This window comes from Aptenodytes patagonicus, chromosome 12 (genome assembly GCF_965638725.1).
Source record: "Aptenodytes patagonicus chromosome 12, bAptPat1.pri.cur, whole genome shotgun sequence".
Lineage (NCBI taxonomy): Eukaryota > Metazoa > Chordata > Aves > Sphenisciformes > Spheniscidae > Aptenodytes > Aptenodytes patagonicus.
In genome coordinates, this window is record NC_134960.1 from 9,680,448 (window position 1) to 10,216,671 (window position 536,224).

Genomic DNA, 536,224 nt, shown 5'->3' on the forward strand with positions numbered 1-536,224 from the left:
TTCCCTGGATTTCAAGGACTCCAGCTGGAGCTGAGAGGAAATTGGCCTGGGAGAGGATGAAATAGTAACTCTAGAATTTGAACCTCCATCTCTTGCAGTTCACCTATCACAGCAACAAAAGCCTAATCCTTTGCTTGAGTGATGCAGAATATTAGGAAACAACTATGAGCAGCCAAAAGCAGCTAAAACTGCTTTGCTTTGCTCTTTGTGCACCGTGAACTCTGCGTCTTGTGAGGAACCTGCAGAAAGGACAATGATCTCTGTCTCCTGGCCGTGCATTCCTCACAAAGAGAAGGAAAAAAAGGAAAGTCATCTTGCAAAGAATTTATCTAAGCTTTTTACATTCTTCTAGTGCTGCTCTGGAACAAGTTCCACTTTGGTTCATTCAGAGGTGAAATAAATAATTATCTTTGGGGGAAAAAATTCACATGGTTAAAAGTATTATATTCAGAGAGCAACAGTTTGTTGGCTGTGAGTGTGATCCAGGGGGATAAGCATCAGCTGCAGCCCGTGTTCTGAGTCAGAGCAGAGTCCCATGGGAATCACAGCTGCTTCAGGGCCCTGGTGTTGGTGGATTGTCTTTAGGATGATGATGGTTGGCCTCTTCTTTTATCTTTCTCATCGGTTGTTGGGAGGTGGCTTTCTTTATCATCAGATTCCTTCCAAAAGCAGTAATACTGTGATTCAGTATAATGGAAACTGAGAAACAAATGGGATTGACACATTAATAATGTAATTCTAACTCATAATCTGGTTTTTCCTTGCTAAGGTTGGGTCATGGTATGAGACTTTTCTCTTTCCTGAGATTAGGGAAGAAAACCCAGTAGTAATAGCTAATTTCTTAGCCCTTTTTGGGATAAAATACCTCTGGAAAAGCACCGGGAGAAGCCCTAGCTTTCCCTCCCATTTGGGAGGAACCTGCCTTGTTCAGACAGTTCATCTGCGATGCAGAACCCTCCTGCCTGCTAATATTGCTCCCAGGACCAGGCTGCTGGCAAACACACTGCTAAAAGCTAGGGTGGGTTTGAAATTTTCAAACATTATTTCTCTTATGAGGAAGAGTTGCCATGCCCCAGCTACCCAGATTAGGTGCCACAAATTGCTGTTGCTTCTGCCTGGGGGTCTTCTCCCCAACCCATGCTGCAAGGGGAGACTGTACAGCCCTGTAGACAGGACAGGGGCTGGCAGTCAGGATCAGGACCCACGTTTGCACACCCACCGTCACCTACTGCTGCTTAACTAGAGAAGATTCCCCAACAGCCACATCCTAAATTTAATTACACTCCTGATTTGCAAGCGTGTTATTTGAATCAAACTTTCCAGGCCCAATCTGGTGTAAAACTGAGGTTAATTATATCGCATAATGGTCCAATCTGCAACAGTGAGATGAAGAGAAGGAAAGTGAGCTTTCTTTAGCTGTGCAATTGTCTTCCCCAGGAGCTTGGAGTAGCTGGCAGATGTCCGCTGTGCTTGCATCTTTCATATCAGCTTGGGAAATACCAGAGAAGTTGATAGGCATCCTCCTGCTTTCATGTTGAGTTTATCTATGGTCTTTACTTTATGGTTCATGTATGGTCTGTACTGCTAGAAACTTACCTGCGCTGGTGGAAGGATGCAGGAACCTTATGGCCTTTTTCACATGTAATTTCAGTAGTCCAGTGATGATGTGAGAGCTACTGACCTTACAGAAGGTTGCAAAATCACTTTGAGATCGGTAGGTGAAGGTCAAAAACTGATGGTGCAACGTGCTCCTTAAAAGCCTATGTAAAGGAAGTAAATATTTCCCATGAAAATTTTTGAAAAAAAGATTTTGTTTTTAAAATTTTTCAATTTGCTTTTGTCAAATGACAAATGGAAACTTCAAAATCAATTCTGCGTCAATGCATTTATTTTTTTAAACTCTTTTTTTTTTATTCTAAATTTTTGCATTCAGCTCTCCAGTAGAGGGAAACAAGGACCTTTACAAGAAGAACCAATATTTGACTGAAGACAGGGGGACAAACATTGTGAAGACAACCCTACTCTGATTGTAATTTCTCCATTGAGCAATGGAAGACACTTTATCTTAAATTCACAAACTCCTTATTATCTGTCTTCTAGTGAATGTTAATAAGCATGTATTTATGTATTCCTATTCCTGTATTTATCTAGTGTCCTATAATCAAGTAATTACCAAAATTATGAGGGACAATCATAGAATCATAATGCCTAAGTGCAGGAGGAATAACATAATTGATTTTAAGCATATGAATATTACAGATTTCATATGCCTGGCGAAGTGGGGCGAGGCAGTGCCCGACTTGGTGAGATACCTCAGGTGCTTAAGAGTAAGCATGTGCTTAACCATGTTCCTGGATGGGGAGTCTAAAATCTCTGTTACTCCTGTCTGTGAATGTGTTGTCTTGAAATGTACAAGCTGCAATTAAGAGCTATTGGATAATAACTATGCCATGAAAATGTCCTAAACTATTAAAGAGCTGAAGATGATAGTGTGCTTTTAATGTTTCACATAAACCATTTGGGATTTGAAGAACTTTCAGCGCTCATGAGGAAGTCAGAATGTATGCTTGCTTGGGTTAAAGGGAAGGAAGAGAAAAAGCCCTGAATTAAATTTTTGAGCTTGACACCCTCCACTTTTCTACATGTTGCTCAATTCTAAACAGGGAAAATAAAATCAGCTTTGTTCGTGAGCATATGCTTTTGACATTTTTTCTTCTTGGAGCCTGTGAATTATTAATAAACTAATTTCTCTTTATAGTTCAATCTTTGGAGACTTAAAGTGCTCACTCAAATGCACTGAACAAGAGGAATGCTTCAGCTCCAATCAGCTCCTGTCTTCTTTGGAAATGCTGGCCTTGAGGTATCTTTGAGTCTTTGAAATCAATCTTTTATTCAACCGGGAATTTTTGATGGCTTGGAGGTCTAGTCTGTTAATTCTGCCTAATGCCCTGTTTAAGTTCAGGGCGTTTCAATCGGCTGATTTTCTGCTTTTACTTTGCTAAGGGACTAAGAGCATCCGTCTCCCCCTTCACCACACCCCCTGTTTCTTTGTCACCAAGTGGAAACAAAAATGTTTGTTGGGCTCAACAAGTAAGTGGGGGGTGGGATGATCTAGAAAATACCCAGGGTGGCACCTAGGTGAGATGTTGCTGAGGTTTTCAAAGCCAATTTAATACAGCTTGATCTCTAGGATCAGGAGTGGTGGTGTCGAAGGGATCCCTGTGCTCTGTCTTGCAGCCTTTCATCACTATTGCCTCAACCCAGGGTTTCTCATGCTGCTGGCATCAGCGGCACTACCACAATTAAGCCAGGGGAGAGGGGGGAATCAGGGAAAAGAAGGGGGTCAGGGCGAGGCCCTGAAATCCTGTGCATGCCAGCAGGATTGTGAACAGCCTGCAGTAAGTGGGCTGTCCAATTTTGTCTGCTGTCCTCTGGATAATTTGGACCAAGATGTGAACCATAGGATAAGCATGCAACATCTTCCATAGAGTGCTAACATGAACCAGAAATTACAAGATTAGGAGCCTTCGCTAATAAATTGTGATTTCCCCTTCACCAGAGCCTGGGCTGAGAGCCGAACAAACTCATTTTACTTGTGATCCTGTGTGCGTGTGAAACAAAAGCTCTCAATGATAAAGCAACATTGTGTGATCCTTCCATTCTCATGCTTCTAAAAAAAACCCAACAAATGACTGAAAAAGATCCGCATGAAATTTAAAAATAGGCTGAGGGACTGGGTTACAAGTCACTGAGCTCCGTGTGGTCAAATAAAAACAACAACAACAAAAAAATAACAGTGCTAAATTAAGCTGTACCACAGAATTTCATTTACCAGAAATATTTAACTGGGGAAAACCACATTAAGGCAGCGGCCTCATTAACAAAAATGTCCTATGCAGAGGTGGCTTCCCAGTTAATATTTTTTGGGAAAAAAATCTGACTCCTGAAAGAAACTGAAAAAATGGTGAAAGAAAAAAATCTGGGTTTCTCTCACGTCTGATGTATTTCTCTTCCTTAGTCCTCATTACTGAGGCTATTTGCATGAAAACTGTGGGCCAGACTCTTGCTCTCCTTTATGCTGGGGTAAATCTGGAGTAGCTCTGCCGGGTGATGCAGAGCTTGGTGCCGGCTCTGAGCTCTGGTCGTGCAAACCCATAGCATGAGCAGTGATGGTGGTAGCGCAGAGGGACACAGCAGTGTTTTCTGTGCGTGATTTATTTTCCAGGTCTCTCTGAGGCCTTGGCAGCTCTGCGAGTCCAGGAAAACACATCCAAATCTGGGAAAGGGCAATGTTTTACTTTGCTGGTGTGCAGGGGGTTTCCCAGTAAGGGACAAAAGCGATTTGGTTCCAGCCTCCCATTCAAGTCGATGGGATTTGTGCACCTCAGCCCATGAAGGTCTTTGGGAAATTCCAGCCATGAAGGTTAATTATAAGCCTTTAATTAATCAGATGTTCATTGTGGGCTGAAGTGGTCTGGCTGTCTGAGCACCAGCCCGGGAGCCGGGAGGTCCTTAATTAGCGCTGCCGGCTCCCGGCAGCAGGGGAGCGGAGTGAATTTGAGGCAGCTGCAGGTCTCCTGTGAAGGGTGGGTTGTGTGGGATGGGTGCTGGAGGTCCTGCAGGGCCAGGGTTGAGTGTCAGGCTGGGGAGAGTGTTTTGTGCCGTTGGTGCCGAGTCTGGTGCAGTCTGCGAGTGGGCTCCATCGGGCTTCCCAGAGGTGAACAGGAGATAACATTTAGCGGGAGAACAGGTTGTAAAACAGGGGTACAAAATAGAGGTTTTATTATACCTTATGCACTGAAAAACTAGAATAAATTGACAGCTGGAATTAAACCCCAAACTGGCTAGCTTACTTTGTGAAGCTTTTTAAAAGAGGCTTCTTAATTTGAAATTGCCTAAAAATTGAGGTAGCAATAAATGACATCTCTGAACTTCCTTTTTTCATAAGTATAAAGAATAATTACTGAACGACACAAGCGTATATCATCTGTTGGTTTTCCCTGGCCAGGTAAACTAACTAACGTGTGGCTGGTGCTCCAGAGGTACCTGCAGCAAGGAGGGACTTGGCTCTCTGTCTGCAGAATACGGCCTGAGAGAGAACTTCTGGCCTCCCTCAAACTGATGGCAAAGTAGAATTGACTTCAGGGGATCTGGGATTTCTCTCAAATAATATTATTAGCAATGTTTCAATACTCTTTAACTTAATAAAAACAAAATGGCAGCACTAGAGAGAGATGCTGACGAAGGAAGAAAAAAGCCACTTCACTTCTCCCAAAATTACAGGAACTCTATTCTTTTTTTTTCTTTAAACATACACTGCATTTCTTAGTAAGAGGGAAAAATATGATGTGGGAGAAAATAACTTTCAGTTGATGCACTGAAGCATTTTTAACTATCAAAATGACGGAAGCTGCATCCATGAGAAAATCAGCGAAGACTCCTAAAACAATATGAGGCCAACAGAAAAAAAGAAAATAAATATCCCCATTCCTGGAGGATGCCTGTCTCTTTAAGCAGCTGTTTCTTGTCTCTGAGGTAACAAAGTTGTCATGTGATGCATCTGTTACCATGGCAATAATCTGTAATTGTGCAGAAAATCCACCAAAGTAGCGTGCAACTCCGTAGTGAATTGGACGGAGAGAAAAATCACCCCTGTGCAAACCTTGAATTGATGATGATGTGAAACTGCATTGGCCAAGTCAGCCCAGTTTCACCTCCAATGAATGTCCTGTATTTATTCACTCCAGTTCTGGTATCTAGCATTTGCTCAGTCTTTAAATATGCTCCTTGCTCGTGCACTCACAGCTGGTAAATGGTGTGCATCTTTGTGTGCGCTTCCACCCTCCCCTGTCACATTCAGGGCGTTTTATATAAAGTAAAGGATCTGGGCACTCCTACTGTTTTGGCCAAAGGTGCAAGAACCGTAACTATTGAGCCATTCTTTTCAAGCACAGGTGATAAAATGGCATTAAATATCGTGCCCTGCTACAATTGCAATGGGAATGGGGTTCCTATATTTATTTTATCTTACTGTCCCAAAGGGGCAGCCCCCAACATCTGCATTGCCTCTGTCTCTCCGTCAGGACGAGTCGTTCCACCAGTACCTTGGGAACAGCTCCCACATGCACTCATGTGCATGCAATATTTTTATTTATATATTATATATAAATTTAAATAAATCCTCTGCTAGCAGGCCAAGTTCAGTATCCTTTAAAACTAACTGAAAATAGAAACACAGAAGGATGAGAAGATGAAATCTGCAAAACTTTCTTCCCTGCATTAGTCATAAAATAAACTGCTGGAACTTACAAGAAAATCCTTGAGCATTTTGAGTCATCTGCTCATGATATCATTGGGCTAAAAGTGCTTGCTACTATCCAAATCAAAACGCCAGAGAAATCTCATGAGAATATGCCTTGTGGGCAAATCCCAAAAGGAGAACATCTGGATTTAAGATGCCATTGCCCTGTACTTAACCCTAAGCCACTGAGAAAAATGGCTATTCTCCTGCTCTCACTCTCTCTATGTTATTAGTAAATATTTATACTATACAAGCACCCAAAGGGCTCAAATGAGAGTAGACCTCCATCTTGAGGCTTGTGCAGGCCTAACAGAGAGAGGAACCCCCTCTGCTCCGAAAAGCTTGCTCGTTATTTATTTTTCCTTTCAGCTGCGGTGTGATAAGCTGCCCCATGCCCAGCAACTGACTGTGATTTCATGTTGTTGGCCATTAGATGAGAGCCTCAGTTCTTCTATAGGAAAAAAAAAGGTGTTTTGTTCAGTGGTGTTAGTTCAACTGAGGTAGCTTAGAATCAGTGAAAACTCTTTTAAATTGTGCCCATACCAGCAGTGCCACCCTTAGCTTTGTCTACCCAGGCTCTAATGTAACCCATTTAGCCTGAGTTAATAACATAAAACTGCTTTGTCTTCCCTTGTAGTGTAGAAGGTGTTAATTAGACTGATGTGGATGATTTAATACCGTATCACACTGAAATTCAAGCCTAAAACCAGACCTTCTCACAGCCCAGCACTTGCAGTGAGAAGATTGGAGCTTCCCCCACCCATGCAAGTCCCTGCCTGCTTTTTAAGGCCAATGCAAGTGCCTCATCTGCAGAAGTGGGGCTGTACCTGAGGTCGGAAAGACCTTACAGAAAGTCATTTGCTCTCTGGTATGTGTCCTGCCAGCTGAACCCAACCCCACTGAGTGGGCGACCTGACATCTGCCTTTTTCCAGACAATTTTGGAAGAGGGATTCTGACATCTCAGTTGCGGGAGCCTCATCAGATCATAACCTGAGCCTCCTGCAACCATTTCTGAAGGGGAGAGGTATGTCCCCACTGTAAAACAGAAGGAGCTTCCAAACAGCCATGGGACCTTTGTTTCATATAGACAGTTTGCCTCCAGACTCCTTTGCTTGGTGGTTTCTGATGAGACGGAAACAACCCAGTAACACCCTGGATGAACCTCCCCGTTGCTGAAGATGTCCCACATCTATGCGTTCCTCAACACATCTGTCAAAGGGAAAACACAATTAACATAATTAATTGAAGTAGGGCATGGGCTGGGCTTCCTCACTTTTTTTAACAAGGACCCAATCAGACTGAGAGCTGTGCACCTGAGAGCCCTGAGCTTATAAAGGTTTTGGGCGGAGCAGAAGGGAGGTGGTAGTTGAAATGTGCTGCTTGGAGGTGGTTTTCTTGGTTGTGAAGCTTTGCTTCTGCCTAAATGTAGCATGAGCGTTGAGAGGTGCCTGAGAATTTTCCATCCCTGCTGTCACTAGATTCCTCTTTCCCTGGGGAAGCTGCAGAAGAGGTAAGGGGGTGGTGTGCCTACGTGCTGGATTTGGGAGGTCTCCAAGGGAAAGGGTTGGCTTGGAGCAACACAGGGCTGGGTCTTCCTGGGCTTCTGAGCTCAGCCCCGTAACGGTTAGCTCTACCACAAGGGTCTGCTGCTCCTCTTCCATCAATTTGCAACTTTCCTGCTGGACGTGCTGAGACTTTTCATCTCTGGAAAGAGCCCCCTTGAGATGACTCACCTCGCTCCCCCTGCCCTGTGAGATAGGAAAGCTGGTGTGGCCACTGTGGGAAGCCAGGAAGCAGCAGCCGAAGCAGAGCTATTCTGAAGTAAGTGCTTAGGAATGTTCTGACCTCTTGCCTCACTGAAGCACCATTTTTTTTTTTTTCTTCTTCTGTTTTTCAGAGAGCACATTAAAAGAGCTGTTTGTACATAGCTTTAATCTGTGTGCACACATACACAGATTCAGCCTGGGTGGGGGAGAGGAAAAGGGATCACGGCTCTGCCAGTTGTAGGCGTTCGGGGCTCTAGACAGCTGTGACAAACGGCAGCCTTTTTACTACCTTAAAAAACATAATGGACCACTTTTGTAATTTTAGCTGTAAATGCACTTCTGTATCGCAGGACAGTGCTTGAGTATGAGAAAAGAGAGAGAAATACAAGAACTGCAGAAATAATGTGGTGACAGGCCAAAGAACAGAGCTTATAACACACCCACAGAGCGTTTCCTGTGAAAACAATATTCTCCCGGTTCTGTCTGAGATGCTCTTGCTTGCCTGCTTTAAGGAGTAATTTCTCAGAGCTATGTTTTAGATGTTCAGCTCTTGCAAACTCTTCACAGTTTAATACATTGCAACTTTTCTGCTTGCTGAGTTTGAGTCACTGGATTAAAATTGCACCCACCACCACAGTCATCAATATTACTGTTAACTTCCCATCTTCTCTCATCCCAGGCTTTACCTAATGACCGCAACCTGTGACCGCAGTTCATGCTGCACAGATGAAAAGAAGCTCGTAGATCTCAGTCTTTCCATGACTTGGACAAAGCAGATAAATAAGGTGAGTGGTATGTGTGTAAAAGTGAACTTAGGTGAAGTCTCATGAAGTAGCAGAAGTCCTTGTGGCATGTGGTCGTGGCCTGAAAAGAAAGATGAAGACTGTGATGGTGTCCTGAGTATGGACCGGAGGGAGGGAGGGATGGCACTCGGGAAGGGTGTCTGCTGGTGTGCTACTACTACTGGAGCAGAAATGCTGAGGTTCTGCACAGACTGCAGTGATTGCTGGATCTAGCTGGGAAGGAATTGTCTCCTGGACGAAGTTACCAGGCTTGATGTCATTAGGGATGTAGCATGCAGTATGGGGTAGGATCTCCTAAGGAGGTCTCACCCACTGAATCCCTGCCCTGACTGGGGCTTAAGGTGTTGCTGGCACTCAATCTCCTGTTGCAAACACAACCCACCAGTGGTGGACATTGCACTGCTTGTGGCATACCATGGGGTGGGGTGCAGGCCCTGTGGGCTGCAAAAGCTTGAGTGAGGGATGCAATGGCTCCTTCTAGTCTCAAAGTCTATGAAATGAAAATCAAAGGAAAAAATGATTCAACCAAGAAGCTGAGTTGTGCCTGTGTTGGGTTTTATGTTGTTGCTTGATGGTCAGTAGAGACGCTGGCAGTGAGGCAGGCTGCGTGGTGGAAAAAGGCTCGGGAAGGGCTTCATTAGCACCAACACAGTATGGGGCCCTGCTGGTAGTTAAATGCTCTGGAAATTTGTGCAGCAAGGAAGGTGGTGGTGCTAGGGGGAACCTGAAAGGCTAAAACTGAGCTTTGGGAGGTCTTGGTGTTTGAGTAAAGCCAACTGGGGATGCATCGAATGGAGCTGGGGATGTGGGATCAGAGGAGGAGACTTTAAGGTTGTTTAAATCTTTTAACAGAAATCTCAAGGAGAAACAGCTATAAATGGAAACATTTCACTCTAAGTCAATAAGATCCAGTTTTTGTTAAAAAAAAAAAAAACCCTTCAAGCCATTAAAACTAACAGCTCAAATTCCTTAAGGGAATCAGCTACACAGGCTTGCCTTTCCATAGGGCTTACTGGCAGATTGCACCAGTTACCTTCTGTGCCTTGAAAGGGATGTTGGCTCTTCAGGCACATATTTCTGGTATAAGTCCTCCTAAAAGTGTTTGGATCTGTGTGCAATCTCAATGGTGGTGGCTAAAGTAGTCCATATGGCTTCACATCAGGAGAATGTGGGGCTGGATGTCCTGGGAGGTCATGTTGTCCCCCACACTGGGACACTTGTTATCCTCCAAAGGCTGAGCAACTTGCTTGGTTACAGATGTAACTGAGCATTACATCTGTCCCTGCTGGGCTCACCATGCACTGCTGGTTGGGACAGCAGGGAAGGACAGAGCTGCAAAGGATGGGGGAGAGGGAATATATTTCTTCTCTCCCAGTCTGTAGATGTGGACACCTACGGACATCTCTACCTCCCCCCCCTTCCCTTTCTTCTTAAGTCCTGAGGTTTGGGCATAATGTTTTTATATTGCCTCAGAAATCAATCTGTTCAGTAACCTGACTGAGAATAAGTAATGCAGCTACATACTTCTGAATAGTTATATGTGCACGATCTGTTTGTACGATATGCTCCAGTCTTCCTAACATCTGGTTCTAGCTAGTTGCTATCAGCCCCTTGGTTTTATAAGCACTAAATTCACTCAGTTTTTAATGCAGGGGAAAAAAAATTCAGCCCAAAGAGCATAACATTTACAAGCATTTTTTGTGGAAGTGGAGACAGGAGGCCAAGTTCTGCTCCGAAAGTCCAGCTTTTGCATTTTTGGGTGGGCCTCTGAAACCATATTTTTTCCTTAAGATGCCTCCTTTTCAGCCAAACTAAACTGATTCCTGTCAACTATTATCACTCCAGTATGAATGGGTTTGGCATAGAGACTCGAGGGAGGGTCGGCAAGATGGCTTTTTGGGATGCTCTTCAAATACTCACTGAACTGTTATACATGCAGTGTGCACGTGTGCCTTGGCTTCTGGGAAAGGGGAGGCAGGGATAGGGTGGTTTCGTGTTTGTGGTGGCCTAGCCTGCCTGTTTTCTCACCTGGTGTCCATCGAGCACTCTGTTCAGTGGAGCTAAGGGGAGATAACTTGTGACTACCCCAGCAGGCTGCAGCATCCCAGGGCCCCTCCCCAGGTGGCTTTTTCAGTGCAGCCCTGAACATGCAAGAGAAGAACTTTATGCTCCAAAGCCACCTGCTCAGGATCAACTGTCAGAGACAACTAAGGGTGGATTTTTACTGAACACATATGACAGTGGATGATACAAAAGCACAAGGCAGCCTGACAGACTCATTGAAATCTCTCCACAAGAAAACCAAGCATCTACAAAACCACTGCCCCTGAGCCGGTTACTGACACAAGCAGCAAACCTACCAATAATGAGATACGCAAAAGTGCTCAAACCCTTGGAAAACCCAAACCCACGTTATCCACATGCAGTTTACAAGAGGGCTGACCAGCTGCTGGCTTGCTGTTGTAGCCAAATTACCTTTTTACTATCATGTTATCCTTTGTCTTCTCATCGCAGTTTAGTGTTCACTCTCTCCTCCTGTGCTAGGACTCTAAGGTGAGTGTGAGGATCTGAGGGATGAGAACTGTCCTGAATAATTTGAATCAGATCATTAAGGCCACTGAAAACTTTAGCAATGCTAATTCTAATATAAATACCACATACCAGTGGTCCTGTTTGCTCTGCGAGGGGAACAGAAGTGCATTTGGGGGAGAAAGGGAGATAACAAACCAGAAATTGCTCATACTTTAAGTCACTGAAGGGTTGCAATTCACATATGGATGAAATTTGGCTCTGGAATAACATAATGTAGTTATAAGTGGAATAAATCTGGTCCACTAATTCTTTTTCTGCCTGTTTTGTTTTAAAAGACAAACTATCTTCACTTTACAAATGCACATAAAATATGGATAGTTGAAACAGGTACCTGTGTAAGCCTCCGAGTAGGACTTGCTGGGTTCTTTTGGCCAAGCCTCACTTTCTGGAAAGGATCAGAGTGAATAGGTGCGTCCCCCTGTAGAGGTCCTGCCTGCCTGCTCCCAAACTGTGACTGGTAATGGTGTGGCACTAATTCAGATCCTGCAGAATCGCATATAGGTTTCCACAGTTATTTTTCTGTTGTTACCAAACACTCAAAGTAAGGCTATGCTGTGGTCATATAGGCAGGAAAATGACATCATGCTTAAAACCACTAATCCAAAAGCTTTGGAATCTGAAAGACAAACTATTCTAATTAGGAACAAAAAACAATGACATTTGAAATGGAGAAATTTCTTGGATTATTATTATTTTTAAATCCTCCCCTGGCTTCTCTTCCAGCCAAAGCTGTGACAAGTGAATTGGAGCTGATAATAAACATACACCTCTGAGGACGGCTAGGATTTTTAATTTAAATAAATAAATAAGGATGAATTTTCCAGTCTCCAGGGATCCAGCACTCAGGAATGTGCAGCACAGAGTCTGCTCTGCAGGGTCAGTGTGGAAGATGGGGTTTTTTTTGCTATTTAGCATAGCTGGTTTTTTCCATTATTTGAAAATACAAAACAGCTTTATTCTATACTTCTCATCCCTCCAAGGTTGGTAGGTGGTAACGACAGGCTTTGGGATGGTGACGCTTTGTAGGGATTATTCACTGCGTGGGAAAAACCAGAATTACTCACAGCAGCCACACTGTTTTAGGAGGTCAGCAGATGTGACCAACTCATCCTGCTATGGATGACGAGAGCTGGCTAGAGAAATGTTGAAGAAACCATATTCCACCAGCTGTTGGATTCTGCATGTCTCAGTGCTACTGCATCTTCTGGAAATGAGTCAACTTTGTTTTTTGGGGAAAACAGGGTGGAGGAATTCCAATAATGTTAAAATTGACTTATTGACACAAAAAAAGAAAAACCTATTTCTTAATCTGAAACAAATTTTCTCTTACATTTCTTAGCATTTTGTGGGAGCTAACTGGAAATTGATTGAAACAGAAATGAAATATATTAATTAATCCAAAAAAGCTGCTTTTGTTTTTTCCTTAGAAACTTCTTTTGCAGAAAAAAGAATTTTGGGGGAAGAGAGGGTATAGTTATTTAGAAGACAGCAACACTTTGAACTCCTAATCATAAATTCTTTGAGAAATGCACCTTCCATCCTTAAGCCAGGTCACCTCATTTCCTACTTGAGTCAAAGTCATTGCTCAAATGCAACAAAGCCTACCATCATCTTCTCCCCTCCCCAAAGTGAGGTACCCGTAATTCCCAAAGATGCATTGCAGAAGCTGGTGTCTACAAAGACACTTGAACCAATGCTGTAAGTCATCCCCACTCAAGAAATTCTGTCTGAGTGGCCCAAGCCCCCCCATTTGTTTTTGCATGATCAGTTGCATTGCAAGCTAGGCAAATGGGCTCTCCATCTCTATCCTCTGCCCCTGCTCTATCCCCGTCTGGAGAATAATATAATGAGAATAGTTACAGAGGTTGTTGCAAGGAATCACCTACTATGATGCACTTGCCAACAGGGTGGATTAACTGTCTGGTTCTTTTAGGAAAAGACAAAATCCTGACATATTTTGAAAATGCATCCTCACTTGCTTCTGAATTTCTGTTCTGCTCGGTTTCACCTCAGTCATAGCTGGTTTTCTAAAAGTGCCACTACTCATATTGAATTTGCACCTTGCAAGCACCTGCAGGCTTATTGTTTGGCATGGACTGTTCTTTATTGATTTGATTTTTATTCTTTCTTTTGTGTTCTGTTTTGTTTTATAACATCTCATGGTGTAGACAGCAACTTTATGGGTACTGGGCTAGCCTACTAATTGTTTTCACATCTCTCTTTGAGCAGGGTCTTTGCTGGTTCTTGCTTATTTCTTTTTCCAACAGAAATGAAAGCAAGAAGCAGCTCGATAATGTTATAGTACCATTCATTACTTCCTATGACTGCTTCTGTGCAGACCACCAAAATTATTTAGTCGCTGAGAGAGGGCAGATCGCATGAGGTCCTCTAGACTAAATATTCCATGTGGCAGAGGAGGTCTCTTCCAGCGTCAGTGGGGAGAGAGCGGGAGCAAGGCTGGGCCCAGTACTGTGTATTAAGTGCACAGATATCTTTGAAGGCCAGTGCAGGAACTTCAGCTGTGCCACTATGATACAGCAGATCCTCAGTGCCAGCTGAAGTTTATGGGAATCTTTCAGTGGGTGTTAATCCACTTTGAATCAAAATGCTCGACTTATTATTTCTTCTGTGCTTTCGCAGTATGTGAGGTGAATTTTCGGAGGCCCTTTGCTATGATGTGGGAAGGGGCTATAACAGGACCGCCCAGACTCAGGGCAGACTCATGCCTGTTACAGGCAGCCCTTCAACAATGAGCTGAGTTCAGTCTTGTTACTTCCAGATAAACAAGCTGTCATTCCCCAGTGATCGCTGCTCCAGTTCTGACATCAGTCTTAACTTTTTTTTCCTAACCTTGTCTAGAGCAGACTTTTTAAAAAGTGAAAAACAGATTTCTGCATTTATAAATTACAATTAAGTGATGAAATTATTTATACCTGTGTATTCATTTGCTACAGTTACTGTTTTGGAAACTAAACATGTCCTGACAATATTATGTCTCCAGCTTTGACTTATGTGGCAAGTAGGCTTTTCTAGTGACTATTTAAGAAAATGAATGCTAGGATTTTATCGCTAGTTTACTTTTGCCATCTGATAATGACAATGATGCTTGGTTATGGGGAACAAAAGTCAGATGAAATAAGACATCCTTGTAATAGCATATGCTGTTCTTCATGGCACTTAAGACACACACGAACAACAATAAAACAACTTTAGGTGAAGGGCCAGTGAATGAGAACACTAGGCTTCATTCTTTTTCCTTCAGAATAAATTCCCTTCTGTCTGCAAGCATCTCATTTGCTGTTTGTACAGAAAGTCCTTTGTTAGTCATTTCTCATTACAGCTATTGATAAGGCTTGTCCAAAAACATGCCAAAGTGCTTTTGTAAGTTAGATATTTTACATCAAGTACCAACAGCTAGTAATCATACAGTGGGTCTCTCTTAAAAACTTTTTCACTGTTGCCTTTTTATTTAGATAACATTGCCGTGATACTTACAGCAAGGGAATAGAATGAATACTTCAGTATGGTGTTTCGTTGGAAAAGCAACTGAGAATGCTTTAACTGTTAGGAAGGAGACCGCTTTAATTAACATGATTTCAAATATTACTACTTGTATGATATGAATGTCTTGTATTATAAGGATGTTTGTTTCAATGAAAATAGTATTGAAGACGGGAGCAACTTTTTTCTGTGTTCCTAAGATACGGTCACAGCAAAAAATGAGTGAATAGTATTTTCTCACATTTATACAGCTTTAAGAAATATGCATGAAAATATTAATAGTTCATTTATATATTTATCATATATATACAAAATAACTCGCCTTCCCCTCCAAGTCTGATCTTTCTTGCAAACCTTTGCACATTTGTTTGCAATTTGCAATTTCAGTACTTTCCAGTATTGTCTACCCATTGCCAGCCTAAAATAAGCAGTGATATGGAGAAATGATTGTTGGGAATGGTTATTAGCTATTTCTCATAACACTAAACAGTACCAAATGAAATGATTGCGCAACAGGCTGTAAACAAACAAAATCTACTTTTTCGCACAATGCATAATTAAATCGTGGAACTCATTGCCACAGGATGTTTTAGATAGCTAAAGTTCAAGAAGCAGCTAAGCAAGTGAATGGAAGCAAAGGTCTCTAAAGGGCTATTAAATGAGATGACGCAGATGTAGGCTACAGCTCAGGAAGTCCTTAAACCACAAATTGTTTGAAATGGAGAAGATATGGAGAATTTCATACTTGCATCGCTTCTTATATGCTTTCTCCTAAATGTCCATTACTAGCCATTTCCGAAAACAGGATATTGTGTTGGATGGGCCTTTGGCATGACCTGGTCCAACCTTTCTTGCATGTGCCTCTGTCCCCTGGGGAGCACAAGAAGGCACATCCTCGAGCACAGAGAGAGGAGCAGGGGTTTTCATTCAGGTTAGACACAAAGATAATTTTTTCAGGTGTGGATAGTCTAAAAAAAAATAATCTCCTTTTAAGCATATAAGAAATCTGTGAGTCTCCAACTGCCAAGTACCTTGGGCTCTGCTAGTTTCTTTAAGCTCAACTTTTGGGAAGAGAAAACTGAAGAAAAATGGCTTTTCCCAAGAAGGTAGACTCCAACAGTAGTGTGTGTGAACCACAAGTGGAAAATTGTGGTGAGCTGTGCTAAGAACAGGAGGAGATGGTGACAGCCTGGCTACATTACTCATTATCTGTGCTCCAGTGGCTATGCTGTGGCATGGAGTCCTTCAGGTCCCAACTAAAGTCAGGTCCCATTTACTTCAATAGCACATCTGTCTCCCAAGGGTTTCTTAGAAAAGCTAACCATAGGCTGAAGAAAGAGATGAGGAAATATGTATTCCTTTCCCTTGCTTTAGAAATTTCAGTCTAAGGCCCAGAGTAATGAAGTGACTTTAAGGAGTATTGGATTTTTTTGATTTTTCTTAGTTTTTAGGGAACGTGAGACATTTTCTTTGGCGGTAGTTGTGATGTAGAGTAATGAAGATGGTATTTGCTTTTAATTTAAAGTAAGAACACATATCTCACTTGAAGAACCAAGATAGGTGTATCAGCCTCCATCCACTCTATCTCCTATTGACTTTAAAGAGACCGATTATGGGAAGCAAAAGACTTTCGCTCCTGGAAATAAATGTTAAGCTTCCCACATTGGATACAAAGCAAACCAGTTACATTTTCAGCCTCCAGCTGCCAAGGACACCTATGAACATTTTCCTACCACAGACATTTTGCAGGCCATGTGGAAAACATGTCACATGCCAAAGGCATTAAAAGGAGCCAATCATGAATAATTCATTTGGAATTCACTATAATGACATCAGTCATAATGAAACCTAAGCTGGTATTAACATGTGGGTAATAGGTACAGCACTTCCTGAGGAATCACTCTTTATTAGGAGGGAGTATTAAGGGGAGTTTGGAAAAGGGATGCTGTTTCTACCATCATGATGCCCTTGTCTAGGGATAGTGGTGTCTCATTGTCTCCAGGAAAATATACAAGCTCTGTTGCCTATGATCAGTTATGAGGTCTTCAGCCTCCTAGTTTAAAAAGAAATTGCTTACAAAATGACTATATGGCAGCTGCTTAGAGCAGCAGTAGATGTGCCAGTAGAAGCATTGGTTCAAAAGAATAAGTGATCTGATCATATATCTGTTCCTTTCTTGTCTTCTTCCAATGAGCGTCCGTGCAAATGAGGTGGTTTTGTGTTTGCTTCACAGCTGCTGGGGGAACAGAAAAGCCTGTTGTTGTGTGAGGAGAGAAGAGGGTTGGTGTTTTGGGCTGGTCTTTGCCCCAGCCAGTCTGCAGGAGGGTAGAGCCTGGGGTCCCCAAAGGGAGGTGAGATGCTCTGGCACGTTGGGTGCTCGCATGCAGTCATTCACAGTGTGAGTAATTCACCAGGGAAGGAGAAACCTGTACTGTATAACTTCAGTAATGAGGTGATCCAGAATCAGTCAAGCCTTTAAGGATGTGCTTATGCTCTGTTGAAAGCCTGTGATGACCAGGTTTGGGTTTTTCCCTAGACTTTGAAATAACTGAGCAGTAGGTGTGTGTTTGGAGTTGAGTGCTCTTGAACTGGGACAGTGTAAGGGGTAATCAAAGGCAGAGTCAAAGTAAATGGTTCACAGGCCACTCTAGTTGAAATATGTTTGCATAAAGTTATCAGAGTCAATCCGCAGAACAAGTTGTGAATGATTCAGAAACAGGCATAAGGGTTAAACCATTCATGCTAAATAATTTGCTGTGCTTTAGCCAAGACTGTTCTAAATCTCAGCTTTGTCCAGGCATGTTAGACCAGTGCGAGCTCTTAGTTCACTGAGAGGGCAGGCTTACAGTACAATTTTCATCATCCCTTCCATTGCCGTAATCCTTATGCAGTGACCACAGAGCCCTTGCTCGAGATGCCCTGAACTGAGAAAGCAATCTGCTCAGCTAATGAATATCCTGCGAAGTGTAATTATGAGACCTTTGCCTCATGAGGTGGAACTAATTAACCAAAACACTAAAATCACAGTAAAAGTTAGCAATAGTTACCTGATACCATCAAGCCCCGCAAGGTGTGCGGTTACAATATCACACATGTAATTGCCAGGTGCACCAATGCACACAGCTCAGTGGGCAAGGCCAGGAGGATGCCACAACGATATGTTGGAGTCTTCCTTGCTGCATATTATTATTTGTGCTTACTGTACACCAAGCAATACAGCTCTATTTCTTCAGTGTAAGAACTTGTAAAATAAAGGATGGAGGAAAGAAGAGTATTGTTCATCTTTCCTTTATTTTCTGATACCAGAGCTACAGATCTGAAAAAACCAAAGGGCTTGCCATTTGCCATTTATAAATTCTGCAGAAACAGGGATCCAGGCTCTGAAGCTGCAGGAGTGAAAGAATACAAAGTTCATCACCTGCTGACACTTGTCTTGAGAGTGTCGGAGACAAATCCTGCCGGTTAGGACTGAGTGCCCAAGAGAAGTGTCAGGTTCCAGATCTTTTGCAGCATGAATAAGATAGGTCTTCTATTGTGAGCCTGCAGAGATCCAGGACCTGCAAATGTCTGGACACAAAAGGGAAAAAGCCTTTTTTTCCTCCTTGAAGATTATGACTCAGCTGGGCTTGGTAAGGACCCTGCAGTCATCACAAGGCTGCCCCTGAACCCACACATACCCAAGGGCCATCAGCATGAAAATTAAGCAGGTTTGGGTTTGTTTTATTTTTTTTTTTCTGAAGAGGATCCCAGGTGTTATGGTACCTGTCAGGAGACTGCTCTCCTTACAAATGGGGAAGGAAGAGCTCTTCAAGAAGATAATTCAGAGCACTTCAGTGAGATGCCTGCTCTAAATTGCCCACCAATGAGTTTATCCCTATTTGTTAATCATAGTGGCAACCTAGAGAGACAAATCTCTTTGAGATAAGTTATATGTTTTAGGTCTCTCATGACTTCTCCTGATTGACTTTCTGTTCACATCAGGAAACTGAATTTGCTTGGAGGTAACAGATTCTGGGTGGATTTCCCACTGCTGATGAGGCTGACTGTGTGTGCAAGGGACACCCTGACTTCATGCTTGAGGGCTCTCTGCATCAGCAGTACTGATGCTCAGTGGTAGCCAGTGACTGCTTCCTTCCACGCATCTGCAGGAATGCAGAATTTTCCAAGGAGAGCAGAAGAAAATGTGTGTATCTTTTTCTCCCAAGCGTTGGCCTATGGTTTATGTCAGGCAAACACAGGTGCTTCAGGGAATTCTAGTTCAGGTTATTGTGAAGTACTGAGTAATTGCCCCTGTTTTACCTTTCTCACCTTTTCTGTTAATGAAACAACCTATCCCCAGGGATTTTAAACCTATCAGTGTCAGTAAATCTGGGTAATTCCAATAATAATTTTAAACTTTTGTCTTTCTTTGCATTGTCAGAGTTATGGTATAATCTCTTACTAGATGGTTGTATGATACAGGCAGGGGTGCGCTTTGGAAGATGTAGAACCTGGGTGGGGTTTGTTATGGAGTAAGGGCAAATGAGGGTTTGGATTTCCTTTCTTCTGAATGCAAAATCTTCTTTCCGTTCCCATGGGAATCTGCTAGAACTTTCTCTCTGCTACATTCACTTTGCTTAGCTCAGATTGGACTAAAATGCTTATGCTTATCCCTGTAGCTGAGACCCACTACTGATTACAAAAATCATGTGTAGCTGTAAACATCTTTAATTCCAATAACTTTAAACAAAATAATTAGTGGTTTAACTAACTGAGCTTCACAACAACTTTTTAAAATAGGAATGACTTTCCCAATTTTACAGATGTTAATTTGTGGTGTACAGATTATGTGATTTACTGATGATGACACAGTGAATGTGTAGTAAAGCCAGAAAATGGTTCCAATACTCCGATGAGGACATGAGCAAGCTGTCTCAACAGAGAAATATTTGCACCAAAAATAGAGCTCAGCCAAATGTTATTTTGGTGTGGGTAGGAGATTGTGTTTTATTACATTTGTCATTTTATGGGGAAAACTGTAAGAAAAAGCAACCAAGAACATTATTTTAAAGTCAAATTTTCATTTTGACTTTTGAGAATGCTTATGTTAATATTTTCCCATTTATCCCAGTGATTTTCACCAGTGATTGTGTTAGAATGAATTTTACTTTGTAAGTTGGAATCTTTTCTTTCTTTCATGCCTGTAATTTCCAGAGACTACATTATTTGTATTTGTTTCTTGTTCTAAATTGCTGTATGCTTTCCTCTGTGTGCTTCAAGAGCTACTGTAAGTCTCCCTATGATGGATGTTAAGAAAAGGTGGGTTTTTTTAATGTTCTATTAAAATTCCTTGAACGGAATATGATGTCTGAAGATAGCGTGATATACAATTAAGACTAGATAATGTTGAATACTTTTGAGTTTGTGAAATTGGCAGTACAGGCTAGTGTTCTATGTAGAGTATTTCCTTTACATTGGTAGTACTCGGGCTTTCTCCTGCTCCCTTCCTATGCTGTGCTAAGCTTCTCGTCCTTTTGGTCCAGGAGATCTGAATTTTGTGATGAGGCAATAATTATGGGTTGGCTATTTGATGGATTCATTAGGCGCTTCTGAGATGGGCTTCCTTGCTGTCCCGAGGAACTGCATTAGATGACCCAACTGTTTGTTTTCATTGCCATCTTTCAAGACACTGTCCCTCTATGCTGTGCAGTACATCAGGCAGGTAAAAATTCTGAACTTTCGTGCAAATGCATGCAAAGTAACTCTTTTTAAGAAAAGTTACTTTGCTAATAAAGACTGTGGCAAATCCATGAGGCAATATCTAGGTCAGCTTGGGAAGAAAAATTCAGGAGACTCACTCCACTAAATGGAGGTACTTCTATTTGTGGAGTGTTACTGTTATTTTTTTTGCATATCTCTTAAAAGGTGTTTTTTATATTAAGTTGTATACATTGCAGTTGATGCCCTGTAGAATTTTTTTTTTGGTACAATGGTGTATGCTAAGGAGCTGTGCCTTGTAATGCAGCATGGAGTACGAGAATGTATATATCACTTTATACATGTGTTTTGGACATCCTCATTTTATTTATACATATCCTTAGAAATGACACTTTTGGTGCTGCCAGCTAAGAACTGTTGGATTCCCATACTGAGATTTGAAGAAAAGTATTAAATTATGTAGACATTGTGCTGAGTTCTAATAGAACTAGTAGTGCAAATTCACATGATTTGCATAAGCATGATTAATTTTTCAGTTAATGATCCTGTTTGTTATGCTTACAGATTCCACATGTGCTTTGTATACAGCACACAAGCAAACAAAATATACATATGGGAGTGCTGCAAAAGCATACATATATGCAGTATGTTTGAGGCCTTTGAGTGGAATTCCTGGGAAATTTGCTTTAACGATAATATCATGGGCAAATACAAAATATCTGCAGGGGCCGGCTCTAATCTAATGTAGTCCCAGGTAACTTGTCAACTGCAAGGCAGAACAGTAAAATTACAAACTTCAGAAGCCATCTTAGGAACTGATAACCACGTGGCAAAGCTGCATTCATTTGGAATATTACCAGAAACAGAGAAAAGTGTGTAAGCATAATCAAGTATTTCCTCTGCTGTGTATTGTATGTTTAATGGACCACACAAGATTTTACCAGAAAATCCTATTTCACAAATGTTTTAAATCCACAAATGCCTGGTGATGACATAGCCATAAAATACAGCTTTTAAAAATCCTCCATCAAGGGGATAGGTTCTCTGATGCATTATATCAGCAACATTGATTTAAACAATGAAGAATTGATTGTAAAATTGGATTCCAAATTGAACTCTGTGAGTAAACCCAGATCTGTGCTCAAACCTCCATTTGAGCTGAAAGATCTGGACTGTGTTTGGTTTGGGAAACAGAACCTCTGGTTCTTTGGTGAGGTCCTGCTGCCACTGTTAGAGATGCTGTTTGCATAAAATTAAATGAAAATGAATCTAGGCAGGGTTTATGAGAAATCAAGTTTGCGTGGCGTGTACAGGATATAGGTATCCTGCCAACACTTAACAATCGTTTGTAACACAAGTAAGTGTTTGTAACACCTTGGTATGTATTTAACTGTTAAATGTACAAAAATACATTTCTGCATCAGTGTAGAATGACAGCTCTGAAAACTTTACATCTCCACTGTTGCAGATACCTTCCTTCTCAGCGTTAGCCCTGGCAGACCACAGAAAGGGAAGACATGAAAAGGTCAGAGATGAAAAGACAAAACTACGATGTGCTGATAGCATGTTGCCTCCCAGAGCCGTGGGCTGTCTTGCAGGTGGTGAAATTCCACTAAAACCACCAGAGCTTCCCAGCTTCCACTCCTTAAGACCATGGCACGTGTGTTTATTGCACAAATAGTAGCCTGACTTTAGCTCTGGTTCTTGCACTGTTTCTGAAGAAGATCCTCTCAAAGGTAAAGTCATCAATGTGATTCCCAGGTTCCTCCCGAGCCATGAGCTCCTCCTGTAACCTGTCATCTTTAGATGCAGAGTGCTTTGCCTGTGACAGCTGGCTGCATCAAAAGCGCCTGGTGTGACATTTTGCTGCATGAATCAAGTCTCTTAACACTTGGCAGGTGGTGTTTGGTCGCAGTTATGTTTGTTGCACAACTTTTAGTTCACTACATTTAAAATGCCTTCCCTCTCTTCTTTGGGCCAGTGTATTCCCAGCTTCTCTGTGCATACTCCTGTTCAGAGAGGAAAGGTAGAAAGTCCTTTAGCTAACATGGTTTGTAGGCATCACCATGATCTCACACTTTGGGTGGGAAACAGTTGTTTTGTAACACCAATAAGGCACAAGTCGCCTTTCTTGGTATCTCAGGGAAGACCAGAGGTTGCAGAAATCTGCTTGCCCCATTAGAAAGGGTGGCCCCACTCCTGTGGCGACATGTAGGAGGGAGTCTGATCCTGCCAGTCCCTCACTTCAGTGCATCTCCAACAGGTACAAGTGACCTTGGCAACCCAGATGAAAATATGGTAATAAAAAAGTTTATTTGCCTCTGCTGGGCTCTGGATCAGTTGGCATGAAGCACCCCAGAGACCTGCTGTGGTGTGGTATAACCTGTCTCGTGGCAGCTTAGGGAAATCTACACTTCTCCCTGGGAAGCAGACAAACCCAGTGGACGTTTTGGACTTCTGTGCATCTCCAGGTGTGTGTTGTCACTGCTTCACCATTGCTTTGGTAGCAATACAAGGCTCTGCCAGTGGTGAAAGGCAGGAATTCATTCCCGACCCCATGAGTCACCCTCCTATGTCATGGAGCGTGCGGTTTCATCACCCTTGCCATTATTTTACCTTTCAGCTGAGTACTTACAGGTACCATTAATCTATAAAATAGATGTAGGCAGACAGGAGGACGTCATGTAAAGTCTGCAGAGACACAGAACCAACAGACACAAAAAAAAAAAGAAAAAAGAAAAGCCAGCTTGAAAACATGACCCCAACTTTTTACTGTCGTGTGTTCCAGGAAAATGATTTATTGTTGGCATGTACCCATGTCATACTGATACTCAGGACAAAGTAAAAGTCACGGTAGTCACTCAGGCCCTTGCTTCTGTCATTGTATTTTCAGATATTTCAAGGAATGAGGTAATGACTTTAAGATCAAGGTCATTTTCAGCTGCATCAATTATTTCACTTTCTCCTGGCAAAAGCATCTGCATACCTCTGCACAATGCTAACTACCAGGCGAGCATTTCACTGGAAAACCTGACTGTTCTTAGCCATACGGAGTGCCTGGTTCATACATTAAATTGGTTTAATCATTTAAACTTTTACTATGTAACTTAGAAACTGGTATGCAGCAACACTGCATGTTACCAATTTAATGCATTTAAAACAAATTTAAGTGGGTTCCAATGTACTTAGTCACTGCTATACAAAGGAGAGACCCCATATTTCAAATAACAAGGCTTCAGCAGAGAGATGACGTTAGTGGTGGGTAATAAGCTGAACTATCTATCAAGATATCAAGTATGAAACAGATGGTGAGAAAAAAAAGGTCCAGATACATTTACAAGCCTTTTAACATGCTCAGCCATTTAATTCGCCGCAAGGTCACAACTTGATGTCTTAGACATGCAATCTCCTCTTCAGCTAGAAATGAAAGCAGGGTTTAAAAAAAAAAAAGGACTGTTACAGAAGACTTTGTGGTGTTTAGCCAGTGTTTCTGGGAAGGGAAAATGGCCCATCGTCAAACCTTACAGATCTTTGCTTGCCAGCAGTGAGTCTTGAATACATGATTTGTAGACCTGCATCCATTGATTCCTCCAGTGGTTCAGTACATTAGGAGTGATTTGCTGTAATGATTCAGCTCTGAAAAATTCATTCCGTTCCTTTAGGACAATAATTTTTGGGGTTGGGAATGTTCTTGGTTGTACCTCTTGTGTTTTTGTGTTCATAAAGATTTGGGGTTAATCAGCCAAATATTCCTATCTCCTAATCTGTTAAACCACTAATTCAGTCATGTATCTGCATGCTTATCAGCTGGCCATGAAGGCCATCCCTCTCTGATTTGTGGGGTTCTTTCTCTTACGCCCCATTCTTAAATTCTGACACAATATAACCTGAATATGTACATACTTTCGCATAGCATAGATTAAAATGTTAAAGAACCTCTAGTAAAAGTTATACTTTTAGTTAAAGCCTTCATTCTAGTAGCTGGGGAATTGATGTCAGATGGAAAATGATTTCCCAATGGTTTGGTTTTGTAGCAAAAGTCTTCAACTTTTATGTAGATAGTCTTTGAAGTTAGAAATTGTTGTTAGACTATCAAATATTGTTTGAGGTGTCACTCATTTTTTTTTTTCTTCTTTCTATTATGGGAATGGGATCTTAGCAAAGAATTATTGTGGTAGAAAATGAATGTATGACTGACACTGGAAAGAAAGGTGTTTATGGGACATATACAAGGGGAATTGTTGTGGAACCTAGACCTGTCAATATAATCTCGGTTAATTCTCCAAGTGTCTGGTTTCTCACTCAAAGAAGGCAGGGTTAAATCTCCAAAGGCATAATACTTGAATATGTCATCCACGGTGTGGAATATTTTTTAAAATATCTTTGTGCTGGTGTAATTTCATGTTGCTGCTTTATCTGAGTCACACCCGTAGTTTGAAATAGGGGGTGTGACTGCCTTTTGGGCTGCAGTTGGCTCGACCTGCCTAGAAAAATACACTTCCTTTCCCTGTTTTCTGGACAGCTTTGCCGTACATGATCTCTGGCCTCCCACCTCCTGTTCTCTGGCCCTGCACAACTCTTCCACCACTGTTTTTGTCTGAAGAACAACTGAGCATGGGTTGGACCGATAGGTGGCATACAGGGAGCTCTTAAGTAGGCTGAAAAAAGTTATACAAAGAGAAAATGAAAATAATAATACTCCAAATACCGCAGAAAAAAATCCAGTTCTGGGTTAGTTGTTTTTTTCCCCATCCTCTGGCTTTTTATTTTTCCTTTGCTTTTGAAATTCCAACCAGGTTTGGCTATCCAAATGAGTCATTAACACTATACTGCCTGTCCAAAAGTGAACGTGGTACTTCTGTGCAAATATCTACGTGACACAGCTAGTGCCTTAAGTACTTCTGTTACGTGCATTGCTTTAGCATCTCAAGCCAGATACTGAAATCCCACTCTGCTAGCAAAATCCTCCTGTCCTGAAGAGTTCACCAGCAAAGTATGACATGAGAAATCCGATGGTACAGGCAAGCAGAAGAGTATAAGGAAAAACTGGGACAGCAGTAATCAGCACGATAGGCCTTAACAGTATTTGGTTTAAACAACAACAACAAAAAACCCTCAAAAATGAGTTTTAGGGGGTTATAAGTTACCCTATTGCAGCAAACATTTGAAGATTTGCAAGGTTTAGGGAATGTCTAGTTGCCCTGAAGTCCTACAGAGAACAGTGGTTTGGATTTTTACCAGTGTTTCAAAATATCTTCAACATCTTCAGCCTTCCTAAATAGAATGGAGCTTAAAGCAGTACCTCCAGGAACAGAGGGTTTGATGACCTTTCCTTTGACTCCTGTTGGACTCGGATGGCCAGTAAAAAATGCACAAGCCACTCAGCCATGTAAAGGAGATGCGAGAGCCTAAATTCAGACACGCCAAGTCACAACTGGTGAGACGTATAGAGGCTAGATTAAATATGAAAGAAAATCTGGGTCCAGATAATACCATCCCCATAGAACCTGAATCACAAATCTTCAAGAGGCTGCTGGAGTTTTCATGCCATCCTCCGTGAGCCTCCTTGGGAATGAGTGCAGTCAGGCTCTGTGTATTTTCATATCTCTAAAAGCACAGGAGACAGTCAATAAAAAAGGGATGGCTGTCTTGAGATTACCCCCCCTCCTCTATGTTCTGAAGGCGACAGAATGGAGTGGATAGCGAGCAACCTGCTTGCCTTGGGTGCAGATGGCTTTAATTGTCATTCCCAGATGTTCTGCCTCTTGAAGGTCAAATTCACCTTGTATAAATCGGGCTGGAACCATCCAGAGAAAGCACAGACATTTTATTTGAAAAAATGTAATAAAAGAATGTCCTTCTTTCTTGTTATTTCCTTCCTTGTAAATTTAAAGGGAACAGATTGAGAGGGAGGCCTGGCTGGCACAGGTCATGGTAATGGGATATAGAAGCTTTTGTCTGGAAGATGCGTGTTCAAATCCAGCTCTATATCACTGTGGTTAAAATACTGTTATATTTTGGCTGGCGTAGCTCAGCTGTAGGTATTAGTCCAGGATTCTTGTTGCTGCATTTGACAGCGTCACTTTTTAAACATGGCAATACAAAAGCCACGCTCAAAAAAGAATTGCTAGATGAAGCATCCATTGTATCAGGAAAGAACATGTGTCATTAAGGCCAGATGTGCAAGGAAACCGATGATGCTTTTGCCTAGTCTCTCCTTGTTTTGTAGCGGTGTAGGTCACTTTGGTCTCCAAACTGGCATGTTGTGCATCTCTCACAAATGTACCAATCTCCATCCTAAAACTACTTCGGCTGTTCATTTCTCCTCTCTCTCCTACTCCTGTAGGAAGTCTGGTTCATCAACTCACTCCACTGGGGTTGGAAACGTTTTTCTTCTGTCCAGCATAATTTATTAGCAGACAGACATATATCCACTTGGTTTTGTGTCAATAATGCACAGTGTATTTTTTAAGTGTACTGTAATTAGGCGGAAACATACTGTTATGTCAGGCATCACCAGATGGGGCTTTTACACATAGTCTGCAAAGCTTTTTTTTTTTAAAGCACATGTGCAAAGCTTTGACTCTGGGGAGGACGTACTGCAGAGTTGTTTTCAGTTATTTAGGCGTCTGTAGAGGCAGCTTCGGAAGCAAGACTGTTGAGCGAGCATTAAGATGTTATTTTTCTTGAGCTTGGATTAGAATCAGTTATTGAGACAGGAACCAAACTTCAGATTTAAATGTCCTCAGATGTCTCAAACAGCACCAAGAAGGGAGAGGTAGCCAGAATTAATAGGTATCTTTTAAAATATCAGACAAAACCTATATTTTTCCAAGATGACTGTGTATTCCCATATCATCTTACTGCAGATACAAAAGAAATGAATTTTTAGGATTGCAGCCTTATCCATTGATGGCTTCTTTGGGCAATTTTGGAAGAAAGGAATGAAGATTATACATGTGATAAATGCAGATTTTAATGGAAAAACAGTTAGAAATTCTAAAGGTGATTAATTAAAGGAAAATTAAGATGCCATTAAGCAACTGTTCAGGGCAATTTCACACTGGAAAATTTACAGATTCAAACACAGCACTTCGTAAATATAAGCCATGAGATGAATAGCAGTTTTTTATACGTGACATTTATTCCCTTACTTTTTTTGTGGACTGAAATATTTTGCCTCCATGATCTCAGAAGTTCTGAAATCCCAAATATCTTTGATTCATATTCCTATACTTTATGCTGCAAGCAGGGTGCACTGGAATGAGACATTTGGTGGATAATTCAAGATACTGAGAAAATATATCAAAGATCTGTTGTGCATACGAGGTCCTGTACCGTAAGTTTTGTTCAGGGCCAGAATAGTCATTATTTGCTGCATACACAGATCCTAATTTGCTACCTGAACCCAGGACTGGGAGAGTAGCATGAAAAGCAATGCAAGTAAATGTTGAAAATCTGGAGGAGACACCAATCCGCAGAAAAAGGGGTTTTGTGCAATTTAATGAGCATGGAGGTATCTGTATGGGCGTGTAACTGAAACTGGGACTAAGGTGAGAGTTTAAAGAGACACCTTTGTATGTCTAGCAACTACAAAAATTGGGGTTTGTTGTTCAAGTACTTACCCATGTTCCACCCTTGGTCTATTGATTGTGTTGGTGAATGAATATTTGTACACATTATTTGTTGGGATGGGATGGTTTAGCTACTATTGAAGGTCTAAGTCATGGGTCTGTGCAGTACAGTGGCTACTTGTGAGTGGGGTCACTGTAGATGAGATTTGGATTAGAGGTTTGGGAAGAAAAAAAGGGAAGAAACCCAACTGCTGTCTTACTGCTCTTTTATGCATTCATGAAGTGAAATCTAATGCTTGGGGTGGAAGTTCTTGTTCGTGCCAGTTTGCCCTCAGAGCAGAGCATTCACCGTGGACCTTAGGTTCCTTTTCTTCCTGATCCTTAAATCATATCAGGCAGCCTACAGTCCCCCAGCCTTTATCTGGAGAGATGTCGTGAGTACAAATGTCAGCACGTATGGTAATATAGGAGTGCTGGGGACTGCCTAAATCTGCGTCAAGCGGTCAGCGAGCGGCCACTGTGCACACGCTGCACATCACAGCTCTTATGTTCACTAACATTTTGCAGAGTTGTGCAGGGGACAGGTTTATTCTTAACGCTGCTTGGGTATGTTAATGTCTTTGCTAAGCTCTCATTAATTTTATGTGTGTTTTAAAACTGCACTGGAAATGAACTTGCAACTTTGAAAATTTTTAAACCACAACCAAACAGACTAGCACAGTAGTCATGAACACCAACAGATTGGAGTTCAACTTTTTTGCATGGTTCCCATACCAGGTTAACACTAGTCCCTAAAGTTCCCCAATATCTTGGCACAATAATGGTGAAGCCACCATGTGGATACTTTAAACAAGTAAGGAGGAAAAGCCGGGATAGAAGGAACTAATAAGTACACAACAAAACTGTTCTGCTCTGCAGTGTGTTTGAGGGGGAGAAAAAAAAAAAAGATATAAAAAATAAAAAACGCAGAAGAAACAGATGTATCTGCCAGAAGTTAAATACACATCTGTTAAGGATGCTCTTCTCATATTTGGGGTCAGAAAAATATGTACAAATGTAGCACCTTGCTGATTGACAGAAAATCCTCAGTTCTGGCACTGAGAATCTTGTTTTCTTGACAGCACTTTGTTTTAAGGCTAGAGGCAGAAAAATGTCTTATGCTTGTCCTTAAACTGGAAGGCCCTTTGTTCAGGATACTTATACCATTTGCAGATAATGATGTGCATTGCAGTTTCAGCTGTCTGCATATGCATTTTTATGTTTTTTTATGACAGCTCTGCGTACTGAACTAAAAGGCCATTTAGAGCTGTCAGGAAGTGACAAGCATTACCCTTTACATTTACAATTCTGTTAGCATGCGTTGTCAGGTGGGCTCACCATTCCACCGACATACGATTTTCTTTGAAACCTATGTATGACTTTAATACAGCAGTCTCCAAAAAAATAAGAAAAGAAAAAAGAACCTCATTAAGATTTCCTTTTCCATTTATCTACTTTTTTCTTTCGTGTAGTTCTTTTTTCCACTCTTCCTTTCTCTTTACTCTTTTCTTAAGCAAGAAACAGGGAAAGAGACAAAAGTAGCTGTCTAGCCTGCAATACTGCAGCAAGCTCCTCCATTCCAGCCTGTGATGTTACATAGAAGAGAGTTGATTTTTAGTCCATTGACTTAAGGAAAAAAATGCTACCAGCATATGCTAAATATTGAACCAACTTATGAAAGTAGAAGGATCAGAACACCTGTAACTTACGACATGAACTACAATAAATGTATATGATTTTTTTTTCTTAGCTAGCAATTTAACAATCCAGCTGAGACCAGTTTCCATCCCTATGGTTCAATTTTGAATGCACTCAAAATGAGTTGTCCCCCAGCCTATTTTCTGTTGGTTCACATTGCTTTCTGTAGCTGCACTGTAGCTAACCTTCAAAGGTCCTCTTTAGCTTCCAAAAAGTCACTGTCCCCCAACTGTGTTTTGAACAGGAACTGGTTTATTAATGGATTTAACAAGATTCCACCTGAGAAAGGCCCACTCTTGGGAGAACCAACCATCAGAGCCAGTCTCTCCTCTGCTGAGCATGCAGTCCAAGTAGATGCACACTCAAAGTAAGGGAGGGAAATGGAGGCACAGAGCTGTGACGAAGGTTCAGCTTTATTCTCAGCTGGAGAGAAAGTGGTTAGGAGCATCCAAGTGACAATTAAAGCAACAATCTCTGTGTGAACAGATTTTTGGCTGTATTTTTTATATGGTGATGATACAGATATATTATTTAACTGCTGACAGTATGTTCAGTCTCTCACAAGCCCCAGCAGAAGATGCATCCCCAAAGAGTTTGTAGTCCGGGCAGTGGCAACTGTCTAAATCACGCTCCCTGGATTGCACAGATTGGTGTGATGGTTATTGAGGGTTGTGTTTGACTGACTCATACCACTTCAGATAGTCATCAGTATTGTGTGGCTGGAAGGACTAGGTAATATTAAAAATAACATAAGTATTTTTCATGCCTGTTTCAGTTTGCCTGTTGGATTTGTCCTGAGGTTTTTTTTGGATGTTATATGCAGGCCAGCCCAAATGGCAGGGTCATTAGCTCAGCAAATCCATTTATTATTGGTAGGTAGCGTGAACAGATCTGTATGGATGGTTTTGTAGTTCAAGAAGGCATCATAAGAATTAAGGATGGTACGCTTTGGAGTAAAATAACACATGGCTAAATGATCAGGCAACTTTGACACTGAATTCCTTTCCTGTCATTGCATAAAGCCAAACCCTAAACATTATTTTTAAGCAGCTGTTTTTATGCATACTAGCTGACACATCTGAATCCATGTTTCTATACTTCCTAAGCTCTTCATCTGTCTTGAATATTTGCTACTGATGTGTTGCATACCCGGGCAGACACAGACTCACTGAGGTCACCTCTGAATGTAAGCCATCCTCCATTTCTTCTGAGGACCTTCACTTACAATCCCCTAAGGTATTTTTTCCTCTTGCAGTTTGTGAGCATGCACATTTATTTGGGAAGTTTAGGTAGGCAACTTGATTCTGATTCACCTGAAGTCAGTGACAGTATCTAAACTTCAGTGGAAGAAAGCTGGATCCTTCAGGCTTGAAGAAGGAAAATGGCAATAAATATCCAACAGCCTAATTAAGGTAGAGATTGGCGATGTAACATACTGAAAGAAATGCTCTGAAGGGGCTGGCACAGAGAGTGAGAACTGTTCTTTTACAGTCCATCCTCAAAGACACAGGGTCACAATCTGAGCTTCTGCAACACCCCTGGAGCCACTGTGCAATTCCCATTGACCTGTAATGAGATCCCCACATGCTCTCCTTTGAATGCAGGAGGAAAGTAAGTAGTCCTTTAAAATTTCTCACTCTTAGTTTGGTCCCTGCTTGCAAGAACTGGCAAGAACTCCTTGCACCAGCCTCCCCTGCTCCTGCTTGGGCTGAGACTTGCTGTTCTTAAGAAAAAGGGAAAAATTCCCATGTATTCGTTCCTTCTCCTCCTTTGTCAAACATTTTGCCCTAACCTGTAATACTCTGCAGGGACCAATTACATTATTCCAACATAGACATTTTCCATTAACTGCCTTTACAAGGTTTTCTTATTCTCTTCATCGACATTCTGACTTCATATCAAATTTCAGCTCCTTGCAAGTAAAGAAATAGAGTCTGTATGTGCACATAATCCTGTGTCTGCATATAAATGTGTACATTGTAGGCAAATATTTGTCTTTACAAGGTATCCTTGAATATGGACCAGATTCCTTCTTTGCAGGTGTCCATTCCTCAAGGCCATGAAGCACTTCATGTTTTTCTTCCTCCTATATTTTCCTGTGCATTTTCCTACAGCTAATTCTTATACTTTATTTATTGCTTTTCAAGAGGTACTTAGCCTGGTCCTTACCAAAGTCCTGAAGTCATTAAATCTTGACTGTATTCACTACTTCTTACTTTGGAGACTGGAAATTCCCTATTGGACCTTCCTCTACACACAGTTCTCCAAAACTAGCTCAGAAGTGTGACCTCGAGACATATTTTCAGAATGCTCCAGTGTCGTTCTTCCCTTTTAGTAGAAGCTCCAAACTTCAGAATAACTTTTTAAATTGTCTCAAGCTTTTATTTCTCAGAAACAGTTTGGAGTTAAAACATTTCCCCAATACTTTGGTGGATATTTTAATAAGAACTTGAAGATGTGAGCAACTATCATGCAACAGGTCACAGAGGAGCGTGAGAGGCACCGAGCAGCTCCATCTCTCTCTCTCTACATGAATATGTATGTGGGGAAGGAAAGGGAAGAAGGGACTGCAAGAATAGCTCTGACATGAGAAGATTCATAAAACCATTATCAGGTTAAGCCGATTACAAACTCCAAGTGGTTCAGCTCCTTAGGAGTACTGAAGTGCTTAGGCATAACTCTAAGTTGTCATATTCTCTTTTCTGTACTTGCATGGTCTAGAGCTGAGAACACTGTAGGAGACCCATGGTACTTGGACTATAGTAAAGACTCCCTTCACAGAAATGAGGGGAACAAAAATCTGGTTCACTGTTGAACTTCACTGCAGCCTCTCTGAAGGTATGACAGGCCCAGGGTGATGTCTACAGATATTTGAACAGTTTCTGATCAGTTGTTTGGATTGCAACAGAGAACACCTGAGAATAAGGCAGTATTCGTCCCGCTTTTGTATGAACCTGCAGAAGCAGGAGGTCCATGTTGTCAGAGGCTTCACGGACTAACAGAGGATGGGGAGAGTGGAAACCCAGGCACAGAGAGCAGATGTGACTTGTCCATAGCTATGCTAGTAGTCAGTAGTAAGGCTAGAAGCAGAGCCTACATCTTGGAACTCCAAGAGCCAAGCCATTACTCCTTCTTGTCACTCTGGTATATCGATACCCTCTTGGGAGACAGACCAGTGGTGTGTATTCATATATTTGCCCCCAAAATAGGTGTGATCATATAGCAGAGGTCCCAGAGCAGGTTACATGAGAGCCATCCTGGGGCTGGAAGCAGAGTAACTCCATTCAAAGTGTACCTTAGCCCAGCAGGAGAGCTTGCTCACTTAGATACAGTCCCACGTGAGCCTGGTTGTGCCACTTGTGCAGCAGTGGGCTATGTCAGAAGGTGCCCCGGGATACCTAACACTTATGGGGCTCCAGCGACATGGGGGTCTCCATTGCCCAGTGTGGACAGGCCACCAGTCACCTGAGAGCCAGCCGTTTCTTAGATAAGGTTCAGGAATGAGAGATGCTCCTAGAAGGCTTCACTCGGGCCAAACAGAAGTCCCAGAGAGAAAGCCCAAATTGAAGAGCATGCCCCCAATGCTTCCCTTCTTGATTCTTCCTGTTGATGCTGCAGCCTGGTATAGTCCTGTGGTGGGTTGACCCTGGCTGGACGCCAGGTGCCCACCAAAGCTGCTTTATCACTCCCCTTCCTCAGCTAGACAGGGGAGAGAAAATATAACAAAAGGCTCGTGGGTCAAGATAAGGACAGGGAGAGATCACTCACCAATTACCGTCACAGGCAAAACAAACTCAACTTGGGGAAAAATTAATTTAATTTATTACCAATCAAATCAGAGTAGGATAATGAGAAATAAAAACTAAATCTTAAAACACCTTCCCCCCACCCCTCCCTTCTTCCCAGGCTTAACTTTACTCCCAAATTCTCTACCTCCTCCCCCTGAGCGGTGCAGGGGGACGGGGAATGGGGGTTGCGGTCAGTTCATCACACGTTGTCTGTGCCGCTCCTTCCTGCTCAGGGGGAGGACTCCTCACACTCTTCCCCTGCTCCAGCGTGGGGTCCCTCCCACGGGAGACAGTTCTCCATGAACTTCCCCAATGTGAGTCCTTCCCACAGGCTGCGGTTCTTCACGAACTGCTCCAGCGTGGGTCCCTTCCACGGGTCTGTTCCTTCAGGAACAGACAGCTCCAGCCTGGGTCCCCCACGGGGTCACAAGTCCTGCCAGCAAACCTGCTCCAACGTGGGCTCCTCTCTCCACGGGTCCACAGGTCCTGCCAGGAGCCTGCTCCAGTGCGGGATTCCCACAGGGTCACAGCCTCCTTTGGGTGCATCCACCTGCTTTGGCATGGGGTCTTCCACAGGCTGCAGGTGGATATCTGCTCCACCGTGGACCTCCATGGGCTGCAGGGGGATAGCCTGCCTCACCATGGTCTTCACCACGGGCTGCAGGGGAATCTCTGCTCTGGCGCCTGGAGCACCTCCTGCCCCTCCTTCTTCGCTGACCTTGGTGTCTGCAGAGTTGTTTCTCTCACATATTCTCACTCCTCTCTCTGGCTGCAATTGCTGTTGAGCAGTAACTTTTTTCCCTTCTTAAATATGTTATCCCAGAGGCGCTACCACTGTCGCTGCTTGCCTCGACCTTGGCCAGCAGCGGGTCCATCTATGGAGCCAGCTGGCCTTGGCTCTATTGGACATAGGGGAAGCTTCTAGAAGCTTCTCACAGAAGCCACCCCTGTAGCCCCCTGTCTACCCCCTGCTACCAAAAACCTTGCCATGCAAACCCAATACAAGCCCTAAGTGTGTGTTTTGCAAGGATGAAGACATCTTCCAAGTAGGAACAAGACTGAAATAATTAACATTTCATGCAAGTTCACTAAAAGTCAGGGTTCTCTTTTATTGCTGACCCACCAAAGAGTCTGGTTAAGGCTTTCTGTGACTGGGCCCTCTGTGACATCTAAACCTATTAAAGATAAGTTGTAATTTTAATTATGTCTCATTTTAACAGCCTGTGCAGGGAGGCACCCATAAACTGTCAAATACACACACAAATAGTGATGATGACACAGTTATAAAGAGTTTATATGATCTTTTCTCTTGGAGACACCAGTTAACTTGCATGAAGTGTGGGGGATTTTTTGCAGCAAATCTGAATTATTCATAGCATCTCTATGGGATCATAGGAATTGCCATGGTGGATCAGATTGCTTGTCCATCTAGTTCAGTATCCTGTCTCTCACAGTGAAGAGTACAAGACAAGATATTTCAGAGAAGGATCCAAGAAACTTGCCTATGGGGAAAATTTCTTCCTCCCTACCTTCCCCTCAGGCAGCTGGTGGGTTGGATATGCCCTGAGGCATGATGGCTTATATCACGTATTCAGATTTAATCCTATTATTTTTATTTGTTATTTGGATTGCAGTAGTTTCTAGAGGAAGCCAGCTGGGTCAGGTCCCCTGGTTGTAGGCACTGAACAAACACAGGGAAAATGACAGTCCTTGCATAATGCCATTGTAGATGCTCTCATTACCCATATTGTCATATCTACATATTCATCATCTAAGCTTCCTCTGGAGTTGCTTCAGCATTTCAGAGAAATTCATCTTGCTATTTCTCTAGGAGTCCTTAAATCCTGAAGTAGTTTGTTAGTTAACCACTCTGATTACAGATTTCCTTACAGAAGTTTGAACAGAAGAAGCAGAGCACCAGTGGTGGAAGTGCATCAGTGTGTCTGAAAGTTTATTAGTCCGAATTAAAGAAGAAGGAAAACACCCAACCCCAAAACCTGTGATGACATTCATTCTGTCTGGGAGCCTCTCTTCTTCTCTGTAATGTGTGCTGAATTCAAAAGCTGAAGTGATATTTGCTACAATACCGCTCCTCCCTCGACGTGGCGGGATTGCATTAAGGCATTAAGCTTTGCACTCAATCTTGTTGTTTTGTTTCTGCAACTCCTTTTGCACAAAACTTATAACCTTGTTGTAGAACTACTATTTGACATTTTAATGCCACCATCTAGGAAAAGATACTTCAGCTTCAGTTTAGCTACAGGTGTTGTCCAAGTACTCTGGAAAAGAATCCTAATTGGGGGCTCTGAAAATCTGTTAGTAAATTGTCTATGGGTAAAGCTTTCTGAGAAGGCAGCAGCTATACTGCACTGCCAGTTTCTTGAAAGGAAATCACAGTGCAGCACCTTTCCTAAGGGTATGTGCATCTACTTCCAGAATAGGGACTAAAGTGGACTTTGATCAGATTAATTTTTCTAGTTGGGTTTGGGGGATTTTTTTTTTTTTTTTTTTTTTTACAATTTAACCAAATATTTCATTTTAATGTAAGACCAAACTACAGAAGCTGAAATAAAACTGGCAAACAAAACCCAAAGGACTTTCCCCACTTGGGTTTTTAGCTTTTCAATTAGCTGAAATGCAACTTTTTTTAAAAAGGAGGAAGCAAACCCTTCATGTTTGAGAAATCTCTTTTTCAAAACCACTGAAAGTTTTTTTTAGCAGCTTTCAACCACTTCTACTATCTATAGGTATTTTGCTGAGATTTCTTTTGCAGGGAACTTATTTCTCAGGTGTTTCATCCTGTAGCTTTTGGCATTACAGATTTCTGTTGGCCTCCTGTGCCTCCATTCAAGGTTATGCAACTATAAGAGGATGGGATTTTTAAGTTCTGTTGCTTAAATAATACTAGTGCACTGAGCTGGTGAAGCAATCTCCAGCCTCCTGCCTTCTCGCTGTCATTACCTGTCTTGTAAATGGTGGGCATTTGCAACCCTTTATTCCATATCTGAATTTCAACTCAGCTATCAAAAGAAAAATTAAACTCGAAACTTCAAATCATAAGTACAAACAAGACCCAAAATATTTTAGATACAATGTGTACAGGGAGGGTCAGAGATAGAAAATAGCAATGGACACTTGAAGTCCAAGAGATATGAACTCCTACAGTAGCTGTAAAATTCCCTTTCAGAGAAAAAGGGGGAAATGAAAAAGTAATTCCTTCAAGCCCAGTGGAGCTTTTTCCCACATGAAATTTCAGCAGATTCTGAGCATGAAGCGCACAGACAGCAAATTATTATTTTATAGGTTTACACATTAAATGATGTGTATTTCCACAGCTTGTCAGAGCAATTAGAGCAACAGATAAGATGGCTGAAGACCCCTTGATGTTAAAACAAAAGGTTGGCATGATGCTCAGGGAGCAACTTTGGAGTCTCCTGAGGGACTCTCTTCAGGAGTGTACATGGATGCTCAGGATTGCAGTGGTGGGGCACGGCTTCCCGGGGATAATGTGGTCATGGGAGCATGCACTTCTGCTCAACTACTACTCTTTAGGTCAACCTGAACTTAGTGCAGAATAATGGCTCAACCTTACTGCACAAAGTGATTGTGTCCAGCCTCACTTACATGTCATGGGAGCTGGGGCAGCGGGGTATAGAAAGAATTTGCATTGCCTGATGGGTCTGGTACACTCCGTTTGGGGACAAATATAGAAAAACCTTTATTTGCTTTAGAAGACTTGCTCTCTGTTTGCGTTTGTATTTCATTTCTGCCTGCTCATTTTCAGGCACTGTTCTATTTATATCCACATCTTTTGGGAAGCAGAAAATTGCTTTACTTGGACCTTTCAATCATGATCTTTTCCATATGGGTTGATCTTTGCAATTTTCCAAGTGCAGGTAACAACTCCTGCAACAGCCAGAACTTCTGTCTGATGGCATTTTTTTGTAAGGAGAGATCTGAAGGTCTGCTGCAAACAGTGGCCAAGCACAGGCTTCAGTAGTCTCTCTTCTTGTCCTCTGGAAAAACTGATTGGCACACTAAATTTATTATATGGGGTGTTCATAATGAGTCCCATGCTCACAGATTGCCTGGCTGATGTAGAACAGAAATTTCTAAACCGTGATCTAAGAATTAGCACTGTTTATTTGTACACTGCAGCAGCCTCAGCCCTGGGCTAAATTCAAGGTCCCACTGTGATAAGGGCCAGGCAAACATACTCTGTCAGCCTGATTTGCACCAAGGATCTGCAGCCTAACAGGAGAAGATGGAGCCAGGGCTGGAGGAAGGCTTGCTGGTGGTCTCGAGAGCACTTGCTGGAGTTCCTCAAAGCTGATTGATCACTCGGTGCTGGCAGGCCTCCTCCTTTCCAGCTGGTAAATGTCATTAAAAGACAGCTATAAATACATTAAATACTTTCCTAATATTACTTTTCCATGTGATCCGCTGCTGCTGTTGCCACAGGGAAGATGATCAAGAATGTGAGAGGAGGTGATCTCTGCAGCTCTGGAAATGAGAGGAGGGCCGCGCAGCCCAGCCTCTCCATTAAGATGTGATCCATGCAGCGCAATAACCTGCGAAGGCAGAAGAGAATTAGTGAAGGAACATTTGTCTGTTGGTTACTACTCATTGATTACTTAAGGCAAAAAAGCTTGGCTCTGGGTCTTTGCTCAGCAAATTATGTCATTCTTGTTCACAAAAGGGAGAGCTTACAGTACGGTTTCTAAATTAAAGCTGGTGTTTCAAAATTAAAAGCAGACAGGGCAGATGTGCCTAGGAGAAATTTATATCCATATCTTTTGGGAATCAGTTAATCGCTCTGCCAGGACTTCAAATCAGCCTTTCCTGTATAGGACTCGGTTGCACCACACCTATACAAGCCACATTGAATAACGTGGAATTAAAATGTTACCAGATATTTCCTTAACTTTGCCATGTGAAAAATGAGGGCAAATGTTGATGAAACCCAGAAATTCCAGGGCTCCAACAACATGATTTAATATTACTCAAGATGATTTTACAAAGAAAGAGAGAGTTCAGAGTCCAAGTGATCATCTCTAGCTTAATAGGCAGACATGTAAGATACTAAAAGATTGATTAGAACCATCTGAAACTGGAACATATAGTATTACTGATAATTCCTGCAGAGATATTGCAAGACAGACACATTTATTTTGGATCCCAGGTACACTATAGTGATGCTATATTGTTTTACAGTAAAACTTGGCCAGAGCAGGTCAAAGAAAAATCATTCTTCTCCTCTCTTCCCCCAAAACAGCCATTTTATGGAAGATGTTAAAAATGAGAATCTGCTATCAATTTGCAGAGTTCAGAATGGACTCATTTGCTGTTATATTTTTCCCATATTTTCCCCTTTAAGAATAGCCTAATCAGATTCAGGGTTCATTAGTGAATTGGGACATAAGCATGATAAAAATATTAATAAAAAATCTGAAACATTCACTAAAATAGGATTTTTTAATAAGGTCAAATATACTTGGAAAATGTTTCACTTTCTAGAAATGACATGTTATATTCTAAGAAAAAACTGATTTTCTCAAAATTTTACAAAGATCCTTGCCTGAAGATGTGTAATATATCAATGTATAAGTATATAAATAAATATACAGTAAATATCATGTAGGTATGCATCTGTTGTCTTCTGATGTTAGACGACTCTGATCACTTGGTCGCTGAAGCCGCCTGCCGGACTCTTTCAAGAGGGGAGTGCAGTAGGAGTTTTATACCGGCCTCCAGAGTGCATTGGTGGGGAAGAAGTGATTTATCAGCGATAAACCTCCCTTCTACCACAGATCTGTGCCTTCAGGCCCTTCAACTCCTCCTTGCTGCAGGTGGCTGCTGGTGGGAAATGGTGGGGGTCTGGACTACCTCGTTAGCAGCCTTCATTACAGACCCCCAGCATATCTGATCTGCAACCCCCTGGCAAAGGATGAGGCTTTGCCCCTCTTTTTGAGCATGTACTGCATATACATCCTATGCTAGATTGAAGCGTACCCTTCAGAAATGTTTTGATTTCAAAAAGTATTTTTAAGGTTTTTTTTAATATTTTAATAATTATTCAGACTGTTTTTAAAATCCCTTCTTAAAAGTTGTGGGGTCTTAGTTCTCTGTTAGGGTGCAAATGATGGAGAAAAGCACTAATGCATTTTAAACGCATCTGAAAGCATAAAGTAGCTTCCTTATACAGTAAAGATATCACAGCTTTAAAGGAAGTTAGCTCAGATCCTTTCTGGGAATCTCTTCTTTCCAATAATATAACGTTTGATAAAGTTTCTAGCCCTGCTGTTTCATGAGAATTTGAATTGTAAATCTGTTCCTGCTTCAGGAGTCAGACTAAATAATCCAGTCATGGGCCCCCGGCCAGTGTGAATGTTGGGAGGGGAAATGTTACTGTTAAAGGATGAAAAAAAGGAAATATTTCTCCTGTGGGTTTTTTTTATTATTTTTATTTTATTTTATTTTTAAATAGCAGCTGTGTGAATCTGCTGATGGGTTTGGAAAGTTGGAAGTGGCCCTTGGGGAATGGGTTTTGTGGGCAGTGTGCAGGTGGAGGGGGGGGGCTGTGGAGCCATGTGCGCTCCCAGCACCCAAAATCACAGCCTGCTATGCAGATGCCATGCAGCTACGCATGCCTCTCCCTGCCACCTCCACCCCTAGATCTGCACCGAGGTCTTTGGTGCACATGCTCTTTCCTCAAACCCCTGCGCTGCTGCATAGCAAGCAGCTGTAATCGAGCTGCCTGTGCCTGGTTATAGCTTCTGGCAGCGTGTGGTGCCCCATATGGGGCTTTTCTTGGCAGGATGGGGTCTGGTCCTGCTCCTATTTTTTCTGGGCTGTGCAGCTCCCCATGAACAGCCCAGGCTGTATGGGAGCTTCTGCCATCTTCTCCAGGGCTTTGAAAGCATGGGGCCCTGGACCATGCCAGCGATGATGTGTGTTCAGAGTGGGGACACCAGCCCAGCACAGTTTGTGCTCATTGGGATGATGCCCACCAGCAGTTCCAGCATGAGAAATGTCCATGCTCCCTTGCAATAGGTGTCAGAGTACTGCAGGCAGTGGACAAGTGGGCTCCCTGCTTGCTGTGGCTCCAGTGGAGACAGCACGCGGATGTGCTTATGGCATGGATCCTGGGCAGCCTGACCCCACTAATGGGTGGACCTGCACTTCATTGGCAGCATAGGGAGGTCCATAGTGGTGAAGATGCCCAAAAGTCCAGGAGCTAAGAGGGCCTTCAAGCCCAGGCAGCAACAGCTCCTCCATAGGATCAATCTGCTGATGTTCCTGAAGTACGTCCACAGAGCCGCAGCTGGTTTTTGTTTGGTTTTGGTTTGTTTTTAAGGGCTTTTCATCACCAGGAGAACTGTCAGTAAGGCTGCTGTGAACGCAGAAGTGCAGTCACCCAGCTCTACAGCGCGAGCACTGACTGCTCGTGCTGGCAGCAAGACAGACTTCAGAAACCACAGCATGCAAACCCCCGGGCACTGCGCCTCCTGTTTCATCCTTCAGTCTAGGAGAGTAGAAATGTCCGACTGAAGTCTGATGGGAAGAATGCACATGCCCTTTGAGCGGGCAACAAAACCCTGCCAAGCCTTGCAGACTCGAGAGGAAGCGGGTACAACACAGACAGTGGAGGGGAAAAAAAACAACCTTCCCAAGCCTAGTGTGTCTGGAGCACACGAAGCTGAGGCCAAAATGAAACTGTCAGGCCAAACTCAACGGGCAGTTTATGTACTGGTGAGCGTGATGGTGCAAGTTACTCTATGGCCCCTCTGCTCCTCCAGCAGTGTAGCGTGCTGTTCAGGCAAGGCTGGTTGGGGTACCCAGGGCAGAGCAAACGCCCCTGCCTGAGGATGCTAGCCTGCTCTCAACCTCCACCTTCCAAGAAGATCAGGTGTGACAAAGTGGTTGATCACAGCCTGCTCATTCATTACCTGGGAGACCTGAGGCACGACATAAATCAAAGCAGCCCTGAGGGACCCCTAACTTACACTGGGACTACAGCTGTCCCTTGCATCGGCCAAGAAGTAAGGACTTTAAAGGCAGTTCAGAGTTTTGTAATCATGCCCTTCATCTCCCAGGGGTTGTCTCCAGAAAGTAAGGTTTGGACAGCAGAAGGGTGATTTTAGACAAGAAAGAGTTCTCCAAACTCATAGGACTCTCCTGTTTTCCTAGTCATGTTAGCTGTTTTCTGATAACAATATTATTTGCCATTGGTCTTCTGGGAGTGCCACTGACATCATTAATCAAAAGCCCATGCTGCTTACCGGTACCGAAGTATCTGTACTGCATCATCAATCATAAATGCAACGAAGGGTGCGCTCTGGATATCTAAAGAGAGCGAGCAATAACATGGTGGGGTGAGGGGAAGGAAAAGGAAAGAAGCTTAATTATCCAGTGGTCTTTGGTCCATCGCTCACATTGAAAACATCTCTACAGATCTATTTTGGTTGTATCTCCCTTTTAAATCCTTGTAAACAGCAGTTAAGATAGAAAGCTTCATTCCGCCTTGCAGGGTACCCCACTGCTTCTCGAGCTATTATTTTAATAAGGCCTATTTTACAATTAAGGCACCATGGGCTTTAAATTACATATAAAATAAAATGTGGAAATTGAAGCATTAAGCACGCGGCTGCCATCGGAGGCTCGGCAGCCTCACATTAAGCGGCTGCCTGTTCTTAAACAGAGCGACAGAAGGTAGAGGGTTTGTGCTACAGAGGGAGATGAACAATAACAGCCCCTTCCCTCCAGGGAAGGCACCGCCTTGGGTTTCACTCAGGGCCATGCTTCCCTCCGGACTGGGCTGGGTGGGGTGACTGCAGCGGTGGGTGCTGGCAGGGGACCCCGCAGAGGTGGTTTTTCCCTTCGCCCTCCTCCTCCAGCTCTAGACGAGGTGCCTGGCACAGCCTCGTAAAGCCCGGCGGTTTTGGTTACGCTTGTTGCCATTGCTGCGGTCCGCTGTGATATGAGGAGCGACTCTCGCTCCAGATGGTTGTAAAGGTTAACGAGGAATTTATGCAGAGCTATATACAAATCAGACTGAATCTTCTGGCTGGGAACAACGAGCTGCCGACATAAATTCAGTTTTCTGAACATATGTAGCTTGGTCACTAAGGGAAACTGGAGAATGGCAAGCTGCTCTGTAGAACATCACCTCTCGCTGCCGCTGGCGGCAGGGAGGGGACGGCACCGCCCATGGCACAGGAGGGGTCCTGGGGCTTCGGGGCTGCTGCAAAACAGTCGCCTCACCTGGAGTCCCGGGACTCAGCCTCAGGTGTGAGATGGACAGGGGCCAGGAGAGGCTGGTGTTTCATGTGTATCCCTCCATGTGGCACTGCTCTTGAATCGAGGCAGTCCAAAGGAGCCTCTTTCCTCAGGGCAGGATGCGGCCCTTACATGAAGGGGGAAGGAGCTGGCTCTTTGGTTCAGAGCATGAGCTACAGCCTTGCACGCCCTCACTGATAAAAGGCTCTGGCATCTCCTGTGAGGGAAAGGGAACGCAGGAGCCACTTTCTCTTACTGTGTGTGCACAGATCCATTAGAAAGGTAACAGCTGGTTGTGCAAAGATAAAATTTTAAGACTTAAAGAATTTAAATTTCCAGTGAGCACCCGGGAAATGCTGTGTTAATGTTCAGATCTGTGGCAAGCGGGCACAACCTTTCACAACAATATCCCCCTGCCAGTCCTTACAAACTGCATCTGCCTCTCTGTATACACAGTGCACGGATGTCCCTGTGCCAGAGGCTCAGGGAACCTCCCTCTGCCACCACTGTAAGGTGGCCCAGGTCCCACACAACTCTTCTGACCATTTTTTACCTTCTCTTCACTAAGTACATTAGCTCGGGGCATTTGTCTGCTACTCCACTGTGCCAAAAGCTCTCTCGCTCCTCCCAGAAACAGTGGTCATGGTGGCATGGGACTTATGTTTTCATTTATTTGTCTATTTTTGAAGTTATAAACAGATCAAAGCAGGATGCAGGAGAGGCAGCTAAAGAGTTTCCCTGTTGGCTTGTTGCGTTCAGGAGCTGATGAGTTCCTCTGATGAGTTGGTTGCATCGGGGACAGGGAAGCCGGCTGGAATTTAACCTCAAGATTGTGTCTCCTCTGCAAGAGCAGGGAAAGGAGAGAGAAAGCTCCTGCTTTGCCTCCTTAGGATTCACCCAGGTCATAGAGGTGTTGGCAAACAATCTTCCCACTGAAAAAGAAATGTATACATTGATGCACCTTGTGATATGCAACAGGAGATAAATAGTGATGCTTTTTTTGTGAATGTTTCTCAAATTTAGTAGAGTATAATTCTTAATTTTTCTGGGCATTTTAACTCCTTGTCTCAAGTGCTTTACTGAATTAATTTCTTTGCTTACTTAGGCTTAAGTATCTTCTATTTACAATTCTCCCCCTTGCCTTGCATGCAGCAAAATGGGGCTGTCAGTACTTTCTTGTGCGGGTCTTTCGGGGGGGCACAGGGTATTGACTTGCTGCTGGCTGGGCCTGCAGGAGAGACTGAAATGTGAATCATTCCTGCTCCGTGCCAGTGGGATGATGGCTGGTAGCTTTACTTATAACTCGGAACCAATGAAAATGTTCAGTGTAAGATTGTCCTCCCAATCTGTTTTACCTCATGCAATAATGTGTACAAACAGGAATACTCTGAGCCTGTTTTCAGGCTCAGAGTTCCTGATGTTCCTGATACACTGACCTGCTTCACTCATCTTTGGGCTTTTTCAACCCCTCTGCAGTTCCCTGCCAGCTCTCCCAGTGCAGCGTTTCTTCCTGCTGTGCAGTCCTACCTGCAGAGTCACCTTGGCATCAAGCATCACTGAAGTCTGTGGGCATAGATAGGACTGACATGATTATAGATCCAGCGCTGACCATCAGCACAGGAAATAATTTCAGTCCCTGTGTCTGAGAGTGGGAAAAGACTCCCACGACCACACAAGCTGCTTATTATTGTAAAATGCTCTGGGCCACAAACCAGATTCATAAAGAGCCCAACTCCACCCTGTCTAGGCTCACAAGGCTTTTTTGGCAGCATCTCTGTCATTTGAAGGTGGGTGAGGGTCAGCCTGGAGAAGACTTCCCGCTCTCAAAGAGGCACCTCCAGTGGGAGTCTCTTCCCGAGGAGCTGATGGCTGACCACAGGTAGCTCTGCTCCCGCTTTCTCTGCCACTTTTCCTCTTTTGCATCTGAAGGAAACAACAGACTCCATAAAATACTGGACAGCCCTGGCTCCCTCCCCTGGAGCATTAAGCCCAGGCGGATTTTCAGTGGCTAGCATTTCCAAGCATACTCCAATTTACCAGGCTTGAGGCTTGTCAACCCAAACAAGACTGAGGCGTTCCTTCTGCAATATTAAAAAGGCAAAAAAAAAAAATCATAAATCCTCCTGGCACTGCTGGCTCACACCACTAAGCTATTCCATGCCAGTCCTATTGTTAAACTGTAAGCATCAGTTTCAATACTGTAATAAAATACTGCATTTGAAATTTTACAGTTGCCCATTAACCTCCTTTCTCCCTCTCTCCCCCACCTATTACATCATCCCTCTCTCTTCTCCAGACTGACATTGCTCTGACATAAAACTTGAAGCTTCCCCACCTTTCACTTTTCCATTCTTCCCCTCTTTTTCAGAGTCTTTAGCTGTCACTTGTGCAATGGAACAGCTGAGCCAAAGCAATAAAGTGCTGCATACCGTCCCCGAACAGCCTGAGCAAATTTTTAGACATCCATGCCAAATACCACTGTTTCCCACACTCACGCACACACATACCCCATCTCGTCCCCAGCCTTGATTCTACCCAGTACATTTACTTGAAAACCGGATTTTTCTCTCTGTGCATGCACTGTCAGTCAGTCTGAAAACAACCCTGCTTTCACAACTTTTCCTGCCAGGGGAGTGTTTCGTTCTTCTTTCTATTTAGTTGTTCTTTCTGTATGAACTGCCAGGCTTTTACTTAGGAAGAGGCACCAGACTTTTTATTCCCAGGGACACCCTGTTTGAGGATGCCTTGTGGTCCCCCAGACCTGGGAAAACGGCAGCTTCATCAAGTACCATCCGAGTCCATCACCACGTCATGCGCTGGTTCTTTCCATCCTGCAGTCGTCTTCCTCAACAAAAAGGTAACCTCTCTGAAATCAGTGAAGCCACCATAGCAGAAGACCTAGGCCGGTATCTGATGGCTGTGGTCTCTGTGAATTATCTTGTTTCACATGTTCTCTCCTTCTCTCCACTCCTCTAATTTGTCTAATATGAGCCTGGTGTAGGGTGTAGGGTAGGCAGGGGATAACACTGCAGCACCGAGCCAAGAGAAGACTTTTCCAGTCCCAGCATAATGATCTAGTTGGCTAAATTGAGTGGAAATGTTGCCATTGACTTTGCTGGTTTTTGTGTGATGAGAGTCTCCTTTGCAGTTTCAGCAACTGAGAAATCTGGTGGAAATATGATGGAAAATGGTCTATGAAGAACAGAAAGTGGTTTTGACTGAATGACGGTCAAGTGGCGTTTTCATGTTCAAAGAACCATGTGGATGTTCAATGCTTGGAGCTAACAATACCATGGGGTGGCCCAGCCGCGTGGATCAGTTCCACCCTTTTCTTACAGACACAAGACCTGGGACAGGATGGGGAGCAGTCTGCCTTGGGTGCAGGAGTGTGTAACAGGGCGAGGGTGCTCGTGCTGAGGGTGCTGCTCCACCGCAGGCTGCTGCCAGCCTCCTGCCCTCCTCGGTCAGCCTGGCTGCCATTTCAATCTTATAAAAAAAGCTCAAACCCTAAAACCAACTTGGAGTATGCTCTGATACTAACAACAATGAAGAGTTTGCAAAAGTGCCAAAATGAGTCTTTTTCTATTTTGGGGGGAGTTGGGGTTTTTTGGTTTTTTTTGTTTTGGTTTATTTTTTAACTTTACCTCCTCTGTTTGGTTCTTTTCTACTTTCAGTATCAAATAAGAAGAAAGTTTTAAACTACTGCTATTTGCGTTTTGTTTGTCCTGCATAATAATGTGAATTTCTGATGTTTTTTCCTTGTGTAAGAACTGGGAATATCGAAGACTGGCTGTATTGTGAGCTCTCCCCATTCCTGCTTTTTATACACACACAGACAGAGTCTCACTGATCCGCCAGTGATCTCAAGCCTACCTAGACGGACCACTCTCTCTAGGGATGTGTCTGCTGCATCCGCCTCAGGCTTTTCCTGAAGAGCGACAACTAATTGGGAAAAATTATGTTGTATTACGTGTGGTGGCTCTGTGATGTGGACTCTTGTCTGAGGCCTCCCAAACTCACTGCAAGCTTACGACTCAGTCACGCTGCGAGGACTTGCAAAGCGTGGAGCATCGGGGCAGATGTTTGTGCTTTCCGTCCTGAGGTGGAGGATTTTAAAGATTTGGGCTGATGGTTCCAATTCTGCTTCATGATTAATTAATGAATGAGCCCAGTATGTGGGCTAAACTGTTAACATTAGGTCTGACAACAGACATCCAGGCTTTTCAAATGCTCTAATTGATAAGTTTACTTTTAGAGGCTCAAGGGTCTTATTTACCTTTCAGGGTTTCAGTCTACACACTGTTTTTATTTTGAGGGGAAAAAAGTGCTTTGACATATAGGGTGATCTTAGCTACCTGCATGCTTGTGTTTAGCTTGCTTTCCTTCCAAACCTCCCCAAGGGTGCACAAAAGAGAGGGGGAGAAGATGGAGGAGGCAGTGACTATCAGATTAATTACAGATGCTGGGTTAACTGCAAAAAATAGCAGAGAAGGAGGAAGCGGGTGAATAAAGTCTGACCTCATCCACTCTTTCCTCTAAAAGAAATTAGCAGGTAGACTGTCACAGAGAGGCTGTGAGCGAGACCCCAGCACTGCTCTGCTGATTTCAGCGGAGGATGCCAATTCACACGAGCTGAGATTTAGCCCACAAAGGTTTCATAGCCTGTAAATATAATTTAAGACGACGGGAGAAGAACCATATGTTTGGAAAAGGGGAGAACTTCCCCCAAACAAACAAATACTGCGACTAATCTAAAAATAGCAAAACAGATTACGTGACTTCCCAGTTGCTTTGAATTATGTGGCAGGATGATATTTGTCCTCATGTGGAGCTTGTCCCATGTCTCTGACCGGTTGTGGCTGAATGAGGGGACATTTCAGTATTTATTTTCTTTCTGTTGATTTCAACCAGATTGCCTGTGCTCTGCTTAATGTAGTGCCTGCTGTAGAAGTGGGACGAATATTCAGTCACATTAAAAATAAATCCAGAAATAGCACCTTATAAATTTGGATTTTTCTCCTATTATTATTTATGGGTGAATCCTGTCAGATGCATAAATGCAATATCTTTGTAGGCCGATGCTGGGATTTATATCAAAGGGGTTCTAACATATACTTCATGTACTCAGCTGCAACTATTATAAGCTATTTCATGTACAGCTAGAGACAAATGATCTCTCCCATGTTTGTCTTAACTTAAAATGCAGTTGGGTTGCTTGAATTCACTTCCAAACCTCCTGCATGGGGAGGGGGGCAGGAGATTTACGCCCCTGTAATATAATCAATTCTAAGCATATCTTTAGACAAATAATTTAGAAATCTATGCATCAAGAAACACCTCTATTAATTTCAGGATACACTGTTTTATGCATTTTTATGTGCATTAAAAAAGGGATTAAATTTTAAAAAATAAAAGCCCTTACTCCATTAAGAAAGCAAATTCTAACAAGAACATTTTGAAATAAAATCCCAGAAGGCAACAATCCCTCCAACAATTAAACTGGGAGAAGGTCCCCTGAGGGCAGACCAACAAAATTTAGTAAAAATAATTGCCATGCTGGGTCCTTGCTCTATTTTAGCTGAGTATAAGCAGACACACAAAAAATAACCTACTGAGAGCAAGAACATTCCTACATGAAACAGGCTAACAACAGAGCCATGTAACTACCTGGCCACACCACTCGGCTTTTGCTGGCACGCAACACAGATTTTTATACTTCAGCCAATATAAAATAACAATCAGGCTATTTACAAGGCTCTGCCAAATATTAACCTTATATCCAATTCTCTTCAAACCTTTCAAAGTCTCTAATGTGAACCATGCAAGTTCCTCATTACTTGATAATATTCTGTAACTATGATGTTATGGGCTAGTTATATTTTTTAAAAGATGGTGTGTTTATGCAAAGATAATGATGTGGTGCGTTTTATGCTGAAAAACTCAACAATTAATTAATTTATAACCCCCCTTACTCTTCACCCCCCTCCCTCGAAAAAGAATAAAATAAAAGATTAATTTGCTGGAGAAAACAGGTTCATGTTTGCCCTTAAGACAGAGGACAAAATTACTTTAGCATGTGTACCGTGGTTAAAACAAGTTAGATGCACGCACGTTCGCAGCCAGGTGAGAGTTATTGTAAAAGGAACTTGAGAATGAAGAAAGCACAGAGCTAGCTCTTAAAAACTGAAGGTTACCTCCAAAAAGCAACATCGGGCATGCAAGGAGCTATCAGGGTTACTAATTGTGAGACAAAGGCTTTGTCTCTGGCTGTGGGTAGCATTGCGCAGAAAAGAGAGCACTAGCAGAAGGGTGGTGGGAAGGAGGAGGAGGCATGGAGCGATCCTTTAGACCTGCCTTCTGTGTCAGACACACGTCCCTGGATTTTTTTTTAATTTTTTTCCTTGCTAAATTTTCCGACATGGTCCCTCAGCGCTCTTTAATTATTTAAGGTGACTGTTTGTGGGTAGAGGAGAGACAACGGGGCCACAGGAGACACTTGCCCATCCACAGCAGCGCTGGGCACTCAAAGGTGACCGGGACGGTGCACGGCCTCAGCTGGCCGCACACTGCCCCAGCAGCCGAAACGTCAGTGCTGGAGCCACGCAGGTGCCCACGCAGCCACCCTGGCCCACCGCGGCCACTCGTGGGCTGATCCTGTGCCCTCCTGGCCCTGTCCAAAACTGGGACCTGTCACCCTGCGGAGGAAGTGCTTCTTCCCACAGCTTAGTGAGATCTTCATAATTGGGCTCCTCTTTTCTCTCTAAACATCTGTGAATATCATTTTGGAAATAGGCTGCATCAAATATTGGGTTTCTTATTTGAAAGGGAGCCTTTAAATCTATTTTTTTAGACATGTCTTTACCAGCAGTACTTTTAACAATAGGTTACCAGATCCATCACACAATCTGACTAAAAGCCAATATTTATTTCCCTAATTTTATAAACATTTAATAGGTCCTTATTAAACACATCAGCCAGCATGATTTAATAACACAATCAGTCTAGAAGTTTAAGAAAATTGAAAACAGGATTTGAATGTAATACAGCCACAATTACCGGAGATTATAGGCAATCATTTCCATATGTCTGCAATGGGGAGCTGCTAATCTCTGTTTGCGTGGAGGTGATTTCCTCTGGAACACTTCCCAGCCTTCAACAGCGCTAGTGCTGAACAAATTAGATTTGAAAGTCCCCAATTTTATGACTAAGGTAATATACTCTGTGTATTTAGAGAAACACTGATTTCCTATTTTAACTGGCTTCCAAATGCTGGACAGAGACCTCAGCTTCATTTAGTTTGGCTCTGCTAGGTATATGGTAAAAGATTTTTTTTTTAAAGGGTCAGCACATGTATTTTTGGGTGTCTCAAAGATACACCGCAAGTTCCCTCCAACCATAGGAGGGAAAGAGTTAGCATCATGATCCAGTGACATCATGGCTGAGGAATGCGCAGCAATTAGCCCTGCAGTACTGCAGGCAGCCTATGGCCAGGGGACAAGCAGCTCCCTCCTGCTAAACTTTAGGAGTCCTAACACCTTATTCCCTGACCTACCGCTTATGAGATCCTGAATAGCGTCACTTGTGTTTTGTGGGAATTCATCTGGTAAACTAGGCTTTTTGTGCATGGCCTTGGCTCGGCTTTGGCAGTTACTGTTGAAAATAGGACTGCTGTTGGGAAAGATTTCCTGTGCGGAGCAGCCAGGAGCTGGGCTGGTTTCAATAGGAGCCAGTGACTAGTGGGGATGGGAGAGCTGCAGGGAACTTCACAGCAGCGAACGTGCCAGCCCCTTTGGGGGATGTTGGGGGGCCGCCTGGCCTGGTGGTGTCCAAGGCATTTTTAGAATTTATTTTGTCACATGATTCACATTTATGAAATGTTTATTGCAGATTCATAGCAGAGAACCCAAATAAGAGAGTAAGACAGAAGGGAAATCTGTGCCTACCCGGTAATGAGAGAAGAGCAAAGGAACGAGTGGATTCCCTGTGTGCGTGCCACATTTGCAAATGGCGTCACTCATTTCACCTCCCCGTTGCTGGACCACGGTGTTGGTGAGCTCCTTGAACAAGCCTCAAAAGAGAGACAGAGGTAGGCTGTGCTGGGGAGGGAAGGAAGGGTGAACAGGCAGCTGAATATCCGGTGCTCTTATCTTTTGAGTGCTTATATTTGTGAAGCTTGTAGCATTCTTGTGCTATTACAAAGAGCCTTTCTTCATGGGATCTGGCCCTGCAGACTGAGAATGACCCTCCACTATTTCACGAAATCAGAAAGCTGATACTTGCGCACTGGACTAGGAAATGATAAAGCAGATGCCTCCGCTGGAAAGACTCGTTTGTGGCTAGATGGTCTCCTTTCTCAGCTGAAGGAGGGAAAAGTGGCCCTTAACAGCCCCAAGTCAGGACTTCAGCACATGCTTAACTCTATCATTGTTCAAGAAAGTGCTTAAGCACATACCTGATTTAAAACACGTGCTTAATTCACCCTGACTTCAATTCATTGAAGGTGCAGAACAACACATGATGTCTGGACACTGACTTTGCTAAAAATGACATGTGGTCTTTCAATCGAGCACGTGATTAAGGACTTTCCTGAATCAGAGCCCTAATCTGAAACTTGGGATTTTATTTTACTGTTTTTGGTCTTAGCAAGTTAGTACACTTGGGCTGAAAAATCTGAAAAAGTTAAAGAAAGAAGGTGTATCTCACACTATTCTCGGTAAAAAGCAACAAACCAAAATACCCCCAAAAACACCCCACCCAGAATAAAACAACACATAGTATGGAAATGCACTTTGATTAGGAGTCATCTTGTGGCAATCGTAAGCAAACTCTTAAGGTGACCAGAGACAGCCCTTTTCAACTGCAATGACACTAGGGAAGTCACCAAAGTGAATTTTGCTACCTGTTGTCCCAATATAACTGTAATGGAAGTTACGGATGCTGAGGTGTCACGGTAACACATTGCATAAAACCTGCCATAGACCTACCTTGGACATAACAGCTGACCCAGACTGAATTTCTATATAATGAATTAAACAAACAGTGACAGGATTAAGTAGATAAAGATATTAGTTGTGTCCTTTTTATTTCCAGATAACACAGAACAAATCTGAACATATACCATAGTATTCATTTGCAAAGCTTGTTTCTATGATCTGTCTTCAGCTTGGTTAGACCAAAAGGAAAAGAACACATTGGTTCTTGTAATAAAATAAATGTACAATCCCTGCACATTACTGCCTTTGTAGTTGCTTTTACCCTAAAAAAGCCCAGCTCTGGTGCACAGTATATTTTTCATCATAAACTTGCTCGTGTATGCATTCCAGATGGCGTGAAGAAGGGGTTCAGGAATTCTAGTGGCAACCGCTAGTATTATGAAAATAAAGGTAGGACCCAGTTTTATGATGAACCTTGATCTTAAGGAGTTTATAACTAGACTGGCTCCAAGTTATACTTGGAATACATGGATAAATTTATTACATCAGTGGATTCCTTCACCCACTTAAAAAAAAAATCTGCCTTGTTCTTTTGAGTGAAGAGGTTGCTTGCAGTTTTAAGATGTTTCATGGCCTTTATTCCATATGAAAAAAGAGTTGATTAAAAGGAAGTTGGCAAGACAACAACACCCAGTATATTGTAATTATTATCCATTTGGAAACAAAACATTCTCCCACATTCTAACTATCTAGGTCGATTAACTTTGCAAAACACTGTGTTGTACAACTGTGCAACCTCATTTTGCTATGTATTTTTGATATGAAATATAACCTTTTCCTTAAAAAGGTCCATTAATAAGTATTTGCATCAATACACAAAAATATGGCAATTAAGGATGCTAGAGTGGTCTATTAAGTTCAACTTTTATTTTCCTTCTTTTCGTTTTTAAGTTCTTGCCAACAAGAAATATGAGCTCAACCGAAATAGGTTTTAGGAAGAGGGAGGCAATAGGTCCCTGTGCAGGAAAGGCTTTCAGCACATGCTTATGTTCCATTGCTTTCACTGCGATTTAAGCACATTCTTAATTTATTTGTGAACAGAGTTGGTTTTTTTATGAGGAAATCTTTACAGTGGACACTTTTTTATGATAACGTGTTTGAGGCTACAGCCTTGTAAACTGGAATAAGGGTGGCACGGTGTGAGGCAGGAACCTAACCTGGGAGACAGAAACGGGGACACGAGGCTGGGCATGCCGGGAAATAATGCGGGGACGGACTGTCTGTCTGGAGTGAAATCAGGGATACAGCCAGGAGCAAGGACTGCCATGGGCGCAAATGAGCTATGTTACAGAGGCACCGAATTTATCGTAGTTTTTGCTAAAGAAAGTCTACTGCAGTTGTCTAGACTGTACAATCCAGAGGGAACTCACCTCACCTGAAGGTCATCATGTCACCCTTCTGAGATGTACTTTTGGTTACAACAGGTTGCTTCAGGAGATGCTGTTCTCTTTTTCATGATGAAGGGGGAGCCCAGGTGATGGCTTCAGCTGGATGAATCCCATCCCAGCGCTCCGACTTCATAGCTTTTCTTTTCTGTTTTCATGAAAAAAAGGAATCCATCAAAAATGTTTGTTTACCTCTCCAGCAGTAACTGGAGCAGGGTAAGGAATGGCCTTATTTAGTAAATTATTTTTTGTTAAATAATTAACCGCATTACCTTGAAACAAGCTCCTAACATACCCATGCTACTGAGCATGAAGGAACTAGAAGCTGGTCTGTCTGTCTGCAATGCTTCCTTGATTTCTGATTTGTCTTCTGGGCTGTGGCTTAAAGATTCAAGCACATCTTGGAGTAAGACACAAGCAAGTGAACTAAACATGAGGCAGAAGCCTTTGCAGTAAATATCCTGGCTTGTGTTATTTTTTTGCTCTTTGAACTCTAAAAGCAGTTATTTGTCATTTGTTTGATATCCCTTGACAATAAACATGATGTCTGTGAAGAACTAGTTACTGATAAGCTATCCAATAAGGTCAAAATATGCAAACAAATGACAGCAACAATAATACAGATGTTAACCACTGCATCCTCCTTTTTTTTCATAACTTCGTAGATTGTGCACTACTGTATTTTTGTTGCAAGCATGTGGTACTATTGCTTCTGCAATAATTCGCCTTCATGCACAGCAAACAGAAAGGATTTCAGGCATTTTATTTCCTTGTCAGCTTCAATAAATGCAAAACGATTTACCTAAAAGAGCAAAATATCAGGACCAAATTTTTCAAAGCTTTTTTTTTTTTTTTTGTCATTCAGAAAGCAAACTGTAACTTTATAAGCAGACAAACAAAAAAAGGGTTTTTATGCAAAACTTACAAGCTCATTTCCTTTGATTCCTGCAAGTGATGTCATGGAGCCCAGCTGTTGTGTTTCTGCGATGATTTCCCTTACTCATGTTTCACCCAGTCATTTCAGGCCCTAATGGAATTACTTTGAGCGAAACCGTTTTTTTTCATGGTTCACCTCCCACATCAGCTGATACCAGGAACTCTTCTCTGGGATGCATGGAGAGTAGGTACAGGCAATTAAATAGATTTTAAAGAATGTTTTTCTCTTTTGTTTATAATCAACTCCTCACCCTAATGCAGATCAGCACACCGTTGGCATGAGGGCCGATAAGGGATGCAGACATTAAATTCTTGTCGTCTAGTTTTTATATGCTTGGTTTCTGCGGTGGTGTCCAGCAGCCCGGCCGTGCGTGTCGGCTCCCCAGCTGATGCTGGGGAGAGTTAGGTCCCTCCTGTTGATATTTGGTGTGAGGGAGGGAATTTTAATAACTAGTTTTGACCAGTTTTATTGGCTATCCTTTGCTAATGAAAACCACTACGCACAGGGCTGATTCTTGATTCCCACCACCCAAGCACCTCTCCGGACTTTGGTATAGCACCTTTGCCTACTCGTGCAGAGATTTCTCATTGGCCAAAAGTTTTCTTTTTAAAAAAACAGGTTGATGGAGCTACTATCCTTCCATACCACCACCTAAAGGTGACAGCACTCGCTGGGTTAGGGGGAATAACAGTTTAGTGCCCTTTTTGAGTGGTTCAAATCCACATGTCCCCTCTCCCAGGAGACTGTCCAATGCACTCGGGTGCAGATTCATCTGACCCAGGGTGTAGCAGATAGGTAGCAAATAACAGGATTATCTGCCAGGTAGCAGATAACAGGATTAGGGACCTGCAGAGCTGTTTTAGACTCAGTGTTTTTGGAGCTTGAGGCATCACTCATGGAAATACCAGGCTTCTCTGAAACATATGAGCTACATGTGCTTTCTCATGGAGTAACTGCATGAACAATACCTAGATTAAATGCTTGCATCCTTTACATTCCTCATGTCCATCTTTGGCTGATCTGGAGTGTGAATTGTGTGGACTTCTAAGAGCTTAAATTTGTGACACCCTTAGTGTTTTCATGGAGCCATTTTAGATGGAATATTCGATCTTGTATGCGTGCACATATCTGTATAAATATATATGGGAAAGTATCTTGTTTTCTTTGCAGTTGGGTTTTTTTTAGGCTTTTTCATATTGCTGTTATTCTTTACCTGCTGCTGAGATGTTTTTATTTTGTCATTATTTGTATTCCCATATTGATTGGAGGCATCAGTGAAGACTGAGCTAACATGCAGAAGTGAAGAGACAAAGCTCAGGAAGGGGACCACTGGCACAGGAGGTGCAGTGATAAGCCAGCAAGTACAGAAAACCACTCATCACACCTTAAGTGCTTTACCTGAGGTACCTGTATTAAGGACACAGTTATGCTGTGGTTTCTGCAAAGTCAGGAGGGAGATTAGCAGCTCCAGAGTGACTTAGCCCCATCGAAGACATGAGTTGGAGATGCTTCTCTTTCACCCCATTAGTAGCTATAGAGATTGAGTCTGACCTATGGAGCCCAACCTGCTCTAACATGCTCTTCCACCAACCCTTATTCAGTGTGGACCCTTTCAGCCTGCCTCCTTCCCCATTTACTGTGGGGCCTCTGCCCTGCTGCCCTGCTTTGCAAAAATAAAATTTAAAAAAAAAAAAAAAATTACTATTAGAAAAAGATGGAGCATGAGGAATTCCAGCCTGAGAGGGGAATGTAAGTGAATTAATCTCTCCTGGTGAGGAGGAAATTATTTTTGTTACTAGTAAAGGTTGTTTTTTCATTGGAATTTTCTCCCAAAGCTTTCAGGCATCCATCAAAAACCCAACAGCTTAATTTCTGTAGATAAAATGTTTCACTTTTTAGTTGCCAAATAACCTCATATATTTAATTTTTCAGATTTTTTAGATGCTTTCAGGAAGTTGTCACAAGAGATGCTCCTTGGATAAATTTCCTCTCCCAAGAACGCGACTTTAAAAAAAAAATCGGAACAAAGATGATTCAAGCAGTTTTGTCCTACCCAGAAACAATGCTGCAGCTAAGCTTTGACGGCCTTTTATTAAACTCAGTCAGAATCTTTCTGACCCTTTTCATGTGCCAAGGGTGGGGGCCATTGATTTGCTCTGCTTCTGCTACAGCCTGGCAGCCTGGCCTGGCCCGAGCAGGGACCCAAACTCGCTGCTTTTCAGCTGTGCCTGTCCTCTTCTCCCCCTTTCTTTTTTGTTAAATGGAAGTTGACGTAACAGAAGAGAGGAGCCTGCCAGGAGGGTGTCAGAGTCAGCAATGATCACAATCAGACATTGCAATCAGATTGCTCTACCAACTCCTAGGAAGAAATAACCATCTGTTTCGATGGTTACGGGGGGGGAAGAGAAAAAAAAAAAGATGGAGCCATATCCAGGATTTTGCATTGCAAACAGTGCCTCATTGCCTGTCAGGAAGCATTGAAATAGGGTTTGATAGTAATGCAAGTTCAGGACCTTTTGCACCAGAGGCAAACATCCAGCACTCAGCTGATGTGCAGTAAAATCGGGTACGGTGCGTATGGCAGTTTAAGTATTTCCATTTTCCTTCTGGGACCCGAGTTGGACAGTAGCCTGGGGCATCTATGGAGTGGCCTTAGCCCATCTGGCCAATGGATTTCCACCCCTTTTTCTTCTCCAGAATACACTGAAAAGCCCGTTGCCATAATTGGAAGCGGCTTGGTCTGCGGGGGTAAGTGGGGGTCTGCGGTCCTCCTGCTCGCTTGTACCCCATCCTGCACAGGTGGCTGCCCAGTGGTGGCTGCACATTGGCCTCGCTGTGTGATGCCCTCCAAACCCAGCAAATATTCCAGGCCACAGAGTGCTACCGTGCATGCAACGGCAGAATTCATTTATTCACTCAGGCAGGTGATGGATAGTCTGTCAATGTTTATACAGTAGACACAAGCCTAATTTTCAGGTATTAGTTGATTAACACTTGAGTCATAGTGTGTGTCCTGTGTCCAGTAATGTGGAACATCAAATGTGTGAAAAAGATTAATAGTGTGCACTGATGTTACTCAGAGGATCAATTTGTCTGGGGTTTGAAGAGGTGGTACCCTGCAGATCAATAGGAAAGGAGAAAATTAGAGTAATATGTTGAAAGAAATCACAGCCGAGTCTATGCATGGCTGGGTTACCTGCTCCAAATACTCAGCTTCTTGTAAAGACTTTCAAAGACTGCAACAAAATGTTGAGCACGTTCTCCTGTAATTTTATTTGTTTGTTTCTTACAGACCTACAGCTTCCCCAAACGGCAAGCCCTTAGCAAGGGACACAAAGCAGCCCTTGTGCGATGGGCTGAGCAGCCCAGGAAAACTTTTCCCTGGCATTTTGTATGTAAAATGCTTCCCTATATTATAAATAGCAACAGGCAGGAGGGCAGTAGAAATAAATGTTGCTCTGTAAATAAGGGAGCCAAAGTTGGGCAGCAGAAGGGCTCTTTCTGGAGAAGCTCAACTTTTCCTAAGTTTTAAAGGAGAAATGTTATGGTACCTCTTTTCCCTGCTGTCTCCAAGCGGTGCCTGACAGGAGCTGCATCGCAGCAGAGTATTGGGAAGGCTGGAGCAGGTTTAGGCACACACATCCCTACAGCAGCTACTGTGCTGCAACACCCCCTGGGCTCCCCACCCCCTGACCTGCCTGTGCAGGCAGGGTATAAGCATCAAATGTGCTCAGACCAACCTACTTGCGCTTTCCATAGCAAAGTGCTCCCACCCCTTCACTCCACGCAACAGGGGGTTACAAAGCTGCCCAAGTGTGTTACAGCCCCGTTTCCCATCACTGTGTTACACAGCCTCTTGCAGGAGAGCGCTTTAAGGTCTAGGAGTTTGTGGAAAGTTTCCCCACAGGAGAGGGACAGATCACTGTTATCTTAAATATCTAAATCATGGCTGGGCAAAGCTCTGGAGGGAACAGCCCTCCATCTGCAGTCAGAAGGACACAGTGGCCTCCCTTGTTCTCTCCTCTGTCTTCCTCGCTGTGGTTGCAAGTGATGCGGGGCTGTAAAGTTCTGAAAGGAGGGAGAAATTGTTTGGGGTCAGTTATCCTGTGGGCAATGCCAGCCCCAGCCCCTGCCCAGCCCATGCGAGGCGCAGAGGCTGCACCTCCCTCCCGTGGCTTCGGGACAGCTGCCGAGCGAAGAGCAGCCAGCTCGCGGCTGACTCGCACATACTGCCAAATAACAGCGCAGAGGTTCTACATATCTGTTTATCTCTGTTATTCAGAAATGGTTCCTTGCCACTGAGATAGAAAGCAGCTTTGGACAGAAATTTCAGCATATGATGGGAATGTCAGCAGTGTTATGCTCTTTCATATTTTTTTTAAAGCCTGGCTTTCTGCAAACTGACATATTTACATGCTTGCTTTATAACATTGGCATGGGATTTATGAAACCTCCTTAAAATTAATGTCTATTTCTAACAAATTTAAATTAAAAATGACCATACCCACATGAGGAATAGGATAGGAAATTTAATTTAAGGGAAAGCTGGGAATGTGTATATTTCTGTTGCATATATTTCAGACTATTTCTGTTGCAACCTAATAGCATGTGTGAATGAGTGCCTGATCCTTCAAACAAAACCTATGGAGGATTGTACTTATACAAGAAGCTGTTTTGTGAAATTAGCAGAAAAACTCAGAAAGTAAGAATTACATTTAGTAGCAGATTTTTGCAAGAATCCAAAGTCATCTGTCTGGGGGCCCACTCACCCAAAACAGGAGTAAGGAGGGAGGAAAGGAGGGTGAAGAGAGGGGCCGAGGGAGGGGGCAGGTGCTGGGCTGCAAACACCAGAACGAAGTGGCAGGGTTAACAACGAGCTGGACAGAAATGCCTTTTCCTTCCCTGCATCAGGTCCAGGCCAGCCACTCCACATAATTAGGAGTCCTTCGTATATACCCCTGCTTCGAGCAACAACCATAGCTTCCTTGCTGAGGATTGGCATAAACTGCTCTGAACCATCATAAAAATCGTATATTCTCATTTTCTCAGCACAGGCAGTAGCAGCTGAGCTGACATGCCCCAGACCAAAGTCCAGAAGCCAGGCTTGGCGATATGTTTCCTGCACAATATATTTATATAGACAGCTAACCCGTCGCTAGTCTGCTGGCAGTTTTGCATTTTCCTTGTAAACTGTTCTTATGCGCTACAACACATCTGGGCATTCTTAATTCTGCCTCTCACTTCATTACCTTTCATAGGAGACTCTGGGTTTACAGCAAAAGAATCAATAGTTTGAAAGTTTTAAAAAGTGCAATATTAAAAATTTAAAAGAAACCAGGAAATCATAGTCTCCATTCAGAGGAGAAAAAAAAAAATCAACACAAAAATGGTTTCTTTGGGTAAGGATTGGGGCTCACAATTAATTATCTTTATACATAGCAGTTTGGGATTTCTTCAGATATTTTACTAAATCTATGTGTAAGCATGCTTGTCTTCTGGAATCCACATTAAATATATTAAAAGGGTTTAGACACGGCATGGTTTGTTGGCAGTGTTCATGCGAAGTGGACTCCAGCAAACAATCTGTTGCTATTTACAAGATTGGAAAGAAGGGGTTTGGGGCAGGGGGAAGCAGGGGGTCTGCAGGGCACGTCCCGCTGCCCAGCCTCTGCCTGCGCAGGCAGGAGCCCCAGCCCGATGAGGCTGACTTCAGCGGAGGATCAATTCCCCGCTGCAGTATTTCTTTCCCTTGAGCAGATCTAATTGAAATCAGATCTTTGTGCTGCGTTAGGATTCCTCTGGCAGAGCCGGTCTTGGCATTGTTTTCTTTACCATTTTTCCTATTACTGTTAGTACCAATCACCAGAACAAGGCAGCAAGGAGCAGAAGAGAAAAGCAACATGCTGTGAAATTGTTGAAATAATTCAAAGGTTTCCACAGGAAACATCATCTCCAAATGCTTGAACGCAACCTCCCAGATATAAATATAGTGCAGGGAAAGAGAGGGAGGGGGTGAAAAGGGAAGGGAGAAAGAGATTTAGTGATATTAAGAGGCTAAAGCAGTCGGAGTGATTTGTAAATTATACAGGCGGTCGTGTTCCCCATGTAACGCACTTCGTGTAGCGCTGGAGAAAGCAGCAGATGTCTCGACAGTGCTTAACAGCCTGTTTTAACCTGGATCTGTGGTCTGCAGCACCCTCCTTGCTTTGTTTTAAGGGGTGTCATTAGACTCTTTCTGTTTTTTTCTTGCAAAGATGAAAGTTTGAAAAATAAAAGTTGATTACAGAATAAAAACATGCTTGGTTCAAAGAGGATCCTTCACCACGTGCTGAGAACAGCATCAATAACAGCCATGTATCTATTGATCGATATCTTTCAGTCATTCATGGAAACATTTTGGTTTTAGCAGATGGCATTCTTTCAGTATAATCCATTCAAGCTGATAGTAGCTGTATCATTTTACTATCTATAACACTAAAATATGCTATATTTTAATATTTTAAAATGAAAAGTCAATTCAGTTTTTTAAGACACAAAACCAGCTTATTTTCTAAGCCTGAATAGGTAGGTTAGATTTCCAAATTAATATTTTGGTTCCTAGATGTAATGTATTTTATTTGTAGAAGTGTACATTTTAGGAATGGTTAAATAATTCTACATTAAAACTGTTTTTTAATGGAAAAATAACTATTCAGTTAATCAGAATTTCCCAGAAGCAATGGTTATGCTTTTGGGAGAAAATTTTGTTTTGTTAGAAGAAATGGAACAGCTTTCTGTTTTTGAAACCATCATTTTGGAGTTTTTGTAGTTTGGTTGAGCAAGAAAGATAAATTCTACACAGGAACATTTTAATGAAAATCATTTTTATTTCATTTTGGCTGCAATTTTGTAATGAGAGGGAGGGGACCTTTCTGCAGCTAGTTCTTCTGAGTAGCCAAAAATCCCCATGCCATCGTGGGAGTAGCTTACATTTTGGAAATTAGTATTTAGGTCTTTGATGGTAGGCAGCCAGGTTTGAAGCATTCCCCTTAGGAAGTTGCCATCTCTCCTATTGTCTCCAGGAGCTCAGCAATTCCTGGGAGCTCCCAGCACCCCCCTACCACAGGCTCTCTTTGTCTGTAAACAAACTTCAGCTCGGCTCCCCCCCTCCAGCTCTCTAACCCTTTGCATGAAATCATTACCAGCTACTTGCAATGAACATGCCATTCTTCAGCTCACAATTATTGTTGTCAGCTTCACATAACAGTTCATCCCTTTTCTGCTTAATCAGAGGCATTAGATTTCAGGTATTCATGGAAATGGAGAAGAGTTTTGAGGTTTCCAAATACTTCTTTTAATGAATCTTGTGATATTTTTAACAAAGAGGTCAGAAATACATATTTTCTTTTTTTCTAAATGTTAACAAAGTACAGAAAAAGAAAGAAAGAAGGGGTGGGGGAAGTAAGTTTCCAATGATTTTAGTCTGGTGACTGCATGTCCTTTGTGCATCTGTTCAAGTATTTTGTGGTTTGCATTTACGTCTGTATTTGCCCAATTTACAGCTTAAAAAAAATCAATAGTAATGTTATATTTTCATGAAACCAGCATTTTTTAACTGAGATCTCATGAGTAAATTAAATTTCATCCAAGCTGGATTACATCCAAGTTGGATTACAGTTGCAGGCCCTGATCCTGCAAATGCTTATGCACATGAATATTCCCAGTTAGTTTATGCCTTGGGCTGGGACTTGAGAGACCTGGAACCTAGTTCTAGGTTTGCTATAGTCTCCCTCTTCCCCAAGTCCCTTATTTGCTCTGAATCTCAGTTTCTACTATTTACTAAAAAAAAGAAACAAAGAGAAAAGATGTGCTAATGTTGACAGTTGACTTGATGTTGCATATATTTTTCATATATATTTATGAGATATCACTTGCTGTGGTCATATATGAGCTATGAAATCATAAAATATATCAAATATTACGGTAAAGCAGGCCTAATTAGCTATGCTCATCCCAGAGTCTCCTGAAAACTAAAGTCAGTCTGTGACAGAAAAGCTCCTATTGAGGATTCACTGCTTTTCCTCTTGCTTTTCAATATCCTTTTTTTTCTACATCCTCCTGCTCCTGGCATAGGCAGAAAATTAAAGTAAACAAGAGCATGGCTAAATCCTTCCATGCAGGGACCCTCTTTTTAGTCTGCACTGCTTTAGGGCTGACAAAATGGAGCTACCATATTAGAAACAAATACTGATATGAATAAATTCCAATACAAAGTTTCAGAGAAGCAAATGTTATGTCAAAAAAAGCGAACCACTGGAGCAGGTGGACACAAATGCTATAGTGCAACGCACAGAACAAAATTGCCCATGTGGTTGAAAGATGATCCTTGCTGTAAGCAGTTCTCTAGGCTACAACATAAAGTAGTACATGAATTAAAACAGGATCCTAAGCCTTGGAGATATTAAATGTGACTTAATATATTATTGCATGTCAGCTGAGCTACTGTAACTGCCTGGGTACCAACTCTGCCTCAACACCATTCATGCCAGGCTCGGGGAAGTCGTACCACCCTGTAACTGCCATAAGGGCTAAGAGCTTATATATTGACTGTTGCCATAGCTCAGCTGAGGTTCCGCAATTTGTTCTGCCACAGGAATTTGGGCTTGTTCCTGAACCCCTTGTGATCTGTGAAGGTCTCAGAAGTAGCTTGAGGGAAAATGGGGAGAAGGAGGAGATTTACCCATTTGTTCATTTGCAGCAAAATAAAATAGCAGCCTGCCAAGCCATCCTTAAAAAAAAAAGTTGGTGAAAAGATTGCCTACTGAAAGATGGAAATATCTTAAGAATGATGCTTTTACTATTCACCATAGTGTAGGTGATAGCACTTATGGAGCAAGTGAGAAGGGGTCCCACTGCAATAGACCCTGTGCATACAGGGTAGTAAAAATCCAAATCCCTGAAGAGTTCACAGTCAGCAATGATTAACCAGCCCAAGGGCCTGGAAAATAGGAATGAAACACACTGCTTAACCCTTCACTGGTCTGGAAACCAGTGTAGTGCGTGGCATGCACCAAATTTCTTTTGAATGTTCATTAAAGTTAGCATGTTCCTTTGCAGTTTGTAATTTTTATTGTGGGTGTTCTGTGATGCGGCAAACCCTGATCCCTTTGCCCCAAAGTGGAACTGAAGTTCATCTTATCAAGCCCAAGCTCTAGGAAGTGAATATAGCAAATAAATAAATAAATGCAAAACAGAGACGATGAAATTAATTTCTCTATTCTCCCCAAATGTCTTATAATATTGCTGTCTTTATGAGACTCAGCTTTGTGAGGTAATACAGCTTATCAGATATTGGACATTAGGTATACCAAATTATATGCATATATTCCTCACTATAACACCAGAAATACAGATATGCATATAAAATAACTTCTTTTCTATATAAAGCCTAGGCATCTGGCGCATCTTTTCCAGTGCATTACATTACTCTTCCTCCTCACCAAACACTAATGACTGCAGGACACAGACTTCCCTTCCAATCAATGTATGCGCATCCCCTCCTTGAAAGAAGACCATTATCCTATGGTATTTAGGTGAAAAAGCACCCGATAAGATCTTAGAGTGGCTGTGGCAAAAAAGATCCACCGTGATTTATGCGAGGTGCATTGGGAGCTGTCTGATGTGAAGTCAGCAGCTGAAGGGCAATGAATAATTCAGCACTAGGATCCGTCACATCATCTCTCTTCCCGTGTTATTGCTGTTTTTACGTAATTGCAAAGTGAAAAATAAATTGATGTCATAAAGAAAGCGGCATCATTTGTCTGGAAATACACATAAGAGTTATAGGTACATTTCTGCTGCTTTGTGAGCCCTGTATGATCTTACTGTGTGCAAAATTAAAAATGTGTCTTTATTAACACCTTCTCTAGGGTTAGATGGGTGATCCATGCAGCATGACATCTTTTACATTGGTGTTAGTAGCCTGCATTGATAGAGAATGATGTCTTTGAATTGCTTCCTTTGAGCACTCCAGTGCCATTGCCCTTGCTCTGTGCTTCCCTAGCAAAGCTTTAATGCAGACCTGGAACTGAGGCGTCTGCCTGTATCGTAAGGGAAATTTTGTTTGTTGAACTGAGGACAAAAGTAAAGCTGGGTGGAAGGGGTCACCTGCCTCAGGGCAGATTTGGAAAGAGAAGTTGTGTACAATGTTGCATTTTCTTACTCTGTGCATCCAACTTGAAGAACCCCCCAAAAAATAGGATTTGGTTAGTGGGCTTGCTGATTCTGTACAACGTAAAAAGCTCAGCTGGCTGGCTAGATATATACACGCAGAGATAGACATATACACATACATCTCGTGCTTTCATAATGTTCTTAGTGTTCATAGGAATTGGTGAGCAGAGGAGCCAGTTCAAGGGATGCTTTCCTTGCCTGTAGGCTGACATTTTGTACTGACTCACAAGATTTAGGTTGTATGAGAACCTGGAATGCCCCAAAATTCTTGCATTTGGGGCTGGAATTTTGGGTTTGGCCCCTTTCAGAGATAGGTCTGAAAAGTAGAGTTCAGACCAGGACCAAAGAGATTGGGACATGATCTGGGAAAAGATCTGACTTACTTGTTCTCGTTTTATGGTGAGGAGTGCGTTATCCATCATTGTGTCTAAGTGTGACTTGTGCTTTATGCCTTTCTTGCTGTTATTATTTCATGACTGGAAGAAAAAAAACAATTTTGGTGTATTTCTGCCTTTTAATCTGAATTGTTCCAAAAGATGTCATAACCAGCTCCAGCCTCTGACTTTCCTGTCTTCCTTATAAAGCACAATCCCTCCTCTGTTCTTGACTTTGTCCTTGCCTCACTAACGCGAGGCTGATGCGAGCAAATGCTATTTCTTAGGAAAGTTCTGACTCAACAATGTAAGCTTTTCAAAGGAGAATGAATGCAATCTGTGAACTGAATTGGCAATGCAGGCAGATTAGAGGAAATGCTATGCAATACCCAGATCATGCCATTTTAATATCTAAAGATGATTGCTTTTAGGAAGGAGACAATAGGTTTAGCATAGAGGTGACAAAACATATTCTTTTTGCCTTTCCTCTTGGTAAACAAACTTCTTTCAGAAATGGAATGAATCTGTATTATGCAACACTGATGGAAAGGGGAAGACGTGGCATGGGGGCTGTCCTCCAGCTGGTAAGATAATAGGTATTTACCAATGGGAACCAGTGGGCTGCGGAGACCTTCTGGTACCTTTTGTCTTGCAGGGCTTCGCATTCTTTAAGTTAGGTTGTCAAAACTGAAGGGCTCTGTGGGTTTTTTTTCCATTTGTATTAGTTGCTTTTCTCAAAGGCCAGGTCAGCTGGAAAAGTCTTCAGTTTTAGTGTCAAGCATCCCTCAGAAGCAGGTTTTAAAGGAGGGCTGGTGAGCGGGAAGAGTAGCAGAGGGATGCTGAAAGAAGGGACGACACCTAGAGTAAAGGGGTGTGAGGGGTAATGAAGGTTGGAAGAAAATTATTCAGTTAACAGACAAGATCTGCAATTCTTAGCAGTTAGGCAAAACACCTCTGCAAAAGACTCATTTTGAGTTCTCAGTATTTCCAGCTGATTCTGTGAGATCAGTCTTTTCCCCAGTCCTTCCTTAATTTGTCTCTGTTGTTCTCTTCCAGCCCTGCTTTGGAAGGTGGAGGCTGGTATATCAGACTTGGCTTTCTTACCCTTCGTACTGACGTTTCTCCAACACCAGGGAAAGAAATTACTCTATTGTATACCCTGTTTTCCATCATCTGAAGTAATGGAGGGCTGGGATAGGCTGATAGTGGGAATAATATAGTTATTATTGCTTCTGTATGCTAGGGAAAAAGTCTTGACAGAAGAATAAAAAAAAGCGAGTGTAAAGACCACCAGCTGGACAGTGTAGTAGAGTTTTCTTGTTTATCAAATCCTCAACATCATATGTGACTACCCTGTGATGATCTGTAGTATCACCAACCTACATAAACTGGTTGTAACCCAGTCTAAAAAACGATGAGGCTTGATTAATGCTCACAGGTTTATTATTTCTAAAAAACATTCCAATTTTTTGGTTTTGCTTATGGGTTCCAGGCCTTTAGCACATGCATTATTAAACCCTTCTCAAGCACAGTGACACTGTGAAACATCCTGCACTTCCTTTTTAAAAAAAACAAAGGAAAAAAGAAAAAAAAAGAAAAAAAAGAATGAAACCTAAATCATTGCAAAGTTACTTAAGTCAAAGAACTGGAGCTCTCTTAGGAAACAAAAGTTTGCCAGGCTCTCAGTAACATGGTGAATTTTGACAGCACTGCAGGAATTTTGGACTTAGCAATTTCTTACTGAGTTAAAATAGGACAGAAAAAGAAAAAGTAGAATTTTAGAAGTTCCTTTTTCTCTTATTGCTACTACATTTGTTGTCTGGGGTTTTTTTCCTTGGGTTTTTTTCTAGTTTTTTTTCTGCTGAGCCTATTAGTTTAATGCTGCAGGTGTGGCCCTCCCCACCAGGTGATCCTCGATCTCCTTGGCCCTTAGCCCATATTCTCCTGATTCATTCAGTGCTCTCAGGTCTCTCGTGTTTTTGTTGTCTCTGTGGTCCTTCTGACAGTGTTGGCTGGTGAGCTGCTTCTAGGTCTTGCACCAACATCCTTCTCTTCTGATTGCAAAGGCAGCTCTGTCCCATCTTCCCTTGTCATCTCCTCCTTCCAGGCAGTATATCTCCCACTGAAGGACAAAAGGTAAGTGACCACCTTTATTTTCACTGGCTTAAATGACCCTGCACCAAAGAAGTTTTGTTTCTTAACTCCCCTTATGATGTAACAAATTGCAGGTTCAAGGCAGAGGTTACTACAGTGGTAAATAACAGGTATTACTTACTTCTCTAGCTCAAGCAAAAGATTATTTTTGTCCAGGATTCCTGGCAACTTAATGGTAATTGAAGCAAAAACTTGCCCATATGAGCAGCCCTACAATATTTTTCTATGGAAATAAAGAAGTGACAAAGCTACAAAGTAAGAAAAGTTTGTAGCTAGCTTCCGAAGATACTTTTAAAAAAATGTAATGCTAAAAAAAAAAAAGTAGCCAAAAAACCCACCTACTGGAAAGTGCCCTTTATAATCTCTTTTTAGAAAAAGTGCTTTGCCTTTTGAAAATAAAATCTCAAGCAAATAACAACCTCCTCCTGCTCGCCCCCACACCAGCAATCTTGAATATTTCAGGGATTGTAAATAATGAGGACTTGATTATTTTCATGGAGACAATGATGTTGTTCTTGAAAACACTTAACTGGGGTCTTGGTTTTAAGGAGAAATATTCCTCAGTGCATTATTGCTGTGAATTGTAAGTGCTGAGTTTCCAAGTATTTCCAAGCACGTGCTTCACATTAAAACGTAGGGTTTTCTTCTAATTTTTCATCCGTTAATGGATAAACTCTACTGGGGTTTTGAATGCAAAGACATCAGAAAAACACATGGATAATTTATTTTGGTTTATAAGCAAAGTTTATCTAAACTCACTTGCATGTGTTGTCTTGTAGCTGGTCATACAAAAAGTAAACCAGAACTGTCACCTGAATTCTATTTTATTACATGTACCTTTAACACTAAGGAACTGTATAATCCAATATAGGATGTAGGTGAGAAGAGTCTAATCCAAACCAGTAGTTGATGTTGTATTCCTTTTTCTGATGCTTAATTTCTAGCAGTTCCATGAAAAGTTAGGTAGATGCTTTCCTGATGTGGATAGTAAGGTCATTTCAAGTGCATGTTACCTGGACTGTGCTCTCTTGGATCTGTTTGGGATAGTGAAAAAAATTTACTTCTATCTGATACCAGAATTGTTTTGCACAAAATATATAGGGGGGAAACCCCCCAACAATTCAGCAGTTGTGTTCTTGCAAGTTTAATTTGGAAAGTAATCATATGTTTCCTATAAAGCCTGTTATAGCTGTTTGGGGAGGGGACTGGGGAAGGGATCTTGTTTGTTTTATGCCCGGTTTAGTTTCTGAGAAATGCTTTCCTTTCCATTTGAACAAGTAACTGCAGCACAGTATTGCTGAAACCAGAACACTAGTGAGCTTACCTGGCCTACTGGTTCCAGTTTGGTGTGAGTCTCACTCACTTCATGCAATTGCTGAAGTTCAGTATGACAAGAAAAATCTGCCAGGACCAACCATCACTGAATTAGAGCTGCAGGAATGTAGCCTTTCTGCTTCAATGGCATCTGACTGAAGCAGGAACAACAGGAGGTTGGAGCAGAGGCTTTAAGCTGTGACTTTATTGCTTTTGTTGCTGTTAAAATATAGTATTACCACAAATTGTGCAGCCCAGGTTGCTAGCTTTGAGGCTCCAGTCTCAGTCTCCATGTACAGCATTTTCATTGATCCTTATCTAGACAAGCAACTTGTTTTGCTGTTAGGATTATAATCTTTAAGAGAGTGATCAGCGTAACCCATGTTCTTTCCTCCAGCACAAAAATATACACTAATTAAAAATGTTTCTAGGCAGCTGGCACTGGTGTGCGAGACTAAAAGAAGTTCAGCACTTCTGTGGAGAGGAAAGGGAATCCCAGTAACAGAAGAGTTTATAGTCAATCATTTGAGGTCAACATGAATGCTGCAAGGTTTGGGTCATTTTGTTCATGTTGCTAATAAGAACCATTTAGAATATGACTCTTTTAAGCAAATTGTCTTCCCAGAAAACACAAACCAAATGAAACTGGAGCATTTAGTTCAAGCCTGTAATGTGGCATACTAATTAGTCTGTAAAAATTCATTAGCGTAAGGAAGAGTAACATACTGTGGGCCAAAATCTATGGTGACTTCAATGGGAGAAGTGCCTGTATACCTGAGGGTAGTGTTTAGATGGCCCTTTGATCTTAAATTCTGGAGCTCAAGTGCCAAACTTTATTAAAGATTAATTTTTAGAGCCCATTTTTAAAATACGGACAGCCATTCCCAGAGGCAGATGCATCCAGCCTGTGGCTGGGGGAAAGGTGACACTACAGACCTTGCAGAAAGCAGCTTCATAAGGCTGGGAACATTGGCAGTTTTAAAATGTAGCTTCAGACCCCGTAACCCCGCTTCTTCCAGCAAACAGGCACCTGATTTCTGTTCTCACGAGATGACTAAATGGTGCTGCCCCTTTGTACAGTGAGGGAAAAAAGGCAAGTCCTGCGAAGAGTTGCCCTGTCTTATGTCAGTCATCTGTGGACGTTTATAGTTAAAGAAAATAGGAGAACATCCCACTGCATACGGGCATCTCGGATATGGCTCTTCAATGGGGCTTTGTTAATGGATTTTTTTTTTTTTTTACTCTCTGTAATTGTTTTACTTTTTTTCTATTGTTCTAAGATATTATTTTTTTAATCTCCTCCAGTCCCTAGATCTCACACCCATCCCTACCCCAGGGGTTGCTGACACCCAAGTGTGACAAATGCAGAATCAGCAGTTTGCATGGCAGTGCCCTCATGGGGGCAGGAGGCTCTGGTATGGCAGAGTAACGATAATAATTTTTTAACCCAGTTTCCTTTCAGACTAATTCTCAGTTGGGTTGTAGGATTTAAATCTCTGATATCAGGCAACTGCCTCCTCTCCCTCGAATGCTGCAATAGACTATTCTTTTTTGCAGAATATCAGGAAGAATGATAAATTTGGATATTTATGTAGTGGTAAAGATATTTCATTGTATCATTGGCAAAGTATTAAATATAGCCTGGCAATATTTGATGCACGTGCTGTCGTCACTTTTCTGGGTAGTGTTGTTATTCCTATTTTTCAGATGACAGGTCAGGGAAACCTACAAAGCTCTCACAGAAATCAAGGGTCAGGTGCCTAAGTATTTTTCTGGCTCTCAGTCTATATCACTTGTCCACAGTGATGTGGGAAATGGAGGACTGGTTCCATGCTGAGCAGCTCTCGCAGCACGTGCCTTGGTGTCTGCTCCCTTGTGCTGGGAGCTCGGTCCCAAGGAAAGCTCTGTCTCATAATCTCAGAGATCTGTGGTCAAGCAGCTCTGCTACAGATGGAGGGCAAATTTCTCCTACAGCAGGTAGAAAATGATCCATTACCATTTTGTGTGCCCAGCATGGAGAGGTCAGATGGCTGAGGCATATGTGAAAATAAATATCTTTAGAAATCAAAATAGAGTTTCCTAAGGATTGTATCTGACTGAGTAATGACATTAGTGTTGTCTGTAAATGAACATTTCACTAATGTAAAAGAATTCCTTTTTTGGCCATATGGTTTTCTGGTATATGTATTTTATTTATTTAATAAAGGGAGCTTTATTTTCTCACTTTGTGGATAACGTAATTTGAGCTCATGACTCTTCCCTCTCCAAATGGTGTCAGAGCAGCTCTGGTGGGTATGTCAGGTTGGAGTGGTTTGGGTGATGCTCCCCGAGTCCCAGCAGAGTCATAGTTCACGGGCTTCCCTCTTCTTTTTTGGCAGATAGAGTGTTGGATGCTGATCCAACATCCTAGGAGAATGATCCTTTTCTTTTTTCACATATCTCAGCTGAGCAGCTGAAGAGCTGACAGAATTAAATTACATTGCTGCTGCTGCTATTAACAAAGAGTAAAGAGAAACTGTTACATCTGGCTCCACTTCTTTGCCAGAGTCTTCGTTTAATTGTTTTCTAATTTGAAGAAAACCACAAATGACAAGATGAAACTGCTAGAAATGTAAATACAAGAGTCAAATTGCTCTTGTCAGATTTCTAGTTCACAAACCACGGTAATGTGATTCTGCATATCTGACCAATAAATAAGGGTTGCAGCGAGTGGATGCTGTTGATTTTTCTCTCCATGTTCGCAGGCCCCTCACTTATGGTCACAAAAATGCTTTTATTTGAAAGAACGTTGAACGTGCTGAATTTAAGGATCCATCCTGACAGCTGCAGACTTCTTCAGTGCATGCTCCAGAACAGCTTTCCTCCTTGGCAGTAAATGGGGAATCCAGTTTGAGCTGGCTGGAAAAGGTTTCGTTATTTATTCTCTGCCACTTTTACAATGATTTCTTTTTTTCCCCTCCTCATTTTAGTCAGGAAATGGTGAAATATATTTGAAGAACACAGAAAGTTTCACAGACTGTGGTATGAAGGGTCATCCAATTTCTAAATGCATGATCAAAAGTCAGTAGTTATGATCTTTCCTGAAAAATACAAACAAAATAATACCACTAGTCAAAGATTTTTCTCTAATAATTTTGCAAAAAGTTTCATCCTCAGATAAGAAATTTAGAGCAGAGTATTCCTGAACAGATTGTTGGTGAAGAATAAGGTTTATCCTTTGGAAAGTCCTCATGAACAGCAAAGTTAACTAACGTTAGTTTACAAATTGTTTGGTAGTCAAAAATAAGAACTTGACAGTTAAAATACAGAAATGCAAACACAACCTGCAACCTAGTGTCTCTTTTCAAATTGATGTCTGACACTTAGAAACTTACAGTCATGGTCCTGAGCTCCACTGGGCGCATTTACACAGTCAAATAACAAAATCAGTCACCACTAAGGGATTCCCTGGCCGAAAGAAATTCCCAGGTAATATAAGGACCCTTTATTCCTTTACGAATACATTGCAGCCTATCAGTGCTGGCAGTGTATCGCAGATAGTTGACCCTTTTGTGAGATGTCCCCACTGCAGCTTTGAATGACACAGTTGGCCAAGGTGCTGAAACTCACATATTTCCTTTGAAGCTGCCCCATTGTGGAGGCTAACAACCTTACTGGATTGATCCTTATCTGCTGCATGGGTCAGCTAGCAGTTCGGTTTGAAGGACAGCTCGTTGGGGCTGCAGTGTCATGTGTGGAGTGTTATAAAAATGCTGCTTTTCCAATCTGTTTGAGTTTGGTTTGTTTGCCATGGAGTTCTTGCAGTGAAGCTAAACATTGCTCGTGACGTGACTTAAACACAGAGCTGCAAGAGAGGAGCGGAGCCCTGGGGGGGCAGAGAGGAGCACAGCCAACAAGCACCAGTAGAAAGTGCAGCTGTCACAGAAGAGAGAGAAGTTAAAAAGGGAAGCGGAAAAAAAGCCTTGACTGTCCCTCAGGGGCAGGGGCTGCTGTCATTCCAAGTGCCGACAGCTTTCCAAACCTAAACCAAAGCTATAAAATATGAAATATAATGAATAAAAGTTGGCACCCACCCATGTGTAGCTGTCAACCTAATAAAAACAAAACTATCTGGCAGCTGGCACTTAGGTGCTGTGAGATGCCAGTTCTGGACTCCTGCAGAACAGGTCTTGCCTTTGTCTTCTACTTCTGGGTGTTTGCTAGATTTTAAAATGTGCACCAAAGGGTGAGAAAAGAGGCACCTCCATGCCTAGGCAGACCTTGGTCATCAAAATAAGCATCTCCAAAGTATGTGTCCCTTCACACTTTCCCGCTTAGAGAGGAAAAACAGAAAGGGAGTGGTGGAGGCTGGATGTTACAACATTTTGGCTCCACTTCCATTGCCCACATTCTAGACAGTTAGAGAGATGAGTAGGTCAAAGCAGTTGATGATGACATCCCTACATCTTCACTCTGTGAGAGTCGGGTTTTACTCTGGATTAGATTTAGACTGGATTGGGTGTCCTCACGTCACATGTGGTTTGAAGAGCTCTGAAGGACCAGGTGCAGATTTGGCCTTCATGTTCCACAAGAAGTTGGGGCACATTTGGCATTCACCTGGACTGGAGCATCTCATGTAGTTTCCTCCAAAAGGGATCCCATTCATGTGTGGAGGAACCACTGTGATTGAAAGCAATGTATGGTAGATGGGGATGAGCAAAAGATTCACTTCAGAGCTGCACCAAGCTGAAACACTAGCATAGACACAATCGGGGTGCTGCATAATGCTTTAAGCAAAGAACATTCTTAAGAGCAGAATGTGTCATTTGGGAAGCAATCAGGTTGCGATGCTCTGGTTTTTTGGCCTGTGCTCACTAGGGAGTCTGGTTCCCCAGCTCTGGCTGAGAGGCAGACTGCTTTCCAAGTCGACACTAGCAGAGTAAGGTACCATGTGTGGGAGGAATCGTGGCAAACTCAGACCTTTAATTCCAATGTAATCCTAAGATATTATACCTGCCTTGTGCCCCCACGCTCCAGGAATAATTGCATTGCAGGCATTTTTTTTTTTTTTTACATTTTCTCTGAAAACCGCTCCTCATTATAAAAGAATCTACCCTGAGTGTGTCTCACTCCTCACAGAAAAATTGCTCAGTGGAATCTCCTGTGAATCTCCCCCTCTATAGGTTAGAAAGTATTTGTTCATTTTTATGAAGGGCAGCCTCTCGATATTTAGTGCAAACAGACCATCCCTAAGGCACCTGACACTCATGGCAAACAGACAAGTCTTTCGGTAAATGACAGTGCCCCTGTAGAGTGGAGAAAGCAGTTGGTTACAGACATTCAAGGGCACAGAGTGAAGGTTTCCATTGCAGGGACAACACGTTCGTGGCTGGGTGCAGCCTCCTTTGCTTGTCTGCCAGCAGACTTGATCATGCTTTAAGGGTCTGGGACTTGCTCCTGTTTTTAACAAAATAGGTTCCTTCTTAGCTGCTGTGAATTTGTCAACCATCCCCTCCCAACTTTCACTGGCACTGAACCAATCTATACCACTCATCCCACTGGCTCATGGGCTCTGATGGTGATAGAGGGAACCTGCTTCCCATCGGAAAGGTTGACTTAATACTGTGCACTTCAGTTGTATAGATCATCACAGAAAAAATAAAACCAAGTCTCTATTGAGAGAATTTGAGAGGATCTCCTGTTGTCATTGTGTACTACAATATTTGCATTAAAGGCTTCCCAGTTAAGGGAATTTTGCAAACAGGCACTTACAAATCTGAAGTAAATATGGCACCCAAAGAATGGCCATGAGTAACTGGTCCTCCCTCCTCTGAAACACATCCACCATGTGCACATACATACAAGCATATGTAAGCATATGCATACATGTAATCCTATATAGCTGTTTAGGAGCATTTGCATGGGCTCAGAGGTTTTCATGGCTGAAACGAAATTTTCATTAAAAATAACCTATGTGAAGATGTGATCTGTCATAGCCAACCTACTAATGGTTTTGCAATATAGGTAAATAGGTGTGCTATGTATTGTTTATCTGGCTCTTACGTGTAATTAAGGTTGTTGTAGAAAGATTTGCTTCCAATTCACTCTGCCTGTGGGTCTGCCTAATGTCTGCTGAGATCCCTGTTTTATGTCACTCATTGCAATGGGGAGGCTATTGGAGTTTGCTCTTATATATCAATATGCTCTTGTGTCAAGATAATAAAAGAGCAAAAATGGAAGTGTTTGTATAGCAAACATGAAGATCCAAGTGAAGCTATAAGGCCAGCTAATCTGGGCTTAAACCATGGATCCTTTTCACTTACTGGAGTTTTAAATGGTAGCCATGTAATTACTTTTTTCTGACACCTGAGATTACCTTGATTACCTTAATTTTTCACGTAAGCTACACTGCAAACCCCAGCAAAGGGAATTTCAGCATGGATATCAGATATGAAATGTTGTCGGTGAGGGTGACCCACTGCTGGAACCTGCTCCCATGAGATGTGGAAGACTCTGGTCTCATTTTAGCCATTTAAAAATGTGTTCATACTAGGATAGTTGTCCGGTATCCCACAAAGTTTAACACTGAGAAAGACACCTTCAGAGTCAGTCCAGCCAATCTGTCCTGAGATATGTTGAAATCCTTGCAGAGGTACCTGCTTTTCTCCACAGACTGCTGAAGGAGACTTAATGAGTAATTTAGACTACATAGTTAATTTCTAGAGAGCTAAATTTAGATTATGTCAGGTTAGTCCTGCCCATAGAGGCTTTCCAAGACATGCTTTCACTGAACCCCTGGCTTCCTCCTTTAGATGCCTGGATCGCTGACTGCAAACCATGGGATATGCGATACAGGACATCAGGCTAGATAACAGCTTGGATAATCACAATGGTCCCTTCCTCCCTTAAAAATCTCAGATTTGAAGATAGGGCCAGGACTGCAGTATGCAGTTCGCATGTTCCATTGAAAAAGTCAGAACTGAGAGGGAAGAAGTATAATCCGCGGAGGTGCTGTCTGAAGCTGCAGATGCTTTTCCAGATAGGAGATCTGCATATGGGGAGAGCTTGAACAATGGACCATTCAGGATGGTCTCTCCGGGACAGTACGTGGGTTGTTTTGGCTGCAGAAAGAATCTCCTTTGGAGAAGATATTCTTTCCTCGCTCTTGAGAGAGGGAGACAGAGTAATGTCACTAAAACAATGCCTCAGAAAGACCTTCTAGGGAGGTTTTTCTTTAGTCTCATTTGAAATGCTAGAAGCCCAAATTTTTTTGTGTTTTTGTTTTAATGATACATTCTTGCAAGGATTCAATCTGTCATCAGAGGGTGTATGAAATTCCCTCTGACAATTATGGGGGTTCCACCCATAGATCAAAAAAAAAAAAAGAAAGAAAGAAATAAAAGAGGAAGAAAGAAAGAAAGAATAGCTCCCTGCCTATCAGCAGCCCAAGCCCCACAACTGCACTGTGCCAAAGGCTGCACAGCATGTAAGTTGTTGTGATCATTCCCATCAGAAAGCAAAATTGTTAGCTAGGAACAGCTCAGAAGATTTCACATGGGTAGCGCTTGCACGCACCCAAATTAGTAGCAGGTGTTCTAGCCTATTGTATGTTAGTTTTGCAGTGGAAAGTACTGCCAGGTCAACGATAGAAGGGGTTCATGCCTCCTTCTCAACCCCCCTCCATTCTTCAGCTTCCAATCCATGCGGATCCCTGGCTTGGCCATCCTGCATGCTTTCTTGTCATCAGTACCATCAGTAATGGTTTCCTCGCTTCGGGTATGAGTCGGGTTGTGCTCCGTGCCAGAATGCTTTGGAAGGAAATCATTCTGAGTCAGCCTAATGCCATAACAAGCTCTGCAACAGCTGCAGCAGTGATATGCTGGCAAGCTGTGTTGACCTTTTAAAATGAATAAAGAATTACTATTTCCACAGTACATATAACTCTTGTCCCAACCCCTATCTGTGTGCCCAGACAGCACAGGCATGCTGCTGAATTTGCAAGGAAGCATTTTTTATTTTTGCTTTTTTTTATGTTACATTTTATCAAAACCTGTAAAACTATTTTACAAAGGTTAATCCTCCGAAGTTTAAAGTCAAAATATCCCATTCTAGAGGATGGCAAACAGGCTCTGAGAGGTTAAAGAATTTTGTAATGATCATACAGTGCACTTGTATGAAGCATGAGAATAAAACCTGGAACTTTCCGGTCTCAGTTCCCTGTTAATCCAAGCTCCATCCTTTAAAGAAATGTGTAACTGAAGAAACAGGGTGTGTATACAGTGATCTTTTCCAGCAGTCTGCAGTCTAGAGATTTCCCAAGCCAGAGAATCTGAAACCCAAATCTTGTTTACTAGCCACTTAACAATCTCCTCCACAGATTTGCCTTTCATCTGATACCTATTGCTGTCCTGTAAGCCAGGATGGTGGTCAAATGTTTGGAGATCTTCACTCTACATCTGGTAATCTGGCACTGTTCCTTGGAGAAGAAAGGCTGTACTGACAAACTCCAATTTAAAAAGGTTGTATCATAATTTAGTGGAGACTGACTGGTTTCACCAAGTTCCTGGTTACCTGTCTGCTCACCTAGAGAAATTTCCAAGGTCTTCAACCCTACAGCACCCCACCAGGGAGACTGCCCTAGTGTTCGGGCCCATGGGGTTTCATTGCCCTGCAGCAGTCCTTCAGGCTGGGATGCTCTATGTCCTTCCACATTCTCAATTTTGAAACTCTGGGAGCTTCCTGTCAAATTAAAAAAAAAAAAAAAGCCAAATACCAAGCTAGCCTTTTCATGAGTGAGCTCTCATCGGTGACTGCAACCTCACAGCCTTACTTTCTACACCACCAGCACTGGTCCAGAAATCTGGAAACCCAGCCGCTATTTTCTGCTCAGTCAGAAGCTTCCTGTATGACCCAAAATAAAACATGTATTTGTGTGCCTCAGTTACCCTTGATGAAAAAGGAGACAACAGCACTTAAGCTCACCAAATCATGGCAATGAAGATAGTGGGACACTCAAATTCTAGAGCTGTGTAGAGTTGTACAAATGGCCTGGGTATGTATTGAATTTTGTCCATTTCAGTGATGCAGTAGGAAAAATCCATCTATTGACCCAAAGTATAAGAGACACCAAGCTTATGGGAAATAAATATATTTCCATTAGTGTGCTTTCATATTACATTTGCATTCAAAAATGTTGATAAAATTGTTACAACTTCATTGTCAGGAATGTGGACTTACTGAAACTGCTATTTTCTTGCTGAAAGAGGGTTAGTTTAACAAAGTTTTCATCACTAGATAGTTTTTTAAATGTTCTAAAATGCTTTCTTCCAATATTTTCCAAATTAAAAAATATTTTTTTTCTGACTTTTTGAAACAAAAAGATCACTCAATGCCTACAAAAATAGTAATAATTAAATTAAACATTTTAAAACTATTTGAGACAAAATGTTTCACTTGGCCTGAACTGTGTCTCCCACTCGCAGCAATTGTCATATTAGACTTTCATCTCAATTCAGGATACAACTTTTTTCTAAAACTGTGACTATCTTCATGGATGAAAAAAATTTTCCCACCCAATGTTAATGTCCACGTAAGAGCACAAAAGCTATTTTTTATGAAGATGCACTAAAATCAAGGCTGTTGTCAATGAATCATGAAAGTGGGCTTGCTTGTTGAGGTTTCCATAATTCTCTAGGAAAACTCTTATTTTCTACCTCACTCTGTACAGGCAAACAATGTACGCTGGAGACATTGTGGTCCATATGGAGAGGGATGTTGAACCCAAGCCAGATGTTTGTAAACCTTAACTTTGAAATGTGGCACAATACCACAAGCTGTCAAGTTGTGTAAAAGCTGAAGCAAAGACAAAAACAGAACGTAATATTTACCAGATGAGATTTCTCTGTAATCTTGTTGGAATTTTGGGAGTATCCAACTTTCATGGATTTCGAAATGAGCCCTGTATAATTTTTTTCTTCTCTCTCTCTTTCTCATGAAGAGGGATAAGGAAAAAGCCCATGCTAATAAAAAGGAAACATTTTACATGGGCAAACAATGGACTTAGAATGTCCTTGGGCAATTTCATATGGGTATATATTTCCTTGAAGACTGAATCCCATGGAAGATGCACATTTTTGGCATCATATTTAAAGACTTTTCCTGAAAAAAAAAAATCTATTTCTGGAACAATTTACTAAATTGGTAGTAAGTAGGACAATACCATAGTATTAGCAACATTTTTTATAATGCCTGAATTATTGCAGTAACATATGTTAAAAGAGTGCAAAGATATCCAACATATTTTACATCTTTTGCCAAAAATAATTTAATTCATCCATATAAAAAGATGAGTGAAATATTTCATTACTTGAATTAAAGACATAGGACTCAATCCAGAAATAAAATACTAACTCGAGGAGTCGAAGGTGACATTTTTTGCTCTCTGCTGAGAAACTTCTTATCCTTGTTGGTTTCCTGCTTTTAATTTTTGCGAGCCCCCAATATTTCCGAGGTGCTGTTCTCTACAGCACCAGGCTGGTACCCTATTAGACCTCTTCCCCTGCTAATTAAAAACTAAAGGCCTGCCTGTAGATGTGATCCCAGGGCTTTTTACACTGCTCACCTAGCCCAAGAGGAGTTGGAGTCTGGCTAATGAGAAGTTGCTGAGACCTCACCTGGGAGCAGGGAATGGGTATATGACAGCATTCCCCACCCTACGGAGACATTATTGCCTCTGAGCCTCAAATTAATAGTGTCTGTGGGGGGGAGCAACCAGTTTCTGCCATGTCTCAGCTGGCAGAAGACCAAGAAGGGATTCTGTCCAGCTGGCATAATTTATTGCAACCACTGGGCTGCTCAATATCACCCTGGATGGGATTGGCAGGGATTGTGCTGTAGAATCTGGGATTTCTCCAGTGCTTTGACACACCTCCCCGGTACTTACGTTTGCAGTAAGAGATACACATAGCATATATGTTGTGGTGGTGAAGAAAACATTTGTTGAAGGAGTGACTGAATTGGCGCCAGCAGTTCTGTCTTTTTCAAAATATCCTTGAGATCCAAAAATAGCAAATGCACAAATCTGCAAAGAATGATGGGCTATTTTGAGGGTAGTGTTGGATCTGGTTCCCAGCATCAAGGAAACAAGAGCAGTGCATTCTGTTGAATCTTTGCTAAAACATAACTAAGAACAGTGATTTGTATCACTTTATACTCACCAGGGTCATAGAGACTGTTGTTTGTGTTGCTTTGTTTTGCTGTTTGTGCCAACAGCAATTGAATTTAAGGACTTCATTTTCCAGGAAGTCTCCATCCAGCTACTGAATCAGTGTGCACATCATTTGCATGTTTGTGCTGGTTTTGGCTGGGATAGAGTTAATTTTCCTCATAGTATCTAGTATGAGGCTGTTTTAGATTTGTGCTGGAAACAGTATTGATAACACAGGGATTTCTTCGTTACTGCTGAGCAGTGCTGACACAGAGTCAAGGCCTTTTCTGCTTCTCACCCCACCCCACCAGCGAGCAGGCTGGGGGTGCACAAGGAGCTGGGAGGGGACACAGCCGGGACAGCTGACCCCAACGGACCAAAGGGATATTCCACACCATACGACGTCATGCTCAGCACATAAAGCTGGGGGGAGAAGGAGGGGGGGACGACGACGTTCGGAGCGATGGCGTTTGTCTTCCCAAGTAACTGTTACATGTGATGGAGCCCTGCTTTCCTGGAGATGGCTGAACACCTGTCTGCCGATGGGAAGAAGTGAATGAATGCCTTGTTTTGCTTTGGTTGCGTGTGCAGCTTTTGCTTTACCTGTCAAACTGTCTTTATCTCAACCCATGAGTTTTCTCATTTTTACTCTTCCAATTCTCTCCCCCATCCCACCAGGGGGGAGTGAGCGAGCGGTTGCGTGGGCTTAGTTGCCGGCTGGGGTTAAACCACGACAATGCTCAAACAATAGAATGTGAACATACAAATGGTATTTGTGTGCACAAATCAAGTCATTACCATGTTAGTTAATTTGCATTGCAAATTGAGTGCCAGACTTTCAATATTTGGCTCTCATTAAGGTTATAAGATAGACGAAAAGAAAGAAATACAGAAATCTTGAGACTTTCTTTTTTGAACATTGTAAAACACAATTATTGACATCTATCCAAGTGTATTTAGTTGCATGGAAAATACAGTCTATGTGCATATATTCATACTAATCTACTTCAGGCAGGCAGAGACCAAAGTTAGATGGCAAAGTTACTTATGAAGTAAATATAGGAACAAATTTGTCTCCAGGTTGTTTATTCAAAGTACATAAATTAGATATCTGAAATAGCCAGAAATATATGGTATGATGACTTCTTTGCTTACCACTGTGTTGAACCAATACTGAACTACAAAAAGCTTGCCAGCTCCCTCCCCCTGCCCCCATCTTCTAGAGCATCAGGATGCTGTAAGATCAACTAACAGCTAAGTAGTTTTTTCAGTACACGACTTGGGCACAAAGATCTCCCTCATTCTGAGTAAACAGTAGCTTCGATTTTCCCCAGTAGTTGCTGGTTTGAGGTTGTAATGAGAGTTCCCACACAGCAGCCCCCCAAGCTCCTGGGTAAGATTTCAGCTGGAATAGTTTCCTCCTAATGGAGCACGGTCCTTTATTTGAATGTTATTCACTGGATTCCTTTCCTAAAGATCTGCCGAGTATGACTTCCACAAGCAAAATTCTTGCAGGACCACAGCTTGTATTTTGCCTGGAAAAATGAGTATTTGCTAAATGATTAGTAAGTCATATGTGATCAACAGGCAGCTCACTTCCCTTATTTTCAGTAAAAACAACTCCTGGAAACTCTCTAATTCTAGGAAAGGATTAGGATTGTCTTTTCTGGTTGTGCTCAATGAACAGATAGGACTTGTCAGATTGGATCAAGGTCACATATCACCCACTTCAATACCCAGAATCCCAGATATTTTCACAGGGAAGTGAGGAATCCCAAGAACACCTGGGGACATCTAAGTCCCCAGTAGGTAGAAATGGGCATAAAACTCAAACCAAGAAGTTCAGCATCCCTTCTGAAAGCTGTATATTTTTAAAGTACTTCGTTAGCACTCGTTATGCATTCTTGCTGAGGTATGGGTGGAAGCGTCTTTCTTATTAATGAGGAGCCAGAAATAAAGGTCCAAAATTTCTGTGTTTTGAAAGTGGGCATGCTGGTTTGTATCACTACTATAGATATGAAGGTGGAAGATAAATGTTTGAGATCAGTGAAGATTTGGGTGTGATTTGCCTTTGAATAAAGGGTTTCATTCCTCTCAAGGTGAGCTAATACGGCTTGCGCTAAAAGGATATATAGAAGGACACTGCGGATGGAGAGTGAGGTGGAAGGAGTGCTGTACTAATGCCTTTAAAATCACTTTCTACGAAGTAGATTGTTAATTTAGACTTGTTTTCTTAGCTGCTATTTTTTAATAGAAGACTGAGACAGAAGATGCATGAGATGTAATAATTACCCATCAAGACTTGACTTTTTTAAAAAAAAGGAAAAACAACAACCTGAAAACAGAAATAGAAGTTGTGAGGAAAGGGGGGGGAAATAGGAAATGTAATTCATTTATTCAATGCTGGTATTAAGGGAAAACCAAGGTTAAAAAGAAAAAAAAAAAAAGTACATCTTTGCAAAGCTCTAATAGATATGCCAGATCCTCTCTTTCACTTTCAGCAATTGTGGTGCATACTGTTGGCAGTGGTTCAAAGAAATGAAGTGTTCGTTCCCTGGGAATTGTCTTTCACACAAAAAAAGTAATTAGCGGAATAAAAGAATATGATGTATTAGAAAATGGGAGCCATAACAAACTACCAAGTAAGCTGCCATGGCTAATTCTTCTTAACATTCTTTTAACCGCTCTCAAACTTGTAACCGCATCCCAAACATTTCACTTTTTCTATCTCATCAAAAAATTCTGTATGGCCCATCTGATGAGGGCAGAGATGTCAAACATCTAAGTGCATATTGTGTGTCCTAGTGACAAATACGTTCCCTTGGTGTAGGAAAAGGGCCAGAAGGTACAAAGGGAGAGAGAGTAATCTATTTATAACTTGTACAATGCCTTGTAAGAGGAGATCTTGGGAACTCTTCTCCTGGGGTGGCTGATTGTGCTCTCTCTGATGTGGACTCTGCTAAGTACGGGTAGGAATCCTATTACTGACCACTACAAAGGACTGTGTGGTTTAGTTCAGAATATAAAATTCATATCATGAATGCTGTATGGGGGCGGGGGGGGGGAGGGAAGTAATATTAGCTTTCTGAAGAAGAGGAGACTGTCATGAATAATGCAACAGTGGCTCTCCGGGAGTCACACAAATGGATTGGATTTAAGATTCCTTTCCCAGTGATAAGGTCATCCATAGGGATGCTTTACGTTTCTGCAGCACTTCTCAGGTACAGGTCTCAAAGCATTACGAAACCCGTAAAGGACTGCGATTTCACAGAACCTGAGAGGCTGGCAAGTATTAATATACCCCAGGTCCAGATGTGAGGAAAGGGCAGAAGGACAGAAAAGCAGAGCTGACCACTAAGTTGGCACAGACGGAGCCAGCCCAGCCCAGCTCTGACCCCTGGTTTGTGTTGTGTTTGGTCGGAGGTTGCTTGCCCAGCCCTTGTCTCAGTGCCAACACAATAGGGGTCTATGAAGGTCGGATGGAAGTCCATGTCAGTGACTGTCCCAAAATACGGGTTTTGAAAAACTCCAGTTTTTGCAATTTGGTATCTAAAATCAGCCAGTGGGACCTCTGGGCTATCAGTGCCATTACTGCATGGCACTGTACAAAGGAGAGCAAAGCTGGATCCTGATGGCAGCATCCCAGCCATTTTCAGCATGGACCTGACAGCCCATAGCACCCCTTCCCACAGCCTGCTTTGTACCTAGACAGCCAAAGGCCTCCCGGGAGAGCTGAGATGCGTCAGCTGAAGCACGCGGGCATGTCGGGCTCAGCCCTGGCTGTGGCCCCAGGCCGTGCTGCTGGGGTCACCCCTCCTGAGGGATGAGTGCGCTTGGGTGAAGCTGCCCATTGACCATCGAGCCAGCTTTGGGCACACCTCCTAGTGATGTTACCCTGTCTGTTCAGGATGGATAAAGTAGAAATATCAGACAGAGCCTGTGCACTGCTTCACTGCTATGTGACTTCCACTGCTACCAGCACCTTAGAAGTCAATACTGGATACAGAAATGACAACTGCCTGGGAGAAACATGTAACCCCACGGCTCAGAGTCCCATCAGCTGTGTGCTAGGACTGGGCAGTTGCATGCTGACATGATATTTCTGTGTGTTTTGGGTAGAGAATAAAAATTTTTTGCTGCTTTTTTTTTTAAACTTGAATTAACGGCAGCAATAACGAAGTGGGAACACATCTTTAGATTAAAAAATATCCCTGATAGTCTCTGCTAATGCCATCTGCAACAGTTCATAACTTAATGTGAAGAAATGGAAGGATATCATCTTCAGACAAGGTTATAACTTGCTTTCTCCTGTGGAGCTGAGTCTATAAGAAGCAAGACCATTTTACTAAGAATAAGCATTTGACCCAGGAGAGAACTGTAAGTAAACACTGGTAATACAATGTGCTTTAGAAAAAACAGTATTTTTCTGCCCCTTGATCTCGCTCAGTCTTAAGCCAATTTTGGCAGGTACTGCTGTATTAAGTGGTCAGTACCCCGTAGTGGTCACACACTGTTTTACTGGAGGTCTGACAGCAGCTATAGGAGAGATAAAATTAACCCTTTGGCTCCAATGGCTACAATGGATCTTATTGCCCACAACAGGGAATGCATCAAGAATTTCTAGCTCTCGGCCTCATGGGGTTAATGGCAATCTGTTGCTGATTTCCCTGGACAATCAGAGTAGCAAACACTGGGCTTTTTAATGAGCCCCAGAGGACAATGCTGGCACACAAGGCTGTGAAGATCTGGACAAACCAAGGAAAAGTAAAATGAAAACAAACATGGACGTTTATTTTCCTAACTCACCAGTTGCAAACAAAATTTCATTTAATAAACCATGAAATGATTCACAGAGTTTCTGTATATTATTGTAAGAGCAGCTGGGTAATGTAAAAGTTACTTTCCCTCCTCTTTGTTATGCCATCCCGTATCCAGTTCTCATCCAAACAAAGCTGTATTTATTTATGTGTTAATATATTTATCATCTTACTCCTTACCATGCTTTTCTGAAATGAGTTTAGTTGTGACTTAAGTCGTCATCATGTGTAAGGTATCCAACACAGAGCAAAATCAGGGAATTGCTGAGGTTGGAAGGGACATCTGGAGGTCTCTGATCCAGCCCCCCTCTCCCCCTGCTCAAAGCAGAGCCAACTTGGAAATTGCATTAGGTTGCTCATAATAGAACATGAAGGAAAAACTTTTTCTGGTCATGGAATGGGGCAAATTTTCTGGTGAACTGGTGAGAGAAAACAGTTAGCTGAGTTCCAGTTTGCTTTTTTCCCCCATATCTGAAACAAACTGGAATTTACATAAATGTTTTTCAATTATCCTAAGGGAGAAAAATCAGCGTGTATTTCCTATATCAGGAAATTATCCCTACTCAGGGGAACACATAAAAAAGTGCTGAATTTGAGCACGTACTTGAGTCCCACTGTGGTAAACGAGCACATGCTTTGAGTTAATCTCCTACTGAAGTACTTTCCTGATTCAGGATGACATACTGCTTGTGAACAATTTTTCTTGTACACATCCTTGATGCATACATAATGCTTGGTATCTGATTTTTTACTGATGCCCCCTGTTTTGTTTTTGTTCCTTGATTGGATGAATGTAAACTAGTGGAAAGGGCAATAAATCAAGAGAGATTCCAAGATGGCAGAGAAAACTGTCACTGTAAATCTATGAACTAACAGGAGATATCTGCAAGACTTTTTTGTCTTTCAGTGAACCAAAAATTCTGTCATGTGAATTCAGGGGTTTCACTTGTTCATATGTTCACAGAAGTCATAGCATTTGGTTAAAGCTAGTTTGTAGCAAGCTGCTGTCCAGAACGAGTGAATGTCAGCTTTGTCTCACAAGTTTTATAAGGTTGCATTGAATTATGGTAGAACAATTAGTTGCATTCCAATACGATGAGGTTCTTATTTCTTTCAAAACTTCCCTCACTGCCAAATATGCAAGCACATCCTCTTAAAACAATACAATTATTATTGCAATTACTATTAGATTTTAAAAAAAAAAAATATTTCTAGACTCTTCCAGCCAGCATCTCCAAAACTTCAGTGTAGGAGATCAATGGATGCATTTGTAACAGCTCTGTGTGCTTGAGAATATGATACCGATCTAATTGCGTGGTGTTACTGAAACCCATTTCCACACATCTGGGCATATGAGATAGAACATGAGATAGTCCTGTCCTCCCCTTTTAAACACACACTGATCCCACTGGACTGAGAAATGAAGCAGAAGGGAATTGGTGCTATGTGGCAAATTCAGATAAGCATCATGAAGGAAATAACACCTGCGATTTCATGCACAATGGCAAATGAATGACCAATTAGCAAGAGGAACAGTGTAATATGGCACTATAATTATGCTCATTAATGGCACTGCAGGATTATATCTCCACTCAGTGGTTTCTATCTTTTGGAAGGGAGTAGAGCACAGCTGAAATGCAGCAATTGAAGAGGATTTTAGTAGGGATAAAGATAAAAGCAAAGTCGGTAGTGGTTTTCAACTTGTAATCAGTAAACTGATGGAACTTCATGGACTAAAGACTGGTGAAAGGCAACTGATGTCAGTAAATATGAGCTGCTAGTGGTCTGCAACTCAGAAGAAGGTAGAAGAGTCCTGGCTACTCCCTGGATATGGGCAAAAGCCGCAGGAAAGGACTTGGCTCCTGTTTGCCAAGTGCTGGATGTGGCGATGGCAGAGCTGGCTTGGCGTGGGCCCAGCCACAGCTCTGGCAGCAGAAATAGATTTCTTTTTAACCACACAGTTAACAGTCGCTTTTGCTACCTCCCTCTGAAACACCTGAGCAAACTCAACAGGCAGGCAAGGCAAGATGGACTGGTAGTTTAATCCAGTTTTATACACCCTCAGGAGCTGACTCACAAAAGGCTTGTACCTAATCTTTCTATTTGGCATCGCAGCTCACATTGCTGTTTCGGTGGGAAATTGTGCTGTTCGGCAATGAGAGACCTAATCTGTCTGATGGACAGGGATCAAATGATGGGCTGGTGACTCCGGAGACTCTCAAACTCTGTGAAGGAGCAGTGGTAACCTTCACAATTCTCAGTCAGCCCAAATGACATCAAGAAAACTTTTCTGGCTCTCCATGTTCACCTTTAATTTAATTTTTAAACATTTAGTAAACACAATTGTCGGGCTTCTCATTAACTTTGGAATCTTATAGTCATAATTTCTGATACACAACATTACTTACCAATTAGCTTGTCTTGTTCGTTTAAATTTCTTCGCTCATATTTTAATGGGAGCTAATGATGCCTTTGTTGACTTATTTAATGTTATGTAAATGTGGCTATAAACTGTGAAGGGTTTAAAGAGCAGCTCTTTTTTTGCTTACTCGTCAGTTTTTGGAGAATGTTTGGCATTCTCACAGTCTGCACACATCACCCTGATGAATAGGAGTAACTAAGAAGGCAAATAGTAATAATTTTGTAAGATAAGCAGCGAAAAGTATTCAGTGTAAAATCTGATTTCTTCTCTTTACTGATGATTACTCTTTCTTTTTTCTTTTTTCCTTTTTTTTTTTTTTTAATGGAGCCTAAGGGAACTTTGTGGCAGCTAGTCTAGTTTATCATGATGCTAAGAAACTGTTAAACATAGGTGGATGTTTAGATTCTGCCACGCTCAGGTTGCCAGCTCATGAGGACACCTTGTTTAATTTTGCTTCACAGAACAGAGCCTCTCGTGTGCGGTTATACAGGACTTTGAACTCAATGTACACTTCCTGTTAAACCGAGATACGAACACATACCTATAGGTGTATATAGAAATACTCGCACACAAACATATATGTATATATGACACACACACACACATTTAGATAGATAAATTTAGCTACCTCTACAAAAAATATATCCTTATTAAAGAAAGCATTGACTCTTGCACATATCTCTGACATTTAGCCCTCTGGAGAAAGCAATGCAGCTTATTCAATATCCCCTTTCTTCTCTACAACTCAGGACTGCTTCCCTTTGTCTCCTTTCCACTGTGCTTTACTGGCTACCAAAGGTCAGCCAAAGGGGATTCTTAGAAACTTAGAGAGAAGCAGCCAGTGCAGCCTGTATTTGGTTACAATTACACTATTGCATGTAAAAGCTATTCTGATTGCTAATGAGTAGAAGGTGGGGAGAAGAGAGGCTTGTGAAACTCTTCAGCAAGGAGTTTGTAACCAATTGAGTACTGGTTTCTCAAATCTGATGATAACGCTTTGAAAATGCACTTCAAACATATCATGGAAAATTTAAATATTTAAATATTCATTTATTCTAATTTTCCTTTTGATAGGTACCAACCACTAGGCATACATTTCAGCAACTATGAAGATCTACAGCACACTGTCTATCAATGTGGATTTTAGCACAATTCACTGTAAATTAGGGAATGATTTTCAGCTTCTTATCAATGTTTCAGGAACTCCTTTAGTTTGATATTTAACAATCGGGGGCTGAGAAGGAATGCTTCAAACAATGAATGAACAAGTTTTACCTCCTATTACTATATAGATCTGTTCTAAAGGTTGGTGAGCATGTGGTTGTCTTTCTCTAGAACAGATGCTATTTTTACCAGTGTGGATTTACACAGACAACAGGTATAAAACTACATTCATCATAAACTCTTAAAAATTCTTCAGGGATTTGACTTAAAAAAAAAAAAAGTCAAGCAGATGTGACATTCAAATGATCTCTACGTTTTATATGATACATATAATATTAAAACGCAATAGTTTGTCGTTGAGGTGTGTCCCGCACTATGTTGTCAAGACTTTAATGTTTCCTACCCTAGTAGTCATCTAATAATGAAAGTAATATTAACATATTAAATTTGGCATGCCATAACTGCTAGAGAAAAGTTTAGTGCAGGAGATGTCAGTGATATTATGATAATGCTGTCTTTGATTCCCAGTAAATTGTTTCTTGGATTTTTGCTTTCTTATGACAACTGTCAACTTTTTTATATGCATTTTCAAACTTCCACACTGCTTTTTGCTATGGATGTTGTTCTGCTGAGCATTGAAAACATACTCCACTTTTTGACTTAGTATGGCAAACAACAAATACGTCTGCATATTTTATTAGCAGAAGTGTAGAAATATGTATGTATTCTTCTCCTTGATTAATCGTTTGGTGTTGGATGAGTTCAAAAGCTCAGGTCAAATGCACAATGGTGCTATTAGTTTCACTGGTATGAAGTTTACTTTAACAGCATCCGTTTGCAGAAGACACAGTACTCATCACTGGTAGCTTTGCAGCTCATTCCAAATGAGTGATGCTGAATCCTTTATACCGTACCCAGTGCTATCCGTACCAGACATGTTGCAAATTCTTAAATCCTCTCTGGCATAATGAAACTTTCTAAGATGTGTTGTTCTATTTAAGTTTCCCAAGAATGCAGTAGGAGCTATGCTGGTATGAAGTTCAGTTCTGCAGTTACTGGGAACTGTTATCTTGTACCGTTCATTGTCTTGTATTTGTGTAACACAGACACAGTGCCAATTGTGTATATCATGTATCTTTGGCATAATTCCACTTTCACTTCCTTACAAGCCCATTGCTTTCTGGGGTGTTTCACTGTTGAAAGGTGGCTTTTTGTGACTACATCATCACTGTAAAGTTCTTCAAGGAGTGCAAAAATATCTGAGCAGACTAATGCAGACTGCAAAACGTGAGTGCCTTCTAAAAGGAATGCTATTACAATGAACCATCTATAAGTGACATTTCAAACATATTTCCCTTCCTCCTCTTTTGTTTTATAATCCAGAAGTTGTTGAGTGTGTGAAAAGAGTTTTTTTCATAAAACACCTTTCTCTCATAATAAGCACATAATAAATTCTATGGAGGTTACTATTATGATTTCTTCGTCTGAAATCTCATTGATAAAGGTGAAAGAAGGATGCTTAGATATTAGTTCTTGAAGGATATTTATTAATCTCTGTGTTTACTGGAAGCAGATGTTAGAATTACCGTTTCTTGCTCTCAGATTAAATTCATTCTGCCAGCCTCAGCTGCCCACCGGTCCTTTGCAGAACATCATATAGTTTTGGAAAAAAATGGAGTCCCAGTGCATGGTGAGGGGAAGTCAAGTTTATTTAGCCCACAGTTAAAATGAAAATTATCGGGGCTGTGACTGAACATGCAGATTTCACAAGGTCCCAGAAGTTCACATAAATTCAGATCAGTCCCCAGGCTTTTGCTTCTTCTTCAAGCTTGATCTAGTGTGTCTTATTCTCAGGGGTTTTCAAAGTAGAGCAGAAAATCCTCATGAAAACAGGTTCTGTTATCAGACTACTTCTAGCTGCTCCTGCTGAGGTTGAAAGTTGGGAAATAACAAATTCATCTGGAAGCTTGGTTGGGAGACTAGTATCGCTGTATCACGCTTCAAAGAGAGGGGTGAAAGAGTGTGCAGACAAGGAGTCTGATGACCAAGAAGGTGCACCACAGATCATAACAAATACAGACATTGCAGCCTATTTAGGTTACTCGCTGGGACTAACCATGCCTTTTGTTCTGAGATGACCTTGTGTGTGCTGTGTAGGTACACTAGCAGTCAGGGAGAGGGAGGGAGAAGGTTGTATTTTCTTGCAGACAGGTAGAGGTGAGGGTATTTTGTAATCACACACTCAAAGGACAGAGACAGATGAAAAGACTAAAAAAAAAATAATCCACAACTTCTGCTGTCGGTACTGAACAAAGCCCTCTTACCATAGCCTCCTCCTTTACTTTTTCCTTCTTTTGTTTATTATACTTCATCACAGAATTCACTTGTGTAACAATTTACATTAATTAAATTGTGCAAGGATTAGGCACTTGTGCCTTACCAGAGCTAGAAAGACCTTGTGATTTTAAAATGAGTTGTGTTCAGAATATACTAAAAAGCGACTATTCAATCTTACTTCTAATATAGCAAAATGCAGCTGAGATCTGCAACAGGCCAGTACGCTTCAGACCCAGCCCTGCTTAGCCCAATGCATCTGCAGTTGCTGGCAAGCAAAACCAGAGGCCATTAAGAAAGCTAATGCTTAGCCATTTTTGTTGATGGATTCAGCACTAGAACAATATTTTGCAGGGAAGCTAGACAAAAATGCTGTTAGTTCTCATTAGAGATGGAAGAACTTTGTGAAGCTAGAGGTTTTTGCAAATCAATCATATCGCTTTTTAGGTACGCAAACTGAGTCTGACTTCACAAACCATTTTTTTCCCCTGTCATTGAATTCTCAGGGGGTTTCCCCCTCCCCACACCACCGATGATTAATAAAAAGGAAAAAAAAAAATCCAAATGTTTTTCTAGCTCAGGGGAAACCTATTCCTCGTGTTAGCAACAGTAATGCCCACCCTTTAAAAAAGTAGACCTTGCAGAAAATAGGATAGGCTCTCTCACTGGTTTTTTTAACTTCTGTTTTTCTCAATTATGTTTTTAATTCTCTCTTTCTTTTCCTTTGTGATCACTCTCTGTTCCCAGTTGTATGCTAGCCCAGTTCCTCTCCTTTGCACCCATGCTTTCCTCACTCATAAATAAATTTCCCATTGAGGTTTCCATTTGAGTCCAATTTCCAGTTCCATTTTTTCATACAAAATGAGTTTGTGTGTTTACTAAATCTTATGGGTCGTTAAGTGCCATTGTAATAAGACCTCCGTGGATAATGTACATATTTTCTAGAAGCCCATCATGCTGTTATTATAGCTGAGTACCCAAGCCTCCAGTAAGAGGAAACTCAAGATGCAGGAGAGGGAAGGGGTAAACACCAGACAGATTTACTGAGGGGCTAACGGGCCTTTGGAGCCCATAATACTCCTCATCTTTGCAGTGCTGGCAGCCCCATACTCCCAGCAGCTTCTCTCTGGCTGCTCGGTCCCATCAGCTAAATGCAGCTGACTGGCCCGTGACCAATACATCTGGCACAGAAGTTGCTGGAGCAGAGAAAGTGCAGCAAATGCCTCTTTTTCTCCTCTCTCTGGACCCTCCCCTCCAACTTGGCTGAGCATTTCTCCCAGGAGGGAAGCATGCCTGCCCCTAGCATATCATAGGCTGGCTTCATGCCATCCTCTTGGCATGAGCTTTGCATACCTGACCCAAAAGGTGAACATGTGGGCAGGCTGGAGAGGTGGAGAGGGGTGGACATGCTCTTTCATGATGTGTCAGGATCGTGACCATGCAGACGAACAGCCCCTTGTCTTCTTCCATCAGGGAATAACTCTGCCCACCTTATTGCACGAATCTCTCATATTCTGCAGTAACCCTTACGCATGGTCACTCCTGGCATACTGATGCAATACACATCCTGTGCCGTGATGGCACTGAGCACAAATCATTGGACGGGGGGGTTAGAACATGCTTCAGCTTTGCAAAACATGCCGTTAAATATTTATTCTAAGTGTATCTCTAGCATTGTGTGATTAAACCTTCTCCATTATTCACAGCAATAGATCCGCTTATCATAATGACGTGCTGTCTTTTGAGTATTAAATACCATCTCCAAGTTGCTGTTTGAGATTTTTTTTCTCCCTCTTTTAAAAAATACTGAGCTATAACAGTCTGTTTCTTACTGAATTAGTTGCTGCTCATAAGTGAGCAATCAGCATTATCTAAATAAATGAAATATTCTTTGGGGCTCAACAAAACGCTTGTTAGGTTGAAACTAATCTGTAGGAAATGAATGGTGTTTGTTAGTCTTTGAGAACACAGAAGAAATTCAGTTTGCGTTAGTATTTCCAATAGTGCCAACATAAATGTGCAAGTCTCTAAGATACAGAGCTTGTTATTGTTATCAGATGAGGGGTGGAAAGGAATGTGGCGTTATATGATTCAGAATTATTATTTAACATGGAAACAGACAGGCTGCAGAACGCACTCAGAAAATCTAGTTAAAATGTACAGTGGATGCTCTTTAGTGACAGAAGAAACAGCCCTGTATGTTGGGGACTCCCAGGATGCTGCAAACCCAGATTGCTCCACTGAAGTTCGTGGAAGCCACTTGGACTCAGCACCCTTGAAAAATCAGTCCAAAATGTGGTTTACTGGGTGGCTGTTCTGTTTCATGTTGTGTGTTTTTCATTATTGTTTTTGCAAGCGAAGGCAGGCTGATAGGAGTCGCTCTCTTGAGAACCATGAAAAGAGAGTGTTCTTTGATAGCAAAGCTGGCCTGCACTGCCACGGCCCCAAAACTTTGAGAAAGCTGCACCACTTTCAAACCTTATAATTTCCCAGAGACCACCGTGCAGCTTTATCATAAAATTTTTGATTGAAAACATGCAACATCTTTCACACTGCTCCACAGCCCATCTTTGGCCCTTTAAACATAGCTTGGACCACCACTCACCCACAAAATGCTGTTCAGAAACAGGCAGTGAACCTGCTGTCTTCACTCTGACCTTCCTTCCACCAGCGTGGTGGTTTCTACATTGCTTCATATTTCATGTTCTATGTTTCTTTTTATAACCAAAACACCTTCTTAAGAGTAACAGGCAACTTTGTATTTTTGGCCATTCAGAGACCAGATTCCCCACTAGACTTTTCAAGCAGTAGTGAGACGAGAGATGGTCCAGTGCTATGAGTCAGGGGGTAGTCCTGCTTGACAAGAGCCTCCTGTGGGACCTGGGCAAGTCATTTAGGCTGAAATAAAGGTATTGGGCAATGTGAGCCAGGTGACCTGCCCTTTGGAGCTGCCGCTTGCAAAGTGGCTAGCAAGGAAGCCGCTTAAATCAGATGTTTAAAGTTAGACTTCTGGAGATGAACCCCACCTTCGGTATTTAGGAGATGGCAGTTGGAGACCTGGACTGGTTTCTGACCGTCTGCTGGGGTGAAAGGATGGCAGTTGGAGACCTGGACTGGTTTCTGACCGTCTGCTGGGGTGAAAGGATCCATTTTCCATCATCAGCCCCTACGCAGCTCTGAGCTAAGATATTTTCAGTTATAAACTTTTAGGTACAAAAGCAATTTGCAACTTAAAGGGGAAAGACCTGACATTTTAAAGGCAAACTATCAACTAAAATAAAGTGAAAGGATTATTATGTGCATACGAAGGATGGGGAATAAATGAGATATTTGTAAGTGACATATACAGATTGTTCATGGAAAAATGATTGCTATGAGTAACATGAAAATTAGCACCGTACTGCACTTTGGCATGCTCATGCTTTTGCTTCTATCTTTAGAGCTTGCTTTTATAGTATGGCCATCTCAGCAGTGCCTGAAGTTTCTCTTACTCTCTGTTTTTGAGGATACTTCTTTTGGACTTGCAAAGTCATTAGGTTATGCTAGGTAGCACAATTCCTGATACAGAAGTCTCAGAACTGACCCGAAACCTTAAAAAGGTTTCTGTCATTGTGAAAAGCCTGAAAATTCAGTTGGCAGAATTTCCTGATGACCAAGCAGGTCGTGGACCAAGGCTCCCTTCTTTGGCCCCAGATCTATAATGCTTTAAAATGAACACCTATGTCCAACTCTGTGCCTTCAAAGCTCTGCGGTATGTGCTCAACTTTTAGCAAGGTCTTATCTACCATCAAGGCCAAACTGAAGCATGTCCCTGCACGCTTTGTTGGGCAAAGAGCCTTCAGAGGTGTCACTACAGCCCCAGACTAACAGCCCTCTCTTTCCCAGATGTGCTAGTTTCCACCATCAGTCTGTCCCTCAAAATAAACATGTAGCGCGTTTCTTAAACAGAAGGACCACACTGGAAAGAGGATGAAAACCCTCAGAGGAGGGAGGCGTGAAAAAGTACGGTTATTAGGAGGTCGAAGTCAAAGAAAAATAGAGCTGCATCATCTCTGAACAGCGTGTTTGTGCTAAGAACTTCTAGCACTGTTTAGTTTTGTTTTGCTATCTGCCATTGACTGTCACATTTCACAAGTTAAGAAACATGTTATTTCTTTGTTTATTTTGTCAGTCTTAGATAGTCTCTGGAGGGAAATTATACCACTGTTTCAGTGGAATAGATTTAATTTGTTTGTGTCTTGTTGTCTATAGCATCTATCTAACTACTTATCTCTGAAGTTACCTCTCAGTCAAAGGTTTTCTGTTTTGTTCATATTTTAACAGGAGGGAATTTGCACTTGATTGCTTTGAACACTTCCTAAGTTTGGTCAGCTATCTATGTATTTATTTTTCTGTTCTAGTGAGAGAAAATGGGAATTTAAAATGTATGGAGCCAGCAGAGGTTTAGCTGCGATTTGTTTCTAATGTGGAGGAAAATTGCCCAAGTAATCTTATCCCATTCATACAACTAATATGGCTCTGAGGCTCTGATGTGTTGAACACCATGCAACATGCCCTTAAGAACTGTGGCTTAAAAGATTTCTTATTTTCCATCACGCTGTTCTAGCTTTCGATGAATAAATATCAGGTCCTGCTTGCATTAACGTCCATGGGAGTTTTCATGGGTTTAAACAGGAGTAATATAAGTTCCTAGCTTATAAGCGTATTTTATAAAAAATATAGTTATAATGAGTTAAGTGGTACCACTGGGTAGCTACGTGAGGAAAAATATGTCTGATGCAAGCAGGTTACAACACCCGATTCAGACTGAGAATATATAAACCCACTATCAACATTTGGGCAAGGGATGTCATGCATTCTCCAACAGATGAGGGCTTGAAATACGGAATAAATTTTTATTATATTCTCAAAAAACCAAAAATTGAGATATCTGTGCAGGGAAATGCTCTGACCTGTGTGATACAGAAGACATTTTAGATGAATACGGCAATTTGTTTGGGCTTAATATCTATGGGTCAGCTCACTTACACCCTCACCAAGCAACATGATCTTTGAGCAAATTTTTATGTATGTGCATACATATATGCACGCATCAAAATCCCAGGACTAAGATTGGAGAAGATATAGGAAAACATGGGGGGGGGGGAAAGCATTACATGTATCACCTTCCATACCAAACCATAGGAAGTCAAATCTTGTCCCATTACCATAATTAGTGCAGTTTTCATCTGCCACACACTTAAATATTTTAATCTCTTTAACCAAAGTCAGTGTGAAGCACATAGGCTAGGTTTGAATCCAGTCTTTGCAGAATTTTAGTGATTCTCTCCTAATCTTTCTTAATCAAAATATCTTGCGACATTTGGCTATCGTATTTCACACCTGACACCAAGCACGTTAAATGGCAAGTTAACACGTTGTCTTGCAGGACTTTTAATGGATCAAAACTCTGTATGATCCATCTGCCTCATTCTTTTGCAGTGGTGCAAGAAATTAGCAGTTGGCTAACCTGGGGCTTTTTAGAAGGGGTGGTTTTAGGCACTATCCCTACCGTATTTTATATTTATCTTCTGTAAAATTCTTCCCTGAATATACAAAATACTCAACACATCGTTAGACTACAATTCTATTTCTTATATGCCACCTACCTCCTTTGCCACATTCCCACCATTCCTTTGAATCTTCTCCAGATCCAGTGGTTGTTGAATTTACATTCTTCTCTGGGCTGTTAATGAGTATATCGATTAATACTGGCTCCAGTATCAATCCCTGTGGGAGACCAATTGATACTTCTCTCTCTTTTGACATAAAACCATTGATGATAACTCATTGGTTCCTAGCTGTTGGATAGATTTTTGTCTACCTTATTGTATTATTATGCAGGCTATGCAAGTCCAGCTTTCCTATTGAGTTTGTGTGTAACACTAAACTAACAATTTACTAAAAATCCAACTATGTTATGTCTGCCTTAATTAATTAAATTCTCAGTATAATTGGGCTTGAGCTTCCTTTCACAGACCTGTACCAGCTATTACATGGTTCCACATAATCTTCACCATTTCTGTCAGGTTTCCTTTCCATAGAATTGTGGGATAATTTAGGTTGGAAGGGACTACAGAGGTCATCTGGTCCAAGCCCCTGCTCAGAGCAGGTTCTATTAGATCAGGTTGCTCAGGGCTGTGTCCAGTCAAGTCTTGAGCACCTCCAGTGGTGGGGATTACACAAGCTCTCTGGGCATCCTGCTCCCGTATTTGATGACTTTCATGGTTAAAAATACCACCCTTCTTTGTATTTGATATTCCTTCTGTAGTTCCAACTTATGTCCATTGCCTCCTGTCTTATTGCTGCGCACCTCCAAGAGTCATCTGACTCCATCTTCTCTGTATCAGGCAGTTGCAGGCAGTAATACAGTCTCCCCTTCAACTTCTCTTCTCCAGGCTGAGCAAGTCCAGCTCCTCAGTTTCTCAGCTCCAGCACCCAACCAAACTTGTGGCCTCTCTGTGATTTGCACCAGTATGTCCATACCTCTATTGTAGCTGGGAACCCCAAACTGGACGCAGCACTACAGATGTGGTCTCACAAGTGCCAAACGGAGGGGAGCACATCCCTAGACCTGCTGGCTGCTCTCTTGCTAATACAGCCCAGGATGTGGTTGGCTTTCTTTGCTGCTTCCCAGAGAGTCAGCCTGCAGTCTGTATTGTTGCATAAAGCTATTTCATCCCAGATATCAAGACTTTGCATTTGGTTTTGCTGAACTTCATGAGATTTCTGCCAGCCCATTTTCCCAGCCTGTCCAGGTCCCTCTGAAGGGTAGCCCTGCCATCTGGCATATCGACTGCTCCCTCCACTATTTGGTGTCATCTACAAACTTGCTGAGAGTGCAATCCATCCCATCATCAGGTCGTTAATGAAGGCATTAAGCAGTATTGGTCCCAGTACTGATCCCTGAGGGATGCCACTACTTACTGGCCATTTTGAGTAGAAGCATGCTAGTTAATTTACCTCTCATGGTGGTAAGAACTAAGGGTACGAGCCAGGCACAGTGGAGGGTGATCCTGCCTCACTGGCACCGGCATGTGAATGAGAAATTGTAACACTTCTTAGCTGAAAGCACTCGGGGTCTGCCTGGAGAGCTGGGATGAGGCTGCTAGCTGACAGCTGAATCTCAGAACAGCCAGGTATTCCAGGAGAGACAAAACTAATGCTGCCTTGAAGGACAGAGTCAATACTCAAACAGTTTAGTGAATCTGTGATTCTTTAGGTTTGGCATTTCATGGTGTTATCACATACCAGTTCCAGATCCCAAACTGATGGGCAACAGATACAGCAGAGGGTGTTGCCATTTGTCAAAGGCAGTGTGGACGTAGCCCAGTGCTGTCAGTGCTAGAGACAAAGTTCATATTTCAAGTTTTATGTGGACCTACACACATTGGGACAGTGGAATGGACCCACCAGATCAAAGGACTACCCAAGACATCCCTACTTTCCACTGCGAGTGCAAGCTTGCCTCCTGGACCTGTTGCCTTATCAAGCACACTCGGCACAGCTTACGTAAATATTTGCTCACTTTGGAGGCTGCAATGTTACTCCTTATCCAACTATCTTTCTAAGCAATGAGGATGTGGGAAAAGAGCCCCTTCTTAATAACTCTGACACAATAAACATTCAGCTCCGGTAAATGAGGCCCTGATTCAGGAACCCTTACTGGGGAGGAGTGCTTAAGCAAATTATATCTCAACAGAATCAATAGGACTTTGGCACATGCTGAATGTTTAAGCACATGCTGAAGTGTTTACTATTCAGCCCCTCATTTAGTTCCCATTTAATTACACAGGATCGGATTCTCAACAGAAGTAAATCACTGGAGTTTCTCCCAAAGGAGTTTTCCCAGTTTGCAAGAATTGAAGAGTTGATCTAATGTCCCAACTCTACTTCTTTTTTCAAACATCTAGGTATCTATCTGTCTGTCTGTCTATCTACCTAACGTATGTTATTTTTACCTCCTAAGTGATAAACTATTCAAAGGAGAGATGCTGTCAGAAGCAGCCCAGAGGGACACAGGTCTCATCAGTTACAAACGAAGTTCTGAGCTTCTGGTAAATGAAATGAAACTTTTCTGATATTATTGTTGTTCAAGTCTAAGCTGATATAAGTATCTCTGCTTCTCCTAATACAGGCAAGGATTTCTTTGGAAGTTTAGTGCTTCCACTCCAGATAAAAGCAAGTCATTTGCTTCTTTCATCATGTCACTACTAATTTCCAAGCAGTCAAAGCTGCTGCTAATTTATTTACTGAACACTGAAGCCCTGTTAGCAGGGGCTGCTACTGAAACTGCTTTCTGGCCTTCGGCTTTTGTTTGTTGACAGCCTGATTTCCCAGTAGGCCATTTCCACCTGTGTTTCTGTTGTTTTTAGTGCATGTCTTTCTTTCTTCTTCCCAGTGACTGTCTCCCAAATGGCTCCTGAAGGCTTTTCTCATCTTCCCTCGCTCTCTCATCCCCTTCTCCCTCCCAGCTGCAAGGACTCTCAGCTCTGCTTTCAGTCATTCTGCAGTTAGTGGTTGTCTACACTGCTGAGCTCCCATGGGGCACTAATTTTTGTTTCAAGGACAAGATTCAAAAGAGTTTGCTACACACAGGTTGCAGGGTGCACCTTCAGATGTGCCTTCAAATAGACTTTGGAGATTTGAATATATGAGCTCCTGAAAATCAGTTTTTAAATTGCAAGGGAGGCCTATTAAGTGCTGTAAAAAAAAAATTTTTTTTTGCTTTTCTATTTTAAAAGCTGCATTAAAAAAGTATTTTTTTTTCCTTCCTCTCTCCCATGACATTGGGTGGAAATAGAAATTAGGAGACTGCCATTTCCCTTTAACTTCATGCATATCAAAGGAAGACAGATGACAGGATAAAATGATTCAGAGAGTGGCCAGCATACTCTGTATCTGGAGGAGCTAGTGAAGAAAGATATTGAGATGTTGCAATGGTTCCTTTGCAACAACTCAGTGTGCCAGGAGCTTTAAGTGTGCAGGAAAGGTTCTAAAACTATTTCCATTAATTGAAAAATTCGGAGCCTGCACAGCTTTAAGGATTTATTTATTAAGATATTCTTTTAAATTTGCTACTTAAAATTACCTAACCTCCTTGCATGTGAGTGTGTGTGCATTTCTTGATACGCACTTCACTTCATAGGTAACTTCTGGTTTACACTTACTTTATCTCAACCCCAGCAATGGGTGTAAATCTTTCTGAGGTCCATTATGAGAGGACTCACAACTAATGTCTGGTATACTGGGCTTCAAAAAAATCTCCTTTGCTTACATGTTAAGTTCAAGTGGGATTTTACGACTTCAGTTTTGCTTGAAGACTTGGTTTCTAATGAGTCCATAAAGCTCAAGACACAACTGCTTATCTTCTGGCTTAAACTAGGAACTGCAGCTTGGGGGGGGTCTTCTGGTTAAAACTGCTGGTCCCTTGATTTCTCAAACTGGATGTTCACATCTAGTGGGTACTTTGGATTTTTTTTTCCTTTTTGCGTCAGTTTTCCATTTGTAAAACAGAGGTGGCAAGACTATCCGACCCCAAACAGGCACTGTGAAATTGTTCAGAAATAAACATCAATGGGAAATTTTTCAAAACAGTACTCAAAGCGAAGTTTGAGGAGTGCATAGTAAACCTCCAACGTCCAGAGACATGTGCTTTGCCAGGAGGCCATGCCTGCACACAGAACTAGAAGCTAGGCATTCGAGCTATAATCTACTGACCTTGAGTAAGTCTCTTAGCTGCTGTGTCTCTCCATTTCCCAATAATATTGCAATAAGACTAATATTTACTTACCTCACAGTCACATAGTCAGAATGAATTAATGTTTATAAAGTACTCGGAATTCTTTGGATGAATGGTCTCACAGAAGTGCTAAGCAGAGCATGCATTGTCATTTCCTTGTAGATAAACACATATCATTTACATGGCTGTACAGAGCTGTTCACGCAAGCATATGCAATGTTTCATCTCAGTGCACTCAGGTTAGCACAGGATATAAGAACAAACCCAACAGTCCTTGACAATTCATGTCATTTTGCTTTGAAATGAGTATATTTTCTTTGAGAACAGAGCTTATCATGCAATCTCCAATGAAAGTTATGTTCTGCCTTTTTACAGTTGCCAGGATGCAAATGTCATTTGTACTCTCCTTCTTTAAGAAAGTTAACAGTTATTTAAGAGATCAAAGTTAATTATCACTAAGGAGATCATTTTTACCTATCAACCCACTTTTGTAACCCCACTATCACAAGTAGAAGCTTTATGTTAATCAGTTTTCTAATTTCCATAAATTACTGATAGAATTACTTTTTTTTTCAGCATGAAAGTAGATCTGTTGGTGAAAGCTCTTGAGAGGTAAAGAGACAGAGAGAAAACGAGGTAAGGTGTATTTTCAAGAGTTCACCAGCTGAATGTGGTACCAAGAAAATAAAATCCAAATCATTAGTTTCATTGCATCACAAAACTTGTAGATGTTACAGCTTTCCTGCACTGCAGAAATCTGATGCACACACATTGTTTCAATTTAGCATGGTGATAGGAATGGAATCGAACGTGAGGATCACCGTGTGACCCTATTACATGTGAAGTGTCTCTATTAGAGCTGCAAAGACAGCATGCCAGAGGAGCTGAAATGTGTTGATAGAAACAAACAGATATACCTTTTTAAAAGCAGCAGTCAGAAACTCTGCAGTGTGATCTAAGCGTGTTCTGCCGGAGAGGGCAAGATAGTCTGTCCTAGAGGAAGATGATATTAAGAAAGAGAAAGAAACCCCTTCCATTCCATCACAGCACTTTCTGTATAGTGAGCTTGTCAAATGGAAGCTGCTACTGTGGAAATTGTTACTGCTATGACTGACAGCTGCTGTAAAATAACCTCAGCTACAGCATGGAAGGAATAATAAGAAATCAAAATGAAACAGATGCGGATATTTTGGGTATCCCCTTGGTCTAAAAGTTGAGTAAAATAATTGCTTAGTAATTAACAAGCTTGTTGCTATGTTGCTCCAGCCTTTTAGACTGATGCTGATGAATTCCAGCATAGATTAAATCATCTCGAACACAGACTCTACAACCTAGAGCTAAAGTTGTATCCATGCATCCCTTGAACCACACCATGCTTTTGGGGCTTCATTCTGAGTTGGTAACAGAGCAGTTCATCTTCCAGCGGGCATCAGTAGATTTCTGCTTGACCACTGCTCTCTAGAATAAGGAGGGACCTGGGCTGTCATTTTGGTCATATTAAAGTCCTTTGAAGTGTCTTTGCCACTGTATCTGTGGCATTTTCTACGGCATCCCTCTTCAGCCAACTGAAGAGCTCAGCTGTTGGTCTGTCAAGTGACTGAAGCACTTTCCTTTTCCCCAGCTCCAGGAAGAGACCAGCAACAAGGCAAAGTCCAGAGAGACTACGATCAGTGCCACATCCCCTCTCTGTCATAGGCATCCCATATCCCCCAGAGCACTGTCTGAGCAGCCCTGCAACCCAGATGGGCCTCCAGAGCTAAATGTAAGAGGCACCTGAAAGCACCCCATGAACAGACAGGCACAAATGAAACTAAAAGGACCTTAGCTCCCCTCTGGCTGTGAGTTTTTGGGTCACTGCTTAAAGAAAAGCAACACAAAATTATACTCTCTCCTGTTTTTTTTTATTCTTCGACCTTCACCTCCTGCACGCATGCACCTATTTCTCTTCAAACGCGTGAGCCATCCCATTGAAGTCAGCAGGACTCTTCCGGTGCTTCAAGCAAAGCATGCATATGCCTGGATCAAGTTGATATTTACAGAAGGCTCCTTTTGAATTGGCTTTTGATTATACACCTGTGTCAGAGGGTTGTTCCTTATTGCATCTGTGGACAGTGAGGATCAGTGAGACTTGTTTCCATGTGAGAAAGATGGCAAAAGACTGCAGCTATAACCTTTAACATTACAGACCGTTTTTAACTGTCATGTACTGCACTGAACTGTGTATTTGTGGTTGAAAGGGAACATAAACTATGATGCAGAACACTAAAGGATTTAGAAAATGTAACCTTTGAGCGTATGGTTTGGGTTTTATTATCCCATTTATTTATTCTGCGGGATATCTGTAGGATAATATGATCAATGAGTTGGAATCCGTCTTGTTTCTACCAACAACAAATCAAACCATTAATAGGCCAATAAAACCCCGGGATTTGGAGAGAGGGGAGGAGGGGAAGTAATTGCATTGTTCTGATGCTAACGAGGCACATCTATCTTGAAATAACTGATTAAAGCTGGTGTAGACACAAGCCCTTTGCACAAAAAAGCATGTTGCTAACGTACAAGGTGTGTAGTACTGGGGTATGGGAACATGAAGTCACAGTGGCAGCTCTGCGTTTTCTGCACGCACTATGCAAGTCGGATGTGGGAAGCACCTCTGTCGGGGGGGGGGGGATTTCATCCTGCTTAACCCTTTCTGTACACCGCGGTGACAGGCTCGTAGTACGGTGGGTCAGGAGCATGCAGGGTTCATGGAGCACGTTGTGCGGCTGATAAATAGTTCCAGAGCTGCGTGATTGCATAATGATAGCCACATTCATTCACCTGCCTATCAAAAGCGATGCATTAAAGTTTGAGCTCTCTTCCCCTGGGTCCACGAAGAGACATGTGAGTGTTGGCTTATAGTCTTTAACATTCCTCCTAACAGTGGGCTAAGTGCAGCGGGGTTAAACAGAGTCCCTTTTGCTTAGTAATCCATTAGCTAATGGGTGTGTAAGCCCATCAATTTTCTGTTTATTCCCTAACCCCATTAGGGTACACCTGCTGTGCATAAAAAATACACCTGACAAATCAGAGTGATAGTTGAAATAAAATAAATATCAAGTGTTGTTATAGCTGATCCACAGTGTTTAAAGCAGAAAGGGCATAACAGTGATTTGTGAGGGTGGAACAAAATAACGTGTGCTGGTTCATGGTAGCTCAAGCAGGTTGATATAACGCCCCCTGCGATCTAGCCGGTTCACCTGTAGATTCCAGCACTCGACTGCCTTTTTCCCCAGCCCCACGGGCCCCTCTGGAGAGCTGGAGTTCACCTTCAAACACTGTCTCCAAGCACCTTCCAGAGAGCCATAGCACTGCTAAGTGATAAATTAATTATTTGGGGGAGGGAGGGTGAGAGCTTGCAGGCTGCTCTCCCATGAAGGCAGCCAGAAGCTTCAAATCTGTCTCCGATACCAGGCCATTTGTTTTGTCACTTCATAGGCTTTATTTATTTATTTATCTTACAGCTCGCCTTGTGATTAAAACTGTTGAAACAGCTGTTAGCTGGTAGCAACTTTCGTTGTGCTATTTCCTGATGTCAATCAGGCAACCGTGGGGCTGCAGCAGCAACGGGAGCTGCCCCGTGCCGCTCTGCTGGGGCTGGGCGAGAGGCAGCAGCGTCCCTGGCTGTCCCCGGCCCCTCGAGGGCCCGCGGGGGCTGCTTGCATCGGGCAATAAGGGTTGCAGCAGCCACACACCCCATTGCACAAGGAGCAAATAAGGGAATAACAGCAATGAACCTGTGGAACTCATTGTCAAAAGCTGTTACTGAAATTAAGAGATGATCAGAAAATTGAGTAAAATGGGGCTTTTATGTTTAAAAAAAGAAAAAGAGCACCATCATCACCGACTGGGGAGGCTGATGACAATAAGATGGGCAAGGTGCTTGGTTCAAGGTGGTCGGTCCAGTGTGGAAAACTCCTTGGGACAAATGACTGGGCTTTGAACAAGCCAGTCCTAGGCTTTATGGAGAGGAGCTGGATGCCCTCTGCCACAAGGTGCTGAGCAGCGGGGTGAGGGTGCTGAGCAGCTGGGCCAGGGAGGGCAGATAGAGAACAACATGGGCAGAGGGTCACTAGCATCTGGGATAGCTGAGAATGAAGAAGCCTTGCAGTCTCTGTGGTTGGGGAAACGTGCATAGAAAACCTCTCAGGCTGGGGAAAGCTTGGGACCAGGTTTCTTGTGTCGGGGGCACAGAGTCTAACCTCAGGTGTGAGGGAGACCGTGACCACAAACATTGCTACTCCTTCTGCTGTCGAAGAAAACAAACGTTGTGCAGGCTTTCTGCAATCACATCAGGCACCTCAGGGCTGGGCGTGCTGGCTGTCACAGGCCTGCTCACGGCCGCTGAATCCACATTTGAGCAAGCTGAAGAGCTCAGCTTGCATTTAAAAAACAAAAGAAAAAGAGCGAGCGAGAAAGAGAGACCAGGTCAACCCAGTCCTGCAATGGAGCCAGCGAATTGCCAAAACCCTCAGTTTGGGTAAGGCGGTGGAGGGTGGGTTTGGGAATCTGGCCTGGGTTGCCGGAACTCCACAGATTGCAAGTGCCGCTGATGGGCTAAGGAGCAGTGATAAAATGAACAAAGCAGGTCATTGCTGTTGAGTTGTATTATCCACAGGCTTTGGCATTTTCTAGCTGAATGCTTGCCTCTCCTTCCTTCCTGGCCCACTGCTGCTATTATTTTTACGTCATGACTGTTGAGGAGTGTATCATTCATAACATACCTATCACAGAGAGATTCCTTTTTAAATGCTTAGGGAGATAGAGGGCTACAAACCCTGGGAAATCAGCTATGCCTAATATATTATGTAGAAGTTCTGTAATCATTATTGAACTAAAGTGCATTGAGTAAGTGGATAAAATCAGTCCCACTGTAGCATAAGTCTCCAGAGACTACAGATAAAAATGCCTCGCACTTAAGTAGAAAAAGGTAACAAAATATTTCCAGTCCCAGAAACTGCATTTTCCCCTCTATATAAATAGGGAACCCTCAGGAGAAGGCAATGATGCAGCAGAGGTTGAAGGCAAAGTTAATGGTGGCGAGGTGGGGGAGCAAGGCAGTGCCTGGGGCAGGCTGACGGTGAGCAATGTGAGCAATGCTCTGTCGAAATGAGGCTGAAGGCAGAGCCCTTCGTGGCAAGGGCAGTGGGCAAGGAGGCAGTGGGGCAGCGGGCAGGACCTGTGCAAAGCTGGGGGGGATGGTGTGGGTGTGGGAGGGAGTGGAGATGAAAGCTGCAGCACCACAACCTTCCAGATGAGCCTCTGTGCAATGTTTGTGCTCCCCTTTCCTCTAAACGCTGCAGAAAAGAGATCTTTTATGACAGGGTTCATCTTGGGGTTTGCTTCCCAGAGCTTGTCATGGCTCTCACACAGTTTCCCACCTCAAAACACACACACACAGGTGCACACATACAGGTCTGCATTTTTGTGCCTCCTGAGCTAAGTTTTGAGCTGAGCTGTCACCTTCTTACAGGGAGTCACTGAGGCATCCTCACTGGCAAATTTATCTTGAGGTTATTCTCAACCAGATCACCTGTGCCACTTCAGAGCACGCTTGTGCTAGCTATAGACATAACCGGTCCTTACCTCTCTCATATGCATGGTCAAGAGCTGCCAGACTGCAGTGAATCACCACAACATGGTGAGTCTCTCTTGTATACCAGCTGCAAACCTACTGAAACCCTTGCAAGGGCTTACAGTATAAGATACACTTTGGCATTAATAAATATTAGAAAATTAGGGATTCATATACTTCACTAACAAAAAAGGAAGTGAACAATTTCATCCCCCTTATACAAAACAGAGTTTGGCTGGACTGGGACATGTAGGACAGAGTTCGCTCTATGTTTCAGGAAAGGGTTAGGTGATCATCTAAATATTTTTTTTGCTGGCAATCTTCAAATGTGCATCCACATTAGTGATGAAGTTTGGGTCATTCATTGAAAATAAGGAGAAAAATGTATGTTAGAGCATTGTATTTGCTGCTCCTGTTGTAGGCCAAAAAAGCCACCTAGAATTGTAGTCCCTGCTGTTAGGCTGTGACCTGGGTAGTCACTGGCAATTGTGTCCTGGAATGACTATATTAAAGTTTTCTAAGATGTGTGCTCTTTCACATGACCTGCCAATCATGTTGGAGCAGTGCCATAAGCTCTGGTCGAGTTGTATCCTCAAGGGCACCAAGGAGAGGAAGAGAGAACAGGGTTGCGGAGTAGGAACTATTACTTATTTATCTGAAGTATTGACCTGACCTCCCCGACTGAAACATCAGCATTAGATGCTGGGGAAAAGGGATGCCAGAGCCAGCTCCTTCTGGGAAATAAAGGAAACAGAGATGTCAAGTGAGGCCCAAATCAGGCAGCATCCCATTGAGATAATGGGGGGGGGAAGCAGGGAGGTGGCAATGACATGAAAGAGTGCAACTGGTGGGTGGGCAAGGAGGCAGCAATCAAACTGACCAACTATCTTGCTGAAGCTCTATGTCAGGCTGCTTCACAGCATCTCCGAGATGTGGCCTTATTGTATGGAGTGGGCTTTGAATGTTCACTGGTAGGTTTTGCACATTTTTATTAGTACAATGGCAATGAAGTGTGTTTGTGAAGGGAGGAAGAAACAACTGAGTAGGAAGTGATGCTTCTGTAATGTTGCTGTGGATGGAGCAAAGCAAGTAAATGGTCACAGCTCTGAGATGATGAGATGGACGGTCCTCACGGACTACCCATCTCCCTGTCTGAGATATGCACCCAGGCCCAAGCAAGAGAAGTACAGAGTGAAACGGAATTGGAAAAAAAAGCCACTGGGATTCTCCATGAAAAGGAGGGCAACTCTCTTAAATATGACGCTAGAAGAGCTTGGCTTGCGTAGCACAGCAAAGCAAAGCCTGTAGCAGCAGCAGCATTTGTTTGCTGTATATTTAACAGGAGAGCTAACACAGGTAAGCACAGTGCTGGTGCAGGACAAAAGTGTATGTTTCCTATGCACTGGAGGAATGGGCTTCAATGACAGCCTCCATAAAAGGGCAAATAAACTAAGATGCAGTAGATGCGTTTCTGAAAAAGCTTGGGCAATGGGGCATTTGCTAAAGCTCTTCCAAACCTTCTGTCTCATGAAACTGGAGGAGTTGAGTTGAGTTGGGGGCCAGGGACTCTGTGGGAGGCCGCCAATCCATCTTCAGTACAGCAGCACAATGTGAAAATTTACAAGAGGACTGGAGAACAAGGGGCAGTAAACGGAAAGGAGCTGAGGAAATCAGATGTATAACATGAAATGCGTCTTCAGCTAACCCATGAAATGGCAGAAGATACATAGGCTGTGGTGCTAAGAGAGTCAATGACTACATGAAGCAGCTGTGGCAAGAGCCTGTAGAGACAGACTCTAAAGGGAATAAGCAGACACAGAGACAAGGCCAGGAAACTAGCAGTGAAGGTAGCTCATTTTGCTGAGGTTTCTTTAAACTAAATAAAAAATTAGAGGCATATCCATACAAAAATACAACAAATCCCACTGCCAGACACAAACTATTCAGTCAAAATGACTACTATGGTTGCTGAAAAATCAAAGAAGCCACCAGTTTAGAGGGCAGCAATAAGCCATGCCATTATACACCATACCATAAGCCCCCGTGCCTACATGTTCTCTGTGCAATGGCAGAAGACACTCCTCTCCCTTTTAGCACATGACCCATCATGGGATACGTGTCTCACTGCAGCCACACCCAAATGTGCACCCTGCGACTGGTCCTCACATGGTTTGGGCTTTGGAGGGTTTTTTTCTGGCATCAAAAAAGCAATTCATCACCTGTTACAGTACTGTCACCCAGGTGATCTCAGTTTGGATTGTCATGGGCTGGCACTGGGGCTGACCAGCAGACTCGTCTTCAGCATCCATCTGAACTAGAAGCCTGATGGTTCATGCTATCTTACCTCCCTCATCCCCCCCCCACCCCCCCCCTTTTTTTTTTGTGGCTGAAATTAAATTAAATTTCAGACAAAAACATTCTCATTGGATCCAAACAGCTGAACCAGAGCTCTGGTTCTGCTGCACCTAAAGCAGGTTGCCTAATATTACATCCTGAATTTAATCTTTAAGACTGCTGTTCAGCTACATGTGACCCAACATCTTTCTAGTGATCTGAGCACTCATAGAGCGCTCAGCTGCAGTGAGAGCTGCCAATATTCACACCATTTGAAAGAGAACCAGGAGAATTATCTCAGACAGAAGAAACAGATCTCTCGTGCTGACAGAGTAAACACATTTGGGGTCTGACTTTGCCAACAGCTCTCTTTTCTCTAACAACTACTGGAGTGGATCTGCTAACATGTAAGAGATATCCAACACTTTACATTGCAAGAAGCCATTTCCAGCTGCTTATGTTTTTAGCAAATTTAATTTTTTAAAGTAAATTTTAATTTAATTTAAACTGCAACCCCAAAATCCCTATTCCTACCTTGGAAATGCGTGGAGCCTTGCATCAGGCGTGGTGTTTAAGGGTTTTTGATTGTCCCCATACAGGCCTTCTGTATGACAGCCACTCTTCAGGCCCAGTTAAGCGCCATTATGTCAACCTTCCACATGCCAGAGGTAAAGATCTTTATGGTCCTCTCCTGCCAGAGGAGTACAGAATGAAATGAAATGCCTAGAACCAATTTAGCAGCTGATGGATTTGTCATTTAGGAAGGGTAGCAGAATGGAAACACTTTATAGAGGCCTCCTTCATGGTCAAGTCAAGGAGCTAGTTACAGCTCAACATACTTTGATGCAGTTCTTGGAGCTGGCCTTGGGCAGGTCACTTAAGACCTGGTCCTGGAGGTGTTGTCATTGAGTTAAATAATACCAAGATGAAAACTTAAATCTCTCTGGGTCTCTGGCACGGGGTCTAATATGCCTTTGTCTTGTACTTCATGATCACTGTGTTCAGAGAGACAGCTCTTTGCAACTGGGTACCTAAAGCTAGGTAAGCTCCTGAAATCCGCTAGAAAAATACATTGGCCCTTGAGGCAATCAATAGACTAAAACAATGGCAATAATAAGAATAACAACAACAGGATGAACATTCAGCATTATGAGTGAGGATCCTTTGAAATCCATTAGTGACACAGGAAGAGGAGTTTCAGTGCACCAGCATTCACCATGTTTCGCTGTGTAATACCATGAATTTCTGCTTCTCCTTAACTTCAGAAAGACAATTCAGTAGCTTCTGGCTTCTACATTTTATATTTTCTCATCTACTAGCCAGCAGAAGCAGAAAAATAAGCACACAACTAGGAGCTGTATTCACAGACAGGAAGTAACTTTAATTAAATATTGTGAAAGTTGAAAAGTTTTTACAGCTTGAATTTCTGCAAAAAAATTATAACAATCTCTACAGTAGTTAGTTTCTCTAACAATAGAACTGTACAGTGTGTGTGTCTATTCAAAAAGATTTAGATAAGAAGGTGAAAGGTTAGTAGTTTCAGAGATGACTTCATTTTAGCTGCATCCTAGTACAACTGTGAGGAAATAGGCATACTTTATGCAATCCAGTCATTGTGAAGCTTCACCTTGTTAAAACTGAAATCTGAATGTTTCCACTTAAAGCCATATTCTGTAAACAGCTGCATCTTTTACTTTGTAAAAGATAAGGGTGGTGCGGGGGAGATTTTTATAAATTCCCATTCATCAGATCACTATAAATAGCTGCAACAAAACAAAATTATGCACATTGTCAAAGGATCTTTGGACACTGGCGTAGAAGACTACAAACATCGATGGCTAACACTGGTGTCAAAATCGCTATGACTTTGAGTGGAGCTCTGCAAGAGTAATTGATGGTGTCACTGGACAAAATATGGCTTTAAATTTGATTACATTGTCGTGCTGTTGCTTACTATGTGAATTAGAATAATCGCTTGGAATACAGAGAAGCAATAAACTGATGTCTCTCACATTTTCCAGTTTTCTCTTCTTTTATTTTCTCACCACGAAAAAAAAAAATCCTGTTTTCTTCCCTTCCCCCCAAAGATCACACTGTGACATTCTAGTGAAAACCATTGCAAAATTCATACAGGAAGCATGCACAGTTGCAGCATCGTTGTAAATGATTTCTTGCTCGACTAGAAAAAAGTTATATTGTTTTAAGGTAACAAAACAGTTCTTTTGTGCTTTTCAATTCCTTTTTTTTTTTCTTAGAATGTTAGTGATGATTGACAGTTCTGGTGCACAGTACAATGTACAAGTGAAATGAATATGATTTGCATTGTTAAGGCATCCAATCTGCTGGTTTATATTTATGTGAAAGACAGAGAAATATACAAGCAGACTTAAGAAAGAAAGTATTTTCATTGAGTTCTATGAAGTTTCTCCCCATATTTAATGCACAAAAATGCGTCACTCCAAAGAGGAGAAATCCCATGCATATTAATAGAGTAAAACAGCATTAGTTTTTGTTAAGCCTCAAAAGCAAAGGATACATTTTTTTTAAAATCTACATAACTAAATGCTACAAGAATAATATGCTACTTTTTGCCATATATTGGAAAAAACTTCTTAACTTACAAATAATACAAAAATAGACAATGGCTTTTGGGTGGAAATTAAAAAAAATGGAAGCATGGTTTTAAACAATACTAAAAAAAACCCTATAAATGAAATGTTTTAAAATCACATTTAAACAGCTAATACAACGGTGAATGACCAAACAAATCAGCACTTTTCACATAGCAAACATACACAATAAAATAAAATTGGTAGGGGAAAAAAAAGCAATGTACAAATTCCAAAGATAAATACATTATTTATATGGATATTTTACAAAATCCCCTTTAAAACAAACAAACAAAAAACAGAAACAAAAAGCTTTTTTTTTCTTTAATTAATTTTGCAAGTATGTGCAAGCTAAAGGTAGTGAGCTCTTTTTGCAAAATATGCAGTAAAATTCTTTTTTTTGTGATATTGAAAAACTGTCTTAAGACATTAAAATGTATAAATAGAACAACAACTTTGGCAAAAAATCACAAAAAATCTACAGTATTTATAACTACATACAAAACACAACAGCAAAGAAAAAATATCAGGTAATGCATCTTCAGAGCTTTGCTGCCTCTTTGACTAATAGTTTTTAAGAACACTTCCCAGATAATGATAGCAAAACTTTTGTAAAACAGAAGCTATGGTTTTGATTTGAAACCTTCCTATCGGCCCCACCCCCCACCCCCCAAACTCATGTTTCCATTTACTATTCAAAAGCAGTTACCTGTTGCTTAATATATTATGATACAAACTGAGAGGGTCGACTGATACAGGAACAATCCTAGTGGGAGGCTGACGAAAACGTGTGCTTTTAGATTGTGAGGCTGCAGAACCGCAGACGAGTCTGTTCTCATTCTGCCCCACAAAAACAAATAGATCAAGGGGAGAGGGGCTACGCCGAAAACGCCCCACGTGTGACGGCCGCAGGCTGTGCCGTTAGACAGCTATGCAAAATCCAAACGGCATTTTATGCACAGCTCAGGTGACACTAAACTTCAGGAAGGCCACTCATTTGGAAAGAGTCTGATAGACAAGCTCATGAGAGGGCCATGCTCATCTCATGCTGCAGTTTTAGCGTTACATCTAGAGGCACTGGATTTTCAGTTCAAGAGGAAATGTGTTATTTGCATCCTTACCTTTGCTTTCACCAACTTTTCTCATTGTATTATTTACACAATTATTTAGCCTGATACTAAAGACAGAGGTTACTAATCCCACCCCTCATCCCGCCTTTGCCATCCAAAAATATCAGCTTTCTAGGGAGTGATATCTATTTAATTAGAACATTAAAAATGCACCATATTACCTAGTCACCACTGGATAAGCAACCTGTATGAGCCGACCCTTAATTAAATGGCCATAATTCTTCTACAAAAAACTAACTGGCACTTCTATTCTGTCCCATACAGACTTGTATGTAAATGACACCACTTCTTTTTTCTTTACACAGCTTTAAAAAAAAAAATCATAAATTAAAAATGTGGAGTTCCATCTCTAGTGTCCCTTGTGTAATTGTATGATTTATAAAAGACAAATGGTGTGGAGTTAAATCAAGCCTTAAAAAAACACAAAAAATAGAAGGAAAAAAAAGCAAGCCCCCACCCCCGCAAAAAAAAAAAAAAGTGGATTTTTTTTTACCAACATACAATAAATATATCTCCCAGGTATTTGGGATGGACAACTTGAATCAACACCTTGCAACTGTAGAGTGTTAATTTCAGTGTTTGCAAGGATGGTGATTTTTGTTTTGTTTAAAAATCCGCAGTTATTGTAAGATTCTTCTTTATTTCTTTTTTATTTTTAAAAAGGCCTGAGTAAAAAGTTCCACTCTGGGACTTGTATCAGATTCTCTCTGAAGCAGAATTCAACCTCTTCATTAATAAAATTCTTCAAGGCAATTCTTTCACATGGGGGGAACAATCATGCCAGATATAGCTGTCAGAAGGAAAGGATAGGGGAGGGGGAGAGAGAGATGGGGGGGAAGTTACTCTGGTGCATCAGCAAGCAACTTTTAAAATCTTCAGAGCTTTTAAACTAGCAACATACTCAGCCGTACTGTGAATTACATTTATATATAAGTATCATCCAGTAGAGACAACTATGTACACAGTAATCATAGGAAGCCTCATTCTGATCGGAAAGTGGTTTAAATTGCAAGTGACTCTGCTGAAATCAGTGATTTTCTTGCAGAAAAAGTGCGCTTCCCCTGATATCAGACTCAGACCCCAGCTTAATTTCCTGATTTTAGTTTCAAAATCTCAAAATGCTCAGGAGGCTTAAACCTGACCCAGCCATTGCCACACATTCTATTACTCTTAAAAGCAAAGCAGATACTTGCTCCACACATGAGACAATGGCTGGAGTCCCACAGGCCAGCAATATTACAGATCTGATAGGGTGCTAGTTGCATTAGGCACACTAACAGTGGTTCATTCTCCTATGCCAGTTTTCTCTTACAAGTTCGGTGTTCAGCCCTGGGACTTATGTATGCATTTCCTCAGAAAAGGACTTAAACTCTCAAATCCAATTTTCAAATTGAAATATGTCCTTAACTGGTGGTTTAGCAGACCGGCGTCTCATGGTTTTATTACACTTGTAGCAGACATCACAAACTACATTGAGTGAGTTGTATGTTAATGTTAATTTAGAATGTCTTCTCTTTTGTTGGCTAAGTTGAATCATCAGTATTTCTTTATTATGCTTCCTGACATCATTTTCTATGAAACCACCACGTCTCTTAAAGAGGAGACATCCATTAAAAGTCAACAGATACAGTCTTCCACCTAGCTTGACCTCCAGCTTGGTCTCCCTCTATTTACCAGGGACTCTGCAGATCAGACATACCAAGTGTCCAAGTGATATGCTGTGAGCAAGCACATCATTACAGGAGGTAGTCATGCAAGCTTATGATGAAAACTGTAACAACAATGCATCTTTAAAATACTAGTTGTACGGTTATTTGCCAAAAGGTAGAAAACAGATTCGCCTTCAGGTTGGCGGCACTTCATGGGCACATTATTTAAATGCTAGAACTGCCTGCCATCTCAGACATCTGGACATGTAATTTCTTAAGGAAGAACTCAACCCTGTGACTGGTGCTGATTCATTGTGCTTTAATTACAGCTGCAATTATTTGATAAGAACAGAGCCAAAGTAAAAGACTCACAGATTTGGGGTTGGAGGGGGAGAGGAGGGAAATGTTTTCTCCACAAACACCACCATATGTGCAAGAATTACAAGTCTAATCAGCAAGGGGAGAACAGCTCGAGTGAACTGCACTGATTAAATGAAATAAAATGAGAGGAGAAGGCAAGAATGCAAAACACATCCACATGTTTGCAACAGGCCATCCTCAGAGGTGACATGTTGCAACTATACAGCAGCATTTCGATTCTTGGAATTTATCATTCAGCAATGTTTTTATGTGGAATCACTGCACTGATTGTTTCCGCTCCATATAAGGGCTCTTCAAGGGGCTGAGAATGAGGGTAAAAGTGATAGAGAGGTGACCTGAGTTGCTTTAAGCCCTACATAAAGACACTCAAGTGAGTAGCATAGAGAACACCACCGTGTCTTAGATGTTCCTTGCTGAGGTATTTCCTGTCATGGGCTACTTTTGGCTCTACCATGGAGATAATCTGAGGATGCATTTTCATATTATCTCCATAGCTATGCTGTCTCCTTCATCTCAAATCACAGGATGAATTTGATAATGCTTTTTTTTAGAATCCTTGCTGATTTAATCAACACTGGGTGAAAGAACAGCAGCTTTGTTTAAAAGAATTCTCAAAGGGTTTTATTTCAGCAGGGTCTCAAATAACAAGTTCTGAATCCTCCCAATTGGGCTGTCCCTTTGGTTCATGTGACTAAAAGTGAAGGAAACCCAAGCCAAGCAATGCTCTCACTGTTGTGGTTCCTCCCTGCTCTGCTCTTGAGATCCTTAGAGTGTGGGCCAGGATATGGACCTTGAACCACGGACCTCTATTGCATCAATAGAATAGGTATTGACAGCAACGGATACAGTCAACCAGACTGTAATTCTGCTGTGGCAGCCCTGCAAGGCAGCCACCTACAGCTGAGGGTGAGAGTGTAATTTTCCCTATCTGAATATATGAAAGACTCACGAGGGCATGGACCTGAGACACAGGTTTTGTCCCAGTTCTCCTTCTAGCCCATTGTATTACGTCAAGCAATTTGACTTGTTTCTGTTTCTTACCTGAGGATAACAATTTTTATCCCTATTAGTAAAGCACTTGGAGATTTCTGGATGGCAGTTGTTTAGCAGATTATAGGGGTGGGACTGCAGTGCTTGGACGTCAGCGCCGTGTGTTACAGCGCAGAGAAAAGCAATACTGACAACAGTGCTCCCTCCTTTACTGCTCAGATAAGCAAGGAGTTGAGCAGATGGGAATGGGGAGAGTCTTCCTATATGTGATGAGTGCAACTGAGCAGAGTCAGATGGATAATTAAGCCTCTGTGCATTCTACTCTAACCTTTTTTGTCCTTTTCAGCCCTTTCTAAATTCTACATTTAGGGAAACTTTAAAAGAAGATGTTGTTTCGCTTTAGAGAAAATACCTACACTTCAGAAAATGTCAAAATATTATTCCAACAAAAAATTCTCAAGCTAAAAAATTCATCAAAACCAAATTGATTCCAACAAGAAATGGTCTAGAATTGTCTCTCTCTTGGGAAAGCACAGCTGTCTACCCTGGGTAAGAGCCCAAACAAAGGTGACATAATTGCAACTCCTCCCTTCATGGCTTAGACATTTCCCTGTAGTTACACACCAGCCATGCACCTTTTGCCATTGGAAACAAATGGCAACAGATGCAGATCTTTGCTCATTTTCTCAAAGCACTATTGTTTTTGAAGAGCGCTGAAATTCTGAATTAAATTACAAGGCAAATGGCAAAATGATGTCTTTTCTGCCTAAAAGCTTTGATATTTCCATTCTTTCCAAGTCTTCATTTATATCACTCTACTTTTATTCCGTAAGTGCTACATCTAGTCATGCAGATTCTCTCAGCTGTAGCATGTTATTGATCCTGAAAACAGAGATATCAGTGGGAAAGAGTGTAGGTATGAGATCACACCAGCTCCAAAAAGGGAGGGCAGAGAGTACAAAAACTCCCACCAATGGGCATTATTTCTTCTATCATATACTAATTTGTATTTGCTGCTAGCAAATTACAGAAATAATATATTTTGAGTTTTACAAAATTGCATGGCAAAGAGAACAACAGATAAGCCTAGCTGTTGTTTTAGTGAGTTCTGTTGATATCCAAGCTACACAAGGAAAGCTTGATTGCTTTCTGATGTATCCAGAAGCCCAAGAGAGATAAGACAGCCTCCTTATACATGGTTGTTTATTTAAGCAATAAGGCACAACAGGCAGTGCATTTCTGAGTGATTATTACAAGCCTCAGGTGGTGTCAGAAGGCATGGGACTAAAGGCTGTGGGTCTTTAACTCACCAAGTTGTTCAGCGATGACCTAGAAATGAACCATCTCTTGGTGTCTCATTCCTATTATGAAAACTGAATGGCTAAATAAAAATTAGGGGAAACATTCAGATCTGTGTGGTTTCTGGGCATTACGGATCTGGATGTGACATAATGAGGAGGCAAACAGCAAACCCCAGTTGCATCTGGTGCTAGCAGCTCATTCCATAATTGCTTTTCATAACCAAATACGTGGAATCTGGGAATTCTGTGTCTTGTGAAAAGAAAAACAGTGCCTGAAAAAGCTTTCTCCTGTTACTCGCTTTTTCTCTCCACCTGCAGCAGCAGGTTGGGACAAGGTGAAGAGAAGAAAAAAAACATTAACATGATCAAAAGCTTCTAGGAGTCAACTCTTAGCTCCTTTTTTATTTTTTTTAATACAGAAATGAAACATTTTTAGCTGTTGCCTTTAAAATTTGTAGCTTGTCGGCAGTACCAAATTTTTAAAACACACAAAAATTAATCTCCTAAACACTACAGCTCATCTGAAAATTTTGTTGTGTTTTATTCTTGACGTAGTCTGTATTTATAACAAAGTCCTGAACGAAGGTACCCAAGTTCTGCTTATATGCTCCTAATATTTTCACAATTTCTGTGTGTGTGTGTGTACCTCTGTAAGGATTCCTCCTCCCAATTCACCAGTATAACATGCACTGAGGACAATGTTTTCCTTTAGTCACAATAGATCCCAGCTTTTATGAATGAATTCCTTCCACTCTGCCTGCATATAGATTTTTTTGGCTGTTAATGGTGCTATCAGCATTATGCCCGCAAGCCTGGCGTTTCTCTTTCCAGAGGCCGTAGAGTGACATGTGGAGTCTGTGGAACTATCCTTCCCTGGCTCTGCACAGCTCCTTCTGAACACGGCTTTAAAAATGAAGGATTTTATTCCCTGCTCGATGCTCTTTGGATAATTTGCCCAGGCACGTGGAAAGGAAAACAGACCTCAGGTCTGGGGGAAGGACAATGCATACGGCAAAATCTTTCCCACCTCTGGCACAGTTGGAGGCAGCTGGCTGCATCTGCTTATGGAAACTCCTCAGTCTAAGCGAGCATGAAAATGTCTCTCTCAGCACACTAAAATGTAGTGAGGTAATCACACAGGAAGGTTTAGGCACAGTGTTGTAAAACAGGCTGAACCAAACAGTGAAATGGGCAGAGCTGGTCTTTGCAGCATCCTCAGTTTGACAAGCTTTTGTCTGTCACTCCCTTGGCTTGCATCAACACTTCGAAACATATTTAGGTGCTAATGCTGGAATACTTTGTAATGAGAGGGGAAGGGATGCAGAAAAGGAGCAGCCCCTTGATACCAACAGTTGAAGAGGCTTTCAAAAAGGCCCTGTGCCATTTATGGAATCAATTGGCACAGAAGTACATTAATCAGTGGAAACTAATGTTTGCCCTGGTATGAGTTAAACTGGAAAATGCTGCTATTAGTTTGTAATGTGTCTTCTATTTATGAAAGGCAGAGGTTTGTGCCAAGCTCTGTAACGGTCTATTTGCTCTCGGTAGGATTTCTGCACAAGTGTACTATGACAAAGGAAAAAAAGGAAGGGAAGATTGAGTGACGTACTTCAGGAGAAGGCCAGCCCCTGGAGAGACCCTGCAGTGGAGTACTTGCTAGAGTCCACAAAAGACTGGTCTGATAAAGGACGACAACAGGGAATAAGAGAGGAAAGAAAGAAAAAGGATGGTATTAGTAAGCTGAAATATTACTCGTTTTTATCATAACAGTAGGTCTGTGCTTTAAAAGACACAGCTTTTCAATTCAGCAGTATTAGTTGAGTTAGAGATAGGGTGGTTGCCAAACACCTGCATGGTACTAGGTGGGCTGGTGGTGGAGTCCAGTTACTCTTTACAGGAGGAAACTTTAGGACAGAGACCACCAGGGATCCCCCATTGTCTTCTCTCCCCTTTGACAACTCAGTGTCGCTTAGAGCCTCGCAAGGTGCCGGGAACTCACGGTTTTGAGAGCAGCCATCTATGCTCCAGACTTGGTTTCACCTACCTTGCAGGCTATTGCCGTTGGTGCTGGTGCAGGTGGGAGGAGGAGAAGTTTGCGGTCTCACGACAGGTGCAAAAGCACTCTTCTGTTTCACCGCTGAGACCATGTTGGCTGGTGAGAAGGAGAAAATCCCAGAGGAACTGCTACAGTTTGAGGGGAGGCTAGTGGAGGAGGCCATTGTCGGACTTGATGGCACAACTAGAGGAAAAAAAGACCCCCCCCAAAAGGCATTCCTTAGTATTAGATAATCAGCAGGCTGCAGAAACAAGAGAATTCTCCTTCTTGGATGCACTGGGTCTAATTTCAAATGGCCAAGGCCTTTACTGCAGTTAGATTTCTGGTTGTTCACAAAGTGTGATCAATCACTACAGGAAACCCACTAATTGTTTTGCTTTTTTTTGTTTTTCAGGTGTTCAGGACCAGTAATTCTAGGAGCTCTTAAACACTCCCTTAATTCTCTGTCACTGCAATTCTTTGTTCTTACAACAACCCTGTCCTGCCATCCTGTTTCAAACTTTTCTAGTGATTGGCATTAGCCACTGCCCTGGTCCGAATTTGTAATGTTTTTGTGTAGGTGGATAAGAGGAAATCCAGACTGTGTAGGTAACTCAGGGGTTACAAAACCGATGGGCAAAGAGAGTGGTTAAAGTACAAATCTGGATCTGGAATTTTTAACTTGGAAAGGCTTGAGTTTTTAACTGGCCTCCAAAACCAGCATTTCAAGCCAAGCTTTCCTTGTAGCAAGATGGCTCCAGAAAGACCTACAGAGTTTCAAGCAAACTTGCAGAAGGTAGAGAGGTCTTAGTGGTGACCCAGTCAACCTGCTTGTCAAAAGTCAGCAAAAATGTTTGGGTTTCTTTCCTCTCTCAAACCCTGCAAGAACTAGGGTTTAAAACAAGTTACTCTGAAAGATGTGAATACACACACACACACACACACATATATATGGAGGCTGTCCAGCATGAAGCAACCAGTAAGATGGCCACTCTGACAGTTTTTTACTCCTTTGGTCTCCTGGCACTAGTGTTTTCCGTGTCTGTTGCACAAAAAAAGGTGTGGATAACTGGCAGAAATCATGCTTTTCTTTTATCTCCCAATGGGAGAAACCACTTTCTCACAATGGCCACAGATGCTTTCCATGTTGTACCTACTAGTACCAAGTCAGTCTCCAGCTTCCCTGTATCCATCAGCTTTGGGAAAGTTTCTGCTGTGGGGATTTCCCAGGAATTCTCAGTGACATGAAAAACAGTCATATTTCTCACGTGACCATTTTCTTTATGCACAGGAATGGAGCTGGCATTTCATATCTCACCCAAGATGGAAAATTTTGAAAATGAAAGTCTGTTTTATAATGGTCAAGACAAATAATTGTCTATGACCACCGTCTGAATACAGTCAATACAACATTGTCATTCAGAGCCATCGACTGGAATCTCAGCTGGAATAGCTAAGCAATGAAGCCATTCTGATTTACATCACATGAAGATCTGGCTTTAACTACAAGACTGAATAAAATGAGAGTCTTCAGTTTTTCTAAATAAGTGTAGACACAAGGCTCTCCTTTTTTTAAGGGACTGAACTGATTGTCCAAAATGCAAACCTGCTAAATAGGAGGTTCAGTTTCTAAATACATATATCCTTAAACCGTTATTTTACTATATAGTGGGATAAATATCTTTGGTTCATGTACTTATCGTTGAGGTTTTAAGTAAATTTGTTTTTATGAAAATAAAGCCAATTACTTTTATATTCAGACAGCATTGCTGGTTTCCTCTCTTATCCAACAGAAAAAAGGAAAGGACCAATAGTAAGATCCCATATTTTCATTCTTCATCCTGTTTAGAAACTGCTTATATACATGAGGGGTCTATGAATAATTACATATTATAGAGTAAAATTCCTATCATCTGGGCTTTGAATTATTTTTTTATTTGCATTTATGTAGATAAAAATCACCCAATTTAAGTTCTTATTTGAGAATCTGATATCATATTTGTTAACACTGAGGAAATCAATTAATGGAAATTAAATGTTCAAAGTTTCACAGTCTGACAGATATAATCTTAGTCTGAAGTCACTCTATGTCTGGAAGTACTTGCTAAGGGAGAGCAATCAAAGCACCTAAATTGAATTGCTACTATACAGCAATTAGTTTATTGATTTAATTAAGAATGCCACCTTTTAATTTTCAGGTCATGATTGAAGCATTTTCTGATTCAATGGATTAGGCATTAGCAGAATGACAGATCTACCAAGAAAACCTCCCAAAATATAACTAGAATAGAGAACCAGGGCTGGGAAGCCAAGTGCTATTCTAAAGAGGACTTCGTTCATAAATATGAAATAATACACCGCTAGAGTATTTTAAATGTATTACTGGCATCTGCTTCCAAAAAGAGATGTCTCATCAATCATGTTATATTATGAATTCAGAGTGCACAGACTCTATGACAGTAAATTCAACTTAATAAGTAAGGTACTTTGTAACATTACTTGTTACATTATTATTAGAGTACAAAAATAATAACTGGTTAGCAATTCCCAGGTTATAAGTACTAGTTATGTGGGTAAATATTTTCTTCTAAATTTGCAGCAGCTAAGAAGCCTTGGAGGTAATTTTTTAAATCGGGGTTACTATCACCTTCTTAATTCTGAACTCTAGGAATGCAATTAAAAATAATTCATTACTGCTGTTACACCACTAAACTTAAGATTTGCTGCGTAAACCTTGGTATGTTCAGCAGTCCGTTTGTCCTGTCCACGCTAGGGTCTCAGCCTATAAACCTATTTATATGACAAGACCTTCTGGCCTGATTCTGTTAGCAGCTTTCTACAGATGTCAATGGGATCCTTTATGCCACATGAGTAATATCAGAGGAATTGGGCAGGTCCTATTCATTTAATTATCTCATGTGAATAGGGACTACTGAGCTGTGTGAGCGGCTGCAGAAGAGGTTCATAGGCCTTTGCCGATAGAAATGTATTTAAACAGGTGACCAAACCTTTAATATCAAAATGCAGAAAGTTAGTCCTACACATAAATATTTCCATAACTGGGATTGTACACCATAAGCTCTTTACGTCGTGGAATAGATGATTTGTATGACTTACATCTTTGTGGCATTCACTGTACAGACACTAAAACACAAACTCTAAGAGCCATTGTCACATTTTACTGACTAATACTAAGCTCTCAGTGAAGTCAATATAATACCTACTTACAAAGCAAATGGAGTATAAGCAATCAAGTTGAGGCCCAATAGTAATTCATAATTTCTATAAAGGTTATGAACATATTATTTTCTCAGAGGTCTCAGAAACATCATCATGCAGCTTATGGAAATGTCAGTCTTATTACAGTAAACTTTTCTGCCCTTCATATCTTACAGCTGGAAAAAACTATTTTTCCTGCAGCAAATATCCTTAGCTTCCTTTCATACCTACTGCAACAAAAAGCTGTGTACTGACAACTGACTTTTGATCCACTCCAACGGACATTAAGTCACTTATGCCATCCTTGCTTTCTAGCAATGTTGGGGACAGTGTTTCTTATTTACAGAGTATAAGGAAAGTTATGAAACTATTAGCCCAAATCATGACAGACATTATTCTTTTTAAGCTCTTATGAGACTCCATAATAATAATAATAATAATAATAATAATAATAATAATAATAATAGTAATAAAAAAAAAACAGAGAAGAGCATTGCTGGCAACACTAATGTCTGCAAAGTGCTTCAAAGGTCAGTGCCTTGGAGAGGAGAGAAAGGACCAAGTTCTGTTTCAAGTGCTCAAAATAGAAACTAAATATTGAGTATCACAGAAAAGTCACCATCTCCTTCTAATGATAATGTGCAAAATACAGAAAAGCCATATAATACTCACTGGCATAGGGAGAATTGGCAGCAGATCCATTCAGAAAGGTTGGAGAACCGCCTAAATTTGACATTCCAGCATTCCCATAGCCATTCATGCTTGTTGTGACAGAGTTATAATTTGTCTGCTGAGGGGTGGTGCTTGGCACATAGCCATGAGGTGACACGCTGCTTGAGTTGCGAGTAAAACCTTTTGTGGGGAGGGAATACATTTAGAAATTGATATTAGCCCAAGAACAGTTTCTTACACAAACAGCTACAAGCAAGTAACTCTGGGCTACCAAGCCAGCAGCCTAGTCCAGCCATGGCGTGCACGGGGAGGGCCAGAACTGACCACCACTACCACCAGGTAACCCAAATCATGAACCCTCACTGCCTAGGTCATTGCTGATGGGAGCACAAAGGGGGAGGAGGGAGGCTACAGCCTTCACAGCTCCTCAGGCAACCCATGCTCTCAAGCAAAGATTACCATTGGGTATTATAGGAACACTCTAAAAGAGCTGTTTGTAGGAAATGGAGTAAACATGACCTACATTTTCAAAGTGAGGAGTACGTACCGACTTAAGGTATGTACTTAAAAGCATGCGATTTTTGTTAACTCTCTTCTGATGTCTCTCTCATTTAATGCATCTCAAATTAGATGCTCACTGCACACTTCAGAAAATGTAGGGTGTATTTCTCAAAGTAGTGCGATATCCTTAGTGTTTTTGCCCTGGTCTGATCATTATGTTGGTACAAAATGACTATCAAATTTGGCACCAACATAAAATTTGAATCTCTACCTAATTCTGGAAATGATGTTTGGGGAAACTCATCTCCAAATATCCAGAAGGGAAGTTTTCTTTCTAGAAGCGCAGAAATAGAAAATGCATCTTCACTCCTAGAAGAAAAAAATGCCAACTTTTCTTCCTACCACACAGTACATCCATAAAATATTTTAATCTAAAAATCATTTATATTTTTTTAGTGTAATGCAAAATAATTTCGTCTGCCCTTCTAGAAAACAGCTTCATTCTAATACTTCCTCATTAAAGTGGATTTTTAAGTTGGATAATAAATAGAGCTGAGCAAAGGAGAGGGGAAAATGCAAAGGGATTTTACCAAAATGTTCTTCACATTTTTTTTTTTATTTTTAACTGTAGGAATTAAAACAATATTGATTTTATACAAAGTGAAAAACGCTTTATTTTAGAAATTAGAGAAGCTCTGAAAATGTCTTTGTAAATATTTCTATTTTTTTGCTAGTTTCAAAATTTAGAAGAGTCTCAAACTCTGGAAAAAAAATCAGTGCCAATATTATGTCTCTTGCAAAACCAAACCAAACCAGACAAATATTCAAGGGATAAATATATAAAGAAACACTACATAGGGCCCAGACTGAGAGATCATCCATGCTCAGGAAAATATATAAGCAAGTACTTAACATTAAGTACATGCTCAAGTCGATAGAAATCCTTTTAAAATTAGTGGGATTTAAACACAAATACAAGTGTTATTCTGAGCAGAAAGAAAAGCTATTTAGCTATATGCAGAAGTGCTTTTCCCACATTGGGGCGAAAGTCACTAAAGAAAGCCCCATCTCATGACAGTATTGTGTCATTCAAAGGTTGTGCATGCACGTGCGGTCGTGTCTGTCTAGCCGTGCTCCTAGCCTTCAGTTTTGAACCATCACTCTTTCACTGCTGTGCACGTTTCCCTGACTTTTATCAGAAAAGGTTCATAGAGAGAGGAAGATGAGTCTTCTCCTGACCCTGATTGGTGGCTTGTGAGGCTTCAGAAACATTGACAGCTAGTTGACCACTAAAGGAATTCACTCCCATCATTCCTGCATGGACTGACGTGTTAGCAAGGGCAGGGAGCTGGTTGTGATTGCGGGGGACACTGTAGAGTGCTTCTGCGATGTCTGCTGCTCTTTTCAGGATTATTTCCTAGAGGATAAGAAGGAAAAAAAAGAATAAAAGAGTTACCAATGTGACTCTGACAAACCTTTTCTTACACACTAAAATGAAACATTTCCCTGTCCAAAGGCAAAAACTAGACGCTTTTCCTTCTAAACCAGTTGGCTGACTGATAGCTGATGCTTATAAGACCTGCTGCCTTCGTGATAAATCCTGACATCTGTGGTAAGAGAGTTGGAAGTTTCAGTCCCAGTGGCCACACTTCTGTATAACAAGACCAACCGGCAGAACGGGGCTGGAGCCTAGACTTACTCCACCTTAAAGCTATCTTTAGGGTAAGATTGAAAAATCACTGGTGGCAAGACATAATGCATATCATTGCCCATATTATATAGTGTCTGGTGAAAGTGGGCAAATGCCTCCAGGGTTAATAATGCATTGCTTTTACAAGCTCTAAATTCACCCCCTTTAAAAAAGCAACCAAGCAAACTAAACCCCACTCCAAATATGACATTGCCCTCTATATTCATTCTTGTCTCACATTGTAGTATCATATACCTTTAGCCCCTGATCTATCTATACATCTAAGAAATAGCCATGTTTTAGAATTGCTGAAGTAGAATGCATTTACCTGGTTATTATGTGGCATACCATAGAGTGCTTCTACTAAATCAGCAGCCCTCTTAAGTATTACTTCCTGTCAATATAAAAACAGATGCATTCCTCTGAGTTCAATAAACTCCTTGTGGGGGAAAACAAATATTAGAATCTTTTATAGTCTTCTATTAGTTGCACCGTGTTTTGTGGTTTTTTTTTTCCTCCCACCAGGTACACCTTAATTGTAACAACTCTCAGCAAGCACTGAATGGTGTTAAATCACTAGTTCATCCTATTCACACACACGCTTAATCAAGTCAAAAGGTGAGAATCATTGGTGCTGCAAAATAAAATACATCACTCAATTGCCTCTACCATCTGCACTATAAACCACTCATCGGTTTATTGCAGAATACAATCCTGAGGTCATTTACTAGATTACTGCAATCAATGTCATTCAGAGCATGTTATGAATCCCTTCAATGTGTTTATTTTATTCTTAATTGCATACTGCAGGAATTGTGACCTTACCCAGCAGGCCACGTTCAAAAGATATCCAATCAGTCCTATGCTACTGGTAATGTAACCTTTCAACTTCTTTGGTTTGTATCCTGATATGATGGGTCAGGGTGGGATCCATGTACGTAAAATGATGCACAAGAGGAAAACACATGCAGTGTGAGAGAATGGCCCAGTATGCTGCAGTGTTTCCTGGAAAAATTCCCTGCACGGACAGCAGAATTTAAAATAGTCTGGGATTTAGTTCTCCATTTTGGGCGATTTTTTTTTCTTCATTTTCCTATTTGTTCCTTTTCACTTAATATTTCTTAGAGTATTTTAAACTGGCATTCCAGTAATAATAGCATTTCCTGTGTTCTTACATTTTACAGTGTGGAAAAATCTCTATGAACAATCCTGACAGAAAATGTAAAAATGCATTGCAGAATTAACCTAGAAGAAATTTTTTTTCTTATTCTTTCAAAGCATCTAGCAGATTCCCAATTGCCTGAACAAAACCAATTGAGACTGTCCTTGGAGTAAAACAATATATTTTTGTAATTCCCAGCCCCTAAGTACTGCTGTAATATACTAACATGATGCTATTCACCATGGTATATTTCTGCAGGTAGCTTACAAAAATAGTACCAGTTTTAAAGATTTTACAGTCTTCTACAAAGTTAAACTTTTAAACTTAAAATATTTTACACAATGGCCATATTTTATACCAAAAAGAAACAGTAATGCTCAATTTTCATATACTGTAGACTCTGATCAGAAAATAGAGATATAATTGCGTTCATTTTGCTGTCACCATAACCTCTTCAAAAATCCTTGAACAACTCTTCAAATGACAAGCTTTTAGATGCATATTAGCATTTTTTTCAATTTTAAATTCTCTATAATATAAGATAAAATAGTTGTCATACTGCAGTAACTACTTATGACATATATAATGTCCTAAATTCAAAAATGAGATAGAGGATTTTTGTACTCCCAGTAAACATTTAGGCTTGCCTTCTGCTGCACGCACCCCTCTCTCAGAACACACATTTAAATTATTTTCCACATATGAAGTGAGATGTAATCTATAATTGATGGATTTGTAAATCACTTCATTTGAAATAGATTCTGAGGAGTTAAGTTGCTACAGCCTTTTTCTGTTTTGTTGTCAGTTTGGGTTTTTTTCCTTTCTGTTGTGGTTGTTGTTTTGGGTTTTTTTTTGTGTGGCTTGACCACAACAGTTAGTAGTATAATCATGGACAGAGGGACTACAACAACATCCAGGTACAATCAATCCTTGTTGCTTTTCCAAAATCATCAGAACACTGAGAGTTGCCCTTTTTGCCTCATACTGAAGATACAAACTAGAGAAGAACAGAGATGTTACTGAAAAATGCTGTCTTTTTCAACCCATGATTTTAGGTGGAAAATTACTGCACAGGTGTTTGACTTTGCAAACTAGGATTTATTTCACTTCAGTAGAAATTGTTTGCACTACATATTTCACTGATGGAAAATGAGAATGTGATACAGAGCCCACAAACTGCTTTGGAATATTGTTAACCTAAGCTGTCATTATGCCAAATTACTAAGAAAAAGAAAGTTCAAATAGTCATTTCTGCTCTACCTAACTAATCATAGTTATTTATGTAATGCTGAGCTAAAAACCTTAGAATGCATCTAAAAAGGGATTGAGGACCATGTTAAAAAATGAGGTAATTACATGGAATCTTACATCTGCTCTACCTAATATCAAATATATTCCAGTTCTTAAACATTGGAAGTCCTTTGATGCCATATCATATTGCATGTAAATAAAACTAATTGTCATGATGGTTTATTGAAATATGCTTGACAAGTAGCATTCGATTTTCCTAGCTAGTCAGTGGTTATATATTTTTCATCATTTTCAGTGTCTGTAAATTTGAGTTTCATACTTTCTCTAACAATATTTTCACACAATAAAAGCATTTCTTGTTTATGACATTTTCAGATCATACAAAGTAGATGTTACACAAAAACTCCTGTGTCAAATAGTGGTATCTTCTATTCCAGAGCTGACGGTAGTTCTTACAGACACAAACTAGCTTTAAAACTACACAATAAAATGCTACTACAGACATGCTCAAGATATTAACTTCTTGTTTTCTGAATGCATCTTAAACCCTTCGCAGCTCTGCTTAAATTACCGTAGAAGCTACTGTTACGACTCCACATACAGAGGAGCCCCAAAAGTCCTCTGTAAGTTGGAGCAACAGACCTTGCAAGGTGCTTGGATTGCAGTGACCAGAAAATTGTTCTCACCTCCATGTCATTACGCTCACAGTGAAGCAGCCCCCGAGCATGTTTGTGTTCGGGATCTAATATATTGCCTTTCAATCAGAGCTGAGAGCCACTGAACACATAGACAGAACATGACGAGCAGGTCAGGAAAGCAATAAAGATTTTACAGAGCTGTCCAAGGTGCTAAATTTACTCAATAATGGGTTTGGCACCATAGTGTTAACCTCTCATTTACTACCAGTTTGAGGGACTAAATTGAAGTAGCTGACTTCATTTACCTTGAAATGTATATTTTATGACATTATGTAAGTAGATTGAAAGGGCACTGCAGTTTTAACAATTTAAAGGCTAGAGCATGTTTAAGATGAAGCTTGAATATTTATTGTATATTGCACTTAAACTATATTGTATATTAAAAAGCATTGATTAAATTTGTAAAAGGTATTATAAAAAAGGACAGCTAATATAAAAGATCTATGTCTTTTAAAATCCAATTGATACTGCATGTTACCACTGCAATGGTGATAGATAAACAGATAGATAGGTGGACAGAGCAGCAGACAGACATATCAAAAAGTGAGGGAAACTCACATTCTATAAAAAGAAATCTCTGCGTAAGCTCAAGGTCTGTTATTCCAGATATTCTTTTGTTCACAGAAATTTTTCTTTGCCTTCATCTCAGAAGCCTAGATTTTCATAGCAGTAAGTGGGCATCGTGTAAGGTCCTTCCAATTGAATATGCAAGTGGAAATATTTCCTGAGAGAGACAGAGTTTGACTAAAGCTAATATCTAATTTATGGGGGCATTTGTCAAGAAAGATCCACTCTTCTATTAATGCTAAAAGTCTGACAGCTTTTGGTTTAGAATAAAGGACTTTGCAGCATTTAGTTAGAGCTAAAGTAAGGGTCTTCTTGTCTTGCATTTTATTTCAAATGAGCATCATTTTATTTCTATAAAAATAACAACTGAGTAAATATTGAAAAGAGGAAAGATTACTTTAGTGGTTAAATATGATGCATCAGAACACTGCCCTCCAGCTACACACAACACAGATCCAGAGTCCATTTTTATTCCAAACTGAAGTTGATTTTCTACTGAGGGATTTTTAACTTTTTTAATTTTTGAAACAGGAATGCAATTAAATATTTTAGTCAAATTTTCCTCCTGAAAATACTAAGGGGTGTTTGCATAAGCAAAAGAGGAGGCTGGGTAGTGAAGTCTGCTGCAACTTTGCATATTCCAAAATTACTTTAGGAAAGATTACATAAATCATACTGGAATGACTGTGCTTTTGAAGCACAAAGACTGAAATTCAGACTGAATCCATTTCTGACAGAATGTACCTTGAACCAACATTACAGCAACTTTGTGTGTTTTGTTTGTGGCATGCATTCCTTTCAGAAGGAATTCATTAAGACCATGAAACTTGCATTTCAAGTTTTATCATGACAAAAACATTTTGTGTCAAGTTTTATCACGATAAATACATTTTGTGCCAGCTTTAAAAAAGATGAGATATTTCTTCTGTTGACATCTGCTTACTTTTTATTCAGCAACTAGTGAAAAAAATCCACTGTGTCCCAAAAGGGCTGTGAGTCTAGTCAGCTAAAGGGTATCTAGAGTTACACTGAGTTATCCAGCTTAAGTAACTAAATTAGACAGTGTTCAAGGTACTTGTTAAATCTAAATGAATTTTGTCAAGAACAAGTTGACCACAATATATAATACTCATCAGCCACATACTGTATTATTGAGACCACCAAAGGATTTATGTACTTGTGGAGGGTGTGGGGGGGAAGCTGTTCTAGCATACTCTGAGGCATTTATCTTATGTGTTGTCTAGATATCATATCACCTTCTAATGCTCTTTAGCATTGTAATACAAGAGAGAGCTCATTCATCTTCTGAGAGGGTACTTAGGGATGATGATGTCATTCATACTTCCTTGACTCTTATGTCTGACCTCCTGGCTCTGCCTTCTAACTTCCTACTCTCATGGCTACTTGCAAGAAAAAATCTCTTCTGCAGAGTCAAAATGCTGAACATCAGACTCCAGTTCCCCTCTTCACCTTGGAAAGGTCACATTCTGAAATTTCAAGTCAAAATTACAATAATTTGTGCTCAAACTTTTCCTTTGTTTTTCAATGGGTGAAACTATAAATGTGCTAGTTAAAGGTATGTGTGAACTAAGTTTTAAACTTATACTTAAAATTTGTATATGCACTATATTTTAAAAGACAAAGACAAAATTGTGAACATCTCTTTCAAGTGTAAAGGCAAAACCAACATTTTGGTAGAGCGCCATTTAGAAGGATGCTACAGATCTAAAATGCCAGCCATCGCTTGGTATACGAGAGTTTCAGCCTGTCCAGAACCTCCCATCTCTCCACATCTACACTGAGCACTGCATTATTGTATCATTTTCAGCAATTATAGTTTTATAAAGACTCATAAAAGCCATTCCAAATGTAAAGATCCTCCATTTACTGTAAAACTGAGGGAACTATGCCAGCCTAATGGGAAGTATAAAATAACAGGGCCACTAAAAAGATATTTCTACTCACACAAAGATGAAAACTTCTCTAGCAAACAAACAACTGAATTGTTTCCATATATTATAATTGAATCATACTGAAGAAGTAAACACTATATAGATATTACAAAGACAGGAAGGCAAAATGAGAGAGAAAGACAACATACGTCACTGGAGGGGTAAAAAAAACCCTTCTGCTTACCGCTGCTTATAGGATGGAAGTGCACTGAATTCCTGCCACTGAATTTCAATGGCAATTTCCAGAAAATAAGTCTACAGTGGGAGCTAGAACCTTAGCTTTTCCAAGCCATTGTAGTCTCAGCCTCCACCCAAACTGAAAATCACAGCCTAAATCTACAGCACTAAAAACAGTCATGCATGACCTTACCACCTGCTCCACGATGAGCCAACCTTATAAATAAAATATAGAAAGCCTATATGAGGCAGCAGAAAGAACAAACACTGAAGTGCAAATGCGAGCAGGCATCTAGCCATAAACATTGAGAATCGATGATTAAAACAACTCTTAACCACAAAGGTGATAAATGCATAGCAATAGGGAAAACACACCCTATTTGAACAGTCTCCGTTGCAAATACTGCTGACAAAAGAAGGAACAAAATTACGACGATCACCTGTAAGTCTGTCCTTGCAAGTCTCCCATCTTACCCCTATTATCCTCCTGTTAATATGGTGTACTTAGATACTAAAAAAAGGTATCAGCCTCCCTCTTTAATCCACACCACTCATGCTGCTGGTCTTCATTTCCATAAATGATGGGCATATAACAATGGCAACAGAATTAGTAGCTAGCACAGATGTGTACTTCATCTAGATACACAGTAGCATGGAATAAACTAGCATTAATATAGTTGCATTGGAATAACTCTTTGAATAAACTGACATTTGAGAGTCTGGATGCTCCCACCATATTATCATCAACTGAAGCATCTGGCAAGTAATTTGGATGGTTTTGTTGCTAAAAGCTCTGGAGTTCTCTGCTAATGTTAGATCTCCAAGTCAAAGGGAGAAGAGTGGGTATGTGAAAGCAGATATGCAGAACTAAAATCATTCTGCCAGTGCTTAAATCACTTCTTTTAGGGACTTTATCCAACAGTGATTACATGACTCACATCTATGTCCCTCAGATAGCTGTAGAACTTTGATTCTCCTGAGGATGTTTACAGTATGTCTTGCCCCAGACCCCTAAGTTTACCAGAAAAAGGCATTTATAGCTACCTGCAGGAACCCTTCAGAGTTGTCAAATTTTAACTCATGAGGCCAAGCTACCTTCCATGCACACAGCTCAGGGCGGGTAGATATTACTACATTGTACTCTTATATCTATTCACATCCTACAACACATCAACTGGTAGCTGGTAGATGTCAGTCATATTTGGGACTCACTAACAGTATCATTAAGAAATTGACGCTATGGTAATTCTCTGGCATCTTCTAAGGCATTTCCCACAGGTTATCTTGCAAGCTCACACTGTGAGGATCTAAGGACAGATCCCATCAGTTTGAAACATAGCGAGATCACGAAAGGAAACACGTTTTTCATGCTGTACAAAAGGCTGCGGTATTTATCCCAGCATGTAAAGACCCGTTCTTCTGCACATACATTTCCTTAGTTATGCAATCCCATCTTTCATACTATGATCAGTTTCTCAGATCCAGTGAATCATTAGAAGACAAAATAAATGAGATACAAACTAGATCATGAATGGATAAGTCCACATAAACGCAGTTCAATGGCTAACAAAAAATCTTCACCAACTTCCTTTACAGAAATTCCTCCATCCCCCCAGTTTACATGACTCATATTATTCCCATCTATCTAGACAACAAAAATATTATTCCTGATTTATCCATGAACATATGAACAAACAAATTATAACATTAGATTCTTCTATCTGACCTCAAAGGTTTGTCACAATGACCTAAAAGCACATTTTAAACTCTAAATTTCCTTATGTGCCACAGCTAGCTTCAGTCCCTGGGCAAAATATACGGAGACACATGTACAAAGCAATCTCAGATAGGAACTTCAGGCATTTCTTTTTGAAAATTTACCCCAAACTATTTGTACCAGCATCTACAGTACTTTGAAGCAGATGTTCATTATTGAGATTAATGAGCTTTTAGGTTTGTTTGGTTTTTTTTTTTATTTTGCATATGTAAGATTTTCTGATAGCTCTTTCTTTGCTCTTCATAGTATTAACATTCCTATTTCTTGAAAACAGCTGCAGATGAGAGTTGCAAAAAAAAAAAAGGAAAAAAAAAGACTTATTACTCAAAGTCTTCTCCTGACCATTTTATATCCATATATTCTTGGAAAGTTGTCAAAGCCCCCTTATGGAAGAAGAATAATGTTTTGAATTATTTGAAGGGTCTGGACTTAAGTAAACTTAAAAAGAATTTGGAAAAATGAACAGAGGCACTAAATTCTGAGACCGTTGTTCAAAGATACTGCACAGGCTGTTTCAGAAGCTTTATTCTGCAGATCATATTATTGTGCCCATTAAAAAAATTCCCTGGAATACTGGTGATTAAAGAAAGATTAAATGTGGCTTGTGATTTTGTGTGTGGCACAATGTAGATACCCAATTATATATTTGTAAAAGTGAAAAACATTTTACTTGGCAAATAGACAGGCTGATATCTATTTTCTATCATTTGTATACACAAAGACTTTCCAAACACAGGTCAAGTTGTATCACTTTTAAATTGTTCTCCCATTAGGTCAAATCTAGAATATATTGGGTGGCATAATTCACTTGACTGCATTTAAATCTATAGAGATATATAATTATGTTTGGTATTGCAAGGCAAGAGTGTCTGCTGAATGAAATCAGCAGAGCTATCTAGCAATTAACGTGTAAATTGTACATATGTGTTTTGTCTGTTTAATTTTCAGAGTTGGTCTTTATTAATACATTTACCCATATAAATATCTAAGTATGCCAAACTAGCTATTTTCTGTAAAAAACAAGTGTTCACCTATATGCAATTACAGACCCACCTACATTTTCTTTTAATGAAGGGGAAAAAAACCCAACAAACCAAAACAAAAAAAAAACCCAGCATATCATTAAGATCTGTGAAACTGTCACTTTTCTGGATTGTACACTTCGGGTAGGAAGTGTTAGTAGTTAGAAACTGAGAGTTCAGGTTACTTTTAATAGCAGGAGGAAAACTGAAAAATAAGACGCATTGAAATTCTGACCTACAATGATATTCCACTATGTTCCGTGGAGAGTGAGTGCATAAAAATGTTGAAATAGAGACTGGAGTAACGTTGGTAGGTTTTAGTACTAAGGTTAAAACACTGCTCAGTCATAACCCCTACAAATGACTACTTTCACTTACATTTTATCATTGGTATAATTAAAAGAAGTCTCTTGAAAGGGGCATTCTCATTACAACAAAGGACCACTTCAGACGCAATTGAAATGAAAAGGCAGACCATAGATTAGGTGTAGATACCAAGTGGTAATTTCTAGGGAAGCATAAAATGCCAAATGTGTAACAATTATATTTTATACTATGTGTTCAAAGGACTTACAGTATTTTATTGTACAAAGAGGCTTTGGCTCAGAAAGACTACTTCAATAAGTGCCTCCTAGCATATATTATAAAAAATTTTCAACTTTCTTATCAGAAACAAAAGATATTTTGTTCCTGATACTATTATTTTTAATTTACAGCCTTGAAAATTCAGCTGAAATTATCCAAAGCAAGTATAAATGTTGAATAACCAGGTATTTAAGAAATTAAATTTATCCAATGTTTCACAGAGATAACACTATCTTTCTGTGTACACCTGCCAGTGTACAAGCAGGCACACCATTTTACACAACCTAGGGCTCCTTTTTCAGTGGTGAGTGAAAAGATTACCATTGTCACTAAACTACATATTTTATGGAAGTGCTTCAAAACTCGCCAATGATTTTTCAAAATGCATCAATATTTCTGTAACTTTTTTGATCATCAAAAACTCTTAGCTCTCATGCTAGTTTAAAGCTGAAAAAATAAAATTCAGATTATCAAAATATTAGTATTATTTCTTTCCTATTTATTAAAAAAATACTTTTACACACATTTCATTTGTCAGAAGCTCACATCTGGAAAAATTAAGCACCTCTATTCTGTAAAATGTTGGGACTTCAAGAGACAAGATGCTACATCCAGATGAAATTATGAATATAGCATTATTAGTAAAGACACTTAGGTCATCCTAAAGAACAAAATTAACAGAGACAAATTCCAAAATTTCTGTGTCTTAGATCTCCCGTAATATATGAACAAAGATGTGCTACATATATGTGGCACTGATTTAAAAATGCTTCTCTGTTTTGTTTTCATTCTCCTCTCAGCAAGCATATTATTTGTCATCTGTAGTCACAAATATATTCCCAAACATTCTTTAAAATAAATCCAAAATGCATATCTGTGTTTATACAAGTAGCATGAGATTGTATGCTATTGTACTTAGAGGACATTTCAGTCCAGTTGAGTTATATCAACATAAGTTACATGATTGACTTTCACAACAGAAAGAAAAGGTTGTACTCAAACAACTGTTATTGCCTCAATGGAAAAAAAAAATCAATGAAAGTAAAATGAACAAGAGATTTTGTCTGAGTTGCAGTTAATACCGCTGAAGAGCTATGGATATTAAAAGGTCAACAAATAAATTAGTCCAAGTGTTATGAAATGAATGATTTGGCTTATAATTGTATTGAGTGCAAATTGTTCACTGCCTATTAGACCAGGTAATTTTTAACCATGGTGCCTCAATTACTGTTCCATAAGCAATAATATAGTTGTAAGAGCCACTGATTCGATCGAGTGACCTATGAGACGCGCCAGGACAGCTGACTTTGCTATGATGGATCACTGAGCCTGATCTCCAAATGGTGCCAAACCTTCCCTTCCCGTGAGGAGATCTCATAAAAGAAACATTACTGCTTGATTCATTTTACCAAAATGTTTGAGTTTTCAAGTGTCAGCAGCTGAGTATAGATTGTGAAGCTCTGTATTTCTTAGAAGAATTATGGCAACAGGCATCCTATTGCTTCCAGCACTCTCTGCTAAATGGCATCATGATGGTTAGGAGGATGCTTTTTCTGCTACTCAATTGGACTGTGTTGTGAGAAATACACGGCAATCATATTTTACATCACCACGTAAACCACCGCATAACACCTAAAACTAGGCTAGAAATGGAAACTGTAGGTGAGATTATAGACATTACTTCACACTGCTGCAATGCCCTGCATTCAAAGATCTCAAAGCACCACTTTAATGGGAACAAATTAAACTTCACAACATACTTTCTAGGAAAATATTCTCACTCCCCCATCTTCATCAGAGACAGCCTTAAAGCGTAGCTGTTTGGCTGAAGTCACAATGGTCTATGGTTACAACCAAGGCAAGTTTTGTAGGGTGAGGTAATATCTTTTATTAGACCCACTGATACAGGCGAGGAAAGGTACAGTCAGCACGCAGGAAGCAAGGCTTGGGCGCCCAAAAGCTTATCTGTTTTTTTCCAGTTAGATCAGTTAGTCTAATATAAGATATTACCACTCCCTACAAATCCTGATAGCCTTAAACAAGGAAAAGAAATTAATCTGATATTGCTTTCATGCTATGAAGTAACATACATGGCGCTTCATGAGGAGGAAAGGCAGCAGCTGCGTTTCCCCATTGCTCCTAAGGGCATGGTGTTCCCTGTGAGCCAGGACTCGAAATATGGCAATAAAGGTTTCACCACTCTTCCCACAGGACTGGGCCTTAAAGGACTGTAACTACGCAGTAACTACACATATCTGCTCTCTGCCCATATATAAAATAAACTGGAGACGTCAATGCAGATCCTGAATGATCAAATAATCTGTGCAGAAGAAACCACAATAATAAAAGCCTAATTAGAATAGATTGTACCACATACAACCAAATCCTGTTTATATTGTCACTCTGCTATATTTTTGATAAATCACTACATTCAAACAGTCTATTGGGAGGGTGATTTTCCATTTCATCTCTCCATTGAGCAAAAAAGTGCCACGTGACTTGAGTCTGAATTTCAATTTCACCAGCATACAGTTGAACTGAATATTATTTGGCACAATGCAGTGTACAACTGAGCCACTAAATGGCTGATTTACTAAATTATTATTAGATGAGCTCTTGCTGTTCCAAGTGAAAGTGCAGTCACTGTCTCTCCTCATGGTGTGTTCAAATTGTTCTGTGTTTAAATATTCAGCATGAGGCTAATGTGAACTGATGAACTGAGACTACAAACATTCACTTTCAATACAGACAGAGAGACAGAGATGCAACATATCATGTGGCCTGTGGAGGTGAAAATGATTTATATTTAAGGATGTTGCTGCCTACTTCGATTACTATAAGATATTCTTAATTAGCTTTGTGTTTGATTCAGGAGTTTGGAATCGTAGCTAAAAAACCACTCCAAAACTGAACTACCTGTGTGGTTATGGAGGCTTCCGAATCCTGGTGAAGTGGTACTTGAGCCTGGATCTCTGTCAATAAAGTGTATGAGCTGCCACCACAGTTTCATACTTTACTACCATTAGTATTTGAGTTGCAACTTAAAAGTATCACCTGCAATTCCGACCTCAACATCAGAAATCCTAGGAAATGTAGAGGACTGAGCATGTTGTGTAATTTTATGACTTTTTGAGGTAGGGAAGATAGGGAAAAAGGAAAATACTTTTTTTTAAAAAAGGTTAAAAAAAAAAGAAACCATTTCTTTACTGCCACCTGCTGGAGTTGACAATAACCCTTTGTCATACTAAAAGAACAAGCATCTTCACTTAGAGGACAGTTACGGCAAGCATTTAAAATACTGTGATCCCAGACACTTACAGTAGATTAGAATTTTTTATTGGTGCTGTGTTGCCATAACAACATAAAGACAGCAGATGACTTAAGCTAAGCTTGCAAAGCAAAAGGCTGCTCATCTGGCAGTTAAAATGAATACAGTTCACTTCACAAGTTCCCCATATGGACCCTTAGTGTATGGTAATGAGGATACCATATGGTGGGAGAAAATGCACAGAGAACAATTGTGCTCTACTGGATGAGTGAAGTGAGCAGGAAGTTATGAGGAAACGCAGGAGAGAGATTTGTGCATGTGCTCTCTAACTCAAGGGTTTCTTTCAGAGGGGGGTTCTCTCTCTTAATCTTCTTCTTAATATATACATGCATAGAAATGACAGAGAAACATATTGTACATTTTGCAACATCATTCATCATAAACTGTCAGCTGTGTTTGTAAATCAGCTTGGTAAGATCTTATAAATTTGTAATTCTTAGAAGGTAAAAGTGCTAAGTTTTTAGACAAAGTGCAGGAAAATTTAAGCACTTCTGACAAGCAGAAACATTAGTGGTAATCATTTTAAAAATGCTTGCATCTTTCTGCCTGCATGTTTAGCTGTAAATAATGCCGCAATGAATAAAAGCTTTAAAAAGGGGAGGGGAGGATGAAATGGAATAAATATTTTTTATTTTATTTCCAAAAGGATAAAAAGTAATAGTTGATCAGAACCATATGCATGCAAGGTTCTGCTGTAAATGTACATATGCTATACAGTACGCTGTACTAACCAGATCCTAAACCTGGTAAGACAGCTTGCTAAAGGCTGCAAAGTCAATTTTGTACTACACATGCTTCATAAAAGATGAATATAAATGCATTAGTTAGACACGGTGAGCTAAATTAGAAGGTCAGGCAGGGCTGGAAGGGCTGAAATATCACACAACCAATGACTGTAATTACTCTTTTTTTAAGTCTATTAAGTGGTGTTGTTCTATCAAGGCTCAGGGGTATAGGACATGAAGTACAAGATAAAGTAATGTGTATTTATTACTCCCACGGGATCAATTTACTAGATATTTTCAGCTCCATGGAGCAAAATACACAAATGCAGCCTTTGTAACTTTCTTCAAACTGTGGCTTTTTCCTTCAAAAGCTCTGCTCCTCGAAGGGACCGTATTTACCTGTTTGGTATCATCCTGCCACCCTCAGTTAATTGTTGTATTTAAAAACAATAACAATACAGATACAGGAATAGAAAAATGCAGGGATCCCTCTTACAGGATGTTCAAACAAGTGGTTCGAGTTGTTCAGGTGGAATGTGCAAACTAGAAAATCCAATCCCAAGCATGATTTTTACCCCAAGGCAAAGCAGAAATCAGGAATGGAGAATGGCGCAGAGCTCCTTGTCATCGTGTTAGCCCTGATCTATTAAAAGTTTTGTCATAGATTCTAAATTACACCATCTGCTCTAATCATTTGCTGAGTAAATGCTGACCCACTTATAAAGAAAACTCACTGAAATGTGTATGCACACTGTTGACCTTCAGAAAGGAAAGGGCTCCTTGCCAGCCATTTGTATGTGGCTCTGCCCTTCAGCGAGCAGTGCGGCTCTGTCTCTTAGTGCTCTCTCATTTCAGACTCTTTGCATATTCCCAGACATGCCTCTGACATGCACCACCCCATAAGGGTGACACTTTTCATAGTAGCCTCAGGTATCTTGGTCTTCGTCTTCTCAATAGCTTTGAAACTCTCTCCCTGAATATTTCCAATAGGATAAATCGAAAACCAAACCTAAAAAACCCAAACAAGCCCCTCAACCGACTAAATGGACAAATTGTTAGGAAATGAAAAAAACCCAACTGTTAAGGGTTCAATACCAACCTTAACTCTGGTCTCACATTCCTATAAATTTTACAGTACAGTGTAGAAACCGCCAAGCACATCTCATGCCCTCCTTGCTATACAGATGAACTCCAACAGCTCCTCTTCACATGCTCCCCCTTCCTGCCCATACTTAGTATAAAACTTTTCTAACAACCCTCTTGTTAGACTGGGTGGAAAAAAACCTAAAATATGTGTTTTCTTAGCTGAAAATGACTAACCGAGGTTAAAATACAGTATCTTGAGTTAGCAGATGGAGACCCATTCTGGAATTTCCATTGGGTCTGTCTGAAGCAGCAAACCTGAGTTGCCTTGTCTTCATTGCTATTTTAACCTCCACTAGCAAGCCTGGGCCAACCCACCCACATTTAGAGACAACCTTTATTTGCAATATAAACAATACCCGTGTCACAATGGATAAAGGGCAGATCTGTGGGATTTCATATGGGAAAAGACAACTGCTTTTGCCAGCCACTGGTTCCTAATAACCACCTGTCTTCTATTAGTGTCCCAAATGAGGAGGTGGGATATGTCTTGGGGGGTCTAATGACTGACCGGGGAAAAGGAGCTGAAGGGAAGGTGGAGCCTGGTTACGTGTGCTCTCCGCTCAGCAGGGAGGCCCCTGTGTGTGAGAGAGAGAGGCTCCACTTTCATCTACATGAAGAGAAACCAGAAGTAAAGGTCCCTTTCAGGAGGGATAAGGGGTCTCCTAGAGAGAGCATGTAAGCAACAGACTGGGAGGGAGAGGATGTCAGAACACGGAGGGGGTCGATGCAATGACTTGCTTCTCAAACACAGAGTGAACAATCTTGTGCTTAATTTAAATACAAGTGATGAGTTGTAAGGGTGGTGAAAATGGCAAATAAATTCTAGGAAATTGCATATAAAGAGGAATCGTTGTTATTAAATCATTTAGGATGGATGTGTTTCAAATCTAGCTCACAGTTGAAACTGTTTTACAGCTATAGCTGTGGAGTTTTAACAAAATTGCAGAATCGCAACGTATCTGCCAGGGATTTATTTTAAGGATTGTAGGGTAGTTACATGAACGAACCTAAATAGACTCAACACGTTGTTGTGATCTGAACTCTTTAGTGATTTCCACTGCAGTTCTGTATGCAAGAACCAACAACACGTGTGTATTTGTGTGCACATATGCAAACACATGAGATGGGGAAATTGCACACACACGTGCAGGCTTATTCCCCAGCTCCACAGGCAGGCTTTCTACAGCCTGCTCCTACAGGACAACGATACGATTTCTTAGCATTAGCATCACGGTATTTCTTTCACTTCTCCCCACAGATCTCTTGTTTCCTCTGATCTGCTTCCTGTCTGTATTAGAAAGGAAAGACTATACTGCCCAGCACACTCCTGGTACTTGATCTCACTCCAAGTTTTGGGTGCTAATCCCACCACCTCTGTACTGCCTGTCTCTCCTCTTGGTGCATGTGTTTGTGCGTGCGTGTGTGTATGTACAGACATGCACATCTGCTAGTGAAAACCCTGCACTGGCTGCTTTTCCTGACCTGCTCTGTACAAGAAGGGAACAGGACTCTGGCCCATAGCTGGCTCCGTAGCTCAGCTGCCAACATCAGCTCCCATGCTTTTTTCTCCAGAACCTATATATTGCATTTCTACTTTAAACATATCTCTACATCAACTGTCAGTCTAGCAGTCCAAAGACCCTGGTTCCCAGGTGCTCCCATTCTCCTCATTATGGGAGGAGACAATTCTCATCACAATTCTCCTTGACTGCAGGGATAAGTCACACAGCAGAATGCTCTTGTTGGTTCATGGGAAGGACTGCATGCCTTATGAACACAAAAATTATAACCATTTCTGTTTCTTGAAAGATCTCTAATTCATCAGTAATGTTTCAAAGGAATAATGGCCACAAACCCTAGCAGCAATTATAGAAATGTGTTTTGTTTTATTTATTTAATGCGTAAGTACAAGCTTTTTAATGAACAGAAATTGATGATGCACTGGCAGGACAATGGAGAAAATGGAGAAAAGGATATTGAAAGCTTTGAGCACTGCTCTCCTCTCTGCTGTCTCGCGCTCTCTCTCTCTCACACATTTGCCCTCTCTGCCCGTGGTTCCACTGTGGAAGCCATATGGCTTCCAACTCTCTTCTAAGTAGCCACTGAGAATTGTCTATAGTGGAATACTGCCAAAGCCCTTCCTGGTTTAATGACATGGGGAAGAGCGCTGTGCAGTGCTCACCCAGCACAGAGACTCGCTGCGTCCTTGATTATGATCCTGGAGCCAGCAAGCGATGCTGGGAATTGAACCATCAGTGCCTCAAATACAGAAGTCGACATGTGCCAACCCCTGCTGCATACAGCCTCTGTGCAAGGCATATTAATGAGTCTTGAACTTGAGGTCCAACCTTCAAGCTTGCACAGAAGGAATTACCCAAAGACAAAAAAAAAAAGGTCCTCTTCATCCTGTTTCCCTCTAACCTTGCATAGTGATACTAGTTTCTTCACTGAGTTTGTTCAGTCCTTAAGCAGTAACTTTTTTTTAGGCCATCACATAGTACCTCTGCATACATAACCACAATTTCCCTTGATTTAACGATTTGAAAAAATAGCTTGAAAAGATACTCAGAACAAACACATTAAGGCAAGAGGGTATATGAGGGGACAGATGACTCAGTACTAACCCTCATTCTCATACCCGATCCATAAATACCTGCTAAATGTTGGAGTCAGGATATGGAGCTAGATGGAACTTTCCTCTGCCTGTTTTTATGTCCCATGACACTAGATAGCAGGAATGTGTGGTTATCAGTGTGGTAACAGTCTCAGTCTAAATGGGAAAGAGGAGGGTGCTCAGCCTGATGGCTGCATTCTCGTACCAGCACAAAAGAGCATTGCTGGGGAACCCCTCAGTGCCATGGGTGTCAGAAAGGGAGCCCCGTACCTGTGGAAGTTGTTGATGCACTACAACCCCCGGCTGTATAACCCAATTTGGAATTGCTCAGTCTTATTTTACTTGAATTTCATGATTTAGAGGAAAGCCGTGGCCATCTACTTGTCAGCTGGAACACTGGGTTCAGGGAAGTTTTGCAGCATTTCTTTTGGGCCTTGCAAATGCCTGGTGCATAGTGAAGGCTGGTCTCTTATTCTCTGAGAAATATTTTTTCTCCACATGCACATTTGGCAGCAGAGGCACGATACAGATGAAAGAGCCCCTACAGAAGGATATTCCCTTTCTTTGGAAAGGGTTGTACCTCTGGAGGGAAATTCGACAACCTATGAAAGCTGTGTCCTGCCACAAATCCATCCAAAAGTCAGAGAAAGGGACAGCTTGTAAGGGGTGAACAGAGCCAATGTAAAATGTAACTCTCCAGGACAGCATGTTTCTCTGGTGGTAAGAGGGAAGGACAACACATCATCAACCCCGAAACCACAGTCTACAGCCTTCCTAGGCAAAGATAAAAGACTTAATAAGCCTGTAAAAAAAATCACATAGTGAATTTTATTTCTGTCAAGAAATAAAACAAAATAATTACAGTGTTCATGAAATCTTCTCACCTTTGAAACACTTTAGAAATTTAACTAATCAAAGCGCACAACAATCCCTGACGAAAGCCTACTGACAGCTCAGGAAGCTACAGAAGAAAGGTCACAAGATTTACTCAGTCACAAAGGCTATACTGGATATGCATTATTTGAGGGATCTGGCCTAAGGCATTAAAGCCCAATTTGTTCTATGTCTCAGGTCTGCAAATCCACATCTTCCTTTCCCTAAGTCAAAGGCAGTGTTCTTCAAATACACACACTTGACCTATTTGACTCCCCGACTCACTCACTAACAGCCATGATGCTAGAGCAGATAAAACACGTGGTGGCAGTTGGTCACATACAGTGACTCCAGCTCACACACGCTATTGCTCAGTGTTCCTGTGGCAAAGAGCAACACTTTTTCAAATACCCCACTTCTTTCTCCAGTATATCACAATACTCACCACAAATTTGCGCCAGGGAAAGTACAGTATGGCAAGGTAGCAAGAACAGATGTGAGTGCAGACCCAGACAGCATTTTCACAGTACAAGACAGAAGTACTAGAAGCCTATGTGAACTATTCTGTTTCTTCCTCAGCTTTTACTTGACAGAAATCAACAAAAAAACTCCCACTAATTTTGATGGGAACGAACATCAAATCACTTCACTATGCATTGCACTAATTATTTCAGCAATCCTGAAATAAAGCAGTATATAATAATTACTATCCTAAACCAATACATGGTGCAGCAGCAATGGACACACATTCCCTGAAGATCAAAATAACTTGATTTTATCAATGGTGAAGTTCTCAAAATTATAATGGCAAGTACTACTGTGACACCAAAACCAAGAAGCATCATTCTTCTATGAATAAGCTGCTCAGGTTCCAAAATACCAACCAAAAATGTGTTCTTTGTTAAGTATTTCAGAACACAGAGTAAGATATGCTTTTAAGAAAGGCAAGAGCTGTTTGAGTTAGCTGTGACTCAGAAAGTCACAGAAGTCTTATAAGCCTACAACGAAAGTTGCTGATTGGGCTTTATCGGTCATGTCTCTGTTTCAGCTTATCTGGGTTGGGTACCAAGCCAGGACCATTCCATTTACAGTCTTGCACTTTCAGACAAAAACATGCAGTAACCAGCTTTACCATATTTAATAAAACAATAAACTTTGTGCTGACCTTTGGCAAGCGTTCGGGGTCACCAGGGTGCCGGGGGATAACCTTCTGTAACCTTTGGAAACCATAGTCAATGGTGGGTTCGTTCAGAGCTGAAACAACAACAAACAACATTGTGATGTGACAAACGCATAGCGAGCAGTCTCCGTTGCACTGTAACGATTGGCAATGCATTGCAAGACCAAGGAAGGATCACAGCAAAATTGCCTTTTACTGAAATCAGCACCGACTCTGAAGTCTTGGTTCAAACACTATTTGAGGTTCGTTCTGAGGCTTTGGTTCAAACAGCAATGCAAACCTTCCCACTTGAGTTCCTAAAACAAGGTTGCTGGAAAATTTGGGGATGTTGCATACATCTTCCAAATAGGAAGCGATTATTATCTCCAAAAGCCACGATGAAATTAATTTGATAAATACTTTGCACTCCATGTTTCATGTTAGGTTTTTTCCTGCTTTCATATTACAAGGAAGGTCCTTTGTGATTGAAAGACAAAAGAAGTAACTATTAGGGAGTCTCTCTTCTTCCAGATTCTATTATACATTTAATATGCTCCATGTGCAATGATCACATATAATTTTGTTGTGAACTACAGGCATTTGTCTTGGCAGAGGCTTTAGTTTTTACTCATCACACTGACTTCAGCAGCTCGGCTCAGGCTCCGATCAGCACTAAACTGATCCAAAAGACTTAATGAATTAAAAAAAAAAATCATCTATGTTTTTAGTTCATCTTTCCTCAATCCTTGTCCAATAAAATGGAGGAGAGAAATGGTGGAAGTGGAACACTTTAATCTTCATGAAAATGCTGGTCTGCCTGCATTAATCGAAGCTCTGATTGTGCCAAGCCTTTAAGCACATGCTTATCTGTAAGCACATACTTAAACCCATTTGCTTTCAGCAAAGCAAATTTGAGCATATTATGTTTTTTATATGATTGCCTATAATTACAGGGGACTGCACTGAATGACCTTCTAGCTATATTTCCAGTCATATGATCACTTTAATACTCAGATGTTAGTGAGACTTCAACATGTGCTTAAAATTTCCTAAGAGCTTTGGTGAACTAGAACAACAGTCAAGCATTCTCAGGCATCTCTAAACAACAGCGCATCTTGACTCTCCCATGCCAATAGAGATGATGAAACTTTCCACAGCAATTTGTTTGCGATTTTTTTGAGTTAAGTGGAAAAAAAAAAATTTCCAATATGGATTTTTACATTTTCAGCCTTTTTTTTGGTGGGAAGGAAATCTAAATTTTTTTTTTTGGGGGGGACACTTTAAAGTTTTTTCTTATTTTGTCTTAGCTTATTAATAGCAAAAAAAATTTGTTTTTTGCACAAGGTCTGCCTATGAAATTATGACTATATCTGGCACCTTTATGATGGTTTTATTATGAACTTTATTATGTGGCTAAAATGATGCCATCTAATTCTTGCAAAGAGCTTTAGCATCAAACTATATCTCCCAGTCTCACTTGTGTAAGCACTCTCATGTGGCTCAATGATGCTTATCCCACAGCAAGGTACACAACTCCATCAGTCTGATCAACATGGCACAATTTGTCCATACTTCCACCTTTTAAGTGAAGAGAACATTTTTTCATACTCCTAACATTAAAGATCTTTAGCCAGACCACATTGTTATTGTGAAAGTAATATCTAATCCCTGGCTTGTTTTTAATTAATTGGTGTTCCATAAGCAATCCCACAAAACAGTCCCGTTTTTAAAGAAACTGTTCCATTTAAGTTATCTTTTTCAAACCACATTTCTACAGCAGATGGTCCTACTGGCAACCAAAGGGTCAGATTTTTATATCCTCCTGGTCCTTCAGTATATACCAACTCCATAAGCAGACCTAGCGATGCTACTGCAAATTGAGGCAGAAGGAAGGTGGTGTAGGGGAATCCAGATCTACCCAACAGCAGTGAAAAAGAAGTGTGTGGCTGATGGGGACTGGCTGGAGAGGCACACAGTCCAGCAGAATCTCAACATTTCTCTAGTATCGGAAAGGAATCTTCTGAGCATATCCTGAAATTACTGTTACAGTATTATGGTAACACCAGACTAGAAATCTTTCAGGACTTTACCTTCTGGGCTATTGTCAGAAGTTTTTTATTGCCCCAAAGACCATGGCATCCCTCTAGTCTCCTTATTTTTTTGTGTGTATCTCCCTTTATCAGGAACATCTGAATTTGATCTTTTATTTAAATTCAGGTCATTGTATGGAAGGGGTGAGAATAAGGCTTTTCCCCTGCTTGTGCCCTTTTTGGGTTTTGGATCGTTGGGCCTCTTTTCCACTTGTTTCCTTTCACACCCTGGCCACATGCTGTCCACTCTGTTGTGTAGTTTTGCAGAAAATATCACAGTACCTGGGTTTGTAAATCCCCGGTTTCATTATCTTTGAGTTTCCATACATGGCTTCTTATCGTGGACCCGTTTAGTTTAGACCTTCTTCAAATTTTACAATAAATTAATTTACTGCTATTTATATTTATTATCAAAAATAGCTGTTCTCTGGGAAGATTAAAAAACCCCCTACAGTTCTAATTTACATTTCTTTTGCAAATATGTTAGAAGATTTTAGCGTGGTTCTGTCAAATGTGTTTCTTCTCTAATTCAGTCTAGTTTATGGCCATTTTCCCTTTACATCCTTTGGGAAAGTAGTTACTAAATTCTGCAATATTATAAATGGAGGCCAGTTCTGAAATCCCCCAAGAGATAGCAGTCATTTTCTCATATCTTCCCACACATTCAACACATTTGAAATCCACAGAGTATTTCCTGTGAGTATTTTCTGAACTAAATGACCAAAAAAAATGTTAATTTTATGGTCCAATCTCACAAGGCATCAAGAATCCTCTGAGAGATACTGAAAACTTTCTGCTTCAAATAGCTTCAGCTTTACTTTAGTGGTGGGGAGAGGCTGCACACAGCAATTTGCAAGACTGGGTCCTAAACTGTAGTTGTCAAATATCGCTCATTAGTCTATAACCATTCAACCCTTTCAATCTTAGATAAAATGAAAAAAGAAATCTTTAGCTGCCTGAACATGTAACCACAGATTGGACGATATCAGCCCTCCATTCCTCAGTTCATTTATAATCCAAGTCAAATGTAATTAGTCATATCTCAAAGAAAGAGCCCTGTTTAAATATTTAACCCCACCTTCAGCGTTAAGGCCACACCAGTTCCTGCGTCAGTGGCTGGCAAAGCTCCAAAGAAAAGGTGATATTCTGATCTCCAAGCGTTGCAGAAAAGCCAGTGCTCAGGCCACCGTTAGTGGCAGCTAACGTACGAGGTCAGATACCAGCTTCATGCAAGGTTCTGCCTCTGTCCCCACTATGTGCGAGCCTGGTCTCTGCCTTTGAAGACCATTCACCATAACGTATTTCCCAGTGCTCTAATTCAAAGAACGTTTTTTTTTTCCATGATTGGAAAAAAAGAATCAATAAGAAATACAAACTCTCTATTTGTGTTCTTGACATCCATACATTAAAAACAAGCTAACACATACTGTACTTAAAATGCATTCCCATTACCCTAAATTTTAAAAGTACTATTGAAAGTACTACGAACTTTAGAAAACTGTATTAAATTCAAATAGGTCCCAAGGCTAATGGAAGCAATTTGTATACCAACCCAAACTGACTGGCCCACTTTTCAAAATACAGGTATGATAATCTTGCGGTTTTAAAAGGACATTTAAATTGAAAGACTGTGAATTTAGTACATAATTATAGCGATAGAACCCTTTAACTTGTCAACTTGTAAATCTAAAAGGCTATCAATCATTTCTAAAGAGGAAATAAACCTTAAAATTCTTTGATTGACAGTGCTTACTTTTTATGTGAAAAAAAAAAGGAGTAAAGTGGCCAGAAATCCATTTACAAAAGTACATTGTTTTACATAGGTGAGTAAAAAGCCAATAATTACACCTCCAAAAGACATATAAATCAAAGTGAGTACTTTTCCCTCACTTACATATTTTAAGTTGCAGTAAACTTCAGGTAACTTTTTATTAAAATACTTTGCCAAATGCAAAGCTTATTGAAGCCATTAATAGACTAGCATTTTCATTTAAGCTAATATAATCATTTTTGCAAATACAAGATTTAAGCCATTTTTCTCCTTCCAAACAATAAACTTTCAGCCTGTCTCTTGTGTGAATTAACTAAAATTACACCCAGGTGTACAAAATCTGTCTATCTATCCTAGCGTATGAGTTAAAGCACAATATTTATTATTCTTACCATTTTATGAATTACTTCTTAAACCCTTGAGGAAGAACTTTCTTTCAAATTAGACTCTAACAGAATAAGCCATGAAGCTCTTTATACAGCAAGTCTAAAGTCATAACTCATAAAATCTAAGGCTTTTAATCAAGAAAATGCACAATGTCTATGGAAATAAGGATGCGTACATTATATTCATCTTTTCAAAGTCCAACTTATTTTTCAACAGAAATGCTGCTTGTGCCTCTGAGAAAAATGTTTCCACCATAACTATAATTTCAAATTCTGCACGAATAATTTTAATAACTACATGTAGCTAATCCACCATCTTTAAAAGTCTCTTTCTCTTTTTTTTTAACTAGTCAGTGGAGGGCTTTTTTTAATATTTCACATAATGAATTCCTACTGTGTCAATAAAGCTTTAGTCGTTAATTGAATGACTGTCTGATGTATCTGAGAGAGGAATTTGTTTCTCTGGCCACGCTGCCAACTTACAGCAGAATGATCGACACTTAATATCAGCAATTAAAAGGACCTGTTCAAATATCATATGGAATTCGTAGCTTGGGGTAGTGTAGGAGAACTCTTCACCAAGGAAAACTCATTCAGCAAATGCAGAGAGTAATTGAATTAGACACATTTTAACATTATTATTCAAAGAAAAATAAACACACACTACATAGAAGCATTATGGAAATATTTCAGAACGTAAAACATATCCAGTTAATTTGTTTCCCATGCATTCATGGTTTCATTTATTCCTTTTGTTTTTCAGCCCTTGTTTCTTTTTCATTCTGTTTGACCCAAAACCAATGAGAAAGCAGCACTTAGACCTATGAACTTCCCATATGCTTTTCCAGTGGAAAAGGCTGCAAGGAGAGGGAAGGGACTCTAAGGGCTCAAATGACAAACACAAAAAAAGGCTGAAGGCTACAAACAAATTGGCCTCAAGTCTACAGGTCTGACCGTCCCTATCCCAGATGAGAAATCTGGTCTTGATTGTTTTAAGTGAAACACCCAGGGAGAGGCTGCACATGGGAATTAAATGTCCCACAGTGCTTGCTCCTGTGGCGCACCAGAGAGTCACTGGTTTTCTTGGAAGGCAGAGGCATCATGGGGCAAAGTTTGAAGAAGGTAAGAAAGACCTGCAGAAGCGCAGAGCTATAATGGCTTCAGATTATGTCCAGGAGGTTGTGGCTACAACAGTGGAATGGAAGAAGATTCTTTAGACTCTACCTTTGTCTCTTCACAAACCCATTTTTTTTAAATTTGGCTCTACAACAAAATTAGAAACCTAGTGACAAGACCTGAACTATAATGTCAAAGAGATGGGGCTTTGGGGTCTACAACGCAGTTGTTTTGAGTTTTTTCCTGTCTGATGAGAGAAACTTCACCAAAACATAAATAGAAGTTGACTCCGTGGCCAAGACACAAAGTTACCCATCTCAACACCTCATAGCCACAAAAGAGTATGAAGAAATCCATGCAAAAATGCTGCAGCACTGTCACAGCAATGAAGGCCACATCTCTCTGTGACCAGATTAAACCAGGTCAGAACATTTGAAGGCACAGAGAATGAATATTTTAAATAAAATCAAGGACAACTAGGAAGGCAGACTCTTCAATGGGAGCCTTGCAATCTTAGCATCTTCAGAGGCATTTTAGTTAAGGACTTCTTTTCTCCTGGACATTTGGCCTCTTCCTCCACCAACTCAGATGCTTACCTCTATAATCAGCTCTCTTCCTTTTCAGTCGGTACTTCTGTCCCTATTTCCACACTGCTGAGAAATAGCAAGTATGGGGTGCAAGCAGCAACAACTGAGAGTAGTCATGTGAAAGGTTGTGGCTTCCGACTCCCCACTCCTACTGAGCACGGACTCTACGAGGGGATGGAAAGCAGGAGCTCCTGCCTCTCATAGAGGCAAGATGCTGCCACAGAGATGATCCAGGGTATTTGCCTTCGCTAACAGCCTGTGGCTTCTGTCTCCAAGCTCTGGGTGATTTCTGCTAGAAGCCCCTGACTCTAACAAAATAAAACCGTGATTCTGGGAGATAGGAATAGGACAGGACAGACCATATTAATATCAAACCCCAGGTGCCAAAATGCCTTGCTAAGGCCCTGCAGTACAGCAATACTAACAATGGATGATATTATAAAGCAACATCTTGACATGGCATGCTGTAAGCAAACCCTACCCAACAACTCTTATGCATAGTGGCCTCTTTATGCCTGCTCTACAAAGACAGCAAAAAAACCCCCAACACTTCAAAACCCCATCATCAAATGAAAAAAAGTCTGTTTTGCAAATCTCCCTGCAAAGACTATTCCTTTGCTAATTAAAGACCGCTAAATGAAAACATGCAAGCATTTGAGCTAGTTGTTGTTGTTGTTGTGAATTTGGCTTGCTTTTTATAAAGTTTCCTTTCCACTGACTTTCCCTGGAGTGTTTATTCCCACAAGCAATGGAAAACGGAAGCGGGTGAGACAGCAAGAGCCTGCACAGAAAGGTTTGAGCTAGAAAGGTCCTTCCAGCGCTAACTCAGAATTTCCTTGCTTTTCTGGTCTCAGTACTCCCTCACTTAAACATACTCTTGTGCATTGAATTTCCATTTTAAAAATCAAACTGTGACATGATGTCATTTTTTTAATTAGAAATAGAAAGAGATAGAGATATCTGCAATGTAATTCCTATATTTTATTGCCGTGTAATGCCCAAACAGACACCACATGCATGTGCCAAACAATAAAAACGCAGAGCTGAGTCAAATGATAAATCTAGCAGCTAGATCTCTTGAGTTTCCCTAGTGACTGCTCTTTACTTGAACTAAAGATGCAATAGGCCAGCGTTTGAGGCAGCTCCATTGTGTTCATCAGTGTTATTACAAACATGATAGACAGCGTGATATTTTCTTCCTGATAACAATTTTTCTCCAGCAACTAAGAACCAGAGGAGTTATTCCCTTCCCACCTAGCCCAGTCTCTGCAGCCAGTGGGGGTGCTGAAGATGCAAGGAATGCATGTCTTGAGCCCAAATTTTTTTATGAAAGTTAAGGAATGAAATTACTAGATCTGTCTAGCAAGAATCATGTGTTGGTTTCTCGAAGTACATTAACTCTGAATGTTCACTCTTAGCAACCTGCAATCTGGCTTGAAAAAGAAGTCAAACAATTTGTGAGCTTCGCAGTTTCTTCTTCCTCTGACTGCGCTGACCTCTTGTCAGGGGGAAGATTTGGCCTTAAGGGAGTCTGAAACAGAGTCCAGTTTCAGGCACTGGAATTTAAACGTACCAATTTCAGAACAGGCTGGTAGAATTCACTGGGGATATGTATACAGAGGACCAGAAGGAATTTAATGCATGTCGGTTACTTCGTCTAGTCATCTAGGTTAATTGATGCATCTTTGGCAGTCATTATAGAAAGGGAAAGAACAGCATTTACAGGTGAGTATTTTCCTATTTGTCAGACACATTCTGGTAATGCACATGAGCATGCAGCAAAAAATTTAGTGAAAATGGCTAGCTCTCAATGGATTACCCCTCCATTTAAATAAATAAATACATGTGTACATATACACACAAGCACAAAAATGCATATAAGCCAAGATTTAAAATAATGGGTGCCTAAGGTTAGGTATAAGATCTATATTTAGGTCTACTTAAAAACATTTAAAAAATAAAGACGCTGCATTTATTTTTAAACTGTTGGCTCAGAAACAGATGCAGAGATGTACCATACAGAGTGTAGGAAATGCTAAAATGTCACCTCAGGTAACCTTTTCTTTCATTTTTTACTATGCATATTTTCAACATTTTTCCTTTGCATGGACTCCTCAAATTCTACAAAGTAGGTGCAGACACCTTTAACATTTTCATAGAGATAATTTTGTATAACATACAGGAAGTTGTTTCTTTTTGTCACCCTTCACAAACTCTTTTGGGGTAGACAGCATTGAAAACCAGTATTGTAACATGCTGGTATGCAGAAATATTTTCTTTTGAATAATCCCTCTCTCTCTCGCTTTTAACCCTGCTATTTCTCATCTTCTTTTCAGATTATAAAAAAAAAAAAATATTACCAGGGGATGCATAAAAGAAAAACTCAGTGTCCTGTCTGAATGCCAAAGCCATTCCTATCAGGAAGCATCTTAGCCTAAATTTGGCTGTTTCTCAGAATTGTAGACTTCTAATGTACAAGTGCACTGTGGTCAGAGCAAAAAGAATCTTCAAGAGAGAAAACTGGAAAAACACCAGCTATCACATCCAAAATCTCTGCAAATGAGATTCACGGAGAAATACAAGTAGAGCTGAATCATAAAAATGAGATGAATTGTGCCTAGCTGTAATGAACATTATAGGTGTGATGTTCCTGGAAGGGACTGACCTGTGAGGTTTAACTTAGGTCTTTAATCCCTCTCCATAACTAAGCTTAAATCCCTTGAGAAAACAATAGTTTCCAAACATCTTTATTTCTAAACATTAGCTTTGATTTGTCTACATGAAATTGCGGTAAGGCTACTCACTCGAAAGCAAAAGGACCATTTTGGCTATATCCTCGATGATGCAGCAAATTGTTTAAAATTAAAACAGTTGGGTTTGTTGTTTGCTAGTTTGTAACATTTAAATAGAAATTTATAATTTGAGAGCTCTCAGTAGTCTCTGATTTTAGCAGCAGTTGTATCACCTGCTTCTATAATTGTTCAGGGGGTTTTTTGCAAAAATTTTGACAATAACAGTTATCAAGGGTAAAAAAAATAATCATACCAGCCTGTCTGATAAACATGTTTCCCTGCCCTCACACCCCAGTGAGCACTGTGACACTATACTTTTATCATCTAGTGTGTGCTCAGAATGAGCTTAGAACAGCAATTGCCAGGAATAGGCAGGCGATAAACTGCATTGATTTAACACATCTTGTTTTCAATCATGCTCAGATTTTCTGAGCACGCATTTTTCCTGTACTCCAGCTTGTAGCTTTTATCTGACGAGCTGATCCCTTTTCACTGGAAAATGAAAAGGTCGCACAATAAGACACGGTTTACTGGAACTTGAGCACGCACCAGGGAAAGTATTTTAGATAAATACTGTCAGACATAGTGGAGCTGAATTTCAACAACACAATTGCTAAACAACAATACTTATTACTCTCTAGAACAAGCCTACAAGCAACTTATGGCTCACAGCAGGGGAGATCTCAGAGTTAGGCTCAATAGTTAAAGAAACCTTATTCAAGCCTGTTTAAAGATGCAGTATAGCTTTTGCCTTACATGCACCGACCAGCCATACCTCAGGACCAAACTAAATGCCTCCTCAGTTGCAGGTAATTTATAAATGACAGAAAACCATATCAATGACTTTTCTTTTTCTTTTTTCTTTTTTTTGGCAGAAAGGGGATTGACTACGTGCTTGATTTAATTTAATCAAATTGGGTACTGGCTGGTGGTAAGAAGAAAATTTTCCATATGTGAAAGTGATTTAACTGAAACTAATTAATTAACCAAGGTGAGTTGCTGAGGAGGTCAGTAAACAAGCAAGGAGTAATATGGCATGACCCATCTACCAATGGCCAAGGTAGAGCAGGCGCGTAACAATAAACCTAATTTATTTTTCCCCTCCCCCTGAAGTGACTGCAATGGTCCTGACCAATACAGTACTTGAAGCAAAATATCTTTACTTATTCCTGCCAGAAGCGGCAAAGAAAACTTCCAAGTTATTCTTTACTGCACTGATAATACCCAAGAAAAGATCTCACCAAGTAAACAGGGAACCTGACTTAATTTTCCTCCTCAGCCTAAGTGGACTAAGACCCATTTCCTCGCAAGGGCTCAGCTGCCAATCTGCAGCCAAGGAGGGGTGATTGGTTCACTCCAGCTGCAGCCCTCTCTCAGCACCTCCTTCCCATGCTTCATGTGTATGCATGCACATAAACAGAGTATGCATGAGGTCCTCACCTGCTCACATATCTTGTACTCAGTGCAGCACCTAAACCTACCAAATCTACCTTGTTTTTTTGCCAGGCAGCAGTCTTTCGAAACCAAACTCAAAAAAGTGGGCTTCCCATCCACCTCACCCCTTCAGACTTCGGAAGAGACTCATCTTTGTCAGTGTTTCCCAGTCTGCTCCCCTCTTCCAGCAGCCTTTCTCAGGAGAGGGACCCTGTTTTTCATGGACCCCAAACAGCCCCCAGACCTCCCCCCTAATTTACAGGTATTTCTGCACCACTGCCGAAAAGCCAGCCCAGCCCCTTCGTGACTAACTTGGACTGCAAGCGAGAATGGCGTGTTTAGTAGAGGGATTCCTTCAACACTGGCTATTTGCTCTGGCAGCAGCGGGTTCAGCCCCACGGTGTTATTCTGAATGTGTCATGCCCTGCTAGCTCATTTGTGTAAGCACTTTTACGTGGCAAAAATATCACAAACGGGTGATGTCCGCAGGTGAAAGCAATCCTTCCTGTCTTTTCTCTTCTCCCTGATATATCATCATTCATCATTTTTGCTTACAGTTATATATAGTCTCTCAATCTCTACAAACATAAGATGGGGGTAAGAAACTCCAGCCCCTGATCCAATCTGCACTTTTGGAGAAAGCGGCCGTGCTTCTCCGGGCAGCTGGTCACTAAGACACAGTCAGCTGCTGGCTCAGCTTAGCTATAACAGGTAATGAGACACGGTGATACCACCTATTCCTTATGGAAGTTGCAATACAAAGCGAAGTCCCAAAAACAAAGTATCATCTACACAAACATACTTCCCATTTGGCAGCAATGTCAGCACAAAACTGGTGCAAAATATTTATGTTTTCCTTGCTTCTCCTGAATGTGCTTATTAGTCATTTAGGCCCAGCATAAACTCAAGTTCACGTTGTCCAAGATCTTTAACCAGTATAAAGCAAAACCGTTCTGTCAATTTTTCTGAAACTATATTGATACTGGTTGGAAACTTTACTGGCTGGAGCTTAGTTTATATTTTGTATATATACAGCAGATAGCCAAGCTTCCACCTCTAGTCAGATACATCCATCTTTCTCGGATGTTCTGCTCACATTGTAAGTCTTACAGAAAGAATATAGTAAATATTATTTAAATTACATTTTGAATTATAATTTTAAATAGGCAAGTCACAAGCAAAGTGATAGGCCTCAAGAAAAGTATAAAGTAAAATCCAACTTTGCATGGAATGCCACTTTACATTCAGCCCCGTGAGCCTGTCTGCAAGAGAACTCATAGAAGCATTGATTTCTCCCTCTCACTTGGCAAGTTTTTTTGCTAGATGAGTAAGTTGAAAATCCATGCTGCATTTTAGGGTTATCTCATGCAACACAGGCAGAATTCTGATATGTCTTCTTCATTAAGTGCTCATAATCCCAGAAATGAAAGTAACTCATTTCTTCCCAGGGTGCCTGTTAACTGAGAAACTCATCTTAATTGAATGCACAGATCAGTTAACCATCTTCAGATTCACAAACCATTAGTGCCCCATTTGCACAGCAGCTCTGCTGGCAGGTCTTCTCCCACCACTGCGTTTAGGGGGGATCTGAGGTTCAGCAAAGGAGGGGAAGTGCTGGAGGCGATGAGCAAGCACCGTCAAGGGCTTACGCTCATGACAAAATGAGTGCTCTGGGGCCGAACGGGCCTTTGCTAAATTGTCAGCGCTAGATCAGCTTGCAAGTCAATTACAGAGAAATCAACAAATACTGCAGCTCTGCCCCCAAATACAAGTTAAGTAGCCTCCAAACACGCCTACAGAGAGATTGCTAATCTGGAATCTGGAGCCTCACAGGCATAAGAGAAGAGGAAGTAAAAATAATTGCCTATATCACTCCCTTTGCATCTCGCCCCTCTCCCACCATCACAATTTACCATCTAGAATATACTTGGTAAACCAGTGAAGATGAGTATGGAAATTAAAATATCCCAGGTGCAACCGTTCGCCTGTAAAGCTGATGCTTCAAAATGAAACTGTAAAAGGCGAGGAAGTGAGGAACCAGACTGAAACTCACTGTCCTGTTACAAAACACTTCCAATGTTTCATTTACAGCAGGAATGAACCGACCTTTGGTTCTTCGGTGGTCACTGCTGAGTTTGGGATACGCAGCAAAACATCTCTGCTGGTTGGTGGCACCCCGAGGCAGTAACCACATCCCTGCACTCATCCACACTCATTCGCCAGCTGAATAATGCTGTTCTGAGGTAGCTGAAACTTTTCTGCACTCAAATAGGGCTCACCAAAATTAGCCATTTTCCTTTTAATAGGCTTTTTAAAAATATTTTAAGTGTTATTGGATTAATTTTTCCTAAACCAGAAATATTATACTTGCCCTAATTCAAGGCAGAGGTAGAATAAGCAGATTAAAGACTGAAAGATGATGAGAAAATAGAGTAGAAGATATAAAGTTACCATGGATAACCAGAAACAATCACACAGGTTTATAATAATTCATTTGTGCTTGTTTATTTCCTAATTTTCTAGGTATCATTGGCAGCCTATAGGAAAATTCAGATCTCAGCTCTGAAGTTATCAATAAACTACCTTCAGAGTAGCATGGTATTGTGCATTTTCTCTTGTATAAAACAAATACCTTCCTTCCATCCAATTCAAAACAAAAACCAAACCCCACTGTAATGGATTACATTATTCTGTACAAATTTGTTTCTAGTAGATTTCGTGAGAACTGTTGTCATTATAAAAAATTGCCACCAAAATATGTGTATCGTATTAATATGCCTCAAAGTTCAATACCGACACAAACAGTATCATCAGGTGATAAAAACAAAGATGCTGCAAGTGTGACATGAAAAAAGAGTATTCGAATGTTAAAATCTAATTTAGCAATTTGCAAATTGCCGCTCTAAAAGGAGGAATTTAACATTAATCTTGCTGGAAGTGGCATACTTATCAGTAACTGATTTGTAGCTTTCCAGGCAGTAAGCAATATATATAAATATACTTCTGGGTCCATCAGCAGTATGCAAGAATGCGCTTAAACAGACAAACTCACTAAGGCCCTGAGTGCGCAAAGTATTAAGCACCTGGCTGCCAGAGTTAATTAGTCTGCGCAGAGCAATGCACTGATGCTGCTGCTCCGGCTCCAAACCAGCTCCATCACAACTGGGCTGGCGCATCTCTGCTTTCTGCTCTCCTGTGCTGTCTATATGGAATTCAAGAGTGAAACTTTTTCTTCCTCCCCCATGATCCCTGTGCATGCCAAGCCCATCATCGTGGTATCTAACCACTCTAAGGACACCTCAGCTCACCAAGGAGGACACAGGGACAGAGATGGGAAGGAGTGGCCTCCTGCACCATCTCTCAGCACTGCACACTTGAAAGACGAGCTACTTGTCTTTTGGCCCATAACGCATTTAGCTACTGTGCAAAGCAGGCACAAAAGCTATCAGAAACTGGCTCCATGCAGGGAAGAATTTGCAAAAATGTCCAACGTCTTGGGCTTCAGAGAAAATCGCTTTGGTTTTGCACTGAAAAGACCATGCTGATGCCTGGCAGCCCTTGTCTGTCGCTGGGCTGGCAGTGCTTATAGTTGCAGAGCCTCGGGACAGCCAGGGGGTTACGGTCCACACCTTAGATGTCTCTCAAGAAAGGAGATTCCCACCAGTGGAGTTTACTCACTTTGTTGGCATTGATTTTTACATTCTGTGTGGTCTCTTCCCTAACTGAGCGGATGATACACGTTCAGTGGCAAAGGTAATTATTCAAAATAAATCGAAGTTGTAGCTGGTTGAGTAAAAAATGGACACTGACAAGGTACTGTGTTATATTAAACACTAAGGTGCTTGCATAATTGCTTGTCTCAAAAAATGTGCTATTTTTACATCTTTATTTAACAAAGACCTAACAATCTTCTCTTAAATGAAGCCATATAAAAATGTTATGTGTATGTACATGTGTGTGTATAAGTGGTTGTGTGGCTGAAAATGTGTTATCTGCATCTCCTAGCAGATAATTTTGCATATGCTGTATATCCGTGTGTACAGAGGCTCAGAAAGGGGACAATCCTTCCTCCGGCCTGTAGCAAGTGGTAGATTACTGCTGGAGCAGACACATCCTAGCTCATCATAGCCAAAGCTGGGAAAGACACAGCAGTGATATTTAAGTCTAGGACTTGCAAACTGATAGATGCTTTCTCCAAATAGCAAAGGGAAATGTAAAGTCACTTTTTTCTTCCCAACTTTGCTCGTTGCATAAAACAAAAGTGAATGAGCAAAAGAAAAGAGGCAAAAAGACGACCCAGACCTGTCATTCCCCTTCATTCCCTTTCCTTCTGCAATTTGCCCACACCAGCAGCATGACAGACAAAGCCCCCTTTCAAAGACTACTATTTCAGTAGTTTATCACAAGTATAAAATAAAACAAGTAGTGAAACAGATCTAAAAGGAAACTAAGTACATCATCTCCTGGGCACCTAGAACAAAACTAGAAAAAAATACTTTTTTTTCAACATTCAAATATTCAGAAATCAAATGATTGGAAAAGGAGAGATGGGACTAATCCAACTCTGGTTTAAAGCTTGTTATACTGTGAAAAAACATATTATTCTACAGGCAGCATTCATCTTACTTCAGCTAATCATGTATGATGGACACTGACCCACCAAAGTTTGGTGTAAGTATCAGATGGCAGAATTCAGTTTCAAGTACTCTTGAAAAAGTACTCAGGGTTGATTTTTATTACATTTAACTGCTAAGCATGCAAGTCATTATTTATTATTGGTTAGGCTCTTCAATCCCACTGGATTAAAGAACACATTACATGATTTGGTCAGAATTTTTTTTAAGCATTAAAAGCTCTGTATTTCAAGCAGATTATGGCTGTGGGGCCCTTAAGTTTCAGGGTATTTCCCCAGCAATGAAGATGTATTTCCAATAGCAAGAGTGAAGTAACCCTCTTTGTCGGGTACCTATGCAGTGTTTTTTTGCCTTAGTATAAGAGCTCTTCCCACGTTATTTGGCATCATACATTCCCTGTAATTTATAGTAGTCCTGCATTGTATCTCCATTTTAGACCTGGGGAACAAACAGCCACGAAGCCATAAAATTTAGGCACCTATGCCTATTTAAAAATCCCAGTAGGCACCTAAATGAACTTTGAGGACTCTAAATATAATTAAAATTCTGACTGTAAATAACAGAGTCAAAATCACACAAGAAGTCTGAGACTAAAAAAAAGGTTTTCTGCAATTGGATGACAAGCTACTTCTCACCAGTACTGTGGACCTGCAGTTTGCGGTGTCTGGTAGGTGGTCACTAGCAGCATCAGGTGATCTCGAGATCCTGCTATCATTCAAGTTTTAGCTGACTAAATATGTGAACAATCACAAGGGACAAGATTCAAAATTCGTTACTCTGTGCTGTGATAGGCAAGGGTAAAAGAGTCACCTGTTGGGCACAATTTTTCAGTAGTAAACTGCATAGGAAAGGAGCTGTGAGTCAAAGATTACCTCCCATTCCAAAGCAAATAAAGTTTTCTAACTTCTCCTTAAGGCACTAATGAGTAAAAACGAGTATCCGCCCAACACTGTACTATTGCTTTCAAGTAGAATTTATTCTATTTGAAGTTTTTTAATGTATTTGCACTCTTCATTTATTCCCAGCCATTATGAAATCTTTTGGAGACATGTAACATCCCAGAAAAAATGACGTTAGTGACTGTCATTAATTTCCCATTAAAACAGCAGGATCTGCAAAGGAAAGATCAGTATTTTTCAACCTGTGGTGTACAAACCTCCAGGACCCCAGAAGTCCTGCGACCGTTTCTTGGTGGTCCATGAAAGGGAACTAAGAGAGATGTAAGTCTATTGTCAGCAGGCTTAAAGTCACTGCACAATTCATTGTTCAATGGTCTGCATTTGTACTGGAAAATATTTAGGTGTCCACAACCCTGAAAAATGTTGAAGAGACACTGCGATAGATGGTTTGTTGGCACAAGCTCTCCTCCCGCTGGAAGATTTGCTACATACATTGAGGCACCAGCTTGGAAGACTGTGGATATTTTCTGCTGTATGGGGCCCTTGGAGAGGAAATATTTGATTTACTGCAGAGTTCTCATTTCCCTGAATTGCAAATAAAGTGTAATTTGATTAAATGTAAATGAATCCTACAATACTTTTGGTGGCTTGTCTGAAACAATTGATTGTAATGGGCATCCATCATTTTGCTTGATTTTAATTCAGAGACAAAAAAGGCAAAATGAGAAAACTAAAGCAAGTGCCACTAACATTCTAGAGCTGGAGCAGTCGAGATTTCTGGCGCTGGACTGTCATTTCCATTGTTCTTGGAGAGCAAGCAATGCAGTAGAGGGGAAACACAACAGCAAAAGAAAAAGAATAATGTGAAACATATACGTAGAAAGAGATCTAGAGGAAAATTAAGCTTTTTTACCACAAATTCCATTAAATCAGCTTCAAGAGCATAATTTGTTAAATTTATTTTAACACTGATATTCTGAAATGAATGAGTAAGGAAGATAAATATTGTTCTGCGTTTCTCCATTAGAAGAAAAGCTTTGTTTTTACAGATCACCCAATTCCTTTTTCACCAAGATAATTTCCAAGTGCATAATACTGGTTTCAGCAGTTCTTGTGGTCTGAAATAATAAAAGAGAAGTGAAATTTTTGATAGTGACACAAGCTTGATAAACTTTTGTTGTCACTTTCTTTAAATGTGGAACTACTCCAACCACAGAGATAATTATAGATGACCAGATTGTAACTGCTTTATTGCTTTTTTTCCCCTCATAAATTTTAATTTTGGAAAGTTAAGTGAAAAACGTGGTTTCAATTTCCTACAAATTGCACACAATTTGGTTTTAACAAGAAAATAGAAAGAGATGGTACGTTCTTTGGAGTGAATTACGGAGAGGAGTTTGTTTCTTTGTCTTTCAGCATCATCAGAATAACAAAGTAGAAAATGCAAAAAAGATGACTGCGAAAAAAAAAGCAACTGTACAACGTACTAAGAAAATCACCAAGTAATTCTTTATCTAAATAAGCTCTGAGCAATTTAACAAGGTAATACAATTGCTCTAGCATTTCCCCCCTCTGTTTTACCGGACTAGAGCTTAAAAGAAATCAAGCTGCATACACGTGTTACAGGAAATCTTCTAAGAAAATGCTGTATACGTAACCATCTTGCTCTCTCAGAAGGTACCAGCAATTGTCAAAGTGCCGTGCAAAGCAGCCCTATTCAGACCATATTAAAAAGGCTTGGATAAATACTTACATGGAACTAACACAACAAGGGTAGAAAAGAAAGCCAACAGAAGACAGAGCCAATATTTATTTTGCTCAAGAGGTATGTGGGACTCAAATCAGTGTGTGGCTTTACCTACTGTACCCATACCTATAATTACAATACACATATTAGGATCTTTAATCATATTAAAGGCTACCCAGCTTTCCTTCAGCAACAATGGTCCAACAGAGGTTTTAGAGGAGATGGAAGATGCTCTGGAGTAGGTAAGAGCGGCATAAAGCAAATGTTAAGAGGGAATCCTGCCAGTGCTGCCAGCAGAGAAGTGAGTGGGCTTAGCTCAGGCGACCCAAGTCCAAGCAAGCCTATCGGTCAGCATGGCTATGAAATGGGATGGTAGAAATCAAAATACAAGATGGAAAGTCCACTAAATGCTTGTAGTCAGGCAGTCAAGACTTACTGTAAGGACTGTAGGTATCGTAATTCTTAGAATAATCCCATGAAACTTTGCAAAGGTTGACAATTAGATTCCTAATTTAATAGCACTTAAGTAACCTAAAGAGTTTCCTTGGCTTTCACCAAGTTGTTTAGCTGCTTCTAAGGATGTTCTTGAAACTTAAAGGATATCAGTTGATTTAGAATGTTTTTAACAAAAATAATAGTGAAAATTAACTAGTAATGTATGTAAATATGGAGCCTTTATCAGTTTCCTTTAAAATGTTTAAAAATGTGCAGAGCTTCTGAAAAGAAGTAGTAAGTAAGCAAAAGAGACACATTTTTAATGAATTTTAGTGCAAAAGAAATTTTCATTATGAGAGCATATGTGAAAAAATAATTTCCCTGAAAAAAAATTCTGGCACTGTAAGTAGTACTTTGGGGGAAAAAAAAAAAACTTCCATAAAAACTCAAATTACCAAATTTGTAAAATCTAGAGGGATAAAAGTTATTAGGGAATTACTGTACAAATTTGAGAAAATATCTGTGATGAATTTCATGCAGCTTTAGACTTTATTACACAAATCCCTAGGAAATTTTTTTGGTAAGAAAATTTTCATTGGCCAATAACAGTGTAAGTCTCAAACTGTTTTCTAAAAAAACCATGTGTGAACCGATGAAACTGCTTAACTGCTCTATTGACACCCCGTGCCGTAGTCATTTCCTGTGTTAGCCATCACACACATTTTTGGTCTGTCCTATGACTGTAATCACCGAAGGCAGAAAAAAACCACAAGCATTGCCAGTGCCTTAAAAAGATGCTACACCACAAACACCTTGACCCACAAGAAAATAATTCTTTCAGTGAATAGAAAGGCATGGTCCTACCTCTTTCCAGAGGCAAGAGTATGTCTTCAGATTGCAATTGTCCCTTCCTGACTGTAGATGCAAAGAGTGCAAGAGAAGAGGGTTTTCTTCACCCCACGTGTCCCCGCAGAGTCAGAACACACACCTCAGTCATTTATCATCATGCCATCACAACCTGCCAGCTTGACAATGATTTTTCCCCCGGGGTTTCTAAACTAGAAATGTTATTTAGGTTACAAAAACAATTGCACGTTTTCTGCTTCCTGAGCCAGCGTAGACCTGCAAGCATGCAAATGAGGGGAATCATAAACCTCCCAGGGCTGCGGCCACGGCACACTCCTCAGCCCTCCTTGCCCAGGGAAAACACACACCGATGGAGGGAGAACTTGTGCCTGGGAAAGCAGCGCACGGTGAGATGCTATGACCATCGCAACCTGTGCTTGCTTCAGTATCGGCGGTTCAAGAGTCTTACTGCAGGGCCTTGCAGTTTACAGAAAGCAATCTTCTTTGGCCTCTGCCTCGGCCAGAGATTATTTTCCTCCTTTCATTTTTCCTCCCTTCCCCCTATTCCTTGATCAGAAGTGTCTGTTTCACTCTCCCCTCCACTCTATGGATTAAAGGGGAAAAAAGGACAAACCTTGCAAGCCCAACAATGCTGAGGATCCAGTGCAAATCCTGCAGATCAATGTTAGCTGAAATTTGCAGGAGGCCTGATCTGTTCAGAACTTCTCATCTGGTCTGGCTCATATTTCTAGATAATGATCATGGGGGATGCAGTAAGTTTGCAGGCACGTATAAAGCAGCTTCCTCACAGAGCAGGATGCACGTTTGTCTTCACAAGTGCTAAAATGTTGCCCTGTTACAGGAGTTCACTATTTTTTACCTCGCACAATTTCTTACTTCTTAATTTTTTTTTTTTTTACATAGGTAAATCTTATCTGTGCTCATTATAAAATTCTTGCTGCTAAATTATTTATGCCAAACGATCAAGTGTGATACCTTTGCAGATGTCAGCAGATAAACAGAAATGCAATGTTGCACGATGGAGTTTAATGCTGTGGAAATGTCGGGGTGCTTATTTTAAAATTCCACTGACCTTTGCTGTCCTTTTTTCAATGTTTGCTTATTGCCACAGTAAGGAAACACTGCAATCAGATTAGGAATTTTTATATGTGGAGCCTGAAAGTCAATATTTAAGGGAAGCATGTTTCCTCAATTACACCATTTCTGATTACGTGCTATCAAAAGAGACAGCACAGAGGTACCATTTATACAGAACATAGGCAATACATGTGATACAGCAAAGAGAGCAAGAGCAAAAAACTCAAGCAAAGCCAAACTACAGGATTGTCATAAGAGGAGCACGGAAGCACAATGTCTGCATGTTGTTACAGCGGGATACTGTGACATTAAGTTATTACAGGTTTGTGGTTATTTTGGGAGTTCCTCTCTTTCCCTGCTGGCAGTCCAGGCTCCGTGGGACCTGTGTAACAAGGCAATAGTGTCTGTGAAGTAATGAGCAGGGGAATGCAGTGCTGTTCTTCCATTGCAATGTTAGGTGCGATGTTGCACACTAAAGCACTGGATCAATACCTCCAGCAGCAAGCCGTTCAATACACCTGAATTATTGCTTCATTTTTCTTCTTATTATAGATGAGTTGTGTTATTATTTTCCCCAAATCAATATTTTACAACCTTTTTTATCCGTTTCTCCATAAATTTTGTGATTACTTTAAACTGGGAATTCCGGTACACTAAATAAGATGCAGTATCTGAGAGGTAGTGAATGTACCAACACAATTTTTTACTCAAGACATTGCTTAAAGGCCAATCCTAATCAATAGCTAAGTAGGAAAATTTTTACGTAAGAAAGTTGGAAGCAGCGCCACTCTTACAAAATCAAAATTCACATTCTAGAAAATATTAGCTACAAAAGAAGACTATTTTAGAAGTACTGGGAAAGAGAGGTCTGATGGGCACTTTGCGTGGGAAATTTAATTCCAAACAAATATGCTTTTTACTTCCCCTCAGCTGAAGGGCGACCATAATTCACTGAAATTGTTTCTTACAAAGCAGATAATCCTGTGCACCTTAGAGTGATTTAATTAGCTTCCGTAGCTGTCTCCTGCTAAGTGTTTAAAGCATCTGCAAATCAAATCATGTTAACTCATCTGCTGCACCACTTTCTTTGTTCTATGCATAGGACCTTCCTAATAGCATTAATAGAAGCATGAGTTTCCCTGGAGAGGGGAGTAGCAAAGTGAGTTAATTACATAGTTATTGTAAAATTGTGTACATTATTCCACAGAACATGCTGGGTAAGTATTAAGGTGCTACACAGAAAATAATGACAATTTTGGGTGATCCCAAGGACCACAATGTTGTAATTCAAAAGGATAATGCAGATTCCCACTGAAGTCGGAGGAATTCTGCTGAATTCCTGCATGCAGTCTGCCTGGCCCGGCTGCTCATGGACTAGAGTGCAGGATCCTGGCTATTCCCTACACATCGGCTACAACTTCTATCCTCACATTTACTGCAGAATTACAAGATCGAACAGTAGGAGGTACAGTAATCTCCATGCAACTTTTTATAACTTTAAAAATTTTAAAAGAAAAAAAAATCCCTGGGATTTTCTGCTATAAATTGTGTAGATTTCTGCTCAAATCCATTTGGTCTAATTAGGCATAGCATCACAGACCCCTCAAAGAGCACGTCCAGCAGCTTCTTCGGATCTGGGCATCAGTACTACAGTGAGGCAAATAATTAATAACAAACCATTCCCTCTCAGTAACTGTCCAAAGAGATATTTTTCTCCAATTAACTTGTTAGCCGAAAGTATTTTTCAAACAGTTTTTCAGATTAACCTTATCCTTATAGATAGACCATTAAAGAGTGGATTGTTACAAATTTTTGGTTTAAATTCTCCATTAATAGCATATGTTCAGAGAGGACATCACCTCACCTGTGTGTTTGGTGGTTTTGAGTCATGTTTCTTAACAACCAACAGTAAATTTTACATCCTTTTGCTCAGGCAAAGCCATATACACTATGGAAAGTTCACTTTCCATAGTACACTCTGAGTTTTTCTTAAAACGGACTGTCTCAGCTAACTCACTTGTTCAAACGTTCACAGGGAGCGAAACACTACAGGGAAACTGAAGGAAATTCATTGCCAAAAAACAAATGAATATTCATGGTCCACAGAAATACCCTTATTTCCCAGCTCTAATCAGCATGAACATCTGTGAAAAAAAAGTCTAACGGGGGAAATTGGAGAGGGGAGGGGGTCATTTCCATCCTTTCCCTTAGGCCCCAATTTAAAGAAGGTTCATTTATCTTTTTAACAGAACTTGCAAGCGACGCAAGGATGAACAGTTTTGGTGAAGAAACGATGTGCAGACTGGCCTTGTCTTTGGGAAATTTGAACTAAATTCTTCACTGCAGAACAAAAGATACCTAGGGCAGATTCTTGTGCCTGTCCCTGACCTGCCAGGCCCATGCACTGCCCTGAGAGCCCCTCTATCAATAACAGAGCCCGAGCTGACAGAAACACCCAGGGAAAATACAATCTAAGGCAAATAGGCGAGGCATGTTTCACTCTCTTCCTTTTAAATAAATGACATGCACATTTCAATGCAAGATTTAAGGGGACCAAAAGTACCTCAAAATTAAAAACCTGTAGAGAAAATATTACTGTTTTTCAGTATGATGGCCACTTGAAGACCTATTTTTAGGAACAACAATGTAACGACTATTTCTAGTAGCTGTGCACAACATGCATGTGAACCTTGGGGAGAATTTGTTTTGGAGTGGTGAAACTAGTCAGAGACCTACATTTGGAAAAAATACTTCCTTTGCAGAAGTGACCTTTCAACATGAATTCATGGTTACTTCTGGCAGTAAAATCTTGCCTTTCATTTTTACAAATACAAGCTTGCTGCTAGAACTGCCTGAGCATACAAACCATATATTTTTATTTGATGAGTTGTAGTCTTCTAAGGAAAGTACCCCACCGAAAGCTAGGAATAGGATGTAAATTAGGAGAAAAAAAAAAGAAAAAAGGATACAATAAGCACATGTATTTCAGAAACTATAATGGGATTGTAATACTTGGGGCAACAGCTACTTTCCTACACAGCACCTAACGTGGGGTCACTGAGGGTGTAATGCTTCTCACCCAGCTTCAGCCATCCAAGTGCATATTTGAGCACTTGTTTAGAGCCCATCTGCAGACAGAGGACAGAGAGAAGAGTTTCCTGATGGTGATTCACCCACTTCTAAGATGGTGTCTGAGACAGTCAAGCAGGTATCATGCCCAAGAGCTCCAAAGGGAGGGTCACTAGGGCTCACTAGATTTCTATCCCTTATGCAGACAAGGTAAAAGAGGGCCACATCATGTTCAAAAGGGATAAAGCCCACCCTGGAAGATGCTGCAGTACTAAAAAGTGACAGCAAGTTTCACAGTTATTCATAGACATCACAGGTTTTGCTCTGTAATTTTCACAGATTTAAAATGGAGAGTTTGGTGCCACTTCTGTTTTAACAAACATATATTTTTGCTAGATGACTGTTACAACATCTTAATTTCCATGTGCATTTTCTGTCCCATGGGGACTTAAAAAAATACCATTCTTAGCTGATTGTATGAGGTTTCTCTCTCTGTTTTGTTGTTGGGTTTTTTTTTAATTAACCCTCTGTCTGCTGGGAATGGGGTTTCCTCTTGTTAACCACCAATGCTGACACCTGGTGCTATGCAAGAGCAGTTCAAGTCCACAACTCTTCATGCAAAGAGGTTAACCACAATTTATGCCAACAGGAAAAAGATGAAAAAAATCACATTTGGGAGGGAAGGGAGAGGAGAGAAATTAAAGAAGACACTGAAAGATGAAACAACAGTGGGTATGGCCATGCAAATACCTTAGGGCAAACTGTGCAAGGCTGTAGGTCTTCAAGGGTAACTGTCCAAATCCAAGCTCTTTATTGTGATACTGAATGGATGGTTCACACTTATCTCCCCAAGGTATAATCTGCCATGAACTATCTGGTACTTGGTAGTCTAAGTTCGGCGTGGGTATGAAAGAAGTTCATGCAGAATAGCTGACATGCTGCAAAACCACAGTCTAATTCACATCATGCTAACATGTTTGTGTACTAATATATTAAATAACTTCTGTCCTACCTTGTAGAATAAAAGATCTGCATACACTTGACTTGGAAGAATTAAGTAATGATGGTTTTATACTTCTGTCATTAACTGCAGAGCTCACAACAGACCAATGGCAAAACACCTTTCAGTGAAGGTTATATAGTTATATAGAGACCTCAAACAATTGGGCCTGAGATTTTTTTTTTTTGGGGGGGGGGGGGGGAAGTTGGAGAAATTTAAAAAAAAATGCAGTAATAATAACGCCACAATGTTCTTCCTTAGCAACATCAGCAACAGGGTGATGATAGAGATCTGCCAGAAGGTCCTAGGGAAGTTTATTGAGATTGTTGAAACTTTTGCGTAGACTGAATCTTCAAGGAAATTCTACTTTCTCTAAGACATTGGTCAGCCATTATCATGAAATAAATGTGGACTACTGCCAAATGCCTCAGATAATTTAAAATACTGTGGTTACAATTCCCTTCCTTTCTGAGTTGCTTGTCTTTCCCTCTGTTGGCTCCTGTGGTGCCAGCAATACAGCGTCTCTCCAGCCTACAAAGGCATGTCTGCACTGCAGACTGCAATATGTTACATACAGAAATACTCAAACTGACTAAATAAAATAACAATGGACATTGCAACCTGCACCAGGAGGCAACTCTGCAGTGTTTTGGGCAAGCCTGAGAAGCTGCCAGGATTGAGCCTAGTCATACTGGGACTAAACTGTTTCCAGCATCTCTATCCAGACACCGCGGCAGACCACATTACTTATGCACTTGATATCTTCATAACTAAGCAGAAGAGCCTGTGTGAGTTCTTGCAAGATAGCAGAAAAGTACAAAGAACTTAGCACTCCATGCAATAAATTGCTCTTGCATCCACTGAGATGAAAGGCTGCAAGTACAAGATTTTCCTTTTATCTATATATTAACAAAAAAGCCTGACTCTGTAGACATGGGCTATATTGGGGCACATCTACTCTGTAGCCATTGCTGTCAGTGGCTTTAACCAGGCTAGATAAGCATTACTGGATGTGTAGGGATGCTAGTGCAAGCGCAAAGCAAGCGAGGCTGTCCAAGTCCTGCCTCTGGGGAACGATGGCTGCACACCACACTGCTGGTCTGAGCCAGCCATACAGCGTTCACTTGTGTAACAAAATGCCAAAGCAAAGTGAACCCTCACTAACAAGCACCTCAAAGGATTAAGCACATCTTAAGGAGGCTATTTTGCAGATAGTGCTGTGCAAGAGCGTGCCTCAGGCGGCCATGCACTAAATTCGCATTCTGACTTCCTCGCCAGAGCCAGCGTGCTGGGCGCACGGACACCTCTGACAGTCTAGCCCACAGCTTGGCCATTTTTCAACACCACACAGTAAATCCTGCACGTGATTCTAGGCAGAAATCAAAACCTGCTTCACCCCATGAGAAGCACAGGAAGGATGAGTTAGGTACATATATACCCACAAGGCAGCCAGAATTCCCTGCTAACCATCTATGAAATATTTCAGTGGCAACAAGTAGCTGAGGAGTCGGCTTTCTGGACCAGCAAAAAGGTAGTGCCTTATCACTCTTCTCAGGGCGCAGGATCAAAATGCATTAAGGTAAGGAGTACAGCCACTGCTGCTACTATAAACTGTCCATTTCTGTGGCATTTGTCTAATCTGAATACCCATACATTAAGAAACAAGACAATGAAGCTCCCTGTAGAAACAGAGCACAATTCAGGCTTTTTAGAAATTCATCTCAGCTCTCTGTTTTATTGGCCATTTTTTTAAAAGAGGGAATAATATCTTATCAACTGACATGAGCTAAAAGGAGAATAAAAAAAGATTAACAATTTCAGTCTGGAATAAGAGACTTTTGAAGCAAAGGCATGAAAATTTAAAGGGTTTGGGGTGGGGATAAAGAAAAGAATTTACAAGGCTTATTTTGTGAACCCAGAGGGTTAATTTATCATGGAGTAAGTCTGGAACTTGAAAAGCAAAAAAATGGTTTATTGGCTTTGAAGGTCAGATAACTATGTTATATCATATTCAATAGGTTAAGGTTCCAAGGGTCTACAGGGCTGCATGACAATTGCAGGAATCCTTATAAAGTCTAGTTTATACCTTTATCATTAATAGCTTTCTAATCCTTTACCACAAATTTATAGTTTAGAAATGGCAACACATCTTAAAGATTAAAGGTATGTGACAAACAGTTCATGTCCTTTAATAATCAAATCACATAGCTTAGATTGGGGGCTTATCAGGCTTTTTCCTACTCTATGGTTTCATAGGTAGAGAATACTTTATATCCCTATTACATGAATGATGAATGGGACCATTGGTTATGGGCTGTTATTTGCTTGGCTGTAGTCAATATGTTTTCTTTGGACAGGGACTTTGGTGATTTATTTCTCTTTCGGGCTTATCACTTATTAACTCAGGGCAGACAGAAACAGCCAAGGTTGTGAATAAGGACTAGTACCCATTTAGACTTCTAATATCAGAGAAAATATTCTTTTTAATGATCCAGCTACCCTTTGCTGCGTAAACTCTGATTGCACTTCCCTCTAACTAGAAAATAAAGGTCATATTTCTTGGAAAGTGTATACATAAAATATGCAAAATAATATGTTTCCTTCACAGCCAGCTTTATTCTGATGGTTGCTGTAATTGCTTTCATTTTGCAGCTGTCCTACAGGAACACTGCACACTTTTAGTGACTGTTTTTTGCAGTGTGTTACGGTGCTGCCAGTGTTTAAGAAATACCAAAGACATGAGGGTTTTGTGTTCCTATTAGCATACAAAAGGGATTTTCCAGTCTACCTCCACCGCCTCCTCATTGCCTGGTAACACCCTTTTCCCTGCAATCAACTAGGATTCCTCCCAGCTTTCTTTCCTGAATTTCTGCAAACCAAACCAACAACCCTAACATTCGTAATATTCCTAATATTCATCCCTGATAACTGTCCATACTTCACTCCACTGGGCATGTCCTAACAAACTTCAAAACAAACACTTTTTTAACAACATTAACCCCCAAGCCCACCACCAAATAATAAAGACTGAAGTTACTTCATCTAGGAAAGCTTGTTCCAAAACAGCTGCAACCATTTTACTTTTTTTTTCCCCCTAAAAATTTCCAGACAGGCCAGGCAGACCAGGTGTTAACACTGACTCAGCAGAGCAACTAAATTAACAGACTGGAACTTAGAAAAGGCCAGGTTCAAGCTTAAACTCAAATAGAGATTTCCTGAGGGCAACTTTCCTTTTCAAGGGGAGGTAACACCCAAGATCACGTTGCAGATGTGGATGCTTGGAGGGAGAGACTGAACTAATCCCTCCCTTGTTTTCCCATCTGTATTTTACCTGCAAGCATCCCTGACCCAGCAGGGGTGCCACGAGGACCCAGCTCTTCAGTGACTATGGCAGACTCCTATGGTAGCAGAAAGCCATGTGTACAGCTTAACTTCCTCAGCCCAATGCACCACCCCAAAGACAGGTCCATCTCTGGGCTCCACACACCACCTGATGCCTCTGGTGTTCCCATGGCAAGGTCCAGTTGGGAACGAACACTCGGCACAATGAGATGAAAGGGGAACCCAGTGAACTCTGCAGTAGGACATTTTTCAGATAGCTGTTATGAGGGGTTTTTTGCTTGTTTCCAGAGACATTAATTAAATTCACCAGTAAAAATCTACATTTACAAAGGATTTAATTTCATTCTTCCTTACTTGATTGTGCTATAGTTAGGATTTACCATCTCTCCTCTGTCCTCTGCAGAGTGTCCCTGAGATCAGGAACAGACTATATTGAGTGTCCAAAGCACAGGGTAACCTGCAGCACAGGGCTCTCCTGCTTTTAAGAACAGACACCAGCTCTTATTTTAAACTTTATGTATTTCTTTGTATTGAGGGATTTTGTTCTGTTCTTCTGTAGCACTCCATGACTATTTAACTTCAATACATCTGATACTTTTTATTCTACCACTGCTATTAATATTTACTAGTGAAAGGCAGATAAAAACCGCTGTTAAAAACAAATGACATTCATTTGCTAGCTACCAGATCTCATAGCTGGTCAGTCTTCTGGAGGAGTGATGTTCTCTATATTTCATTTCAGATTAATGATAGTCATATCTTTGAGGGTGAAGAATTTTATAAACACATCAGGATAAAACCCAAGACAGCATCAGAGATGCTGGGTTTTTATTTTATTTTTATTGTTCTGTTGATGGGGGCCTTCTCTCCTCATTTATACTAAACAGCTATTTAAGTGCTCATGATTTAATAATAAACACACATGAATGAGGCATTGTAAAACTAATGAGGTTGTGTATTACTGACGTTGAGAATAACTGCCACTAGGTTTTAACATTTCTCAGGAACTAACAGATACACAGCTATGGCCAAGGTTAGCTGGTGTAAGGGTCAAACTCTAGCCCACAGGGATCAAGAAAGGCTCCAGTGGGGCTACAGGAACCTCTTGACAGCCAGTCTGTCTCTTATCACCGCTTCTTTTTTCTGCCTTTTTTTTTCTTTTTTTTAAGTCTACAAACTCCAGAACTCTCCATTCTGAAAACTGATTGCTTCATTGATTATATAGCTTTTGAACTTTGCATAGTTATTGGTGCCTTCTTGAAAGCAGAAATTTTCTTAGTGAAGGAATCACTGAAGTTTACCAGGCTGGAAACTTTAGGGACTGGAGATCACCTCTTAAGTGCTTCCAATTCTGACCAGATCTGTGTACATGACTTAAACCTCTGCTTCTAGGGCCATGGACTGAAATTTTAAATGGTGACGGGTAGTTTTTGGTCTCTTACTCTTGGAGGTCTTTGACTTAAGAAATGAAAAGAGAATGATTCTCAGAAGATGACTACCCCTGTGCTTCTGCAAATTAAACCATTTAAAGATAAAAACCTAAAAATGAAGCCACCTAAAACCAAGGCTTTTGAAAATGTTACCCAAATCATCTGTGATCTGCAAGGCTCCTCCTGTTTGTACACAGACTCAAATGTTTTCGGAAGTAAATAAAAGGTGAAATGAGGATGGAGCAGGGATTTTTCCACATAAGGCTATTTCTATTTTGTATCAACTAGGGGCATGAAAAGTCCTCTGAGTAGCCCTATGACATTTCAGAGAAAGAGGCAGTTTCCCAGAAATTCTGTGAATATCCTGACCTTCACAGTGCTAGCATTTCTACATCACTCTACACACAATGGCCCAAAGGCGTAATGCAAACACTGGCCGGTCTCGGCAGTGCTCCACTCTGACCTACTCGGCCTTCATCACAATTATCCTGGAGGATCAGTGCTCAGCATCTGGGTTATTCACACTGCACAGCAAGCCCTGTGTGTCTACGCTGACCTTACATCCACCCATTCCTGTTAGTAACACTTCTAAAGACATACCATATCCCATAGCTTATAACAAACCCCAAATGAACTCTGGGGGGACTTGCCTGTTTCTCTAGGTACCCTGTCAGCACACAAATGGTTTAGCCCGCAACCTCCCTGCAAGGCTAACGCAAATGAAAATCGTCCCTAAATTCCAACCTGTATCCAACCACGTAACCAATTTTCAAATAAAAGGAACAGTATTTGGGGTACTGCTCAGCCAAGAATCTGAATTAACCCCATGTATACACAACCTCGGTGACAAAGCTATATACTTCTGGCCCCTATGTAGTCCTTTGCTCTAGTTTGGGAACAAAAGCACAAAACCTAAAACTGAGCAGGTGGTAGGAGACACAGCATAATGCATTTTTATGGACCTTCCATATGTCCTTTCCAATATGCAGTGAGATAAATTCTCATTTCACTTACATTCATGCAGTCCCACTCAAATCTCACGGTTTAGTACCATAGCAAAATTCACCTGTGAAAACCACGCTGTCCATGATGCATTCATTTTTTTAAATTAAAACAAAACAAAAAAAATCTCGCAGGCCTGTCCAGGTATCACAAATTTGTGCCAATTCTCATCCCTTATTTAACTCAACCATATATGCCCTGAGTCACCTTGGTAAACTAACTACAGATTTGTATCCCTAATGGCTTCTTCCTTTATCTCAGTTTCTCCAGGCCTAAAATAATGGTAGTGATACATACCTGACTCCTAAGTTGTGACATGAAGCTTAATTCATTCAGCGCTCTTCAACACCAGAAGAGACTTACAGATGAAGGGTGCCATGGAGAAATACTGACCAGCATGTTTGGGTATTTCTTTGTGCAATATGGACTTTTAATATTATTCCAAAATGAACATACAAGCAAGATGTGTTCAGACATCTGTATTTCTAAAAACGTTCTCTCAGGAATGTCAAAGCTTAAAATCTAAGAAATAATTGCTCTATAAGTGCATGCTAATGGCTTGCTTTGCAGATGGAAAATAAAAAAATTATGTTTTCTTGTAAGCACAGGGTTGACACTCGTTTATTTCTTTCAAAAATACTTACAAAATCCAGGATTTCTCTGTATACATGTGACCTTGATTCCTAGATGGCACATGGACTACTTAGAGATCATGTTACTAAGTTATTTGCAGTTAAAGGGGAAAAAAAGGCTAAAATTAATGGGTCACTGGGTATTTTCTTCTGAGAACTTAAGTACTTAACAGTAAGAAAAAAACAGTTTACAGCCAGGTGGCTTGAGGGGATATTTTGTTGAACACTGATTAAAAATAATTTCTTCTAAATGAGACCTGACCACAAAATGGGACTATTAACGAGCAGGGACATTCTCACCAGAAAGGAAACAACGCTTGATCAGCTCCTGCACTGCCCACAAACCCCAGGTCTCTTTCTCTCTCTCCCTCACTCTCTCCCCCCCCCCCCCCCCCCCTTTTCTCCTCTCCCCTTTTCTTGTTCTTAATAGCAGGGTAAATAAGCAGCAAGTGATGCTGAAATGTTTTCGGCCAAAAACAGAGGCCAAACTCCTCTGAGAAAACATTTGGCCTCTGTGGTTTTGTAATATGTTCCAGAACACTGAGTTCACTGAAGAACATTGTGAAAAACTCCCATCGGCTGGAGTGATGCTGGGGAATGTTACTGTATCCCAACTTCCAATTGGTCCATTTCCTGCAGGCCTTCTTAAAAAAAAAAAAGAAAAAAAAATAGTGCTATGTGGGAGTTAAAACAAGTTCTCATGGGAAAAATGAATGGCAAGAAATTCTAGCTTTAAAAGAAACAGCTAATCTGCTAGTTTGATTGTTCTTCAAAACTTACAATGAACCAATAATCCTAATTAAAAACACTTGGCCTAGTTCTCTAAAGCATCATAGCTTTTTCTATGCTTCGTTTGTACGCACCATAGACTATTAGTTTTTTTCCAGAGCTCACTAACAAAGTGCTGACTTTGTTGGGATGGCTGAGCTAATTTCGTGAACTCAGTGTGAAACCTTAGCTAAACAAAATTGTGGTAATTTTCCTTAATTTGTAAAAGTGATTGGAGTGCAAACAAAATTTTCCTCTTGGGTCAATCCTATAATTTTCAATTAACTAAAACTAATCGGCAGGCGTGTACTGAACCTGCATTTTGTTTAAAGGGCTGGAAGGCACTTCTGAAGGTCAGGATGCATTAATTGTTTTTATTTTAGTTTCATTTAGTCCTTTTTAAAAAGCCACATTTAATTTCAGGCTACCTCTAAAAGGAAAATGCAAATTGTCTGAGGTACGATTTCAGTCACAATAGCTTTTCTGTATCTACCGTAGCTCCATAAAAGCTGCATAAGTAAGAGAATTGTCCATGGATTGGATCACCTTTGATTTTATCATTGTTGTTTAGTATTTCGGAACTTTCATTTATTGAATGAAAAATAATGTGTTTTAAACACTAACCTGAAAATACATATATGGAAACACTCTCCCTACTGGGACACCTTATTTCCACATTCAGCCATCTGCTTCTGGGCAGACAGGCTGAACTGCCGCCCTCCTTTTTACTGGAAAAGCTAATTAATGATGATCTGAAAAGCAAAACCAAAATGGGTCCAAGCCACTTTTACATTAAAATCGCAAAACAAAGTCCCCAAAAATTTCTTCACAAAGTCGAGGCGGGGCAGGTTTCCTCCCTTTCTTCTTCTTCTGCATGCATACTTGCCATTTCACCAGCCCAAGATGTAGCCACCCCCGTGCCTTGACAACAAGCAGGACAGCACAACTTATGTGAGTAAGAAAGTGAGAAGGGAAAGGATTCATGGTCAAACTGTCCAGAGCTCTGGCTGACACTTTCATGTGGTATACACTGGTAATTTGCACCAGCTGGCAATTTGACCCTTTGCTTGTTCTTTTTCTTTTGTTCCAACACATTCAAACCCTAAATAAGTTTTCTGATATGGTGCATTATTGTCCAATATATGAATTTCCCACACATTGTTGAAATCATAATCTTCACAATAAATACACACAGCCTCAAGTGCCTGCTGCTCAGCCAGCAAGGCAATACACGAACAGTTTAAGACCCAGTTTAAAGAAACCCAGTGCATAATCCCAACTGGGGCAGAGGGTATTTGAAAAAGACAAAAAGCTTTATAAGGCACCTTTGTTCAACTTGCTCAGTGTTAAGAAAAATCAAATGAGAGCTTTGCTACCCAGCTGGAGCACAGAAATCTCTCCTCTGCCTCGAGTCCCTGTGTGTACATTCACAGCTGGAGCAATATATGTGCCCAGTGTAATTCAGAATGCCTCATAGCCACAAGTATTTATGATATACCTTATTCTTAAAGTTTCGGGGGCAATCAAGAATGGGGAAAGGGATTGCACTGGATTGTGATGAACCACAGTTCAGGCAAACACTCACAGAAGTAGTCCTGTCTGCATATGTGAAAGAACAAGGGCATAAAAGGACAAGCACATCAAAACCTGGACCAAGCCATTAATTCTTGTAACATGCATACCTTCCAAGGAATCAATGACACACATTCTTTTTAAAAAGTTAGGCTGCTACTTGATTTATTTCCCAGGCCATTCTTATCACTACTGAGAGTGGTTTAACATTGACAGCACCTGCAACGTCCTAGCGAGTTTTTTTGTTAATAATTCTTCAGGCCAAACCACTCGACTTAGTGGTCTCAGTGTGGGATGCCACCCCAAAACACACTGCAAGTCACTATGTGCAGCATCGGCTGGAGTGAAGGCTACTTAGCCTCCCTGGATGTCAGAGACCAGTATGTTATGGTGAGATGGGCAGGCGAACAGGCTGTTGCTTTGAACACTTGCAACACTTGCTGGACAACATGAGATGGGGATATTTAGCAAGACACTTCTTGGAAGGCAGGTTCGTGATTGCACTAGTATGTCTGGCTCTTTATGCTTGCACTCTTCCTCTGTTTGTTTAAGTACTGGAGTATCTGTTTCTCTCCTTCCTCCCTCCTCCTGGGTAAAGAGATGTCCCATTGCGAGGACAAACAAGCAAACGAAAATCCCACACTGGTATGTTTTCAGATTCATCTCTATGAGCATCCATTTCTGAAATTCAACCTTAAATTGGTACCTTCAATGACGTGCTCAGCCAAAATAATAAAATACAGTACAGCTTCTAATGACGAAAGCAGAAGCCCTAGCAAGTGTGATATATTGCCTGCCCTATTTCTCCGTGTTATATCTAGTACTAAAGCATCCTTACCTGTGTAAATGAATCTTCCAGGCGTTCCCTTACAAAACTGCTTAGACTTGTAGGACAATGTGACTTCTACAACCCCTGGGATATGTCGGGGAGGCGTCTGTACGCGGATGGCATGAGGAGTAATCAGCTAGAGGAAAACATTGAGAAGGGAGAAGAAAGGAGAAAAAAGCACTGTTAGATGCCGAACAATTCTTTAATAACACTTTCCTCTCAGATCACAGTAAACAAGTTCCGAAACATGTAATTAACCTGCCAATGTTTGAATACAATCTTGATGTAACCCACACAAAAGCCAGTGACTACAATATTTACAAGCATTCTCCTCAGCCATAACAACATTATTTCTGTTTTCATACACGGCAGGCACTTGCTTTCTAGTACAAGCATTAGCCCTGGTTTAATGCAATAACTTTAGCTTACAGCAGCAGGATGCCTATGTTTGCTCAGGTGAACACTGGGGTCACGACAGTGTCCAACAAATCTGATTGATAAATGATATGCAGTTACATGTGTAAACACGGCACAGAGCAAGCCCAGGCTGAGATTCACCGCACAGCCCAAGCCCAGGCAGGCTTTTAAATGCACTGGTCCCCACCTGACATCTGTGTACTGTAAAAGCACCATGTGCTGCTGTTTTAATTTTCTATTCATTTTGTGGAGGTATAACTGATTACTGCAGAAATGCAAAGTTTGGCTTCTGCAGGATGTTGGATCTTTCCTTGCAAATGATCAGAGCACTCAAAAGAGGTATACCAAATATAACCATCTAACCACCACTTCCAGTCTGCCTTGACTGCAATGACTGACACACATCTGAGAGGGCTCCTGCAGATGTGGATTCACACAGTAACAAGCAGACAAACTTAAACTTTCTTGCTAATGGGGCTGGGGATCCTGATCCTCTTAACACAAAAGGTTGGGGTGGGTCAGTGCTGTACTTCCCAGGCTCTAGATTGACACTTTTGCTCTTTCAGGATTCTGGACTGGATTTAAGACATAGTCCTTGCAATTAATATTAGAGCTATCTAGGAGTTCACTGATTTATGGCAGGTTAACTCAAATCTCTGCTGCACTCAGAAACTACAGCATTGTCCTCCCCATCACTGAAATATCCTCTTCTCACTCATTATGCTCCCTCAAACAAGAATAGTAAAAAGAGGTACATAGAAGAGGTGACATGATTCTGTCCAGCAACCAAGATACAGCTCTGGCACATGGATAATCCTTCTCTAACTGACTGTGGCACATTAACACACTTCTAAAGAGGCAAACAAGACCGAGACCATAACCAGCCTTGACAGTGAGCAAAGCCATGGGCACCCTATACAGACAGTCAACTACTCTATGCTGTTGGTTGAATCGTGTCCTGGATTAGGGAATACATTTCAATAGAATTTTTTTTTTTTATAAAAAGCTAATTTTATTCTTATTTTTACTAGGAACCAAATATTTCAAAATTATAGTAAGGTCCTACCAAAAAAATCAGACTTTTAATCAGTTCTTTGTTTAGGACAAAGGACTGAAAAAGCACAGAAGGAGAGTAATGTCTGTCTGAGAGCCATCTGTGTTACTGAGGGAAATGGCATACACAGTAGGAAGTTCTCCATATTTAAAATAAGAAAATTAATATTAAATCAAGTTGAAGATTAAAACCAAAACTACCAGCATCAAATGCTCCAAAAGTTATTCAGATCCACAGAAGTCATACATCATTTTAGAAATGATCATGTAGGAATTGATGCCTTCTTGTTTGTGAGCTCCAAATAACATTTTCAGGCTCTGCTTTGAAATCATGCGATTTAGAAACTTATTTATTTTTAAAAGAAACCTGCCTTTTTTCTAAATTACTCATTCTACTGATGGGGGGGGGGGGGGAGGGGGGCAGGACCAGAAAAGAAAAAAAACAAACTTCCAAGGATTGCTTTTACTTAAATTGAGTTGATTTACAGTTGGGCTGACCAAAGCCTAAAGGTCTAGGCCAATTCTCTACACACCCTCAATAGTCAGCAGAGGCAGAAAGCACTGCCAAATAGCAGTTTTTTTCCAGTGCTTTAGATATGTCTCATGTTGGGATGAGCTGCTCTCTGGAAGCATCTACCTTTCTCCAATGAACTGAGATCACAAGTTTAGACTAGATGCTTAACTGTAGGCAGCCAAATATAGCTGAGATAAATCCCATCCTCAAGTGGTTCTAGTTAACTGGGTGAACTGGCAAGATGAGAAAAGTTTCATGACATTTTTAGGGGGAAAATATTTGTAAAAACAGCCAAGGATTTTAATAGTAAAGGTTAACATGCTAGTCTACTACACCAGCATGTGCCTTGCACCCCTCACCCCCATTCTGGCATGAGCTATACAGGCAGCTTCTGGTTGCATCTTTGAATTTCCCAGCATTTACTGGTCTGTCACCACTTTAATGTTCTTTAAACATAATTTGTGGCCTTTTCCAATACTCATCTTCCCTGGTTCCCAAGAAATGTCTGACCTATTTATGGTCCATTGTTACAGAGAGCTGGGGAGAGTTAAGCAAGTTTCCTGGTTTGTTCTCTACAATCAGTTTGGTTTTCCTTTGTGCTGTGAAGTAAATAAGTTTAACTGTGTTTAAAACCACAAATATATAATAATGTCACCCACACATTCCCAAAGGGTGAACATTATGTCTGAAGTCCTATGGTTTAGGATACTCAGGATATATTTTACTCCTCTCTTCTCTAGAACTAAAGCTTGGGAGGTATACCAGAAGAATACGTGCCTTTCCCTTTTGCTTTTTCTCCTTAGCATCTGCCACTGACCACTGTCAGGGATATAATGCTGAGCTAGAAGGACCTTTGTTCTGGGTCAGCCTTCAGTCCTCAGGCACACAGAAAGGAACTGGCAAGCTTGGTTACATACCAGTAGTCCCCTATATTGTTGTCATACCAAGAAATTGTCTTTAAGGGACAAACAATGTCACTGCACTTCAAAACCTGTCCAGAACCTCACCTTTGGTCTTGAACTGATTCCCTAGTGCTGCCAGGATCTGCGTTATGGACCAGGACCAGCTCTCCAAATTGCCCTAACTAGGTTTTGCAATCGGAGTGACCCAATGGGTGCTGCATGGGTCTGGGTACTCCAGGCCCACCCACGGCAAGACCGAATCTGCCCGACTTCAATAACACCAGGATTATGGGATGTTTTCCTGTCTACACTGTCAACCTGTGGCCTGACCTTGGGAATCAACTCCACCTTTTCCTACAATGTTTTCTCCTCTCACACTGATATAGCCTGCACCTTCTTTTTCAAGGCACAGTCTGTCTCATATTTTCACGTAAAACATCTGGAAAAGGTGAGCTATTGGCATTAAGGGATATTAAAAGTAAAGACACCATTTGTGGAAGCCTCTGAGCCCCAAACTGTTGAAGTCTGGTAGAGTGTTCTGGGGAAGCATCACTACATGCTCACCCTGTTGTTTTTATAGACATCTGTCACTGGCCAGCACCAAACACAAGATACTGAGCTAGAGGAACTTCCATGCCTGACCCCATATGGCCATTTCTGTGTTCTAACCTCAGGTGGGAACTCTTGGTGCATTAACAGGCATCATAACAACCGTACCAATGACATGCCAAGAACTAAGAATTTGTATGTGAGTTACGTGCATTTCTAAACACATTTTTAAAATGTAAATCTTGAGCAAGGCATTAACCTGTGATTTGGAGATGAGCCCACCAGCCAAAATCCCAGATCCAGCTTCCTCTTCCATTCCAGCATTTGGCTAACTGAGATCTGGAGCTGGGCATAAAACTAGTAACTGGTCCCTTTCTCCCAAGGGATTTTCAAGTGAATTGGTCTGATACTTGGCAACTGCACTAGCTGTTTGATATAAACTCTTACATGTCAGCTGGGACATGCTGTGGACTGCATGAGTTAGATACCTGAGTTAGAGACCTTCAGAATGGAGGGAGGTGCGTGTCCTTCAAAATCCAAAACACATTTGGTTTGAGTGTGTACAACAAGCCTCTTTCTGTGGTTTGCTAATATATTCTAGACATTCTTGTGTGATAGAGCATCATTTCACACTCTTCAGAGTGCCAGGTTACTTTCTTTTTTTAAAAGTGACATTTTATAAGGAGATGTCATTAATCTGAGTCACTAGTTTATTTTTGCATGCTTGAGCTCTGGTTTGTGGTTAGGGAAATGATGACAATCAGTCATAAATTTAACTTGGACTCCATGTGAAGAGGACCATTAGGACAGGAATGAAGAAAAATCCCACCAACTGAAGGTAATTACAGCTTTCAGTGAGATCAGGACCCTAAAGATACCTATATTTTTAAAAATGACCAGTGACTTTGCATGCCTCAATTCTGGGCGTCCAGATGCTGCTTAACAAGCCTTGGTTTTCAAAAAGAGAGTGCCTACTCATTTTTTAAAAATGAGTCAGACCTCCAAAATAAGCACTCAAAAACAGAGGCTTCCAAAATCAATAATAAATATAAAAAGCAAAATAAAAAACTGTGTCACAGAATTTGATTCAGCAGCACTAAAAAAACCCAAAAATGCCAAACCAAAAAATCATCCTCTGTTTTTGTGCTGTACAAAGGTAAAAGAACTGACGTTTCAGTGCTTCATCTTTTCTTAATATAAAAGAAAAAGGAGTTGTTTCCAGCTGACTCTGTACAGCTGGAGGAATGTTCTTGGCAGGCAAATGTTTGAAGAAATAGTTCATTTTAAGCAAATATTGTGGAATATTTATAAGAAACTAATTTTGTCTTCACAATCGTGTATTTGCCCTGAAACTCGACTCTCAGAGTTTCAGCCCCCCAATAAGAGAGAAACAACAGGGGATTTTTATCACCAGCTCAGATTTTGAATATTTGCAACACACACAGACCCAGAATGCCGGGTAGAAACCTGCAAATAACAACTCCGTCTGTTTGTGGACTGGACGAACAGAAAGGCAGAGTCTATCTGGCAAATAAACTATTTGCTGGGAGTTGTCTGTCCAGATTCAGCATGTGCACATGATATACCAGTGCCGTTTGTTTGCTGGTTATGAAAGTCCCTTGAAAAAAGACATTAGATGGCTCATTTTGCTGTATTCTGAAAATATCAAGGGCTTTTAAAGTCATTTTTATAAAGTAATATGGAAGTTAAGGATTAATTGAACCTACTGGCTTAGGGTATCTGCATTTCTGCACAAAATTAATGCGACAAATTAAGTTTTTATTTAGTTCTCCCTGGCTGAGAAAGGTTGTAATTATGTTAGAGTGTTTACAGCTAAAATATATGTTTAAATAATAAATATATGTTGCAGAAACCATTTTAAACCTCCTTTTTTAACACAGTCAACTCCATTTCAAGCATATAAATATTTCAATTACAAAACTTGAATACATGTAAAATAAATTAAAAATATATTATTTACATTTCAAATTATTTATAACATATGCTGCTTGACAGCAACAAATTCACCCTTAAAATGAACAATATTTTTTTTTGCTTCTGAACTGTGGTAGGATTTATATTTTAAATATCCATGCATCTCAGGTACTTACATGGATTTTGCTATAATAAAATCTGAGTAATATAGGACCTTTACGATAATTATCTTCACAGCACCTCTCCAAAGAAGGTGACTAATCTTATTACTATGGTAGAGAAAGGGAATTGAACTTTAAGCAGATTATGTGATTTGCCCAAGGTCCCATGCAAAGTCTGTAGCAAAATGATGCTTAATTTAAATATTACAATTCATTCCCCGAACCACCTGCAATTACAACTGAAAGTGAAGCTAGAAAAATCCATGTGAAAATGCTCTGCAAAACTCACTCCTTTTCTTTAGTTTCCACCTATCTAGCTTTGTTTTGGATTTTATACAGCTCAGTTAAAATCATGTTTTCTTTGGATCCATGAAACAACGGGATGAACTGGAAAATTCTTCTTGACTTCAATGGCAAAATAAACTGGCCAGGTTTGCTCAAAACTGGGCCTGGCTGGCAACTCAGGATGAACCTGCTCCAGGTTTGAAGATCGACAGTTCAATTCTAGAAATATTCTTGCTGGGTACTGAAAACGCACTAGACATTTTTAGAAACAGGAAGGCAAATGAAAGAACTTATTTTGTACTTCATATGTAGCTAGTATGTGCAATTTGAATTATTTATAGATCACTGTTATTTAGGGATCGCTCAGACAGCTCATGCATTTCTGCACTTGTTTATCATGTCTGTCCGCTTCTTTTAGAAATCATTTATTTTCCCCTATAGGATTTTCTATTGCTCTCATAGGTTATGAAACGGAGAAGCAATTCTGTAAGGGACAGACAGTGAAATAGTTTTCACTTAAAGCCAACTTGCAGCCCGTTACAGCATTCACGACAAACAGACTGACTTTGGTCTGGACCCGCTCTAACATTATTAATTTTATGACAAGGCCTTGCAACCATCAGCAACAATGTTTTGACCAGCACTTGCTCTCCTGAGATTAGAAATTGCCAATTAATGGCTTCTACTAATAAATAGTATCAAGTTTTATAATGAAAGATCCAATTCTGCAGTACCAAAATCGGAGCACTTTCCTCCCAGCCTCTTCACCTTTCCCTGTTAAACGTCTGTAGCCATAATGGCTTCAATCCTAACACACAAAATGCTTACACTGGACCCAGGGGGCACTTTCATGATCACATAAGGGCTTCAGAATAGGGCTCATTTAATATATCTCCTTTTCTGGAATGCCCTTTCATCCACACTTGTCCTCAAGTGAGAGAGAGAGAGAGAGAGAGAGAGAGAGAGAGAGAATAGTGAAGCCCATGAAGGACATTAGAGGATACTCTTCATATGGAAAAAATGCTGCCATATGTGCAATGGAATCAGTAGGGGGAATGTGCTGGATATGAATTAAGCTATAATGTTGATATAATATTTATAGGATATAAGGCAAAGCATCAGAAGATCCTTACATCACTGGGTAAGCACTGTATAGCTATTTCGGAGATGCTGGTTTGTCTGTTAGCGTGTTTATTTCAGTTTTAAAATCATGAAAATAACGATTTTTTATAAAACCTCCAAAATGCTTTTGAAAAGTCATAAAAGCAAAACGTAAACCGTTCCTTGGAGCTGCCTTCCCATGCCAGTGAAGCCAGTGGGAACTCTGCCCTGACTTCTACGGCCCTGCGCACTGGAAGTGGCCGTTTGGATGACGCTCCCTGGGTTTTAACTTTCCATGGGCTTTGGGGGAATATCAGACTCCACGTTTAATTAAGTGCCAGGAGAAGAGAGGATTTGAGAAACTGGGAGGAACAGCAACAGCAAAAAATGGTTAAGAAACAAAAAAAGGGTTACTGTGAAACTATAGAGGCCCCCGCTGGGCATGACGAGTCTGTATTTTCCACTGTGGATACAATACTGTGTATGTGGCTGCTATTACGCGGATGGTACTTACACCAAGCACCTACACTTTTAAGGATATGCTATTCAGAGGTGCTGAATTTCTGCAATCTCCACCTTATTGAGCTGCAGCTACAAGCAGCCAGTTTCCCTGGAAAGCAGGATCACCTAAACGTTTGTTTCCTGTGAGCCCTTAGCGATTGTAGTGCTAAATGCAGAATTATTCACACAGGCATTTATCCCTCCCTTTTCCTGGAATAAAAGGCACTGAGCTAAATGCTAGGCCAGTGAGAAGAGATGCAAATCCCCTGGCTATAATGGATTTCTGCCACAGGTAAACTTGACTAATTATTTTCATAAAACTGAATGAGGAAAGGATTCACATCTCAACATTTGTTGCTGATTTAGCATGTGGCATAGAAAAAGGACAGGCTAGCTATAAGCTAGACAAAGCTATTAGACATTACCGTTCAGACAACACCTACCTCACTCCAAACCAGCATGGTGCCGAATATGACCTGTAACCCATCAAAGAAATTGTCTCCTATGATGATGACAGTGGCACCTCCTGTAGTCCATCCTTCACTTGGACTGATGGCTTTGATACATGGTGTAGCTGCTTTTCAACACACATGAAAAAGAGAAGTATTCTGCTGTTAGAACGAGATTTTAATGATAGAAGACTTGAGAAAAATAAAATAAAAGGAGCTTTCATTTTCCCCCCTTACTAACACAAAGATTTCAGCAATCATGTTCTTTCTAGTACATGTGCATGACCTCAAACTATGTCTTTGGAAGCATTTTTTCTCAATTAATTTCTGTTTGGTTTTGTTATCTGCATTGAAAAAATTAACTTTTTTAAGCCTACATTAACAAAAAAATCACAACATGAGAGGCAGAGACCAATTGGAAATCAGGACAAATCCCTATCTTTATTCTATATGAAATGCACAGTACCTGAGTTAATAAAACAATCTCCAGTGAGCTTGCTTTATTATCCATCATAACCTAAATTCATCAACGAAACTCCTATAAATATTATGGAAAATATTGGCTAAATAGAAAAGTGTGTAACCCTCAGCATTTCTTTAACTATTCTGCAATCAGATCCAGGTTGTTCTAGTATTAAACCACCCTGCCCTGCTCAATGCTTTGGCCACTACAAAAAAAAAAAACCAAACCCAAACCAAAACCTACAATCCTGCCATCTAGTCATTCCAGTTAGGTTGCATCTACTGGATAATTAAGAAGCGTGTGCAATGCATGCTGCCATATTCTTAGAGTCTGTCCCCGCTTTCACTAGCCACTTGCTTGGCATCATCTGTACTAAGTGCCTCCTGAGAGGATGTTGAAAACTCAAGCACTGCTCAAAGTAGTAAGCTCAAATCTTGGTGTAAGACCTTCTGGTTTAAGACTATCTAAGCAGAAGCATGCTCAACTTTATATATTGGTGGGATAGGGCAATATAAACACCCACATACTGATTCTTGTCCTCTGCAGTACCAGAGTACATCAGAATTTAACTGTGCTGAAGCAACAGGAATAACATTACTGTAAAAATAACCTGAATAAGACAAAAAGCCCTGGGTAACTCTCAGCTGTGGAGTCTCAGGGTGATCATATAGGTTGATGAAAAGAAGCAACTCCATCCCAAATGCCACCAACTTCTCCTTGCAAATACAGCATGAGGTGAAAATATGACACCATACCATTAGATAATATTTTAAGTAAAGTGGGTACCTCAACAATTTCATTAGCCATGAAAAACAGATTCCTTAAGGAGCAGCAAAACTCCACCAGTCAACCTCAATGTTGAAAGATTCTTTCCTTTAGATATGAACCCAGTTCTCAGCAGAGAGAAGAGGCTGGCTCCACTGAAAACACATGAAGGGCTGCCATCGCCCACACTGATTCTGCAATATCAATTAGGTGTCAATCAGCAGGACTTCGTTAGCTGCATATATATATCTCTGCATATATACTTCTTTTAGGGTTGCTGGCATTTGTCTGTGAATTGCTACTTGGTTGAAAGGCTGGCTGAGCTGTTAATTTAGTTTGTAACTTTGAGTATTTGATGATGTACTCAAGGGAGAGCACTCAGACACTTCATCAGGTAAGGATTTATTAGGAAGATAGGGCTGTGAAAGCCACCCACGTGTTAGCACCATCTAGGACAACACCCTTGCACCCATGAATTAATGTGGCTGTGTAGTGGCACAGCCCCTGCCCTACATTCTTCTAATTGTAAAGACAGCAAATTAATTCATTCACAGAAGCCTACTTTAAAATGTTCCAGACATAAAATGCTAAAGAGACCCTCTGCATCTTTATGATGATTTAGTGAAGTTCTGGTCGTCTGGAGCTAGTTGCAAGAGTGGGTGAGGCTGCTGAGAAGCTCCTTCCTCCCAGCCCCTGGGCAGGGCGGGTGGGCATGGAGCTGGGAAGCAGGAGGGAGCTGGAAAGGGAGCTGTTGAGTCACCCTTAGCAGTGAGTGTTTCTGTGGGCACTGCTACAGACTCGCACCACCGGTGATGGAACGCATGCAAGGGGAGCAAACAGACCCCGTCCCTACCTACAAAAGGTTGTAAGTGTCAGGCACAAACTTTTCCACTACTTAAGCTGATGGGGATGCCAGCTCCAGTGAAAAACACAAACACACAAGCAGAAAAAAATCATTACCCTACTCCAAACTTGGCAGAGCACAGCCATCAACTTTTACATGAGCTAACAAAAGAAACATCCTAACATCACCGTCATGAAAATGTAGCGCGCACACAGAATTAACTTCAATATGTTTAATTTGGATTCAAGTTACTTGCATAAAACTGTGCATAAAAAACTTTGCAAAGTCAAATCCAAATGCTTTCCCTTTCAGCTGAGCTCACAGCGATGGATTTACAGTGAAAGCAGCTTTTCAAAACGCCATCTAGCCCTTTCACAGAATCGAACCTTTTCATAAATAAAAATAAAAATCACTTCCAAATTACACCCTTTCCAGTATTTCCAGTTGATTGTGGACACACACACCCTACAATAAAACCCAAAGATAATCAGTTTCTCATGTCTCAGAGAATGAGCTACTTTTCTTAAAGACTACAAGCAACATTTTTTTCCTAAATACCAGTGAATAAAAACTGTTTGAGACCATAAGCCATTAACAGAAAACATATGCAGGCTTCAAAATTATAGATTCAATTCATCTTTGAAATGAATGCAAGATACTGTTCTGCAGTTACAGGTCCCCACTAAAGGTCTTGCTATTTATCTTGTGATGTTCTTTGCGGTACCTACATTGCACTCAGAAGTGCAAGGTGCTGCACTGTCTGTGCTGTTTCATGTATTTGATTCTGATACTTTATACATGTATGTGCTTAATATCAACTACATGCCAAGTCCCATGGCAGCCAGGGGGACTTAGAGAAGACACTCAGGTCCTTGTGCTGCGCTGGGGCTGTGGGTTGTTCACTGGGACGCTCCCGCCCACAAAGTCAATGTGACCACTCGCACGTGTACTTTTATTTAAATATGTAGCAACTATGCTGAATCAGTGCCTCACTGAAACTGCTGGCAATAGCCCAGGACATGTCCTCTGAGGAGGAAAAGTCAGGACGTGGTGGTTTAATAAGCAGGGCAGGTTGGTACCCTTTGCAGGCACTACCTGAGAAGCAGCAAGAGCGCTGTGCATTCCCAAAAGATTTCAGGGCATTATTTTCCCCTGGGACCAGTCACAAAAAACAGTGGGACTTCCCAGCTTTCCCCACAGAGCTTCTCTTATCTTAAAATGCAAGTGTCTGTAAAGACTGGAAGGGCTGCACGAAGGTGCTTCCCTGCAAGGGAAGCTGTGCTGAAGGGCTGCATCCCGAGGAAGCCTGAGGAGACGTGCTGAGAGAGGCACCCAGACTGCTACCTGTTTTTGAAGGCACAAAACATGTTTATACAATGACATATTTGCAACAGCCAGTGTTGTTTGGGACATTGGTCTTACTAAAACTGCCTTTCCCAGGCCCTTTCCTTGGAGCACCAGGAAGGAGGATGGGAGAATCGGGTCCCATTTGCCAGCGTCACCACAGGTAACGTTGGGAGGGGGGCAAGACAATGACCTCAGCTCTATTTATGCCCCTGGTACAAATGTCTGGCCAGCTCAGGCCCTCAGCTCTTCATATTTCTTCTGTTAATCATTTGGCAACTTTCAAAGTGCTGTCTGGAAGGTGTTTACTTCTGTGCAACACTAGAAAAACAGAGCCAGGCAGAATAATCTTTTCATTGGGGACCTTCATTTTTCTACATTTTGTTTTGGTCACAAGAGAAACCAAAGTACAGAACATTTTTTTGCAGAATGTAAAGTTCCAAAACCTTTATCTGGCATTAACTATAACACTTTTTAATATTTCCAAGAAAAACAAAATATTTTGTTTCAAAATAGTATCACTTCACATGCCCTTCTGTAACACCAAAGCATCATTTCTAAAATGGTATTTTTAAAACAAATACAAAAAAATTACATAAAATTTATGTTTTTCTGTAGCAAAAGAGATTTTAGTTGAAGTCTGAAACTTCACTGCTAAAAAAATGCAGTGAAGGACTTTAGACCAGTTCTAATAAAGGCAATGAAGTGTACATGATTGATAACATGAACGGACTTAAAGTCCAGAGAAGAATTATAATAAAAAAGAATAATTACATATTCTTACACATATAAACATTTTTTTAAATGAACAGCTGGCAGCCAACTACAACCAGAACCAAAAGAGTCTGGTAGCCTAGCTCAGATAACATTTTAAGACTCTTTGGCGTGAGTGTATTACATTTGCTGCATGTTCTCAGAACGGTCGCTGGACTGAGGAAAAACTAAATATTACACCTCCAACTGCAGGCACGGACCTTGCAGCTCCTTGCTGAAGGTGATGTGGCCACATCCTCCACCTGCTGAAATGGCCTAACGGTTATGAGTCTTAATGAACTGCTCTCCTTCTTTGCATAATATCAAGGCAAATCAGTGTTAACATCTGACATGTTTCATTGTGCTGCTCCTGCGGTTTGAGATAACAGCTACAGCTGTTAGTGGGAGGCTCTGCAATCCCAAACCCATTGAAGCCAATGGGAATTTTGCCACTGACTTCAAAGCTAAGGTCTCTATCGATAAATTTTAAGGATTTATGAGCAAAAACCTTAATGACTTTCAAGGGAAGCAATGTTCTTTTGAAACCTTCATCTTTTCTCAGAATATACATTGTTAAAATCTTATCACCTTCCATACAAAGGATGGTAGGTACCAACTTCAGCACACGGTAGCAAAAAGGAAAAGTTTTTCATTGTGTGCTGTGTGTGTCAGTGTGTTCCTGTGTTCCTGTACTCCTCTAGCTACTGATATACAGGGGATTTTTCTTCCTTCAAACTGTGACAATAAAATGATTACCCCGCCACAGTTTAGCATAATGGTTCAGAAATGCTCGTGGCATATTGCAGAGTTAAAGTGGAAATTATTAGGTAGCTCTTCTTTGTTATAATAATGATCACTCCACAAATAAAAGCTCTTCTCCCAAAGGTACTGCAAGGCACAAAATGCTAATTCTGAAGATTATGTGTGCGCTTTTATTAAATATTACTATGCCCTGTCTGTTTGAGGGCTTCACTGCTCTGATTGTTTTATGAGTGCCATGTTAATGTCAGCCCCATCTTGCTAGCAGCAGGCACACATTTTAGCTTTTGTATGAGAGTTGATCAAAGGCCGCGTGCTGAGGGAATTGCTGAGAAAACACGGACAAGCGATAAAAATCTAACAGATTAATTGTTTTAAATTTCATTTCAGGGCGTTGAACTTTGGCTCAGGACACTAGTACTACACTACCAGCCAGGGCCTAATTACCACATTTCCAATTTGCCTCTGAACAATGCTTGGAAGGGAGAATAACAATGGTACTAATAATACTAAAAACAATAATAATAATAACAAAACAACAGCAATAACGTTTCCTCATAGCTTCTTGTACATGTTTAACAACTAACTTTGTGCACAGGCAATTGCACTAGGAAATTCCTCTCCCCCACATCACCATCCATCTGCCTCCTGAGCATTTGTACCTGCCTCAAATAGCACCTGAAGACAGAAGAAAAAGCAGACGCCCTCAGGAGCATCGAACATCTGAATTTACAGAATCAATGAGCTACCGATTCAAGTCCCTCACAAACACACACTGGACATCTCATATTCTTAATTAGGGACCTGAGATAATTAGGGACCTGGGATAGCATTTTATCCTCCAACAGAAATGATCTATTCCATTGATAGAAAACCGAGGCGGGAGGAAAAAAACATATTTACCACAAAGTTTATGGGTTGCCTTGGAAGAAGGGTTAATTGAGCTTAGAGGTAAATGTTCACTGAGGTGAATTAGTGGGATGCACAGCTACCAGCAGGGCTCTGGGACTGCTCTTATTTAGCTTCTGAAATGTATTTGCTCTATGATTAATATCCAGTTTGTGCTGGTGACTGTAAGAATGACCTCGCCTGCAGTTTTTATCATGAAGTGTGGCTTCATCCTCCATTATTCCAAAAATGAGGCTCTGACAAAAGTTGCTGCATCACAACAGGAGTTTAAATGATGGGTTATGTGCTTTTATTTTTTCTTCTCTTTAAATGTATTGTGACACGCAAAGAGAGTTGCATAAAGGCAGTTAAAACTGGAAATTCAGAGGAACAGGGAATCTATGTCTCATCTTAGAGGAAGTACTGAAAATATCTGGAGTTTAATTTAATTTTCCTTTTTTTCTTGGGTAAAACCTAATTCCAGGCTAAATATATAAATGAGACACAGATTAACCCACAGTTTATGGGTCTGATCCTGCAACCTGTTAAATGCTTTCGCCAAACTACTGATTTTCAGAATATCAAGACAAATCAGTTTTAAGCACTCAAAACCATGACTTATTGAAGTTGTGATTCAACAAACCACTTAAGTATGTGCTTAAAAACCCAGCCGAAGAAGTTGCAGAATAAGGAACTAGATTTTTTAAGATAGTTGGGCAGTGCTCTGTGCAAAGCTGCCAAGAGCTATGTAATGTATACGGAACTGGGGTTTCCCATTTCAAAAAACACTTAGGTTACATGTGGACCACCCTGTGCAGTGCAGAGCTCATCCAACCTGACACGAGAACTAGCAGCAGCAGAGCCGACATACTAATGCCAATACACTGATTTCAGGAACTGAGCTGCTACGTCTACTCAGTGTTGCAGAGTCTCAAATGTAGCAGCGACTCAGTGCTAACTCTGGGATTTCTACAGCATTTGTATATCATCTGGTGTAGATCTTCCCTCAGGTACCTCATAGCTATTGAAATCACACAGGGTTTGTGGCTCTGAGCAAGGCAGTACCCAGGAATAGCCTGAGCCTAAATTTCTTTCCCATGGCACTCTGGATCTGAAGGTGTGCAGCACTTGTTAGGATGCTCAAGGCCTTTTTGATCAACATTTTTAGTTTGGCAAGGTATGTTTCTCCTTAAAAGGGGAGAAAAACATTATTTCTTCCCTTCTTGATTTATAGATTTGCATAGGTGTTATACAGGGGGGAAGGTTATTCCATTCATCATTGTTTATTGTGGACTTTCCACATTAAGCACTTTAACAGATCGATTTTATCATGGGGGGAGTGGTTTTTTTCAGAACAGAAAATTATCATTTTTCCAAAATTTGGCAGTTCGAGAGAACGAACCAAATATTTTGGGAGGTTTTGAGTTGGGTTGTTTTGGTTTTTGCTCTTTTTTTTTTTTTCCAAAAATAATATTCTCATTCCTGAGAAGCGGGACTTGTCATCGTCTGCTCACCTACTTTGAGCATGCTGAAAGGGTGAACCCTAAAAAGTTTGTGGGCCCATGCAACGGTACCATTCCAGTTTAGTGTGTGGAGGGCATTGCTGGAGCTGTATCCAGCACGAGCAACTGAAAGCAACTGAAGTTTACCAAACCAGCCTGGATAGGAAAAGTCTGTGGGACCAGCCCAAAGGGTTAGTCATAGACACTTCAGGGAAAGGGAATGTGGCAGAGTTTTTATGTATTGTACTGGAGCATTAAATCTTCACACTTAAGCTAAACAATGTGTTTGCTGTTTATCTTAGTAAAGTGATGATCTTCCTGCTTTCCTTTTTCATATCGCAGCCTGTTCTCTCTCCTGTTCTCTCCTGACAAGAAGCAGCTGCTGTGCAGGAAACAGGGTAACAGAGGTTTCCCTCTCGAGGAGATAACTCACGCAGCTTTATGCAACACAGGCACGAGGATGTGATGCCATGCTCCCCCTTCCCAGCTCCCTCCTTTACAGCGTCTTGATATTTGGGACTTACCATTTGCAAGCTTTAAAGGTTGCAAGACCCTGCCAAAAATGGCAACCTCCTCCTGGTTCTTCATGATGTCTGCACTGGGTGAAATCACCGAACCAAAAATATACGCAACGTGCAATCCCTCCAGGTTGGGGGAAGGGAGGGAAGGTTGCCTTTGTTTCTGTTTTCAAGTAGTGAAATTAAAGGTATTGGCTGTGATTTTCTGCCTAACATTTTGGATGCTCAGTTCCCATTAATGGGAATTGAAAATGTAAATTACCTGGGATAATATTCCACCTACAATCAATACTTAAGCCAGTGTTTCTCTTTTATCCTTGCTGATGCCTCAGCTAGCAAAGTTACATTTCATGGAGTCCTCTGTGTTTCTCTTTCCTTAATGATTTCCAAAGCTCTCAGTTGTTGATTGCCGCCTGAAAAATGATTGCATAGAAAAAGGAGGCAATCCTGAATAATGAGAGATGTGTTAAAAAAAAAAATCTGCTGTGTATTTTACTTAAAACATTTACATAAAAATAATAATTGTTATCTCTATATGATTGCAAGAAATGCATTTTCATTCATTCTTTTAAACCCTTTCATGTCACAGAGGAAGTTCTGGGGGGGTTTTGCTTGTTTGTTTTTTACTTTAGGAGGTACCTCCTGCTTTCCAAAAATTAATAAAACAGTAAGAGTCCTTAGCATCTCACTGCAAGTAGGTAAAACTTGACCTCCAAAAGAGAGCTCTGTCATGTTTGTTTGGCAAATAATAAGTTCTCCAAGAAAAATGCAATGTTGCAAAACAGTTTAAAATTTGGTTAAATTCAATATATAGGTTCAGCCAAAACATGAAAATATATATATAAATAAATAATACATATATTATTATTATTGAAAAAATATATATGTCCTCTCTATATATAAATATATATTTTAATATAGATATATATTTCAAGAAGCCTAACAATTCTATTGTGAAATCTTCACAGATTTCAAATCTTTTGACACACTGTTCTGATTTTTTATTTCAAGGAACTTTCAAGCAGATATTAAGCTATAATTTTTGCATTCATTATTTTTGCCCCGAAGTTGGAAGATTTTCATTTTGAGTCAGCCATGAAGAAACTGTTGTGGGTGGCCTCGGCCAAACATAGCACTCTGCCTAAACCAATGCAGCTACTCAGCTCCAGCACTGACATGGTCTCTCTTACCTTGGGCAGCTCGGTTGCACAGGGGGTATACACACACTGGATCAGGAGAAGAAACAGTGCATCCAAGAATACCGCACAGGGCCTACCAAATATTGGCAGCACTTCCAGCTCTACAACTGGGGACAAGTTTGCTCAGACCCAAGCACCAAATCACTGACTGCTGCAGCGCACTCTCCTCCCTCAGGGATGCACAGGAACATTTTGACCCCAAGCAAGACAAATGCTTTACTATGAGCCCCCAAATTATTGCACCTCAATTTCTTCACTCCTTCCTCCATCCCATGGGGTGACTTGCAAAGGTGCAGGAACAGCGTTCCTAAAAGATGGGAAGCCAAAGGCAATAGCATTGCAGAGGACTAAGGTGTGATATATGCACAGGATTGCACCGTTTTATCTGAATGTGGACTTTAAAAGCTTTGTTAGTAAAACCGTGAAAAAAATCCTATATGCCCCTCCTGTTTCAATTTCAGCGGCTTGCTACTGATTTAACTTCTGCTATTGAAGTTACAGAGCCCAGCTAAGCCAATATGACTATTTTAAAAACAATAAGCAAGTCCAGAAAGGAGACTGCATCCGCTTAAGTGCATTAAGTTTAAAAATAGTTACACTGATGCAATTTCTGGGTGAGGATGAAGGCAACCTCGCAAATGGAAGCCCAAAATGTGTAATATAAATCAACCCTAAAAGTCTGTCAAAACAAACATTGCTGCATAGCTTGCATACCCCAAAACCTACTTAATTTAACTGACTGGTCATTCAGTGCTGCTAACTAAGGTCCTGAACAAGCAAAGTGTTTTATAGGATGGAACCAGTCATTTGCTTAATGTTAACCCTGTGGTTTACTGTTTTGCTGAATCCCAACCCAACAGAAGAGCAGGTGAGTGCTATTTCTAAATTCATGTTTTGTTTCACCATCACCCTGGTCTCATTTTCTCTCTTTTATTTTCCATCAGTACCTCAACAAAATTGTAAATCTCTCACAGCAAATCTCTCTAGAGTCAGATCATAGGACTAGATAAAAGCTCCTGAGCCACAGCATCCCATCCCTGCAAGGTGTAAAAAGCTCAGCATCCCGAGCACAACAGCAGCGATCGTTGTTCAGATTCAACGCAACATTGATGTTCAGATGTACACTGGTATGTCACGGCCACACTGGCAAGGTTTAGTCGATGATACACAGAAACTATTCTAGATGAAATGTAGAGTTCAATCTAAATCTAGATTCCCACTCCCCCAGGCTAAATATTAGTATTAATTAAACTTTTACGGAATCTTTCACTATCACAAAGAAAAAAACAGAACTCCACCCCCGCAAAATCAGTTAAAACCCCTGCTATATTACATAGCGCAACAATCAGAAGTTCACTTGAGATGGATTCTACACCAAATAAAGAATTTATTTCATCCTGGTAAAAACAAGAGCCCCAACTAAAATTAATTTTTAGCTGAAATCTCTTTGTTCAGCAGAATTGAGAAAGTCTGCCCACAACAGAGAACTCGCAGTAACTGTCTTTCAGAAGCAGAACAACCCGTGTAGAAACACAAAGCAGTTGTGGCAGGGACAGGGAGTGCCTGTAATCCAGTTTCTTCAAGGGAAATTCAAGTACCCTAAGAGTTCTTATTCCTCGTCTGATTTCTCTCACAAATCACAGGCTGCTCTCTAATGCAATTTTCTGGAGTCTGAGAATCATAAAGTCAAATATGAACAAGTCTAGTGGAAAATCTGTGACGCTAATCTTGGCCTACGTTGTATTTTTAACAGGCACTGAATTTGTGCGCCGGATTATCCAGATGGCCATACAAGAATCATCCTGATAGGATTAAACCTTTGTGCTGAACTCTGCTCCATCTGTTCTCGGAGGTTTGCCTATCGCTATTGGAATACGAATGTTCAGCCTACGTCTAGCACCACAATGGAAAGTGCCCGTTTACCACGCACACACATATGTATATGTACACACACATATCCTTGAGTACTTGATTAGTAATGTGAGATGAAGTTAGCCTGAAGTTTACCACTAAAGGAACATATTGGTTTTATTATTCATTTGAAGAACAAAGTATGCAATATCTAAATTCAAACAAAAAAGCATTTTTGTTGTTGTTCTGGGACTTGTTCAGTTCATTAAACCATAATACTGCCATAAATTTATAGATGAAGGCATGACTAAACATAAAGCAGCAAGGCTCTTCATCTTTGAAATCTATTAGCGTATGAGAATGTATGACACAATCGCACTTTGAAGATATCATGGTTAAATATTCCAGATTAAAAACCAGCCAACAACAAAACACATGCATGCACACAGCGTTGGTAGCTGTTATTTGTGGCTCGATCTAGTCACAGGCCAAGAACAAAAGAGTAATAATCAGTCCCAGTAAAAGAAAAGCTTATTCCCACTAATGTTGCTTTCTGCTTTTATTATCTATTAATGACAGTCTTCTGCATTCATTGTTGCAGCCTGCCAGATGCAGCAAAGATACATATTCATCATGTGCAAAAATTGTGCTCAGGCTGTCTCCGTGACAGGTTACACAGAGCTGCCAACGGAGAGACCAAGGTCCGATGGACGGCCTCGGGTTTCCAGGCCCTGGGCCAAGGGAAAAGGTAGGCAATCTGGCTCTTCTATAAGAAAAGCATCCCAGTGATCAGAAGGTTTAACTAAATTGCTGTCCTGTCCAGAAATACACTACAAACTAATGACTACCTGGCATGGGAAGGGTGGATAATAATAATAATAATAATAATAATAATAATAATAATAATAATAATAATAATAATATAAATTGAATTATTATTATTAAGGTTTGATTCAGGAATGCAATATAATACTCAGCCCATGTTTGTGATGGCAGCGGGACAGCAATGGAGGCGACATAACCTGAATTGCATTTCAAGCAGAAGCCCTGATTGCGTTGCAAAGACTGAGGCCTCCTTGTCTCTCCTGTTCAGTGTCTTTCAGACTGTTTCCTCCTCTGTTCTTTGTGCTGCTCTGAATGCAGGGTCAAGCATCCTCTCCCAGCCATTTAGGCTTTACTTGCAAAAACACAAGCATAAAAATACATTTATAGTTCATAGTATCTGCCCAGTAATGACACCACATAAAACCAGCACGCTGAAAATCTGAGGAGTGAATGCTTTGGACTCAAGCCTACAAATGCTTAGAGAAGTTGTTCTTTCAATGTGTCTGATAAAGTCATGTTATGTTTTTATTTATTTATTTATTTAGGGCCATATTCAGACCCCCTACCTAAGGCATTGCAGCATGTAAGAAGTCAGACTCCAGCTCTGGCTGGGTGAAGCAGTCTGCCTAAATTAGGATCCTCTTTCCGCTCTGCAATGAGCAGAGATGGGCAGACACCTCTGGAAGCCTGGAGACCCGGGAGTTCCGCGCTGGCTCCTGAAAGTACCAAGGGACCTCGGCAAGACAATATCATAGGTAGGAAGCGGCCAGAAGCAACCCCATAAAAAATATTTGGCGGCTGATATTGAACAGACACCTGACTCTGGGCTTGCCAGCAGACACCTCTGCTCAGACTCAGGGCTGAATGAGGAGGCAGCACTCGCCGTCGCCTTCAAGGTCACAATCCCAGGAAGGGGATAATTTTCTCCAAAGGGCTCCTAATCAGAGTTGCTTTACCTTTCAGTGCCTCAGAGAGACAAATCTGGTCAGGAATATTTTTTTCCCCTCTCTTCATCTCTTCAAAGAGCCCAGGAAGTTGAGCGATGCTCTCACCTGAACGCACTGCGGCAAAGCACTGTGACCTCAAACCCCAACCCACAAAGTAAAGCTGCAGCTGGAAAGATGAGCAGCATTGCGGTCAGGCCTGCAATTTACCTCCGAGTGCTGGCCTTCCCTCTCAGCATGGATCAGGTAACACCAAACCTATGAATTCCATATGCAAGCCTGGGTTTTCAGCGAACAGCAACGCAAGCTGTCTGTTCAGTCTCCAACAGCAGGGGAGATCTAGCACGTCTGCTGCCATTTCACAACCCAAAAGGGACCTCTGCAGGAAACGCACTTTGCTTTTTCACGGGACAGATACAGAACCTCTGAGACAGTTGCTACAAAACCATGACATGGTATTAACCAAACAGAATTAATTTTGAATTTCCTTATACTCCCATTGCTAACAGACACTTCAGCAGTAGTACAGTAAAAAGCACACAGGTTCCTGCAGCATTTGGGACCAGATTTTTGGAAGCACCCAGCTGTCCAGTGTTTCCAGTAAGCACCTAATGGAATTTTCAAAGTACCTGACAGACAGGCATAGAAATTCTGTAGCCAGAGCTTTAAAAATTCCACTAAACACCTCCCTGTAGCTTTAGGCACCTTGGTGCTTTGAGAGTTTGGCTTTGGGTCCAAGAATTTCCAAAAAGATTGCTTTGGGGTACCTACACTTTTGGGTCACCACTTGACTCACAAAAATGGACCAGAAGTTCAGAAAGTCCTAAACATCCACTTCATGAAGAACAGTATCTTGTTAAGCATCTCACAGCGGCCGCTGTACCTTAACTTGCAGATCTAAATGTTTGAATTACTTTTGAGAAATAAATTTAAACCGCTAAATTTCAGACAAGCTTTTCAGAAAACTTTATTCTTGATCTTTTTAATAAACTTCCTAACCCTATTTGCTTTGCTCAATGAGGTCATAAACCAGTGCTGCTTATATTACAGTCACTTTCACGCTAAAGATTTGTTTTGTCACAAAGAGAACTATGAATTCATGGAATGAAGGTGGGAAGCAGAAAGGACTAATTGTGACATACAAAGCTTTCTGGTTATGCTCAGCAAACAGTTTGGGCTAAGATTTTAAAAAACATTTTATGAAGTTGTACTACTAGCTTTAATGAAAGCACACTTTTTGCAATGCCATGCACTCCTGAAAATCTTGTATTCTGGATTTGGGCCAAACACAAAGCCTGTCTCCATTCCAATATTAATTATTATTAGTTTATTTTTATTCTTTACTACTAACATTAATAATTTTCAGATAGCAACCCAGATTAGAATAACCACTCCAAACATCCCACCCTGGTGGGTTCCATTTTCTGCATCAGTTTCCAGGTTTATGCTATTAACTCATTTCCTCGGATGTGGAGGAGCTTTGTCAAATACTCATTTTGCTGGGGAAACACTTGGCAGGCACCCCGCAATAGACAGTAAGAGAGAGACTTGAATGCTCACACTGCTCTTCTCTCAGTTCAATGAGAAGTTGTGCAGCCTGAGATGCAAAAAATACTGAGTTCATTATTTGTGAAGTTTTCTAATCAGAATATTCTAAATGACACTTTGGTGAAAATTTTCATCTAAACAAAACCTTAATCCTGGGATCATTAGCACTCAGCTGATTCACAGCTTTGGACATAAGTTCCATGGGAACAGAGATCTTTCATAACCACCGATTGCTTTGGGGTATTTAAATACTGGGGTGCCTAACAAGAAACATTTGGAAGTGTCCAGATACCCGCAAACTGCTGTGAACACCGTTCTTGGATAATCATGACCTTTTACGACATCCAGATGAATTCTCAAAAAATCACTAGTTCTTGGCCTTCATTTACAAACCACAATTCACAAAATCCTTTTCCTTTGTACTCTGCCCAAATCAGCAGGGGACTGGAGTGAAAAAACATCTTTTCCCAACATAACAACAATAAAGGCATCCTATAATAAAAAAGCTAAGTTAGAGGAATTTGTTCAGAAATAATATTAGTCATATTACAAAATATAATGTTTTGTCATGTTGGTGTGCACATTTTGGAAGGCTGGAAAAACAACGTCTGGCAAAACTTCACTGCCATACGGTGCAGTATCTCTCAAACATTTCTCTAATCCTAATGTCATTCTTCTCCCCTATGATGCCATTGTATTAGTGACATGGTGGCCAGCAAAACAAACTGAAATGTAATGAATGCTCATTATCTACGAATATTCATTACCTATTTGAGTGCTACTGAATGTTCTCCTGTACCGGTAGCTGTGAAGTTTCTGCCAGAGTAGCTAAGGTTTTTCTACTTGCATAACTGTACTCCAGTTCCTCTGAGGTCTGGAGAGAAACCTCAAACCTTCAGAAAGTGGTTGGTCTAACTCTCCAAATAAGAGTCAACTCTCATGGTGGTTGGAGAATTTCCATCTGAACTTTTCTCCCTTATCTGTTTGCTGTAACAAAACAGGTTTTCCCACACAAATCTGTATCAAATTTTAATGACAGTTTTCCCCATGTTTTCTTCTTTTTGCAATTTTGGGAGCACAGTTTTGAAAGCTCCTCTGGGAAATTCACAAAATGCGCTCTATCTTCATCCAGTTACTATTTCTCCATGAATTCATGACATCCTCGTAACAATAGAGGGTAACAACATATCACAGCTTGACATCGTTTAGATATTCTGGGGGAAGGGCTGTTTTATTTTTCATTTATTTGAAAAACATAAAGGGCAGCTGCTCATGGGTAAAAACTGCCACACCTTATCCTTTTAAAATGAAGGTGTCTCTCGCTTCCATTGTAGCATTTTTTCCTTTTTCAATTAGATGTGACACTAGATCGCTGATAAGTGACTGTCAAGCAGGAATCCTTTCTAACTGTGGTAATTGGAGTACCCAAACTTGACTTTTCAGGAGGTATTTCCATGGGCATTATGTCACAGCAATCCTTTTTATTAAAGACTAGAGTACTTAAAATGGTATCTCTTAAGTCTCCCGCGACATGGCAGCAGAAGTGTTAGTACATATATGTTATGAAATAATGCTTAAATAATGAAAAAAATCACAAACTCAAACCTCCAACTTCATGAAATACTTGCAGCCTACTGGCAGAACTGAAATTCTGGAATCTCCTCGCCTGAATCAACCATTAAAAATCCACCTCCAAGAAAATTGTTTAAATCTTGTTTTCATTTAGCCTCAGACTAAAAATAAATTTTGAATAATCAAAATTGCTGCAGCCAGATATTCTAAGCTTTTGAGTACCTCTCCTTAATGGCTGATTTATGACCTAGACAAATAGAAACAGAAGATTTTCTGCTTTCTGTTTGACGTGACTGGCTGTGAGAAGGGCAGCTCCACCAACCCACCCACCCTGTTCTTGTGAAATGCTCAGTAATATCCAAAGAGGAAGCAGGGGCCTGGGCCTGCAGACAGCTACTCTGCTCTGCTCTGGTGAAGGTTAAAAAAAGACAACAGCATAATTCAGTGGGGCATAATTTAGTTAACACAGTTTTGGTTACCTAAATTGGAGCTGTACAAATCTGAGCTCTGCTGTGTTTTGCTAACCTGATGGATCCCAAGATTTTACTCCTGAAGAGACCATTTCGGTCACACAGCCTGACATCCTGCATAGCGCCCACCAGAGAACCTCACTCAGCAATTCCTGGGTGAGGAATTACTCAAACCATTAACGTCTCCCCGAACAGCTGTATACTTTTTAGGAAGATACCACATCCCAACTTAACATTTGCAACCTGCAGAGAACCTGCCACAGTTTTGGCAACTTACTTCAATGGTCCCCAGAGTTAAAATCTTGTTGAGATCATATTGGAGTCTTTATCTACAAATTCTCTCAAGTGAAGCACCTTAACTTTCTGGCCATGTTTTGTCTCTTCAGAGGGACAAATGCTGTAGCTCCAGCTGAGTACACATACTGGACTAATCCAGCCCTGGTGTGCTCACTTATATTGGAAACATACAGTAAGTCCACAGGGCAGCGAAGAGGTTAATATTATATGCTTGGTGAGGTCAAGCTCCAAGAACACATAACAAGCCATTATGTAAAAAATTGCCTGAATTTATGAGTCACTGCATTTATGAAGGAACCGATATGAAAAAGACAACTTGGCAAAAGTAAAGAAAATGATTTCCAGCTTGAAGTTTTGCAATCCTTCAGTATATCAGGGCTCACTTACTGTTATTACTATCCATGTTGTGCAATGTTCTGAAAGTCACATTTTTTCCCTTGTGTATGCATAGAGATGTCCAACAACCCTAGGTGTTCTTCCCTCATAGAAAATAAATTAGAAAGCAGACTTAACTCAGAATAACATACAAGATCCCCTCAAGTAGAGTGGTAGAATCCTAATATTTTTTATCAATATATCCCTTCTAAATAATAAATCAAGCCCACTCCATTTCTCTATATGGAATGATATGGTGTAGAAAAGGCTTGTGTGTTTATATTTTTCACATAATCATGAAAACATTCTTAAGTGAAGCACTAAGATATAACAGGTGCTTCCACGCATAAGATGAAACAAGTCAAACATTAAAATTTCTTTGTTTAAACCTGGTCAGTTTGTGAATGCAGTAGTCCCTAACTTTGACTAAGAATCTGAACTTATACCATCTAAGGGTAAAATGTATCAAGTTTTGAAGATTAACCTTTCTCAACTTGCTAATATTTTTCGCTTCAGTCAGTATTCTGTCTTGTATTAACAATTTTGTCAACTAGCATGGACACATGCAATACCAAGGGATTCAGGGTTGAAATGGTTAAAATGGAGCCGATAGGGGCATCCTCTTCATGACTCTCCACACTGCCAAAAATGTAGTGGTTAATGTCGTGGCAAAGCCACTTACAGCACAAGAACCAGGTCACTAAGATTTCTGGGCATCTTTCAGGAATCATCAACTGGTGTGCCCAGCACATGCAGCTAAATTCAAGGTATGCCATGACCATTCTCAACAATTCTGTTACAGTCAGACTAGATAACAACGATACTTAAAGGCAGTCAGCCTCAAAACTTTATTTTAAAGATTATCCTCTCAAAATAGTTTATAAGGTTGGGAAAAACTTTCCTTTTTTATTAACCTAAATAGAAAATATCTAATCAACTAAGGCACAGACTAGCAATCATTTTTGTTTTCAAATATGAAGATTTAGTGGAAAATCTGTGAATGTGCCTACTGTGGTGACTGTGGGCTCTCAGATTGCCCAGGATGGGCAGGACTGGCAAGAAAAGCTCTTTAAATGGCCCACTGCTGATGAGAGGATCTACCTGATGTACCCAGCTGAGGCACGGCAACTACTACTCTTCATTTACTGTAGGAGGTTCTGCACCTGCAGACAGCAAACGGTCTGAATCACTCATTACTATCATGAACTAAAACAACACTGTAAAAGCTTGATGGTCTCAGGTACCACACTAGAGTCATCAAGCAATCCTGCCATGCACTATCATTTCCAGTATAAGGCAGACACTAATAATGGTTTTGCTATATAATGACCTACCTTAGATATATACACAGACACACAGATTTATGTATATTACATATTAAAATAATGGCAGGACATTGCTTTAGAAATCATGGTTGTCTCTGCTTCTATCTGCAAATTCTGACATCATGTCTTACAATTTGTCCCTATTTCTACCCTGAATCTTTCATCTTTTGCTGCTGTTGAGCTGACTCAGAACCAAATCGCCAGGAAACCTCACCATCACCTAATTCTTTAGCGCTCTCCTATGGATGAGGAGGAGGAGGAAGGAAAAGAAAAAGAAAGAAAACTGTCCCTTTAAAAACCCAAGCATTTAAGCTGCTTGTCAGTCGTCTTCCTGACAAGGCCACTTGAATGTATTCAGGAATATTTGCATAAATGCTCACAGTGAGTTCACCGTGGCAGCTAGCACTAATGGTACATAAAGTAATTTAGTCACTTCTCTTAGGCATCCTGTCAGGGTGATAAGCACCCCCTCTTTGCCTTGTTGCATATTAGATCATTAGATAATAAAGTGTTAGAGCATGCAAACTGACAGAGTCTCAGGGACTATCATTTTTCGAGGGCATTGCATTCTGCCAGCAAGGAAAAATAATAGAGAAACTGATGCTACAATTGGCTTCACATTCTTGTAAAGCCATTCAAAGATTTGGGGGAAAAAAGAATTTTTACTTTGCAGTGATATGAGAGTTTTAACTGGAAACTTTGCAGACATCTGCAGCGGTGGACTTCATGCTGGTAAACTTGAAAAGCGTTGTTGCAAACCCTGTCAGAATTCCCCCCTTTCATAAGCTAGTCACTTAAATTGCATTGGAAAGATTTTGCTTTTAAAATTGACACCCTGGGATGAACTACAAGCTGAAATATATTCTACTGGTTGGGGCCTATTGGCTCTTCACTATACATCTTACTATATATGTACAATTTAGAAAGGTCAACCACACCGGCTTTCTGGTTTACCATAAATATAAAACAAGTGAGGATCCAACTATTTGTGAATGAAAAAGTGATAATTATCGAAAACCACAGATTACTGTGGCTTACCCTATTTATACCACACAGAGATGTATGAAATAATTGGCCTCTGCCAGCTATTACTTTTGAAAGATAGATATATTTATTTGAAATATGAGCTTCTTAACCCGCTGGTTTCAAGGAGGACAGTGTGTGGATACGAAGCCATGGTCTAGGTTCCTAGTTATATCCAGAGAGACAAGCTACGAAAAGGAACTTTCATTTTACTATCTGACGAGCAAGATACAGAGATGTGTTGGATGTCCCAAAAATAATCCAGGCTTACCTGCTAATGAGATGGTAAAACCCAAATGTGGAGACACCAAGCTCCTGAGTGGATCGGGAGGTAAAGCTTTCTTTTCAGCTTTTTGGCACCCAAAGTCTCTTTTAGGTGTCACATAAACCACAACTCCATGTTTAAGAGCAGCATGTCCCAACACAACTTTGTAAGGAAAAATAAGCTGGATATTGTCTAACTAAACTAGGCAACCAGCACACCTTCTTGCTACATCCCCTCTCCCCTTTCCCGGGTCCTCACACAGTCAGGCATTCCTCTCTATTGCAATCAGATATTTGTGTTAAAGAGTTAAACATCTAGAAAAGTATACAGGAATACATTTGGTCAAGGGCATATTATACTTAGATCCCAGCATTTAAAAACCTATGATCAGAAGTTGCTCACCAGAGCAATAAACCAGAGACAAACTAGCCATGACTACGTTAGCTTCCCATTTCACCTTTTACAGATACTGTTCAGGTCAATCTGCCCCCTGCTCCAAGGGAGGCAGAAAAGCTGGAAAGAGGAAAGGCAAACAAATTGTCTCTGCTACTTACACTTGAAGATATTATCCAAGATAAAAATTCCAAAAACTGAAGAAAAATAGTATACTTTGGGACTCAAACTAAAGATAAAAATTAATTTCAGTGGAGGAAACTATCATCTGTTCCAACAGGTCTAAGGTTCGTGGTGGTTGCCCAAAATTCAATAGCATTAAGCCCAGTTGAGGCTTTTTTTTTTTCATTCAGCTAAGTGTTTTAGACATCTAATATCAACATTAAAACAGTTACTGGATTTTTTTTTTTTTTAATGATTTTTTCTTCCTGTCTCTTGGACTCAAATGTGCATAGAATTCCTGGAGAGCTGGATTGAAAGATCTAGGTTAAAAAGAAAGGCTCCACCAACCCTTTGGGAAGAGTGCAATTTTGTAGTGTGGAGGTTGCTATTCAAAAGTAAGAATTTACTAGCGGTTGCTTTATGAGGTTGCTTGAGAGGTGCCTGAGAAAGCAGATTAGAAAAACCACCTTTCCCACAAAACGTACACATGGAGATATTTTGCAGATGTTGACTTTTAATGTTAGCACAGTAATTAGGGTCTGTGTAGATATGTAAGCATAGCATTATCTTTTTTTGTTTCCTTTTGCTAACAGAATCCCTCAGGTAGTAGGAGTGGGAACGATAGCTGTCGTAAAATGAGATGCTATTACACCATGCATGTGAATAAGAACATTTATGTATGAGAAAGTAAGTATTGCCTTGACCAAAAGCAGGCACTGAGAAGACTGCGGGGGGCGGGGGGAGAGGAAAAGATGGCATATACTTTAGTAGGAATAGAAGTAAAAAATAGGAGTGTCTTTTTGAAAGACTAGACTTAATGGAAAGATTACAAGGTTGAACAGAGAGAAGTTTCCTTTTGTAACGTTCTGCCTTCTGCTAATTACTAAAGGCAGAGTTCATACATTCCTTACAAAAATTCAGCAAAAATTATGACAGTAGTTTGTTTATTAAATTAGGTTGTTGGCAGGATGAAAAAAAAGTCTATAACATGAATTATGGCTGAAAATGGCTCATAGCCTACATAAAAAGTTAGACCTAAATAAATACAGATGTAAGTTATGTTTATATAATGAGAAATGCTGCTGAGCTAAGAATTTTAGGTTAGTAAGTGTGAACTACAGACCCAATTCTGCAAACACTTATCAATACCCTCAACATTACTGACACAAGAAGCCTCATTGATCCCAACAGGACCATATGTGTGCATAGTCTTAAATAGATGCGTAAGTGCTTGCCGGACTGGTGACTGAAAGCATAAACAGAATAGAAAGCTATTTCCACAGGAATCCACTGAGTAGTAGAAACCCACACATTTGCCCATTTTTCAGTATTAATAATTTCTTTTAACATATCTAGTTAACATTCTTCTGAGCGGCATTCGCTTTCCCAGAGAAAATTTTATCTGGTTTCTTCAAACTCTTTGGAAAAATCTATTTAATTATTCATCAGATCCTTGACAAATATTTGTGAAACAAACCAGCATAAAGGACTGGTGCCTTCTACACTCAACTACTTCAATGGAAGCTGAGAGTACACATCTCTTAGAGGGAGCAAGCACCTATTGAATTTAGGATTACAAACAGCTTTGATGACAAAGAGCTATTCTACCAAGCTGGAACAGGGAGAGGGGAGTGAAATGCCCTCTGTTTTTGTTTTGTTTTTCAGTAGTAGTCATCAACTTTGAGGACAAAGATCAAAACAAAACATTAATCAAATCCAGATTTTTCAAAGTACATTTGCACTCAACAACTCCCATTTTAAGCACCTACAGTCACCAGCAGATGTTCTCTTCCAGGACCAGCTGATCTTACGGAAAAGATTACTGTCCTCCAGGCTGCTTCCAGCCACGTGCTCCCATCCCACCCTTGCTGGGGTTTACTGTCCTTTCAGAAAAGCCAGACAAATTGCTTTGCACCATTTCTCCTTCAATCATTTCAGCAAAATAAGCTAGATTGGCAGAGTTATAATTTAAACAGTTTAACTCAAATGAACTTCTTTGGACTGAAGGAGACTAGGGAGCAATCAGACAACCATCTTAGCTGGCATGTCCATGGTGGATAATAGCCTGCAGCAGGGAGGAGAGACAAGCAGCTGTGGCATGCAGGGAAGAGCAACTTCCTCAGCTGGCACAGCTGGAGCCAGAAGAGAACATTCGTCCATGGCTTGAGTAAGCAGATGGATTTCCAAAAGGGCTCTGCTTTCATTTAGGGCAATTCAAAGGAACAGCTGAATCTCCTAGAGAGCTCAGCACTCTATAGATAGGAGAAATCCAATCCAAAATTTGGGTGCTGAGCACCTCAGAAAATATGCAACATCCTTTAGATGCACAGTCAAAAATCAAGGCAATTTGGAAAAGATCAGACTCCAATTTTGGGTGCTGAATATATGCAACCAAAAAAAAAAAAATCACCACACTTCACTGATACACAGGACAGACTCTGCACCATGTTTGCCTGCTGGTTTGTCATTTCACTACATTTAGTGCTGACCTACTTGAAAAATTCCCCCTTTAGTCTGGAGGCCAGTCTCTAAAATATCGGTCCCAAAGGTATAAACTGTTACAGGACAATCTGAAACCAGTAGCCAGAGACACAAACCAAATAAATCCACATTTAAAGTAGCAATGCCAACCAATGAAAATGATATGCCTACCATGTTCCAGATAAGAAGGCGTACCTTCCGAGGGATCGAGTCTTCGAGCTCTCCGCCCGTGCTTGGAATTGTTGTGTACAAACATGTTGTCTGACACTGCCAACACATGGCCATCAACATTGACTGTTGTAGATACCACAACCTGCAAGCACAAGAGCAAAATGGAGGAAAATTTGGATATATATGTATGTTTTTTAAGAAGCACAGAGTGTAATAAACTCAGTTAAATAAATAACAGCTGGAGCTGTAGAAAATTGCATAGCTATTTCGCATAATAACTGGTGCTTATGCTGTACAAATCTAACAAGAGACGCTATTGATGAGTGGGTCTTTGGCATCACAAGCTTTTGATGAAGTTTTAAGTTAAATTGCAGAGTTTGTAGCTGCATGGCAGACGGCACACTGTTAACCATCATTTTAACAAGAAGATCTTTATTAAGTATTTTTTCCCCTATATACAAGGGCAGCTGTGTTTCACCCTAAATTATCCTTCAGTTTCCATGCTGAAGTAGATAGAGCTGTTGACATTGCAAATGAGAATCCATTCAGAATAAAAGAAAACAAAAGTGTATTTTGTGAAGTTGCAATGAGAGTTGTTGCATGCCTCCCCCCACCCTTTCTACTGCTCTCCCCTCAATACAGTCACCACTGGTTGTTGAACTTGCCCAAATTTTTCCCGAGCTCTATCTCAGGGAGTATGTATAGGTATGTTTGTGTACACACACATGCTTGACAGTGGGGTCTTGATCTGGAGAACACAACCCTATTCATCCAGCATTAGAATTATTTGTATTTCTCAACTTATCTCAATGTCAACACCTGGGATTTGGTTTGAGGCGAGGGGAGGGAGACAGAGAAGCACTGCCCTGGAGGCGGGATCCGACACTTCTGCTCCCCAGAGCAGCCCGCGGCAGGAAAGAAGCCAACCCAGCAGGGGCAAATGGGTAAGTGTTGGGTCCAGATTAGAAGACCCAACTGCTCAGAGGTGTCCAGAGGGACCTCTCAACCTTCAGGCTCAGCAGGCACCATCCTATAGGAAATCCCTGTTCAGGCTGAGGGCACCCGAGCCATGAACCATCGTGGAAGAAAGGGGGGGATGTACAGGGCAAGTCCCTGGCAGAGCTGGGAGCTCATCACACCGGTTCTCCTCCCACCCCACTCAGACCAAGCGACCTCATAGCCTCCCTGGCTTTCATTCAGCCACCCCCTCCCACAGCCTCTTCCCAACAAAGTATGGCATTCCCAGGGTTTTACCCCAGCCAAAGATTTGGCCTTCAGCTGGCTGCTGGTTTACCAGGAGCACACGCCGCCTTTGAGAACTTCGACTAAAACAATAAGAAGAAATGACCTACACTTCTCCTTACATTAAACAGGGAAAGGGATTAAAAACTGAAACCCACAGAGATATGTTTATTCATGCGACCTCTTACAACCAAATATAATAATTGTCTGTTAATTGCAGTTTCAGCTCCCACCTCATGCTTCGACATGTGAAACAGCAATCAGCAGCTCCTGTTTAATCCACCTATTATGTTGACTAATTAACTTTGCTCGACAGTTTATTTCTTCCTCCATTATCAGCCCCTGTCAGCCGCAAGCACACTGCCGCAAAGGGGGACCTCAGCCCTTTTGATTGATCACCGATAGATTGACATGCAGATTAATTTAATTAGAATCACCTCACTTGAGAAATGAAAGACAATGGCAAGGGGGCTAATAGATCTGCTCTTATAATGAGGCAAGCCTCCAGAGCCATGGCAGAGGATTTCTGATTTATTTTGCTGAATTCCCCAGTCGCCCTGAAAGGCTCTCGCTTTAATTGTTCTTGGTTTTGAGAGGCTTTAGCCTCTGAAGAGGTGAAATGCTTTACAAGGATTGGCAAACATTGCTTCAACTCTCTCAGGAAGCTGCTGCCTCTCAAAGTTGGTCAAATGGGGACACTTAAAGGATCGCTTACAACAATTGAATTTCATCACTTGAATTGGATCTAAAAAAAAAAGTTAAAGAAAAAATTTTCCAACTATTTCTGACCACCGATTAAAATGCTCAAAAATATAAAGTAAGCAACGCTGCCAAATTGCCCATAGGTAATCCCGAAGTCTTTGTCTTTAAAAAGAGGAATACAAAAGAGAATAGTTTACATCTAAAGGATCCTAAAACCGTCCCTCAGAATGGCATTCCAGGCAATAGAATTCTGTGCGTGTTTTAAGTGAAAGATATTAAAATACAGAATAAATGATTCAAGAGCTCTTACAGATGGAAATTTGGGAAAAAGAAAGCACCAAACACTGTAGGTAAGTTTTTCTGAAATCAAACTAAGGGGGAAAAAAGCCCAAGCCCTATATATAAAATTCCAAAAGGGATTTCAAAAGTAATTTATCCATTGCATTCCTGAGGGACAGAATAAAGTTTATGATATTTTCAATAAAATATGATCTTATAGTAAGTGGCTTAGGGTTTGCAATCTTATTTGTGCACTTGCAACCATTGTAAATTCTTTGCAACTGGGATTTTGAGCCAAATCCTTAGCTGGCATTGCCTGTCACAGCTCCATGATTTATGCCAGCTCATTATCTTCTTCTATGGGCCTGCTTAGATGCATATGAAAATTAACAGTATTACAATTAATAACAATGACTACAACATAAAATATTTTCCCCAATCCTAAAACCATATAGGTACACACAGATTTCCCACTGAACCTAATCAATCCTCTGCTGAAACCCAAACTTTTGAACATTTCTAGAAACAGGATTCCAGAAAAATAACGGGTCAAGAGTCATAATAGCAAGTTAGGTCTCAAACCTGTGAAAAACTTACATAGAAGTAGCTGTCTTTATACATGCACCTTTCTAGGGAAGAACTCAAGGAAACAATCCTAGTGAGGTCAGTTTTATGTGAGTAAATCTACATTTAATTTTCCCTCCTCAGGCTTCCGAAACAGTTGATGCAACATATTTTGAATTACTTAACAGTGTCTTCCTACCTACCTCCTGAACAGAGAGTTTGATTTACTACAAAGAGACCACATTGGTGTGGTTCTTCGGTGTCGTTAGCAGAAGAAACTATAAAAGGAATCCCCAAGAGAAACTGTTTCCAGTCTCAGGAAATGCAGAAAAAAAAGTGGTTACTTTATGTATCTGTCTGAAAAAAAATGATTATTCATAGTGCACCTGTAAGAAGTAGCACACGCTTACTGCTTAATTCTTTAAATGTAAAATCTCATTAATACAGGAATACTGAACATACACTGCACTAACGAAATATTAATGCCCTTAATTATTAACAGGAAAAAAAATACACCTTGAATATTGTGTGCCACAGTTACATACTTGGATTGCTACAGAGCACTTATATACTTACAGTTCTACTCATATTTTTTAATCTAAAAAAATACTACACCCTCCTCATTTTGATTTTGAAACGACTGGGATATGTTCAAGTTAAAGCACATGCTAAAAATAATTTGTGGAGAAATCATAAAATTAGGGGGAGGGGAGAGCCAAAGTATATGTGGAATGGGCACTGAGGCATCCTAAAACACAGACCATAACAGAGGGAAAGGCACACTACAGTTTAATAAATGATTAATGAGGTGCTGACACATTAATGTAAGCACAGGGACAACCAGGCCTGCCAAATCTCAAACCTTTCCAAATTTTGTCAACAAAACACAGTTTTAATTTGGGACAGGCAAACATGGAAAATGATTTTGAGCTTTAGCCCTTCATAGATTTTGAATTTAAATCCTGTATCAACACCAGGGGAGACAGAGGTATGAAAGAAACACATCAGTTTACAACTTTCTTCAATGAAGTTGGCACTATCAACTGCATTAACGTATCATGGCTCTGTGAATTATTCTGCCTGCCATTAAATAGTTCAGTTTGTGAATACTTTGGATCTTAGTTTAAAAAAAAAATATTCAGAGACCAGGAGCCTGGAGATCAAGCTATTTATCCACGTTTAGCACTCGGCCTGTTTATTTGTTGTAGTACCTCACCTAATATATCAAAATTAAGCATTGCAGGACTCCTCATTTTTAACCACAGCCCATTAAGCTTTGCTAACTGATTAAGACATAGCATGTTTCTTGTGCTTTTAATTTTCTCCGATGTATGGTGAGGGATCTGCTATTTTTGCGATGTCCCCAACATCCAATTGCAAAGGCAGAGAAAATCTGATTAAGATGATTTCCAGGTTTGAAGTATGTCATTAGTGTTAAACCTGTAACTCCCACGTTTGCTGCTCTTTGAAAGCTATGCAGAAACGGCTTGAGCAACATCTTTATTATATTCATCACCACTTAGTGACCTCTTCCTACAATGTGTTGACTTTATTCTAGTAACTAAAAATCTCTCTCGATTTAACAAGACACTTAAAATGTGCCTAACTTAAAGCACATAAGTACAATACATTCAGTAATTTTGCTCACATGCTTGAGGACAGGCCGGGCACTTAATTATCTTGTTGAATTGGGCCACAGCTCTCACTGCTATTTTTCAGCCTTTTTTTTTTTTTCTCCCTTCTCTGGGGATGGAGCCTTGCATGTCCAAATTCCATTATCTGGGATTCATGAGGCATCATCTCTGTCTCTTATGCAAATTTGCAATAAGACACAAGTGGCTTCAATTCAAACATGAGTGGCAGCGTCCCATGGAGGCAAACTAGCAGCCTAGGCTGAGGAAGAGGTTGTGGTAACAGAATCAAACAGCATGGCAATTTCTAAGTGACTTTCAAGGTTTTCATAATAAATGAATGTTTGGGGTTTTATGCAGTGACTCAGTCTGAAAAGTTTCCTCTAAATTAAAACTTGACATGTGTCAGTTTGCAAGCAGTTGTGCTAAAACAAGAACAACAAGATAACTAGGGCACCTGGGTTTCATTAATTACAATAACATACAAAACTGTTTAGGTTGTATGAATGAGTTTGTAATGCTGAAAAAGAAAATCTGAGCAGAGTTCATCCACGATACCATCTACTTATTATTATTATTATTATTATTACCACCACCACCGCTAATTGGGGCACTACAGCCCATCCTACCAAGACTGGTGACTTATTGTGATGAAGAATGCAAAACCAGGCTGAGCATCTGCTTCATGGTGTTTCTGGAATAAAAAGGCGAGGTTGGCCAAAGGTGACAATACGTGATATCACCAAATGTTTTGTGCAATTGGGCTGATGAAACACAGAGAGGCAAAATTATTTTAAGGACAAGCAGGGTGTCTGTAGCATAGCTGAACACTCAACTCAACTGTCTTGAGTCCCTGCATAGTACTTGACTTCTCCTCTCTGACTGTCTCCTTCTGCTAACAGAGACACAACTAACACAGCCAGGGCCAGCACTGCTCCAGCACACACTTTTGCTGGCACTTGACACCGCTCCAGTTGTCACATGCCTGGACATCTCAGACATGCAGAGAAATGTTTTTCCTTCCAGGCCCACAACTGCTTTTATGTTAGGCTTATCACACTACTACATTTGTACGCAAAGTTCAGGATAAAACTTCCTAATTCATTTCTATATATGAGTCGGAATGAAGTTTCACACAGAGATCGCCTGTATCAACACATACTCTGCCTTTTCCCTGTACTTTCTTATACCTTATGATAATCAGACAATCCCCTGCTGCAGGAAAAAAACCGAAAACTACTAAGAAAGGAAATTTTCTGCAGGGCCGGTCCTTAGATAGTGCAAGACTCATGTCCCCGGCCCTTCACTATTTCTCCCACCAAAACCATACTCTGCGTTCTAATAACTCCTAGCAACTTCTGGGGACTGATGAATGAGAGACCATGGCCAAAAGATGGACAAATCTCTGGGCAGCTTAACAGTCCAGAACAGATAGGGGAATGAAGTAAAGGGAGGGAAAGTCTCCATTTTTTTGTGTAAAAAGAGCATGCTACTATTTAAAAAGTGTCTGTTTTTTAACTAGAACTTTGACATAACTATTAGAGACCTTGTAAGTCACTGGCAATATTTCAAAGGTAGCTGAGAGCAAACCCTCCACTGACTTCACAGGGGCACAGATTTCACTTGTTTCCTATATAACATTGTCTCAAACATCGAGGTGCATCATATTATTGAGATACTACATGTATGTTTGGTCCTTTTCATCCTAAGAAATGATAAATGAAGCCTGGACTCTGTAGAGTCCAGAGGCTGGTTTATTTTAAGAAGTCTATTGATAAAAGAGCAACAAGTTCAAAATTAAAAAAAAAAAAAGAAAATAAAAGAAACAAAATCAGCTATTGTAAAACAATAAGCCTGGGCACTTAACAGAATGCTGCAAGCTTCAATACCACCCTGTATTATAGTATGAGTGGTTCACTCGGCTGAAAGTGATTAATTTCTTGAAAATGCTAAGGTCACACTAATTGACATGACCTGTGTAATTAAGCAGTCTCTGTTTACACACGGAAAGCTCAACTGCTGTGAAGCTGGGTTTGTATGACAGAATGTCTTTACAAGTCAAGAGATCAACAACCTTTCCTATGTCCTACCTACCCGCCGACACAGGCTCCTGATTGCTGTTCTGAGAGAACACGCAAAGGCATTACCATATGAAAATCAGCCTCGAGCCTGGATGAGCACAAACCCAGCAGAGTGTACATGTTGTGAAGCAAGCTCTGACAGGCCCCAGGGGTGACTGCTTGGCCTAAATCCCTCTGCTGGTGAGAGTCCTTTTTCCACTTTCTCCTTCAGTGATAATGCCCTCTTGAATCACAGGAGAAACGTGACAGAGGGAGGAGTGTGGGGTGAGAAGCTGAGGGCTCTGCCATGCTAATGCTAGCTCTTATACTGATTAATTTAATCCCTGTGGCCACATCTCCTCACTTCTGCACTGCTATGATCAGAGGGGCAAATAACACCCTTCTGCTTTCCAGCGTTGTTGCAATTAAGCAGTTCAACAAAAGACATATGCTCTACATATAAATAATATTGCCATTTACATAGTGTTTAGCACTTGTATTTAAGTGCGATAATGCTGGAAAAGAAGCAAACAAGGTCCTGAGCTACTGCAGAAAGAAGCTGTCTTTTGGAGTTGTCTTCCTCCAGAGACCCATGTAGTCTATGGGACAAATCTCCTATTTCTTCCTCAGAACCCTGAGGCAAATCCCCACTGACAAACTCGATCATGTTTTCTCCCTGGGCCATATACACTCCTCCCATCAAAAGAGAAGGTCCTTTGGCTCTCTACCCCATATTTTTATTCAGCACATACTCAGGTAAAGCATTACTGGCACAGTCAAAGGACCACGTCTTCAATAAAGGGCTTGGAGCAACTATTTCTCAGCATTGCCACCACACCATTCTGCTGCCAGCACTGGGGAAGGCAAGTGCAGACCATCTTCCCAAGGGACAGTGCTGTACTTAATCCCAAAAGTAGTTGTGGACATAGGTGTAGCATAACAAAAATGTCCTTAGCCATCTGAAACTGTTGATACTACAGTTCCCAAGCTCCACTGCCACATGCTGCAACAGCGGGGAAATACCAGCCCAAAACATCCTAAGAAAGATACACCCAATGGTAGTTTTTTCCAAGTGCTGAACACAGGGATGGACCTTCACCCCATTGATGCACATTCATGAGTCTTTAACGCTGCTGAAGAATAACTGCTGAAGTGTAGTGACGAGCCTGATTTTCTTAATTGTTCTTAAACCCTCCTCTGCCCTTTCCAATAAAAATGGTGCTCACTTAGCGTTTACATGAAGGCAAACAGTTCCCCAGGCAGAAGGGAATATCTCAGAGCAGGGTAGCCCCATAACCTAAAAAAAACAGTGAGGTCATTTTGATTTTTCCTTTTCATGCTTTCACTTCCCGTGGAGATGACATTATCTTCAAGAGTTTTCTTGTCCAGAGCAAGAAAACCCAAATACTTCCTGTCGATTCTGCTGTGACAAGAAGTCCTCAGGCAATATTCTGTGACCTTATGTTTTTAGCATCTTCCAATGAATTACTAGGTTAGTTTGGGTCAAAGTACTTCTGTCCCTAACAGCTGCTGATTTTTAAAGGAGGAAGCATGCCCGACTGACCTGGAATCGACGCATGTCTCGAGGGTTTCCTGCATTTTTTAGGCAATTTTGGTTACATTTGAGGAAAAATTTCAAGAAGAACCTGTGGAGAAAGAGAAACGGACATTAACATCTTATAAACAGTCCGTAGTAGTACTATGTAACATCTGCACATTTGGTCTAACAAAGCCTTATTTACATTAGTATTCCCAACTCAGACAAATCATCCCACTGACAATCCGAAGAGGGAGCAGAGCTTGCATGGGCCCCCATCCAGCAAAACGTGTAAGCACGTCCTAAACATTTAAGCATTAAATTAATAGATCTGCTGTGTCAGAGCCATTAAAGTTTGCAGTCAGTTCCTCTATCATGCTAAATGGCCAGCCTCGTTGTGCCATCCATAGCAGCAAGGAAGTAAGAGACACATATTTCAGCACAGCAAAGAGAGGACAAAAAAATGCCAGCCAAGAAAATTCCCTTATGTATAAACGGGGTTTTGTTTTACAAGTTCACGCTCATGTGCAACTTTTGATTTAATACAAAAATACAGAAAATGTTCCATACAGTTGAAATCTCCCTTCCGCAATTAAACCCAGTTTGTGCATAAAATTAATGCTCAAATAGTGGTTAGTGGGAGACCAAAACCCTGAGAGGAGAAGGGGGGAAGTCCTGGTTAAAAGACTGACTTCATGGAAAAATGAAATATTTTCAATGCAGTCTATTTCCTGACCATACACAGTTCACTGAAGTAGCTATATGACCCTGACATATATCTCTAAGAAAAGACATTGCATTTTACAAAGCCAAAGAAAAAAGCAAACGTTTCACTGAAAATATTTCCTTCAGCGTTATGCATCAGTGGACTGTAAACTCATAAAGACAAGACAATGAATAATAGTTGGTCTCAGATTCCAGGCTTCCTCCCTGAGAGCCAAAGTTTATCAAACTTTTGTCCAAAATAAACTACAGACTAAGGTCTACTAAAGCTCAACCGTGCAAAATTTAATCCTACAGCAAGTTTAAAACCTAGCGCAACCGGACAGAGCAGCATTACACTTGCAATAACCAGCAGTTGACTAACCAGAAGCTAATCTGACCTGCCTCCATATACAAAAGCGGGAAGGGGAATTGTTCGATCCTGTTTTACTTTAAATCAGAAAGTTAACTTTTCCAAGCATCCATCTTTTAGCACCCAAACTGGACGCTAGGTCAGCAGAATTTGCACACACTGCCACCAAGAAAGGCAAAACTGCAGGGTAAACAGCTTCAGAAAATCCCTTTTTGATGAGCAGCATTCTTTGCCCTGCTCTAGTTGTGATGCCACCCCTCAACAAGGCAAGTTTTGGTGCTTGTTCCTCCATGCCAAGAAAATCATACTAGGCAAATGGCTGCAAGGACAAATTGAAACTACAAGGGACTGTTTTCATTAAAGAAAAGTAAGGTAATGAGGAGGATTATATGATGTGATGCTTGGGATTATCAAGGACTGGATCTCCTGACCCAGGAAGTCCCTTCTAGACCTGTGCTCCTAAATAAGAGCAAGCAATCAACATAAAATAAACAGCCGCCACACTTGAACAGGGGTTTGGAGACACTGTTTGTTTACACTAAAATAAAGACCAGTGTAAGCCATTACGTTTTCTCATCAAACAGGTTCTGATATTCAATAACGGGAAGTTGGTGCTATTTGTTGTACATGTGTGTGTCTTTTTAAGCCTCTAATGGCCAGCTGTGACAGCCTGACTCAGATTGTGTAGAAGGAGCTGTCAGCACAAATCCTGGCATCTCGAATCCAGACAACTGCTTGCCACCAGGCGAGGGTTTGTACTCGTGCCAGAATGGATTTTGAGAGACAAGCAAATAGGGCATTAATTCCGCCAAAGAAAAACGAAAAGCGGGGAGAGTTCAGGATCTTACACTTCAGATGATGGCTTTCCTGTCAACAGCTCATCATTTAGCTCATGAGCTATGAAGGGCACGGACATCAGATCCCTCTTGCCCTAAGCTGGCCCTGTCATGCGAAATGCTGGCAGGATCCGGAGACCACCCCTCCGTGTGAGATTGCTTGCCGAAATGAAAAGCCCAGCCATCTGTTAGGAGGCAAAGACATCCCTGTCAGCTGGTGCCTACAGCCTCGAATAGGTCCTTACGTGGCAAAACCTCTCAGAGCCACTTACTCTTTGGGGAGACGCTGGTGCTGCCCAAAGGGTTTGCTAGGGTTTGCTGGGGGATTTTTGGCAGCTTCGCCAAGCGCCGAGCCCAGCAGCTGCCCACCCAGTCTGCCGCAGCCCTGGAGCAACACCTCAGCCCCGAGTGGAGCTGGGACACGGAATAGTTAAAAATATCTGCGCTGAAAGGCAGTGTCAGCCATGCAAGCGTGGGAAGTACCCTCCCGGTCTGGCTTTGCACAGCACACATGACCGCTGGGCAATGGGGGTTGGCGGGTTGACTCAAGGGCCCCAAAAGAGACGGAAAGCTCTTTGTGAAGCTCTCCAGAGAAACACTAGGCCTTCCCTTCCCTTACAAAGTCTGAGCTCATGTCAGCTCAAAGGCTTGGAAAATCACTATGAAATACAAGAGTTGGCTTTTGGGGTCTGCAAACTCTAACCCAAAGTCTTGAAGTCTAACTCCATTTGCACTGTGCTATCTCCCCCAAATTCTAGAGAAGTTTCACCAAAATAAACTGCAGAAGAAATGAAGCTCATCTATTTAAACCTACCAAAAAACCTCAGGCAAGCAAGCAAGCAAACAAAACTTTCTTTGAATTAAATCAACTCCAGAAAAAAATTAACTTAAAAAAATAACAGTATTTTCAGAGGAACTTTGAAGACCCCAAGCTTACACAGCCAAGTTCGCTCACTGCATTTTAAGTAAAAAGTCTCCTGTTTACAGAACACATTCTGCCAAGCGACGTATTTTTATTCCACTGAAAGACAAAACAAACTATAGGCTGCACTTTGTTTTGGAACACACCAGAGCTGGAGTCCCCCCGGCTACACGAAAGCGTCCCACGCTCATCTAGGCAAGAGCCGAGTGGCTCCCGAGCTGGCACCGCGCGCGCCGGCTGATGGTCTCCCCCTGCTTTGGCAGGAAGGCAGATGCGAACAGATTAAGACAAGGGTAGAGAGGAGCAGTTTGATTCACGGGGTTCAGCCCAGTCTCTCGGCTCCTGCTTTAAACCGCTTTTCAGGTGCCTTCTTCACCTCGAGTCCGGTGCTGCCAGACTTGCTCATTAGCAACACTTCACTCTGCAAATATTTCAGATTTAGATTGACAGGACTGGTCCAGGAGAAGTGCCAACAGAGCTGAGCTCTTTGTAAGCATAAACCTCCATCCCCGTTTGTTTGCATCTAACTTCTTCACAGTGGGTTATTTTTTTCAGTTCTAACTTTCTCTGCATTTGGCAGGGCTGTATAGCATTAATACTAACCACAGAGGATATATAGCATTAATACTAACCACTGGGGTCTGAAATTCATTCCCAAGATGAAAAAAATGTGTAAAACACAGGAGTGTCAATAAAATCTTCAACTTTAACTCTCTCTCCAAACTTATGTGATTGCTGAACACTGCCTCTACTGCCACACAAGACTCAGTCATCAATTATACTTATTGCTACCATTGAAGGTTTATTTTTTTGCATGAATCAAACAAAACATATTTTCTGACTCCCTTCCTGACTACTAACATCCCTGGTGTGAAAAGCATTTGTGGATATGGAGCAGAGAAACACAAGCCAGCTCCACGTGAGTCAGCTCAGGTCCAGAAAGATGCACTTTTACAAATCACTTGGATTTACTGACTTACTTTGCTACTAAATCAAAGGACTCCATGCTCCAGCCTTTATCTCACAGAGACGCGGTTGGAGGATATGGGAGTGCAGTTTTGGAGAAAACCAGTTAATCTCACATTACATTTAGGTGTGCTAAGATGCAGCTCAGTGCAGGCTGCAAAAACTACTCAAGGAGTGAAGTTGCTGAGCAGTTAATCCACGCCATGGCACTGTACTACTACAAATCTCTAAGTAACTGCAAGGACCAATGTAGAAATACAACCTTCAGTTAAATACAAACTTCCAGTTTGTAGTCCCCAAATTAACATGAACTTCTGTCTGCCAGGCAGAAGCTCTAACCAACGGGTTGTTGGCTCTTCTGGGAGCGTTCTCTCCTTTTCTCACAACTCAATAGAAAAATTCCTTTTTGGAGATGAAGATTTTTTTTCTAACAAAACTGCTGCATTCCCCAAAAGATTTTGGTGTCAGCAGGACTGTGCTCTCACCATTACCCTACCAGCTGGAGGTCGCTCCACTTGTATAAAATACTCCCTGCCATTCATCGCTGCCCATCTTGTCCATCACACTGCAAACCCTTTGGGTTTGTGCAATACCCTCCCAGCAGCATCCCACTCTTTGTCACTGCTAACTACCACAGTGATTTAAATTAAGTAAATACACAGCAGAAACGGAAATACTAGCAATAAAGATGTAAAAGGATTTTGCCCTCCTACTTTTCTTGCCACTACAAATTAATACCCATGTTTATTAAAAATAAACAAAGAGTTAAATTAAAGAAAGCAAGCTCTGACATGGTCTAGGTTGGCTCTTCTGTCACTCCCCTGAAGGAAATTTAAAGGAACTCAAACACGAAGGCTTAGCAGTAGGATTTTCTCGCCATTGCCACAATAAATATGTCTGTGGAAGGAGAAAAAAATAGTTGGAAAGAAGACCTGCTGCATTCCTGATGCTGAAGAAAAGCTTGTTTGTGCCCGATACATTGGAGAAGTTGTTCAAGAACAGTTCATCCATGTGAAAATACGACAGCTGTCATGCTGCCAAGGTCAGCCAGACCAGCGGCTATCCAGAAAGTAAGTGCCGGTTATACAACTTAAACCTGGCTAGGGCAAACAAAATTAACAAAATGCACCTTTTCTGAGGTATAAACGCATTTGATAGAAGAGGGTAACTTTAGACTCCTGGATGAAACACAGCAGTAAGTATATGTGGGTTTGCAAAATTAGTAAAACCAAAATACATGGGCCAGTGCAATAATTAGCAACCCTCCATCAGATAAAAGGATTGCATGCCCATTCTGTATGACATACCAACTCAGCAGAGTACTAAATATCTGTGTGAATTTAAATACACAAGCAGTACCGATGGAGACAAAGGTACTACTCATGTACTTCAGTACCTCGCAGACCAGCTTTCTTTGGTTGTTCTTCCAGCAAAAGAGGATGCTGGGGATGTGATACTACAAATACAGTTGTCTCAAACAATATCTGATGGGTATTTACTTCTGGTGAAAACCTGGCATATCAAGAAGTACTGAAGCCAATATAGGGGCGAGTCCACAGGTCACCAAGAGGCAGACAGTGCACACACTTCGGCCATTTCATTTGCTTCTTCAGGGTTTTCTATGCACTTTTCAAACACTTCTCCCTTTCTCAATCAGTAACTTCTACTGCACCTACTGGTAACTAGATCTAGTTAGTAATTTGCCACTAAAATAACAATACAGAGAAAATGCATTGTTTAATGCAATTTTATTTGGAAAAGTAAATAATCAAAATGTAGAAATGTCCCTTTAGAAATTTCAGAAGGACAAAGCTAATTTTTTTCCCTTGAAAGTTGACTCTTCTAATCAAAACTCCTATTTTACAATGGAAAATTCTCAATTAAAAGTTAAGCTAAAATAAAGCATTTTTTTTCTTGAACAATAATTTCTTTAATTTTCCATTTTTAAACTTTTTAACACTTAACATTTAAACATTTTTAAACTTTACTTGAAGGGAGCACTTTTTTATTCCACTTTACCAGAGAAAAATTGTCAAAATAATAGAATTTCCTACACCATAGAAAATCTGAGCTTAGCCCAGCTCTACTAATAACTGCAGAAAAAGGAGGGGAAAAAATTCCTTAGCATTTAAGGTATGAAGATTCCCACAAGTTTATTGTTGCAATGTTTTATTTTTGGTTTTGGTTTGGTTTTTTCCTTGCAGACCTTTTCACATGCAACTAACTGGTCATGTCAGGTACCCTATTCACAAAAGAAAAATTGAGACTTACACTGATATTTACCAACATGAGGCTGTGCATGGAAATCAAATATAGGCATGGGGAAAGCCTCCTATTACCCACATGTTCACAGCTGGATTTTACTTGGCTTTTTAGTCAATAAACAGCAGTAGCTACCTTTTGTGGCATTTTTACAACAGGAAATTTATTCTGCAGTGGAGAAATTAAACACCAGATACAGCCATCTAACTCTCTTCTAAACACAACCTTCTTGAGTTGCCAAACATCCTAATTAAGAAAAAAAAATCCCAAATCTGCTCTCCCTGGATTCAGTGTTATCACTGATTTAAAATGGAAGCAGAATCAGACCTGTATTTTGCATTTACGGGATGCTAAACAATTCACTGGGTTAAAACAACAACAACAAAAAAAACCCAACCAAAAAAAAAAAAAACACCAAAAACAAAGCCAAAACCAAAAGCCTGTAAAAGTATTTATTTTACTAGAAAATATCTATCTTCCTCCTGAACTGCAGGAAAGGTCCAAGAAAGGTAACGTGACACGGAGAATAAGCCTCAAGCAGTCAGAGTCTATCAACTGAGATTCTTCAGGCAATGCCATAATAATGGAAACAGAATAGTCTACATTATTTTTGTGAACTTGCTCTGACTCCTGGAGCTAGCATTGCTAGGGTTTGCTGTTATCCATACAGTAAATATGCTGTGCTGAGCTGAAAATAGCTGAGGAGGCACCCACATAATCACCAAATCAGAAGGTAGGACTGCCCAAAACAGCCTTAAATTACTCATTGCTCGCTTCAGCGAGTGTTCCCAGTCACTTTTCCTCAGGTCTGTGTGTTCTGCACAGTGAAGCACAGCATATCAATTTTTCATCTTGCATCTTCTGGACTTCTGATACTGAGTTATAATGCATCAGAGAAATTTAGAGTAGTTTGGGAAAGTGTGTTTGGCATTTTCTCCCATGAGTGAATTAAAATCCCAGAGAGACTGTTTTGGTTTCTTCTCCCAGACTTTTAATAAGAAAAGAAAGAGATAACACCACCAAAAAACAACATCACAAAACAGAATTAGAAATAGTCCAGAGGCAGGTTTGAGTGCACAGTTTTCTGTAATTTAATTTTGCCCCCAGGTCTGACTTTTTAATATTTTGTTTTTCTTAAAGTAGTTAAAATCTGAATTTTCTTATATCTCCTTACTTGTGCCCAGCTCCATTATCTAAAATTTTTATTAAATTTGAACTGCAGCTACCTCCCCATCACAAAAAAAAGTTGGAAGGAGTTTATGCCATCTGTGTACAGAGTATACACAGTGTATTTGGTTTATGACAGCTAGATGCAAGATAACTGAACATACACACATCCTTTATATTATATTGACACAAACAGCGTTGTGAGATAAGCAGTGGAGTGCACGCACGCCCATGCCCCACGCGCAGCTCCAGTTGTTAGCTTACATAGCACAGAAGCCTCCCAGCTCTGCCTTTATTTGCATGCTTCAAATCACAGACTATCCTTTACGAGCTGATGGGCCAGTGCTTTAGCTGAAATTGTGACAGACTTTCCAGCATCAGAGTGCTTTATTATCAAGTGAGTACAGTCACATAACCAACAGAGTTTATCCTTATCTATTTAGTAAAAAAACAGTATTCGATCAATTTGTTTCAGTTTAACTACTTTTCCCTTCTCTCTTTCCCCATTTCACTCCTGTTTCACCTCTCTTTCCCCATTTCACTCCTGTTTCACCCCTCAAATACTAGGATATAAAAGTGGGTTAACTATTTTTAATTTTTACTGAAGATGCTAGACTTCAGTCACTGGAAAAAAATATAAACCAGCTCTGCAGTTTGTCATAGTTCACACAATGCCATTGAATTAGCAGCCCTCTCAGAGTCATACTTTTGCTAAAAGAACCTCTGTTCAGTGTAAGTGATGACAGATAACAGCATTACTGTTACTGTAATATGATATCAGTATTTGGTTGCCTGCTACCTCAAGGTAAACTACTGTAACTTTAGCACAGTTACCAAAAAGCATCAGCAGGATCAAAGTCATAGTATGTCGGAGAGCAGTGTTAATCCAGCCATCTGAAGCTGTTTTTCTCACAGCAGGCATGGGACCCTAAAAGTTGTCACCTTGAGCTGAGGGTGCTGATGACATATTTCTTTCATCAGCTTACTGAGAAAGTTATAAAGATTCACATGGTAAATATTTCACGTGTGGGAAACACATTTCCCACCTTTCCCTGTATTAGGCACATGTAAATCACCTGCATGTAAAATTGCGTGCAATCTGCCTGCACATACAGTAATTAATGATCCCTCAAATAACCTGACACCAATAATATCCTTAAATAACATTGATGCACCAGTGCTATCATCCGAATCTGCGAAACCCAGAGGGTCAGGCTATTTAAAGGACATGTGTGCACGGTATAACTTCGGGCCAGAGTCTGTGCCTCTAAAGCGCTGAGAAAAGTTTCTGCACAAATAGAGGTGGGGTGCTACTCAAAACCCGTCTGAACAGATGCATCCTTGAATGGTTACGCTAGGTGTAGACATTATGTTACAACAGCGTTCCCTCCTGAGACCTGGCTCAGAACCTGCTCCGGTTTGGTCTCAAGATTTTTTTTTTACAATTTTTTTTTTCTTTTACGTGGAAGATGCTTAACGTTAAAAAAAGCCAGGAGGTCTGCTTAGACTGACATGGAAATGATTTTTGACCAGATTAACGTGCAGGGCTGATGGCCTGAAGAGAGAGAAGCGACAAGGAAAGATGCTGTTAGATCTCTTATTTACAATAACCCATAGTATATGCCAATAATGAATCAGAAGCACATAAGAAATGAAGAAAGTGATTACTGAGTTCATTCATGTCTCAAAATCATTAAAAATACACAATCCAAGGAGTTTCCAGCCCCAGAGAAATGTAACAGAAACTTAGCACACGTGCTGAAGTGTGCCCACGAGATGCTGACTGTGCAAACGCAGGGGCTCTCGGCTGCAGCTGCTCCACTGCCTCGGGATCATCGCCAGCAAGACAGACATTGCAAGACTGCGGGATTTACTGCTGGGATGACACCCCAGTCTCAGCTTTTGTATCACTAAATCCTCACCAGAACTGCAACAGCGATGGACAACTTAGAAACGCGACTGTAAATCTCCTGTTCACACAGTCCTGCTATAAAGATGAGTGGAACTTACCTCACCCGACCCATCTGAGTAATTACAGAGAAATATTTGGAAAGTGTCAATATGGTGAAAGATTGATTGCATCCCTTCCTAAGACAACTCATGCTTCAAAAAGCAAATGAAGCATTTGCTTCAAGTAAAGTAGCAGCAGTGAACGACTTTATATGGGGGAGAAAAAAAACAGTAACAAAGTTATTGAAAGGTAACTTTTAATAAATTAAAAACAAAACTAAACTGGGAACCCCATCAGAGTCGGTGGCAAAGGACAGTCTGACAGATTCTGCTGGGAGATGTGATTTTACTTTTTGTAATAACCTTTTTTGCTTCTCTTGGAAAAAAAACAACAACAAAAAAAATTAAAACGAGTCTTTTAAAAAAACTAGTAAGGTGAGTATAGAATTAGTTGCCCAGAAAAAAATATATATGCAAATGTATATTTGTATTTATACAAGAAAAGATCAAGCACAAAAATGCTGTGGAAGAAAGTCAAGTGCTGTCTTCGCCTCCTGCCCACAAGCTGGACATTCCATCCAGGGGTTCCCATTGTTTCACGATATTTAAGAGAATAAAGCCCTTGCTTCCTTTGCAGCGGGGAGCTCTGGCAATGAGGACGGGATCTGGAGTATAGTTGCTATTTTGAGTGCTGGAAGGAAGCAAAGAGCTGGTTTGTGGAAAGGCAGAGGTACTTTGTTTGAGCTGTGCATGCAGTGGTTCAACAAGAGAAGATATTCCACGGGTATTTGAAGGGGATCCTGAACTGGCTCTAGGTATAAAATGCTGCAGAATGTTTTGTGTGTGTAGGGGCAAGCAACCCAGACACTGTAAAATTCATTGTAAGTCACCACAGATGGGGAAGACTGAAAGAGAAAGGGGAAAAGAGAGTTTTTGATGTGATGGTGAAGAGGATCATGCTATATGTAGTGCTGGAGATGTCATCAATAAATATTGCATGTGTGTGCTACCTTTAACATGACCTTGAAAGAGCTTAATTAATCTTAGAAATAATGACCTCTGCAGCAGACATGTAGAATCAAATCATATCTGCTTATATCACAAGTTTTGGATTAAGTACTTCAGAGCTTTTCTTAAAGCAACAGGCCTTGAATATGTAGGAAAAATACTTTTGCTGATGCCCTCTTCTGTGTCAGAGAGATGTGGAAAACCATTACAGCCTGTAGCTACAAAGTTATCTTTTGCACCCATCTGGAAATGTGATGCAGCTAACAAGAGTGTTTTCTTCTGCCCTTGAAGCCAACCATCCAGTGAGGGTACCCAAGCTGAAGGACAAAACCAAATGTCCCAAAACTGGAGTAGAATTCAGATCAGGATGCTGGCGACAAGTTATAACTGGAGCGAGGTAAGGACATGAGTTGGCTGTAATAAAATATATTATGCTCATGCCACTGTGTACTTCGTTGGTTGGAATTATAAGAAATGGCATATCTAGCACAGAGTTCAACAGACCAAAGACATTGTAAGGACAGAGGCACAGCATTAGGTACCCTACATAAGGGAGCAGGGAACAATGCGCATTATCATCTTTGGAAAGAAGGTGATCTCTGTTAGCAGCTACAGACATCTTCCATGGGTGTTAAAACACAGTCAAGAGTTGGGATCTCTCCTGTATTTCTGGATGTCTGGCTGTGCCACCGAGATGCCTTTCCGTGTGAAAGCGGGGATGATACCTGTGATCAATAGGATTCATATCCACAAAACACAGAGCATGAGGGTTTACAAAGTCCTATATAAGTACTGCATAATTGCTATTTTTCTGTATTACTGTAAAGGAGTGAGGACAGCATCAGCAATGGAAAAAAGTTTTACAATGAGCAGTTAAGTAACCTTGCCAGACAGTCAGGGCAGAAAGGTTCAAGTTCTTGTTCATCTACATTATACCAATGAAAGTCACAATTAATTCAAAGGACTAGGAAGCGCTTGCAACTTAACAACTATTTACTTAGTTGTAACTTAGTTACTTAACAACTCTTTAACTCTATTTTATGTTCTATTGTTCTTCTTTTGAGAATAATTGTGCCAGCAACTGGCAAAGAGTAAAAAGGATCAGCAAAAACTTACAGCTGCCTCCCTCTAGCACCTCACTGGAGAAAAAAAAAAAATTCCTCGTTAATGTAAACGTAACTAACAAATCTCACCCAAAATCTTTCTAACTAGACAGTAGCTTAAAATCATCAAGAACTCTACATTAGTACTGAATATTGGTCATTCTTTTTTCACTCAATTCTGTAGCTCTGACAAAGTTCCACTAAAGACCTAATTGCATAATAATTAACTTAAATGTTGAAATACATTATCCTTTCTATAATACATACATATCACTAATGAAAAGCCTGAAATCCTGTAAGATGATCGGCTAAACAATGTGAACCTAGATGACAAGATCAGGGTCTGATCTCAGAGACAGGTTTCTCTAGGTTTCTATAAACGTAGAGACAACATGAATTTTCATCTTCTCTAGTGAGTGGCTAGCTCCTGGCCCAGAGTTAACTAATACAGGAAATAGAAACACAGGCTTGATGAACCTCATTTGCTGAGCATACAATATCAAGTTTTAAATCCCTGCTTAATCTCCAAATAAAAATTAAGAGGGAGTTTGAAGAAATACTGTGCAGTGCCAATGACAAAGTTATCAGCAGACACGTGTTAGATAACATGCTAAAATACCCTCACATCAACTTGTCAACAATAACCACCAACTAACAGACAACCCTGACAAAATAACACTCAGGGCTTGATTCAAAATGAAGAGGAAAATACAGTTAAATGTACATTATCTAAACAAGTTGTATGTGACTTTGGTGTCTATTAAATGAAATAACATTACTCCAAGTTCAGAAGTATGAATCATTCCAATTACAATTGAATGACCAAGTTTCTACCCTCAAAGTTTTCTTCCACCGTGCAGCATAACTGTGACAAGTGCAAAATGATCGCGCTGTTCCTGCCCCTGCAATGAAGCTTTTCTGCCATCCTGGAGCTGCAGTGTTACCTATCTACAGCCAGATTTAGCCTTGGCACCTTCTGAGTCTTCCACCAACTTTTTGCACAGAGTAAGTTCATGGATATAAAGAGGCAGGTTTGGCTCACTGTATTTAGGAAAGGATGAAGATCCCTTCATCTAAAAGACTCCTGATGCTCAGTACAAGCAGCCAGCTGGAACTAGCAAGGACACTGAGGAGAAAACTTTCATCCTTGCAGTAAGCGTCTTGGGACTTGTTATGACTACAGGTGGCCAGACACTTGACTTTGTGTCTCTCCTGAAAGACAGCACCTCCAGCAGCGCAGTACTCCCTAGTGTGACACCTCTTCAGTAGCATCTAAAAGGGAAGCGCACCTCCTACTGAGTCACCAAACACTGCTTCCCACAGTAGCGAGGCTTTTCCTTAGAGGACTCTTCTTTTCAAATAAAAATTGTCAGTCTAGTGATGCAGTGCCAATAACTCCATGTGCTTTCGCTTTTGTATATTCTGAAGGTTGCTTTTAAAAAATTGGTTTCATTACATAACTGGTTACAGCCAAGTGACGCGTCACAAGTTTTGAACTGATACAATTTTTTTGCAGCTGGACATGGTCTTCTTGATCTCCATCCAGTCATTTAGAAGGCACGTTCTAGTGTTCACCTACATGTCCCTTTTAAAGCAAGAGATGAATACAGTCTGCATTCCTTGGTAACAGTTTTAGGTTATTTTTTAAATTCCACTTCTAAAGATCACAAAATAATGAAACAATTTTTTTTTCTTTAATCAGAGGAATCTTTGTACCGAATTGTAGGCAATAATGCATTTGAGATACAGAAACCAAGAATGAAAGTAGAGCTGGCAGAACACCCACAGAAATGTCTTGCCTTCACCTCACAGAGAATCATGCTTTTAAGATGTCCAGGCAGGAAATTTTCTGGAATTTTAAATATGTTAATAGCTCAAAGTACTGATGACTCCAAGCCAAAACCCCAAATTGGAAAGTTCCTGAGCTCTGGGCAACATTCAGTCTGCAGTTGTAAAAGAGTGAAACAGAAATTCAGATGGAAACATGCACACCTTTTGTGAAGTTCTAATCTGAGGTTGGCACCTGACCAGAAATAACCAGTTTAGACCCCATCTTGGACACCTGACCTCAGGACCAAGAAGTCCCTAGAATAAAATGGAAATGTTTTCCTGAAATGTGAGAGAGGCTGGTTTCCCTCTTGTTGAACTGCCTTTTTCCAAACTACCTCCACCCATTACTTCTTAAAGGACATTGGCAAATGGCACCCCTTAGGCTGTATAAATCTCTGCAGAAGGAACGGCATAATTTTTCTCCCATCACAAACCTTCCAGTCTAATATTTGACAGCCTAGATCAGGTGCTGTCCAAACATTTATTAAAACATTTTAAATGATGAATATATCCAATTATTACTATTAATGCAGCTAATACTGACTAATGAGGGGGAAACATACTAGCTTGTGTCCCGCAATTCATTACCCCTGCCTTGTCAACAATTCAAAGCCCAAAACCTAATCATCCATACCGGGCCCTGTTATATTTCACACATCACATTTAATAAGTCACTCAGTGCCTATAAATTAATGTAACATGTCGGCGTTTATGAGTGCGGCTTTGTCGCTGTTAACAAATGATGTGCTGGCCTGGTCTGCTGCAGCTCGGCAGTGACGAATGATGGAGGATGATTTCTCTCCAAACTATAAACTACACACTGGGGACCACAGCAACACATAGATACACATATACACACGGGCACATGTGTGCGCACACAGGTACATGTATACTGTGTATGGAAATGGTATATAACACAAAGAATGTGCACCTGCATATGCTTTTATAGGTATATGTCATACATTTTGATGCAGAATATTTTTCAGTCCAGTCATTATATTTTATCAACATATATCATACCTATTCATAGATGCATATATATGCACACTAGATACCATACAGTATTATAGGAATGTATATACAACTCTTCAGCAAGTTTATCAAAAACACGTCTACTGTATGTATCATGTTACAATTTCACTTGCACTAGTTTAAGCCAACCAAGTTTATAGAACGATACTACATACAGGTGGGGCTAAGCCGGATTTACAATTAGTCTGAACACCTGTAATATTTCCATGCTTAGTGCTTCCATAGCCAACCACAGCCTGAAACAGAAATGAAACACCGTACACTCGTATTGCAAAATGTGATGCTAAACTGCAGATGACTGGCACGGCACCAATAGTTTCTTCTCTTTTTCTTGAGCAAAACTGATTTTTTTTCAACAGTATGAATAATACATAACCTAAGAACTTAAAGGCACACAGTACATGAAGAAAAAATGTACATGTGATATACATGTACTTTTTAACATGCTTCTTCCTATTTTCCTGCAAGAAGTGTAAGCATTGGAAAGTAACAGGGAAAATGTCGGCGTCTTTTTGGTTACTTTGGTTACAGCTGTGGCAGGTTTGGGATTGATGAAAAACATCTGGATCTACATACGGCTGCATTAAGTACTATATGCAGTAATAAAACTGCATGTTGCAAATAAAACTGCACATTGCAAATGTACACTGTGGCCATGAGGGAAGTTGTCACTAGAAGCAGCTTTTATAGAGCTCAACTGGTTTGTCAGCAGCACAGGAAGAAGACAGATAAGGAAAGGACCTCTGACAGCTGAGCTCCTAGCCCCTAGGAAAGCTGAATCTTACCAAATCACAGACCAGGACCCCAGTTTTGGCTTTGTAACAAAGCTTTCCCAATGGTAATGCCAGTTTTACCCTTCTGTTCTCTTTTACATCAATGATGTATCCTGTGTTACAGCAACAGATTCCTTGTGAAACAAAACGTATTCAAATACATGCAATAATTTGAAAAGTTTAACTGAGATGTGAATGCATTGGTGATGAGCCCACAGCCAGTCTGGGAGTCATAGACCTGACTGAATTTTCTGGGTACTTTTTTGCCTCTGTTGGGAAATGACAGTCTGTGAAACTTTTGTGGGAACGAGTCATGTCTGAGGGTCTGCCAGTATGAAAAAAATGTTCAGAGAAAGACCTCCAGTGTGTCAAAATATCATCTTCAGATAGTTTATAAATGAAAAGCATCCTTTCCTGGTAAAATACAAATCTTGCTTGCAAATTTTAACTAAAGTTTAAAAAAAAAAAAGTTAGAAATACATTTGAAAGGTTGACATGGAAATTATAGCTTTTTTACAAATTTCCCTTTTTTCTTGGACCATTGACTCACAAATAGCATAGTGATTCTGGTTGTGTGTTTGTTGTTTTTTTTTTTTTAATCCTGGTTTCAAACCAGAAAACTCTTGAAAGGCTTCTGGACCTGAAGAAAAGTTTCCTGCATAGGTCTAGCAAAAGCCCCCCAGACATTTGCCCTGTGACCCCCTGGGGCTCAAGCCACTGAAGATAAGCCCATCTCCGAGGGAGCATCACACTTCTAGCAACACTGTGACATGGGAATCCCTGCACAGCTACATTGCACTGAATTTGGGACAAGTCACAGGTACTGAGATTTATATTCAACTCTTAGGAACAAACAGCAAAGCACACACGGAGCGGTGCTGACACCACTAAGATCCCCTCTGCCAGCCAGGGCTGGGAGATCTTCCCAAGCTTTCTGCCCAGGCAGCGCAGACAGAGATGGGCTTCTCAGGAGGCCAGTTCTGGGCAGGAACCCAGCCCAAGTGCTCTGAATTGTCTTTGGAAAAAGTTTGTCTTTCCATAGCCTCTGTGGAGGGTGGCCAGCTTCCCAGTTTGGGCTTTTCCACTGCACTCCAGGGCTAAGTTGTGCAAATACCCCCTTGAAAGATGCCTTCTTACAGAATAGGAAATTTTAACCTTTCTATAAATACTGCCTCAGAAATGTATATACTTAAACAGTGTTCAAAACACTTTAGGTTTCAGCCACTGACAAAGGTTTGCTCTTCACTTAATGTCAGCAGCCATGACTCAGTGCTTCCATGTCCTACTGAAGCAGCAGTACGGAACAACAGCGCAGCAAAAAGTCATACTTATTTTCCAAAATCAATCCACCCTGGAAGGGCCATCCAATGGTTAAAGTACTGGACCAGAACACAGAAGACCTAGATTCATATCTCTGCTTGGCATACTTTGTAAGCCACCAAGTGCTTTTAGGCTGCTAAAGATGCAATTAAGCCCTCTTGAAAGTCCTACTGCACACTTTACTGCATCGTTAGAAGTCAAAACACCTTTAAAAATCTAGCTTTAAATCTCTCTGTGTCTTTTTTTCCTATCTTTAAAATAGGGATCATGACACTTCCCTAGCACGCAGGTACTGTAAGGATAGATAAAGACAAAGACACTTTCTAAAAGGTGTCACACACATCTAGGATTGTCTCATGTATTGTTGGCATAAAAAAAAAATCTTAGATATTTTTAAAGACTTCTGATATGTAAAGGGGGAAACGATGTAGGATTTCATAGACCTTTTTTTTTAAATGTCTCTAAGAAAATTATTCAGTACAGTCAGTATCGGTGAAAGAAGGACACTTACCAATTTGTTTTTCTAGGTCGTGTATGGGGTTTTTTTGGTACTTCATGCCTTTGGACTAATAGATATGGTAAAATTTTGTTGAAAGGCTTAAGCATCTCTGCTCCTGCACTCTACGTAATTGGGCACTACCCTGTGCTGATGGAAACGGTTTCGGACACAGTCTGAGGTCAGCCACGGCGCGGCAGCGTGCAGTGCATAACAGCAAAGGCTAGTTGACCAATTAAAGCTAAGTGATGCCTTGGTGTCCCAGCAGCCTGCCATTTGCACAATGTTAAAGGTTATAAAGACCCTGAAAACCCAGGACCACATTCCAGCCAAGCAATACAGAGACCTCTTACCAGAGAAAATACAGAAGGGAGAAAAACAAGACTGCCAAGATATTAAATATTTTAACAATTTCACTAAAGAAAATTTATTTGGTAATTGGCTGCTAAAATGTGTGTTATTTTCCCTAAAAGCCATATTGTATTTCCAGCACCTAACTCAGAAATTATATGGTGCAAACCCTCCCTCCAAGTAACTCTGTGACAACACCTAGGCAAGTAGAAGTTGAGATCATTATCCCTGACCAAAACCAAATTGTTTGAGCAGCTCAGCTGTATGGCACCCCCCATCACTTTTTTTTTTAATCCCATTCTCCTCAGTGTCTGGTCATTCATTTACCATCTCTAGTCCTTTCAGTCATAAATTTTGTGGGGCAATACTATATTATTTGTACAGAAATCTGACCTACTGGATGCCTCCAGGTACTACTGCAAAATACACGATATATAAGAACAAACTTTTTTTTTTCCTTACATACACATTAAGCTCTAAATAGGCAGGAAGAAAAGCAAAAAGTGAGCTGAGTGGTTAACAGGAAAGCTTAGTAACGTACGAGTGCCACAGCAGTCACACTTGGCTCTGAAAACTTAGAAAACTCCATGAGAAAGGTGGAGACTTTGCAATAAAGCTACCACACTGGCACTGCTGGAGCTTTAAAAAAAGGAAAAAAGTAGAATTACCCTATTGCAAGAGATTCATGAAATCTCTGAAATCTTGAAGAAAAGAAGAGAAATCTGCATGACAATAACATTGTTTCCTTCTCTGAGGGACCCACAGGGCTCACAAAATCGTACAGAAAAAAACACAGCTCTTTTCAATTCAGCCCATTGTATAGAACGGTGAATGTCGCAAGGTTTATTTTATAATGATTTATTATCAAGAAAAATAAGGGCTCAGGCAGAGACATATTTTCTCAAGAATTTATTGTTCACCAAAATGGTTTGTTTTGCAGAAACATTTCTTTTTGCTCTATTTTTTTCTGGCAGTTCCTTTTGGCTTCATCCTAGAGCTGCCTTCCTCCATACTTTGCTTTGCTTTGAGAGAGGCAAATTTTAAATCTTCACCTCTTCTGCTACCTGCTGCTCTCAGACTTCCCCTGAACAGGGATGCTGCATCCATAATCACTGCTAAGCCACCACGTTTTCCTCCTTGCACCATACCCATCTGGCTCCTCCCTTCTGAAACATCGGAGATCACTCAGACCTCTGGAGAGCCAAGAAGGGAGCAAAGCACTGCCAATACAAGACTCAGTCCACTGCCACCAGAGACAGAGGCACACGCCTGAATCCCACAGCGAGGATCTCCTTTGCTGAGCCATGCTAGCAAAATCACTGCTGGGGAATACCCAAGTGGCCCAGGAGGACAGGAGCAGCCCAAGCCCGTCAGCTGGAGCAGAGGCTGGTGCTGGGTGTTTGGGAACTGGCTCCCCGAGGGAAACAGGCGAGCAGAAACTCAGCTGGAAGGAACATCCTTCCTAATCCCTGTGCGAGCAACAAAATGAGATGCACTGAAATGAAGGGGTTTAACCAGCTCTCCTTACCTCCTGCCTGCGTGAACTAGCATCTCTACAAAAACCCTGGCTAGGTGTGTTTTGCATGATCCTGTGCTATTTCAGTGCCACCATAGACTTCAGCAGTCTGCCCTTCCTATGTGTTCCTATTGCACTTCCTTATTATAGCAGAGGGACAATTTCTATTCTTTATGTACTTAGTCTCTATAGCCATCATGCCAGTTAAGGAAATGCCAATGTTCTCTTTTCATAGGGAAGGAAAATAAGTGACTTCACGAGGCCATGCAAACGTTTTTGGGAAAAGAAGGGAAGGTATTCCAGTGCATGGATTAGTACTCAGGCTCTAGCTAGTGACTGAATTTCTACTCCAGTAATTACTTCTTTTAATTAGAAAAGCAGAAGGATTAAAAAATTAAAGTCTACCTCAGCTGCATTTTCCACCTAGAACTAGCACTTCATTCAGAAAGTAGATAAACCAAAAACTGAGCAGGGGAAGAAAACTCAAAGTGCATTGTATGTCCAAGCTAAACTGATGCAATTCCACATATTCAGTAAAAAAATAAAGTCAAAAGTAGGTCAGAAAAGCTGACAGAATTAATCACAGAAAAGACGAATAAGAAATTTGATGGAAATAAGATCACTTTTCATGATGAATTCATAGTCAGTGTTTAATTGAGTACAATGAACTTGAAAATGCACTTGGTGAATGTCTGCATTAGCTGGACTGCTGAATGTTTGTTAGCTGTTAAGATACACAAACTGATCAATAGTGTAAAACAAAGGAGCTCAGGTATGCATGTGTACTCATACATCACTTCAATAAATTATCCTGCGTGTTACAACGGGGGGAAGAGAGGGGGGTGGACTTAGAACAATCATTTTGGGATCAAGAGCTAAATCATTTCAACCCCATCTTGATTTCTGCAAAACTCGGCAGGAATTATGAGGCTTAACAGCATCTCAACAATTAGCATATTATAAATACAAAAATGATATATTAAAGCGAGAGGAGAAAAAGGCCAGCATTTTACACCTACAGTAATATAATTCCACTACTTAATGCAAAGTAACAGGCATTAGAGTGTTTGGGATCCTCTTGTATAGTGTTATCTGCTCTATCAGTAAATGAGACTATGTGAACAGTACAACCTATAAATAATTCAAGGCCTGAGATGGCAATTATAGAACCATGCACAACCAGCATGAATATTTTATGAAGGCTAAAACAGCCCTCAGAATGAATCATGGATAGATGAACACACACACATACACACACACTCAGCTGTTGGCCAAGTATTGCTTCCAGACATGGCTCATATCTGATCCTTAGTACATCTAAAAAGAAATTTCCTGAACACAAAAGTCAGAAGTTACATCTGTATTTTTATATATTAAAAGATATTAAAAAAATAAATAAAGTGACTGTAGAAAAAAAATGTTATATTGGTGGGGGAAAATGTTTGTTTCTTTCCAAAGATTCTGGTAGGAATTCTAAACAACTTTCTCCTATGCACAAAATGTGGTTGACAAAAGCAAACTATGATGTACAAAATAAGGGCCTGCAAGCGCTGTGCAGTACATTGGTCTGCAAAATCTGCCCCTAAAGAAGGACTTGCCTACATGGAGATATTTACCAGTAGAGATATACTGGTATAACTTCCCATATGGGCACTATTATTGCAGCACAAGAGCATTCACATGGGAGTTACAGCAGTATAACTACTCCAGCATAATTATACGGGTATAATTATGCCAGTAAATTTCCCTGTGTTAGCAAGCCCGGAGAAAACCTCCCTGTAAGGAGCACGGCACTGCTGCATCCTGCCCCAGCGCACAGCCAACGGGCCTGCAGCGAAATACAACTCGGAGCGGAGATCCCCCAGTCCTGCTCCCAAGCCAGGACGCTCAGTGGCACGAGTAAATTAATAACACACTAGCAAAAAAATATTAAAAAATCTTTTATATGCATATCATTCACATAGACACAAAGACATGTATGTGCACACATACACACTATAGATATATTTATACCATATATAAATATAGTATATATAAATATAGACACATTTATTTATACGAATTTACATTTTAGAACATGTGTGTTATAAACACTGTCTGATTAGTCCGCAGATCACCTCTTTGAAATGAGGATGTATAATTTCTCCCATTCTCTGACTGGTAAAACTAAAATACACAGTTAAAACACCACCAGCTATTAAAAGAAACTGGGCTGGAACCTGAGTGACCATCAGATAACTCTTCTATGCCAAATATAAACAGATCTTCGATAGCTTGAAGATTTCACATGTGCGAATATAACTGACGAGACTGTTTGTGGGTGCACGGCAGTCTACACACATGCTTGAGAAATAAAGATTAAGACTGAAAACAGAAAAATGATGGGGCTAAGGAAGCAGCATCAGATGTTTCTTACTAATCTTAATACATTTTTGCTTTTTTTTTTTTAAACTCTAATTGGGTCTTTCATTTGCATCTAAAAAAGGATCTTTTAAGGCTACAATTTAAAACGATGCATTGCAGACAGGCTGCCGAGCCCTCCTGCAAGGATGTGCCCATGAATAGGGTCACAGTGTCACAGACAGCACAGAGAGCACGAACTCACCCATCTCACTGCCTTTTCCTGCACGACCCCTATAATTTTGTGGGTTTGGCAAACACAAGGGGCAATTGTGTCAGCCAGGGTCAAGCTGCCATTGTGGGGGGTTTGTGGGCAGGTTTGGTATCTGAGGGAGAGGGGTTGTGTCACGCTGGGTCAAGATACTGCAATTGTGGGTGCCAATTTGGCAGCTACGAGGTGGGTTGCAGTTGTTTTCCAGGGAGGGAAGAGAGGAGCGTACAGGCGGCTCTGGAAGATACAGTTTGAACTGAAGCTGTTTCTAGAAGGTTTGGCACTGAGAAGAAAATGAAGTTAGTTCAAGGAAGTGGGGAGGTTGCAGAGGCACAAAGCATCTGGGAGCTGGAATGGTTTAGGATATCTGTAGGGGAAGATGCAGCCTCTAAAGGGATCCGTGCCTTCAGCATCCTTTATCTCCATAATCTCTTACTCAGCACATAGGTGCATTTTCTCCAGCAGAAGAACCTGGAAAACAACACACCCCTCAGTGTGTACGCCCATGAGAAACTGGTGTATTGGGGGAGAGGTTTCACAAGTGGGTTTTACAGCCTAATTCTGCTTTGTTTGCAACCACCTCCTAACTCAGCCTTTTTTCTCTCACCTGCCAGTGCATTTGGAGATGCTGAATTGTGAGTCAAATTGTAACTTGAACATGATCAAACTCCTGGTACATATGGATCCAGCAAAGCAGAACTGTGGAGTTTGTTTTTTCTCATTTAAAGGCAACGAATTAAAAAAAAAAAAAATCATGAACAGAAACACATACCTTGAGACCACAAGTCCAAAGGAAATACTCTGCTAATTGCAAGGGTGTATTAGAGTCATGAACTAAGTAAACTAATTTGCTCTTGGCATACTTTCTATACCTCCCAGGTTTCTGTTTAGAACCTCTGTTTAGACATTTCACAATCTAAATCTGGTGAACTCTGAAAAAGGCCTTCAGAAGAAGGGGGGGGAAAAAAAACCAGGCAACTGGTGTAATAAGCAGCTTTTGGAACTTGATCTGGCTTTCTATTAATTTGCAATATAGATTTGATTTCTAACTCAAAAAAATCTGAATGGTTAATCTTTTATTTTCATTATTTTGACATTTCTGTTTACCTTTTAGAAATGCTATCAGAGGTACAATGTGGCATTGGAAAGCTAAATGCTAACACATGGAGTGCTCTACGACTGCAAAAATTTCTCTCATACTTTTGCAAATACCACAGCCAAAATCAACAGTACAAGTTTGATTTTCTTCATCATGAATTGACAGCTTATTTATCTCTAAGGAAGAACTTTCTAAACCCCTTAAGCTTCCAAACAACTGAGGAAGGATTCTGCTGACTATTCAAAAATATTGGTGCCTCATAAAATTATAAGCTAAATTATTCAATTCTTTGTGTGTTCCTTCCAAAAGAAAAGAAGTATGCACTATGAATTGCAACAGACTTCATGAAAACAGAAGTCAAAAGACTGATCTGCCAAAAAACTTTCTTATTAGCAGGGCATCTTTCATCTGATAATAAACCTGTGTTTATCTGTACCGTGCATAAAGTCCAGCCAGCCAGTCTTCATGGTATCAGCTGATCTTAAATACATATAGACCTTCGAACACTTGGTCAAGTTTCATTAAAGTCAAAGTTTAACACCTGCTTCAGTATGTGCAGAACAATGACGGATTTACATTAAATGCTCAATTGCTTTCTTGAATTACGGCCTTAACCACTTCATACTCCAGTGAAGGTAAACATGATACTCCTCATAATGCTGGATAATGCCAATCCTTTATTACAGCAATGAGAGCACAGGCATTGCCAAATTGCCATCGCCTGCAGCAGAAATAATGGTTTCTGGTGACTGTCAGACAGACTGAGATGGTACGTAAACACTGTACCGGAGCTGTACAGGAGAGAACATAATCCTGCCGCTGCAGTACCCGACTAAAGCAAACCCAGACTCCGTCAGCCGCTGGCTGTGCATCAGCATCTCCCACAAATGCTGCCTTCCAGTGAGCTAACTGCTTGTTTGCAGTAGAGACTTTAAATCAATACACGGGAACGAAAGTATCCAGCAATGCTAACAGATCAAGTATTCAAATGTGGAATCCAAGTAAGGTTTCGCTTGCCAGTAAAACGCCCAATGTAACTCATTCACCCATGAAAAGAGCTGTGTCTGAAGTCATCTTTATTTACAATGTGTTTGTGCCATATGTTTGTTTGGAAAGTGGAGGACGAGTTGGAGTAGGTGGCATCTCTCATAGCTTCCTTTTCACACACTCCGAATTCAGACTCCAAAAGTCTGCCTCACAAGGCAGTTACTGAGGAGCAGAGCAAGGCACACATTTATTTGCACCAAAACATAACATATTTGCTGTGAAAGTGGTCTGTTAGCCTGAGCTTGTAAATCAGGAATTCCCTACACGAAATATGGAGTTACTCTGCTCTAAAACTGGTGTAACACAGAAATCGGACCATGTGCCACTTTACGTCCACTGCCCAAACTGCAAAGTGGGTATAAAAATTACCAATCAACCAGGAATATGCTAATAGACTATGACTTTTTCTGAACATCAAACTAGTCAAAATTCAGAATTTTTGTTTGACTTAGAAGCCTGAAATTTTGAAATTTATTTTCATCTGAAATCAAAATAAAAAACAACATGCTGCAAAAAACTAGAAATTGTACCTGGAATATCAAAATCACCTTATGTAAGGCATGATAGAAGTACGCAATATGGTGGGAAATCTGTAACTTCCTCAGACATCCTGCTGGCCACCGTGATGTATACCACGGTCAAGTGAAACTTGATAAGAGGGGAAAAAAAAACAACCCCAGACTTCAGGTTTTCCTGTTTCAAGCTCTCAGACCACCCTATCCTTGGAGCTAATGGAGAAATCTCAGATAGCAGGAAAGAGTCCACAAGGAAAACATAAAACCGCCAGGAGCAGGAGGTGTCTCCAGCTGTGTCATACAAAGTATCATATAGCATTTTCATCCACTTATTTTTCTAAAGTAAGAGACCCTTTTCCACCACAAACTGCAAGTAAAATATCACACCATAAAATTAAATATATGTTAAAACCATGTTTGAATGTATTCGATAAAAAAGCTATTATTGAAAGCACTGTTCCATCCTGAAACTGGTATTTTTGTAAGCAATTGCATCCAAAAGGGATGGCTTGTTTCTAGGTTACTCTGCAGAGTGGCTGTCTCAAGAGAGATGAAAGAGCAAAGGTAGGTCTTTTCTGTATATCCCTATCAAGATATTAATGGATGTGATGGGAGAAAGCCTGAAGTGATGTCACTGGAGGCAGAGTGCACAGTTTTACATGGATTCCATAATGGAGCAGGAGAGACGAGCCACAAACACGAGAGAGGGAAAATGCTGATGAAAATCAGGTAAACAGCAGCAAAATGGAAATTCAGTTGGAATAGAAGCTTTTGTGCAATAGGATAAATGGACACAGTTGAGTCCTCTTCTAAGGGGATGTGGACCGTATGAAGGAGCAGAAAAAAAGAACAACAGCATCTGATACTACAAAACAAGTCTCTACAAGAGACTCCACCGTTCAGAGGGTCCTAAACCCACGTATCCCGCTCTGTGAGCCCATTCAAAAAATGCCATCCTGTAGGGCCTTTCTAACCTACCGCAATGCAACACACGTAGCATTTTTATAATTCAGCAAAGCAACTCATTTTTGAGGATTGTCACAAAGCAACAGGAAACGCATCTTGCAGCATAAATAGTCATCCAGCATAGAAAGGAGATTTTGTGTTAAATTATACGTGCATACACACAAAACCAGTTCCCTGGAGTAAGAGACATTACATAACACCCCGACTATTTACTAAATGTAATTTCTGCTTTACTGAAATAAATGAAGACAGGTAACTACTGTAACCACAGAATCATAATAATGAACCGGCCAACAGATGGCAGTTGAACCAAATCACCTGATTTAAATAAGATCTGCATTCCCTTCAATCGGGCAAGTTTTGCAAACAGATTTAAGTCAACTGCCAGATAAAAATCAAGCAATTCCAGAGTCATGCTTGCTTGTAATGGATTATAACTTTATTATGAATTATGTCTCTGAACCTGCATGTTTACAAAAACAAACAGTACTACTATGGCAACTGAAGGGGGGGTAATATCACTCTATTTAATTTTGCTCACCAATGATATCATTAATACAATGAAAATAATGTGCTGTGCATGAATCCGGCTTCTGATGGCAGCACTTTGGCGAGATACTGAGAAAATACAAAGCAGAAACAGAGTCCTCAGGCAGTCAGTGAATATGAATAAAACAAAAAAAACACAAGAGAGCTTTCTGGCCTGAGGTTAGAGGCAGAGGTTGGCATTATTTTACATTAGAAACAATTCACATTCAAAACTGTAATTGATAGCAGTGAAGTGTTAGGGAAAAGAGACTGTGGTGTTCAGGCAGGCTGACCTGCCAATCAAACTCAACCTTTCTTTGAATGAATAAAAGCTTCATTGCCCTATTATGTGGATCTGGGCAGGCAGCACTAAAGTACCCTGTTTGTCAAGTTTATGTGCACTGCCCCAAGCTACTCTGACACCCATGCTCAATAATAACTTGAAATCATCAGTGATTTTTGATAGGGTTTCTTTTAAAACATTTAGTGTTAATTTTACTAAGTCCCTGGGACTTAAAGAAACAGGAGGGCAATATTTCCACTCTGCCTTGTACAAAGACTGACAGACAATTGTGCTGCTGCTATAGTTAAGGTAGAGAGAGGCTGTCGGCTGGTTTGTTGTTTTTGTTTTTTTTTTAAACATCTGTGAAACCCTGTAGTCTGAATGCTGCAGGCAACAGCTCCTTATCATTACAGGGAGGAAATGCTTGTCTTGATACTCTTTTTTTTGCCTCTCCTCCAGGCAGGAGAGCTCTTGTAAATAGAACAATTGGCCCTTTGCTAACCATTTGATGGGAGACTTTGGTTTTTCATAATTCCTTTCCTCTCCCAATTGCTGCCAGTCCATTATGCCCCTTACAGCACCAAATCCACTGCTGCTCTCATCCTGATGCACTTATGAGCACTGCAGACAACAGAATTATTTGCTGCAATAACGCTGGTCTTTTTGTTTGCAAACAGACCACCGTTAGAGGTCTGCCTGTCTCTGCTGAGAGGTGTGGTGAGTGTTCAACGCTGAATTTGGCCAATACAGTTGATCACCTAAACTGCAGGGTGCTGTTTCTATTCCTTGTTTGAGAAACACCACCTTTACTCATGCAAGTCATTAGGAAGCTAATCTTCCAGGAGATAGTAGAGAGGATGGGGGAAAGGTCTGTAAGCAGAAGATACACAGGCGTAGGATGTTTAAGAAAGGACCTCTCACTGCCCTGCTCCATGATCACCCCATTTCTTTCCTATGATCCCCTCCCTGCTAGTAGTCTTTCTCTCTTAAATGGAAAGTGGGTGTCTGGCCGCTATGCAATACAGGTCTGTGTTTCTGTGCAATGAAAGTGTTAGATCTCTGCAAGGTCAGGTGACAGGGGTTTTGAGGACTGATTCTGACACCTCTGCTTGCTGAGAGAAGCGCTGAGAGCTCCTCGCTCTGAACATGAATGCTGACAAATATTCTCCAGGCAGAGGATCTGCTGCTGCTGCCTGCACAACTCACTCCCCATTTTACTTGATTAACTTGTGTGAGAACTGCTTGTTCTCACAGCCTCTGCAGTTTCTTTCTACCTCCTAAATCTCCCTATTAGCAAGTATACAAAGCCAGTTTAATTCAGATGTGTCCACATTTGAAGTTTCTTGTAAAGCTGCAAGAAAAACTTCTGCTGGGAAATTAGTTCACTGTGTCCAGATATTCTTGTTGATGTATAAGTACGATAAACTACATATAAATACAAATAAGAGCTCCTCCCAGAGTACAAGAACAAAAACGGTGTCACCATGAGAAAGCCACCCTCCAAAGACAGCTCAATTTCAAAACCCGATTTAGCAAGCAAAGTTTCTGATTACATTCAGCCACTGCTTTTCCAGTTCTCTTCACAAGTGATCGAGGGGAAAAGCTACTTTTGTAAGTGATAACTAAATGTTGCAGCAAACAAACCGGGCAGTAGTCTATGGGTAGAAAAAGTAGCAAGGAAACCTTTCTTAAAATGCTTACAAAGCTATTAAAGGAGACACAGAGAAGAAAGTGAAGCGGAAAAGAGGAGTATTCACCTGACTTCTGCCTTTTAAACCACTGTCCCTCTTCTTTAGCCTATTGTCTCCCGGGTTTTAAATGTCTTCTAAGCTGTATTTTCAAAGGGGAAGCTCTGTGTACCAGCGAACAGACAAGCTGGTTGAAAATAGATTCATCAGGCTTCAAAGGATTATTGTTTGCAAAGAGATAGTACAAACATTACTATTTCACAGTACAGCTATGACATTATTAACCTACTGTGCAAGGATTTTATTGCCAGATTGGTTCATTTATCAAAAATAAGGGAAATTCAAAGCACCATAAGGAAGCTAACATTTCAGCAGGCTTGGCTTTCACTTAACATCATTAATCTATCTATTTACACAAGAGGCAAAAGTGTTCGTTTAGTGGTGTCTCGCAGTTCAGCGTAAGAGCCTTGATTCAGTTTCTGAGCACCAGTACATCAATACTGCACTTGGCAGCAGAGGAAATATTAGTATTTTTGCTACGAAATTAATTTTTTTTACTTGCAGCATACCTTTCCTAGCTAAGTGCTGGGAGGAGGATGACAGTTGCTATACGCGAAAAGTGTATGTGTGCACAAATACAGCTAACACTGGAGAGAAGAAAAAGATATTCAACTACTGCAATATACATGTCATTAAAAGAATCAAAACTTTTATATGTAAGAATTTGTGTCTTCACGTCATGATATCACAAGGTAAAAGCAAAGAGTGTGCTGGGGAAGGAAACATCGAACAATGACTCCTTTTTTTTTTTTTTGTAAAGAAACTGATGGCAAACATCTCAATAATTCATGAAGAAGCAATTGATTTTTTTGGCTGGAAGGACTGGCTCCTTTCGACTTGTCCTCTCCAGAGGAAAAGCTCATTAACACAGAGGTGTGGGGGGCGGGCTGTGTGTGTGTGCACGTGTCTATTCTGTATGCATGGGCATGTGTTTGTGCACACACTATTTATGTGTATATTTTTATCTAACTTTCAGACATCTCACGCAAATGTGATATTAAGTTTTTATCTATACAAAGGCTAGAGATACCAATGCACAAATACACATACACACAGTGAAAATACCCTTATGGATTTTCATTACCATATTCAGACTTCCCTATTCCCAAAGACTTTCATGAAGACCCTAAATTATAGCCTTTTAATTGACCCACCTCCAAAGCATGCAGAGTGCTGAGATCCCAAGATGCATATAGTATTTTTGCAATACATTATGGGTCAAATTCATTTCAGGTACAACCCCTTTGCAGTGACTGGTTATATCTTTTAAGAATGTTAGCCCCCAGAGTACAGTGACAGCAATTACCCCTGTTTTCCTGCAGGAAACATTACAATATATTTCAACACTACTGAAAGCCCAGGAAAATGTGCTTATAGTCATGGCTCCCTCAGATGCCTAATAATGGAAATTATGTCTCCAGTTCAGCCTACTGGGTTTTGACCCCAGTGGTCAAGACATAAGAGGAAGGCTTTGCCTTTTTTTTTTTTTTTTTAAACCCTCTGCTTTTATCATTGTTTTAAAGATTTTTAAGAGCTTTTTCAACTAGCTGGAAATGCAGCATGCAGCACCCAGTACTTTATGACCGGCTTTACTTAATCCCACACAGCCAAGCCATATAGAAGTTGAACTAAAGCTGTGACTTCATCCTCGTGCCTGGATACTGCAAGTTCATGCCCTTGCATATCATGTATAGTATATGTTGCAATAGGCTGGTAGAAAAGTGGAGAGATAAAGAAAAGTTATAGCCTTAGACTTGAAGGATATGCTCCCTGCATGGTGTGCAGGGTATAGGTGGCTATTCTCAATGAAGAGCATACAATCCACCTCCTACAGTAGTCTGAGCTTCAGCTGTAGCTCATATGGTTAAAAGGTATTCCAGCAGCCAGTGATCCATTAACTCTGTGAAACCAATGAATTTACTCCTCTGCCACCCACCACTTCACAGTTTCCTGCCCAGCTTCCCATCTCCTTCCCTTGCTCCCTTTCTTCCCCTCTTCTCATTTCACCTTCGCAGACAGAAAACCCTTTCTGATCAGAGCACCGCAGTGAGTTGGGTGCGTGCAGTGTGACACTGCACAGTCCAGATTTTCCATGCCCCTGCAAACAGGATTGTTCTGTACCTACCCACACTACAAACAAAATGTTGACAGCAGCCCACAGTACGGGGGCACTGGGCTATTCAGTGCTCTTCCCCTCCAGGGCTCCGCATACCTAAGATCTATTTCGGGACCAAGGTGCCTCAGTTCACAGCTCACTCTCCACCCACAATGAATTCACTTATACTGGGATATATTCCCTATACTGGGAAGCTGGTATGTCGGGGCACAGCTATTGCTACACAGAACATACCACAAACCCAGGAGGAAGGTATGGATTGTTTCTCCTCTTTCTCATACATGACTGTACCACAGCAAAGCAAAGGGAGCTTCACTATATTTAATGCACACTCTTCTGGGCATATACTATTGTCTAGAATTACTTACTTTTAAACAATATCAGGGACCAAACAACAACGCTGCCTTTGAAAGTTTAAAGTTTAGCAGCATGTTTTAAAACTCAGAAGATGGGGAATTATTTTGGTTTTTGCCGACTATGAATTGCAAACCCAAATGATTAACCTCTCCGCTGGGCTCCCTGTTTCCAGGGGAAACAGCAGAAAGGACGATTTCTATGCTTAAATCTCTAAATCAGATTGCACAGTGTAGTGCTGGCAGGTGATAGCTGAGCAGAGGATACATCCTTTTGTCATCAAAACCTTACAAATTATTTATTTGATCAGGAAGGAGAGCTGCAAAAGTCATCATATATTGATAGTTACTATTTCAGGGCGGGTTGCCATCCTTTCTAGTTGCTGTAAGAATAAAGGAACAACTCTTAAAATACACTCAACTCTCCATACATTATATTTTTGGTGTGGATGAACATTGAACTTACAGCTCAAACCACAAAGCTACTACATCTCTCTGTAATGGATTTGTGCAGCATATGATCCCATCAGCTGTGCCCCAGAAACCCTGGGCTTGTTTTTTGGCTTTGCCACTGATCTATTGTGTGAGTTTGGGCTAATCCCTTTATCTGGTTGTGCCTCTCTGTTCTCTTCTTCCCCACTGTTGCCTGTCTTTGACTACTTACGTACTGTGAGGATGCCCGAGAACAGGGACTGGTTTCTACTGTGTATAGAAAATGTTACTTAGTGTCCCGATTTTTGCTAAAGCCATTGTATGCTACTTCACAAATAAGTAATAACAACATACCTATCCATATATCTCTCTGTTTATGTACGCCCATTCAATCCCAGCTGGCATACTGTGCATTTTGGGGCCCATCTCCTCGAGGGAACAGTTCACAGATACTGAACAGTTTTCATTAGCTGACTTAGGAAGAGCAATTTGAGCCTGCCCTGGCTCCCTATTTGTTCTCCAACACCCGTCCAAAGTATTGCTTCTAATGCTGACTAGCGTTATTGAAATTCTCACAATAGGAGCTATTTTACCTCTGTTTCCATGTGATTTTTGTGAGGATTTAATCACACCATTTTTCAAAGGAGGCTGATTTCTGGATTTCATATGGTGTTGGGAAAACCAGAAAATATATAAACTGCAAAGCGAACCCTTTACTCACCATCACACAAGACTGCAAATAGAGAGAAACTAGTATTTCTGAATATAAAATCAGAAGATTTTTAAATACAATCTCATTATTCTGGAGGGACCTAGTGTTAGAGCACCTTGGGTTGTCACACTCCCACCCTGACACATTCAAGGTCCCAAGGAGACAAAAAGGATTTCAGATCTGGAACAAACTCCCTCCAAAAGCAGGGCTTTTCTTGAAATCTTCCAAAGTATAATACCTACGAACATAATGTCTTCCATAAAGGTAGACACTGAGCCAAGTATCTGTCTCAGCAGTGGCCAATACTAGCTATGTAAAAGGAGAAAATAGGAACATGGAAAGTGTATCCGACTGTATTCTCCCAGCTTCCAGTAATGAAAGTTTCAGGGCTCTCTGAGCCCAGAGATTGTATCTGAGCCCTCATATTTAATAGGCTTTGTCAGATCCATCCTCCTTGAACTTGTCTCTCTTTGAACTCATTTACAGTTTTGACCTCCACAACATCCTGTTGCAATGGGTTCCACAATTTAATTATGCATTGTGTGAAAAAGTACTTCCTCTGTTTGTGTTAAACCTGCTATCTGATCATTTAACGGGGAAATTTTTACTCCTTGTATTGGGAATTATGAATACTCATTCCATATTCCCTTTGATAATTTCATGGTCTTGATCATATCTTCCTTCACTCATCTCTTTTCCATCCTGAAGATTCCTGGTCTCTACAATCTCTTCTCATATATGAATCATTCCACAATCCTGAATATCCCTCTTCCTGCCTCTTCCCCCCCACCCACCCACCCCCAAAGATACCTACTTCCTTCACTTGTTTGTGTTCTTCTCATTAGGATGCTGGGAAGTGAAAAAGCAGAAGCTGGAGGAATCATATTGGTAAATGTTTTGTTCACACAACTCTTTTTATTATGTATTTTTTAATTTGTTTCTGTAAGATTTCATTTTCTAAGAATCAGGAGAATAAAATAAATTGTTTTCTTAAGATGTGGTCCCTTCTCTCAACCTTGATTCTAACTGCTAGACATTTACAAAAAACCCAAATATAATATTTCAAAATTTACATTAGGGCCATTACAAAATTGCCAGTGAACAGAAAGATGCTGAGGGAAGGGTAGGTGCACAGAAGACAAGTTCTTGTAAAATGTGGTTTGATAGCCCCTGGAGTCCAGAGTTTATCACGGAAGGGATTTTACTCATCTTGGTTACTTTCCATTTCCCTCCTGTAATACAGTAAGCGATGCTCCTTTATTTACTTGTGCTATTTGAATTTGATCCCCTTGATCCCCACCATCTTGACAGCCTCGCACTTACTCCCGCTTTTGCATCACAAATAATGAGGTTTGTGAGTTACCATGAGTTATTCCGCTCTGTCTTGAGCCACTACTACTGAGAAGAATTTTTAGCTATTTGTTCCTGACCATGTTGTCAATAGCTATCCCATGCACAACTCTGTAGATTAGTTTCTTACACAAAGAGCTGATTAAAGTTCACTTTTGTAAACATGAAGTTCTTGGTTAATGTCCATTCTTAATTGCTAGTTTGTACATTTTGTTGGAGTTGGATCCCTCCACACAGAGGCTCAAATCCTTTCTTTACCTTCTAGCTGCTGCCTTACATTTAATAACACAGCCAGGGCAGGTAAGGGGATGAACAATGCCTTTGTCAGCAACCTGCACAGTCTACAGTTCATCAGGCGGGGAGACAACAATGTCCACAGAGATGCTACCCAGCTTGCGCCTAGACATCACCAATCTCTTCCAAGCAGCACAAAGGAGAAAGGAGGGGCTAAATTTGTGTAAGCATAAATTTAGCACTGATAACATCTCACCTGGAGCAAATGGGGAACAGCATCCAAGTACTGGCTCTGAATTACAGGTCTTTGGCCTACTCCAGAGCCTTGCAGTGAGATTCATAGTTGTCCCCTAATGTGTCCCTCTGCTTCTTTCTCCAGACTCCAACCTAGTTTTCCTTTTTTTCCTATGAAGACTGTTGTGAGCATTTCCCTGCTGCAGGTTTCAGAGCTTGCAGGGTGCAGTCACCTGGAACTCCTTTTTCTGGATTGTGATAAATGAGCAACTTCACAGCATTTTCACCTTTTAGACTTCAGGGACACAATTTGACTTGTCCAGAGCTTCACCTACTCTTTCCATGACTCGTAAAAGTCCTTCCTATTTCTTGTTAATGTATGTATAGTAGAAGCATATCAGTCAATGGCATCTCTCCAGGATTTTCTTTTGTCAACTGTGAGGGGCAAAGAAGCCTTTCAATACTTTATAGCAACCTCTTGGTCTTCCGTCAAGAAATTTCTTGTCATCTATCAGAGGACCCTGCTTTCTCCTTAAAGTTTCTTCTTTTGGATGTGAAATATTTCTGACTGGGGGGGCTTTGGGGGCTCTAGGGGCTTTTCTAAGTAGAAAGTTCCTTTACCAGCTGTGCTTATACAATTTCAAAACTTCCCTCTAGTTCATTCTGCAGTCTCAGCTGCCACTTTGCAGCCTTCAGGTTTCCTTACGAGTTTTTGTATTTCTATTGCCCTTTTTTATGCTTAGTGTATTGATTACATGAGAGCACGCACAAGTAATTCCTCTTTGGCTGGCAGCAGGGCTTGGAGACAGGCTTTTCAGAGCCAACAGTGGGATCTTGCACAGCTTGACTCAAAAGATTAAGACTTACAAATGTCTTATCTGGACAGCCACAAGATGGGGACAAAACCCACAGTACCTTCCCTGAATGGGCCATACATTTTTGCAGGCATTAAACTACAGTGTACCAACTCCTGTTACTCAAGTGTCTCCCTACATTGCATCTTCAAAAATTATCATTTCTTCCAAAATATATAAATGTTCAACATAGCATTATGGACACTGTATTCAGTCTTCAGACAACACAACTATCCAAATATCCTTCACTTCAAATAAATCCTCTGCATAATGTCAACATTCAGAAATGAAGCCCTCTAATTTCCTCTCACACCAGGCTTTAGTGTGACATAACAAAGTAGGAAGAGGGCAGGGGAATCTGTGCACCAACAAAAGAAACCAAAACAAACCAAAAAAAAAAATCACAGACAAAACTAAAAGTATAGTAATGATTTTAATACTTGCAGCACCGAAGGTTTTCTGTCATTTGCTTTGCTATTGAAGTTCCATGTATTTTATGCTGTCCATAAATTTTCAATTCCTAATATGCCAGGGGGTTTGGCACAGGAAGAAAGTGCTTGTACCAGGAGAAGATGCACCAAAGCCGGCCACAAGTAGGAAAGCAGAGGAGATGGCTTGAAGCTGTGTAAAATGAAACCTGAAGCTTCTTTTCAAATGACAAGCAGTGAAACATAAACAACACTGTCAGTCATGATGCCCTCTTCAGGTTTTTGAGTTAACTGTTGAGCTAACTAGGACACTATACACTTCCACGATCTTTTGTTTCAAACTCCTGACAAACTCCAGCAAAAACCTTTGCACCCCTTTCCACTCACTTAGTGATATAAGAGTTGTCCCTACCAATTTCAGAACCAAACCCCTACTACTTGACTCCTACTATTTTCCTCAGAGACTGAGGAAAATTTGCCCTAATGTGAACGGAGGGCATTCTGCAACCTGGGAAACGCAATCACACAAGGGACACAGCAGGCAGAAAATTTCAACATGAGGGAGACGAAAAGAGTGAAATAATGGATTTGTGTTCTCTTGGCAAAGCTGAAGCAGCTGAAAATGTGAACTCGATGAAGCAACCCAAAGTAGAATGGAGAATAAGAAGCAGGAAGGAAAGGAAAGAGGACTGACTCCAAGGAGAAAGAGTTCCTCCAGTTTCCAGCAGATCTTCGAAGAGGAGTTACCAAATGAGAAGATAAAAGACTGATCAGAGACCCAGAGCAGGAACCAACAGCTGGGAGAAAATGAACGGATCAGGAAGGAGTAAGTATGATAATTTTGTATATGGTTAATGGGGGAGAAGATGTCCTTGAACTTGTCTAGGGTGAGGTCACTATCGGTGACGTTAGCTCTACAGAGCAGAACCATTGTTCTCCCTGAAGTCTTCCCCTTTGGACAGTCAAAAGAAAATAACTGTTTTCACCATCTTCTCTTTTAATTTCAAGACACAGTGATTGGGCTCCAGCTGTTTCCACACCCTGTGTTACATCTACGGTCCATCTGACCTTTTCTCCCTCCCCCAGCCATTTCCTCTCTGAGGTCTTCAGAACAGCTTATACCAAACAATATTTAGCCCTAATTCATTCTTGCTCCATTTGGTTACTTCTTTCAGCTACAAAACACAAAATAGCTGCACTTCCCTGACGAGACAAACACAAAAACCTAACAAAAATATTGGCACTGTTAAATTCTTCTAACATGAAAGTCAACACTACCCCAGCCCCCTCTCCCTCATTTTCAATCTCTAGCATATATATTATTAACCACCTTTTTTATTTTGCTGCTCATGAAAGAATACACGGTCGATGCGATCTTGTGTCCCTGGGATTAGGAGTTAAGACATCCCCTATAAATCAGTGTAATCTTTGTAACAGGACATTTTTGCATTGAGCATTCCTGTCTGTATGATGCATTTTCAATTACTCTACATGTTTTCTACTTAGTAAGCCAGCTTAATTCTTCGCTATGTCACAATATTAGAACATGTCCCAGGTTAGAAAAAAGGAGCAATCTTAGAGCCCTTGTAAGTTGTTTAGCCTCTGGCACTTATAAATCCAAAAACACAAGGGAAATCCCTTTTCCTTGCTTGTAATATGCCTTTAGATTTATTACTTAAAGAATCTGTTCACTTAATCCTCGACTAAGGTCAGGGTTCATCTGCATTCTAATAAAGGTTTTAGCAAGAGTAAGACAAAATAAAAAAAAAAAAATCAAGGAGCTGTATATGCCTGTATAAGCAAGCAATGCTGTAGATAAAGTGTATTCCCAAGTAAATTCTCCACCAGGAAAGAAAACGAAGCAGAAAAAAAAGCAGGATGCTTTAAATTACTCTACACAAATCCAGACCATCTATCTTGGGCTGCTCTCTTCGACAGCTTGGCCAGGGTGGGCAGGCAAGGCAGAGGCTAAAGAGCTCTTTAGGGACCAAATTACTGTTTCAAAATGGGCCTGCTGCTCCAAGTATATGACAATATTATCTGAGAAATGTTACAGACATTGTGTGTCCTTCAGAGTTCTGCTAACACATCTCCTGTGATTGGAGGCATGTGTCACTACAAAAAAAAATACACAAGAAAAGATGTTCATTATAAATAGACTCAAGGATATCTGGATGTAGAATTAGGAAAATGACCAAAATATGGCTATGAAACTTATTAGCATTTTATGTTGATGATCACATTTGGATTTCCAGAAAACTAGTGCACAGATGTTTTATGTTGTCTCTGTCTTTTCAGGGGGCTTGTTTAATTTATTGGGTTTTGTGCTGGAACAAAACAGTGCTACAAATTCCCTAAGAGGTACAATACGAAAGAAAGAAAGAAGCAAGATGATGGAGAAAAGTTATCCTGGCCTGTATTTCTAAGAATCTGTGTGTGAATGAGCATGTCTGTGTACATCTGTGTGTGCAATAAAAAAAATATTTTTTTCATTATTGCAAATGAAAGAGTCTCTCTTTTTTGAGGAAAGGTCTCAGAAAAATCTATACATACCCTGGGTTCTAGCTGATTCCATTGAAATGCAGGCAAGTCCAAGTCCACTGAAATCATGGTTGTTTCTGTATTCAAGGAACAAAGCTACTGTAGGCACAGTACACATTCTGCACCTCAACAATTTAGGAGAACAGCTCTGCCTCACAAACCTCCGCACAACCACCCCTCTGCAAAGACCTTCAGTGATGTCCCTCGGGTAGTGGTGCATGACCCTTTCCAGCAGCAAGGGACAGAGATCTGCCCACCTCACTGCGTCCCATGAGATGCCATCCAGGTGTACTGATTTTCAGTAACCAGCTCACACAATTTATGCACTCTGAGCCAACAAGAACCAAAGCCTACAGATTTTGTTGTCAAGCCTGAGACATCAGCCTCAAAACACAATGCACTGAGTAAGGTTTGTTTCCAGTAACACAAGCAGGTACTCTGCGTCAGAGAAATGTTTTAACACAAGCAAATACTCCACATCCAACAAGTAGTTAACAGATCACTTGTGCAAATACTACCAATACAAAATTCACTGGAATTTTGTAGTTTACTGTGAGGTCCTAATCCCTGCCCTGCAGGTAGAAGCACCTGCATCTGTGTAGCATTTACAGGATTTCTCCTACTTATCAATCCAGAACTACAACAGAACCTACCACCCTTGGTGCTACAGATATTTCATAAATGAAGAAAATCCAATTGCAGCTACCAGCACTGATTGAAATAATGTTGTTATACAGAATGCTGAAAGTGCAAATTCAACGACATGCAGTTTGCCCTTTTTTCAGAGATGTTACTGCATGGAGCATCCCTTGTCCATATTACTGTGACACAAGGCATGGCTTCTGAAGTGAAAGAGAGGAAATACCGCATTGCTTCACTTTTCCTAGCTGACCTCCTCCAGACCAAGTTTCTATGGAAAGGTGAGAACACAAAGTTGAGGGGACAAGAGAATTCCCCTCTTTTCACTGGGTCCTCCACTGGGCCTTGCCTTGCAGGTCCTGGGCCCTGATCTGGCAGTGTGATACCGCATTCAAATTGGAAGTCTTCTGCATCGCATAAGGAATCCAATGTAGGAACAGGGAGCCAAGTTATAAGCTTTCCAGGAAAAGGACTGCATTTAATCATGTTTTCTCCAGCGCAAGCCCGTTATGTTCAATAACAAACAAAACTTACATTCTTGAATTATACCAGGTGGAACAGTCATTTATTCATTAGGTTAGGAAAATTGCTAAGTTGTCAGAGGGCACCAGCTGTGAAATGTTTGCACAGAACTATGTTCAGCCCTGTTTACAAACAGAAGATAAGAGGATTCAGAGGGAAATTTCCATACCATAAGCATCTATTAAGACTACTTGTTCTGCTGGTATACCGTAAGTTCTTATTTTCATTTACTTCAGTCGCCAGGAAAAAAAATCAATTTAATAAATAAATAAATAAATAACTCTTCACTGGAGAGGATCTCAGAAATCAGACGCCAAGCTGAGAACACCATTCTCCTCACAGTAGCATTGAGCCCTCAGTTCAGCACATGCTGATGTTGCAAAGGGTCTTTCCTTCCTTTCCAAAAGCCAGAAATAGAACCCATTTAAGATAACCCATCCCCAAATTCAGTTATTTTTTTTACAGTTATGGGTACTGAAGGGCTGATTTTTTTTTTCTTGATCTGTGATATACGACTAAGCCCATATCTGTTCTTATACAGATTTATACCATCATAGGACCCCTGACCTCCATATCACTTCTGTTCATTTACACCACAAGATATTAGGAGCAAGCACACCTTTTTTTTGCTCATGTGTGCGGTCCTCACTGGCATACGCACAGATTGAGAGCCATTATATTATGACTAAATCACCCTTCATGGACTGAGTTCCTTTTGTCAGCTGGCATTGGGCCTCTCCAGAGCTGTGTGAGTGCACAATGAGATGTTGTCATGTCACTGAGAAAAGAATTGATTATTTGAAAAATATGGGTTATATTAACACTTTGATATGATTATAAATTCAATTCCCCAACTCTTCAAACAGGTAGACTCTTTACCAATAAGAGCATTTCCACTGCCTATGAGCAAACAGTTTTCTGAGGTATTCCTGATTTTCTGGACATAGTTTAAATTACAACTCTTCCTGGGAAGCAAATTATTCCTATTCTGGTCGGAGCTCATGCTCCAATCCTAAAAGGAGCTGACTGCCTTCTGTTGGCTGTCTTTCCCCAACTTCTAAAGGATTAACTCAAGCCACAAAAGTTAGTGGCTGGAAACCAAAGGCAATCACCCTTCTCCCGATTAAATCCCAAATTGCCATCTAAAGTTCCCCACATTCAGCTTTCCAATCCCCTTATTAGACTATTTTAAAAGCAAACCACAGTGGGGTTCCAACAAAGACCACGTCTCATTGTTACAGGCTTGACTGTCAGTAACTAAAGATGTCACACATGCAGAGCGTGCCCTGTGATGAGCAACCGTGTCAAAGGAGGTTCTCTGTTAAAACACTGATACTTTAAGAGTGGGATTTTCAAAAGCACTCAGCATTCACATAACTGTTCAATGGCAATGCTCCCCAGTTAGGCCAATATTGAACACTTTTGAAAATCCCATCCTACATGTTTACACAGTCTTTTAATCATTTCTGTCCAGGCTGGCAGGCCCTGGGTGCCAGAGAAAGAAGAAAAGGATTTAACAAAGCAGAAATAAAAATAAGGAAAAAAAAATATCTAAGGTACAACTACTCCTTTAATGAAAGGTTGTTGCTTTTAAACGGTGAAATAATTCACATTTTTAACCCAAAAAAGCTAATACTCAAAAAAATCTACAAATAAAGCAGTACTCCAACAGTATCAAATAGTCCAGTCTGGATACACATTTAAAGTCAAAAGCTTAATAACTAAACGAAAGAATACTGAATATCATTAGAAATGAAGATGTGTTCTGTAACATCAGGGAGAACTGATTAAATGGGCAGTTCGTGCTACAATTTGGTCAGTAGCATTTTGACATTACAGTATAAATGGGTGAGGATTAAGTCATTTCTCAGCTTTCCTTAGCAGAGTCTTTTATTATTTACAATATTTACTTCAGGGCAGTCTTGGTGTATGTCATACTTATCTTGCTGAAAAATGGGCCCGTAAATGCATATCACCTCTTGAACACAGCAAAGCATTGTGATACTGATTTGGTTCATGAAGTATGTAACTCAGCCTCTCTGCACAGGGGCAACATTTGTCTCCCGCTTTATTAAACAACTATAAAACCTTTTTTTTTTAACTTGGTACCAAAACAGGCCAGGCCACTGCCACACACACATTTGCCTTCTGGATGGCTGCCTGCACACAGGAATTGTCATCTTTCAGCAGGCACCCACCACCATCAGCGTGAACGCAGACGGGACTGCAAGACCAGAAGGGATGTGTGGATCAAGCACTTTCAGCAGTTGGGAGTAACAGTGCTGCAAGTCCTGAGTGACAAAGCAAAGAAACTCTCCGCTAATCTCTTTTCTTTAGTCCCACAACAATCAGCTTTTCCCACACAAAATTCTCAGCTCAGACAACAGCTCTTGCTGCAAAGGGTTCATCTTGTCAGCCCAGCTAACAAGATCTGGCTCCAGAAGGTTAGCACATGGGATGAGCATAGAGCCTGCTCATTTCAGAGAGATGATTTGGGGATAACAGCAAGTAGAGCCATGCCACATACTCCCAGAGCAACAACACAGAAAAAAACAGGAGCATTACTGACTGCACCTTCTGGCAAAAATTCCCTCTCCCACCTGCAGAAATGCACAGTATTAACACCCATGGAATCCAGATTTGCCCATATCATTGCAGACTCTGGTGTTTTACTTTTCAGTAGTCACATCTCTAATGACCACTTCCACCCGTCGAGAGCTCTTTCACGCTTCATTTCAGACTAAGTCCTAAGTGAGATCTTCACTACCCCACCTACAACATATGTCTTAGGAGCTCTACACCTGCCTGGTGTTTATCACCACCTGCACTATGAAATACATAAGTGCTGTAAAGGAGCAGGAAAAAAAGAGATGGAGAAGAGGAAACACAAAAAGGCGACCTCCAGCTATGTACCTCTTTTTCTAAAGCAGACATCTTATACACAAATGGTTTAGGAGTAATTTGATATTACAGAGCAACCAAGTATGGGGGAGGGAGGAATGATGTGTGCAGCTTACAAATGCAGAGAATAAATACATATTTTTAGTGAATTGAGAGTGTTTAAAATAATTTCACAGACAAGATTCACTTATCACCACAGGTGGCCTGTGTAATACATGTTTTAGTTGAAGACGCAAAAATTCGGAGTAGCAGGAATTGTTGATTACAAGCAAGAGTGTTTGCACTTAAAATCCTATCAGAACTGATCTTTGTAAGTAAATATTATTAGACTAATCTATTCTCCAGAAGTTATTAAGTGTGTACTCAGAAAATAACATTGTCATAATGTTAATTAATTTGACCAAATGGGGTAAGGGGGAAAGGAACTGCTTTCATGAAAGTTTCTCATTTCATCTTCAGAAATACGTTAGACCAAGAGCCAATCATAATAATAAATACCTAGGTTTTGTTTTCCATGAAAAAGATTATGCAAATACTTACTTTATATGTGGAACTATTATGATTGATATTCTAAGTAAGAGATCAATCAGAAAGAGACCAAAAACCCAAAGCAAAGGCAAGAGCTCTGTGTCCCCTCGTTATCCAAACTGTGTCCAATGCACTGTCAAGTACCAGCTTAGGACTCACCATCTGGTTTTGTTCTGAGATGCTGTTGGGGCATACGGCATTCCACGCAGGAGAAGATTACAAGGTCAAGACCCAAACTACCAACAACCTAGCTTAGGGCCTGCTCCTGATGAGGCAGTCACCTCCCATTAAAAAGAAAGAGAAGAGGTAAGAAATGAAGGGAAGAGAGACATTAAAATATAGCTAAGTGCCATAGAGTTTTAGAACAAAGATATTGCTTTGATTCCCTTTTATCCACAGCACCCACTTCGTTTAGCTGCCTGAGTGATATTGCTTTCGGGTCCCAGGCCAGCAAAGCAAGCACACAAGAATTACTGAGTGCTGTCTACCATTCTCCCCTCCTGCACTTTAGCTTGACAGCCCTTTTTCCTTGCTTGATTTGTTCCAAAATTAGGATGTCACACTTTCCTTAGCCACACTTGAAGATGATAGAATAGCACCTCTCCTTATCCACAAGCCAAAACACATTACAGTTAACAATTAACTAAAGCTGTCAGCTATCAATTTTTTGCATCTTTGTGCTCCATCCCATTTCCCCATTTTCCTTTTATAAAACAAACATTGTCCTTCAAGCTACCATGTTCTTACCATTGTGCTGCCTCATAAGCTTCCTATGCTGCCTCCTGTCAATGAATTTCTCTTTCTCTTCAACAAAGATTTTTTACAGGTGCTAGCTACCTGGGATTTGTTGCACCCAGCAGGAAAAGGCACAGGCTGGCTGATGGTCATCTAAACAACAAAGACAACTGATAGTGCAGGGCATTTTCCCTGGAGTATTGCCTGGGAAGTTTTGGCGCTGCTGGGGAGAGCCCGAAAGATTGACTCATGCACCCAGTCACTTGCAGAAAATTACAGAGGACAAAAGCACATATGAAAGAAGTGGCATTAAAATGCAACGATGTGTGTGCATATAGGAGAGAAAAAGGCAGTTTTGTCCTAGGAAGTTTTAATTGCCATTTGACTGAAAAACTCACATAACTCAGCCGTTAGTTTGAACTACTATAGCTTTCCTTAACGGAGGAGGACAAAAGCCAGATAGCCTCCATGACACCCTTAGCATCAAATACAGTGACTTCTATTAAAGAATGTGGCTCCGGTTTTTCATCATTGTATTCCATACATATGGAATATGCCATGAAATAATGGCAATAATGCTATGAAAAGATGGTTATTTTTATTGTTATTACAACTACAAGAGGAACCAACAATTTCCATTTAACTAGAAGAATATACAATCATAAAGCCACTGTCTGGGAAAAAAAAAAGTAAATTTAAAAGTGCATTGGTGGTTTTATGCCTCGCTTGGTCCCCATGGTCTTGTGTAGATCCTGTAAGCAAACATATAATGTAGCAAAACCTGCCATGTACTGCTCAGATGATATTAAGGACAGGTACGTAATACATCCATCTTGCAAAGATAAGAAGCAGTATAAATACACATAGTGGGAAGTGAGAAAATACAGATCTATTATCAATCCGTGGTTCAAATCCTGAAACTGCTGCACAAACAGAAGATCCAATCTATGACAGTTTTGCATCTACAGACACTGTATGGGATTAGCTTCTACCATATTTACTAATGCAATGGATGCAGATTTTCTTTTTGGATTTTTCTATAAAAAGCATAACATGCATCTATTGCATGCATTTATTTTCAGCTACCAGTAATCAATTGCTTGCTACCAGCTCATAGCAATTACACACAGTGGCCATTATACATGCATGAATATCCTGTACCATGCTTTCAGTGTTCTGAACTTTAAAAATAATAATAAAGGGGCACAGTCAAGCTGACTTAATAAACTTTGTAACAGACTGGAATTAAGAATAGGAATTTTTCAGCAGAAAAACGGGCATATAATCCTTCCATAAGAAAAATTTCTTCAGAATGGTGCCTATCCAATGCCAACCAAATCTACACGCTTTCTTCCATGCATCAATGCCACTTCGTTCAGACTGGCTGGCTTTTTCTGCAGTGACCCCATCTTGCCTTCTGTATTATTTAAAAAGATTTATGGCTGGGTGTCTCGTGTGGTGAAACATGAGCTCTGACCCCCAGGCTTGGAAGTTGTCAGGCAGAAACATTAATATTATGCCGCATTAGGAAAGAAAACTCATCAGTAGCAGCAAACCAAACGACAAAGTGAAACATGATGCTTCTTGTCATACATGACACTGAACAGTTAAACATACCCAAAAAGTTGTGCCCTCTAATGTGTCACCTGCTATGTTACACCAATGCAAGAACCAGTGGTCCAAGTCTCAGCTGTTGTGCCTCAGTTGGGGTTGCTACCGCTAAGAGTGATACAGAAGAACCTACAGTCACTGCAAACAATAGTCAAATCTCACTACATCCTGCAAAAACACAAATACAGAAAATTCTTGACAAAAAGAACTTAACATCTAGATAGCTGGGTGGAGGATGGAGATACATAACCTACAAGCAGGGCATTAGGAGTCAGAACTGAGAGATGTGAAATGGCTTCTCCAAAAATGCATTAGAAATCTATGCCGGAGCAAGGGACTCTCCTGAGACCCCATCTAGTAACCTTACACCACATGACTTCTTCACCAAAATTCTCTACAATGCTTACATAGCCAGCAAAGTCATTTCATCAACAAACGTCTGTATTTCAAGACAATGCAGTGCCCACAAAACAGCACAAAAACCTAAACCAAGATTTTAGAAAAGGTTGGCTAATTTTAATGACTTGTAAAATCAGTTGTGATGCTTCATGCTAAAAATAGGCACAAACAACCTCAGCTTCAGGGAATAATCAGATTGCCACACAGGTAAGCAAAGATTTTCCCTACCCAAATCCCATGGACAGAGTTTTGGTTTGGCAGAGCATTTGAAGTAAACACACACACATATATGTGGGTATCTATAATCTTTTCTCCACTTTCGTACACAGTGATGTCAGTAATACGTAAGACTATAGATTCAATGTCTGAATTAGGAACACAGAATTTGCTATGTCATAAATGTAGTAACTAAAGATTCAAAATATTATCCACACACACATTTTGCTCAGATGTGTGTTTTGCACACAACCCATTTGTCAATAATAAACCAAAAAATAAATTTGAAATAAAAAATAAATTAAAAGAGAAAAGGAAGAGAATGGAAGAGGAAGGGGCAGGAGAAGAACAGGAAGGGAGGGAAAGGCAAAGGCAAAAGGAGAAACTCTTCCTGTCTCTGCTTCTTAGCACCGGTCTCAAAAAGTCCTGTGAGCTTGAGCTACCTTGATGAAATTAGAGGAGTAAAGACATATATGTTTAATCACTGAGGCACATATGACTTTTTAAAAACCATATATTTTATTTAAATATTATTTCCTTTTCATAATAAAAAATGTATTAATATGTGCTTTCTGACTAATCTCAGCAATACCTGGTAATTTTCCCATATCTTTAAATATTTCTTAGAACAAATGGTCTTGGCTCTTAGCATATAACATGTGCATGGGTGTATGCCTGTCAAGGTCCTGTTCCTCATTTGAGAATCCACATTTGCTTTCTCAGGACCTGCCCATTTTATGCCCCTCTTTATAATGTACAGAAAACCAAAAGCTGAGCCGGCAAGAGTTTTCTTCAGACATTAATCAGTCTAATTCTTAAGGAAAATGAGGCCCAGGCAGGCATTTTCACCAGCTTCATGTATTGTTTTTGTACCTTACTGAGCTCTTCTAAAATTCCAGCATGCCAGAACAGTTGTGGAGCCCCATCATAATTTGTACCTCTCCTGACACACCGCTAATACCATAACTTATATGCACCACTAAGCATGGACACAGCGCCTCTTCTTCTGAATGGTCTGCTCACTAGATGCACACAGAGACATACATAATGCAGATGTCTACTGCATCAAAAGTGGAGTTTCAAGAGTATTTCTGGTCTTTATAGGGTGTACAGAATAAAATATCATCTTGGTTGCAAGGCCAAAAAACTGGCTTTTGTAAAAGGTATACATCAGCAATGGCTTATATATTTCTTTCAAAAAACATCTGCTCTTTTAATTAAAAGTCTAAGCCAGCTTGTGGCATAGCACGTAAATCCTGGAAGTTCTGGGGTGCAAATTGTGGTTGCCTAAATAGAGCTAATTGAAAAAAACCTTTCCATTATAATCAAATTTTACATATTCTCCTGACTTTTCAAAAAAAATTACACAACCTAAAAAAATTTCTGAAAAGTTTGGCCTAAGTCACACCCATGACCTAAGTCCATGCAGATGTGTGGGGCATACAAGATTTTTACTTTTCAAGAAAATGAAACAACACGAATACCGAATTTTCCTGGCTCATTCCATCTATCCTGCTACACTTGTAGCAGGATACCTGCCTTCTGCTACTTTCAGAAGTTTTATATACACACCATGCACATAAAAAAGAGCACTACATATAGAGAAGCAGGGGATGAAAGAAAAATGCATATAACTAACACAAGAATAGAAGCCCATATTGCCTTAAGATAACTGCACATTTAAGCTATGATTTTTATTTTTTTTTTTTTTTTTTTTTACCCCTGAGTGAATATGGAAATCCACCTCTGGGCTGGGAAGTGTAAAGACCAGGGACAATTCACAAATGCCTTGTAAGTGCAGAGAAAAAATGGGCAGCCAGAGGACAAATACTAAGATCATGTGCTTCCCAAGCCTGCAGACTTTCAATTAAATTAAGTTCTAATAATTCTGAATACATTAGCAAATATCAAAGAGTGAAATCAGAATAAAACAGAAAGGAGGGGAATATTTTCAATAGATCTGTTATTTACAAAACACAGTCAACTGTCTATACAACAACCATGACTATTGAGCTGAAGTTTCACAAATATTAATCAGGGATAGGGTTTTTCAATGATTTTCAGATCAAATAAACTGAGAGCTTTGGAGAAATCTACTATATTTTTAAGGTTTTTTGGCTGGGTCTGGGTATTTCCACACATACATGTACAGTGAGGAAACTGGACTTACCACCCAAGAAGGACCCAGCAAGCACAAAACTCAAGCAGAGATGAGAGTTGCACAATGCTGATGCCATCTCCTTTGTGCATTTAGGAAAGGCAAATAAGGCCTGACAAAACTGATCAGAAAGAGCATTTGTCGTAGTGAACTGTGGATAAGGCCAAGGCTGCAAATGTTGCAATCGGAGAGTCTGGGACAGAAAAACAGTGCATGCATAGGCCTAAGTTCACAAGGACCAACATGCTGAAGTTGGTCTGCAGGCATATTGTAAACCTACTGTGTTGAACTTGCCACACATAGGTATACTGAATGCAGGGAACACGTGCCCTTTACCAAGGAGTGCACAAGCACACATGCCACAAAAAAAGTCAGGAAAAATTACGTGGCATATGGATTTCGCATATGGTGAGGCACTTGCTCATATACACAATATAAAGAATAATCCCTACCCCTGAGTTCAAGACACTTTGTTTCAAAGCACCCTCTCTCCCAGCAAGTCTCATCCCAAAGCTGAAGATGCCTCCTCCCCCACGGATATAAAGTCCAGGACACAGCAGAAGTGGCAACAAAATCTGAGGTTTGTTTAAAGAGCCCCAAGTCTGCCACAGGGCAACTGGCCAGCACTGAAGAGTACTTTACAGGATGGCCAAAATTCTCCAAAAACAAGGAGTTGAGTCCATACACCACACTGGTAACTTAAAAGCTATCTGCAGTCTCTCAAATGGGTTGCGGTATTTTTTCCATGTCTCTCTCTACCCAGCAACCCCCCTTATCCCTGAAAACACCTCTGTCAGATACCTCACCAATAATAAAGAACTCTTAGAAAGACAGTATACCCCCTTGTGAGTTTCAGAGTTCATGTAGAAAATCAAAGTTAATAGTTTTTCAATACTATTTTCATTTCCTGCCCGTGATCCCAGTGCAGCAAAGTATTTAAGCATGTGCTTTAAACTTTGTCCTAGAAATGCATTTATGCGCATGCTCAAGATGCACTCCTACCTGGTGCTTTTCCTGACTCCAAAGAGAAGTGCAGAAGAAGGGTAACACGGGACAATTAACATTTGCAGTACACATTCCATTCATTTGAATTTCACCTTCTGCTCAAAAAACACATTTTTAATTTCCACACTGCTCTTTAGAGTAACTTGCAATCAATATGACAGTTTAAAAAATTATTTAACATGATATGTAAACAGCCTGAAGCAAATGCATCCAACAAAAATATTTGCAAACAGAAACACCAAATATTTTCATTTCACTCCAGAAAATGAAAGAAACCTGCTTAAAAACAAGTTAAATGAGCAATGTATTTTTCCAAGAAAAGTTTTTTTGTTTTTGTTTTTTTAAGATGAATGAGTTGACAGATGTTTTACTAAAATCATTAAGACAAGATGGCAATAATTTCTGGGCATGTTAACTAAACTATTCCTATCTGGATCATGTGATGCATGACAACACAGTTTTCACATTAGGTGCAGAAGCAGTTTAATAACAGTTTGAAAGTCAATCATGTGAGTATCCTATGCACTAGCTTTCATATTCCTAATCTAGAATACCATCAATAAAGGGACAGATATAAATATGCCTGCATGTAACTTTAGCAACACATTTAAGGTAGGTGCTTATTAATATCATGAAGATATGATTCTTAATGATCTGGGAGCACAGCCTTATATAGGTTTGAATAATGACATTGTCTCATTGCATGCATAGTTTGTGCTTTTGTCTCAGACAGGTTCATTTTTCACTGGAGGGGAAAGGTTCATATCGCACGAGGGGGGTAACCAGTTGATGTTACAAGGCTGACGATTAGCCCCCTCGCTGTTCCACATGACACTGGGAAGGACTCCAGCAGGCATCCTTAATGCCTGCTTCAGCATCTTGAAGAAATTAATGAACACAGCTTCGATGGCAAAACATTTCAATCAACCCCAACCAGCTGTGCCTACCATTTAAAAAAAAAAAAAAATATCTATTTATTTAAAAACAGGCTTATCAAAAGTTTCTTCGAAGGATACAAGTTATTTTGGGAGTGAGAGAGGGAAGAATAAAAAGGAAGAAGGACAATGGTGGTTAGTGCCAAAAGATGTGCGATGGCCCCTGTGTTTGTTGAACAAATTAAGCACGTTCTGGTTTTTCACCTGCTGAAGTAGCAGCAGTGCATATGGCCCAGAAGTTAAAAATAAGGAAATATGCATACATTACCATACTTAATGGACGACCCTCTCCATTTAATATGCAAATTTCCTGAAATATTACTGAATGCCGTCTGTTCTAAATGAATAAATTTGAATTGCAATTAGAATAATCCTTTATAATTAATGAAAACTGTCAATTTTGGTTCATAAGTAATTTGATTAACAGGATGATGGGACACTTATCAAGTTCACTGGACTGCTAGAGTATGAGAAAGCTGACAGGGAAAATAAGGTGGTCCAGGCACTTAGGCACCACTGGAATATTATCCTAAATTATTGATAACACAAGCTAATGAACTTCAGAAAGTGAACTCTGCATGCTTTATTTAAAGGGACAGTGCAGTGGGGTGATAAGTACTAGTTTGGTCATGATAGTCTTCTCCAAAATACAGTCATGCCATTACCCACTCTCAGAGAAAAAAAAAAAAGAAAAAACCACGGGCAACACCACACACCTACTTAAACCTGAAATTTACACTTTCCAGCTGCTTCCAGAGAGGGAAAAAATGTTCACACCATAAATGTAAGAAAGGGACAACGCAAGCCAGGTGGAACACAGTTTATATAATGTACCACAGACACTATTTTATGTTGTAGTTCCATTGGTTAAAAAACGGCACTCACTACACCTGGTTTTCCATCCTTTTTCTTCCTATCATCTACCATGGAATTGGCCAGCAATTTTTTTTTTTTAAATGTGCTTTTGCTAATTGAAAGCAGGAGACTGTTAATGTATCAGTTTCAGTTTTATAAGAAAAGCAATTTAAAAAAACCAGCCACTACACACCCAAGAAAAACCCCAATTCTGAGGCCATCATTTCCCTCAACCCACGTGTTCACTGACATCAGTGCCATTCTGCCACAAATGGGAAAGATGACTGTAGGCCAAAACTCTGGGCTGATACACCACTCCCTCTGTAATTCTATTAACTTCAGGGGCCAGGGAGGATGTAATCCAATGCAAAAGTTGCCCATAATGGCATTTTAAATCAGTACACCCATCAGCACACACAGGCTGCAATTCTGATAATCTACCTAATGAGCCCAAATGTGAGTAATATAGGTGAACCTGAGTAAAAATATCAAGTCTGTGGCAATGTGTAAGTTTCCCAAATCAGTTTAGTTTTTGAATGAAAAGTTCAGTTGGATATGCTGTCCTGCCACAAAATGGATATGGTGAAAACAGAAGGGTATTTTTTTTCTTTTGCCCTCAGACTCTCTGCTTACAAAGACGTTCTTCTAAAAACATGCTTGACTCCCTATGCATCATTCACCTCTCTTATGGAACTATGTCGTATTTTATATATTGCATACAGCATTTACTGTATGCAATTATTCCATATCGCCCTCATGCAGCCAATGGAACAATTCTGAATGCAACTTCAGAGTACGATCTCTTTCCAAACATCCTGATAGAGCACATCCTGGATACACCCACACAGTATAAAAGGAATCCAATGCAATCCAGCCTTTTATATTTTGCAAACAACACAAGTTGAAAATGGTGAAATCGCATGCTGAATGAGACTACCTTTCATCTGAGCACAGGCACAGTGCCAGTGGATTCTGGGAGATCGTTTGTAAAAGCCCGCTATTGTATAACAAAAGCCAGTGTGCATGAGCAAGGTATGTTTTTAAACCATTACAGCACTGAGAACTCAAAACAGATTTTCAACAAATCACTGAAAGACACTTCTGCGACCTAGAGACTAAATCTCTGCTAAATTTCAGCTTCATACACTCTAATCACCAAGCCACCAGCACTACCTACAGGAAGGCCACAACTTTGAGTAAAATGTATGCATTCACATACTTAAGAACAATACCTCATTTTCTAATCAAACTTTCTGATAATGTTCAGATCTTGCCTAATGCAGAACATTTCAACACAGGAGGTAACATTTGTCAAAAGTACAAGCATCTGGAAAAGGCTTTTTGGAACTGAAATGCTCCAAGCCACAGGTGTTGTTATGGGTAGATGTTATTAGAATTTGCAAAGCCAGAAGTGAGTTCACTTTACTAACCCTGACCTGTATTCCTACGTAGCCATTTTAGCCTGTTTCTACAAGAAAAGATAGTTCCTACAGTGTTGAGCAGAATCAGACATACTCAAACACTTTTGTGCTCAGATCTTGGTACAGTGTTCATCAGCATGGCAAATAAACCACATTACAAAGAAAACAATGCCATAATTGGCCAGTGGGCCAGTTTCCTGTCTTCTTCCCCTGAGGCAATCAGGCCTTTTTTTTAGTCTCATTTCCTAAGGAAACAAGGATCTGTGAGATCACATTGTCTGTTCACGAGTCCCTCCCCCTAATAGTTTTAACCCCTTGTCCATTCTCTACGTAAGTCTTGAAAAAGTAAAGTTTTGATATTTTCATGAAAATGCATGCCTTAGCAGAAAAAGAAGCAAGTTCTGCCATGGAAGGAAAGACAGGTACAACTCAACCAGACAAGCAGCAAGTGCATCCTTGCACAGCCCAACTGGAAGGGAGCACAGGATATGAGGAGCACAGTTAAGGGACAGTTATAAAGGAAGGCAGGAGAGGACTGGATGGTTGCAGCGGAACTTAGGTTCATAGGAAAGTAGTGAGAATATTGGAGTGAGGGCTATAAAGGTTATGTCAGTGATCAAAGAGTATTATGGTGACAAGCGGACATGATGAATGGCGTTATTGTGATAAAGGAGCACAGGAAACAATACAAATCTGTAGAAAAACAGGATTTCGTTTCATTAGTTCCACTGTTCATGGAACAAACTCTTATTTCAACATAGCTATACTCTTTTTTGTATCTCTGTTTCTACCTTCCTTCTACCTTCCCTTTTAAACTACTTTTTTTTTTCTTGCTGGTTTCACTGTGGCTATGGAAAAGCATCCTTTGCGAGCAGTAAGACACCAGCAGACTTGCATAAGAAAACGCTAAACTATCAGTCATGCATGTAAACATACGAAAGGTTACATTTATGTCACTGACTTCACTCCTTAATGTGATGTGGAAATTATGTGCAACTCCATCATGCCCCTTATCACTATCTTCCAACTTTCATAAACATTTGCCCCAATCTTCTTAAGAAGAGATGTCCTTTAAGAATCCAGCAACCATTTCAGGAACTCTAAGGGAGCATTATTACCCCAATTTAGGAATAGGATAAACGAGGCAGTAAGATGCCTCTAACTCACCATGTGACTACAGCAAGACTAATAATACAATGCAGACAGTGAAGTGAAGAAGTCCTGTGACTAGACCACAAGACCATACTTCCCCTTCCCCTAGAAATCTACCATTCTAAAAGGAGGAGATCAACTAGCATTACCCATTTGGATATGTGAAGGTTGAACCAGGATAAACTGAGTAAGTAAACACTAGCCTAAACAAAGCCACACAAAATGATTGAGAAAATCTTCCATTCTGAGTTTGTGGTATCTTTTACTACATATAATGAAGGCGAGTTCTTTATGATTTCATAAGAGCAATAAAGACCCATCTTAATGAGGTAACACTTCAGCTAAAGTACAGCTAAAAGTTCCTAGTGCAATCTCTTATTTCATTCATTCACCCAACACAGGAGAGTTTCATTTAATACAGTTCTAGGTTCTCTAGTGGGGTAAGACTGAACCATCCACTAAACAATTAGCAACAACATCGGAGACGTAGCTGAAGGACATACCAACAGGTTGGACAGAAAAATGCCTCTACTTAATTCTCTGTCACGTGAATGGGAAGTATAAATATAATATTCTCCTGGTAGAGCTTCAGAATTATGATGGAAAAGAGCAATCCCCAGCAGGTGAGAAAAAATATCTGTTGGGAAAATAACTGAAGTTTGGAAGATTTTCCCTTGGGTGATATCAGTAACCATTCTATCAAATAGGACCTATCTATTCTTATTTTATTCCTATTATCATGGCATCCAGGAACCATTATCATTTGCTCTTCTTGGTGACTAATGCTGAAACAACCATGGCAAGAGGAAATAGAAAATAAAAATTAAAAAAAAAAACCCTCCAATGCAGATTTTAGCTGCATAAACCCTTCTGGATATGGATGTAAATAACAAACTTATTTATTCGTGCTCCTTAAATAGATTTATTTTTTTCTTCATTGTTTGCCGAGCTAAGAAAATTAATTACTTTCAAACTGTTGAGATTGGGAAGAGAAGGTTGAAATAGGGTGAGTGTTATACAAGGCTTTGCCCCAAACAAATGAAAGTCTTTGAGTGAATTATAGTCTGACTAGTTTCTTTTTTAAGACACATCAAGGCATTTCAGTGTGTGTCAATAAAAGCCCACCTGGAGGAAGAAATTACAGAGCACTGGAAAGAATGCCAAGATTACTCAAGTCTTTGTGTTTTCATTTGTTTTAAATCTGTGTGTTGTTAAAACAAATGTAGAAATTAGCCATATGGGAACTTAGTTTTGGTGCAATATCTTCATCTGTCACCGCATTTGGAAAAAAGCGCACACACAACAAGATCAGTGGCCAGGGAGGGAGGGTGAGAACAGCACACAAGGAAACAATGCTGAACATATGCACAGGATTTCGACCTCGCAGCATGGTGACTAATGATTATTTCATAAATATTGAAGCTGTGACGGATTATTATTACTGAAGGGGTACATTTTTAAAGATCATCTAACAGTTATTGTATAGAAAGGTAGCTCACATCTCTCACTGGGACAACCTGCCCTTATATGCAGTGTATCTTACCCAAATGAAAACCACACACTATTTTCAATTCAAACCTTAGACCCAATCCATGTAAGACAGGGGCTTAATAGCTTTCCAAACTCTCATTTGGCCTCAGTTATACAACCAGCTGACACTGAAAATAATTAATGCCCTTTAGGACTCGCATCTGCTCCTATGGTTCCATGTCAAGGTTTTTAATTGGGCTATTTTGGCATTTGGAGACAATGGCAAGGTGAAATAACCTTTCTTTAATATTTCTGAGGTCAGAAGTTAGTCCTGCCAAAGGTCATCCTTCAGGTTCACAAATGAGTCATTTGTATCACCTAATGCAATCTGTGACTTGCAAATTGCACTGGGAGATGTTCTAGTGCATTAATTAGTCCATGTGGTGAATACTGAATTCATCATTACCAGTGAAGCCTGTGCAGGCGTGCCAGTACTCGTTTTGGTGGGTTGCAGTAGCTGATTATATTACATATTCTCCTTCAAACTGTGGCCTTTAATATCAGGCCTTGTTTGCTGCTAAAAGCAAAGACAAGGACAAAGTGGTACTCTCCCACTGAACAGTGCAACGTAGAAAACTTACATGTCAAGAGTTCCCTGAGTGTGCAAGAAGCCACCTCAGCCCATTCGTTTGGCTTCTACTTCACAGATACTGTCATCCAGTACTCCCACAACTGACACCATTGCTGGACTGCACTCAGGTCAGAACACTGGTTGAAACTTTAGAAACTGGGCTGTCTTAGTTGTCCTCTGCTCTTTTGAGCCTAAAGAGTAGTTCTGATTTTTTTTTTTTTTTTTTTTTTTTTTAAGGTTGGCTGGTTGGTTTTCTCCATAGCTGTGGGGATTACATGCTTTAAAAACAGACAGGCATAAACAGTAATTAACTGCAATTCTCAAGTGACTGCATGTCTACAAAAGCAGGGCCTTTTGGAAAAGCACGATAAAATTGCAAAAGCAGGGCTAGCATCTTCCAGTGAGGATCTGGTTATTGGACAAATGTCCCAAGTTTCCCAGGTTTTATTTCCAAAAGCCATGTGTCGTTATCATCTTGTACAGGGCATTGAAAACAAGCTAATGTCTCCAGCAGCTTGGCACAGGGCAGAGCCACTCTCCTCAGGCCCGAGAATCTCTCCAGGGGCAGAGGTGGGGCTGCTCTGTCACCCCACAGGCCTCCATGCCCCAAATCTCCCCCTGCACTGATGCTCCGTGGCTGCTGCTGTGTTCCCTACATTCCTCGCAGCAGCCTTCCCTGCAGCCCTTCTACATTTAGGGTCCTTCTGTGCCCAAAGATATGTCAATACCAATTCCAAGCCCACTTTTTAAAATCAACATTCAGTTAAGCTTCCTTGTTGCAAAGAAACCTTGCAGAGAATTTCACCCTAAGTCACAGTCTGATCTTTCAGCTGGTTGGCAGCTATTGCCTATAATGAAGGGATTATTAATTTCTGTTTCAAAGGGATAGGAGATCAGGATATGGACACGGCATGACTGTACCATCTGTGCGGTTGACATATATTGATTCATACCATCTTCCCATCTGTCCTTGACACTACAGAGCATCAGAGGTCACCATCAACTCTTTGCTGGAATTCCCCCAAAAAACAAGTTTTCATCCAGTTCCCTGTCAAAAAAACCACTTCAAACCACTTTTACAGAAAATGGATCACATCTTCAGTGTATTATGGAAACCTATACATAGCCCACAGTTTGGCCTTCTAAGTATATACCACACAAGAGGTATAATAATGACCAATATTATCAAACAATGACAAATAGGAGCTTCAATGTCCCTTAATGAAAGGCTCAGGCTAAACTATTGCTCTTGAAACAATAAGGGGTTGAAGCAGCTATGAAAATTACTAAAGCTCTAAAAGATTTACATACATATATTGCACTAGGTACAACAACCAATCAGACCAGAAGGTTGAGAAATGTGAAGTTTGGTTGCATGTGCCTATGGAAAGTGGTGGGGAAAAAATGAAAACCGGCAGCTGAGTAAATCATGAAATGTATCAAAGTCTCTGGAGACAACCTAGTTTTGTTTTCATGATAGGTATCATTTTTTTTCCTGTCATCCTATGCAAATTGCTAATAGCTAAGAAATGAAAACTTTTGAAATGGCCATTTCTGGCTTTTGGCAGTTTAAATATTTCATCTGACATAGCCCACAATATAACTGGAAGCACTGTGAGTAATCTAGGCTTAAACAGCGCTCATGCGAAACTGTGTTTTCTGTGAGTTACAACTGTCCCAAAACAGCTTTGGGTTAAAACATGTCATGCTTTTTTCTCACTCCAAAGAACTGGTTGAAGAAAATCCAACCAGATTTGAGCAAGCCTGGAATTTTAAAAAGTCTGTGGTAGAAGGAATGGCAATTACACAATGATTTTGTTGTTGCTGCTGTTGTCACAGCAATGACTGCACAAGTTAATCCTCAAACTTACACTTAATATAAAATTTAGTCCTCATGCACTGCTTTCTTCTTTGGGCTACCTTACCAAGCTAAACTAAGTGAAATCACAAAAATTCTCACACTATCTTTTTTACATTTAAATAATAGGAAGGCAAGAGGACAACATGGTCTGCCTGGGTATCAAACCTGAAGTTGTAAGCCCTTGTTTGACTTATGGCCATGGCTAACACTACTAAACTCTACTAGTATCAATGCCTTTACTCAAAGTGTTAGCATAATCTGAAATCTCTGTACTGTTCTTGGAGTGCAACAGTGAGTAAAAGTCACAGTGAAAGAGCTCATGCTGGATCCAACTTGCAGTGCCAACATGGCAACTTCACGTGCTCAGCCAACAAAAACATGCCCAAAAAACCATGGATCTGGCCAGCTGGGAACTCTCAGGTGACAACAGCACCTTGGCAGGTGCATCTCTACCTGGTTACCCATCCCCATTTGCCAGGACAGCCTGGAGCAGCCAAGGACAACTTGACATATTTTATAGCAGCTGTGTAAGCTCTCCAGATTTTTTTTTTTTTAAAAAACAACCCAGCCAGCTCCCGAAACTCAATGATAGCAATGCACCACTGTTGTGGTTTATACCTGATACCTCCCATCTGCATCAGCTGTGCTCACCCAACTGATGAATTTTATGAATTAACTTTTGAACACATCCATCCAAAACAGGTGACAGCACACTGGGGTGTGCTGGCTGCCTGCCCTCACTTTTGTCTGTGCCAGACATCTTCCTTCGCCCCTGCCTTGCGTGTGCAGGGGCTACGCCTAGTGTTTCTGCGCACCTCTTTCCCTTCATGGTAGCACCGCACACCGTCCCCACAGCTGCACCATGACACAGCCACCTCGTGCACAGAGCTCAAGGGACTTGCGAGAAGGCCAGCAGCCGCCCTGAAAACATAAAAGGCCCTCTCGCTTGGGGGTAGGGGGCATTTCTGTTTTCAGTGGACTAAACAGCAGAAAAACAAGAGGGGGGGGAACACCAAAAAACCAATGAAAGGCACGGATGTTAACGGAGAGAAAGGGGATGGGAGCAGGCGAGGAGGCCGCCACAACATGGCGCCTCAGCCAGGCTCGGCAGAAGGTTCCGGTCCCCGTGGCCAATGGGGCAGCCGCGGCGCGAGGCCGCACTGCGCTGCCACCTGGCGGCCGCCGCCGCGCACTGCGCCCGGTCGCTCGCCGGCGGTGGCCGCGTCCCTGCACGCACGCACACCGGGTACTCACAAAAAAAAAAAAAGCTAATTTTTGTCATCCTTCCAGTGCCAGGCATCCACGGTGGTGAGGGTTGGAGGAGTTTATGCGGTCTTGCCGTGTTTCTGGACAAGAGAAAAGACTATAAACATGGGCTGTGTGGGCATACACCGACTCACGGGCTTCCTCACCCACGTTCAGCCCCTGAGGCCTCAGGGGACCTCACAGCACAAGGCCAAAGGCTGATAACGTGAGGTAATGGCATTAATATGAGGTAAAATATTGCCACATTGTTGTTACTCTCTTAATAAATGCATTGGAAACTGGGCACCATCCATTAATAGCTGCCCAGGAGTCAGGACATTAGCGGACAAGATTTCTCCACGTTAATTTACTGTGGCCTATTCAGATAGTAAAAGGATCTAGTCAAGTTGCAATTCAGTCAGCTTAAAAGTACACATACAAAATGAGGCTTTGGGATTTACAGTTTGACTCCCTGCCAACTGTTGAGGTTTCACAATCGTGTTCCTCTTGTGTGCTTTTTTTTTTCCCCAAAAAAAAAAATCCTTATTTCCTCTGCTCCCACTGTGGCATACCAAGAAACAGGGGAAAGTGAAGCCTTGGTCCATCTCCCATGAAAGCTCTGTGTAATATCAGACACTGTGTAAGGATCTACTTGTATTAAACAGAGAACCTATCTAAAATGAAACCTTCTGAAAGTACTAGGTGGTTAAGTACCTAGAAAATTGTGTTTCAAGGGTATATCAGGGGATTTGTCTTTGCTGAAGTGGATGAGAAGCCAGTCCTTTCAACATATTTGCTGTAGACATCACAAGAAATCAAAGTCCTGAAGCCTATAGGAGCTGAGACACCATAGTGGCTGATCAGAGCACAAGGATTCAGAGTCACAACAGTTACTGACAATGAATTGTAGGTGCTGTGCAAATCCCCACACTCTGACTAGCAAACAGTGGCTGATAGACAAAGTACTAGGACTGCCCTGAAGTACAATGCTAATGAGACTGTCTGAAATTACAGCAAATAAACCAGTCAAATAGCAGAGAAACTATTAAAAAGGGGTAAACACCAAATGGGTCAGCTTCCATTATTTTTCATACCTGTCTGAGTGCATGTTATTTCACTTTGTAATAAAAGGATAAGGAGACCTTTGTAGTTATTTTACTGAGGTCAGAGAGGGTGACGTACATCTTGACCAGCCTTCATAACCAAGCGGCAGGAGCATTACTGATCAGCTCAGAGCTCAACTGAATGGTGAAGCCTGAATTTTATTATCAGTTACTTCTGTAAATCTCTTACAATGCCTGCTGGTTCGGTCTAGCCGTTTGGGTATGGCTTTTACCTGTTCCTATGTTTATTCTGTATGTGCTCTGTTCCATCTCCTTAATGCAAATGAATGTGTTTATGTACGTTGTTTTAAATAAAATACATGAGTAAGTGTGAAAATACAGGTTTCTGTGAATATGAGTTCACTTTACCTTTTCTCTACCTCCAGAGCAATAGGGCGATCCAGGAATGAACTATCACTTTTCCCTGTAACTTCCTGTAACCTTCCTGTCTGGGCACAGAAAAGAGAACCTCTGCCCCAGAAGGCTCGCAGTCTAAAATGCTTTGTCCCATATAACCCCATTGCAGTAACCCTTTCTGTATTTCCTTCTCCATCTCTTTGCCATGCATGCTTTAAGAAATAATCTGAAACACTTCCCTACCCTCCTTTTTCTTGATTCAAAGGGAAGCAAAGACTTTTCGTGGTCAACAAGTGAATGCAGCAGAATCACAGTAACTAATGCTTGCATCTGGGACAAAACCACCTCCAACATCTACCTGCTTGCTCTAAGCCAAGGATACATTCCTACAGCATCTCACGAGCACTGCTTCATAAGACAACAAAATCGGTTGACATACTAGCCACAAGCAGGCTAAGCAACCATAACAATGTTTTGCCTCCCATGCAGACCTTTGTGCAGTTGCAACTGGCAGCAAATAAACCACATAATTCTCTGTTAAATAAGTTACCAGAAAATAAAAATAGGTAGAAGCCCCTTTACTTAACATATTCATCCCCACATCTGGCTGATAAAATATAATTCTTATGGCAAAATATAATTTTTAGGTGCTGTGTTCCCTATCTGCAATTACATCAAAATCACATTAATTGAGCTATAACACTGTCAGGCCCGGCAGCTGGGAGGTACATCCATACATTCTAAAGAGGTGGCCATTAATTCAATGCTCCGCAGTGTGGCAATGAAGCTGGGATGTCCGTTCTCCAACGTGATTTACTGTCTTTCAAGCTGCTTAAGTGGGAACCTCTACAAAAAGATTTAAGTTAAGTGACTCTTATGCTGAGCTGGAGCTCATTTATTATTGAATTAAGTTTTCATTTCTTTTAAAGGGAAAGAGAAATATAGTTTTATTTGAAACAAGGTAAAACAGTTCAAAGAAATCAACTATTACAATTCAGGAAGCAAGAATATGTATCTGTGGGTGGCAGTGGTATTTTGGTTTTGGATTGGTGTAAAGGTAAATTAAAAAATTGTATATACACTTATAATATAAATGCACATATGTATATGGTTTATGTACATGTCTGCTTTTAGGTATATATATGTATGTATATGCATACAGATCTGGAAATATATATATAATTACAAATGTAGGTACAGTTTACATGTATCTAATACATTTATGAGCCTAGATCCTGAAACTAAACATATGCTTAATTTTAAGGCTATGAAGTAGCTTACTTTATAAGGCAGTGGGACACTGCAGCATATAGAGCTTGTTACAAAATTTATCTCTATAAATTGTATTTTGCCTGTTACCTTAGCACCTTTTTTCATATTCTAGCACTTCTCTCTCTTTAAAGAACATATTTAATCAAGTTCTATTTCAGAAAATATATTGTGATTTATTTCTTTTTTTTTTTTTTTTTTAAAAAGTGAAAGGCTTATACCTGACACTCAAGCACTTTAGTTAAGCGGGGTAGAAAGGGTGGGTATTGTTTGTGTCCTGTACTAAAAACTGGGTCTGACAGAGAAACAGAAATTTATCCTACTCAAGCAGCAGGTACACAATTTCTGCCCTGAAATTAGAACATCAGAACACAGCAATCGATGCAATATTTGGCCTCTGTCCTCTAACCACATGAAGGAAATATATTGAGCTAAATTTTCTGCCAGCGTAATTTTAATGAAATTAGTGGAGTTTATCCAACAAAATACTTGGCATCTTGCATTTGATGGATAAAATGTGCCAGTGCAGGGAAAGGGATTTTGAGGGAAAGCAGTTACTCTGCATGCTTAAATTGGCTAAATATTTCTGAATAAAATATACTTTAAAAATAAATAATTAAAATTTGCCAGGACCCCCATAATGGTGTCATTTACACTCCAGTCACATGAGTCTACAGCACAAGACCCTTTCATAATTAGGAACGTACACTATATAAGCTCCCTCCCTAATTAGCAAATTATGTTGAAAATAGCATCCTGCTAATTAACGGTTATTATGGCATTTCTGAAGCTGAAGCTTTAATTATCACCAACCTAATGATTGTGTACAGAAAAAAACAACTTTTTTTCTTAAATTATCAATAAGGGCAGGAGATTATTATCAGGCGAATCTGCTGACGGCTGATTAATTTGTTTGATGCAAAGTTGCTGTGTTTCATATTATTTTATCGGAGTTGCAGGAAAAAGGTACATAATTTGGTTTCATTAGCAACTACTGCTATTTATCACTAGAAGATACCCCTCCCTTTTTTGTTGTTTGTTCAATTCCCTCTGTGTTTTTGCCTGCACCAGCATCAAAGTCAAGAGCAGGAAGTTTTAATTAAGTGACACTAATGAGGTCGTTGAAAATGATACTTCAGCAATTCAGCATGCTGTTAAATGTGTTTATTCTATAATGTCATCAAAGGTGATTGTTTTCCCTTGTAATAGATAAAATTCATTACCATAAGCATTGTACTTTTGAGTGTTAGAGATACAAAATGCGAGTTAGTCAGGTGTGTCTGTCACACATTTCATCTCATCTGCCTCTGTAAATGAATTTGCATCTAAACCTATCCCTTAAAAAGGAAATGTAGCATGAGCTGTAGTTGTAAGGGGGTTTTTGTTCAGAAATAGCTAGCTTTGAGTAACCTACTTGGTTATGATGATTGTAGCCCTGCATTTCTGGCTGCGAACCCGTTCACAAGTGCATCCCAAAATTCTCTGATTGCAGCCTATTTCGCAAGTCCTAATCAAACAGTTTGAATGAATCATTTCCAGCTTGCAAAAAACCTGTAAACTAGTGGTACAATTAATACTATGATTATGCAAATCGAAGAGTATTTACAGGGCTGTGATCATGATAGGCTAAGGATATAGTAAGGCAAGGCATAGTTTGTAAGGAGAGGTTGTAATCTGTTAGACCAACTGAACTAGATGGAAGAAACATACTCTTCTTTGGGTCTGAACTAGGAGTAGGTATGAGTCTCTGCTGCTCTCTTCCTCACTGGGGATTTGGCCTTGTAGAAACATTCTTCCTTTGGCCCCACATTTGCACAGGAAAAAACCCTAGAGATGTTTTGTGAGTAAGATATGGCTCCTACAAACGCACATACACACAAAAATTACTAATCCTGCAAGCAGTGCTAATGAATAGATATGTCTATACAAGTTGGCATGAGCAGGGGCTAAAATTCACAAAGGGTCCTAGATCTTCCTTTGATGGAGATGAGCATTGTTCAATAGACAACCTGGGTATCAATGTAACATCTGGTCCGATCAATCCTCAAATTGTTTGATTCCTTGACAAATACATTTCAGAATTTAAAAAAAAACCAAACTAATCTTAAATTCATTTTGCAGAACTATGTTCACAACAGCAGCTGACTCTTAAGGAGTAATCTCAACATAGTAATGGAACAGTAAGCGGACTTAAATGTGCTTCATCTGTCCTAAAGCCTTGCAGTAGGTTAAAGATGCGGACATTCAGCTTTACTCAAAACATAATATAGACCACAGTACTTCCTGGCAACCCGCTTCAACCCCAAAAATTCACTCATATGATTAAAAAAAAGTCAAATGTTACTTTTCTGCTCTTGTATGCTGAAAAATAAGGAACTAGGTACATGTTAATACTAAGGCCAGTAAAAATATAGCTCGCATTTTCAGTGAATATGTTCTTTTTAAACTACTACAGTTCTAAGATTATTAAGTTTTCCTTATTTAGAATAACATGAAACTAAAAAACTAGAGAAATGAGCTCTATGGGAAAAGTCTCCCTTCACTGAAGAATGGAGGCAATAATTTGTTTCAGTTTAAATCAAATTAATATTTAAAAATTCAGTTTGTTTCCAAGAAAAATTTTTTAAAAGTCAGATGAGGCGAAACCAAACAAACTTCAAATTATTCAGAAAAGCCAAAGCACCACAGATATTTTTCAGTGGAAAAAGTCCACTGTTTCCAATAAATAGCATTTGGACACTGCTCAATTGCTAAGTGAAATACAACATGGCATATGCAGGCCTAATACTGGAAATCCTTACTTACAGTTCAAATTTAGAGCTGCCATTCAAAGCTTTGGTCTCTAGTCAGATCCCATTTTAAACACCTGGCCCATACTCTACTGCTTTCCATCTGGCTGGAGGGAGAATGCTCTCAAACTTAACGAGCATAGAGCCACCAAATTCGCCTCGTCCTTTGGCCCTTCCCTGCAGGGTGGCAAAGGTGGCCAGGGCCGTTCGCATCTGTTGGTCCGTGTGCAGCTTCCGGACAGCCCAAAGAACACAGCATTCCCTGACATGATATTGCAGAGAGATGCTTCATCCTGGGAATATGATTTGTGTCTTACAGTGCAAAACCACTCACTTCCCACGGTATTACCCCTTGCATTTGCTAACGCTGTGATATGACACATCAGAATATACTGGAGATAAGAGTCTCATCCTCCCTCCTTGAAGTCAATGGCAAAACTCCTTTAATGAGGAATAAACAGCCCCCAAAGTGATTTTTATAAATAATATTTAGAGTGGCACCATCCAACAATCACAGCTTGTTTGTAAGACATGAAAAGAATTTTTGCTTTACAGTCAGGAGCAGGGAATTAGAAATTGCCTGCAAACTCACCCACCCACCCCCATGGCAGGAGCCATAAATCATCATTTTGTCCACACAGAGCGAAAAGCACGAATCGCAGCAAGATGCAGGGAGAGCCACCCTTCATGTGGACAGCAGGGGACACGTCTGGGTCACATGACCCCTAACCTTATCTTTATTTTTCCATCAGGCTCTGCGACATTTGTCCTTTTTCATTCAATAAGATGCAGGACTATTTGCCATTTTCAAGTAACCACATTATACAGTATTTCCCATTGACAGACGCGTCCCCTCAGTGCAAGGTGCTTTAACTCTTTCTAATAGGTTTCTTCCTGGCTTCTGTTTCCCAAGTGGGATTTTATGTTTTGTTTGCTTTGACAAAAAGAAGAAAAGGAAAAAAGAAAGAAAGAAACATACCCCCTGGGAAAGTTAACCTCAAAACATAACATTTCTAAAGCAGGATAAACCACTATCGTAACTGCAGAGGACAACATAATTACAGGCAAAAACATAGAAAAAGAGATGTACTGAGCAAGCAGTCTTGGCAGTCCAAAGTTAGAAGGTCAATAGGTTGGGTTGCCTAAATTGTACGTTTTTAAAGCAGGCATTAGTTTCTTTCTGCAGATTAGCCACTTCAAGATCTATATTTTGTCTGAAATCACAGGCACCTTCTCATCCAAAAATCCAACTTCTCTAGAAATATAAAAGATGACATGAAACTTTATCTCACCTAGTACAAAATGCTGGGGAGGAGCTGCGTGTAGAAGCTAACAGTTTGCATCTCCAGAAGGTTTCTACCAGCTTCACAAAATGCTATCTCCTAGTCTGTAATCGAAGCTTGGAGCTGCGCTGTCCTATGGTCATCTTAAGGGGCTCATCCCGGCGTCAGCCTTCTAAGTGGGAGAGGACATCCCATCCTACCCCTTATCTGCCCTCTGCAGATTGGAATTATCTTCATGGGGCCAAGCACCTTGATATCTGAGCTCTGACGCATTTTTCTTGAAAGCTGGAGGATGTACCCACCTGCTTTTCCCATGATGCTTAAAATTTTCTCACCAGCCCTGCTTATCAGCAGTGCCACCGCCAATTTTAGTAGGCTGCAACTAGTAAGGAAGGGCTACTTTTACCATTTTACTGATAAGAAACTGAGGGCCAAGGAAACCGTGTAAAAAGAAGGTATCCTGGCAAAGCAGGACTTTGAAGAGGAGTCTCTCAAGTCACTGATCGGCAGCCTTATGGCTCTTAGCAGCTTTCCTTCATCTCCACATCAAACGTGTGTGGCCTCCCTGCACATAAACATTGTTGATGAGCCCAGGCTTCAAGGTAAAGCACCTTTGCAAAGCGGACAGCCCCAGACTCTTGAATAGAAGACAAATGAAATATTTCAGGCAAATCCTTTGGTGCCTGCTCTAACCAGTCCAAACCATGCCCTTGCTCATAATGGGTGCTCAGCTGCTCCATTTCAGGATGCTGCTCATAAAAGCAACAAGAACTGTGTTGTGTCACAGACATGTTTTAAGGGCATCTCCAAGTCACTAAAGCGTTTTTAAAACCCCGTGATGTAAACTTGCTTATTGTGTGAAAGTTGTGCTCGATCTCTAATGTAAAGTCTGGAGAAGGGATCCCTCTCGCACATGGCACAAAACCTGGTGGAGCAAAGGTGCAGTTGATGTCCACAAACACTCAAGAGACCTTCATTGCCTCTGAAGGGCTAAGTGCCCTCTAGCCGTCGCCTGGCTTCCCTCCAGCCCCACATCTGTCTGCCGCCTCCACCCTACTGAGAAAGGGGAAAAGCATTGCTCTGCAGCCTGCACAGTGCAGAGGTGCATCCACTGCGGTTAGCTCTGCGCCCACACACAGAGTAACCATGGGTCATGGAGGAGGCAGGATTTCAGCCTGAATGCAAACATGAGATGTTGACCAAGAAAATGCCCCACTGGTGGTTTTTTTTTGTTGTTTTTTTTTTTTTCCCCATGTGATTATACGCACATTCAGATTCTCTGAGAAAAATGACGCTCTGTTTAGTCATTGCAGGGAGGAAAGCACCACTGGAGGCAGCGTCACTGGGGTGTCCAAACCACATCTTCAAAGAGGCAGAAGTTCAGTCATTTGTAGCTGAATTCTAGCATATCGCTGTGCTCATGTGAGTGGATCCACCTCTGTGGCAAAAATCAGACAAAGGAGGCCAATTCTGGTTCTGTTCTTTCCCTAGCTTATATTTGACACATAGCAGTCTCAAATGTGAGCTTACATCATGTACTGTAACACAAGAGATGATGACAACCATGGGAAGAGGCTTACTACAAATTCTCAGTGCTCATTCTGTGCAAATCCATCCCTGTACCCTCCTGAAAAGTACCTGATTTGCATTAGCAACAACTCCAAATGATGACAGTGAGGTGGATGTGGAAAAGTAAATACTAAGAGAAGCACAACTCCAGATCATGATACCAGTAACTAGAAGCTTTCTATGGCAGCACTTGATAGCAGCCAGTAAATACATCCCATATGTTAAGTATCGTGACATTTTCTGAAAGGCAGTTGATGCACGTGTGCACCCAGATGTCCCTACCCAGAATGACTGTCAATGTGATGACTTCCAGAGGAACTTCTGAGATGCCATAAGATCACTGTACTGCTGGTGGACAGCAAATTAAACATGTGATATGGCTACAAAATGATCAGTGAGTTAGAGCCAGATGTACAAAGGTGGCATGCCATGATCAAACGGCACTGATGGGTGCGCACCTACAGAACAGTGTTCTCCTCTGGACAGCAAGATTAGATAAGAAATATTGGCAAATTAGAGGGAGATAAGAGAAAAGTGACAAAAATTTTCAATGATATTCAAGGGAAAAATAGATAAAGTAAAGTACCAGATAAGCTGCAGACTTGTAGGCATTTATTTATTTTCTAATACTAATTGAATTTGTAGGCTTCTTTTACAATTAAAAAAATAAAACACAACCATAAAAGTAGCAGTTTTGTGAGAATGGAGGCATCAATATATGAACTCTTAAGCAATGTTGGAGCTGCTAAGAAAAGTTCTCAGAGAAAGACTGTAATATGTTTATCCTTATCATCTCTGACTGCAGTTCAATGGCTATGCAGCACTGCAGAGCTGACAGATCCTGCAGCCTGCCCTCGGGATGCACACTGTGGCTACATCCCACCTGTGGGAAGATGTAGTCTGCACTCTTTGTCCCCCAGTCATCAGGATTAGAGACCTGTAGGAGCCTTCTGCTGCTGCTCCCTTTGCCCGTAGGAAATCAATGAGTGTTGAAGTTCTATTCTGACATGCACACAGAATATATCTGTAATATGGACCCAGAGACCCAGGCAGGGCACAGAATTGCCTCATAGTGGAGACACAGTCCTACTGAAGTCAGTGTGACTGCCAACAGTCATTCAACATGCTCCAGATGTTCAAAACGCACGTCAGAGACAGATTCTCAAGTGATCAGTGCTAGGTTTTCAGCAGCACATTTTACATTGACAAATGAAAGTTCCTCAGTGGTGTCACTTCTTGCAAACATTTGTACAAATTTTTCATGCACCTTGGACCCAAAGTGGATCTTTAAAGCAAAAGGAGGACACTCTGCCTAAAAGAGCTACTGGGTCGAGGACTCTAGTCCAAAATGTTTAAAACCTGGACTCGAATCCTTGATCTTAGGCACAGCAAAGACTAGAACCATGATGATATGTGCACCACAGTAGTTTGCTATCATCTATTCTTGAAATTATTTCCTCATTTAAAAAAAAAAAAGGCAGCAAGCTTGTTTAAACTTGTTTTCCTCCTGAAGTAGAAGAAAATCAAACATTTTTTCAGACTGGAATTTCAGTCAGCACTACTGAACTCACGCAGTTGGGTCCAGCCTTTCCAGGACCTCTGGAACCAACAGCTCCCCAATTCCTGTTGAAACTCTTATAACCCCACTCCCAGAAGCCTACAGTATCAGACATATGCTCAAAAATCACAGCTCTTAAAAGAATATGGTACCAGGCATGGATGGTGAGTCTTTTTGGAAGTTCAGACCCACCCATCAAAAGAATGTCACAATCTAGTCCCAGGCCAGACGAATGCACGGCTGGCTCCCATCTAATTGCTTCATGTCTTAATTTCCTGTCCCTCATTTTCAAGTTTTATTTTCTCTCCACTTCCTGTCATGTGTTCTCAGCTTGCAAAATACAGGATACCATTTGCATTCACAAACTACAAGGAGGTTTTTACTGAACTGTAAAAGTTACATTGTCTGACGTTATTTTGACTGCATCAGCACTGGGTTGATATTCACAGTTGAAGCTTATTATACAAGATGCTGTTTGGCCCTCTCTTGCACTTGGCCTCCAACTAGGAAAAGCTAGTCCATAGGCCAGGAATATAGAATTCAATCAGAATATCAAAGGATGGCAACATGAAGAAATTCAAATCACTCTAGATGGGAAAAGTTTTCAGATATGAAACATACATTATGATGTATTCAGCATCCATGTTTTATTCTTCTGTATTAATTTTTTCAAACTTTAAGACCTGTGTTGCACTTGTACTGTAACCATGCTCCACTTCCACAATTTCCACTCACATTAACCTTACTATATGTAAGACAAAGAAAAAAAAATAATATTTTCTATCGATTATCTACCTAATGCAGCTGTGTTACTAATCCCCATACCTCAGACTCCAGATGCACTGTATGCAAACAGCATTTGTCCACAATGAGGTGTTTTTAAAAATCATGGAATGTTAAAAGTGAAAGCTTGCGGAAGACTTTTCCAATATTAAATAACATGATTTTCAAGCTTTTTTTTCCTGAACTATAAGGACTAGAAAGTTTCTTTTATAAATAAGGATTGGTAATACTGCAACCAAACAACTTCTTTGTGGTTTAGCAAAAAGTAGATTGTACTTTAAACTGAACATTCAATACTGATAAAGGGTGCTCTCTGTGACGGAGAGCACCAAAAGTAAGAACCTAGCATTTTAAAATAACTCTTACAAATATGGGTCGTGCTTCAGTGGCTTGAAATGCCTTATTTGTATAATTTCTCCCACTGGGTGAATACAATTTTAAAAGGAAATGAAGCATTGTAATATAAGCTACACACCACCTATATATACCTTGTGCTTGCATGTGAGCATTATAAATATTATCAGCAGCAAAAAAAAGAAGCCAACGCTTTTCCAAAGGAAGACGACATTTTTTTTGTTTCGTTGTTTCTTGATCTATTGTTGTGACTCTCCCTTTGATTGACAGGTGGCATTCTTGTCTTTATGGATGGAGAAGCAAAGCCCTTGATGGTTATCGACATAAGGAAATGTCATGTCTGAATATGTTTCAACAGGACCTTTTTTCCCCCTCATTTCCTGCTCCTTCCCCTCACTTAATTTATTATATTTAATGCCATGAAGTCTCTCAAATATTAATTCAAATAATCCAAACACTTAATTGCAGTCAGGAACCCAAACCTGGCATTTAATTGCCATTTGGTATTAAAAGTCACATTTGCAACAAAAATGTCCTTACAAGGTAAGGTTGACCAAGTTCCCTTTTCTTTTGCACCTATGCAACCAAAGCACCTCTTGGCCTTAAACCTTCAAGACGGTGGCGGAAATGTACTATTGAGTGACAGGAGTAGTTCTCTAACCGACACATCATTGTAAATTACACATCAGGTGTAATTCATTCAGAAACCAGAAGCAAGTGGGTGGAAGTAGTAAAATAGCTCACTTTGCACTGGGCTGACACACAGTGTAAAGTGCAACACGAGGACAAGTCACTCAGATGCAGTGCTCAGTGGCATTGCGCTCAATCTTTGCAAAAAGGGGTACCACCTCCATTTACATCCAAAATAACTCTCTGACACTCCATCAGCACGAGGCCCGATTCAATGTCAAGGCTGAGTGCAGGGACTGAAGGAATCGTGCTCTCCCACAAAGCCTGGGTTTGGCTGTGATAGTCTTTATGGTGCTTTATACCAGTGACACTAACCAGTACACGCTGTTAGTCCACCTCTCCGCTCTTTCTGCCACAGCATATCAGTAACATGGAGTATCCTTCCTGTCTGGCCCTACAGACCATTGCTACCCTCTGCACCACACTATCCCCAGCAAGACTTACTTCTACCCTGTACAACATTCCTTGTTTAAAAAACACTGTTCCTTCATGCTATGGACAGGCTTCAGACTACCTCTAACACTTATTCCTCTCCCCCTCTTACACCCTTCCTCTCCTTGCTTTATCATGTCTGAAATTAACTTGTTATCCTCCAACTCAAGCAGGGATCGTATCTTTTTATCTGCATTGCAAAGTGCCCAAACAGCATAAAAATTGTATCTTTGGTGATGTCAAGTAATAAATAACAATAGGGCAGACTGGGAATACTTTGTCTAGGATAATGCATCATTGCTTTCTCTACCATGACCCTAATTCATCTGCATATGTTTCCACATGTTTTATATGCATTAGGCTAACATTTTGACCACTAACCACCGGGTGAAGAAATGTAACATAGGAGCTGGTTTTATGCAGGCAAAAATAGGTATCTCTAATTAAAAAAATAAAGAACAGGAAACTACTCCCCAGAACCCATCTGTCCCTTCAAGTGGATCTGTGTCCCATCTCAGGTGGAGAACCCAGAGGCCTGATTGTACTTGTTACTCCATGAATGGCTCACCTCTTCCAACAAGCAGATCTTAGCCTAGTGAACTGCCCTTCCTCTGCCACTTTTGCACAAAGAGCTTCACAGCTAGTTAAATTTTCAGCTAGTTTCAAAGTAAAGCTCTGTGTCTCACTTCTATTTAACGAGCAGTGTTTTGGGGTCTAATGTGTTGTGAATGCCTCTATATTGTGCTCTGAAATAAGGGAGCCAGTCCTTCACACCAGTCATCAGTAGCTGTGGAATCACTAAGACACCTTGGGAGGTTTAGCACTCAGGTTAATGTTTCACTGCAGCATGTTACCCCACCTGGAGAGCAGATGCTGCAGGTGGTACCGATGGTACCTGTCAAAGTTCCTGAGCACAACTGAACTCTCCTCCCCAGCTCATTGCTATATATTTCCCAACCTTTTAATCCATATGCTTTCAGGCATGCACAGGGCAATGCTTCTCCCAGAAGACCAAATAAAGAATACCCAAGTAATAAATTATACTACTTCTGGCCTTCTCTACCACTGGATTCAATCTCATAAATGCAAAAGGAACATCTAAGAGGAGAAGAGCCTGCCTGGCCTCTTCTTCTCCATAGTGGGAGTACAGAAAGCAAGTTCAGAGTCAGATCTACACAGTCTAAGCCCAGCCTGTCTGCAGTTATGATGAGTTTTGCTACAGATGCCAGAAGAATCCTCCAAACAGCAGAACAAAGAGGGAGAGAGACCTGGGTGAGCTCTGAAACAATTACATTACTTCGGTTGAAGGAGTATTTGGGAAGACAATCACATGCATTCCTATTTCTTCTAGTTAAGTACTCCTGTTTTTCCCTCATCTTGTCACTGAATGCATTTCTGCTCCTTTATAGCCAGCCAAGCTATAAAATTCAGCATGAGCTTGAAGTATACTACTACTTCATGCTAATTTTGTATCGCCCTAATAATGCTCAGATTTACTGGGATCTATTCTCTCACTGATGCATATTTGTAAGTACTATTAACGTTAATGGGAGTTACCAACTAATTAGAAAGGAGAACAAAATCTAGGCTATAGGATGCAAATTAGAGTAGTGCCTATGTCACTTATCTTCCCGCTGAGGAATTACAGAGTAGAGCAAAATCGAGGACAGCGTTGACTATTTGCCTTATATTTTGCACCCATGAACCCACATCAAAACAAAATATTTGAAGGGAAATAGCTAGCCAGGTTATTAAAGTCTATTGTGTAATAGCAAAGTTTCCAAGATAGTTCTCAAACAGAAAGATTTGAAAAGTTCTAACCTGGTTCACTTAAACACACTCAGCAAAGAACAGTTGCGAGGTATAGCTAAAAAAATTTTTAGGAAGCTGGTGAAGAGAGTGTAGCTCAGTGAGTCTGTGTATTAAACGGGCATTGTTAGCACGCTGCTTGGCTTTTATGAGGTGAAACAATCCAAACCTACTTCAGTGCATGGAGAGGTTTGGAGAAGTTTTATTTTCATCCTTAAAGTCCAGGGTGGCTTTGGCATAATAAAGGTCATATCTCCTAATCATGGTAATGTTCACACACAGCAATATGAGCTCATTGGCAGAGAGCTCCAGCACTCAGAAATCCCCGGTTAGAAGGTGTCACCGATTAAACTATCGCATTTCAAAGGCTTCCATACAGTAAATAGGAAAGAAAAGAAGAAAAGGAACCGTGGCCTTTTGTTATTCAAAAAGCTACGGAGAGCGATAATTAACCCATTTTTGTTGAGAAATCATTTGGACAAAAGTCAAAGGATTGCCACCCTGTCAATTGTTAAGTCTAGATAAGGACATTATATTCCACTGTACAAAGAGTGACTGAAGATAGTGAATAGAAAGTAGGCCACTACTATGACTTTCCCTAGTCCATCGAAAAAGAGGTCTATTTTTTTCCACAAAAGAAGTAATATAGTAAAAAAAAATCTCTTCCTACATTAAAAACATAACTACAGTGCTTGTTTTTGCATTTTGTTAAATATTCAAAGGTACCATGCAATTAGCATGTCATTAATGAATAATTAATTACTGCTAAAACAGCCTTCAGTTTTTTTGCAACTAAATTATTTAAAGAGCAAATATAACAATGGAATGCATCCCCCCCCTTAACTCTGTATTTTCATCAGTGCATTGGTTTGTAGATGAATAGGGGTTTATTAACTAAGAGAGAAATTATATTTTGGAACATGGAAAGATTCCAGTTTCCCTTCCTGTTCCACTATCCTCATCCTCTCAAAGGAACCCGAGGACAAAAAGTGATGTGGTCCTCGTTAGCATCTGCTAGGAATTCATTGGTTAAAAATATCTGAGATGTGCTTCAGAATACAAGACTTGTATATTTCCTGCAACAAAACAAAAAAAAAAGTTGAAGACTAGTCCTACCAGCACTTTGCAACAGCGTACCCTAAGACTGAGCAAATGCAGTGTATTTTTGTTTATCATTTGTCACCAGCTCTAATGACAGTTGCTGTGTTATTAAAATCTACCCCACTATACAGCCAAGAGTTAAAGAGAAAGTAATTTGTTGCCACTTGCAGATATACATCACTAGTAAGACGTTAGTTTATATTTATAAGCTGCACATCTGTGAATCAGTTGGCCTACCCATCTGTTAACTGCACCAGTAAACAGTAAGTCTGTGAGCTGCGTATTCCTGCATCCATCACAAATTCTTTCTTTAATTGTATGTTTATGCAACAAACCTCCACTTAAGTGTATTTGAGAATGTTTTGAACAGTGATAATTAGTTTTTATGACTCAGTACTACTCTTCCTAACACTGATTCAACACTTATTTTAAATAGAGACGGCACTTTTCCCTGACAGTGTAAAAGCAGGTTTTCTCCATGGAACAGAATTTGTCCCTGCGAAGATATTCTGGGAAAACAAATCTCTTCCCAGTGTTCCCAAGCTACCGTTACAGTATGCAAATGTGATTCTTCATCTTTTCCTAAACTTTTCTTTTAGAAGTTGGTCCCTGAGATAAAATACATTAAGAGCTATCAGCCCACCACAAAAAGTTGTGAAAGAGCTTGGACTGCACTGGACTGGATAGCACAGGACTAAAATTGTAATTTTGGACACACATTCAGCAAGGTGCAGTACAACTATTGAGACATGCCTGTCTCTAAGCTGGTGAGTCAAGGAGACTACTCACCTGTTTAAACTTAAGATACCCGCTTAAATATACTGCTGATTCCAAGTGTTTCATTTCCAAGCAGATCTATGCTTGGGTACTTCACCTAATTTCTGTAAACAGAAAGCTAATGGAGGAAAAAAATGAGCCATAAAGTTATACCTCTTACTGTATCTCATTTTACTCAGGAAATATTGCATGCACCTTTTTGCATAATAGGGGATTTTCACAGTGTTTTTTCTAATGGCTTTACAGTGAAGTTGTGTACAATATGATGTTCAACTTCATAAAGCATTTAGTTACAGCATTTACTTTGTTTGAGGAACTGAAAGCACACTTATCTATGTATCATTGTGCTGATGCAAATGGCAAAATTTTCCACATGATTAAACATCATTTTCTCAGGGTATTCGGTGTCCAACTGCCTGCTACTCAGTAAATGTTTAGATCAATGCATGGTTGATCCCAAGTCTTGCAAGCCTAAAATCCTTCCATATCTAAATAAACACATAGGTTTACTTAAGGCCAAAAAAAGGACTTAGGCAGGATCTGGAAAGAATCAGCTGAGTAAAAAAAAAGTTAGTTTTAAAAAACACACACATATGCTTGTGATAATATTTTAAACAACGGGTTACGTTTATGTGTATCTCTTTATTTACTCCTTACCAGGAAAGTGTTTAACTTAGTGACTCCTGGAGCAAAAAGTGCCCACCAGTGAATGACGGTGCTCTGCAGAAATCGCCATTGACTGACAGTAGTGACGCCTACTGGCACAGTCGGCCCCAGTAGCTGCCAGAAGCTCCCCTGTAGTTGGTCTTCAGCCACCAAGCTGCTCACAAGTCCAGCATCTGTTCTTTGCTTAACATGACTGGGAGCCGTATGGACACAGTCCTCCTCTCTCATTCCTAGGGGCAGATGCCAGCGTGGTCTTATGTCACTTCCAAGAGAAAAAGCCCTGACCAGTGGCCATCAGATGAACCAGGATCTTCAAGAACAGCAGGCTTCGGAAACTATGGTAATAATTTTTAGAGCATGTGGCAGCCCAAAGAGAGATTTTTTCTCAGCCAGTATTGTTGTGATTTTGTATGATTATTACAGATATTTAGAAAAGTCAGATCAAAATAAACTTACTGAGGATATGCAAAAACAGAGAGCGGAAAAAGATGGAATCACCCTGTTCCCATCTCCTAAATCCTTTGCCAGTCCAGCACTCCCAAGTACACCAGCCCCATACACCAACAGTTAAGCTTGGCAGGTCACCGGAGCTCAGTGCTAAAAATCATGCAGTCCCCGGCTTCCCTATGAAACTGATGACAAGGGCATCAAATTGATGCTTCTGCCAGAACTGGCCAGAGTACAAATCTCATTCCTGAGCAGATGTCAGGTAGGGCAAACATTCAATCTCCACAAGGCTTGGACAAAAATGTAGGACGGCAGCACAGAGGTGAAAGAAGTTTGGTGAAAAGAACAGACCCCAAGTCTCCAGCCAAAATATTTCAAAGCAACTTCTGCCGAGGAGACACAATCAACAGTTCTAGTGAGAAAGAATGTCAGCTTCAGCACACGCAAAAAACCTTCCACTAACATCTCCCAAATGGAAAAGATATTATAAACAACATTCACCTCACTCTCCTCCCCCCCTGTCACAGAAATGACCATGATTCTTTACTACATACCTTCAAAAACAGTCCTTTGCAGATGAAAAGAAATAAAATCTAACCTGAAGAAGTACATTCAGAGACGCCCTTTATGCCACCGCTCTGTGTTATGGAAAAATGAAGGTAGAAATCTGTTGAAAAACATTTCCCTGCTGTATTGTGATTGACATCTGACAGTGCTCAGTGGTGTCCTAACTTGGATGAATTTAAATGACAAGCTTTCCTTTATAAGTAACAGAGCTCCTTTTACAATAGAACAGCACGATTACTTCATGGAAAGGAAAAAAAGGAAGAATCAAAGTTTTTCTTCAAATCCCTGGGGGCACCCCTGACCTGTCACCAGGCTACGACCTTCCCTTGTTAATCTATGCAAATCAGATTACTCTAATTTGTGGCACCGATTGCTTTGCCACACCTTTAAATTCAGAGATCAGCTATGGGATGATGCCTACATCACACAGAGTTCAGATCACCTTCATGTTGCCAACATTTTTAATGCCATGACAGATGACTTCCCCACCATTCTGGGACAAGGCAGTCCACGTAGCCCTCCAGACTACTTTTTGATTAACATCGAGACAAAAGCCAGCGGTGTTTTGCCTCTTGGTTTGTGATTAGCAGCATTGCTGCCATAAGCATTCCTAAGCAAGAACCCCTGGGAAGAGTATCAGATCCCAGGTCAAGGCACAGACTGCCAATATCACGGCTTCACTAACAGTCACCCAATCGCTTTTATGGACATGAAAAAAAAAAAAAAAGAAAAAAAAAGGTATTCACTGTAATAAGCACCGGTTCCAACTGAGAGATATTATGCCAAACTCTAAGGCCTGTTTCAAAACTTTCTCCATTCACGTAACTTAATACACTTTGTAAGCCAAAGAGGGCAATATCACAGAAGATGCTCTATGTTCACCTTCCATGTCACACAAAGGCCACGGAAGCTATTTTGTCTGGGTTTAGTGCGGTATGGGAGTTAAACTTTTTGCTTTAAATTGGGTCCTCGTCAAGGATACACTCTTTTTTATTTAACCCTAGCCTAACTTATTTTATCCCTAGTTTTATCCCTTTTCTCCTGTGACACTCTTGTCTTCATAGTATTGAAAAAGTGGAGATTTTCACTTCTAATGAAAAATGTGTTAATTATTTCTATTACCCACATATACCTGCGCATATATCCATTCAGAAAGTTACTGGAGAGAAAACTTGAAAACCATTTTCCTGAAAACCAAAAAGCACATGGGAGTGTCATTATTAATAAAACATTCAAATAATTTAATACATGGCCTATGAGATCCATCCATTCAATGCATTTAACAACACACTCTGCGCAATAATCTTATTTGCTTATGCCTTGCAATTCTGACAACATTCAAACCTGTTAACCATCTTTTCAAACAAACAGTGAAGGTTGCCAGTTGTGACAGATTTGGACTAATGTTGACGGTAGCATGGGAGTTAGTTAAAGTGATTTGATAAGCTTGTAGCAGCTTGAGGGGCGTCGTCATTCCAAATATGTAAACAACATATTGTCAACAACACAGCCCATCAATAAATGCAGCCTCTATCTCACACAGTCATTATTAAAATAAAAAAATAATAATATTGAAAAACAGGAAGGAAGGAAGACAGAGAGAGGAAAAAAAAGTTTATTTGTCCGTAGCCACAAATCAATGACATATAGCATCAGGGTTCACTGAAACACTGACAAATATGTCAGGAACACTTGTTTTTAGTATTATTGTATTCTTTACAACTATTAGGAAGCAAGTACGAGGTTATTATAGGCATAGAGGCTAAACATACAGTGACATACTTCACAAGCTCACTCATGCTTTGTATCAGAGCTTTCACTTACTATAGAAGTGGATTATCCCATTTTCCCATGCTGATCCAAGTGATCTCATTACTTACAGAAGAATCCTGGCATACAAGGATCACTCTGCCAACCATCACTTACAACATCCCAGCAGACTCTTTTTTTAAAGAAAAACTCTCATATTTTTCTTCTAATGGTTCTTCTATTGAAAAAAAAAATTAAAAACTGAAAATAGCTTCCACAGGGATTACAGCCTCCACCACTGGGGAGGCCAAATGCAATTATGGAGCCAATATTTTTTAAATGGCTCCCACTCTGATGGCCAATAAGCAGCTTGGTATTCCCCCATCTCCATCCCCCAAGCAAATTGCTATATATATCTACTGGCAGGCTGCCAGGGTCTTTGAAGGCTCCGCACCACAAGCATGCTCAGTGAATCCTGGCCATCTGGTTAGCTGGCTGGATCCCTGCCTCCATGATCTGTGCCTTCGGGCAGAACCAGCCCCTGGAGTATCTGGGTATGGGCAAGAACTGTTTTAGGGGACAGTTTGCCTGTGCTGATTGACAAGTGACCCATTCCTTTGCTCCATCCTCAAGAGCTTTTATCAGAAAGTGGATCCCAAAGGTCTTTCAGTGTCTTATGACATACATAAGCCCTTTCCATAAGGTAGGACTTTCCATAGCAGACCTCAAGAACAGACCTGTAAATTAGTGGGGGAAAGTACTTTAAAATAAACAACAGCTCTCAAAACAAACCCTAAAAGCATCTAGGCCCCTATCCAACAAAACACTTAAATGCTCATGTAGCTCTAGAGAGGGAAGGCAGCTCACCAAATATGCACAGATGCTTGATCACCAGAGTCACTTTTCACAGCTCTGCCGCAGACTCATCTGTAACCTCGTACAAGTGATTCGAGCCCTGCCCTGCCATGCTTAATTTCCTCCAGCTGTAAAACTGGGAAAGTCATCCTGAGTTTCGTCATTGTGAATATTGTCTTATATATTGGATGTTTATCCAGTGACCAGATACTGGAGTAATGAATTACAGAGATGCTTATACATTTAAGTACATACATCCAGACTCTTCCTCAAATGCACGGACCACCCCCACCCACCGAGTAGACCCCTTCGAATTTCATTGAAATTTCCCCTCTAAGTAAAGGTTTGCTGGATCTTTAACGATGGGACATTGAGATATCATGGTAAGAATTGCCTAGGAAAAAAAAAAAAAAAAAAGACAATTCTATCATGCTTTCTCTAATGGGCAATCCTCAAATTCTGTCAATGTTTAGGATGCTATGATGTGGTTCAAAGCTAACTTTAGGGGAATTAGTCCTTTAAATTCAATTCAAGGGGCTTTTCACTAAAGAAACAGACTATATGGGTTTGCCTCCCTTTTTCAGATGCATAAGAAGCCCTTATATATTCACATATTAGAGGGAGAGTGATCCTGTGAGGTTTAAGAAATAACAACTTGGAAAAAATTGATTTCCAAAGGACTGGCTGCAGTGTTGATTGATATTCAGAGAGGAAGATCTAGTGGATAGGGAACTGCCCAGGGATTTAGGCGATAGGGATGTAGAAGAGGATCCCGGCTTAAATACAGATTTCTTTGGAGAATTGGTTTAATCTCACCTGCAAAATCTCAATAAAATAGCACGTCACTACTTCAGAGGGGACATAATCCATTAAAATATCTCAGGTAGACTTTATATTAAGGCTGAAATAGCAGGTGTTTCATCCATTATACTCTTCCTTTTTCTTTTCCTGATTTGCAGCCTACCCAAACTCCACTGATTCCTAAATCTCTGCCCAAACTGATATTAAGGTCACCTTGACAGTGCAACTATAGGATAAAGACATCTGTTAATTCAGAAAGAGCATACAGACTACCACTGCCATAAGAGATTGGTGACCCTAAACAAGAATATACTTTGGCCTAAGATCGTTCAGGAAAAGCAGAGCTCTACAGTTGCATTTGCCAATCCATAGCTAAAGCAACCTCCCAACAGCAACCACGGGGAGACAGAAACACACAGTAAAAGCCGTCCATGCAACTGAATAATACTGCCTAACACCGTTGCCAAGAACTACTTGAGAAGAGGCAAAATTTACCATCACAGACTGGAGCAACAATGCCTATTTCCTGTAATTAAATGATTAGTCCCACTTCCAAGCTAAGACTGCAGCCAAAGCACTCACATGGCCAGTGCCATTCCAGAGAGCCATCTAAGGGGCTCCGTGCAGCAACCACTGTGCTTCACTGCCCCCCAGCACCCCACCACCATGCCCTCTGATGGTGCAGATGAAGGGCTGCATCTCACAGGAATCCGGGGTTAGAAACCATTGCTGGTACTAGAGGTGTTGCTGCGATCCGCACATTGAAAAACATTTCCATTTAAGCAGTACTGATTAACTGATGCGAAGCTGTGCTCCTGTCCCACCCATGGCATCTGAGCAGATCTTACCTTTGAAATAGCAAGGGGTTAAGGTTTGCCGTGAACGTACCACTACATTTTTAAGGTTATAAAAATGGGATGCTTACACTTTTCCTAACCCCTCACCAATGACCAGACCCATATGTAAATTTCATACAGTAGTATTTAGTAGCATAATTAATCCCTACTTTATGTTATGAGTAATATTTCCTATTCCCGACCCTGCAACGTCCTTTAAGAAGATCCATGTTCCAATTAGACTAGCCCATCGGCACTCTTTTAATGAGCAGATTAATCATTCAGATGGGTACAATGGTGTCATCACAGGTTTTAAATATGATAATCTACATCCTAATGGTGCTGCAAAAGCCTTGGCTCACAGCAAAAAAAGGTAGGCAAAAATTGGTGATACTTTCTTTTTTGTTCTCTTTCTTTTTCCATTTGACACAAGACACGAGAATACTTGGGCAATGCAGAAAGTGCAGCAAGAAGGCAGCTTGGAGAGAGGGGCTGCTGAGCAGCTCGATAATTCAGGTGCAATAGTTGTTTTGCAAGGACAGAGAGATCTCTGGTCCCTGAAAAACCTTCTGCCATGATGAAGAAAAATTTCAGGTCTGTCTTGTCAGCCTAACACATCAGTTCTGCCCTTACAGCCTTTTCTCAACACTTATTTAAAACACATCAAAAAATGTAAGACTGTTATTCAGAAATTCATTTAATTTTAATAAAAATAGAGGTCTTTTCAGATAATGCCCAACTTCACCATTTCCAAAAGGCAGCCTGGATATTTTTAAAGCCAAAGAGAACCTATTATATTTAATTAAAAAAAAAAAAAGGGGGGGGGGGGAAGACTTCCACACTACATTATATGGGCTCAATTCCATGCAAAAAAGCTGGTATAGATACTCCCGTTAAAATGCAATCCATGAAAAGGCTGCTACCGTAATGCCACCCTCAAAACTAGAAGTGCCAGGATTATAAAGCCAGGACCATACTCTATCCCTACTCTCAGCATGACAGTTAAAAATCTTATGTGCTGCACCACTCCTTAATTGTGGGTTTGTACTCACGGGGCTTGTTTTAGCAACAGGTGGAAGTTATATCTGCTTTTCCATCTCCTGAGCTTGTCTTAGTAAGACAAGCCCTGCAGAACACCAGCTCCTTTGCAGACACGCAACGTTGATTTACACTGTGGTTGATTTTGATGTAGCCAGAAAAGAACCAGCAACTGTCAATTCATCTACACGTTGCCTTTTAAACCCAGCTTCTTGCAGCAAGAAAAGGACAGTGGTGGATACTTGTCTCTGAAAAAGCTAACTATAAACCATGATCCAGTTCTGAGGACCGTCCTCTTATGAACAGTCCCCATGAAGTCATGACCAAAGTCTGAGTAATTCTTTCATCATTGTCTGAGGAAGAACTGAGTAAGGGATATAAAATTTAGACTTATCTCTAATGTACCCACACACAATCTATGGCAGAAGGCAACTGTAAATTCTGCTTCAAGATGTCTCAACTTCATTAAAACATGTTTCTGGTACAAAGAAATCTTTATTTCTTATCATTAAAGCAAAATCTCTTCTTCAGCAGCCAAAATCTACTCTCCAAAGTCACTGTCAACAGCGTGATTGTATTTTTCAAACCACATTTTTCAGCTAATTGTTGTCTAAAGCCTCCTCATTTTACTCAGATATGTAACTGTAGGAATCAGTCATGCTACTCACTCAATTAAATTGTATCCATCTTGGCCCTTCAGCTTTTAGGATCTGATCCAGCTCTCCTTGACTACAAAGACCATTGTATCAGAGCCATTTTTGCATAATGTCGGTAGAGGATTAGGTATTTCAGTCAGGCCTTCAGGTGTACTGCCTGAATTCAATCTGAAATTGCCTGCATCAGATAGGCCGATACAGAAAACTGTTTGCATACAGAAGGAAGCACTGAAATTATACAGAGCCGTCTTGTGCACATGCACTTGCTGGGCTACGAGACATTATTCTTACTAATGCACCTTTGCTAATGTCCGCATCACAAGGATCTTTTTTTTTTTTAGTATAACACTAATGTTAGTTGTCCATTATGGTATCTGGAGTCATAATGGGCAAGGAATCCCTACAGTGAAGAAGCCAAAGGAACAACATTCAGAAATAAATTCCTACATTGGCTATGGGAATATTGCTCTAACAAAAATTTATTATCATTATTATTTTTTTAAAAAACATTTTTGCAGTGCATTAATTTCTGCTCGTTTTGCAAATCAGGAAATCATTCACAAGGCAGCACTTTAGAAGCCCTTAGGAAAACCAGCATCAACCATCAGATGGTCCCTGCGATGTTCCTCTTAGAGGGACCCCCCTTACGCTCAGCCTGGCTGGCTTTTCTGCAGCCCCCAGTACTGGTAAGCAATGCATTCTTCTGTACCTGACACAAAAGTCTGATTTTAGCTGTCACTCTTTGCTGAGGCTTTAACTAACACTATCTGTGCAACTCTAGAAACCACATCAAATTGCAGTTTTTCCTGATTTTATAGTAATTTGCATAATAGGTCACCGTTAACACACTGTGCTGAAGGAGAAACAGCTCAACTGAAATCTACCTTGAACGTTTCCATTAAAATATGCTCAGTTTTTTCCCTCTACCCTCAGTTTTGTCAGCCCAGGAGTGAATTAAGGAAATACATATGTAAACAACTATAAATAAATGCAGAAAATAATTATAAAATTAGTTCTAGATGCATAATCCAGTGTGATTCATGTTATGTTCCCACCGTGATCCCAGTTTCAGAAGAGTTAATCAACCATAGCAACCTTCTAATCAGAGCAGTGAACTAATGATCCTATTTCTGAGTAATACCAGTCAGATAAGGCTCTCAAAAGGTAGTTAACATCACTTTGGTGGAAAGGCATGACAAGTGCAAGTTCTAGCAGTGGGTAATGCATCATTCATGCCCCCTCTCGTTCTGACATTTTAACGTTATCTTGTTTTACTGTGTCGGCCTAACACTGCCACTGCTGGCAAATTAAACTGTGAACTTACAAAGTGGGTGGCAATAAATACAAATTATGAGAGTTCAAAAGATGTCCCTGGAGGTGTACTGCCAGACATGGAATGTCTCTGGCTTTTCTGTCACATAGCAATAGACAAGACAAAGTGTAGCATGAGCTGAAAAAAAGAATTAACCACATCATGATGAAAAATGAGATGAAAATGAAAAGAAAAAAGAAAAACAAATAAAAGGGGGATGTAAAGGCAGGACAGGAATGAACAAAAAAGCATACCCTTGAAATATAAAACATAAGTCTATTTTGCCTTGCAGAATGAAAGCTATGTAAATTAGGAATCAACAAATGCCCCTTAGAAATATAGACCAACTATAAAATGTTGTCAATGTTATTACAAAAGTAAGCGGCTCCTCCTAAAGAAACTGCCACACAAAAACAGTAGCAGCATGATGTTACAGCGTTTGTATCTCTACCAGAAATTCAGAATATCCCACTGCACTTACCCACACTAACAAAGATTTCACGTTTTGCGTTGACTTGAATACGTGGGGCAAAATCCTGCTCTCATAGTCAGGAAAGAAAAAAAAAAAAGATTGAAAGAACTGCCTGAGGTGACAACAAGGAAATCACAAAAAGCAAAAGCTCCTTGCACAGCCTTATCCCCAGCCTTTTCTATTTTGTGTAGGGAGATAACAGGGGCAGTGGGGTTCCCCCTCGCACACCCCACCACTCTCAGGGGGCTGGTGACCAACTCAGCCCCACACAGCCAGGACTCAACTGCACAGTGCATCAGTCCTACTGCAGATTTAACACAGACAAAACAGGAAAAAGTTAACATTTCTTCCTTCCCTCAGGAAGATAAAACTTTACATGCTATTAATGGGGTCAGAAAAAACTGATTTTTAATATACCCAAGTCATGAAGCTTATTCAACTTGGTCTAACACCACTAATGAATCTTATAAAACATTTTATCTCCCCCGCCCATGTTCACAAACCAGTCACATGAGGCTTGAAAATCACAATAATATCTTCCCAAAGTGCAGATATCACTCACACCATATGCAGCACAACTCTGTTTATTTTTCCCTATAAACCATTGGTTTCATTGAAACTCATTAGCATCACCTGTGTTAATTACACTAGCAAACCAATCAACAGCTCCTTCTTAATTAGGTTTTCTTTATTAAAGCCGGAAATTACCAAGGAGACAAAAGTCAACTGGGGAAATTATGTGAAAAGGAGTGTTTATGCCAAATTACCATACAAAATATAATAAGGAAACTCGGTTTGTTTACAGGAATAACAAACAATATTAATTTTCAAGGTCACTGGCACAATTATTAATTACCTGTCTTACATTTTATTGTGATAGTTTAGTCTGCAAAGGCGGGGGTGGCTCATAAAAAAACCCTTCAGAGTATGGCTGTATTGCATTTCAGCTGCCATGGTCACTGCCTGAGATGCGCAGTGTTTTAGGAAGTTACTTTCATGAGCATTTCCCAGATGGGTTGGCACGATGGAAACTCTGTAAGGCACACAAAAAGCTCTGAGGTTTGACTGCTACCTCCCTTAGAGAGGTCCCATGGGAAGGGAGAATTCAGCCACTGAAATCTAGGTTGCTCATCCCTGGTGGAAGGCATTTTGGGGTCCAAGAACGTACCACGAGAAGTGCTGCTGCTACAGATCCTAAGACCCCACAGAGATGCCATGCCCCCTCCCTTTACATCCCCTGATACCAGTTAAAATGACTCCCACAGCTCCAGGGAATAGAGCTGGCATGGGCTGAATATAAACCACTCAACGTAACTGGTTTTTCTGAGGTTCAGTAGGGAGCACCGTTAAATCAACCCTTCTGCAGAGGAAATCTGCTGGTGCACCCAGCTTCTGCCCCTCCACTGCCAATAACGGGCTATCAGGCATCATTTGTGCTCTGTGGGTCAAGAGCCAGACCCAGCAGCATCCTGTTCAGTCTGGCTGGCATTGGGTTGATGCCAAGATGAGGTCAGGGATTAGGTCACAGAGCAAACGCTGTGGCTATTACTATAGGAAGTTTGCCAGCTGCTTTCTCTTTACGTGCCCACCTACCAGGCGAGTCCCCTTTGAGCGTTCTTTACCATGCTGTATCTTCTCTTCAAGTTTTCCTATGTGCCTACACACACGCATGCTCACACTTATACGCACGAGTTAGTGCCACTACTCTGTAGCTCCACAGCTCTACCAGGATCCCCGAAGAATCATTAGATGTTACCATCAAAGCAGTTGTCTACTGACAAGCCCCCAAACTAGCAACTGTGATGAAACTTTTTGAGACATAGGAAAATGCATCAGGAAAGCATCGTGTGCTGATGTTTTGGATCCTCTGAAGCTTCATCTTCTCTCCAGATTAAACACCTTGCAACATATACTGATTTTTTCAGTTGACCAACTACTGAAATAAGCCATTCATAAACTGTAGATTATCTGCTGTCAATTCACCTGGAAATCCAGTCTCAGCAACCTATTATTTCAAAGTTTCTCACTGTGCTGCACAACAGTTCAGTTTAGTTTTCTAAAAATGTGATGACTGTTCCCACTTGCACTGTTTGACATGTCTACGACTTTACAGAACTTTATTTTGGAAACTCCTTACTGATTCCATAGAAAGCTCAGATTCTGCATCATCATCATCACACTGTTTCCTAAATGGCCATGAACAGGTACTTTTGAAGTTTACTGCAGTTAGTTCGGGGTAACATGCATACATGCTGCTGTTATACTGTGTCAGACGTTTTTCGGTTGTTTTGTGATCACTTCTACACTGATTGCAAAAATATATCTAACTTTTTAATTAATCTTTGTATTCTGTCCTGCTGTTTTGGCGCATGCATCCTTAGTTAATCACCCATAAGTTCTTTTCAGCCCTGCTAATACTTGCATTTGGGAAGAATAATTTTCTGTAGTTTTACAAATGTCCAACGTCCTTGAAAAAAACTAGTCTACTTCTCAGAATAACTTTCCTTTAACCCAGTTATCTATTATACCGCCAACATCTCAGTCTGCAATAAGTCCATTTATTAACTGTTCAAATGCACATACCTTAGCTTTATTGCACAGATCTATTACATAATGGGCAATTATCTCATTTTACAGATAGTTGCTTGTAAACTAAGCTAATGTGGTTTTCCCATGAGTTATTCTTGTATGGATTATGGGTTCTCTGTATTTTTTGTGCATCTTGGTCTTACACTTTGCAGTCCCCTTTATGGCACTACTGGAAGACACAGCAATCACCAGTGCCGGGACACCTGCAGCATCTGCTCTCTGCTTGTGCAGTATCTGGCACACTGGGGCCTCAATGCTCATCTGGTGTCCCAGGTGTGACCATAGTAGATATTTCACTTTCTCCAATTTCTTTGCAATGCCACTTCATTCCAGCAAAATTTAGAAGCGTTACAAGCCCTTCCCTCCAGCTCTGTGAGGACTTTTTCCAAACTGACAAATCCTTTGATCCTTTCCCTTTGTTTCCCTACTGAAGTAGGTAATAAAGATGCGACACAGATTCAGGAGGGCTGGTGAGAGACTGGGTTACCTCCTAGCCTCAGTCAACTGATGGAGGAAAGAAAAAGGTTATACAAGGCTTCAGGTCTGACTCTCTAGAAAACCCTGTATAAACCATAGTGCTCACATGGAGGAGTGGGGAGTACTGGGAGGGAAGTGACTGCCCTGAAGGTGTCTGTATTATTGAGGACATCTCACACAGTCTTTGGCAGGAGCTTTCTCCTTTCCCCACTGCCTGTGGGCATTTCCCCTCAGCTCATCCCAGTCCCTCCTCTGACGCACTCACTCTAATGAAAGCAACACCTAGAATCTGTAGTCAAATCACGTTTTCTAGTGAACCAGGGTTCAGTCAGATGACATATCCATCCCTGCTTTGATCTTCACCATAGGCTGCTGGAGAAGAGGCGCTCTCCAGTCATTCCCTGAATCTTCCTGACTTTCAGAGTACAAGAATAACATGGTCTGCATATGCCAAGAAACTGGCTGGAAGAGCCCCCCAGCTGAACATCCAAACTCTGCAGAAGTTGTGGTGGCTCTTTAGGCCTTCTTCACACCCTACCTTATGAAGGAATGACTTGTCAATGCAGAGAAGTCCCTACTCAGCCTCTTCCATTCAATGAATAACAAAAATAATCCAAAAATAATGAGATGTTGCCTATTACGTCACCTGCTGTACCAAGCTCTTGCAAGATAGGTAATGTCATGCAATGTGACAAGGCTGTCTCAGGAAAGAGTTCTACATCAGCTGCCCTTTAGGGGAGCTGATGTATATATATACTTTTTTATATATGTATATATATACTTTTAGGAAAGTATATTGCACCCTAAAGGTGGAGTTTCCAATCGTTGGATCATTTAAGACAGACCATCACATTCTGTTTTAGAAAGAGACAGGCATGTGGAAGTGTTCATTTCTTTTATGTTAGTTGGAGGGGAAATAGCATAGAAAAAAAATCCCCTATGCTAGAAATGCATCATGGTTGCAACAATTCCAGAATAAGTATTTAAAAGACAATTTTTTAAAAAAAAGTATATGATTTCCCTGATAAACCATATTGGCTCTTCAGAACCCATCATGGTCTACTATAAAAAAATCATATTTAAAACACTTTTAAAATATGTGTTGTAGAGACTTTTTTTAAAATGAACATTATTTACCCAGAAGGCCGTGATTGTTCTGAAATGTATTTTGTAAATCTGTATTCAGGGACTTTTTTGTTAAAAAGGAATTTTTTTGGCCTAAGAGATCTTAAACAGCTTCTATGGAACTATGAGAATTTATTGTTTTAATAGGGCTGAAATGAAGTTTGGAACATGTTATTGCACATACAGCAGCAATGTTTTTCAGACAAAAATAAGAAAGAGGAAAAAGGAAAAAAAGGAAGAAGTGGAAGAAGGAAAGGAAATGGAAAAGGGAGACAAGAAGATGGGAGATGGGAGATGAGAAGATGGGAGACTGCCCACACAACCAAGATGCAGGTCCAAAATTTCCGGGGGGGGAGGGGAGGGGAGGGCAGAGCGGGGGCGGTTCTCAGCTCAAGGGAAAGCACTGCTCCCGCAGACTGCAGTGTTACAACATGCGAGCTCTGAAGGAAATAAAAGAAATAAAAGGTCGGTTTGGGTGAGCAGGAGCTGCAGAGCTGACAGCTACCCTGGGTAAATGTTGTAAGTGCTTGCACAACAGCATCTTGAGACTAAAAAGCAAAGGCTGTTTGAGTCTTCTCCTGTGTGCCCGTCAGGCAAACCCAGCCCACACGCTGGTCCATACTGTGGACTAAGGAAGTAAGAGGAGAAACGTGAACAGCCGGAATGAAGTAACACAGCCAGCATCCTGCTCGTGCCTGGATGTAACCATCAGGAGTCACCTCTGACCCATGTCAGGTGGATCGGACAGCAAAGGTGGCCTGTCTGTGTCAGTGGGAAGGGACTGGTTCACACTTTTCAGAAACATTCTCTGGTTGATAAAGAACAATCATAATGACAACACTTCCATGGTGCTTCATATCTTCAAAGCACAATGCCAGAGACATTAACCAATCCATCTTCAAAGGCAGCCTCCAGTAAACCCTCAAGAGGAAATCATGGAGGGGATAAAGACCCTCAAAGAGCAACCAGTTGTGGCTGCACAAAAACACCTGCACCAGATAGCAAGTTCTACACATGTGTGCACAAACTCTCACACACACACACACACCGATTTCCAGGAGCCATAGCTGGTGCTACCAGATGACTTTGAGGCACTACTTTTGATTTTTGTTATCTTAATACTTTAATTCTCAGTTGGGAAGAAAATATTGTGCCTGGAATGAAACTCTGGGGCTAGGATCCAACTATTTCTGTACAGGTGAATCAGACTCTAGTTGAAACACCAAGAAAAGGTCTTCACTCAATGCAGCCTTTCAATGACAAAAACAGCTTTGCTCTACTTAGAGAAGTCAGAAATCAAAATGTCCAGCAGCCTGCTGGCTTGCATCTTGCAAAGCTCCACCGCTCAGCCACACCGGGGTAATTCTTGCTTTGCGGATGGTGAGTGCCCACAATAGTAACACTGCGCTAGGCACAGTGTCTGCGACCAGAGCGCTGAGGAGGCTCAGCCACCAAACCAAATCTAGAGCAATTCTAAAATGCTAGTTGCCATCCTTACTTTTTTTTCCTTAATAACTGGAATTAAGTACCAACTAAAAGCTAGCAAACATGGCTTGTACTGTACCATGTAAATATGTCATCAAATCCAACCTCACAATAAGCCTGCTGATACTGCAAAGGGCATTAGTTTAACTAAACTAGTGCAATGCCTAACACAACACATTGAAATCGTTTTAATCTATGTGTAAATAAGATTTAGAAAGAAAGACAGGGCAGCTCTTGAACTTTTTTATGCAAGCTATGATATCTTCTGAATTAGATATCCATAGCTTAGTGTAGTATGAATTTCTGTGCCTGATTCTCTTCTCACATTATTGCATTGCCACTGGGAAGGAGGAAGTTACCACTGGTGGAAAAGACCCTGCTAGAGTCACTGCAAATGTGTGTTCACACGAGGTGTCCAGCTTATCCTCCCAAGAAAGGGTTTGGTTATACGTTACAGGCTGGATGTAGTAGTGAAGGGGTGAGTTTCCCTGGGGGGTGCTAAGCAGAAGGTCAGCCTGTATCATCCATGGTCTCTCCTGGACTTCAATTCTCTATGTCTACGAGTCACGATAACTGGTGTTAGTGGATGAAGTTTGGAGCGCTCTGCACCTGGAGACCCTCGCTCCTCAGGGAACGGGGGGATACGTGCCCGCAGAGGGGAGACTTCTTTGGCCAGATGCAGCCTCTCTGGCTGAAATTCACAAAAGATAACTTTTGTCACTAGTCTTCCCCATAACGCTTCAAGAGCTTAAAATACACTTTGAGGACGGTTTCAAACGCTTTTTCCCTTCAAATCTGTCTATGCTTATTCACTGTGGATTCCAGAGGGATGACCTGGATTTCCTTGCACACTCTCAAACCAAATTGTATCAGTCCCAATTAGGTCATCTGCTAGCTGCACCTGCAGCTCAGGACTGCAAAATTTCTTCCCCTATGTATCTCCCTACAGTTAAGGCTGGACAGGGAAGCCTTCTGTGTTAGAATAACTACTATAAAACCATATAACGCAGCCTAAAAATACAATTATAATTGCAACGCCAAAAGCAAGCCAGTCAATATCTTCAAGATTCTAATAGTTTCAAGCACTATTACCTTAACGGTCTCACATCACAGTACTGATTAAAGAAACATTTTGTCTTTTTATCTGTATTCAATGGAGAGTGTAATCACTGGAGCGTAGAGAGCTAAAACATTTATTAGGAAGTATACATCTCGGGTCAGGTGGCGAAAGTCAATGTTGAAGTGGTGAGCTGCAGCACAGCTTTCAGACTAATTCATGGACCCCATCCTGTCATCTCCTTGGGATCATCTGCTGCGCACGGGACAAGCTCTGGAGTAAGCTGTGCTGCCCCTCCACTCCTCTGACAAACGCTCACAGGAAGATTCCCCTCAGGAGTTTAAATTGGCAGCATCACTCATGGAAGAGGTATTTCTATTCGGCAAATCAACAAGACTCACACATGGAGATGGGGTACGTAATCGGCCTCAAATGAGGAAACTGTGTGGGGTTTTGGGGGTTTTTTAAAAAGTAAATGAGCAAATCTACCTTTACTGAAAGTAGCACTGCTCTTCATCTAGAATTAAAAAAAAAAAAATAAAAATGAGGCTATGCTCCCGTTCTTGTGCTGATCAATTTGTTTTCTCTTTTTGCCTAATTGCTTAACAATAAATCCACACACACTCTATTATCCATAGCCTGCTGCAATATTCCTCAGGGCACATGATCAGCAATCAGAAAGCTTGAAAGATGGCCAACATAATCTTAAATATCCCAGTGTATTACCAAATCAGTATTTCAAATTTAGTGGACATACTCAGATATGTTTTCCTCTCTGCGAGAGGCATCATGTAAGTGGCAAACAAGATACAGAAGATCGATTATTTAGCATAATTGCACAATCTAATTGTATGGATTTTAAATGGAACAAGGAGGAGAAAGATTAAAATCATACAGCACAGCAGTATACTTTCACAGAGTGCATGAAATATATTTTCCCCAATTAGTGGAACAATGGAAATATTTACTGTCAATTCAGTGAAGATATTCTGAAACAAGAGTCAAGCAACATCCAGATCAGCACAGGGCAGGAGCAAATAATTTTATCATTAACGGGGTGGGGGGTAGGGGGAACCAACATTGAAAACTTACACGTTCTGCTCAAAATGCTGCGCTCCTGTGGTGATGCTTCATTTCAGAACCACATTTGGGGACCTTATGAACAGCTTGTGCTGACTTCCCAGAAGAGAGTAAAACATCCATGTGAATGGATGAATTTTATATCTGCGGGTGTCTGTGCACACACACAAGCGTGTGCCCACGCACAGCCCGACTCCTGCGTGTTTCTCCAACAGCTGCCAAAAACTGAGCCAGTGCAGTACATTCTGCAGATTAACTGGGGGGGGGGGGGAGCTCTCTTGTCTCAAAAATTAAGTGAAAATGCTAACCTTGTCATATTCCCCGGACAAACAAAGGCAGAGGCAGTGTGGCTCCGCTCAGCCGTACCACGGGTTAACTGGCATTTCTAATACTTTTCACCTAGCCCGGCTTGACAGATGCCTAACCTTCGCTGGGGAGTGGAGACAGCCTGATGGGCCCTGGCCATACAGGGGGAAAATTTTTGATGCTTCCCACTTATGACATGATTGATTTTCTTTCAGCGGCCCTTCACTTTTGGATGTGGCGAAGGCTGCCTGCCTGAGCCCCCGCACGCCCTGACCTCGACATATGGCCGCTGTGAGGCTGAAAACTGATGACGGCAGAAACCTAAAAAATCAATAGGCCCTGTCAGTCAGTGGGGAGGCGAACGTCTTTTAAAAACCCAATCACGACATATACTTGCTGCATGGTGTGGATCTACCGCACACTTGAGAACACACTGAATTTCCCGGGGGTTTTTTTTGTTTTGGTTGTTTTGGTTGTTGTTTTTTTTTTTTTTTAACTTCTGTGTTAAGACACCGTTTATCTATTTATTCCTTAACCTTTTATGCAGGAAGAAAGCAAACAAGTCATCTTGTTAGGACGGAATCTCCATGATATTAACAAGAAAAAAATATATATATCCCTGGAAACTCTCTGGGAATAGTATGAAATAAATAAAAAGCACCTTTCCGTTGCCAATATAAACACTGACATCATTATTTTTGACATTATCTGGAAAGAATTTAGATATAAGGAGTTCTGGAGTCTAAAAACATATGAGTATGAAACTGTTTTAATTTTCTTTGCAGGGGGTGAAGTATTGTTTTGGTTTGTTTTGAATTTTTTTTTTTTAACTTTGTTTCTAAAATATGTAAGAAAAAAAATGAATTCACCATTGGTTCTACACTTCACAGTTCTTGTCATCCTCCGTGCGCACTGGAGAGAGGAAATTATTAGGCCCACTGAAATCAGCTGGAGATGCTGGTGCTCTGTAAACCACACTGGGCCATTTGTATCCCGCAGGATTGGGCCAACAGCATCTGACTGATCACTTTGCTCTTGCCGGCTCAGGAAAGAAAAGCATTTTATGAGATAAGTGACATAACATACACTGATTTGATTTCTACATTTTGCCCCAAAACAGTCTTCTAGAACTCTGGTGAAAACAAACAAAAATCCAACCACAATTAGAAAAATAAATATATTACTGGTGGCTAGAACCTGTTATACTTTATCACCTCCGATCAAGAGTGCAAAGCCCAAACAAGTAATGCCTCCGAGTGATTTACCTATCCTCGCTGAAATTTTAGAGGAATAGCCGTTATTTGAAAACAATGTCTTCATGTAGAAAAAAAGAAAACTGAAAGGAGATGATGGGTGAGAAATCGATGCATTACCAAGATGCATTTTAGAAATCCACCAAAGGTAAGGAAGATTTAAAAAAAAATAATAATTGCACAAATAAACAAAATCTAATGCTGAATTCCCAAACTAAGACCAATTAAAGCTTTCTTTATGACTGCAAACCTGACAAGCTTACAATTTCACCCTGTTGCAGTGGTGTGTGTGTGTTTTAATGTAATATTAATGAGCCAGGATGGAGGGTCATAAAAAGTGATAGGTTTTTGCGATGGTAAATTATAAATCGGTATTGATTTTTCCCGGCACTAATGCAGCCAGCTTATTGTAAGACACCACAGGCAAAGTGCACTTTATCAGATTAGACTGGAGCCTGGTATCAAATATACATGAGAAAAAGGATGCATTTGTGACTTAGACTAGACTTTTTTTTAATGATACATGAAATTTTTAGGGAAAAAAGTCTCAGAATATTAAGAAATTAAATACCGTTTTAAAAGACCTCAGATGGTAGCAAATAGATATTAATGTCACATTAGGGTAATTTGTTTTTACACTGGTGGAATATAGGCTTATATAGGAATAAGTATGCAAACTAAATCTGCTCAGATTTAACCATGTGCTTAATCAGTCCAATTTATGATCATCTCAACTGTTCATGATAAAATAGTTCCTCATTTGCATAACATGCCTGAAGAATCAGGCCCTACATCTGCTTATGACTATATGTAATATCAAGTCACACGTATATACATCTATCCGGCAAGCATTGATTCTGCGTGTGTTACTTTTTACATCCTACACTGCTTTGAAGAAGTTGTTTGTTTTTCCCCATATACGTACCACCCCACGATGCCAGCCAACGACTATGAAAGAGCTTTTCCTTGTAGTACTTTTATTGCTTAAATGCTGTGAAGCTTTTCTTTCCCTTTCATCTCAAAATGCATTGGGAGTTGACCGTGCAGTAAAACTGGGCGTTATTTTTAAAATCAGCTCTGCTTTTCATCTCCTGACCTTTCCGCAGCCAGGATTTCCTCATTAAAACATTTCAGTGACATGGGTAATTGACAAAAAAATTGAGAGGGAGAAATAGAAAACAACAACAATAAAAAGCACTGTTACTTTCTGCAAAGTTGCCCTGGATGGGGAGCAAACCAGCACCACTTTCACTTTGCCCAAGAGGGTAAGGGAAAGGTTTGCACAAAAGCACGTCCCTGTGTCCCCGCATTCGGTCTAGGGGACTCTGCCATCCCTCGGTGGCAGCGCTGCCAGCCAAGCTTGGAAACCCTTCGCAGCTCCTTCCTCATGACTCCCAGCTCATCTGCTGCCAACAGCCCTCCTCTCGCCCCAAACGTCCCCACCGGCCCCCTGAAGCAGAGCTGTACCCCGCCTTGCTGGCCCAAGCAGCCTGTGTGCAAAACTCACTATTTTTCCCTAAAACTGTATGTTTATTGACAGTTTGTTAACAAACAGCCACTGTGCAGGCTGCCTGCGAAGGCACGCACTGAAGTGAAGTGTGAACTCAAATAAGTAACAGGGGCGGGGGCGGGGGTTGGAGGGGAAGGGACCGGGTGTGTTTGAGGAGTATTTTCCGCAGGGAAAGAGGTGTGGAGTTGGGGAGATGGGGACCCCCGGGGGCATCTAAACCCCTTGGGAGGTTTAAATGAAGGAGCGTCAAGGATGGTCCTTCACGTTTCACGCAAATGGGCGGGTGGCCAAGGAGCCCCCCACGCTGGCCACTGAGGAGGGGTCTCACTGGGGACCCACGGCCAGTGGGGGGGGGCACAGAGAGGGCAGGTGCTCCCGCTGCCCACAACCCTGAGCCACCCACTGCCAGACCGCCCCGCTGGAGCACCAGTTTGCAGGTTTTTGTATTTTAGCCGCTGAAACTAATGCTCAGCATTGCACTCAAAATGTTTCTGAAACTGTTTGCCTTCCTACATTTCAATTTTATTATTCTTATAAGCAGACTGAGAAAGAGATGAGAAACTGGGAGGGGAGAGGAGGAGGATGCTTTTCCTTTCTAATACATGCATACACATACTCCTGAACAAGTACAAAACATCGAGACCTCATCAATGGAAACCCAGCCGGACCCTCTTTCTGCGCCCAGCCACACTGACTGCTGCAGATTTCGGCTTACCGGAGCCGACCCCGCAGAGCACAGCCCCCCTAACACCAAGGATCGAGCCCACAGCGAGTTACAGGATCTTGTAAAAATACTTAAGATTAAAACAACAAAGAAACTCAAACACAAATAGTCTCATTAGCAGTTTGCCAGCAACTCTGCTTGTCTTGCAGTGATGCATTATATCACAGGATAAAAATTTGAGGCCTGATCTTAACAATCCTTTCTCAGACAAAATTCCTATAAACTTCAATGGAAATTTTGTCCGTCTCAAGACCAACCGGGCTTTTGCCTTGCAACTCTTCATATGCTGAAAGTAATAAGAGGAAACTTTTCTTTTTGACAAGACCTCATCAGGTAAAACCTAATAAAGCTAAAAAGGAAATTAGGAAAATGGAAGGTTATTCCCAGAGCAGTCTGATCCTGCCTCGGCTAAAGCCAAGGCTAGAGACGCCTTCAGTCTGAACAAGCCAGATTCCCACCGGCACGTCCACCCAGTTGCCGACAGTGTAAATCAGCATGGCATCACGGGCACGAGCCGAGGAAGTGAAAAACCAAGGGGCACTTCATACAGGTCCCACCGAACTCAACGGGACGATAAACCACAGCATCAAAATCTGGTTCGGGAAAAGAAAAGACCCCTCTGCTGCCTCAGTGCAAATTTGGTGCGCTCCCAATCAAAGCAGCACCTTTAAAGTTATTGCTATAAATGTTATTAAAGTGAAACAAGCCATTTTTTAAATGTATGCTAATTCCACTTTATTAGTGATGCCAAAGTCCTCATTTACATTTTTCATAAAAATTACACAGAGGTTTTTGCTGCTTTAGGGATAAAACTAATAAACAAATACATAAATTAGTATATTTTAATTAAATGTTATCCCATGAAGTAATATTGTATCCCATTGTCTAAAACAAAAAAAAAAAAAGAAAATCTAAAAAAAAATCTAACTTGAAAATTTGTGTTGTACTAAAATATTAGAACTCATTAAAAACTAATTTGAAAATCACTTTACCTAACAACCATAAAAATTTTGAATTCTGTATTCTAATATGTATTATTTGTTTTCGTACAGGAGATTATCACTGCAGCATGCATTACTATTAGAATATACATATATTAGAGGCATCATAATGCCCCCAGATTCTCCTAGAAAATAACAAAGTCAAGCACTACCTGCAAATGAATCACCATTTCCATTTTAAATACTGTATTATTTCTATTCTGTAACATCACAGACTGTACGCAGCACACACAGACCCACAGTAGCACACACGTTAATTTGGTTTTAGGTCCATATATCACATCTGAACACGTGAAAAGTATGCACGTATTTTGGGATGGGGTATTTCATGCTATCATCATTTTAAAATGCTGCTCAGAGTACAATAAATGGGACAGTTTAAGCAGTAAGGTGTGGCTAGAGCTGCAGGGGGAATTCCAATGGGCAGGAAACAATCACATCTTAATTTAACATTTTAAAGTCGTCTGCAGAAATAGCCCAAGTATTAAAAAAATTAAATGTGCATTAGAACATATTCACCTCATTAGAAGGTTTTCCGAAACCCTACTTTCCCTTGGAAAGGACAAATAGGCCTAGACTCTGCATTTTCATTACTCTCTATCCTCCATTGTAATTTTTTCTAAATGTAAGATTATTGCTTTTTGAGGCAGGTATTTAAATGAAACAAGCACTCTATTTGGCATTTTCACTGAAAAAGCTTTGTCTCCTACTTGGTTACGTTTCCTGGAAATTGAAAGATTAAAAAAAAAAGAAGGAATCAAAAGGAAACATGAGTTTTTGTGTATAAAAATGCACTTTCTGAAAAGGTACATTCATTTATCGGCCTTCCTGAAAGTGTAATTGACTGTGTATTCCTATTAAAACTATCTTACAGTATAACCGAAGCCACTCAGAGGCCATACCTTCAGGTATCTGTTTCCAATATCAGTGAGCGATACCGACTGGACAGTGACGGGGAGCAATGGGACGAAGCTAGAGCAATTAAGCAGCAAGCTTGAAGCCTACCTATCTTCAGTGCTCTTTGAAGGCACATTTAATTATCGTGTGGATGCAACAACATGGAGCAGTACATGCCATTCAGAAAAATGGATCGCACTGCATGGGTCGGAGGACTGAGCCTCACCACCAAGGTTAACACCTTTGGATGATCCAAAGGAAACATATACAGAGATGTATTTAATCCATGGGGAGAAATCTCAGATCACGTAAATGTATTTTTTTTTCAGTTGAAATTGGGGTTTTCTTATCTTACCCAGAAGAGGAATTTCCTGCAGCTTAAACTCCCTGAATCCTCCTGTTGTAGAGGACTTCAGATATTCCCACTGGAGGAACTTGGGTTTCTGGTGGTACAACCAACAAGTGAAAACCTCTAGTGACCAGTTCCCTGCCAAATAGTAATCAACAAAAGACAAGCAAAAAAGTTGTCTCCTGAACCTGCCCAGGCACTTTAAAGGCTTTAAAAATATTTTCAAAGTGTTTTTTTTAAACTGGTAAGGCTCATAAGCCACTGTAAGATTAGTCTTATGTGGAGAAGTGACTCATCTACAGTGACATCAGAGAGAGCCCAATGTCCTCTCTCACTTTACAGTCAGCCTTATCACCCACTTGCCTCGCCCTGAGTCTTCCCCTTAAATATTTAAACAAGAAGAAAAGTGATATATTATGGATATCATATTCAAAACCGCCTAAGTGACTTGCTTCAATCCAAGATCTGTGAAGGTATTTAGATACCTAAACTTCAGTTTAGATGCTTAACTTTGCTTTCAAAGCAATGGAAAAGCAGGCTCCTACAGAGCATCTAAGATCCTTGTATCTTTGTGAATCTGGCATTCAGTTACTCACTAACACAGCGTTCAGCATCTTAGCCATCATCTCTAGAGCTGTGAACAGGCGGGCTAGTGACATCAACTCAGCAGAGGAGATGTAGCTGCCTGGTAAAGCGGTGCTGGAAGATGCATAGAGAAGCTCAGCCCCACACATCTGATGCTACTAAAAACCTGCCCCTGTGGTACTGACTCCTGAATTTCCTCTCCCCAAATGCAGTGCAGCTGGATCAGCAGCTACACAGCTGCCTGGCATCAGAAACCACCCCCCACAGCTCTTCAGGGTAGAAATCTTGGATCACAGCTCAACACTGCTCCAAACAGTTTTATGTGGAGGAGCTCCCAGGGGATGCACTGCTTCTCACAGCAGCTACTCTGAGGTGACCAGGTGTCCCCAAAGCCTTGTGAAGCTTATAATAAGAGTGAGGATTGCCAGATTCTTGCCAGTAATTATGAGCTATCCCCCATTTAGCGCACAGATTTCATGCTGGCAATCACCCTTTCCTCTGCCTGTCCACATGGCAGAGCTTTGGGGTCGTTATCATCGACAAGACAAGAAGAAGGAAAAGGCTCTGTCTCTGCCATTGCCACCAACATGTCCACTTTGTCACAGACTTCCTGAACACAGAGCAAATGCTCGAAGCTAGACATCCAAACCAACAGCACACTTTTCCCAGGCAGAGACTCCTACAGGTCTGCTTAATTACAAGTAGAAGATTCCCAAATATTCTTACATGACTGATGCCACTATAGTGCTATAGCTTCATTAACAAGTGGGACCTTCTTGTATCATCTCCAGCATCCCCAACAGACAGACACTAATATGACAGATTTCATCTCTATCTTTGCTGACACTCCACAAGCTAACCAAAACACAAACTTTATATTCACCAAAAACCCCACTGTTGCATGATAAAGAGAAGTTGCAAAGTCTCATGAGCAACTAATAACGAATGATAAGAGCACTAAGCAGGCAGCCTGTGTGGGAGCTTCAGCAAAAAGTCTCCTTCCTTTTTCTCACACCCCCACTGACTTCAATGGGATCATTCATGCACTGGGCGCTTGCTAGACCACTGTGTTCAGTTGTGCTTGTCATCAGCCCCAGACACCAAATCTCAGTGGCAAGAGTTGGCATGAACCTAGAAAAATGGAAGATTAAACCAGTCCCTCCATCCCAGAACCATTTATGTTAAACTGAGCTTTTTTTTTTTAGGAAAAAAAAAAAAGTTTTAAGCTTTCTGGACTACCCATCCAAACTGCAGGCTACCTCAGCAGAGTACAATGTCCTTATGTCCTTCTGACTCCAAAACCAAAACACCAGACTCACAGCAAAATGTAAACAGGCAGACGCTCCAGCAAAGGGAGCATTTCTCTTGCCATCAGTACGGTGCTGACTTTGTAATCAGTCTGGAAGTTTTATTTTTAACTGCTGTACCAAGGTTTTACAGAGACACAATTGTTCTTTTGAAACCTTGCTAATAGGGCTGATCAGTAATACTATTACTATATACAGAGCAGAAAAGCACAGCATAATGAAACTGTACTATGAGAAACTATGAACGAAATATTCTTTCTATAAAAAGCTTTTTTAATAAAACATGCAATGGCTCCAGAAACTGCTCATCATATTCAGATGAAGAGACTGGTTCTGCAATCGGTGAGTGCTCAAAACCTCCCCATCTTCGCCGGGCCCTCACAGTGCTACTATTCCCCTTTGAGAGAGCGCATCTGGCAAAGTGAAGATGGGGATTTTTCCAAGCTACTTAAATGTTGACCACACACTTTAAAACACTCAGAGCATGTTCCAAGGAACAAAGTGGGTAGAGATACTCCTTCAGTGACTCTTAGGTCGATGTGATACTGCAGACGCATTTAGGTATTCTATGCAGATTGCTGTGATTTATAAATTCAGTACCAGGATCAGAAATTCAACTGTGGATCTCCAAAATTTGCATACATCCCCTGCAAACCATCACTTCTCTAAGCACATTACCTAAAAGCTTATTTACAAAAGCAGTTATCGATATAGCATGCACACAAAGGTTACAGCCAACAAGTGAACACAGATTTTTACGGTGTGCAATCATCTGAGGAAAGTCCATAGTTTCTCCTTCCTGAGAAGTTTGTTTTTGAGGACCCACTTAAAAACTGAGATTATAGTTCCCGCTATTCCTTCAAATACAAAGAAAAAGCCAATTCTGCAAGACAGGGTTCTCTGCTGTGAGCAAATTTAATAGCATGGACTGGTTGGTCAAAGGGCATCAGACAGCCCTTTTGTCCTGTCTGTAGGCTTTTTGGAGTGACAACTGAGAATGATGTAAATAAATCACACTTCCAAATTAATTCTAGGGAGCAAGAAATAAGCTAAAGGAGCCCATCGACATACATACTGATCAAGCTCCAAAGGTGTTTGCAAGCGATAGGGTGCTCTTCTTCCTGAGCCAAAAGCTTTGCACTTGGTTCCCTACAGGTAGTTTTGCCCCATGAACTTATAAACGTCCTACAGCTTGACCTCCTAAATCTTTCTAAGCATTTAAGAAACTTGTGTGTATATGGCTCCCATTTCTCTACCATTTTAACAGCTTAGACCATATCTATATTTTTCCCTTGTTACCATTGTCTAGAGTTACCTGAACAGAATAGTCTTTGCTGCCAGTTCAACATTTCTTAGGAGTTTAAAATGGATAAAAAGTTTGAATGTATTTTTACAAAGTTTAAAAAGTGTTAAAACACTTTGCAGACATACTGCATAATTTAAACCTTTTGCTAGATTTGGCATATCTTTCTAGGTACTTCTCTGATCCTCCCCACTGTGCCATGCAAGCACTTCACAGTGATTAGTGGATTTTAACCTCACAGCAATGAGGTGGAGGCACAAAATGGATCAAATTACTTGCCCACATCCATGCCAGGAGCCTGTGGCAGAGCAGTGAGTCACAGGCAGGACAGTTAGATTCACTGTGCAGTGACCTATCCATAAAAGCAATGCTTCTTGTCACAGAATTAATTTTTTTTTTCACTTCATATTGGGAGGGGTCAAGAAAGCAATCTTATTATTTAGCACAATTGTAAAAGGGCACAGTCAGTGACCCCAAAAGTTTTTTTTAAAAAGTCAGTAGATTTTAAATCTGTATTTATATCTAGAAGTCATCACAGATATAATCCATTTAAAAAACACCCTGTATTTGCCACTGCTGCCTTTCAAAAGGGGGAAGAGGAGAAACAGACAGAACTGTTTTGTTGTCAAGAAAAATACATCTAGCATAAAATGTTAAGGTTGCCAAGAAATGACAGTATTTGGCAGCATCCTAAAATGTTTGTCATTTTGAAAGTATTTATGCTAAGGCAGAAAATAAACTATCCAACATCTTAGTGACTTTAAGTGATTAAAACAAGTCATTAGAATTTTAGTTTAAAATACTCAGATAAAATTTTCCCTTACCTAACTAGCCAGCTTTCCTTCCTCACAGAAAAAAAACTGTGTGCAGTTTTTGCTTTTAAAGCTTGTGTCTTAGCTTTAAGTGCTCTTGCGTGATGTAGGTAAAACAAAATGTGGTAGGCTTTGAATATCGGTTTCATTTTCATTGGAAACATTTTCAATTACTACACTGCTGAATAGAAACAACTGGGAAAAAAAGGTTAGGAAAACTAAATGCTCACCAAAAATGCAAGAACTTCTCCTTACAAAAATACAAGTAGGTGCATTTAGTTGTCTAAGTTTATATTCCAACATGAATTTGGCAAAATTTCCTGATAGCAACTTGCCTTACTTCTATTTCTCGTACCGTGTTCAGAGTATTTACAAATGCACATTTCTCATGAAGTTGGAAGTAAATTTGGATCTATTTTTTCATTTTATAAAGACATTGATGTGTTTTTTCTGACATGCCTCATGAACTCAGTCAATCACAAGTCTTTCTTAATGGAAACCACATGTCTGCCCAGAACTGTGTAATTACAATGCTAGGATTCTTGGCACTGCCAGGAAAAGGGGTATTGTCAAACCAATTAGAGTTTATTTATTTACATACCATTTCTGGATGAGAATGTTCTTTCTTTTATGCTGATGCTGAGAAAATATATATTTCATCGAGTAGCTGTAATTTTCGCTAGATACTGTTACATTTTGTAGCAATTACATCTCTAGTTTTCAGTTACTTTGCACGTAAGGAAACTTTCCTTTAAACGAAACAGCTGGGAATAGCATCATGAATTTTATCAGCCCAGTTTTCATTTGTTTCAGATGATGAAGGAGATGTGAGGGCGGCTGTTTCCCTAAGCTCAACAGAGTCAGTATTTCCACCCACTTCCACCCCACTATGAGCTTTTCATTGTACAAGACGCCTTATTTGTACATTCATCCTCCTGCAGTGTTACCCTTTCTACACCCCTGTAAACTGGTACCTGCAGCCGGCCCTGCTAAAAGCACAGCGTGTCTCAGAAGAAAGAAGGAGCAAAGCTCCAGAAGGTGATCAGCAATGCTGTTCTAAGGTAGATCCCTCTGGACAACATTAAAAAGAAAGTTACTTGTCTCAGGAAAGCCAAATACCACACAGCTTTGCACTGGGTCCTCCACTGAATCATGCATGCTGCTGCTGGAAGGTTACAAGCAACCAGAAGAGGCTGTGTGGTGGGAAGTGCATTCCAGGGACACCAAAAAAAGGTCAGAGCCTGAATGCTGGTGTACCATGTCTCCCACAGAGCACCCTGCACACCGTAACCTGCTGAGAGTTCTCTCTGCTCTTTCACAAACATCATTCCCTGATTCAGAACTTCTCCCATGGGCCATTGGAGGCTGCTAAATTGAAAAGAGAGTCTTTCTAACTGGCATTGGGTTTGTCCTGAATATGAGTACAACTGCAGCATCAGCATGAAAGGGGCAGAAGGCTGCATAAGTACTGATTATTTATAGGAATAAAAACAGGAGTAAAGGGACAAGTTTAAACTGCAAGTTTACTGGATGTCTTTCGCTTTTTCACGTTGTTCCTATCTGTCTGAGATGGATCGTGTGCTTTTCTGGCTAACGCCTCTCCAGGTCTCCATTCCAGCAGTGCCTGAACACCCAGCCATCCCTAATGTCCCCAGCCTTTAATCCCACCCTGGGGAGCTGCAGCACCTTCATGTTACAAGGGGAGCAGCAGGGAGCATAAAGGGATGCGCCCAGGACCTGGCAGGACAGCTGTGGCAGAGGAGGGGGATGAAACCCAGCCCCCCCAAGAGCCAGACGGGGTTGTGCCAGCCTGATTTTCAGGGCTGACCCACTGGAGCCCTCTGAGGCTCTTCCTAACACAGAACCAGCCCTTTCTGTTTTTACATGAATCTGTTGTGTGCCATAGTCCTAAACAGCAACCCCTCATCCAGACGTCAGCCAGCCAAGACAATCCTCTCACGTGGCAGAGGATATCAGAGTTTGCCGTGTGAGACCATAAGGTATTTAGTAACAGAGAGATGTCGGGCTAAAACCCTCCCATCTGGACCAAGCCAGTCCCTGCCGGGATGCTTTCTGGTCACAGGACGCACCTCCTACCCCGAGGTTGTGTTATGCCCTTCCACTGAAAATGCAGAGGAAGGGAAACAGCTGTAAAAATCTCCTATTTAAAGCTCCTGAAGCTTCAGAGCCTTCTATGAAATCCCTTGTATGACATTCTTTCTTTTTTTTTTTATTTGTTTTTAATTGCTGCTCCAACCTTTCATGACTTCCTCGTCTTTGGAAAGTTCCAAAGCATTAAAAGGAAACATTAAGTTCTAACTCCCTCCGACATTATTTTTAAGTTTAATCATTTTTCCCCATTTTCCTCCTCTTTCTCTGTGCTGAGTGAGGGTGGGAAAGAGACAATTAAGGGAAACTAAAAACTCTCAGATGTTTCAAATATGAAAAAGTTTAATAAAAGTTTTCCCCCACATCGGCAGAGAAGTAGGAAAAACTGTTTTCTTATGAAATTCTCAAAGCAGAAATGACCGAAACATTCCTGGGTTTTGTATTCACCACTCCTCCCGCATTTTTTAAGCCAGAAGTCTCTGTTTTATCTTGTGTTCATGCTTGTGTGCATGTCTGTGAGAGATAGAGCCCTGCCCTGATGATCTTACAGTTTATAGTGACCAGACAGATGTGGGGTGAGGGCTGAAACGGCGGCACAGAGAGGGGAAATGACTTGACCAAGGTCGTGCAGCGGGGCAATGACTCAAACGATTTCCAATAACACAATTGTTTCTGTAAAGGCTTTAAAGAAATGGCGCTTGATTCACTGCCCCGCAGCCCCAGCCCCGTGCTGCTGCTGTGGAGAATAACAAGGTCCCGACAGCTACAGAGGAGTTACGCGGTGCTGTGTCAGGCCAAGTGTTTAAGCAAAAAGTTGGCGCTGGTTCAGCTGGGAGGGGAGGAGAGGGGGAATGGATACGTGTGTTTTAAACTACAGATCCTGAATAAGAGAGAGAGACTCCTGAGATAGGCATTTAGGTGGCTATTTTAAGAGGTGACGGAGGTAACCCACGTCTTCTAGAAAGAGCAAGTGAGGATGAAGATAGGTTGACATGTTGGGCAGTGGACAAAATACTCTTTTTCTGTTATGTCACAGCTTTTATTTCCACTGCGGTCCAGGTCCTATGACATCTAGCCACTCAGCTTTGGACATTCACATCCCTCCATCCTCCATAAATTGGGTGGCCCATCACCCTTCTCATGCAGCAAAGCAGGGCAGAAAAGCTCTCGGTACCAGCAACCCTGTCCCAGGCACACGGCCGGTCAGCAGGAGAGGGAACCTGGCAGCTTCTCCTTGCTACAAGCAAATGGCCCAGAAAGAAAAGAAAGGTGCCCACAGGGAGGATTTTCTGCCTTCACACAGCAGGGGACTCCAGGGAGAGACTGGATTATAATCCAAGTTATGTTTTCATCTCTGCTCTATTTGCAAGGTGCTAAAGCCCTTGGTTGAGCTCTCTCTTGACTACTGAAGCAAGTTTCATCATCCCTTCACCAGGAGATAGGAAAAACCCTGACACCTTGCAAAGCAAACCCATGAAAACAATGCGGTAGCGACTGGATTTCAATGCTAATTTCAAATTACAAAGCACGGGAGCAACTTTCCACATGCAATTTCTGATTCTGCTTTCTATTCCTGTCGAGCTGCAGCCAGAGTTTTGCCAGTGAAAAGTGCTATAAACAGCCCTGGCCCAGCTGAAAAAAGCAATATGCCGTCAGTCTGACATCTACCTCGCTTTTCCGCTCATTGTCAGCACTTTGATTGATGGTGTTGTTCATTAATGTGGGACGATTGTCAGCTTTTCCTGAATAAATATAAAAAGAAACAAAGAAATCCCCACCCTTTTCAAGCCAGAGTGAATTATTTCCTATTTTCCTTTGCTGAATTCAGGCATGTAACAGTGCACTGCCCTCAAAATAAACTGGAGCTTTAACCACAAAGTAGGAAATTGGACTTCGGATAGAGGAACCAAAACTTTACTTAAGTAGTAGGTACAGTAATTAAATTTTACTATTCTTTATTTTCCAAAAGGAAAAAACCAATTGTATGCCCTAAAGACTTCTGCTTTAATACAGTACTTCAATTTTGTGCAAAAAGCTAAAAGAAATCTATTTGCTGAAGACTAAAATGACATGTGAAAAGCAGAGGCAATCACAAGCACCGTGAAAGATAGGCAGAGATTCAATTTAGTACAAGGCTGCATCTTAATTCACACTGGGGAGAAGGAGAAAAAGAGGTGTGAAAATTCACATACATTTAAAGTATTTAAAAGATGGGTAAGTTTTGTTGAGCCCTCAGTACCCCTAAAATACTCCCCATGATATCTTCGCTACTCGGGAATCTTTGAGGCTTTTATCGAGTTGGACATCCTCGTTGTCTTCTCTGTATCCTCATACACCAACAATTAGAAGAGAAGGAGATGCCATAAAACCCGTCCTAAACTCTGCCTTAACATTTGCCATTTTCACTATACATTTTATCTCTGTGAGTTTTCCTTGCACTGGCACCCTTAGCTTTCTGCTTGATGGAGTCTTTCTAATCAGGTCATTGCTTTTATCGTTAGCAATAGGGTCATTGCTCAACATCTTTTTCAAATTGTACATTGCATCAGTGTGTACGAAACACAACAACAACGATTACAAAATAGTAACTGGGTGTGGGGGGAAAAAAAGGGGAGAGAGGAATGTAAATGGGTGACCAATGATTAATTCAGCAAATTATGCTTCAGCACAGATTTGCTTTAGAAGCAACATGCTAACAATAATAATATTCTCCGCAAGTGCTACATTTGTAGAGCTGAATGGCAAATTATTTTGAATACCTCTGTAAAGAACAGGAAACTGAGAACTGTGGAAAAACTGGCATTACACCACCGATTGAAGATTCAATCTGACTGTAATAGAAGGTGATTATTGGGGACTAGCAGGCAGATGATGGATGATTTCCTCCTAAAATGACAGCTCTGCTGTGTATCAGCAATCCTCATACAGCTCAAATGTACAGGTTGGCTTTTGTGGCTTTTTAATTCTTACCATTGTGGGAAATGGATTTCAAACCTGTGGCGAGCTATTTCAGGCTGGCAGGGCACATTTGGATTGTTCCTGTCTTTCTCTTTCCCCCCCTCTCTTTTTTTTTTTTTTCTTCTTTTTGCAAACCTAACGAAAGATGCTCACTGAAGTTTTCCAGCCATTTACCTCAGGCAGCCAGGGAACAAAGAGCAGAACCGCGTGGTCCTTGCTCCAGCAAGCCCCCCACTCCAACCCAGTGGGAGCATGCCTGGGAGGGCAGAGCAGGACGAGCAGAGCCTCATGGCAGCCTTCCCTCCCGCTGCCACCCCCGTTCTAGGATAATCTGAAAATTAAAATACCCCCCAAGTATGTAATACCTTGTTTATCTTCCACCCTTATCTGCTTTGGTGAAAAACACACACACAGAGTATAATTCATGTGCTAGAATCTGATACCCTGCGCAGTGTTTTGTTTCAAAAATACTCATTAGGGTTTCCTAGAGAGCGTGGACAACCCACCGGCACAACTGGGAACCACTACGGCTGCAACACCAACACACCTTCTATGTTTCACTGCAGAAAAAAGGCAGTCCAGAAACTCTAACAAGGGTAGAACAAAAAATATTTTAAGTTCCTTGCATAAAGCTATAAGCTCTGTATAACCCTTTGTTTTAAAAGACAAGCTAATCAATAACCCCATCTTTTATTGCTGTGCCCCTCCATGTACTCCATTAATGATCATGCAGCACTTTTAGTACATCATGAAATCATACAGAGCAGTTGTAGGAAAGGCTGCCTTCGAGGAGGAAGAAGTGCCACCCAACGAAATCCAGGCCTTCTACTCCATGTCACGGTGGCCTGGTGTCTAACGATGCCCTGGCTCCCCGGTCCTCACCGTAAATTAGTATGGACATATGTTCTGGTGTCTGTCAAGACGCAATCCTGACACTCTGCCAGTCCTGCACAAAAGGACGAGGTAATCCACAAGAGCAGTAAATTTATCAATCAAATCCTGTAAATGTCCCTCGCTGATAACACCAGCCCTTTTTTGAATTTAACAAGAAAGCGTGATCCAGCTCGGTAGGACATCACGGGCATGTTCCACCTACGAAAACGCCGTTGTCAATATTTCACAATGTGCTTGCCATTCTCCTGTCTGCAGTCAATCGGATGCTGGACTGTGCTTATTCACTTGCTTTTAAAGATGGGGGGGTTCTACACCAAAGACCAAAAAAAAGCCACTATATACAGCTGGTTAATACGGAGACTTTTTTTCAAGTAATAAAAAAAAACCCAACACATTTTGGCCTTTATTTAGGTCTCAGCAATGGGTAGGCAATTAATTGTTAATTTTATATTTGTGTGCAATCTGCATCATTTTTTTGCTTTATAAATGCAATTAGGGATGATGGAATAAAACAAGTAGGCCAAAGATGCTGCATAACAACCGTGAATTAAAAAATGACGCATTTTTGCTTCTCTTGTGTCACGCGTTGCAGGCACTAACTTTTGCAACAAAACAAAGAGTTATGTTCTGCTGCTGTTTGGAATCACTGTGTTGTTGCACAAAATGATATGCCAATAGAGTAGTAGCTAGTGTTTATAGTAAAGTAGAGCAAACCATTATCAGTATGCAATGTCAATTTGAATTTTACTGGAACAGAAACCTTTTGACCCCTTCCAAACTTGATCCATTACTAGGTTTATACATGAAAGCTTAGAAGAGAATTAAATTAGAAGAAACATTGCAAGAGAACTGTATTTGCATCTATTGCACTTAAGACTGGAGATTAGTTGACCTTTGGAAAAGGGGATTAAAGCAGTTTCACCATCAAGAGAAGACAATCTGTGTTCTTAAGGCAATCAGATTGGGAAGGGTAACAACCTCTGAAAGACGAATTGAACTGAGAAAGAATCCATGCTAATTTGCATGGTTTACATGTCACTTACAAATGAATTTTGCAGTGATTTCTGCAAAAGGAATTGTACAGTATTTGAATTATTCCACGAGTCCTTCAGTGCTGGCATGTAAATGTGGTAACTGTGTCCGTTTTTACAATCTAATTTTACAATAGATTAACCTCAGAAAGGGTATCAGTAGAGAGTAAAGATGCTGTGCGGTGCATACGCCTGGAACAGCAAAATGCAGTCACAAGGAAGTTTCTTCTTTTTCCATGGAGAAAAATGGCAAGAACAATAATCACCAAATCACAGCATTGCAGAAGTGCCTGCTCCAAGATAATCCAGGGCCAGGGAACAAACACCCAGACTGGAAGAGGGCCTAATATGGGGCATAAAGTGAGGCTTATCACACAGGTAGCAAGCATATCCTGAAAAATGTATGAAGCTGTACACATCTGCTGACAATGTGGTCCTTAGTGAGTGATGGAGCAGAATTAAAAAAAAAAGAAAAAGGTGAAATTATGTTCTCTATTAAGTGTCATTAGCACTGTGGTTATACAGAGGGAAAGTCTGTTCTTTCCCCAGGTCAAGAAGGTACCTGTTACCTTTATTATCTGTGCCATGAGATTTCACAGGAGAGCTCATCAATTAAAGCATAATCACATTCTCATTGAAAATTAATGACAAAAAAACCCATCCAAGTTGGGCTCTTCCTTACTTTCTAATAACCAGGAAAAAGGAGCAGTGAATGCAGATTTCTTACAACCTTTGTGTATCTCTGCAAAGTTATAGCTCTTCAGACTCCAGTGCCATGGAAAAGCCTCTGCAAATGCCATAGGATTGACACCATTTTCTATGACCTGTATTTTAGGTTTTGGAGTATAATAGGCTCTGAAATGATCAGTGTCAATACAGTTTCTGGGCATTCATAAGAACCAAGCAATGAGGCTGCTAAATATGATCCCATCAATGCAATAAAGCAACGTTGCACTCATCGTCGCACAAACCAAGAAAGAACAGGGGTAAAGAGCAAGAGACATGCAGATCTCTTGGGAATCTTTGCTAAAATAAAATATCCCCATTTTCAGATATAAAGACACACACAACCAAACATGCTTAGGAAGCCATTTCCCAGCATAAAGCTATTCGTCAGCAGGCTTTTAAGAAATGTGACAGAACTTTTCGTGCTGAGTATTTATAATTTAAAGGGGTATTTTGTGTTGTCTGATAGGCAGATTGCACTGTTCCATGCCCGTAGTTACAACACCTCAAAAATAACATCCATAATCTGGATGACAATACAGTTTGCAACTTTGCATCACAGAAAACCTACATTCTGTCTACGAAATTTGGGGAGCTTTGTCTGAGGAAGAGAGCAGAATGTATTAGGACTATCCATCTTCTGCACATCTCAAAGCAAGGTATGGGTCAGAAAAGCATGTTAAATGTATTTTTCCTCCTGAATGACCAAATGGCCATTGCATTGGTATCCGAGAGAGTACATAAACTTTTTGGTTTAGAAGCAAAAGCAGAAGGAGCATAAAAGGAAACATTCATACCGTAAAGAGGAATATACACTTCAATGTGGAAAAAAAAAAAATCTCAGTTTTAACAACCAAAAAGGAGCTTACTTCATTAAGGAAGGATGCTGGGGACGTGCTAACTTACAAGGTAACATTCCTGTGCAAGCTGAACATAGCCAGGAATCAAGTATTTCGGGTTTGTTTAAACTTTTAACCACAGCAGTCCTGGTTTGTAAGGAGAAAACTGGCCGAGACACGAGTCACTTGCTGTGCCCCTGTGCAAAGGGCTGAAGCACGGACATACGGCTCTGGCCATGAGACCCATCTTCTTTGGAAAGCAGCTGGAGTTGTCTCACTCCAGGACATCACCCTGGACGGAGGGACAAATGCAAGGACAGCTTTCCAAGTGCTCAGCATGACAACTACCTCAAGCCTTCAGCAATTCTCAATACTTTCAGTTCCCCACCTTTTCGGAAGAACTTGGCATCCAAAATGCTGTGTTTTTCTCAGGAGAAGACGGGGACAACCACCTGCAGCCTAGCAGGAAACCTAGAGCAGGAATTAGCTGACATCTCCAGAGTCAAAAGTCAGAGTCCACCTCATGGCTCATCTGTTGTCCCCTTCCAGCAAAGATTCACTCATTGAAACATTCTGCAGTGAGGACATAGGCAACAGATTTAAGGAAAAAGTAAATCCTATAATGCACAAACCGCTCCAGAACCACCACTTCTTCTACTAAAATGTCTCCCGTCTTTTTAAAGTGAAATTATTCAGTGCCCCTAACTTTGCTCTCAAAAAATTTTAATAAAAAACGGTTAAGAGAAAAATGATAGGGAAAGGTGTTATTTTAGAAACCTAAGAAGTGATGGCTTTCTCAGTCTATTTATTAAATTGGTCTCTGAATGCTCAGAGAATTCACAAAAAGGCACTCAATCGTACTTCGCAGTACTGGCCCCTACATAAGTTTTACAGCAGCTGCAATCATAGGATGAGTCCAGCTCCAGGCCAAACAAACAAATAAATAAAATAAAGGTGCACCCCTAGGCTGTGTCTGACTTTTCCCATATAACTATCTCCAGTATGCCACCTCTAAAGAACCTCAATGTTCTTTTATATTCACCTGCAGAAAGCTCTTTCCTCTCCCTTGCATTAAAGATTCAGCCTGCTCACAGGGACACACGTAAGGGGTCTCTCTCTCACACACACACACACAATTTTATCAGTTACTGATTTACGGCTTGGTAGTACAATGGGCTTAGGCTGACACTTTCAAAGGACCTGAGAACCTCACCCCTTCAGCCTCGTTGGAAAATCACAGCAACGTCCCTAACAATAACAACACAGACTTGCTCAGGACCCAAAACCAGTTATTACACTTGGAAAATAGGCCGGGGAAAACCAATTAAAAACTCAGTTCAGCATCCAGGTAAAGCATCAGCAGCAAACCCAGGCTCTGTACGTAGGTTTGCATGTCAGCTTCTTCCCATGGGAAAAAATTATAAATTTTAAGCACTGCCAACTGCCCCTTGTTTGTGGCTGATGGGTCTCAGCTGAGGGACTGGGAGCTGATATGGCGACTATTTGCAATTCTTGCACGGCAATGCTCAAGGAGGGATCTGCAGGGGCTGCTGCCGATCAGGGTGGGGAGCTGTGCATGGGCTGGGGCCGAGAACCTCACACCACCACCACCACCACCACCACCACCACAGTGGTGGTGTTCCATCCACACACCTCATTCAAGCCTGCCCCAGCTCCTCCTTGCTGCAGCACATGCCAGATTCATATAAGCCAAGACTGATAAAACAAAATGCTGAGAAGGTATGCATCTCTGAGAACGGACGGACAGATGGATGTTGAAAACAAAGCTTTTGTGATCTAGATTCCTCAAACCGAGAGGAGCAGGCGACAATTGGAGTTGCTAAACATGAGCTAAAGGGGGACAGTAATCCAGCCTGTATTGCAAAAAAGCCACGCCAACTTTCAAATCTGTTTTCCCTCTCTGGCAGCTTATTAATTAAATGCCCTAAATACCAACAAAATCCCTTTTGCTAATATTCATTTGAGACCACCTGGAAGTGCGGGGCGGTCGCTCCCATAAACAAAATTCTCTATTCCTCTCCCTTTCCCTCTCACCTCCTCGTCACCTCAAGATGCATTTCCAGGGCTTGCACCCGCACGCCATTTCCAGCAGTGCTTCAGCAGCATCCAAAGCCGAGCCCCTGCAGCTGGCGGCACAGCCCGCCCCCCGCACGCTCTGCAAATCTCTGCCAGAGATCCCTAAGGCTGCGGTTTGAGGCTAAGCACCTAGGAGATCACTTTCACTCCCAATCTGTCAGCCCATCATTCGGGATCAGCTGTGGCCCTCTTGTTAATTGTTCCCAGCTCTGAGCAACCGGGGATGGGAAACAGGCCATCGTTGATACATGACTCCCGGCGCTGGAATGCTCTTTTACCATCAGCCCTTCGGAGACCGAGTTTGTTGAGTTTAAGTCTCAGCTATTTGCCTCAGTCCAATTTTTTCGGAGAGACAGAGGTTTGACTGTTGTATTTTATCCACGGATGGGAGCGCGTGGGTAGAGAGCTATCAAAAGTTATGCTTGTTGTTTTAAATATTGGTATATAGGAGTATATTGGGCACATTTACATTAATTTCTGATTAAAAAGGGGAAAAAAGGATTTAGCATTTCTAAAAAGACAACATGTCTGGATCCACAAGGTAAACTTCCCATGAAAGAACATTCAGTGCCTGAATTTAAACCTTTGCATATTGCTCCACTGAACATCTGTTGACCATGAAACTTCAGATAACCACCATTAACATATACAGGCTGTTTATTCACAAAAATAGATTATTCACACAGAATCAGAAAAGCCCTTAAAGAACTATTTTTCTGTTTGGTTTTTTTTTTATTCCACAACATTTAAAGGGGAAAAAAAGAAACTCTCATAACCAAGAAACATTTTTTAATGTATGAAAAATGAGACTTTTGGATTAGAAGTGGAATTCCACACAGCATTCAAGACTGCGTTATCAGTTTTGTGGCACCCTATTAATCTGTTACAATAAAATATGGGGTTTTTTTAAAGGGAAATTGTCTTTCAAGAAAGGAAAAGCAAAAGGTCCAACCTTGATGGTAAAGCTCGTGCTTACTGAAAGTAACAGGAAGATCCGTGTCATCTGGCCATCTAATTGAAGAAAGATGCTAAACACAGTGCAGAACCGAGTATAACAAACATGATTTCTTTTCTAACTGGGTGTGGAAATGTTTTATTGATTTTTTTTTCCCTCCTTTCTGTAGGTGTGTGTATGCCTATGTATATATATATATCTACTTTTTATAAATATTATTTAGTACTTATATAAAGCTGTCAAAGGGCACTAACAAACCAGCAGGATTCAATTAGCTTGTGCTTTTTAAAAATGGCCTGAAATCACTGAACGCTCCAGCTCCATCCCAGTGAATTTTCCCAGTGCATAATTTCACCCTGTGCTCGAGACAGAACATGGCTTTATAAAAGAAAACCTTAAATATTAATGCGTGTTTTGCTAAGGAAGTGGAAGTCGAATCAACTTCCTGATACCCCGAGTATCTGATTTCTAAAATGGTCTGACGCTGATGGTCGCAGCCCCTCCAGATGTGGGGTGAAGCGGTGCAGCGGAAGCCCAGGTTTGCAGCCCACTGCTGCGTCGGACGCAGAGCTCAGCGGACTGCATCCTCTGATAGTATATTTTTGTTAGCTGGCTGCCCGGAAACCCTCCACTGCTCAATTTGTTTTGTGATCCTGCAAGGGCCTTCCCGGTGCTGATGACAGCCCTGAATTCAAGAGCTTGTTTGCTTTGGTGGGGTTGGGGACCAGCAAATGCCTCGCCTTTTAATTTATCCTCTGCAAGAGAGGTATGGGGGCCTCGTCCTGAAGGATGGAGTCTATTTTGAGAGGTTCGCGCTGCAGCCTGTTGTTCACCACATACCAAAAAACAATGCCTTTTTGTTACCGATCCCGCCTTCTTTTATTGCTTTGTTTATTGACATTTTTGGCGCGGGACTTTTTAGGAGCATTTCCTCATACGAGGAGCAAATGTTACAAATACCAAAATTTGAGTGAGGGAGAGAGAGAAATCCCAAGAGGACTACTGATTTCATTACCTCCATTTTGGCAAAGAAATTGGAAAGGAAAACTTCTGCATTTTACTTCATTTTGTCTCCTGCCCTCCTTCTACAAAAAAAGTATTGGGGGAGAAACAGAGAAAAAAATGCAACATGTTTGCTTATTCCATCCCAAAAAAACAAAAACATTTTTAGGACTTGGAGAGCAGAAGAGGTGATGTCCATAAAAAGAAAACAACAAAATAAAAACTGTCCCCTTGCCCCTTCTCCCAGTTTGGAGCTGAAACGCAGGCCACTGCTACAGGGAACAGCTTGTCTGCTCCAGAGATAATTACCAGTGCAGCAACGTCCTGGCAAATCAGCCCATGTGTTGGACTGAAGACTGGTGCACACTGTCCTTCTTGACTTTTCACTGAACTGCGCCTCAAGTTTCATGTTTTAACTCTTTTTGTGTTTACATTCAACATTACCATATTTCACGCACGTTGCTCACAGAAGGCTGAGTCCCGGTTCTGCAAATATTTTCTCCTACCTCAGTTATACAGAAGTTACTGAACTTTTATTTATATGGCTTTTTTTTTTTTTTTTTGAGCAGTTAAAATGTGTCATTGTCTACCTAAGCATTTCTGATGGCCGTATTGTTATTTCTATGCAGTGACACTTAATTTGGGAGCTCATTAAAAGGATCAAATTCTTCTCCCCGTTTTAGCCCGCTCCTCAAGCCGTGTGAAGCCGAGCCAGCTGCCTCTGCAGATGCTCAGCCACCCATCGCACCGGAACACCCACCATCACAGCAAGAGGCACCACATTTTGGAGTGCACATGATCTAACCAGGTACTATCCTATCTACTAGATGAACGCTGGGTGTGAATGGGTGGCAGGAAAAGCTGCTGCAAGAACTCAGGGCAAAAAGTTTCACAGCTCACTTCTATTTTTGTTCAGCCCTGTGGAGTGTAGAGCAGAAAATCCGTCCCCATTCCTCCATATCGTTTAACTTTGCAAGATCTGGACCTCTGTGTGTGTAGCTATCTTCTCATCTCACTTGCACGGGCACTGTTCTTTTGCTTGGCAGGAAAGATAGTAATCAGCATAAAAATGTACTCCATATTCATACATCTCGCTCCATAAATACTTAGGCGTGAATTTCTCCTCTGGTTTCCAGAACCCCAAAAGAGAAATAGTGACTGCTCTTTCAATAACACAGGTTGGATTTTGTCACGTTGCAATCTCTGAAAACGACATGGTTCCAGCCGGTTAAAAGTCAATACATGAAATGACACAGCAGTACATGGCATGACAACAGAATCCAATTTAACACAATGTAACATATCAGAAATGTAATTTTTTCCCTTTTCAGATTGGCTGTCTGCTGGCATTTCAAGTATCAAATAGCCAGCAAAAATGTTTTCAGATCTGGGACCTGTTCCATTAGCATTGTCTGCAGCGCTTCGATAGCCGCTCACCGCGGCGTTCCTGTTACTGACTACATCAAGCACATGTGCATGTGTTTGCTGCTAATATTGGTTTCAATTTCCAAAAGAAGCCTTTTCCAAACTTTTGTTCTTTTTCATGCAACATATAAAGTAAATCTGTTTAATATTTTACTTATATGGTTTAAATAGACTAGATTTGAACAAGCTGTTCATATTCTCAGCTAATAAACTCATTTAAACTGTACTGTGTGCAGTCCAGAACACATGCATCTACAGAAGTCACTGATTAACAAGATAACATATGAACAAACCACATTTTTCAGATATTTATTCAAGTGCCTTCCTAAAACTATTTAGCATCCAGCACATGGAAAAATATGGATTTACATGGAACTACAGACACAGGAAAACAGGCTATTCTTGCTTATCACTAAAACAGTACAGTAAAATTAGTGAAGTACAATAGAAAATCTACCGGACCAGCAGGCAAAAAGGCTTTTGCTTGTTTACTAAATCCACAGATCATATAAGGACAACAAGCACTGAATTTTCAGAGAGTCTCGAAACGCATATCCACAGCGAGCGGGTAAATCTGTACACACTTACATGCAGACACAGCCTGATCTTTGCAGCCTTTTCCTCAGCTCAGCCCTCACTAACTCAAATGGGGTATTTATTGAACGAAAAATTGAGAAGGGTACTGTGTGTATTTTGGAAGAATTTGGAGTATTTCCTGGACTGCTGCATACAACATCAGAAAGGTACATTGATTGGCACAACACTTCAAACAAGGCTTTAGAAAGTAAAGGAGACAGGACTAAACACGCGGCTCTCGGCAGCATCATTTCGTACGCTAGTCTTGTCAGTGGGACCTCACCGGCCTTACACCCATGCAAATGGTGATGGTTTCCAGTGGGGTGAAGAAGAGAAAAATCTGAGCAGTATTCTTAGCCCTGCATAACCACTTAAACACGGACTTGCATTCCTTAGACCAAGTAATTATAGTTCTTCTACTGCTCCAAAAATGCACTTTATGAAAAACTCATTAGGCGCCGTTCATTTATATTTACCTAATTCTCCTACAACAGCATTAATCTTTGCACAATTCCTCCAAGCATTTACCAGAAGAATATTTAAAACAAGAGATGTCCTGTGACCATAAATGTCACGTTTATTTGTGTTATATAACTAATTAATATCTCAGACTTCCTGCATGTATCTGGATAACAGTACTGTAAATATAAATGAAAAATAAGTAATAATTTATGAAATCCGATTTGCATTTTCAAATATAAAATGTGCAAAATCCAACTAATTAGCAAGAGTGAAGGCCAAGGTGTTTCTATAGCAACTATAAAAATGCTTAAAAAATGTTTTATATCAGGCTCATTAATGTTTGTGTTCCTCACTTGTTTTGTGGGTATTCCCTCAGACACAGATTCTGCTTTGCTGTTAAGTTCTGATCACTAAGTATCATTTAATACATTTGGCAGAGCTCTGGTACTACTTCTTTATGCTGACATTTCTGTCACAGGCTTAAAAAAATATTTGGTGTGCAGTACAAAAAATTATAATAATAATTAGAACGGGATCCAATGGCACAGGAAAAATAACCCAACCAAACTGCCAGAGAACAGAAAACGATGAAAAACAACCCCTGAACTTGTCCTCTTTCTCCCTTCTTCAAATTCACCCTCTTAAATCTGACCTGCTACATGTTGTAGATGGACAGACAGCAAAGTTTCTGACAGCTTCCCCCCCCTGGGCCGGTGCCAGTGCTATTCCTAGCTCAGCGCACAGCATCACCCAGCTCAAAGGCCATGCTAAGGAATTCTGATTTTGCCTTCCTAACCACCCCCCCGCCCCGTGCAACTTTCTTGCTTAGTAAATTGAAATCGAGACTCTCATTTCCATCCGCGGTGTGTACAGCTCCCTGGCAGATTGATTTCTGCAAGAGAGCGAACCGCAACGCTTAAGAGGTAGCAAGATCTACTGTAGCACCGACAGCCTTACTCAGCTGATACCTGCCGGCTGCCGCAGCCTGCGAGAGGTAGAAAGGTGACAAATGTCCTCATAAAGCTGGGAGAGGGTGAACGGGAGCAAGTCATTCTTCTTTGGTTTAATTACTGAAAATCATTTGAAACCTGGGAGAAGCCCATCACTTCTACGCGGGTTATTTGAATGCAAAATAAACTTATGCCGAATGGCCTAGAGAGAGGCCACCAAATAGCATTTATTTCCAAGCTGGCTTTAATCAAATGTTAATTCCCAGCCCCTCTGCTGAGTATTAGTAATATTTTATGAAAAAGTATACAACATTAGGTCTAAATTATCACAAACAACTGAGATATTCTTGAAGTACTCCAGTGTTGACAAAAAAGCATGCACAGTGGCTGCTCGCAGTTGTGGACACTCATTTCTAATGCCACGTGTGTGATCCCTATAATAGTTTAATACCATTAGACTGCACTGCAACGTTAAATGGCCTTAATGGACCCTATAGTGTTTTTCAATTATGGATACTGGGAGAGGTCTAGTCCGCTCCCGTTACTGCTGCTAGTTATAAAATAGTTGTATTTTATACACTAAGAGCATTAAAATTAGTGTCTTTAGTTAACTTCCAAACCGGCCCATCTGGGGGGTGCTCACCAGAGCACCACTGCATTTCAAAAAGGGCCTTTTTCTACAGCTCTCTTTCAGTTGGTTACAGCACGAGGCAGAATATTGCGATGCTGAAAGGCGTCTGATCTGCATATTACGCTTGCAACAAAGCCCTCGTTTCTTCAAAAATTTGCTAACACAAATCTCCTCAAAGGCTTTATTTTGATAGTTCCTGAATGATGTTGTCATGCAGCTCAATTAAAGGCTGCAGAACCAGCAGCAAAACACGCTTCAGCGGCTGGCGGCACCGCCGCTCCCCGGCTCCCACCACTTCCCGCAGGATGAGCTCTGAGTGACCAGCTGCTTTCCCAAATTTGACACCAGGCATATGGAGGAAAGTCAGGCCTGGGGGTAACGAGCTGGGGCGAGCTCCAGTGAGCAATCAATTAGGAGCAGCAGCTCTCCCTCCGCACCGAGACCGCAGCCATTCCCACCGCCCAGCCGCCACTCCGAGTATTTTGCATGCAATAAAACTTGTGGGGAACCAACTCAAGTGAAACTCTTTAAGATATATGATGAGGATTAGCCGTAAAACACTAATTAAGGATGGGCTGAGGAATTAATGGGAACCTAGGAGGCTCTGCATTTTATTTCCCCATCTAAAAGCATTGCTGCTCTCCATTTAATGGAAAGAGAAGTTGACCAAATGGATTTGGGTTTTTTCCCCTTTTTTTTTAATTATTATTTTTCCTTAGCTTATTTTGTAAGGGCAGGTCATTAAAGAAAGAACACATCCAGAAAAATCTCTTAGTGAAGGCTCATTACATTTTTCAAGCACAAATAAAGTGTCACTTTAAAAGGAAATCCAGTTACTCTGAAACATTTGTCGCTTTACTTCAGTGCGTGTGAAATGACTACGGGGCCCAATGCTGCCCTCAGCTTCTGTAATTTCCTAGCAGCTAGACGCTCAGAGACAGCGCTATGTAAAAATATGTACATTGTTTAATTTATTGCAGTACGTTACCATTTTTCTCATGAAAACAAACAAACAAAAAAATTCTTGCAGCTGGTTCCAATACCGCCCACTTTGTTTAAATTTATAGCGAAAACTAGCAGCATCATTAAAAACAAACATATTGCTCCCCTCCAAGCATCCTATAGCGCAGCCCACAGAGAGATGTGTAACTTTTGTAAGAGGTTCAGGAGACACCGGCCAGCTTGGAGCTCAGATCTGAACCTCCAGCTAGGTTTCCCAGGACAGAAATAACTAGAATTTTATTCATCAAAATAGTTTTCTGGAAAAGAAGGTTTTGGATAGAAAAGAACATCTTAACAGAAAATTTTCCATTTGCTGAAATGTTCCAATTTTCTGCTGAAAACTAACAATGAATCCTGTAATTGGGTTTGGGAAGCCAGTGCGCTGAGGGCTGCCTGCCACCGCCTCTCCCTGCGCCGCCGTCCTTCCTTTCCCGCGGTGAGGAGGGGAGGACCGGAGGACGAGAGGACGGATGGAGGAGGGCGAGAAGGGAAGCAAATGAAAACAAACATATTTTTTGTTTTCAGTTCCCTCCTCCAAACTGATAAATGACGCGAACGTTTTCCAATGCTCTTTCAGTTGAGCTATTAATCAGATGTCTTGGAATGAGACAGATCCTCAGGCTCCTTTGTGGAGGAAATAAATATGATCTTTTCCTCATTCTTTCCTTACTGAAACTCCCTCCCACCTAACCAATCTCCCTGGGCAAAAGGAAAGAGATGGCTTGCACACGGTGTTTTGGGATGGGGAGAGTATTTTCCTGCAGCTGCAAAAATACCCATCGTTCTGCAAGGCCCCTACCCCTGGCAGGGAGCTGGCCATCCATGGGGACAACCTAAGGGCCGTCTGCAGCCTCGTGGTCCCAGCAAACGGCAGATGAGAACCAACCGTCGCCTGCCTGCTGGCAAACCCGGCAGCCTAAAAGCCATTTCAAGACTCGTTACATCTTCTCTTAGCGTTTCTCAACCTGACGTTTGTCTGCTGGTGGTCTGCAAGTGACTGCGAGAGGACTGACAGAGGGCTTTCAGAAAAATAAAAATTGTTTGGATGCTTTCGCAGGCATGCTGACGAGCAAACAGAATGGGGAAAAGCAAAAGCAAAGACAAACATGCGAAGATTAGCCCGGTTGGTACTTGGCTATAAATAAAAACATTTTGCCAACAATTCATAGGATGGTCCTTTGGACTAATATTTTTTCCAGATAAGACAGGTGGAGCTACAATTAAAAAGGCTGAGGACCAGTACTTAAAAAGGTAAAATAATCTGCTCTCAAGCTCTTTACATTGGTTATAAACAAAACAACAAACCCTTGAACCTTCCCAATAGAAGGGGTAACTTGCTGACTGCATTTGCGACAGAAAGCTAAATCACCCCAAGAGCAGCTTGTGAGACCTGCCAGCAATTTTACTAAGATCAAAATGCCCACTGAGATCACAGCTAAGCATTTTTTGCAGTCCAGTAGCTCTCACCTGCAAATGCTGCTTCAGCCTTAACTTTACACAAGGCAATACTGATCTTCTTGGAATAACTGAGCTCACAGAAACCATGCCTAAAGATGAAGGACAGCGTGCATGTAAGGACTTGCAAAATTCAGGCCTGACTTCTAAAACAGGTAGAATATTCCTAAGGAAGAAAAAAACCCTTTAAAACTCCTTCCTTAATAATGTTCCAGCAGGCCAAAATTAAGACAAATGCTAGAAACTCCCAGAAATAATAACACTTTATAAGAGCTTCAAGTTCTCCCTTTTTCTTTTTTTAAAAAATCACAGATATGAATTACTGTGGAATTCAGATACAAAAAAGCACTAAAGCTCAAATCATCTCAGAGGACAATGTCAAAACATGGCTCATGCCTAGCTCCAGGTGCTTTGCTCCTGTTGCTGGGATTCTCTTATTTAATTACTTAATCCATGTATGCATTTATTCACTCATTTGCATCCCTCCATTTATATTTAGAACATTTAGGGGATTCAACCACATAACTTTTTTTTCCAAATGTCTGTGGGAAATAGGGGGATTCAGCTTTGCTATGCAGCATCACGCACTGCGTGGAGTTAGCAATATCACCAGCACAAAAGAAACAACGTGGTATTATCCTGCTTCAAATTTTTCCGGCTGCTTTCCTCCCAAGTTATGACTTTAGTTTCCCCCTTGATATGCCATCCTTTATTTATTACAGCATATTTATCTGTGGGGTTTTTTTATTGTTGGCCTGCTTTTACTTCTTCTTTAACCTTATTAACCCTTGCTAGTATTTGACAGCTTAACACCCTCCATTACTCTGCAACATTCGCTATAAGAACTGACATGGAACTAATAGCAGCCTTTTTATATCCAATCTACGAGGTCACATGAAACTGCCCTTGTCTGAACCCTGCAAGATTTCCTATAGGTGGTTCTCCTTTTCTGTGGATTTTCTACTTAATATGTCTCTACAGGTCTGTCGGAATGTAAAAAATGGAATCAGATTCCTGCTAACTTTAGTTACTGACAATGTACACCTTAGAATAGGAGTAAGTTTTCCCTTTAGTGAAAGCTCCTGGTAATGTGATTTGAAACAACTTTGTGATATTCTTTTCAAGCATTATGTATCGCTTTTTAATGGCATACCCACAGATCTTCCATTTGAAGGGATCTTTGATTTTCCCAGCAAAGTGCCAGAATGGAATGGTCACATCCATCCCCTGAACCTCAGCTCTGAGTGTAAGTAGGACATTAAAGCGATAGCATGATAAGGTTGAGTTGTCTAGCTCAGTTGTTCAGCATGGGTTGATTAAATGTAATTAATTTAGGTCTCTGACTTCAGGGGACGCCCATCACGCTGCACTGTACAATACCAAGCTGTTGTTTATCCTCATGACTGGATCTGCTGGAGCTTTTCCCCAGCCTTCGTAGTTGACTCTGCACAAAAATCCATTACAAGATTCTTCAAACGCAAAAGGATGTAGTCAATATACTGGTGCAAAACAACTGAAGTACTGTATGGTTTGACAGCAGCCAAGAGAGGAAAAATGAGTTGCTGGGGTAGGATTGCTCAGAAGAGATTCAATGAGAGCACCAGTTACTTCCCTAGGTTTTTCCTAATGTGACCTGAGCAGCAGGAAAGAAGGCGCTTTTTTTGTGCATTTATCCTTTGCAAGCATGAGAAATTAACTTTTGCTAAATGGAAAAGAAAAGAAAAGCACAATGAGATCTATATAGCTGAGCAAAGAAATACATGGAGGACAAATTGAAATTTAGGAGAATAGGTTTTAACAGCCTTTCTTGCAGTTGTAATACCTGCTTAGATTAGTCTACGATTAGCTATTTTAAAATTAAAAAACTCTTCTTTCTGTGCAAATCCATCATCCTTATTATTGCTATTCTAAGTGCGGCAAATACCCTGGGAACTAAATTCTTCACTTGAAACTTCTTTGGGGAACATTTCTTAGTTCAGAAGTCCACCGTTTCCCCCACCCAATTTCAATTTAATAGCACCTAGAGTGATAAAGTGGGAAGAGACAGACATCTGGTAGAGCTAACTAGTCATTTACTGGTTCTGTGAAAGTTTGTGCTTCCCAGTCAGTGTCACATATGAGAAATACAGATGGTCCCAAGTTAGAAAAAAAGAAGTGTTGAAACATATACAAATGTTATGAGGACTTCAAGTGTAAAATGTTAACCAGCTGTGAATGTGACATCTCTAGTTTTACTAAATCTACTGAGGATACATCATTACTGCACGTGAAATCTATATATTTTCTGTTCTGATGGCAATTCCCTGTTCTCCATTTGCTTCTAGTTTTGGGCCAAAACCATCCAGACGAGAATATTAAAAAGATAAGAGTCCAAAAAGAGAAAGAAAAGTGGTCTCCGTTTCTAAGGGTTGTTTGTAACTGCCCCAATAATTTCCTGTGTTATAAGCTGACTATTTACTGGCGGGAGGGTAGAAGTCACAAACATCTAGAGTTAAAAATAATATATAAATGTTAAAACAAAATCAAAAGGTTACTAATTCACACAAAGTCCTAGAGATTTAAAGTCATCCATTCTATATACAGTTCAGCAATGCATGGAATGCAATAAGACATTTAAACCACAACACAGCAGTGATCTTGCCCTGTTGCTGGCAGTATCAGTTGTTTCCCACACAAGGGCCTAAATCTGACCCTTTTATGAAACTTTTACATTTGCAAAAATAGAACAGTTGGGAAATCTTGGGCACTTCTAGTTAAATTGCAAACAAAATAACCCTCTCTCTGCTGCTGCTTAAGCTCTAGATAATCGTCACATATCAAGACAATTACTTTTTCCCCCCATATGAGTTGTTTTGACAGAGCTTTTCAAATGTTATGTACAATGCAACCTAAAAGGAAAAGAAAATGTGTGTTTCAGGATGCATTAAAGTGTACGAGGGGGAGGAGAGACAGGGAAGGAGACGGGTTTCCCTCCCTTTCGCTTGGACAAAAGCTCCAAATTGCCACATCTACCTTTGGCATCTCACACCAGTGCACAGCATCATGATTGACACAGGCCAAAGAAATCACCCGTGAAACAACAGACAGATGCATGGCGACCTGCGCGGGGGAAAAGCAGCTATAGGGAGTCGCTGGCTGCATACCCTGCGTGCGTGGTACATTCTCTATCTCGCCTCATCCCATCAGGAGCCTCCTGGGACAAGGGAAATGGAAAGGATGTGGTATCTCAGGGCGGCGTTGGCAGGGTAGGAGCACTCTGCGGGAAGGTAGGAGTGCTGCTCTCAGCCCTTCCACTCCCTGCTCCACTCTACTCGGCTGTAAAGAGATGTTCCCTCCCCAGGAGTGGGTCACAGTGAGGCGGGGAGCCGGTTTGGGATTTTTTTTTGCTTGTTTATTTGGTTGGTTTTGCTAGGAGTGGAGCAGTGCTGGAAGAAATTCAGATTCCCTGTGCCCCTTCCTAAAATGCAACTGGGAGCAGGGACCAGCCTCTCTCACCCTCATCTGCTGGCAGGCTTTTCTTTTCTATTTTTGCTTTTTTTTTTTCCAGAGAAGGAAGGCAAAACCAAAAAGAAGCCCTAGTTTTAATATAAACTGGCAAAATATTATACTTCTTTGTAGAGTTTTACACCCACCTTAGACAAGCATGGGTGACTTTGCAGACTACAGACCCCTGACCCAGGACCAGGACACATCACCACTGTGGAGCTAGTGATGAGCACGAGGGTAGGATTGTCCCTAGAGTGAACAAAACTGGGGGCTTCAATTGAGATGTAAACCTCCTTTCTTCAGAGGACAGTTTTAGGATCCTCTTACTAATAGATTGTTTGCCTGTTATTATGGACTTTATTATGACATTAGCTTGCTTTAAAATGTTATTTGTATAATTAGCTTTCCAAATGAGACCGTTCAGCTAACATATTTCTTTCAATACCCGCAGCAGGATTATCCTGAGATGCCATCATAAACTCTTTCAAATTGTTTTCCTAGTGATTTGTGCATCCCTGCTAGGAAGTTTTTACCTGAACAAAGGGATGGTAGCACAGGGAGAAGTGAATATGTCTTTTCCTATCAGAGACAGAAAGATGCATTTCTTAGAATCGTAGAATCATAGAATCGTTTAGGTTGGAAAAGACCTTTAAGATCAGCAAGTCCAACCATTAACCTAGCATTGCCAAGTCCACCACTATACCATGTCCCTAAGCACCACATCTACACGTCTTTTAAACACCTCCAGGGACTCAACCACTTCCCTGGGCAGCCTGTTCCAATGCTTGGCAACCCTTTTGGTGAAGAAATTTTTCCTCATGTCCAATCTAAACCTCCCCGGCACAACTTGAGGCCATCTCCTCTTGTCCTATCGCTTGTTACTTGGGAGAAGAGACCAACACCCACCTCGCTACAACCTCCTTTCAGGTAGTTGTAGAGAGTGATGAGGTCTCCCCTCAGCCTCCTCTTCTCCAGCCTAAACAACCCCAGTTCCCTCAGCCGCTCCTCATCAGACTTGTTCTCCAGACCCCTCACCAGCTTTGTTGCCCTTCTCTGGACACGCTCCAGCACCTCGACGTCCTTCTTGTAGTGAGGGGCCCAAAACTGAACACAGTATTTGAGGTGCGGCCTCACCAGTGCCAAGTACAGGGGGACGAACACTTCCCTAGTCCTGCTGGCCACACTATTTCTGACACAAGCCAGGATGCTATTTGGCCTTCTTGGCCACCTGGGCACACCACTGGCTCATGTTCAGCCGGCTGTCAACCAACACCCCCAGGTCCTTTTCCGCCAGGCAGCTTTCCAGCCACTCTTCCCCAAGCCTGTAGCGCTGCATGGGGTTGTTGTGACTCAAGTGCAGGACCCGGCACTTGGCCTTGTTGAACCTCATACAACTGACCTCAGCCCATTGATCCAGCCTGTGCAGATCCCTCTGTAGGGCCTGCCTTCCCTCAAGCAGATCAACACTCCCGCCCAACTTGGTGTCGTCTAATCCTTCTTAATGTCGTTCTTAATCCTTCTCTCACTGAAATGGGAGGGCAACATCAAAATGATACCAGTTAACAGCAGAAAAACACATTAGGACATCCCTTAGAGGAATAAACACCTTTAATAAACTGAGTATAAAGCAGTGGCATAAACACATCAGGCAGAATTTGTGCACCTGAAGTTTAGCCAAAGGCCAAATTTCTGCAGGTATTTAGGCACCTAAAGCCAGGGATGAATGCCTGCCAGGACGCTCACACCTCTAGCAGCCACTTTGAAAGCCCCATCAGCACTACCAGCTGCTAACTCACTCTCCAAGCTTCGCCCATGGGCTCAGCTCCTGCCAAGAGTTACCAGCTGGGCTTAGCACAGGGAATAACCCTTGCTGAATTAACCAGGACAACAGCCCAACAGGACTCGGTTGTTGCTGATGAGCCCTCACGGACACCCACCCCTCTGAGCCTGAAGGGCCCCGTTCTCCACTCCGCAAGACTGAGGTGCCGCTCACAGCCGCTCCTGCCCTCCAGGCAGATAAATTGACTTCCCGGCAGTTCATTGCGCGCAGGCACTTTAGCTGGCACGTTATAAATTGAAGGTCCGTATGGATGCAAAATTATCTCTCCCCTGCAGCTATGCCTTGCTCTGTGTCGGGATCTGTGCCCAGGTACCCCCCACCACTGCCCCTTCCCAGCATTGGTGACCCCAGGCACGCTCTGGGACACACCACGAGGTCTCCGAGTGGAAGGGTCTGAAACGCTGTTAAATACTATCGTTATCACTCCATGCTCAGGACTCAGGAAGTTGGCCACCTGGGTAAATGTTAGAGGATCTTGTACATATTATATCCCCATTATTTTCTGACAGACTTTTCCTTCCATTATGCGATACAGGAAAAGAGGTTTAGTATTATAACACCAAGAACATGGGTTTCGAGCTCCTGCTAACTATAAGCCCAGATCCTGGATACAGACACACACAGCTATCAACAAACACAAGGTAGCACTGAGACCACATTAGGTTTTTCCTTTACATTTCATTTAAAAAAAAAAAAAAGGAAAAAAAAAAAACTTCACATAGTTTCCTCCTCTTGACCTAACACAAATTCCATCAAACTTCAAAAACAATACTTTGAGATGTTGGAGGATGCAGGCCGGAAACTGAGGAAAGACTTTACACAAAGTTAGGAAATCTTTTTTGGAGGGAATACTTCAAGCTACTGAACAATTTTATCTAGATGACTAGATCTTATGGTAAATGAGTATATAATTAAATTTAAGAGCTATGCTATTGTGTTTGAGGTATATCAGCTCATCAACAAAAGAAAGACTGTTTAGCTATGCTAAAAGCGATATGTAAATACCGTCCTCTGATAAATAATTGATTATTGCCTTACTGCTTGACAAAGCCATAAAATGCCCTGCAGATTATGTCCAAAACATTTTAAGGTGATGTGAAATCATTTTTATTGTAATGACAGTGAGCTGTCCATGGTTGACTGGTTTAAATTTTATCTTTTCATGTTAGGAAAGGTTTCTGTTTTCTTTGAGAATTTAATTATCAGAGGGTGTTTAATATGATAGGAAGATTTGTGGCCTTCAGGAGCGATCCAAAAATAGTGCTATAAAAATGGACTTAGATCCCATCACAAGCAATAAAGCTGTTATGCAGACTTGATGCTTGCAGCGAAAACTTTGCGTATGAATATATTTCACCATCGTGCATAAAAGTTCACTTTGGAGGATTTTGAATTTTGACCCTGAAATGTGACCCCAACTACGGGGTGAGGAAAAAAAAGAAGCTTCACAAAAGAAAGCCAAGCTATGCTAGTACGGATGCGTTAGTGTTTGTTTTGGAAAATGCTCTTCACTGTCCATAAATATTTCTTTTAACTTGTTGCCATTAAGATGCAGCAGGGACTAAGTTTTCCAGGAGGAGATAAAAAGAACAACAAAGATACACTCCTATTGTGTAATAATCAGTCCACATTTCAATGAATATGTAATATTTCTCACAAGCCAAAGTTAGATAGCGGATTTATTTAACCTCTGAGGGTCAGGTAATAAATACTAAGTGAATTATTCAGACCAATGGCTAATCAATACAATTCAGTGATATATTTTTTGTGTTTCATAAAAGGTTGTACACTAAAGGCAGTGAGCAATTATGGAAATTGGGCCCGAGCGGCACTCAATTCTTCTCTTACTTGAAACCCCAGCACCACTACCTTGACAGCAAATCGATTAGTGTGCTAGTGAAGCAGCTCAGCAACCTCTGACCCCTTCCAGCTCTGTCCAACAGCCTGGTGAGTATTTTATATTTATTTTATTGAATTAACCCCCTCTTGCCTGCACACTGTTTTACACATACAGTAATGCGGTAGGAGAAAAACGACAGCCTTCTTTCATTTAAATGCTTCTCTGTAGGTCTGAGTGAGGCAAACCTAACAGACTCCTTTGTTCTAGCTTCAAAACACCGATTTTTGCCACAGCATAGGGTTTTCAAGTCCATCCCAAAACTAACATAATTAACAGGATGCAAAGAATGTCCTAAGTGTACCCCAGACATTGAATCACTCCTATTCATTCCTGCCTTTGCGCATGGCTACCAACTTTATACAATGCTCAAGTCACTGTTTTGCACCAAAAATAAAAGCTCCTCAATAAAAGTGAGTTAATATTGCTATAGGTATAATATCCTGTTTTACACAGTGTAAGGGAGAACACTAGAGATTAACAGCATTTTCCACCAGGAAATTAAAACTAACATAAAGCCACATAAAGCGCCTTTTCTGGACATTTAACTCTATAGGCACTACTCCTGTATCCTTTGCCCACCGAAGCCCTGTCTGATCCCAGTGGGACTTTGCGAATATTCAAGGCAATGCAGGCAAAGACAATTTTAGGTCTAAGACCCGCAGGCTTTTCCTTTGCACCATGCAAAGTGTTCAGCACAGACACTTTTGGTGGTGCCGTGGACGAGGAGCTCTCACCCAGCTACGGCCACCAAGGTGTCAGCTCTCCTGCCCAGACTTCCGAGTGGAAATATAAGCCCTGCAAAGAAAAGCAGCTTCCTTGCCCAACAAGCATTTGTTTAATACCTCAGCTACCTCATGTCCCCTTTATATACATCATCGACAGGCTTTGAAAATGAGGCACTGTCTCCTTTTCAAAAAAACTAGCAGAAGCACACAGAAAAGGTGCTGCAATAACTGCCATCTTACCCAACCTCAAGCACAGGAATAAAAACATGACTTTCTGTGCCTTTAACTGGAGACATGAGTGCTACAGCCCCACGGAGGGCCCTGTGTAAGGTATCCTACCCAAAGTACGAGTCTGTTTACTTTTCCAACAATATCTATAGGAATAGGCAGGACTTGCAACTATTCACGTACTCTCTATATCACATATAACCAATTCCCCTGGTTCTAGGGAATTTATTACTAATTTACGCTGGCAGAGTTGAGAGAAGATTCAGAACCCAAAATTCCCAAATCGGGTTCCATTACTGTTCCATAGTATTGGAAAAAAAGATTTAAACAACAGATAAATACTCCAAGACTTGCAAGTGTTGCACCCCATTTGTATTATGAACTGTGAGCTATAAAATGTAATAGCAAGTTGTATGCAAATAACAGAAGGAGAGATTTCTCAGGGAGAAATCAATCAAAAAAAAAAAAGGTGAAGACATGATGCTGCTGCCATTGAGGCTAACGGGAACCAGATTAGATTTCCACCGTAGCTGGTCTGTTCCACTCCAACCAATGATAATCAAAGCAAAAATGGCATTTAGTAAGAGTCCAGAAGCTCGTGTGCTCTGTCTACAGGTCATATTCTGTCACTTCAAGGCTGAATAAAGCCTGCATGCATAGCAAGATACATTACTTTTAATAAGACTATTCACAGAAAAAGGGACCACTCAAAGTTCACCACACCTGACCGTAAGCAGATACACAGCACAGGCTTGAGCACTGTATTTTATAAAACCCTTATATGCTTTCGTATAACACTGCATTGAGTTCTGAATTATTCTTTTCGTCTCTTTTGCTCTCAGAATCCATGCAAAAGTGATTACTTCAGTCATTTTTCAATATTACTTTCACTCCTGGAAAATGCATTTTCAAAAGTTATTTATTTTTCACAGCATGTCATGTTGTTATATTATACTAGTTAAAATAAAACCACTGTAGACTTCGGCATGCATTTATGTTTCTCTTCCAATGGTATGATGTAGGATTTCCAGTTTTTATGCTGAATGTATTCTACATATTACATTATCAATCCTTTATCTTAGGTTTGGTGTAGATTTAAAAAACAAGCTGTTAAATCAAGTTGCTAAAGTAATTGAGCTATAAAACTGCCTTCTTATTTATAATCACCATTTCCCTCTGAAAAAGAGTTTTTAAAGATCAGCTGTGGTTTCTGTTACTCAGTTTTTTTAAACAACTTTATGCCACTGATTCCGCTTAAAACCTAATTAAAATAGTGGAGAAAATGTATGTTTCCTACATGGAGTCAGGCTTTATTACCATCTTGCAGGCTGCAGGCTGGGACTACCCCTCACCCCTGGTACGCAGGTGAGCCTCTTCTTGGCTCTAGGTGCAAACTGAAGTGCAGTCTGGGGCTGGGCAGCCGCGGGTCTCCGCTCACCTCTTATCCCTGCCCCAAAATTCACCCTAGGAACCCTTTTCCAAAGGTTTAGTTCTGTTTGAGTTTCTTAATATCTAATCCTGGGTAATGCTGGAATGCAGAAGAACATTATTTCTGAGTGGAAAAGGATCTGAAACAGAATTTATTTGAAGATCAATCCTTTGCCTGCCCAGCTGATAGACAGCAGTAACCATCCTGCCACTTCTCAGTGGCAACCTCTTTGCAACCGATTCAGTTAAACATCACAAAAATGACTGTTTATCCAGCTGTTTGCCCAAAAAACCTAAAACCCTCTGGCTCCATGGGGTGCTACTTAAGCAAAGCACAATGGCGTGGCTGCCCTGACCCAGACTTTCCGGGGAGGGCACACGACATGGCAGGAGCTTGGGGACCCCTTGCCCCCCTGTGGGATCGCTGCCCACCACACTGTTGGCACGAGCTGCCTCGGCCACAGTGCCCAAAGCCCAGGTGACATTGCCCATAAACACAAAACCAGTTGAAAATCCCATGCCCCCGGAGCCATGATTTCTTCAGAGTGGGCAAAAAGGGAGAAACGCAGCTGGTTGTGTAGGGAAATGCCAGAGGAGGGAAATCCAGCCCAAAGGTGGCCAACGGAGGGATAAGACACGGCGTTAATGGACCGACGGGAGCTGAGGGATGGTTTTGAGGCAGCTGAGGATCCCACGTCGCTGCATTATGACACATCTTATACGCTGCAGTCCTGCTCCAAGCTTGTGTACCCCCTAGAGCCGAAATCTCTGTGTGACCCAGCCGGTCCCTGTGTCACCCCCCCCTCAAAGGAGGGCAGGCAGAGCAGCAAGCCTGCTCTAAACCATCAATAAAACATAGCTGTGCTATAAAGGCTCATCCTCCCAAAAAGCGCATTATGAGAGCAGCCGAATACCTTTAGGAAATCCTGCTCTCGTTGTGGTGTGGCTGAATTAGAGGCAGAAAAAAAAAGGAAAAGCTTAAATATTTAATAAACAGTTCCACAAAAACTCGGAGTGCAGCTCTGAAATGACTATCTGCTCTACACCCACAGAGGTGGCTGGGGAAATGGCTGAGGGCCAGATGACGGGACTTTTTTTCTGAAACAGCACTGGCAGAGGCTGATCAGGAAATCTTTCAGAATTGCTTTAATCTTTCATTTTAGTTTGGTCTCTGGCCACACAAGTGCATCCAGCCCTCAGAGACCCTGGAGGTCACTATCTGTGAGTTTTTAAAAACAGGAAAGCCATTACTGAAAAATCAGAAGAGCAAGGGGAAAAAAGTACTCGCTGTAAATATGTACATTTTTAATACAACAGAATGGTAGTTACATTTTTTGTTCTGCTATTGCTTTTAACTAAAAAGGAAGGGAACCTGGAATGTTATAAACACCTCGGAGTTTTTAGCTCTCTGCCAAAGAATTTATCCATTAAATGCAACATGAACTATAAATCTGAATTTCAGATCCTGCTCACAGCATATGAATCTATTCTCCCCTTTGATATGCATGTGAAGTTCTCATTGACACTAATGGGAGCTACACGTGCTTATTACGGGATAACTAGGCCTCTCAGTGTGAATATATACTTCTAGACAGACAGCTCTGCTTAAGTTTAAAAAAAAAAAAAAAGAGAAGAAGAAGAAGATACCAGTGGGGGGAAAAAATCCATTATGGGTGTTTTGCAAACAAAAGTACCATTCTGTGCATTTTTGATCAGCAGGCAGCTTTGAAAAAATAGACATCTACAGAAACACATGTAGGTATGCAATTGCATACACATACATCGTCCTTCCAGCATGCGGAGATGCATTCAAAGTCGTGCACGAGCACGTGTGTACTTGCGAGGAAGAGTCTTTGCTCAGTCCCCCCAAGGTTCAATGCCAGTCCTAGCCTCTGAGCTAGTGTAAATCAGCTCAGCTCCGTGATTTCCACTGAACTGCCCAATTTACACCAGCTGAGTGGGTGACACGGGGTCTACGGGAGTGCTGAAAGCACCGGGTCTCTCCTACGGGGTCTGTGTAAAGTAGCTGCTGCGCTGAATGCTAATGGGTACGGGAGCACAGAGCACTGGTATTGGGGAGTTATTTCTTTTATGGGAACATTTCTTTAGATGTGTATTTCATTTTTTAGCTTGCTGGCTAGAGGTGTTCCCAGGGACAGCAAATAGAGAGGGAGAGTCATGTTAAATTCATAAACATACACTGTAGAAAGTAAGTGAGCATATAAGGATGTGGTGGGTTGACCCTGGCTGGACGCCAGGTGCCCACCAAAGCCGCTCTATCGCTCCCCTCCTCAGCTGGACAGGGGAGAGAAAATATAACAAAAGGCTCGTGGGTCGAGATAAGGATAGGGAGAGATCACTCACCAATTACTGTCATGGGCAAAACAGACTCGACTTGGGGAAATTAGTTTAATTTATTACCAATCAAATCAGAGTAGGATAATGAGAAATAAAAACTAAATCTTAAAAAACACCTTCCCCCCACCCCTCCCTTCTTCCCAGGCTTAACTTTACTCCCAAATTCTCTACCTCCTCCCCCGAGCGGTGCAGAGGGACAGGGAATGGGGGTTGCGGTCAGTTCATCACACGTTGTCTGTGCCGCTCCTTCCTGCTCAGGGGGAGGACTCCTCACACTCTTCCCCTGCTCCAGCGTGGGGTCCCTCCCACGGGAGACAGTTCTCCATGAACTTCCCCAATGTGAGTCCTTCCCACAGGCTGCGGTTCTTCACGAACTGCTCCAGCGTGGGTCCCTTCCACGGGTCTGTTCCTTCAGGAACAGACAGCTCCAGCCTGGGTCCCCCACGGGGTCACAAGTCCTGCCAGCAAACCTGCTCCAACGTGGGCTCCTCTCTCCACGGGTCCACAGGTCCTGCCAGGAGCCTGCTCCAGTGCGGGATTCCCACAGGGTCACAGCCTCCTTTGGGTGCATCCACCTGCTTTGGCATGGGGTCTTCCACAGGCTGCAGGTGGATATCTGCTCCACCGTGGACCTCCATGGGCTGCAGGGGGACAGCCTGCCTCACCATGGTCTTCACCACGGGCTGCAGGGGAATCTCTGCTCCGGCGCCTGGAGCACCTCCTGCCCCTCCTTCTTCGCTGACCTTGGTGTCTGCAGAGTTGTTTCTCTCACATATTCTCACTCCTCTCTCTGGCTGCAATTGCTGTTGAGCAGTAACTTTTTTGCTTTCTTAAATATGTTATCCCAGAGGTGCTACCACTGTCGCTGCTTGCCTCGACCTTGGCCAGCAGCGGGTCCGTCTTGGAGCTGGCTGGCCTTGGCTCTATTGGACATAGGGGAAGCTTCTAGCAGCTTCTCACAGAAGCCACCCCTGTAGCCCCCCCACTACCAAAACCTTGCCACACAAACCCAATACAAAGGATAACATATGAGTGCGTATATACCATACCTGCGTTTTTATAGCACAAATGGATCTGTGTGTATGCATATACATGTGTGTCTATATACATGTGAGTCAAAATATTGGCACTTAGACTAAAATTTATAAATTGTCCAACCAGAGCAGATATCTTCAGCATTTTATTTTTTTTAATCAAGCGCTTTTACTGGAAATGTTAGTAAAGGGTCAATTCCTTTCCATGCACCAAGTGACACTTTTGAATAACTGTGTTATGCACAGCGCCTTAAGAAGACTTATAGGACTGTCACAATATTTAACTACTCATTTTTGCTTGCATGATTGTGGTTGATATGACCACAGAATACTGATCTATCCAAAAGAGAAAAATTATAGAGTGGAACAGTGGGATTTATGAATGAGATATCTTTGGCTGCAAAGCATTCCCATTTATAGCACTCAGCCACCACAAAACTGCTGTGTAATTGGAAGAGAAATTTTTCCCATGTACTGAAGCTATAGTCGAACTGCCAAACAATAAGAGACAGCCTTGTCTGAATTAGAGGAGTCACATACCTGATTTTTCTCCCACTCATTTAGAAACAGACCTTATTTCCCATCTCCACTCCTCTTATGCTGAGTCTGGGGGTAGGAAAGCTACATTTTGCGAGTGCCAGAGCAGAAAGCTGATTCCATTTAAGCATCATATCAGAATAAATGTGTGGACAAATCAGCAGGACTAGTCAGAGCTGCCAATTTTAACTTCCTGAGTATCTGCATGTGAAAACTGTTATTTTCCCAAGGAGGCACATGGGCTTTTGTTATGATTATTTATTTGTATTATAATAGGCCAAGGAAGCCACAGAGAGGGCCCTGTAATGTGAGAGGACACACAGACGCAACGCTGCCCCAGGGCACTTGGGAGGCGGAGGGACGCTCCCAGGATGGACTGACACTCCCAAGACAGATGGACGCTCGCCCACCCACCGCCTCCATGTGAAGGAGCCAGGCAAGTCCCCCCCGTGCTCACACGGAGCTTGCTGCAAGCCAGGGGATCCAGGGCTTTATGTGGCTCGTGACTACAAAGCCCCACAGGTTAAACCACCCGATTGCACAGCCCCACAGCGACACATGGGTGGACAGACGGACACACAGAGATGCCCCTCGCCTTGCAGATCTGCAGGGCAGCCCCCGGGGTGCCAGGGGATGCCCTTACAGCACCAGCTGCCTGATGAGCCACAACTAAAAGCAGCAGCTTGAGACCAGGGATGAAGTAACCATAAAACAAGTACATTCCTTGCCATAGAAATCAGCAGTCTCAGCCCCTCACCTTCACAGGCGATGCCACAGATCAGAGGCCATCCAGTGGCATGGTCCTCCTGGGAGCACTAGATTGGGCACATCCCATGGGGACAGCACAGCATCACCCCCTTTGGAGCAAGCAGGACGAGCTGCTTTGCCGTCACTCCATGGTGTGACCCCTTTTCTCCTTCCTACCCTCTCCATCGTCCCTTGGGTGGCCTCTACCCTGGAGGCTGCTGGCAGGGAACAGACAACTGTGCCCAGCCAAGCTTTCCCCTCCCTGCCCAACCCCTCTGCCAAGGGCCACCGCAAGTTCCATGACAGCACCCACAACAGCCACATAACGGCACAAGGCAGCATTTTTACATATATTTTTGCGGAAGGGAAGTTCTCAGACAACCCTTTCCCTGAAAACTCCAGGGCGGAAGGCAGCACAGAGTGAAATCTCATCACGAGCTCATGCCGGGAAGCACATGGAAAGCACTGCGGAGCGGCCCCGCAGTCTTACAGCCCCATCGGAACGAAAAAGTCAGGAAACAGGTTTACTTGCATCATTACAACATGATTGCTGCTGGGAACACCTTCCTGTCGAGGTCCCTCCAACCGCATCCCTAATCACACATGCTGCCGAGGACGCTCTGCACGACCCTCAGATCACAGCGCCACAGGAGATGAAGCACCAGTGGCACCGCTCCCCGGTGAGCGACAGCACAGCCCGGGGGGAGAGAAACAAACACCTCAATTAATTGACTTCAACAACGGTGGGGAGCAGATACCACCCCGGAGCAGTCCAGGTGCGGTTCCTCCAGCATGAGGAGTTTTGCACCGTACCGTTGGGGCTTCCCAGAGATGCCTGTGGCTGCTTCAGCTCTCAAACCTGCACTTTTGGGGGGCTCAGTGGCTTTGGAAGCCAAACTGTGAAATATTGACCATGGGAATGAAATCTCTGCTCTGGAAATCAGGACCTCCCACAAAACTCAAAGCTGGGTACCCCAGAAATTCAAGCACCCCGATGATGAGTTGCTCTGGAAATTCAGGACAACATTTTCTGCCAGTGATCAGTAAGAGGGATCAGAACGGCTTTCTCCAACTCCCAGTATGTTGGGTCAATTTACATTTTCTCTTTTCACATCATCCACAAAGAAAATCAAAATACCAAAGTACAAATGTAACACAGCTTTATGCTTTAACGGGTTTCATAGTTTGTCAAGAGTTCTCTAGTCCATTTCGAATTCCCTCTTAACAACAGGATTTCTTCTATTTTTGCATTTGAACTGTGGGTGATTAAACAACAAGCAGCAGAAAATTAATATGTTAAATTCAAAGCCACAAAAAAATAGATAATCTCATTGTCCAGTGAGAATCCCAGGAATCCCTGAGTTTCCAGGAACAAAAGCTACAACTCACTCAGGCTTTAGGTCTTAGCAGAATTAACGTTGCTCAATAGCAAGTACTGATTGTGGGGTTTTTTACTAACCTACAATACAGAACTTGGCTAATACTTAAATAAATAAATAAACCTTATTTATATTTAAAGAAGAAATAAATTTGAGAGAGGTCACATGTGTTGCAGGAAGCAATGAATGCTATGGATTCAGAACCACATCTGAAAACCTCTTCAAAGTCCCCAGAGATTACCACAGGACGCTATTCTGAGTCCCTGCCCCCAGCCAGGCAAATTATAAATGTGAACAATGACTCTTGTTTTTCTGTTAAAATGCATTGGGTTTATTACTTTGTTGTGTTTTTCCCAAAGCACATCTTGCACGTAGAAACCCCGGTGCAGGCTCAGGGTACCAAAATATTTCCCTCTCCTGTTTAGCAGCACATATTGATACCATAACGGAGTTTCAAAGACCTGGCCAAGATCCCCTTGACATAATGAAAGGATTTTCCTCCGGGCAGTGACACCATGACCGGACCTTACTGATGGCAATACAGTACATGGGCAACATGGAGAGACGAGGAATTGAAGGAGCTCAGATGCTGGCAGAAGTGATGTCAACTATTTATTTGGGAAAAAAAATGACTCCTAAAAAGCTCCTGGAATTTCTGTCTCTAGAGACTCCCTCTTCCTTGGGTCCTGAGCAGTTTTCCCTACCACAGTGCCTCATCGGTCCAAAGGGATTTGGGGGAAAAAAGCAGACAGGAGGCCACCGCTCTCCCTGCCCACAGCAATGGGATGAGGATGCATTCCTGCTGTTGGGTTGAAAGGAGCTGGAGACAGGGATTTGCCACTGACGGGAGCTGGGAATCCCATATTCCCTGGGCAGGAGAAGGCAGTGGCATGTAATACGTGTCAGGGGCGGGAGCATCTCTCACACGTGCAATGCCCAAACAGAAGTACACAGAGACAGGGCTCAATCAGCCTGTGGACAACTAATATTATCATTGGAGCAGCCTCGTATCTCCCGCTTTGAGCTCAGCCCCACCATCTGTAGCAGCGAGGCACAAAACTGACAGCCAAAGCAATAACATTCATACATTTACATACGTATCCCTTGAATGCCCTATTGATGTCCCTGTGAGAAAGGACTCGGTAAAACATTGCAAATTAATGATATAAGAAGCAAAATACATTCTGCATTGCATGGTTTAAACAAAAAATAGCCTCAGACAGGGAGACACGAAGTAACAATATAAAGGCAGAATGAAACATTTTGATCTGCTGAATGCCTTTATAAATATTTGAGTATCATTTATTTATGTTTTCTTTCTTTTCATTGTAAAGCAAGGTTTTCTGACAAAAGCCCTCGTTTGGAGAACACTGTGCTTTATTATTTAACTTCCTAAAAGCAACATCAAAGGCTTGAGTTTAAAGCTTTAAAACAAATGAACTATTTGCAATATTTTAAAGATTTAGAGATGAGAAGAGCAGGAGTTCTCCACGGCTCAGATCTAAAGGCCTCTGTGGTCTGCGCTGGGCAAGGAAGACACAACAGCTCTGCCAAACACCGGGGAACAAAACCCCTGACATCCTTTTGCAAGCACCAGCTGTAGCGTGTGCCCTGGGCTGCCAAGATGCTTCAAGTTCAGTCATTCTCTTTCCCACCATTGCGTTTCACCTGCAGTCACCCTGCTCTCCTCTTCCAGCCTTCCTACCATTGCTGTTGGAAACCACGCGCGGGTGCTGGAAGTCACCTGAACCACAGGCAGCGGTCCCAAGCAAGGACAGTGTGCATCACTTGCATTACTCAGACACTGATCCATTCCTGTCCTGGCACTGCCGTGATACAGACCGAGTGATCCTGCCAGAAGAAAATTAGCCCGTGCCAGGTCTGGCACCTGTACGTGTCATGGGAACATGTGGTTGTTACTGGCATTCACACAGCAGATAACATGACAAATTTCTCTAGCTTTGCAAGGCGTTGAGGCAGTCTGAAAGCTCTGCTACCCTGGTGCATCTGGTCCATAACACAAGGCACAAAAGGGGCAAGAAAATACATTGTGCCTCCAGCATGCAACCACCTCAGGAAACCTTTCTCCACGGGAGCTCAGTGGGACAGCACCCAGGAGACGGAGCCGTGCACCTATCCCACCTCAGTCCATCGGAGAGCATTTCTCCAGTGAACGAGCTTTGCTCTGCAATACAGACTGCCATGCAGAGGAAACCCCTCAAGGTTTCTGCGTGTGGAGGCAAACATAACACAGCCCCAAGCACCCCCACTCCCACTGAAGCCAGAAGCTGAGGGACTGAGCAAGTAGTCCAGCAACCTGGACTTCATTTTATAACCCATCCCCTGCTTGCCTCCCTCTAATGCTTAAATCCATTGATGTTAAGGGACTGCTCATATACCACATCTTCCTTCTATCTTTTGTCTGATCCCAGGCTCTTCATGGCCAGGGCAGGCTGACTTGTGCTGCATGTATCACGTTCAGACCTCAGCATCACTCGTCAACCCCCACAGCTAATAAAAGGAACAAGAAACAATTTGCCCCTTGGTAACACTATGGACCACAGCCGCAGTAAGTATAAACCTGCAGAGCTCTACCAGCTTCAGTTTTATATACAATAAAAAAATAAAACCTTCATTAGGTGTTATGCAGTTTGTAAGAAAATCCCTAAATTAATCTATTCTGGGAAAAAGTCTCTTTAAGAGGATATTAACTTTCAACCCTATGCCAAGACCATTTCCTTACTGGTTTGCTCTGAGACAACCTAGTTTAGGTTCTACAAACTTAAAACCCCTCAAACACAGTTACGGAAATATTAAATTCCACCTAAACTGGCTGAAATTATGCAGACACCTTTAAAAAAAAAACAAAAACAGTTTGCGTTTTAAAGCAGGACGGACTCAGCCATCCATTAAATATGACAAGGTCTGCATTTTATTTAGACATTGCCATTAATAATGAAATGATGTATGATTTCCATTCCTGCAGTTCTTCCTTCCCTACACAATCAATTATGCATTTAAGAAAATATTTACTTGGTATAAAACTATTCTAATTAAGCATTACTGGTATACTAATACGAGTTTGAACAAATCAGGAGATTATCTCTAAGATGCATGAAAGAATAAGATACTCCACTTCAAAGAGGCATTTATTCCTGTCTGGCAGGAAAAAAAATCCTTAAAAGTTAAAGCCACGCAAGGTTCAGTGCAATGCTGCAGGTACCACCATCCTTTTGACCTAAAGAGGTGAATCCTCCTTGTGAGAGGGTCCTTGGGGCTACTCACGTTGCTAAAGCAAATAGAATTTGACCCAAGAAAAATCACACGTGAAACTACGTGGATACGAATGTTGACAAGGAGAGGATCTTCCCAAAGACTCAGACGTTTCCAGGTTGTTCCTGGGTGAAGAACAGGATCCTAAAAGTAAATGTAAGAGTGGTGGCAGTGACCAAACTCTCTTGAGACTGCAAAGATCATTGCTGTCATGGAGAGCACGAGCTGGAGCTCGGTGCTTTCTTTCATCCCCAGGGTGATGATCAGAAACACCTCTTAAATTCCCCCATTACAAACATAATTGCCTGATTCTCGGTTAGCTGGTGCAAAGGGGTCTTACAGTTTGTACGGAAAACACCCCAGGGCAGCCAAGCTGTGCAGGTCACCTAGCTGTGCCCCAAAGTCCTAGCACAAGGAGCAAGCACACGGCGTTTACAGCTCCTCTCTGCTTCCCAGGGTTCACTGGAGGCCCCAGAAAGCAGAGCATAAATCACAGCAGGCTTAGGAAAACCGCTCCAGCCCATGCCGGAGAACAGCACCCTGCCCAGCCATATGAGGGGCCTAATCCTGGCTCACAAAGGTGGCGTTGGAGGTAGGAAGGGAAATGGAGAGAAAGTGGCTGGAGGCCAAAAAGCAGCAGCCAAGGAGATAGCAATTAGGATGCAGAAGCAGCCAGAGATATGGCATCACTGGAGATTTACTGTGCGTACACACCTCCCTCTCTGCTCCCAATATACTCGCTCTTTCTTTCTGTCCATATACATACAGTAAATCTTCAGTGACTCCTTATCTCCCAGTCTGCTTCTAGATCCTAATTGCTGTCTATCTCTGTCTGCCTGCCACTTCCAGGTCTCCCAGCCTCTTCTTCTCTTACGGCTCCCAGCCCCCCGGCAGCCTCCCTGGTTTTCCCACCCCCTCCTCTTCCTCTGCCTGCAGGCAGGAGGTTTCCACATGGCATTTGGCACAGGCAGCCGAAGTTTCCCCTTCTCAACTAAACATTACACCCCAAAACACGCAAGAAAAATACTCAGCTCTCAGCAGCACAAAGCTACCCGGGCAGGTCAAAGCCATGAGGCTGCAGTGCGGGAGGAAGAGCTTGCAGCGGAGGAGCGAAGCTCCGCTCCTGCCCCACCAGCCTCTTCCCTTGGCTTCCCCGCACCACCCAACCACCCTCGCTCCTTCCCCAGCCATCGGCTCGTGCCACCTTCCCAGACCGATGCCGCTTGGGCAGGCGGAGGGGGCGCCTTCCGCAAAGCTCAGCACGCCGCTCACTTGATTTCATTTTTATTTACTACTATTCTTTACTACTATTTATTTATTCATTCCTATTTTTATTTCACTTTGAACATGCCCAGCTGTGTCATCTTGGTTTTGCTGAAAATGTAAACAAAAAAGCTGCATTCAAACACAGCCTTTCATTGCATGAATACATTTCCCATCCAACACAGCTCCAGTGCTCCCACCCTGAAATTAAAACTTAAAAAAGCGCAACATCATCACTGTACATCACATCTATTCCCCCCGATGTTTTCTTTATTCATGCTATTTATTCTTTTTGAAAAACAAACATATCAAGAGTTTTAATAGCTAAGTTTGCTCTCTGTAAAGCAGGAGGAAAGAAATAAATGTAAATAAAGCTAATTTTATATTCCATATGGTAACAAACCTGAATGCTTCTGCTTTTCCCTAGCAAAATATTGTGCCTGCTTTTACAGTCTATGACACAGAATTGGTCACCAATTTTTTTTTTTAAGTACTGAGTTCAGTTTTTGTCTTGCAAAATGTAACTTTACTCTACTGATCTCTAAGCCTGAGGCTTTTCAGTTTGGCTTAACAGTAATTATATGGGTGTTGAGAAAGGGAAGAAGCATTGTATGTTCCTTACACTTTGCAATTTTTCCATGCTTCTCTGCTCTTAACTGAGAAGGAATATTTTCTCTTTTGCAGAGATGATGATCCAAAAGGAAGATACAGAACATACTGTGCAGAAGAAAACACCCCTGAAGAATGCCGTAAACCGCAATGCCAAAGCAGCATTTGTAATTCTGCCTTTGGCTTTTAGCAAGGGAAAAATTAGAGAAGGAGAGAGGAGAGGAAAAAGTGAAAGGAAAAAGAGGAGAGGAGAGGAGAGGAGAGGAGAGGAGAGGAGAGGAGAGGAGAGGAGAGGAGAGGAGAGGAGAGGAGAGGAGAGGAGAGGAGAGGAGAGGAGAGGAGAGGAGAGGAGAGGAGAGGAGAGGAGAGGAGAGGAGAGGAGAGGAGAGGAGAGGAGAGGAGAGGAGAGGAGAGGAGAGGAGAGGAGAGGAGAGGAGAGGAGAGGAGAGGAGAGGAGAGGAGAGGGAAAAAGAGCAAGAGAAAGAAAAGATAAAGAAAAAAGGAAGAGAAAGAAAAGAGAAAGAGAAAGAGAAGGGAAGACAAGAAGAAAAGTGAGAGATAAAAGAGAAAGAAAAGAGAGGGAAAATGAAAGGCGGGGGGAGAGAGAGGAGAAAAAAGAGAGAAGGAGAAAGAAAAGAGAAGGAGAAAGAAAGGGGGAAAGGAAAAAGAAAAGGAAAAAGAAAAGGAAGAAGAAAGGGAAGAAAGGGAAAAAGAAAAGAAAGGGAAAAAGAAAGGGAGAAAGAAAGGGAAAAAGAGAAAAAGAAAGGGCAGAAGAAAGGGCAGAAGAAAGGGGAAAAGAAAGGGGAAAAGAAAGGGAAGAAGAAAGGGAGAGGGACCGAGGCGAGCAGGCTCAGCCGCGGCGGTGCCCCGGACCCCTCTGGCTCCGCAGCCGCTCGCCGCCCCCCCCCCCCCCCGGGCACGCGCCGCCCGAGCCACGCGCCGGCAGCGGGCGCATCCCCGGCCCGGCCCGCTCCGCCCGCGCGGGCGGCTCCTGCTTCGGCTTTCCCTGGCGACAATGTGGAGCCAGGGCTTTTCCGCCCGGGAGGAACGCTGCTACGTGTCGCTAACGGCAACGCCCACAGCGCCGGCCCCGCGCCCTCGGCCTCGCTGCCCGCGGTGAGCGCAGCTCCGCGGCCGGGATTTATAGCCAGGAGACACCGATCTGAGACCTAATTCATGGCTACCTACAATGCCACTACTGAGACCGGGGAGGGGGGGGGGGGGAACCAGCGGTTTGTTCCCAGCTCTGCTGCCCTTCTCCTAAAATCCTCGCCCGGTCCCCCTGCTCCGCTGACTTTCGCACACAGCAGGAGCTTAGAATAGAGCGCGCTCCTAAATTAGCTTCACCATAAATCTTTTGGGCTCTTAAATAAATAAATAAATAACATTGCTCCCTTTCGCCCTCTTTTTTTTTTTTTTTTTTTTTTTTGCGTGCAACCCTTCATCGGCTTCGAGCCGTTGGACTCTCCTGACAGTGGTAACAGGAGACCCGTTGAGTCTGGATTTTGTTTTTTCGGTTGGGTTTTTTTTTTTCTCTCTCTCAGCAGCAACATGCCACTTTCAAACTTTGCACAAGGCTTTGGGTTTGTTTGTTTCCCTGCTTTCAAATGACATTATGATTTTAATCAAAACGGACTGGTTTTTGGAGAAGGCCAGAGCAGACTGGGACTGGGAGGCAGAGCGGTTGGGCGGTTTATAGCAGTTCAGAAGAAGGTTTTGTAAACAAACACAGCTCAGAGGTAGAAAAGCAAATACAGTGGGTGAAATCTTGGCCTCCTCCAAAGGCGATGGCACAGCTCAATGGGGCCAGTATTTTCACATCCACACGCAACTTTTCCTCCAGCAAACACAAAACCAACAGAGACGCAGGTAATGGAGAAAACAGCTCCAAATCTGTATTATTGTTGCCTAAATAACTCGATGCTGTCAGGGGAGAGCAACAGACGTACAAGTGATGTGTGAGTACGGGGAGCAAACATCCTAATGGGTTTTCTGGCTAATGGAGTCCTCCTGCCACTACAATCTCCCCGAGCACGGGGCAGCATCGTGGCCCCCGAGCTGGTGGCAGGAGGGCCCCCCCAAGCAGTGTCACAGCCCCCCTTGGTGCTGACCGGGGCTCCTGCACACCGAAACCTCAGAGGAACCGTGGACACGGAGGTTTAGCGTTCTGTTATCCAGATATTTTGTTTGTAAAGCCTGGGGGGAAAAATGGAAAATAGGAGAGAACTAGACAAGGTTGCAGGATTGGACCATTTGGGGCAAATAAGACAGTAAATCTCCCCAGAGGCAGCGTTACCCGAGTGAGGGCACCAGCACATGTCAGTGCTCCTCTGGCCATTTCCGCGAGTCGTGATTTCAGCGAGGAGCCCAATGCAGAGCCATCTGGGCTGTGCTGCACGTGGGACCTTTCCCAGCACGTACACACAGGCAGCGCCCTGAGCCTCTGGTCTTGCAGGTGCAAAGCCAGAAGCAGCTGCAGCAAGGAGAGCTGTCGTGCCACGCAGAGGGACACCTGAGTGACAGAAAGATAAGCTTCTCCCAGGAGGAAGAGGTGCATGCTCTTATTAAAAAGTACAAATTAAAGTCCCTCTACTTGGCTTAAGCCTGTCCCACTTATTTTCCACACCACCTAACTGCACTAAAACACATCACCAACCCGGTGCTGCTGGAGAAAGGGCCACACCATGAACCCCAAGAGAGCTCACCACGTGAACAACTCACCAAGGTGAAAAAGGGCTCCCAGAACAAACCCCCAGCCTGCATCTGGTCCAGGGTGAGGAGAAAAGTGAGGCAAGAACTGCCAAAACTGTGGGCCAGATCCTGCCAGCGCTTCCACGGCATGGGGCCGGCATAGGGAGCTCCAGTGGAGGTGGCCATCCCACTCCTCCTCAAGTCTTTCTGCTGGCCCCTGAGGGCTAAGGAAGCTGAGCTCAGAGCTGAGGATGCCTTCAGGACCTCTCAGAGCCAGGGAGATCCCTCCAGACAGGGAGAGCAACCGCACAATGGTATTCAGCATCAGAGCCATACTCCATCTACTTTTGTCCCCTCCTTACTACAGCACGGGAGCATCAGATTTAAAAAAAAAAATCAAAGGGAAAACATTAATAAATAATAATCAAGATCATCTGCAGTTTTAATGATAAGCTATTTAATGAATTATAAAGTACCTATAACTCAAAGTATGAGACTGTACATTGTCAAAACTGGCATTAAAGTGTATGGAGATAATTAAGCAATAATGACCTCCACAGAGGGCTTTTCCTGGGAATTAATGACCAGTCGGGAGGAGCTGATGGCTCAAGGCACAAGCAAGGGCCATTAACCCCAGCTGGTCATTAATAATCAGGAAATGCCCGGCACTGAGGCCGTTATTGTGAGTATATGATAAAGTAAAAGGGGAACAATTACTGAATATCTGAATTTGGGGGCTGCTCAGAGAGGTGATCATAGAATCATAGAATCATTTAGGTTGGAAAAGACCTTTAAGATCAGCAAGTCCAACCATTAACCTAGCACTGCCAAGTCCACCACTATACCATGTCCCTAAGCACCACATCTACATGTCTTTTAAACGCCTCCAGGGACTCAACCACTTCCCTGGGCAGCCTGTTCCAATGCTTGGCAACCCTTTTGGTGAAGAAATTTTCCCTCATGTCCAATCTAAACCTCCCCGGCACAAGTTGAGGCCATCTCCTCTTGTCCTATCGCTTGTTACTTGGGAGAAGAGACCAACACCCACCTCGCTACAACCTCCTTTCAGGTAGTTGTAGAGAGTGATGAGGTCTCCCCTCAGCCTCCTCTTCTCCAGCCTAAACAACCCCAGTTCCCTCAGCCGCTCCTCATCAGACTTGTTCTCCAGACCCCTCACCAGCTTCGTTGCCCTTCATTGCCCTGATGTTTGCAGGTACTCGGGTTCATGCCCGACCATCAGCCATCTCTGGTACTCCCAGAACCAGCTGCACTCAGGAGTGCACCCCTGACACAACGCACTCTGGACCCCTGACACCAGCGTTTGGGGGCTCTGCCAGCACAAACAGAGCCTGCAAGATCAAAGAGAGTAAAAGCAAAACATCCTAACAGCAACGCAAAACCAGAGGTTTTGTTTCAACCCATATATCCTCATGCTATTAGCAGCTCCACCGCCCAAATCTCAGGCTCACCTAAGCGGCACATCATGTAACGTAAGACACGCTTTTGGGACCATCACAGCCAAACCTGGTCCCTGGTGCAGCCCTGGGCACTATTTGAAGTGGAAGCCCCCCAGGCTCCACCTGAAAGCAGAAGAGCAGAACAGCCTCCTTTCAGCCCAAACCTGGAGGCATCTCTCCCCAAACTTGTTGTGACTTCAGGGGGACTTGGAGGAAGAGGAGTGTCACCTTCTGGTGGGGCAAAACAAAAGCTAATGCAAAGCTGACCCTATATGCTGGACTTGCATCCTTCCCGCCGTGTGCGGCACCGCAGCAGTAGGTTGGCACCGGCTCAGAGCCTTGGCCGGGCGCTGGAGACCCTCACTGAGGTGTCAAAGCAGAGCCCAAGGCCAAGTCTCTACCCCTCTACCATCCCTAGGAGGGCATGGAAGGATTTGGGGGGATGGACCATTGGGATAGATGCCCCGACTCCCCCCTATTGGAAACAGAAGGAGGAATTAGCATGAGCTGTTTTGCTGGGGTAATGAAACCCAGCTGCCCACTGCTCCCAGCCCCACATTTCCACTGACCTCCCCTGTCCCCCTCTCCAACACCCACCGAGAAATGGGGGTTTCATACCTCTGAAAGTCCAGAGTCGCAGTTACATTTTCCCCTGGCCGGGGAAGGAGGGGAGGGGGTGTCCATCCCACAGCCCCAGCACACGGGGAGGCGGGAGCACAACGCCCACCCCCAGCAGCAGTTATCCAGCCTTGTTCTAAATAAACCCGCGGGGGAGTGAAGGGACTTGGATTTTCCACTATAGCCCCTCTGGCCATTTATTTACCCTGGTGCCATATTCTTGCACTGAAAATGCATAAATGCGCTTGGAGGTGACAATCACAGAACATCTTGCCCTGTAGGATCACAGCGTATGTACATTTTCACCTACACAAACAAATCCATGATGGTTGTAAATCCTTCCGAATTATTCTCTTTAGCGATCGGCGCTAATCATGCTGCTTGTGAGAACACAGCAGCGATGTTTGTTGGCAAAATAAAGGATCCCTTTAAGTTTCTTACAGTCTGGAAAGAAACCTAGCGCAGCTCCTCAGTCACAGCATTTCCCTTTAACTGTTTACAATCGATCAGAAGAAAAAAATTAAGTATCCCACTGGCAATACAGAGTTTCCAACAATTATACATTAAGAACAGCTATTGCTTAGCAGAGGAAAATCACTACATAAGGAAAATTAGTGCTTGTTAGTACATGTAATATTCAGAATCACGAGTAGAATAAAAGCAGCAATGCAGAAACTGTTATCAGCAGAGAGAAAATTATTCAAGTATGCATTTGAGTAATTCTGCATTTTAATTTAACCCTTTGAAACATTAATCAAACCATGGCTAATTATAGGAATTAAGGAATTAAACGATGGAATCTTCTAAAAGATATTATTTAAAAGGCAGTTTATACAATTACTTGTATAGATGTTTGCTTTAAAGAGGGAAACATTTCTACTGTAATGAAAAGGGTCTTAGAAAATTAAATTAACAAGGGGGGACCAGGCTGATATGAAACTAAATTAGCATCAAATGCAAATTACAGGGTACTTAATGGTAGAAACAGGTGCAGAGCAGGTCCCTAAATGAGATAAATGAATAAAACATCCCTCTGCACAAATGTGGAAGCTGACACAAAGTCAATGATATGAATAATTCAGCAGCCTCCACACTGCTGTTGAGGTCAGCTTTCCTTGACCTTTGAAACAGGAAGTAAAATTCTGTCCAAATTTGAGCGACTGGAAATGCAGCAGTTATTTGTTGGGGGGGAGAAATGGAAAATCCAGATTAAAAACCCAAAAATACAAAACCACGGTACGCATGTGAGAACGTGTATACATGCATATAAGATGATAAATTGAAACACTGAATAAATGTATCAGCAGAAGAAAACGTGCAGAAGTGGAAAACATCTCAAATGTTGGAGTCACGGTGGCTGCAGAATATTTGTTTCAGCCTAAAACTCTAAAACAGCGTGCGTGTGTGTGATACATGAGAGTATTTAGGTCATGGTATGATCTAAGCATGTTCGGAGCTAAATGGTTTCATCTTTCAAAAAATAATTTAGTTGTGCTAAAGGGGATATTAATAGAGTCAAAGTCATTATATTCCAGGCATTAAAGAAATCAAATCATATAAAAGTAGCTGTTCAAAGCTGAGCAATCAATCATTTTCTTTGCTATAAACTTTTTTTTAATAAAGGAACTGGAAGACTTCTTTTCTGGACTTTTTACCTAAGCTACCGATTTAGTCACTATTGCATTTCAAACATTAAAAAGTCACAATTTCAAACGTAAACCACCCTAACAACAGTTTGCAGTAAAACACAGGCTGTGCAAGGGTGCACGAGTGTGAGAGAACCCTTAAAGTAGAAATTATATAGATATGTATGTATTCTATATCGATATTTTAAATGTAAATAAACCTTAAACACAAATTCTTGTCTTCCAAAGAATGAACACTTCTGTCTATTAAAAAAGATAGAAATCTGGAGCAGCTACCTTAAATCCAGTGAAGTATATCCAAATTTGCATCCTTATAACTAAATGAAGAAGATTTCCGCGCCTTTCCCTATGACAAAATACTCAGCTAAAAGCGTAGGTCATATAATTTCCGACTAGACGTATGGTCCTAATTTCAAATTGAATTTGGCACTAAAACAGATTAATAAGGTATGGCAAATAACTAATTTCTCCAAGCTGGAAAGAAAGGAAGAACATCACCCCTGCAGCTTGTCTTCTAGGGCAACGAAAGAGAAGTTATCTCTGCTCTTTCTTATCTTGTATTAACTTCTTTTTACCTGCTTACCTGCCATCTGCAGAACACGTGTCCGATATAAGGTTATCTCCTATCGGGGGTTTAATTTTATTTTCTATGTTTTAGGCAGGTGAAGCCCGGGAATGGCACTGCAGGGATACACCTCCGCCTCGATAAAGTTTTGTGAGGAGTTAAAGCAAGCTCTGGCAGCAGCCACCCTGAAGATGCATATTAATGAGATAAACAAAAATCAGCCCCAATATTGCATAATCCCATGTGGCAAACCAAGCGCCGGTAATTTGGTGGTTGAGTTCACGACTCTGCTCCGCGCAGGGTTTGTGTGCAAAGTGGCTCCCTCCAAACGCCAGCTCTGAGAACCCAGCTGGTTCTCATTTCCAAACAACCAGTTTCTCTATCCCCAAGTGCTAAAGAAAATAATCCCAGCAATCCATGACTACACGCTTTCACAGGGACAGCAGTGAGAATTTGATTGTAGAGATAATTAAAGTCATTCCTGAAACTTCCAAGCAAAAGAAGCCAGGGGGAGGAGGGGGGCCAACGGGGACAACGATGCTCGTGTTTAAATTGAACTAAGCAACCAGTTTGGCTTGGAGAAGGGGTGGGGGGGACACTACTTTTGGGGAATTTGTTTTTCTGAAAATTCTCTCTCCTTTACTCTAATAGTTACAATATTTGCAAAGAAAATGTAATAGACTGTGGTGAGTAGGAAGATTAGAGTGAGGTTTGGAGCCTGGATGTTCCTAATTTGGCAAGAGCATCCAGAGGGAAATGCTTTTGCATTCTGGTAAACTTGAATAAAATTATGTACAGCCACTTCGATTAGAAGGGTTTAAAGGGAAATGATACCATAAAGGCAATAAAACCAACTGCTATCTGCTTCAAACACTGAAAACATCTTTTTAAAATTAATGTTTCCTGCAGCCCTGCCATGAGTTAGGTCTCAAATAATTTTAATATTAACAACACTCAAGAGCAGGTCAATCTAGAGCCAATCACACGACTGGATTAGTCCTCTACATCTTTCCAAAACAGTGGAGTAATTTGCACCACTCCAGCTGGTGTAAATCAGCAGGGTGTCCCTGGCATCAGGAGAGCTGCTCAGATCCAAGGCTCTGGCCGCACTAAAAAATAATCATAATGATGATGATTAAAAAAGAAAAAAAAACAAACGCCTTGCTCCCAGCAAAGCTAAATTGTACAACCCCCATGTCACGCGTCTACTCTGACCCTCGTCATCCTGAAATCGGTGTGAAATTCAGAGATGGAGAGAAAGAGTTTAAGGCACTTGTAATCTCTCCGTCTGCACTATCTGCCTTGAGCAGGAAGGAGGGATCCGCTCAATGAGAGCTATTCAGGGCCTCTCAATTAACCTGATTAGTTCAGCACGCTGCTCTCATGAATGACACCTTATCTTGGAAATGAAGGAAAAAAACTTCCTTCCTTCTGGAGATACAGGCGGCCCCTAAAGCCAGAGCAGCGGCGCCCATCGGGGCCGGCTCCCCCATCTCCCCAGGGAGCTGCTTTTGGGGTGGCAGGGAGGGGCAGCCCAGGTGGCCAAAGCGGGGAGGGGGTCCCCCTCTTTCAGAGCCAACCAGGCACATGATGGGATTTTCTGCAGTCGTTAACCCTTGCGGCACTGCGCAGAGCCCGGCTGGGATGCTGCCTGCAGGTAAGAGGTAGAGCAGCCGAGGGGGCGAACCCCCCGGGAACGCTGCCTTGTTTAAGTGTGTTGTAGTCTGGAACTTGTTTCATATGTGACAGATTAATGAGCGATAACTGGGTTACCATGGCAAAAAGCATTCCCAAAATTCTCTTTTGTTTCCCCGAGAACAGTCTCCCTCTTTTTTTTTTTCCCCCCAAATCATGCCACTTTACAATAACACAAATACTAACAGCCTGTTATTCTTTCAAGTGCGGATGGCTGCGAATGTCAGCAAGGCTGACTGTTACATAAAAACCTCAAGAATTAATCAGGGAAAATAGGTGTCTCAATTACAATTATAATACCGAAAACTCAAATTTATGAATGCCCAGCCGACTTTGAAGGCATTTATTAGGAAAACTCCAATGACTTCAAAAGTATTAATGCACTAACGATGCATTAGGGCATGATGTAATAATGTTCTTGTAATTTCTGACAAATTAAGTTACCATTGTCACAGCGGGGCAATCCTTCAGAAAAAAAAAAGTTCCTCTCTCCTGCCATGCGGTATACAACAGACGACAATTCATGTACATATAATGGGGTTTAGCGAGAAGTTTTCCTCTTACACCACAGTACAGTTTATTCCATTTTTCAGAATGCCAGAGCTATTACGGAGCTCACTATGCTTTAAACAAACAAACAAACAAAAAAGGTACATGTATCCTAGGGATTGTTTAGCTCCTTAGGGTAGAGGCTCTCTCTCGCTATGCCCCTGACTCAGCAGCACTCAAAGCCTGGCAGCCCAATGGAGCACAGAGACCCCTGGAGCCCAGTAGCATCAGACCATGGTGCCAACGGGCACCCAAGACTCAGAGATAAGAAAAAAACCCAAGTTTTACGGAGCTGCTTTTAGCACCTAAGAAGCCCCAGCTTGAGAAACAAATTCTGCCCCAGACCCCAGAAGAGTCCAGGATCACGCAGGGCACTCCTTTGTAATGCAGTGGGATTCCCTCGAAGGGCCAAATCCTGATCCTAGCTGTGGGGCAGCTATCACAAAACACGTGCAGGTCCTTTTCTTCTCCTGCCTGCATAACCCCCAGCGAGACGTGCCATGGGACGTGCTCCCATCTGCAGCTGAATCCCGGCCCGTGCGGGACTGTGCAAGCGCTGCAGAGGCGCATGGAGCAGACTGGAGGAGATGCTACCATCAGATCTTAATAGCTCCAAGTGTGGCTAATTTTCCTCTTCTTTTAGAGCAAAGAACTTTATAATGAATACAGAATACATTTCTCCTCTTCTTGTGTCATCCTTCTACAAAATCTGAACTAGGTAAAGTGGTTTTTAACATCCACTTATCAAAGTGACTTAACATCTGGGAAGTCAGCCAATGGTTATGTAGTGATGCAGATGCCAAAAAATCCAACTGAAAGATTATATTCAGGGAGATTACAGAGAAGACCTGACTCAACTGGGTGGAAGCGGATGGTTATCCTGGTCAGGAAAGCCTGAGAATCTCCCTGCAAAATCATGGAGAAAATGAAGGAAAATTATTATGTTTTAAACAGCTTCCTTTTAACCCATTATAGACACTGGCTGTATCCTGTACCAATAACTTTTCCAAAGGCAAATTTTGGAGTCAACAGATGAACAGTTTGGCAAAGTCCAAAAGAAGATGAACAGAAAATGATTTTCTGTCTCTGACAGTCATCGAGGCACTAACAAGAGGAAGATCCTTTTTTTATTGCTAGACACTCACAGTGGGATATCAATTCTTCCTAACATTCACTTTATATAAAATTTATCCTTTCCAGGGTCACAATCATGTCACTTGGGGGTGTCTTTTTTTTTTTTTTTTAGTTAATCATCTTTGAAAAAATGACTTAAACATTCAGCTAATTGAATGATGCGATTAGCTGAAACAGTCTGCAACTCTGATTAGAAAGTCAAGGTGAGAGGAGAGCTGAGAAAATCCAAGTGTACAGCAAGCCTTTAGGACCCTGGCACTATGACACTGCAGCATCGCCTTTTTTTTTAACCCCATTTTTCATCTCTTTCTAGCCCGGCATGGCACTGGAAGAGTTAAAGAAAACAATAAAAGAACAACTGAGTGTACAGGGTAGGATTTACTGGCATTTACTTTTAATCTATGGTCCTTTGCTCTGTGGCTTATCAGCCCTATGTCAGCCCTTTTTCCTCCTTTATATTTCATGAGGGGACCCACATGCTGGTACTGAGAGACAGAGCCCAAGTGTCTGTAAGCTTTTTGTCAGGTAAAAAGAGAAGAAAAAGGAAAGGAACAAGAGGAAAAGCAAAGCTAAGAGGCATCTATTAGATGTCACTAGGCTTTTGTATTCATGTCAATGATTCAGGATTAGAGTATTTGAAATAATCTTATTGAGAGAACTCAAAAGCCCCACAGAGGGAAAGCCTGCTCGGTAGCATATGGCAGAGCAGCGGACAATATCTTATTAAGGATGTGTTAGCTAACACCATTACTTTTTATATTACATTACTGAACTATTGTGCCTCAGCCGGTTAGCAAGATGGCATAGTTGTGGAATGCCATTTTGGACGTTACTGTGTTGTTACAAAACTGGAGAGATTTGGCCGGGCGTCCAGGCACGGCCCGGTGGGGGGGCGGCGGTGGTGAGGCTGCTCCCTCGCCCCCCGGGACCACTGGGAAGGGCAACCCGCACTTCACCGGCAACGGGCAAAACGATGTCCCCAGCGTACTGGTGGCCACTCTGCTCTCGCCGTGTGTGACACCATCCTGTGCCCACCTACCCTTCCCCACCCCGCTCCCCCCCCCAGATTCGGGTCCCTGCCTTTCAGGTCTGGCCAGCTCGCCGCTGGAGGGAAAAACGGGGGTATAAAGGGTGACTCCTGCTATATCTCCAATAAAAAAAATCCCGAACTATTGCCAAACTCAACTTCTTGTCAGATGAAGGGAATTTAATTTTGTTACAGTGAATGTTGTTAGTCTAAAAATCTCTCTCTGCTCTTGGACAAAAGCTTGTAATTGGAGAAATAGCTCTTTTTAAAGTTATCTTCATCTGCCTACACCTTCAGAGGCAGCAAGAAACCAAAGACAAAACAGTACTGTTCATGGCATTTCAATGATTGCCATGAAAGGGTCTATATCTGGGTCACCTTACTACTGTCCAGTATATAATTTCAGTGACTTGAAATAAAGCCTTTTAATAACTAATTTCATATAATTCACATATTAACAGCACCAGAAAATTTGTTTTCACGTTTCCTATTTCCAAACACTGTTTTTAAAAAGTGGGTAGAAAATTATTCGTTCTGCTTTAAAAAAACCTCTAAAATACTGTCCTTAGCAAAAAAAGTAAACACTCATTTGATACAGTAATATATTCTGATCACAAACTACCTATGCAAAGTTGCTAATGTGACACACTGGGAACTTTGTATGGCTTTTCTGTACTTTTCCAGAACTGTTTCAGAAAAAAAACCCATGATGCTACAGGGAAAGAGAAGAATTCATACCAGTATTTACCACGACTACTACAGAGACTTGCTGCTCTCTGAGGACAGCGTTAAATCTGTTTCTAGAAAGTTATCTCAGTTGTGATTTACACAAAAACCTACAATTGTTTCTTACTCTCTTTTAACTTTATTAGTTAGATGTTGTACTAAAATTATATACTTCCAGCAAGCAGAAGTGAATTTGAATTTAGCATAGTTATTTTTGTAGGTGTGGCCAATTACTTACAAGAATACATTTCGATGGCTAGAACATGCAAACATTTATGACTACTCACAGGAAGAAAACTACTCATACACCTCAGCTTCTGCAGAATAAGTCTTGGGTTATGTTTCTACCAAATAAATGCTGGGATAGAGGTGAGATACATTTTTCATATTCAGAACAATTTTAGCTAATCTGCATTAAAAATGAGGATGATCTTTGCAAATACATTTTCCTATCGCTCTTATTCACGCGCGCATTCCCACTGCGACAGCAAATATGTGAATAAATCAGGTGTTAAGATGGGACAGTAAATTTATCCACACCAGAAACTGTGTGTACATATATATGCATATGAGAAAAAGCCAGTATTTTTTCCCCAGAAAAAAAATCCCCACTCTTGAGAAAGAGAAGAACTGGCACTGAGCTGTGTGGAGCCAGGGAGCCCACTGCGCCAAGCACATCCTCCCTGCTGCAGGACACGCTTTGAAGTAGGAGTTCATATTAAGAAATCGATAGGTATGAATAGCACATTTGAAGTTTTGTGACCAGAAACAAAGGGACAGATCACCCTGCCAGGCCCTGGGCTCCTCTTGGGACCAGACTGGTGCACTTGGACCTTTCCTGATGCTGCAGGAGGTCACTGCACAGAGGCAGCCAAACTTTTTAAAGCACCTTTAATCTCGGATGCCCGAATCCTGCCATCTCAGTGGAGCAGCAGGGCAATCCACGAGGTCTCAATTAAACCTGGGGGTGCTCCTCTGCACAAGCAAACCCATAGGGTCTTCAGGATGGATTTCTAGGAGTTCGACAAGCCAGTGCAGTCTCCTAAAATTTTTAACCCTTGCTGACCAAGACCAAGATTTTCAGAAAGAGCCCAAGAGACTTACTGACCTGCTGGCAGCCGCGGCTCTGAAAGCAGTAGGTGCAGAGCTGCTCGCCCCGGGCTCACCATCCACCCAAGGCAGAGCAGAGCTATATGGACATGGACACACTGACCTGGGGGTCTCAGGGCAGCAGGTCCAGCACATCCCACGTGTGCACTCAAGTCACTTTTCTGGGCTGACAACACAACTGGCCAAGCCCCAAAGGGCTACAGGTGAGCACTAAAGATGGTAGTCAAATGCCAAAAGCAACACAGTAGATTGGCCTTCAGTTTCCCTCATCCCCAGGACATTTAATACAAGCCTAAGTTTTTTATTCTCCGTAGAAAAACCTCAATCTCAATTTTCAAACTGCGTCAGGAGAAGCACTTCTCTTCAGGAATGGGATCATCTACCTAGCTAGAGACTACACAGCGTCTAGCACAATGAGTCTTCTTTGCAATAGGAGCCTCTGTTATATCACTATCATATTAAATAGTAATAATCAGGCATAAGATCGCAGTGAAATAAAGCCCAAAACATTAGCTGCAGATTCAAAAGGCATCACTGAGAGAAGCAAGTAACTATTAGGGTAGTGTGAAATGTTTGCAGTGAAACCCAAAACCACATAAAACTTGCCTGGTTTGGGGTTTTATAACAAACTGAAAACTCAGAACAGGTTTGCTGAGAAAATCACAAACCTGCTGAGTGAAGCTGAGACCAAATCAAGGTTTTGCATAACAGTTTTGAAATTATACAAAAATTCTTATACTTGGGGGTGGAGGAGAGAGAAATCAAACAAACAATAAGCAGGAGCTGGTTTGACCCTGATCGAGTTCACTCAACCCCAAGAGCAAAATAAATGAATTTTGAAGCAGTAGCAATATGTGCTAACCCAAATAGACTGAAACCAAGAGATTTTTGCAAGAACTCTTGCAAAGTTACCCCCAGCTCTAGCGATTTCTTCCCCAGAAAGAGGACTGACACCGCATGCATTAGGGGCGCTGGTAGAGGGGCAAGCATGTCTGACTCTCCACGTGAGAAACATCTACTGACCAGAGTCTCCCATTTATCTCACAAAGGCTCAAAATACCTTTGGTTGCCTAAGTCATGTGGGAAATGTTTTGGGTAATGCTTCTCAGATGCATCAATCACAACCAAATCATCGAGGATGTGTGTTTCGGTCCCTCCCCTCTCAGAAATGTATGGGTTCACAGGCTCCGGAAGCTTGCATGAAATGCTCGAGGCCAACTTCTGCCCGTCTGAATGCCCTGCTTAGAGGCCCTGAGGGTTTAGTCAGCACAGCCTTAAAAGACAGCCTGGGAGACATCTCCGTGCGGTGCTGTGGGCAGTCCTCTGTCACCCAGTTTCTGCTGGACTCCCTCCCCGCTGGATAAATAACTCCCATCTGGCTCTGGAAGGGGCACAGCAATGAGGTGGGCACTTTCTAGTACAAGACTGAAGAGAACTGCCAAATATTCAGGCCCGGGAGCATTTCTCACCCATGTCTTGACATCTGTCAGAGAGCCATGCCTGCCCTCCTGTGTGGAAAACCCACCCAAGGACCCAGGACGGATGGGACCCGCAGCCTCCTGCAGCCCTGTCCCCAACGTGGGCAAGGGGGGAGCAGGACACCTTCCCCTGACCCCACACAGCCACGTTCACGTACCACATATGGCCAGGGGGACCAAGAACTGGGGCTCCTGCAAAGGCACCACTGCCAAAGCGCCTGGCATCTTCTGCCACTTTGCTGTCACACCAGTGTTATGATGAGCCCATGTCCCTGTAGTGTGGCTGGCGGATCAGCTGCAGCGCTGATCCCACCCCCTGCCGCAAAGCAATCCTCAGCAGCTCCCTCCCAAGCAAAACACCCACGTCGTCCTCTTGCCGGCACCCCTCCCGAAGCTGGCCTGCTCTGCCAGCCCGCCCGCATCTCTATCACCCTCCCTCTGGGCACGGAAAGCTACTGCAAAATGCATTAATCGCCACATCTGCCTAACAAGTGTATTTGTGGGGAGGATGCAGTGAGTGAGATACAGTCCTGTGTGTCATTTTTCCACCTGCCTGGTATTTAGGATGAAAAGATGATCAGGCCCGTAAAATACAATCCACTATGTGATGACTTGTAAAGTGGTAAAATGGAGACATTGAAAGTCATTCACGCCTCTTTTCATGTCATTGCACAGTGAAATCCTACCCACAAACATAAAATTTTTCAGGTTAAAGGCTGAAAGATTTCAAAAACATATGTAGGTAAGTTGGCTCCCTCCCTAGCCACAGCAGCTGGGTGTACCAGGGACGGATTACAGAGAGCCCCAGTCAAGTATCCCATACAGCAGGTATCGAAAGCACACAGGCCTTTCAAACACTTGCAGCAGGTCATGCATTAAAATGTACCTTGGTGTCATCTGATAATAATGCATAAAAAATATTACGGCCTCCAATCCATGAGTTCCCACTCCTGCTCCATGGACAAGAGCTCTGATTGCACTGGAAATGCATAAGCTGCCTCTTCAAAGCCAGAGGGAGCCTCATTCCTCAGAAATTGCATCCAAAGCAGCATGTGAAGAACTTCAGTATATTGCCAGACAAGGGCCAGAAGAAACCCTAGTCATCCTCATGCTGACCTGCCACCTAAGGGCACACGGTCTCACCCGGCGAGAGCTCCAGCACAAAGCCTGTTAACTTACACCGCAGCTAAAGTTTATCTATCCAAAAGATAGACGGTCGTAGGTCTCATCTGTATTGGTAAATCTCAGCAAAGCCGATTTCAGGTCACTGTCATCAGCCTGCTCGTCTGCTCTGGGAAGAAGCAAAATTTAGGATGGACCAGCAACTGCCAAACGGGCTGTTTTCAGCCCTTTGTCCATGCAACGTTGCACGCTAGAGGTAAACAGTACAGATCCTACACGCTGAGATTTTTCTGCCACTGTATTTGGGATTGCAGTGGTTATTCCTATTTCATCAGTCAATAGGACTCCTGTTTACTGGATGCAACTGTAAAAGGTAAAGAAGGCCCAGCAGGCACAGGTAACACCATTAAAGGTTGGTCTCGACAACGGTAAACTGGGTTTAAAAGTTTGGAACAGAATGCCGAGAGAGGAGCCTCTTTCCTGAACCAAGGAATAATATAAAGCCCCACTTTCTCCCCTATGTGACTTTTGTCATTATCATCTTTTCTGATTTTTACAAAGCAAACCTAATTAGGAAGCTCTCTCATTAGTCTTCCAGAAAAATTAGCACAGCTTATGCTAATTACTCCTGTAAAATTTAATAAACTCGTTGAAATGGGAATAGTCTAATGAGGTTTTATTTATTGAACTATAACTATAACTATAACTGTAAGGAAAAAGGTTAGGACACCAGGATATCCAGAGTGGTAATAAAACTACAATTTATTCAATTTCTTCACAGGAATTTTATTGCAAACCTTTTAAATTCAAATATGAGTTACAATTTGAAAGTTAAATCAATCCAGAATTTAATTTAATAACAGGAAGTGCTCTGTGTTTTCTTTAAGTGTGATTACAATGCAGCCCTGCCACTGCGCTTGTAGGAGGAATTGTGCGTTTGTATTGTGACAATAATACCCCTTTTAAAATGAGTTCCTGTTCATCAGAGCCTCATCTCAACACATGTAACTGGATTAGCGATAAAATATACAGGCTATGCTAAGAAGATGATTCAGACACACACAGGTTTCCAAGAAACTTCCTTGAAACGACTGCTCTATAAGCATAATAGATTTATTTTGTTCTCCAGAGAAAATTTAGATCGCTATATGAGTATAAATGTCTTTAGGTGCCTTTCACTGCTGTATCTGCTGATACTATAATAGAGCAAAGTATAAAGCAATTTTATAAAGGATAAAGTCGTGTCCTGTTTCAAACTTTTTTTAAATCCCACATTTTGATTAAATAAAAATATATGATTTAGTTTTCATATATATCTAGGGTTTGAAAAAGAACACAACACATGTAACTTTGAAGTTGCCAAACAGCCTCTTTGCCAAGTTCACTAAACCACCACAAAGACGGAGCTCTCTCTATCCCAAGTTTCTCTAGCCTCATCAAAGAGAATTAATCAATCCAAAATAGTATTCCAGCATGTAAGACGAGGATAGCATTTCCATGTAAGTACATATGTCAAAAATCCCATGGATAGATCCTACATTAAATTCTATGTTAGGTCAGAGTCTGTGGATTCACAGGATTTGATGCAAGACTTAGATTAAATCCACAGGCAAGACTTTACCAGAGTGTAAGGCATGTGGGAGTGCTTTAGCCCAAATGGTAAATGAATTCTGTAAGCTTACATGCAAATAAAAATAGCTAAATATGGTTTTGCATATCAATTGACATAATAGTTAAAAATTGTGTGCATGGAGAAGTGACAATAGAGTACAACTAAACACATGTTCTGACTTGTGCAGGCATTTTAATGTTACAACAATTTTAAAGGACTCGTTTTAAGGTAAAAAGGCTCCATACAGACCACTTCATCCTTTCCAAACCAAAAGGGGAAAAAAAAAAATGGTAGGATAAATGTCACAAGAAACATCACTAAAGCCACTGACTGTATAAAGCACATACTTATTTGGCCTAAATTGTTTGAACTAGCCCCGGCCAAGAAAAGGTTTTAAGTACCCTACTGGGACAGATGCGAAGCGGCAACAATAGAAGCCACACTAATGCAATCCAGGTAACACAATCCTGTTTCAAAAACACGGGGAGGGCTAATTACAGTACTGCTGAGTCAAATTTCTTATACCATTGCAACCCACAGGAACAGGTCAAAATCAAATGTTATTCAAACGACAGTCATATCAACCTTCTATATCAAAGTCACAATTTAAAACCAAGTCAAGGACTTAAAAGCTTAACCCATTCGCAAGCCAAGCGTGATTCGGTACGGGTGGTGAGGTAGGGTTTGTATTATCATCTTTAAATTATGTTTAGCTTGCATTTTAAAAATAATCTTCAGAATTGGTACCTTTTGCATCAGTTTACGTAAAGACTGATAAATTGATCACTGCTAGGAAGCTAAATCTGTTTTTTTCATGTAACTGTTTTCCTCATTTTGCAGGAAGCACGTAACAGACAGCATCTCTGGCTTTCATAATTTAAAATGATTTGCAACTAGCAGTTTTGCATACTAGATAGTTAAACAAAATATTTCCGTAAACCTGCCATTAGCATCCTAACATCTCACTTTCCAGTACAATGAAAAATTCATGTGAATTTTGTAGCTTTCATGTTGCTCAAAATGCCACTCAACACCATGTTTATAGTGTTCAACTCTGCAGCATGCTTATAAAACACATCTCTATACAGATTTCACTGTGGGGTTCTCTTTTCCCCCACTTTCCCTGGTACTACCTAATGCTCACAGGAGATGAAAATATACCTAGTTGAAATAGATAGAGATACCTTCTGAGATTTAAACATTCTCAGGATTACTTATTATAGCTAATCAAAACATCTGCTATAAGCTCCCAATATATGCACTTTCTTACCAAATTCGAACCAGAACTGTAAATCTGGGAGTCTGGATGAGCACAATGCCAGGCAAGCTCTGCCATATCCCTGGCCCGCTCTCTGCGTGTGGCACCCAACACATCAAACCCTCTTCACCTTCTTTCATAAAACGGACACGCTGGCGCGGAAGACACTTTAAACTTAATATAGCAAACATTAACTCAGACAATAATGCAAGGAGAAGCACACTATTCTATGCTTTCAGCCCTATATGGAGAGAGAGTTTCCCTTCGGGGTCCCTCTGTTCACAGGTTAGTGCAAGGGTATTGCTTTCCCCAGCTGATGACAGACACTTTCAGTACTTCATGGCCATTTAACTCTGCTAGAGTAATGCTGCATAATAACCTGGTTATCGCACATGGCTTTGTACAATGAGTTTGGACAATTAAAATGTAAAAATGACTATTTGGCTACCATTTTGCATAATTTGCAAGCACAGAAACTACGCGTGGCTCGGAAAAACTAAAATAGATGTATTGTACTACAGTGATTTACTCGGTGATGTCAGATTAGCAATATGGATCTGTTTAAAAACACAATAATTAAGACAGGCAAAAATGAATTAATCAACTGACAATACAGTCAAAATAGTATTCCAACCAAAGAAAATAACAAGAGAAAAAACCTTACTTTGCAGATCTTTTTTTTTAACTGTTTTTATGCATAAATAAAAACCTTAAAATGTAGATGGATTGCATCCAACAGAACTACTGTAGCTAAAAGTGATAATGATTCAAACATTTTTCAAATAAAAGTTAAATATTTATAAGCACCCAACCACATTTCATAAATCACAAACTATTATTATTTTATTCCTGAAGCTTCCCTGGCACAGCATGTGAATTGAGCCACAGAAAGTCAGAAAGAAAAATCTCCTCTTTATGCACATGAATCAGTTACAAGAAGCGGAGCCCTCCAAAGAGCAGGTCGCTCCGTTATCCTCCATATGGCCCTTCCGTGGCGATCGCAATTGCAAAGCACAACTAATTTGGTATCAAAAACAAAATTTCATCCGTATATACTCCTAATTCTTCCCCACTAGCAACACAGGGCAGGTGTTTCATTATAATGAGGAGGGGGAGAAAAAAAAATGGAAGGAAACAATAGCAGTCCTTACCTGTCAATTATCACTGGATCTGATGGAGTCTCATTTCTGTTGCCACAGCTTTTCTTGTCACAACAGCGGCTACAGAGCAAAAGTGAAAGGATTTAGTGCAACCATTACACTGTAAAATCATCATTACGAACATGGTAGGTTCAAATTGCTGGCTAGAGTTACCGCTCCGTCCCTGCCTGGAAATCAGTCAAATGTAGTGGGTCACATATGGGTTAATTACTATGTTTAACTTCTTGCACAGCTGGTTAGCAACGGCAAATATAAAAAGAGAGGGGGTTTGCCCCTTTCACAAATAATAATTCAAGGATCACCCGAAACAGGGAGACCTGCCTATTTGTAGCCTCTTTTCCATAGGGTTTAACAGTTGTCCCGCATACGCTCGCACACAAAATAAGGCAGCTTTTTCCCTGCTGAGCCTGGTTTTTACATTTGCTTAACGCTTATGTTACACGTCCACAAGATATTCCTGCTTCTCCACAGAGCCAAATTCTCAGCTACTGGGAAACCTCCCCACGAAATCTGAAAGCACAATTATTCTCCCTCTAAGAAACACTGTTGTTAATGGGGGAGCCAAAATGCAAGCGCCATCGGCAGCGGCGTTTTTATGCTCGAGCGTGCCTGTTTCCCCAAGTTTTCTGAGCATGTTAATGATTGCTAATGCCACGGAGAGCACAGCTCCAGCGGCTGGTGCCCTGCGTCAGGTCAGATACAAAGCAGGCATGTGAAATATAAGCTCCGTCTCCCAAAGCACTGCTCCATCGCTGACCTCGAGGCTGGGATTCTTTTGAACTAAGGTGGCTCATTGTTTCCTAAGAGAAGTTAAATCGTTGTTTGTGATGATTCCTTGTCAGGGGTTATTGTCCATTAGGAGCCACAAATATATTGCAGGTAAGCTCACAGCAATATACGCGATTCTGCTCAGGGTGGGAATCCCTCGTGGTGCATCTAGAGCTGTGGCCAAGTGATGGGGGGGCTGCCCGCAGGAGCCCTGCTCTCCCCAGCAGCCCGTCTAAACCCACAAGACCGAGTCACAGCTACATAGGTGAGCAAAGCCTCAGGCTTTCACCCACCCGCTCACCCCAGGGAGGAAACACCCATCTAGCAAGGAAAGCTCCTATTTGGTGACATCCCTTGACAGAAAATTCCGCACTGAAGTCAAGGCTCCAAGCAATAAAAAAAAAAAAAAACACCAACCCCCCCCCCAAGAAGCTCCTGGTCTTCCCAAGCCCTCCTTGGTCCCCAGGGACCTGCTGGATGAAGCCTGGGCAGCTCCTGTGGGATGAGGGCTGCAGGGACCCCATCCCATGGTGGCACCAAGTGACAGGCAGTGAGGACCACCCCGTTTGCTCTCCCTGGCTAGACCTGGGCACATCTCTCCATTCAATAAACTTTCTGATAAACCTCAACCACACGCAACCCAATCTTTGGAAAACACCAAGCTTGTTCCAGTTGGCATCCCAGGGACCCGCGCATCGCCTTTATTTCAGCAGCCAGCTTTGGGCAGCTGGCAGGAACGACCACTGCTCACACTCCCGCTCAGATGAACTATTTTCTTTTCCCCAGAAGGTGGAAGAACATCAGGGCAGGAAGAAGCCCTCAGAAGTGCCACGCTATATAAATAGCCCTGTTGGGAGTATGACAAAGGTTCTCTTGTGTTGCTGAACAATAGAGGGAATAATATACAGTTACCCACCAAGATTAGCAATAAAGCAACTAACCACACTAAAGATAACAAAAAAAAGGGGGCCTTTTACAAAAACAGCCTGTTTAAACATGGTTTAAAAAAAAAAAAAATTTTGTTTTCAAAGAGAGGAAAATACATAATTCTTTTCACCGCAAAAAGCTTCAAGGCAACTATTCAGGGCTGAAACTTTTCACATTTAACACATGTGCGGTATCTTCATTTCGGTGGAAGTTACATTGTTTGGGATTGCCAAAAAAAACTGCTTAATTTTACAGCACAATACCACAATTGATCCACCAAAAAATGCAAGAGCCTTGGCACCCAGAAAGTATTAGAATTTAGGAAGGAATAAAATACGCTGTAGGTAAATAGTCATGTGGACGTTCAGGGGGCTTTTTTGCCTATAAAAGGACTTGTCATTGGAGCGCCGCTAGAATGTGTGGGGTGAGAAAATTTACCCACAAACAAGGCAATAAAAACTGCTAATCATTTTTAAATGATTAAAATGTAATTAGAAACAGAGTTGGCACAAGTTAAGACAATGCAGTTCTTGTGACTGAAGCAAATCAGGGCTAGTCCTGACATTCTCACAGCAGACTGGAGGGACAGAAATTGCCACATTTACTCAGGCGAGCAAAGGTTCCCAGGCTCCCAGCCTGAGATGGGCAGATACCACCATCTACACACCACCAGGCTCGGAGGCCGGCACCTTCCCGGAGCGCTAACCCAGCGGGAGAGGTGGCCACAGGGGCCCGGAGATGGGGACGCCTCGGTCTTGCCTCCTACTGCGAGCAGGATGGAGTCAGGCGCTGGCTGACAGGGACAACCCGGCTTCGAGAGCAGGGGAAACACTGCTTTGCTCGTCGGGTGGCCCCCTCGTTTGGATAGGGCTTCCCAAAAGCGCACCCCAATAATCCCAAGCAATACTAAGAGACCTCACTCCCTGCACCGCAATTTGAGGGTGATGTGGAAGAGGTGCATGGCTGGCACATCCCGCCGTCTGGTGGCTCTGTGGCATGAAAGGAGGCCACAAATGTTATTCCATGTTCTAGATAATTATTTTTTAAACCTTAGCTTGCCTTTTGCATTTTTTCCCCCAACAGCAGAATCCGAGGCCTTGTCTACCCTAGTTTTTTTATGCAGAGAACTGAAACATCACACAAACCCTGAGTTTGAGACCTGGTTGCATTGCACGAGAAGTGCTTTTAATTCAACTTGCCTTGAAAGCTTTGGCTTTTAGTGCCAACTTAACACTTGGAAAAAAGTTCCTAAATATTCAGCACCCTTCCTCCTTTCCTTGAAGGAATTTAAAAATTCCCAGGAGCTTCTCCAAGTCACCCAGAAACCTTCCAGCTCCCAGTGAGGCTCTGTGAAAGCACTGAGTGACAGCTCCTTGCAGCCAGGAGGGCAAGGACTTGTCCTCGCTGTCCCTCCATGATGCCCGTCCCCAAGTGGGGCAAGGAGCCATGGCTCAGGCACAACGTCATGCTGGCCCACAGAAAAAGACTGAAAGAATTGCTTCGTTTGGTAGGTTGGTTGTTTTTAAAACAAGTAGTCCTTGACAGTAATGAAGTGTCCTGCCATTACAACCCCCTCCAGCTCCTGCACCCCATCTCTGCCTACCCCAGGTTTCCCCCCCTCCTATTGCCATCCTCGCCATCCCCAGGGCTCATGCCCATGTCATCCCCATCCTGCTCCTTTGCAGGCCTCCCCATCCCCTGGCCACCACCACTCCCAGCTTTTGTTGCCGCCTTTGTCCTCACCCCAACCCTCTGGGGACCTGCTGCCCTCCTGCCATCTTGCTCCATATCTTCCTCCTCCCCTTCCTTTCCCTGCACTGGAGCATTTCTATCCCGCGCTGCCCGGCCCCGCCGCAGACGCACAGGAGATGGCCTCCTCACCCCCATGTCTGGCACCCCCAAATCCCCCTGTCCCCACCCCAGCGTGGTGGCCAGGAGCATCACTCAGGAGAGGAGCCCTGCTTTGTGTATCCGCGCTCGGGCTTTCTGCGGGCACAATGAACAATGAGAAATTACGGGGCGATGGCATGTGGCCAGCGCAAATGCGACTTTCTGATCATTTAGCTGCCAGGCTTGCTAACAAGTCGTTAGCGAGTCCATGTGGGAGATTTTGCAGAAGCTCCCAGCGAGGTGGGTTTCATCCCGCAGACAATGCGGCTGGGACAACCCCTGCCCCAAACAGGCTCCTCGCCCCAAAGCGTGGAGGTACGGGAGCTTCTCGCCAAAACAGCTGTAAGATTTTATTTTACGCAGGCAAAACCCGTATTTTACTCCAACCTCATTCTCAGAAATCACTGAACCATTTTAGCTGAAACTTTCCAAAGAAAGTCAGCCTGAGGCTGACACCCTGCAAAGGACATTTCAGCCAGAACAGTTTAAGTTTGGCAAAGCTGTAAGCCACTGAAGGTTTCATAATGGAAATTGTTGAGGCAATATTAGCTATAGATGTCCCTCCCCATGCTGCCTACAATACCAATAAATTCCACTGAGGCTGTGAATTCTCCCCAGCTATTAACATTTTCGCCAACAGTGTAGATTTTTATATTTGATAAAACATAATTAAATCCTTTGAAATAAACAGCCACCTGAAGCAAACCTCAGCCCCACTTTCTTACCACAACCAGGACTCTCCTATACATTTGAATTCTTTGTCTTATCCGTGCCATAGTTGTAGTGTACTATAAATACCCAGCTTTGTCACATAAATGCAAAGTTTTATTGTGCAGTTAGCCTTGATAGAAAGCACTGCTGAAAGTTGTTTAGAAATTAAATATCTAAAACAAGCTATTTTAAAATACAGAGCCCTCACTATTTCATGTCTGAAATGAAGAAATTTCATCTTAGGGAGAGCAAGCTGTCTTTCACACCATATGGCTAATGGTAGTGCATAGCAATTAGCTGGGCTGATTAATGGGGAACAGACTCTAATTTTATGCTTATAATTGAGGCTGCATTTGCACCCCTGGTGCAAATTCAGCACATCCCAACTTCCACTTACAACAGGCAAGAAATCAAGAGAAACAGAATGGTGTGGAGAGAGATTTTTTTTTTTTTTTCCTTCTAGACCCCTAAAGAGCATCAGATTTGCAATTTAAAAGAGTGTTAGCAGCACAATAGATGACAGATTTGTGCAATAGGGTCAAGCAGCCTGGTAAACAAACAGCACCCTCTTACACATGTATAGGCAGAAAAGGAAATGGGTAATATCTAATATGAGCCGTAAGAAATTTGAATATGCCTCCCCCACCCCATCAGGCACACAACATTTGCCTACTATGGTCAGATAATTTTTTTTTTGCTACCCTTATGGTTGTGAAACACAAAGCAAGGACTAGCAGTAAACAAATAGAAGGAGAAGAATAAAGCTCCTGATCCAGAGAATTTTAAGCACAAAGAAAGTGTAAAGTGCTTTAATAAAGGGAAAGACTGCACATCTTTCCACATTCCCAGAACAAAAATAGTTTTGTCTCAGTCAAAGTATATTGAACGGCCGTAAATCTTTGATGCAGGTATTTGGTCTTCTGGTTAAAACTCGGCTCTCTATATAAAGTTTCGATTTACTTCTTACTCTTTGTGTTTCTGAAATATTTGTAAGAAAATTAATGCATTAAAGTAGGTGATTCTTACTCTTGCATGGATGGCTCAGTGAGTGGCAGGCCGATGTAACTCCTACCTCAAAACCTTGCCGTTTAAGAATCAGGAGGGCACATCACCCAGGACTAACAACAGATTCAGACCCTGCCGCTGCAGGCACTTGAGCATGTGCTTAATTTTACTCACGTGAACAGTCCCACTGTTTTACTGGTCTATTACAGAAGAAAAGCAAAGCACGCACTTCAGCCTTATCAGGTCAGGGGCCTCCTTTAATATTTCCATGAATTGTTCCTAGCTAGGTATCTAGTGTGAAAGTGGTGCTAATTGGGCCAATGAATTTTAGGGCAATTACGAGTTGTCAGCACTGGGTGCTGACATTTGGAAAGGGAGAACTGGCCGGGACTCCTCAGCAAAGCAGTGCTGTAGCTCCCAACGGCAGCAGAAGCTCAGGCACCTCTTGGAGATGCCCGTCTGCTCTGATCGCTCCCAGGCTGTAATGGGTTGTCTTTGGTTTCCTGGAAGAAGCCAAACCTACTGAACAAAGCAGCCTAGAAAAATATGACATGAAAACTAAAATCCCCCAAATCCTGCAAGGAAGAATTTGGAGGGCTGCGCAGGGTTTCGCCCAGGCTGGCAAAGCAAGGAGAGCAGCTCCTTCTCTGCCGGCATCGCAGGGCACTGCCCTCCAGCAGGCTTTTATCACCAAGGAGCTGCCGCGGAGGACAAAACATGCAAATCGCCAAGAATGAAAAAAAAATTTAAAAAATTAACCAACAGAGAAGTTTCCATCTGAATATTTTGTCTAAGACTCTCCCCCACCAGGAAACCCTCATCCAAGTTTATTCTCTTAGAAGTGGGTACTAGTTTTTACCCTCAAGTTACTCCTTTTTAGTAAATGTGCTTTGTAAAAGTTATAATGCATGCAATGGCATTTTTACAGTCTTAAAACAACTGATTGTAACAATGAGCTTATGCAAGAACGCCACGTCTTCCACCAGGGAATTATTTTCTGCCATCGAATAACATGTAACAAATGATTTTTTCAGACATGCAAAAAACACCCACTAACTTTAATGAGACTGCAAGGTCAAGCTCTCCTAGGTGTCGGAGGGGTTTGTGGGAAGATGCTGCCGTCTCTGTGGTAAAAAGGAAGTAGAAGAGGCTTCACCTATTTCAATCAGCCAGAAAAGAGAAGGAAGCAGCTGCAGAAGTACCACGTTCAGGAGAGAAGATATTTGACTGTCCCGAATTTAAGTGACCAGCCCCAGGCAGGCATGTTCAGGGGAAGAGAGCACAGGGCAGAGCCAAATCTGCAGGGGAACTTTAAAGAAAATCAACAAGACATCTTTTGTGTGGAGGAGTATCACCTGCTCCACTCCGGCCGAGCAGGGACCTTGCATGAGCAGCAACCGGGACAAAAAAGGCCTCCTGACTTCAAGTCTTAATGCACATCCAGGAAAAAGAAAACCCAAAATTACTATTTTGTCATCTTACTGAGGAGGTTTTGTTGGGAATTGGGGACAGAGAGGTTTATTGCTAGAAGACTATAATTGACTGTTAATTTTGGTGAGGAGACCTTTTGTGGGCTATGGTGTCTAAATGAAAACAAGTAGCATTCTGTTAAGAATAACTCTTTATAAATAATTGAAAACTAGTGTGACGACTGAGACCTTGCTGCTAATTACACACATTGAACTGTGTTATTTTGGGATTGTTTAATGCAAGAAAGATAAATTTAAGTCCGAAAATAGCTGCAAGTTCAACCTAGATTTTGAGAGACAGATTCATCTTCTCATCACTAATTAACTGGAAGCGGGGTATTTCTTACCTGCACATTATTTCATGCGTGAGCAGAACTCGGCACATTTCTGGGTTCTTGTCTTGGCCTTCATATACTATCGCCTAGAAACAAAACACATTTTTAGCTGTACATCAAGTTGAGTTTGGAGAAAATAAAAATGCATCGCGGTAACCGAAGGCGCAGCCGGAGTTGCAAGCCAAGTCGCAGGCTAAAGAGACCGCGTCTCCACCGAACCTGCTCCAGTACTTGCAGCTGGAAAACAACAGAAGCTGAGTACAGCTAAATTCCCTCCTCTCCATTGCACATCTCTCAAGCGGTGTGTAGGATGGGTTTTTTTAGTAGTCAAGACAACCACAATTTTCTTTTCAATTCAGAATAAAATATAAACCTAATAGCATTAAAAGAAAAAAAAAAGAAAAAAAAACAGCAAGGCTTGGCATACTTTGTGTCCTATTCATTAAAAAAAAAAAAGGCAGAAAAGAGAGAGCTCATGTATTTTTAATTACAAAAGCTGCACAGCCCAGGCATTTTCCTTGTAGCTCCTGAGAAAGCGCTTGGGCCCGATTCTCCCCTTGAACCTCGTGATCCACCGCTTTCCGGAGAGCAGCTCTGGAGTTAGAGGGATATAAATAAGTGAGAGGCAGGCCCTACCAGAGCAGAGGATACCAAAGCAAACAGAGGATCAACCAGCTTGAGAAATTTGACTCTGAAATAGCATGGGGAGAATCCTTTAAGTTAAAACTGTGGAAAGACAGTGTATTCGCATTTCAGGAAGAGTCTATGTTTGCAGTCCTCCCCCCAGCAGAACCAGCGGCGACGGCAAGGGATCGGTGTTACACGCTGACTAGGTTAGCGCTCACAGCCTGCTCAGCACAGGGTTTCCATCTGATCGGGACAGAGTTATCTTTTCTAACCACCCCGGGCCCCAGGCACCAGCCCCCCAGCAGGAAAACCAGTGAAAAGGAGTTGCCTTTGCAACAGCATCTTTTGATAGCACTGAGGTTCCTAAATCTTTGAGGGTGCCACGCTGGAGCTGGGATCAATAGTTAGAGCCCCAGCCTCGGTGACATGACTACTCCTGCTTCTGAGCATCAGCTCTGCCCTTGACCTGCGGTGCAACCTTTCCAGCCTCTAAAATACAGACGTAAAAAGAAGAAATTGGGGAACAAACTCTGCAAGTAAAATGACATCTGATATGGGTATCCCTAAAGCTAACGATAAAATAGATATTGAAAATAAAAAACGAAAGTATGCTATATGGATGAAATACTTTTTGTGGAATGAGACCGCTTTGAAATGGAAGTGTGGAAAATACTGGGAAAAAATAAGTTATCTTAATATATGATGAAGTAAGATCGTATGAACTGCTTTCCCAGTCCTTAGAAATATAACCCACCAAGTGCAAGAGGTGTTGTACGTGCAAAGGGGGCACAGATCTCAGGACACACAAATCTGCAGAAGCATGAGCTGATTTTTAACACCATTTTAATAGTAATATGCAATAATAATAATAATAATAATAATATGCATTATAAAATTATTTAATGATTCTATATATATCAGGAATGGGGCTGTTATCTTCGCTAGTTTTAATTTTTTCGTTTTGGTTTTGCTGTGTGCATTCCCCTAAAACCTGAGAGCCAGGGAGGGGTTTTTTTGCTAAGATGAAACGGAGGCCGACGGTGCCATTGCAAATAACAGGTACGGAGTTTCACCTGACTTCTGCCCCCTCATTCCCACCAGTGAGGCACAAAACCTGTGAACCCAGCACTCGTATAAAGGGGACACGACAGTGGTCTCAGGACGCATGCAGGGCCCACGCAGCACAGACACCAGCAAACGCCCCTGACCCCAGCTGGGACCCCACGTCCCTGCTCGGTTGCTGGCCCACACCTCGAGGTACTTCCACATCAGTGCCCAAGAGAGCTACAGGTGGTTTGCAAGAGGCCTTGGAAGATGGCAGTACAGTCATCCATGTGTTACCTCGGGAGTTGGGACGAATTCAGAAGATCCTCATTTCCATGCATTAAGGAGGAAGACGGGGAGAAATTTCTTCCAGCAAAAAACAGGGAATCAAAGTAACCAGCTGACAACTGATGGGGTCGGTCAGCAGGGACGTTGCACGGACTCCAGGAAACCCCAAATCAGGTTCCACCTGGCAGTGGGACAGGCCAGGCAAGGGGGAAGCTCGCAACACTTTTTGGACTTAATCAATGCATAATCAAAGAACAATCTGCCTCTGAGAGAGCAGAGCATGGGGGGTAAAGAGCAGATCTACTCCCGAGGCCTTTAGCGGAGACAAACACCTCCAGTCCCCATTCACCTCTGTACATCACAGCACGACACGGGGGGATAGTGCCTGAGAGAGAACTGCTGGACTTGGCTCATTCTTCTTAGACTTTCAAATCTTAAAATAAATTTACCCAGTATGGGTTATCTTGTTGCCAGTGAAGTCAAGGAAGCACTAGAAATGACAAACCAGAACACAAAATTTACTTTCTTTTTTTTCCCCTCCCCTCTCTCTTCCTCTTCTCTTCCTGCTGCTATGCTTACTTAACCTCCAGGTACCCGCTTAAATAACTCAACTAAATAGCAATAATGAATGGGCAGAGTCAACACTGCGGTACATAATCACCTTGTCTGTAGTGTTTAGCATCAGTGATCCCTTCTTTGCGTGCATGACATTCTTCTGCCTTCCTCTACGGTAAAGACTTGCTTTTCACTTGATGTGCATTTAATTACCGATGTTGTACCCATGCCTATTTTGTTTTCTCCCCGCTAAGCGCAGATACTCCCGCATAGCCTATTCTCACAGGAATTCCTAGGGAATTCTAGGAAGCAGGAGGAATTGCTGACTTCATTTCTGAGCAACTCATCCCCAGCTCCCATTCCTATGTCCCAATTTACTTGTGTGAACGGGTGTGTAAAGCGCCAACTGTTTACTTCCATGAATGGCTGCCCGAGAGCATTACAGATACTCTACCGTCTTGCAAACGGCGCTGCTCTAAAGCATTAATTCTACAATTAGTTTCAAAAAGGAAACAGGAACTGCTAAAGTTTCAGATCGTTATAGCTGCCAGAAGTATTTTTACAGGAAGGGTCTACAATGTTACTGTTGTGAAAATTTTTAACTTTAAGATTTGAAAAGCTACTCTTTTAACAAACGCATCTTAATTTTTTATTATTATTATTTTTTAAAGTTCAGGCTTTAAAACAGGGTGATTGCGGGAGGATTTCTTGTCGCACTAACATCGTCGTGATTTTGTCAAATAGGGATCACATTAATGAGAGATAAAGTGAAAGTTACAGTGTATAAACTTGACCACACCAGAGCTAAAAATAAGCCTGCAAATACACATCAGAGTTGCACAACAAAACAGCAGCAAAGGAAATGCAAAATTATAGACTTTGGTTTTTTCCTTTTTGTTTACTTCATGTAGTTTTAACTCGGTGTTATTTCATAAACGTTTCAAAATAGTTTTTCTTCTCCTGAACAACTTAAATATTTCCCCACAAAATTCATCTTCCATTTTGTAAGCCATTACTCACCCAAGTAACCTTTCTACAAGAAGTCCCAATGAGTAACGATCACTCATGCACAAACGGCCCCGAAAAATTAGTGTCAAAATATAAGACTTCCTCACTCCCATTTAAATAAAGCTGCATAAAAAGTTAAATCAAATGCAATTCACTGCTTGCCAGCAAATAAAAATTACTAAATTGAGCACATCGCAGTCATTTCTAGACGACAAGTGCATACAACAATTCGCCTAAACTTTTCAGTGACGGAGATCATAAAAAAAAATAAAATAAAAGGGAGGGGGGTAATATAAAAGTCAAGGCTACAGTTCTCATTTAATCCACTTTTTGCCCGGTAAAGACGGCAGGATAAAGCAGTAAAATAGTTGACGAATAAGTTGGAAAAAATATAGTGCCAGATTTCGTCCTTAGCTATTCCTGAATAAATCCAGATTTACGCTAGTACAACTGAGGGCAGAATCGTCTCGTGGTGTCAGTTTGCCAGTCAAGCAATCCTGCTTTCCGAACTGGACGAGAAACAGTCTCAAAGGAATGAGATCATGGTCGTTATATTATTCAGTTATATCATGGCCTTGATTTTAAAAGATTAAGAGAAGGGGAGAAATCACCAACATGCATCTAAATCTACTCGCTTTCAAATCCCTCATCTGTTTCACAAAACAAACTATCTCCTTTATTGAAATAAAGGAGAAAGAAAAACTCATTAGAATGAGGGTCTTTTCAAAAACAGAACTAAAGTGATTTGTAATGACGTATACAGCCATACGCACAGAGAGAAAATAAAATCCTGGCCCCACCGAATTCAATAGGAGCTTTGCAATTGACTTCAGATGGGCCAGAATTTCACCCAGAGAGGATTAGGCTTGTATCCGCTGTATATCTACACAGAAAATACTGTGCGTTACATTTATTTGGCTTCGAATACTTAACCCTTAATTACCCGAGGTTTTACCCCTTCCCCGAGCAAATTTTCGACTCATCCCAGTGAGGTTTATCCCGGACCAGGAGCACAGCGCTGGGTCCCAGGGCGAGGACAGTTAGTTCTTGCTGTGTCTCTCAATGCACAATTCAGTAGCATCTAATTATTTTATCCACTCTCCCTCTGCCTTTGATACACAGCCTGCTTATCGACGTATTCACACAAATTAAATAAATTTATCTCTCCTAATATGTTCATTTTTAATGGTTTTCAAACATTCACATGGAAACAGCTCTAGCGTAAATATCCCAGAACAAATGGCTGTATATTATACAGGAGGGAGCAGTTGGGCTGCCAGACTGGGAATGCACCAGGCCATCTGGCTCAGGCAGTCTCTCCAAAATCCTCAGCTTTGTTTTCACCCTCAGACTCCAAACAACACATTTTCCACTGTGATGAGTTTACATTTTCCCAAACACAGGTCCTGATCATGCATGCAAATTCCAAACTTCTCCATTCCTCTCTGTACAAGAAAATTAAAATCACCTGCGCTTCTGACATCTCACCAAAGGCACAAGAAAGCTGCTAAAATCTGGCGCAATGTAAACTTTCCCCGTCACAGGGGTTAGGTTTTGTTTTATGTTTGTGTGAAATTTCTCTGAGTCTGCTGAGGCTCCTCTGAACTTATTGATAACATTTTTTTTCCCATGCGTGTAGCTGCCAGAGAAGGGCCATGCTATGCACAGAATAGAGAGCTGATCAAATATCTGCAGACATCAGAGAATGATAGAGAAGCCAACAGAAAAAACATTTGCATCCAGAGTTAAAGTACTGAAGAAAAGCAAAATATAAACAGAGTCTAAGTTCGAAGGAAGGATTTTTGACTCATGAGGACTCTCAGCAATAGACAATAGCTATCGTGCAAAACTTATGATTTTTAAGGTGCCTGAGCCATATTAGCATCCGTTATATCTTATGGATGAGAACGGCTGAAGGAAAAATGGGTGGGGAACAAGTATTTCAGATTTATTTCCTCCATCTTTCCTAATAGTGAAATATCTCAACTTTATGAAAATACAGCTGAAGAAATAGAAGGCATCTCTTCTCCATAAATATATTAAAATCCTTAGACTTGCCTAAAAACTCTGGTTTTATTAGAGCAGACATATTTCACATTTTGCAGGCGATTTTAAAATGCATCATTGTTAGAGCCAGACCTACTGCGGTAGGAGCTGCTGCTCTACGGAAAGCAGCAGCTATAAAGTTTGGGATCCTACAGGGTTTTGAACGCATTAGGAATGTGATCCCGACATAAAATGAGGTGCCAAGATAACATAAAAGAAAATTTAATTAAGCCAGTATTGACGCCGAATGTTGTTACCCTAACTGAAAAGAACTTCCCCGCAACATTAATTATTTCGGTGTACTATTTGCAATTTTTAAATGACGGGGACACATTTTGGAAACGTAGCGAGACCCCTCAAAGGCATGTAATTCCCATCTTACCCAACACTTCTCTGGGGCCACCACCAAAGGCCAAGCATGTTACCCTGAATGTAGCTCAAAACGATGCACTCCGAGACCAGTCCTGCCTGGGTTTCCCATTCAGAAGTCCCACAGCCCAGACTACCAAGGAGCGCGCGTGCAACGAAAGCTCATGTTTTGGGGCAGCGCATGCACAGTTCACACCCACACCCCAGATCTGCCCTGGGACGCGGTCGGCAACAAAATTCTTGGTTACTTCAGTAACGCCACTCTCCAGCCCCGCTTCCCATATTGCATCGCGGCTGATCGAGAACGTACACATGCGCACCAGGACACGTAGATCCCCATATTCCACCTATGACAGGACTCTTGCCATGAGTTTCTTAGTTGGGCACAGCCACACAAACAAACCCCTGACTTATTCGGATCAAGAACTCTATAGGAGCAGGAATATCTACTATTTATTACATACACAGCATCCAGCACAGGAAAGCCCTGCCTGTCTACCTACCGATATAATGCATGCTGCTAATGGGACATTTATGTTAAATCTATGAGTAGCAATCCTACATATAGAAATCTAGGTCTGATTTGCAGAAAAGATTTTATTTTGTCTTACCTAACTTAATCCGCAGCTGTACAAAACCTTGCAATTTATAACTGTGAGACAAAGAGAATACATTTATATCTGATGTGTCCATATTTAAAAAAAAAGTATTTAATATAAAAAAAGAGCCACAGATACTTTCCTGTATGATCTGGGGAACCTAACTCATTCAAGCTTTGCTTCTGTGGGATTTTTAATTTGCCACCAGAAACCTCAGAGTAGCTGTAATTTCAGTCTGGGAATTCACAATTATTGAGTGTGCGAATGTGTGTGTGTGAGTATTGAGAAGATACTTGCCAGCTGAACCATGTACGCTTCTGCAACAGTTTCATTTAAAAGTAATCATTTCATTATCCAATTTGTTCTGAGCGTCATGCATTAAAATACTACACCTTCAAGTAGACTGACAATATATATTTAACTTTCATTAAAAATTAAAGAATTTTCAGACAGTCTTTGCAATATTTAATTACAGTTTGATGATTTGAAAGTTACTTGAGAATCTTCTATATAATTCACTGTCATAAAATATAAATGATATATTCAACATTTGGGTGAGCTTCTGTCATGTGTTGTACTTCGCTTCCTAATAAGCATTCAGTAACCGAAGCGATCACAACTCTGAAATAACTTCACTTTAAAAAAGAAAGAATTAAAAAAGAAGAAGAGGGAGAATTTAGCCCCCGGCCCCCCAAAAAATTCAGAGCGGCACATGCCACAGTTTTGACATGACAATGCCCTATTTTTCATAAGCAATTATAGTCATGCCTAAAGAAATTATATTCATTAAATTAATACGTAAGCAAACATGTTTGTGTCTAAAATAACCTTTCGCTCCCCGTGTTCTAATCTAAGTTCAGAGAGCTTTTGTTCTAAATCCTCGCTTCTCAACTCCATTGCACTTTCCCCAAAATCTGTAATTTGCACTAACTCTGGTTTTGTGAGACTTCCTGAAATCAGACAGATTTCTTTTTTCTTTTCCCCCCTTCATTGTGAATGTGCTTTAGAGCTACATGGTAGGTTTTACAAATAAACTGTATCTCGGGTTTTTTTCCCCTTTCTCTCCAAAGACCCTCTGATGACTTGATAATAATGAGAGACCAAGAGGTCAAACAGTGCCTTAGGATGAACTCTTCATATGCAAGATGCCTTTGTTAAGAAAATTATTTTGAATCTGCTGCTCTACGTGAGTTCAGGGCTCTGTTTTCAACAGGATTATGAACAGAGGCTTCTACATTTCCGTAATGATAGGAAAGCTATTTAAAGATAATATTTATTGATAGTCTCTCTCATACGGTCTACAGTGAAGCACATAAGCTCCAAAAGGACTAAAAAGAGTTCATATATCAGGAAGATTTTGTTACTTTTAACACAAACTAACCAATTTGTGCCTGAAAAACAAGGAATGACAGCAAATGCTTTCCAAGAGTTGTTATGAAGCAACATACCCTTTGCTGCTGTTTTAATTCCTACAGGGAATGGGCTCTGTTTGGAAGCGGATAGTTTAAGAGAGTTCAGATGCATAGTGGATTCTCTAGTAAAATTCATCCAAGTTCCTTTTTTTTTTTTTTACTTTTTTTTTTTTTTCTGTTGAAAGACAGTCTTCAATAGCAGGAAAAGATGTTTTGGGACCATCAAAGAGAGTTTTCTAAAACAAACTCAGCCCTTAGAGCTTTATGTTTTGCTGTAGAAAAGAAACCCAAATAAAAGCCAAGAGTTTTTTTCCCTACAGACAACATACAGGGACTGACTTTTCCTATCGGTACAAAAAAAGCTTAATGTTTTTCCTAAAGAAAATTTAAGAGTTTTTTCAACAAGTAAAACAGATTAGGAGGGAAAAAACATGTCTTAAGGATAAAAAGGCTTAAAAGCGATCCCAACTATTTAAAAGAAACGTATTCTAAGAGAAAAAGATTCTGACAGGAGCAGAAGAAAAAGCGAGAGTAAATTTTTTTTTAAAAAAGAGAGACTCGATTTGTTCAGATAGTCCCTTTGTAAAAATACTGTTTTCGTACAGAAAAGTATTTTTTACAGGTAGGCACGCACGTTATTACTCTGTTTGGGAAGCTAAAGAGCAAGCTTAAAATCAGGGCTCATCCGTTGACAAGGTCTGCTGCCCCACAGCCCTCCCCGCAGTCCGACACCGAGCTCGCCGCTCCCCGCGCCGCGTTTGGGGGGCTGTTCCGACGCGCAGATGTGCCGCGATTTGATCGCGCCTCCTTCAACCCAAGGACCCGGCGGCAGCGCGGATAAAGAAAGGACAAACCCGGCCACCGCGCCTGAGCAGCGGCTTGTGCTGACGGCGCTTGGTGGGCTGGGGGAGGCCGGAGGTTAATTCTTACTAATTAAGCGGCAAAGCCAGCCCCAGCCCGGCCCAGGACGGCTGGAGGGGTCGCCTGTATTTTTCGGAGCTCCCAAGCCCCGCGGCGGGCGGGGTCCCGCGGGGACCCTCCGCGCCGCCCCGACGCCGGGGTCGGTCCCCGCGGCTCGGCCCTGCAGCCCCCGCCGCTTCGCGGGGGCCGGGCGCGGCTGCGGAGCGGGGAGCGCGGCCGTGCCCCGCGGGAGGCGGCAGCCCCTTCCCCGCCGGGGCAGAGCCGCTCCGCTTCGCTTCGCGGCGGGGGCGGGTTTCGCCTCCGCGGGCCGCCCCGCCGCGCTCCCGGGGGCCGCCCCGACGGCTGCCACCCCCCCCAACACACACACCCCCTCCTCCGCGGGCGTCCCGCAGCACCTACCTGCTTGGTCATGGAGTCGATGAGTCGGACGTAGAAATCCTGCTCCGTCCTGATCCCTGAAACAAGGCAGAGGAGTGAGGAGCGGGGCCGGCCGGCGGCAGCGCGCCGGGGCTCGCCCGAGGGCTCGGGCCCGTCGGGGCTCCCGCCCGGGGCCGCCCGTCCCAGCAGCGCTGGCCGCGGCCGGGCTGCGCCCAGGCACCGAGCGCAGGGATGCGCGGAGCGGAGGGGAGCCGGGGCAGCGGCTCCTCGGCCTCTGGTGGGCTTTCCAGCCGAGGAGGCGGCGGGAGGGCAGCCGGCGGGGGGTGGTGGGGCTGACACCGGGGGCTCCCAGCCCTTACCATTGCTGTAGAGCAGCTGCAGGCGGTAGTGGATCCCGTTGTTGGTCTTTTCGCTGTTGGCTTCCTGAAGCCAAAGAGGACAGGGGAGGCCGGGAGGAAAAAAGAAAAAACATCATATGAAGCTTCTCCATCACCCTCACGCCGGGTGCCCCCGCGGCTGGACGAGGCAGTTCTCAGCCCCCTCCCCTGTCCCGGGCATAGCGAGGGATCAGGGGAGACCCCCTCCCCGGCTGCCCTCCGGGCCGGGGAAGAGAGAAGTGCCCGGGAGGTGACGGTGGCTCCCGGGACGAGCCGGTGCCGCGGCCCCGGTGCAGCGGAGCGAGGAGGGCCCGAGGGAGAGGCGGCCGAGCCCCCGCGGGATGCCGGGCTACTCACCTTCTCCTTCTCCACGAAGCCCACGAAGGCGGTGCGCTCGATCTCCACGGGCTGCCCCTGCCGGTCGTACAGAGCCAGGACGAAGTGGAAAAAGTTGGACTTCCTCAGGTTGGAAGGAGGCTGCTTCTCGAAGTGAGCCCGGGCCAGACCCACTCCGCTGGGACCAGAAAGACGCGGGTTAGCGGCAGCCCCGACGACGCGGCCCCACGCCCCCCCCCCCCCCCCCCCCCCCCCCAAGCCGGCTCCCGGGCCCGTGCCTTCCCCCGCCGGGACCCGGCTGGGCTCCCCCGGGGCTGAGCATCCCCCCCCTCCCCCGACTCGCCCCAGGGCTCTTCCCTCCGGGCCAGGGGAAAGGCGTGCTCAAGCGCGGCCACGTCGAAACCCCGCGGAGCCGGGAGAGCGGCACAGACCCGACCCCATCCCGCCCTGCGGCGAGCCCGAAGAGCCAAGCAGCGACCCCCGGTACCCGACACCGGCACGCACCAACCCTCCCCGGGGGCCGTGCCCGCTCGCAGCCAGCCCTGCATAGCGGGGGAGCCGCGCTCAGCCCCGCCGGCGCGTTGCCCCGCGGAGTGGCATTGGTCCTGCCGCTTCTCAAACTCGTCTCGAAGCTGTCACCCCAGCGCCCGTGTGCCTTATCTTTCAGTTTCGGTCCCGCAAGCCTTTCCTCCCCTCGCCGGAGTGGCGGGTAAACACCGCGACGGCAGCCGAGGAGACAACTCGGAATATTTCAGGGTTGTCCCTGCAGAAACTTTCCCTTCCTTAGAGGGCTCCAAAGGGAGGGGTGCGGGGCGAGGTGGGAGACACCGGGAGATGTCAACATTAAACTTCTTAGCTGATGCCGGCTCCAGGGCTCAGGCTGCGAATCCGGCATCAGATGTTTTTTGGTTTGGGTTTTTTTTTCGCGGGGAAGAGGATGGGGAGAAGGAGAAGTAAGAGGGAAAGCGAGGCTGGGCGCAGCTTCGCCAAATGCACCTCCTATTTGAAGGGATTTATTTTTAAAAAATCTAAGATAAGTGGCAGTGGTTTTACAAAGGGGCTTCGAATTAAATTTCTCCTCGGGGAAGCTTTGCAAAACTCCCTGCTTATCGGAGGAGAAGAAGGGAGGCTGCTGATGCTGACGAGGATAAGAAAGCGAGGTAGAGAAATATATTTTTGATACATCCGTGCGCAACTCGCTGCTTATCGGAGGAGGAAAGTGTCATTTGGAGATCTTAAGACTAAATCAGCAGCAAACATAGTTTTGAAAAGTCCTTCCTCCGCGCGAACACAAGGGGCTAGAGAGATTAAAACCCACCTATTCCTACCTAGGGAAACTCGCCGCTTCCTTTATTATTATTTAATAAAAAGTCATTCCTACGGGACAAGAGGGATAAACATTTAACTGGCGACATCTACGCGAAACTCACTGCTGTTAGCAGAGCTCCAGAGCCGGCTTTTTGTTGGTGCAGGGGGAAAGGCGCTGCCCGCGGGGAGCAGCGCTGCAGGCGGCGTGCGCCCCGGGGCGCGGAGCGGGGCGCGGGCGCGGAGCCTGCCTACCTCTGAGCGGCCGTGCTGGCGTCCAGGACGCCGGCTCCCTGCATCCACGTCCGCACCGCGTTCATCCCCGCGCCGAGGGGCTCTTCCTTCATGCTGCTCCCACTCCGCTGGATGCTTTCCTGAATCCCAAACATGAATCAGAAACAACAGCGCAAATCTTCCTTCTTTACTCAAAAAAAAAAAAAAAAAAGTGATAAAATCGCCAGGCGGACTGTTATGTATGGGGTTTTTTCTTTCTTTCTCTCTTTTTCTTTCTCTCTCTGCAGCTGATCTCTGGAATCAAAGCAAGCCAGAGAAAGCAAACACAGGCACGCACATTAAAAAAAAAAAAAATCCAGAGGCAATCAGAGCCCGGTTTTGTTGCTGCTGTTTGCTGCGTGTGCAGTTTGTTTGGGTGCTTGGAGGGGCTGGCGGGGTGCTGGGGGCTGGTTGCAGCGCTCACAAGCCGGAGGAGTACTCGAAGTCCCTTTTGTATGAAGACACCCCTCGGATGGCAGCAGGGAAAAAAAAAAAAAAAAAAAATCTCAGATGGCAGTTTAAGAAACAATAGGACGAACGGGAGCTGCGGCAGGCTCTGCTACATCAAGTGTCATTTTCCAGTGACAAGAGAGGCAAGTTTCCCCCCCCTTTTTCCCCTCTCTCTTTTCCTTCTTTCTTTTCTCCCTCTTTCTTCTCTCCTCTCCCAGCCGAAGCGCTCTCTCCTCCCTCCTTCAGCCGCGCAGGAAGCGAGTTGCCGGAGCCGGGCGCACGCCGGGAAGGGAGCGAGAGGGGCGCACCCGCGGCGGCGGCGCGGACGGACGGACGGAGGGACGGAGGGAGACCCTGGGGCTCCCGGTGCCCGCGCCCCCTCCCTCTCCCGCAGCGCCGGGGCGGACTCGCCGTCTCTCCCTATGGGAGCCACTTTGACTGTCCCCGCCGCCGAACACGAGCCCCGCAGCCCCGGCGGGCGGGGGGCGGGGCCGCCGCCGCCACGCCCCCTCATTTGCATCGCGTCACCGCTCCCCCCCCGCGGCGCCGCCGCCAATGGCCGCCCGCGAGTCGCCGCCGCGGGGGCGAGGCCACGCCCCCCCTCGTTAGCATAGCCCCGCCCAGACGCCCCGGCCGGCCCGGGGGAAAGTTGCCCCGAAGCCCCCCCGGGGTGGGGGGGCTTTAATACAGGCGCGATCGCCCCTTTGTTCACCAACGAGGCGGCGGCGCTGCTCGCCGGGGCCGCCCCGCGCCGGGTACCCGCGCGCGGACAACCGGAGGGGGGGCGCGGACACCCCCCCCGGAGGAGCACCCCGCTCCCCGCACCGACATCCCCCCCCCCCCCAGCGCCCGGGGCCGGCCCTCGGCAGGAGCGCGCCGCGGTCCTCGCTCCCGCACAGCCCGCAGCCGGCGGGGACGAGCGGCAGCGCTGATTGCGAGGGTGGCCGAGCCCTCCCCGCTCCCCCGGGGCCGCCCCGGCGGGTCCTCCCCCAGCGCCAGGCTGCCGACCCCGGGACCGACCGCCCAAAGCCGGGGATGCCCCGCGGCCGCCCGCCCCTGCGCCGGGAGCGCCCCGCCGGCGGTGCCCCCTGCCCGGGCCCGGGAAGGAGAGCCCGCCTCACGCGGCGGGGTTATCCGCAGCGCAAACGCCGCTGGAAACGCGCGTGGAGCCGGACCTGCCCCGCGTCCCGCCGACTTCCCCGCTGCAAATCCCCAAATCTCCGCTGAACCCCCACCACTCGCCCCGGTTCCTGCCCCGTTCCCGGGCAGCGGTGCGCTGCTTTGCGGCAAAAGCACGCAATTTCCGAACAGGACAGTTCACGGAGAAAGTCCGATTTTTTTCTAGGAAGTCTGATTCTTTTTCTAGGCAAAATAATAATAATAATAATAAAACCAATTCCTTCCCTCGCTGGGGAAGCGCTGGGCTGGCTGCGCGGCGGCGGAGCGGGCGCAGTGCCCCGCACCTCTCCGCGGGCTCCCCGACCTGCCGCCCGTCGGTCTCCCCGCATCGACCCCCATCCTTCCCCCCACGCAACTCGCTTCGTTGCCGAGCCGCTCCCCCGCGCCCCGGGGCCTGGCCACCGCCTCCCCCACGGGCTTTTGCCGCGGAAGAGAGTTCGCTGTGCCGGCTGCGCGGGTTATGCCTCCCCAAATACAGGTTTGCGCAGCGTTTGCGCATATAATAAAACAAAACCCGGTGCATCCCGGCAAGCCGGGCTATTCGCCCTCCCTAAGGCGATGTTACCCCGCGGAGGCTCGAGGGGGACCCCCGGACCCCGCTTTGGGGAGGGTAACCTCTGAAGTGTCTGGGTTATCTCTGAATTGCTCCCGTGCCCCTCCATTCCCGCTCGAGGTGCCGAAGATGCTGTCGCGGGAGCGGCGGGGCGGGCGGCTGCTCCCGCGGCCGCTGTCCGCCCCTTCCAGGGGCTGCGCTGAGCCCCGCCGAGGGCAGCGGAGCCCACCGGGCCGTGCTGAGCCCGCAAACGCCCTGTCCGGAGCACAGCTAAGGGCCTCGGAGCTGGCCCAGAGAACAGGCAGCACAGGTACAACACGGTATAGGCACCGGTATACAGCTCCATAGGCACCCTAAGGCAGTCCGACAACTCTGTAGGACCCTCTTCCAGCCGCCTGTACATCACTTCGTGTGCAACAGCCGTCTAAGCACACAGCTAAACCTCGGCCAGAGAGCTCTGTCTCAAGAGCAGGCACACAGCCCGCTGCCAGCACCTCGCTGGCAATGAGAAACTGTGCCCGATCCTTGGCTCTAGGCGAGTCCACACACAAAACATCCACATCCAAAGTACGCTGCCTTCTCACATAGGAACCGTTACAGAGACCAAGTTTTCACATTCCCTGCAGATGATATTTGAATCTTCACATAATCCTACTGTGTCATATCTCAGGGATACGTGGAAGAGCACAGACATACAGCCATACATGAATATTTACGCCATAGGTATTGCACAGGAGTAGTTTGGCCCCTGCAGTGCTCCGGCTTATTGGTCTTCTTCAGGCTGCTGAAGAATCATAACCATATGCTGTATCATATCCAGCCTAAATGCCTCCATGGTGAGATACATTTTGCAATTAAAAGCTATTTGCACCTGCACTGATTGCTCCTTTCCCAGGGCAAGGAGGAATAATGCATTTGAATCAATATACTGAGCAGTTGGCAGATTTTGCCCTTCAAATCTGTTCAGGTGATCAGGGGACCGTTTCCATGCCTTTTCCTGAATGCTGAAGGGAACAGCATCCCAGCAGCAGCCTGAGGGCACCTCCACCGGGCACGAACAGCCAGCCACGACAATAAAAGTGACAAGTTTTCCGCTACTTTCCTCCTTGCACACACACACACACGTGCCTCTGTGCCCAACACACAGACAAGCTGAGGGCCGGGGGAGATGCCCCATTTGGGGCTTACGGGTAGTCTCAAAGCCACTGACTAATTGCCGCAAGGATGAAAGAGTTAAACACTGGCTCGACCCCCACAGGAGGAGTGTGAAAGAAAAGCAGAGCTGAAACAAGGAGGGGGTGAGAAAGTCAGGACTTTGGGGGGGGGGGGGGGGAAGGGGAGAAGGGGGGGGGGGGGGGGGAAGAGCTGGCGGCGGGCAAGGAGACTTCTGCGCTCCATCCACCCCGCAGAGGCCAACCATAGCATACCGGGGCTTTTATTTTAAAGAATTCCCAGTTGCCTTCAGCACTCACTTTCTCCGCACCGCCTGGGTCTGCTCTCTGGACCAACGCCACCGCACTGCACTGACTGCAGCAGAGCCACTCCTGCATGCGTACCGGTGTCATGCCAGTTATGAGGCCGGAGCATATTCATGTGGAAAGCTGGATTTGCCCTTTCCTTAGCATGGCAAACTGAGCTGGAGGACACTCCGCAGCCTGCCACGGGGGAGTCCTCGGTGGGCTGGCCAGGACTCAGCGCTTAACTGTTTTGCTGCGGAGGGAAACTCGGGTACATTGCAGCGAGGCTTCCGTGCAAGCCCAAGCTAAATGCTCGCAATGTACAATGCAGAATAAACACACACAGACTTGCAGGCTGCGATTTGCTCCCAAGGGTGAGTAAATGCTTTGCTCCCAAAGCGAGTGAGAGCTGCACGGTTGAGCTGTGGATTTTCACCCCAACAATGCAAACCCATAAGCTGCAACTTTGCAGCACAGGCAAGAGCAGCTTACAAACAGGACCGGGATATGGTCACAGTGTCCCCAGTCATGACGGACAGCAGGGATGGGGCAATGCTGGGATCCAAATGCCAGTGGAAGGGAAAGGAAGAGGAAAGGGCTGGCCCTGGCTTGCTCGTCCTACATAGGAGAAAACAGGGAGAAAACAGGGCTCCTGGGGAACAACTGGTTTTGAGGCCTTTGAACAAGGGGGGCCATGGAAGGACGCTTCACTCCAGAGGACACAAGCCCTACAAGGCTGGAGACAGAGGTCCCGGAGCGCAGGAGTATCCTGCATGGGGAAAAGCCTCTCCCCTTCCCTGAGACGGTTTCCAAGTGGGCCCAGGGCCCCTCTTGCCTCTGACCTGGAGTTTATCCAGGACAACTCCTTCCTTCTGCCTCCAGTCCCCACTCCCTCTGCCCTGGGCTCCCAGCACAGGGGGGACGGTCAGGCCCCGCTTCCCTCTGCCCAGACCCCAAAGAAGGGAAGAAGTGGTTGGAAATGGGAATTTCTGAGAGAAAAGCCTTCTGCTCCCTCCTCCCTGACCTTTGCAGTTGGATGAGGCACCCCCAAAGGGACCATGCTCCTTCCTGCCCTTCTCGGGAGAAGGCACATGAACAATGGACTCGTGCAGATGGGGGGAAAGGGAAAAGCAGCCTCTCCTCTCAAGGTGGGACTGAAAGCAGAGCTCCCGGGATCTGAGCATGTACCTGCACTTTCTGCTGATGCAGAGGTGGAAGGGGCTTGAGGGCTTGGGAACAGTTCACTCATACCCTCCCCAGCAAAGACGCTTTTCATGAGTATTTTCCTTATGGCAAACAGACTCCTGTTTTGATCCAAAGACTTTCCATCCACAGATAAATCCAATGTCTGCCCTGGCAGGTGATGACACTGTTCAGCTACTTGGAGTGTTTTATTCGTCCTACCTGGCTTGCTCCTAGGGAGAAGGAGAAGAGGAGAAAAAGGCTCAGAGGACTGAGGATTGGGATATGATGCTCTGCTTGCCCTGTTCAGGAGGAAGGAGCCTGGATGCCTGTGGGACCAGACAGAGGGTACACAGCAAAGTAATGACAGGACCCCACTTTTACCCAACTAGCTGCGAAGAAGCAGCAGCAGGCGATGTAGATGGAAACGTTTCATCCAGGAGCTTTCCTCCTCCTGCCTCCCCTGCCCCTTGGCGACTGGGGCTGGGGACCCCCGAGTTGCCTCCCGCTGGGATGGGGCCATGGGGCTCTCCCCCCATGGCAGGGGGAGGCTGCCGGCCCTGGGGCAGGGTTAACCCCTGCGGGTCGGAAGCAGCGGGGCACTGAGGAAGCATTTGGAAAATGCCTGGCCTGCAAGGGGCGGGGAGGAAGGGTGGGACCCACCTCGGGGTGCCTGGGAGCGGGGGGGGTGCGGGACCCCCGGGCAGCAGCGAGAGTCCGGCAGAGCGGACCCGCTCCCGGCAGCTCGTCGGAAGGAGAAGGACGGGACGGGGGGATACGGGACGGGGGGATACGGGACGGGGGGATACGAGGCGCCTCCCCCGGCCCCGAGCTCAGCTCCCCCCGCTGCCGCGCTCCCCCCGTTACGCCCGGAGCAGGAGCCCCCCCGGCAACTCTCCGGGGGTGGGGGGCGAGCAGAGCTGTGGAATTACGTCGGGGCCAGCCCCGCACAGTGCTGCACGGTGGGGGAGAGGGGAGGGCACCCCCACCTCCGCTCTCACGGGCCGGGGGGAGGCGAGCCCCCCCCGGTGCCCCCTCCCCGCGGCGGAGCCGAGCGCCCCCGGTGCCGCCGCGGGGGAGGGGGGGCGGTGCCGGGGGCCGCGGCGCCGCGTGGCCACGGCGCCACCTGGCGGCCGCGCGGGGGAGCCGCTCCCGCTGGCACCGCGGGTGTGGGGACGCGCAGCACCGGGGGGGGGGGGGGGGGGAGAGGGCGCGCCAGAGGGGTGTTGCGGGGCAGCTGCCACCGCCCCCCTCTGGCACCCCAACACCCGCCTGCCCCATGGGGTTCCCGGGGGACCCGCCTCCCCACATCTGACAGCAAATTAGTTCTGAGCACAGACGGTGCAGAGCAGAGTTACCCGCCTGGGTTTGGGGGGCTGGGTGCTGTGGCTCACCCCAAATATTCGGGATGCTCGCACAGCCCGTAGCGCCGTCGGTCGTGGGCAAGGGCACGGGGTCTTGTCCAGCCGTGAATTCAGCCGTCGGAATGCTACTGCTGCCGCGGGGTAAATACGGCTGCAGGTGTAGCTGGACCACAGCGCTGCCTAGACCATGGCGTGTCGGCGGCAGGGATGTGATGCCTCTGTCCCGAGAACCTCCCAGCCCTAACGCATCGCGGGACCCTGCTGGCAGCCCTACTCCTGCCAAAAGGGCAAACCGTCCCTGCAAAGGGCAAACACCTCCGGCTTTCACTGATAAGAGCAGATGAAATCTATTTCTTCAGTACATCAGTGGAAATTGCACTACGCTATAGACAGCTGCAGATTTCCACTCCCTACAGTACTCACACAAGCTTGCAACACGTTTAAGGTTAGCATGTATTTATTTGTTTATTCTGGCAGCCACTGGCAGATTATGGTTATTTTATCACACAAAATCTTGCTATGATTTTTACATTGTCAGTTCAGCAAAGCACGGTAAACATATAATCAACTGCTGTTGGCTTCAGGGAGATGTACATGTCTCCCATTTCAGAGGAAAGGGAGAAACCCAGAGGCATGCACTCCCTCCCTCTGAGAGGACGAGTTTAAGCATATTACATGGAATGGATTTAAACATCTACTAAAGTTGTCACACGCTTTGCTGAATCAAGACTGAATATTATCAGAAGTATTTAAGTGACTCAGGAATCCATATCTCCTTTTAAACACTTACATAAACTCTGAGGACTTTGCATCTTGGGATTTCGACTTTAAAGGTGCACAAACTCTTTTGAAGGGTGTACTCCAAAAATCTCAGGCTCTTCCTTCAAACAGGGGAGTGGTAAGAGAGACGCGTAACTTGCTGGATTGGCAAGCGTTAAGTTCTCTATGCCTCGGACCTGATTGCTCAGGATTTGGCTGCTCTTTTTCTGCTGACCGTTTTGAAACCTATTTTCTCTGGCATTCATGTTAACATCAGAAGGTCTTATGATTTCAGCAGAAGCAGAACTAAGTTCGTGATCTGGGCTTAGACATTTTGCCTGGAGCCAGAGGCATACCTTTGACAATGAGATTTTGCCAGAGCATAGCATAGAAGTGCTTTGGCTGCAATGAAGTTTAAGATACAAAGAGATACTCACTTTTATACGTACTTTCCAGAGCTTTGGACAACTCGAAGTTCAAATCCCCGCTTTGTGTGATCCAGAACGGGGGGGGTCTGTTTTTATCTTTGTCCAGGATCTCTGTGACGTGAGGGAGACCTAAGACATCCACCCGGACTTCACACATCCCTTCTTAGGACCTTTTCTCAAAAATATTCAACCTGTGAGAAAAAGTTATGAAAGTTCTGGTAAAGAGACAACCGGACAGTGCCCGCTACATGGGAAGGAGGCATCACACTCATTAGGAACTCTGGGTTATCCCATGTTGGTTATAAAGTCTGTACCTGTTTTAAAGTCTGCATTTCAGCAGAGCTAAAGTGTGCTTTAAACGCTCTCCTGAATAGAAATATTTTGGAAGGTGCTGTTCACTACCTAGCATTTGTGCAGGGAACAAGACATCGTAGTCCTTACCCAAGCACAGCTCCCACTGACTTCCACAGGAAAAGGGTAGCCTGTCTGAGCAGGCATCTGCGTTTTTTCCATATGCACACACATTCATTATGGATGATATACAAATGCTGCTCATGCTTCCCGAGCAGATTGTTACGGTAAGGCTCACATCCCACCGATCTCACCGCAGGGCTTAGGAAGCCTTCAGAAGCCTCCCAGAATGCATTACAAACGACGTATGGAGAAATTTCCTCCAGCGCTGAAACAGAGTCATTGTCATGGTGTGATGAAGGAACTGTTAAACAGACACAGCAACAACACTGGAGCTGGATTCTAGCCAGGGTATTTCAAGCAACTTGTAAAAAGTTCACTGATTCTTTAATGACTCCACCTGGCTAGAGCAGGACCTCTGTTTTATGTGCCTTCCAGAAGATATGTTGCAAGAGAAGTGTGTCTTAGACGATATGAATCAAAGCGGTTCCTCTAACATCACGTTGGTCTGGAATAGCTGTTGACCTGATGGAGTGTTAATGGGAACATTTATTTGTTTCTTTATCACTACAAAGATGTCATATATACTTACCCCGCTGCTGCCACTGTTCCCAAAGGGCTGTCAGCACAAGAGCCATTATAACATGACTGCCGGAGGTAATTTTTTTTTTTCCCCCCTCACACATTATTTCTTCAAATGATTCTGTAAAGAGAGAAAGAACTTGGATACAAAAATTGCTGGTAAAAGAACAGTGCAGTGTGACGGGAGCCAAAGAAGCTTTTCTAAATGCCTGTCACACTCCGCTTTTATTGCTTATGGAGAGAACACACACAGCCCGGATCCGTCTTGGCACGGGGTGCATGTGCTACACCTGGCACGGTGAGGATGGGGTTTGCCACCAGGACTCTCCAGCACTGTCCACATTCATGGAAACAAAAGGGTGAAGTTTGCATGGCACTGCCGGACCACGCAACTGCCCTGTGCGGAGGGGCTGCATTCGGGTGATATACCCCATCTTTGTGTTTCTTCATATTTCTGGCTTACATGAGAGCGCAAAGACTTTAACACAGAGTGTTTTGGTAATGCAGTCATTAGTAAATAAAGTTTAGGTAGAAACCCACTGCCTTTACCTGGGGGGGGGGGGGGGGGGGGGGAATCCCATTGCATTTCATTTGCGTTATGCAATGACTTGACAGTTTAAGGAAATTGCTAATGGGACCTTTTACTGCTAGGTCACTAGTTCAAACCTGGCTCTGTCGGTAATGACCAAGAGTATCTGATGAATGCTTGATGACGTGAGATTAAAATATGGGTCTCAATCCATTTATCAGTAGAAAAACCCTTCAACAACTTGAGCCCCTTAAAGCTAATCCCGATAGAAAAGCCTGCAAGGCTGGAGCGTGAACAAGTCCTCCGCAGCCCTACAGTAGATCAAGGTCAGGATGGGGGCATGCAGATGGAAAAGCTTACAGCACTGATGTCTGGGCAGAACCTTTCTGTGCATAAACAAATCTACTAGTTAATGCAGTAAAATACTCCAGTAACAGTACAGCACGAGCGCGCCAAATCCGGTATTGTTCTCAAAGGGAAAATGATCCTGGCGTAGGAGGGAAGATGCAAACATTAGGAAATCCAGGATCAAGAACTGGTTTATACTAGTGCCAAAACTCAGAAATTCACAATTTTGCAAGCTGAAAAGTTCTTTTTGAATTTCTCAATATTATAACACTACCATAAAGTTGAAACTCAAATGTCAAGGTAAGGGGTAAGGAGTTAGTAAATGTCCTTTCTTATTTTTTTGAGACCAACAGGAAAATAAGTTGTTGCCTAACTCAGTACTTCCCAAACTGTCCCTTGCTCTCAAAAAGTGTAAAGCATCGCTGGCAGAATTTGGCAACTGCTGACAGGCAGAGACCGAGGGCTGACGTCTGAGCAAGAAACAGCCGCCTGCCCTTCGGAGCCCAGCCTGCCTCCAAATTAGCCCCAGGGCCAGGTGCACAAGCTAGACATACTGTGCAAGGTCTGTAACATACATGTGCAAGGTCCAGCTTAGCAACGGTTCCAGGACCTGCTCTGCACCCTCCTGAAGTCCCTCAGCACTTCGCCTTCAGGACTTGACCTACAGACCCAGGAAAACAGGGGGACCGCCAAGAAAGGCGGGGGGGTGTCTGCCACCGGCACTGGCACCATTCAGGAGTCCACGCTGCACGCTCCCCAAATAAAGTGACAGGAAAGACTCGCATCCCTTGTAAACTCACCAAGTGCTTGCAGAGCATTTACCAGCCGTTTAGAGTAAAATTAAAAAAGCGTGAGGGCCATCTGGTGGGAGCGGGGAGGGGGTTTACCTCATTGTTCTCTGCATTTTTCAATGGGCTAAATCCAGCTGCGGAGACTGCTGGCCGGATGCTGAGAAACTGGGGAATGCCGGAGGGGCCACGCTGGCATCACCTGCCTTGGTAACACGCCTTGCACCTCAAAACATCCTTTTTAAGGGAATTACATCTATGATGACTATGTCACCACCAAAACGCAACACGCTTCTGCCAAATGCTTCTGTGTAAGCGATGGAGACAGCTGCTGGGGCCAGGGGCTGATGCGCAGGGGTGCACCGTACCTACAAAAACACATGAGCACTGACTCCAGCACGAACACCTACCAGGGATGGGAAGTCTGGCGCTGCAGGCAGGGGAAAGGCTCCTCTGCACCATTTACATGGCAGGAGCAGGACTTTTTCTGCCCAGCAAAGCTTAGCACCGACTCACTGAAATCAGCAGCATTTACCTGACCACTGGAAATCCTGAAAGACTGGGACTCAGCATACCTCTGCCCACCATTTCAGCAGATAAGGGTGCGTGCTAGATGGGAGTGCTGGATTTACGATCCCAAACTACAGCCTGCAAATACCACCCCAACAAGCGTGTTCTCTGACAAATGAAAACAGCACTGACAGTCACCTTTTTCAAGGTATGATGCAGAAATGATCTGCTCCTCTTGCTTGTGTTTGCTTTTGATATCTGGAAATTAAAGTTTTATTCATCACACTTAAGTATCATTTCTCAGAGAAGACAAACTTACTGCCTCAGAGGAATACGGAGCATTAACCACTGCCTGACGTCTTACAAAGGAAAAAAGTATCAGTGCCACCCAGGAATAACGCGAACTGCTACCAGTAGCCCTTGATCCTGCTCCACATGTGCTAGTGCTCACTTCATGCACTGTGCAGCCTTCTCGGGCCACAGACTCTGCAAACAGCAAAGCCTGCGCTTCACGCTGTGCCAGAACAAGGCTTCATACCTTAATATTTGGGGTAGTTACTTTTCTGAACTTGGTATCTTTCAGGCAGAAAATTAAAAATTAAGGCAAAACCATTTTTTTCATTATTCCAGGAGTCTCGGACATGCTAGGAAAGTGCTGGACAAACTGCCACTAGCCATACAAAAGGCAGTGGGGTGCTGTACTGTGGGTCTGGCAGGCCCACAGCATCTGTATTGCACGAATAGCCAGCACACACGCAAAGAACATCTTATCGTATACAATACTCCCGTTGAGCTCTGCAAGGTGCACTCACCCAAATCCCATCCCAGCAGTTTCCCATGCACAGCTTCAGAACGAATCGAAACCCAGAGTTAAAAAGGCTGTTATGACCCTCCAACTACACCACTTTGCTTCAGCAGTCTCCAAGGCTTTGGAGTTGCAAGTATAGAGAATTATAGTCTAATTTTAATTTTAATATTTTCCCCCAGCTACATAACGTTTTATACAGAAGACACTGTTCCTGTGCCTCTTCACACTTTCTGGGATTTGATCCTTATTGATCGGCACATGCTTCTTCTAGGATCTGTTAAGGCTGCAGAAATGACAATTTCCACACTAGTTACAAAATAATTACCCATAATAATTTAATAATGAGCTTTCCCTTTAAATTATTAACATAGGTAGCCAAGAAAATTGTCAATTTTAACAAGTTTAACTTCAAGTGATAAATGCCAAATCTGTGTTAAATGAGACCAGCAAATTAGCAATTAAAATATTTATGCAAGAAGGCAAAAGATACTGTGTTCAAGGAGCTGAAGAGCAGTCTCCCATTGGGGTATTTGACAATGGCCTGGTGTTTGCATATCTCAGCTTTAAAAACCCTGTGCAAAGGGAAGAGGAAAAAATATCTGAATCCATAATTGAAGCTGGACGGTGTTGATTGGCACCCAGCGGGATTTCACCAGAATCCAAGCAGTTCTTAGAATACCCTTGGGTTATATTGAGCAGAAACCCTGACCCCAATCAAATTATTTCTATCATATAAATCTTAATCTGTGGGAAGCTCAAAAAAAAAAAAGAATTGCTTCGTGGCTCCTAACTGCTTTGTCACTGAGAACGGAGTCGACTACGCTGTCTGGTTTTTAAGAAAGGGGGGAAAAAACGTCTTTCAAGCCGAAGGAAAGATGCCGGTGTCAGAGCAGATCTCTGCTCCCCTGTAAATGTAAATCCCATTTTTCCCAGCAACTTTGCAGACACGAACCGTTAGCAGAGCACCGGCACCGCGGGGGACGCGCGGGAGCGCAGCTTCACCCGGGATTTAGTTGGCGAATTCAAACGTGGAATTTTTTTTTTTAGTTATTATTTCTTTCCCTGTAAAACTCCCCGGGTGCTATTTAAATTTGCAAAACCCCGATGAAAGGCCCCCCCCGGTGCCGTGCCCCCCCCCCCCCCCCCCCCCCCCCGCCGGCTCCCGTCCGCGGAGCGGCACTGCCCCGCCGTGGCCACCGCGGGGGCTGCCCGCGCCTGCCGGCACCCGACCGCTGCTTCTCCCCGGGCTTTCGCCCCCTTCCCAGCCTCCCTTTTCCTCCTGCCTCCATCCTATTCATCTGTAATCGAAAAGGAGAAAAGCGAGCCCTCTGGAGAGCAACCCCGGGCTTTTGGGAAGTTTGGAGTCCCGTTGCACGGGACCCTGAGGGGCGAAGTCTAAGCACGGGGCTTAATTTCGTCCAGATGTTTATGCAAGGGTCCGAACGTCTTTAGGACATGTGTTAAAGGGTTGGATTCTCAGGAGGAGTGAAGCACCGGTTTAGTGCCAGTTTTCTGCTCAGGGAAAAGTTTGATCCCACAGTCCGATAGAGAGCAACGTCAGAGGAGCGTGAACCTACAACAGCCAGCGCCGCCTGCTCCCCACGTAAAAGCACAGCACGAGTAGATGCAGAGCCCACTTGTGTCTGAAACCAAATGGGACAATTCAGGACCCATCAGAGCACAGACAGACCCAGCTAAAAAAAAACCCACGAGGGTAAGACCTGTATTGTCCGTTGCGAACAAGCCTGGGGAGAAGATTACGGCAGCCCACCAGCAGCACATCACCCCGGACCTACCGCCTGCCTCCAGGGTCAGGCAGTTTTCAGAGCTCAGCTTATATTCCTCATCCATACCAAGGGAAAAGGTGACCCTGCAGCTTCCTTTAATTATTCTCTCCAGCTCCACACCTTTAGAAAAAAAATGGGGACCTGGAAGTCGCCAGATCCACCTTGCATGCAACTGTAGCTCTGGTGAGAAATGGCTGCACGGGCCCGGTTTTTGTGAAAATGCCTCTAACCACTTCAGTCAGCCCTCACTGTTACAGCTGGACACAGGAACAGGCACAGACCAGAACCCCCAAACTGCACCCATGGAGCTCAAGGAGCTGACGCACTTGGTTGCATCTTCTGCAGTTCTTAAGATTAATATTTAAGCACATCAAAGTATAATGAAGAATTCAACAGTTGGGTTTGAGTTTCTCCCACTGATTGTTTCCTACCACCTGTGCGAATGAAGATCGTTACCAGCCCTTTTTCCAGCAAGATGACCAGGTCAGCTATACCCAAAACTCAGCCACATGCACGCAAAGATTTTTACCTTGAAAACGAGATGTGTCTTAGCAGGTTACAATTTCCCATTTTTCTTTACTTACCAACACACACTTTCTAACACAGAAGGCCTTTGAGAAATTAATTTCCATCCGAAAACAAAAAAGGGCTGAAACAGTTTACAAAGGAACCCATCTTTCAAGGACATTTCCTTTTAAATTGCACAATGTGGTTCTTAGCAAGGAAAATAAATAAAACTTAATCCCTCTGCATTCCAGCTGGCATTTTTTCCCCAAGCTAGAAGCAAACAACCAATTTAAAGAAAACTCAGACTATGGTCAATTAAGGAACTGTATATCATTTCATTTATAAATTCCAGATACCTATTCTATTGATTATTTTTATCCAATTAAGTCAGTTTTACATTTTAAATTCCTATGAATTAAGTCATTTATCCACATCGCAGTCCTGGGCTTTTCACATCCGTTGCTGCAAAATTCTGCAGATCGTCTGGTCTTTGGCTGTTGTATTAGCCGAGAGAGTTTCAGCTACCCGATTTATTTAAGGATGTGGATTATAAGCCTCCAGGAAATGGCAGCCACTGGGAAAATTTGTGTCTAATTACTTGTAACACATAGAAATCTTTTCTTCTTCTTTTTTTTTTTTTTAATTTAGGTTGTTTGCTTATGCATATAAATAGTTTTTCTTTGACATCTTATCTCTTTAACCAGGATGGTCGTCTTTAGGTTTGTGTGTGTGCCAGGTATGATCTCTCAGCATCGTTTACTACACTCCAAGTTGCAGAGAGCTCACCGAGTTTTGCAGGCTACCTTTTTCTCTAAAAGACAGTGTTTGTTTTCAAGAGAATAATCAATACCTTAAAGCCACAGAATACATTTGCTGAGTGGTTTATCAGCTGAATCGTAACTTCCTTTATGAAAACAGATGGAATTTCCCTGGACAGTCTCCACGTTGGCACTAGGTGTTCCCAGGAACAGCCGCCCAGTGCTGCAGCACTGAACTGCACCAAGGAAAGAAGTCACCGCACCTCTAGCCTTGGACTCCAGCAGGATGCTGGTAAGTAAAATTGCCATAGTTAAAAGAAATGGGCATTGTAAAAAAGAAAACTGATCTCTTCGGGGTGTGGGGGAGTGAACTGTGATCCTTAACGTGATTGAACATGCATATCACAAAAACGGGGACCAGTTAATTTCTAAACTCAGTATTGCAACACTAAGAAAAATTGAGTTTAAAATTGCATTTACTGACACCCTTGTAAGTGCAAGCAAAGCCAAAGAGATTAGTAGGGAAATGTATTTGTCAATCTTTCCCACAAATGTTTTTGTGGGGTGACATCACAGGCAAGACTTAGAATAAGCAGTCCTTACAGCACAGACTTAGCTAATGTGCAACAGCTCCAGACACTGCAGAGACCGAAAAGTAGTGCTGGAAAATTATTTAAGGGTTTCTTCATAGAAATTTAACATGTGGGAGGAAAAAAGCCAGCACCGATCCACTAGTCGCCTCCACAGCCTTCCTCAGAGCAGCATAAACCAGCAGTGGTCCATGGACCGTTCCTTCTTGAGAACTTCCAACCCAGCGATGACCGCGCTGTGCTGTGACGTACTGCCTGCTTCAAACCAGGCGAGCTTCCTGCCCTTTGCTCTCCTGACCCGAACAAAATCCAGCAACATCAGCTTCACTCTGATCTGGTTACTTTCATTCTGAACACAGCTGGCTTCCCAACAACGTAACGTGCTTCAAAGAGCCAGTTCTCCTTCCCAAGCATGGTTGGTGGTTTGTGGGGTTTTTTTTGTTTTTTTTTTTTAGACACTGATATCAACTTTCTTGTATTTTATATCTTACCTGCTAGAGATAATTTGATTTCAGTTGGTTCAAAATTCAAACTCCTTAACTGTCCCTGCCAGTTAGGAAAAATGTTACAAGTTTGGTCTCAAACATTCAGATAGTTTAAGCCCAAATTCTGGTCTGTTTTAGGAAAAGGATTGAGGTAACTTAGAAATTTAATTTAAAATTAATCAGGAAAGAAGGGGACTCGGAATGAAGACGTTTTCCCACGCTGGAAAATCTTATGCATTTCAAGAACTCTCTGCCTTGGCATAAAATGAAGTGCTTCACTAGGAACAAGGAAGGAAATAGATTCTTCTGCTGCAAAATAGCCAGAAGCCAAGGGAGCTGAGAGCAATGCAATTCAAACTAAGGCTTTCAAATCAAATTCCTAGCCACAGACTTGTTTGTTCTTCTCATGGAGTCATCTCACCTTGCGTAAATACATTTCCCTGAGTGCAAAGCAATGGACTCTGTAAATCCGCAGCACTGGGATACTCGATAGGGCTGACTAGACACACACCATCACACCACGTGATCACTGCTCCCATTTCCAACAAAAAACCAACCAGCCATAAAAATCCCAACTGTTCCCATTGTATCACCTAGCTGGAAGCAACTTTTTGAGTCCAAATGTTCGTCAATCACACCACCATCAGAAGGAGTCCACATGAAAATGACTTCAAGCCTCAGCCTACAGTTATACCCTGACCATAAACACTCAAAAAAGCATTTTTTTCCCATTTACTCATGCACAGCTGCAGAGAAAACAAAAATCAACTCAAAGCAAGCAGTGTCCAAGAGGGAGTTCTGCACCAGACAAAGCTCAGAGGTCAGGAGCATTCACCCAGATGCTCTACAGAGCATCGAGACAGAAGGTTCATTTCATTCCTTACCTCCCTGCTGCCCCACAGCAGCCTTCCCCCTTTTTCTGCTGTTCCCCTTCAAGTTACACAGTTTATTTCTTCTGCAAGATCTAACTTGGCGTGAGTTTTGGCAGTTCTCACTTCATCCCTCAACTTCCTGACCCATAAGATACAGCCTGCTTGGCTTATCAGTATTTATTCCCCACCCACCCCCATTCCTTGCAGGCTTATTTTTAAGTTCCTTCTACAGCTAGCTGTCCCTAGTTTTTCAGAAAATGGTATTCTATCAGCATTTTTGAGTTGGAAAAAAACAAAACCAAAAATGAACCAAACCCAAACACACACACACACCCCTCCTTGAACTTTCTAGTCCAGCAGATTTTACTAGCCAGTTAAGCTCTGCCTCATAAACCCTGCAGCAATGTACACGCTCCACCTCGGCTTGCTCTTACAAACAACTCTTTGTAATGGTGTTGGCACCTAATGAAGGTAACTTCCATCTTTCAAGAAAAGCCCTGCTCCTATGAACTCTCCAAGCTAGCAGCCTCCCCTCCTTTCTCTCCTCTCCCTCTTGAAAATATCCTTTTTAAGAGTAAAAAAAGGTGCATCAGAGATGTTTTCAACTCATCATGCCCCTCTTGCCAGGATGCAGAACTCTGAAGATTGCCTGAGCCCCCCATCTTTGAGCACCTTCCCCAGCCCAGAATAGCTGCTTTCAGTTCACTCCTGTGGCAATCTTGCAGCACCATGTCTCCTAAAAGACAGCACATACCTTCCTAGTCCTTCAGGCTCCTCTCCAGTGCCATATCCACGTTTCCGATCCGCAGTCCTGGCAGACAGTGCGTTTGTTGAATCTGCGGTGGGCCTGTTGATTCTTAATGAGCAGTCTCCAGGCACACTCACCTCTTACCAATGTTGGTGTAAATCCATAGTCCTTTCCTCTAGCTTTTGCATTGCCAATTAGCTATGAATAATTTAGGGTAGAAATTAAAAGGTTCATTGCCAAGAGATCAGTCAGGCTGAGAAAACAGCTTCTCGGCATAAGCAGCGAAGGCAAACCTTATTTTTTTGTTACTTTTTAAACACCACTTCCTGTATTTATGAAAGTGATGATGTGACATACTGTGGGGGATAGCAACGAACTGGAGTTGATGACCCCCGTGATTCCCTTCTGCCCTACTGACCTCATGTGAACACTGTAGATGAGCACAAGTTCCTCTCCCCCCTTCCTTCCATTCACCCCAAGGTATTTGTATAGCAACACAACCCCTCCAGCCTTCATTTCACGTGACTGACCAAGCCTAGCTCTTCCCATCTCCTGTTCCCAATCACTTGGGGTACCACTTGCACCCTAACATGGAAGTGAGGTGATCTTACACAAAGGAAAAACTTCCCATCACTGGTGTGAGGAACTTCTGGGGTCATCTTTCCACACCCAGGGACAGCAGGAAGGGTTTAACAGAGTATCCATCAAGAACATATTCTGTGAATTGAGGGCAAGTCTTTGTTTCACTAATACTAAAGAGCACCCCGTAACAGTGCTGCCCAGAAATTCCCCATTTCCTGCCTCCACAGACTTTTAAGTGTGGCTAGAATGGAAACGGTCTAAATTATGTAGGTTAAAAGCTTGGACACATACAAAACATCTTTTTGAGAAAGATGCAATTCTGCAGACATGCACGCACGGAGGAGCAGGACCCAGACCGCTGATTAACGAGTGAAAAAGAAGAGTTCAAGAAAAAAATTCTCATGATTTTTTCCCCCCCAAACACACCCAGCTTTTATTAAAGCTTTGCAATGATCAGTGAAGCACGTGGTAAACCTAAATTTCTTTTCAACATGCAAGAAAACAAAACTGAGATGCAGAATCAAAGGATAGTGCAACTGATATTCCCATCCTGTCAGGCGAGAAGGAAATAGGTTTGGCTTTTGCTTGGGGCTCAGTAGCAGCAGGCAGCCCACAGGGCCTCCAGGAGCAAACGTGCCTCAGTGTTCTGCTATTGTTCTGTCTGTATTGGTGAAGATCTGGGGGCAAGGACCAGAGGAGGCCAGGAGGTACCACCACACGCACAGCATTGAAATGGAAATGGGGGAGAGCTCGTGCATCAGAAGTTCCACTGATCTCCAAGGGGAATAGAGAGCTACTATTGCAGAAGAGCCTCTCAACACACACTTAATTCATGGAATTTCATACAAGAATCACATAACCAGGTGTAAAAATCTTCAAGTGTAATTTATTAAGACATTCAGCTATGTCTGTCAGTCTACATCCAAATTTACTACTAAAAATAAAATAGTATCACATTTCACATTAGGAATACCGACTTTGAAAAACACTTGAGTCAAGCCTATCGTATAAATAAGTGACTAATTTCTCTTCATATCAAAATTCACATAAAAAAATTGCCTGCCCCTACTCCCATCTATTTCCCCACCCCAGTCCCTAGTTCTACTTGAAGCCATGATGCATGTAAAAATTTAAGTATGGACATGTCCTTGTCAAAGAAAAAAGGTGCAAACCTATTAACAGCTTTAAAAGTGGCATTTGCGGAGTCTGATCATACACAATAATGTACTCATTCCCAAAGTGCAAATATCGCCAGAGTTTAATACTGTTTTAATTCAGCTGCAAGAATTAAACATTACACAGCACAGTACTGCAAGGCCTCTATCTGTGCCCTAAAACTCATCCCACTTTCCTCCTGCACATGGTAGCAGAGGTCAAAGTGTTCATCAGAGCTTTAGTTTACTTCATGCAGCCCAGACTATGCCCATTATTAGCAAAAGTTTCATATACATCAAAATATTGAAGACTCCGTCATAAAAGTCAAGAGTCACTATAGATTACATGAATTCAAATGCAACTGCCCCACCAAGAACACCCAAAGCATACACATGACGTATTAAGAGTGCTTCCATCTTCTAGTACAATCACTGCTGTTGTATCTTTGATTTTTGCTTACGTGCCATAAAAAATTTGTCAGCAACCAAAGCTGCACCTCAATCAGAGACTAGCAACTCACTGCATTTAACGCCTCTCGGGTACCCCGGGACATGGCTGTATGCGGTACCTTCTTCCTGACCAAAACAAAAGCTAGTGTCCTGTCCATCTGTCTACAACCTCTCACAGACCTCTCGTTCCTCTTATCCCTCACCTACGTCTTGAAAACACTCTTTCACTGCAATTTATTTCCAGACATCCTTCCTATGCCCACAGTTCAGAGAGCTTCTGGAGTCATTTCTACTACATCTCACTGGAGTTACCACTACCAAGCAGCCCACAAAAATCAGCATGGGAGAATACATTTTGACCAGCATTAATAGCTAAACTTCTTTCACAGCTGTGGAAGGATAGGTTTTCTTCTGAGTCAAACTTGGATCTCTGAAATGTGTTTGTTCCCGCGTCATCCTTTGTCACCTTAGAGCCGGACACAAACCCTCGGGTCTTGAGCAGGGCACCCCTCTGGGGCTGCAATTAGTTCTGCAGCACAAGCTGCTCCCTGGCTGGCCTCACACGGGCTTGTGTCGCTGTCCATGCTCCGAGACCCCTCCATCTCAGCAGAGGCCTCCAGGCCGTCCTGTCCCTCAGCAACCTGTCCGTTGCTCTCGCTAGGGCTGTTTTTCATATTTGGCCCATTGTCATGTTCAACACCAGGGGGCTCAGCTGCATCTCCAGGTCTGGTATTTTGCTCTGCACTAGGATTTGGCTGTTGAACTGGCTCTGGTCCCAGTCCCGGTAGCTGTGAAGGGCTCTTAAGTTGGCAGTGGCACAGAGGGCAGGTTTCTTGCACATACAGCCATTTCTTAAGACAACCCGCATGAAAAAAATGGCTACATGGTGTGATTACAGCAGTTTTCATATCCTGAAAGACACAAAAAAAAAAAAAAAGGAAGATCATATTATATGTAATCCCATTCCTCTCCTCTCATCCCATACATCTAATGGGTCCACTAGCCACAGAGGAGACAGAAGCAGTCCACAGGCAAGTAAGAGGATGTTGCTTCCTTCATACCAAAAAGACTCCACATTCAAATACACACACAATTCAAACACAAGCCAGGCCTGGCTGCTTATATTACAGGGATGAGAAATTAGGCAAAAAGCTTTGTTTATAAGGTATTATTACACTTAAATAAAAGCTTTTGTAGGATGAGAGTCACAGGATTAGTTGGCTTAAGAAACAATTGTGCAAGTCAAAACCAGCACACTTACAGACACAACATGTAACAACAGCAAACCAGAAATGAAGGAACACCCTAACTCTGTCAGCTGAGACCCACATATTACTAGTCTGGTGTTTCAAACACTGTCATTCAACCTGGCACCAGTAGTTTTACCCTTTGAAGTATCAAGTTTGTATCAAGTTTGGAGTCAATCCAATTGCATTCCAACTGCACGCTACTAATCTTATGGTGGTTCTTTCACCGTCATACATGAACTACAATTTCTATCCAAGAGAAAGAGACTTTGGAGCTAGAGGTGTGATAAAGATACTACTTTCAGCATTAATTTCTAAGGTCCTTACATCTGCTGGCTTACATCAGAAAAACCTTTAACCTTTTGAAAATTAGGGGTTTCTGTTATAAAACTGACATTGCACATGAAGTGGAAGTAGCGATGTCTGTAGCGACTGAGCTGCTTCTATGGAATAGTAACAAATCAGCTAATGAGTACACATTGTCTTTCAGTAACAAAATCTTCCACTAATGAAGAAAGGGCACATTTGCTGTTACTACTGAGACCAGCTCAACCCAAACACGAGAGGTTTCAAAGAAGCTCAAGGACACAGTTTGTTGCGTAACTGGAAAAAAAAAGAATGAAAGTTTAAACACATCCAATCTCTTTATTCATAAAAACTATCTCAGTGACAACACTCCAAATCAATTTACACAAAGCAGAAAACTGGGTAATTTAAGTAACTTATTGAGCACAATATTACTCATTAAACATAATTCAAGTAACATTTTACTAGTTGCAGACTGAACTTGACAGTCTAGAGGTATTTCAATTCAAGTCAACCTTTTGACACTTCCATTCTTACCTGGTAGCAGATGGCACAGATATCATTGTGCTGCTCCAGCTGCTCCTTTGTGGCAACAGGCAGTGATTTTATCTTATTCACAGCATCTCTGCGAAGAAGGAAACTTTTCCATCCCAGTTGGGCCCGCAACCACACATTGTAATAGGAGTGAATGAAGATGATCACAGAACCCATCACAGTCCATTCACCAAAGATTGTTTCCGAGACACCGTATGCTACCACACAGAGAGCGACGAGGAATTCCAGCAGCCGGTATGTGCCATTTACATAATAAATCACATCATCCATATTTTCTACTGGTTCTTTTCTGAACTCCTCCACCATAAACAAAACATAAATGAAGAGCGTCCCAAGCACCTGTAACACAGTGCAAGACCACGAGCTCAGCATTCAATTCTGAACTGGAACTGAAGTCATTCAGCATTGTCCATTGAGCTCTGTATACACAACACTCCCAAATCAGACAGAGGGCAGGCAAGCCCCAAAGTAGTAAAATTGTTGCTGAACTTCAAGACAAATGAAAGTCACTCCTTCTTGCAAAGCATTTAAGCTTAAGTTCCCAAGTACTTCCCCTTCTGTACTTTCCTGAGTCCAGAACATAGCCGAGTTGATTAAACAAAAGTGCTGAGCATCATGAGGGGTGATTTTATAAATTTAATAATAATAAAAAAAGTTATAACAAATACTCATACTACAAAACATTTCCTGTATTTACACTACTGTGTTTTGAACATCAAATTGCTTTCAAAGAGCCATAGCTAAATAACAATACATAAACGAGTACTCTGGGGAAAAAAACCAAAAACTTTTTACTATGATAGTTATGCCTTCAAAAGCCTTCTGGCTTTACGATTTGAAATAGACTTCCATTCACTTATGTTCTCAGCCCACCTCTAGAGCTCCTTAGCCTCAGATATAGGATAAAGAAAGAGATTTTATGTGATATCTTGTACTTCTGCCCTTCTATCAACCCTGTTCTTTTCTCATCATGTATTTCCCCCCCCAGAGAAACAGGATCACAGCTAACGCAGGCCTTCACAGTTACTACAGGGCTAACATTCTTACCTGAAGAGAGGTTAGAATACTGCTGGAGATAATGATCAACAGCCAGAAATCCATGTGGAAAAATTGACAAATCATGTAGGCCATGTACGCGGGGAACACAAGTAAGAACAAACAGAGGCTGACTGCTCGGAAGTGCTTCCACAGGCTCCTGCAAACAACAGAATAGGTTTTTATTTTTCAAGTCAGATTTGAGTGTCAGAATAAGAATAGGCTGACTGCTGGATGTTGGTACGGTAGATGTTTGCTCAAGGCTTGAACTTGTTGGAAGGAGTTTCTATTTTACTTGGGCACAGTCTAATTCCCAGCATGCATGCCTACAACACATACAGTATGAAAAGTTCCCTCTCATCTGACCTTTACTGTTTTCAATACAAAGACAAAGATCATGGGCAAAAATTCACCTACAGTAATTGTCATAATGGGTCGTCAGTGATTAGACAAATTAAGTACCTGAGATACTGAATGTTTCAGATGAAAGTCCATTAAAATAAAGAAAACTATTAAACATGCATTTAACTGTACACTTTTCTATATAAACAGAGTTCTCCCAGATTATGTATTTCTTACAACTCTTCTAAGTCTTTTTGCTAATATGCATGGGGCAAAGGTATATCCTTTCATCACCAGATTTAACCCTGCTGCTTTTAGAAGTATATTCCCCAATTCAGGGATCACAAAAGAAGAAACATAGCGGGACTTGAACATTCATCTCTGTCAGTCCTTACTCTGCTCCTATCACTTACTTCTTCCTAATCTCCTCCCCAACCTAAACACACCATCAATCTTTTTACACCCACCCATCTGTGAAGGCTTTCAGAATATCTCCAGTAATTTACTATACTACCTCTACATGTTCCTAAGGTTGTATTTTAACCTCATTTAGCTCTGGAAATCAGGTACAGAAAAAGTGAAAGTATTGGGGGGACAGGACAAGAGCTAATTTAATATAGTCTGAAGAAACATCAGAACGCTACTGTGAGGTCTGCGATTCTGTGTCTGTGGGTAAGGGAGAAAGGGAGAGCTGAAGTGAAGTTTATCCTGACCCTAGCTGATTTAGAACTGCCTGGGAGATTTGGCAGGAGAGAGTTGAAACTCGCTATCACCACAGACCGCTTGTTTAAGCTGGGCAGATGCTCGTATCTTGGCTCTACTCCCTTTCCCTCTGTTACTATATTTGAAGTTAATATTGCTGGAGGCAGAACACACTGGCTATGAGTAGCCTCTAAGCTAAACAAACTCTCTACACATAAATAAACCACCTCTTATTTTTTCACTTACAGGTTACAGAAAGGGAAAAGGCACAAGCAATTAACAAAGATACAAACAGATTAATACAAGAACACCAGATACCAATACAGCTCTTCAAAACACAAACTTAACAACAATCCCACATGATGAGAACATCTGGTACACTAATGCAAGCCTTCCACCTCTTATTTTCTGCCAGTAAACCCTATCATTTTGGGATCACAGCCTCACAAAAAAATAGGTTTTACAGTATCTAATACAAGGTCACTCCTAGAAATTTCCCATCCTCGACAGCTGTCTAAGACCACTGCATTAGAGGGAAACCTACCCAACTGCAGAGGCGGTTAAGCAAAACCATTCTGCAAATCCACACAATGGAGCGCGGGTGCGAAGAGCACAGGCACTGGAGTCCTGGGTTTGCTTAACTGAGACCACAGTGCACTGACACTCTTGCTAGGGAGAATAACCACCGAACAGCGTAATACTCAGGGTGGGCAGCCAGCAGCTGCAGGACAGCATGGTCCTGCACAGGCTAGATGGACGCAAATCCTGAGCAGGAGCAGGCAACCAAAGTCACCCCTGTTTGCCAGCATACAGCATGGTGAAAAGTATTACTGTGTGCCCTTGAGGGAGTAGGATAAAGAGGGAAAAACTAGAGAATTTACACTAGAAAAGAAATCCACACACAGAAAAGACAGGGTAACTTACAAGATACTAAAATCCAAATCAGGCCATCAATTACTAGTTTATCACCTCTTAAAAACAGCATTGAGTAACTTTCTGTTTAGGAAATCAGTCTCTTACTTGTCCCTTGAGGCTCCCAGTGCCAAGACAATGGGATCAGCAATTTCCAGCATGGACTGAAGTATGGATGCCACCACAATGAAAAGAATAATACTGAGCAGGAACGCCCGATGCACAACTTGGAGCTCAATCAAACCTGTCTGCACAGCCAGGATCAGGAGTGTGACTCCTTCAGTCATTCCCCTGCAGATCAACACAGTCAAAAGAACAAACAATCACATCTTTCTGTGTCAATGTTGGTTCAAAAATACATCTAGAAACACCAGGAAATAAGCTGTCTGTTTCTGCCACAACCCTTCAAATGTCACTGGTTTTAGCTTTTACTGATGTCCCTGCTAACCAGAGAGGAATGTTTTCAGCAATGCTGAAGTGCTGGCGGTTGGGAACTAGCCAATGTCAGAACCCTGCTCCTGACTAGCAGCATGTGGGCTGCATCCAGCCCAGCAGACACCACCCAATGACAGAGTCCCCCTCCAGCACAAAGCATTTTAAGGACCCAGGTTGTGTCTTAAGAGGAGGAACCCACCAGCCTCAGTGTTGCCTACACAAGCCCGAAGCAGCCCTGCTGTGTCTACACCTGGGCACCAGTCAGCTTCACTCCTAGATCACCACAAAGACCCTCTCCACCCGTTGTATTTCCCCATCACCACCCTCCTGTCTGTCCTTTGGCTCTGGGGAAACATCCTTGACTCAACACCCCACCTGGTGCCCAGTTTAGGCAAAATCAGCAATTTAGCCATTTTTCAGTTTATTCTCTCTCTACCTATACCAAATACAGCTGTCCACTTCTTTTTGGCTTGGAGCATCAGACTGCATCTAATACCTCCGAGGACCACAATTTAACACTAGTATTTGATGCAGTTAAAGTACAGAACACCAAGAACCACATGCTTCCCCAAAAGATGCTTTTATGTAGACTACTCCTGGGCACCACCGATTTATACCATTTTTGCTTCCACATCTTGGAATCCAAAAGGCAAAACAATCTTTTGCATATGGTCTGAACTTTCTATATAGCGTTAAGGGCTGGAATAACTGAGAAAGGTAGTGTCATACCTAGGATCCCAATTTCATATTAGACAAGTTGGGGCAAGCATTAAGAAAAGGCAGTTTCTGTATTTTGGTTATTTCCCATAGTAATTTACAGGCAATCCATACAATGCTGTGTTTTAAGCCTCATAGATTAGTATTGTTTCACACATGACTGCGGGGTAAATGAGGAAATGGAAATAGGAAGTGTTTATATTATCCAAGCACATGAAAATTTTCCAGTGACTCATGAAAATGAAAGCACTAAGACAATCCCAACTAACAGCCCTGAATTTGTTACAGAAAAGAACCATCTCCCAAGAAGTCAGTGACAAGCTGTATTTTCACCTCAAATCCTTCCAATGCACACATAGACTGGCATACAAAAAGCCTGTCAAAGATACCCAAGAGTTCGCAAGTTAAAAAACTGCAAAGCAATCCATATATTTCTATATAAATCCCTTTTTGTCTGCTGCTTTTTAGACCCTAGGCACAACGAGGCACTTACCTGTTCATAGCAGGATCATTCATGAATGCTCGGTAACCCTGCAAGTAAAACTTGCAGAGAGTCAGAACTCCCAAAGCAACAAAAGAGACTGTGAAGACCAAGCCCAGCAGCGAGTATGGAGTGCTACAGCATTCGGCAATACTGGCAGGAGAGAGGGGAAAAGAAACAAAAAGAAAAGGTCCATCAATTAAAAGCAATGTAATGAGCTCTCCCCTTGTCCTGTTAACTGTGCAAGCTGGTTTTAAAGCAAAATTGGATTGGTTTAATGAAAATATTAAAAGCTCTACACCACCATGAAATCCTCCTATAAAAAGAAGAAGATGAGACGTATTCTATTACTTCTTTCCAAGACACAACTTCATCTCAGCTCCCTAGCTAATGCTGCCGTCAGGCTGGAGCTAGGGCTGTGCTATGGTATGTCTCCGGTCCCCCTCCAGCGTTGTGCCACACGGTGGCACTGTCCTGCTTGCGTAGGTTTTTCATAACCAAAAGTCAATTTGACAGCCACAATGCACTCAGGTTACTGGCTGAGATTTCAGCCAGCTACCAGAAACACAGAGTTAAAGCAGATGGATAAACTAAGGCACTTTCCACTCAGATCCACAACAGTGCAAACAAACATCAAACTGATAAATACTATCAGGAGATTGGGGGCTTTTTGGTAGCGTTCACATCAGATGCAGGTAGGCAACACCTGTCTTTCAGACAGCTGAGCCAGAAGCAGCAAAATAAGACAGTGAAGGATATTTTCCTTCAGCAGGCTTCTTTCTCTCTTTCACTACAGCAGTGAAGTCCCAAGGATTGAGACCCCAAAATACATTTGACGATGCTGACAATAGATGCATTACTTCAGCTCCCTCACCTTAGGGCTGCCCTTCTGCTGGTCCTGGCACTGCAATATTTGGAGCAGCCTAAGCCTCAGAGCGTACTTCGGCTTCTGAAACACGACGCTGCCAGAACAAGGGGAGTGCAAGTGCAGTGTACCGCATGCCCCAACACTAGGTAAAGAACCAGCTGTCAGCCAGGGATTACACATCTGGAAATCCTCACATACATAATCCAAGGTAATACATTGACATCCCCATTCATTTAAAAAAAAAAAAAGAAAAAAAAATCTTTACTTGTTCACCAGGATAGTAGACTTGTGAGAGAAATTATGGTAGTCAAAAACACGTCATGCTAATGGACTGACTGAAGAGTGAACTAGTTCAGTGCTCTGACAAGTCAAGAGAGTTTTGAGGAAGCATATGCTTCAAAAATAAACAAAGCTCGTCCAAGAGACATTTACTTTGTCTCTTTTAATGTCTACTTTAACTAGAAATCTCCTTTGAAAGCAATTCACAGCAGAAAATGTTGATGTGTTTACATATACTATTTGCAGTGCTTCTAGTAAGCCTTCAAATTCTGCCTGTTTACCAAGCTGAGCAGGGCTGAAAAAGCTTTTAAATGTTCCTGCCAGTCAAGGTAGTGAGAAACGCAGTATTTAAAGCAGCTGTTTCTGTAGGATATTTAAGGAACTCTAAGTTTTGCTTCAAAATAAATTATCAGAAATCAAGAATCCTGGCTTTTCTGCGTGATGCCCAATCCTTTTTTTTACTAATTTTAGTACCCTTCTTAAACCTATTTCTAGACGATCTACTATGCAAGGGTCCCAGAGGAGCTTAAGAGCTCAAAGAGAAGCCTGGGGAACTTTCAGTGTTATGTTTGTGTGTCAAGCACAAGTTTACAGATTGTCCTAAAGAGCTGAACTCTTCAAGGCTTCTCAAAAATCACAGCAGTTACATACCCACGGCAAAGATTTTTGAGAGGAACAACAAGGACAATGAAAGGTACAGAAGAGTTTTTAACAGCAAACATGCAATCAAGAGCTTTCCAGTCTGGGAAGAACAGACCTGTGCTACTCTCAATTTTAAAGAAAAGAACAGAACTGTTTGGTCTTCCCTCCCGCCCCAATACATGAATTGAGGGGCACTGAATTAAACTATATGGATTCAAACAATCAAAATGAATTTTTCATCATACAGACCAAGTTGAGCTGTGAAACTCCTTGCCTCAGGATCTTTCAAATGACACAAGTGTACATAGGCTCAAGGGCAGAAAGCACAAACTGATGGAAGAGAAGTCTTTTGAGGGCTACTGAATATGTATTAACCATATCCAGCTAATGCAGCCTGACAGCTGAAGTTGGATGCGGGACTGGAAGAGTACTAGGAAGCATCCCATTTGCCACATTATGGGTGGGTGTCTTTCCAGGTACCCATTTACAGCCACTGCTGGAAACTGGATCCTAGGCTAGATCAGTATTTGGTCTGACCCAGTACAGCCACTCTGACATTCTTATGAAAACTGGACACAGCTATTCTGCACACCCCAATTGCTCTCACCTGAATTCCAGCTACATTATTTTAAGAATCATTACACTTAAAGGGCACAGATGCAGAATTCACTCACTTCCATGGAAGAGCACATCTTTTCTTCCATTTTGTTAAACAGCCAGCACTACATTATTAACTGGCCTGACAAGGTACTTCAGCTCCCTCCTAAGGGGTAAGAGGCTTAGTGATACTACCTGAGTTTGTGTTTTTAAGATGAATAAGCGTTTATAATTTTTCTACTGTGACAGAGCTGGGAACACTGAGAATATTTGCATAGTTTTTCTATATTTTTCCAATTGCAGGGAGAACTTCTGTCCTGGTTTTGGCTTGATCTATGAGTAAATGAATACCAACTGATCTCTGTGAAGTTGCCAAGCCAATGCAAGTCTGCAAAGCAAGTTCCCTGTTTTGCCATCAATAGGAGAAGTCTAGCAATTTGGTGTATGGATAAACTCAACTTATTTACAAGGAAAAGTATTGCTTCCCCACCTCTGCTAACTGCTAAATACAGTACTTTATTGCAACAAAACTAAAATTGCAGCAGAGATGAACAGGAGGAAAAACTTCAGACACCAATGGTTTAGTTAACAACCAGGTAAAATAGTCAGTGCTTTTACATAATGCAGTGTGACACTGTAAGCAATTTTAATACTAGATGCAATAAAACCCTGGCATTTCTCCTTAATGATAATTAATTTTGACAGCTTACACTATGGCACCATAGACAGATATACACTCACACAGAGGCAAGAAAAAGCTAAGCAACTGGAAAGTCTGACTGGAAAGCTGTAGTGATGAGCAAGTTACTCAAGTTGCTACCCAAACAGCAGAACTAATGATGTATGGTATCTAAAGAATGTCCTATGTCACCTGTGTGTTTAGAAAACTTACCTCTTTTCTCCCCATCCCAATATTACACTATCTAATTTGCCTAACCTATCTTCTGCAACACACCCAGTTCCTCTCTGCCCTACATTCCTGCTCCTTTTTGTATGCTGTAATTTCTGGTTAAACAACAGCCAGCAAAGGTACATAGGTTCCAGGCAGAAGAATCCCCCAAACGCTGCCTTTCTCTCAGTAACAGCACTAACACTGGCCTCTCTCCTTTATCTTACAACCAGTTTTTACAAAGCTTTTAGGAATTTGGTATCTTTAAGATCTTTACACCTCTGCCAAATTAACCACTGGGCTCAAAAGTTACTTTGGAGTTGGGTACTTCAGCTGCTTGGATGAACTCAAGAATGTGTCCCACACCAGAATGATGAAACAAGACATACAGGGCTCAGAAAGCAACACAATCATGAATAGGGTATCAGTTGGACTGAACTTCAGATGAAATATCTCAGACTTAAATCCAATTTGTATACTGAAAACAACTTCTGGACCAAAGCTCTAATTATAGCTATTCCCTCATCAAAGGAATATTTTGCTTTCTTTGGGAACTCTCCCACAGTTCTACTAATGCTGTCTGTTCTGAATGGGATCCATTCTCTGAAGGACAAGCTTAACAGGGTTTACATACATGGTCACTGCGATAAGGACAAATATTTATTGGGTATCCAAATGCAATAAAGTCAATCTACATATCTAGTCTCTAAAAGAGCACAAACATTCATTTCAGAAGATATTCAAAACAGAAAACCGACTATTTGCAGACTAGTTAATTACCTTGTCAAGAAGAGGAAGAGGAGCCTCTCTCTTGAGGCAGGCTGGTCCCGTGTACTGAAATAGGAATAGATCTGAAGAGCAAATAAGACAAGCCAAAACACCATGAAAAGAACTGGGACGACCAGCTGGTTCCACAGAGACATCCCCAAAGCCAGGAGACCATACACCTCCACCACCTGGGCAAGACATAAAAATGCAGTTTGTTATTGGTTCACAGCACCTCTGATTTGGTAACAAAAGAATAGTCAACAATATAGCCACAAGGAAGCTAAGGATAATTCACATGGCATTAGCCATCCCAAAGGAAAAGAGGAGGTACATCAAACTACAGTTTGACAAAGGGAGAGCCCAGGTTCAGCAGTGACATATTACCACTGTCTGTCTTGAAGTCGGGAGAAGTACTGTGCAGCAAACCATCAGACCAGCTGAATGCCCCTTCCTATGAATAACTGGCTCAGAGCTGCTGCCTGCAGCCCGCTCACAGCCAGAGGGGCAGGGACACGTGCCTTCAGTTCATGCACAACCCTCAGACCTTTTTGCCCAGCTTAAATCACAGCAATGTTGTTTTCTCAGTAGCTACTGCCAAGTCACTGCACACACTAGATACTGAAATATGAGCCACATCACTTCAGCACAGTACATCTGCTTTGCCGACCTGTTTTTAAGGAAAAACTTAATACCTCAGACATTTTAATGTTTAAGTATCTCAAAAAATAACATGTACCAGACTTCTGACTGCTCCTAATCTACCAAGTGTTTTGAAATTCATGCTTAAGAGTTATTTCAGAAGTCTGAAGCTCAAATTACTTCTTTTGTATTGCAAAGACTAAGTTACAATGCCATCATTTCCAAGAAGCTGGAACTTCATATAGCTGGACTTAATACAAAAGGTCAAAAGGAAATCACTCATAACTATTTCCTCATCATCTGCTTCCCACAATGACATACAATCCATAATGGCTAGCAAATTTTAGCAAATGCTAAAAAAGCTGCCTAGTTAGTCTTTCATGACAAGCAGGAAGGATGTTACATTCATGGGACCTGCTGCAGTATGTACTGTGGCTGATCGACAAGCAGTATGCTGCTGGCAGGGACACGGTGCCAAGATCCCGCTTTTAGCTTTGCACAGACTTGTGAAGGAAATGCATCTGCCCTCAGGAGACTCCCTTGGCCTCTCCCTTGGCCTGGGACCAGTGCAAGCAATCCTATGCAGCTCCTGGCAGAGCACTCCACCACATCGGAAAAGGGTCATGCTACACTCATAATGTAGATTCGTAACCGTGAGGTATTTCTGGCATCTTCTGCTGCAAGTAGGCAGCCAAGGTTCTGGACCTGCTTTTAAATTATACCATTAGCCACAGTCTGAAATAGACACACAAAAAGCTGCCTTGGCCCACCTGTTAGGGCTGTCTCCCCTATGGTGCTGAATTCAGGAAACACTCCTGGTGTTTAACATCCCAATATTCACTAAGTTTTGCCACTGATATCAAAACAGCAATCAAATCCAGCCTAAAATAGTAGTAAACTCACAAACACCAGGATGAAGGCATCATTGAAAACTAACAACTGCACAAAGTTATAGTGATGGAAATACAAGTAGGAAAATATTCAAGACAAAACAGCAATATCCTCCTGTGGAATAAGCATACTAAGTTTGTTTTGTAATGGAGTTGCAACCAGTTATATGAACACACTATGAGCCGATGTTTTTTTCTGTTCTGTTTCAGGAACATAGGCAAAGAGCAGCAAGCTCTTTAAAAACAAAAATCCCGTCTTCCCATATTGTCAATACAATGCAAAAACCACTCACATGCAACTTTTCATTCCAACCCATGCTCTACTACATGCATTTCAAAAAGCAGCATACAACACTATTATAAATCTAGTGCCACATTATAAAGTTTCTGCCATTTTCTCTATATTCCCAAGGAAAAAAACTTTATGTCCTCTGCCTAAAAAGTCAGGAGAAGGAGTATGATCAGTGTCCAAAGGCCACGTACAAGGAATACTTCTTCCTCCTGATCACAACACTGTAATACAGCCTGGCATGCAAAGATTTGAAATACTGGTGGGGAGGGGGAAGAGACAAGCAATCCTAGAGATGAGACTTGTGTAACAGCTATATTTAGAATACAATTCTGACCAAAAAAAAAAAAAACCACCACCCCCCCCAAAAAAAAAATCAGCAAGAAACAACTATTTTCCCCCTCATCCCAGAATGTATTTGCAATTAAAACATTCATAAGATGTTGAAGTGTTTTAAACATAAGTGTCTAAGAAAAAAATAGATACATGATTCTCAAATCCGAATCCGATCTGAATTTGACTTCAGGAAGCTAAACTCTGCATCCGTTCATGCACGTGGAAAACGGAAGTGCTGGTTCCAACTTATTGCAAGTCTTTGAGCTGTACAAAGCCATGCAACTGTTTTACCCCAAATATTACCACTCTAAGTAAACAGTAAGCATGATTTTCCTATTCTCACTGGAAAACAAGTATATTGAAGTTTTGCCAGTTAGCTCCCGAATTAGTTCTTAATCAGCAAGTCTACAAGCTAGTTACGGACGAGATCAGACCGTGCTAGGTGCTCTACAAACACAGAATGATAATCCTGCTCCAAAGACCAATTACATACAAAATAAATAACCAGACAGTAATGATCAACATGACAGGCTGAGACCTTGGCACACCAGACACCTACTGCTGCCAAGTTTTTGTTTGTGTATGACAGATATGACAGCAAAGAGCAGCTTTAAAGAGGGCTTTGAAAGAGCTTAACAAGTCCGTTTTCAGACTGCTTCTGGACTGAAGAGCAGGAGGCAGAAAACCAGTGGCTTGGTTTGAAAAAAAATCCAGCAAGTGGCGAGAGCCGAAATAGCAGGTCAGTCAAAAGTTAAGCAAGCATCAATGTTTTTTATACTGAAATATATAGAAGAATGCATATACACCTATTTTATTTTTATATTAAAAAAAGTGAGGTGTGATGTTTCTGTACCACTAACAAAGTGTCTTTTCAACTAAATATTTATCAGATGTCAAAGTGTTAACAAAATGGATACATGTCAGATTAGTCTTCTCTGTTTCTGTTAACCTGTTAGAGGTCTCAGCAATGCTGCTGTTCTAAAGAAAATACTACAGACCTTTTAAATCACTGTCTGCAAGTTACAAATCACTGACTAAGTCAGTGATTATTACAGTCAAAATCAGCTTTAGTGTTACTCCCAATTTAACACTACTGTAATTACAAATGCTTTTCATACAGAAAGCATTTCTTGAAATGAACAGCTACTACAATTAATACATGGGGATTACCTTGCTCACTTAATGTGGCTGTAAATAAATTCCATTCTGCCACAATCTCGTCTTTTTGCTTAGTCCTTCTCAAATCCAGGCTAAGTCCAAGAAAAGTAGACATGCTCAGCTGGCCAACAGCATAATTCATGCTAATGTCTTAACTGCTCACCCATACATATTATAAGCTACCATAAATTAAAGAAAGAAGATGCTATGGAAAGGAACACATTTGGTTTGCTAAGAAAGCATGAGTTAACATACACACACAGAGTTGCACAGAAGACAGCCAAAGTATTTTTTTCTTTCCAGCAAAAAAGGCTCAGGCCAAGGAAAATAAAATTGTTATGTTTGCTGCCTTACCTGGACAAGCTCTCTGTATGCAGACTTCGCCAAGTTATAGGGCACCAGAAGATTTGATGCCAGAAAGTAGAGAACTTCCAAACCAGTGAAAATCATGGCAAATTTGTTGATGACGACAATGGTTTCCAAAGGGACCAGGCAAAGTCGTGCCAGCAGAGGGAGCATGTGAGCAGAGAAAAGCCAGATCTGTTTTGTTTTCATGACGCAGGAGCAGAGTGTACATACCACCAGCTGACCTGAAAACGCGACACAGGATTTTGTTATCAAGCTGATTATCCCCTTCAGGAAAAAATGTATTTTAATACATTATCTTTCCATAACACAGTTATCAACATCCAGCATATTATGACAGTTCTAACTAGGACATACCTGTTATGAAACCAGGCTACTCCATGGCTTTTGCTGGGTCACAAAAGTTACCATTTTCAAACTATGCAAAGTGCATGCTTTCACTTTACAGATTAGTGAGGTGTAAACCCAAAACACATGCAGAATCATACACAGATTAATATGAAGTCCCAGGAATAAATCACGCAGAGGATAACCCAACAAGTCATCCCTCTCTTTCTTTAACATCCCCAGCTCAACTTAAATCCCATCAGTATCTGTATACACAGCAGTAGCTTTTCTGAAGCCCAGCTATACTACTATTTTATCCTGATCTACGCAAAAAAGTAATCAGACATCCCAAATGGCTTTTAGAGCAACAATATTTATACTGTCAAAAGGAATTACTGGCCAAGAGCAGCAACAGAACAGCCAGGTCAGCAGCTGAGACTTCAGTAATTTCATAATGCCCTGAGGCAGTTGCTCAAAATTATCACTGAAGCTTGCAAGTGACAGATAATTAACAACTAAATTATCTTTAACAGTTGGCAGGGACACAAGCACGAGCACATCTCTCCCACACAGCCAGAGATTTGGAGGGTGGTATTTCTAGAGCAGACCACTCCAGTATAACTGCTCCCATTAGAGTCACTAGAAGTTGTACCCTTTATTTCAGAGGAAACGGAATGGAGTGAAATGCACATTGCCTGGATAAGAACAATTCTCACTCATCGTTTTGCAGTAAGGAAAAAGTTTATTGTGTATTATTTAAAAGCAGAACCTTGTTCACCATCTATGTTAGCTTACATCCGAAAGCCACAATACATGGCACTAAACCCAAGTGCTTATGCTCCGTTTTGGAGCTACCTCCACTAATGTTTGCATTTCACAACCCTTCCCAAAACCAGGAGTTAGCCTTAGCAAAACACAGAGTAACAAAATCAAGGCCGTTAATATCTCTAGGTCAGTGCTAACTCCGTGTGTTCACATAAGCTTACTAACCTTGTAAGCCCTTCTGGATGGGTTGGGGAGGGAAGCTGCGAGAAGAGAAATAGCAGTACCAGGGTTTTGCTTTCATTCCGCCTAGCTTCCCTACCCAGGAAAGGACTTCTGCTTTCAAAATAGCTGCAAGCAATGCAGAGCTGAATGCAATGAGCTGAAAGCAATCTCTAATCTCCACTACTTAAGCATAAAAAGTTGTTCTTCCTTCACACTGTTCTCGTCCAAGTCCTACTGTCAATTTGCTAGATGTATTTTTGAATTAGCAGATGTCTTTTCAGAACAAGCACCGTTGCTCTCAGCAAGACACTATCAGGACACTGGGTCTTAGAAGCCTCAGAGAAAGTTACTCTACTCATCTTTTTAGAAGTTCAACAGACTCCAGCTCTGAAGCATTCTCCCTCTGCTTTGTTGTTCTCTGCCCACACACACGTTGCTACAACCCTATTTAAGATACCACCAGCACACTGCTGTGCTGTAATATTCAGGAGCCTGGCACAGTGAGCTTGCAAGGATTTCTGCGACTCATGGTAACTACGGCAACCCAGCTTCACACACAAAGGGATACAAACATTAGCATCCAATATGTTTTTCAGGATTTAGTAAGAGTGTCGTCATCCGAAATAAAATATTGTGACAACATCATGTTAAACAATCCAGTGCTCTTTGGGACGACTCTGGAGCTCTCCAACCACAAAATAGGACCTCTGAGTCCAGTCTCATCTCATGCAACAGCAAAACCTGCTTTCCTCCAACAGTGATGTGCTGAGTATGCTAAACTCTCTGACCCTCCCTCCTTTTTGATCTAAACACCGATCAAAAGTTACTTGTCACGGGAAGGAGAGCTCTACACCATCAAAGGAAATATATGGAGCACTTTCTCCAGAGGCCCCAGTCTGCTTCCTGAAGTCTGCACCTTCTCAATTCTCAACCCCTTCAGGAAGGGCCTGAAAATGCCTCCAATGGCGCTTTTAGTGACTGGTACTTCCCATTTTAAACTGGGGTAGCAGCACCTTAGTTCAGGACAGACAACATCTCCCTGCAGTAAATCATAGTTTATCTCTAAGTAGGGCTGTACACCATCAGTCATCACACATAATATAGCAGGATCAGTCAGAAGAAATTAGTTTGTACCTCATATCAAATCATAAAAAGATTTTAACACTCTAGCTATCTGCTAAGACTAGCAAATCCAGCTGAATGTTTGCACTCTGTGAACTTAAATGCCTGAAAACTGCCAGACACAGCTAACGAACCTGACAGCTGGAATTCTCCTGCAGGACACCAGGCTCCTCTGCTAGGGAATGAGGCAATAAGGAAGAAATCTATTGCCTTAAGTTCCTGCCCATTCTCTTCCCTTCCCAAAACCTCCACAAATACATTAAACATTGCTGACAGGTAGCCTCCCAGCTCGTAAGCTAATGGAAAATGTGCAACAAGAAAGCCTGAGCAGTACAGCCACTGTTCAAGCCACTTTGAGTAGGGAACTGTATTTCATTTCCAATTTTAAAAAGCTGATGTTAACACATTCCCTAGCTACGTCATTAACCGTTATGTGAAAAACAGGATGTCTTAACGTTAATATATAATCCCATTATTGTGCACTAAGAAAAAGCAAGTCTTCATGGTAGCATCACTGCCAAAACGACGCAGCTTTGTAACGTTCACAGCTGACATGAACTGGGGCACTTTTCAAAGACATCTATTTCTTCCATCCAGCATATTAGTAACCCTAGTCAACAGTCATCAGACTGAATTAGATCCAGGGGAAGAAATTACTATGAGACCCCATTCAAAAAGCACTAATGAATAAAAGCATTAACAAAGATTAAATTTGTGAACCAGCTGGCATACTGTACCTCATCCCCTTAATTCTGACCAGAACTTTTAGGAACCAGAGCTGTATCAGTAGCACGATTATTCCCCCATGCACCTGCCTCAATGCCTTTGTCAACAGTGCTGCAGGACAACACTCTGGCAGAACACATAAGAAGATGGAGCAAAGCACCTGTATATTCATTTTGCTGCGAAGATGACACAGTTCAGCATAGTACACTCCTGTGACATGGCAGATTGCACTGCATAAATACCTTTGTATGTAACAAATTTGAGGAAGTATTTCATATTTATACAAACCACTGCCAAGCCTCATAGCCCACTTTCACAGGTCTTCCCCAAAGACCGCTTGGCATCAAGACTAAAATTACACTTCCAAATTGGCTTTAAAAGAACAGGGGAAATTAATAATGGGGATATTAAGTATGTTAACGTACACACATTTGCTAGTATAGTCAAGCATCTACTTCTGAAAAACAATTATAATAAGGGGACACTTCAGTCTGACACCCAGTACAACCCAAAACTGTACTGGATAAAAACAGTGTTATCTTTTTCTCACTTATTTTTAATCCATATTAAAACCTGGATAAAGCATAATGGGTTTGACTCTCGGTTTAGTTTCTGTCTAAATGTTACTGAATGACACAACGCCTCCTGATCTCTTCCTGCCCAGACCTGCCCGCCACTTTGCGAAGCTCTCTGAGGGATTCTGCTTTATCATGGGACCCCACATTGCACCCGAGAGATTCAAAGGACTAATTACAAACATTTTCTCATAGAAACACACTAAAGGCTTTAGCTGTACTTTGGTGTCATTTGACAAGACAGCAAAATATAATATATCTAGAAATCCAGAAGAGATAAGAGAGGATATCTAAAGAAGATTTCCCTTCCTTGAAAAATACCAATGTTATTTCTATAAAAAAAATATTAAAAGCAGAGACAAATGCCACATTTGAAAGTAAGGATGCAGGCAAACAAGAGATGAATATATTCTGATAGACCTAACATACTGTAAAGAAGTAAACCCATTTAAATCTGCCAGTAGCAGCTGCAAGTAAACAGAAAGCAGCTGAGTTTTGCCAACAGTACATGGCTGACTAAATCTGTCGATAATCTGATGAAAACCATAGATCTTAGTGAAAGGAATTAAGGAAGATTTTTCTTTCAAGCTTGTCTCAGGCTTAATTTTAAAATACACAATGCACGTGTATTCCTATATCATCTCAGTAGAACATATGGTATGGCATAGCAACCTTAACGCTGAATTTATTCTCTTCCAGTCAAAGTTCAAAGGGTAAGGGAACAGTCTAGAAAGTCCAATTCTTCAGGATTTATTTGGGATTTTTAGGTAGATAAGTCATCTCTGCCATTAATCAAACACAATTTAAATGTAGTTTTAACTTGTTACTCCTTAACTCTTTAATTAGAAATATCCCTGGGACTCCTTTAACAAAAGAAGTAGCCTGTAGTCCCATGCACACACCCACAAATCTATTTCACCGTTTTTTTGTACAAGAATGACAATGTTCATCTATAAGGCCAATAAAGAACAAATACTTGTACAACACTTTCATTGACAAAAGCACTACAAATAGACATTATTACTGAATTTCTACAGTACTTTCCACATAAAGATTATTATAGACAATCCAGTCCTTCTGAATCAGATTGCGAGTCTGACAAGAACATAGGGGCAGAGCATGACAAACAGACCTAGAAAATACTTCAAACCTGCAAGTACGAGAGTATTGGTAAATCACTGGCATAGAAAAAGGCAGGCAGGATACACCTAGCCTCCCATGCCTCTTGCATATTAATGAGAATCACAGCTACTAAAAGTGATAAGAGAAATTTGAAACCAAGAGGTAAAATGTGCACAGGTTTCAATGAAGAGAATTAGGCAGAGCTCTCTCCTACATCACAAATATTTGAAGCACTTACCTACTAAAGCAGTCATGAAACGATTCATAGAGAGAGGTTCCAAGTACATTGGCCCTTCATATCCTGATTCCAATTCGCTCCTCACATAATCCCTAAAAAAATAAACCCACAAACTATTAAGATCCATCTGATCAGACAAGAAGCAATTTATTCATTCCACACATATGTAACTTCAGTGTATGTCACAGTCAATTAAATAAATTACAAAAAGCAATATTAACACTACTGAGACAGCAGCCTCACTGATGTAAGGATCTAACTGAGGCATGACTTAAGCGAGAGAAGTATCATCTGTAATTAGACTCACTGGCATAGCTGTAAAAATCCTTTGGGACATCCAAGCTGTTCTTCAGAGCGTGGCCTGAAACTGCTTATTGACAAAGCCTCTTAAGCACCATTCCATTTTTAAGTATCCTTATTAAGTGTTCTTCTTCCTAATAATAATTTCTTTTCCCACCAGCTCCATGTGAAAAACAATTTGAGAGCTCGACAGAGAGGTCTTCCAATGTAATGGGTTATAGTATTTTGCACCCAACACTCACTGCATTGAATTTACAAATAGGTACGAAGGAAAAGTGACAGTCATGAACTAGAGTCAGGAACAGAGGTGCTTCATAATCCTTTTATCCAACACAATTTAAAAGTTCAGCTCTATCCTGGAAAACTCGGGGGACCAAGCAGACACCCTCAAACTGATAGATTGATATGCACAGATACAGGGAGATAGTCCGAAAATCTGACAGGATATTTGTAATTTCTCTCAGAAAAGGTTGGCTAAGAGGGTGGGCTCAGGCAACCAAAGAAAAAGATAAGAACCTGAGAAGGCTGGGCGTTTTTCTGCTGATGGTGATCATCCATCAGCTCTGCTTTCAAGCAGGCTAACATATGTAACAGCAATATAACTCAAATATGAACTTCACACTAAAAGCAAGCATTTTGCACTTTCAGAAGGCAATCCTGGAACAGCACAGCAGTAATTCTCCAGTGGCTCCTTAATCCCCTGCCACGAGACTGCAGGCAATACTCATCACCCTTTGCATCCAGATCTCCAGCCCCTTTTTCTGCCTTGCCCTGCAACCCTTCCTTCTCCACTGCCAGGACGGCTGCAGCTCCACCCTTATTATGACACTACCAACTCTGCCACCAGCAGCAAAACTAAGCCCGTGCTTGCATCTGGCTGATACTGTCCAGTCATTCATATCTAGCTGCATCACATCCCAGGAATGCCAGACAGACACACTTGATCTGACCCCACATGGAGCTAGCGGAGTCTGTTTGCTCAAGGGCCACGGCACTTCATTTATTACGTATTTATTTGTATCAGTGAGGCAAGCCACACTTGCTGGGAACAGATGCAGTCAAAGCAAGGCAAACAGTACTGGAAACCACAACCAATACAAGAATTGCTTTTTATTTCAGTGCCGAAAAATATCAAACCCAGTGCTACTGGAAGCATTCACTTCTCCTCAGAAATGTGGAAATATAACCTTCTTCTACTATTAGCTTGCTACCCCAAGCTAAGGTATTCACATTTTCATTTGCAAAAAATCTCTGGAATTCAAGACATAAATCTCAAAGTACTAAAACAAACACTTCAAAGCCTATTCTTCATAGCTGACAACCCTGCCTACTCACTGCAGCTTTTCAAGTGTCATAGTATATGTGAGGTATGTTGAAATGGGTTCTTTAGACTGTAACCTACAATTAAAAACACATGAGGATCAAAAAGGCACCTAAGATGACTGATTCTAGACAGAACTTTCCCCCTTGTTATCAAGGTATAGCTAAGCACAAGTTCTTTTTCCACCTTCCAACATCCACATGGATGTAATCTTTGGGACAAAGTTGGGTATATTTTTTGTATTTCATATGAACCTGCAGAAAGCACTTTCTGAGAGCATTAGCAACACAAACAGGATAATCCATCAGAATTACAAAGGGAGAAAAAAAATAACACCATTTGCAACATGCTGAAGATGGCTTTTTGTATTAGCAATATCATGCTCCATCCTCAAATTTAGGGTGAAAACACTGGCTATTTCTAAACTGCTAGAAGGAAAGCAGTGAAGACATCAAGTTTCTTCTGTATCTGTTAGGAAACAGGTTACAAAATCATCCAGGATACCAACCTTACACAACTTATCTAAGACGTACCAACAAAGCTGCACTTACAGTTGCTCCTTCAACACCAGGAACATGCCTGGAGATGACCCAAATTCCTTCAAGCTACGTTTCTTGCCGTTGTCCATCTGATTCAGTCATCTGTACAGAGGTCTGTACTTGGCTTAATTCTTTAAGTAACTCACATTAATTGAGTTTTAGGCCTACTAGCTTGGAGAAGCAATGTTTTAAGATCTCCTAAATTTTTTAAACAGTATTTGTAGATGATGTCTGAATAAGGAAAGTCAAAGCAATGATTCTCTTATTACCAGTACAAACACAATGATCTTTTGGCACAGACACCAATCAGAAGATGCCTCAAACAGCTGCAGTGCCATACAAGATGCTGAGAAGAGCAACTGCCTGCACTCAATTTTGATCAATTAAAGCTGTATTAAGCTGCAGCTTTTACATTTGAGAATTGTTCACTTTACTGCAGCAATGTAAGAAAACAAGAATGCTAAAATAATTATTTACTAGTTAATGAAATGACTGAAACTACATTATTACTTTAGAAAATTAGGATATAAGAATAAAGCTTAGATCAGATTGCCTGCTGTTCATTCTGTAGCTGCATTCCCAGCCTCATTTAATCAAACTGCTGGACTGTTAACATATACTCATGGACAGCCATGACTAACATTGTTCTAAAAAGATAAAGAGATACAGTGCTTCACACATGACCATTTTTTGTTACTGAAAGTGCAGAAAGGTCTTGTTATTAAAAATATGCTTTATAATTGACTGACATAAGGCACAGTGGTTATCTGACCTAATTGACTGACATATTGCTGACATTTACTTTGGCTGATTAATCTCTGCTGTCAACATCAAACACATACTCTCATAGGTTTTAAATGTCTACAGACAACCTTAAAATTAAGTGTATTTTAAGATTACCCATAAGACACAATTCACTCTCTTGCCTCCCCATCTTCTCATTCTAAGCTCTGCAAGGCTCAACACGTGGAATACAATCATAACAAAACTGCAAAACATGAAATAAGGTAACAATGTAGATTCAAATTTTTAGTATTAACAGTGTGTTTAATTGCATCATTTCTTTTCTGCATCACTGCATTGTTTATTTTCCCAAGTTTTATTGCTGGAAATGGGGAAAAGAAATGTGATCCTTTTAAGCAAGACATTTGTGCAGCTACATATAAAATAAAACCAGCATCCATTTTCCTTGTCAGGAGCAGCAGGATTTCAGTTTTTTTTTTTTAAAGCTGACTTCTCCTTTTTCCATAAACAGATGGTCTATTATCTCCACCCAAATTGCCAGGTTAACATGCTACATAAAACTGTAGCATCTTCTTGGACTCTCCAAGTGTTCACAAACATTAGCTAATCAATCTTTACACATTAAGGTAATTCTCAGTCTTGCAGATAAGGAAACAAACACTTAAGAAGTTAGGTGACTTGTCAAGGCCACATAGACCTGAAGTCTGAAGTCAGAGCTTAACTATAAAATTCAGATCATCTTATTCCCAGACTTGCAGCTGAACCACAAGCTATTTCTGGGGTGGAAAAAAAGCACTGAAAGCTGAAGTCTTTCAACAGCTCAGAATTTCCAGGACACTGCAGAGTCACAAGTGCCAGCTGATTCTGGTCTTGTTCTATAATTTGCATTAACCAAACTGGCCTCAATATGAGATCTCTTCATCTGTCTTAAATAGCATCCCAACTGGTAGTGCATGCAAGCAATTCACTGGAAGTTTTCAGCTCTAAGCAGAATTATTAACAAAAAACACTCAGGAACAGTTTGCACATGACACTACTGTATGTCTTGTTACGATCAGTCTGCTAAATAGAAACATCAGTTGGAATTGGATAGCTTTGGCAATAAAAGGAATAGCTCCACTAAGATTATATTTGTGTGTTACACTCTACTATTTTCAATATGAAAACTAATGGGATTCAAAAATTCTTTTGAAAAGCTAATGCAAGTGTCACTCCCCACATTATACAAAGGCTGCTGCTGAGAACCCCTTGCACAGTGCTTCCTTCCAAACCAAGTCAGTCTTATATCTAGGGAATGGGTAAGCTCACTCAAAAGCATTAGCAACTACATTTGCTTTGCAAAATAGCTAGGGAATACTGCTGGACTATTTGAATCCAAGACATCTTTTAATTAAATATATTTTTTTGTGCCAGTTGATGCAAGATTAATTAAAGTCTTTATTAACTCACTCCAGAAGCATCAAATAGAGAAAGCTCAGTATGAATACGCCGAACAGTCCAAGCAATAGTTATCTAACACGTTTCCAATGAAGCCTGTAAAGTCTCAAACCTCACGAAGCAATAGAAGTCACAATTCACATTACATAGAAACACAAACAAAAAAGGTAAACACAGTGCTATCCCTTAACGCGTCAACCAAAATCCATACCATCTCCCTTTCTTTTAAAAAATTGAAAGATCCAGAATGGCATAAAGATCTCTAGCTGTAAATGCTCTGGACCAAAGCCCTGTATCTGATGGGTATTTGTTACTAGCTTTATTTTTATTTCAACACAAGTTCTTAAATAATGTTTAGGTTGCTTTTTCTAATAAGTAACCCTTCAACCCAATAAGAAACACCCACAAACTGTATCTATAAAAACCCAGGACTCCCCCGAGGATGATAAAAAACCCTCTTTCCTTCCTACCCAGACAATAAGAGGCCGTAATTCCCCTCTTGCACCCTCATCCATTCAGGAAATCATTAACTGCAGCTCTGACAGCCACAACAGCGACACGTCAAGTCACCACAAAACCTTCATTAACACTCCCCTGAACTCCAACATACTGAGTAAGAGATATTCCAGCAAATGCTTTTGAACAACAGTTTTGATGCAGAAATAACAAACCTATTACTTCACTTAAATCAATCAAAAGCACATTTTTAAATGTTTCCCATCAGCAGGCACCAAAATAAATCAGGCTCAAGTCCATATTTTCAAAACTTCCCATGTAAAGCCATTAACATGATGGCGCTCTCTTTGGTTCCAATTAAACTTTGTCAGCATGACAGTTTACATTGACTTTCAACAGGATTTAGCTGGAGCCAAACAAACGAAGATCAGCTCTGTCTTGTCCGACTCGAGTTTTTTAGCCTCTTGCTCTGCATTTTAGATCCAAAATACCTTTCTTTTTGTTTTCATTGTAAAATATATTACATAAACAAAGATGAATTTAAGAATAAATTCCACTATTACTTCACTTTTACCACCTTCCATATCTCTATTTTCTCTCTCATTGTAGGTGCCAGGAAACTAAAAGTAATGTCCTGTCTGCTTTGTAGAACGCTCCAGTGTTGAAAGCATGTTAGCTGAGCCATTGAATAACTCAGATTACTACATCAGAGGCCACATTTAGTCTTGTGGTGTTTTCTCTCCTCAGATTAATGGACATTACACTCTACAGAAATGTAGCTTGAAATTCCTTTTAAGTCAATGAAAATACACCAGAACTACCTGACTACATATTTAATTCTGTAAACTTTTTCAAGACAAAGAACAGCAAGATATATTTAGGTGTCTGACATAGAAAAAAGGCCTCCACAAAAACAGACCTATCCCATTTATACAAGATATTAACAAAATATCAGTCATTCTTCTAATTCCCAAACCAAGCTAAAAAAATTAATCCACTTATTCTTACCTGGAAATTTGGTGCCCAGCATAAAGCAGCAGTGCAGTCAAGAAGTACAGGTAAAGCTGAACCAGGTGTTGCCTTGGTAAAGTTAGGAGCACAACACTTAAGATGTAACCTATAACAAAAAGCAGATGTTGAAATTTCAAAAAAACACTACGTAATCCCAAATTTCTTAATATGAATTAACACTCAAGTTATCCAGATCTCTTTAACCACCTTTGTTTTCATTTGGTTTTAAAATTCATGTACCTACATTTTCTCCTCAAAACACAAAGCACACAAAAAACCTGCCACTTTTTCTCCCCCCCCAACAGAAATAGCTCTACCAGCTTCTGTAAGATTACATCTAGATGTCAAAAAGTGGACTTGATCCACAGTATTTTAACAAGACTTAATTAACATAACCTATGTAACAAAGGGAAAACAGGCCTAGGTCTCCCTCTTCTTCCAAGTGAAAGCAAGTTTCAGTATCACAGGGAAAAAAGCCTATCCATCCAACAAACTCTGTCAATTGATGTAAAAAATCCTTTTCTTCAAGCAAAGGACACACAGAATACCTTTCCACGCTGATTAGCATTACACATTTTAATTCTTCCACTATACCTTCATGGTTTAAAGACACTTCACATGCCCATAATCTGAGATGGGGACACACAGCTGTTCTCCATACCAGCAATATTAAAGCACATTCAAGCTACCAGTGTTGCATAAATCAAGGACAAGACTTGGCACAGCCTAGGATTTGTAGGTATTTACACCGGCGGTTCCTTCACTTCTTGTTAGCATTTAGTAAGACTGTGGAAAAAGACCCAATGCAGATACAGCTTTACTCTTCAAGAACATAGCCTGGCTGCTCAGCAGCCTCTCCAACAAGCAGAATAATGATCCTTGTTTTCATAGCTGCTCTCATTAGGATACTTAAATAAAGCAGTACTTTGAAGTCCACTTCACAACTGGGTGGCACATGCCCATCCTCTTCTTCCCAGACAGACTCTGCAGGTCAAAAACCCAGCGTGTGGTGCCCTTACTAATCTTTATTTCGGAGCTCTCCACCACAATGCAGTGCACTCATGCTCCTTCTGAAGGTCAGCTTAAGTGCCTGGCACTGAAATCCGTTTAGGAAAAAAACCAGCAACAGCTAACAACTTCCCTGCAGCTAAGAACAAAACACTACAGAAGAACTTATCCTGACACTTACAGCTATACTAGTGTCCTGGTTTCGGCAGGGATAGAGTTAATTTCCTTTCTAGTAGCTGGTACGGTGTTTTGGATTTAGGATGAGAACAAGTTGATAAGGCACCAATGTTTTAGTTGCTGCTAGGTAATGCTAACGCATTTAGCAAAGGCCACCTGGTTAGTCAACACTCGGGGATCTGCCAATCAAGCAGGCCCTGCCCAGTCAGAACTTTTACGTACTGTAGATGGGAATAAAGTCCCTGTAGTGCACATAAAAAATATGCTGGGGAAGACAGTCTGGGTTATTCCTGCCTCGGGCAGAGGCAAACCCCTCCGTGGGATTGCTTTTGCTCAAGGACCTGGGTGCACTTGGTGGATAATGCGGAAGGATGGGGAAGTCCGATGTGTACCTCAAGGGGATTTGATTTTGGGTGAGAATAGCCAATGATCTGAATTACGTGATGTTAAATACTAATTATAATAGTTATACTAATAATACACAGATATACTAATAATACTAATAATAATATATGCCATACTAATGTTATTACAATAAGAATCACCCAGACTAATGAAGAATAACTTCAGTGAAACCAAGCAAAGCACAGTGATGATGGTACCAGAACTCACTTCAACATGAAACAATCCAACACCACATACCATCTCCATTTTTCCTGCCATGAAAGATTATTATGACAGATGGAGCCCAAAGTCATGGACTAAATGAACTCACCGAACGTTTTAGAGCGATGGCCCACAGATGAAGGGAATGATATCTGTGTGTGTGTGTGTGTATATATTAAAAAAAAAAAGGGGGGGGTGGTGATTAATGAAAATGTACTGGAAAATATGAGACTTGAGCATGACACAGATGGTATAGAATAAGGGGTGGATATTGTCCTGGTTTCGGCAGGGATAGAGTTAATTTCCTTTCTAGTAGCTGGTACAGTGTTTTGGATTTAGGATGAGAACAAAGTTGATAACACACTGATGTTTTAGTTGTTGCTAGGCAGTGCTTACACTAGCCAAGGACTTTTTAGTTTTCCATGCTCTACTGACTGAGAAGGCTGGAGGTGCACAAGAAGCTGGGAGGGGGCACAGCCAAACTGGCCAAAGGGACATTCCATACCATGGGACGTCATGCTCAGTACAGAAACTGGGGAAAGCTGGCCGGGGGGGGGGGGGGGGGGAGGGGGCCGCTGCTCGGGGACTGGCTGGGCATCGGTCAGCGGGTGGTGAGCAATTGTACTGTGCATCACTTGCTTTGTGTATTATTATTATCATATTGTTATTATTATAATTCTATTTCAATTATTAAACTGTTTTTATCTCAATCCACGAGTTTTTCTCACTTGTGCTCTTCCAATTCTCTCCCCCATCCCACCGGGTGGGGGGGAGTGAGCGAGCGGCTGCGTGGTGCTTAGTTGCCGACTGAGATTAAACCACGACAACTAGTCACGTTACATTTAAAGTTTCACCCACCTATTCAGCAACACTGGGCACAGCCTTTTTAACTGAGTTAGTTTATACTTTTAAGAGATTTTTAAAAATACTTAAGAAAATAATGTAACTCTAGATTAAGCACTCATAAGTAGTGGGACAACCAGCTACTATAAAACAGCTTGGGAACACAGTATGTTCCAGTATTTGAAAAAGATACAATTTCAGAGTCAGTCTGTATTTATGTAGAAATATGTCAAGGCTACTTAATATCTGCCACCTTCAGTAAGCCACCTCTGTAAAATTCTACCAATAGTTAGGTCTTCAAGAAGGTAACTTGCAACATGGTCCTAGAAAAGGCATCAGACCCACAGTATGCCAAGCAAAGATCACTTCAGATACGAGATGATAATGACGATAGACAGACAAAGCCTATTTACTTATCTTTTTAAAAATACAAATGTACAATTTACGTATTTAACATTAAAGATAATTTTTCAAGTAGTTTCATAAAGTAGATGTGACAATTTGCACATTTGTCTGAGGATCTGCCTTTTCAAAAGCTGAAATAATTGATAGTTTCTTTGATTAAAATGAAGTATCATACAAGTCACCATCACTAGTTTCTGTACAGTATCCATTTGATCATTTACAGAAATGATCAGGGGGATGGAACACCTCTCCTATGAAGAAAGGCTGAGAGAGTTGGGGTTGTTCAGCCTAGAGAAGAGAAGGCTTCGGGGAGACCTTATTGCAGCCTATCAGTACTTAAAGGGGGCTTATAAGAAAGATGGGGACAGACTTTTCAGCAGGGCCTGTTGCGACAGGACAAGGGGGAATGGCTTTAAACTAAAGGGGGGGCAGATTCAGACTGGATATAAGGAAGAAATTTTTTACGCTGAGGGTGGTGAAACACTGGCCCAGGTTGCCCAGAGAGGTGGTGGATGCCCCATCCCTGGAAACATTCAAGGTCAAGTTGGACGGGGCTCTGAGCAACCTGCTCTAGTTGAAGATGTCTCTGCCCACAGCAGGGGGGTTGGACTAGATGACCTTTAGAGGTCCCTTCCAACCCAAATCATTCTATGATTCTATGATTTTTATTTTGAGCTTTTTAAAGGGGCCTGAAACCCAGCACTACAACAGTTTCCTTCTAGCAACTGTTTTATACAGAATCACATGCTTCTAGTTAATACAAGACAGCAGATGTTCTACATCATCTTTTCTTAGCAAACACCTGTATTTTATGGAATTCATCTCTGTTCACCACGTTCCTTCTACCAAATACACAAATGACAAGAGCAGGCACTCCTCAGCAGAATCTCCATGAAGACATTTAACTAGTTTGCATCACACCACAGCATCATGAGCCAGCTCCAGCAGCTCTCTCACCAGACATTCTTAACACCTTGTCTCTGCTGTATTCACCACCTTCCCCTGATTGCTTAGTTAGGGACAACTCTCTCTGCAGAACAACCCACGTGGCACAACCATGTATCATTCCAACACTTGAGTCAAATCTCTCTAAACCCTTCCTTCTCACTGTAGCCCATGACTCACCTTCAGGTGGAGAACTAAATGGAGTTCATTATGCAGTCTTTCAGTCCTCTATTACTCTATAAATAATCTAAGAACACCAGTTTACTGTATCTGCATTTAAGCTCTGCCATCTTCTTTACCTTATTCTATCACATGAAAGTCTGCTCCTCGGTCACATGATGATGTACGTGAGCGGTACTAGGATAATTTCTGTAAAAGGAAGACATTTTAGAGGGCAGTAACTGCACTCCAACACAGCCATGTTACATAGGAGTATTTTAGCAGTGATTGAAGCTCATTCTTCTCTACGTGATCACAACTTTAACTATAATACAGCAGGATACATTGAAGGAGTGAAAAAAATACCCAAATACGAATCAAAAGATGAGAAGATTACTATCACATCTGTGCCTTTTAAACAGGGCTTCCAAACAGCACAGATGCTTATAACACTGCACAGGGAAGCAGCACAAAACAGCCAAGGTTACCACAGAAGCTTGAGCAATGAACTCCACCACTCATGAGTTTGGGCTGGAATTTAAATGTTCACTTTGAAGCAGCCATTTGCTCTAATTGTTAGATTTTGAAGAGGGGTAGAGCGAGACACATTTAAAGTAGTTCCCTTCCACTCTTATTTACAATTCCCTCTTGTGACTTGATAAGAGAGGTATTTCGACACACTTCATACTGTGTGTCGACTTCATACAAAAAAATTTGCATTTTTGCTGCAGAGGCCCCATTCCCAAAGTGGTACCAACCTCATTTTTATTGACAATGCCCCTGCCAAAAGAAAAAAAAAAAAGGGGGCAAATAATTCACTACCAAACTGTCTCATTGCAGAAGAAAAAGGAAGACAAGCTCAAATTCAGACATACTAGCAGCAATATTCTATTCCCTTTGTTCTAGCCCAGACAAGTGATGTAATTAGTGTATGGCATAAACAAGATTCTACTTCAAAACAAAGGACAGGTGACATTACGGTGGGGGTCTGCTACAGGCCACCGGACCAGGAAGACCGAGCGGATGAGGCCCTCTACAGACAGATAGGAGCAGCCTCACGCTCAAAAGCCCTCGTCCTCATGGGGGACTTCAACCACCCCGACATCTGTTGGAGGGACAACACGGCAGGGCATAAGCAATCCGGGAGATTCCTGGAATGCGTCGATGATAACTTCCTTCTCCAAGTGGTAGAGGAGCCAATGAGGAGAGGTGCTATGCTGGACCTTGTTCTCACCAACAAGAACGGGCTGGTGGGGAATGTGAAGCTCAAGGGCAGCCTGGGCTGCAGTGACCATGAAATGGTGGAGTTCAAGATCCTTAGGGCACTGAGGAGGGCGCACAGCAAGCTCACTACCCTGGACTTCAGGAGAGCAGACTTTGGCCTCTTCAGGGATCTGCTTGGTAGAGTGCCATGGGACAAAGCCCTGGAGGGAAGAGGGGCCCAAGAAAGCTGAGCAATATTCAAGGATCACCTCCTTCAAGCTCAGGAGCGATACATCCCAACAAAGAGGAGGTCAGGCAAAAACGCCAGGAGGCCTGCATGGATGAACAAGGAGCTCCTGGACAAACTCCAACACAAAAAGGAAGCCTACAGAGGGTGGAAGCAAGGACAGGGAGCCTGGGAGGAATACACAGAAATTGTCCAAGCAGCCAGGGATCAGGTTAGGAAAGCTAAAGCCCTGACAGAATTAAATCTGGCCAGGGACATCAAGGGCAACAAGAAAAGATTTGATAGCTACATCAGGGATAAAAGGAAGACGAGGGAAAATGTGGGCCCCCTCCAGAACAAAGCAGGAGACCTGGTTACCCAGGACATGGAGAAGGCAGAGGTACTCAATGACTTTTTTGCCTCGGTCTTCACCTGCAAGTGCTCGAGCCTCACCGCCCAAGCCACAGAAGGCAAAGGCGGGGACTGGGAGAAGGAAGAGCCACCCACTGTGGGAGAACATCAGGTTCGAGACCATCTAAGGCACCTGAAGGTGCACAAGTCCATGGGACCCGATGAGATCCATCCGCGGGTCCTGAGGGAACTGGCGGAGGAAGTTGCTAAGCCACTATCCATCATATTTGAGAAGTCGTGGCAGTCTGGTGAAGTTCCCACTGACTGGAAAAGGGGAAACATAACCCCCATTTTTGAAAAGGGAAAAAGGAAGACCCGGGGAACTATAGGCCAGTCAGTCTCACCTCTGTGCCTGGGAAGATCATGGAACAGATCCTCCTGGAAGCTCTGCTAAGGCACATGGAGGACAGGGAGCTGATTCGAGACAGCCAGCATGGCTTCACCAAGGGCAGGTCCTGCCTGACTAACCTAGTGGCCTTCTATGATGGGGGGACTACATCAGTGGACATGGGAAGGGCTACAGATGTCGTCTATCTGGACCTCTGTAAGGCCTTTGACACGGTCCCCCACAATACCCTTCTCTCTAAACTGGAGAGGGATGGATTTGATGGGTGGACTGTCCGGTGGGTGAGAAATTGGTTAGATGGTCGCATCCAGAGGGTAGTGGTCAACAGCTCAGTGTCCAGATGGAGGTTGGTGACGAGTGGCGTCCCGCAGGGGTCCATATTGGGACCAGTACTGTTTAATATCTTCATCAGTGACCTAGACAGTGGGATGGAGTGCACCCTCAGCAAGTTTGCAGATGACACCAAACTGAGTGGTGTGGTTGACACGCCAGAGGGACAGGATGCCATCCAGAGGGACCTGGACAAGCTTGACAAGTGGGTCTGTGTGAACCTCATGAGGTTTAACAAGGCCAAGTGCAAGGTCCTGCACCTGGGTTGGGGCAACCCCCAGTATCAATACAGGCTGGGGGATGAAGGGATTGAGAACAGCCCTGGCGAGAAGGACTTGGGGATACTGGGGGATGAAAAGCTGGACATGAGCCAGCACTGTGCACTCACAGCCCAGAAGGCCAATCGTATCCTGGGCTGCATCAAAAGAAGCATGGCCAGCAGGTCAAGGGAGGTGATTGTGCCCCTCTGCTCTGCTCTAGTGAGACCCCACCTGGAGCACTGCGTCCAGCTCTGGAGCCCTCAGCATAAGAAAGACACAGACCTGTTGGAGCAGGTCCAGAAGAGGGCCACGAAAATGATCAGGGGGATGGAACACCTCTCCTATGAAGAAAGGCTGAGAGAGTTGGGGTTGTTCAGCCTAGAGAAGAGAAGGCTTCGGGGAGACCTTGTTGCAGCCTATCAGTACTTAAAGGGGGCTGATAAAAAAGACGGCAGCAAACTTTTTAGCAGGGCCTGTTGCGACAGGACAAGGGGGAATGGCTTTAAACTAAAGGGGGGTAGATTCAGACTGGATATAAGGAAGAAATTTTTTACACTGAGGGTGGTGAAACACTGGCCCAGGTTGCCCAGAGAGGTGGTGGATGCCCCATCCCTGGAAACATTCCAGGTCAGGTTGGACGGGGCTCTGAGCAACCTGATCTAGTTGAAGATGTCCCTGCCAATGGCAGGGGGGTTGGACTAAATGACCTTTAGAGGTCCCTTCCAACCCAAACCATTCTATGGTTCTATGACCAGAAGATGAAATTTCTCACAGCAGCTTTCTCATCTAAATCATTACATTCTGTTTTCATTTGCATCACTATCAGAAGAAAACATGTTGAGAACATATATCCCTTTGGAGAGATTCTCCACACACAAGGATTTTACAGTCTGAGAAACAGTCGTCTCACTGGGTAACTTGTAGACATGGGTTAACAGTAACTAACGCCCACTTCCATCCAAAGCTTTCTGAGCTCTACATCTACAATGAGCGCTCTCCTCGATTTAGGCCAGGCATGCTATTGTCACTCTTGGGATTTGGTGTATTGTCCCTTTTAACTCACCAAGTACATTTCTCTTTAAGTGTAAGCAGCAGGGTCAGTGAAGCCTAATTCCTGCCCTGGTAAAGATACCATTCTAACACACATTTAAAAAAAAGATAAAGACGAGAGAATAAACCCTTTCCTGAATACAGTAGTAGTGCCCTAGTGCTAGGCCAGCAAGAAACAGAATTGCACCCTTAGGCTTCCAGCTATAAGGAGCGCTTTAGAAGACCCATTCTGCCAACCTTACAAATACACAGACCCACCACTCAGTACCTGTTCAGGAGCACAAGGAAGCAGAGAACTTCTACTGCCTCTTGTGCAAGATGGTACAGATTTAGGCCCCACTGGAGAAAATAAACTGTGAAAACAATAATAAGCAGAAAAACTAAGTTACACATTGCTAGACGAGAACACACGTATTAACTAGCTCATGACCTCATTTACAACTTGTTGATTCAGCTAGATGAAAACCTCTCGCTGTGCAATGCTCATTGTTACAGTAAGCAGCAGCTCACAGATTGCCTTTCAGCAGTCTCTCTCTATTTGTGTACCACCAAGGTGTTTCCCAGCTTCTCTCACCCCATATTACCTCTTTGCCAACTCAGGTGTCTGAGTTTTATTGACATGCTGCATACAACAGAGGCTTCTGGAGCGCGATCAAGTTGCAACCCATCTTTTTTATGAAACATTTTAGTGCTCATTTGCATGTTTACAGATCCCTCGTGTCCACTTCACATTATTACTCAAAGTTTCCTGCAGGTTTAGTCTAAAAATGAGAACTTTGCACATGAAAAAGAGTTCATAACATTGCTTAATAAAACCACATCATCTCTTGGATACTGCTTCTGCAGAGGCTTGCCAATGAAACACTGCCCCCAGAAGAAAAGCAGCTGTTTACGCTGGATACTACAAAGTGAGGAATTGAAATCTTTGAGTGCCAGAAAGTAATAGTACAATTGCTTGGATTCTACCAGGAAATTACTTTGGGGGGCCCTAACTTCACACTTCCCCATATCCTCTGAGGGTAAAAGGCTCATCTTAACAATGACTTGCAAAGCAACTTGCTGTGAAGCAGCAAGTCATGAGCCACGAGAGCCACCATCAAAACTCCTGTCTCTCCTGACACAATGTAGAATCAGTGCACTACTGAGTTAGTCATTTCATTTCAGCCTAACCCTTGACTGTCCTCATTCCGGTTTATTCAGAAGACTATCTGGCCACAACATACAAGTACCAATAACACAAGACAGACTTCGGAAAGATTGGATTTGATATGGCAGAAGTAATGTAACAACAATTGGCACCTTTATTTTCAGTGTGTCTAATTCTTACGATAACCAGTCACGAGACTGGTTACACAACAATTTACAGAGAGATTTAATAAACTGTCTATGTCTAAAGCATCTATCTCAAGAGTGGATGATTTTTAAAAGATGCTTTAGAGCTCATAGTACTTAAAGGCATGATGCAGAAGTTACCAGGATGATTCTGTGGCCTGTTCACTGGAGGCTAGCTCAAGCCTAGAAGGAACCCTAACTTTTAAGTCACGTAAAAGGAGAGACAAAAAGCTCTTGTACATCCTCAATTCATATTAAGCATCCTTTGAAGGATAACTCAGCCAAATGGGGTCTTCTGAATTGACTGGGACACCTATGCTGTCTTTCTGAGAGCGAGACTAGTTCTTCATCTGCTGTTACAAAAGACAATGTCATACAGAACCTCTGCCACCACGCAGAATGACCTCTCCTACATCAGACGTAGCTCCAACACACGGCTCACACAAAACTCACTCCACTGAAATCAACCTAGAAGCCAAGCCATTCAGAGAGCACTTAATGCCAAAATCCCTATCAGTCTCAAGCAGCCACTGAGGCACCAGTACTAGCACCACAAAGGGTGGCTTTCATCTAGCCTGTCTCATCACTGCTAACTGAATACCTGTTCAAGGCAGCCTAAGCATAGCGGAGTTTAAGATGTATTGCATTTTTGGGGAGTGATGTTTTTGCATGGCAATGCCAAAGCACACCTTTTCCTCACCCTCCCGCTCAACCAGAGCTGCCCAAAAAAATGTTATTCACTCCAAGAAGTTTTGTACTTTGAGCTAACATGGTAAATATTTTGCCCTTCAGAAAAATATGTTGAAAAATTAGTTCTAAACTGAGAAAGCACGCATCTAAACATACTTGCACACAAGGAAATTAGTATTTACCCAGTCATGGCACAGTGCAACTATAAACAGAGATCAGAAATCCTGTTATCAACAGCTGCACATCTCAGTGAAAATAATGCCAACAAAACAATTTACTCATTACTGGGCTACTGCCACCAGTTTCAACAGCTGTTTCTTAAATTTTTAAATGTGCAACAGATTGGACACTCTAAGTATAAATAATCCAAGAACTGAGTTCCTTACAGAGATTTGCAGTATTGTCTGAACAAATAAAATGGACTTTTGGTTCTAGTTCTGCCGTATGATTCAGAGGCTGTTTCTATAATACAGCATACATAATGATCAGAGTTCTGAGACTAATTACAATCATGGAGAACCTGAAGAGTACTGGAAAAGAACAACGAAGTGAAACTGTAAAAATATAAACAGTCACAATGTATTCCAAATTATGAACACAAATTGCTATGTTGTCATGAGACTGGTACTCAGAGTCAAGCGAACCTCAAAATTTTAAGCATCTCCTTTCAAGCAAGCTGCTATTGGCTTTTTTTTTTTTTTAAACACAAAGTAATTCAGGTTGCCAAAAAAAGGTATCAGCTTTATACAGAAAAGTTACCTGGAAGTATCCATATGCTGAGAAAGCTGCTTAGTAAAAGCCTATGACACTATGGAAGCAGTAGAGGAATCGGCAGTCTCTAGAGTTGGAAAGAGAAAAAAGGGTATGCTGTATTTTGAGCATGGAATACTCTCTACCCTTGTCTGTGTCTACCAACTGCAGCATACACTGCATTTTATCCAAGAAGAGAATATGAAGACATAGCAAGTCATTTTTTTTAAGAAATAAAGACCAAGTCATAAAATTGCATTTTGTTAAAAATAGCTACAGTTTAAAATAGTAACACTCAAAATAGTTCTCCTACCCATTTATATGAATGTTGCTGGCAGGAGGGAGACAGAAGACATGGGACAGCAAACCCAGAGATGCTGAATCTGAGCAGCACTTCATCTTTGTATGCATTAAGTGCATTTACACATTTACTCATGCATCCTCTTCTCACAATTTTGGGAAATTTGTTTCTGGAATAAACCGACTGCTTCTTTGTTCTCACATTGAAGCTTCACGTGGCATTTTTTACTGTGTTTGTATCAGAGTACTATCTTTCCTCTTAAGAGAAAAACCAGCACAAAAAAGCAATCCAAATAAAAGATCTTCTAATTAATGCACAAGAGCTTAAAGAAAAGTGAGCAGACGAAAGTAGAGAGCAATCAACAAACACAGGATGGCAGTAAGTTCAGAAGGTGTCCTGGTTTTGGCAGGGATAGAGTTTATTTTCTTCCTAGTAGCTGGTACAGTGCTGTGTTTTGGATTTAGGATGAGAACAATGTTGATAACACACTGATGTTTTAGTTGTTGCTAAGCCATGCTTACACCAGTCAAGGACTTTTCAGCTTCCCATGCTCTGGGAAGACTGAGAAGGCTGGAGGTGCACAAGAAGCTGGGAGGGGGCACAGCCAGGACAGCTGACCCAAAGGGACATTCCGTACCATATGACATCATGCTCAGTACATAAACTGGGGAAAGCTGGCTGGGGGGGCCGCTGCTCGGGGACTGGCTGGGCATCGGTCGGCGGGTGGTGAGCAATTGCACTGTGCATCACTTGCTTTGTATATTATAATTATTACATTATTATTATTATTACTACATTATTATTATTGCTATTATTGTTTTATTTCAATTATTAAACTTTTTATCTCAACCCACGAGCTTTTCTCACTTCTACTCTTCCAATTCTCTCCTCCATCCCACCAGGGGGGTGGGGTTGTGGTGAGCAAGCAGCTGTGTGGTGCTCAGTTGCCGACTGAGGTTAAACCACGACAGAAGGTTTCTCCTCCCTCAAGCTTCCTTTTTAAAGGCAGCACTCAACAAGTAGTTCACACCTAGCAAGTGATGTGACCAAGCGATTAAGGTAATAACTGCACAGTTCAAGAAACTGTGATTACAAACAGCGTTGTGAAAGATGATGCACCTTCCACCTATTCCAAGTATTTAAATAGTTTCCTTACGTTTTTCCCAATATTTTTTTTTTTGGGTAATGACAATACAGTTTAAGATAGAAAACTGTTCTTATTTTTATTCTTAGGTAAGAAAACACTATGTATTTAGTGCAATCCTGTGCCTCTATCATGACAGTGACTTAAATTCCAAGTTTGACAATGATTACAGGTTACACTCATGACTCTCCTCTTCCCATCTAGCTCAGACTATTTACCAGTCAGCACAAAGAGCATTGCTTTGCCCTTCATAGGAGGAAATTACGTGGTTTAAACTGTTTCCGCCTTCTTCATCAAAAGAATGAAAAAAGAAATAACTGTCTTCTCAGAACTACTCTACAGTGCAGAAGAAAACACTGAAATCTGGCAGTAGCAGAGTGTGCTAGTCTACCCTACATAGAGATTTGAGATAGAAAGCCATTTTAGCTAGCACAGATCTTTCCTGAAGGAGAAGCTACTTTAAATTTATACAAAACAATTTCAATGAAATCTTAATGAAGCCACATTATACCTCTAACAGTTGTGGACAAAAAAGTTGGTTTGCTTTCTAAGCTTCTTTCCCCCCAGATCCTTATACGTGGTAACAGACAGCATATCAACTGTCAGAATTATATCTGGTAATACAGCACAGTGCACACAAATTTATCACACGCTACTCTTCAGCCAGACTGCCTGGATGGGTTATCAAAACAAAAATCAAATAGGATGACTTGGAGTATTTGGGAAAGAGTCCTGGGACAGTACTGCTTATTGACAAGATACGCCTAAACACTCCAGGAAGAACTACAGAATGCACTTTTATTCACAGGTCACATTTGCAAATAAGGCTTATAATTCAGGATTTTTCAATACTCGTAAAAGAAAAAAAAAATGCACATATATATTTTATTGTATTTAAAAAGCTGGCATGAAAGAGCCAGATCATAGAACCAAACCTTCCATGTGTCTCCTTTCAGAGGACAAAAGAATTTTTACTATTTTTAATATAATTTCTTGTTGACTATCACTAGTACATGCACTTGAATTCGGGTTGCAATCCCATTTTATCTGATTCTCATCTATTTTTACAGATATCCAGTAGATATGGCAAACTAAAAAAAAAAATAAAAATCAAGTACACAGGTCAACTCCCTTTAGCCCCAAGCATCTCTAGTGCTTTTAAATTAAGTCTTCAATGAATTATCTGGGAAGTGTCCTGTAAGACGTACCAAAAGTACTTCCAGAAAAGATACTGGGTGTGATGAATCAAGTTTTAAGCTTGAGGAGTTCCTTTGACCATCAAGTATGAATTTGCACACACAGAGAACAAGAATTTTTCAGCCAGAGACATTCCCGAATTGCTGCTTAACTAAGTTTGATGTTTGTCTTTTTAAGCACACTTGACAAACCTAGGAAAGTTTTCAGAAGAGAAAAACAGTTTTAATGGTGATTCTAAAAGATAATTCATATGCAGGAAAACAGTATCATGAAATAAAGCAACATAACACAAACTTTCTACACAGAGCTAAGGTGCACTTTGAAGACTACTGCAGGCCATTCACAGGCCTTTTACACATGCCGAAACAGCAACCACAGTGCCATTTGACAGATAAAGTTCATAAACACAATTGCTTTGCAGGTTTCCTATATGAAATTAATCTGTTTACATTCAACAGTTCTAACCAGAAATTCATCTCTGCTGTTTGCATTGCTTTATGCATATTTAGTTAAATTTCATGCAGTTGAACTTGCGGTTGAGTGGTTATCAGGACTGAGTATTTTCCTTCACTAAAGCAGATAAGGGCTCTTTCATGAAGAGATATGAAAGGGAAAAGCTGTATCAAAGGACAAATTGCATCCTAGAGGCTTTTATTACATTCCTAGTACTGCTAACCGGAACATGAATAACACTGTAACATACATCAATTCACTTGATCAAAAACAATTGGCTTTTCAAACTTTCAGTCAAATGGATGGAAGAAAAAGAGTGCATTTAAACAGAAGAGATATTCCTGATAACCCCCAGTTCTGAGCAAATTTCCAACTTTGGATCCTTAGTTCCAGGAAAAGGTTCACAATCTAAGATGGGTAGAGTTTATTGATTTTTATGGCTCTCTAATTAAATTGTTCCTTGAGCACCTGCCCGAGATAGATGCACCCAATTTCCTGAGCTGCTAGAAGCACTTCTATGATACAGTATCTTACACTGCCTATGTAAGAAATTCAGCAATTGTTTGATATTGCAAAGCTGTCACAGCATTTGCCAATACTCTGTTTCCTAACTGCAAATATGAACAGTGGATTTTTTTTTCCTAAATAAAACAGATTAGCATGTTGAAATATATCCACTGTTTTTAAATTACACACTGGCAGTTAATTTCCCCCAACATACATTCAAAGAAGCTTAATTTCCCAAACTGGTGGAAAAGTACTTCGTTTTCCTTACAAATCCAATTAATATATTTTGATACATCATTTTAATTAAGGTTACACTGTAAACTGATGCAATTAAATCTATATAAAATCTTGCGTAGGCATGCAAATTGATTTAGCCCAGCCTCACACTAACACAGCTTAAAAAAAACAGCCAAGGAATTGAAACAAATCAACTTTATTTGAAAAGTACTAGCAAAGTTTTGTCACTGAAAACTGTCTAAAAATATTTTAAAACAAGCAACTTGTTTGATGATTTAGAAGCCCTTCTTGATCAGCAACTACCAGCTGGAGCAGTAAAAGTATAGACACTCAATATTGTAAAAGCAAAAACCAAGAAGAACTGCTGAGTGACTGTGCACCAGCACAAAAGCACCACTTGTATGAGGAGCACAAAGTCAGAATCCATTGGTTTAGTACTAAAATAGCATCCAGGTGAGAAATACTTCGGTAACAATACCGACCCCCTCTGTAGCGCTTTTTATTGGTGCATCTCAACGTACTTAAGCGAGGACAAGGTTATCAAATGACTATAAAGAAGGGCTGTGTCACAGCTGGAAATTACCCACTGACACCTTGATAGCCTACTGCACAACTGTTAGTTCTGTATAAGAAACTGATCTGATAAACTAATTCCTAAAAGGTACTTGTGTGCATACAAGTGCATGAGAAAGCCAGCTGTAGTTACATGCCACCACAGTCCCATGTCACATTCACCAGCAACAAACAAGTACTCTCCCCCACAAACATATGAAAAGGGCATAGAACTGTAACACCAGCTTTTTGCACTGAAAGTATGTTGCTATCCCAGCATGAGTATAGTGGAACCATAACAAAGAAAGCCACATGTGTTTTTAATGGCAGTAAAAAATTTCTAGACAATAGACATAGAATAGATTAAAAGAGAAAAGTCACATGCCAACACTTCTGCAGTCAGGATTAAAAACCTGGACATGCAACTTCAAAGTACCACAGTCCTCTAACTACTTAACTAAAGGGTGTTTCCTTTAGCTGACTGCAGTACATCTGTATCCTCCAAAGCCATCTACAAGGAAGAAACACTGCAGAGTGGGACAATTATATGCTAGCCATTTCTCTCCAAGCTAGGCAGTACTCATACAAATCGTCATCGGCTATCAACCTCAACAGCCTGGATCCAATCCCTAATTAACCCCATATGCAGTCACTAGATGAATCACATACCCACCTGGAGAGCAGGTCCCAGAACATCAATCCTTTCATCTCCTAAAAACAGACATCTAGCATTCCAGAGCTAGACTTTCAGGCCAAGGTTCAAACCTCAGCTCCTTGAGCTGTGTTAGTAGTTTTGTCCATTCATCTGCAACACAGGGACTTGTTACCTGCTCTAATCCACTCACAGCATATATATGGTTCATAAGGTTGTAAACTGAAGAGCCATATCTACGCAGCAGTGAAAGGTAACCTTCTGGTGCTGTGGTCACAGTCCAAACCAGGCAACCTTTTCCCTAGTCTCTTGTTTAATGCCAATTATGTAAGTTACAATACTTTTTGTCTGCACAGCATTTCACAGCAGCTTTCTCATCAGTCAGACATAGGCCAAAGTCACTGTGCTATTCTTTCAGGGCATCAATCATTTTTCCAGACACCAGGTTTACTCTATTTATGTATCAAGGCTCAATAACAAAGTTCAGTAGAAGACCGTAGAGAGGATTTCTTTACTGCTTACATAAACAATCCCTTAAGCAGAAATGTAATGAACATATTATCGTGCTATTTGTTGTAATCAATATATTATCATGCTATTACCAAATTCTTAGAATTCTTGTAGTAAGCAAAACGGTATTCACTACAGTAGTGTCTTCTCTTGAATACATGTACACTTACCCACATAATGCATATTAAGGGCCAAGTACTTGTACTGGAAGAGAGGGTTGTTGTGCAGGCTACTTCTTTGGATCTGCTGGAAGAACGAGCTGACATCCCATCTGTACAAAACATCCAACAGCATGATGCTTGGGACCCTTAGGGCCACATTTAATACTGCCTCCAACTTCTCCTTTGCAGCCATTCTCTTCCCTTTCTGTGAATTGGCAGCAGACTGTAAATAGCACAAGACAGAGAAGAGTAATCAGATCAATCTCACTGTACAAACAGCTATTAGGCTTTGTGATCATATGAATGGGGCTTCCTGTGTGGCCACAAATGACTGAATGAATCAACCGAGTTAAATTCAAATCCAGACAGGACAGCTTCTATTTTTGCTATATAAAGGTCAATTTGCCAGCAATTTTTCCATGGTGATACTGTAAAAAGGGGGGGGGGGGGGGGGGGGGGGGGGAGGTTAATGACAAAAATGGTCAAAGGGTGTGCACCAAATAAACCTTCATTCTTATTTGTGCTAATTTAGCATCCAAGGCCCCAGCCAAAAGACCCCAATGTACTAGGTACTACATAAACATTAACACAATAAGCTTTAGAAAGCAAACACCAACAAAATACAGTCACTACCTCCACTTAGCTTAACACTATTTCTATGCCTCTCAAATGAAATAACCACCAACTAAGAGAGTTCTTAAAACATTTTAGATTCACTTCCTCAATGCAAACTGAAATAAATCATTTTCCAATATCTAAGCTTTTAAAAGTCATTTATGGCATTCATTAACCTCTATGAATTTATATATTTAGGGAATTTGAGGGCTGTGTGTTTTGAAGATTAGGACCAATAATGCAACTATTCTACTCATTTTAATGTAATTCATCGCAAGGAATCATACAAACAAAAGACCATGTCCTCACTCCAGAGTACTAGAAGGTAATTTAATTTTGGAGCTTGCGATCAGAGAAGATGGATGATGTAAGACAATGAAGGGTGCTCTCTTTTTTTTTTTTTTTTTTTAAAACAGGAAAAAAATGCTGGTCCACAACAGCATCTCAAAAGAGATCTAGCCACCAACAGGACCATTTTAAAGAGCAAAAGGATCAGTTTCCACATCCTGTCAGAGCACTGCCTTCAGCTGAGACTGACAGCTGTTCCTAAATGAAATGTGCTGGTTTTACCACATGCCACCTGCCCACCCTAGGAACAGCATTCACCCCAGGCTGTATTTGTGAACGACCGATTATATACACTGTATTAGAGAAGTGCAGTTGAAGTATTCAAGGCCCAGGTGGGGATGATCCAGCAAGTTTTTATCCACAAGCAGCCATTCTAACAAGTAAAAACAATCACCTGCAGCATGATCAGTCCCCTGATGAGGTCAGATTTAAGAAAAGGCTCCCAATTCCAATTATCAGGGGGACAATTAGAAAGAACTGCATCCTGACCAAAGAAACAGGAAAATCTGCTCTTGCAACTGCACTTTTAAAATAAAGTTTTACAGGACTTTATTCACATTGTCCCTGTGTAAGTTTTAAAAGTTTTTGCAGTTGTGCAAGTGTTATACTATCAAGCCAACATGGAAGTACAGCAGGAAATGAAACCATGCTAATATACAGAAACCAAAAAAAAAAATAATCTTCCTTTTTTTTTGGGGGGGAACACACACACAATCCTCATGTGAAGTTTATTTGTGTTGCCATGGCCAAGATGCTGCCATAAACTGTTCATGTGCACACCTAAAGCCACACTGACGCTTGTCAAGGCACGATGACATAAAATTAATTTGGCCCCAAGAAGTCAGGACAGATCAAAACTGAGATTTGGCTCAGTAAACCACAGGTTACAGGGCTGCTGCTTGTCATCATCTAGCCCACAGTCTAACTTTTCAAGTTATGTAAATGCCAGCACCTTTTACAGAGCTCTTGCAACAGCTCTACAAACCCCAAAGATAGCACATCCCTCCCCTCGCACAGGAAGCGCCTCCCTGCTACGTCTGGCATCCCACACAATACCAGCATTTCACAATGCTTCCCAAAACCAATTAAAAGGTCAGCCAGAAGACTACAAGTATTTAGAATGAACAGCCAAAACCATTGCCCAAGCAGCTACTACAGAACACTAGCATTCAACATTTAGTGTGAATAAAAGATGGAGTTCAAATGTATGGTACCGTACAAACAGAAGTTGGGAGCTACACAGATTGTACACAAAGAGTTTTGCCAGGCTGCATACTGAAATACAAGCCTATGCTCAGCACACTGCTTAAGTAATTCATATCAAAACATTTTACATATCCTGGAATTTTCAAAAATCTTCGGTTTTGCCAAGTTCGCAAAATTAATTAAAACTTTGAAATTAAGCTGCCTCCTGGTTTTTTGCTGGGTTACTTTTCCAAGTAGATCAGGGCTTGGGGTGGGCGGGAACTGCCTTACAGGTTTTCACTCTGTCATAAAAATACCCATGTAAAGTGACAACAAGCACCTGATTTCAAATTACATTCTCATAACTGTCAAACTTTTTCCAGTCATCAACAACAACCAGACATGTAGGACAAGAAGGAAATTTTCACTTGAGCTTTCACCTTCCTTAATTACTCCAAATGCAGAATTCCATGGACTTCTAATACTTGAAGTTAACTGAGGTTCAGCACATCCAAATTAAGCTGAAAAATCTTGCCTCCCGAATTCATACACGCATACTTGAGAATGTAAGAGAACTGAAAAGTGCAGCATTTTTATTATCTACAAAAACAATCTACATTTCAAATCCTGTTAAATCAAAAGTAAAACAAACTTTGAAAACCACATTGTGTCGCAATGGATAGGCTATAAGAAGCAGCCACTGCAACTCTGCAGCATATTCTGTCACTGACCGACAAAGCATCCAATCCTAATAAGAAACCCTTTAAAATTAACTCCACTAGAAATGCGGATGTGTTAAATAAAGCCTCAGTTGTAATTGCTGCCAAGTTCTAACAGAACGTAATACAGGCAAGCAACAAAGTCCATTGCTCTAAGCTCATTATATTGTAAAGAGCTCTCACAATACGTTATTTTGATTGGTGTAAAAACAAACAAAAAACCCCACCACAACATTAAATCTCTAAAACCTTTAGATAAATGATGATGACAAGAGTTGCTGGATGCTCAGACGTTAGGAAAAATAGGTCACTGTTGTACATAGCCAAACAATGGACTTAAGAACAGGACTGGGAAGCCACTAGTTTGTGTTTCAGAAATTTCTTTCCCGTGATTTCAAACATCTCCCTGTTCCAAATCAGGATAAGAATAAACAGTCTTAGGAAGAACTTCAGACTTCACATCCTAAGCGAGTGCAAGCACAGTTGTGCTATTTGACCAAAACCACCTTTTAAAAATTTTCCATCATAACTGATTAATGTTCATGGAAATGTTTTTGTTTTCTAACAACACAGTACTTTTCAAAAATCCCTCCCTCACCTGACATACCCATTCTGTCAAAAGCATATTCCTGGCTAGCTTGAAAGAAAACAGTAGAATGAGCAAAACACAATTTAAAAAAAAAAAAAAAAAAAAAAAAAAAAGAGACTATCACAAGTCTGTCCCAGCTCATTCCATCAGCAGAACAGATTAGCAGTAAACTCGGAAAAAAACCCTCAAAGATAACACACATTTTCCCTTTAATAGAATTTTCTTTGTGAGGTTTTGTCATCACATCAAATTTTGCCATTTCAGCTGAAGCTGTGAATTATGCCACTTAAAACAGTGTAACTGTTGTTTATGCACCAATATAAATCTATCACATCACAGGCAGAAAATACTCACTGGTAAAGCAGTACAAGAGGCCACACAAAATCTGCGCCCAGTTATCCAAGCAGGTGCAAAATTACATTAACAGAGTAGAGTTTCTACATTTAGAAAAGCATTAATTATAAAGTTACTTAATAGTTACAGAAATGCGCTGGAATATGTGCAAATTTAAGAGCTTTTCTAATACTACTGCCACCAAAAATCACCATAGAAAGATACAGTAATTCCAGCTGGGATCAGAACTTCAAAACCAGACTTGATCCTGCAACATTCAGCCTAACATCTGTGAACAAGATGATCATTCTCCTGCAGGATTACAAACTAAAATACTTGGTAAGAGTGACCAGAAACTAAAAGAGACAATTTCAACTTCTGTTCCTCACATCTACGAAATTCTAGTTACTTTGGATACGTCCGTTAACAAGCTGCCTTTTATCTGTAGTCTAGTTTCCACTTTAAATTATTTTTCAGTGATCCATTCCGAAACTAAAAACATCACCAGGAAAAGCTTTTATTTTCCTATAGGGTAAACTTTGTTAGACAGATCTTGAAGAGGGAAAAAAGAAAAAAAAAATAAACCCAAAACAAAATATACAACTCTTATCTGTAACTATAGAGAAGTTCAGTGTCAGAGTTCAAAAACTAAAATTAGACCCATCAGCTGGGTTGTATTCACGCACTCCCCAGAACCCCTCCTTCTATATGCCTGTCCTGTTCTTGGGAGCAAAAAGAAAGGCATTTGAAGTACCGAAGAATCCCACTCGTCAGAGACTTAGATCTTCGTATCACCAGTCTGGGAGGGAGAAAACAAAGAGAAGAAAAGGGAAGGAACAGGACGAAAAGGTTTATCAGATAGGCACTCAGAAAAGAATTTCCCTGTGCGAGCCTGCAGAAAAAAATAAAAGCCTAGAACTCCAGAGAGTATGTGAGTCACTGATCCATCAAACCAGCTCTTTCCCATGCAGTCAGCAGCAAGGAAAGCAAAAGAGGTCTTGCTCCCATACAATTTAAATTGGCTAACAAGGACAGCACTCAAAAATTTCTGCTGATAAGGCCAGATACAGCAAGCATACCAAGTGTACTAATAAAGCAGTGGAACATTGCAGACGCTTACGGTAACACTGTCATTAGGATCCGGTCAGCATTTCCAATATTACTCAGTTTTTGTAGTTCACTAGAGTAGTTCAGTAATTTCAAGTAATAACCAGAGAGTATTTAGCCTTCAATTTAAAGGTTTAGCGAGAGTCGGTAGGCAAACAGACTACTCGATCTTGCCTTGTAAGAAGTCAACAAGAATAAACGAATTTTTTTTTTTTTCTCCTTTTTTTCCCCATCCAGTCTAACAATATGGATTGCTATAGAGCTGCTGCAGTGGTGTGACTGGAGAACTATTATTTCTACCCAGAAAACAAATGAATTCCTAAATTCCTACTCACCCAAGACTCATTCAGTTGTGAACTGAGGCACAGCTAAGGTTAATCATTCCAAATAAATACATAACATACTTTGCGAAAAACTTTTACTGCAAAACAAATTAGGTCAACCTCTTACCTGTTCATAGGGACATAAGTGAACATGCATTCACATTAAAGGCATATTAAAAATAGACAAAAACAACTAGAGACAGTTAACTGTATAGAAGAAAAAAAAAAATCTACGTTTCCAGCTTTCATTAACTCTAGCAAGTTTTATATGAGGGAGAAGAAAATCAATTCAGGAAATGAGGATACATATCACAGAGCTGTGAAGTTAAAGTTTTCTTTAAAGATTTACTTCTGGAGTACATTGATACGCTATGAGCAGTTCCAGTACACTCTCAATTATATAGCAAGTGTATTATTTATAGGCAGCGTGTAAAACATCCTGTGTCTTTTATTTTTCATAATGAGCAGGTAAGACCAGGGAATTGAACTCAGGGACTAACACATGTTAACAAAAGTTAACAAATCCAGGTATGCAGCAAAATCTTTCTGTGCTGACAAGATCAGCACTCTGCCTGCATATGATCAGTTCAAATCCAGTCCCACTAAGAGGGGCTGCTTGTTTTTTAGATCACAGATTTGCTGAGTTCAGTTAGGCACCTGAAAGACAAGATTCTAATTCATGAAAATAAAAGTGTAACTAATAATATCTTTAAGTAAAATCTGTGGAAAAAAATCTAGATTGAATCAACAAACTGAACTGCTCTGAGGTCCTTTTTGACCCTGCAGTTTCTTGCCAGTCCAAGGTTTGGTTTATTAACTAGTTATTCAGCATTTTTTTTGCCGTCACAGCCATGTTTGCAAGCCTACACCTACAAGCCTGCCTAACCACATTTGTATCAGCACATTCTAAGAAAAACTGGGCAACAATCCCAAAGCGCCTCTGCAGAGGATAGAATACACAGAGGACCTGCACAGAAAGCATTAATGACAGCCCAAGATGATGCAGTCTGTGACAACCCACCCCAGAGAGCTGGATCACAGGAAGACCAGGCACGCAAGTAAAGCTGGCGTACCCCATCAACCTCACAAAAAAACCTGCAACCCAAATGTGTCATCAGGATGAAGTTACATGACAGAATGTCATCTTCCACAGTTGCTCATTTAGCTTTTAGCCATTTCAAATATAGACACAGCCTATGTTTACAGCATGCAATGCCAAGAACTAGTTACCTGACTGGTTAGAAGTTAAAATATAAAATAAGACTTTCAAGATCTCTCTAGGTCAATATTGATAAAGTTTCCATTGCTGCTGCTGCCTTAGCTATTTGAGTCCTGTAAATAAAGAGCATCAGTTTCCAGGCCTGTCAAAGAGGCAGCTTAGCTTCCGGCAGTACCAGACTCGTGCAACAGAAAGATCAAACAAAAGGTGAAAATACTAGAAAAGTCCCTTTTAAAACATGTTCAAACTCAAGACGTGCAACCAAAAAAATTTCCCTGAAAAACTCCACAAGATGAAGTACCCACTTCTGAATGTTCCTTTCAAGTATGCAACTAATTACAAAGCAGCAGGGCTTCTCTAAAATGAAAGGAAATGTTATAAAAGTAAAGGCAGGGAAACTGGCACATGGATGTCTGAATCATATTGAAGGCGCTAGACACGAACATGTGCTTAAAAAGCAAAACTACAGTGAACTGTCCACTTTATAACCATATCAAACACTGCTAGGTGTATTTGGAGCTAAAAATGGACTCAGAGAGTAAATCGCCACACAAATATAAAGAGTTCCAGAGGACTGAAAGAGAAGCTATCCGCATGTCTGTGTGAAGAAGAGGAAACCAACTCAAGTTTAGCAAACAGCTTAGAGAATGTTTTTGAGAGCGCAACACAAAACACTAAGCAGGCTTATACAGTTTTCCACGACACACCCATTTGTTCACATCTTATTGGCATGATGTGCCTTTCTGCATCTGCACCATGGACTCCAGCTGCTGAACTGGAGTGAGATACTAATCTCTTTCCATCATCTCCAAAGGAAGGAATTCCCCGGTATTTCTTCCAACGCATGTTGCTCAGTTCAGATCTCCATCAGAATTAGGTTGCTTTAACATCAGTAGTTCCTCCTAAGACTGATATAAACAAGGTGAATCCTGTGTTTTGGACAAGCAGCAGCTTTGTGTTGCTCTCTAAGGTTTTTCCACATAATGGTGGTCACAAATACAACTATTTCCTAATGCTAATGAGTTTAGGAATTAATAAAATTAAATGCTTTCATGACATTATGGCTCAAAAAAAAGCAGCTGATTACCGTAGTTATTAAAACTAACTAGAAACAAAAAGATAAGAGTTTCTCATGCACAGGCAGCTCATTATTTAAGGTAACTGGCAAAAATAAGCCAAGGTTGCAGACAAACGGAAGTTACAGGGTGCAATAGCTCAACAGTTCTCACCTTAAAAAAAATTTTTTTCAATGTTTAAATCTATCTTCACTAACCTACAAAAAAGAGCGATCAAAGAGTAATTAAAATTTATTTCCTCCTTCCCCTCCCAAGTTTGATCTCTGGGGGTGCATTACACACAAAAAAAACCCCTAATACAAAATATAACTAAAAGTATCCAAGTCCCAAGTCCACAAAACAAGTTAACACAAACTCTTGTACTAAATATCGCAGAAGAAATGAATACAGCAGCACCTACAGACTTAAAAAAAAAATTTTTAATGAGATCACAAATGGCTAATATTTGAGTCAAACATGTTACAGAAATCTCCTTTTTCACTGGTAAATAAAAGGCGCTTTTTTTGCCTATAATGTCTACTATTCTCCCTTGTTTACTGATACTTATGTGCATTAAACAAAAAAAAACAAAAACCTTTTTTTCCCTTTATTCTCCCAATGACATTATTTATGCACCAGTCCCCAGACACACCCCCAAAAAGGTAGTGCAACCAAAAGATAAGAATCCCTCTAAGAGTGACCATCTGTCACAAGCGTACTTAGCACACAGAACCACTCTGGATCACAGAAAAAAACTGAAAATTCTCATCACAAACCTCATTTTAAAAGACTACAGAAGGTCTCAAAAAATCGACTAGCATGACATAAGTAGGAAAGAGAGAAAAAGCCCCGTTCTTCACACTACAGAGAGACTGCTTCTTACATAAGCGTTACCATATGCTTCAGGGCCCGTCTCCAGGAGGGAATAACCGGGCCTCCCCTCTTCCCACCTGAACCCAGGCGCACGACACAGCTCCGTGTCTCACCCGCAAAGACGTGCGGCGCCTGGCCACCAGGGAAAGGGTCAGGGACATTTACAGCCGGCTGCGGAAACCAGAAGGTAAAGCCAGACCCCAGAGAGGGATGGGAGCGCCGCAACCTCCACAGCGAAGCCAGCACCTCGCTCAGGACTGCAGCACCGAGCAACTCATCCTCTGGGCCCCGCTCAAGCTCCACAGCCGGGCCGAGCACACGTCCGCACGCATGCAGGCGTGCAACCTCCACGACCCCCCCTCCGCCCCCCCCCACGCACACTCCCCAACCGGCGACTTATTTCCTGCCCGCCGCCTGCCAGCCGAAACTCTCGCATTCATCCCCGGCGCCGCAGAAAGCCCCTCGCATCCTTCCCCGGGCCCCGCGCGGCTCCGCCGCCTTTGAACTCTAGTAACCCCCTGCGAAGCTCGCTGCAAGCCAGCGCTGGCGGAGGGAGGGGAGGGGAGGGGAGGGGAGGGGAGAGAGGAGGGAAGGGGGGGAGGAGGAGAACGGGGGGATGCTGCGCACAGGAAAGGTCGGGGAAGCCCCGCCGCACAAACGCGCACACGCGGACACGCACACGCGCGCAAGCAGCGGGGTGCGCGGAGCTGCGCCCCGGGCTGTGCGCACCCGCGCGCGCAAGCGGCGGGGGGCGGCGCGCGCCCCCGCACGCGCGCGGGTGGGGTGGGCGGGGGGCGCCTCGGCCTCCCCGGCGCCCTGAGGGGCGGGGGAGGGGCACGCGCGTGTCTGAGGCGGCGGGTGGGGAATCACCTCGGCCGGCGGGGTCGTCGTCGTCGTCGTCGTCGCCGCCGCCGCCGCCTCCGCCTCCTCCTCCTCCTCGCGCTCCTGCTTCCCGGTGGCGCGGCGGAGCTCCGCGCCTCACAGCGACGGCGGCGGCTCGGTGCCCGGCGGCGGCAAAGCGGCTCCTCGAGGCACCATGGCCGCGCCGCGCCGCCTCAGGGCGCCGACACCCTCCGGCCCCGCAGACGGGTGGCCATGGCCCCGCTGCCTGCGCGCGCGCGCCGCCCCGCTCCGCGCATGCGCCCGCCCCGCTCCGCCCGCAGCACCGCGCCGCGCGCCCTCCAGGGGCCGCCGGCGCCCGCCCGCGCTGGGGCGGTGCGGCGCAGCGCACGGGGGGCAGCGCGCCCGCGGAGCGGCTCCTCCGCCCCCGCGCTGCCCTCCGCTGCAAACGTGCCCGGGGGACGGGGCGGGGGGAAGAGAGCCGAACGCGCTTTTTGAGTGGAAAGCAGAGTTTGGGGCGTAGGAATTTGGCTGGGGAGGCTGCGCGCAGTTGCGCGTCGCGGAGGGGGCTCCCCGCCAGCCAGCGGGGCTCTGTCCTTAACCCTGGGGCAGCTCGGCGCCAGCCGCCCTCTCCTGCCACGCTGTTGCCCTTTCCCTCCCCCCCGGAACGGCAGAGGTTTGGGTTTAAATTCCGACGGGAGAGCAGGGTTTTAGTTTTGGTTTGGGTCCTCGCAGGCATGAAGGATGACTCACAAGAGTCAGCCAGCAAAATTTGAGGTAGTGCCTGGACAGATGTTTGAAAAGGCAGCTCAGCTATTTTAATAATATTTTGTACTGGCCTTGTGGAACACAAGATGCTGTTTTAATTTAAAATACTAAAGTTGACTCGGGTTTTTCCAGTGGAGTACTGCAGAATCTATAGTCACCTTTGTTGCGAGATCAACCAGAAAAAGACCAGACTTTTTGTTCTGCATTGTCGTCTTTCAGCTGGAGACCTGTGCGAGGGGCAGCTCCCTCACAGTGCAGCTCCCTGTGCAGGAGCTCATGCTTCGCAGCCTGCACTCACAGCCCTTGCGTGAAAAGTCTCGCTACTATTTACTCATTCTGTAAAGGTTGCGTGGCCAGGCCCTAGCATGCGCTCTTAAGTGCTAAGGGAAAAAAAAGTGACCCAAGAGAAGTAATGTTTTTTACCTTAGTGTTCGAAAAGTTACAAAGCCGCGTTGTCCAGGACATGGAAAACCTTTGCTGCAGTGAGGAATGAGGGAATACACTGAACTGGAAAATCCTGTAGTTCACAAGGGTTGGGCTAGCCAACTTAATAATTGCTTTTTTCCTTCCATCTCTAATGAGGACTGGAGCATTCACAGACGTAGGTATTAACAATGCATAGCCTCCACACAAAGTCTTTATGAAGTAGAGGTATTAAAATAAGGGGTTTGGGTGTCTGTCCACATTCTGCTTTGCAAAATTACCCTTGTCTGAGTACCCAAAGGTTTTCAAAACACCAGAAGAAAAAGGTAGTTTGAGCATGTCTGTGTTAACTTTTATCGAAACTGTGGCAGGGCGCTGCCCTGCTGTATCCTCAGATGGTTGCATTTGGTGTTGACACTGGACCTGTCTTCTCCCAAACTCCCGTCAGCCAAGAATGCAGCAGAAAGGAGACCAAATGGCACAACTGACGGAGGTCTCCCACACGGAAGCCTTCGCTCAAGCACCGCAGAGGAGCTCAGCCTATTGATATAATTTTTCCACAAGCTGCATATTTTAACGCTATTTAAAAAATAACAGGCTTTTTTATTGTAAAGCTTTTACTTTAAAGCTATCAGTTCATGCAAGGATTCCTAAACTCAGTAATTCTGCTCTTCAGAAAGAACAAATAAGCGTGTCCAGCCAAACTAAGGACATGCATATACATGTGATTATTACTCATAAGCACTTTGTGCTCTGGTCAGGCTGACAAGGTTTATTGAGACCCTTCTGCACAGGGCTTCTCTGGTCCACCAGGTTTCTCTCCTAAGCAGTTAGTGTCCTCCTTTGTCACTTAACAGCTCCCTGCACGACAAGTGCTGGCAGCTCTTGTTTTATGCATCTTTCTATTAATCGTACCACTATCACCTAATTCTTTTGTTGCATCTGGGGTAAACACACTGCTCCAAACCCCGGACTCCTGCAGAGAACACAGGAAAACAATGGCTTTACCAGTCTCCAGCCACCCCATTGTTCTGCCTGGCTCAGCCTCCTCACTACTGCATCACCGTTCACCAATACTTGCCAGTACCCCACTTCTTATCACAAGGAGTATGAACCAGCTGTCATATAAGGCATAAGAATTTCAGCTTCATTTCTAGGGCCTGCTTGTCTTCTCACGCCGTACATGGGAAAAAACCTCATGAGTCACTTCTGTTCTTTGTGGGCTTGGTTCAATGCTGACCGAGGTCAGGGCAATGGTGCAGGATCTGCAAGTCCTACCGCCTGTCTTCAGTGCTGCTTCTTGGGAAAAAAGACAGCAAGCAGCAGAGAGAGACAAACATCTATTCACAACTGTAGACAGCGACAGGTATTTATGGGAGATGGAGTGGAAATCTCTATTATTATTTTAGAAGTAATTATATCATGAAAGTATTGTAGCAAATCACCGAAGTTCTCGCTTCAGTTTGCAAGCAAACAATAGGAACTGAACCCCACCTTCATTTCATTCAATCATCTCTCAGCATTTAATTCTGAAAATATGTTCCTTCACAAAAGCAGAGGTTTTCTAATGGGCAGATCAGGTATGTGGTGTTACCACTGTCTTGTCAGGCATGTCTTTTAAAAAGCACCGCGACTTTCTGCTTCATTTCTCTGGAATTTTAAAAGCCTCTCCTGCATTTGACACTGGGTGGCTAAGAATTCTGAATTCAACGATTGTTTATCTCTCATTATTAACATTTAGCGTTTGGATTCCAAACTTTCAGTGATCAGCGACTAAGGACTGAAGGGGGCTGCTATGGTGACATCTCATTAAAACTTTCAAAAGACCTTCTCAGAGTTCAGATAACGTGGAAGCTTGATTTGTCCATGTGGATGGACAAATGCCAGCACCCCAAACTGCTTACAAAGAAAATCCCTCACAAGAACTCTCAAGAGCAGCAAAATACACTGACATGGAAGGACGTTGCACGCCTAAGGTGGACAATAACTTGGGCCGTTTTATTTGAAGCTTTTTACAAGCCATTGTTTCAAAAAATATTCATACATACATACGTAAAAGCAAAGGAATGTCTTAACAAGTAGGTTATATTGCATAAAGTCAGACAAAAGTTAAATAATGCAAAAATTAAGATTGCTTGTGAAACCTAATTTGGTGCCTCATGTGTATGCCTTATAATACTGATGGCAGCCAGCCCCCAAACCCCTTGTGTTCTCTTCTTGCAATTTTATCCCATTCACTAAATGAAGGAACAAACTTAAATTCCTGCAGAAACACATACCCAGACACAGGAATTGGGAGCATTACTGGGTCCCACAATAGCAACAGAGCCAGTGCACCTCTTTCTCCGATTTACCTACTCTCACTCCGTAGCCCCATCTCAGAAATTCCCCTGCTTTTCCCTATCTGTGACCCTATTTCCTAAATTTCTCCCCATCACTTAGTTTCTCATCGACCCTCATTTTTCCTCTCATTCTCACTGCTTTTCAGAGCTCTTTCTAGCAATTCATCTAGTTCCAGTTTCTCAATTTCATGTTTATTTTCACTCTCTTCAGGAAACCACTTCTGCAGTATCTCTGATAATTACATATCTCATATGATTACATGTATTTTTACCACTTTCATAACACTGGAGAGCGCTGACTCCAAACAAATAAACAGCTGCTGTGATTTACCTAAAGGAAAGCCATACCAATCTCTGTGTTGAGAAGCTAGAGAGCCGGGTGGTGATGTAAGGAAAGTGATGAATCAGGTTTTGTTCAGCGAACAAAAGCATCACAGTTCTCTCCCAAGATCCCTTGCCAGTGGGGCATAGTCTAGAATACAAAGAATAGAAGTAAATAAAATAAAAATAATTGGGCTGAATAGTGGCAGAAGAATAACAGTTGCATTCAGAAAGTGGAGAATCATATGGTATACTGGTACAAGCCTCTAGTATTTATAGCATCTCACAGTGCCAACATTAACGAAATAATCCTGAAAAAACTCCTGTAAGGAAACTATATAAATATTATTCTAACCTCCACTTCACTGATAAGGAAGCTGAGACAGAGATTTACTGTATTAGCGATAACTTGAAAATATGTTTCATTTCAAACTTGAGACATTTCCGTGTCTCCAGCTGAGCTGCCAGCTACTAAAGCACACCACATTATTGAACACTGGAAATTCAGCTCCCGGTGTTTTGCCCAGAGTCATACAGTGGCTCAGAATGAGAGCTTGCATTCAAATGCTACATTTCTAGGGCACAGTGATGGCAGTGTCCAGTAAACCACGCTGCCTGTTGTATTACATTTACGTGGTCATGAACAGCACAGAAGGCTTGCACGCACATCTGCACTGGGCTGGAACCACTTGGATGGTATAGACTTGAAGAGTTTGACTTTCTCAGACATCATTGCTTTTACCGCCTGCTCAGAACAAATTATGAAACAGAGAAAAGGGACTGGGGAAAACATAATAAAGTACTGTAGGAAATAGTAAAAAGAGTCGAGAGGGGAAACAAAAAGCATAAAACAGATTGAGAGTAAAATACACTGGTACCAAGCTGTATTTTAAGGATTCTTCTATTCCTAGTGGAGAATATGGGCTCTGCTCTACATTTTTTCCTAATGCTGGTTCAATTTAGAAGTGGGGTAGACAGACTGGCACATACTCAAATGAGTTTTCTGAACCAAAAAGCAAGTTGGAAAACAAAAAACGTTGCAAAACCTTGAAATCTGCAATGTTGGCCCATCCATAGCCTGCATCACATTAACATCCGCACTGAGTCTCCACCATTAAAGTCACTGAATATAACAAATATTTAGCATCTCTCAGCCCTGCAATGTCATCACCTTTGGCTTTCTAACCCCTTAGATCACATAGAGGTGTGATCTAATTTTTCTCTTAATTCTCAAAGCAACCTGTTGAGCTTTCCACACGGTTTTCAGCTTTAAATGATGATTTGGAAGGATTCTTACCTAGCATCCCCCAGAGCTGCTCGTAGGAATTTTGCTCTCTTATATGCGACATGAGCAGCAATTTAGGAGATGAGCTCCTAGGCTTCAATAGTTATGCACAGAAGCGTATTCCTCAAAAAGCTCAGAAATGCTTGCTGTGAACATGAGGTACTGGAAGGGAGCCAGCAGGCATCAATTTGACACGCAGGCACTTTTTTTAATTTCACCCTGGAGCATCCCAGGACATAGGGCACATCAAGGTGAAAGGGAACGTGCATTCGCTTTAAAATTTCCCCGCTGCTTTTCCTTCCTCCTTGCTTTGCTGGTTTACCGCAGCGTAAACCCAGAGAGTACCACCACAAAAGAAACTCCTCAGTACAAAGAAGAGATTATGCTGTTTGGGCTCTGAATTGTAATTATAAGGTCTTAGTCAAATTACTTTACCACTTTGCACTTATTATTGTTAGGATTGAGCACCACCATGCGTTTACATAGCTAAGTAAAAGGACGTATTTATCTGTGCCACATGAATGTTGTCATGATCAGAGCATTTTTCAACAGCGCCAAGCGCAAGGACCTCCTAGTCACAGCTCAGGATACTAAAACACCAGTGTCGTACCAGAAATGAAACAGGTATAAATACTTATAAATACTTTTTCATATTACTCCTCAAACAGAAAAAAAACAAACCCAGAACTAAAACCTTACTGCCTCTTCTTCAAGAGAGCTTTTTAAAAGCCAACCAGAAAATAATAAAAAATATTTTTAAAAGATTACAAAATAGAGAGATGATCACACTATGTATCATTTTCGTAGCCTGAATTTTTAAGCAGGCCTGGAGGGTGCATAGCTTTATGTCAGGGTGTGACTTTAATTACTAGTTGCAGCTTTGGAAGCTTTCCAGCACTACTGTAATGCGCTACCTCTGTGCGGAGGACAACTGTGTGTCATTAAAGGAAAAAGCAAGCCCTTCGTGACTGGGATACATACATAACGACTGGTTTTACGTGGATTTACATGCAGTCAGAAGCCAAACTCAACATGAACAGTCACTACAGTAGTCTCCCATTTGTACCACTCTTGGAAACCAAAGTGCTTTTATGCTAAAACCTGAATATAGAACAGAACTCAAAATACATATCCAGGCAGGAAATACATCAAATTCACATCCACTCAGGAAAGAAATCAGGCTTCTACGCAGTTTGTTTATACTGCACTTCACTGACATTTACTTACACTAGGAATGGCTCTTAAAAGTTATAGGAGCCATTCTGAAGCAACTTGTACTTGGTGCACAGCTGCTCACCTCTGCTCTTTTGTTCCCTTCCCTATTTATCACCAAACGAAAAAGAGAGAGAAAAATTATCTAACCTCTCTACAGAGCAAGACCTAAGATGAGGGAGGACTGAAACTTTCACTTCCTCCCTCAAATTTAACAGCGTCTCGCTGATGCCAACGGAACTGCAGTCTGTAGTCATCTCCACTTTTCACATATGTAAGAAACCAGACTTTACCGCAGAACAATTTTTTTTCCTTTAAACTGTTTCTGCAAAGCAGAATGCCCGAGTATGAAAGGCCATCTTTGTGCAAAACACGTTTTTTCTTCTACATCTGTGGTCCATGCACAAAACCACTGCAGCTGAAGCCAGTTCCCAAGAATCCCAACAGTAGCTGAGAAGTGACCCTTGATTCAACAGACACAAAAAGATAATATGCCTGTAAAGAGTCAGCTCAGAAGCTAAGAAAGTTTTGAGTCAGGATCCCTGGGTACAGAGCAATCTCCTTTCAGGGTTAATAATGAAAGAGACACTGGTGGCAATAGCTGCACATGGAAGCTGCCTCTACTGGCCTCCCTGGAGCCCAAGCCGAGCTCTGGTGGGACTCCAGTGCAGTTCAGCCTCACAGCCGGCGGCGAGCGAGGAGTGCGGGGGCCCGGGCAGGACCCTTGCTCCGTGGCTGCCGCGGATTTTACCTCGCAAAACCGCGATTTCCCGCGCGAACCCGACCGGAGCAGCCCTGAGGAGCCCTCCTCAGGCGGGCATGCGAGGAAAGCTGTCCTTCTCGCGAAAGAAGGTGAAACCTCTCCCTCTCCTCACAGCCTGACCGGTACAAGAACAGGCAGGATCACCCCGCCCTACCCACCGCCGCTCGGTCAGCGGTGACCGGGCCCGCCGGGGCGAGCAGCGGCCGCACCGGCGGCTCCCGCGGCAGGCCGCCCGAGCCCCGCTCGGGGATGGCCGTTCCGGCAACGAGCCACGGCCCGGCCGAGAGCCCGAGCCGCGCCCGCCGGCCCCGGCCACCCCGCGCTGCCACGGCGACGCTGCCGCCCGCCGAGCGGGAAACCCGCGCACATCCGGGCGGCTGCGGGCGCCGCGCGCTGCCTCCCACCCCTCCCGCTTCCGGTGGGCGCCAGTTCCGCTTCCGGTGCGGCGGATCCCGGGACGGTGCCGGTTCCGTTGCCAGGGTGAGGGGCCGCATCGCGCTGCCGAGGAGCGGGGGGGTGGATCGGCGGCGGCACTGCGAGCCGGTGGGCTGCGGGGAGCGCCGCCGTGCCCCCGATCGCCGGGTCAGCCCGGTGGGTCTGGGCCCGAGCCCGAGCCCGAGCCCGTCCGCGTGCGGCGGAGGCCGGGCTTTACCGGGCCGGGGCGAGGCAGGGCCGATCGCGCGGGCGGGGGCCGAGGGCGGGCGCTTGTCTCGGCCGGGTCGGTGCCCCCGTAACGTCTGCGGGGCGGGAGCGGCTCCCCAGGCCCCGGGGCCGGCGGCAGCGCGCAGGCTCTCCCCGCTCGCCTCGCCCCGTGTCGCTACTGGGACCGCCCCGACGGGCGCCGGGGGGGGAAGAGCGAACCTCGGCGGGTGTTCTGCGGCTGCTGTCCAGAGGCGTGTTTGCGGTGGCGGCTGGCGCAGAGCAGCTTCTGACTGGAAGCCCCGTTCCTCCACCTGTTGCGGTGCGGTAGGAAGCGCTGCGGTCCCGCCTGCACAGCACCGCACTTTCTGTGTTTCGGGGGTTTTACGTTGTTTAGTGAAACTTAAAGATGTGGATGTCTCTCTTCCAAATCTGCCAAGGAAAGTGGTGTAATGCGACAATTTAATTACAACAACACAACTTTAACGCTTTCTCTGTCCCGGTGACCTTCCAACCCACAGGCTCTTGGTGGTACAAGGGGCTTGTAAAGGCTCTGAAAACGTAATTAACCAAAGCAGGCTTAATTTCAGTAAGCTTCAGGTTCGCATGGTGTCCAGCCCCGATGGTAGAAACTTTGAAAATCCCTGTGACTTTCTCTGCTCCTAATCTGTTTTCCTGTAATCGTTGATTCTGGTGTCCACTCTCAGTCCTCTTAGTGTTTTGGCATTGAATAAAGGCATCTTATTTCTGCTTGGCGTTTCTGATAACACTCATCTTGACAGGACTGTAATTCAGTAAGGGTAGACGGTTGGTCAAGTGCTCAACTTTGGAGGAACGGTCTTTCCAATTTAGCGCTGGACAGAGACTTGAGAAGTTTTCTTACGGTTCTTGCCCTATGCATTTTCTTGCAGAATGATCTGAGGTGCACGGTACAGGTGAGAAAACAGACAATAAACTCTTCTTTCTGTAAACTTAGCCTAAGGATTATGGACAGGGATAATTTATGATAATGACCCTATGTGTTGCTTGACGCTATGCAGCTTTAACCTCAGTTGAATTTCTTGGTGCTTCTAAGACCCCTTTTTCATGAGTCTTTCACAGGATAATACCAGGTCCCTATCTAATTTGGGGATATTTGAGGAAAAAAAAAAATTCATTTTTCTGTGATACCAGTTTTCCTCTTCAATTTTTTTTCAGGGGCCTTAGGGGGAATAGTGTGGAGGTGTGGCTTGTAGTGTCCTCAGCAAGCAGGTTGTATCTAGCCCTCTATTTCTCATCTGGTCTGAGCTTGGTGGGTATGCCTGAGTAAAAACTTGTTCATTCCTAATAGGCTATACTGTATAAATGAGAAGTATTCTGTCTGAGAGCAGGTAACCTCTGAGAATACGGTGCTGGAGCGGAAGAGGAATCAGATTTTTGTATTCTGAGATTTTTCAGAATTGCTAGACCTGTATTTCTTGGTGTAATGCATTTCTTGAAGGTGGATAGCCTCAGTTTCTTTCACAGGTCTGCTCTCTCTTCTTTTTGAATATCAGTCTTTCGAGGACAATCTCACCATTAGTGGCGCAGAGGCCTTCTCTGCATCTCCTGACAGTCTGTAACAGCCTTTTCATACCTTTCTATCTCCTTGATTCTCTGTTTCCAAGGCTTAACAGAAAAAACATGTTCTTCTTCCTTCCGCATAAAGCTAAAAATCTTGTTTTTCTGCTGTGTTTAATGTAGGACTAAACTGTTAAATACAATTTGTATAAGTGATGCTGTGTAAATTAAAGATAGTATAATTATGGTTGTTTTGTCAGCACTGCAATGAAAGTGCAGTTCTTACAGTGTAATTGCATCGTGTAGGTGTGTATTTTGGCTTTGTTTTCAAACTCCTACTTTGATATTGTTACAGTGAGACGTGACCTGGGGTGTGTATTACTGCAGGTATTGCACAGCTCTTAGTGAAAGTGAACGGAGAAATCCAATGCTAAAAATGAACTGTTGGGTTCAGAACTATTTTTATGGGTTTGTATATTTTAGGTATTTCATATATTTTGTTGTTACATATGTAAAGATATCCATGGCAGGTTTTGGTTGCGTAATTATTGCAGAGGACATTTCTGAGATTTGAAATTACTTTTATGATACTGCAGTACTCTGCTTGGGTGCCGGTTGTGCAGTGAACAGGCTGTACCTGCACAGAACACACAGCAAATGAGCATATGCTGGAGGCAAACGGTGAATGTGACATTGCTAAATACATTGAAGTGGAACTCGGAGCCCCAGTTTTAGTGCTGTTCTTTCTCCCTTAGTTTCAACATTTTATCAACATGTTTATCATCTGTTCATGCAAAACAAACAACTCTGATGTACAATATAGTAAAAAATCAAAAATACTTTAAACAGACTGTATGGTTTGTCTTCTGAAAAGAGTAATTCTCCTATTTCTTCCTTACACGATCATTGTATTTTCCTCCTGCAGCAGATTTTTCAGAAAATAATACTGAACATATGCTTCAAGGATGTCTCTCTCTCTCATAATAAAATGGGGTGGACAGGAGTATACGATAACCTCGCTATCAGAAGAAGACACAGTGTTGGATCTGAAGCAGTCTCTTAAAGGCCTTACTGGAGTGTTACCAGAGCGTCAAAAACTACTTGGACTTAAAATGAAGGGTAACTATTCATATTTACTATTTGTTGTGGATGTGCCTGAGATGTTTATGGACGAACATCCTCTGAACCTAGCCAGGATGTGTATACTAACAGGGCATCTACCTCCCAGATCTAGCTTTTGAATGAATATAGGAATTTTATGCATCACTGGATATTGTTTATTATTGATACATCTACCTGGTCATTTTTTAATGGCTGACATGGAAGTGTGGCAAACGTACGTCAAAAAAAAGTTAAATTGCTGCTAGCCAGACAAGCAATGTATCTGTATATGGAGGAGGACGATAATACAGCTTGGGGTATTCTGGTGTTTGATGGGTAGCTTATTTCAATTAAGCATGAAATGTATTGACAGTTTTCTAAAATTCTCTCTACCCCAGTAAAAAAAAATTATCTGCTCGCATTATAGGCAAACCTGCAGATGATGATGTTAAGCTTGGAGCTCTCAAGTTGAAACCAAATACTAAAATTATGATGATGGGCACTCGTGAAGAGAGTTTGGTAAATATTTTACTTGTTTATTAGCTTAAACAGGAAAAGATGCTTATATATATGTGTCCTCATTACGATTTAAAATTTTTAATGTTCCGGTAATCGTTTGAAAAATAGTAGTACAGTAGATTTCTGTTGGTGTTTATTTTTCTATGTAAAGTAAGCTTTTCTGCAGAACTCTGATAGCAGTGTATTCATTAAACTCCTGTATCATTCTGGACTTAAAGTACAAACCTATTATTATGATATTCACTGACTTCTCTCAAATCTGAACAATCATCAGTATACTTTAGTAATTCTTTCCACTAGTAAAGTGAAATAATTTTGGTTAAGCAGTATTTTTTTTCCTGTAATGTGCAGGAACAGAAACTTGATATCCATTGTTATTTGCCTTCAGTGATCCTAGTTATCTTTTATTATTATTCCTCTAGGAAGATGTCCTTGGGCCACCTCCTGATAACGATGATGTTATCAATGACTTTGATATTGAAGAGGAAGTTGTGGAAGTAGAAAATAGGTTAGGAGTTTTAGCTATTAGAAACAGTCCTGTTATAGAATGTACAGTATGTATTTTAATTAACTGTAACTTTTTGCACTGTTATATTAGGGAAGAAAACCTACTAAAAATTTCCCGCAGAGTTAAAGAATACAAAGTGGAAATTCTGAATCCTCCTAGAGAAGGAAAAAAGCTGCTGGTGCTAGATGTTGATTATACACTATTTGGTGAGATTTTATGCAACTTGTGGTTTTTGTTTGCTTAAGAGGTCAGTTTATTTGCCAGATAACGTTTCTTGATTTTTGCTTTACAGATCTTCTTCAGTAACTTTGGTATGTGTTGTACTGTATAACTTCTGCTTTGTGATATTGTGGGGCCTTCTGCTCATATTTCAAAAAGCATAGGGCTTTGTAAGTGTTGCATATTGTTGATTTTAGTGCAGCAGCTATTTACTTTCTGCAAGAAGACATAAAAAAGTAGCAATTTAGTATTTTATCCAAATAATCTTTTTCTTGAACAACTTGTATCTTGGACATCATGGTGGCAGGGCCAATCTCGGTCTGTACCTGATTGACTCCACTTTTGGGGGGTGTGGGAGAATAGCTTCAAATTTTATTTCCAGATCATTACTAAACACGCACAAAAACACATTTTACTTGAAAATTCTGTCAGACTGGGGTTTTTTGGAAGCCAGAATTTTCCTTCTGACTTAATTGTCCGGGGTGGAGGTGTGTCATGGCAAGCTTGACTATAAGCAGTAAATAATAGCTTGCTTTATTGCTTTTCCTTAGCTTTCCTTTTTGATGAGATTTGTTTACAATCTGAGATCAAAATTCAACCTATTACTGAGTTTAAAATTTTTATTTAGAGGTCTTCTGCTAGCAGAATTTGACAGCAGTTTTCTAATTGGAACAGGCAACATTTGCACGTCTGAAATAAGCTTGATATATGTTCACAAAATTAACTGGACTAGGTTTGAAGGAATCTGTTTCATATCTGGGCTGTTACAAATTTGCTGAGGTGCACAGATGAACTATTTGGCCTGACTCTTCAAAGATATTCAGACCCACAGATCTCTGATTTAATTATTAGCTAAGCCCTCAAATACCTTTAAGGATCAACAGATAAATATCCCCTCTGCTTCTTCTCTCCACCTTTAAAATGGGAATGGTAGTTTGCTATGAATTCATTCATGATTTTAAAGTGCCCCAGTGCTTCCCTCATGAAACCGTTCAGGTCTCTGGATAGATAGGAAAGTCAGCCTGAACTTTAATAACTTAACTTAAACTTTAATAATGAATTGCTTATCTCTTAATATTCTTTTTAGACCACAGATCATGTGCTGAAACTGGGGTAGAACTGATGAGGCCATACCTTCATGAATTCCTGACATCTGCATATGAGGATTATGATATTGTAATTTGGTGTAAGTTTTATACTCAATACCTAAGACTTTATTGTAAATTGTCATTCAGAGCCAAGACTCCAAGTGGGAGGTTTTTATATTGCTTTTTAGTGTGAATCACAAGATCTAAAACAATACACGAATGCTTAGCTGTAATACATTCAGCAGAAATGTTCACACAGCTATTAGAGCTGTTTTAGCAAAATAGTAATTCTTATGTGAAAAAACACCACGTATTGCTCACATGAATGGATCTAATCACAGTATAAAGCTCAACATCACTTTACTGAGTATTACTTTGTACAAACAAACAAGTGCTTGAAGTAACAGAGTTGTATAATCAACATTCAAGCACTGTTTGATAGCTATCTTTACAAATAATCTCAATCTAGACAATAAGTAGCGAACTGCCAAATGAACCAAACTCTCCCGTCTACAGGGATGGTTGCTCATTTGCCTTTCCAGGCTCTTTCACTTCCTGTCCAACAGCTGGAGAACAGACTTTAGCCAGTGCAGAGTTTAAACCATATTAAAATTGTATTACAAAATTTAGTTTTCATAGTCTGGAATAATGTTTCCACATACTCTTAGATCACTCTGTCCTTTCCAGGCCTTGTGTATTCCTATCATTGCTTCCAGGAGAAAATCCTGCACAGGCAGTGTGGTTCCTCAAACCGGGTGTAGCCCACTTCTTACAGTCCTGCAGACTGTACTTCAGTAACAGCTGATCTAGAAAGTGGTTTAAATGCATGCAGTGCTTCATTTAGTTGTTTATTTGAAAAGTAAGCTTTTCCAAATAAAAATAAACTTCCATGAAGGAAGACTGTCTTCAAGTGAACCCAAAAAGCTGTAACAAGGATGGGTCTTTCTGAAATCAAGTTCTGTGTAAAAATTTGATATGTTAAGTGAACAGTTTTTTGGCTTGTTTCTTTTTTGCCTGTCAATGACTTATTTTGATAAAGTGTTCTTTCTGTTTTCTCCCTTTTGTTTCAGCTGCTACTAATATGAAGTGGATTGAAGCTAAAATGAAAGTAAGTTGTTCTGAAAATGTGTAATTTGTTTCTAGTCTGGCTAGCTGTTCATATAGTTGGACTCATGCTCAGCATTATAGAGCAGGTTAGCAACTGGGGAGGTTGTCTGAATCAAACCCTGAGTTTTTTAAATCTTCATAGTCACTTTAAGTTATCTTTGTCACAAAACTAGATTAAATCTCATTTTGGAATTCCAGACAAACTATCAATAGGTGCTAAATTTAGCAGAACTAAACACAAGTCAGTACCTGCTGAAACTTAGATTAGTCACGCAGCCTTCACAGTTGCTTTCATCTTACCTCTAATTATAGAGTTCTAGTCTTTAAGTGTAATACCATTTTTTTTAAGGGAGCAGACAGATGTGGCATGCTAGAGTAGGTTATCAAGAGGAAACTCTTTTCACATTTATCTTGTACCTCTTGCAGCTGTGTGGTTCTGTTGCTTCCTCTGCCTTATTAAACATCCGTAGGGGCTCTTCTTTCAGTCCTAATTTCTTCCATGCCTAAATCAGGCAACTAGCCAGTTTTGCACAGCTGACCTAGTGGTAAACATATTTACAGTCAGGCTTAGCTGTAAATCTAATGAGCTTAATAAGAATTGCTGCGTGTTTGGTTGGTGGGTTGGGGTTTTTTTATGCTTATAAATGAAAGCTTCTTTCCATTTCAGGGAAAACTTTTCCAAATTTAAGCTTTTGTATCTCCACTCTTTCTTATAGGCTAACCATTTCTTTCAGGTTTTAACAGAGCAAAGCACATTTTCCAGTGTTCTCTTCCTCAAAATAATGAATTGCTACAATTTTTCTAAACAAACAAAAATGCCTCAGAGTGATCTCAGAAATGAGAACCTTTAATCAGAACTATGAAGTAGAGTTAGTGCAAGTAAAATCAGCGTTGAGCCTTGCAAACATTGCACTTCTTGTGGCAGTGTTACATCTGTTTATGTTGTGTCTGTCAGCGTAGTGCTAGGTTTTAATCTTGTGGAAAACCTTTCTATGCCTACTCCTGGATCTTGATCAGTTGAGGTTCCTACCACTAGATGCCAACTGCTGTTTCTCCTTAAACTGATAGCACCAGGGGTGCTTACCTCTAAAAGTTTCACTTTTTGTCAGGGAACAATGATCCCAGCAATCCTTGGCACTAAAGTTTTTGTTTTAAACTACAAAGCAGGAATAGCATTAAAAAGAAGGGAGTATCAGATAACCAAGTTTAATCTCTCATTTACCATCTATTTATGCCTGGAATTCAGACAGTTTAGAACAGCTAGTTTTTTCAATGTAACAAGACACTGACCCAGGTAGGTAGTGCTTTCATTTGCAAGATTCACTTTTTCATGTAAAAGAAATCAAGTAAGTGTGGCTGGATATCTGCAAGAGAGCTGCTGCACTGGATATTTTCTCCTTCTTGTGTAGCTTTGGACATGACTGCTGTTGCACACATCAGAAATTAAATCAGCAATATCTATGTTATAACATGTCAGCAGATTTTACTATTACTTTTCAGCTTTATAAAGGATTTGAATTTGGAATGATGCTCTCTCATCTAGTCAAAGTTGTTGGTTTTTTTTTTTTCTAAAAAGGGTAAGTTTTCCTTAGAGTCTTTGTTTCAGGAGTTATCAAATCTCTAAAGTGCAAACTGACAGATTTCTGATTAACATTGGCTATCTTGGCCATGTGTAGGAGGAAAGGGTAACAATGAACTGTTACTGTATATTTCATCTTTGATTGGGCTGTGATTTGTTGAACTTACTGGAAGGAACAAATAGCAAACAGTACACAGTTGCTATCCTTGCTATAGATACTGAGTAAAGTTGAGGCATGTAGAACTTGTGAAAGATTATGCATGAAGGTGTGAGCAAGACCTCCCTGCATTTTGCCTTTTCTGCAAAGTTGCTTTGATTTTATGCTGACATCAGTTCATAAGTTTCTGATAGTAAACACTGCAAAAATAAATTCCTGTCAGCTTTTTTCTCTTGGTAGAATGGTGTACTTTTATGATTCTCATTGGATAAAAAAAATTTAAAAACCCCCAGATACCTATTTTTAGTGTCTCTGGTAATCCTCAGCAGCTCACCCTTTGACAAACAATGTATTATAATCGTGGTTTCAGTTGTACAGCAGTAAAACTGTCATAATTAGAAGCTTTAATAATAAATCTTTGTGATGCAGGAGCTTGGAGTGAGTACCAATGCAAACTACAAGATAACTTTCATGTTGGACAGTGCTGCCATGATAACAGTGCACACTCCTAGAAGAGGACTAATAGATGTAAGTACCTATTTTTTCCTGATCTTTTTCTACATTCAACGGACTTGTTATCATACCCCTTTGAAATATTCAACAATAAAGTTGTGTTGGAGTTTTCATGCAAGAAAACTGTAAGAATCTTGGGAGCATAGGTTATTTTTTTCCACTGAAATTCTTTATTAATGTTTTGAGTAGTACATTTGGATGACACTGCTTTCAAATCAAATACTAGATAACTGTTGCAAGAAAATTTAGTACCAACAGAAAGGTTTTCTTTAGGGGGGGGGGTATTTAGTATGTTACACTATTTCACATCTCTTCCCTTATTAAAGCCCAACTACCTGCTAGTTTTTCCGCAAAAGAATCTATTTGAGTTTGGACTCAAGTTCCTATAGACTGGTATTTTCATCTCCCGCATATGATCTGATTTACCTCAGGTACCTTGTATGTCTTACTTTTGCAGGTGAAGCCTCTTGGTGTTATCTGGGGAAAATTTTCAGAATATTACAGCAAAAAAAATACTATTATGTTTGATGATATTGGCCGAAACTTCCTAATGAATCCACAAAACGGACTCAAGGTAATTTTAACTGGAATTTTCTTCTATTACCACTTTTTCTTATACTTCAAGTAGTACTTTCTCATACTTCTTTGCTGTATCATAAAGAAAGGCTTTTCTTTGCTAGCAAAGATGCATATTTTATTATATTTTTTTATTTAGATTGCCATTTGTCTGGACTAATATCTCCCTCATCGTAGTATTAAATAAGCTTTGTTTCACTATTAAGTGAGCTTTTAAGAGACTACCAAAATCAATGAAATTGTGATTTCTGCTTAAATTATACCTGTGAGCCATAATCAAGCTGAGCATTGCTGACAGGCACCATTGAAATATGTGATGTTCAATCTCAAGAGTGGTTATATTCAGAAAATAAATCAAACAACAAGTGGCTGTACTTCATGGTACTATGCCAATGTAATAGCAAGCATTCTGTTCTGGGAAATAATTAATAACCTCGAGCCATTTTGACTGCAGAACAGCAAATATTTAATATTATAAAATTGTCAACCAGTTCGTGCTCCATTATCAGTGCTAGTTCTGAATAAGAAGAATGCAGCTTAAATTTCTACTTCTATATGATGGTACAGCAGAATGGTACTAAAAGAACCCTCATAAATTTCTTTAAAAAAAAAAAAGTTTTCAAATGCAGAAATCCAAGATGATGTTTCTTTGAAAGTATCCATGATGTGAAGAGGATAGCAATTGATGAGATCTAGCAAGATGATGTTAATTGGAACTGTACAGTGTTAGGAGAATCAGGAATAGCAAAGATCTTGCTGGGAGAGGATTATCCAGAGAGCTCCCTCTAGCTCAGATTTGAAAGATGTTTGTCAAAATGTTGTTAACAGAGCTGCAGACAAGAACGTTAAATCACTAAAACAAGGCACAGGTATAATGTATTCCAAGCTTAAAGCAGTTGTCAGAAAAGCTTTATTTCTGACATCTCTTTTCACAGAAGCTATGATTGTAGTCAAATGCTTTTTGTTGAAAAAAAGCATCTGGTTCCAGTGATGCCACACAACTCAAAGCAGAGCTGAAAACCCCTCATGTCTCCTGCAAAAATATCTATGAAATATTAGAAAACGCAGCAGTCCGTTCCAGATCATTTTATCATTCTGTCTGACTCGGGGAGGGGAAAGCTCGAAGAAGTGCAAGACAAAACAAATTTCTTCCTGGTGGGCATGCAAGGCAAAAACCCTACAGTCCAGTTTGCATGAATAACAAGACAAATTGGGTGTGGCCACTAATGGAACAGGTTTTTCTTCCTCTTAACTTATAAGAGAAGTTATAACTTGGCATAGTACTGAAAATATATTTTAATTAGGTGGTAAATGATAGAATCGGAAGCGTTTTTCTTACTTTGAGCAAATGGTTATACCCAGTTTATTTATTTTGTATAGATAAGGCCTTTTATGAAAGCACATTTAAATCGGGATAAAGACAAGGAGCTTCTAAAGCTCACTCAATACCTCAAAGAAATAGCAAAATTAGATGACTTTTTGGAGCTGAATCACAAACATTGGGAAAGGTAAGAACAAAGTCAAAATTCTTTCTTCCTTCTGTCCCTGACCCCACTGTGTTTTGCTTGAGGTTGTCTGTACAAAGACCGGAAACAACTGAGCTGATGAACTTTGACATCACTTACAGTTACGAAGGTCCTTTAGTTTGAGTAGAGTTTTAATAAGGCTATAGTGTTTGGGCTGCTTCCCTAAAATGACGAGATTTTGGCAGAAGGGACCTTTTTTTTCTTATTTCTCCAGTATTCAGGACCGCCAATTGTTTTCAATGAAGCAATTATGCTTCCTAAGGGAAAAAGAATTTTTGAAGGAACCTGGTCCCTGGAAATCTCTCTCTTTCCACCCCTACAGAGTTAGGCTGTCAGTTCAGATCTCAGGTCCTTTGTTATGAGGCAACTTTTCTGGCGGTTACTTCAGAGGTTGGGGGTGTTACAGCGTGGTTCTCAGGTGCTATCCAAGTTGTGTGGTATTACGGTATTCATCAGCTCTGAAATGTAAGTTACTGTGTTATGAACGAGAGTTTTCCAAATGCTTAGGGCATCAGTTAGAATCCTAATTCTTGCTAGAGCATGATTAGCTGAAGTGTTTGGGCAAAATTCTTCTTAATGGTTTTATGCAACAGCCTGACATTTCAATACATGTGAAAAAAAGCATGTGCAATATGCTATTCAAAAAACACTCATTCAGTGCTTAAAAGAACAGCCTTGCAAACTTGATACAATTTTCTTTCTTGTTTCTAATTAGAACAGAAAGTCAAACGTTAAACTTTAAAAGCAGTGAAATTCACTGGATATTTCACACCGTTGGTTAAATTGGTTGGATTTTTTTTTTCTAGAGTATTTGCAAAGACTTCAATGTCACCACATAGCCAGATTGCTCCAGCTGTAGTGGTAAGAAAACTATGAGATCAGAAAACAAGCATTTTGGAGTAACTCAGATTCTCTAAAGAAGCTAGCGGAGGGCTGTTCTTTTCAGGTTATGCTGGATGACTGTTCATTAAAGTCTTGAATTTATTTGAAAGAGTGCCATATCTAATGGGCCTTTTTATCGTAAAGGATATAATAGCTACTTTTCCAACTGATGTAATTTTCAACCTCTTAGAATAAATCATGCTTCCATTTCCTTCCTCCCTTTTGTTTAAAAAACCTAAGAGAGTAACTAAAAACATGACTTCGAATTACTGTAAGATAACCTATCATGGAATTGAAAGAATGTTGACATCAAATAAAATCATAAGTAGTATCGATCACATTTCTAATTTTTGGTTATCAATAGGGGGATTGCTAGTGAGAAAAGAAAGCAGATTCATACTTCGAGTTTATAAAAGGTACTAGATATATTTGTGCCTACCTCTTATTTTGTGAAAAACTGTACTTTTGTTTCTTTCAGGTATCTTTCAAAGAAGCAAGGACAATAACGCTAATAAAAGTGTGTGGCACTGAATTGAAGGGAACATAACTAAGATCATTGGACTTTTCCTTGCTTTTACGCTAGAGTATAATAGTGCTGGACACTGGATCCAATGCCAGAATGACTGCTATACTTGGTCTTCCAGGTGGTTGGTTGTGGGTTTTTTTAAAAGATCACAGCAATAAGCTCAAAGTGGGAGAAACAAGTCAGTTACTTTTTCTTGCATTCAGTTCTGGTGTTACTACTTAAAATACTTTCCTCTCCTTTGCTGCCGAAGTACAACCATAACCATTAAAGACCAAGACCAAAACCATTCTGAAACTAGGAAAAAAATACTTAGACCAAAAAAGTTGAGTAAGGAGCCAACCTTGGCAGTGTATGAATTGTATAAGCCCTCTATTCCCTCCATCTTTAGAAACAGTCTCCCTCTCCCATTCCAGTATTTAAGTCTATAAATTACAAGTTGTCTAAGTTTGGTATGTATTAGTATGTCAGTGTTTCTCTGTGCAAGACAGTAAGATGGGAAGGTACCACCTCTGTGGCCAATTTACCCCAGTGTGTGAACTTGTACTATAAAGCAGTGTTTACTGGAAAACGAAAGATTGAAGTTTGAGGGAGAGAAACCCACTCCTATTTGGTAAGTGAAAAGCAGTCTGCCTGAAAAATTCTCATATGTCAGATAAAGGGTTTAAACCTCAGATGGGAAAGTCACATTCCTAACAAAGCATGAACAAAACCCTTGTTCTCTTCTAGCTAAATCTCGTTAAAGTGCAAACACTGTGTTTAAATACAATATTCAGCCATACTGTTCTTAAAAATATCATTTACTTGCGCTGCTTATGCCTGCACTATAGAAGTGTGATGTGACTGCTGTTTGGCATTACCAACACTTGTGCATTATGCAGTTCATGTATTTGAAAGAAGACTGACCCTTTCAAATAAAAATGGTATATATTGTTCTTAAGGAACTATAGCAGTTGTGTAAATAATAAATACCTTTTTCATAATTTGTGTCCTGTGCTGTCTTAAATATGTAGTGTGCATAATAGAGAAGCCATTGGTAGTCTTCATTTTGGTTTTTTGGGGTGTTTCTTTGGATTCCAGAGACACCAATTTTGCATCAGTAGTTAATTAAGAGACTGGTATGTGCTGCTGCAGATTAGGGCAGCGGTGTTGAATAGTAAAGAGCCTAGCTGCCCGGGAAGGGAACCTTGACAGCAAATGTCAGAATATCAGGACAGCAGACACAAATGAGCTGTTCAGATGAGCGCGTTAAGCTCCGGCTCAGTGACCTGTCAGAAAATACAGTTTCTTATCTCCTGCTCTTTGTGGTTTAGTGCCAACCTAAGCTGTGTTTTAAACTAGTAAACCAGAAACCTGATACATAAAAACCTTTGTTTTAGGTAAGTATGGAAGGTGAATTTCTGAAGTTTTGTCTCCTAGAGTTGTTTTCTGAACTAGGAGGCTGGCTCGCTCATGTACGTACAGTGCAGATATAGTCCCTGCGGTTAGAACAGTGATCCTCTACCTAGAAAGGCTGCAGTAGCATAGATATTGGAATATAGGACTGGTATGTGGTGTACTAGAATACCTTTCAATTTAAAGAACTGAAAAGTCAAGGCATTGCACTTGAATCACCTGTAGAGTTTGTTACACTAGCAAGACAAGAGAAAACAGAATCAAGGGAACGTATGTAAACATGTGCCCGTATCTTTTTGTTCAAAGTTGGCATACAAACAGAAGTTTTACAGTGAACGAGCAATACTCCTTTCTTTTGCTTTGTACAAGGAACATTTAAAAAAAAAATCTTTTTTTTTTATTTCAGTGATGCTGGGATTTCATCCCAGAATTTCAAAGTATTTGCTGTTCTGAAGTAGATGTGATCTCCCCTTTCGAATATTTTATAAGCTGCACTGGAATATGTGAGAGTATGACCTTGATGTGATGGTAACACATTGCTGTTGCTGACAAGTCATTGTGTCTTTTATGACTAATGTTGTTTCCCTTATCATATTTTATGTTTGAAGACTAGTCTTGCAATTTGATTTTTTTTTTTTTTCTTCAAAAGAAGCCTGTGTATTTTACTGCTATCTTCTAAAAACGCTGCAGTGATTTACTTGGCTGAGACGACTGAGATTTATAAAATCGAAGCTGTGGATAAGGCAAGCACAAAACTGATGTTCACCAAATCCCACAATACTAGATTGAGGGTCATTCATACAAATAGGAGAGTGGCTTAAAATTGTGAAGAGCAGCAGGTAGCAATCTCCTGGAATTTGTTGCCACAGTTTGTTGTGGAGGCAGGTAGCATCAGCAGGTTCAGAAAGGATTTAGACAACTTCATGAACAAGCCCATAGTCAGATGCTAAAGGGAATAGGCTAGGAAGGTCTAATATCCTTAATACAAGAATTGCAGGTGCTCAGGAAGATGAGACTGGGTCACACGTAGCGGCCAAGGCTGCAGGCTCCCCTTTAACCACTGCTGAGTGGAACTTTGGCCAAAGCAGCGCAGCTCTCGTGTTTGTACTACATGAGTCTTCTGGGTTATAAATACAACACAATTCTGTGCCAAACTACCAGAATTTAGTATAACTGCAAGGATAAATGGCTACCTTTCTGCTTAGCCCCAAAATAACATATTTATTGCTCATAAGTTCAGAGGAAAACACCTCTGCTGACTTTTTGTTTCTCCTTTTTAATAGGGAAGGCAGTTTTGACCTACTTGTATTTCCAAAGTATAGCTGAGCCTTGGGAATAACTATCAATGGCAAAGTTTAAAGCCTTGTTCCCTGTTAACATTTAGTTTCCTTTCAGATTATACTGAGGTCCCCTGAGAAGTATTTGATCAACGGCTTTCACAATCTCTGTTAAAAGAAATAGGATTAAAGCATAATCAAAGAGAGAAGTGTGTGGCTTAATTATAGAGCTCATAATTTACTGTTCTGCAAAACTCTGGAGAAGCACTGAATGGAGTCTGAAATATTCCAAACATTTTCATGTGTCAGAGACTGCACTGGGCTCCCAGTACATGTCAAGTATTTTGTATGTTGTTCTGTCTGATTATTCATACCAAAAGAGTCCATTTAAAAATGAAGTTATTTCTGTAAGCTCTGGACATCTGACAACTCTAATGCCTCTCTGTGGCATGAATGCTCATCACTGGAGGTACATGGAGTGACAGCTAAAGCCAAGAACTGAACTGCAAATTCAGCTCCACAAATCCTGCTGCATGACTGAAATCTACAGCTAGTTGCCAATTTTTATTCCTGACTTGACATGTGACTGACAGCAAGGGGATGCCAAAGGGTTTAAGACAATTTTCCACTCGGTCTATTCAGGTTGTATTTAAGACAGATGTGAGAAGTGCTGAATACTTTCTTTGTATCAATAAGGTGAAGCCTAGGTAAAAATTGTGTTTCAGAGGCTAAAGAAAAGTAAACAGTTCTCCTGATTGATTAAAGCTGTTTAAAACCAGAAATGCTGGATGAAGAGGTGTTAGAGGGTAGAATCCTCCAGCACTTCGCTATTGACGTTGCAGCAGTCATGGCAAGTGCTAGCCAGTATTAGTGTGGATGACCGCTGCACCCAGTGTAGGGTGGCTGATGAAGTGCTTTGGCTGGGGGATTGATGGAGAAGGATGTCAGTGAAAGGGAAATACTGAGGGAGAGAATAACAGGACTAGAAGAGAAAAATACTGATCTATCCCGGAGAAGACAAGGTACATCTTTCAAACGTTACGAGTTTCTTGTGTAAGTGATGTTAGCAATATCTTGTGACAGCCACAAGTTACCAGAGTACTATACTGACATCTGTGCTTTGAAAGGGCTCTTCACTAATCAGGACGTGGTTTAGGTAATAAGCAACTCAAAAGATTCAGGGTCTGGAAGAACTGCCTCATGGCGAGAGATGAACGATTTCAGTTTGGTTAGGTTTTCCTAGAGAATGGTGAAAAACCTCTGTGATGCCTTACAGTGCTAAGTTTGACTCTCCTGACTCCTGGCTTTATCTGCTGGATGACACTGTCTATCTTAGACCTTTATTTCCCAGCCCAGCTGTATTATCCACTCCGGATCCTCTATACTGCAATCCCCTGTGATCTTTTAGATCCCCAATAATCACACAAGGCCTCAACCTCACCATTCATACGTCAGCCCTTTTCTGATGGTCTTTTATAGTAGAGGATTTAAAAATGAACTATTTATATACCAATGAGCTTTCTCATACATCCCTGAGCTTCCTTAGTTATGAAGTTTGCTCATCTCTGGAGATCCTTTGATGCTGTGAGCACTTGGATGCTCATCTAGTTCTTAGGAGTCTGTGCAAAGCTTGGCATGTTTCCTTGCCGCACAGACGCATACAATGCCATGCCATTAATTTCTATGTCTCTCCTAGCAAATAGTTTTCCCACCAATTCATTTTCTGTTAAGAAATAATGGGTATAGGTCAAAGGGAGCTTGTTCTCAAATTGCATAATGCTCTTACCATTATGGGTGGGGTGGTGGGCACAGCGAAGTGCATCATTAACACTTGATTGAAAGTTGGTTTGGTGTTTTTTTTTTCTTTCAGCTGTCTAGTTGGAATTGCACACCCACTCTGCTCACACAATACCAATTTTCAAGGTGTTTATATATCAGAAAAGAGCAGCTTTTATCACTTTCACCATGGCAGGGGCCAGGGTTGGCTGCAGCTCCTGTGTGCAAGGGGACTAAGTGACCTGGAGCAGAGCCTGCATGGGCACTGTTGCTGAGTGATGTCCCCTCCTTCCCTTGCAACACACCGGAAGATTTTGACTTCGGTGTTATGAAACACTAAGGTTATTGCATCAGATTTTTGGTGACTAAATATCTTCACCCGTGGTGTGAAAGCATTTGGTATTTAACAACTAGAGCCTTGTTCTTCACTATTTATGCTGCTCTTGAGAGGACAGCAAGTCAAACTCTGGATCAGAGCATCAGTCAAGTCATAGTTCAATATAAATGCTCAAGCCAAACATCTCAACCTTCAGATTTGATTGGAATTCTCATCTCCAGCAGTCTGAGCTAATACTTCTTTCTACTTGCTACAAGATCAGCCCCTGGATTTTGAGTTGAATCTGCCATGCTTCTTCCTGAAGATAGACCACGGAGCCAGACAGCTGGGCATGAGTGGCTGATTCACAGGTTGTTCAGGAAAGTTTTTTAAATTGTTTCATATTGGAGGGAAATGTCCACAGATGAATAAAAAAATTGAACAAGCTCAGCTTTGACACCCAGAGTTGCGTTTGAGCATGTTCTCATAGAAATACTGCAGTTATAAAACCTCCTTCCTGTCTTTGTTTCCAGTGCTCTAGAGTTTTTCCCTCATTTCTTAAGCTTCTTGGTGTGGGTGTATATCATGTCTCTCAATTTGTGCTTTATTGGCACGGTGGACTCTAAATGCTCCGTAGGAGGCAGTGTGCTGTGGTGCTGTAATGACTGAGTGCTTTGATGAACTTTGTACATTAATGATGTGTTACAAGCCAAGAGCTCCACTGGTAAGCATCAAACTTTCTTCCTCAGGTGTTTTCCCCTAGTTTGGGTCATACTGGAAGAACAAACGGTGGCACAGGAAGAATAATGTTAATAATTTAGAAAGTTTTACTAGAATTTGTTAAGATACCGTGCTTCCTAGGGCAAGGTGAGACGGCTCTAGAACTGTATTTTGCAAGGCTTACTGATTCCTTACCCTGCTTTCTATATTCAGTCCACATTTTATGCCATACATGGGTACACAACATGTGAGAGTAGTGAAAACTGCAAACACCAGTTTACTAGGTGAGCACGAGCAGAATTTCAAGCACGTGCCTAAAGCGCAACTGATGCCAGTGTGACTTTTGGGTCCCTCTGCTGTCCTAATGATGGATATTCCTTGAATCAGGACCAAAATGAGCACATTTTTGGAAAAGTTAAGTGTATTAAACTGCTTCAGAGATGAAAATGATAAAGTGATGTGTTTTTTTAAAAATCTGATTAGTCCCTTACAGATGTATCTAGACATAACAGGTATGTTGTAAAGCCTTTTTCTATGACAAAGGTTAACAAATCAAAAACTAAATATTTTGTGCCTAACACTTGAAAAGAAAGTCTGAGCTTCAGATACAGGTGGGTTTGTAATTCCATCTCAGCAATATCCCCACCCCCAAAAATAGTAAGTTAGTTGAGATAAACACATTCAGAAGCTATTAAACTACTTCAGTTTGAATTTAGTGAGTAGCTGCAGCTGGAAGAAAGCAGGCAAAAAAATGAAAATTCTGATTTCTTTAAACAGAATCAAAATATTGCATTTTGTATGTGCATTTCTACTTTCAGGTAGTCCTAAATTTTAAGAATTTAAGTAACCTAAAGTGATTTTTTTTTTCCTTAACCTGATATGATTGGTTTGGTTGTTTCACTGAAAAATATCAAACAACCCCCTGAAAAGATATTTGCTTTAGATAGACAAAAATTGAGTAAATTTAGGTAGATTTAGTTCTGCAACTAGTAAACTATATAATATATGGGTTTATGGAACTGAAATGCACCCATGCAGCACTGAGATGGTACTGTTGTCACTGATAAAACTGAATTCATGGCTTGTTACTCATTACAGCAATCCCTGACCAAGTTATATGACAGTTTGTCTGGTTTTAACCTTAGAGATGCTGTAAAATAATTGCCCAGTTAAACTTACATCACTGATGCAGAACCATTCGTTACTCTCCGATGCATGGAAAGATGTGTTGAAGTGCACACACCGAGCGCCCCACAGCTCAGTGCTGGTCCAGAAGCCTCAGCTGGGTGCTGGGAGCCCAATTGCACAGCTGGGGGTCAGAGATAAAGGTGAGTTAGGGAGAGACCCGCAGGGAAAAATGCTTGTCCTCATCTCTGCTCACCCTGCAGTTAACCCAGCACATTGCATGCAGAGGTTACAGGCAGCCGGCTAGATGAAAACGTCAAAATGAGCAGTAATCTTGTGAGATTAACATATAAAATCCCTTAATGGATATGGTAGGCAACACAGATAATTATAGACCCACAGAGCATGACTCAGTCAAGTACAGGGCACAATTCCAGAAACTATGAAAGGAGAAAAAAAAGTCACAGTATTGCCTCCAAAGAAACTTGAATCAAGCCAGAGAGCAGCAACAGCACTAAGCTATCAGACTATTTAGGCAGTAAGCAGTGCAAACGGAGACTTATGGGCAGAGTTTCCAGCACTAGTCAATCTTTCACAAGGATCAGTTGAGCTTTACAACCCCTCCTGCTTTGCCTTTCCAGAGGGTTGAGCAGAAGCCTTGGTCCAGGTGTGGGACAAGCACGGTAACAAAGTGCTAAAGGCTGGGAAGGAAACCAGACAGGAGCTTTTGAGCTAAAGTTTCTGCTAAAGCCAATTAACATGCAATGGCTGGATTGCACCAGCTTTACAGGGGTGGGAGATGGCACAGAGTGACCTTATCTTACCTACCAGAGACAGCTCTGGGCAGGGTGTTCATGCAGCCAGAGTGTCAAACAGTCTCTCCAGCCCTACAAGAAGGACCTAGCAGCAAGTGTATTTGCCCAAACTGTTCCTTGACCCATGGATCAGTGCTGTTTCTCCTGTTCCTAAGTCAGAATGAAACATGGGCACAACAGGACTTTCTCAAGACAACACAGATGTGCCCTGAAAGCAACAGAGCAAGGCTGGAGGGGTATCCACAGGTCCATGCTGTCCTGCCTCCCCTCAGCCCCTGCTCATGCTGCAGGGATGCAATAGCTGGCCAGAGAGGTCCATACCCACAGTCATGTCCTAAAGCAGAGTGCCACAGACACCTATCTCCCCATGACCATCATGTCTGCTTTCATTCCCATATCTAGTGTCTGATACCTTCTCCTATTGCTAAGAGAAAGCCCCTCAGGCTGATCTTCAGGAAGGCTTCTGCTCATTTTGATTCCCAGTCTCAGTGCTGGGTGCAGCCACTCACCTTTACCTACAACACAGAAAATCCAGCAAAACCCTTCGGGGTCACCACTGCCTGGGAGGGCATAGCAAGCCTCTGACTGCCCCAAGAAGCCCAGCTTTCCTGCTTGCTGGCACAGTGCTTTACCCTGAGGCTGCTCCTCTACCCCAGACATCCTCTCATTGACCCCATACCTGTCCCTAAACCCCACACTCCCTCTTTTTAAAGAAGGTGGCCCCATGGTCCTCTCTGGTTCTCATATCTTCATCACCTTCCCAGTAGCAGTGACAGAGCCATGGCACAGCAGGGAAGCTCAAGTGCTTTTCACTTCATTCTTATTAAGAAAGCACCATCACCGAAGACTATTCATTTGCTAAGAGCAGGGGTTAAGGCATGGATCTGCTTTCAAGGGGAGCTGGGGTTTGACTGGTCAAAGCCGAATGGTTGAACTGAATACAAGTTGGCTCAGCTAACCTTCACTGCCCCACAAGAGACTCAGCTTACTGAATTTAACTTTATGCAAGAAGTATCAAGGTTCCCCAATCTATCTGGGAATAGAAATGCTTTCACATTTTCTGTAGCATGTGTGCAGCTGTGCCAGTGCTTTCCTCTCCCGGTATAGCTGATAAAACAGCTTTTCCACCCCAAGGGCTGTCTGTACACCCACATAAATAGCTCTCCCCACCATGGTATGTGTGGCTTTATCTACTCCTTACATTCTCCCTTATGCCTGTCCTATGTTGACTTCCATTTTGAAGAAAGAGGAAACAATTTATTAATACTTCCTCCATAATATATTTTCCCACAAGTTCACCATAAAAATTAAATTAAGAAGCAGGACATGGGCTGCATATTACAGGACAGTAACCGTTATTCCCTTTGCTATAGAGGCTCCCTGCCAGCCGCCTCAACTCCCCAACCTAGTCTTTCTGTGACAGCAATAGCAGCGCAGCTCCCCAGGAGCCATCCCAGCTGTGCTGCTGTTTCTCTACCAGGGGAGCTCCACAGTGCCTGCTGGGGGGCCAGCAGCAAAGTCCTGGTTTTAAAAACCTATCAGATACAGCTATTGTTATAGTGAAGTCAACAGTAAAACTCTGGCATTACAAACAAGTCCTGGTGTCACCAGCCGTGGCTAGTACAGTCCTAGGTAAAGGGCAGGGTCACCCCACTGCCCCTTGCAGCCGGTCTGTGCAGCCTGCCCACGAGGGCTGGAAAGCTCCCTGGTCTTCAGCACTGCTAAAGTACCAACTGTTCCTGCTCACATTGATTCGATATCTCCCCACATACCCAGGGACAGAGTCCTGTATCCAGACAGGAGGAACAGGAACTACCTTCTCTCACTGACTCTTGAGAGAGCTACTTTATTGCCTGCTGTCAGGTTTCCAAATAAACATGACCGACTCCCCTGCAGCTCCAGGATGAGCTCCCCAGACACCCACAGTCCTCTTACAAAAAGTGTGACTGCAGTCTGTCTGTGGATGGGACATGAATGGTTTCTTCTGCCACCACCCCAGTCTCTCTGCCCTTCTCTGTACATGCCCATCTGGTGCCTTACGCTGCATACTCTGGAACAGAGACTGTTCCCTAGAGTGCAGCACTGGGGCTGGCAATAAGTTACCACAACAGACAAATTTTTTGGAGCACTGAGCAGATAATCCATGTACCTGAAATTTCATGTTAAAAATAGGCTGTGAGTAGTTGCTACCTGCTCCAGGGGTGCCAGCAGGGCAGAGCTTGGCCAAACAGGGAGGAACAAGCACATACACCTGCAAAAGCCCCTGTTTTAATTTGTGAGGTTTTTCCCCAACCCAAAAAGCCAAAGAGGAGATGCAGAACCTGTTTGTCAAAGACCCCTAAGCACCCTGCCAGGGTGCAGGGCTGCCTCTCAAGGCAGGGCTGATGCCAACAGGAAGGCTGCAACGCTAGCACAACTGGGGCGACTGGAGGAGTGGAGCCCCACCGAGGCAGGAGTAAGGGCTGTTATCAGAGCATGGCAGGAGGATCACATTTTTGTCTCAGCACCTGTGACACCTGCCAGGCTCCTGGAGCTACCAGGTGAATGTTTGCATGTCATGACCCAGGGCTAATCAGACTTGCAAACAAAACAGGGACTGGGATTTAGTCCACTGGAAATGTTTGTCCCCTGCGATAGAGCATCATGCTGATTTTTTCAAAAAAGTTTGTTATTCTATCTTTGAGTTTTCTCAGCCTTCTCCTTGAATCATGATTTGACCTCATATTAGAGGGGCTTAAACTATATAAATATATAGATATACACATATTTTTAGGAAGGTAGAAGTTTAGGTCTCACCTAATCACTACACTCCAGGAGCTGGAGCTTTACAAAAGACCCCATAGCAAGAATCACAGCCTGGTGTCAGAAGCTCAAAGCTGAACTGCGCTGAATCGGCACCACCGATAAAACCACCCGGACTGCGGCAGCATCCAGTGTCCGTCCTTGGTATTGCACCCTGCCCCCCTCCATCGCCCTGCGATTTGGTCACAAGAGGAGGAGCATCATCATCCTGCCAGGCCTTGGGGAGACAACACCAAGGCCTGGACCATCCCAGAGGGTTAGCAGGTGCTGGACAGGCCACCAACACGCAACAGCAAACAGCAGAGCACCCTCAGCAGCAGAAGGTCCTCTGAAACCCTGTTAGGGTAGAGGGGGCTTGCACCAACTTTGCAGCTGCGCCATGCCATAGCTGCTCAGATACGAGGGTAAGCAATGGCTTTCTCCTTTGTCACAGCATTAACAGAGGGAAAGAGCTTTGCAGAGCCCAAGCCTCAGCTGGGTTCAGTGAAAAGCCTGGAGTCCCACCACTCATGCTAAATCTCAGTATTTGCATCCAGCAACAGCATAACTAGAAAGCTCTGCCCAAATCCTAGAGGTACAAAGCCCAGCTCATCTCAGCTGCACTTCTCTGCCCCCAAACTTCTTCCTCCAGTGTCTGCAGGAGAGGTCAGCAACGCCCTGGGGAAGACAGCAGTCTGAGCAGCCTCAGGCCAAGGAAGTAATTGATTAGAGCTACCTTTTATCCATTATATCAAGGGGACACACTGAGACTGCACCCTGTGCCTGAGCCCTTTGATAAGAGGTGATGGGCCCTGCAGGAGCCCAGGAAACTTGTTCAGACCACCCTGGCCCAACAGTGGTCTCAGAAGAGGGGGAGAACTGCTGCCAGGAGGGAAAGCTGAGGCATGAGTAACAAACAGAAATAATTTACTAGGACACTCACAGTTTCAGTGCCTCCCTGCCCTGCCTGCATGGATCTCTGTCAGTGTAATTCATTGAAAGAACAGCTGTTGGGCTCAGAAAAATAGGCTGAGACACCCATCCTGAAAAGAGGATGGGTGCTGCAATCTCAGGAACTTGTGAGTCTCTGGGGGTGAATAACTTTACTGCAGTTTGTACACAGCTCTGCTGTCGGCACCTCTAATTTTAAGCAAGACTTCAACAGGTAAAATCAGCTCTGTGCCTGGGTCATGCCTCTGCAAAGCACTAGGGCCACAAGATGGCATTTTGCTCATTTTAGCAGAGCTGACTTGCTCCCAAAGGCTGGCACGAAGGGGACGTTAGCGCCCCTCTCCAAAATGAGCGTGTCCAGCAAGACCAGAGCAGCATCCCCAGCCGGAGCCGGTCCAGCTCCCCAGGGCACCCGGCGGCTGCGGCGCCTCTCCTGGCGTGTGCCCAGCAGTCACAAGAGGGAGCCCGATGCCCGGGAACGAGCAGCAGCCCGGCGGCGACACCCGCCCTCGCCCGCTCCTCCTGGCAGAGATGTGCTGGGCAGCGGTGTCCCCGCCTAGGACAGGGGAGCAGCGCAGGTGACCTTCTGCAGCCCCTCCTAGCTGCTTTTTAATGGGTCATCATCATCAGACAGAATTGGAGCATCCGCTTGCCGGTTGTAACTGTGAGTAAGGATTAAGGGTATGTCTAGAAACAGAAGATGACAGGAGGATGCATTTACAGGGCAGGGCCCAGGCAGCTGATGGTTTTATCACAGGTGACTCCACAAAATCACCCTCCCAAAGAAAGGCACGGCGTTCTTTGGGAGGAAGGCCAGAAGTGTCACAGCCAGCCCTTGCCACAATACCGACATTTCAGTTCACTCCCAATTAATTGAGCAATTTTAGCTCAGAACGGGAAGCACCGTATTACACAGCACCACCACATCCCTGGGAAACCTTTACTCCACAAGCTGGGTACTAGGTCCAACCCTGCTACAAGCCCTGAAGCTGTTGCTTGGGGCCAGCCTTAGTCTGGTCAGGGCATCTCTCCAGGCCCAGCAGAAGCTCAGTTTTGACCTTATCTTTCAAGTTCTGATTGAGGCTCTGCCAAAGCCCTGCTTCCTCTAGAGACCCAAGGAGCTGACCTTGTTGAAGCTCTTGCCCATCACTGCCCCATGGGTGTCAAAGCCAAAGAGGTGCCTTGGAACATCATCTCATGACTGGAGCTTTAAAATAAGCAACACTTTATGTGGTACCTGCCTTTCTGTACGGATAGATCTTATGCCTCCCCCATTCTCCCTTTACGTATCATGGTAACCCTTGTCTCCCACATGCATTTTATAAGTCTTCCCCAGCATTTTTAGAGCAGCCTTATAAAACACCAAGACCAGTGAAAATTACTGCAGCTACTCCCATGAGAAGCTCCTAAACCACACTACTCATTTCAGGGGGAAAAATAAACTAAAACACCAAAACTCACACCACAAAGCAAACCCCTCACCTTCTCTTTGCTCTAGAATCGGTAAAAACAGACAAATACTTCCCCTGGTCTCCTATTTAAGTCCTTCAACTGTGATGGGAATGGGGGAACTGTTGGCTGATTCCCAGCATCTGGGAGCCGTTTCACCCCAGAGCAGGCTCAGCTGCTCTCTAATCCTTAAAAGACCCCATACACACTGACACCCTCCTGCTGCTCCCTGCAACTGTCACCATCTACATCTTTTCAGTCCCCTGCAGTACTCCTACAGTTCTCCTACCTACTCCCCGAACAATCCTTTTCCTTGTCCCCATAGCTCATCCTTCCCTCCTGTGTTCAGTTTTGGGCCCCACCTCCAATACAGGAAAGGCACTGAAAAGCTGGAGAAAGTTCAGTGAAGACCCACCAAGAGAGTTGGGAGCTGGAGCATTTGCCCTGTGAGAAGAGGTGGAGGGAGGTGGGCTTGTTCAGCCTGGTGAGAAGGCGGCTTCAGGGGGACGTAAGAGCAGCCTGCCAGCTAACAAGCAGGTTACTGAGCAGACGGAGCCAGGCTCCTCACAGTGGTGCATGGCTTGGAGATGAGGCAGTTGAAAGAAAAGAGGTTGAAACTGGATACAAGGAAAAATTTCTTTACCGTGATGACAGTCAAACCCTGGGACAGGTAGCCCAGGGAGACCATACATTCTCCACCCTTGGAGGTTTTCAGTGCTAGACTGGATAATGCCCTGGGCAACCTGATATGACCTCAGAGCTGACCCTGCCTTGAGCAGGAGGTTGGACCAAAGTCCCTTCCAACCCGATCCAGCCTGCTTGTCTTAGGAAAAAGAGGGTGAACTGAAATGAATACCAAGCCCAGAGCTTCCTCCCCAGCCGGGCTGTGGGAACCCTGCAGTCAGCACCACCACCCTAGGGTCGTCCCATGGCAGCTAGAAAAGCCTTGTCAAATGCTGTGAATGTCAAGGGAAAAAAGTGGGACAAAGGGTTCAACTGAGTTGGGACAGTGACACGTGCCTGTGCTGGGGAGGAGGAGGAAGCGGTGGAGCACATTAAATGGGCCAAGAGCCTGGACACAATAATGTATCAGCTGCATCACCAGCGGAGTGAAGCTGTGAGATGGAAATACATCCTTCCCCTCTGCCGTGTGCATAGCCTGCTCACGGGAGGGTGCTCAGCTGTGAGCAATGTCTTCCTTTCAGTAAGAGCAACCATGCACAAATTTAATTCTTCCATTATTTTAACTGCCGAGGGGGGACTGAGTGAGACACAGGGAGCACAGGGCCCTCATTCTGCTGCAAGGGGCAGGTCTTGGCAGCGGCCGACATGCTGGGGCAGCTCCCACCCCAGCCTCTGCCCTGTAGCTAAGGACCCTTCCTCCCCAGGGAGAGAAAAAGCTGTGAAGGTGCTCATGTTATCTAATAGAAGAGAGATCTCAAATATATCATGACTCACTCACCTTTCAAGGCTGTCAAAAAAAAATCCCCAAAACCCAACACATCTTGAAAGGTGGAGGAAGGAAATCAAAGGAAAAGTAATGGCTGAAGGTTTGGTTTCTGGTTTGGTACACGTGTGGGAAGGCAGCCAGGCACAGACGGGAGCTCAGTCTGGACAGGCTGTGGCCATTGCCACACTCCTACCGTGTCCCTGGCGTCCATCCACCAGCCCTGCTGCGAAGGCAAGCACAGCGCTCTGAAACCAAGAGCGAACAGATCCGGCACCAGCAAAGCATCACTGCCGTCTTGGTCAACCGGGGCAATATGCCCGCTCAGCCGGAAGGATGGACCGCAACAGAAGCCGTTCACTTGGTATAGCGCTGCCTGTCTTGGTCTTTCCTGGGGAGGAAGTTTTGGGAAGTTTCCCCGACTGGGGGAAATCATCTCCTCAAAAGAGATGACTCCCATTCTCCACTCCCCCGGCACAGGTGGAGGAGGTGGTAGCTGGGTCTCTAGAGGTACAGAGGTGTTTTTATTTGCTATTTGCACTGAAAGTTTCTGTTCTCTTGTGATCTGTCCTTGTTATCTCAGCCTCCAGATTAGAAAGGATTAGATACTGGAATATGCTGTGAGATTTTTGGAGTCACTGAGCACCATCTCAGGTGTAAAGATGGCCCTCTCATTAAAATGTTGCTTTTCATCTTAAAAATGGGGTCTTTTTGCTCCTGTGCTCTGAATATGGTGCTGGTCCAGATCCACACAATGTAATTGAATCATGGCAGGATAACTTGGGTAGGAGAGGACGTGCGGAGGTCATCCTGCTCCAAGCAGGAGGATTGATGAGGCGGGTCCTCCCACTTTCCCGACATGTCCTTTGTGACCACTTGTCTTTGTGTAGGACGTGCTTCTTGCTCCCCTCAATCTTATCCATGTTCTGGATGCCTTGCTGTTGAGTTTACTAATGTAACATCTGAATTTCAAACCAAACAAGTGCACTTTCCTGGGCTGTACAACCTGGGACAGAGAGTGTTAGTCTGCTTCCAAGAAGAGGTGGTAGATTTTGCAAGAATCCAGTAAATTGGGATGGGAAAAATATCAGGATCAAAGACAGCTGGTCCGAAAGAAGCTCCAAACCAGCCAACGCAGAATTTTGCCTGCGCGGTTCAACCGCTGGCTGCCTGCCGCCTGCACGCTGCCTGTAAAGTTACCAAATGACAAAGGGTTTGCCCGAACTGGCATGGCAAATGTGAATTATCAGAAGAGAAACCAGCTTTAGGTGTGCTGAGCACATTGCTAAGTCCTCTCTGTTTAGGCATTGCGCCCCAATTGAGTTCAAAGCGTGGATTGTGGCATGATAGGCAAACACTCAAGCTCTGTCCAAACAAGGTCCAGAGGTTTAGATGCTCAGCATTTAGGTGCTTGCAAAATATGTTGACCCCTGAGGCTCACGATAAAATCTAAAGCTCCCTTTGAAAGTTAAGTGTTTAACATGAAGGTGCTGGTGTCCCATTGATCTGCTGCCAATGTTTTAACAAGGGGATGCCACAAGTATTTCCCTGTGTGAATTTTGCACAGTGAATGGGGAGAGACTATAGAATTCATTTTCTAATGTTTGCACAAAGAAGGATATTCCAGCCAGCATCAAGAAGAGAGAAGGCAGAACTGTGAAAAGAAAGGAATAACATCTATGTGCATTAAAAATTGTAAATAAATACAAATCCTTGTGCCTATAAAATCAAGGTCTGTGTATGATTCAGGGAGACTTTATCCTAGAGGTGGGGAGAGGAAGCCCACAGCTCTTCTCCTCCAGGGAATATTTTTTTTTAATTATTGACACTTTAGACAATCTGGTGCTCTTCTAAATATAATTTTATTAGCATGAGAAGCCGCTTGGCAGCAGGAAACTAATGCTGGTGAGTTCACAGTTTTCAAGACAAAGCGTTCTCTTAGAACGAAGAAGAAAGAGACTGATTTGGAAAGAAGAGCCTCGCAGCTTCTGCCTAAAACCAGCCTCCACCTGCCATCTTCTTGTTGCAGGCTTAAATGGAGCAATATTCCCTAGCCTCAGCTTGTTTGTCTCTGGTTTCCAAAGGAGATGAGGCATATGCAGTCACGCTGTTCACCAGATCTCCTGTCACCCTCCCACAATAACCTCCGAGAGAGGAAGGAACATGTCTATGGAGGCTGGGTAAAGAATAAAGGCGCCCGCTGTCACCCACCTCCTGGGATGGGGAGAATTGGGCAGGAGCCCACGAGTGGTTGTGCTGCTTGGCTGCCCGGCAGGCGTGTGCCAATTTTTCAGGCAGGACAGGGAAAGAAGAGCTACGGCTGCTGGGGACCGGAGGACACAGCCCACGGGAGCCGTGGGAATCGCCGCTCCAGCACAGGGAGGGCCTTGCTTCCCAGGAGGAGGGTGATGTAATAGCACAGTGTAGCAAAGCCACGCATTAAGCTCTAGCACGGCTGTGTCAAAGTGCTTTTCTGGGTATTATGGAAAAAGGAATCCAGCCAAAGAATCATGCTGAGTTTTATTTTATTGAGCAGAGACGACGGAGATGAGGGCAAGCTGCTCCCATGTCCGTGCACAGGCGTCTGCGGCCATTGCTGACAGGGGTTCAGCTGTTGCTGCTTGGTCACAGTGAGGACTCAGCATTTCCCCAGGTGCTTCAATCTTATTTTCCCTCCACTTCTCCTGTAAAAGGAGCAAGACAGACTTAGACAAAGCAGTGTATGACAGACACAGCAGTGTGGGACAAGGAGCTCATCTGTCCGAACAGGACCATTTGCCTGATTCATGCTAGTGTACCCTGGTGCCTCACAGGGAACATCAAACCGTTTTCTCCTCTCCTGGCTCTTCTCTGATTTCCCCTAGGGTAAAGCAGCCTTGAGTGGGCACGAAATGTTAAGGACTGCTAAGGAAAAACCAATGGTTTGCAAGCCCATTCAGTCCAGGGGTGCTGGCTCCTGTTGCATCTCCTTTAAAAGGTGACAGAGCTCAGGAAAAGGAGAAACTCAGGTTCTTCCTCTGAGATTTTGTGTCTTGTTCCACAAAGTCCATTCAGACTTTTCAGGAATAATTTGGCACAGCTTAGCTCCCACATTCCTCCAGACACTTCTCAGTATCCAGAAGTGTGGGCAGTGAGAGTTGCAGCCTGTGGCATATAGTGGGAAATGTGCATCGATTTAGTGCGTGCAGAAGGTACAGGCAGTATGCAATAGCCTCCCAGGCCCAGTGCTGCCTCTTGGCATGGCAACCAGCAGCATGCAAAGCCTAGAAATGAATTAAAATTAACTTGCATTCACACAGCTCCGTTCCAAGGAGGAAATATTCCACCTGGCACAATTCAGGGGCTGGTCCTGAAGAGGACAAGAGGAGCAGCCTGGATGCAGGGCCTCCCCTCCATGAAGAACATCATTAGATACGTGGAAATGGAGCCAACTCCCTCTGTTATTTCAATGCCCTGTACTTTCACTTACAGCACTGCCTTGCAGAAGGCACACTTGTTTCCGTACGTGATGCCATCCGTGCCGCAGTGAGGGTTGGACTCCCTCGTGCAGTACACGCTTCTGTTTACAAACTCTTTACAAATCTGAAAAAGGAATAAAAAAAAAAAAACAAACCTTTCAGGACTCCCATACTCTTTCTTCTTTCCAAATTGGATACAAGGTCACTAATATAATGCTTTTTTTGACAAGAGGGCTAAAGCGGCAGTGATGACACTGCCTATTTACTGAAAGAAAAAGCCCTGTCGGAAATGAGCAGAAGCAGTGTTTCCAGGGGAATTTTTGCCCCATGTTTGAGGAGGGAAACTGTAGTCCCCTGGGAGAAGTCTTGATCTCCCGAAGACACGGGTGGATTCGCCTAGGCGTGTAGGAGAAGGGTCAGCACTGATGCTCTTTCAGGCATTTGGCGCCAAGTTAGCTCACTGCTGCATAGCTTCATGCATCTTGTGGAACTGTGCACTCAGCTTGGTGCTTGCTGAGTTTTCTGCCTTCCCAGCAGAAGGAGAAGAAAACCATAGTCTATGGGGAATTAAAAATGGTGTCCAGGAAATGTACAGGTATTTTGTCTCTGGACAAGTCCCAGTGATGGACCTTGTTTGGGGGAATAGAACACTCTCAATAGTCCATTTGTTTCATGAGAAGATTGGACGCGGAGCAAAGTGGACAAAAGTGGTGCTGCGTACAAACAAAACCCTGTGCAAGCACCCTAGACCTAACCATGGGAAGCATTTGCTAAACAAACCGTCCATTTCCCTGGTCTACTTGCTAATGTGGCCACACATTAGATCCCCTGTACAATGGAGAACTCCCCAAAGTGTTGGGACATCTTGGAAGGACCCACCTGCTCCCAGCAGACATTAAAAATTGTTTACCACGCACCAAGACCTTGGTTACAAAACCATTCCTCTAGAAAATGCAGATTCAGTAAGCAGAAACAGCTGCACTAACCTCTTCAATGTCTTGACCTGCCACATCTGGAATAAAAAAACAACAAAAAACCAAACAGATTTTACACGTCAGCATTATTTTCTGACAGAGGATCAACTAAAGTCACAAACCCTTTATGCAAACCACAGTGAAACGTACACCAGGTTTTTCCTACTCCGTCATCCTGTGTGGCGGAGGAGGGGGCAGGAAGTACATTATTTGAATTGCTTTTCAGTATTTTGCTTTTTTGAAAAATGTTATAAAATACCATGTAATCAGTCATTCAGCTGCTAACTGCACCTCAGACACATAACCCAATCTCCTGGAAGGCAGCCACTCCCGGGGAAGCGAGCTGCCATATCGGATCTGGAGCCGCACTCAACAGAGTTTTAAAGCTGTATTGACTTTTAAGGCTTTTAGGCTCCCGCACCTCTGAGCAGCAAAAATGGCTGGTACTTCTAACAGGAGTGTACTGTGGAGAAGGAGACCCCGTGGTCAGCTTTACGGCCATCCTTAGCATGGCACAGCCCAGAGACTTTCCCAGAAGAACTTCATCCCGGGAGAGATACAAAGAGACATCATGGGGTGCTACAGAGCAGAACAGGCAGTGCCGGTCAGTAAGAGTGCAAAAATACCCACTGTAACCACAGGCTCTGGGCTTGAAGGTAATCAGTCCATCCTCTTTGTAATTCTTCACTGCAAAGACTGCAGTCGGGCGCGTAGGTTGAGTCATAGCTGCGGGACAGGGCGACCCTGCGATGTCTCTAAGGGGGAGCCTGACACTCAAGAGTGGACTGAATGCAGATTTGCAGAATCTGGGTCACAACACTGTGGGACAAATACCCGGTATCTCGCACGGCAGTGGGGCGGCAGAGGTTCGGATGCCAGGCTGTACCTGCTGGGTCGGTGGGGTCACTGCCAGCTGTGATGCTGCTCAGGTGGCTCTGAGCAGGAGGGAAGCTGGGGCGGGAGATGGGAGGACTTTGTCCTAGACTTGGGTCCCCACCCATTGGAAATCCCACCCAACCCTCAGTCAGCTAGACCATCATCCATCAACCCACCCTACTTCTTCTGCCAGTTGTGTTGCCCTTCAGTGTTTTATCCTTGGCGCTGGTGTATTTATCATGTCCTCAGGTTAGGCTAGGCTGCCTTAATTGTAAAGTCACTGTTATGGCTATCTGCATATTATTTACAGAATAGCTTATTAGATAGTTTTTATAAATATTACATGTGGCTACACAAGACTTTGTGATGATGTCTCTTGACATTTGTTTATTTTATAGGAGATCACAGTGTTTGCTGCTATTCTGCCTGGCCTTGGAAGGAAGCTTCAGCACTCTGATGGAATCCAGTCCCAATTAAGACTCAATTAGAGACAGATGAATATTTCATAATGAATAATGTGTACAAAGTAATTCACCTCTTTTTGCCATGCACAGCTTGCAGTTTTCTCAAGTGAATTCTTTATTCAAATTATTCACAGAAAAACAAGTATAAATAATTCTTGTTCTGCACATTCTTCAATAACTGTCACCACAAACCTTCCAGAGCTGGGTCTGCTGGATGCAAGCAACTGATAACGCTGATGTGACCTATATGTTCAAAAATCATCACTCAGCTTCCCCAGATCATCAGAGAGATGTGTAAATCTCCAGATAAATAAATGCTGGATCCTTTTAATTTGCCCTCTCTGTTCTGACTCCTTGAGGACATTTGAATTTAATTTTCAAGCTTTTCTTTGCAACATAAATGAAAGCTGAAACTTTCATCTAATTACGTTTCCACATCTCCAAGGAAAACACCAAATACCAAGATGCTTAGGACCAAAACAAGAGCTGATGACCCTGACATGAGTGAGTTTCTTTAACTGGTTCAGCAAAACTCTCCAGCAAACATTTGTACCAAAAATTCATAATTACACTCTATACACTTTGGTACATTTGCTGAAAGAGCCGCTTAGAATTTGCTCACTCTGTCTCCCAGTGACACCTCCGCTGCATTATTCACTGCGGAGGCACATGAGGAGTGGAAATATGTCATACGAGTGAGCAAGTCCTGCAGACATTTTCGACTTGCTCAGCTTTATCTTCAAGCCTGTCATCCAGCGATCAAGGCTCTCTGAAGTTTGCTGTTGTCAGGAAAGGTTTTGGGGTTTTTTTTCTAGGCTAGAGAAAAGATCACTTACCTGAGACGAAAGAGAGCAGCAGCAGGCTGAGAAGCACTAAGGCACCTGTTGCCCTCATGCTGCAGGTAGTTCTAGTCCAAGCCAAGCGATCTGTGCGGGAGGTGTCGTCTCAGCACCGGAGCCCACAGTGCGCACACAGACCTGCCTTTCTGTGTATTTATGCGCCCATCCGTAGCTGTCCTCATTCCCCACCTTAATTGTGAGAACTTCTCCACTTCGTTTCTAAAGCCATTATTGGTCCTGGCCATGTTTATGGTGCTTTAGGAATGCTGCCCTGTCCACATCAAACCTAGAAAGGGCTAATTATATGAGTGATAGACTCGGGCTTGTAATATCTTTTTTTTTTTTTTTCTTTCTAAATAGTCACAGGATTCTCACAAGGGTGAATTTTCAAAGCGGTGATTCATCGGGGAAGCTGGTAATTTTCATTCTCTGGGCCCTCGCTGGATGCCAGCTCCGAGCCTTTGAGTGCGGCATGATGACACTCACTAGACGTTACGAAATAAATCACAGCATGAGAATGTGTTGTCTGTGAAACCAATTATACGTTGTTCCCTGGCTATTTTTGAGGATAGTTCTAAATTTGTTGGGTTTGGGTGGAGAAGCGCTCTGATGTGACATGCTCTCATAGCTGTGTGCACAGTCCCAGATAGAACTGCTGACTCCTCCTTGAACTTTTTAAACTCTAGCTGTCAACATTTTCCAGTTTTTCACATTCACAAACATATGTTAGGGCTCCGCTCCCACAGCAAGTGGCAATGAAGGGAATTTGATGGGGAATTGGGAGACTTGAGCTCTATTTCCAGCTGAGTCTGTGCAAGGATTTGTGTTCAGCTGCACCATTTGCAAAATATCTGTTCAGATAAGAATAAGCTTAAAATTTTAGTATGCATTCCTAAAGAGACAAGGCTTAGGAGAGCAATGTATATAGATATACCTGTTTATTAGTCGCCCCAGTAAATTTTGAATCTGCAACTAGTTCCAACCAAATTTGACGTAGGGGTGAAAAAAATTAAAAATAATAAATACATTTTTATACATTTTTCTAACAACAGCGGAAAGATGCTACTAACGTCCTCAGCCAGCAAGGGAGAGAGTTTCTGCAGGAGAGCAATGTTATGAATGCCCTGCATTCGGGGAAGCATTAGAGTTTGCAGCTTGCTAGACATCCTAAAATCCACACAGCAGAGAAACTGTGACTGACAGGTGAATTCTCAGATGTCTATTAAGGGTGAGCTCATGACGCAGCCTCTCATATAATTTAGTTATCAAGTCAGTCATCCGCAGCGCCGTTCAAAATCATGCTTAGTTCTGCCACTCACAGCACTACTTGTTTGCGTTTTCTAGTGTCATACATCACTGCTCACAACCACAGCCTTAATGCCTCAGCCCTTTATCTACCCAAACATTTCAGTTGCTGCAGCATAACTGACTGGCTAAAGCCTTAGAAAATGTACCGCAGGGACCAATCCCTTCTGGGCTGAGGAGAGGAAGAGACTAAATTACCAACCAGGTGATTATCGTTATTACCCCTTTCCACTTTTTTATAACATCTGAAACAGGCCAGTTGCTGGCATAGGTGAGGGAATTCTTCTGTCCCTCTGAGTTCTCTGAAAATCAGGGATAGAAGAAGGGCACCTGGACCTTGCTTTGCAGTCTAAGGGGTGTAGTTGGGCAGAGTCTTGCTGGTGTCAAGCCGAGTACTTACCTGTGCTGGGCCAGTCTTTAGTCTTATGTGATATAAACCTTTCCATCTTCTAAAGAGCTCTTGCTCAGAGGCTCATGAGGCATCTAGGATACAGCCATATACCCAGTACTTGCCATTTGCCCTCCCTTTCCCTGTAGGTGAGCAGCTCTTCTTTGGGCTTTTTCCAAAGCCTTCTGAGCTCCTAAGCAAGTATCTGGCTTCCACAGGCAGAAACTACCACTGCAGAGGAGGCTCACTGTAGGATCTTGCTGTTGAAGATGATTTCCTGCTATAGCCAAAACTCCACTAGTCTGTGGCCACTCTGTAAACCTCTTGGCCAACAAGAAATTATAGCAGAGCTCTGTTCTGTGCTGACAGGTCTCTGTTCACATCCACTAACTACTTAGACTGTTCCTTAATTATTTTTCACACACACACAAGCAGGTAAGCAGTGAGGACTCTCATGACTCCCCAGTTTTTCTTTTCTTAAGATCAGGCACAAAGGCATGATGTGATTTATATTGTCTGTAGTAACAGAAAAAATCCTGAAAATAAGACGTTCCATCCCTCTTCCTAGGACAGAGCATTGCTCTGAGCTAGTACTAGGGGAAGGACAAGCCTCTTACCCTTCTGGTGGGAAGCACCTACAAAATTCCTGGTCAAGAAATTATCTACTTCAGGAAACAAGACACAAAGAAAAGGCTTGGAAGTCACAGATTTTGTCCTAAATATCAGCCTTAGCAGCAGATGTTCTTGCTATGTAACACGAGAATGGGAGGTGGAGAAAAGAAGAAGAAGGGAGTGTGTGAGCCATGGCACCAGGGACTTTTTGCCTGTGCTGTTTGCATATTAACTCCTTGACTCACCCAAAAATATGGCATATCATCATGAACATTCATATATATCATTGCTCCTCCAGTGCACTTTTTAGGCTCCCACAAAGATTTTATCTTCATGCCTTTTTTCCCAAGATAGAAAGCATCTTGCAGCTACCAGCACAACTTCTGGCCCTTCTTTCCTAGGGTTAGAAAACCTTTTCCTGAACCATCCCCTGTCCTACCTCTGCCTCAAATACCCCAAGTACAGCTTTTCAGATCTCTTCTCCAAGAAGCTGAAAGCCCAAGCCCAGTCTAATTTCTCCTCGGGTTCTCATTAGGCTCATTATAGCCTTGCCTAGCTTGCTGCAATTTTCTGCTGATCAACACAGTCTCGATGGACACACCCTTCACGGAAGCAGCAGTTCCTAATTTTCTTTCCTATGAGATAGCCTCCTCCCTTTGCCATAAGCCTCCTTTTTATAACGCACAGCCAGACCTGCTCCTTGCCCAGGTGTGACCAGGTAGGGCTGACCATGGCCACCTTTCTCTTTCACACTTCCCCAGCCTCATCCCCCCGTGCCTGGGCCCCTAAAAGGACCAGTTCCTCCAAGACTCAGTGCTGTTACAAAGACAAATCCATTCACACTCTATAAGACACCGAAATTAGGAAAGTGGCGGTATTTTATAGCAGCTTGGTTTCTCTTCTGATGGTTTGGTATGGAGTGACGTACTCTTGTGAGGGCTTGGGCTGGTGTGTGATGGGTGTTACGCTTTGTTCTTTATTGTGGTTTATTTCACAACTTCTCCTGCCTGACAGATAAGTACCTACAAGCCTGAAGACCATTACCCCTGCCCTGAAAAGAAAAAAAACAAAAACCAGTCCATGGTAAAGCGAGTGGCTGTTTAATTTATTGATCAATCAAAGCAGAGACCAACAGTCGAGGGAGCAGGGAAGAGCGTGTTTGATTGCAGGATTTGTAAGGGAAAAATCAGGGCAAAGCGTATAGCTCCAGCGCTCAGCACTCACCACGGTGTCTGAGGAACAGAGTTCCCCCGCTCCGCCTGAAGAGAAAGAGGGAGACCAAAATTACGGGCATGGATCTCAGTTTTATAGTCTAACTTCACCCAAATAAGCCAATGCTTTCACAATCTCCAAGTTATAAAGTACTCCACCTAATGTTTCACCTCTTTCCTGATTCCCCAGGTTACACACTTTCTCACGTGAAAGAGATTTGGGACAAACCCCATAATTTTGAACACCTCCTATGGTCACAGTTTAAATCACTCTGGCAGGGAGGGAGTCAGCAACACTATGAGCCTGCAACTGGGGATCTGGATTTAATTGCAAGGGAAGGAGAAGACTCACTCGGGCTTAAGATCTTCAGTGCCTGGGGGGGGGACAGAGGAGTGAGTGTCGGGAGAGGAACGCAGAGCAGGGATGGATTTACCAAGGGGCTAACGGGAGCTCCGGGGCTTCCACACCAGCTGCCACCGATGCGTGTGTGCTCCAGCTCCTCTGGTTTCATGGCTACGTGGTGAGTTCCATACTTACACAACTGCGTTGCAGAACTTGCACGGGTTTCCGTAAGTTTTGCCATCAGAGCCGCAAACAGGGTCATACTGGGCGGTGCAGATGGCATTGCCATCCTTGTGTCCGCTGCAGTCGATCTGCTAATAATGGAGCAACAACAGGTTTTGAAGCTTTTCTTCCCTGTATTTTCCTACATGAGTGCTTCATGTTTATTTAATGTTTATGATATGTCAAAGCATAAAAGCACTTTTCAGGTGCAGGGCTCTGTTGTTCTAGCGACTCTGCAAACTCAAAGGCAGAGAAAATGCTTGCCTGGAACAGCCTGAAGTGCGGAGAAGGCGGGGGGGAAAAATCTAATAAATATTATTATAAATAGTGAAATGACCATGCTGATATTTCCAGGTTGGCCCTCCCACTGGCTGCTCTGTTCTGGTTCAGCAGGGTAGCAGAGGCAAGCGTACAGAAAGTGGATGGTCACAAGCCACACTGCAGAAAGTACTCCCACCCGAGGAATCACCGCTACTAATAGTGCTGGTAGTACATGACCCTCCTGCTCTCCCGCAGAAGAGATGAGCATCTCTTGCTCAGCCCTTTTCCCAGTAAATGAAGGTCTCAGCACCTGATGACTGCTGTGTTCCCAGGTCAGAGCGGGGACTGCATATCCAAGTCATGGATTTGGTTCAATACCCTTTGACCCTGGCATACTTTAACTATTTTCCTCAAATCCTATTTCCAGGCCAAATGCACCAGGACAGTGCAGGCATTTCTATTATTTAGCTGTGATTCAGTGAATTTGTGTTGTAAAATGTATTGTAACAGCAGTTAAGAGTGCAGATTTCTGTGCTTTACCTGGACCCGGAAGCATTCTCCAACATTACGCAGGTTTATGTCCAGTCCATTCCTTTGGGAAGAAAGCAAGTTGAGAATGAATGAGCACAGTGCAGCCGCTTCACGAGTCAAACTACCTCGTTACGCGCTAAATACCAACACAAGCACCTACTGATCCAGAAACCCCTCCTATGACCCAGCCCCTTCACTTACGCCACAGCATTGCAGAAGTTGCACTTGTTTCTGTAGGTAACCCCGTTGGTGCCGCAGATAGGCCTGTACTCCAGGGTGCAGGGGATCGCACGACCACTGCTTGATCTCAGGTAGTCAGTACAGTCGAGCTGAAAACAGTCACAGAACAACATTTTAATCTCTGCTCCCCTTTGCATCAGTCCTGTGTAATGGAGCATGGTGCAAGAGACATCTCCCCAGAGCTGCACGGGGAGAGGAGCTTCCAGCCCCAGCGTGGTGGCATTGGAGGAGCACAAACAGGTGAAATCCCGCACGTGGGTACAGCGTGACCCTGGGGTATCTGGTTTTTTGGGATCCCCTGTCGCCTTGGGGATTTTCACTGTGAACGCCACCATGAAGGATCTTTACCTAAAATGCCTTATGCAGCAGCAACTTTTGCTGCGAAATGTCGATGCCACTTGAAAATGGAGTTTACGTTCACCTTGGTGTTTCTGCAATTACTCTGAGTGTACTGAAATGGAAGTTGTTGTATTATGTTAAATTGCACAGCCAGAGTGTTTCTTTACTTTCTCACTCTAAACTAAAAATAGAGATACTTCTCCACTTCACGGTAGCTCCATATATTAATAAACAAACTTTATGATAAATGTTCTGATAGAGTTGGTTTTTTCTGTTACAAAATTATGATTTAGTCAAAATCCAAACTTCCTTTGGGAATTTCTTAGCTTCAACAAGCCTAAAGGGAAGTGTTTTGATAACGCTGAATTATTGAAATCAAAAGTTTCCATTCTTAAGTCTGATGTTATACACAAGATAACATTTTAAAACTCACTGATTTAAACTGTTCAAACAAAATTGTTGGTGGTTATTTTGCTCTATCATTCCTCCATGGTGAAGAAGAGAGGGAACAAAATATACCGTGTTTCTTATAGCACGCAAAAGCACCTTTTCGCTATTAAGACTTTCAGTACTTTTGACAAGAATTGCAGGCAAAACCAATCATTCCTTGGGGAATCAAGACAGGGAAGATATTTAGGCAGTTATTCAATAGTTGTATGGATTTTCTGCTGGCACTCTGTGATGTGCTTACTCTCACTCTACATTATTAAGTGCTGTCTTTTTTATCATCAACATGGTAAATTATCTTTCTGTGACAAAGATATTTTCTTATTTTGGGGAAAAGGGGAGGTATAATACTTAGGGGCACTCTTCCTTCTTCCTTTCTCACTCACTCTCTTTTTTTTTCTCCCTCAAGCCTTCCCTGGGTTACAGTGTGAGTATGAATTATTCATCTTGACTTAGATATCAAGACTAAATGACAAAAAAGATCTACTACTCACCCACCGTTGAGCAATAACAATATCTACAATAAAAACAGAGATTATAAAATATAAAAATTGTACAAAGTCCTTGACTAAAATTCCTTTGGAATCATCCATTTCCCAACAGAGTAACCAAATACACTTTCTTATTACTGAGAAGTTATTGTTTTCCCAAATGTTTTATCTACTCCAAGTAAACAAGAAGTTATATGCTAAGATTTAAAAAAATCAATTATTTGTGAAACCAGAAATTTTGACTCACTAAAGAAGAAATAGGACATAAACTTTTCTCCTTTTGCAGCACTATTATCCTCACAAAGTCTCATAAGTTTAAATCAGACAGATGCATCCTACTGATCTATAGTATTTATCTGCACAAGGATAAAATTCATTAAAAGAGAGCTCATGTATTACTAAATCATCACTTCTCCAAAAGGCTGAACTCTCCTTTAAGATGTATATATAAAGGCAGAGGTTCAGGAGGACTAAAGGTACTAGCATGGACTGTAACAAAAACAACTTACCAGAAAGGCAGCTGAGAAGCACAAACCCAAGAAGGGCAATGCTTCTTGTTGTCTTCATAGCAGAGATGGTTGTAGAGCCTGTTACTTGCAGATCTGTCACTGTTGAGTTCAGAAGATGGTTCTCAGCCTCCTCACTACGCACTATAGATATACGTCTCCCTGACCTTGTGAAGTCATCCCATAAAGTAATTACTTCCTCTGTAAACTAAGAAAATTGTATTGGTTACTGACGTGAGCTCTGAAGAATACTTGTTTGCTAGAGAGATGACCAGAAGAATTAAGCAAAAATGTGAGCTACACCCAGCTTGTTAAAAAAGGCGCCCTGCTGTACAATGAGTGATCTGTACTTTCCAAACAAGAGCACTGTCCCAATAGTAGCTGTTGAGAAATTACATTTGGAAGTTGGTAAAGTAAAAAAAGCCCATTTGTTGAAAGCCTTTGAACTTGTGCACACCATATTACATACACTAGACGGTATTTGGGCTCTAGGAGAGTTGCATGGTACACCAGAGTGGGGGGACAGAAGCATGGGACACTCTAAGGTTTTACAGACATGATATCTGGGGTTTGGCAGGCATCAGTGTACTTTAAAGATGCTGAGGGCTCAATGAATCTCTCCACAGTCTCTCCTGTAGTTTCCTGGTACACTGGATTTCTCACCAACAGGAAGGAAACAGTCATCACAACAGGAAAGCATTACCTAAAACTTCAGAAGTTTATTAAAGACATTTCTATGTAGGAGCAAGAGTTATTCATCTGTTGGCAATGGGCATGAGTCTGATTAAGGAATGATGAGAATAAGTAGCCTTAAATTGGGACTGGGATAATGTTTCCTCTCAATGGCAAGCGAGTGGTGTTCTGTGCAGGTGACATGGGCTTATTAATACCAAAGACATTCAAGAAAAATTTGTAGCAGCTGCAAACAGAAGGTGAGTCCTTAGGCTCCCCCCTTCCCCCTCTATTATATGGCATTAAATTTAGAGTGTCAGCTGAAAGTCTTGTTTTAAGGAAGATAAGTGAAGAATAATGTGCTAGGCTCTGTTAAGTGGTTCAACTCTATCGCAAGTATATGGAAAAACAAATAAGGAATACAGCATAAAAACATACATTTTTGATTTAAGGTAGTCATAGAAGGAAGCGAGGGATGGAACATGTTTGCGCTTTAGAAGAAGCTTGATTCATACAGGTGGCTTAAAGGCAGCCTGAGTTTTAAATAGAAAATCAGAATTGTTTTTCTTACTATCCTGGGAGACATTCAAGTCTTGGCATGGGCAGATAAATCATAAAAGTGTAGCTGACAGTGTAAGGGAACTGTAGTCACAGAATAGAGCTTGCGGGATTTGGCCTGTTCATATCAATGAAATAATTTTCCTGAAAAATAAATGAGTAATGCTATTTGGATCTCATTCACAAATATCAGAAGTTGAAGGGTTCCTTTGAAAGCTGTTTCTGTTGTATTCTTAGCATCCTGAGTGACTTGACTTTCAGATTCCTTGAACTGATTGTGAGCATATTTGGAAGGGAAGCAGTAATCACAGAAGCATTAATATTGATTATTCTCCAGGGGCAAGAATGCTGAAGCCTGAAAACAAGGCTTCCTCAGAACTTGCACCAGCCACCTGTGGAGATGGCACGTGCTGGCTCGGCAGTGGTTAGTGAGGCTACAGGAATGCAGTCTCCCTCCTCTCCAGCCCTGCGACCTGAGCCCATATCCACCTCCAGATCTGAGATCCCCAGTTACCAGAAATTGTGCTGCTTCTCCAGTTTCCTCTCCTGCCAAGCTGAAATCACACCAGTTGCTCAGGAGCTGTTGTGAATGGCAGGGTATCTGCTAGGGCGTGGCATCATTCTCGTGTTTGGTCAACACCTGCCCTTTTATTAATTAGATACATTGGGGAGATCCCCCCCCCGAATTCACATGCTGCTTCTGAGGGTCAGGGTAGCCAGCCAGGACTGCTCCAAAAGCAGTTCTTTTCCTCCAGTAATCCCTGCCGCTTCACAGGGCAGCAGGGAGAAAAAGAGAAGCAAGGGAAGAGTCTTGCTACAGGGTCTATGAGAAAGGATGGGAGACAATTGGCAGCAGTCAAGGGCAGGGCAGCGAGAGCTGCTGGGCTAGGTGTGACGTGGGATTGCACAAGGAGCTCCATTAATAAGAAACAGAGGGAATGGGACAGCAGTAATTGTGGGGCAGCAGATGTGTTGAAAACAGGCATTAGGAGCGGTCAAAAACAACTGTCTCCATGCATTTGGAAGAGTGAGCTTCGGGAAATGTATTACACGTTGCAGATGGGAAGGGCAAAATGAACTCACCTGCCAAAACCCCTCTGTGATATTCAAGAGTCTCATGATGGTGGGCTCAGTAAAGTGACTTTAGCCATAGGATTATTTTAACCCTTCTACAGATATGAGAACCACAGAAAAGTTTAAATAAAACTATTCCTGCTATTTCAAGTGCTTGGAGGGCAATCTGTCAAGGTCGTTATGGCCACATGAGTGGGATAAACATTGGTAGTCACATGATGGAACCTCTTATATTAAGGTAAATCTCCAATAACTCTGGAAAATCTACCCAGTTTCTAACCCAGCATTATTTCTTCCCATAACAGTGATATTTTCCTGGAAATATTTTCCTCTGCTCCTGAGATTCCCTATCTCAAACAAGTCCATAATCTACCATGACCTAAAAAAATTCTTCATTTATTTTCCCTGCTTTAGTTTAAAACTTGTCACAGGCTTCATCTGGCTACAAAGAGAAACGATACTTTTTAATTTTTTTGGAAAATAAAAAAGGTGGATGTGTGCATGCAAGACCACGTGTTGCTATTCCAGCGGTGGTATCATTGTCCTTGCTCCCGTATCCTGCTGTCACACACCACACCATAATCAAGAATAAAGTGGCACTGTGCTCCAGTCTATGCTACTGTAGAGACAAATGCAAAATGCATTTCTTTGCCATTGACTAGCGATGTGGCACACTGCAAGAGCTCACAAAACAGGTTGCTGTTCCCAGACCTGTGCACACGGGGGCAGAACTGCATCTTCTATGAGAACGTGAATTCAATTTGCAGCAAGCAAAGCCCCTGCTCTAAGCCGCACTCATGTAATATTTCCCCTTGCAGTTCAGCTATCTGATTGCTGCCTGCATATCCTCAGTCGTTTAAGCATAGATGATATCACAGGCAAGGGTGTCTGGAATAATTTGACTGTCTGGAGCCGCATACTAACAGCAAAAACCTGAGGATCTGGCCCCGCACATCCCAATCCCTCAGCAAGTCTCAGCTCTGCCTCGCTGCAATAGCTCTGACACAGCCAGCCCTCAAAAACGACGTCTCCAAGTAATTTTCTTTTAAAACATCATTTTATTTTTCTCCGCATCGAGAAAGAATGTGGTAACATACTGTTTATCCTGAATGAAGCCTCAGGGAGAAACTGCATTAACAGAAAGGGCTAGACTGGCCTGAGGTATATTTTGGCCAGCAACAAGTAGACCAATACACTAAAACAGAAGCATTGACATAAAATAGAGCAGAACAAAATAACTACATGCAATGTGTTAATCAGGTTGTGAGGTAATTGAATGGCATTTCCTAAATTCACAAACATCAGATAATGACATAAAGTGCTGAAGTACTGCTTAAAGAACTGTACCACAAAACACCTCGGCAGGCAGACAATGCTTCCTGCCTTGAATTTCCCGGAGGCAGAGTTAGATTAGTAATGGTGAGAGGATTTTGTGTTGTTGTGGCAGGATTTTATTGAGCAGCAACAAAAAAATTATTTCCAATGAGGTGCCCATAAAAGAGGACTGTCTTCCTCTCCATCCTAAGCAGCTGCCCCCCTGGGGCAGGGGGTCTGGGGTGCCACTGGGGTCCTGCTCTGCCCTCGGTCACTCCTCAGTAATACTGCATAACCCTGCATCAAGGTGGAGGATTTGTCCCTGTTCATTTCTACTCACAGTTTTCCCTCAGTTGCCTGCTGGATTTTCCTGTTTAGCGGACATGGCCCCTGGAAGATGCCCTCTGAGGACCACTGGGATCTTGAGCGCGATCGGGAGCTCCGCTTGTCTCCAAGACATTGTGGCTCCTGGGGGCCATCCTCATCCTCTCTGCTGCTCCACAGGAAAGAAAATAAGTGCTGGAGCTGGTGTTCTCTTACCCCCGACTCCCTTGCGCAGTGGAGGGGGACAAGAAGGAGCTTGAAGCCCCTGAGCCACACACCCCTGGCACTACCTCCCAGAGCCTCAATTTGGCTTGGTCCTAAGAAATTGCATCTAACACTGAAATGCCTTCCCACACACAGACCTCCCTCTCACAGGAGGGACATTCCAGCCCCGGGAAGGGACTTGGCACTAAATGGTTGCAGAGAGTCATGTCTTCTGGAAATAAATTGTCTCCCTTCAGAGAGCTGCTCTCTCCAGTCTCTGGAAAGTGACACATTGTCACTTAAGATCATTAACTATTTGACTGTGAGACTTCTGCCTGTACAGCATGCCACACTGCCAGCGCTTTGCTGTTAATGAATAATAAATTAACGCTATGACTCTGAGCCCTTCCTTTCATCAACCGAGATTTCCAGAGGCCGAAGAATCTCAAAGGATCCTCTACAAGCGACAGTCGATGTAATTACCTACAAGCAGCAGCTAAGTGGTGGGTGAGGTGCAGAAACGGGCTGCGGTAGTGATTGCTAGCAGTCCTCTGAACATCAGGTCTGTTAGGACTGGACTGCCCACTGGTTTTCTGCAATACCCCGCACCGATGAACATTGCAAACATGAACACGGGCAGCCAGGTATCCGCCTGCCCAGAGGAAACACCCTGTCCCATTGCTTTGGGAGGCAGAGTGGATTGCAAAAGGGCTTCTCTCACTTAAAGGTGTGTTTCCAACCCTGCCTGCAAGGGGAAGAGATGCATCTGGGAACTGCCCTTCTTCGCCACTTCTCTTGTGGGCATAAGAAATTGGGGCTAACCCTGGAAACTGAAACAGGGATGAGCAGCTCCCGGTGCCAGCAAGACCCTCTGTGCCTCCATGGCTTTTGCAGAACAGCAACAAAACACCCCCAACTGCAACAGTCTTGGGACTATCTATAATTACATGTGTGTTCAGGTTTGCTTGGGGCCTCTTCATGCTGCTAAAGTCTACCATACAGCAATGCAGGTGTGACGCAGCAGGTATTTGAGAGCAGCGGTTAGGGGGGCAGACAGTTCCTATCACCCAGGCAGAGAGTGGCTGTCCGAGATGCCCTTAGTGGAATAAATCGATTGGAGCATTGCACCAGGATGCATCTCCAGCCTTGGTTTTCTTTTGGAAAGCTGGATGAAGGCAGATGCCCTCAAGATCTACCCATTGCCTTTGCGGTTGGGGTTGATTTCTTTGTAGATCAGAACAATGTATTCCCTCTCCCTGTAATTTGCCTGTGAATACCCGCACCACAGGACTGTTGCAGTGATGTAATCATGCACCATCTTAGGTAAAAACAGAATGAGACATATTATTAAAGCAAGACTTAAATGCTGATGGCTTTTTTAATTAAGTTTCAAGATTCATCAGGAGCTTTCAAGGTTCAGGACAAGGCTTTAGGGGAGCATCTGCCATGGGGAACATTGCCAGGGAGGGTTCCTCTTTCTGAGCTGAAGCCTGTTGAGAAGTTAACACTTTTGAAGATATCTCAAGCGAAGAGTCCGACGGCTTCTCCTGCGGAGAAAGAAATCAGTACCTCAGAGACAGAACATCTGGGCTCTTACCATTTGTCCCTCCCTCTGGTGAAGGATATATCATAGAGGAACTTAAACAAAACAGAAATCTTCTGAACACTATTCCAGGTATTTCCTTTTATTACTAACATTCAAAGACAAGATAAAGACTTAATTTAAAGGAAGAACAAATAGTCTGTAGGAAATAGACTTTGTTTGCTGGAAGAAAGCTCTTCAGCAAAATACTTAAGAGGGAAATTAAGAACTCTATGAAATGTTACCCCTTTATACATGAAAGAAAGGAATTCCTGGCAAATTCTCCCAATAAAAAACTGACGCTTGCTAGTAAGAGAACAGGTAAACACAAAATAAAAAAACTTTACTTCTCCAACCAGTCTCCAAGACTGATTAGTTAGTTTAAGCTAAGTTAGTTCACCATTTGGTTAGTGAAGAAATTTATTTTCATACATACAGGAATGCATTGCAGAATAAGCATTTATTGCCATACGTTACACCATCGGACCCGCAGTGTGGGACGTACTCCATAGTACAGATATTGCTGGGTACCACGTAGTTACTGCAGTAGCCCTGTAGATAGATGCAATCTATGTTCACAAGAAAGCTCTCAACAACAGATATGTAAGAAAGGTGACATTAGGAGACCCACACACACCCTGAGCTCCCCCCAGTACTGGCCAGAAGCAGATGCTGAGAGAAAGCCCAGGGACAGGGCAGGAGTACAGTGGTACGTTGCCGCCAGCAATGTAGAGCCTGTGTAACCATTGTAAATGCTGCTGCAGTAACTTTGACAATAACTTGGACACAAACTGAATACTGCACTGCTTGTTGAAACTATCATCAGATGAAAATGGCCATTTCACCCGATAACATCTGTGGCAAATATTGTTCAGACAGCTGGATGACTCAGGATTTTCAAATGCTCGATCACAATGTGATTAGTAAGGATTTATACAGAAACTGCTTTAAGGAAAGAAATGATAGAAGATAGAAAGATCTGTCCCTTACCTGCAGTGCATCAATATCTGGAAAAAAGAAAAAAAGAAGGAACTATGATACAAATGCAATTTATGGTTTCTATTAGTTAAAAATCTGTGAATGCATACCCTGAATACGCAACTTTCAATTCACTGTTTGTTAGCAAATTACTTCTTAGACAAAAGGAATTTCAGGCAAAATTTTGTGCCATATTGTATGTTTACAACATTGATTCTGGAGTATAATTTTTTTAATGAGGGTTACAGCCAAGATGGAAAAGGGTGTACAAAATGAAAGAAGAGAAAGGCATTTTCCATAGTTCAAAGGGTGGAGCAGGACAGGTACTCAAAGCTAAGCAAGTTATTGAGGCAAACAGGGTCATAAAGCTGGCAACTGCACGCCACAATAGTTCTTAAGTAAGAGGAGTATTTAGTGAGATGTAACTTTTATAAAGCTTCTACAACTGTTCAGGCTCTCAAATTGCATCTCAGTTCAGGATGACTACAAGAAACGTTCTCTCTCATTCAGTAAAATAATTTGTGTTTCTGCAACATTTCAGAGGTTAAATACTGGATGTCTGAGTCTCCGGGTTGTACCACGTACATGTCACTTCTTTCATTATGCATAAACTAGCGCTAAGAGTAGAGCTGTTCCCACAGTTGTTCTTACCCACTCAGTTCTGTTGCTAAAATATTACCCCATAAGTGATAGTCTTTGATGTCAAGTCATTTCAACACTATCTTTCTAGGAGTAAATAAGTCCTTGTAGAATAAAGCTCTTGCCAGTCTGAGGATGTTTTTGTGGTTTTAAAGACAGCCAGCACTTACTGAAAGGCAGAGCAGGAGGCAGTAAAGCTACTCACCTGGGATGCAGCAAAGGGCTAGAGCAAACAGCAGCAACGCGCCTGCCATCTTCATCGTGGCTGAAGCACCTGCGTGCAGTGGAGCCTGTGTTTTGCTCCGTAAATGTAGCCTGAATTCTGCCCTCAGGTGGTAACCATGCATATATGTACACGCACATGTGTGTGTGTGTGTGTGCCTAAATATTTGGCTTATCCACCCTTATTCTGAAGGAACGTTCCTGGTGTTTTGTTGGGGTGGCAATCTCAACAGAGATAAGCCATGCTGTAAGCCAGGAAGAATGCTTCGTCATCAACAGGAGTCACAAGAAGTTTAGATATGTTAGATACACCCTCTGTGTCATTATTTCAAGTGAAATATGTGACAGGTTCCTTCTGAAGGACCATAGAAAATTCCTGCGGGCAAAAGAGCAACTGTACAAACCTAAGCAGCAACTGCTGTCATATTTTCTCTGTGTGCACCTATCAGTGCCTATTTACGTGCAGTGCTTTTTCACAAGCAAAACATTGAATGAACCACTTCCAGAGTGGAAAGTCTCTACTTTTATTTTCATGCTTCATCCCAGTAAAGCATCATTAAGTTATAGTGAAACCGGGAAAGCAGTGAACTGGGAAGGCAAGCAAGGGGGTGTTCCAGACACTGAAGGGAGTCCTTGGACTGGACAAGAGATGGAGCAACTTTTATGGGCATATGCAAAGAATTTACAATTGTTATTTCCCCTAAAAGCCATTAGCATTGTGGGTTAGATTTGCAGTAACGGACTGATAGTCTGATGATGACATGATGATGTGAGACCCTAGTCTGGATCCTAGAAAAGTTGAACCCGATCTGGAAATCGCTGCTTCATCCATCTGCCCATCTCAACATAAATCCTTTGTTTTACCACCAAAGCATCGCTTCTTTGGACAGCCTCATTCCATCAAGGAAAACAAGCACCCCTCTCCCTTTGGTTCCCAGAAGAAATGCATATGGGAGATATTACTTTTTAGAAGGGATACGCCTAATTTATTTATGTTTCTCTTGTGCGGATCAAAAACCCACTAATTCAATACTCCAACAGAGGACAAAAGCAAAATAAATTTCAGGGACAATATGCCAATGACAGGTCACATTCTCAAAAAACAGAAGGATACTTTGTCCTTGGATTGTGAAACACTGCTGAAATACTCCTTGGGCTGGCAAAGAGTAGTATGTCATTAAAGACTAAGAGAGAAGACAACTATGCAGGAGTAGGAACCATCCCTAGGAGGACATTTATCTTAAATCACTTGGAGGTTGTTAAAGGATGATTTCAAGATGAGAAAAACCTAGAAATAAGTTATTTGGAGGGCCTAGACAAATAGTCAGGGCCCACTCATGTCTGAAAAATACGAGCTTTGCTAACAGACTGCCCTTGCAGAGTGCTATGCTTCAGGTGAGGACCGGGGATGAGCTCTTGGTGCAGACACCACCGCAGTCTGAACGGGTTTTGCTGATGACGCCGGCACAGGGAGAGTGCACCAGAAATACCTTGGGAGAGATCAGCTAGCATCATCGCTTCAGAGCAGTACTTCAGCCCTTCACAATGTCAAATGTCTAAAAGGGTCTGAACACTAACATAGGCTGACTATCATTTATGTGCAAAGTCACACAGATCTGAGGCTTATGCATCTGTATTTAATTTTCTGCCTTTTATGAGAGGGAGGGGAGCAAGACGTTGTTCTTATATCCCAGAGCTATGAGCACTTATTCAGCCTGGCATCATCATTCAACAAATCAGAAGAAAATGTTTCATCAGACAACACATGAAACAAGACAAAGAAATGTTGCTGATTTAGTTTATTGAGAAAGAAAATCAGGAGTGAGCTGAGTTCCCCAGAGGGCAAGATGAACTGAGGTGAGATCGTTAGCTGGGATTTGCCACTGGGGATCCTGTGGTGAATTCTCTCAGCACCGATACTCAGCATTTTCCAAAATGGCTTAAAATGAGAGTCCCATTGCTGTCCCTGAAAGTGACGAGAGGAAAAAATGGATTAGACAGAGTCCTGCCTGCTATAATCTGTCCTTTTGCTTGGCTCCTAGAGAAGGCATCAGACAGGATCCTGCCCCAGAGCCGAAGAACTTGCAGACTCAGAGTCCCATTAGCTATTTGATTATTAAGAGACGAGTGAAATGATTTAACCCATTCTTAAGACTGAAAATATTTTTGGGAACTATAATGAAACTTCAAATTTAATTTTCTTTGCAACATGCAAGAAAAACTCCATTATGTTTAATGGTCTTCAAACCATTTGCACTAACAAACCAGACGTAGCTCTTCGTATGCTCTAATGAAAAAAAATGAATGGTTGGCAGGATGACTGGTCTTCTCTCCTGCCCCAAATCCCTAATCAACACTGGTCAGCAAACAAGAAAGCGGCAACTGTGCAAACTTGTGCCTACAGGAGGCAACCAATAACACGAATGTGATTCATGTTTGTACATACACGACTGCATTGCAGAAGTTACACTTATTGCTGTATGTTTTGCTGTCAGAGCCACAGAGAGGCATGTACTCAAGCGAGCAAACAGGTTTAGGGTAGTCACTGCAGTCAACCTGCAAAAAAAAAAAAGTCTAATATGAAGGATATGAAGGAGTCAATGCAGAAGGGCTTGAACCCCTAGCTACAGCTGCAGTGCTAATGATAACAATCTAACTAAAAGTAATTAACTTCCTTGCACAATCTGATATAAACTGAGGTGTCAGTTTCTCTTATGCCAGAAGAATTTAATAGTATGAAAATAGATCATAATTTCCTCTTTGAAGAGATGTATATCATAACCTGACCACAGCATTTCTAAGCAGCAGCAGTTCACTCGGTGAACGTGCCATGCTCGCGATCACACTGCACCGTGTTCCCAACCTGGCCAGGAAATTAAATGGAAAAACACTGGTGTCTGGAGAAGTGTAGGTGCTGATGCCTGTGTAAGGGTCCAGTATCCCTCCCGTAGTCTTAAAGCGGGAAGATCAGCACTTAGCTAGATACTGTGAGAGTGGGATTTTGTTTCTTTGTGCAGTGGGTGCTACACTTGCTGAGAGGTATCGTAGTGCAAAAAATATATATGGGTCCAGGAAGAGGTTGAGGAATTTCATGGAGGAGAAATCCATCGAGGCCTACTGACTACACAGAAATCGCACCTAGCTGAGGTCCATCACCTGAAAATAGCTGGAGGTTGGAAGAGTAGAAGTCCCACACATACTCACTCTACTCTTACTCTCTCCTACACAATCCTTATGACCCCTACTAAGAGCAGACTCTGTATCAAGCCATCATGGGCTTGATGGACCATTGGTCTGACCCCAAAAGCCATTCTCTGTTCTTATTCTCAGTTCTGCCCTGATGGATTATTTCTGCTACTACTCTTTTACTGATCCCTTCCTGTGCAGTCACCCTCTCCCTTTTCTGACATTAGCGCGGATAATGTGTATTATGCGTGGAGAAAGCAAAATCTTCCTTGTGCTGAAGCACAGCAGCAGTTACACTCCTGTAGGATCCTGCTGGTCTGGGTGCTGCTGCAAACACTGTCTGTGCTTCCCCCGACATCAGTGGGACTGAAACCCCATCCCTCATCACGCAGTTCACTTACTGTAGCAATTTCCTTCTTACATTCACCATCATACTTCTTGCCAACAATGGCTCCAGGCTCTCTGGGAAGGGAAGACACCTGTGTTAGGAAGCTCTGTGAGCAACCTGCTCTGCTGAATGTCCCAGCAATACTGATCAGCCTCAGGTACAATGTACGGGATACAGGAGACGTCCAGCTTGGGCTGTGTCCACATGGCTCTAGATACCAGCTCAGGTGGTACCACAGCCTGCTGGAGTGCTGTTTTACAGCATCATGCAAAGGACAAGGGAGGGTCTAGGGTGTTAGGGTGAACTAGGAGCTAGGTTGTGTGACAATGTAGATGCACCTTACGTTAGTTGCTGTTCTCTGCAAGGCAGCATCTGCCACATAGACCCTTTTAACTTAGTTAAGAGAAACATTCTGTCCTGTGTTAGATCCCCACCCAGCCCTCTACTTCTCTTTCTAGATCAAAGGCACAGTTTTCCTTCTAAACACAAAGGAAAACAGGGTCTAGTTACCAGGGAAAGAGGAGGGTCAAAGTCCAAGTGCCTTACAGAAAAGGCCTTGGTAGAAGTCCCGATATTCAGAAGAGCAGCTGCTAGGAGTGCTAAGCACTCGTTGTCCCTCACAGGAGAGCTCTGCACACACAGTACTCACAGGTTACGGGCACACATCAGGCACTCATTGTCATAGGTGACCCCATCGGTACCGCAGACGGGGCTGAGGTCTTTGTTGCAGCGCAACACCACTTTGCCTTCCTCGTTTGTCGTGTTGGGGTATCTACTGCAGTCCACCTGTTGAAGGAACACACAACAAAGCACTGGTGAAGGCTTACTTATAGGAAGCAAGTAGATCTGGTGAGTGTGTCTGTTTGGCCACCTAGGATACCACCACAGCAGGAAAAATGCTTTTTTGTGTGTCACTATGATGACAGTTCACTTGAAGATGACCAATGCAAGATTCTGACATCTCATATGTCCTCTTATTTAGTGTTTGAATTATTTTTTGGGGGAGTCAATAAGCAGCTTCGTCCCTCAGAAGTGGGACATGCCCCTTGTTTTGCCCTTGGTTTCACTTACAGGGACAACTTCCTTGCATTCTCCATCATGGTCTTTGCTGACATTGGTTCCATATTCTCTGGAGAAGGAAAGGCAAATGTTAGGAAGTTCAGCAAAGATGTCTTGCTACATCCTAGGTGCTGGAAATATGTAACTAATACAAGGGAAAGCTGGCTCTTTATCAGTCAGGCTTACACATATTTTTTGAGAAGGTAGTGCCATCCTCCCTGACCAGCTAGCACTGAGTGGCTGGCAGGGATGTAAAGACCCTGAGAGCTTTAGGACCATTTTGGGCAGTTCAGAGCAGAGCATCTCTCCATCCTTTTGCTCTGCTTTGCTGTGATGAGATGTGCCCTAGGGGCTGTCATCTGGCTGATCCTTGAGCTGGAGAAGAAAAACCTGAATAAATTACACCAGCAAAAGAGACACACGGTGACTAAAGCGATGTCTAGGCAACAGAGTGCCACGCAGTGATACCCAAGCTCATTTTGAAGGAATTGACCCAAGTGACATATGACAGATCACTGTTTGTTGAAAAGTGGTGCTGCCAGGAGTCCTAAGCATTGCTGCCTGAAATATCCTATGCAGTACATACATGTTGTAGGCACAGAGCAGGCACTCATTGCTGTAGGTGACTCCATCGGTACCGCAGATGGGGCTGAGGATCTTGGTGCAGACCAACACCTCTTTGCCTTCCTCATTTGTAGTGTTGGGATATGTACTGCAGTCCACCTGCCAAAAGAACATGCAGCAACAGGGTGGAGAAAATATTTTATGTTCACAACTCTCATTTTGCTTGAGACAGTGACCAGATACAACCTGCAGTTGGTTTTTCACTACCACAGCACAAACTTGTGCTGGTGGGTCAATCCGGTAACAGGTGAATCCTTCCTGCAGAGACCATGCATCTCTGATGCTATAGCCATGTATCCCCCCAAGATGGGGTAAACAGTGGTGGCCTCTCATGCTCATTTGGCATCATTTTTACAAAGACTATCCCTTGGTCCCTCGTTCTTATATTCTTGTGGCCCCTCCAGTGCACTTCTGTTATTAGTCTTTCATTCTCAACACACTGATCGTGTTCTGTTTTGGTTTTTTTCAGCGGAGCAAGACTAATGACCTGGTGTGTGGAAGCTGGAGTGTCTCATAGTATTTTATTCTTTCAGTAGGTTGCCTTCAGGTAGGTTCTGATTCCACAGTATATTGCTATCAGTTTAGAGACAGTCATATATGACCTGCTTAAAGCTCAGACCAGTTTAAAGTTGGTGAAAAATGAATTCATCCAAAAATTTTGTATCACTACTACTACATTATTAACATACAGCATAGATGCAGAGCCAAGAACAGTATAGTTTAATTTTTACACTGTAGAATCTGATTACAATGACACTAATGTCACCCTAGGTGAAAAACAGCTAAGCATCTACAGGCCTGAGATTTTTCCTATTCCTTTGGTTATGTCTTTACCAGGCCACATACCTGAGAAAAGTGACAGAAAGAAATCTTCCACTCACCTCAACCCCAAAGACAGCATCTGGAAAAGAAAAGAGAGGCAGAAAGTGTGAAACAAAGCCAATATTATAAGACCTCAGTTAAAACTGGAAATCTGGATGTAAAATTCCTATACGCAGGACCAAACTGAATGATTTCCAGCGGTTGGTTTCCTGAACTAAATAAACTATGTATGAATTTTTTTTTCTATGTTGATAAGGATAATAGTGTTGCTTATTGCTGGCTGTGATGAAACATGTTTTTGAATAGTTTTATTCTTTTTTATTTTGAGATAGGTAGACTTATTAATTGAAAATAGAACAGCTTTTCCTTCCTTATCTTTTACACATCTGTTTTGACCCTAAAGAGCTGTTGTTACATATCTGAAAAGAAACCTGAGTCAATACAGATAAATGCAAATAGTTACCTACAGGATAAGCAAATACATACAGCATCTGCTGTCAGGAATATGCATTTTAAAGAAGCTGAGTGTGAAGAAAAAAATTGTCTTTGACTTTGTAATTTCATCAGATGTAAATATGCAGCGAGAACATCAGACTCTGGCTTGTTTTCATCTCTTGTTTCCCCATTAGCAGCAAAAGTATTGCAGGAAAGTGCCAGGCTCCTGCAAAGAACTTGCTTGTGCCATTACAATATTTTCGTGACTAGTTACTGGAGGTCTGACCACCTCGTTACGACCCTGTTTCAAGTATTTATCCATTTGCTGTAATTGTACAACAACAAGTGTAAGCAGTGTAACAGTGTTAAAACAACAGTGTAAGAAGTGTAGCAGCACTAGTTACCAGCACAGAACTCCACTTGCAGTTATTTGTATTTGTGACAGACAACCAGCTACAACAGTGATCCATTAAGACTGCCCTGAAATCTGCTCCTGCATCCTATGCGATGCCAACATACCGAGGCAGCCTAGCTCTTTGTAGGAGAAGATTTTCTCTCTTTGAAGCCACTATCTTATCCTTTTAAAGACAGCCAGGACTCAGACATGAAGCCTCTGCGGCACCTTGAGTGTTACTCACCTGGGAAGCAGCAAAGCGCAAAGGAGAGGAGCACAAAAACACCTGCCGTGGTCATGGTGGAAGTATTTCTTGAGTCTGCAGGCTGCCCACTCTGCTCGTGAGATGGTCTCTCCAAGGCCAACTGCAAATATATACAAATGCAATGTCTAAACTGTTCAACTGTAACATAAAACAACCAGCAGAATCTGTCACCAGTACAATGAGGCTGGTAATATTTATTGAGGTCTTGACTTCCAGGTAATGGTCTGCATCTGCTAGGCAATTGATTTTGGCTGGACATCTGGTTAATAGCTTGAGACAAGTATCACATGTTCTCAGTGGTCAAAACCAAACAAACAGCCTTTTAGACAAAAGAAACCTCTTTAGGATTCTGGTAGAAATGTAAGGAGCACAAAATATTGAGGGGAGTAAACAGCAGGTCCTTCATTAGTCTCTGCAGAGCAACATCTCCCATCAGGGAGCAGCTTAGGCAGAGCATGCAGTACTATCCTGTTTGCAGATCAGGCTGAGAGTCTCCGGTTTTGGATGGGTTTTTTTTTCCGCGTTCCCAAATACTCACCACTAGGTATGAACACTTTGCCATCAACAGAACTGGTTAAGCTTTGTCAGGCGAGTCTGGCAGGACTGTCTCTAACCTGTGAAGCTAAATACCTAAATGGTATTTCGCACTGGTTTGATAAAAGAAAGGGCTTCTTGACAGTTTCACTGCCTGGGTATAGAAGAGTTCAGTAGAAGACTTGAAAGCAGGTTAAATTTTGTCAAATGCCACTAAAAATGTCACTTGAACCTTCTCAGCAGGGAGCACTTATTTACAGACCTAGTCACAATTAAACACACCGACCAATTCAAAGTGTTCCGCCAAGCCATCTTAAGAACAAAAGACACTGAAGGTTTGGCAACCTATTTACATTGCACCAACTACGCTTGAAAGTACAGTAGGTCCTTTCCCCCTACTGATATTTTAGAAAATGATGCTTAAAACATAAAGCCTGCCCCAATTTTCCTGTCCGTCTCACACCTCCAGCCTTTGTGCCATCTCCAAATTGCTCCTTCCTAGGAGATCTGGACCTCTGCTGGTTTAGTTGGTGTAATTTTGCAGGAGTGGGTTCTGCCTTTAACCTAAGTTTCTCGCCATGATCCCTTTCACAGGTCTGAAATGGCAAGCGTACCTGGGTTTTTTTAGTCATGGGAACTAAGCACTGTGCTTAGGATAGACTTCAGCACCGTGGGAGCTGCAGAGCAAAAGATGCTTTACAGATGTTCCCTTGAACAAACAAGGCACCACCTATTAATCAAATGAAATTCAGCTGAAATCATTGAAAGTTAGCCCAAGCAATTATGTTGGTGTCTGATACATCACAGTGGTCTAAAGGGTATACTCTGATCCTTAAAAGTATAAATTGTATAGTGCATGGAATCACCTATCCTCAGCACTGGCATGTTATGAAGGCCGCAGCATGGCTGTGTGGATACATAGGTAACATTTTCACCTAAGAGATGGGTTTCTTCACAGGGAGAAGCATTAAAATAATTATGCTGCTGGGTTTGTTTCTATAAATTACAGGGAGCATGCATGAATATTTCAGGCAGATTTGGCACATCTTCAAGATGTATTGCCCTAATGTGCCTTGCGGATGGCGTCTCTGGAAGCCAAATACTTTTCCCTGAGCGTGTACAGGAGCACACTGAGGCTGCTGTCACATGCCGTGCTTGTTGCCTTCATCAGTTCACACGTACAGTCTCTGCACAGTTGGAAGGAGGTACATCTTTTTGGGTCAAATACGAATTTTGCCACTGCCTTTTCCAGCCAGGCAGTGAGACCGCTGCGAATCATCCTCACCAGCCTTCCCAGCCCCGACCTGGCAGCTTTTCACAGGTTGCCTCCTGCCTGGTGCCCACATGCTGCTGCTCAAGACTGCTCCCTGCCCCGGACAGTGCTGTCTTCTAGGCAGGACCGACCTCTCTCCTGATGGGCGGAGAGCACCTTCCTGCCAAAGGCTGGCGTGTGTTGCCTGTATACACCATAGAGAAATTTTCCACTGCAAGTGCTGGGTTCAGCGCTGGGTCTGACACTTACTGGCCCCGAGCAACCCAGATTTCCTCCGACCGCCACAACGCCCATCTGATGTTCAGCAGATCCGTTCCTTCATTCTCACCTACAGACACTCTAGGGAGACTCAAGTCTGTGACAATTGAGTGCTGACTGGGGAACAGCAGTCTCCCCTGAGCTGCTCAGGTACCCCCTCTAGGCAAGCCACAAAAATGACACCCAGAAATCACCAGGTTTCAGACTCACGCACAGCCTCCAGCTAGCCAACATCCACAGCCTCGCCACCCGGGGTTACAGCTCCAGATTATCCTGCCTCTGATAACAGCGTGGAAAAATCCCACAGCTGGCTAAGCTCATGCTGTAGGACAGGTTGCTCCGTTCTTAGCTACTCCCGGAAGAACAGTTAGAAAGAGGATTTGGTCTGCAGTCCTGCCACTGATCTCATGCTGTAATCCACTTCATTACGGTCTTCTAATCCTAGAAGTCAGATGCAGCATATGGCTAATGACCATTTGGCTAAAGGAAAATCCTCCTGTGTGCAGAAGCCAGCACGAGGGCAGAGATCTGCAAGTAAGTGAAGGCAGTGCCACATCTCGGGGTACCACATGTTATGGTCCTGAGCACCAGAGGGTCTGCAGGCTGACACCAGGGCAGGATTTGGCCATTATACAACATCCTCTCTCACTTACCCAAGGAATTTCTTGGTTTACATTTCCCATTACAGTTTTTGCCAGTATCGATTTCATGTTCTCTGGAAGAATCAAAACTGACATTGGGAAATTTTCTTAGTGGATATGTGACTTCTCAGTGTAAGTAATACACTGATAAATGAATGACAAATTATTTAATACACTTTTCCAAAAATTCCTGGGTTTTGTCACATTATTTAATTAACAAATAGCTGTTGTAAAAGTGGGAAATAACAATAATTAGTTGTAGTTGTTTCACGAAATTGCCTCTAATCACTCCAAAATGCCTGCTAAATACAATTCAGACTGCAGTTGCCATCTTTGTCTTTCTCTTGGCCAAGTGTGGCCAATAACTATTTGTACTGAGCCACACACCTGGCTCAGAGAAACCAATACAGAACAAATGGAAGATCTCCCTCTCACCTAGTGCCTAAAGGCACCGTTTGAACTAAGCAATAAAGCAAATAAAAAGTCACTGATATGATTAAAAACATATCGATGTGAAAACATATCCATTGTGTTTATGAACTTAATACACAGAGCTTGATTCAGGTAATCCCGGTGAATGTTTTCCTGAACTAATACAACCATGTGCAGAACTTTGTACCCTGCAGGTGAAGGCTAACATGGTTTCACATTACTTATGCAATGGATTAAATGTACTTGGCCCCACTGCAAGAACAGATGTTGACACATGGGAACGAGTCCAGCAGAGGCCACCAGGCTGGTCAGGGGCTAGAGCACAGGACATTCGGGGTAAGCTGGAGCTAGGCTTCTTCAGCCTGGAGAAGAGATGGCTATGGGGGATCGCATTGCTATCTGCAGCTCCCTGATGGGGTTATAGAGAAGACAGAGCCAAAGTCTTCTCAGAGCTGCACAACAAATGGATTAAATTCTGACCGAATATGAGGAATTATTCTTCGCCATGAGGGCGATCAAGCAGTGGCACAGGAACCAGAGAGGTCATGCATGTTCTTCCTTGGTGATACTGAAAGCCCAGCTGAACAATGAAGGCCTTGAGCACCCTGAGCTGACTTTGACTTTGGCCTTGCTTTGAGGAGGGGTTGGGCTAGAGACCTCTAGACAGCTCTTCCAACCTGAATTATTCATGTACATGGTACTTACATAATGCCCTCTCCTATGGCTAGTTTTTATTAATGAAGGAACATAATACTTCTCCATGACCCAGGAGAGCAGCCTCAGAGTTTTCTTACAACCTATGACCCTTTAGCAAAGGTCAGTGGTAGAAATAGCTCCCGGTACTTTTTAACGGGGGATGACCAGTAACTTGAGAGTAGATTGTAATCATTGTTAAAAAAAGCCACCACACTAAACTATTCAAAATTGAGAACATTATTAGCTCTCAATGATTTCAAAGTCTCTCCACTTCTGCAACAGCCCAGACCCCTGCCATCACAACACTTCCCCAGAAGAGCATCAGCATTCGAACCTACAGCACCACAGAAAATCAGCTGCCAAAATAGTGGCCACTTCACTGCTGTGCTGCAGCCTGGACCAGACGCAGGTCTCAGCAGCATTAGCTCTGAGAACATACCTTCACTTCTCGCCTCACCAGCTCGTGCTGTGCTCCAGCTCTGGGCAGTTTCTGGATGATGAGGACATCAGGTCAGGGCTCCACTGCACAGGCCAAGAGTTACTCACATGAAAGCAGGAAAACGCTAGAATGAGCAGCAGAAAAAGGAGGCGCTAAACAGCAGAACATTTGGCTGGACAACAGCCCAGGCTATTGCTCTTTGAAGTGAACATACTGCAGGGAAGGTGGTTTGGAGGTAATGCAGGAGATGTTATCCTGCAGCTGGTCAGAGGAAGAGGAAATCATTGGTTTAATCAGTTTTCCTGAGACTTCAGTGATCTCTCCTGTGCATCACTGAGTGCTCATTTCATCTTTGCCACAGCCCAAGCAGGAACAATGAGGAGGTGGCTGCAGGGAAGTAGCAGCCGACCTGGGATTGACACCGTTCATGGCTGCCTGGCAGGAGAAAGTCAATCTGGCAACTTCACCGCTAAGGCTGGGAAAGTCTCCTTCAGCAGCTGGGGTCAGGAGAAAATCTTCCAAAGGCAGAAAAAAAAAAAAAAATTTATTAGATTCTTATCTGCAAGGAGACATTATTTATAGCTCAATGCACAGTTAAAATAGAACAAATAAGCATGTTCTGCCATGAAAGCAAATTGCTTTGAGGTTACATAAACCAGGGGAACAGTTGAACACATCTCCAAAGGACAGCAGATGAGGCATTTTCAAGCTACCAGTCATCTAGCAGCACGCGCGTCATCAGAATAGCACACAGCAGGGGGATCATGGCTGTGTCCCTTGGGTTTCAGACAGCTACGCAAGCCACCAAAGAGTGTCATTGCCAAGAGACGCTTATAGGCAGAAGTAAGATATTTTAATTGACTAACTAGCAGGGCTGGGAAAAGTAATTCAGTATGATTGGGATGAGCAATTGCTGCATGCTACCGAGCAGCAGAGAGGAATACAAAGGCCTCAAGGAAGATAATTTGATCCCTGGACAGCTGCATTCAAGAGCTTGTTTACAGAGGAATAAGCATCCTGGATACAACTACAGTACAAAGGCTATGGCAGGGCTGGCTGGGGAGACAGGTTACAGTCTCCCATGAAGCACAGGGATCATCTCTTCACAGTGAGCTGCCAAGTCTCATTAATTTATCATAGGAACATGCCTTCAGTGCTCACTCCCTTCAGTTCTGTTTTGTAAGATTGACAGACATGTCTATAGACCACAAAGTGTTCTTGACAAGAGGGTAATTAACTGTCGATGTTTACATCTCCCTCCTCTTGGTAAGTAACACACCAAGTTTGTACGTTTTGGGGAGGACTGGCTGTAAATGAATGATAGTTTCCTTTTATGCTCTTGATCAGAGGTCAGCAGGACTGGAATAACGATTTTTCTGAGCTCTATCTGGAGTAGTAGGTAACCGAGGAAGAATTTCCTTGAGTAAATGGCCAAAGCCTTGGACTCGGGGCTTTTGGACCAGCCCCAGGTCTGTGAGTGAGATCCCCATCAGCCTGTGGCTCCACAGCCCTTTCAGCCAGGATCTGGGACCTACTTCATGCAAGCTCAGGACAGGGTGAGCTGCTAGATGTGCAGAAGCTTATACACAGATAATGACATGTATGAGAGAGAAAGCGGCTGTTCCTGGAGGTGCCAGTCCATCGCTGTCACAGCAACCTGGAGGCATTGCTCTGCCCATTAACTGCCCCAAGAAACATCAGTGTATCACATCCCCAGGCAAAGTTTTCTTTCCATGTGAAACCACAGGACGAGGCAATGCAGAACAGGAGCAAGTAGAGCATCAGACAAAAACACGTTCCCGGATCTCACCTTATCCGCGAAAAAAAACTAGCAAAAATTCATATGAGAAACAACGTTTGGAAAAGACGAATGAAGGTGCTTGCTTTCATTTATGGGAAGAAAACCAGGAACCTCTGGGATTTGGGATGAATGATGGTTTGCTTTTTAAGAAAGATCTTGTAAGTAAAGTGGCAACAAGGGATTTTCTTTCTGAGGGATAGGGTGCAATAGGCTAAGAAGGAAAATCCACTGCTCTCCCTGGTGGGAAAGAGAGGGAGAATATGGCAAGAGACTGGATGCATCATGGCGCTATAATTTGAACACTTGGCTGGAACAGGAGGAACTGGATGGAAAGAGTTTCTATAGCTGAAGGACTATTAGCATCATAACCACTGAACACTTTTTCATTCACTATTGACATCAAAAGAAAGGGGAACAAGTTAATTTATTCTGCAGAGTTGAGCTTCAATGAGACCACTGGCTGATTCTTTGCAGCTGGACATGGGTGAAGTACCGTTGGTGCCGACAGAAAGCAGCATGCTGTTGAATTACAGGATTTTACTATTTCACAGACATTGAGGTAGATAGCAGGACTTCTACAATCTCTAAACTATTGCACTAGCAAAGTAATGCAGTTATTTACTTAATATGTTAGTACATGCATGACAACTGCTATGTTGTACATGATCATATGGCCCCTACATCCCCTGGCTTGGGCACTGTGCCCCATTTGCAACCTGACAAAAATTCTTGTCTCAGGAGAGCTGAGTGCACTGATATCTGCAAATGTTTTGTGTGTCTCCTTTTCTGGTCTTGAAACAGGTTATGCTGCACTTTCCTGATGCTGTCAATGACGGTTGTTTGTGCATGCTTGCATAGCAAAGAAATATTTCTGCTACTTCTATCATATTTTGCATCTTTTTGCCATCCTCCTCTTCATACATTTGAATGCAGCCTGTGGAGAATAGCAATATTAGGAAGCTAGTGTTAAATCGCTGCCAAATAAAATGTCAACAGAAGGTATATGCATCACTTACGTCCAATCGTATGCTGCCTGCTCAGCATCCAGCTGACGTTATTTGGGATGCTGCCACAGAGAGCAATGGGAGTTCAGGCTGCTTCTTGGTTTGCATTCCTTCTTAGTCACTGGGATGGCTGCTGTTCCTGAGTCCCTGGGTGTCCCATGTTCTCTGAAGAAGGGAAAGTCTGCCATTAGAGACTTGGTATGACCATTTTCCCAAAGGGGGATGGATGCTGGGAATGTAAATAAAACTCCCAAATGATGCAAGTGAAGGAGAGTTCATCTGAGTTAATCGCTGACAATGAAGTGGTTTTACCATCTCTGACTATTATTAGTCAACAAACCTATGCCATCTGAATATGCTGCATCATTTGGATTTCCACTCCAGCTATTTTCTTCAGCTATTTTCTTTTCTCTGCTAAATTTTCATTATTTCCCCCCAAGCACAAACAGCAAATGGAGAGGGAGAAAAGGAGGATAAATTGGAAAAGCACAGGGAGAGGCCAGGGGCTAGGGGACTGTCACTCGGAAAGCATGTTCTTTCCATCGGACTGACACATTACAGGCACGGATCCCACATTCATTGGTGTAAGTGAAACCATTTGTGCCACAGATCTGGTCCGGTGCTTGGCCAGGGGGCCCTGACTGGCCATCCTCAGCAGTGCCCCTGGGGCATGTGCTACTGCTAAGTCTTGAAGGGAAGAGAGGAAAAAAAGAGTTTAAAGCAATAAATTTCCAAACATTCCTCATTCTTCAGGGGGCTTGAAGGAAATTAAGGTTTTGCTTCTATGAATGAAAAATAGGCAGGAAGCGATACACTATGTGAACGCTCTTTGTTTGCAAATTCACAGTATGTTTAAACTTATGGGGCTGCACCTCAGCTGGTGAAAATCTGGAAAACCCTCCTAGGCTGAGTGGATGTCTGCCAGCTGGAGACAGGCTCCCTTCCACTACCGCTTTCTGCTTTTTTCATATCTACTCGTTGATCAGCAGAGAGCACACAACCGGAGCCCAGAGCATGGCAAAGAATCAGATAAAATTGTATCAAACATTAAATTACAACAAGAGAATGAACATTTCTGAGTGTGAACATACTGATGGATGAAATGGGTGAATATCAGGATTATATTCCTTTAAATATAGAGGTATGAGGAAATTTTTTCAGTTCCCACACTATATCCTTTGCTAACAGTCAGTTAAATAGATCTGTGCAACTGATACAATGAGTTTGTATAGTTATTTCTGGATTTCTTTTTTTTGAGGAACATGTAGTTTAAAAGTGGTTAAAAAAAATCTTTTAAATATTCTTCTGAAAAGAGAACAGTTTTAAAAAATCAGTGGGATGAGCCTTGTTCTCAAGCACCCCTCAAGAGAGTGACAGAGTATCTCGGCCCATCCACATGCCTCTCTAGCAAATGCAGCATATGAAAAAAAGCTAAACCAAGACATAATTTTGAAAGATAGATTTTTTGATAAGGTGTTTGAATGAAGTTTAGGTACAGACACTGTCACGGAAAAGTTGAGGGTTTTTTTTCAAGTCACAGATGGGTGAGGGCTGATATATACCATGCTGATAAACGATGAAAAAAAAATCTTTTGGCTCAATATAAAAAGACTAAGTATTGTTTTCTAAATCCCACTTATCAATCAAGAACTAAATGATTCACCTCATTCTTCCTCCTCTTTGTGTTGTAAGAAAAATGACTGTAGACTCAGAAAACATTGATAAGGCTATAAAGATATGTTAGACAAACAAGGAAGGAGAGAGGACATTTATATTTTTAAAATATTGCCTCTGCGATATGTACCAGTGCACTTACAAGTCACAAATCCTGAGGCTGGACCATCCCCAGCGTGAAACAAGTAGAAGTTCGTCAGCCCTTGGCACTGCTCAGGAGCTCGGTCCCTGCTCTCCAGAGCCGGAGGGCTGCAGTAGTGCCTGCAAGGCAGCGTGCAGAGCCGGACCAGCTGCGTTTCAGCAGTAAATTTTAGACACCTGATGTTGCAGTCACAGCAGGCACTGGAAAGACAGTTTTTTCTTCACTGCATCCTTGACTGAGGGTATAAGGCTGTGCCTGCAACTATTTCTGTTCATGGCAAGAGTGCAAATATGATAGTCCACTGAAGCAGGACTAAATCCAGGCTTGCATCTGATCCTCTTAGTGCCTCTTTCCAAGTTAAAAAACAGGCTTTCGTAACATGATAGTTGAATGGTCTTTGAGAGTGACCTGACCACTTTGAAGCTGCTCGGGCTTTGCCCAAGATGAGTAACAAAGTCAGCCTTGGGGCTCTGCAGCATTATGCACCTGAGAAGCGATGGAGCAGTAGGCTGAGCTGCACCAAAGTGTCTGCCACCCTCACGCTGAAGGCAGTTACTGAATATTGCAGTCTGGCAAGCACTGAGCTCATGAGGTGATCTCTTGGTGCTCCCCAGCACAGGAATCTCTCTATCCATCTATCCAGCCATTCCTCTATCTATGGCCAAGCAAGGCATCCAGCTCAGTCAACCATACCTTAAAACCCCCTTTCAAGTTTCTTAGCGAAACTTTAAACTTGGTATTGTTCTACCTCTCTCCTAAGCCACAAAAATTCAAGACTTCCTCTTGAATGTACTCGTCTTTGCCTGGCTATTGCTTCCTCATCAACAAGAAGTAGAAAAAAATTGTCTAATTAACACACGCTCAGTAAGTAACCCTGGAACAGCTGAAAAACAACTCTGAGGCACAGAAAACAGCTCTGTCCCTGAGAAGAAGGCTGCCCTACTTTTAGAGAGTTATATTGCTTCATAAAACACCCCCTGAGCCCGGGGGATATTTAAACTCCAATATCAGGCTTTTCCCATTTTCTGGCCCAGTTTTAGTAATTTATTCCATCACGTACTTTTACATGAAACCTACTGGTGAATACTGCATGGAAACGTGTGTCTAATGACCACTTTGGCTTCTTCCCTGGATTGCTCTGACTTAATCTCAAGTTTGCGCCTCCTTGAGTTCATGTTTGCCTTTGGTGTCATCAGACAATGAGCTCTGCAGAGGAGGCTTTGGCACAGCTGTGCCCAGCTAATGCCATTCAGTTAGATCTTGACAGCTTTACTGCAAATGCTTGC

The 536,224-nt window shown here is 42.1% G+C and overlaps 7 protein-coding genes across 14 annotated transcripts; 1 reads left to right on the plus strand and 6 right to left on the minus strand.

Annotated features, from left to right (window-relative positions):
- Positions 1 to 109,419: 109,419 nt before the first annotated feature.
- Positions 109,420 to 394,320, minus strand: EBF1 (EBF transcription factor 1). Of its 4 annotated transcripts, none has more exons than XM_076349713.1 (16): positions 393,838 to 394,320; positions 392,299 to 392,455; positions 391,924 to 391,987; positions 391,586 to 391,641; positions 382,330 to 382,403; positions 375,204 to 375,272; positions 215,398 to 215,479; positions 207,380 to 207,497; positions 184,613 to 184,743; positions 176,761 to 176,887; positions 143,279 to 143,367; positions 124,565 to 124,630; positions 123,786 to 123,963; positions 122,046 to 122,225; positions 118,164 to 118,358; positions 109,420 to 112,588 (listed from the first exon to the last, which is right to left on the minus strand). In XM_076349713.1, the coding sequence occupies exons 1-16, from the start codon at positions 393,969 to 393,971 to the stop codon at positions 112,557 to 112,559; spliced, it is 1,752 nt and encodes a 583-aa protein (XP_076205828.1). In that variant the 5' UTR covers positions 393,972 to 394,320; the 3' UTR covers positions 109,420 to 112,556. The 4 variants fall into 4 exon arrangements, with proteins under 4 accessions (XP_076205828.1, XP_076205827.1, XP_076205826.1 ...); XM_076349712.1 differs by having other exon boundaries at positions 207,356 to 207,497; XM_076349711.1 differs by having other exon boundaries at positions 184,613 to 184,746; positions 207,356 to 207,497.
- Positions 394,321 to 412,398: 18,078 nt separating this feature from the next.
- On the minus strand, positions 412,399 to 464,388 carry RNF145 (ring finger protein 145). Of its 4 annotated transcripts, none has more exons than XM_076349904.1 (11): positions 464,186 to 464,388; positions 454,959 to 455,172; positions 438,492 to 438,600; positions 432,687 to 432,778; positions 427,578 to 427,813; positions 423,924 to 424,099; positions 419,881 to 420,021; positions 418,344 to 418,526; positions 416,292 to 416,439; positions 415,227 to 415,583; positions 412,399 to 414,047 (listed from the first exon to the last, which is right to left on the minus strand). In XM_076349904.1, the coding sequence occupies exons 2-11, from the start codon at positions 455,140 to 455,142 to the stop codon at positions 413,604 to 413,606; spliced, it is 2,070 nt and encodes a 689-aa protein (XP_076206019.1). In that variant the 5' UTR covers positions 455,143 to 455,172; positions 464,186 to 464,388; the 3' UTR covers positions 412,399 to 413,603. The 4 variants fall into 4 exon arrangements, with proteins under 4 accessions (XP_076206019.1, XP_076206017.1, XP_076206018.1 ...); XM_076349902.1 differs by lacking the exon at positions 464,186 to 464,388 and adding an exon at positions 463,695 to 463,783; XM_076349903.1 differs by lacking the exon at positions 464,186 to 464,388 and adding an exon at positions 463,429 to 463,572.
- A 7,314-nt stretch (positions 464,389 to 471,702) lies between these two features.
- Positions 471,703 to 484,728, plus strand: UBLCP1 (ubiquitin like domain containing CTD phosphatase 1). Of its 2 annotated transcripts, none has more exons than XM_076350179.1 (11): positions 471,703 to 471,749; positions 474,373 to 474,566; positions 474,976 to 475,067; positions 475,490 to 475,575; positions 475,666 to 475,781; positions 476,882 to 476,980; positions 477,953 to 477,990; positions 480,155 to 480,253; positions 480,696 to 480,812; positions 482,195 to 482,322; positions 483,701 to 484,728. In XM_076350179.1, exons 2-11 carry the CDS (start codon positions 474,413 to 474,415, stop codon positions 483,726 to 483,728), a joined length of 957 nt encoding a protein of 318 aa, XP_076206294.1. In that variant the 5' UTR covers positions 471,703 to 471,749; positions 474,373 to 474,412; the 3' UTR covers positions 483,729 to 484,728. The 2 variants fall into 2 exon arrangements, with proteins under 2 accessions (XP_076206294.1, XP_076206295.1); XM_076350180.1 differs by having other exon boundaries at positions 471,718 to 471,749; positions 474,376 to 474,566.
- A 15,572-nt stretch (positions 484,729 to 500,300) lies between these two features.
- On the minus strand, positions 500,301 to 504,558 carry LOC143165990 (serine protease inhibitor Kazal-type 6-like). Its single transcript, XM_076349934.1, has 4 exons — positions 504,406 to 504,558; positions 502,242 to 502,267; positions 501,267 to 501,379; positions 500,301 to 500,481 (listed from the first exon to the last, which is right to left on the minus strand). Exons 1-4 carry the CDS (start codon positions 504,461 to 504,463, stop codon positions 500,436 to 500,438), a joined length of 243 nt encoding a protein of 80 aa, XP_076206049.1. The 5' UTR covers positions 504,464 to 504,558; the 3' UTR covers positions 500,301 to 500,435.
- A 3,239-nt stretch (positions 504,559 to 507,797) lies between these two features.
- Positions 507,798 to 513,077, minus strand: LOC143165888 (double-headed protease inhibitor, submandibular gland-like). The gene is made up of 7 exons (XM_076349718.1): positions 513,049 to 513,077; positions 511,308 to 511,512; positions 510,802 to 510,824; positions 509,483 to 509,610; positions 509,291 to 509,342; positions 508,463 to 508,581; positions 507,798 to 507,972 (listed from the first exon to the last, which is right to left on the minus strand). The coding sequence occupies exons 2-7, from the start codon at positions 511,363 to 511,365 to the stop codon at positions 507,927 to 507,929; spliced, it is 426 nt and encodes a 141-aa protein (XP_076205833.1). The 5' UTR covers positions 511,366 to 511,512; positions 513,049 to 513,077; the 3' UTR covers positions 507,798 to 507,926.
- Positions 513,078 to 516,951: 3,874 nt separating this feature from the next.
- LOC143166216 (ovomucoid-like) lies at positions 516,952 to 518,909 on the minus strand. Its single transcript, XM_076350428.1, has 4 exons — positions 518,855 to 518,909; positions 518,023 to 518,039; positions 517,469 to 517,584; positions 516,952 to 516,997 (listed from the first exon to the last, which is right to left on the minus strand). The coding sequence occupies exons 1-4, from the start codon at positions 518,907 to 518,909 to the stop codon at positions 516,952 to 516,954; spliced, it is 234 nt and encodes a 77-aa protein (XP_076206543.1).
- Positions 518,910 to 520,655: 1,746 nt separating this feature from the next.
- Positions 520,656 to 530,395, minus strand: LOC143165889 (ovomucoid-like). The gene is made up of 9 exons (XM_076349719.1): positions 530,318 to 530,395; positions 526,024 to 526,144; positions 525,010 to 525,029; positions 524,091 to 524,227; positions 523,517 to 523,574; positions 523,095 to 523,231; positions 522,459 to 522,519; positions 521,318 to 521,427; positions 520,656 to 520,837 (listed from the first exon to the last, which is right to left on the minus strand). The coding sequence occupies exons 2-9, from the start codon at positions 526,076 to 526,078 to the stop codon at positions 520,792 to 520,794; spliced, it is 624 nt and encodes a 207-aa protein (XP_076205834.1). The 5' UTR covers positions 526,079 to 526,144; positions 530,318 to 530,395; the 3' UTR covers positions 520,656 to 520,791.
- Between the last annotated feature and the right edge of the window lie 5,829 nt (positions 530,396 to 536,224).

Bases quoted from the DNA above. Each gene is read 5' to 3' on its own strand.
- EBF1 (XM_076349711.1), bottom strand. From the start codon at position 393,971: ATGTTTGGGATTCAGGAAAGCATCCAGCGGAGTGGGAGCAGCATGAAG. The intron at 207,498-215,397 runs GTCAGTCGGGCA...TTGTGCTTGCAG, and splicing joins GAGACATGCGTCGATTCCAG to GTTGTGGTATCTACAACAGT. The intron at 123,964-124,564 runs GTAAATGCATTC...CTTATCCTCTAG, and splicing joins GTATGCCACATAATAACCAG to GAAATAATCCTGAAAAGAGC.
- RNF145 (XM_076349902.1), bottom strand. From the start codon at position 463,751: ATGCGAGAGTTTCGGCTGGCAGGCGGCGGGCAGGAAATAAGTCGCCGG. The intron at 427,814-432,686 runs GTAAGTGCTTCA...TCGCGTTTTCAG, and splicing joins TTTCATGACTGCTTTAGTAG to GTCAGCTGGTGGTATGTACA. The intron at 415,584-416,291 runs GTAAGAATGTTA...ACTGTGTTACAG, and splicing joins GTATTCTAACCTCTCTTCAG to GTGCTTGGGACGCTCTTCAT.
- UBLCP1 (XM_076350179.1), top strand. From the start codon at position 474,413: ATGTCTCTCTCTCTCATAATAAAATGGGGTGGACAGGAGTATACGATA. The intron at 477,991-480,154 runs GTAAGTTGTTCT...TTTGTGATGCAG, and splicing joins GGATTGAAGCTAAAATGAAA to GAGCTTGGAGTGAGTACCAA. The intron at 480,254-480,695 runs GTAAGTACCTAT...TTACTTTTGCAG, and splicing joins CTAGAAGAGGACTAATAGAT to GTGAAGCCTCTTGGTGTTAT.
- LOC143165990 (XM_076349934.1), bottom strand. From the start codon at position 504,463: ATGAGGGCAACAGGTGCCTTAGTGCTTCTCAGCCTGCTGCTGCTCTCT. The intron at 501,380-502,241 runs GTTAGTGCAGCT...TTCCTTTTTCAG, and splicing joins CAGGTCAAGACATTGAAGAG to ATTTGTAAAGAGTTTGTAAA. The intron at 500,482-501,266 runs GTAAGTGAAAGT...CTCCTTTTACAG, and splicing joins GCCTTCTGCAAGGCAGTGCT to GAGAAGTGGAGGGAAAATAA.
- LOC143165888 (XM_076349718.1), bottom strand. From the start codon at position 511,365: ATGAAGACAACAAGAAGCATTGCCCTTCTTGGGTTTGTGCTTCTCAGC. The intron at 510,825-511,307 runs GTAAGTTGTTTT...TTTTTATTGTAG, and splicing joins GCTTCTCAGCTGCCTTTCTG to ATATTGTTATTGCTCAACGG. The intron at 509,343-509,482 runs GTAAGTGAAGGG...TTCTTCCCAAAG, and splicing joins AACTTCTGCAATGCTGTGGC to GAATGGACTGGACATAAACC.
- LOC143166216 (XM_076350428.1), bottom strand. From the start codon at position 518,909: ATGAAGATGGCAGGCGCGTTGCTGCTGTTTGCTCTAGCCCTTTGCTGC. The intron at 516,998-517,468 runs GTATGTATGAAA...CTTTCTCCGCAG, and splicing joins TTATTCTGCAATGCATTCCT to GAGAAGCCGTCGGACTCTTC.
- LOC143165889 (XM_076349719.1), bottom strand. From the start codon at position 526,078: ATGACCACGGCAGGTGTTTTTGTGCTCCTCTCCTTTGCGCTTTGCTGC. The intron at 524,228-525,009 runs GTGAGTGGAAGA...TTCTTTTGGCAG, and splicing joins ATGCTGTCTTTGGGGTTGAG to GTGGACTGCAGTACATATCC. The intron at 521,428-522,458 runs GTAAGTGAACTG...TTTTTTTTGCAG, and splicing joins GTAAGAAGGAAATTGCTACA to GTTGACTGCAGTGACTACCC.